At 42.1% G+C, this 570,822-nt stretch overlaps 6 protein-coding genes, 1 long non-coding RNA gene and 1 pseudogene across 13 annotated transcripts; 4 read left to right on the top strand and 4 right to left on the bottom strand.

Annotated features, from left to right (window-relative positions):
- Positions 1-71,222: 71,222 nt before the first annotated feature.
- CRYBB2 (crystallin beta B2) lies at positions 71,223-83,612 on the bottom strand. The gene is made up of 6 exons (XM_074200952.1): positions 83,461-83,612; positions 78,659-78,732; positions 76,744-76,862; positions 72,893-73,025; positions 71,944-72,086; positions 71,223-71,497 (listed from the first exon to the last, which is right to left on the bottom strand). Exons 2-6 carry the CDS (start codon positions 78,710-78,712, stop codon positions 71,329-71,331), a joined length of 618 nt encoding a protein of 205 aa, XP_074057053.1. The 5' UTR covers positions 78,713-78,732; positions 83,461-83,612; the 3' UTR covers positions 71,223-71,328.
- Positions 83,613-97,899: 14,287 nt separating this feature from the next.
- Positions 97,900-102,724, bottom strand: CRYBB3 (crystallin beta B3). Its single transcript, XM_074200951.1, has 5 exons — positions 102,650-102,724; positions 102,007-102,125; positions 101,137-101,269; positions 98,848-98,990; positions 97,900-98,065 (listed from the first exon to the last, which is right to left on the bottom strand). The coding sequence occupies exons 1-5, from the start codon at positions 102,722-102,724 to the stop codon at positions 97,900-97,902; spliced, it is 636 nt and encodes a 211-aa protein (XP_074057052.1).
- A 9,072-nt stretch (positions 102,725-111,796) lies between these two features.
- Positions 111,797-431,484, bottom strand: KIAA1671 (KIAA1671 ortholog). 7 transcript variants are annotated; one of them, XM_074206146.1, is made up of 16 exons: positions 431,437-431,484; positions 423,427-423,695; positions 400,665-400,736; positions 362,851-362,965; positions 352,749-354,395; positions 258,251-259,897; positions 254,032-254,119; positions 248,148-251,147; positions 243,220-243,351; positions 130,589-130,707; positions 123,861-124,119; positions 121,746-121,920; positions 120,018-120,142; positions 119,534-119,676; positions 117,668-117,750; positions 111,797-117,481 (listed from the first exon to the last, which is right to left on the bottom strand). In XM_074206146.1, the coding sequence occupies exons 5-15, from the start codon at positions 354,350-354,352 to the stop codon at positions 117,672-117,674; spliced, it is 7,371 nt and encodes a 2,456-aa protein (XP_074062247.1). In that variant the 5' UTR covers positions 354,353-354,395; positions 362,851-362,965; positions 400,665-400,736; positions 423,427-423,695; positions 431,437-431,484; the 3' UTR covers positions 111,797-117,481; positions 117,668-117,671. The 7 variants fall into 7 exon arrangements, with proteins under 7 accessions (XP_074062247.1, XP_074062246.1, XP_074062249.1 ...); XM_074206145.1 differs by lacking the exon at positions 400,665-400,736; XM_074206148.1 differs by lacking the exons at positions 400,665-400,736; positions 423,427-423,695 and having other exon boundaries at positions 431,437-431,465.
- Positions 431,485-449,583: 18,099 nt separating this feature from the next.
- LHFPL7 (LHFPL tetraspan subfamily member 7) lies at positions 449,584-452,916 on the top strand. The gene is made up of 3 exons (XM_074200950.1): positions 449,584-449,793; positions 451,589-451,727; positions 452,660-452,916. Exons 1-3 carry the CDS (start codon positions 449,584-449,586, stop codon positions 452,914-452,916), a joined length of 606 nt encoding a protein of 201 aa, XP_074057051.1.
- Positions 452,917-462,666: 9,750 nt separating this feature from the next.
- Positions 462,667-505,586, bottom strand: SGSM1 (small G protein signaling modulator 1). Its single transcript, XM_074206144.1, has 16 exons — positions 505,523-505,586; positions 503,013-503,176; positions 502,672-502,801; positions 497,126-497,264; positions 494,618-494,682; positions 490,864-491,009; positions 488,858-488,986; positions 487,335-487,517; positions 486,336-486,407; positions 485,006-485,593; positions 478,791-478,915; positions 475,868-475,950; positions 473,286-473,395; positions 472,020-472,116; positions 471,163-471,330; positions 462,667-471,044 (listed from the first exon to the last, which is right to left on the bottom strand). The coding sequence occupies exons 1-16, from the start codon at positions 505,569-505,571 to the stop codon at positions 470,956-470,958; spliced, it is 2,337 nt and encodes a 778-aa protein (XP_074062245.1). The 5' UTR covers positions 505,572-505,586; the 3' UTR covers positions 462,667-470,955.
- On the top strand, positions 478,430-485,735 carry LOC141501817 (uncharacterized). The gene is made up of 2 exons (XR_012472314.1): positions 478,430-478,473; positions 485,008-485,735. It is a non-coding gene; the product is annotated as an uncharacterized LOC141501817 (long non-coding RNA).
- Positions 505,587-513,661: 8,075 nt separating the features above from the next.
- On the top strand, positions 513,662-525,890 carry LOC141498035 (small G protein signaling modulator 1-like). Its single transcript, XM_074200947.1, has 7 exons — positions 513,662-513,809; positions 518,933-519,095; positions 520,549-520,701; positions 521,694-521,761; positions 522,181-522,326; positions 522,451-522,582; positions 525,734-525,890. Exons 1-7 carry the CDS (start codon positions 513,746-513,748, stop codon positions 525,860-525,862), a joined length of 855 nt encoding a protein of 284 aa, XP_074057048.1. The 5' UTR covers positions 513,662-513,745; the 3' UTR covers positions 525,863-525,890.
- A 5,455-nt stretch (positions 525,891-531,345) lies between these two features.
- Positions 531,346-570,339, top strand: LOC141499594 (sodium-dependent serotonin transporter-like; annotated as a pseudogene).
- Positions 570,340-570,822: the final 483 nt, after the last annotated feature.

The raw sequence follows: 570,822 nt of genomic DNA, 5'->3' as shown, positions 1-570,822 counted from the left end.
GCATAGTGTTTGACCCATAGTGGATGCTTTGATCAATCCTTATTCCTTTCTTTTCTCCAATAATAGATCTAAAAGTCAGCAAAGTCCTTTATCTACTTTAACTGAATTGAAAAACCACATTTGTATTGTGATGCGTGAAATTTCAACAACCCCAAGAGGCAGAAGAATACTATAATACAAGGCCATTTGGTGATGATGATGATGATGATGATGATGATGATGATGATGACGACAAAGGTGATGTTTGTCCTTCATTCTCAAAGAAAACCATGACATTAGGGAGGTGATGCCTTGACAAACAAGTAAATTGAATTTGAGTGATGGGGTGCTTTACTAAGTTACTAAGTTCACTTTCTCCACCAGAGTCATCTTGGTCCAGTTGCCTGATATGCATCAAGATGGCCCCAGATGTTGGATTGTTTCTACCTTTACACAGCTGCCAAAATAAGCCAATTTAGGCTCAGATCTACTTGAGTCACTCCTCTCCTCAACAAATCCAGTGGCTCCCTATTGCCTCTAGATTAAATTAAACTTCTCCATTTAGCTTTGAAAGCTCTCAGCAGTCTGACCCAAACCTTTACTCTTCCCACACATTGCAATCCAGGCCCCTCTTTCCTCTTTTATCCTCCTCTGCACTGGCCAGCCTCCATGTCTGGAATACCCTCTCCTCAACTTTACTTCCATTTTCTCATTCTTTTACTTTCCTCTGAGATGCAGCTATGGCACCATCCTCTATGTGAAGTCTTTCCTGATGCCAGTCATCTGGACTGTTGTCTTGCTGTTGGACCCTGCTGACTGTGGAGAAGAGAAGTGAGACTGCTAACATTGATCTAGTCTATTTACATCCACTTCACAAGTCAGGATATCATTCTTGTGGTGTCATTGGTCCTCTTCCAGAATGAAGGATGAACAACGACAATTCTTATCTCCTCAATTACTAACGCATTTCTTCCCCAGCTACCTTGTATTTCCCTGAGGAAAGAAGGGGGGGAGGGAGAGAAGGGAGAGAAGATGAGAGTAGGGGAGAGGAAGGGAGATTATAGATGAAACCATGGGGTAAACATCAACAATTAATAGATGGGAAGGTGATTATCCAGCAAAGGAGACTAAAAAGAAAGAGTTAATCAGGTAGAAAGAGTGCCATGGAAGACCAGGGGCCAGGAAACCAAAGGAGAAGAAAGAATCAGAGAAAGGGGATGAGTTGGTAACATCAGAAACTGTAGCATGAGAACTCAACCAGACAGCTTCCTTGCAAGAGTGCTGTTGTTAAGAAGAGGGGCATCTATGGCAACAAGAGGCCTTGGGTGATTGAAACTACTGAGTAATTTCCCAAGGGTAACATAACCTCCTGTTCAGTTCTGGGTTCGGCTCAAAGGCAACGAATAGAACTCGTCTAAGATAGAAATCCCAATCACTCTAGCTCAAAAGGCTCTTATCAATATCAGGACCTAAAAAGGGGCATTTGTTTTCTTCTTGTCTCCCATATAAACTTAGGGAAATGTGAGTAATAAACAGGAGGAGGGGAGGAGTAGATTAGGATGCTCCAGCTACTAGTCAAATCTACTGCTTCCTTCTCTTTGTGTTCTCAACATCCATCTTTGAAGTGTACGTTCAGTTATAATATCTAGCTCAAAGAGGTCCCTTTGGAAACCTTAGGAAAGGTTAGTGTGTCAATGGAGTAAATAGGGGACTTCTTAGTTGTACATAAGACAAATCTTTTTTATTCCTACTGAAACCGAGGGAAATCGTTTTATCCCCCACTTCATGGAAAGGAACCGAACTGGAACACAAGATTGCTTAGAATACCTTTGTTTCCCCAAATGGATACTGATGTAGAAACTCAGAGGCAAAGCTCAGACAGATAATAAAGGTTATAACAGGACACATGCCCCCAGGTGATCTGTTTTTGTGCTAAAATTAAAAGTGGAGTTTGTTGCAGTTCCTAATATTAGTTGTATTTTCTTTTCCATTAGAGGATAGTGAAGTATAGCGGTCTGTGGGTGTATGCACATTAAGAAAAGGCACTAGGAAGCATCTATTATGCACATATAGTTTGTCTTTCTACCCCTCAACTTCCTCAACTGTTTTGTGAGAGGCTTAGACTAAAGAGCCTTGAAGCTCCCTTAGAGCTCCAAGCTTCTAAACTCATTTTCTTCTTGGCTAATTGTTAAATTATCAAGGTTTGAGCTTTCCCTTTCATGACTCCTTACCTGGTGGAAATAGGAGAACAGGAAAAGAAAAAGGAGGAGGAGAAAGAGGAGAAAGAGGAGAACAAGAAGAACAGGGAGGGGGGCACCTAGGTGGCGCAGTGGATACAGCACCAGCCCTGGAGTCAGGAGGACCTAAATTGAAATCTGGCCTCAGACACTTAATAGTCACGTAGCTGTGTGACCTTGGGCAAGTCACTTAGCCCCACTGCCTTGTAAAAACCAAAAGAAGAAGAAAAAGAAGAAGAGGAACAACAACAACAACAACTTAATCCAGAAACTCAGGAGAACAGGCTCAGCCTTTAGGACTATCACCTCTGCGCCTTCTCACTAGAAAACCAGGCCCTGGAACCTCCCCGGGTTTTAATAAGCTAGTGATCTATCATCTATCTATCATCTATCTATCTATCTATCTATCTATCTATCCATCATTCATCTATCCTTTCTAGCTTTTCATCTTCCTATCTCTATCTATTCATCCATCTCTCCATCCTGTCTGTCTATCTATCTATCTATCTATCTATCTATCTATCCATCTATCTCTTTATTGTCTAACAAGGTCCAGTCCATGAATTTCCCAGAGTTCTGTTACCTAATCCAAATTAAAGCCTGATGTCATCATGTTTATGGGAATCAATTAAACATCAGGGTTTGAAATTTGAATGTGATTCCTTTGTAGCACAAATGTTTGCAAAAAAAGTCTTCCTTCCCTCGTGTGTTCTCCTCAGAGCTTTAAAAATTAATATCACAGTCAATATCTATGCTCTAGGTTGTATCTTTTTCAGAAGTGCTCAAATTGAATAAATATTAGAAAACAGAACATGAGAATTCTCTGATCATAAACTGAAGGACATTGGGTCATCCTCCTTTAAGAGGTTGTCCTCACCCACACAAAAAACTTAAAAATTTTTCTTAATTCTCCCCAAAGGTAGATAAATGAAGGAACTCCCCCTTCTTACCTTCTGGGAAGGCATAACTATTAAGCCCTTTGATTAGATATCTCTAATTTCTCTTGAGTTATAGAATCATCAAAATGATGAACCTCTGAGTTCATCCCTTCTAAGCCAATGCTACCAGGGAAGGGATCTCTCCAATAGCAAACTGAGATACTAGTCATGAAGACTGCTGCCTCAGAAACTAGTCACAAAGACCTTGGATAATTCACCATTCTCAGTCTCAGTTTCTTCATCAGGAAAATGAGGATACTAATAGCACCTACATTCTAGGTTTGTTGTTAGGATCAGATGACATTATCTGTGTAATAGCTAACTTTAGAAATACTATTATTATCCAGTGATCATAATTAGTAATTCTGACTACCCAATATATACTCTAATTTTTCAGATTTCAAAGTGCATTCTTTCTGTGTATTATTTTGAATTGATATTCAGCAAACCATGAGGATAAACAGAAGTAAAGCAAAACAGATTCTTAATTTCACCTGATTTCTAATTGTATAAACCTCTGCAGTTACTCCAACAAATTGATTAATGTGGCTTTACATTCAAGTGCAGGGATTCACCCATGTATCACTTCCTTCTAACCAGTATCAAAAATATAAACAGGATGTGGTCTACACCTCTTCTCATTTTCCCGTAAGGATTTGAAAGCTCAATGCCAGTCACCAGAACACTAAAGAGGTATTTTTCATTACCTTCACCCTTAGAGAAATGGATTTGGAAAAAACCACACTTGAATAGCCCCTCTATACCCACCCTGATCACATAGATTTCTATTACATTACGTGCTAGAGAGAACACAATCATCCCTACATTTCTTCCTGATAACCCAGAAGCCAAAAAGCTTCAGTAAAAAGGACCTGATAATGGTCAAAAACCTCATTACCTGACAACAATGTTCCCTTACCTTGTAGACATCGGATGCTAACAATATCAGGTTGTACATTTCTTTTCATTCCATTGCCTTGATAAGCTTTGGGAAAAAATAAGTGACTTCCCTGAACGATGTCCCCATTTTTTCCCCTTAATTTGTCCAATTTCATTAGATTCTAAAAAACAAGATGGAATTCTAACACGTTCCCTTTAAGACAAATGCTGCAGCAAAGCTAATGGGAAAGGAAGAGATATAATAGCAGAAAGAATGGATGTGGGATCAACAAAAACCTGTTCAGGAATTCTAACATGAAAACAGGGAAGAGAAATGAGAATCTCCGAACTGTAGACATGATTCATGAGGAGAGGTTGTTCTAAATGTCCATTTTTTCATTTTGTTTTCATTTTTTCTGGTCTTTCCCTTCACCAAGAGTGTCAATACTAAAATCTGACATTTTCCATGACCTAAACAAGCATCAGCCATCCAATCCTGAGGATCATGGTGACTAAGCAAATTCTGAGTATTCAACCTTTCATTAGGACAGAAAAGGGCAATGCAAACCCACATGAGAGAGAGGTGATTTAAGGCATCCTAAAAAAACTGAACTTGTCATTTACCCAACACTGTTGTGCTTTTTAAACACAAAAAAAATTAGAAAGGAATACAGAATGAATTGATGAAACAGACAATGCAAAAATTGAAATATAGCAGGATTTTTTTTTCCAAGAGAAGAGCTCAAAGTTCTGTTTCATGAGCCTGGCAGTATAACATCCTGCAGAGCCATGCAGAGAGGGATTGGGAGTGATTCCTCTGATTAAAGAATGCTTTTGGCTGTCAGCAAAGAGTTGCCTCCACTCAGAAAAAAAAATTTAATCAGAGAAAACACAGTCCATTAGAGCTCTAGCCCCACTTTCTAATTTTCTTTGACATTCATTCCGATTTTTAACAGCTCAACTTATTGGAGTCAATAGCCTGTACCATTCAAGCTGCAAATAATTAGTTTGGTCAAAACAAAGACTTTGTTCATTCCACGTCCATTCTTTCTTCTATTTTCTCTCTTCCTTTCCCATTATCTTTGCTGCAGTAATTGTCTTAAAGAGAACCGTCTAACTATCAGGATTCCCAGAAGGCTTAGAAACTAGAATGGAACAAAAAAACCTTAATTCTTACAGGAGCTTAAGAATTCCTATTCCTCCATTTTTCAAAGTTGTGATTTCATTGGTGTGGGGGTACCTTCCACCATGAAAAGCCCACCATCTCCATGTCACAGTAAACTGGTTTCATGAGTTTTATCCCCCCCCCAAAAGTAATTACTTGGGGTCAGCTAGGTGGCACAGTGGATAGAGCACCGACCCTGGAGTCAGGAGGAACTGAGTTCAAATCTGACCTCAGACACTTAATTGCTTGGTTGTGTGACCTTGAGCAAGTCACTTGACCCCATTGCCTTAGACAAATGTAAAAGAAGATGAAAAAAAGTAATTACTGGGGGCCAATCTTCAGCTTAGGAGCATCTCAGAACTCAGACTAGTATGGAAATGTCATTGTTTCTAGGACAATACTTGAAGCGCTAATGTCTTGGTAAGACCTATGACAGCTGTTAGGCAGTAAATAGAAGTTTAAAGTGCCTACTATGCAACAATCACTGTGCTAAATATTGAGGTACAAAGAAATGTAAAAGACAGTCCCCCCACTTTCAAAATCTAATGGATGAAGACAACATGCAAATAATTATGGACAAACAAGCTATTTATGGGATGAATTGGAAATAATCAACAGGGAAGGCACTTGACTAAAGAGGGGAGGGGTAGGAGAGGACTTCCTGTACAAGGTCAAATTTTAACTGAACTTGAAGGAAGCCAGGCAGCAGAGATAAGGAGTGCATCCCAGACAGAGGAAAGGCAAGTGAAAATGCCTGGGTTTAGGAGATGGATTGTCTTGTTCCAGGAACACCATGGAAGCCAGCATCACTAGATTAAAGAGAGCATGAGGGAATTTATATAGAGTATGAGGTTTAAGAAGACTGGAAGAGATGGTAGGGATAGGTTATGGAGGACTTTGAGGACCAAATGGAGGATTTTATTTTAGATCCTGGAAATGATAGGGAACCAATGGAGTTTATTGAGTAAAGCATCTGCTAGTTAGAACTGTGCTTTAGAAAAATCACCTTGACAGCTGAGTGGAGAACAATCTGAAGTGGGGAGAGACTTGTAGCAGGGGGACCAACCAGTCCTGTCAATCAGATACGAGGTGATAAGGACCTGCACCAGGTTTGTGGGAGAACCAGAAGAAAGAAGGGGACCAAAATAAGGGAATGAATCATCTACTTGAGTATAGATGACTTTTTCAATGAGTTTAGGTGAGGAAGAGTGGAGATGTTTAGGATGCTAAGGATCAGGGATAGAAGACTCTAGTGCATGGAGGGAATTAGGATAGGCTTACAGGCAACAGAGAAGGAAGCAGTCCAGAGGGAGACATTGAACATTAGATTAGAGAAGGAGATCATGATAGGGACAATGCTCTGGAGAAGACCGGGTGGCTACATGAAATGAAGTTGGCTCGGCAGGCAGAAGGCTGTGTCTGCACCATAGACAGGAATGAAGGAGGAGACAGTGGGAGCAATAATTGCAGTGGTGAATGGAATAAAGAACTGTTGAGGGGGAAGTAGAATAATTTCTTTGCTGAAGCTAGGGCCCAGCTGAAGTTATTACTCCATAACTTTGTAATGGGTGTATGATTTGTATGTGTTTGAGTGTAGGATTTCTGATTCTGTTTAAAAGTACATTGAATTGGAAGAAAGACAGTCGATGTTAGGGTTGAATTTGGCAGAGGCATGGGATTCAAAAAAGGAGCGGGGCTAGGAATAAAGGAGAGTGAAACCAGAATTGGGGTGATAACCTGGGAAATGACTCAGTGATAGAGGGATTGGGGACCACAGGAGGGTGATGAATAGTAGGTATAAGAGAAGGATGGAACAGAGAAAGGTGGAATGAAAAAAGATTATGATTTGTTAAAAAGAATTTTAGAGATCTTGAATCTTGGAAATGGAATCCTTGAGGGTGATGGCAAGATCAAAGGTATGCTCATCTCTCTGTATGGAAAAGGAGGTCACAGAATTGAGTAGAGTGAGGAGCTAGGAAGTTAGGAAATATCAGAATGTATTTTGTAGACCCTTTGTATGATGGCAGCTAGGTGGTGCAGTAAATGGCATGCCAGACCTAATTTCAGAAAGACTTATCTTCCTGAATTCAAATCCAGATTCAGATGCTTATTAAGATGTGACCCTGGGGGGGGTGGCTAGGTGGTGCAGTGGGTAGAGCACGGGCCCTGGAGTCAGGAGTACCTGAGTTCAAATCCGACCTCAGACACTTAATAATGACCTAGTCGTGTGGCCTTGGGCAAGCCACTTTAACCCCATTTGCCTTGCAAAAACCAAAAAAAAAAAAAAAAAGATGCAACCCTGGGTAAATCACTTCACCCTGTTTGCCTCAGTTTCCTCATCTGTAAAATAAGCTAGAGAAGTAAATGGCAAACCACTTTAGTATCTCTGCCAAGAAAATCCCAAGTAGACTCATCTGAAAAATGAGTGAACAATGGAAAAGGTGAGGATAGGAGTTGGGGTGAAGAGGGTCAAACATTGAACTCATTGAGTCTTTGGAAAAGATCCTAAGTGTGGAGAGAATGCAACTCAAAGAAGAAAAAGTTGTCAAATGATATGAATAGAGGAAGAATCTGGAAGGGTAATAGGGAAAAGAAATAGCCTGGCTTTCCCACTGGGACTTTTAGTGAGTTGAAGGGAGTCGTATTATGAGAGAAAAGATACAACCAATGCAGAGAAGCATAGCCAGGGATAACATGTCAAATGGTGGAGAACCAGGTCTTGTGAGTGCCAAATGGGAGCAAGCAGAGAGGAAGAGGGCTAAAGTGAAACTACATTTGCTAATTCTAAGTAGGAGCTCCAGAGAGCATGGCAGAAGGGGTGGGCAATGGGGCATTGGAGAGGTAGGATTGAGAAAGATCAGAATGAAGGAAGGAATGACTACAGTTGAAGTTGGTTTGGGTTGCCATGGGTTGGGTATCACTAGAATGGGAAGACTATGCTACACTTTGGGAAAAATTAGAAATTGTAAAATATCTCATTGGAAAATAGATCCAAGCTTGCCTTCTCAATATGGAAGAAGGGAGGAAAGTAAGGAGAGAATTTGGAACTCAAAATTTAAAGAAAAAAAGAATGTCAAAAATTGCTCTCACATGTATTTAGGGAAAAATAAAATATTAAATTAGATTTTTTTAAAAAAAGAATAGAGGCATGAAAATGAAAGATGGGCCAATCATTTAGGGGTAGAGGTAGGGTTAATAGATGAGTCAGTATTAGTTCTGGATCAGCAACCACATTTAATTGGTTAGTCATTCCTGTAGAACTCTTGCCTCCTTAATAAACTCTAATAGTTATCCATGGGGTTTTTAAATACTAAATTCTTCCAAAAATGTTTCTTGGTTTGGATTGTCTCAGTTGATTAAATTAACTCCTAGTTACAGAGGGTTCATAGTAACTTAAATGGGTAGAGTCACTATTTTCTCAGACAGTGAATGTAAAGTCCTTGAACCTTAGAAGTTCAGTTGGAATTGGGCAGGTGACCTTGGGCAGGTCACTTCCCCTGTTTCCTCATCTGTACAATGAGTGGGTTCTCTGAGTTCCCTTACAACCCTTAGATCTATGACTCCAGAATCCCATGGCTCTGCTTTGAGTTATTCCCTGGCTTTGCTTTGAAGTATATCACTCATATAAACCTAATCCTGTTAAATTCTTCAATAGCTTAGAATCGGGCTTGCAGTCAAGTCCTCGGAAGTCCAAGCTCTAACCACTGCCATGTGGAAGGCTCAATGGGACAAGTAACATAGCTGAAAGACTACTCGTTGGGATGCTGCAGAGAAAATTTTATTCATTTATTTTTTTCATTTATTCATTCATTTTTTGTTTATTTATTTGTTTGTTTATTTGTTTATTGGATCTAGATTAGACTGTTTGGTCACTGGGGTCTCCTCCAACTCTGGGACTCTAAGACAGGATGATCATAATTTTGTTTTTTTTTTAATGAGATGATAGCAGAATGCTTGATTTATGATAATGAGGCTTAGTTTTTTTTTTTTTAAAGATTCAGGGGGTTTTGTTTGTTTGTTTTTGATCCAGACTTGTGGGGAATTTTTTTTAATCTCTGTGGGGAATTTCTGATTGGGGGAAGTCCCTCTACCAATGAAGACCTGCAAATCTGTAACTTAAGGTCTTAGCCACCTGGGACATTAAGAGGTCAAGAGATTTGCTCAAAGTCACATGGAGCAAGTGGTTTTATGTGTGTAGCTCAAATATCTCTTCCCCCACCTTGTTCCAAGGGAGATTTCAATTCCTTGCCAGGAAGGGAAGCAGGAGGATGGGTAGGACAGGACACCCCTCTGCTCATCTCAAGGAGAGGGCTAGAATTCTAACTATTTGCTGCTCATCTCAAGGAGAGGGCTAGAATTCTAACTATTTGCTCTTTTTTTATGTTTTTGCAAGGCAAATGGGGTTAAGTGGCTCGCCCAAGGCCACACAGCTAGGTAATTATGAAGTGTCTGAGGCCGGATTTGAACCCAGGTACTCCTGACTCCAAGGCCAGTGCTTTATCCACTACGCCACCTAGCCACCCCTTATTTGCTCTCTTAAATGTTATTAGTCTGATTGGGGTGGGGGTATAATTTTAGGCTCAACCTTCAATTGATATTCCTTAATGGGAAAAGGAGGTCCTCAAGGCTTCACTCCCTTCCCACCAAATACCAATTCTACAATAAACACACAGAGCGAGTAGCTTATTCAAGTCGAAAGCAAAACAGAAATGAGAGAAATTATACAAATGAGAATATATACCAAACAATACACAGAGTAAATGAACTCTTCCTTTGGAAGAGAGAAAGAAAAAGAAAGATGGTGGGGGAGGAGCTGGGGAGCTGGAGGTCCCAGATGACACTCAAGTGGGAAATTCACTGAAGTCTCTACTGTAAAAAGCTGGAACTGGAGACATGACTGAAGTTCTACATGATGACTTCTTCCCAGAATCCATCTCTCTTCAGGGTCCTGAAAAGATTTGGGAATCTCTTGTGTCTTCTTTCTAGACATTGGAAGATAGACTAGCCCAAAGAGACTGAAAAGAACAGATCTCTTCTCTGTTTTTATGGATGTCTGTGGATGTGTCTCAAATAGATCCCTATCTTGTGTGTGTGTGTGTGTGTGTGTGTGTGTGTGTGTGTATCTATGTGTCTCTTTGTTTCTCTATGTGCCTGTTTCTATATGTCTTTCTCTGTCTCTTGTCTGCCTCTGTGTCTCTGTCTCTCTCGCTCTGTCTCTATGTGTCTGCTTCTCTCTGTATCTGCTTCTATGTGTCTTTATCTTTACCTCTGTCTCTGTCTTTCTGTACTTCTAGTTCTATGTGTGTGTGTGTCTCTCTCTGTCTCTTTGTCTCTCAATGTCTCTGTTCCCATGGGGAACTCAAAGACATTGATTTCCCAAAAGCTCATTGAAACAATGGCACTATCTGATCATCTTCCAGCCTCTGACTTTCATTCTTGATGCCTCCTCACAACCTCAACACACTACCTCCCTCAACAGTTATGTGAGTAAAGATATGGCTCCCCAGGATAGTGAACAAAAGCTGACCTTGGGTTCAAATCCTGTCTCTGGAAAACCTTGGCTGTGTGACCCCAACTAGGTAAGTCCCTTAGAGAATTAGTTGTCAGCAAACATTTGTGAAGTCCCTAATATGTACCAGCTACTGTGCTAACTAAAATCATATAAAAATAGATCTTAATGTGCACTGATAGAGGAAGTTACATTACCCAGTGTTCCCTATACTGATGAAATCAAAAGTCCCACCAAAATAACGTTAACAATGCTAGAAACTAATATATCAATCAGGTGCTCTCTCCCCTCCAGGAAGATTTTTAAAGTTCTTACATTCATTTCCTTCCTCTTAGGTAGACAGGAAGCTTAAATTTTAATTGCAGAAGACAATTCATCAAAAAAAAGGCTGAAAAGGAAGGAAGGGGCAGGGGAGATGGCATGGTGGAAACATCTGAAGACCCAGAAGCATTGCCATTGGGAAGTGCAACATGATCAGTCTTTGCCCATCCTTGAACAAAGGCCCCTGAAGACACTCACTAATGGCAGAAATGGATCAGGTGCTGGGCTGTTCTGGGGGCAATGGGACTAGTGAAGAAATTTACCTGGTGAAAGAAACAATGAGCCCCAAAAGCATTTATTTAGTACCAACTATGTACCAAGAACTGTGCTAAGCACTGGGCATGATCCAAGTCACTATGAATGAAGATAACCCAAATATTAGGCAAGTCAAGGCAGTGTTTGTGATGTAACCAAGGCCAAAGGCTGGGTATGAGTCAGAAAACATTCCTAGCAATGATCCAAAGCTGAAAGATCAGTGCAGACTAAGTCAGGAAATCCCATGAAAAAAAGGTTGTTGATGATGATGATGATGATGATTTTGTTGTTGTTGCTGTCAGTGATGATGATATTTGTACTTTGTTCACATCAGTGAACCAGTGGCCAGATAGAAATAAAGATGACTGGAGATGAAGAGGAGAGCAGTAAGAATCAAGCTATTTCTCTACCACAGTAAACATTCTTTTAGAGCAAGAACATTCTAGCCCACCTTTGCTTTGTGAACCTAAATATTCCAAAACCAAATAATACATTTCAGCCCCAAATTATGCATCATTTGTACATGGTTCTCTCATCTCCCACCTGTGTACATTTTGTCTTCCTCTCCCACCCCCAACCTCCAAAGACATCATTCATTTGCTTTTCCAACAAAACAACCTGCCTCTTACTTATGTACCTCCCACCTCCTGGGCACATGTGGGTGGATACTCTGGAAACACTTGTTGGATCAAGGTGAGCTGATCTGAAGCAGTACACCAAGTATAGAGAGAACAAATCATTTAGCAATTTTTTTTTTCTCTGGTTGGCCACTATATACCATGAAAAGTCTTTGTAATAATGGGATTTGAGAGTCTCTGGAAACAAAAGTCTCCATGCAAAGTCAGAATCAAAAACCAAAGCAAGATGATGTAGCTATTATCAGGGACTGTTGATCCAATTCAGGTTTCTGGCAGCGGAAATTAGTAGTGGTTCTTTCATCCATTTCATTATGTAAAGAGACCTAGAAGATAATTCCTACTGAATGAGAAAGGGCTAAAGACACAATTCAATGGGGGAAAAAACAACATTTGTTAGGTTGACAATTAAGCATAAGGCTCTTTGCTCAGGCCTGAAGATAGAAAGAGAAAAAAATCAAACTGACAAACTATGGAGAATTCATAATCTAATAAAGGGGGTGGTGATGGGGTAGTGAGAGAGGAATTTGGGTCAAAGAAGTCCACAAATTAGAGAAATACAAGGAAAATCCATAAGCAACACGTTTTAAGCCAGTGAAGGAGGAAGATAACAGACCAGGAAGAATTGAACAAAAATGATCAGAAGGAAGCTGAAAACTGGGATAAAAAAAAGATAGAATTGGCTGCTTCAGGAGTTTTCCTTCATCAAGTAACCTCTGGGCAAATGCATAGGAATAGAAGAAAATGGAAAAGAAGCACATGGTGGAGTTTGTCCCAGTTTTGTGAAAAGGGGGGAATAAGATTGGGGAAGGTGAGTCAAAACCAGATTGTATTGGGTCAAAATTATCAAGTTAGGAAGTTTTTAATGGACTGAAGAACTGGGGTGACAGTGAAGGATTCAGAGAAAGGACTGAAATAGTTAATTCTTGAGTCTGTAAAAGAGATAATGGTCCAGTGTGCTAGACTCTGGAGGCAGAATGATTGAGATCATATCCATTTTAAAGTTTACTAGATATGGTCTCTGTTTGCCTCAGTTTCCCTAACTATAAAACAAAAATAATAATGTCACCTAAGGTAGCTGAGCAGTGCAGTGGTTAGGGTACTGGAGTTAGGAGGACCTGATTTCAAATCTGACACTTGACTCTGAACAAGTCACTTCACTCTGTTTGCCTCATTTTCCTCATCTTTAACATGGACTAGAGAAGGGAATGGCAAACCACTTCAAACTCCCAAAACCCAAATGGGCTCCCAAGGTGTGAGACACAACTGAAACAACTCAACCACAACAATAAAAACAGCAGCACCTACCTTACAAGGTTGTTGTGAAGATCTGATGAGATATTAGTGTAAAGCAAAAGTGATATTAAGAGCACTTTAGCTCTTAGCTGGCAGATAAAGAAATAATAAATGCATGCTTATTCCATTCATTCATCTTCTCTCAGCAGGGAGGTGGGGGTCTAAAGATTATAATGTGGTGTACACTGTCAGATACAATCAAAACATTATTTCTGTTACATCGTTGTTCCTTGGGTACAAGGAAATGTCTCAATGTTGGGGGTATGAAATATCTAAAAATGATCATAATGTTCAAAAGGTATCAGAACTTTTTCAAAAATAAATACTTCAGGGGCATCTAGGTGGGGCAGTGGATAGAGCACCAGCCCTGGAGTCAGGAGGACCTGAATTCAAATCCAACCTCAGACACTTAATAATTACCTAGCTGTGTGGCCTTGGGCAAGCCACTTGACCCCACTGCCTTGCAAATAAATAAATAAATAAACAAATAAACGAGTGAATGAATGAATAAATAAATAAGCGAATAAATAAATAAACACATACATACATACCTACATACTTCAACCAACAAATATATATTAAGTGTTTGTTACTGAATGAGATAAAAGACAAAAACAGAACAATCCTTGCCCTCATGAAGCATATATTCTAATGGCAGAGACCAAGTCAACATATAGGCATCTATAAGGCTTGGTTAGACCTGAGCTTTGTGAAGCTTATTATAGCAGCCATCTGCAAAGAATGGGTTGGAGGAGGGAAACAAGAAAGGAGAGTGTGACCAATTAGGAGCCAATTATAATAAAACAGGGCAATGAAGACTTGATAAAGGAATGAGGGAGGGAGAGACCACACTGGAGAGAAGAGGATGGATGTATAAATGGGAGAGGTGGATCAAACTTCTACAACATTGCTTTAAGATTGCCAAAGTGGGTGGAAAAAAAAAGAAAGAATCTGAGGATGTACATGCATTAGTTTCATTGCAAAAATCTATCCAATGCAACAAGATGCCCATATTTCACAGAAGAATACAAAAACAATAATGGCTGGCATTTCTCTGGAGTCTTAAGGTTTGCAAAGATCTTTACAAATGTCATCTTGCTAGATCCTCACAACAACCTAGGAGGTAGGGGCTGTTATTATCCCCCTTTCACAGATGAAGAAACTGAAGCAGGCAGAGTGACTTGTTCAGGGTCACACAGCTAGTAAGTGTCTAAGATCCCATCGAACTCCATCTTCCTGACTCCCACACTCTATCCACTGGGCCACCTAGGTGTCTTACTAAAATAAAAAACTAATTATTATCAGACCTAATCCAAGCGTGTAGGGAAATGTAGGAAGGGAGTTTTGGTTGCTGAAGTGCTAATATTCTCTTTTGGCAAGGATAGTATGCTTGAAGAAGACCATGACATCAGGGAGATGATGTCATGAAAAGCAAATGAATTGGATCTGAGTGAGGAGGTGCTGTGCTAAGTCACCTGCCTCATTTTCTCCTCCAGAGCCTCCTAGGTCCAGTGGTCAGACATGAATCAGGACGACGAGATGATCCTGAATTCAAGGCAATCAAGGTGAAATGACTTGCCCAAGGTCACACAGCTAGTAAATGGCTAGTGTCTGAGGCTGGATTCAAACGTGCTCTCTCTCTCTCATGACCCATGGCCTGTGCTCTATCCACTTTGCCACCCGACTGCCCTAGTATAGCAATAAGAGTATAGCTGGACCAAGGATGACATGGTAAGTGGAAAGGAAATTGGACAGTCGACACATCTAAGTTCTGATCCTGGCTGAACCTGCTTTGTAACATTTTGGACAAGAATCTTTACTTCGCTTGATCTTAGTTCTTTCAATAATAAAATGAGAGGACTGGGCATATCTAAATAGGTCTTCTAAAATACCTTCCCATTCTAATGATCTTAAAGTCTATTATTGCTAAGGTCTTTGCTAGTCCTGGCTAGTGCTAGGCTTTAGGGCCTTTCTATCTCTTAGATTATCTGAATCCAGGACCATTTTCTAGTGATATGATTCTCAATCTAGATGATTGAGAAGACATATTCATCACAAAATTCCATGAGTCTCCAAAATTTGAACAATCCTTATTCCCCACCCCCACCCCAAAGACTATCATGTGACTGAGTATGAGCAGTAGAGAATGCCACTTTCTTTTATAAATTCTCTAACGACTTTCCAAATCTTCATGGATAATTTCACTGCCCATTAGCAAACCCACACTAGTTTCCTTTTCCTGTATATTTTTCAAGTTCATGATTTTCATATTAAGTTGGCTAGAATTTTTACATTTTCCATGTCATGATGTGGGCTACCACACTTTACTTTTAATGCCAAACTATTTGTAGACTCAATCAAATGTCAATTTAATAGGCTTACTTTGGGGCTGTAAATGTCAGTAAACATTTGTATCTACCACTGCTTGTTATTTTGAATGTCCTTACTATGAACTAAAACCTAGAAGTGTTTCTAGGAATGATTGAGTAGATGGAACAGGCCCAGGTACCATCAATTTCCAACATTCTTATCAACAAGGAATTTCTGTTGAAATCAATCATTTTTTATTCTGTCACAAAACATTTAATTATCAAGCATCTAGACATTGTGTGTGTGTCTATGCGTGTCTATGTGTGTAGGTGGTTCCATATCCTAGGGAAGGTATAGGGCATTCATCGCTAAGAAGCATGCAATACCACAGGAGAAATAAGACATGAATAATTGAAAGACAGTCAAGATCATGGTAGACTAACCTTTGGATAGGGTTGTTCAATCTATAGATTAAGAGAATTCTGTGGATATAGTTAAAATTTTAGCAAAGTATGTGATCAAGGATTTCATTTTTTACTCTCATGAAAAAAAGATGGATAAAAATAGATTTGATAATAATACAAGGAGATAGATTCAGGAATTATTGAATACCTGGATTTGAAGAATAATCATCCATCACTTGATGTTAACCCAAAAGAGGTATTCAGTGAACTGCCCAAGGGTTCTGGATTTTGTACAAGTGAATTAATATTTTTTATCAATCCCTTAGGCAACGGCCTAAGTGGCATTCTCATCAGATATGTAGATGGCAGGAAGTTGGAAGGAATAACTAACATAATGTATGAGAGAGATGAGATCCAAAACCATTTTAAGAGAGTTGAATATTGAGCCAATTCTAGGATGAGAATCGATAGGCATAAACATAAAGACTTATATTTGAATTAAAAGAGATCAGCTGGGATTTTTCACAATGCTGTGAACAGAGCATTAAATTTAAAGTAGAAGGCCCTGAGTTTGAATCTCACTTCAATTTGCTAACTATGTGACCATGGGTAAGTCATTTAACCTCTTTTAGTCTGTTTTCTCATCTGTACAATGAGGGGGAGACTAAATTACCTTTAAGGTGTCTTCTAGCTGTAGCTTTAACTCTGTTTCTGTGATCCTCAGTACAAAATGGGAGAGGTATAACTAAACAGCAGTTCATCTGATAAGTGAACGTGGGGTTTTTGAGTATATGTTAATCCCAAGATTCACAAAGAAAAGTCAGGAAAATGCCACTGCGATCTTGTACTTCATTGAGAGACACAGCATCCAGGTATAAGGAGGTTAACGAATCTGCTTTATTCTCTCCTGGCTATACTACATCTGTAGGCTTGTATTCCTTTCTAAACACCACAGCTTAAGCAATGCATCAATAACAGGAGATCAAATCAGCCCTCCATTTGATGTTCTTCAGTCATTGAAGTTATTGAGGGGTTTAAGTCAAAGCATATGATGATTGAGTAAAGAAATTGCTAAAGGTTTGCCAGGAGAAAAAGCGTCTTTATTGTAGTCATGAGGACTATCACAAGGAAGACATTTTGTTTGATGTCAAAGGATACAATTAGGAAGAATAGGTAAAAACTGCAAATAGATCAATTAAAATTTCCATTATAGTAATATCAATATTAATATGATATTAATATTGATATTAATAATCCCTCCTCAGACACTTGCCATTTACTAACTGTGTGATCTTGGACAAGTCACTTCACCCTGATTGCCTCGAATTCAGGATTATCTTAATATTAATAGCTGATATTTATAGCATGCCTTAAGGTTTGCAAACTGCTTTATAAATATGTCATTTAATCCATAACCCCCGGAAGTCTATTTTATTATTATGATCCTCATTTTACAATTGAGGAAATTGAAGCAGACAGTGATGAAATAATTTGCCCAGGGTCATTCAGCTTCTTAGTATCTAAGGTTAGAGTTGAACTCAGGACTTCTTGACTCTAGGTCCAGAGCTCTATCCACTGGGCCATCTAGCTACTCAGAGAAGGGTCTACAAACTCAGGAAGTAGTGACCGTGCATTCCTTGGTTAAAGCTTTCCAGTAAGAGGCAACACACAGGTTTTTGTCTTTTCAAACACTCCAAAAAATATTTATAGATTTTTATTCTTAGCAAGTGCACCCACCATAGCACTAACAGTAAATTACAGAAGTTTACTGACATGTAGATCTCCAAGCAAGTCCTTTAAACTGACATTTGACAGAGATTGTAATTAATTTGGCTTTAAAAGCAATGTGTGGTGGCCAAAATAATGAAATGGAAAAATGTTTCATTTCAAGAAGCAATTTCTTATTGGAAGTCTTCAATCAAAGACAGGAAGACCTTGTCTACAGAAAGGGAATTCTTTGTCAAGAATAGGGTAGACCAGATGGCCACCCAAGCCCCTCCCAGCCCTGAAATTTTATAATTCTTTACTAAGAGTACTTTGGGATCCAATGGTAGAAAAACCACTTCTACTTGAGCTGTTTATGGAAGACTTTTAAGGAGAAGATGGCATTTAAGTCAGGCTTGAGGAAAGGGTAGGAAGTCCATAACAATATGGAGGTATTCTGGGTTGAGTGTAGAGAATAAGACCAGAAGCCCCCCCCCCAAAAAAAAGAAAGATAGTGGAGTCCATTCAGAAAATCAGAGGAAAGACGAAAGACTGGGCACAAGTGACCTAGTTTGACTGCATGTGTAGTTCGGGAGAGGGAGTAAAATTCAGAGAAGAAATACAATTTCTTGAAAGCTGGGGTGGGGGGGGAGAAAGTACTCACACTCCCTTTAATTAACATTCCCACCCTTCCCTCTGAGGCTTTTTTTTCCCATGAAGTATAAAATAGCTTTCATTTGGATCCCTGAAGGAAACTAGAGGAAATGAACATGCAATCCATTATTCAAATAGATTCACCTTGGTCTAATTAAAGAGAAAACCAAAACTAGAAAGGAGACATTTGACTCAGTCTGAAGTCTTCAAACCACTTCCAATTTATTCTTGGACCCTGTATTCGAGATTGACCTGAGATGAAACAGGTCAATGGATTGCAATAACCACCTATCAGCAACTGATGATTCCAATGCCCATATCACCCTACACATGAACAACTCCAAAAATAACTATTCTGTACTTTAGACTTTGTGGTTTTCTACATGTGACATTCTCTCTGAGTATTTATTGATAATAATATTTTGCTATATGTATATTTTTTTCCAGCATAGATACATTTTCGTCTCGAACTCATTCTATTCAGATTAAATGAAGTTCAATTAAATGCAACTGGGCAACAATCCACTTCACTTAGATGTTTTCCTAACTAGAACTGGCTGGCTTCTTCAATTTCAGATTCCCACTATCATGGGCTCCATATTTCAGGTGGAAATGGTTTCTGGCAAATTTCATAAATGGTTTCTGGCAAAATTAACAAATATGAAAATATTTCCTTGAAAAGAAACTTTCAACTTTCAAACTTTCAATCTCTGGACTCCAAAGCATTTGATATTACTAAGATCAGTGCTAAAGAAATTGCTGATCTATGGACCCCTTGCTTTCTTAAGACTTCAAATGTTCTTTACCCTTCAAACAAAAGAAAATTTCTCTGAATGGAATATAAGAAAGAGGAAAGAGAGCTGAAGTTAAGGGGAGGGGTGAGAAGGAAAGGAGAAAGTAAAGAAAAGGAGAACTGAGCTCTTAGGAACTTCTTGAAGAGGAGAGAACAAGATGTTCTAGTAGAAAATAGGATTGTCTCTCAAGATTGATGAAATAGAGGTTCAGAAACTATTAGGAAAAGACCATCCATGGGGCAGCTAGGTGGCGCAATGGATAAAGCACTGGACCTGGAGTCAGCAGTACCTGAGTTCAAATCTGGCCTCAGACTGTTAATAATTACCTAGCTCTGTGGCCTTGGGCAAGCCACTTAACCCCATTTGCCTTGCAAAAACCTAAAAAAAAAAAAAAGGAAAAGACCATCCAGGCAGGGAGAAGATTAGTGGTAGTGGGTGACTCCATACACAGGGAGACTGACCTAAAATCATCAAGAAAGAACTCTACTATCTTACTGGGATATACATGCCCAGAGAACTTTCCAAGATTTGCCTAAATGAATAACCATTGTCTGACAATTCACATGGGCACAAATGATACTTCAAGAAGCAACTTAGATTAAAAAGATTACAAAATCTTCAGCAAGAAACTGAAGACCATAGGGGCATGAGATCCAGAAGATACATATTGATTTGGAAACAACTGGCTAAGATGATATCAAAGAGTGGAACTCATATTTCTGTACCATCACTTTAATTATGTGAATGACAGTTTCCTGATCAAGGATGGAGTACATCTGACAAAAACTAGTAGACTATGCCTGGTGACTGACTTGCAAATTATTCACATACCACCATTCATTCATTTCTTCAATTGTTTGCTATGATTAAAAATGCAGCAATAAATATTTTGACATATGTTGTACTTTACTTTTTATCTTTGAATTTCTTGGCATATGAAGAGGTCAGTGAACTTCAGTGAAGTAACTTGACCTTAGGCACAAGACAAGCCCCTATCAACAAAATAAATCCCTGCCCTAGCCTAAAAGGATTAAGTCTTAGAGCTATGCCCCCCCCATCTACATATTCCTGATGCCTCATCTTCCTGCCCCTTTAAAAGCTGACCCTTTCCTCACTTGAGTTGCTGTCTCCCTTTGGGAGACTAGCTTACTCTTGGGGAGCATGATCCCCAAATAAACAAATTGGAGAAAATCCAAGACTGAATTCTTTCAAAAGATGACTTACATCCTGATTCTCAACAATTCTGAACCCGAACAGGATATGTCTAGAAGTGGGTTTCCTAAGTCAAAAGGATATAAAAAGTTCTGCCATTTTTCTTAATTCCAACTTGATAGCCAGATCAAAGCAAAGCACCATCTGTCTACCCCTAGGTCACAGCATTGACTTTTGGAGTATCATATAAATCAGCTTACTTAACCGACTGCTTGCACAAGAAATAATAGCTAACATGTTGTTCCGTCATATCTAACTCTTCATGACCCTATTTGGGGCAAAGTGACTGAAGTGGTTTGTCATTTCCTTCCCCAGCTCATTTTATAGCTGAGAAACTGAGACACACAGTGTCTGATGACCTGTCCCACTCACACGGCTAGCAAATGTCTGAAGCCAGATTTGAATTCACAAAACTAAATCTTATAGACTTCCAGCTACTGTATCACCTAGTCACTCCACTAGTAAATAGCTAGTTAGAGAGAGAGAGATAGGTAGATACATAGGGATAAATATATATATGCATAACTGATGCTGAGTGAGATGAGCAGAACCAGAAGAACACTGTCCACCCTAACAGCAACATGGGAGTGATGTTCAACCTTGAAGGACTTGCTCATTCCATCAGCGCAACAATTGGGAACAATATTGGGCTGTCTGCAAAGGAGAGTGCCATCTGTATCCAGATAGGGAGCTGTGGAGTTTGAACAAAGTGCAAGGACTATTCCCTTTAATTTAGAAAAAAAAAACAGATATCTTATTGTCTGATCTTGTTACCTCTTAGACTTCTCTTCTCTTTAAGGATAAGATTCCTCTCTCATCACACCCAATTTGGATCAAGGTACAACATGGAAACAAAGTAAAGACTGACAGAGTGCTTTCTGGGGTGGGGGAAGCAAGATTGGGGGAAAATTGTAAAACTCAAATAATATGTATATCCTATAAATCACAAATGCACATATATATGATTTACAAAGCACTTTAAATATGCTATGTCAGGCATCTAGGTGGTGCAGTGGATGGAGCGCTGGCCCTGGAGTCAGGAGGACCTGAGTTCAAATCTGAACTCAGACACTTAATAATTCACTAGCTGTGTGGCCTTGGCCAAGTCGCTTAACCCTGCTGCCTTGCAAAATAAATAAATAAATACATATACTATGTCACTTGAAACTTTCAACAGGCCTTTAAGATAGTTGCTATTATAATCTTCATTTTACAGATGAGGCAACTTGGCTAAGAGAAGTTAAAGAAATTGCCCAGGGCTATTCGGCAATCATTATCTGAAGCGGGATTTGAATCAGGTCTCCTGGACTCCAAGTCCCTCACTCTGCCTACTGTCACCTAGAAGCCCCAGAGGATCAAATCATAAAGCCAAACACTCCTTCCTGAAAGCCAAAAGAGTCCAACAAGACAAGTTTCAAGTAATCCTTTTTAAGCTTTGCTTTTTTTGTTGCCACTGAATTTACTCTTAACTCTCTGGTTGGAAAAAAATAAAAATAAAACTCTATCAATGTTGAGTTTATTGAAAACAAGCATTAAAGGTGAGATGTTGTCCTAGAGATAAAAGAAATTAAATATTATCCCAAGGCTGGGCTTAGCTGATCTCAAACCTAAACAAAATTAAAATGTCACAAGCCATTAACTGTCAGCAAAATTCCATTAAGTTTTGAGGTCTAAGTGAATTCACAATTTACATCCTTGGATCTAGGTGAATCACCTAGACTTGCCTAAAGGCATCAGAGTCATCACTGCAAAGACCTCAAGTAATAAAACTGAACTAAGGAATCCCAGCAGACACTTACTTTGCTTTATGTGATTGGCCACAGAGCACTGATCTTGGAGTCAAGAGGACAGGAGTTCAAATCCAGCTTCAGACACTTGACTCTTACTAGCTGTGTGACCTTGGTCAAATCACTTAACCCTGATTGTCTCATATCCAGAGCCATCTCCAGTCATCCTAGCCCTTATCTGGTCACTGGACCCAAATGACTGGAGTGACTTAGCACAGCTCCCCTCCCCAACTCAAAGCTAATTCACGTGCTTGTCATGGCATCACCTCCCTGAGGTCAAGGTCTTCTTTGATAACAAAGGACAAACATGTGCTTGGCTATACATGCTTGTCTTCATTCATGCTTTTTGTTCCCAATAGGCATTTCAACAGTTATCTGAGTTGCCTGGCTAGAGCCATTTAACAAGGCTACTGGATTTCTCACTACAATGACCTGGAAGCATGAACCAGGGCCAGAATCCAGATGCACATTGTATAAATAATTTGATACCAAATAGAATGTACTAAAGAATTCTCATTGCTCTCATAAGCAGCACCCATCTTCTCTTTTCTCTCCATCTCCAACCATTTTCTTCAATTCTCCCAAGGTCCCATTCCTCTCACTCAGAGCCTCTGGGAAATAGATTTAATCTATTTATATGCAAATCTATTTCCAAAGCTAACAACTATAATAACTAGGAGTGAGCCCAATCAAAAGGATTTGCATTTAGATTACTTTCCCCTGCCATTGGGTACATTAGAGTTAAGAATTCATGCAGTTCTTGAGCTGTCTTCCATTTTGTTCAAATAAAATTTGTCATAGTTCAAGTATTTCAAGGGAAAGGGAAACTGAGGGGTGGAGGTGGGAGACTGAGAAATAGAGAATTAGAATGACTGTCTTGGAAGACTTTGGGTTTACAGAATTCCTCTCTTTCTTCATGTTTCAGCACCTCAGCATCAAGTCTTTCTGATGCCTTCAACTGGCTAGTGGTGGTGTTGCTTCATTCTCAAAGAGGTCCAGTGGTAAAACCAGTGTGACATTTTGACTTGTGCATGGATTCTATTTAAGTGAGGCAGAGCTGTGCAAAGTCATTAGCCTCACTTTCTTCTCCAAAACCAACACAGTCGGGCAGGATAGAACACTGGCCCTGAGTCAGGAGGACCTGAGTTCAAATCAGACCTCAGACACTTAATAACTGCCTAGCTATATGACCTTGGGCAAGTCACTCGACCCCATTGCCTAAAATTAAAAAAAAAATTAATTTTAATTTTAAAAATCAGTAAAGTCCAGTGGCAAGACAAGATTATCTCTGGTATTCAATTTGTATACATTCTATATATGCTAAAAGATGTCTGAGTTGTCTCTCTCAGTAATCTGAAAACTCCTTGAGAACAAGGATTGCTCATTTTTTGTCTTTCTAGCCCCAGAACATAGCAGTGTTTAGAATATAGTAGGTTCTTAATAAATGCTTGTGGATTGTTGTTTGTCCTTCCTTCTCAAAGAGGACCAATGACAACAGTAGAATGTCTTGAATTGCAAGTGAATTGGATTTAAGTGAGACAAAGCTGAGCCAAGTCATCAATCTCACGCTCTCCTCCAGAGTCCTCACACAGTGTTTGGTATATAGAAGGAGCTAAATAAATGCTAATGGATTCATTGATTAATATTCACTTTACAATTTCCATCCTCTGTTCAGTGAGGATTCAGTCCTCTGGGGACTGAAAAAATCTAATCTGTCTACAATATAATAGACCTTCAGATGTTAGAAGATACTTTCCATGTCTTGTCTCCAACCCTTCAACCTATCATTACAGGGAAATTGTGGCTCTTTATTTCCCTGGCTGCCCTCCTCCAGTCACTCTAACTTATCAAAAATGTGGTGCCCCAAAGTAAAAATTAATACTCTAGGTGTGATCTGACAAGGACAGTTTTACTAACTCCTTTTTCCTAGATAGTCAATATGTCTTTAACACTGGCATTGATTTTTTTTCTGTCTTTCTTTCCCCAGTACGTAGCACAGTATTAGCTATATAGTAGGTTCCTTTTTTTTTTTTAGGTTTTTGGCAAGGCAAATGGGGTTAAGTAGCTTGCCCACGGCCACACAGCTAGGTCATTATTAAGTGTCTGAGACCGGATTTGAACCCAGGTGCTCCTGACTCCAAGGCCTGTGCTTTATGCACTACGCCGCCTAGCCGCCCCTATATAGTAGGTTCTTAATAAATGCTTGTGGATTGTTGTTTGTCCTTCCTTCTCAAAGAGGACCAATGACATCAGCAGAATATCTTGAATTGCAAGTGAATTGGATTTAAGTGAGGCAAAGCTAAGCCAAGTCATCAAACTCACTCTCTCCTCCAGAGTCTTCACACAGTGTTTGGTATACAGAAGGAGCCAAATAAATGCTTATGGATTAATTGGTTGATAATCTTATCCTACTCTATTGTTGACCTTGGGCAAGTCATTTAAAAACTCTGGACCTCAATTACCATCTACTAATGGGTGCCCCACTTCTTTTTAGTTGTTTTTATGTTCCTGTTTTTCCTCTGTTAGACAGTAAGCTCCTTGAGGGAAGAGACTATCTTTCTTTTTTAATGTGTATTCTAGTGCTTAGGACAGGGCCAGGAGCATAATTAATGCTTATTGAGATAAAAAATTGAAAATGCAGATGGAAATTGCCTCCTCTAGCTTCATATATTACATCTTTTAGTTTGAGTACTAGATGACATCCATTTACTTTCCTATAAAGTCATTCAGAGTTTATAGTTCACTCATATCTTCGGATTATTTTTAGTCAAACTATTTGGACTTATGAAATTATTTTTTTTTCAAACCCAAATATAAGACTAGTAAGTCAAGTATAAATTGTGAACCCCTTGAAAGCAGGAATTTTTTTGTCTTTCTTCTTATCTCTAATTCTCGGTATACTGCTAGCTAGACACACATAGGGCACTTAAATGTTTGCTGACTGACTGATTTGTTCCCATTTAATGGAATCTCATTTAATTCAGGCCAATGTTCTAGCCTATAAAAATTTTTTTTTAATCTGACATCCAGTGTGTTAGCTATCCTTCACAGTTTTATGAAGTCTACCAATTTAATAAGCATTCTATCTACATGCCTGGCTCCAGCTCGCTGAAAAAATTACCAAAAAGTACAAGATCTAGCCAGATGGTGGTGCAGTAGATGGAGAACAGGACCTGCAGTCATAAAGACCTGAGTTCAAGTCCTGAATAAGAAACTTATTAGCTGTGTGGCCCTGGATAAGTCACTTGACTCATTTTACTTATCTATGAAAAGAACTAGAGAAAGAAATGACAAACTATTCCAGTATCTTTACCAAGAAAACCCCAAATGAGGCCATGAAGAGTTGAACATGACTGAGATGACTAAACCACAACAGAATCCTCTCAAGAAAAAGGAAGAGCAAAGGGCAAGCAAATGTTCAGGCCCTTTGATCCAGCAATACACTACTAAATCTGTATCCCATAGAGATCACAAAAAAAGGGGAAAGGACCCACATGCATAAAAATATTTTTAAGAACTCTTTGTAGTGGCAAAGAATGAGAAATTGAGGAGATGCTCTTCAATTGGGAAATGGCTGAACAATTTATGGTATATAAATGTAATGGAAATATATATATATATACACTAATAAACACACATGTATATACCCACATATATGAAATGCTCTAAGAAATGATGAGCAGGAGGATTTCAGAAAAACCTAGAAAGACTTAATATGAACTGATGCTGAGTTAAGTGAGCACAACCTGGAAACCATTGTACACAGTAACAGCAAAATTGGTGATGATCAACTATGAGAGACTAAGCTCTTCTCGGCATTATAATGATCCAAAACAATTCCAAAAGATTCATGATGGAAAATGCTACCCACGTCCAGAGAAAGATTTATAGAGTCTAAATGCTAATCAAAGTTTATTATTTTCATTTTTTGTAATTTTTGTTGCTTTTTGATGACTTTTCCCTTATGTTCTATTTTTTCTTTCACAACATGATTGTTACATAAATCTGTTGCCATGATTGAACATGTATAACATATCAGATTGCTTGCCTGTCCTGGAGAGGGACGGGTGGGAAGGAGGGGGAAAAAATTTGAAACTCAAAATCTTAAAAAATGAATGTTAAACCAGCCCTGGAGTCAGGAGTGACTGGATTCAAATCCAATCTCAGACACTTAATAATTACCTAGCTGTGTGGCCTTGGGCAAGCCACTTAACCCCATTGCCTTGCAAAAACCTAAAAAAAAAATGAATGTTGCAAATTATCTTTACATGTAATTGAAAAGAAAAGAAAATACTTTGAAAAAAGAAAGGGAGAAAGATTTGACTGGCATAGCCTGTCTTGGTGAGGCCATACTGGTTCTTTATGATCCATGTTTCCTTTTGTTGTTTGTTTTTTAGCTCTTCACTAACCATCTCTTGGCCAATATGATAGATGTTACAAATTTGACAGTAATCAAAGTCCATCTCACTTTTCTCTAGTTAAAGGATTCTGTTCTTATTCCTTTTATGAAAAAATGGTACAGCATCAGTCCTTCACCAACATAATAGTACCTTTCCCTTTCCTCAGTGATCTTTCATTTTTTTTTGTTTTTGGAGGCATTCAGGGTTAATGACTTGTCCAGAGCCATTCAACTTGTAAATGTCAAGTGTCTGGGATTAGATTTGGACCCTGACTCCAGGGCCTGTACTCTATTCATTACACCACCTAGTTGCCCCCCTAATGATCTTTCAAAGACCTGTGATGGTGACTCAACAATCACATCTTCTCCTTCTTTCACTGTCCTATCATTAAAACATTCAGGGACATCAGTGGATGGAAATATAATTTTAGTTTGAAATGAAAAATTTCGTCCTACTGTCTCTTTGCCTTACTTAAGAGGGGGAAGGGGAGGGAATTGGACTGTAACAATGGATAGGCTTGGTTCTTTGAACTGTTCTTAAATTCCAATCCTTCCAGTGCTAAGAATACAGACCATCTTGGTCAGAAAACTTTGATTCTAGCCAACACCCTTCATTTATACAACTTTTCTGCATATGCTTATAAACCATCCTTTAGAGTTCTGGCCAAAATCTTGGATATGGAACAAGGGGAAATGGGAAGGAGACAGAAGATACTGCCATCTGGTAGATAGCCTTCCTGGGGTTTCCTAAATTATTCAGAGTTTGGGGAATCTGACCCCAGTGCAAACTACCCAGAATACAATGGACATTGAACTTGAGCAGACATTCGTGGGTGAGAGACAGAGAAGTGAGAGGAGGAGACACAGAAGCAAGCAGTGGGAAGAAGGAAGTAGAGAGTGGATCAGATGTCTTGACCTAGGGCAGTAAAGCCAGTGCAAGCATGAAATATGTCCAGGGTGTACCCTTCACTGCTGATCTAGGATTAAGCCAGAGACAAATGACCTTCCTCCCAATTCCCCTTTTTCTCTCTTCAGAAAAGACAATTGTTTGGTTCTAACCTGATGCTTTACCTTGGTTAGGAAGTGCTTATATCTCTTTAAACTATGTTACTGTTTTCTAAGCCAACAAATGTTATAAAGCTGTTTTGATCAGTAGAAATCTAAAGTTATGTTTGTGTGTGTGTGTTTCATTTAATAATTACAAACAGAAGGAAAAGAGAAAGAGAATTTCCTGTTTAGAGTCAAGAGATTATTTAATTATCAAAAGCTGATTTGGGGGCTTGGAGCTAATTCAGATACTTAAGCAAAGGGGAAAGACCAGTATAGGTCCATACCAGCTTAGTTTGAACACATATATCTTAGAGATAAAATCTTCAGTGAAAAAGGAGAGAGAGAGACAAACAGATGGACAGAGACAGAGAGAGAGAGAAGGAGGAGGAAGGAAGGAAGGAAGGAAGGAAGGAAGGAAGGAAGGAAGGAAGGAAGGAAGGAAGGAAGGAAGGAAGGAAGGAAGGAAGGAAGGAAGGAAGGAAGGAGGGAAGGAAGGAGGGAAGGAAAGAAGGAAGGAAATTTTCACTTTCTTTTTTGCAGTTAATGACCTGGCATTGAAAAGCAAATCATCAAGTGAAGGGAAGGGAGGAAATTTGCTTGGGAAGTTTGTATGGGAAAACTGCCCATAGAAAGCAAGGGGAAATGAATTACACAACCCTACCCAGTAGGTTTCTTGAGCTGGTGGATGATGGTGGAGAGCTGAGTCGAACTCCTCAGTACCATCTTCTGCCTTTGCATTAAACCTCTTGAGCACCCTGTTAATTAAGGGCTTTAATTGTTGTTCTATTTTCAGATGGGAAACTAAGACTTGGAGGGGTTAATGGATTTGTACATGGTTAGAAACTGTCCCAGGCAGAATCCATATTCAGATCTTCCTGCCTCCATGCCAGTTGCTCCATCATACAGCCTCTTGTCAAGACCTCATTATGTATCTCTGGCATCAACTTCTTTCCCGCCTCCTTTGTTCTGTCCTTTCCAGAAAGAGCCTTCTCCTTGGCAGAGAAAAGAAACAAAATAAGATTTGATCAGCTCTTTCTGTAATCAGTTATCACTGCAAAAAAGCCAAGTAAGGATTTTTTCCCTTTTTAGGTTCTCATCTCTCTCAAAATAACTAAAAAGGGTCTCCATCTCAGCTTTCTTTGAATTCTGCCACTCATTCCATTTGGCTTCATTTGTTATTCTTTTTTTTTTAGATTATGATGATGATGATGATGATGATGATGATGATGATGATAATTTGCTAATGACTCACCCAGCACTGTAAACTGTTTCCTTTTAGGAGCAGCTAGGAGGCATAGTGGATAGAGCACCAGTCCTGGAGTCAGGAGTACCTGAGTTCAAATCTGACCTCAGACAATAATTACCTAGCTGTGTGACCTTGGGAAAGTCACTTCATTGCCTTGCTAAAACCAAAAAAAGTTTTCTTGTAACAAAGTCTCTTACATTTTGCTCAATAAGCTCCCTCCCACCTAAATTTGCACTCAAGTCCTCCAGAGGATGGCTACTACCTTGGTTGGGATTCAAGGAACCTGCACTCTTCAAAATATAACCACAAACCCCTACCAGTGCACTTCGCTTTAATAATCAGACAGTAGATAGAATTAGCTTAAAACAAAGGTATTTCCCAAGATGACTTAATAAAAATCATAGCTATAAAATACCACCCACCCCATCATAAAGCTTAGATGCATTCTCCCACAAGTATTTATATATTATTAATGGAGAAAGTGGGCACAGACTTAACACTGGTAGTAAAGAACACACACATAAGCCAAATCACTTCTCTAATATTTCATGAAATTAATATCGTTTCTCTTCTTGTGATGGGAGGAAGGAAATGATTTGCCCTGCATTGGACTAAGTACCTTTTACATTGACTTCCCCCGGTGCAATGTCTCTACTGGGCAAATGATTCCTCTAGCCTCCCTAATCCTGTTCTTTTCTGCAGCTCAATTCCCAATTGCCAGGGTTACTTCTCTTTTCGATCTGTAGATCATTGTATTCTCTGATAATCTATTTTCTTCCCTCTCTCTCCCATTCCAGAATCCATTAGGATTCTCCCTAATAATTTTTTGTTATAGGTAAGTCAAAATAAAGTGCTCTTGGATGAGGAGCTCTCTCCGATATTCCATAGTCGATAAAGGGTAAGCAGATCAATACAGATTAAATCCCCTCCCTCTCTCATTGCTCTTTGATCGAAACACTCCATTTTGATAGAAACACTTACTTGGGAGAGTGCCAGAATTGCCTTCTGAGGGTCACCAGAGACATAGTCATCAACTCATGGCCAGTTTCTCTTCTAATTCTGAGAGAACTCCTTCAACATTTTATAAATGTTTCTATTTCATTTAACATTTGAACTCTTCATCTCTTTCTCATTTTATGTGATTTTTTCCAGATGGACTGGGAAAAAATCTCTCTTATACAAATGTACAATGTAAGGGGCAGCTAGGTGGCGCAGTGGATAAAGCACCCACCCCAGAGTCAGGAGTACCTGGGTTCAAATCCGATCTCAAACACTTAATAATTGCCTAGCTGTGGCCTTGGGCAAGTCACTTAACCCCATTTGCCTTGCAAAAACCAAAAAAAAAATGTACAGTGTAGTGAAATAAACCAGTACATTGGCTATGCCTGATAATGCCCTAACTCATTCTTCACCTATACTCTATCAATACTCTGACCAAGAGGGGTGAGGCATGCTTCACTGTCCATCCCTGGAAGTCACTGCATTCAATTCAATTCATTTTTAGTTTTAGTTTTTTCAAGGCAATGGGGTTATAAGTGGCTTGCTCAAGGCCATACAGCCAGGTAATTATTAAGTGTCTGAGGCCACATTTGAACTCAGGTCCTCCTGACTCCAGGGCCCGTGGCTCTATCCACTACCCTAGCCACCCCTATTCAATTCAATTCAAATCAATTTGATTTATATTTAGTATGAATGTGTCAGATAGTGTGGTAGGTGTCTTGGATTCAAATACAATAAAACAAGCCCTGTCCTCAAGGAGTTTACATGCCATTGATGGAGATATAACATGTCTACAGAAAAGTAATCATCTTTTTACCAGAATTGTGATTTCATTGATGTGAATCCCAGTGAATTTTTAAGAAATCCTTTTTTATATTGAACTGGGCATGCAAGTACAAGACTATTCCTGCCTTCAAAGAGTTTATTTTCTATTGGGGAAGACAACATATAAGGGGAAGCTATTGGTACACATGAATAGAATAGGGAGAAGTTGACTGGGATGTTCAAATTTAAAAAAAAAAAGAATTCATGTTTAATAACAAAAAAAAAGTTTGTGGAACAGCTAGATGGCACAGTGGACAGAGCACTGGCCCTGGAGTCAGAAGGACTTGACTTCAAATGTGACCTCAGACACTTAATAATGACCTAGTTGTGTGACCTTGGACAAGTCTCTTAATCCCACTGCCTTGCAAAAAAAAAAAAAAGAAACGTTTCTCTGTTACCCTAGAGGCAAGATGGCACCTCTAAAGCCTTTTGAGCAAAATATTAGGCAGGCATGGGCTTTAGAACTTTGTGTGTTAATCAGAGCTGGGAAGTCTTTCAGAGAAACAATCTAAGAGTGGTAGGTCTGGTAAGGGTTAAAGAGCTAGATGTATGAGCAGAGGGAAGGATGGATATGAAAGAGATTATAAAGGTGGAATGGATGAGGCTTGAACACTAATCGGACATGTTGGAAGAAGAAAGAATAAAGGGGGCCTTGAAGACAGAGGTTTCTCAGATACCAAGAAGTGAGTGGACTATGAGGAAGTGGAAGAAATAGCTAAGGACAACCCAGGATCATGTGGTTATTGCAAAGTTATGTTAAAGGCCAGAGCAGGGGTCATCTGCAAATCCAAGCCTATTCTGGGAATCCACAGATAGCATAATCTAATAGCAGTTGTCAGAATTTATTCAACCTCCTGCAACCATGTTGAATACATTTTCTCATTCAACCCTGTCCTGGAAGGTCAGTGCTCCAGGGATTATTCTCCCTAGTCTGCAGATGAAGACACTGAGCGTCAGAGATGTCCACACTTACACAGCAGTTGAAGGTGAAGCTGCAGTCCAGGCTGCCTAGCTCTTCACTTCAAACTCAAATTCCAGGTTCAAATCCCAGCTCTGCTATTCATAAGTCAATAGGTAATAACACTGACTATCCCCTATGCCTGGACATTTCCTCATTTCTTTTCCTGGCTTCTTTCTAGTATCAGCAAAAACCTCTCCTTCTCTAAACTCTCCTTCATCTTAGTACCCTTGCTCAGAGATTATCAAATAGATCCCATTTCTATCTTGTTTATGGGACAGTTAGTGGTGCAGGGGATAGAGCACTGGCCTTGGATTCAGGAGGATGGGAGTCCGAATCTGGCCTCAGATACTTGCCACTTACTAGCTGGATGACCTCAGTCAAGTCAGTTAACCCTGATTGCCCTGCATCTAGGGTCATCTCTAGTCATCCTGATTCACATTCACTGGATCCAGATGGCTCTGGAGGAGAAAGTGAGGCTGGTGACAACACAGCATCCCTGTAGTCAAATCCAATTCATGCGCTTGTCATGGGATCACCGCCCTGATATTGTGGTCTTCTTCAAAAAAAAAGTGAAAGACAAACATTAGGGTGTGCCATAGTGCACAGAGGGTCAAGTCTAGAGTCAGGAAAACTCATCTTCCTGAATTCAAATCTGGCCTCAGACTCTTCCTTATGACTCTGGGAAAGTCATTTTACCTTATTTAGCTCAGTTTCCTCATCTCTAAAATGAGCTGGAGAAGGAAATGGCAAATCTCTCTAGTATCTCTGTTCCAAGAAAATCCCAAATGGGGCCATGAAGAATCAGACACAATTGAAAAATGACTAAATAACAGCAAAAATACCTTATTTGGACATAGGTGTTTGCATGCTTTCTTTCCCATTAGACGGTGAACTCCTAGAGACCATGATCTGTCGCTTGCCTTTTTTTGTACCATATAGTAGTTGTTAAATAAAAGTTCCTTTATTGACTGAATGGACGACTGAGCTATGGGATCCGAGGCAAGGCATTTTTTCACACTGGGCTTCAATTTCCTTATTTATAAACTATGACTAATAATTCATGCACTGGCTTACCTCATAGGTTATTGGGAGAAAAAAAAATGGTTTACAAGTCCTAAAGTTCTGTAGAAATGTAAGCTTTTTTATCATTAAAGGAAAGTTGTGATTCAAGATAATCATCTAAATCACAGTCCCTGATAAAGGCCAGTAACCAGCAAAGATGGTTGCATACATGTCCATAAATTATCTCCTAATAACCAGCCACCCCCCTTCCAGAATGGATCCATCAATTATTATGGCCAACCCAATAGAAATATAGGTTATGATCTATCAATTTGCATATGAGAATTGCTAAAACAGTTATAACACAATTCATCCATCATCTTGGTTAAAGCTGCTCTTGTCTTGCTAGAGGTCTTCAATCAAAAACAAAACAGAAAATTAAATTATAACAATTTTTATCTACAAGTGATTTGCATTCCAGGGTTCTCTGAGCATTAACCAAATCACCATAGTGGTGCTGGCTTCTATAAAGGACTGGTAAATACATCCTCTTCTCTCTTTCTCCTCCTTCTCTTCACATGCATCCTATCAGTTTTATTGCTATTTATTTATTTACCATTACATGTCCTTTCCTTTTCTATTCATGCTATCAGGAACCCAATTCGGTCCTTCCTTATTTCTCATTTGAATCCCTGTCTCCTAACTGGTTATCACTGCCTCCAGTCTCTCTGACCTTTCAATCCATTCTTCACATCTCAGCCAAAACGATTTTCAGATTGCCCACCTCTGCTCAAGAATTTTCACTGGCTCCCTACTGCCAGGCTTAAAGCACACTCCACTCCATATACTCCACTTGCTAGCTCAATAGACTATTCACCTCTCTCAGGGTCATATCAGCACATTCTGCTCTATTGCATTCTGACAAGTCATTCCCATAGGTCGAATACATTTCCTACATATCTCCAATTGTGAAATTCCATTTAAGCATTCGACTTTCATCTCCTTCTGATTCCTCAATCCAAACCTCATACCCTGGCTAAAAAAGAAGCTATTTCTTCTCAAATTTCCCATTGTTTCTTTGTGGGGATTTCTTTTTGACATTTATCCCATTCTGCTTTGTATCCTAATTGAATACATACATATCTTAATATACAAAGAGGCGGTATAGTATATTGTAATGTTTCAATAAAATCATAAATAAAATCAAAATTAAAAATGAATATACCAAGAAAATCATGTCTGATCCCTATTATCTTCTACTGTCTACAGAATGCCATTAAAAAATCTTTGTATCTCCAGAATTTAGCAGAGTAGCTTGAATATGGTGAGCTCTGAAATGTTCATTGGATTGAAATTTATTGAGATTAAGCTAGCTGTGGTTATTTTGAACCATGGACTTTAAACAAAGACCAAGGACCATTCCCTTTAATTTAAGGAAAAACCTGCTATCTTATTGTCTGATCTTGTTATCTCTTATACTTTATGTTTCTTCCTTAAGGATGTGATTTCTCTCTCATCACACTCAATTTGGATCAATGTACAACATGGAAACAAAGTAAAGACCGACAGATTGCTTTCTGTGGGGGGTTGGGGTGAGGAAAGTAAGATTGGGGTAAAAATTGTAAAACTCAAAATAAATAAAATCTTTAATAAAGAAAAAAAGAGAGATTAAGCCCTAAGAACTTTCTTTCCCAGATTGGAATGCAATCATGATCATTGGACCTGTAGATTTGGGGAAAAGACATATGGGGAATGAGTTTGATGGTTAGGTTCAAAGTGATACGGCTGAGAAAACGGGGCCCCAATGAGTCAACAAACCGAAATACTTGAAGTACAGCCAAAACAGTCCTTAGGGGAAAATTGATGTCTCTCATCACTCTCCTCAACCAAAAGGAAAAATAAAGAGAGGAAAGATTTTAATTAGAGAACTATGAGTGAAAAGAACAGAGGCTTGTTTTGTGGTGAGACTGAAAGATGACCAATGGACAGCTCAGGCTCTCCTCTGGGACCTTCAGGATTTCACATGGTCAAGAGAAAGGTCCCTAACATAACTAATGGAACTTATCAGAGGGAGGATGGACAAGCATCAAACAAGACAGCCAAGGATGAGTCGGCTCTAAGCCTACACTTGGAAAGAGTAACCACACCACTGTGAGCAGATATGCACTGCAACCTTGTGAGTATAGAACATGGAACTATAAGGAAGCACCTCAAATGTACTAGCAAGTTATATCTATCATTTCCAAAACCTTTTCACCCATTACACTTGATAGAGCATTAGACCTCCAGGCAGCAAGACTTGAATTCAGATCTTGCCTCAGGAAACCAATTCTGGGTTCCTGTTTGACCCAAGGCAAGTCACTTCACGGCTGCCTGCTTTTGTTTACTCATCTTAAAATGGGAATATTAATAATAATAGCCCCTACCTTGCAGGGTTATTTTGAGAATCAAAAAAGATAATATTTGTGAAGAAGTTAGCACATTGTAAGCAAAGAATAAATGCTTGTTTCCTTCCCCTCTCAGTCTCAGTTTCTTCATCTATAAAATGGAAAAAATAAAAAATAGTAATAATGGTACTTATCTTGAAGGATCAAAAGAAGCAATATTTGTAAAGAGAGATTAGTACATATTAAGCTCATAGTAAAGACTTGTTTCTTTCCTTCCTTCTCTCTTTTTTTTAGATTTTTATTTTGGCAAGGCAATGGGGTGAAGTGGCTTGCCCAAGGCCACACAGCTAGGTCATTATCAAGTGTCTGAGGCTGGATTTGAACTCAGGTAACTCCTGACTCCAGGGCCAGTGCTCTATCCACTTCACCATCTAGCTGCCCTCTCTTTCCTTCTCTCAACCTCAGTTTCGTCATCTGTAAAATGGGTGTAATAATCATACCTTTCCAGGTTATGGTCGAGATAAAAATGAGATAATTGTTTTATGTTTTGTAAACCTTAAAACACTATCTAAATCCAAATGATGAGTTATTGTTATGATGATGATCTCCTGTTCCTGCCTCATGATGACTTTGTGAGTTGGGTAGAGCAAGTGTTATTCCCAGTCCACAAAAGATTACATGATCAAAGAACCCAGATATTTATGAGTCTTAGGATTTTTTAAAACAATTACAATGGATCCCATCAAAACTTGCAAGCATGTCACCTTATAATAAGTGGCCAAATAACAAAGGCCGTAGGCAGGCGGGTAGACCTTCCTGACCTGCCTTGTTCAGAGGCATCAGCATGCAGTCTACAACTCCCCAATCCAGATTAAAATATATTGGGAAGTATTTGACAAAACAAATAAAATACAACAAAATAGAGATAATGTAATGTATCTTTTTTATGTTGGGAAGTATTTAACAAAACCAATAGAAAAAATAAAACAGATCATGTTTAATATTTCATTTTTATATTGGAAGATGTTTAAACAAAACAAAGTATAATAAATCATATAATGTCAATATATAATGTTTTTATATTGGGAAAATTTAACAAAACAATTTAAATACAATAAAATAGAGATAATGTTAATACATCATTTTATAGGAAAATATTTAGCAAAATGAAATACAACAAAATAGATCATGTTAATATAGCATTTTCATTAAGAAATATTTAACAAAACAATTAAAATACAATAAAACATAGAAAATGGCAATATATTATTTTTTAAGTCAGTGTATATTGAATATAGGGATCCTTATGAATGGATTCAGGGCCCTTATTTCTATTTGGGTCTGACGCCACTGATCTAGTCCATGTGCGCCAAATATTTAGATCAGCAAATTTTGCTAAAAAACCCCAGGGAGGTCATATTGTAGGGTCATACAGACCATAGCTGGCTCATGAGCTATACACAATTTGTTAATGTCAGAGCAAAGAGAGAACATGGATCTCCTGGTTGAAGCAATAGCTTATAACGTTGGACAATGGGGAAATTGGTTTTGTTCTTTAATTTTTTTAGGTTTTTTTTTATTTTGCAAGGCAAATGGGGTTCACTGGCTTGCCCAAGGCCACACAGCTAGGTAATTATTAAGTGTCTGAGACCGGATTTGAACCCAGGTACTCCTGACTCCAAGGCTGGTGCTTTATCCACTATGCCACCTAGCTACCCCTGTTCTTTAATTTTTTAAGAATAGGGAGGAAGTTCTCTCCCCCACCCTCTCCAGAGGCTAAAGGATCTTTGAATTTAACTTTTGCTCAGTCTATTGTGGTTAAGGGAAGATGGACATACCAATGGTGGCGAGGGCCAAGCTTGACTCTGAGATCCATGAGCAGGAAGTAATGAAATGTTTGGTACAGGTTAATTAATCCCTATGGATTGAGCAAAAGACCCTGCTCCAGTCTTATGACAATAGGCTACAAGATGGCATTAAGTCTGGTTCTTTTCTACTTTTAGTTCTAATTCTTCTTTCAAAACATGACAAATATGGAAATATGTTAACCATGATTACACATGTATAACCTCTCTCAGATGAGTCACTGCCATGGGGAGGGGGAAAAGGAAGGGAGAGTGGGAGAAAAATGTGGAACTCAAAAGTTTATTAAAAAATGAATCTTGAAAACCAGATTTGCATGTAATTGGAAAAAATAAAATAAAATAACATATAAAAAATGATGACATTGAGTCAATCATAGATAAATTAAGTACAATCTTAAGGACAGACAAGAATTTCCATCAACTGCTCTGCGTGATTTCCTCTCCACAATTAGCATGCTCCATGCATCAGACACTCTTCCTGCACCCCCTTTTTGCAAATGGTCTTTCCCTCATTAGATTGTTAGCTCTTTTAAGTCAAGAGCCAGCTTTATTTGTCTTTTTTGTATCCCCAGAATCTAACAGAGGTCTAGTTCATAATAAGCACTTTGATAAATTTACTAACTTGAAGATTGAAGCTTAAAACCCATGTGTCCTAGAAAGCTCAAACCTTTGTAGACCGGGGACCCTGGACAACTCAAGGGTGAGGAGGATCCTTAGGAGATGTAGGTAAATGCTGCCACTTTCGTCCCAGCCGACAAGTCCCTGATGAAGCTTCAAGCTATCACGCCTCCTTGGCGATCCCCATCATGATGTGGAGAAGCCACCAATCAGTATGGTTTAGAAAGAATGTGACAAGAAAGTCATTCCCCCTGGCAGGAGCTGTATTTGGCTAGGGGAAGAATATTATTCATCTAGGTATAAATGGATTTTAGATTTGCTAAAGTTTATGAATCTGCCATCTCTTCTTTCTGCATCCATCCTTTCCAGCTCCTATGGAGCAGAAGGGAAAGCTGGTCAGATCAATAACCTCAAAGTCTTTGGTCTTCCTTCTAACTGTGCCTTCCTGATTTGGGGAGACTCCTCCTCACCTTCACATGACTAGTGCTTGCCCCAGAAGTTTTAGGAAGGCTAGTTTGAACAATGGTCTTCTCTGTCCCACCATCACCAGCACCAGCACCAACAACACAACAAAAATAGACTTCTTTTGCTTTGGTGACCTAGACAACAGTTGAGTATTAATAGATATTTTCATATTAGAACTTGACTAAAATATAGATCTTGGAGGAACCTTAGAACAAGGGATGTCAGATCTGGGAGAGGTCTTAGAACAGGGGATGTTAAGGCTGGAGAAGCCTGATGTCAGAGATGGGAGGGGGTCTTAAAAGAGGGGAGGTCAGAACCTGGAGGGATCTTACAATAAAGAATGTCAGAGTGGGAGGAGTGGATGTCAACAATGTCAAAGTGAGTGAAGACTGAGCTCTTTGGGTGGGGACCCCCCTCTCTTGTTCAACAGTCAATTCTTGGATATTAGCCTGGATGTGGAAAATTTCCCAGAGACTCATAGGTAAGTCATAGATAATTGTTCATGACTCTTAGTATGTTGGAGCTTAGAAAGAACCTTAGAAGACATGGAGGACTAGAAGGGAATTAGAAGTGATTTGATCCCACTGGCTCATTTTAGAGATGGGGAAACTGAGATTCAGAGAAAGAAACTACTTGACCCAGTAGTTATTCCTATGTTAGGGTCAGAACTACTGCCCAGGGGGGTAGCTAGGTGGTGCAGTGGATAGAGCACCGGCCCTGGAGTCAGGAGGACCTGAGTTCAAATCTGACCTCAGACACTTAATAATGACCTAGCTGTGTGGCCTTGGGCAAGCCACTTAACCCCATTTGCCTTGCAAAAACCTTAAAAAAAAAAAAACTACTGCCCAAACTAATTCTATCTCTGTAACCTTTTTCTATTGACTTCCCCAGTGGACAGCAATTGCCGGCTATGACCTGCTTTGGCTGTTGACCTGCTTACACATTAAAGTGAGTATTTAAAATTTTTACTTCTCCCAATCAACCAGTCTGTCTGTCCCAATATTGCCCATCTCCCAAGGGGCAAATGCTCTAGCAATATAGAACAATATTTTTGTTGTTGTTGTTTTGGGGGGGGGGGTTATTACAAGGCAGTGGGGTTAAGTGACTTGCCCAAGGCCCCACAGCTAGGTCATTATTAAATGTCTGAGGTCAGATTTGGACTCAGGTCCTCCTGACTCTAGGGCCGGTGCTCTATCCACTGCATTACCTAGCTGCCCCAGTAGAGAACTATTTTCCTATCAGAATGAATCAAGAAACTTCATGGGGTAGACTGGATTGAAGGTGAGATTAGGACCAAAAGGGAAAAATTCCCAACTGTGATATATTTCAGAGCCTAAAGGAATGAGTTCTAAAAATTCTAGTTGGAGAATTCCTCATGCTACTCAAGATTTTAAATTTACCCAGCAGGCAGGGAGCTTAGAGATCATTTATAGTCTAATTTACTCATATGACAGGGGAGGGAACTGAGACCTAAAGAGACAAAGTGACTTTTGTCTCTGCCCATCAGTATGAAATTACAAATTTCAAAACCACCTCCAGCCTCCACCTTCCTTTAATGTCCTCCCTCCCTCTTGCTCATGCTATTCAGTTCTGCCAAAGTCATTTCCATTAAAGGCAACTCTGATCATCTGCTTTCCTTCTCTCAACCAATTTCAGTGGCTTCCTGCTATCTCTGGGATCAAATATGAGCTCCTCTGATTAGCCATTGAAGCCCTCAACCATCTGGTCCCAACCTGTCTTTTCAACCTCAGTGAGTTTCCTCCCCCTTTCACACACAGTGATTTTGACAAAATGGCTCTCCTCAGGGGCGGCTAGGTGGCGTAGTGGATAAAGCACCGGCCCTGGAGTCAGGAGGACCTGGGTTCAAATCCGGCCTCAGACACTTAATAATCACCTAGCTGTGTGGCCTTGGGCAAGTCACTTAACCCCGTTTGCCTTGCAAAAACCTAAAAAAAACTAAAAGAAAAAACAAAACAAAATGGCTCTCCTCTTCCTCTTGCACTACACCCCAGCTCTGACCTTCTTGCCTTTGCATTTCCAATACCGAGAATATCCTCCTTCTTAACCTCTATATCATAACGTTCCTCTCTTCCCTTAGAATCAGACATACTCTTCTGCATGAAGCCTTTTCTGGTTCCCCCAAATTCTTGTGTCCTCCCTACTGAACTATCCTATCATTAACAACTTTGTATATGTTTGTATTTTTAATTTTTTCTAACCTCAATATCATAAAGTTCCTTTCTCCCCTTAGAATCAGATACAATCAGGGCAGCTAGGTGGTGCAGTGGATAGTATACTGGCCCTGGAGTCAGGAGGACCTGAGTTCAAATACAGCCTCAGACACTTAATGATTGCCTAGTTGTGTGATCTTGGGCAAGTCACTTAACCCCATTGCCCCACACACACACAAAAAGTGTGTGTGTGTGTGTGTGTGTGTGTGTGTGTGTGTGTGTGTGTGTGTGTACATCTATATTTGTATTTATCAATGTCAAGCTATATCTATTTTCATTTGGGTTTTGTGGTCTCCCCTAATTAGACTATGTAAAGGCAGCTAGGTGGTACAGTGGATAGAGTACTGACCTTGGATTCAGGAGGATGGGAGTTCAAATACAGTCTTAGACACTTGCCACTTACTACCTGTGTGACCTTGGGGAAGTCACTTAACCTTGAGCGCTTTGCATCAAGGGCCATCTCCAGTCATCCTGATTCATCTCTGGTCACTGGCTCCAGTTGGCTCTGGAGGAGAAAGTGAGGTTAGTGACATAGCACAGCCTCCCCCTCACTCAGATTCAACTCTCATGCTTGTCATGGCATCATCTCCCTGATGTCATGGTCTTCTTTGAAAATAAAGGACAAACATTATTATAATTAAACTATAAGCCTATAATGAGAAGGAATTTTTTTCCATTCTATATCCATGTGTCCACAGCCTCTAACACAGTACATAGAACATAGTAGGGCCTCATTAAATACATAAAAATTGATACTTCCTTTCTCACCTCTGGACCTAAACAGTGCCTTAATAATCCTTCTGCCATCAAAGAATTAGTCAAGTCTAACCTGAAGGATACCAGGTCTGGACCCTGATTTCAAGTGGGTAGCTGACCTTCCTCAGGGAGAGTGCTTGCCTGAAGATCCTTGGGCATAATCCTTGCTGCATGTTGTTTTGGGAAGCTTCTGGAACTTATAAATTCTAGAAATGTAAAATGAAGCCAGAGATTAGGTGGTAAGGAGGCTCCCTCCATCCTTGGGTACCATTTGTACTCCATCCAAGGTCTCCTCTGCATCCTCAGCATCTTGGCTCCATTTTCATGACTTCATTCAATTTCTCTCTTGCCCTCACCCACCTCTTCCTCCTGGAATGTGTCCCTCTGCCCTTGCCACAGCCTTGTGCCTGGCTTCGGGGACTCTGAGCAGAAGACAGCATCCTGACTGAAAGGTGAGTGATTGGTGTGAAACGATGAAGCTCCCAGGCGGGGCTCCAGAGAGTACAGGAAATGTCATTTTCCAATGTGGGAAACGGCCAAGAAGTAGAACAGAAAATTAAATGCCAACAAGATTTTAAATCATCCACTGCATAATTTCAGAGCTAGGAGAGACCTTTAAAACATAGAAGCTCAGCAGAAAAGGAGAGACTATCTCAACACATTTCCTCATTTCACAGTTAATGAAATCAACTTCCCAAAAATGATTTTCCAGGGGCAGCTGGGTGATACCATTTAGGAAGACCTAAATTGTAACCTATCTTTAGACACTTACTAGCTGTATGACATTGGGTAAGTCATTTAACTTCTATTTGCTTTGGAGGCAGTTTAGTAGCTCAATGAAAAGGGTACTGGGCCTGGAGTCAAGGAAGACTCAAGTTCAAATCCAACCTCAGTCACCTACTAGCTGTGTGACACTGCCTCAAATTTCTCCCCTCGATGGCACAGACCATCATAGTTAGGAATTGTTTTAACAGAGCCCTGTTAGAAGTAAGAATGCTCACACGTGTCCCCCACCTATCCATCGGGTCCCTTGTGGCAGTTTTCTGGGGCAACTTTATCATCGTTACTTAAATTTGAAAAATCTCAGTGATCTCCAATGTCTGATTCTTAGATTTTCTCTCTATATCCCTTACTTCATTTCCAGGTGAATCAAATTTTAATTGTAAGGAAGAAATAAAAAGAATCCAAGATGGCTTTTTTTTTTGTAACAGACACTTTCTCAGTTTCCCACTGCTAGTATCTCACATGCTTAATCTTAATGCTAAAATAACTGAGAGTTGTGGTAATAAAGTCTTAGTCTGCATTAAGAGAGGCAAAACCTCCAGGGAGGAGATGATGTTGCCTCTCTCCTCTGACCTGGTTAGACTCCCTCTCAAGTACTGGTGACACAGGACAAATTGGAGACAGTGAGGACAAGGGCAAACAGAATAATGAAGGTCCGAGACCTTTCAATTTGGGATTGTCATTGGGATTTTCTTGACAAACATATTGAAGTGATTTTCTATTTCCTTCTCCAGTTCATTTTACAGACAATGAAACTGAGGTAAACATGGTGAACTGACTTGCCCAGGGTCACATGGCTGGGAAGTATCTATGGTCCGATTTGAACTCAGATCTTTCTGACTCCAGGTCTAGCACTCCATACACAGAGCTACCTAGCTTATCCTCTTCTCCTGCCTGCTATGTGTTAAAGCCTGTTCTAAGGGCTGGGGATTACTTTCAAGTCAGAATATTAGAGTTTCTTAAGGAGACGTTGGATAGCCATATGTTGGGTGGGTAGGTTACCGTGGGGATTCCTTTTAGGTAGAGGTTGAGCTAGCTGCCTGCCGGGGTTCCTTCCAGCTCTCCGATTCTGTGATTCTGGTTCTGCTCCAATGTAAAAGAGAAATATGTTCTCCCCCAGCAGCCCCCTCCATGTGCTTCTTGGCTGCCGGTAGCTAGAACTGAATGGTAAGCAACACCATGTTTCTGTTCTTGGAAGCAAGCAAGACGTCAACTTTGATATTCCCTCAGCTGCCTCTACTTGTCCCACCAGAACAAGATCTCCCCATAACTTCTGAAAGAGCCAGAGACGTTCTGTAGGAGGGAGCTCACTGCTCTGCCCAGGTTCTTGTGGCTTCAGGATCTTAGGGGGACGTTGTCTCCACAAAAGAATGGGAAGTTCCTTCTTTCCCAGATTCTCCCAGCAAATCTCAAAATGTCAGAGTTGACTTGGATCTGAGAAAACAGAATGTCAGAGCTGGGAGGGGTCTTAGAACAGGGGATGTCAGAGCTCGGAGGGGTCATAGAACAGGAGATGTCAGAGCTAGGAGGAGCTTAGAACAGGGGATGTCAGGGCTGAAGGTATAGAACAGAGGATGTCAGAGCTGGGAAGGGGGGGGTCTTAGAACAGAGGATGTCAGAGCTGGGAGGGGGGGGTCTTAGAATAGGGGATATCAGGCCTAGGAGGAGGCTTGGAGAAGGGGATGTCCAGGCTGAAAGAGAACTCAGAAAGGGGAATATCAAAACAAGGAGTGGCCTTGGAACAGAGGAGGGATCTTAGGGATGTCAGAACTAGGTAAGGGATTAGAATGGAGAATGTCAGAGCTGGGTGAGAACATCTGGTCCAGGATTCTTACCTTAAGATCTGTGAGATTTCAAAAACCTATTTTGATGACTGTATTTCAATTTAATTTATTTCTTAATCCTACCATATGCATTTCATGGATTCAAAAACCTTATTCTAAGAAGGGGTTTCTCAAGACCACCAAAAGGCCCCTTGACATAAAAAGGTGAAGGCTCTCCTCTAAAGCCACTGTTTTACAGTTTTCGATGATGAGGTCAGAGAGAGGAATGAAGATTCTCCTGTGGAGCCAAGAATCCACCCCAGATCTCCTGAATCCTATTCCCCTGAGCTTTCCACTACAATTTACCATGTTGATTTCTCATTTTTCATCCTTCCCACAAAGAATTGGGACAGTCGCATTAAAAAAAATCCGTGGGAAAAATGTAGATGCCTCATGATGTCTGAAGCATCTGACATTAGCAGGCAGGGTCTCATTTCCTTCCAGAGGGTCTTCGGCAGCTGGTGCCTCTCTCCTCTCCTCTGAGCTAAGACATTGGGGATGGAAACTTCCCAGTGGCAGATCTGTGTTTTTCACTCAGAGCCATCTGCTCCCCGACTTCACTATAAATCTTGTTGTGTTTCCTTGCCATATGGCATAATTAATTACTTAAGCACAAAGGACCCTGCCTCCCCCAGAGGCTGCAATCCAGAACCCAACACAAGAACCCATGAGTAATTTACCACCATTCTGCCAACCCTTTCTACTGTAAACTAGCTCACGTGTAAGAAGAATACCAGGCAAACACATTATTTCTTTGGGGATTGTCTATTGGAGTCTCAGGAGAAAAACAGCTAGGAAACGTGTTTGAGTAGCTAAAGCATTAACCTCTTCCCATTCCCATCCTCATCCCTACCCCCCACCAAAAGAACTCAGTTTCATTACCCAACCCTATAATCTCTAATTGTATGTCACATGTTACTAGGTCAAAATCTGTCCTTTTAACTTTTTTTTATTTTTAAAATTCCATTTGTTTTCAGATGAAAAAATGTTCTCAATCTGTTCTACCTCCCTCCCTCCTTTGCCCTTGATGGGAAGCCAGAAAAGCAAAATCCTTATTAAAAAATATTCATAGGCAAAACAAATTCTCACTTTGGCCACCTCCCATAAAGTATATTTCATTCTGTATCCTCTGTACATCTCTTCTCTGCCAGGAAGCCGATAGCCTGCTTCATCATCAGACATCTGGAAATCTGGCTTTTAAAATTGGCCAGTGGCGTGTCTGGATGCTGACTGTATGAAAACAATACCAAAGCGACTGGCAGAGTTCACCAAAGCACCTTGCTGGTGTCAGAGGGATAGTCTGCATGATTAGCTCAGTCCATTCAGTAGGAGTCTAAGCAGCAACATTTCTGAGCTATTGGAATGATTTTGAGTACGTCACTATTTTTAATCTCTCTGGACTTCCAGAAATCAATGAGCTAAAATCAACATTCCTTTTGGTTGGACAGTAGTTCTAGATTGTCCATTGGATGACCTCCTCATTTTGGACTTGAAGACTTCTCCAAGGTACCTTGCCTTATCATTAGAATATCCCTTCCTCCCACAAGATCCAATCAGCAAAAAATAAATAAACAAATAAACTGATAATTAAATAATTTGAAAAAACAAAGGTCCTCGGTGCTCACATTTCATCAGTATCATCTTCCATTAGACTGCAAACTCCTTGAGGGCAGAAACTTTCTTTTAGATACTTAGCACAGTGACTGGGATTTGATAATTACTGGAGTTGCAAGTGAGTCACAATATTTTCAAGTGCTGCCCAAAACCGGATTAAAATATAGTTACTATCTGATTTTAGTGTGCTTGTGCATTATCTAAAAAAGAGGATATATCAATTTGTGTGATTTTCTAAGACAAAATCCAGTCACTTGTAGCGTCTTGTAGTAGCCCTCATTTCTAGATGGATTTGAGACCAGTAATCTAGTTCAACTCCCTCATTTCACAAATGGAGAAACTGAGCCCCAGAAAGTTCAAGAATTGGAAGGGACTTCAAGTCCATCCAGACTTGAGGTTGTTTAATGGTTTTCCAGTCTCTTCTGAAGTCCATGTCAGTAAAGAATCTCCCCAAAGAGACCATTCCATACTCATTTTTCCTGTTATCAGTCTAATCTGTGACTCCGCCACTTCTTCCCGTGGTTCCTGGTTCTTCCCTCTGGAGTCAAATAGAACATCTGTTCCCCCCAGAACATCATAGCCCTTCAAATACTGGAAGAAGGGCTCTGGTCCCCTTCCAGGGCTCCTATGTCTGTCCTTTATATACCGCAGGGAGCGTCTCAGTCCCTTTTACTAGACCAGTAGATTCACAAGGGATGAAGCTCTCATAAAAGTCTTCCTTATGGAGCTTTCCCTTAGCATCAAGATTATCATCAACAACAGAAGAGTTTAATAAATACTCATGGAATGGGTGAATTAGGGATTCATTCCCATGACTGGCAGCTATTAGGAGACTCTTCTCCATCAGCGAATGAGACTCATGAAATGTCAGAGATAGAGCAGGAATTGAACGAGATCACCAATTCAGTGGATTCATTTTATAAAGAGAGAACTAGAAACTCCTGGAAGGGAAATGACTTGTACAGGATCACACAGTTCCAGAATTGGGACTGGGATTTAGGTGTCATTACTACCAGTTCAATATTCTTTCTAATTTCTGCTCACTCTTGGGTCTGCTCCCTCTCCCCATTAGCTGTTTTGTCCCTAGCATTTCCTCCAGCACTACCATTTTCCTGCTCCCCTTTTAGGTTTTGTCTTCTCCTTTGTAAGATCCCCAGAACTCAACATAGTGCCTGGCCCATTGTAAGCACTTAAATGCATCTCCCTGCCTAGCGACCTGAGGGATATATGGTGTATAACATGCCCAGTGTCTAGTGTGTCCAATCTGGAGTCAGGAAGACTCACCTGCCTGGCTTCAAATCCAGCCTCAGACACTTACTACCCTGGGCAAGTCACTTTACTCAGTTTGCCTTGGTTTCCTTTTTTGTAAAATGAGCCAAATAAGGAAATGGCAAATCACTCTAGTATCCATCCATCTGTCTATTTAATTATCTTATCTTTCTGCTACCAAAAAACTGTTCCTGGGTTCCAGAGGAAAAGAAGGAAGAGAGAATTTTGGATTCTGTAATCTGGGGTCTCTAGGTCATTGGAGTAGTTGAGAATCTTGGCAGGGATTCAAGGCAACAGCAGGTGGGAAAGGGGAGAATTCAACCCCAATTTATATTAAAAGCAAAACCAGACAGCTGAGGTTCACATACAAGCCATCAGCTTGTAATCATCCCAGAACTGAACTTAGTTACTAGGCAACAACTCCCCCCTTCTCCCCTTCCACCCACTCCATCAAAACTGACCTTGCTAGGCACTGTGACTTGATCTCATCTTAGGGGGGCATTGTGTGGGAGAAGGGAGAGAGGTGGGGGTCCTCCCCCAGGTGAATGGCTCTGCCAATTCTTGCTTCATTTTTCCTCACTGATGCTTGGGATTGGGTGGGCCCACTGATTTCTGCCACCTGTGTGTTACAGGCTCCACCAGAGCACTCAGGGCTGTTCTTGGCTTCTAAAGGTTCATGCTTCTGCAAAAATATTAGTGCAGATATTAGGTGGTGAAATGACTACAGGGGCTCATCTCTGAGGGTCTGGAGTTAATGGGCCATGATCTGAGTGTGAGAAACGACAGCCTAACAGGAGCTGGCTGGCTGCCCAGATGCAGGAAGATCAGCTGCTCATATCGGCATATTGGTATCTATTATTTAAAAAATTCAAATTAAATAAATAGATACTTCACCCCCCCCTTAAAAAAATTACTCTGGACAGATTGTTTTCCTGAAAATAAAAGGGAATAAATTATCTTTGGGTGACACTTCTAGCCTGATTGTTTTGATTGGCCTGGTCTTGGAAAGGGGAGTTTGAAATCAGGAGATGGATGCAAAGCTAACCTCAAATACTTAGCTTGGTGGAAGACCACAGGCAAATCACCTCACCTCAGACTGAATTTCCTGCTGGGGGTGGGGTGGGGCAAGAAGCCCAACTATATCTCATGGAGTTATTGTAAAGGAAAGCATTTTGCAAACTCATTCAGGTCAAATGTAGGCTGTTAATATAAAGATGCCAGAGCTTGAAAGAACTTAAGAGACTATTTAACCTGGAGAGGGGGGCAGGAATTTGGGGGAGAGTTAAACTTTTTTGGTATCAGAGACCTTCCCTTTGGGGAACCATCTGGTCCAGAATCGCATTTTTAAATTATTGAAGGATGTGTCATTTCAGTTGAAAGTTAATGAAAATAAAGACGTATCTTCCTGCACATTCATGGATTCCCCATTCCATTCCCCAAAAATCTATCCAACAGGTTCAGAACCTCTGAGCTAACCTGATTTTACAGATGAGGAAACTGAGGCCAAGAAGTTAAGTGTCTTGGCCAAGGAGAAAGTTAGGACTCTTGCTTCTATTCTTTCTAATGCTAGAACCAAAGCAGGTCGGATGTCCCTTCTTCCAAATCCTTTAGTCATTTATATTTATGTGAACTAACAAAGCACTTTCTGTAACTTAGGATATTTTATCCTAATTCCAAATTCTATAACACGGGGGGGGGCATTACAGCAACAATCACTGTGCCCATTTTGCAGATGAGGAAACTGAGGTCCAAGGGAGCTAAAAGGCCCTACAGATAGTAAGTAGTCTTGCCTGGGTGAGAACCCAGTTCTGCCCCCTGGGAGATCCAGTGTTCTTTCCTCTATGCCACACAAAGGCAGCCAGGCTGTGACTCACCCCATTTTATTCTCTTGCCACTCGATCAGGGTAGCCTGTGGTGACTGGCACAGTGTTCAGCCCACACGTTCTGCTAATCAGTGGCCCCGGCCCTGGCAGCTGGTGCCACTGAAGGGGGGGAGAGTAAACATTAACCCAGCGTGTCTCCGGCTGGCATCCGTGACAGCCGTGCCACCAGCGAGGCTCATAAACTCATCCTGCCCCATCTGTCAGTGAGGAGTCAGTGGCTTGCCTTCTTTCCTTTACCATAGCAATTGGTGGTACAGCCGATTAAATAATTTAAAAGGCTCTTGGGGATGTCAACAGAAAGAGGACTGAAACAGCTGAGGGATGCACAGGCCACCTACCAGGGGAGGAGGAAAAACTGCTGGCAGATCCTCCTCTTTGGGGGCCCCAGAGTCCAGCAGCCAAGACTGCCCCTTTCTTTTTGGTCTAAGAGAAAAGAACCAACTTTTCCTTTAGCCAGCAGAGGCAGCCACCCACCCTGGGCAGGGAAACCTGCCCTTGTCATCGCTACCCGCAGACAGATGGCTGATTCATTCCTTTGGCTTCTGATGGCCTAAATGCAGAGATTCCCAGAACTTTTCCAACCCGATCTCCTTAAGCACCTTAAACATGTAAACACTTCACTATGAATGAGTTTGTTAGATTCTCCCCAGAAAACACATGTTGAAAAAAAAAGAAGAAAGAGGGAATGAACTCTTAGAACCCAGAGATTGGGAAAACTGTTGAAAGACATAAAGGATTGGGGTGCCAAAGAGAAGACTGAGCTCCTTTGACTGGTCCCTAGGAGGTTAGGCTAGGTCTGTCACTCTCTGTCTGTCTGTCTGTCACCCACTTTCTCTGGGTGATTTAAAGGAAGGCACTTCTCCTTTGGAGCCTGCATTGTCTTCGTGATGAAATGAGGGTGGTGATCTTTTAAGAGGTAGGAGGAGAGGGAAATGAGCTAAGGAAAGACCAGACAAAAAAATCCTAGACTTGAGTTTGAATGCTGGCTTACCTGTATGATTCTGAATAAGTCACCTCCCTTCTCTCCATTTCCTCTTCTATAAAATAAAAGATAATATCTAAGGCTCCATGAAATCTTGTTAAAAAAGACGATTTTAAACTCCTTTTTTTAAAAGGTTTCTGCAAGGCAAATGGGGGTTAAGTGGCTTGCCCAAGGCCACACAGCTAGGTAATTATTAAGTGTCTGAGACCGGATTTGAACCCAGGTACTCCTGACTCCAGGACCAGTGCTTTATCCACTGTGCCACCTAGCCACCCCTAAACTCTTTAGCATTATGATAACTCAATTGATCAGTTATCTCATTGATGGAAGCATCCCTTCAATAGTTCCAATTGCTGTCAAAACACTTCTCACCACCCTGTGCAAGTCTTGTTCATTCTTCCACAATCCTCTGTGGAGATCTGTCCAACATACTGAGGACTAGAACTCTTGAAATTACATGGATCTCAATGAAGAACCCAGATTGTATAATAGTCATCCCTAATTCTTGCTACATGGCCAATCCACCTCTCTTTCATGTCATTCTTCTCTTTAATCATTTCCTTTATGTTGTTTCTACCCAGTTTTTTGCTGGTAAAATGTCACTAGAAGGCAGCACTGCATTTGCCCTTTGGGTGGGTGACCTACTATGTTCTTAGGAGAGTTTTATCTTTCATGAATTGCAACCAAATGCCAACACTGAAAGAATATTGACTGTAAAAAGGTGTGCCTTTATTTCAAGAAGTCTGAGGATCATTTGAAACAATATTTTCTAAATTTTAGATCTAGTCCATTGTCCCTCCTCAGGGTTAGACCAAGTTATGTTTACTGATTGACTTAGAAAACCATATATTAACATTATCTTTATTCTAGTGTGTGAGCAGCTAGGTGGTACAGAGGTTAGAATCTAGGAAGTCATGGACAATGTGAGTTTAAATCCAGTCTCAGATCCTTACCAGCTGAGTGACCCTGGGTAAGTCCCTTCCCCCATGTTCTTCATTTGTAAAATGAGTCAGAGAAGGAAATGACAAAACCATTCCAGTATCTTTTCCAAGAAAACTCCAAATGGGGTCATGGAAAATTGGACCCAACTGAAACAACTAAACGACAATAATGTTCTAGTGTGTTTTTATTTTTTTTTAAATATTTTCAATTACATTTTAATCTGGTTCTGGTTTTACTCTGAAATGGGGAAGGCCCATGTAAGCTGCATATTTGGCAAGTCTTTTTCATTCACTTGTTTTTGGGGTGTGAATAGTTTAACTGAATTCCTTTGGGTGATTTTGAATCTCATTTTGGAATCTTGGCAACAGCCTCAGACACTAGTGTGACCCTCAGCAAGAGATTTTACCCTGTTTGCCTCAGTTTCCTCATTTTTAAAATGAGTCAGAGAAGAAAGTGACAAGCCAGTCCAAGATCTTTGCCAAGAAAATGCCAAATGGAGACACAAAGAGTCGGACCTGTCTAAAAATGACCGCACGACAATGTTCCAGGGCACAACTACCATCTGGAGAATTTCCCTTTGAATAGAGAATCCCTCTTCTGTTTGAACTCTGCCCTGGACAGTGTTAAATACCTTTTGGAGAATACTATTTTATTTCTAGTTCACTTGGAATTATCAGAGGGTCATAAAATAAAATGGTCTGTATTGTTTCAAGGTCTTTTTGAAAGACCGTTCTGAGATTCTGATATGTGATCAAACGATAGAAGAGAACTTAAGACATGGATTCTTAATCTGGTTTTTTGATATTTTGATAACTATTTCACCATAACTGGTTTCCTTTGCAATCCTATCCTACCTAATATACATAGAAAGGATGTGTAGGCTTTACTAGGTGACTGAAGGATCTGTGGCATTAAAAAAATTAAGAATCCCAAGTTTTGCTCGACTGACTGAAATGTTTTTTATAATCAACAAACAATAAGCAAAATGGGCTCTCTTCCCAATGCTTTTCCATGAATTGTGTAACTTACTGTAGACCGTCCTTTACCATAGAATAATAGATTTGGAGCTGGAAGGGAAGTAAAACATTGTCTAAGCCATTCCCACACCCCATGAAGCTTGGAGTGTTCTTTACCCAAGGTCACAGAAGTTACAAGTCACTGAAGCAAGATTTGAATCCAGGTCCTCTGACTTCCAACTCAACTTTAGTTCTCACTATATCACCCAAGGCTTATGAAGTTTGGCTAGGTCATTCTCATAAAGGTATGAAAGGAGGCATATTTCAGGATTACCTTTTATGATAATAGTAAATACTGTGGATTTTTTTCTGAAAGCATTTGTTATTCAGTTTAATAAAATAATTAAATATCTTTTATGAAAAAAAGCATCATCCTAGGTTCTATGAGAAAACAGAAACAAAATATTTAATAGCATTCCACCTCAGGAAGTGCTCATTCTGGAGCAGTGGACAGAGCACTAGCCCTGGAGTCAGTAGGACCTGAGTTCAAGTGTGACCTATAATTGCCTACCTGAGTGACCTTGGGCAAGTCACTTAACCTCATTGGCTTAAATAAACAAATAAAAAAGTGCTCATTCTACCCAGAAATACACCTTTTCAACAGATCAATGATGCAAAGGGATTGCAAGATGTAATAACTAAGGAGTTAGGAGCAAGGGGACAAATCATGATGGGCAATCTGTCAATGGTGATTGATATCTAAGAAAATACTGAAGTTAAGAGACAGAAGAGACAAGAGAGCATATGTGTCTTTGCAAAAACAGAGACAGAATACTCTAGTATGGCATGGGTTTGAACACTTGGCCATGTATCATCAGGGCTTAGCATGTATGTCTAACACATAGAAAAAAGACATTGTTCTTTAGTCATTTCAGTCATGTCTAGTTCATCCCGATTCCATTTGGGATTTTCTTGTCAGAGATAAAGGAGTGCTTCACCATTTTTTTCCCTGACTCATTTTACAGATGAGGAAACTGAGGCAAACAGGGTGAAGTGACTTATCCAGGGTCAACCAGTTAATAACTATCTGAGGATAAATTTGAACTCAGGTCCTGCTGACTTCAGGGTCAACTCTCTACCTTCTGCACCATCTAGCTGCCTGGATATTAATATTAATAAATATGAATTGATTGACTAATTGAAAGAAGTCAAGATAGGTAGGTGGGAGTCAATGTGTGGAGAGCATTAAGTTTCAGGCAATTAGGAGCCATAGGAGATTTTAAGGGAATGAATGACATTGCCAGTTCTGTGTTTTAGGAATATTAATTTTCCCACTGTGTGGAGGTAACATTGGAGAGATTGCTATCTAAACTAGAATTGTGGTTGTCTAAATGGAAAGAAGTGAGATGATTCATGATACATAGAATTACCATTTTCAGATGTCCTGAAAAACTTTCCCCTCAATGCCCTCAAAACTGTGTTGCTTCCATCATGGACCACCACTCTGTATCTGCTACTTAGACTGGTTTCAACTCTGTAGATGAAGATGCCCCTCCTAAATTCACCTCTAATCTCACTACCCAGTACCCCCTCATTTAAATCCAACACACTCACATGTCATGTCATCACCTCCCTGATGTCATAGGACAGCTACCATCACCACCCCACAGCTAACTCAAATACTGATTCTCTCTACCTCTCTCAACTCTTTCCTATGATTGGAGGGCTGGAGCAGCTAGGTGGCATAGTGGATAAAGCACCAGCCTTGGAGTCAGGAGTACCTGGGTTCAAATCTGGCCTCAGACACTTAATAATGACCTAGCTGTGTGGCCTTGGGCAAGCCACTTTAACCCCATTTGCCTTGCAAAAAAAAAAAAAAAACCTAAAAAAAAAAAGATTTAGGATCTATGATTGGAGGGCCCCTCCCAATTCCTTCTTTTATAGAGGAAGAGACCAGATTTTCTGGCTCACTCCTCTGCAACTACTGGTCTCAACTCCATGGAACAAGACCCCTTGGTCTCCATATCCCCCACTTTCCTATCTTCTTTTGTGTGTTTCTCTACCCATTCCCCCAATTCGATTGTAAGTTTCTTGAGGGCAGGGACTGGTTTTCTTTTCCATTGCTACCCCAGCACTTAATAAATGTTTATTGGATTAGATAAGATTCAAATTCAGGGTATTTCAAAAGTCTTAACTGGAAGTTTTGAAAGTAATCACTGTTCTTTTATCATTTCCTTTTTTGTTTAAATGTCCAAAATCTTATTGAACTTTTAATAGCTTAAAGTTGACACTGTGACTTCTGGAACATTCTATTTTGTCTAGTCTAGCTGCTCCTCATATCTTTGTGGTGCTGAAGTGATAGTCTATTTACTCATGTGTCCCATCAGAGAATTTGACATCAAAGTTCAAATGAAATTTGATGTCACTTCTGTCATTGATGGGAAAATGATGTTATTAAAATTTTACAGATCTATTCCACTTTTCATTTGTCCATTTTCCTTCTCATTTCCTCCTTTATTTGCCCTTAGAGGATCTGATTTATATGGATATCTCACTAAGTTTTCTTCTCTCCACTGACCTTTGCTATCTTAAGTCAAGAATTTTCTAATCTACTCCCCCATTTCATATTATAATGGAGGAAAATAAAGCATAGAGAGGCAGAGTAGGCAATACTACCCATCATCCTCTATCATGCTTCTAACTAAGATTTTACAAACAAGTTTATAGTCTAAACAAATATTGCCATTGTGCTCATTTCTCTCCACTGAAGTGGTTTCTAGGTTCTCTTGGTCTCCTTGTTATGGAATGAAATTTCATTAGGAAATGATGACTGTCTGTGTTGATGGGAAGGAATTATTGAATTGATGTCTGTTCTTTTATCATTTCCCGTTTTGTTTTTTTTTTTGTTTTTTTTTTTAGTGTCGACGGTCTTGTTTAAATTGGTTAAAAGGTTGGGTGGGGCTGCCTCAATTGTGTAGCTTATTTTCTCATTTTTATGCATTCTTCTAATTTAATATTGATTTTATTTTTTGTTCTAACAAAGCAGTCTGATTGTATGGAAGCAAACACTTCTGAAATCTACCAATAACTAGCTGTATCCTGTTCAAATGTAATCAATTTTACTTCTTATTTGGTGCCCATCAAGTCTAGCACCTTCAGACTTTCTTCTGGAAGAAGAATATGATAGCTTGGCTTGAGATCCAAAGAGCTTACTCTTTTGGAGGTTCCTGATCAGAGAGGCTTCCATGGTTTCTTCCCCAGTCTTCCTGGTGCCTCTAGCAGAACCTTAGGGATTTCCTTTCTTCTATCCTTTATTTCTATCCATGTTCAGGATCAGCTCCTTGCCTAAGCTGAGAGAACAGAGGTCTTCAAGCCAAGAAGAGACCCCACTATTATCTGCTCCCAAATGATCATTATCATCCACTAGCAGGTGCAAAAATCCCATCAGAGCACCATGTGGTTGTTTCTAATATGACCTTACAAAGAACAGATGCTTCTTAATTGCCATTTTGACTGCCCAGGAGATGTTTTGCTCCCATAATTTCACTAAATTATTAGATTTTTGCTTTCCATCCTGGGAGAAAGCAAATCATTCAAACCAGACAGGCAGATAGTCAGTTGGCATCCTGAGGAGTGAAGTGTTCTTTCTGTGATTAGAGTCAGGAGACCTCAGTTCAGAACTGAACTCTGACTATCTGCTACACATTTCCCCAGAATTGGGGGGATTTTTATTTAAAGTGTTGAGTTCCATATTCTATCCTTCTCTTCCTGTCTTTCCCTCTCCCCTTCCTGAGACTGTAAGTAATAAGATAAAGGGTTTTTTATGTGCAATTATATAAAACACTTCCATATATTAGTCATTTTGTACTAGAAGATGAATAAAAGAAAAAATGAAAGGAAGAAAATGGAAAAATAACATGTTTCCATCTGCATTCAGTCAATATCAGTTCTTTCTCTAGAGGTAGATAGTGGGGCTTCATCATTAATCCTTTGGAATTGTCTTGGATCATTGTATTGCTGAGAATAGCTAAGTCATTCACAGTTCTGCATCAAAAAATCATGCTCTTATTGTGTACATAGTTCTGGTTCTATTCATTTCACTATGCGTCAGTTCATGTAAATCTTGTCAGGTTTTTCTGAAATCATTCCACTTGTAATTTCTTATAGCACAATAATATACCATTGTAATCATTATGGCATAGCTTATTTAGCCATTCCCCAGTGAATGGGTATCCCTTTTATTGCCAATTCTTAGCTACCACAAAAAGACTACTAAAAATATTTTTATACAAATAGGTCTGTATCTCATTTGGAATATAGACCTAACAGTGGTATTACTTCACCTAACAGTGGTATTTATGCACCGTTTTATTGCCTTTGGGGCATGGTTCCCAAAATGCTCTCCAGAATGGTTGGATTAGTTCACAACTCCACCAACAGTGCATGAGTGTCCCAGTTTTCCCACATTCTCTGCAACATTCAATATTTTCTTTTTTGTCATATTGTCATATTCCTTTGATAGGTGTGAGGTGATATTTCAAAGTTGGTTTCATTTGCATTTCTCTGCATCAGTAGTAATTTTTACTACTACACTTCTAAATACTCAGTTTTCCCATCTATATAAATGGAAATAAAATTAATACATCATTATTAAATCCCAAAATCAATCCTGTAAATCAAAATACTTGTAATAATTAATATTTATATGACAAGGGAAAGAGTGATACATGGATATTTCAAGTTTCCCCCTTGTGATGTAAGGGGGAAAATGTTCTATATGACATTTATAACATCTACAAAATGCCATCAAAATGCTATATAACATCCCATCTTTAAAATGTTTTGCATTCTGTAAAGTCCCCTATAGATGTTCACTGTGATTATTATTAACAAACAGATTAACAAAAAAGATGGTAACCTTTCACTTTTCAGTGAAAGTATTCTGGCTTCAGGGTCCAAAGATCTGGGTTCAAGTCTTGACTGACTCCTTTCTAACTATGGGAATGTAAGCAAGTCTCTTGTTTTTCTCAGTTTAAGTGATTTCATTTGTCAAATGGTGATAATAATCCCTTCCAGGGGTGTCATAATGAATGAGAAAGCATTTTGTAAATGGCAAAGCACTACAGAAATGTGGGCATCATAAATAATACATGATTTATAATAATTATAAATGAATAATAAACATTTTTAATAACAGAGTGATGGGTGTGTCTAAGTCCAGTCATTCAGGGAAATGGCCTTCTTGCTGCTTAGAATCTGATAAGATGCCCAGCAAATGCAGAGTCTGTCTCCGATTAACTGGCCCCTGGCCCAAAGGGCAGTATGCCGACTCAAGGCAGACACTGCCCTATAAATCAGCCTTTGCTAATAGTTATTCTCCTCCAGGTCTGGCAGCAAGAAATTCAGCAGGCCAAATTTTCTGTTGTGTTTTTAATCTACTGTCTGGTCTGGGTCTTATCCCTGCAGTCATAAAATTGGAAATAATTTGAAAAACACTCCAGACATAGGTAAACAGAAAACCCACTGGGGTAAATTGGAGACCTGACCATAAGGGTCATGAAGAGGTTGAGTTTTTTGATTTGTTTGTTTGTTTTTCTTTTCTGCTTTTGTCTTTTTAATAAGAACCTGTTTTGATTGTACAGTTGCTAAGAGATAGTAGCATTTGGTGACTAGTTCTAACATATAAGGCAAAGGATTGATCTTATCAGGTTCATTGTGTGGTAAACCCACAGTAAAAAGATTTGATTCCTGTTTCCTGCTCCATAGACTATGGGCTGGTCAGGCTGGAACAGAAAGAAAGGGATTACTGGTAATCAATAATTGAAGGTCACAGGTGTCAATCTACCAGCTCAGTACTACTAATTTTTTTTAATTTAATCTTTATTTTTTAACTTAACAAAAAATCTATTTTTCTCTTCCATCCCTTTCCCAATTGAGAAAAATTTTTGAATGCTGTTTAATTTTATGTTCTCAATTACTTGCCAAGATAACTTTCACTGTTCATCTTTTTTGCAAATTTTTGGCACTTTTCTTCCTCACTCCTTTCCTTCCCCTCCCCATGACAATGAGTAATCTGATATAGTTTGCACATGTTCAATCAGAAAAAAAAAATATTCCTAACAAGTATGCATATTCAAGCAAATCAGGTTCCCACACTGACCACGTCCAAACCTGCATCTCATTCCGAATCCATCACTCCCTCTGTCGGAAGGCAGGCAGTTGGCATCCTCATAGGTCCCTGGAATCATGGTTGGCAATTGCTTTGACCAGAATTCTTACATCTTTCGGTCATTTATCTCTACAGTATTGTAATAGAAATTGTACTGATTTTGCTTCCTTCATGTTGCATCAGTTTTACGCAAGTCTTCCTGAGTTTCTCTGAAATTGTCCCTTAGTTTGTTTCTGGGACAGATTGACAACCAAAACCAGAGTCAGGAAGATCTGGATTCAAGTTTGACCTCAGATATTTCTGAGCTATATGACCTTGATTAAGTCATTTAACCTCTGCCTCAGTTTTCTCCTCTGTAAAATGAAGATAATCACAAGCATTTGCCTCTCAGGATGGTTATGAGACTCAAATAAGATGATATACATAAAGTGTTTTGCACAGTACTTTATTGCATAGGAGACACTATACAAATATTATTATTAATTATTATTATTATTATCTCACAGGTCAATAGTATTCTGTTCACCACAATGTATTGCATACACCATAATTCATTCAGCCAATCCCCTAATAGATGGGCACTCCCATAGTTTCCAGTTCACTTACCATCCCTTTAATAATTTTTACTGTTGTTATTCAGCCATTTTTCAATCACGTCTGACTCTTCATGTCCCCATTTGAGGACCTCGTGTCAGAAATAATAGGGTGAATGAGATGAAGAAAATGAGGCAGACAGGGTGATGTAATTTGGACAATTATTGATTGTCCAAAACTAAATTTGAACTAGGATGTTCCTGACTCTAGTTCATTTTACATTTAAGGAAACTGAGGCAAATAGGGCTAAGTGACTTACCCAGGACCATACCACCTAGTAAGTGTCTGAGGCCAGATTTGAACTCAGAATGATAAATCTTCCTGATTTCAGGTCTGGCACTCTAAGCAGAGTGTCTTCTTAGCTGACTCCCTTTAAAAAATATATTCTAAGAAATTTTTCCCCCAGGAATTGAGGCCAAACTCACTAACCTATAGATTGAAGAGGCCATGCTAGTTTTTTTCCCATCCCGAAATATATCTTCCAGTGTCCTGCTCTCCAAAACTTTTCAAAGGAAGTTAAAAGTTGCTCAACAAATATTGCTGCCAATTCTTTTAGGTCTCATTAAGGACAGGTAAGTGAGAGAAGTAACATGTCAGAGAGGATAGAGTGTTGGCTTTGGATAAAGATCTAGTTTCCTTTCCTTTCTCTGACTCCTAGAGGGATAGAGGCTGGGTGACCCTGGAAGAGTCACTAAACCTCTCTAAGAGTAAGTGTTGATTTGCCTAGGCAGAGGAAAGTGGTCCTCACTAGGAACTCCCTGTCACCAATGAAACCACAGATCTGGTCAAACATGCAAAATGCTTAGATTTCGCATTAAATATTCCCATGCTGGGGAGGAGGTTTGCTCCCACTCCATAAACAACTTGGAATTAGAAAGAACGTTGACTTGCAATCAGGAGATCTGGGTTCAAATCCCCACTCAGTGACCATGGGCAAGAGACATACCCTTCTGAGCCTGTTTTTACAGCTTTCAAGTGAATATAATACTCAGTTATAATCTACCTCATTTGTGAAGCAAACTTTTTGGAAACCTCAAAATGATTCAGAAATGGGAATCATTCTTATAAGGTCTCCCCTGGGGGCAACTGCATCAGAAGGACAGTTCTAGGAAGTTTGATCCTACTTTCCCTGGATGTTGCCTGTCTTGTATTCCTTGGCAGCATAGGGATGTGGCCACTTCCCAAACCTTGAAATTCCAACCTCTACTATCACCCCACCCATGCTTTTTTTGAGAAGGTGCTATGGCAATCACTGAACAGGAGACAGTCTAAGCATTTGAAACTTCAAGATCCTCTAGTCCATCCCCAACATTTTGTGGAAGAGGAACCTAAAGTTAAATGACTTGCCCATCATGTAGGCATCAAGTCCAACTTCAAACCCTCTCACTTTGCATCCATCCATCCTCTGGACAAGAAGCCTATGCCACTGAAACCATCAGACTTTTCAAGACACAGATTCCTATTGAGATGACCAAAGACATTCCAATGTGATCTCTTGTCATCTGATTACTTCTATCCTCCAATCTTCACTTTGCATCAGTTCATGCAAATCTTTCCAGATTTTCCCGGTCACTATTTCTTATAGCTCAGTAGTCTTCCATCACATCCATATATCACAATTTGTTCAATCATTCCCCAATGGTTAACTGCCTTTCTGTCTGTCCTCAATGAAGAAAGATGCAAAACAGTTAGAGTTCTCATTAAATATTCACATTTTGGGGGAGGGGGTTTGCTCCCACTTCATATATAACTTGTCATGAGAAAGAATGATGTTAGTTAATGTGATAAGTAAAAAAAATGGTGCTGAGGGTAGTAGAGAAAAAGAACTCCTTCCAACTCTGATAAGCCATAGTCCTCTGACTTACTAGCTGTGTGACCCTGGGCAAGTAAACTTGGGTTCTATGATTTTCTTCTCAATTTTCTCTTTTCTAAAAAGGACATGATAATACATAACTCTACTACCTCAGAGACTAGGGTTGGGGAAAGTGCTTTATATACCTTCAAATTATTGAAGCTGGATTTATTAATAAATGAGTATTGCTCCAAACCACATATATAAACAATAGGCTCTTTGGAATAGGAGACTTAAAAATTCTCTGGGCTAGGGATGAGGAGGAATGCTCTCTTCTCCTAGGAATTCCCCAAGGCTAGGGGGCCAGGCTGTTCCATTTGCAGGCTGTGGATCCCAGAGTCTTCTGGCCAGATTCAACACCAGATAAACCCCCTCCATGAGATTGGAAGTAAACATTTGGGCTTTGGGAGAAGACTGTTTTGATCACACCAGGCTCTGACCCTGGCCTGGCAGGAGGCCCAGATTCTGAAGCCAGGCGGTCACCCAGAAGTAGCAGCAGAGAATACTGCAGCAGGACGTGATGTCCAGCCCTGATGGGAGGCCACAATAGGGAAGCCATGGAAAAAGCTATTTCAGTCTCCCTATTTTTAAAGCCAGGGTCAGGGTTTCCTGCCCATCCACCTCCCCACCCTCAAGTCTAAAGGTTTCAAAGAATATGCTCCACACTCTTCAGCATAATGTGATGGAAAGTTCCCTAGCCTGGGGACATTGAGAGATTTCCGTTCCAATCCTCGCCTGCCACAACTTGGCTGGATGATCCTATCCATGGTGCCCAGAGCCTCCAACTGAGCCCCAAAGCCCAAAATGTACACTTGCAATCTCATGGTGAGGGCTATCGGTTCTGACCAGAGGTTCCAGGATCCACAGGCACATCGGCTGCTTCATCACCATCTGTTGATAGATTGATCATGGGAAATGAGAGTTACCTACCACAAGGCTAAAGTAACAGAGTCAAAACTGAGAGAGTTGACCCCATGTCTAGAGGAAGGAAGCTTTTATAGAGTTGGAACAACATGACACCATTTCAGGTTTTCTTGGCAAAGATGCTGGAGTTGGTTTACCATTTCCTTAACTTTTTCCAGCTCATCTCACAAATGAAGAAACTGAGGCAAATAGGGTTAAGTGACTTGTCCAGGATCACAAAACTGGTATCCAAGACCAGATTTGAACTCAGGAAGATGAGTATTCCTGAGACATTTATGAAGCACCTACTATATACTAGCTAGTAGCCCAGGGCCATGAACTTTCTCTCTACTCTCGGAGGATCACAGCATATCTTCTCCCCATCACCACCAGGAAAGTCAGAACCCAATTTGTCCAGTTGTGCCTTCTGAATACACACTCCTTTCCAGCTCCTTAAAAAACTTTTCTTCACTACTCAGCAAGCAGAGTGGAAATACCTTCACACATTATAACTAATTGGAGGGCCCCTCCATTTCACCATGAACTTCCAGATGAGGGTTCTCAACAAACAGCCACATGGGTTAGCACTCAGCAGAGGGAACTGTCATGGCGGAAGGAATGGATCAGCCGATCTATTACAAAAACCCAAATAGTGAATGGCTCTAATTGCTAGTAATATATGTATCTTTTAGGGGAAAATATAATAAGGAGAGAGATTTAAAGACAATTATATACCTAGGGACAAGTTAAGTACCTTTTAGGCTAAACTCCAATTGTTTTTCCTCTATGCTTAATCTAATTCTGCTGTTCTAAGAAAAAAAAAATTGCCTTTGACTCACCAAGTCATTTCGGGTGAGAAGCCTTCTAGATCTCAGCTCTGGCTCTTAGCTTGGCCCTTTCTTGCCTTGGGGCCTCCTTGATTGTTGGCATCAAGGTTTCTTTAACCTACTCCTTCTAAACTGAAATAAGACCTCATCCAAGAGAACTGACTTTCTTAGCTCTCTAAACGCTCCTATTAGCTCTTCCACTTCCTTAATGGAAAAAGACTTCAGGCTACGCCATCTCCTGCTTCTTTTTCCCCCCTCTATGCTCCTCTTACCCATCCTTGAAGGACCAGTTCAGAGATACCATTTTTCACTGACTTTTCCAGGTCCTCTCCCTCCTCTGAATCCATCTAACATTGACCCAACCCACAGCAAAAGCTCATGGGTTGTTAAAATTAGACTTTGTGTTTCATGATAAACTTTTTCTATTATTCCATGTTGTAGTATCAGTGTTACTCATCTGCACGAGGGGATTCTAAGCTCCTAGAGGACAGCCAAGGACTCCCAAAATGGCACCAAATTCCATGCTGAATTGAGAACATGAAAGAAGGGAAGAATCGATGGGGCATGTTGGAATCATAAACCCTAAATTAAAATCCCTGTATGTTACCACTAGGGCTCTGGAGCAAACTCCTGAATGTCCCTATGTCTCAGTTTCCTCAATAGGTGAAGGTTTCGGTCCAAAAGTCTGGAGCAGCACAATACAGACACGCATTGAATGGATGAACAGAAAGGAGTTCAAAATTAGCTCTTCTTTTCTGAAGAAATGTTGAGATCTAAGAATCTGTGGTAAGACCAGGACAAGGAGGTGTTCTCCATTTTCCTATGATCCTTGCAACTGGGGGAGCCTGAGGCTGGTGGTTCACTTGATTTTGGAAGGGTAGAAACATAACTGCTTAATAACAAAGTAAAATAAAGTAATAAATTAAGTGCCTACTACTCTTTATGCGCTTTACAAATATTATTTCATTTGATTCACACAGGAAAATAGGTAGGTTCTGTCATCCCCATTTTACAGTTGGGGGAACTGAGGGAGACTGAGATGAAGTGATTTATCTAGGGTCACATAGTAAGCAGCTGCAACTGGATTGGAATTCAAGTCCTCTTGAATCTCAACTCAAAGCTTTTTCTGCTGCTGCACCTAGCTACCAAGGGTAGGAATTCTGCACTTCGTTGGGGCTAAAGATGATCTGGAGAAGGCACTAATATTAGGGAATGGGGGCAGAGAAAATCAGTCACCAAGTTTCCCAGTCAATCAGCTGTGAGATTAGATCCATAAGAGGTTCTTGGACTAACTAACTCCCTGGGTGAGGAATGACGCAGGCTTAAATATAACTGAATTTAAGAAATACAGTAAAAAAATAAAGAAAGAAATACAGTAATAGTTAATATTTACAAAGCACTCTACAAACATTATCTCATTTGAACCTCACAACTTTGGGAGTTGGGTGCTAGCATTATTCCCATTTTACAGATGAGGACACTGAGGCCAAGAGAAGGGGAAGTGACTTGCCCAAGGTCACCCAGTTAGGGAGTACCTGGGGCAGGAGAGCTTCCTAAATACCTGAATTAATAGTCTCTCCTTCCTCCCTTGCCCATCTCTCCTATTTAAACCAGAGCACTCTTTCCTGGCTTCCCTGCTTGGCCACCTCCCTCACATCCCTCCTCCCTTTGCTGTCTCTTTAGCCCATCTAGGGGTGGGCACAAGTAGCCCTTTATGCAGGGAAACAGAGCATTGCCAGGCAGCCAACCCTAAAAATGAATCTCTCTCCCAGGAACAGGATCCCGTGACAAACTCAGACCGGCAGCTGCCAGCCTCCGGCAGGGCCATGGAGGGGACAGCTCTCAGAGGGTTACAGGACAGACTCAACATTGTCAGCCAAATATTAGTACCATACTGACCTCCTCTCAGTCCCACATCTGCCTCTTTGGGGGCTGGGTGGGGGTGGGTCAGAAAACAATTTATCAATCAACAGTGCTAAGGCTAAGAATATAAACTTGGATGTAATTCTTCCATCTTCTCCAAGAAGAATGCTTCATCTTGAGATTACCCTGAGTCCCCAGCCAAAGCTCCCCTCACCTTGCCTGTAGATGGAAAAGGCACTGGCTTCTGGGAAACAGAATGATATAATGGGGGGGGGGGATACCATTGGATTTGGAATTGTAGGCAGCAATTTTAGACCTTTTAATAAGTGATCCCTTAGGGAAGGAGAAACTAACTCCTTTTCTTCCTTACAATGGGGTTTCTCAGTCAATGCCAACCTGGGCAAGGGCAAGCGCCATTGAACTAGCTTGCCCTACTCTTAGGATGGTTCTGAGTATGTGGAATGCCTGAGAGAAAAAATAGGTAGGAATTTCTTTAGGAATACAATTGCTTCTTTCTTTCTCCAGTTTCCCCCTTGGATATTTGCTCCCTTTTAATGACAATGGCAAAATGAAAATAAATTAACCTAACTAAAAACATAGGGTGATTTTTTTTATTGATATATTTTCACTAGTTTTTTTCCATTGTGTCTGATTCTTTGTGACCTCATTTGGAATTTTCTTGACAGATAGTGGAAAGGTTTGCTTTTTCCTTCTCTAGCTTGAAGGAAACTGAGGCATACAGAGTGAATTCATATAACTAATAAGTGTGAGGTCATATTTGAACTCAGGAAGATGAGTCTTCCTCACTCAAGGTCCAGTGTTCTATCCACTGGATGTGGATAGTGCCAGCCCTGAAGTCAAAAGGACCTGAGTTCAAATCCCATCTCAGACACTTAATAGACTTTGGGTAAACATTTAATCCTGATTACCTACCTTGCATCTAGAACTATCTCCAGTCATCCTGATTCATATCTGGCCACTGGACCCAGATGGCTCTGGAGGAGAAAGTGAAGCTGGTGACTTAACACAGACCCCTCACTCAAATCCAATTCTTGTGCCTCTCATGGCATCATCTCCCTGAGGTGAATGAAGGACAAACAATCATCATCATCATCATCATCAACTGTCCTATATTTTAGTTTTATATCACCTATAATCCCCCACACACATCCTTTCTCCCTCCACTCCCAGAGAACCATTTTTATAATAATTTTTTTCAAGAAAAATAGAAAAAAGTAGCAAAACTGATCAATATATTTTAATATTTTATTTATTTGTTTTTCTAACGCTCTTCAATGGTAATTTTTAACCAATCATTTTTTGCAAGGTTTTGCACTTTACATTTTTCTTCCTCCCTCCCTTCACTCCCCCCTCCCCTCATAGAAAGTAATCTGAAATCGGCTCAACATTTATAAACATGCTATACATAGATCCATATTGACCATAATGTAAGAGATGAATTAGTTCCAATACATATCAGTATATTGAAAAAGAATCTGACAACATATGCAGTGACCATCTTCCTCCCAAAAAAGGAGGAGAGATGTCATCGCATATCTCCTCTTTAGGATCAGCCTCGTTTTTCATACTTTATACATCTATAGTATTCTATTTTGGTCATTTTGAGGTCATTAGGTTTTTAAAATTAAAATCTTTTAGTCTTTGTCTGTGTCATTTTCCTACTTCTCCTTCCTTCCCTCTGCATCAGTTCATGGAAGTCTTCCAATGATTGTCTGTGTTCATCTGGCTTGTCATTTCTTACCACGTAGTAAAATGTCATTGGATTCACGTACCACAATTCTAACAAACAATTTCAACTGGACCCAGAGCTTGCTCACTGATGAAGTTGACTGGTGAAATGGCTTGCACCTGCTCTGGTATCCTTTCTCTGAGGTCCCCTCTGGCTCACCCATTCCCCCAACTTTCTTTTTAAAAAAAAAAATATTTATTTAAGGCAATGGGGTTAAGTGACTTGCCCAAGGTCACACAGCTAGGCAATTATTAAGTTTCTGAGTCTGGCTTTGAACTCAGATCCTCCTGACTCCAGGGCCAGTGCTCCATCCACTGTGCCACCTAGCTGCCCCAGGCCCCCAACTTTCACCAAGGGTGGTCTTTGGAAGCCAAGCCCAGCTCTGCCACCACTGTGTCAATAGCTTAGCCCCTACCCTGTGGATCACTGCCTCTCTGACCCCAGGAGCACAAGGCCGAAGTTTAATAAATACTTGCTTAATGATTGAAAGATAGATAGCTCCCTCCTGGGAGCAATGTCTCCCTGTCTTCTCCTGTAATAATACAAAATGCTCTGATTGGCATTCCAAGTCCTTTCTGCCCTACTTCCTCTCCTCACCTTCTAGCATTCTGACATCTTACTCCCCAACTTTTCCTCTTGGATCCAATGACCCCGGCTTCCTGGCTGGTCCAAGGAACAAGATGCTCTATCTCTCAGTTCTTTGTCTCCAGTTGCCCCCCAGATATACCTGGAATGCTCTCCTTCCTCCTCTCCAACCACTGACCTCCCCAGCTTCTCAATTAAAGTCTCATCTACAGGAAGTCTCCCCCACCCCCTCTTAATTCCAGTGCCTTCCTTCTGTTCATTATTTCCTATATATACTGCACAAGATGAGGTTTTATATCACCTATACTTCACCCCTCCCACATCCCTTCTTCCACCTCCCAGAGAACCATCCCTTCCAATAAATCACTTTTTCAAGAAAAAGAGAAAAAAAGTAGTAATACTGATCAAAATATTTTTAGATTGTAAGCTTTTTGAGGGCAGGGATTGTCTTTTGTCTTTTTTGTATCCCCAGTGCTTAGCACATAGTAGGCACCTAATTGATTAATGTTTGTCCTTCATTCACAAAGAAGACCATGATAAGCAACTGAATTGAATTTGGGGAAAGGGAGGGAGCTGTGCTAAGTCACCAGCCTCACTTTCTCCTCCAGAGCCATTTGGGTCCAATGGTCAGATAGAATCAGGATGACTGGAGATGGCCATGAACGCAAAGCAATCAGGGTGAAGTGACTTGTCCAGGGTCACACAGCTAGTTGCCCTAGATTGACTGAAAGTAACTGATGATGGAATTGCTGAACCTGCTTTCATTGGGAAGTTAGACCTTCTGAAGTTCTTTCCAGTCCTGAGAGACCACACTATGAGACACCTTGTTTAAAAGTTTCTGTCCTGTTGTTGATAGAATAAAGAAAGAAGAGTAGACCCAGAGAATGCAGAGCTGGGATGCACCTTATAATACTGTTCAGACAGTCGAGCACAAGCATTTATTAATAATTTACTATGCATTGTGTTAACCCTTAGGAATACAAACACATCTTCATGAATGACTGTCCCTGTCCTCAAGGAGCTTGTATTCTAATTGGGAAGACCACCTAGAACAATGATTACAAGGATCACGGTGGAATAAGATATGACTGGCTTGACCATTTTCCTTATAGCAATCAACCAATCAGAAGAAGGGCCCACAGGGTCCGAGTGAACACTTAGCTTCTATTTGTCTCAGTTTCCCAACTGCAAAATGAGAATAATAATAGCACCCACTTCCCAGGTTATTGTGAGGATCAAATAAGCTAATATTTGTAAAGTTCTTAACACAGGGCCTGGTACCTAGTTGAATTTAAATAAATATTATTATTAGCATAATCATCATCACCATCATCATCATTATTATTATCACCACCATCATCATCATCATTATCAATCATCACCAACACCACCACCATCAGCAGCAGCAGCATTATCAGCTTCACTATCATCATCATCATCATCATCATCATCATCACCAACACTACCAACACCATCATTATCAGCATCATCATTATTAGCTTCATCATCACCATCACCATTATATGCTCAGCCAAAATATCATTATTAATAAATCTAAATACTAAGATCCTAAACCCTAAATACTAACGATCCTAGGAGCAAATGTACTTGGGAAGTAATAGCAGTGAAATGACTTGGTCAAGGTCACACAGGTAATACCCAAGCTGAAACTGTTGTGAAGGAAGTAAATGCTATAGAAATGGCTGCTAGGGGGGTTGTTATGGTTGTTGCTAATCCAGGCTTCTTTTCATCACTTCAAATTGGGACCAAACTACAGAGGGTTCTGCTAAACTAAAAAAGATCTGAAATTTATTCAATGGGGAATAGTCATCGGAAGTTTTTGAGCCAAAGAGAGACCAGGACAAAACATAACATTAGAAAAGCTAACCAGGCTCCCTATTTGGGATGGATCAGCATTCTCCAACTGAACAAAACCGCAGTGAGCCAGACTGTGCCAACCAGCTCTCCAAAATTGTCCTCAGGACACATTTTAAAGTTTAATCTGCATCCCTAACATTTTCTCCATCACTTTCTTGGCAATCTTGGCAACTCACAAAACAATACACCGAGCCCCGATTCACAGCATTTGCAGATTTTCTGGGTATAAATGCTCCCACTGATGATTTAACAATTAGCTCTGGTGGCTCCACTACCAGCTGGAGCATCCTACATGCTCCAGTCATGGGGAAGGCCAAGACCACCTGGGAGGCTTCCTGGAGCCTCCAGCTCGCCCCCACCCCAGGATTCTAATCTTATCTCTCTTCTGGGTTTCCCTTTCCCCATCATCCCCACTCTTATCTATCTCCCAGGACTATCCTGAGGCTCAGATGAGATTAAGGATGGGAAGGTGTTTGGAAAAGGATAAAGCATTTTACTACCACAGTAAATGCCTTGGGGAGCCATGCTTCTCTCCCCAAGACCCATTTGTGGTGCTTTCCTAGTGTCAAAAAGCAACTTCCTCCCTGGTTGCCTCCTGCTGAGGCTCAGAGCCAGTTTTTTCCTATTGAAGGATTGAAGGTTTGATGCCCCAGCTTCGAGCTGCAGAGGGGTGAGAGTGGTGGGGGAGGAGGACAGCAGGAAGCTGGCCAGGACTGCAGATATTCAGCAGAGAGAGCCCTGCCAAGGTTTCCTGCCCCAGATTCCTGATGGTTCTCTGGGAAGACTGCAGAGACTGCCTTCCTTCCAGAGACTGCAGCTCAAAGCAGCTGCCCACACACACCACACGCACCACACACACACACACACACACACACACACACACACACACACACACACACACACACACACACACACACACACACACACACACACACACCACACACACACCACACACACACACACACACACACAACACCTCTACCTGTCCCTCCTTGCCCCCTTGCACCATAGAAAGGAGCCCAGTCTGGCAAGACAGGAGGACTTTAGATAGAGCCCTTGAATTCAGTCGGGCTCCTCTCTAGCTGGGCCTCTTCCCCCCTCTCCCCCGAAGCTAGCATCTCTCTCTTGGGTATTCTCCACTTCAGCCTACTCCATCTCATTCTACTCTGCTCATCTCCCCTTTCCCACCAACTAATCTCTCCTTTTTCTTCTTCTTCCTTTCTCCTTTCTTACCACTCTCTACTTGGCTCTCTCCTCCATCTCTTCCTTTCTCCACCAATTAAACTCACTTAGCTCCTCTCTCTCTCTCTCTCTCTCTCTCTCTCTCTCTCTCTCTCTCTCTCTCTCTCTCTCTCTCTCTCTCTCTCTCTCTCTCTCCCCTCTTCTCTTCCCACTCTCCCTCTCCGTTCCATTTCTTTCCCATTTTTCCCATCAGTCATTTCTCCTCTTTCTCCCTCTTCCTCCCTCCTTCCCTTCAGGCAATCTGGCAAGGATCAGGGTCAGGAAGTCCTAACTTCAGCACAGACAAGGCTGTTTTTGGTCTTGTGAAAACTGGACCATGATGCTATGTGAAGCAGCATCTGTTCAGAGCATGAAATGAGGGCAAAGAAAGGGAAGAAATGACAAGGCAGCACTCCATGCCAATGGGATCTTTTATATAAAATAGTCACCCTACAGAGAAGCCAAACTTGAGTTCTGAGGGGCCAGAAGGCAGAGGCATCCATCCTGGTCCAGTCTTGGGGCATCCATCACAGATAGCTTGGGACAATTGATAAAGGGCAAGGGGACCTCTCTTGGATATCTGCAGTCAAAGGACCACAGACCCAGCTTCCCTCCCTTGGAAGTAAGAAGCAGGAACTGAATTTGTCCATTTTTCATCATTTTTCATCATTTTTCATCATTTTTCATCATTTTCATCATTTTTCAGTGCCCCCATCTCTCCTCATAAGGCCTTTCCCACCCACATCTCTCACCAGTCCCTCCAGGCTCCAGGCTTCTCCTGGCATTGAAGAAAGGAATGTCATAAAGTCATTAAGAGCTTCCAGATTTAGTGTTAAGAATTCTCTTCCTAAAAGAGGGCAGTGCCTAACACAGAGGAACAAAGGGGCATCAGAGAGAAATGGAAAATAGAATCAGAAAATCTGGTGTCCAGCATCAGTTCCACCCTAGCTGTGAGCTAGTAGGCAAAATGCTTGGCCCTTCTAATGATAACAATAGCTTAGTTTTCCACAACCCTTTAAGATTTGTCATCATCAGCATCTTTATTATTATTAATATTTTATGATTTATTATTAAAATATATTCCTTTAAAGTTTGGAAAGCTCTTTACAAATATTATCCCAATTTATCCTGATGGCTATTAGCATTATCATTTTACAAATGAGGAAATTTAGGTTACTAAAGGTGAAGTAATTTCCCCAGGGTCTCAGAGAAATTGAGTGTCCAAGGGTCCATTTGAATTTAGGTCTTCCTGACTCCAGGTTTACCAAGCTACCTAGCTTTCCTTCCAATAAACCTATGTGAATTATGATTATTAATTATTAATCCCACTTTACAGTGAAGAAGCTGAAGCTAAGTCAAATTCCCAAGGTCATACAGTGCCACAGTGGGTAGACCTCCATTTTTTTTATCATGCAATGAAGAAGAAGACCCTTCTAGAAAACAATCAAGTTTTCTTCTAGTTTTGATATTCTGTGTCCTTGTCCTAAGAGCCCTTTCAATGTTTTCTGAGACATCTCTCAGTCCTAACATTCTGTATTTGATGAGGTCTTCCAACCTGGGACATCCCAACTTTAATCTGACATCCTTGATCAGTCAATTAGGAAGCCAGTTTTCAGGATAAAGAGAGTAATTTGTGACTCTTACTTATCAGGTAATCCAAATAATAAAGAGTTAAAAGGCAAGAAGGCCATTAAGAAGGTGCTTGGATAGGGACCAATGATAGTGCTCAAAGCTTTGCTGACACACTGTGGTCAGCCTGGGAAACTGGTTTATACCAGAGAGGCCTGCTCCTAAGTGAGATGAGAGGACAAAATGAGTCAGAAATGAGTCCAGAAAATTTTTTTTAAAAAGCTTTCTTCAGATGAGCTAGAGAGCCCTCTACTCACAAATAGCTTATCCAAAGACCCTGGGACTTCAGCTAATATATAGTTCATCATCAGTTATAGATCATCAATTTTGGTTTGTTTGGTTTTAAATTTGTTATTTATAATATTTTTTCCTTTTTAAAATGTTGAGCTTCAAAATCTCTTTCTCCTTCTCAACCCTTCCCCTCTTCACTGAGGAGAAGTCCTTCAACTTTGAAAAGCCATCAGTGCCCAAATGATGGAACGATATTTTTACAGAAAGGGTTCTTCTACCCAGTGACCCATCAGATCACATAGAGGTGGCTGCCATCTTGTGAGGCCAGCCGAGATCCCAATCCAACTTAGATCAGGTAGATAAGAGAGAGATTTTTTTCCCCATCTTACAGGTAATGGAAGACAAAGAGGACAAATATCTTGCTTTAGGTCAAATCGATAGTTTACCCCTTATTTGGCCAATCTGAACCTAAAAGAATTCAGATCTCTTCCTGACTTCTAGCCCCAGGCCCTGTTCCATAGTCTGGGCATTTCCCCAAATTCATTCATAAGAGAGAACAAAGAAGAAACAAACAGCTTTGCCATTCACACTTTATTAACTTGCTTGAACTGTAGGGTGGCCTGGCCTGGGAGTGATGAGAGGAGGGTGGGTCCTCATCCCTGTATGATGGAGATGCCGGAGCGATAGAACTCTAGTTGGTTGGGTGGAAGGCACCTCGCTGATGCCACTGCATGTCCCGGATGCGCCTTACAGACTGAACCTGGGGGTGGGGAGCCCCAAAATCGCTGCTGTCCTTGTATTCCCCTTTCTCAAACAAGTACTGGGAACCTCGATAGCCTGGATACTGGTAGCCCACCCACCTGTGAAAGGCAGAGACAGAGAGAAAGAACAGAAGCATGGGTCAGCCTTGTTGCGCTTGAGAGGATCACCTCACTCGAGCTACATGGAGACTCTCTCTGGACCTCCCAAAGGTGACCTGGCTCCCAGGTGATGGGAATCAATCACTTTCCCAATCCCTCTTAATTCTAATGCCTTCACTCTGTGATTATCTTCAATGACTATTGATCTTGTCCAGAGTGTGTTGGTACAGAGGCAATTGGACATGTCTCCTGCCATCTAGCAGAGGTTTCTTGACAGACTGTAAGGTCGTTAAGGCAGACGTTATTGTTTCCATTTTACAGATTGGAAGACTGATCCACAGTGGGCAAAGGTGTTTATCCTTAGTTTCCTTGCTGCTAAAGAGGTGAAGGAACATCAGTGTCTGCCACCCACCCCTGTGATGCCCACACCCGGACGCTATACTCACGTTCCACTCTGTACCCTTACAGATGATACTTTCTCCTGGTACCCATGGGCATGGAAACTGGGCACATCATCGTCAATGATTTCAATCTTCTTCCCAGTGAAGTTAGGATTTTCATAAAGGATGATTTTGTGCTCCTGACTATCCTGTGAAAGAGGGGGGGGGGAAGAAAAGGCCCCGAGATCACCAAAGCCAGGAATTAACCTGGAGTCTGTAGATATATTTCAGGGAGTCCATGAATTTAGATGGAAAAAAAAAAAACGTCTTTATTTTTGTTATTCTCTAATGGAAATTTGGCAGGGTATTTTTTTACTTATGATTTTTTTAAATGCTACTCCAAGAAAGATTTCACACACTTTACCAATTTGGCAGGAGCTTCTAAGCCACACACAAAAAAAATAAGAATCTGCCATCTTTTCCAACTCTTTTCTTTTACAGATGAAGAAACTGAGTCTCAGAGAAAGTGATTTTTCCAAGGCAAAAGTGAAAGATCTAGGGAAAACAGGGCCCATAGGTCATGATGTACAGAACTAATAAGGGTTACTGGGAGCTGGGATCTAATTGCTTTCAGAGCCTTCGGGAATATAACAATAAACATTTACTAAGTGCCTACTATGTGCCAGACACTATCTGAAGGACTAAGGGATACAAAAAGATGCAGAAGGCAGGTCCTGCCCTCAAGAAGCTTGCAGTCTAATTGGAGATGGGGGAGGGAACAGGCAAATAACTAAATGCAAAAAATTATGTGCTGTATAGGTAAAATAGGAAATAATTAAAAGAGGGAAAGCACCAGAATTAAGGGTCAGGAAACACCAGAACCAAAACAAATTTCTTCCTCCTGTCATGACAGGGCCAGAAGAGACAAAATGCCCTAGCAATTCTTTATTGATTCCTGGGGTCCTGGGCTTTGAAGTAGGAGGTTAGTGGGACACAAAGGGGGAAAGAGACTCACCACTTTGATGGGTCTCAGTGAGCTGAGTGCATCAGTTCGGCGGCTGTTGGTCCAAGAGTCCCATCGAGGGTACTCACCTTTCTCAAACACAAACTGCTCTCCTTTGCAGTTGGCCTGTTCATACCCAACCCAACTGCGAGAGAGAGAGAGAGAGAGAGAGAGAGAGAGAGAGAGACAGAGAGAGAGAGAGAGAGAGTTAACATAGAAAGGAAGTCCATCAGGGCAGTCGCTCTCCTTAGAGGTTCTCACATCAACACCACACTCCTTCCCCCAATTAAAAACCTTCTCAGATGGTCCATGGCTCCTTGATGCTTCATAGGTACCTAGAGAAGATCCAAGCACCTGACTATCTTTCTCTTGCCAGGAAATCTCAGCCCAGACTAATCCCAACTTGGTACCAAAGAGAGACTGAGCTTAGGAATGAATACTGGAGGTTCTCCTCTATACTACATTATTGTGTTCCCTTATAGTCACTGAAGGAGCCGAGAGAATCTGCCAGTGAGAAATCCACTTTCTAGGCCCTGGCTTTGGGATCACTGCTCCTACTAAGGTCAATCTGAGAAAACCCAAGGAATTTATGAATGCCAATCTCATAGAAATCAATCAGTAAGCTTCCCACTATGTTCCCTTTTGGATGTAAGACCCTCTGACCTGCTCTTTGAATTCTAGGACTACTGATTCTAATTTGCCAAAGGAAATTCCATAGCTAATAGCTCTTGGAAAGCAGGGCATCCCAGCTTTGCCATCTGCATTATATTTGGCAAGTCATTGAAATTCCTGGAGCCTTAGCTTCCTCATCTGTTAAATGAGAGGTAGAAGCAGATGACCCCTATGGCCCCTTTCTGCTGGCAATTAATGATTAAGTCATTGATGCAAGTGATTAAAATGGGAAAATGAGATTATATGCCATAGAACCAGAGATCTTAGAGGCCTGGAAAGGATGTGAAGAATTAAATTAGTCAATGCCTAAAACTTTACAGAGGAAGAGATGCCGCAATCTTCCTTGATAAAAATAACTGGACCCTTATAAAAAAATAAAGGCTGCCCACTAAGGAGGCAGTGTGGCAAAGTAGAAAAAAATTCAGAGAAGCTAAGTTCAATGTGGTTCTACAGTTTAGAACACCCATCCCAGAGGTTCCCATGGACAATTTGTGCCCAACCTGGGGTGGAGCATTCCGAGCCCATATTGGTCTGATCAGCCACAGTCAGACACATTCTCATTTGTCTCAGACAAAGCAATGTCATTTTGGTCTTCTTTGATAACGAAGGACAAGAACCAACAATTTAGTCATTTTTAACTAGCATCTATATAATAAGATCTTTTATAATGATCACATTTCCTCCTACAACCTCTCTGAAAGGTAAGTACTATATTATCTTTATTTTACAGATAAATAAACTGAGGCAAACAAAGGTTCAAACCCCTTGCCCAAGGTCATATTGCCATAATAAAAGTGTGAGCTATGATAAGAACTTAATCTTCCTAATGCCCAGAGTTTTATCCACTTATCACTTAAAGAGGTGTGATTCACAACATTACTAATATGGAAATATGTTTAACAGAGTTAATTATGTATAACCTGTGTCAGATTATTCACTGTCGAGGGGATGGGAGAGAGATGGGAGGGAGGGAGAAAGATGTGAAACTCAAAAGCTTGCCAAAAAAAATGAATGTTGAAAACTATCTTTGCCTTTAGTTGGAAAAATAAATGAATTAATTTGAAAAAAGAGAAAATTGGGAACTACCCATATCTTTTAAACTAGAGAGTCAGAACAGGACCTGGATTGGTCCTGGCTTAGGTGAGGCAGATTCAAGGTGAAGACAAACACCCTGCCCCTGATTGAGGTCAATCCAGGGAGTGAGTGGGCAACATTGTTTGAAGGACAGCTTCTAAATGATGGAAGAAGGGTGCAAGATTGTAAGCCATAACCATTCCCTACAACCTCCCACCTGCCTGGTTGATGAAGACCCTGCCAAGATGCTTACATCAAACACATTCTGTCATCCCCTACCCGGGGAAGAAAGCATAGACTTTAAAGTCAAGCTGTCTTCTTTTGTTTGTTTTTGTTTTTTGCAAGGCAAATGGGGTTAAGTGGCTTGCCCAAGGTCACACAGTTAGGTAATTATTAAGTGTCTGAGGTCAGATTTGAACCCAGGGACTCCTGACTGCAGGACTGGTTTTCCATCAGCTGCTCCATCAAACTCTCTTCTGCAGAAAAGAAGGGAGATCAAGCTAGGTAGGGCAGAGAGAGAGGAGGAACTACAAGTTTTCCATGGGTTATTTTCTAACTAAAGAAAAGGGTTGTCAGCCACTATAGTGAGCTGTGGTCATTCAGTACTGGCCATGCTATAAACAGAAGCCTCACTGGGACACCTGCATCCAAGCCCTGGGAGAGAATGACCCTCCTATCATCCTGGAGAGCCTGGTGGCTAAAGAGGTCAAGCCAGGGTATGCAAGGTCTGGTCTTAAGTTATTGATGTTCAGGCCTGGTTTGGCTCATTGGCTCTCATCTCCGCTTGCCCACGTCTGGGAAGGAAAAGGAAGGGGCTTCCTTTAGATCACCCAGGGCCAGGAACAGTATCGATCAGTCTTTCTGGCATTCCAGAGGATTCCAGTGGTCTGCCACCCAGAGAGAAGCTCCTCTTTTCTTCCAGGGGCTGTTTTATGTCAGCCTGAAACCTTAGAACTAAACGAAAAGACCCTGGGAGCTTCCTCCTGTTCCCAAGGAGGCTCAAGACAAAGAATGTGCATTAGACAGCCAGCCCAGATCTTTATTCTGAAGGTTTCTTTAGTATTTTAAGTTAAAATATAGCTTTTTGGAGGGATGAAACCATTCCTTTTGGATGTTTCCAATGCACACAGATTCACAGGGTTTGGAAGGGATTTTAGAATTATACTTAGAGAATATGAGAGCTGTCAGTGACCTGAGCACCTTAGGACATAGAATGCTACAGCTGCCAGTGACTTCCTGTTGTTTATGAAATCAAATACACTCACCAGATAAAATGCACAGTGCCTGGCCCATTATGAGCACTTAAGACCATCTCTATCATCTATCTGTCTAGCCATCTATCAATCTTCTATCGTGGTTTATTTGTCATTTATCCTTATCCATTTCTCTCTGTCTCTGTATATCTCTTTGTCTCTGACTTTCTGTCTCTCTTTGTCTCTCTGTCTCTCTGTCTCTCTGCCTCTCTCTCTCTCTCTCTCTCTCTCTCTCTCTCTCTCTCTCTCTCTATCTATCTATCTATCTATCTATCTATCTTGCTACCTAGCTATCTCGCTATCTAGCTATCTCTCCCTCCCTCCTTAGCCTAACAACCTGGATCCCATGGACTCTTCTGACTGTTTCATATACTACTTTCCATTGTTAATTCACTTCCCACAGTAGACACTGTTCCCACTCAATCCTGTCTCATCTCTGCACCTTTGTATCCGACATTCCTCAAGACCAGAATGCCATCTCCTCTGATGCCTTCTCCATCCATTGGCTTCAGATCTCTCGGATCACTCTGCCTCATTCTTATCATATTCTAATTTTTATTATAGTTTAGTACGCAATTGTCTTCTTATTCCAATTTAGTAAAATGTAAGCTCCTCGAAGGCAGGAATTGTTTCATATTTATTGTCCCAGGGAGACAAACAGAATATATGTTTAATAAGGGTTTGTACTGTATCAAACAGCCAGGGTTCATCTCTCCAGGAGGCTGGTTTTTGGGCTCAGGACCATGCCCTTCCCTTCTCTACCCCACTTGCCCAGGTCTCTGGCCCACACTGCCCTCCAGGTTTGCCCTGCCCCTATCCCTATTTCCAGCAACACTAGGTCAAAGAGGATCAACAGGCACTTACGGTCCTGACTGCACAAGGATGGAGGCCGCCTTCTCCATCCCGGTGTCCTTGAGGTTGGCACATGGCCCATTCAGTTCATGGGAGCGTCCTTGGAAATTCTCCTGCTCAAAGATGACAATCTAGGTACCCAAGAAGAGAAAAAAAATCACTACAGGAGATCAGATCAGAAGGCCTCAAAGTCCCTTCCACCAAACTTTCCCTGTGACTTAGTTTCCTTGTCTATAAAAGTAGGGGATTGGACTTGAAAACCTCTAAACTTCTTGCATTTCTTGACCTATGATCCTCTGAGATGGTTCATGAATTGTTGTTGAAAACAAACAAACAAACAAAAAAGTTTTCTGGGGAGAAGTGAAAGCATCAGAGGGCTACCAGCAGCATTCTCCAAGAGAACGTATTTCACTCTCATGCTCCTGAAGAAACAGTAGTGGAGGGGCAGCTAGGTGGTGCAGTGGATAGAGCACCGGGCCTGGAGTCAGGAGGACCTGAGTTCAAATCCGGCCTCAGACACTTAATAATGACCTAGCTGTGTGGCCTTGGGCAAGTCACTTAACCCCATTGCCTTGCAAAAACTAAAAAAAAAAACCCAAAAAACAGTATTGGGAGAAGGAGTGGGAGGGGAAGGAGGATAAGGGGTTACCTGCCACTCAGGAAATAATTCTGCGGCCCCAGCTGGGCCTTCTCCAGTCACAGAATGAGATTAGCTCCTTGGAATTGCCCAGGACTCCTTGTTCTAATCATAGCCAAAGGAAGGACAATGGGGCCAATGGGGAGTGGAGCTGGAGGTGGAAGTAGGGCACACAACTTTGCCCAAGGAAGCCTCTAATGGATAGTTTGTTCCACAGAAGGAAGCCTGGAGGCCATTCACCCCCCCTTCACCAAGACGAGCAGGCACATGCTTATGAGCACACACATAGGACATATAAACATGCAAACGCACACCCATGTGTAGATACACCCACAGATCCATTTTTCCACCTGAAAGTCTGTCCCTGTACCCCAACTGCCTTCCAGAAGACTTCCCTCACCCAGAGCCCACCAAAACATTGAGTGGCAGAAAGGAAATGCCCACCAAAAGCCTTCCCTCTCCCTTTCCTTTCTTTGCCTACTCTCTCCGCTCAAGCAGGAAGTAAAAAATTGGGTAGGGGTAATCGGGACCCTTGATTTCCAGTCCTGCCTCCACCACTTAGTAATTGTGTGACCTTGACCATATCACTTCCCCTAAGATTTGACTACATCATGCCTGAAGTCCCACCCAGCTCTAACATTCGGTGAGCCTATAAGTTATTATAAGGCCTTAGTATGAATTACCAGGTTAATGACACTCATATGAGTAGGAGGATGTCAGAAAAACTTGGAAAGACTTGCATGGGCTGATACTGAGTAAAGTGAGCAGGCTAGGAGAACATTTTACATATTAACAGCCACGCCCTGATGATCCGCTATGATAGATTTAGCTTTGCTCAATAAGATGGTGAGCAAAGGCAGTTCACAAAGACTTGTGATGGAAAATATCATCTACGTGCAGAGAAAAACTCTGGAGTCTGCATGCACCCCAAAGCATGCTAGTTTCGCTTTTTAAAATTGCTTTTATGTATTTCCTTTCTCATAGTTTTTCCCCCTTTTGTTCTGATTCTGCTTTTACAACAAGACTAATATGAAATTTTTGTTAAGCACAATCATACATGTATAACCTATAGGAGATGTGTGAGGGAAGGAAAGGAGGCCGAAAAACATAGAACTCAAAATCTTATGCAGAATTAATGTTGGAAACTATATATGTAATGGGAAAAAAATTAAATCAAAAAGAACTTCTGATTTATTTTAATCTCTTTACACAAAGAAAGAAACCGAGGCTTGGATCAGAAATTTAGTGACAGGAATCCTAATCCAAGAAACATGCTTACAAGGTACCAACCTTGGGATTGAGGGGCTGTGGTTTAGAAGACTGAGTCTGGTAGTCCGATGCCATAGTCTCACTCAGGATGGAAACTGAAGAGAGTAGAAACAAGAGACAGTCAAGAACCTTCCCCCTTTGCCCGAAACAAACAAAATTCGGATAGATTTCTGCAGCCTGGATAAAGAATCCCAACTTCTTAGCTTAAATAGTCAACTGTTGGATACTTTCCACCATCTACCAAATCAGTCACTTAGCTTTGCCTGGAAACCTCAAGTGATGGAAGAATTACTTATCTTCCAAGGCAGCACCAGAGCCCTTAGGGGAAATCTTCCTGATATTAAACCTAAATTGTCTCTTTTCCCTTTCAACCCACGTCAACAGTTCTGCTCCCCTGGGACCAAACTTACAAGACAATGAGCATGCCTTCCCAGAAACTTCTTTACAGCAAGTTAAATAACTCTGGGGTTTCTATGGCACAGAGGATAGAGTAACTGCCAGAAAACTCATCCATATGAGTTCAAATTCAGAATCAGATACTTCCTAGCTGTGTGGCCCTGGGCAAATCACTTTACACTTTTGCCTCAGTTTCCTCATTTGTAAAAATGAGGCAGAGAAGCAAATGGCAACCCATTTCAATATACCTTCCCCAAAAAAACCCAAATGGGATCACAAAGAGTCAGATATAACAGATACAATGGAAACATCTAAACAGCCAACACAAAGAGTTTCTTTGACCATTGCTGAGAAGCCATAATGGTAAGGTTCACCAGATAGGTGAGTCTTTCAACATCCTTCCCGTCATACAACCCCTAGTACTAGTCACAGGTCTCCAGAGAAAAGCTAAGCAGGAAAGAGCATAGTGAGACCATGACCTCCTTATTCTGGGAAGCTTTGCCTCTCTATCTCATTTTCTCTATCTACCACTACGTCATATGCCAGCTCATATATGAAGCATGCAAAGCTGCTATCAGACCATACTTTCATGTACATCAGCATGGAGTAGCAGATGGGGAATCAGGAGGACACATCCCTTCTCAGACACATCCCAGATGTGTACCCCTGGACAAAAGTCATTCATCCTTTCTGTGCCTCATATGTAAAATGATGGACATCTATCATCCATCCCATTCTAGGTTTCTCTCTAAACTGTAAGGGGATACCTGGAGAGGGCCAAATTGGGCATTGGCATCCTTCCCCCTTCCCTCTTTGTGTCCTTTCTTCTTCTCTCACCATCCCTCCTCACTCCCCTCCCTCTCCAAGGCCCTTCTTCTCCATGTAACTTCCCTCCCTCTTCCTTCTGCTTCAGGGAACTGCTCCCTTCCCCGGACCCTTTAATGAATCTGGATACCTCTCCAGGTCTGGTCCTTGCTGGTCCTTCCTCTACCTCTAGTGATGGAGAAATTACTTATCTTCCAAGGCAGCCCCAGAGCCCTTAGGGGCAATCTTCCTGATATTAAGCCTAAATTGCCTCTTCTCCACTTCAGCCTGCAGCAACAGTTCTGCTCCCCTGGGACCAAACTTAGAAGACAATGAGCATACTTTCCCAGAAGCCTCTATACTGCAGGTTAAATAACCCTAGGGTAGCTCTATGACACAGAGGACAAAGTGATAACTAATGGTTGTCATGCCTCCTGGAACCTGTGTTTTACCAGTGCATTCTTTTTTTTTTTTTGCAAGGCAATGGGGTTAAGTGACTTGCCCAAGGCCACACAGCTAGATCATGATTAAGTGTCTGAGGCTGGATTTGAACTCAGGGACTCCTGACTCCAGGGCAGGTGCTCTATCCACTGTGCCACCTAGCCACCCCTTACCAGTGCATTCTTGAAGGTCTCCAGGACTCTAATGGGGAAATGTCCTACTGTGGGGATATTGTACACTGAGAAGCGGATAGCCAGGCCCCTGACCCTCTACATTCACCTCCCAGGAAGACTCTGCCTCTGCATAGGGTCAACACTGCCCTGAAGAGCAAAGAATAGAGAGAGATTGGAATTCAAAATTCAGGAGCCAGTTTTATGGTCCTAATGGAATAGTTCTTAACTTGGAATTTCCAGATTCTCAAAGACAGGGGACCACTGTAGGGTGTCTATGAATTCAGAGGATGAAGAATGGCAGCTTTGCTTTCATTAACCTCTAACCTCTTTTGAAATTTCCTGCATTTTGCTTGTTTGCATCCTTCTGAGACAGGACCCCTAGGCTGATCCAGTCTGTCAGAGCTCCATCACTCATAAAAGGTTAAGAGGAGGCTCCTCCCCAAGGAAGCTGTCTTCCTCTCTCCTTGATTTTCACACATCTACTTCAAAGCAAAAAATTCAGCCTTTTAGACATCCCTTGCTCATTGGTCATCCAGAGAAGAAATTAAAATAATCAGGGGGGTGAGCCCAAAGTCTATTATAGAGAGATCCCCTTCTGTCTCTGTCCAGATGATTGTCATAAAAATAAAAATATTAATAATAGCATTTAAATAATGCTTCAATGTCTACAAAGTGCTAAAAAATGTTATCTCAGCCAATATAGCAATCCAGGGAGATGGGTACTATTATTATCACCTTCTTATGGATGAGGTAGTTGAGGCAAACAGAAGTTAAATGGCTTGTCCAGCATCACAGAACTAAGTGGGTATCTGAGGTAGGATCTGAACTCAGGACTTCCTGACTTGTGCCACTTAAAGCCTCTATTCATGACCCTTTACTCCCAAAGCCCCTTTCTCCATCCATTGGCAACGGTACCACTTAGGAGTAATAGCCTACCTGTTAGGTCTTCAGTCAGAATTCACTTAGAACATTGAGTCTAGTATCTGTAGCACACGCCTAGTTTATTTTTTTAACCTAACCCTGTCCCCACCCCCCAAAAAAATTATAGGATTTTTAGAATTGGATGAGAATTTCGAGGATTCCTATTCTGATTTTCTCATTTTACAAAGGGGAAAACTGAGATTTAAAGAGCAGAAGTGGCATGCCCAAGGTCCTGAAGCTGGTGTCCAACTAGGATTCGAACTCAGCACTTCTGACCCCAAATTCAGTGTTCTTTTCCTTCCTCTATGCCCATGCCTCCATTCCCACCCCAGACCAATGATTCTCCATCCAACAACCAGAGCAAGAGAAGAGATAGAAGAGAGAAAGTCTTACCAGCAATACCAGTGCCCACTCCTGCCCATGAAGGCTATCTGGCTGGGAGGTGGCATTTATACTGGCCTGGGGGTGCCCGGTGCCAAGATAAGTTACAAAAATCATTCCAGCATGATGCGAATGGAGAATGCCAGATTAAACCCCCCATGAATACCCACTTCAGCTGATGCTCACTCACCATTGTGTCTCAGTGTGATGATTTCATTAGCTTTCACATTTGGTTGGGCTCGGATTGTCCGGGACATAGGCAAGAAGAGGAGAGCTTTGCCTGCATCAGCCCTCTGGGTGCCAACCTGCACAGCCCCTGTTTTGGACAATGAAGGCCTCCGGCCCATCTCAGCCTTTGTGGAGCCGGGGATTTGCCTCCCATGACAGCCTGGGGGCATCTCTCCAATAGCCTCATGGTAGAAAATAGTCCTGGGATTGGTTTTGCAGAGCAAGTCAGGAGGATTTGCCAAGTTCCATGCCAGCCTGCTTTTGGACTCTGCCTGGGTCAAACCCTTTAAGGGGTGAGGTCTCATAAAACGCAGGTCAAGAATCAAAACAGTGTCAGGGTTAGAAGGGAATACATTAGCTGGTCTGACTCTAATTTGGCAGAAGAAGAAATTGAGATGAAGAGAAGGGAACAGCCAAAGTAACAGAATCTGAACCCGAAGCCAGATTTTTATTCATTGCCAGGCCAGACATGAGTGACAGTCTCTACTCTGCCACATACTTGCTTTTTGTCCTTTTTAGGAAAATCTAAGGATCTTGAGCTAAGGACCTTAAAGATGTTAAAATCAGACCCTCTCATTTTACAGGTGAAGAAACTGAAGTCCAGAGAAGTGAGGTGATTTCCCTTAAATCACCCAGAGAGCATGACTCCAAAAACCACCTTCCCGCAGGCCTCTTCCTTATAGATCAACAAAGAGCCTGCCACATAGTAGGTGATTAATAAATGCTTATTGGTTGACTGACTGACTGGCTATACCATTATTTCTTCCTTTATCATGTCAAAAACAGAATCGTAGGGGCAGCTAGGTGGTGCAGTGGATAGAACACCGACCCTGGAGTCAGGGGAACCTCTGTTCAAATCCAATCTCAGACACTTAATAATTACTTAACTGTGTGACCTTGGGCAAGTCACTTAACCCCACTGCCTTGCAAGAAAAAAAACAGAACCTTGGACTGTCTTAGGGAGGTTGGGACTATGCCCTTAACTCACTGTATGACAGTTGGCAAGTCACCTCCCTTTCCCGAGGAACAGCTCCCTTCTTTTTCAAATAAGGGCAGTGGATCAAACGACCACCAAGGTCCCATTCAGAGACAGGTGGTAGAGTGCCGGGTCTGGAGGCAGGAAGACATCAAACACTCTGTAACCCTTTTCCCTTAGTCCTAATCCAACTTCCCAAAATAACTAATCTATAAATGTTAAATACAAAAGTACATGTCCAATGTCACCTCTGTCTGCCTCAGTTTCCTCATTTGTAAAATGGACGTAATCAAACATCTCCTCTTAGGGGTACTAGGAGAAGCAGATGAGATAATGATGACATAGTGTTAATCATTGTGCTTATGTAGGCACTTAATAAATATTTCGATTTGTCCAACTCTTTTCCAGTTCCTTCTTCTCAGTCTAAACAGGGACATCCTGAGGATACCTGGACCTGAGGGGAAATCATATAGTACAGGACACCTTCACACATGTGCTCTTACCTTTTAAGTCTCATTTTGTCCATCCCCGAACCAGTGTCCACAAACAAAGAGTCTGAGGATGATGACAATTGCCAGTGATTCACTAGGCCCACAGACACCATCAGTTCCCATGGAAAGGAAATGATGGCACAGCATCCAAGTGATGGTTCTCCCAACCTTAAAAGGAAGGAATCTTTAGAAAGGAGGAACTTGAAACATGAGAGCTAGAACACAGAAAAATAGGTACAAAGGGGACCTTAACGTAGAACAGAAGAGTGGAGGAGACCTTAGAACCTGTAACGCAGGAATATTAGAGCTCCAAAGGACCTTCCAATAAAGGCTGTTAGAGCTGGAAGGGACCTTCCAGAGCAGATCCCTGTGAACTGGACCCCAAAAGAATATCACAATTGTTACATGAAGCTCCTCCGAGGTGAGGCATCTGGTCCTAGTAAGCAGCTGCTGTTTGTCCTTCATTCTCAAAGAAGACCATGAGTTTTTTTTCCTTTTCCCTTAGTCCTAATCCTCATACATACAATAATTAATAGGTAAATATGTTAAACGCAAAATTGTGTTGTCTATGTACAACATGGGGATAGGTGGGAAGAAAAGGTGGTAGAAAATATGTAACTTAAACCATGCAAGTGGATGAATGCTGAAAAATTCCATAATGTAATTGCGAAAATAAAATATTTATTTTTTTTAAAAAAGAGACCGGGAAGGCTAGCTGGCATAGTGGATAAAGCACTGGCCTTGGAGTCAGGTGTATCTGGGTTCAAATCCAGCCTCAGACACTTAATAATGACCTAGCTGTGTGGCCTTGGGCAAGCCACTTAACCCCATCTGCCTTGCAAAAACCTAAAAAAAAAAGAGAGACCATGATATCATGGAGGTGATGCCACGATATGCAAGTGAACTGGATTTGTGTGAGGGGGCTGTGCCAAGTCACCAGCCTCACTTTCTCTTTCAGAGTCATCTGGGCCCAATAGCCAGATCAGGATGACTGAAGATGGCCCTGGATACAAGGCAGTAAGAGTTACATGACTTGCCCAAGATCATATAACAATAAATGTTAAGTGTCTGAGGTCAGATTTAAACTCTTGTTCTCCTCATTTCAGGACTGGTGCTCTACCACTGTATCACCTTGCCACCCCCCAAGACCAATATGAATTCCACCTACTAAGTACCCACCCAATCTATCATGTGCATCACCCAAACCAAGGGCCCTCTGGACTATCTGTCCAACCCTTTCCTCCCTCCATAGTCTTTTTACACCTAATTCCCCATCATTTTTTCTTCAATCCAATGGCACTGGCTTCCTGGCTATTCCAAGAACAAGACTCTCTTTCCTTGGACTCCCAGCATTTTCATTGGCTGTATCTGATGCCTGGCATTCTCTCATCCCTCATCTTCACTCCGAGGCTTCCTTGGCTTCCTTCAGATTCCAACTAACACCTTACCTTCTTCAAGAAACCTTTGCCAATACCCCTTAATGCTGGAGCCTTTCACCTAAAATTATCTCCAATTTATCCTATGGATATTTTGTTCGTATATGGTTGTTTGCATGTTGTCTCTATCAGTCATCTGAGAGCAGGGGATGTTTTTTGCCTTTGTTTCCACAATGCTTAGGAGAATGGCCAGTGGACTTAACTTGTGTTCCTCTCCAACTCTTTTTTACCCCTTGACTCCACCCCTTTGTGAGCAGTGTCTCCATTCTCATTAGTCAGTAGTTCTGGGAATTATTCAATCAGATCATGCATTAGTCCCATCTGAATCGTTTCTTCCTCTCTAATAGATTATAAACTCCCTGAGGGGAGGAACTATTTCATCTTTCTTTATATAGCTAAAAAGAAATGAGTAATACTTCTCCTGTTACTAGTGGTCTGCAGGAGGCTCATTTCCTTTCTTTCCCACAGGGTGGAAAAGAAAAAAAGTGTTGGTGAGCCAAGTCAGGCCTCATACATCCACCCATGACTCAACCAAAAGCTGTAATCTCTGGCTTGACACCTTCTTTTGATTTTTACTCTCCTATTTTCCCTTAAAGTTAATGTGCAAGGATAGAGAAGGTAGGGGAGGGGGAAAGAAGGAAAAAGAGAGAGAGAGAGGAGAGAGAGAGAGAGAGACAGAGAGAGAGACAGAGAGACAGAGAGACAGAGAGACAGAGAGACAGAGAGACAGACAGAGACAGAGACAGAGAGAGACAGAGAGAGACAGAGAGAGAGAGGAGAGAGAGAATCTGTAATGAGACTATTAGAAATAACTGAAAGCAAATAATATTAATTCGCTCACTATGGATGCACCATGCACCCAAAGGAGACCATCTTGATGACTCTAGGAACTAGGAGACAACCACATATTCTTTCTAAGTTTGAGCTCACTTTCCCCTGAAATCCATGTAGTTGTTCAAAGGAGAGAATCAGAGACTTTTAAAGGGAAGCATCCTGGTGGGGGCTCATGAGTCCTTGTACTAGAAGGACACCTCCCTAACTCTTCCGAGCTCACCCTAGAACCCCAAAAGGAAGAGATAACCATGCTCTGGAGGATCAACTCATCAGAGTGAGTGAGGATAGTAGCTCAAGTATGTGAGTGCCCTTGTTGGCAACAAATATCAAGCTTTCTGCATTTGTAGGAACTTATTAGACTTCTGAAGTCTTTCCATTGGTTACTGTAATTGTTTTTTAGGATTTTGCAAGGCAAACGGGGTTAAGTGACTTGCCCAAGGCCACACAGCTAAGTCATTATCAAGTCTCTGAGTTCAGATTTGAACTCAGGTCCTCCTGACTCCAGGGCCAGTGCTCTATCCTCTGCACCTTGCCACCCCAGTTACTGTAATTTTGAGATACATTGGACAAAACCAGTTTTTTCTTTGTTTTGAATTGCTGCTGAACAGCAGTCAATTTTCTGATTTTTTCCCTTAAAAGTCAAAAGACAAAACAGACTGGCTGAGTTGAGGAAGGCATTTGAAGGCTCCCTGAAGAGACCAGCAGAAAATTTACAACCCATCTAAAAGGAACATTTTGAGGATTCCAAGAATATTGACTTGTAGGAGCTAAGTTTCTTGGAGCCCATTTCCCCCCTGGATTGTATATATACTGGTTGGACAGGGCATCTGAGATTTTCAGAGGAAATGTCTCACATCTGCTCCTACTACTCCACTTTAATAAATCCCTCTTCCTAAAAGCTAATGAATTCTGGCTGGCTAATTGATATGAACTAATTTAAAAAAAAAAGGTGGAAGATGCTGGTGAGGGCTCATGAGGCCACAGCACTAGAACATTCCTCCCCCTCCCCAACTAGCCCCTCAGGACTAGCTTTACATTCTGAGAGGTTGAATGGCAGCCAGGCCCTGGGCATGCAATCTGTTGGTATAGATAGAGGTTGGGAAAGTAACTCCACAGTAGATGGTATACCTTTATTTTTCCTGTGTCCTTCCAGAGATTTAAAAAAAAAAAACTAGACATACAAACTCCGAGACTTGCTCCTATTTAAATTATCTTTGTGTATCATGAGTCGATAACATTTTGCAATGAATGCATCAATTGCAAAGCTTCTTATCAGAATCTCCAGTAATTTTAGGCCAGGATCATTTGTCCACAAGAATCTGTTTATTATCATTTCAAGTGCTCTCTTCTGATCCAACTTTCCAAAGTTATCTTTTGACGCTAAAGGGCCAAACTGCTTCCTCGTGTTTGGAGTCAGTCTGATATAGGACTTCTGCTATTTTCTCAATGGTAGGGTATCTTCTTGGGCATAAATCATAGAACATCATTTGCTCAATTTTTGATTTATAGATCTTCATCCCACTTTTCAGCTCCTTTTTATGTTATCTAATTCTGTTAGAATATAAACTTCTTGAGGGCAGAGTTTGCTTTTCATTTTTTCATATTGTATCTCCCTCCCCATCCCCACTCCCCTACTTAGTACAGTGTCTAGCACATAGGTTTTAAAATGTTTATTAACTTGACTTCATCATTCAGCTACTGCCACTGCCGGTCATCTAAGGACAGCTGAGGCAAGGAGGATGACTCCAGTGCAACAAAGTTCATATCAATAGATGGAATGCTCTGTGGTTGAAATACCAGACTCTGTTTCACTTTACTGATAGAGACTCTTTTCTTAACGCATCTCTTCTTCACGCCTTATAAGTATCACCATCCCTAAGTCAAATGTGGTTTGTGGAACATGGCACCTGTAACTACAGAAATAGTTCTTGCCCACTGAACTCCAGTTGATTGGCATTGCCAATCATCAGGGCAGCATCAAAACTGAAATATAAATTTAAATTGAACTAAAGCATTAAATTAAAAGAAGATAAATTGTTGTTAGTCTATACTTGAAAGTGAATGTCCTAAAATAATATTGGAACTTATTAGGAGCAGCTAGGTGGCACAATGGATAGAGCACCAGCCCTGGAGCCAGGAGGACCTGAGTTCAAATGCGACCTCAGACACTTAATAATTACCTAGCTGTGTGGCCCTGGACAAGCCACTTAACCTCATTGCCTTGAAAAAACTAAAAAAATATTGGAACTTATCATTGGCAGTCAACCAAACATTTCAGCTTATGGAATGAGCCTCACTTAACTGACAGGCACACTGAGTTTCTGGTGACTCTTTCAGTAGGAAAACTCTCAAGTCTTAGCAAAGGCCTAGGCTTAGATCCAAGACTTAGCTCTTAAATCAGAGGGTGCAGTATGAGGTGCTTGCCTTCATTTCCCTAAGCCAATGTGCCCAAGTGAAATGACTAAGCAATTCTTAAAAACCTGTAGGAACTTATCTCATTGATCTCCAAATAGTGTTAAAGGAATCAGATTGACTTTTCTTGCCTCTTTGTGTTTGGCTCTGCTCCACCCTTCACTCAGGCATGTGAGATCCAGTACCTTGCTAAACAATGACATGGTTCTTTAAGAAGTTTCCATGGCAGCGGCCAACACTTTAGTTTATAAAGATTCTTTAGATGAAGTCAACTGATGAGCCCTTCTGTCTTGGCTATATCAGCTCTGATTCTCTGATGAGATATTTAATGTATAACTGACATCCTTTCAAAGTTGATAGCTAGCATTTTGGGGACGTTTTAAGACTTGCAAAGCACGGTACAGATTTTTATTGTTGCTGAGTCGTGTCTAACTCTCCCCATGACCCCATTTGGGGTTTTCTTGGCAGAGCTATCAGAGTGTTTATGATTTCCTTCCTAGCTCATTTTACAAATGAGGAACTGAGGCAAACAGGGTGAAATAACTTGCCCAGGGTTCCACAGTTAGAAAGTGTCTGAGGTCAGATTTGAACTCAGAATATGTTCTTGATAAATGTTTGTTGATTGATTGATTTCCAAAAGCCAAGCATCTTTTAAGGTCGTTTTGTGTCATAGTAGTTTTCTTGGCTTCTGTGCCAAATGGTTGATGCTAAGCAACTTGCTCAGGGTCACTTAGCTAGTAAGTGTCTGGTCAGTCTTGAACTCAGGTCCTCCTGACTCCAGGGCTGGTACATTTTCTACTGTGCCATCTAGTTTTCCCAAGTACAAATAGTGTCCCAAAGATTTTAGTGCAGTTCTAAGCTATTAAAACTTTCAAATGCATTAATCAATCAATCAATAAACATTTATTAAGTATCAAATATAAGCCAGGTACTCTGCTAAGACTTTTGGGATACCCACTGTTAATGTTTACATTAGATTTACATTAGGTTTACATTAGGTGCTATAAATGTCCCCATTTTATGACGAAGAAATTGAGGAAGACAACAGTTAGGTAACTGGTCCCCAAATTATACAATTAGTAAAAAATTTGAACTCAGGTCTATCTCCAAACCCAGCACCCTGTCCAATCACCTGACTGATTCTATATCAAGACTATGCCAAGGGGCGGCTAGGTGGTGCAGTGGATAAAGCACCGGCCCTGGAGTCAGGAGTACCTGGGTTCAAATCCAGTCTCAGGCACTTAATAATTACCTAGCTGTGTGGCCTTGGGCAAGCCACTTAACCCCATTTTCCTTGCAAACAAAAAACAAAAAAAAAAAGACTGTGCCAAGCTGGAAATTTACCAGTGACAGCTTCAGACCAACATTTTCCTGCCCATCTGATACCCATGAGTCTTTTCTCATGCTTAGTCAACATCTTCCCGAAGGCATTGAGATTATCCAGTTAAATCTGCAACCCTAGAGGATTCACATCCCAAATCTCCTTCTCCATAAGTCACCAAAAAGTGCCAGAAGCTGGCATAATTCTTCTGGGTAGCTCTCCATGATTTCATTCAATGCTAGTCCCACTAGCTTCTTGCTGATGCTGCTGTCACAACTTCTTCAAAGAATATTAAGGTGACATGGAGGCATTGCCCTGGCATAGGCTGATGACCCTTCCTGTTGATGATGCCCATGACTTCTTCAGAAAATGTTAAGGTGACACAGAGGCACTGCCCTGACAAAGGCTGATGACCCTTCCTACTGATGATTCTCACGAGTTCTTTGAAGAATGTTAATGTGACACAGAAGTATTGCCCTGGCAAAGGCTGATGAGCCTTCCTGTTGATGATGCCTATGACGTCTTCAGAAAATGTTAAGGTGACATAGAGGCATTGCCTGGCAAAGGCTGATACAGTAATCTTTTGCAAGTGATTTTTCAGAAAATGGTTCCAGTAAGTAATATATCAAGTCATTTTATATCATCTATCCTCCTTGCCCCTGCTTTAATGGAAAGGAGGTGAGGTAGGAGCATAGTCTATGTTTTTTCAGAGTCAGAGGTGATCTCTGTTCCTCACCATGCCCTACCTTTTCAAATTATAACTGAGATTTATGAAATAATATCTAAATGGAAGCAGCACTTTATCTATGAGGTAGACTTATGTGATTTTTCTCCTTTGTCTAACCTTTTCCTTAGAGATGGTAAGGAATCACCTAGAAGGGGGCTACAGCCTGCTGGATCCATCTGGCAGCCCCAGTAGAGGACTCCAGTCTTCTAGGTCCACATGGTCTCTCACACCAAGCCCTTATTTTCACTTGCAGTTCTAAGTTATTAATGAGACAGAGATGATGTCAACACTCTTGAGAAAGATTGTTCATAAGGAAAAGAGAGGAGGTCAGGAACTGGGTCACCCTGACTCTGTCTTCCCTCTCTTCATTTAAAAAGATTTAGAGAATTAATAGTTTTTTTTTCACTCAGGATCAGAAAGGCTCAGACTGTCAATGCTCCTTTTAACCCCTCTGATCTGGTTTCTGACCTCACCATTCAACTGTAATTGCTCTCTCCAAAATTATCAATGACCTCCTTGTGGCCAAAGTCAGTTGCCTTTTCTGAATCCTCAGCCTGCTTGGCTTCCCTACATCCTCGGACCCCACCACCCTTTTCATCACCTCACCGTCTGCTCTCTAGGTTTTCACAACACTGATCTCTCCTAGTTCTCTTCCCCATCTAATCTTGCTTTTTCAGGCTTCTTTGTGGAATTTTCAACCAGATCATACCTGCTAATGGTGGATGTTCCCCAGTACTCTATCCTGGGCCTTCTTTTTTTTCCATCTATATTATTTTATTTAGTAATCTCATTTGCTCCCATGGATTCAAATATCATCACTCTGCTAATGATTCTCAAATCTAACCTCTCTGTGGACTTCCAGCCTTGCGTCTCCAACTGCCTATTAGACGTCACAAATTAGATGTCCCGTAGACATCTTAAACTCAATGTATCCTGAACCAATCTCATTATCTTTTCCCCAAAAGCATCTCCTCTTCCCTGTTTCCTTATTTTTACTGAAGGCACCTCCATCCTCCCAGTCATTCAGGCTTGAAATTCAGGTATTATTTATGACTCTTCATTCTCTCTTCCCCTACCCCATATCTGAGTTTTTATAAAGGCTTCATGCTTTTACCTTCACAATATCTCTTACATAGATCACCTCACAGCTGCAGTAACCTGCTCATCAGTCTACCAATCCCATGTATCTTCTTTTCACTCCATTGACTAAAGGGCAGGTCTGACCATATTTCACACATCCACACTCACACATGCATTCATGCATGAACACATCATTCAGTGAATTTCAATGGCTCAAATATAAAATCCTCTATTTGGCGTCCAAAGTCCTTCCTAACCTGCCTCCCCCTACCTTTCCAGTCTTATACCCTACGATTTCTTTTCCCTCCTCCCTATGCACACATAACTGTGTCCCCTTCAATTCAGTGACACTGACTTCCCTGCTGTTCCATGAATAAGACACTCCTGACCGTCCTCATCTCTGCCTCCTGACTTCTTTGGCTTCCATCAAATTCCAACTAAAACTGCACCTCCCAAGAGAAAGTCTTTCTCCATCCCTCTTAATTCCAGTGCCTTCTCATTTTATGTCCAATTTATCCTTATAGGACTTGTTTGAATGTAATTGTTTGTTGGTTAGCTCCCCCAGGATATGGGAGCTCCTTAAGGACAAGTAATATCTTTTACCTTTCTTTGTATCTTAGGCTATTAGTACACAGCAGGAGCTCAATAAATGTTTAGTGACTGACAGAAGGGATCTTAAAAATAGGACATAGACTGATAGAATTGGAAGAGACCTTAAAACAGGAATGTTAGAACAAAAATTTCAGAACATAAAGTGTGAGAGCTACGAGAGATTTTAGACCTAGATCCTCTAATCCCTAGAGAAAAAGGCCATGTAGACTTATTTCAGCAGGTGAGAGGAAGATCTCCGGGGTTCCAGACTGAAAAAAAAAAGAAATATGCCCCAATTTGACCCTGTAAGTAAGGGTGGTGGGTGAGATTTATCATAGCCTCCTGAGGGATAGGGTCCCTGTTTCTTTGCTATTCCCCAGAACATTTAAGTCAAAATTCCCCTTTTTGAAACCTGCCCATTTTGTCTCTTTCCTCCCTTCAGATCAGCAACAAAGGCCTGTGGAAGAGATTTTTTCATAAAAGGAGGGAGTAAGGATAGCTGTTGCCTGGAAATTATTCTTCCCTCAGGTATTGGTGGATAACAAAGGGAAGGCAATAGCTAGAAGAGTTGCTAAGCGACTGTCTGTCAGGAGGACTCCAAAGTGAAGGAGCCAAGTGAAGGGAGAAGCAATGCCCCCCCATCCCCCAGCATATTTCCTCTCCCCTCCAGTCTTGCTATTTTTGGAGCTAAAGGTATAAGCTGAGGATGGGGTAGAAAAGCTTCAGGCAGAGTCCATGGCAATGACCTGGCCCTCAAGGGCCAAGTTCAAGCACCAGAACCCATTGAGAGGTGCAGAAATATCCTTCTCCCCTTTGGGCACTGTCTGGTCTCTCCTCCAAGGCTCTACTGGCCTCAGAAAAGAAGCATCTCTAAACTTGGGACCTGCTAAAATCTCCCTTCTGTTTCCCCCTTCAGGAGTGTGTGGAGAAGAGTAGTGAAAATGGATAGAAGCATAAAACTCAGTTGGATAGGAACCACCTCATGCAGTCTCTTTATCTTTTTTTTTGAACTTCTTTTTTTAGTTTTTGCTAGGCAATGGGGCTAAGTGACTTGCCCAAGGTCACACAGCTAGGTCATTATTGAATATCTGAGGTCAGATTTGAACTCCTGACACCAGAGCAGGTGCTCTATCCACTGCACCACCTAGCTGCCCCTAGTCTCTTTATCTTAAGGAAGTCTAGGAGTATCTGGGAAAATGGAGCTTCTGAGGTTGGTCTCCAGCCTCTGAGGTTGGTCTCCAGCCTGCTCTTCTCTTGTTCAAAAGAAAGTGACTGGATTTTTAAAAAACAGTGGTCTAGCCTGGGCAGAAATCTGGTTGGACCCAGGTTGGGGTGGAGGAAAGATGATTCTGGAGGATGGGAAAGAGAGTGATAAGAAATTTCTACTCATCCTTTAAAGGGCCACTTAGATGGAGCCATGTCTCTAAAATCTTCTCTAATACCCATTTCCTCAATTATACCCCTGATATCCTTATGTCCTTCACTTTTCATCCAACTATTCATCATGGATCATAATTACATTGTACATATTTGAACTCCCTACTAAAATAGGACAGGAACTGAAGTTTATTAAAACATTGTATATTGGGATGGCTAGGTGTCGCAGTGGATAGAGCACCGGCCCTGAAGTCAGGAGTACCTGAGTTCAAATCTGGCCTCAGACACTTAATAATTACCTAGCTGTGTGGCCTTGGGCAAGCCACTTAACCCCATTTGCCTTGCAGAAAAAAACCCTAAAAAAATGTATCTTGAGACTTTCTAGGTAGAACCAAGATGACAGCATGAAACTAGGAAGCTCCCAGAGGTTTTTCCAAAATAACTTTAAATGAAGCCTCTAAACAGACCCTAAAGTGACAGAACCTACAAAAAAGGTTGAAAAAAATAGAAGAAAATGTAAAGTACCCCTTAGGAAAAACAATCAACCCAGAAAATAGATCCAGGAAAGATAATTAATAAATTATTGGTCTAAGTGAAAGCTATAATCAGAAAAAGAGCCTGGGCAATCTTTTTCAGGAAATTATTATGGAAAACTATTTTAATTTAGTCTTAGAACAAGAAGATATAATAGTACCCAAAAGTCTCCATCAACCACCTATAAAGAGGTCCCCAAATAAAAACTCCAAGGAATATTGCAGCAAATTTCACAATTCTCAGTTAAAGAAGAAAATACTAGAAGCTGCCAAAAAGAAACAATTTAAATTCTAAGGAGCCACAGTCAGAATCACACAGGACTTACTTTGAACATTAAAGGATCTGAGGGCCTGGAATATGATATTTCAGAGGGCAAAGGAGCTTGGATTATAATCAAGAACATACTACCCTGGGTGGCTAGGTGGCGCAGTAGATAGAGCACTGACCCTGGAATCAGGGGTCCCTGAGCTCAAATCCGGCCTCAGACACTTAATAATGACCTAGCTATATGGCCTTGGGCAAGCCACTTAACCCCATTTGCCTTGCAAAAACCTAAAAAAAAAAAAAGGCAAAAAAACAAAAAAGAATATACTATCCTGCAAAATTCAGTATATTATTTCAGGAGAAAAGATGAACCTCAAAATACAGTATCCATTCCTATTAAAACAACTAGAGAGCACAGAAATAAATGGAGTTTTCCTTAAAATGATAAACAGTATCTATCGAAAACCATCAGCAAGCATTATTGGTAATGGGGATGAACTAGAAGCATTCCCAATAAAATCGAGATGAAATAAGGATGCTCATTATCACCAGTATTATTTATTATAGTACCAAAAATGCTTGCTTTAGCAATGAGAAGAAAAAAGAAATTGAAGGATAAGAATAAAACTCTCACTCATTGCAGATGATATGATGGTATACTTAGAGAACCCTAGAAAATCAACTAAAAACTACCTGAAACAATGAACAACTTTAGCAAATAGCAGGATATAAAATAAACTCCCACAATTCATCAGCATCTCTATATTTGCCCTGGAAAGTTCAACAGCAAAGAGAGAGAAAGAGAAATTCCATTTAAAGTAAAATTCTTAGGAATCTGCTTCTCTAGACAAACCCAGAACAATATGAACACCATTACAAAATACTTTTCACACAAATAGAGTCAGATCTAAAAAACTGGAAAAATGTCAATTGTTCACGGGTAGACCAAGCTGATATAATAAAAATGACAATTCTACTCAGTTAAATTGCTTATTCGATGCCATACCAATCGAACTATCAAACAATTATTTTTCAGAGCTAGGAAAAATAATCACAAAATCCAGCTGGAGCAACAAAAGATCAAGAATATCAAGAGAATTAATCTGCAAAGGAAGGTGACTTAGCCCTACCAGACCTAAAACTATATTATCAAGCAGCAGTCATCAAAACTGGCTGGTACCAGCTAAGAACCAGGGAAGTGACTCAGTGGAATAGACTAGGTACAAAAGAAAGGTAGTAAATGACTATAGTAATCTACTGTTTGATAAACTTTAAAGACTAACTTCTGGGACTCTAACTTCCCCACTATTTGGGGAAAACTGGAAAATAACATGACAGAAACGTCTTATGTGTTATGCCAAGATAACATTAAAATACAAATATTTAGACATAAAAGGGGCTACCATGAGCCATTTGGAAGCACCAGAAATAGTCTATCAGATCTGTGGAGAGGGGAGGCATTTATGACCAAACAAGAAATGGCAAATATTACAAATTGCAAAATGGACGGTTTTAACTACATTAAATTCAAAGGATTTTGCATAAATTACATCAATACAACTAAGACTAGAAGGAATGCAGAAAACCAGCAAGCAATTTTCACAGTCAGTGTTCCTGATAAAGGACTCATTTCTAAAATGTAGAGAAAACTGAGTCCAATTTATAAATTGATTAAATGGTCAAAGGCCATGAACAGGCAGTATTCAGATAAAGAAATTAAAGCTATCTATATTCCTATTAAAAACGCTCCAAATTGGGGGCAGCTAGGTGGTGTAGTGGATAGAGCACCGGCCCGGGAGTCAGGAGTACCTGAGTTCAAATCCAGCCTCAGACACTTAATAATGACCTAGCTGTGTGGCCTTGGGCAAGCCACTTAACCCCATTGCCTAGCAAAAAACCTAAAAAAATGCTCCAAATCAATATTGATTAGAGAAATATAAATTAAAACAGCACTGAGGTACCACCTCACACCAATCAGGTTGGCTAAAATGACAAAAAAAAGGGAAAAGATCAAAGTTGGAGAGATGTGGCAAAACTGTAACACTAATAATGCACTGTTAGTGGAGTTGTGAACTGATCCAACCATTCTGGAGAGCAATTTGGCAATGAAAGTGGGAATCTCCTTTAATCCAGCAATACCCCTATGAGGTCCATATCTCAAAGAGATCATTTAAAAATGAAAAAGTTCCATATGTTCAAAACTATTTATAGTAGCTCTTTTTGTAGTGTCAAAGAATTGGCATTAGAGGGGGTGCCCATCTCTTGGAGAACGGCTGAACAAGCTATTGTACTTGAATGTGATGGAGTCCGATTGTTCCATAAGAAAGCATGAGTGATTGGACTTTAGAAAAGCCTGAGAAGTCTTGTATGAACTGATGCTGAGTGAAGTGAGCAGAACCAGAACATTGTACACATTAATAACAATAGAGTGAGATGATCAACTCTGATGGGCTCAGCTCCTTTCAACAATTCAGCGATCAAAGGCAATATGGAGAGAACTGTTATGGAAAATGCCATTCACATCCAGAGGGAAAAAACTATGGAATCAGAATGCAAAGCATACTATATCCATTTTTTTATAATTCCTTTTTATGTTTTCTTTCATTCTCAAGCTTTTTTAACCTTTAGTTTTGATTCCTCATTTACAACATAACTAATATGGAAATGTTAACCACGATTATGTGCATTCAACCTGTATCAGATTATTTGCTGCCATGGGGTGGGGGTGGGGGGAAGAAAGGAAGAGAGGTGGGAAAATGTGGAACTCAGCCTACAAAAGGATGAATGTTGGAAACTGTCTTTGCATGACACTGGGGTGGGGGGAGCATTGTATCTCCCCCAAAGCCTAGTTTATAAGTTCATAACTGTTGACAGATTGAATTTACCTCTTTTGATATCCCCAGGGCTTTGCATAGTGCCGAGGACATAGAAGGGATTCTGTTAATTGATCTGATTGATTGAAAACAGATTATGTAAGAAGGACTCACCTGCTTGCCCTGTCTGAGGACCTGTTCCCTGCCTTCCTGGGGCCCATCCCCCACCTTAGAGGCTCAGACTCCACCTGAGCATCTGCTGCCTATTACACCGCAGGATAAAAATAACCCGACGTGCTTTCTCAGATGCATACTGGAAAATATGCAGGTTGAAATGATGGAAAATTACTATATTCTTTTCAGTCTCTATTCCCCACCTCCTTAGCCTGCCCACACACACAGACAGGTTGTTTTCATCAGAAAGGATCAGGTGGCACAGGGCACCTCACAGGGCAAAGCTTGTAGATTGAGGAAATCAATGGGATTGCTTCAGAGTCTGGGGGCAAACCAGAATGTCCCCTGCCAAGGGTTGATGCGCTTGGGACCTTTCTGCCCAGGTCAGGAGAGTAGTGGACCACCAAGATGTGGGTATGAGAGAGTTTGAAGTGTCCTCTACCAGGCCAACATGACTGGCAGAACTAGTGAGGGCAGATAAATGGTTTTAAACGGATGATTATCCCTTCTGAGTCAGAATGGGACTCAAGGTGACTGAGATTTGCTTCCATACCAATTTCCATACCCGCGTCCATACCAACTGAGCTGTCCAAGGTCTGACACAAACAGATCCGCCTCCCTTCCCCACACCAAGCAGCAGCTCCATACTTCTCTAAGGACACACACCAAAGCTACCTTCTTCATTTTATGAAGTCAACCAAGCCTCGGAGGGTGCTGGGACCTGTGAGGCCCAGTGATTTATTGAGGATGCAATTTTTTATTTTGATGCAAGAGGGAGAGAAAAGCCTATTAGGCTGGAGAACCCCACTTTGAAAATCCCTAGAGCTTTTTCTTCTTGGTGGGCCAGCTACCTGGGGAGGATGGGGGATGAGGGGCCTTAGGTCTCCTTCAGCTACTAAGGAAACAGCCACGTTTGTGCCACTTGCGGTCACGGATACGGCGGACAGACTGGATTTGGGGCTGATTGGCATCCCACTCGTTCCAGTGGCAGTACTCTCCCCGTTCGAAGACATATTGGCGTCCTCGGTAGCCAGGAAATTCATAGCCTACCCACCTGTTAAGTAGTAAGGTTCAAAAGAGAAAGAAATCAGCATTAGTTCTATGAGGAGAGGGCCAGGCTTGAACCAAAAGGTAAGCTAATGGGGAAAATATTTCATATTCTAGGAAGAAGGTAGCTAGGTAATGCCAGTAGGTCCAGAGTCAGGAAAACCTGAGTTCAAATCCTGCCTCTTATACTTATTGGTTATCTGATCCTTAGCAATTCCCCTTTGTCTGCCTCAGTTTCCCCAGTGTATCGTGGGGATAACAACAGAACCAATCTCTTAAGGTTATTGTGAGGATTAAATAAGATAATATGCGTAAAGTGCTTAGCATATAGTAAGCTGCTTAATAAATGCTAATTTCCTTTCCTTATGGTAGAGAGAATGCTAGAATTAGGAGCACTTGAGTCCAAGTCTGGCCCCCTACCTACAGGGCCATTGCGAGGATCCAATAAAATGACGGCAAAGCTAACTATCATTATCATTATGATTATGATTATGATTATGATCACCCTTATCCTCATTTTTATTTTTGTTTTCCTCTATATTCATACCGTCAGCATTTATGGACATGTGGCTCAGAGTTGACGGCACCTTACGATTCACCAGTATTCTGCTCAATCACAGCTCTGTGAGGTGGGCAGGGAAAGTAGTATTATTTCTATTTAAATATGGAAAGAATCAGAGCAGGCAGAAGGTTACATCCAGTTTAGGAGGAGGAAGCCAAGAGTGTGGGAAGATCTTCAGGGAGTGAAGGAGCAAAAAGGGCGGAAGGGAGAAGGTGGTTTTTACTCACGTTCCATTGATAACTCTGATGCTGGCCACCCGATCCTGAAAGCCGTGAGCCCAGAGACTGGGAACGTCATCATCCACAATCTCCATCTTGCGACCACCATATCCTGGATTCTCAAACAGGTGAATTTTGTGGTCTGGGCTGTCCTAGACAGAGACCTCAGAATAATCAATCAAGCACCGGCTACCCCTGCTAAAATGGTAGTGAGACAATGGAGCCACAGCAGCTCTCTGCTTGGAGACCACTAAACCTCGAAGGGCCGTGGTGCACACTGCTACCCAAGCAATCTCCTCCTTTGTTTTTTTCAGGTGGGGTTAAGCGGCTTGCCCAAGACCACACAGCTAGGTCATGATTAAGTGGCTGAGGTTGGATTTGCACTCAGGTCCTCCCGACTCCAGGGCCAATGCTCTATCCATTGCGCCACCTAGCCGGCCCCCAAGCAATCTTCTTAAAGTACCATAGGATTGTGCCACTCCTATCCTCAAAATCTTTGAAAGACTCCCTATTGCCTACTGAAAACCGGATAAACTCATTCAAGCTACTTCATAATAATAACGTTCACATAATGCCTACTATGTGCCTGACATTTTACAATTATTTCCTTATTTCTCACAACAGCCCTGTGAAGTAGATGTTTTTATTATCCCCATTTTACAGATAAGGAAATTGAGGCAATCAGATGTTAAATAACTTTTCCAGGATCACATCCCTGGTGTCTCAGACAGATCTGAACTCAAGTCTTTCTGACACCAGATCTGAATTGCTATCCACCCTACTACACACACTCCATCTCCTGACCCTAGGATGCTCATAATGTTCTCCCTCCTTCCTTTGGTCTTCTGATTCCCTGGGTTTCTTCAAGCCTCAGTTCGAATCTTGCCACCTCCAAAGTTATTACCCAGGACTCCTACCTTCCATTCTAAGCCCTCCCTCCACTTACTCCGCATATATCTTGTTGGCTCATCAATGCTTCCATATTGTGACATTTACTAGAATGGGAGTCCCTTATGGTGAGGGGTGATGTGCTTTATCCGTCTTTGAATTCCCCTTAGCACAATATCTCACATACAGTTGGTACTTAATAAGTGCTTGCAGACTAATTGATTCAAGTCTTCCCCAGTCTGGCTCCCCATTATCTCATTCTATTCCCCTTCATATACTCTGTGCTCTAGCCAAACTGGAATGTTCTCTACCCCTCCCCAGGTTTGAAAGACACTCTCTTTCTTCTGGAGCAGCTGAGATATCATTTCCTCCAGAAAAACCCCTTCTTTACATCTCCATCTCCATTCCCCCCCTTCTCAAATTCCTTATAGGCTTTTGCTTTTATTCTTATCCCCATCTATCTCATATCATACTTACGTCACATCCCCTCCTAATAGGCCACAAGCTTCTTGGACCCCTGGACATAACGCAAGGAAGGGTTTGATGAAACTTCTCCTCAGGGAGGAGATGTGAGAAGATACCTGCACTCACTCCTTTCAAGAGGTGGGGGTCTGGTTGCGAAACACTGCACACATCATCAGACTCTGTTTATGTGTTAATCGATTTGGTTGATCTCGTCACTTTTTTAAAATGATTATTTCTTTTATAAAGGAGAAGGAAAAGGGATACATAAAAAATCTTTGAGGAAATCTTAGGGGCAGTGAGGTGGCACAGTTGGATAGAGCACAGGTTTGCAATCTGAAGGACTTGAGTTCAAATTCAGCCTCAGATACTTTACTAACTCTATGACCCTGGGCAAATCACTCAAACCTGACTGCCTGAAAAAATAAGCAAAAAGATCTTTTAAAAATATTTTTAAATCATTGAGAAGCAAAGACATTTTTCATTCCTTCTTGAAAAAGCAAACACAATTTAACATTTGTTGAATGAAGCTAAGCTGAATTGAACCAATTGACCCACAAATGGAGGAAATCTGCAAATGCCCACCCAGGACTGAGACTTCCTGGACCATGACTAGAGTTCTTCATCTCTTAAGCCAGGTCACCCCAAATGTTCCCATGGAGTATTCCAAGTTTGTATTGGTCCGACACACTGTAACTTGACTCCACCCCAGTGATGTCATTGTTATCCTCTTGGGGAAAGAAAGAGCAGAACCAGGAACACCAAGCTAGGCCACTAAGTATCCTGGAGAAAAGCACAGCTTCAAGCATAATTAAGTCAATATTGACTGCAGCCTCATCAGAGCGCCATCCAGCCTGACTCACAACCTTCCCTGGTCTTCTTTCCAGAATTTTCCAAGTAGGGAGACCCAGTCCCCAGCCCCATTGAGAGAAGGAAGACAATACTTACTATGTGCAGGGGCCTGAGGGAGAGGAGGCTGTCGCTGTGATGGCTGTTGGACCAGGCATCCCACCGGGGGTAATCCCCCTTTTCTAGGACAAACTGTTCTCCCCGAAAGGCAGAGCGTTCAAATGCCAACCACCTATGTAAGAAAGGCTAGTCTGATCTCAGTTGGCAAGGTCTGAGAAGATGGTTGGGCACCATGAGGTCAGGAAGAGAGAGGATGGAGATGGGGCAAAAGGGGCAGCTGTTCCTCTGGAGAATGGATGGGGGGATGTGACCTGTGATGTTGGCCAAGCTTCAAAATCCCACAAAAGGCAGATGGCGTGAGCTAGAAGAGATCCCTAGATACCATTGGGTCTGTTCCCTTATTGTACAAATGGAGAAACTGAAGCCTAGACAGGCTTAGAGGTTTTAGATTTAAAAAAAAAAAAGTCTTCAGATGACAGAGTATTAGAAAGAACACAGAATTGGGAGGGGCCTTAGAACAGAGAGAATCAGAGCAGGGCAGGACCTTGGAAATGGAATGTCAGAGGGAAAGTCAGAGCTGAAAGGAGCCTTAGGACAAGGAACATTTAAACAGGAAAAAATTGAGAAGGCCCTTAGAACAGAGACTATCAGAGCTAGAAGAACCCCAGGAATCAGCTAGCATGATCTTCCCATTTCACAGGTGATAAAACTGAGGCTCAGAGAAACACGAATGCTTGCTCACCACCACCTAGCCAGCAAGACCAGAATTTGGATTCCAAGCTGATCCAGCACTTGACCTCAGGTCACCCAGTTGATGGTGGGTGCTTGGGCCTCCTTTGACTGACCATGTGGCTCTTTGTACACGGTACCCCAGCAAACCTCTTCCCCCACCCCTCTTTGTATACTTACGGGCCAGATTCCACCTGGATGGAGCCCACCTTCTCCAGTAGACTTTCAGTCAAATTGGGACACTCGGTGGAGAAATCACACTTCTTTCCCTGAAAGTTCTCTAGCTCATAGACAGACACCTGGAACAAACAAGAACCATGGGCAGCCCAAAACAAGACCTAAACTTGGGTTCTCCCCTATTTGGACTCTACCTTTGCTTCTCTGAAACACCAGGCAAACTTATAGCAATCAAATAGTCACCTGGAGAAGAAGTCACCTGTACTTCCCGCTGCTGGTCATGCCAATCTGGTTCAGCTGGCCACTCCAAGCTTTGGGGCATCCAATAGGCCCAACCATCTGAGCTGCCCTAGGGAAGCTATCTAAGGGAATAGCCCTTGGATATGTGCTCTCAATGGAACCCAAGAACTGACCCCTTGGGCCAGACTCTGGCTTACTTGATTAAAATCATAGAACCTTAAAGCTGGGAGGGACCTTAGAACCGGGACTGTCAGAGCTGGGAGAGAGCCTTAGAAGAGAGAATATATAAAATGAAAACTTAGGTTGTATTCCTGGCTGCATATCTGTGGCCTGAGTGGATGTCTCTCCTACCCAGCATCAATCTAATCCTAAGGATGCCCATCCCAGCATGAGCCCCACGTGGTACCTTGAAGCTTCCCCCCAAGCCTCCATGGCTTTTCCCAGCCACTGCCTGCTCTGGAACACTCTGCTGCTCCATCATCTTATCCCGAAGACTTCTAGATGGCAAAAAAAATTACAAAGTGAGGGGCTTAGCTAGGTTTCTTTGAGGCAAGGGAGGGACCCAGTTGCCTGGGATTTGGGGAAAGTCCCTTAGAATCACATTCTATGAAGGATTTTCAGTCTTTCATTTAAAAAATGAAAACCATTTCCCACCTAGTCTCACATAAAGGCAGTGATCCACACACTTGGAATTTGAAACATAGGTGGCCACAGAGAGAGGCAAGTAGATACACAGCAGGAGGCTGTGACCCCCACACACTTGGAAACAGTAGTGCATGTGGTCACTCTCACAAACATAATTGCGGGAAGTCTGAGGACTGGGTTGCTTGTGATGGTCAGAACCCAAGAGAACACTGGACTTTCTCTGTGGTGAGAGTCAATCTCTCCATTCATTGGTCTCTGGGACTGGCCCAGCTCCCAGCACCAGAATAAAATGTTCCCAGACTTTCCCAGTGACAAAGTGGGGTCACCGACGGCTTCAGCCTTAAATAACCACAGAAACTGGGCCACTGCCTCCCCTATAACCAGAAGGGGCTGTCCCAGCCTCAAGGCAAATGAGGCCTCTCCAAAGGAGACAATCCCTGCCAAGATCTCAGAGATGCAGACCATTATTGTTCTCTTAGTAACCACCCTCTTTCCCCCCAATACAAACTGGGTTTCCATGGCTCTGGCCTTGGCCAAGGGACCAATGGTCTTCCCAGGTCCTTCTACCCAGCAATAACACCCAAAATGAATCTGAAAGTCTGAGTAGGGACAGATGCTCAGACCCTTAATTAATCCACCCCCGTTCTCCCCCAAAAGAGATGTCACCCTGCACCTCCTCCCATCCTCCCTAGCCTTGACCTCGCCTCTATTACCTCCTCGAGGACAATGGACCAGCAGGGATGGGGCTGAGGCTTCCCCGGGGTCCTATTTATGGCAGCTTTATGACCAGGCCAGCATATTCTTGCTTGCTGTACCAGCAGCTCTGTCCACTAAATTTCCTCCATTTGACTTCACTTGAATAGAAGGGGCCCCAGGTGCCAGCAGATGTGAGGCCTCCCCCCTCCCACCCCTCGCTGGCCAATGCATAGCCTCTTCTCCCAACCCCCTCTGTCTCACTCCATCAGCATTATTTCAGGGAGAGGGAGGAGAAGGGCATGGGGTAAAGGAAACCTTGAATGGGGGTCATGGCAAAGAGAGAAACCCCCCCCAGGCTCCCATTGACTGGCAAAGCTAGGAGGACAGAGGTGAGGGAGAGATTTGGTACATGGGATCATAGATATAGAATGAAAAAGGTTTAGGAAGTCACCTAGTGTCTCCCCTTCATTTTAGTTAGAAAAACTGAGGCACGGAGAGATGGAGTGGCTTGCCTAGGACCACATGGCAAATAGGTATCTGAAGCAAGATTTAAAACCAGACTTCTTGAATTCAGGTCCCCATGCTGCCTCTGTGGGTTGAGGAATGAACGTTTTCTCATTTTCTCATAGAAACAACCTTACATATGGTGGAGTGTTCCAAGGCTAAACCACAAAAGCTATTCTCAAGTTCTCATGTAGCTGAATTAGGGTGTTAGGAAACCCTTTCCAAGTTGGGGAGCAAGAAACAAACCTGCTGGTGTGGCTAGGTGGCTCAGTGGATAGAGCGCCAGCCCTGGAGTCAGGAGGACCTGAGTTCAAATCCAACCTCAGACACTTAATAATGACCTAGCTGTGTGACCTTGGGCAAGTCACTTAACCCCATTGCCTTACAAAACCTAAAAAAAAAGCCAACCCCCCCCCAGATGCTCTCATACTAGTGTCTCAGAAGAACAATGACCAGTGACCAACATATATATGGGAAATGGCATCAATGACCCCCCCCCCCATCACACATAAAAGAAGGAAGAGAGGAAATGACCTCTTTACAAATATTATCTCGTTTGATTCTATCCCTGGTGGGGCGGGGGCTGTTATTTTAAAGATGAGAAAACTGGGGACAAGTAGGTGGTGCAGCAGTTAGAGCACCAGCCCTGGAGTCAGGAGGACCTGAGTTCAAATCCTATCTCAGGCACATAAAAGTTACCTAGCTGTGTGGCCTTGGTAGCTCTATGTGCTGAGCCACCCATGCTACCAAAATACAGAAATATTATCCATGTTATATAAAGTAACAGAAAAAAAGGTATCTGGTACATCTGAGAGAAACAGTTTGGAGAGAGTAAACCAGGAAAAAACAAATCCCAAAGGGAAGCCAGGTCTAGGTGGAAGAGAGAGGAAAGTTCAAGAAAGAAGAGTTCACTAGATCAGCTTGATTTACCTCCCAGCAATGAGCTGCCTAGTGTTATAGGCCCATAGATTTGGAGTTGGAGCGTAGAGACCAAATCCGATACCTTCATTTTGAGAAATTTGAGGCCCAGAGATGTCAGAGACTGGCCCAAGTTCACACAGCCAATGAATACCAGAGATAGATTTGAATCTTGGTCTCTAATGGATGGTGGATAGCACAAAGGCTGTGTTTTCAAGGACCTTAGAATTCAGTTGCTGAAAGGAACAAATACACAATCATTAGACTACATGGCCCAGTGAGGTCAATGCAAAAAGAGAAGCTTGGACAAGGAGATGGTTTCCAAATGTGGCAGGGGCAAGAAGTCTCAGGAATAGCTTCATGGAGAACAGCCAGAGTTGAATCTCTTCAACAAGAAGAGATGGGGAGGGGTGGTGGTGTCTATTCCAGTCAAAAGAACAGGGTAGGGGCGGCTAGGTGGTGCAGTGGATAGAGCACCGGCCCTGGAGTCAGGAGGACCTGAGTTCAAATTTGGCCTCAGACACTTAATAATGACCTAGCCGAGTGGCCTTGGGCAAGCCACTTAACCCCATTGCCTTGCAAAACAAAACAAAAGAACTGGCTAAGTCAAGTCACAGAGAAAGGAGGGGTCAAGTCAACTTAGCTTGGATGGAAGGTGAATGAGAGATAGGATGAGATAAGGCTGGGAAAGAATCTTAAAAATTAGCTAAGAATGAGGAACCTTGAATGTCAAATGTCAGTAATAATGATAGGGCAGCCAGGTGGTTCAGGAAGACCTAAGTTCAAATCCAGCGTCAGACACTTTCTAGCTCTGTGACCCTGAGTAAGTCTTTGTCTCAGTTTCCTCTTCTGTAAAATGAGCTGGAGGAGGAGACGGCAAACACTTCAGTATCTCCTGCTAGAACCCCCCCATGCCGTCACCAAGTTGGATAATAAGACCAACAAAGTTCTTACAAATCTTGCCTCCTTGTAGCCCCTCAACGATCATGGCGGGTAGATGGGAGAGAATGATTAGCTCCATTTTCCAGGGAAAGGTTAAGTCATTTGCCCAGGTTTCTCAGAGCTAACAGCAGAGACAAAGCTTGTAGAAACCCAGGTCTACCCAACTCCAATTCAAACCGTCTATCCACTGCGTCATCTAGTGGCTATAGCATGACTTACACACACTGCATTCAGAAGATAAGGAGGGAAACCACTGGAAGGTGGTCCGGAAGGAGCCCAAAGAGGCCAGTTTCTCTAAAAATCAAGGCAGCTAGAAAGTCATGAAGCCAGAACTAGGATCTGGAAAGATTACCCAAAGCCCACTCTTTCTCCAGGTGACTGGGGAAAGTTCAATCCATAGAAGCAGGGAAAAAAAAAGAAATCAGAAAAACTTCAAAGTTCAGATGAGTATAGGTTGGACTAGCCCTTGGGTGTTGAGGAGGACCAACCAACCAAGTGACTAGCATGAGCTGCACAACTGTTTATGATAGGGAGCTTCCTCTGCAAGGCATCCTTCTCACCTACCAGAACTGTTGCACCCCATGATTGATAGGAAGCAGGGCCGTTGGAGATGGTCTGGGTGCTGGCGGAATCTCTTAAATTGGTTCCAATTCTTCCTGTATTAGGTATTTGCATGGAGAGATCTGGGACTCAGGGAAAGAACCAGAGACTGAGAGAGCTAAAGGAAGCTTTGAGAATTTGAAAAAGTTGACATTTAGCAATGAAGCACTGTCTTAGCCTATTCAATTTTTATCCGTTTTCCCATAAATTTTCCTTTCAGGACTTACCCTCCCCAACATTTTGGGGACCTTCCTCTATTTCCTAGGTCTCTTGGTGGAACTACTATAGGACCATAGTGAAAGGGTGGGAACAGCCTCTATCCCAATTAATCACAGAAAGTTCAGACATTGGATAGATAGAAATTAATGGATCAAATCCATTTATGAAACTGAAACTAGATATGAATAAGTTCTTAAGATGAAAGGATCAAAGTGGTTCCTGAGTCATTGAATGAGAACAGATGATGCCACATAGAAAATATATTGTGAATCGTGGGAGAAGAACAGGTCATTCCTTTTGTGACTTATAGCACAGTGGATAGAGCACTGGCCTTGGGGTCAGGAGGACAGGAATTTGAATCCAGTCTCAGACAATTGACATTTACTAGCCGTGTGACCTTGGGCAAGTCATTTAACTCTGACTGCCTCGCATCCAGGGTCATCTCCAGTCATCCTAATCCATATCTGGTCACTAGACCCAGAGGAGAAATTGAGGCTGGTGACTTAGCACAGACCCCTCTTACTCAAATCCAATTCACTTTCCATCATGGCATCACCTCCCTGATGTCATGGTCTTCTTTAAGAAGGAATGACAACTTCAATTGGAGAATGGCTTAGCAAACTGTGGTGTATGTATGTCATGGAACATCATTGTTCTATCAGAAACCAGGAGGGATGGGAATTCAGGGAAGCCTGGAGGGATTTGCATGAACTGATGCTGAGCGAGATGAGCAGAACCAGAACAATACTGTACACCCTAACAGCAACATGGGGGTGATGATCAGCTTTGATGGACTTGCTTGTTCCCTCAGTGCAACAACCAGGGACAATTTTGGGCTGTCTGCAATGGAGAATCTCATCTGTATCCAGAGAAAGAATTATGGACTTTGAACAAAGACCAAAGACTATTACTGTCAAGTTAGGAAAAAAAAAGTTATCTTAATGTGTAATTTTACTATCTCATACTTTACTTTTCTTCCTTAAGGATATGATTTCTCTCTCATCACATTCAACTGAGATCAATAACATGGAACCAACGTAAACACTAACAGAATTCCTTCTGTGTGGGTGGGGGGAGGGAAGCAAGAATGGGGGAGAAATTATAAAACAAAATAAATAAAATCTTTCTTTAAAAAAATGAAAGACAAACATCATCAGTTCAGCATGTCATTGACTTTGGAGGACTCCATATTTGGGAGCCAAGGATTCCAGACCTCTGAGAGGAAATTGCCCTTGGGAGTAGGGAAAAGGTGCCCCTCTTTCTCCTTCCTCTTTCAATTGGCAATATTACTGAATATTAGGAGATGATTAATTCTTCCAGATAAAGAGAGAGGCATGATGAGAACAAAAAGGTTTCCCAAAAAGAGGAAACTATGGAGTGATAGGATTGATCAGGTTACCTTGGAACTTTGAAAAGTTAGAAGATCTGAACATCCTGTGGGTATTGGTAGGAGAGTCCCCGGAGCAAGATGACTTATTAACTGTAGTGTGACTTGTTCATGGAACAGTAAAGAAGTCAGTGTCACTGAACTGACATGTACATGGTAGAATCATCAGATCTAAGAAAATACCTAGACACAGAATAGAAAGGCAGCATCAAGCCTTAGAGTCTAGAAGAAAGATGCAAATAAGGGAAACTTCATGAAGACTCCACAAAGAGAGAAAAGGACTTCCATTAGCTAGGAGCTATGAATGACCCCCTTGGGCAAATAGGTCTCCTATGCAGATCCTTCACTTTTTTATCATAGATTTGGGCCTATTTTTCCCAGTAATCTTGTGTGTGCTAGGGGCAAGAACAATCCTGGTTTTGTTTTTGGTTTTTTTTTTTTGGGGGGGGGGGGGTGAGATGGCTTTTGTAACAAATGTCCTTGTTAAACTGTTAAATATCTTTTCTAACAATTAAGGTTTGGCTAAGAACCAATGCTAAGTACACTGGTGGGGGCTCCTGAGCAATAGTAGCAGAAATTCCAACCACCTTGGTTAACCTAAGGAGAAAAGTAGTCAGCCACCCTTGCTCAGATCCTCTTCCAACAGCTGAACGATCTCCAAATGGTGCTGTTTTGTATCAATCAGGCCATGGGGCTGATTTTACAGTTCTGATAAAAGCAGGTGAGAAGGATGCCTTGCACAGGATACTCACTATAATAAGCACAATTGTGCAATTTGCCACCAATCATTTGATTGGTTGGTGTGGTTCTCTTCAATACCGAAGGACTAGGAGTAGTAGTAGTAGTAGTAGTAGTAGTAGTAGTAGTAGTAGTATCTGAGTACAATCCGTATCCAAGTCCGAAGTTTGAATTTTTTCTTATTTCTTGTTTTTTCTGCTCCTGAGGACTGAGCTCTCCCCAAGCACCTAGAGAGTAGGTATTGAATAATCTTTCCAAATTCAACCCCTTCATGTTGAAAGAATCAGCCCTGAAGGCAGTGTTAGGCCTAGGATTATTGATCCTCGCTGGAAGGGACCTCCGTGGCTATCTGATGAAACTCCCACCTCATTTTATAGGCGAGGAAACTTAGGACTAGAGGTTAAGTCACTTGTGCAGAGGCTGGTGCTGGAGGGAGGACGTAAATCAACCTCAGGTGGCCAGTCAATCAACAGATTGTAAAATAGAATAAATAATAATAATAATAAATAACATAAACAGTAGAGCCTCCTATAAATCTGGCGCTACAGTGCTTTGTTTGATGGAATGTTTAGAGGAGGGGAATTGTATTTTCTTGGCTTAGGAGGAGAAATGCCATTTTTAGAAAAAACAATCTAATCCCAATCCCATCTAATCCCCATGGTGCTCCTTCCTTGGCCAAGACCAAGGAGAAGCCAGAATCTGCAAGCTAGCAGATCTTTCCTTGGAACACAACAAACTGCACCCTCAAATGATTGCCTGGTTACAAAAACAGAAGGATTATCAGTTTTCTGAATGCTCTAAGTACCTGTTGGAAAATGGTTCCTATTCAGAAGTCTACTTGCCTCGCAGGCTTCTCTTCTGCCAATTTCTAGCTTGGAACTAAGGAAGAAATAAAACCTTTTACTGACTCGAACTTTAAATTGTTAACAGTGAATTTTCTTTCTATGGCATTTTGGGCAATGTCTTACATACACTATTCCTCATACATGTTTCAGGAGCTAGAAAGGTGTGTTTTGCCAGAATGGGGTTTATCCTCTCCTTCAGAAGAGGAAGCAATCCTTTTGAAAGTTAGATGGAGGTGGTGGGTAGAAAGGGACACCAGGATCACATCAATCTGGCTGACTTTTCACAGAGGCAGGAGAACAAAAGTGCTGAAGAACAGGGATGCTTCTGAAATGCTCCTGTGAAGACTGGACTGGGAATCAGGTAGACCTGAGTTTGAGTTCTAGCTTCACCACTTTCTGAATGAGTGACTTTGGGAAGGTTGTCACCTCTCTTGATGTCCTTTTTTTTTAATAAATTAAGAGTGTTACAGGTGATTATGAGGAAATATGCTTTTAAAGCATCAAATTCTATAGAAATAATGACTCATTTCTAGAAGTTGGGAGGGTGAGAAAAATTATTGATAACCAATGATTTAGGGCACCTAGGTGGTGCAGTGGATAGAGCACTGGCTCTGAAGTCAGGAGGCCCTGAGTTCAAATCCGGCCTCAGACACTTAATAATGACCTAGCCATGTGGCCTTGGGCAAGTCACTTAACCCCATTGCCTTGCAAAAACCTAAAATAAATAAAATAAAAAATAACCAATAATTTGGGGAGACCCAGAGTCCCCTTTTTCTAAAATTTGCATTTCAAAACTAAGCCTCTGAAGGCCATTGCTGATAATGTGATTGCATGAATATTCCCTTCAATTTTGGGCAGACTCCACCCAATCGTACAAGGAATTTAGTCTAGGGGGAAGCCTATGGTGCTCCATACAAGCTTGATATAGAGAACATAGTTACATCTCCCCCCCAGCCCCTCATTAGAATAGGTCCACCTCTCTGACTCTTTCTGTCTCATTGTTGATCAGAGTTGACTGCCATCCTTAGGAATAACCATTCTTGCAAAGGTATATAAAATGTGAGCCCACCACCATGAAGGGTCTTACGAGTGACAATAAATTGCCAAAATTATCAGTAAAATGATTACTTGGGAATTTCCTCATGAGGCATTTAAAAAGTCTGAGACTATTTCCAAGTAATGTATGTTGGCTCCTTCTAGAGCAGTTCTTATGCTGGGGTGTAGGAAATTGATTATTTTTAAATTGCATTTGCATATAATTGCTTTTCTTTATATTTCTATGTATTTTATCTTAGGAGGCAAAAATCATCATTCTGAGAAGGCATCCAGGGGATACCCAAGGTATCCCAGAGAGCTCTGCCTTGCAGTCTTCAATTATCTAAAGCATTAATGCCAAACTCAAATAGAAATGGAGACCTACTGAGGAAAACCACATATTAAGTTTATATTTTATTGTATTTTTAATTTAAATATTTCCCAATTACATTTTAGTGTTTGACCTGCTGGCCTAGATCATGTTCTCCCACATTTATATTGCTTTTAAAATTTTAGTCAGTGGTTTTAGCCATTTATAAGCTCCTAGTAAGGAAATCTCTTCTAATAATACAGGTCAATGAGCATCTTGTCCTAACCCTACTCCCACAATTTATGGGGACATTAGGAGGGTTATGTGACTTGCCCAGGGTCACTTGGCCAGCATGGCTGGATATTAAGACTGACTGTCCACTCCTATTCAACAAAGGAGCTGGGATTCTAGTTCCCAAACTCTTTCCAGTTAGTTCAGCTGTGTTCATGATCCATTTGTTTTTCATGATCCAGATTTTCATGTCAAAAACAGGGGTTGGCCATTTGCTTCTCTGACTCAATTTTACACATGAGGAAATTGACCTACCCAAGCTCACACAGATTTGAATTCAGGTCTTCCTGACTCTGAGCTCAGCATTCCACCCATTTATAATCATCCAGCTTGCTGGGCAGGGATGGGGGATGAGGATTGGCTGCTGGGAAAAACCCTTTTATCTTCTGAGACAGCTGCTTAATAACAACATACACGGATTCATTGAATACAACTGGCTTCAAAGCTTTATTTTCTATATTCATAGTTCAAATGCAACATTTTTTATACATGCAAAGACCCACAGGATGAGGCCATCATTTCACTAGGTCATCTCTTTACTGCAGTCCTGGATCACATTTCAAAACAGCTTTTTTTTTTTCTACGAATAAGAAACTCTTCAGTGGTAAAATATAAAAGGGATTCTTTACATCCGATACTTTGAAGAGCAAAGGAATTCCTGGAAAAAAATTGTTAGCATCCCAAAGTAAAGATACACTTTTCATTTGACATTAAAAATAGAGGCCTTTATGTACTGATGTGTTCTCCCTAACCTGACTGGGGGTCCTTTCTAGGAGGTCTAAAGTGCCCACGATGTGGCTGAGATTTGTTCCAAGTTCAGAGCTAACCTGCTTGCCCTTAAGGCAATAATAAGCAAGGGTGCTGGGACAATAGAATTTTCTTCCTAGAACTCAATTTCCATCTGCTGCCACTGCCAAAATCTCTGAGGAATGATCACAGCAGAAATATTAGAAAATATAATATATATATATATTTTTTTCAAAAACCCAACAAAGCATTCTTGGGAGACATTCATACAAGGACAGTACATGGAGAAGGGTGCAATACTTAGGAAACAAATGTGGTACAAAATATTTTCTATAACACAATATATTAATTTGGGGTTCGCCATATTTACAGGGACTATAAGGCTATCTGGAATGAAGATTAATTTAAAAAAAACAGATGCTCTGTACAGTCACTCTATTTAATGTGCTATGACCCAGCTGGCAGGGACAGCACATTCTGCTGAAAAATCAGGGATCACTGGTCTCTCCCTCCTTCCTTTCCACCCTCATAGGAAACTGGGTTAATTCCCATTTCCAGAATTTGGAGTGAGCATTCCATAAATATCTCCCAAGTGCTTTGGGGAGTGGGAAAGAAGGGAGATAGGAGAACATCTCTTTGGAGCCTTAGATTTTTTTCTACTTTTAAGAGGTAACATCCTAGAAAGTCTCCTCTACTACATTTCCTGAGTATAGCATTGGAATTTATCCCCACCGGTCTTCATCCCCGGCTCCACGGGTGAACTCTGGAGCCATGCTTGGAAAGCAATGACTTAGGTCCAACATGGACTTGTTCACTCTTCTCCTTGAATGAAGTGACTCCTCCCTTAGAAATGGGCAGATCCCAACAACCACCTGGGTTTGCCTGCTGAGGGGACTCACTAGTCCCATTCAGGTTTCGGTATTACCTCCTTGGCACAGGATCACCCATCACATTCATCATCCCCTCCATAGTCAGTGAGACCCAGTCAATCAAGGATAGATGCCCATCTGCCTAAGGCAGATTGGGGATGTGGGATGTTCTCAATTTTCAGAGTGAGAACATCAGAAAGCTACACTTGATTTCCTGGATCACTCATTTTTAAGTCACCCTAGAGTCACGCATCAAGGGGATTTTTAACTGTAGACTATAAAGAAAAAGGCACATTGAGAAACTTTGGGGTGACTTTTCTTTACCCCAACCTCCTGTCATTTAAACCTGGTTAATTTTTAAAGGGATGATCCCCAAGTATTAGATGGATTTGGGCATCTTGCTCCTGGTTCCTCCAAATCACACATTGGAAAAAAAAAACAATTGTTTTAAAAAGTCAATAGGTTTACCTACTCTTGGGTTGGACCACTGGAAGCATTTGGGATAGAGAGGGTCATTCTATTCATATCTTTACTTTCACTAAGGACTCATTTCCCAAAATCCAAGAGGCTGAAGGGAGTTGGCCTGGGTAGTTAGTTCTTGATGAAAATGTTTAGGTCAGAATTTAGCCCTACTTTCCCTCCTCTCCCTAGGCCCCAACTAGGGAGTTTCTGGGGTTATCTATTGCACACTTAAAGATATGCATATTTGTAATTATGCACCAGTCCTGGAGCCCTAGAGAGCCTCTGCTAAAAGATTAAAAACATCAATTGATAAAAGCAGCCAAGCAACTACAGTTTGGAGGGCTGAGGTTTCTTCTGGATAATTTCTTTCTTGGACATCTTGGATCTGCTTGCTCAACTAGTTATGTTTAGGGACCTCAGCATCCAATAGCTTGACCTCTATTCATTCTCATTCTCTCTCTCTCTCTCTCTCTCTCTCTCTCTCTCTCTCTCTCCTCCCCTACCCCCCCACCTCCATCCTTCTCTCCCTCCCTCAACACAGCAGACAGATGACATTCATAGAAACCACAAGAAGGATGAGCCAGATTACTACAAAAAACAGATACTATTGGTTTCTGTGGTTTAGATATCAATCCAAGTTTCACTGGGCAATTAATAAATCAAATTCCATGGTTTCTGTTTCGGCAAAATTTCTCGAGAAATTGTAGAATCCTCATTGGATAGTATCATTCATGCTACTGCAGGATTAGAGATTCCCAATGGAGTTTCCCAAGTCAGAGTTCCACAAAGGACAAAGATCTCTTGCTCATTGGGATCCACAGCTCCCAATTGTTGGCTGCTGCCAAAAAATGGGAGAGAGAAGGGGGAAGAGAAAGCTTGGAGGGGAAAGTGAATTCATATTCAATATGGCTTATGGGCTCCTGGAAGAATCATCCAAAATAGGTGCTGGTCGAGAGGAAAATAGCTAAATTGCTTCTAAAATGACTAAAATCTTTAAAAATAATCAAGCTTCATGTCTACACGAAGGTCAATCTTCCAAGAGAGCTCATGCCTGGAGAAAAAGCTGGTGAATGTTCTTGGAAAGTCATGGGTTAGTCTAGCCCCAATGTTTAAGGCCCATTTTGCCAGATTGCAAAAGTTACCTGTCCTAGCTAAACCAGAAATGGACCAGTTACTAGGATGATGAGGAGGGATTTCTAAGCATCATTATTGCTGCATCAGCAAAGACCAAAAATTAAGCAAAGTAATGAACCCATAAGCAATGAGTCCATTTTAGCAGCATTAGGGGAAATAATGGTTAAAAACCTAAAGTTTTCAATACGAGGGGTTTTCAAGGAAAAGTCCCAAAGGACAATTCTGTTGAAGTGAATTTGGATGGTGGATACCAAGAAGGAACTGGAGCTTCTTTTCCTTCAAGACTATGAGGTATGGAGGGGTATTTCTTACTCCCAATTAAAATACTGTCCAGTGAATATCATCACACTGACTTAATACAGAGGGCCACATCCCAATGTGAGTTCAGTATATCCAAATGGCCATTGATCTCATCTCAGTTGGGAAATGTAAACACAGCAGCTAACAAAGGGAGAGAATTTCTGAGGAGCGAATGTGGGAGCCACTTAATGAGACTGTGGACTATTTCCATATTACTGTATGAGGAAAGATACAAATAAGGACTTAAAATGATCACATAACTGGAAGGAGAAAATAGGGGGGAAGAACTCCCCACTACATAGCCATCTCTCTGTATCAACTTACTTCTGAAAGAAACATCTGTACAAAGGGGGTCATAGGATCCTCAGAATTGGGCTTTCCGTGGAGGTCATCTCCAACATGAGATCCCTCAGAGGGCACCCTCTATTAAACATACTCTAACAGACCACTGGAGTGGTTAGCTGTTGGGCAAACATAGGAGGTAAGCGCTGTTAAGGAGTAAGAAAAGTACACTGTCCCCCTTACTCAAAGCAAATGCATAATGTAGGGTTCAGATACAACTGAATCTGGAGGAAGACAAATCAATGGTGTCTCTTAACAAGGCCCAGCAGAGGAGTTAAGTAGAATGATCTCATAACCCACATTCTTGTCCTTGTCAGAAATCTGGGGCATCAATGTTTGAAGCTCTTCAACTGGAAAGGAGGGAGAAGAGGGTGGGGAAGATAACACCAGGAATCTATTGCTGTGGAGTTCAATGACCATGAACACCCATGATGGGAGAAATAAGACTTCCTGGCACCTTTTGTCTTCCTCCCATCAGACAAGGCAGAGAGGTGTATGTTCCAGTTCTTCATGGGGAAGTCAAGAGTCCACTTTCCTTCTTGGGCGGGACCAATGAATGTCCCAGGCTCTACTTACTTTTTATAAGACCTCAGCCCCATGACGCTCTGTGGTTGTGCAAGCTGCCAGCAACTGCCTCTCTATGGTTTCTTTACAATGGGGTTGGCACAAAGTTTGTGGCCGCTCATGGCCTACTAAATGGCTGTGTGTGTGTGTGTGTGTGTGTGTGTGTGCACGCACGCGCATGTGTGTGTTACACAATGGGAGTCCCCATTGGTTAGCTGGGATATTGGGTGACAGATAGCAGGGGATGCCAGAGTTAGGGGATCTATTAGGAAACATTTACATACTCAAAAGGAGGCTGTTTTGGGGGGAAACCCAGGATCCATAGAGATTGTAGAGGAAGGCAGTTCATGGGCACTTTTGTTTTAGAAAGAGAGTGGATAAAGGAAAACCTCATCCTCTTAGAGCAGGTTCTCCATCCCTCTCTCAGTTCTAGTCCTGGGAGAGAACCTCAGGAAATCTATTCCTATCTACATTTGGGTTTATTTTTTTTGAAAAGAGCACTTTTTTTAAACAGGGTAGAACAAAAACAAAAAATATATAAGTAAGTTACATAAGAAACCAACTGAATATGGACTCTCTAGACATGTCGAATACGGAAATGGCTCCGAGGAGAATCCCAGGTAGTTGAGGTTCATCCCACATGCTAACTCTGGAGCCCATGTGGCTATGGTTTTGGTCAGTAGCACACTGGTTTACATTTCCTCTTGAGAAGCCTAGAGACCCCAGGGAGATTGGTTAACCCACCAAAATCAGAGCAGAACACAAGGGGGGGGGGGAAGATATTGATATATACAAAGACAACAACCAAAATAATTGGGTGGGAATAACCTGAGGTGTTTGAAAACATGAGACCAACTCCATCCATCACACATACCTTCCTTTCTTTTCACATCCAAAGTCTATCTACACATCAGATAGGAAAGAGACAATGGAATTATTGCTTTGTCCCTCTCCCCCTACCGCTAAAGACCAGAAAATGGCATTCCAAATGAAGCGGTAGGTCCAGTGTGGCTGACGCGGACACCTCCCTGGGGCCAGGTCAGACCTCCACTCATCGATGCATTTTCCAATCAGGCCTGCAATCTCCGAGGGTTAAGAAACCAGTGGGAGTATTGATCAAAGAACACTATATTACAGAATCAGCAGGTACCCTGTAGCCACAGGCATGGCGGGAAGCCCGTTGGTCCTTTCACACCCTGCGGAAACTGGATTTTTTCCATCAGGGATTACGGCACAGCGAGGAGAGAAATGGGCACAGTCCCAATCCCAAGAGGTCCAGAGACCACTGAGATGATGCCGGCCTCCTCACACCCCATCCCAGTCTGATGTGCAAGGGAGGCGTTTGTCTCAGAGCTGCTGAAGGGATCTGAAGTGGATGGAAAGGAAAGGTGGAATTTTACTTAAAAAAGAAAAATGAGAGAACAGAGAGAACACGCTCCCCTGCCCCTGAAGGGCAGATGGGGAAGACTCTGGAAGGACCAGCTCTGACATCAATTCTTTCCCGGCGGCTCTCCTTCCCTTGAGGAACCAGTGAGAGTTCTTCCCTTTTGGGACTCAAGAATACTAAGCAGCTTTCGCAGCCCGGCAGGCACCTAACTGTGGAGGCAGGAAGCAAACAGCAGCAGGACTTTTGTCTTCAGGTTTGGACAGTTAAGGCTTCTGTTAACGAGACTTCAGTGTTCTCTTTTACCTAGGAGGAAAGGGACACAGTGAGCCAGGAGGCATGGACTGACCACAGTCTCATTCTCAGGCCAAGTCTCCCATCTGATTCCTCATCAACTGGCATCTGGATAGGACTTTGGGATTGGCAAATCATAAAGTGTGTGTGTGGGGGGGGAGTTTCTGAATAGCTTTCCTAGCCCTTGGTGCCATATACCTTTTCAAGCTTGATTCTCATGTTGGCTTAGTCTCTTCTTGGACTTCAAATCTTTCAGCCACTGTGGAGACGCTTCTTCTGACCTAGGACCAGAGAACAACAGTGGAGAGTCGTTGTTTCAGAAAGCCCCTATTGGTGGTCAACTTTGCCATTTTGTAGACTGGAAAATTGAAGCCCCAAGGAGGACTTTCCCAAGGTAAACACAATCAAGGGCTCCACATTCATTTAGTTTGAGACTATTTTAGTTAGAATTTAGGTAGCTGGGGAAGGGAACCCTTTGGCCCCAACCCCATTCAGAAAATCAAAAGGGTCAGGAAAACTACTGGGGAAACCAGGCCAAGGTAAGTATTATTAGGTTTGGGATTTCAGTATAAATACAATTAAATCAAGAACAACAAACAGGAGTGGCATTTTTATAACCACTTGAGGTTTATAAAATTCTTTGCAACTATTATTACGTTTGATCCATACTACACCCCAGGAAGTGATCCCCGTTTTACAGATGGGGAAATAGAGATAGATACAGGTTAAGTGACTTGCAAAAATGGATTGGAACCCAGGTTTTTCTGATCCCAGATATTCTATCCACTACTATGCTATTAACAAATATTTCATACAATATGCCCAACACTGAACTGGCTACTTGGAATAGCAACAAAAATTAAATGTTTCTGTCCTCAAGGAACTTATAGGAAAGCCGGGCATGCAGATAAGGGAACACAAAATTATACCAAGTAATTTCATGAGGGAGAGAGAATTAACATATAGGAGGGCCAGGAAAGGCCCCAGAAATCTGTGCTTCGAAGGAAACCAGAGAGAAAGAAGTGAGGAGGCTGTTTACTCCAAACATCGAGGACCATCTGGTCAAAGGCATGGAGGTGGAAAATGGAATGGTGTATATAGAAAATAACCAGTATCGGGAGTCTGAAGAGAACAGAGAGCAAGTGATGAGAAGCAATGTGAGATAACTCAAAGGGAGGTGGAAGCACATCGTGGAAGTTTTACAAGTCAGGCTGAGGATCTTGCATCTTATTCTGATGCAATAGGGAGCCATGGCAGATTTGTGAGTAGGAGAGTCATAAGGTCAGATCTATGTTTTAGGAATTTCAATTTGGTAGCAGAGTGGAAAATGAATTCGTGCTGGGCCTGAAATCCTGAAAACCTCGATTCAAATCTGGCCTCAGACACTTCCTAACTGTGTGACCCTGGGCAAGTCATTTAACCTGTTTGCCTCAGTTTACTCACATGTAAAATGGGGATAAGAGCATCTACTTCAAGGGATTGTTGTGAATAATGAATGAAATAATTATAAAGTCTTTAGTATAGGGCCTGTGACACAGTAAGAGCTAAATTTTCATTTTCAACATCATTAGAGAGTGAGAGAGAGAGACCAGTCAGAAATCAATGGCCATCATCTAGGTGAAAGGTAAGTGGAGACAAGGGGATGCATGTGATTGATGGTAAAATACTAAGAGAAAATTCTTGGTTGGGTCACTGGATTATTCTTTCTGGACTGAGTTGGGGAAAGGAAGGGGATATATCTTACCATCTCTCTCTTCCCCAGGGGACAGACCCAGCTCCCAGTTTCCATTTTTTTTGGACATGGTAAATATGAGAATTAGTTTGGCTTAACGTAGTATATTTATGAAGAGGTTCTGGGGTTACTTGGTATTTTTCCCCCAACTTTTGAGCAGACAGAAGTGGGGAGAAGAGAAAAATTGAATTTTGTTCATTGAACAAAACGTAAAGTTTCAATCATACCAACTGAGTCACAGAAAGCCTATCTGCTAAAATGGCGCTGTATGTCAGGTGAAACATAAGATCCATTCTGACTCGTCAGAGAGAATAGAGATGAAGCTCACTCACCTGTCGTCCTTCTCCACACTAGAGGGCAGTACACGACTGCCCAGGACTCCAGGTTGGAAGGGGGATTTGGGAGATTTAGACAGCTGACCTGAAGCCTGGCCTTCGCTGGAACCATCCAGCTCATTCCGTTTCCGAAGCTGAGCCTGTAGGAAGGAAATAAGTGGATATAAGTGGACTCTGTCATTGTACCCGCTCTGTAATCAGGTCTATATATTTAGAATGATGACAGAAACCCCAACTTAATTTGGGGAGAACATTCTGAGCTTGGCAAATAAGGAATGAGACACATGGCAGGTGCCATCTTAAATAGCTGGAAGACCCTGGGCGAGACAATGAACTTCCATATGATAGGATTGCATCTGAAGAAGACAATTTCTCATCAATTTTCCAGAGGTGACCAAGGACACAGATACACTGACCTGGGCCAGTGACCAACTGAGAGTGGCAGATCTAATCCTCTAAGGAGAAAGGCAGGTGGCCATACCTTGAGCACAGAAGGATCCACGCCTGGGAAGATGGGGAGCCGCTGGGGCTGGCCAACTGGAGTCCTCTCTAACCTGGATGGCTTCTCCTCTTCATCTGACTCCTCCTTCTTGACTGGTTTCTCTTCTGTTGGCAAAGACAGGGCAAAGACGTCATTGCAAGCCACAGAATCAAGCAACCACTCTCTGAGGGCAAGAGGCCACGACTGACCAAATACAATCGCTGGCAGAGAAGAGAGGAGCCAAGAGCCCTATTCCACCATTTGTTAGCTATCTGACCCCCCACTGGATAAGACACTTCCCTCTCTGAAACTCCATCTCTCCATCCATCAAACAGAGAACAAACCGGCCCTGCCCTTTCAGCGTTCAAACAACAGTGATGATGGAGATGACAACGATCATTTGAATGCTAGTTAATCCTTACTTAACACTTACTGTTTGCACTGGCTTTCATACCAAATACGCGGTAATTATTAGCTTATCTGTCCTCACAACAACCCTAAGGAGGGGGGGTTATTATTCCCATCTTGTTGTTGTGTTGTGCCAGTTGTGTCTGACACTTTGTGGTCCATGTGTAGTTTTCTTGGCAAAGATGCTGAAGTGGGTTGTCATTTCCTTCTCCAGCTCATTTTCCAGATGAAGAAACTGAGGCAAAAAGGTTTAAGTGACTTGCCCAGGGTCACACAGCCAGTAAGCATCGAGGTACAATTTGAACACAGATCTCCTGACTCCAGGTCCAATGCTCTATCCACCGAGGCTTCTTGTTGCCATTTTGCAGATGAGGAATCAAGAGGCAGGCAAAGGTTAAGTGACCTGCACCTATAAAGCATCTAAGACCATATTCAATCTTGGGTCTTCCTAACACCAGATCGTCACACTGGTTGCCCCATGAGAACAGAAGTTAGAAAAAATAATACAGGAGACAGATTCAGGGCAGAGAGGAAAGAGCCCTGGAGTCAAAGGGACTGGATTCAAATCCCTTCTTGGACACTAGCTACCTGGGCAGCCTTGGGCAAGTCTCTTCCATTTCTCAGCCTGCTCACTTAGAGCTCTACAGATGGGAGGGTCCTCTAGTCTCATATATAGTCCAGCCCTCTATTTTACAGATGAGGAAACTAAGGCCAGGAGTTAGTTGATATTACACAGAAAGTCTTTCCTAACCCCCCCCCAATGTACCTTCCCTCCAATTTATCTTGTCCATAACTAGTCTCCGCTTAGAATGGGCAGGGTCTGTCTCTTTGTATTTCTGCAGAGGGTCTGGCACAGAGTAGATATATTAAATAATAAATGCTTGGTGATTGTTGCCTAACTGCAGAAGGAATGGCAGAGCTGGGATTTGAACCTAGCACTAGTGCCTCCTAAGCCAGGGCATCTTCCCCGGTAGCACAAGGCCTCCTGCCCCTACTATTGGATTATTACAGTTGTCTGAGTTAAGGTATCTTATTCTCTTTCAGCACAGGACTCTGTATACAGCAGGTATGTAACACACTGAATTTACATCATTACCAAGATTGATTCTGAGATTTGTCTCCCAATGTTTCCTCCAGGGTTAATATACTCCAGTATCACCCACAATCCTTCCTGTGAGGAATTTGGAGTTGGAGGGTTTAGGGTTAGGATATTCCCTCTCCAGTCATCCAGGGCCATGTCCAGTGATCCTGATCCATATCTGGCTATTGGACCTGGATGGCTCCAGAGGAGAAAGTGAAGGGGCAGAGATCAAAGGTCACCTGTGGAATCCTTAAACATCCAGGCGCTGTCGGTCTCCTCGGGCAATGCAGATGGGTATTCGTTCTCACTGACCCGGCTCCTCCGGTTGGAGTGGGAGATGGGTGCCCGGCGACGATTCCTCTTACTGAGCTGAGCGCGGGCCTTCAGGGCACTAGAATCCAAGACCGAGGTTTGCTTTTGGAGGAAACAGGGAGACATAAGTTAGTCCGGGTAGTGGGGTGAGCAGAGGGCGAGGCATGGGAATGGAGTCTGCCCAGGCTACACACACAAGCACACACTTCAGAATCGCCAAGGCCTTTTCAGCTAATCCCTAGGCCACTTGAGGGTGGTCTTCTCTCCCTTGGATGGAGGATGGGGCAGCGGCAGAAAATCATCTCCCCGAACTTCACAACAACCCTGGGGGGCAGAGGCAGGGCCCAGGTTCTAAAGTCTCTCTCATCCATGGGATTTTCTGACTCTACCATAAATAAGACAGAGGAGAAGCTGCCAGGCCTCCTCCCCTCCAGGTCCATTCCCTCCCTCTTTATATAAATGAGGAAACAAGGACCCAGGAGTGATCTGGCTGGGAGGGGGCCACATCTCAAACCCCGCCTGCTCCCTGGAGCAGGGCCCAGCTTTGGGCCTTGAAGTCATGGAAGCTGGTGATCAACCGGGCCTCCTCCAGGGTCCCCCTTGTCAGTGACCTCTGTCTCACTTCTCTTCTGCTGCAAATTTGGTTTTCTCCCCCCAAACCCCACTGTAGGGCCCAGTCATTGATTCCAGGTCTCTCTTCTCTGTAACCAGGAGAAAGACTTGGAGACACTTATTCTAGGAACACATTTCCCACATTTTCCCAAGTGATGTTAATGCGCACAGATTAAGTATCTGACCAACTGTTTCCTGACCCTCTTACAACCAGGTTTGGAAGCGCTGGGCGAGGATGAGGGCTTGGGGAGGACTCCGCATTCCCAATCTGTTTTCCACAAGGAGAGTTCATTCTTATCACAGTCAATCTGAAGGACCCACAAATAAAAATGTTGAGGTGGTCCTTAGAACATGGAACGTCATGGGGCGGCTAGGGGGTGCAGTGGATAGAGCACCAGCCCTGGAGTCAGGAGGACCTGAGTTCAAATCCGACCTCAGACACTTCATAATTACCTTGCTGTGTGGCCTTGGGCAAGTCACTTAACCCCATTGCCTTGCAGAAAGAAAAAAAAAACAGGGAACATCAGAGGAGCAAATGGCCTCAAGATGTTCTAGTTCAAGCCCCTCTTTTTAGAAATTGAAAAACCAAGAGCCAGATTTTAGAGGGGAGAATGCTGGTCTTCTAATTGCAACAACTGCGATAAGAGGCATGGGATCTGAGAAAGAAGGAAGGAAAGACAGGGAGGGAGGGAGGGAAAGATGGAGAGAAAAGAGAAGGAAAGAGGGAGGAAAGGAAGGAAGGAAGGAAGGAAGGAAGGAAGGAAGGAAGGAAGGAAGGAAGGAAGGAAGGAAGGAAGGAAAGAAGGGAGGGAGGGAGGGAGGGAGGGAGGAAGGGAGGGAGGGAGGAAGGAAGGAGGGAGGGAGGGAGGGAAGGAAGGAAGGAAGGAGGGAAGGAAGGAAGGGAGGAAGGAAGGAAGGAAGGAGGGAGGGAAGGAAGGAAGGAGGGAGGGGAGGAAGGAGGGAGGGATGAGGGAAGAACAGAAGGAGGGAAGGGAGGAAGGAGGGAAGGAGAAATGAAAAGTAGAAAGGAAGGAAGAAAAGGAGGGAGGGAAGAAGAGAAGGAGGGAGGAAAATGGAGAGAAAAGAGAAGGAAAGGGAAGGAAGAAAGAAGAAAAGGAGGGGAAAATGGAGAGAAAAGGGAAGGAAGGGAAGGAGGGAAAGAGGAAAGGGAGGAAGGGAAGGAAAAAAGAAAGGAGGGAAGAAAGGAGCAAAAAGGGAAGGAGAGAAGGATGTGAAAAAGGATGTAGGAAAGGAGAGAGGGAAGGCAAAAGGAAGGAACGAAGGACAGAGGGAGGGAAGGAATAAGGAGCAATTGTTGTGCCAACTTTCCTCCAGCAATCCCTTTCAATGGTCATTTCCAATCCTTGTTTCCTGTGGGGTCAGAGGACACTTGGTCCAGCCCTTCCAAGAAGACCACCCAAGGGACTTACATGGATGAAGGAGAAGTCATCCACCTTGCCCTCAGGGCCAGCATCCGAAGGGGCCGCTCCTCCTTCCGCCCCATCGGTTGAATCCAAGTCTGTGCTGGAGCGGTCCAAGCTGGTGCTGCGTTGGTCCCTGGAGGAGTCGCCGGGTTCTGCAGGGGAGGCAGGCTCCGTCTGAGACGACAGGGAAGAGAGCCGGCTGCTGGGAGGCTGTTTTCGGGCCGAGGAGACATTGCTGTCAGAAGAAGGAGACTCAGGAGCAAAGCTGAAGAAAGAAAGAGACACGTTGATAAGTGACAAATATTGTTTTTGTGCTTTTTCCTTATATTTAGTATCCTTCCTTCTAGATGATTTGAAAATATCTGCCTTGCCCACCTTAAAGAGTTGGAAGTATTAAATAGCAATTTTAATGGAGGCTTCTTGAGGGTCTGTCCTTGTGCTGACCACACGTTCGGCCCAGGGGACATCCACTAAACAAGGCATTGTGGGAAATAGAAAGGTGCCTAAGAGACCCCCTGCCCTCTGAGAGCTGCCAATATCAGGGCACTTCTCTAAGTCTTTTTCTCAATTATAAAATGAGAAGAATCAAAGCACCTCCCATAGGTGCTTAGTCAGTAATAAGGGGAGGGGGGGGTTGAATCTAGGTCCACTAATTCCACATTTAAGACTTCTTAGAATAGAGAAAGTCAGAGTAGGGAGAGATATTTAAACAAGTATTCCCTTGGACTGGTAGAGCATTCCAGGCTTGTATTGATCGGATCAGCCACAGTTGGGACGCACTGCCATTTGGCTCAAACCTAGCGATGCCATTTGGGTCTTTTTTGAAAACAAAGGACAAGAACCAAGCAACTAGAACAGGGGATGTCAGGGCTAGGAGGGGCCATACAAAAGAGACTCTTTTCATCAGGGAAGGGTCCAGAATGTGAGCTGTATAAGGGGACTTTAATCAAAAACCACTGAATCTCCCAGCTGCCAGGGCCTTTGGAGACTGTCTCACTGGATACTGTGACAGAGGAGCAGCCCCCTCCTCCCCTCCTGCTTGCCAGGTGTTCTCTGGAAGCCAGTTCTCCCCTGAGAGAGGTACCTGCCCCCTTATGAAGGTGCATGGAAGCAGCCCCAGACAAAGGAGAAAAGGCCTTATCAGATGCGCCGAGAGCCCAAGGGGTGGTGGGCTTATCTGAGACTCCCTGACAGCTGGTAATTAGGCCTGCAGCTCATCACATTTTCATACAGACTTGTCTGGCAGTTCCCGCTGGAAATGGCGCCGAGGAACCCCTCCTCCCTGCTAGCTTCAACATGGGGCCAACAGCCAAAGGAGATCTGGGCAGGGACAGCGTTCTCAGCTGCTCAGGACTTGAAGCACTGTGAGCCTCCCTTGGGGCCTGGGTTCAAGTCCTGCCCCTGATTTCGACACAAAGCCTGGGGCAAGGGAGGGTACCACTGAGGTCAGACATGGACTCAGATCTGACTTTCCGTGTCTGGATCCATGTTCTCTCAACAAATCAAGCTCCTCAGAGTTACCCCAGGCATCAGAGAGCTAGGGATTAATCAGGGTTAATAATAATAACAATAATAGCTAGGGGTTTTTGCAGCATCTGCCATGGGTTAGGCTTTTTGGGGATACAAAGAGACCCTGCCCATAAGGGGCTTACAATCTAATGGTAGAGACATCATGCCAACAAAATATACACAGCAAGCTACAGGCAGATAAATAAAGGAAATCATTAACAGGGGGAAGGTGCAAGAATTCCGAGTGGTGGGGGAAGGCTTCCTGGAGGAAATGAGATTTTAGCTGGGAAATGAAAAAAAGCCAGGGAGACCAGCCATCTGAGCAGAGGAAGGAAAACGATCCAGTGCTGGGGGACAGTCAGAAAATGTCTGGAGAGGATAAAGAGAGTCTCTTGCTCCTGGACAAGCCAGGGGGCCAGTGTCACCAGCTCCAAGAGTATGTGTGGGGGAGTGAGGTGAAAGAAGGCAGGAAAGTTAGGAGAGGGCTAGGTTATGAAGGACTCTGAATGACAAACAAATGGTTTAGGTCTAATCTTGGAGGCCATAGGGAGCCACTGGAGTTTACTGATGGAGGAGTGACAGGTCAGACCTGAGATTTAGGAAGATTTCTTTAGAGGCTGAATGGAGGATGGATTGGAGTGAGGAGAGACGCCAAGCATATAGACCCACCAGCTCTCATTGCAGTAAACCAGGAGGGAGGTGAGGAGGGCCTGCATGGGGGGGGGGGGGGGGCGTGCCAAAGAAGAGAAGGGGGTATTTGAGAGATGCTACACAGGGAAAATTTGGCAGGCCTGGGCAACAGCTTGGATATCAGGGTGAGAGAGAAAGTGAGGAATACTCCAGGCCAATGACCAGGAGGCCATTCCACAGGGACACAGGAGTAAGTGAAGTCAGCACTGGTCACACAGTATACATCTCAAGATTTGAACTCAAGTCTTCCTAACCTCAAATTCAGAGTCCTGTTCACTACAGGATGCCATCTCTCAGGGTTTTCTGTTTCCTCCTCATCCCCAAAAAGGACCACAAGTATAGGAGGCAACCCCCCCCACACACACACACACTCTGGCCCTAGGTATAATTCCATTGTCCTAAGCCTGAAGAAGAGGAAATAGAAAGGGTGGATAGGAGGCAAATAAAAGTTCCCTCGCCTCCACTGGAGGATGACAGGGTCACCAAGATTTCTTCTACTCAGAGTAAGTTAATCTATGAATCTAAAGGTCTTCCCAGTTCTGACACTCCCTGTTCTAAGGGACCTCCAAGTCCTGACATTCAGTGTTGTCGCATTTTTAGAATTATCTGTTCCTAAGGCCTTCCCATCGTTGATATTCTATGTCCTAAAGGACCTCCCAACTTTGATATTTTATGATTTTATGATGGGAGAATCCACTGGGTCAAGAATACCAGTTGGGCAGTTCAACAAGTCTGCCTTAAAAATGTTTGTTTCCTCAATCTGGCAACAAAGTCCAGGTAAAGCTGACTTCCTGTGGGGAATCTAGAGAAATACAAAATATTTTATTTCGTTGCAATTTCTGAACTGAAGCTCTTCAAAGACCTCAAAGTCAGGCTGCGTAGCCAGTAGGTGGCACTAGGCTACAATAGTACCTAGCAATCCCAGTCACTCTAGGCTCATGCTCGGCCTCCAAAGGACACCAGGGGGGGCTGTATCCAAAGAAGACCAACTAGCAAGCTCTCTTAGACCCCCCAACCCTTGAATGTCTGTAGGGTGGGATGCTCATGTGGGCTCCCCATCAGACTGTGGGCTCCCCAAGAGCAGCGGTGCTTTCAGTCCTTAGCACAGGGCCTGGCTAATAGTCATCTCATCCATCCCCTCCCATCTCTCATTCTGGAGAGGAAGAACTATTTCTCTGAGAGGTCCAGGCTTATCCAAGTTAATACAACAAGTACAGGATCTCATGACCCACTGGCCAAAGGTTCTGGCTGGGGACCTCACGTAGGGTTGCAAGTTCCATACAAAATCCAACTAGGAAACCTCCACAGAGAGTGGGAGTCATCCATGGACAACCTTCATGCCCAGGTATTGGAGGGTCATGGCCATTCCAGGCGGTGGCATAAAGGTGCACAAAGAACCACTGGTTTGGTCAATGAAGTGTGAACTGGACTTCAAAGAAGCCAAGACCTTAAAAATCTTATTTCTGATTTCTTCCAAGAAGCCTTGAATTGAAGCCACATATATGTAACTAAGAGACTTCCAACTCTCTCTTCAACAAAATTTCAATTATTAGAGAAATGGATCATAGGATCCTCAGCTTTTTTACAGCAGACCTTTCCATTCTCTGAAGGGGAAAGGGCCATACTGACAGCCACCAACTCATGGGCTCTCAACCAAGGGGCTACATAGGAGGTGATCAGCTCAGCTACCAATCCATGAGCAATCAAGTTAACTTTGGTATTAAATGGGTTGCCAGGGATCAGCCAGCAAGGACCCTCAGGTATCCTGTTTCTGTGCTGATTATTAAATTGGGGGAGGGGGCAGTTAGGTGGCCCAGTGGATAGAATGCCAGGCCTACGGTCACCAAGACTCTTCTTCCTGAGATCAAACCTGATTTCCTATACTTAACTAGCTAAATAACTCTGGGATAAGTCATTTAATCCTGTTTGCTTCACTTTTCCCCTCTATAAAATGAACTGGAGAAGGAAATAGCAAACATCCCTTTATCTTTGCTAAGAAAACTCCAAACCGGGTCATGGAAAGTCAGACACAACTGAAACAACAACAGCCAATTAATAGATCTCTATGTACTGATTCTTTTTTTTTTTTTTTAAGGTTTTTGCAAGGCAAATGGGGTTAAGTGGCTTGCCCAGGGCCACACAGCTAGGTCATTATTAAGTGTCTGAGGCTGGATTTGAACTCAGGGACTCCTGACTCCAGAGCCAGTGCTCTATCCACCGGGCCACCTAGCCGCCCCCTCTATGTACTAATTCTTAATAGCCAACAATCCATGTAGAGCAACCAATACATGAAAAACATGGTATTGGCACTCTGAGCAAAGATCCAAAAAAGGGAAGTTTACATTCTAGTAATGGAGACAAGACACACAAAAATAATAAGATACAACAAAATGTTAGTGATGAGACATACAAATAAAGGGAACAATGAGGATGTAGGACCAGAGGGTGAGGGAAATAAAATAATCTCTGGAAATGAGACCCCTCTAGACAGTTCATGTTCTAAGGGCCTTACTCTGACATTTTCACCCAGTTCTGAAATTTTATATTGTAAGACTCCTAATTCTCACATTCCCTGTTCTAAATTGTCATTAGCTTTGGCATCCTATGTTCTAAGTTCCCTTCTGGTTGTCCTGGATTTTGTAATTCCAATTCCTTCTCTTACCCTCTGTGACCCTTCAAATAGAGTAGTCTTAACTACTGCCCATCGGAAGCCCTTACGGCAAGCCCTGTGTCCAGTCCAGGGTGTTGCCATATCTCAATGAACACTTAATGAATATTTAATGTCTCAAGGCTGGACAGGCAGGCAAGCCTCAGTCCCAGGTTTCAGAGCTGAGCTGAGAGTTTTCTAAAGGGCCTGATTTCCAAGCAGATCCTAAGAAACCCCAAAGCCCAGCCCAGTGGGCCACGAGCTTCCCTACGGGGCTGTGCATAGGTCTAGGCGCTGCTGGGACTGCCGCCTCCAATTCTTGCTTGCTATTTTAAGGAGCGGTTTCCCGTGTGGATAGACCATGACTGTAGCACACGTTGGTGGTGTTAAGTGTGATCGGCAATCATGACAGCTCTCTGGAGAGGAATATGCCTCAGATCTCCTTCCAGTCTATCATTAACAGGGGAAAAAAATCCAGTCTCTAAGAGGGAGCTAGAAGCTGGGTACAATGAATAGTTACATTTCCAGGCCAGTTGGGATTAGTGGATAAAGAGGAGAAATCAATGAGGAGCTAATATCTTTAGCACAGCAACTTACACACAAGAGGGGCTTAGTAAGTGATCTGCTGGGGTGGCTAGGTGGTGCAGTGGATAGAGCACCGGCCCTGGAGTCAGGAGGACCTGGGTTCAAATACGGTCTCAGACACTTACTAATGACCCAGCTGTGTGGCCTTGGGCAAGTCACTTAACCCCATTGCCTTAAATAAATAAAATTTAAAAACAAAAATAAGTGATCAGCTTGTTGTTGTTCAGTATTTTTTTCAGTTGTGCCGGACTCCGACCTCATTGGAATTTGCTTGGCAAAGACATCTGCCATTTTCTTCTCCAGTTCCTTTTATAGATGAGGAAACTGAGGCAAGCAGGGTAAAGTGACTTGCCCAGAGTCACAGTTAAGAAGTGTCTGAGACTCCTTGGAACACAGGAAGATCCAAGTCTGCACCACCAAGCTTAGCTGCCCCTAATAGTTCACACGTGTAGTCGTTCACATACACCTCTATTTTTATACACTGTCTTTCCTGTTAGAATGTAAACTCCCCGAGGGCAGTCTTTGTATACATAGAGCCTTGTATAGAGTAAGCAGTTAAGAGATCTTTCTGATTAAATTATTAAATTTTTTTAGGTTTTTGCTTTTAAGTGCCCAAGGCCACACAGCTAGGTAATTATTAAGTGTCTGAGGCCGGATTTGAACCCAGGTCCTCCTGACTCCAGGGCCGGTGCTCTATCCACTGCGCCACCTAGCCGCCCCCAAATTATTAATTTATCCTCATATATTTACATGTGGTGCCTGACAAGTGAAGAGCAACAGTGAGGTCGGTCTGGTCTTCTTTGATAATGGAGGACAAGAACCAACCACCAACCAACCATGGAATCAAAGCTCCCTGAGGGTAGTGAACGATTCTGTTTTGTCTCTGTACTTCCAGAACCTGAAGCAATATTCAGCACTTAGTAGGAACTTTACAGAGTACTCGCTTAATTGAAATGAAGACTTGAGGAACAGAGACTGGCAGCAGGAGATGGACCAGAAAAGAGTTGGGTTTGGGAAGAGAAGACAACCAACTTTTATCAAAATCCAAGTATGGCCAAGGCGCTGAGTTAAGATGAGGATCATTTGAACCTCATAACAATGCTGGGAAGAAGATGTTGTTATGATCTCTATTTGACAGATGAAGAAACTGGGTCAGAGAGTACAAAAGAGTGATCTGCCCAGAGTTACAAGCTAGCAAGTTCCTAAGGTTAGATTTGAATTCAGGTCCAGGGTTTGAAGCCCGCCTCAGCCCCAGCCAGTGGCCAAGAGCTGAGTCCTGAGAGTGAACATTCCACCATCTTACCTCTCCCCACTCTGTCGAGGATCGTTCCAAGTCCCATACTGGCTATCGTTCTCCTGTACCAGAGTGTCTGTGTCCTTGGCTTCTGGGGGCTGCCTCACAAAACACTGTTTGAGCTGATCCTGCAGAGACAAAGGGGACAACAAACATGAGGGTGAGAAGAAGAGACTCCAAGATCCCTTCCCTGCCAAAGATCCCAGCCAGTTCGCACTATGTAGAGCTGGCCTGGTCACCCAAGAACCTCCTGACCCATCAGTTCAAGGTCAAAGTCAAGGAGATGAATCTCAGATGTTCTCTCACCAAACCTGAAAGAGTCTAAGTACTCCACCCAGTGAATAATTTCTATTCAAAAGCATAGACCAAACAATATATGCTCCATCATTAAGCCAATCTCCTCTTTATTATCCAGAAAAACCCTTGCTACCAAAACACCCCTACTGATTTCCCCATTGACAGTCTTCAGTCATTTTTCAGTCGAATCTTACTCTTCATGAACTCATTTGGAGTCTTCTTGATGGAGATTCCAGAATTTTTTTCCCCCATTTCCTTCTCCTGTTACAGATGAGGAAACTGAGGCCAATAGGGTGAAGTGATTTGTCCGGGGTCACACAGTTACTGAGTGTTTGAGGCCAGATTTGAACTCATGAACATGCATCTTCCTGACTCCAGGCCCAGACCCCTTTGCCTTTTGGTACCATCTAGCTGTCCCTCCCCATTGGTGAGTGTTCTCCAAACCCAATTGCCCCACAGGACCAAAATTCACACTACACATCTATAAATTTTGACTATATTTGTAATGATGTATCTGCTCACCAACTGTAATCTTCCCAACCCTAATTGAACGTAAGCTCCTTGAGGACAGTTTTCATTCCTGTCTTTATACTCAAAGGGCAGAGCACAGAGTTGGAATTTCATTAAGTATTGGCTGAATTCGCCATAAAGAACATTACTATGACTTAAAGTAAACATATCATCTAAGACATGACATCCAGTTTAGGACAACCTTTGCTACTGCAGAACTGAGGTCAGCTAATCCAAATGCTGCATTTTTCCAGAAAGGGAGGCAGAAGCTCAGAGAGGTGGTGAGTTCACATAGGGCAAGAACAGCAGAGACAGAATTTGAACCCTGGCCTTCAGATATCAGCCTATTGCCATTCTCAGGAAGCCCATTCCGGACATATAACCACTGGATAGTACCCAAAGCTTAGCCACAATGAGTGGAAAGCATCTAGGAGAAAGTTCATCAAATATATAGATGCCTCTGTCTCTGGGTCATTGATCCTATGAATTCCTTTCAGGAACCTTTCCTCTTCTACTGCCTTCTCCATGGAACTGAGTCATCCATTGAGAAGAAAGTTGAGCCGAAAATGGATCAAATATAGAAATGTTGGCTCCTCTGGGGATCCAGTTTCCCAAATAACAGAAACAGACATTCACAGTTTTTCAGAAGAGGCAGAGGTTGGGTTGAATATTATCTATCTTCTGGAAGGGAGAAATTGCTTAGGAAGGTTCCATGTTAAGATGTCTTGTTCCTGGCTAGTAAATGTGCTGCAAGTCGAGTCCCTATGATGAGTATTAGAACAGACAGGAGATTAGCAGACCTCTCAGGGAATGCCATCCCAAGGGTCTGAGTGCCAACCTTCTGGGACTAAGCTCAGAGAGCAAGGCCCTAGGAGATCAGGATTCCCAAAGATACCCTCTTCCAACAACATCAAGGCCAACAACATCATCTGCCTCTCACACAGTTCAGCAAAAAAGGGGAGGCAGTGATGAGTCCTGATGCCCTTATGGCAATAGAAATGGGGTCTGTTTCCCCCTTTGACCGGACTAAGATGTAGGTAAGGGAAGCCCCCTTAGGAGAATAGACTAACCAAGTCCCTTTTCCCATCAACACCAACCTGACTGAGAGGTTCACTGAGTCATAGTGTCCCCAAAGTAAAAAGGAACCTCAGAAATTATTCACTCCAACCCTCTGATTTTCCAGATAAATCATTTTAAGCTGATTTTATCTGGAAACAAATGTTTGGGAGGGAGAAGGGCTACATACGGAGACAGGCCAGAGAACCCACGCATGAGGCTTGAAGTCAAAGGGAACAGCTATTTTTAAGACATTCCCATCATTTGCAGTATATTTTCAGATTTATAGCAAAGCATTTTGTTCTATTCTGGTGGTGGTGTTTTATAGTGGGGTGACTGCTATTGGAGATCACTTCTATTTCATGACTTGGATAATGAAGTCACTTATTTTTCATAAGTCATTTCCCTAGCCTCAGTTTTCCCCCCCTCCATAAAATGAAGGGGTTGGACTAGATTGATTGTGGAAGGTCCTTCCTGGCTCCATCAGTCCATGCTCCAAGGTCCCTTCCTCTCACTTCTGACTCTCCCTGATCTAAGGTTCCTCTCCCTCTGACATTCCCCATTCTAAGACCACTCTCAGCTCTGACAGTCCCTGTTCTAAGACCCTTCCCCAGCTCTGATATTCCACATTCTAAGGGCCCTCTCAGCTCTGACATGCTAGAAACTAACCTTCCCCTGCACCTAGGTCTGACATTTTCCATTTCAGAGGCTCTAAGGGTTCTAATATCTCATGTTCTAATGTTCTCTCACTCTATGATCCATAAGCAACAACCTAGAACTTTAAAAGATCTTCTAAAAGTGACTTCATGGCACCCAATACAGTAAAGAAGGGGAAGGGCATTTGGAGGGGGCTTACCCTTTCCATATTGTACTGCCTCTCATCCACATAATGTCTATTATGAAGACTTTTAAAAAAAGAAGGGGTTTCCTGCTCAATGACACCCATGTCTCCCAGAGGTGCTCACAGAAATGCTTTCAGTGCAGCCGAAAGAGCCAAATACTATTCTTTTGCAGAAACCTAACATGCCCAAACATCCCTCGTGCAATTTATTTCTGGGCCCATCCTGGTGTTTAGCAACAGAGATGCAGATTTGAGACTTGAAGAGCCTTAAACATTATACAAACTTTCATGAGCAGAACCAGAACAAGGTCGCCCACATCTCCTCAGCTCTCTCTCTCTGCCCTCCGGGTCAGACTAAGATTAACCAAGCTCTTGGCTACATAACCTTTGACAAAGATTCAGTTACTTTTAAAATGGGAAGGAAATCTCAGATCTCAGAAGGGGAGATCAGGGCTGGGAGGGGTCTTAGAATGGGGATGTCAGAGCTGGGAGAGACCTTAGAACAGGAGATGTCAGAGATGGGAGGGATCTTAGAACAAGGGACATATCAGAGATAGGAGAGGTCTTAGAACAGACAATATTAGAGCTGGGAGAGAACTTAGAACAGGTAATATCAGAGATGGGAGGGGTCTTAGAACAGGGGATGGCAAAGCTGGGAGGGGTCTTAGAACAGGGATTGTCAGAAATGGGAGGATCTTAGAACAGGGAATGTCAGAAATCATGGAAAACAGAACAGACCCTGGAAAAGACCTCAGGCATATAAAGTTATTCCAAGCCACTCATTTTCTAGATAAGGAAGCTGACACCAGAAGAGGGAGAATGTAGGCTGCTTCAAGCGGCCCAGTGAGTGTCCAGGCTTCCTGACTCCTCATCCAACTTTAGTCATTACATGTGTCATTGCTTTCAATTTGGAAAATGCCCTGCCACCCCAGCAGAACTGTGACTGTGATCTAGGGGACCGAATGAGGTCATCCTGTCCCTAACTCCCCACTCCCTGCACTTTTATTTTTAGAAAGCCAAATACCCCCTTCAAGGGAGTCAGATTTCCTTTCTACCCCAGTCACATACTAAGAATACTGAAATCAGCAGGACCTAATAAAAGCCCCTGTCTGGGAGTGGTCCAGTGGGAAGGGACCACACCCTGGTTGCTCTCATAACACCCCCCTCCATCCTTTTGCTTTCCCCTCAAAGGCTGAACCCCTGGACCATGGCTTTCTTCTCCTAACCAATGGCCAAGGAAGAGAATTCAAAAATAAATTTCGTTCCATCAACAGTTACTGAGGGTCAGCTAGCCCTGATGTCAACTAATGGGGAGCAGGGAGGCACAAGACACAGATCTCACACCAAAAGAATGTAGAATCCTCAGATTTTAGGTTCATTTAATCTAAAGATGGAAGGGATGATGGATATCTCATTTAAATCACTCATTTCACAACAGGGGAAACTGAGGCACATAGAAATGAAACGACTTTACAGAACCATAGAACTTGGGCAATCAAACTTCCCCTTTCCCTCCAACTTGTTTAAGTATTATCCTTCCTTCAAGGCCAACACTGAGACCATCTCCTCTGTGAAGCCTGCCTGGACTGTCAGAGCTGGAGAAGACCTTAGGGTCATCTAGTTAAAAGATCCTAGGACAGCAGCCTGAGAATTGGGAAGGACCTCAAGGGTCATTTGGGCAAGCTTCCATATTTTCCAGATGAGGAAACTGAGTCCCTAAGAAGTTAAGTGATTTGAAGCCTGCCTGGATTGTAACAAGAGATGGAGGACATCTTAGGGTCATCTAGTTAAAGGATCATAGGACAGCAGACTGAGAGTTTGGAAGGACCTCAGAGGTCATTCAGTCCAGTCTCCATATTTTACAGATGAGGAAACTGAGTCCCTAAGAAGTTACGGGATTGGTTCAAAGTCATAGAAATAGTAAGAAGCAGAGAAGAGATTCCAAATCAGGTCTTCAGATTATGGACCTAGAGGAGGAAGGGGCTGCCATGATCATCCAGGCCAACACTCTCATTGTACAGCTGGGGAAACTGAGGCTCAGAGTCAGTGACTTCCCCAAGGTCATATGTACAGCTAGTGGCAAAGTCAGAATTTGAACCCAAGTTCAAGCTCATTCTCTCTCTCTCTCTCTCTCTCTCTCTCTAGCTAGGCGCCTTGGAGCTCCCACACTCTCCCCAAAGCAAATGAAAGTATGACTCACAATCTAGAATTCTTTCATTCTGGGATTCACCAGTAAGACAGGGTCAGTTTTAAGCTGGCACATGTGAATTGGTGTATTTGAAATCCCTGTATATGGCAAGTGGGTTTGAATCCTGTCTCCAACACTTCCAAACTGTATGACCTTGGGCAAGTACTATCACTGCTGTCTGCCTCAGTTTCCTCATCTGTAAAATGAGGTTAATAATAACCCTGCCTACCCAGGGTTATTGTCAGGATCAAATGAGATAATTGAAAAAAAATTATTTTAAAAAACCCTAATCAGTGTCTGGCCCAGATTAGACAATAAATATTAGTTATGATTATTTTATGAAATGCCTAATCTGAGCCATGCTAAGTGCTGGGGCTACAAAGATGAGACCGCGATGGGCCCTGCCCTTTGTGGAGCCAATATAATCCCCCCCTCCGCATAGCAAACTAAATAAAGATGCCAGATGATCCATGGGGTTCCCTACAACATGATTAAGTGGACTTCAGGAGTCACGGCAAAGGGCTGAGCCCTGGGGGTGGGGCCGAGGGGCTGAGGGGAAGGCTGCACCAGAGAGGCAAGCCCGGAAATAAGACTTGGAGGGTGAAGGAAGAAAGGGCGTTCAAGGTGAGAGGAAGAGCATAAACAAAACTAGAGAAGGGGGTAATCATCCTGGAGGGTTGTGGGCAAGGGAGTCTACAGCAAGAGCCCGTCTGTGTCTGCTGGCCATTCTTTAACCACAAGGCACTGGGTGTTTCCTAGTCTCCCCCCCAACCATCCCACAAAATGAGTCTTCCTCTCTAATCAGAGAGGTTTCTATAATTTATCAACACCCACCCACCCACCACAGCCCCCATTTTGTTGACCTCTCCAGTAAGCAGAGCCAGGCAGATGCTAATGAATTCCCAGCCTCCCCATCAATGTTTGTGGTCCCATCAGCCTGCCACATCTTCCTCCCTAGAGTCCTGATGCGTTATATGAGTCCTTATATAAAGGGATGCTGAAACTGCCAAGTCCCCTGCTCTTCAGGTGCTGACCGACCATACAGAATTCTCAAGCAGGAGCGCTACCTGGTAACAGCCCAAGTTAGAGGTGGGGATGGGGGGGGGGGGTATCTTAGAGAACCCAGAGGCAGAAAGAAGGGTCTGGGAGAAAAGACCCTGTAGGTTGGGAAAGTCGCCCTGCCCTGCTAACTAAGTAAACTTGTCTGAGGCAAGTCACTTCATCTTTCTGCCTCAGTTTCCTCATCTGTAAAGAAAAGAGACCATGGTGGTTTCTTGATCCCATGGCAATATGGTTGATTCTGCTAAGTATGTATTTCAGTCACTAAAAAAAGTATTTTTTAAAGCAACTAATAGGCTTTTACAAGCCCTCACCCCATCATGTTCAAATTTTGCCATTTCTACCTTCACAACGTCTCTCCAACTGACCCCATCTCCTAGTCTGAGTCCTGGCCCTGATCAGCTCTCACCTAGAGTAAGGCAACAACTTCCTAACTGGCCCCTACACATCAATCTCTTATCACTCCCATCTACCCAACACATCTCTTCCAAAGTCATGTTCCTTGAACAGGTCTGACCATGCGGCTCATCTCTAGGATAAGCCAACCTGGCCCCAACTGCATTTGTTCCAGCCTCTTTAGGCATCAGCACTCCCCTCCCACACACTTCAGGTGAGCCCAACAGGCTAGTCTCTCCATCTCCTGTCCGCCTGCCCTTGAGCCTGGAATGCTCTCACTCCTCACCTCTGCCCTTCTTTAAGATGCAGCATCTTCCACACGAGATCTTTCCCTGATGCTCTCCCTCCCCCCAATGGCTAGTGCCCCCCCAGAGGCTTGGATTAGCAGACTCCCCGAGTCTAGTCAATGTTCTAGGAGTCCAGAATCTAGGTTTTCAGATAAAGCACTTCACTGTACTGGAAGTGATCACATACTAAGGCATGCACATGACTCAGTACACAGGGACAGAGTTCTGGGATTTGGGACAGTTGAGCTTTTCTACATTTCCATGGGAATTCAGAATGGTGAACTGGGAAGACTAAGCAGATCTCAAAGGATCCCCCCCCCCCACCTCCTCTATCCCCCCCTTGGGAGACCTCCCTTCCAACTGCCCAGGATCTTGGTTTATGGATCTTTAATGCTCCCAGATGGCTGACCACTACCCACTGCTAGGGTGACCACATTGATAAATAACTTTTAAACAGGGTTTGAGTTGCTAAGAGTTGAAGCCCCCCCCACACACACACACACACACACTCCTGGTGTCCTCCTTGGAGCTGGAATTGGTCTGCAGAGGTGGGGAAGCTCCCACAACATAGAGTTAAGAAAGCTATAAGAATTCAGAGAAGAGAACCAGAAGGAAGGAATAGGCTCACAGCTGTATAGACTTACCTCTAGAAATTGCCTACAGTTCATCTAGTCCAACCCCTTCACTTTACAGATGAGTAAACTGAGGCTCAGGACCCAAGTCACAGACCAAGTGCCACAGGCAGGATATGAATCCACATCCCTGACTCCACTTCCCAAGTTATTCCCATTCCACTGTGCTGCTTCTCCAACTATCTCCTTATCTGAGGGTTGAGAATAGGATGAAGAGAGCCATGGGAGCTACTGACAAATGGGGCCATCAGGAGCTGAGTTGAAATCCCAGCAAACTTCACCTTCCTGGCACAGCTCAAACTCCTCTCATCAATAACATCAGCTTGGGAGCTGAAGGAATTGAGGGGAATTCATGGTGTGAATCAGTGAGGATAGGTTCAACTTCCTGAAAAGATGGTCTCACCACTTCCCCAAGGAACCAGCTGGCAAATGAAGCCAGACACCAAAGGCTGGAAGATGTTCAAGCTGGAGGAGGGTCTTGGAGCTCCCTTAGCCCAACCCCTTCCTGTATAGATGAGCAAACCACCTGGAAAGGCAATGACTCAATTAAGGTCCTACAGGTGGCCACAGGCAGGATTTGTAGTAAGGGCTTCTCACTCTAAAACTAAAGTTCTTTCTGATTTGGGAGAGCAAACCCTTGTTGAAAGGCTACCAGCATGCCCCTCCCCAAGTTACTAAATCATACCCACTCTTTGATCTAGGTCTATATCTGAAAGAAATGAGAAAAAAAGGGGGGAAGCCTAGCAACTCTTTTTTGTGATGGGAAAGAATTAGAAATGGAGGGGATGCCCCCATCAATTGGGGAAGGGTCAAGCAAGTTGTAGAATGTGATTGAGATGAAATACTGTTGTGTTATAAGAAATGATGAACAGGATGCTTCCAGAAAAAAACCTGGCAAGACTTATATGAACTGATATAGAGGGAAGGAAGCAGAACCAGAACAATTTATATAGTTAAAAAAAAAAAAAATATATATATATATATAGTAACAGTAATATTATAAAGAAAATCATCCATTAAAGTCCTATTCAACACAATGACCCACTGAAATTCCATGTTCAAAGAACTCCTGATGAAACACAATTCCACTCCAGATAAAGGAATGCTATTTTCTTTATCTTCCTTCTTCCTTCCCCCTTCCATGCTTCCTTCTCTTTCCTTCTGTCTTTCCCATTTCATTTCCTTATTTCTTGTTTTAGGACATGGCTAGGACAGAAATTTGTTTTACATGACTGTTTTTGCAATGAATTTTTTTTCTTATTTTTTCAATGAGTGGGAGAAAGGCAGTGGAAAAGAATTTGGAACTGAAAAAAAGGATTAAACTGAATTTTTAAAAAGAGAGGGACATCAAGCAACACCAAAGATATGGTTCTTCCCCCAGATCTTCCATGGGTCATAGGTTGGGGAACTGGATCATAGCCAGAAATGAGGAACTGGGCGGGTCCCTCTGAGGGACCTCTATGAGGTGAGAGAGACCCGTGGTGGAAGTATTTAATAAAAAAAAAGGCCAAACTTTAGTGATTATCTAGTCCAAATGCCTCAATTTACAAATGAAGAAGCTGAAGCAAAAAGAGGTTCAGTTATTTGTTGATTGTCAACTCAATGAATGAACTCATTCCAAAGCTGGGCCTCAAACTTGGGGCTCCCTAACTCTTCTCTTGTGCCCTCCCCACTACACAATACAAAATCACTCTAAAACAGAGTGTCAAATATGCCAGCAAGATTCTCTAGTACTATTGGAGCAAAAGCAAAATGTAACTGGAAAAGGTTTAAGGAAGTAAATCAAAATACAACAGAATAAAGATGATATTAATATGTGGTTTTGAAAGTCACTAGGAGCCTGTAGGGGGTCTTAGGTTTTATTTATTTGTTTATTTTTCATTTCTAGTGGAGTTTGACCCAGTGGTCTAAAGGCTCCTGAACAGAGTCTTTGATCTCCTGGTTACTCCAGAGCCACAGGCCTGTAGCTGAGATCCAGAAAGGTTCAGTGTCAAAGCCCCAATTGCCTCAGCTGTGGCTACTTGTGTCTGTTCCAGTAGAGGTCTCAAGAGAAAAGAGCAAGAGAGCATGAGAGGGTCTCAGAGCAGGGGATGTCAGAGCTGGGAGGGACCTTAGAACAGGGGATGTCAGAGCTGGGAGGGACCTTAGAACAGGGGATGTCAGGGATGGGAGGGACCTTAGAGAAGGGGATGTCAGGGCTGGGAGGGACCTTAGAGAAGGGGATGTCAGGGCTGGGAGGGACCTTAGAACAGGGGATGTCAGGGCTGGGAGGGACCTTAGAACAGGGGATGTCAGGGCTGGGAGGGACCTTAGAACAGGGGATGTCAGAGCTGGGAGGGACCTTACAACAGGGGATGTCAGGGCTGGGAGGGACCTTAGAACAGGGGATGTCAGGGCTGGGAGGGACCTTAGAGAAGGGGATGTCAGGGCTGGGAGGGGCCTTAGAACAGGGGATGTCAGGGCTGGGAGGGGCCTTAGAACAGGGGATGTCAGAGCTGGGAGGGACCTTAGAACAGGGGAGGTCAGAGCTGGGAGGAGGCTTAGAACAGGGGATGTCAGGGCTGGGAGGGACCTTAGAACAGGGGATGTCAGGGCTGGGAGGGACCTTAGAACAGGGGATGTCAGGGCTGGGAGGGACCTTAGAACAGGATGCTAGAGTTGACTGGAGTCATACTCCCATTATAAAACCAGAGTGGATGCCATCTTGTTCAGACTTCACCCCCCCAAGCAGAAATCCCCACTCCAGGCTCCCTGCCACATAGAAGGACCCTTCACTGAACTCCTCCTGTGTGTTCTAGCTCACTTCAGAGAGTCATCAGGACATCCCACTATGTCTTGACCAAAGAAGAGATGATCAGAGTGCTTAGAGTTTGAAAAGTACAACCCTGGAGAGACCATTTCTGCTCCTCAATTCCTTATCCCTCATTATTTCATGGGGGAAAAAAAAATCTCCCTTCGCCAGCCCACTGCCATATGGCACGCAGATCCCATTATGGAACAGAGTGGTGGGCTGCTGAAAGGAAAGAAGCCTCATGGCGGTTTGCCTGGTCTGGAAGCCCCTCTTGAATTCAGTTCCTTGGAGACAAGAGAAGCCAAGTTCTGTCCATGGCAGGCATGGGTTAGGGTTCAGCTTGGGGACTGGACAAGACGGGCCTTTCAGGCAGCAATCCCGCCAGGAGGGTGACAGTGGCCAAGTCCCTGCTCTGACCCTGACCTCCATTTATGTTTAAGAACTGAGGGAAAGAGGGTTTTAAGATTGCTCCTGCCCTCAGGTAGCTCACTGTGAAAGAGGAAATGAAATACAGATGCAAAAGCAGCTAAACAGGCTAATGAATGCTTTAGAAAGACAAAGAACCACATGGCAAAGGAGCTTGATAGGGAAAAGTCTTCCTTGACAGGGATCGGCCAGGGAGACCTGAGAGCAGGTTCAAATCCTAAGTATCCATTCCTGGGGGATCAGGACATGGTTAAGGCTGTATGACTGCCTCAGGGCTAAAAACCCACAGCTTAGGAGGAGGAGGAGGAGGAGGAGGAGGAGGAAGAGGATGAAGATGATGTTTGTCCTTCATTCTCGAAGAAGACCATGGTATCAGGAGTGACACCAGGACAAGCACATGAATTGGAATTGAGTGAGGGGGGCTGTGCTAAATCACCAGCCTCACTTTCTCCTCCAGTCATCTGGGCCCAGTGGCCAGATATGAAATCAGGATGACTGGAGATGGCCCTAGATGTGAGGTAATCAGAGTTAAGTGACTAGCCCAAGGTCACACAGTCAGTAAGTCTTGAACATTTTCCTGACTCCAAGGCCAGTACTCTAACCATTGCAATACCTAGATTCTTGGGAAGAGATGTCTCCACTCAGGAGCAAGGCAGCAAGGTCCCATTGGAAGGAAAGATGGACCATTACATCCCCAAATGCCAGAGGCTGCTTAGTGCAGTCCTTGCTCCAGCAACATTCTCAGCAAAAGGAAGGAGATCCTCCCTCACACTGCAACCCATTCTGCCTGGGCACAGTCCAGGGCCAATGGTCCCCCAAAAATCAAGCCAGGGTCTCTTTGGCAACTTCTCATTGTTTTTGAGTTCTAAGAGCCTATTTGGCATGGGTTCATGGAACCTAAGAACTTATGAAGTCTTAGAACCTGGAAGACAGAATGTCAGAGCTAGAGAGGGTCTGGGAATGAGATCAGAACTGGAAAGGAGATCAGAGCAGAGAATGCCAGGCTTATGGATACCTAGAACATAGAATGTCACATATGGGAAAGGGTCTTAGAACAAAGAATGCCAGAGCTGAGAAGGGTCTTAGAACAAAGAATGTCAGAACTGGGAGGCCTTTAGAACAGGGAATGTCAGAGCTAGGAGGGGTCTGAGAGAGCATTCAGTCTAACTCCCTTATTTTAAAGACAAGGTAGCAGGACTTTAAATTGCAAAGCAATCCAGAGCCCAGCTTAGAGTAGGGATTCAGTGGCTCTTTGATGGTCAGTTCATCTACCAATCTTCATGAAACTCTGAACCTGGCCAAGTGATGTGGCCATCAGTGGCCTTCCTATCTAGGCCTGTCACTAGGAGGAATATCAGACTCTCTCCATGGTAGAGCCTTCCCTTGGAGGCTCTGGTGGAAATGAAAAGCATCACCAAAGCTGGGCAGGGGTAGCCCAGAAAGAAGAACTGCAGCCTCCACTTGAATAGATATTCCTGAGGCTGGGAAAGCCTTCCAGGCAACATTTGTAATTCTCCCTCTAACTATTTATAGCTTGTTGACAAAGTACCGATTACCGCCCAACTTAATTAGCTGATGAAGCCACAGGCTTCTGCCTGATGACTGGTCACAGACAGACAAAGTCCTGGAAGGGTCCAAACAGCCCATAAGGCCCAACTCCTTTACTGTACAGATAGGAGCCCAGCTGAAAAGTACTTCAGAGATCACCCTTGGGATCCCTGAGGACTCACAAAGCTCAGAAAGGATTTCAAGAGCCAGATCTCAAGATGCTCAAGTCCCCAGAGGCAACTTCATACAATTCCCTCCTTGTATCGTAGAGGAAACTGAGACTTAGGGACATTAAGTGGCTTGACCTAGATCACACAGAATCATCGATATAGAGGTGGAACATTCCCAATCAGCTACCACAACCTCCTTATTTTTACAGATAAGCAAACTGAGTCAGAGAGCTTAAGTCTATAGATTTTGCCTAGGATTTTGTTGTCTAGTTGTTTCAGTTGTGTCTGACCCTAGTTGGGATTTTCTTGGCAAAAAGACAGTGAAGTGGTTTGCCATTTAGAGGAAACTGAGGCAAACAGGATGAAGTGACTTTCCCAGGGTCACATAGCTAGTGAGTGTCCAAAGTTGGATTTACACTCAGGTCTGCCTAACCCAGGCTCAGTATTCTAACCATTACAACACCTAGTAGTAGCAGATCACAGAGGAGGTCTCAATAAATGCTTCTTGAGGGTCAGACTTCCCTGCCCTCATTAATTCTTTTTAGACAAGCTAGCCTGGCTGGAGGTCCCCAAGCAGAGGCCGGTCCACAGTTCTGCTTTGGGTTGGAGGAGATGGCCCCACAGGGCCATCTCTTCCAATCCGGGGATCCCGGGATTCTGCCATGCTCTGAAAAGCCTAACAGACCACATGAACCTAAGTTATTATTACTTCAGCTCCATTTATCAATGCAACAAGGTCACTTTACTTGAATACAAAATGTTCCTGTAGGCATGCTTTCAGCCTTGGGTCATTCTTTTTTTCTGTGCTTAAAAAAAAATTCCCCAAGCCCCATTATAACTTCATTTCGGTTCAGTGGCAATTGATATGACAGCAGAAAAAAAGATTCACTGGCCTCTTTTTGCTCCCAGCTAAGGATCTAAGAGCTATATACGCACCATTGGGTATTTCTGCCCTGGTTTGGGTGAGGTAGGTCTGGTTCACCAGGCAGACACTTAGATCAAAGATAAGGGTGTACTTCAGACCAGGCTTATATAAGACAGCATAACCTGGTCTCAAGTAGACAAGAAGTCTGGTAATGGCTTGGTCAATGCGGCAGGTCATCACACCAAAATCTGTGATCCGGGAAGGCTAGAGGTTTGGTGTTGACCTGGGGTAGGGAGCCTAGGCTAGTTTGGGGGAAAAATCAATGAAACTGGAAAAAATCTCACATGCTCTTGAGTTGTATTAAGAGAGGAGATGATGAGCAGGACTAGAGAGAAGTTGGTTCCTCTCTCCTTTGCTTTGTTCAGAGTCTTATGTAGGAAGACCATAGAGCACCTAGGGGATGGTGATCAAGATGGGGAGGGACCTTGAGCTCCTGCCATATAATAGAATATGAGAGATGTCTTCACATATCGAAGGGTTATGACACAGAAGAGAGATTAGCTTTATTCAACTTGTCCCCAATAGGCAGAACCAGCAACAATGGGTGGAAGGTACACAGAGGGAGAGATTTCAAATTGATGTGAGGAAGAATTTCCCCACAATTAGAGGTTCAAAAGAGGAATTTGTGTTGCTTTCAGAATCAATGGGTTCCTCCACTTGGAGGTCTTGGATTTAAGCAGAGGCTGTATGTTAAAGGGAGGATTCTCTTAAAAAAATATCCTTTCTGGGGGCGGCTAGGTGGTGCAGCGGATAGAACGCTGGCCCTGGAGTCAGGAGTACCTGAGTTCAAATCCGGCCTCAGACACTTTACCTAGCTATGTGGCCTTTGGCAAGCCACTTAACCCCATTGCCTTGCAAAAACCTAAAAAATAAAAAAAAAATCCTTTCCAACTATCAAGTTCTAGAATTTGCCCATTGTCCTAAGACACCTAGAATACTGGATCCCCCTTTTATCTGCAACAACCCAAGTCTTCTCCTGTCAATCAGATCTTTTGAGTAGGTAGAGTAGGAGCCTAGCCTAGCCAGCTGGTTAAGATTCCTTCTAGAGAGCACTTCATTCTCCTCCTATAAGAAAAGTAAACAGTGCTTTCAGATCCAGTGAGGGAGGAATATTTCAGTATCTCCACAATCCACATGGAATATTGTGAGAAGTCTAAGGGGGAGAAGGTCTTGGAAATCAGGGAAATCCAAGAACATTTCATGGAGAAGGTGGTATTTGATAAAAGGCAAGAAAAAAGTAAGAAGTACCACCCAGTTTTGACCATCTCTTTCACCGTGAAAACTTAAGTTGATGCTAAAGGTGCCTGGTGAATTTATTGGATGACTCACCTCAAAAGACCTGATAGGACAGAATAAAGTTTCTAAGCCAGATTCACCATCCAATTCTCTAACAGGCCATTTGTGGCTTCTGTGGCAAAGAGTGGGAAGTTGAAGACTCATATTTTTATCGAACACACTGCATTATTCTCATGTGATCACTAACGTCTTTTGGAGGCTCGTATTTCTGTCCGTGGGGAACCAAAGATGCTTCTTCAAATATAGCAGGCCAACACTGTTACTTTCAGACATCACATGGAAGGGAATATCAGCGAAATCCCATGGGAGGGAGAGATACCAACAAATCTGAATATCAAACAGTCCTGACCCACCGTTGCTAGGCAACTGGAGCCATTCAGTGGTACTGTGCCCGTCTCCCTCCCCTTCTCCCAATGGGATGTTTTATCTTAGCTTTCCTGGGGACTGCTAATGTTGATGAGACATATGATCAAATCAGATATCGAGGAATAAATTAAATGACCCTCCCCTAAGGTTCATTCCTTTCATCACTTAAAGTGTAATAATCCTAAAGTTGGGGAAAAAAAACTGAAGGGTCAGCTAGTCCAATCCCTTTGCTTTATAGGAAACTGAGATCCCAGGGAGGGGAAGTCACTTGACCAAGGTCACACAGAAGATAAGAAAGTCAAGATTCAAATTCAGGTTCCCCAACTCCTTTCCATTTCCTAGAAACTACCAATCTCACCCCTGCTCATTTCTCAACCCTATCCAGATGTCTAATCTGACCATTCTATCAATATTTCAAAAGTCAAGTAAGAACTACAGACCCTCCCTATAGGCCTCTGTGTGCTCATCTATAAAATGGGGTTGGGGAATTGGGGCAATTTAAAGTCTCGGTCTATAATTTTAGGTTCTAAGGTCTTTCTTCCCCAGCTAACTGTAAAACTTCTAGGTCTTAAAAAGGTTGGGAGTTAGGAGAGAGCGGAGGGAAGTGGCCAAAAGGGAAGGTAGATGTCTAAATTTTTTTTTTCAAAACAGTCAGGAAATCTTGGCTAATGCCAGCCCTGACTGATGTAGGAGTAGATTATGTTAGTTCAACTGTCCTCAATGATTTGACTGTGGCCTCTGCTTACCCCCAGGATTCCAACTCAAGTCTAGGACTTTTAGGCCTGGAACTCTCCCCACCTGCTGTAGAGGTTTCCATTCCATGGACCTGGAGCCACCTAAACCTTCTCCCTATCCCCTCTCCTCCTGTCTGCTCAGTGAATACAAAAGCTCCAGCCCCCTTTCTTTTTCCTCAGACTCCAGCAAGCCCTGCCTCCTAATTAAGCAAGACCCTTGGCCCACTTGGGTATCTCAAAAAAGAAACAGAGGCGTCCCTCTCAGGAAACCTTCAATGCTGCTCAATATGCTTTAAATTGGTATCCAAACTTGCAATTTTCTCTCTGATCCCATAACTACTCTGTCCTAGAGATGTCAGTTTTGGTGGGTGGCAAAGATCCTTAGAAATGAAACTACCTTTTAAAGCATGGGGCTAAATATTGAAAATCTGTCCCACCTCTGGACATCAGCATGGGTGGGAGAAAGAGGCTATGTGTCCCTAGTTGGGATGGGAGACGAAGGTGGAAGGAGGAAGGAGTAAAGTGTTTTGATAATACTCTAGCAACAAGATTTCTTTTTCTAAAGTCCCCCACACACACCTTGGATCCCTCAAGACAGATACAAAAAAAACTCATAGGAACCACATGGCAATGGTACCTTGGATCAAGAGCTGGAACGGACCTTGGAAGTCAAATTCCTACTCTCTCCCCTTTATAAGTGGGGAAACTGAGATGGAGAGAGACACCATATACAAGATCATAGGTGGAGTTGGAAGCTCAAGTCTAAATCACTTGTAAGAGGAAGTAACTAAAGCCCAAGAAGAACAGTGATTCATCCAAGGTCAGCAGTAAATGTCCAAAGTCTGAGTCTAAAGTAGGTCATCAGATCAACCTTCTGAAGTGATAGCAAAACTTCCTTTTTTCTAGCACTATCAAACTGGAATTGACAATAATTTGGAGGGGGTAGGGATAGTGTTTCTCCTTCCTTAGGTATTTTCCCTGACTGTACCCCATGCCTGCAAGACTCCCTTTCTTTCCCATTTGTAACACTTGACTTCTCAGGCCCCCTTCTGCAAAAAGTCTTTCCTGGGGCGGCTAGGTGGTATAGTGGATAAAGCACCAGCCCTGGAGTCAGGAGGACCTGGGTTCAAATCCGGTCTCAGACACTTAATAATGACCTAGCTGTGTGGCCTTGGGCAAGCCACTTAACCCCATTTGCCTTGCAAAAACCTAAAAAAAAGTCTTTGCTGGTCACCCTTCATGACCAGACATAATGGTGTCAAAAAACCACTTAGGACAGCACCTGTGAGAATGAACTGTTTACAACCCCCCGCAAAAGCTTTATATAAGAAACAGAAGCATACAAATAACAAGTAGCGTGGTTATAAACCATTCTTAATTGTTCACTTAAAGTAGACCCACTAAGAAGGCGGCAAGGCTATGTTGACTTCATGGGCTTAATACATCCAACAGAAGGCACTACAGTGGAATTCCTTCAAAGGGTGGCTATAATTCAGTCAGCAAATCTCGGAGTTGTCAGGGTCCTTGGGCTGCCATCTCACTTAAATCAAGAATCTCAGTCACATCGAAGGGTCAATCAACCTCTCTGTCTCAAGACCTCCATCACCTCAGCAGCCCATTCTCCTTTGGAAAGATTCACATTGTTCAGAAGTCTTTCCTTATGTTGGGCGTTGGTTGGCTTCTCTGTAACACCCAGTCCAACCCATAGCTCCTGGATCTGCTCTCTTGGGCCAACATCTGGATCTTTCTCTAACCCAAATGAACCTTCTCCCATAATTGGTAGAAATAAGTAGGGTTGTAATAGATACATTTAATTTCCATTGATCCTAGTCAGGGGACAGTCTGATGGAATGGGAAGGGCTGACATTTGGACTGGAATCCCATTTCAGTAGTTAAATGACCTTGAACAAATGACTTCATATATTCTGCCTACTTTTTTCCACAATTGATATATTTTTCCAATTAAATGTTACAAAAATTTTTCAACATTCATCCACATGCATACGCATATTTATATTACATAATTTCCTTCCACCTTCCCTTCCTACCCCCTCCCCTCGAGGGTAAACAGTGTTGTGAACATCATACATATACATTTGTTTTGAACATATTTATACATTAGTCATTGTCTATATGAAGAATTAGGACTAAGGAAAAAGAAAGAAAACCATGGGATAGGAAGAAACTGTTAAAAAGTGAGTCTAGTGTTTATTCAAATTCTATAGGTTTTTTCTTCATCTGAATGTGGATAGCATTGTCTAAAACAAGTACCCCAGGTCTCTGAACTGCTGAGAAGAGCTGCATCCATCAAGGCTGATCATCTCACAATGTTGCTGTTAATGTGCACAATGTTCTCTTTCTGCTCCCTTTGCTCAGCATCAGATCCTGTAATTCATCCCATGTTTCTCTAGAGTCTGGCCATTCATGGTTTCTTATAAACAACAGTACTCCATAACATTCATATACTATAACTTGTTCAGTCATTCCCCAATTAATGGGCATCCCCTCAAATTCCAATTCTCTGCCACTACAAAAAATGTCGCTAAGAATATTTTCAAACATGTGGGTCTTTTCTCATTTTTTTATGATTTTGTCTGGATATAAACCTAGAATTAGAATTGCTGGATCAAAGGATATGATCAGCTTTATTGCTCTTTGGGCATAGTTCCAAATGGCTCTCCAGAATGGTTGGATCAGTTCACAACTCCACCAGCAGTGCATTACTGTCTCAATCCTCCCACATCTCCAACATTGATCATTATTCCTTTTTGTCCTCTTAAGATGTGATGTCCTCATAATTGTTTTAATCAGTAATGACCTGGAATATTTTTTCATATGATTATATATGGCTTTAATTTCTTCAATTGAAAACTGTTCCTATCCTTTTATCATTTGGGGAATGACTTGAAACCTTAGAAATTTGATTCAATTCTCTCTATATTTTAGAAATGAGACCTTTATCAGAAGCACAAGCTTTTCACTGCCTACTTTAAAGGCTTTTGGTACAGAAATTGCTTAGTAAACCTTAATGTTGTAGAACTGAATCAGAATTATGACAAAGAGGAGAAAGGGAGAAGATAGACTGAAATACTCAAAAAGTACCGATCATTCATTCAAGCAGGTCAAGCCTATGGGCAAGTGGTCCTCTAAAGAGGGAGAACATTGGTTCATGATAAAACCAAAAGAGCTATCCAGTTTAAACCCCACATTGTACAAGGGAGGAAACTGAGGCCCAGAGAGGTGGCCAAAGATCACCTAAAAAACATTCATCAGAGAGGAGGAGTCAGACTCAGGGCCTCTGAAACTCCAAACACAGTTGTCTTTTCCTGAACCCCCCCCTACCTCATTCCACCAGTCACTTGAGAAGACACCACACAACCCCTGAGTCAAGGCAGAAAAAGGCAGCAGAGCTTCTGAAGCCAGAGATAGGAGATGTATTTGGGACTGTCCACCATGAAGACTCCAACATGATAGAAAATGGCCCTCACTACTAAAATTGACTTTCCCTAATCAGACCATGGCAAAGAAAATTCAATGGCATAATTCTGATTATGAAGAGAATACGTCATTCCCCAAAGAGGAAAATCTAAGTGCAAAGATTGACTTGTGGTTTTTTATTTTTTAGGTTTTGTTGTTTTTTTTTTTTTGCAAGGCAAATGGGGTTAAGTGGCTTGCCCAAGGCCACACAGCTAGGTAATTATTGAGTGTCTGAGACCGGATCTGAACCCAGGTACTCCTGATTCCAAGGCCGGTGCTTTATCCACTATGCCACCTAGCCGCCCCCCCTCTTGTGGTTTTTTAAAAACATCACAAACACAAAAACACCTCATCAAGGGCTCCATGATATAGGCTCCCACATTCACATCTGTTTATGTCTATAAGCCATGATTTCAAATAACTTCATGGGAGTCTTGGGTTTAGAGATCTTCCTTCAAAAGGGAGACATTTCTTATCATCTATCAAAGGAGACTTTTTGTTAAAACATTTCAACATTAAAACATTTCAATTAACTATTGCAATATAGATGGTTGCTTTTGCAATTGTTTTACAAATATGATTCTGAGGAAGGGGTTCGTGGGCATCACAAAACTGCCTATCTGAGGGATGGGGGAAGAACCCCTAGATTAGATACACGTGATCTTTGGTATCCCTCCCAGACCTGACCCCTGTTCTTCCATCCCCCATCTGCTCCCCCCCCCCATTCATCTAACTGGTAGGAAGCTGAGTTGAAAAGGTGCAGAGGGCTTTCAATCCCCTGGAGAGACCAAGAAGAATGCCCAATCACCTTTCCCAAATGTGTCAGTTGGAAGGAATAAAAGACCACATCACCCCAATTAAGAGACACTAATTTGTCACACTCTGGGGAATGGGGTTTTAACACTTAGGAGTGGGAAGAGATTTTCAAAGAGAAAGAAATGAAGACAACTCTTCTTCACACAGCAGGAGCCATAGCTGAATAATCCAGCCACTGAAATCCATTTAAAAAACAACCCTCAAGAGGCGACATCTCACTCAACCATATTAAAGTCAGAGGTGATAAGAAATATCACAGCCAGATGCTGACCCACCAGTCATACGGAATAAATTTCACTGAGGCTGGAGAATCGTAGATGATGTACTGGATAGATCAGCAGTCCTGGCATCAAGAAGCACTGGCTACAGCCCAGTCTCAGGTGCTTGCTGGTTGTGTGACCCTGGATTAAGTCACTTAACTACTGCCTGCCTCAGTTTCCTCATCTGTAAAATTGGGACCAAAATAGCTCCTATCTTCCAGAATTGTGGAGAGGATCAAATGAAATACATGATGATTATGAAGCACTTCTTTCTTTCTTGTGTGACCCTGGGCAAATCACTTAACCTCTTTGCCTCAGTTTCCTATCTGAAAATTAAAGACCATAACAGCTCCTACTTTCCAGCACTGTGGTGAAGATCAAATAAAATAATAATGATTATAAAGCAATTCTTAGTTATGTGACCTTGGAGAAATCATTTAACCTCTGCCTGCCTCAGTTTCCACATTTGTAAAATGAGTGTGGGTGAAAGAGGTTCTAGACAAGGTTAGGGGTCCTTCTGGTATTAAGATCTAAGTTCACCCCATTTTGGTCTTTCCTCTACACATGTTCAACTTGGGCATTTAATGATCTATTGATAAAAGTAGACAAAACTTGTTCAGGTCTCAAGCTACGTCAGGGCTAATTCATTTCATTTCCAGGGCCCAAAGGGACTATTTTGTTCCTCACATATTGATAAAAGGCTACAAACAGAATAAATCCTGCAATGGAAAAAGAGAGAAAAGAAAAACTCCCTTCCCCCCTTTCTAAAAGGAATTAACTTCCCCTATGAAGTCATCTGAGAATCAGAATCAGATTCCCAACTAGTTGTGTTTTTCTGAACTGAATAAGCAGAGCAAGCCTGGCTACCACTCAGGGAGGGGCCAAACGATTTCCACCCCCTTCCTGACCAGTTCTCTGAACTGTTCCTGACCATTCTTGGGATAAATGGAAGGGAGATGCCAGTGTCCCCAGCAAGTGCCTTAGAAGCTGGGAGGAGGCTTAGAACAGGGAAGGTCTGGGACAGGAGGAGTCTTAGCATGGGGGATATCAGATAGACATCCTGGGACTATACTTGGAACAGGGAAGATCAGGACTGGGAGTGGTCTTAGAATAGGGGATGGCAAAGCTGGGAAGGTCCTTATAAAATGGAATGCCAAAATGCAAAAGAAGGCAGCTTAGCTTTACTGGATCTAAAATTATATTATAAAGCATCAATCATCAAAACTATCTGGTATTGGCTAAGAAGCAGAGGGGTGGATCAGTGGAATAGACTAAATGCCAAAGAGACAGCAAGAAATGAATATAGTAATCACTGTTTGATAAACTTCAGCTTCTGGGATAGGAACTCACTCTTTGATAAAACCTGCTGGAAAATAGTCATATGAAATATTGCTCTAAATCATTACTGATTAGAGAAATGCAAATTAAGGCTTCTCTGAGGTACCACCTCACACCTCTCAGACTAGACAATATGACCAGAAAGGACAACGATCAGTGTTGGAAGGGATGTGGGAAATCTGGGATATTAATACATTGTTGGTGGAGCTGTGAACTTATCCAACCTTTCTGGAGAGCAATTTGGAATTATATCCAAAGAGCAATAAAAATATGCATGCCCTTTGATCCAACAATACTACTACTGGGTCTATACCCTGAAGAGATCATGTAAAAGGGTAAAAATATCACTTGTATAAAAATATTCATAGCAGCCCTGTTCATGGTGGCAAAGAATTGGAAATTGAGTGAATATCCACCAAATGGGGAATAGGTGAACAAATTGTGGTATATGTATGTGATGGAATGCTAGTGTTCTATTAGAAATTAGGAAGGATGGGATTTCAGAGAAGCCTGAAAAGACTGACATGCTCAGAGCAGAACCAGAAGAACATTGTATCCCCTAACAACAGCATGGGGTGATGATCAACCTTGATGGATTCATTCACTCCATCAGTGCAATGATCAGGAACAAGTTTAGCGGATCTGTGATGGAGGATACCATCTGTATCCAGAAAAGAAATTGTGAAGTTTAAACAAAGACCAAAGATTATTATCTTCAATTTTTTAAAAAAGCTGTCTTATGTATAATATAATTTTTCTATCTCTAATATTTTCTTTCTTCCTTAAGGATATGTGTTTTCTCTCAACACATTTAATTTTAAGGGGGAGGGGGGAAGAGAAGGGAGGAAAATGTAAAATTCAAAACCTTGCAAAAAAGATTGGTAACTACTATTGTATATAATTGAAAAACAAATAAAATGCTTATATAACTTTTTAAAAAAGAAAATGAAATGTCATGGCTCCTAGGGTCCTCAGAAGAGAGGTCAGGCCTGGGAGGGTCATCTGAACAAAGAGTTCATTAGAACAAGAAATACTAGGGTTGGAAGGGGACCCTAGGAAAGTGGAGGTCCAGGCCCTGAGGGGGAGTCATTAGAAAAGGGAAGGTCGGGGTTAGGAGGGGCAGTAGGACAGGGGAGGTCAAGGCTGGGAGGGACATTGGGATATGGAAGGTTAGGGCTGGAAGCAGCCTTGGGATAGTGTTGGGATGGGCTGGGAGTGGCCTTGGAATGGTCTGTGGACAGAGCAGGGAGTGACCTTGGGACAGGGCTGGGAGGGTCTGCCAGTGGTCTTGGGATAGGGAACATCAGGGCTGGGTGCAGATTTGAACAGGGGAGGTCAGGGCTGGGACCACTCTTAGAAGAGGTGACAGTAAGGTCTGGGATGGTCCTTAGAACAGGAAGGTCAGGGATGAGAGGATTCTTAGGATAAGAGAAGTGCAGGGAAGAATCTTAGATCGGGGATGTCATGGCTAAGGGGGGGGGTCTTAGAATAGGGAATGTTCAGTCATTAAAACAGGCTGGTACAAGTTAAAGTAATGAACAAGTGGTAGGACAGGTACAAAAGAAAACATGGCAAATGACTAGAGGAATCTACTGTTTGACAGACACAAAGACATTAGCTTTTGGGATAAGAACTCACTATACCACAAAAACTGTTAGGAAAACTGGAAAATAGTAAGGCAAAGGATGATAACATGGACCAAATAACAGATCAAGAAAAGCTTGTGCCAGACCTAGGGAAAGGAGAGAAATTTATGATAAATTACAAAATGGATGATTTTGACTATATTAAATTAAAAAGGGTTGCACAAATAAAATCAATGCAGCCAAGGTTAAAAGAAATGTAGAAATCTGAGAAACAAATTTCACAGCTAGGGTTTCTGATAAAGGTCTAATTCCTAAAAATATATAGAAAATTAAATCACATAATGTTCCAAGTAATTCAGGGCTGTCAGGGCTGGGTAGTGTCTTAGAATAGGGAATGTCCAGCTATCAAAATTGCCTGGTACTGGTTAAGAAATAAAGCAATGAGGGGCAGTTAGGTGGCGCAGTGGATAGAGCACCGACCCTGGAGTCAGGAGTACCTGAGTTCAAATCCGACCTCAGACACTTAATAATTACCTAGATATGTGGCCTTGGGCAAGCCACTTAACCCCATTTGCCTAGAAAAAAAAATTAATAAAGCAATGGACCAGTAGCTTAGGATAAGGACAAAAGAAACAGTAGAAAATGATTACAGTAATCTACTGTTTGACAAACCCAATGACATTAGCTTCTTGTAAGAACTCAATATTCCACAAAAACTGTTGGGAAAACGAGAAAAGGGCACGGCAAAAACTAGGGACAGATCCATATCTCACAGCCTACACCAAAATAAGGTCAAAATGGCACAGAATTTAGACATAAAGGATAATACCATAGACCAATTAATTGATGAAGAAATACTCTATTTTTCTGATCCAGGGAAAAGGAAGAAATTTGTGACCAAACAAGAATTAGAGTACATTATGAATGATACTTACCATATTAAATTACAAAATTTTGCACAAATAAAATCAATTGCAGCAAGATTAGAAGAGATGCAGACCTCTGCATATATGAATATGTAAGAATATGAGCTCCTTGAGTGCAGAGACCCTGTTTTTTTGCTTTTCTTTTCATCCCCAACACTTAGTATATGGTCTGGCATATAATGGGATCTTAATAAATGCAAAATGACTGAAAAAAAAAAAGAAGAGATGCAGAAAGCTGAGAACCATTTTTCACAGCTAGGGATTCTGATAAAGGTCTTATTTCTAAAATATATAGAAAATTGAATCAAATTTAGAAAGTTACAGGTCATTCCCCAGAACAGGGTATGTGAAGGCAGGGATGGTCTTATAACAGGGAATGTCCAGTCATCAAAACTGCCTCCTACAAGTTAATACAGTAAAGGACTAGTAGATTAGGATAGGTACAAAAGAAACAGGAATAAAGGACTACAGCAATCAACTGTTGGACAAACCCCAAAACATTAGTTTCTTGTGTAAGAAATCAAAGTGTTGGGGAAACTAGAAAGAAATGGGGAAGAAAACTGGGGATAGACCCACATCTCACACCTTAAAGCAAAAAAAGGTCAAAATAGGTATATAATTTAGACATAAGGGATGATACCACAGACCAATTAATAGATCAAGAAATACTCTGTCAGATCTATGGACAAACAAGAATTTTAGGGTACATACATTATGAATTGCAAAAGGAGTGACATTGACTATATTAAAAATGTTTTGCACAAATAAAATCAATGCAATCTAGATAAGAAGAAATGAAGAAATCTGAGAAAAATTTTTTCAGGGGTTCTGATAAAGGTCTCAAATCCAAAATTATGAGAATTTAATCAAATTTATAAGGTTATAAGTCATTCAGGACTGTCAAGGCTGGGAAGGGTCATAGGATAGGGAATTTCCAGTCATCATAACTGCCTCCTACAAGTTACTACAGTAAAGGCTAGTAGATTAGGATAGGTATAAAAGAAATAGGAGTAAATGACTACAACAATCGACTGTTTGACAAACCCAAAGTTCAAAAAAAAACCCTCAAAATTCCACAAAAAGACTTGGGAAAACTGGGAAAAAAGTAGGAAAAAACTAGGGATAGATCCACATATCATACCCTAAACCAAATAAAGTCAAAATGGGTACATTATTTAGACATAACAGATAATACCATCGAGCAATTAATAGATCACAAAATATTCTATTTCTCTAAATGAGGGATAGGAGAAACATGTATAACCAAACAAGAATTGGAATACATTATAAATTGCAAAATGGATGATTTTGACAATATTACAAAGTTTTTGAGCAAATAAAATCAATGCACCCAGAATTAGATGAAATGTGGAAAGCTAGGAAACAATATTCACAGGTCTCATTTCTAAAATATGTAACTGAATCAAATTTAAACCTTAGAAGTCATTCCCCAGAACAGGAGATGTCAGTGCTGGAAGGGGCTTAGAATAGGGAATAATAATAAGTCATCAAAACTGCCTGGTACTCATTAAGAAATAGAGTAACAGATCAGTGGATTAGGATAGGGACAAAAAAGGCAGTAGCATAAGTTCAGTGATCTACTGTTTGACAAATCCAAAGACAATTGGTTCTGAGATAACTACTCACTAATCCACAAGAACCATTGGGAAAAACTGGAAAATAATATACGTCTAAATCAAGAAAGACTCTTACCTGTCAAATCTAGGGAAGGGGGAGAAATTTATGCCCAAACAAGTAATAAAGTACATTACAAATTATAAAATGGAAGATACTGGCTATTTTAAAAAGTTTTTGCAAAAATAAAATCAACACAGCCAAAATTAGAAGAAATGAAGAAAGCTGCAAATTTTCTCAGGTAGAGGGTCTGATAAAAGACTCATTTCTAAAATATAAAGAGAACTGAATCAAATTTATAAAATTGCAAGTTATACCCCAGAACAGGTAAGGTCACAGTAAGGAGAGGTCTTACAATAGGGAATGTCCATCATCAAAACTGCCTGGTACAAGTTAAGAAATAAGAGACCAGTGGATTAGGATAGGTACAAAAGAAACCGTAGTAAAAATGACTACAGTAATCTACTGTTTTGACAAACCCAAAGATATTAGCTTCTCTTGTAAGAACTCAATATTCCACAAAAAAGTGTTGGGAAAACTAGAAAAAAGTAGGGGAAAAAAACTACGATAGAACCATATCTCACACCCTAAACCAAAATAAGGTCAAAATGGGTACATAATTTGTACATAAAGGATAATACCATATGCCAGTTAATAGATCAAGAAATATTTATCTTTAGTTATCTATGGAATGGAGAGAAATTTATGACCAAAGAAGAATAAGTGTACTTTATAAATTACAAAATGGATAATATCGACTATATTAAATTAAAAAAGTTTTTGCACAAATAAAATCAATGCAATCAGGATTAGGAAGAATGAAGAAAGCTGAGAAACAGGGTTCAGACAAAGGTGGCTTTTCTAAAATATACAGAGAATTCAATAAAGTTTATAAGGTAATGATTCATTCAGGGCTCAGTAAATATTCCACAAAAACTGTTGGGAAAAAAGGAAAAAAAGTATGGAAAAAAAACTAAGGATACATTCACATCTCACATCCAACACCAAAATAAGGTCAAAATGGGTACAGGATATAGACATAAAGTATGATACCATAGATCAATTAATAGATCAAGAAAAGTTCTACCCATGGGATTTATGGAAAAGGCAGACATTTATGACCAAACCCTATAAATTGCAAAATGAATGGTTTTGCCTATATTGAATTAAAAAGGTTTTGCACAAAAAACATTTTGCAAAAACTTTCTAAAATCAATGCACCCAAGATTACAGGAAATGCAAATATAATGATAATGGTCTCATTTCTAAAATATATAGAAAATTAGATCAAATTCAAAAGGTTGCAAGTCATTCCCCAGAATAGAAGATATCATGACTGGGAGGGGACTTAGAATAGGGAATGTCCAGCCATCAAAATTGCCTGGTACTAGTTAAGAAATAAGAGTAATGGAGCAGAGCATAGGATAGCTACAAAATAAATAGAAATAAATGACTACAATAATCTATTGTTTGACAAACCCAAAGATATTAGCTTCTCAGATAAGAGTTATTCCACAAGGGCGGTTAGGTGGCGTAGTGGATAAAGCACCAGCCTTGGAGTCAGGAGTACCTGGGTTCAAATACGGTCTCAGACACTTAATAATTACCTAGCTGTGTGGCCTTGGGCAAGCCACTTAACCCCATTTGCCTTGCAAAAAAAAAAAAAACTAAAAAAAAGTTATTCCACAAAAACTGTTGGGAAAACTGTAAAACAGTATGGCAAAAACTAAGGATAGAATCACATCTTGCACTCTATACCAAAATAAGATCAAGATTGGTATAGGATTTAGAAATAAAAGGCAATATCATAGACCAATTAATAGATGAAGATATATTCCATATGTGGGATCTATGGGATGGGGGGAAAATTTATGATCAAACAAGAATTGGAGTACTTTATAAATTACAAAATAGATGATTTTGACAATATTAAATTAAAAAGCATTTGCACAAATAAAATCAATGCAGTCAAGATTAGAGGGAATGCAGAAAGCTGGGAAACAATTTTCACATTTAGGGGTTCTGATAAAACTCTCATTTCTAAAATATGTAGAGAATTGAATCAAATTTATAAGGTAACAAGACATTCCCCAAAACGGGATATAAGGGCTAGGTGGGGGTCTCAGAATACAGAATGTTCATTCATCAAAATTGACTTGTACTCCTTAAGAAATACAATAATGGACCAGCGGATTAGAATAGGTACAAAAACACAGTAGTAAATGACTACAGTTTACTGTTTGATGAATCCAAAGACATTAGCATATGGGATGAGAACTCACTATTCCACAAAAACTGTTGGGAAAGCTTGAAAAAAAGCATGGCAAAAACTAAGGAGACCCCTATATCTCACAGACCATATCAAAATAAAGTAAAAAATGGATACAGGATTTAGACATAAAGGATAATACCATATAACAGTTAATAGATCAAGAAATATTTATCTTTAGTATCCATGGAATGGAAAGAAATTTATGACCAAAGAAGAATAAGTGTACTTTATAAATTGCAAAATGGATTTTTACTATAATAAATTTAAAAGGTTTTGCACAAATAAAATCAATGAACTAAAAATTAGAGGGAATGAAGAAAGTTGGGAAACAATTTTCACAGTTAGGGGTTCTAAAGGTCTCATTTCTAAAATGTATAGAAAATTGAATCAAATTCAAAAGGTTACAAGTCATTTCCCAGAACATGGCAAGTCAGGGCTAGGAAGGATCTTAGAATTGGGAACGTCCGGTCATCAAAACTGCCAAGTATGAGACAAGAAATAGAGCAATGGACCAGTGGATTAGAAAAGAAAAAGGAATAAATGACTACAGTAATCTGACAAACCCAAAGACATTAGCTTCTCAGATAAGAACTCACTATTCCACAAAAACTGTTAGGAAAACTGGAAAACAGGATGGCAAAATCTAAGTATTGAACCACATCTCACATGCTATACCAAAATAAGGTCAAAATTGGTACAGGATTGGGGCGGCTAGGTGGCACAGTGGATAGAGTACTGGCCCTGGAGTCAGGAGGACCTGAGTTCAAATCCAGCCTCAGACACTTAATAATTATCTAGCCATGTGGCCTTGGGCAAGCCACTTGACCCCATTGCCTTGCAAAAAAATCTAAAAAAAAAAAGAACTCACTATCCCACAGAAACTACTGGGAAAAACTTGTAAATAGTATGGTGTACATCTCACACCCTATAATCATAATAAGGTCAAAATGGGTTACAGATTTGTACAAAGAGGGCAACACCTTGGATCAATTAATAGATCAAGAAATACTCTATCTGTGGGATCTAGGGAAAAGGAAGAAATTTATGACCAAACAAAAATTAGAAAACATTATAAATTTTAAAATGGATGATTTTTAACTATATGAAATTTAAAAGAGCACAAATAAAAATAATGCGATCAAGACTAGAGGAAATACAGAAAGCTGGGAAGCAATATTCACAGCTAGGGGTTCTAATAAAGGTCTCATTTTTAAAATATAGAGAGAATTGAATCAAATTTGACAAATTTGACAAAATTGACAAGTCATTCCCCAATTGATAAATGGTCAAAGGAAATGAACAGGCCATTTTCAAACAAAGATATTAAAGTTATATTGCACTAAATCATTACTGATTAGAGAAAGGCAAATTAAAACAACTATGAGGTACCACTTCACACCCATCAGATTGACTAAGATGACAAAAAGGTAAAACAATCAATCTTGGAGTAATTGTGGGAGGATTCAAACATTAATGCATTGTGAGTGGAGTTTTGAACTGATCCAACCCATCTGGAGAACAAAATGGATCTATGTCCAAAAAGCAATAAAATTGATCATAACCTTTGACCCAGCAATACCAATACTAGGCCTACATATAGAAGAAATAATAAAAAAAAATGGAAAAAGTTCCACATATCCCAAAATATTCATAGCAGACCTTTTTATACTGGCAAAGAATTAGAAATCAAGGGGGTGCCCATCAATTCAGGAATGGTTAAACAAGTTATGGTATTTGAATGTTATGGAGTACCATAAAAAATCATGATTGATCAGATTCTAGAGAAGCATGAAATGAATTAAGGGAACGGAACCAAAAGAACACTGTCTACATTAACAAGATTATGAGTTGATCAACCTTATAGATGCAGCTCCTCTCAGTAATTCAGAAACCTAGGACTGACTTAGAAAATTATGAATGCAACAGAAACAAAATCTGTAATCTTTTAATGCTGTTAAAATTTGGGAATCTTGTTAAGGGAAAGTCCTTTACTCTTGAGATGTAAATTCTTTAATGTAAAATTTGTATCCTGTCTCATTTCCAATCGGTCTTCAACTTTCCACCTGGTTTTGGTGCCATAATGGGAGGGGGGGAGGCAGATAAGGGGCAAGGCTATTAAAAAAACTGAACCTCCACTGGGGGCCGGCCCTCTCTTTCTGGCCCAATCAGCTCTCTGTCTTTCCTCATCTACCTCTAGCAGTCCCAGTCTCAGTTTCTGTCTACCAAGCAACCCAGCCTAGCCTTTTGTTATTCACGCTGAACTAAAGAGCTTGTTGACCCTTCAGGAGGAGTTTTTAACCTGTTTACTTTGCTATATTTCCCAGAGAGAGCTTGTGAATTCCTTTGTCTTTCAGTGCCCCACCCCAAATTCCTATGCTTATCTGGTTATCCCTAATTCCATGAACAATGGGACCACCCTAGGAGGTAGGCTATGAACAATTCTATCCTCATCTAGAAGAAAAACAAAACAAAAAAGAAAATAAAGAAAAACTTTTAAAGAATTTTAATGAAGGTAGTCTCTTTTTAACAAATTCTGTTATGATTTTCTTTCCTATATCATAGCAAGTGGATAAATGTTTAAAAACTTTTATAACATGTAATTGGAAAATAAAATATCAATTGGGAAAAAAAAGAAAATGGAATGTCAGGACTAGGAGGGGCCTAAGAACAGGGGATGTCAGAGCTTAGAGGGACCTTAGGAAAGGGGAGGAACACGATTGTTTGTTTGCCTAAGCAAAGAGGTGGTGAGGACTGGGAATCACCTTAGGACAGGGGAAGTTAGAGCTTGAAGTGGCCTTGGGACAGGGGATGATAGGAAGTGTCCTTGGGTGGGGGGGAGCCTGGGAGCAACCTTGGGACAGGGGAGGTCAGGTCTGGGAGAGGTCATGGAATAGGGGAGGTAGGGGCAAGGACCTTGGATAGGACTGGGAGTGTCTGGGAGTGTCCTTGGGACAGGACTGGGAGGGGTTATAGCTCTTGGCCTTGAGACAAAGAGGGTAGGGCCTGGGAGGGGCCTTAAGAGAAATAATTTCCAGACTCTTGGAGCTCTGTAGCCCAGGTTCCCATTCTAGATAGTGGCCTTCCTGGGGCTAGATCCCACCACAAGTGGTTTTTTTGGACTCCATGGGCTCCTCTCCCAGGCCCTTATGTGTATATCATGGGGGAGCTGAGCATCCTGGCTTCTAGATCATACCAGGACCCCAAGCAGCTTTTTTTCCCACTTTTCTAGGCCTCATTTTCCTCCTCTGCAAAATAAAGACACTGTAACTAGAGATTCTCCGAGGTCCTTTCCACCTCTAACATTCTGTTTTCTAATCTCCCTCTCAGCTCCACTCAGCTCAGTCTGCCAGCAAGCAGTTATTAAGCTCCTACTGGATGCCAGGCACTTGGCCAAGCTCAGAGGATACAAAGAAGGCAACAAGCATTTAATAAGCTCCTACTGGATGCCAGGCAACTCTGCTAAGGGGGGGGGGGGGGGGATATAAAGAAAGAAAAAACCAGCCCCTGCTCTCAGGGAGCTTACAAGGTAAAAGGGGGAGACAACATGCAAACACCACTCTATAGGCCCCTAGTCCTAAAGGCACAATCAAAGGGAGGTCATAAGCAAATTAAAAGATTTTCTATAGAAAGTAGGCTTCTGCCCCAAGACCCCTCCCAGGCCTGACATATAACTCTACCAGCTCTTTGGTTTTCCTACTTTGGAACCAGGCCAAATGGTGGCATCATCTCCCTGGGGACCCACGGGGAGAAAGTGAGGCGTCTCTACTTGAGGAAACAACATGATTCCAAGAATGACTGAATTTGCTTCAACTGTGGAGCAGGTAAAGAAGAGAGTGAATCGGGGACATGAGAGCCCTGAGGAAGGTATTGATTATTTCTCTGCAACCCAAGGCTGCTCCTCCTGCCCGGGGCCTCAGCAAACAAGCCCACAAAATCAGGGGACATGTGAAACCAGGATATGTCTGAAAATAGCCAGTTATTCAATCTCTTAGCTTAGTCAGTGACATCAGTGCCAATCAATGGTCCCCATGCCCCATGGAGCGGGCACACCGCAGGGCTGGCTCAGCCAGGCTTGGTTTCATTTCACATCCTAGACTGTGTGAATGAGCAGGTCTGTGCTGTTGGCCAGCCACCACTGATAAAATCGGTGACTGGAAAGAAAATGAAACACTGTGGCCCATTTAAAATGGGATCGGGCTAGGGTTGGGCCACCACCTTCCCCAGTCACTCCCAATAAAGACAGGACTGAGGGCACTCCTGAACAGGTTGGTGGGTAGCAACCTGACCTGACTAGAGGCATGTCTGGTTTAGATTAATAGAAGACAGGGCTGCGAGGGTCTTGGAACAGGGGATGTCAGAGCTGAGGGGGGACTTAGAATGGGGAATGTTGGGTTCAGATGAAGATTAGATCACAGATTGTCAGATCTTTTCCAAACATTTCCTTTTATAAAAGAGAAGAAAACAGAACAAAAGGAAAGAACTGATTTCCCTATAGGTAGACAGTCTGCCAACACTTCACCTTAGTTGGAGGAGAGAACCCCAAATTTCCATATCCTTCCCTGTCAGTGTGGTGGAGCAGCTGAGGTCTAACCTACATCTTTCTCTGCCCTCTTCTTGGGCCTGCACTGGGCTATCCAGAGACAAAGAGAGTATATCTCTGCTGCTAACTGACTGCACAGGCCCCAAAACACTATTAATGGGAAAGGAGAAGAATCAGAGGTAGAAATTTGGGACAGATTCAGACAGAGGAACAAGGATTAGTGAAAGATGAAAAACCATAATTAAATAAGGGATAAAATTTTTACAGGATTTCACATTTCCAAACAGCTTTCTTGAGCATCATTATTTAATTTCATTAAATAACCAACTTATCTGAGGCTGGTTGTCACCTTAGATTATCCCAACTTTGCCAATAATGAAACAGAGGCTCAGAGAACCCCAGAATTGAAAGCTTAAAGAAAACCTGGAGATCCACTAATCTAATCTCCTAATTTTTTTTCAGGCATCAAAATTTATTAACACAAGTCAAAGGAAACATATTCAATGAATTAATAGAACATTGTCCAGTCAGATGTTAAATTTAAAAAATGTATATGTAGTCTAATTTCAAATAAATTAAAAAAAACTTCATGCATAACAGAAAGTATTACAGTTTGAATTTGACACTGGTAAATATTTGAAAGAAAGTAAATAAAAACTGCATTTAAGACTAAAAAAATTATTCTTATATCTTTACAATCTCATCCTCTGGACAAATAACATGGCCTGTTCACATTAGACTAAATCAGGAAATTCACAAAAATGATAACACAAAAGTCTTATGTTTTGAGAGTACTGTAGGGGCAGCTAGATAGTTCAGTGGATAGAATACTGGCCCTGGAGTCAAGAGTACCTGAGTTCAAATCTAGTCTCAGACACCTAATAATTGCCTAGCTGTGTGACCTCGGGCAAGTCACTTAATCCCATTGCTTTGCAAAAAAAAAGGGGGGGAGTATTGTAGTTTCATGCTCCAATTTCTCTTGCCATCAGGACATTACAGCAGACAACAAAAATAATGGTAAGGCCTAGATCATTCTGGTGCATGAGAGCAAGAAGGGGAGTTTAGTTTGAAAGATTCTTGGAATTCATAGAAAAGTGGTTTATTTTGTTAAGATTTAGCACCATGTCTAGAGCAAATATCATACACTAAGGCTAGAGCTGTCCTAAAGGGGTAACTAGTAGGAAGGCTGTGGTCTCTGGTTACTTTCTAAGAATCTGAGGCAAAGAAGGACTTGTGCTAGAGGAGAAAATAGCCCACTGTTTTTGCAAGAAGCATTATTAAATAATGTTAATCATACTATGCTGGTCACCGAACTCCAGAGCATTAGTGCTCCTAAGGATCAAGACACTAAACTTATTTAGCTCTGTGTTTTTCATCTCCAGACACTCTTCCGAAGAAGCTGCCTTTGTTGTCTTATTTTGCAGTTTTCACAATAAAGGTTCTCAATTTGATGAATGGGTCTCTTTGGCTGAAGATGAAAACGCATTCATTTAGTAAATGAAAATACAAATTTTCTTCTCCATTCCCATATACAACTTTTGTATTGGAACACAGGTAGTGTGTCCTAGAGATCTACTAAGGTTATGCAGCAGTAGATAACATTTAAAAGGAAATATATATGTGTGCATGCATATATGCATGCATATCTTATTTACACACATGAATGTTTATATACGTACAAATAACACTGGAGGAAAATGAATCACAATAATAGTTTTTAGAGCAAGAATTTTCAACCTGAGGTCCAGGAACTTGATGATTGTATTTCAATGCAATTGGTTTACTTTGAAATCCAGTGTATTTAAATTGTTATTATTATTGTTGTTGTTATTTTGCAAGGCAGTGGGGTTAAGTGACTTGCCCGAGGTCACCCAGCTAGGCAATTATTAGGTGTCTGAGGCCACATTTGAACTCAGGTCCTCCTGAGTCCAGGGCCAATGCTCTATCTACTGTGCCACCTAGCTGTCCCAGTGTATTTAAATTATGTATTTAAAATTAAATTATGCAATTAAATTAAATTACACATTTAAAAAAATGATTTTGAGAAAGTAAATCTAGACACAAAAGTTTATACATAAGCAAGTCTTCTCACAAAGTCAAAGACATCATGGAACCTTATTCTTACTGCAAGGATAGCAATATATCATAAGAGGAAGTTTTCTTGCTATTGGAAACTCCCAGTTATACCAACTTTTAGTAGGAATTTAATAAGCTGGAGAGTAACATGAATGATAAGAATTAAAACCAAATCACCAAAGAAGTCAAACCACCCCCTCATTTTATGGATAGGTCAAGAGGGGGTGAGGGGGTAAGGGGGCTTGTATAAAGTCACCCAAATAGTATCTTGAATCCAGATCTGCCACTGATTCCAAGTTCAAGATTTTACTCACTCAGCAGCCTTGGTGAGAGCCAGAAGTGGGGCAGGCTCAGACACCTTCAGGCTAACCCCACATGAATTCCAGAAGAGTCTCTCCAGAAAGATGCAAACTTTGCAAATTTGGGATGGGAGAGGATGGATTTTGATGTTTTCTTTTTCTAAGATAATCTATGGGACCTGGGTTTCCTGCTTCCCTCTGGAAAGAAGGCCCTCACAGAAAGCATTCCTTAGTGTTTGTTTGCCCAGGACAATAAAGAGTAAATCACAAGGATTGGTCAAGATCAGCCCCTGCCCTCAAGGAGCTTGCATTCAAAGGGGAAGACAAACATGAAAAATGATAGGGGGTTCCTGAGGACATAACAGATTTGGGAACTAGTCTAAGGGTCATTGAGAGGGGTATCAAAATGCATTTGGAGCCTTGAGCTAGGGACAGAGAAGGGCTGGGCCACTCCACCCAGGCAGGGCCCCCAGTAGCACAGGCCTGCTCATACTTGCGGCAGGTATCAAAACACCTTGCTCAGGCCTGAGGCCTTGTTTCCTTGCCAGCCCACTGGGGCCTCTGCATTCCAAGCAGCTCAATGAAACAGGGTCCAGAAGCCAGTGGGCAGCCAGATCTTGCCAAGATCTCTGAGGAAGGTGGGGCCCTGCAGCTGTCTCAACAGCACCGCACCCATCTCCTGCCCTCCAAGCGGAAGACAATTAGAAAGGAGGAAAGAATATGGTCTCAGCTACTCATTGAAGAATTACAAAGGTGAAATTATAGGTGTGCAAAGGTATGGGGACATTGCTAGGGAAAAAAAAACTCAAGGAGCAGAGCAGATGAGGGAAGGGAACAGTAGGGTAATTTAATTATTGCTGCCTCTGGGGGAAACCAAATATTTTGATTCATTGCACAGTTCAGCAAGAATTTTAACTCTGTGAGGACAGTTCCTAGTCAATCTAAGGTGGAAAAAAGTGAGAGTCTATAGAAAAGGTCAGGACTTCATCACCTCATTGATGAGAACACCAAAACCTGGATAAGGGGGATGGCTTGTCCAAGGTCAGCCCTTTTTTGATTTCTGCTTCTCTGAAGAAGGTAAAGCCTTATTTCCTGAGTCAGAATTGAATCCTGCCTCTGCAGGATCATTTGTATGTATATGCAGTCTTTGTAACTTTTTTGTTTTTGTTTTTTAGTTTTTGCTAGGCAAAGGGGTTAAAGTGACTTGCCCAAGGGTCACACAGCTAGGTAATTATTAAGTGTCTGAGGCCACATTTGAACTCAGGTACTCCTGACTCCAGGACCAGTGCTCTATCCACTGCGCAACCTAGCCATCCCCTAGAACTTTTTAAAAATAATACTTGTGTCCCCAGCCCTTTGGCTTGGAAATGTTTGCTAACCCCATTTTTTTGTTTCCTTCACAAAAGGAATCTTTTGCTGCACTAAGTTTGCCTCTCAGGAGGAGGCAAAACAGAATTTTGTGATTTATTTAATAAAAATTTATAACATGTTCTGTGTTCAGCCAGCCCTGAGGGAAATGGAACAATAATATGCCAGATGCTCTCATGAGGCTAACAAACCATCACAAAGGTGACAAGAAAAGGCTGCTGAGCCACACCATCATAATGAGACTGCATATGCAAAAGTGGGGCATAAGACCTCTGGGAGCTCAGAGGACAGAGAGCTCACTACCAGCTGGGGGAGGGAGGGAGGGCAGGAATTAGGATGGTTTTCTACAGAGGCTGCCCCAAAGCCAGGCCAGGTCCTCTTTGCAGAAGGGACACACCATTAATCACCATGAGGAGAAAATTAAAGAGATGATTTGAAGCTTCTTTGCCAAACTGTATGTCAATAAATTTGATAACTTGAGTGAAAAGGATGAATATTTACAAAAATATTAACTGCCCAAATTAACAGAAGAAGAAATAAAATACTTAATCCCATTTCAGAAAAAGAAACTGAAGCAACCATTGATAAACTCCCTGGGAAAAAGTCTCCAGGTCCAGAGGGATTTACAAGTGAATTCTACCAAATATTCAAGGAACAATTAATTCTAATTCTACATAAACTATTTTTAAAAATAGGAGAAGAGTTCTACCAAATTCCTTTCATGACACCAATATGGTGCTGACACCTAAACCAGGAAGTAGGTTCAGACAAAAAAAAAATTATAGACCTAATGAACATTGATGCAAAAATTTTAAAATTTTGGCAAAGAGATTACAGCAAATTATTACTAGAATAATATACTATGATCAGATAGGATTTATACCAGGTAGGCAGGGATGATTCAATATTAGGGAAGCATTCAATATAATTGAACATATCAATAACAAACCAACAGAAATCATATGTTTATCTCAATAGATGCTGAAAAAGTCTTTGACAAAATACAACATCCATTTCTACTAAAAAGAATTAAGTATTGGAATTAATGAAGTTTTTCTTAAAATAATAAGCAGTATCTATCCAAAACCATCAACAAATATTGGATGAAATGGGGATAAACTAGTAGTATTTCCAATAAGATCAGGGGGGTGAAACAAGGATGCCCATTATCACCATTATAATTCAATATAGTATTAAAAATGTTAGTTTTAGGTACAGATAAGTGACACAATAGATAGAGCACCAGCCCTGGAGTCAGGAGGAATGGAGTTTAAATCCATACTCAGACACTTAATAATTAACAGTGTGACTTTCGGCAAATCACTTAACTCCATTGCCTTGCAAAAACCAAAAAGTAAATGAATAAAAAGGAATGTTAAGTTTAGCAATAAGATAAGAAAAAGAAATTGAAGAAATCAAAATTGATAATGAGGAAGCAAAGTTTTCACTCTTTGAAGATATGACATTATACTTAAAGAACCCAAGAAAATCATCTAAAAAACTAATTTAAACAATTAACAAATTCAGCAAAGTAGCAAGATATAAAATAAACCCACATAAATCATTTTCATTTCTATATTTGAAAACAAAGCCTAAGAGCAAGTGATAGAAAGAGAAATTCCATTTAAAGTAACTGCAGATAACATTAAATACTTGGGAATCTATCTCCCAGGATAAACCCAGAAACCATATGAATACAATTACAAAGCATTTCCCACACAAATAAAGTCAGATCTAAATCATTGGAAAATGTCAATTGCTCAAGGTTAGGTCAAGCTAATATAATAAAAATGACAATTCTACCCAAATTAAATTACTTATTTAGTGTCATACCAATCAAATTGCCAAATAACTATTTTACCAAGCTAGCAAACATAGTAACAAAATTCATCTGGAACAAAGTCAAGAATATCAAGGGAACTGTTGAAAAGCTCCACTAGATCGAAAACTATACTATAATGCAGCAGTCATCAAAGGATAGGTTAAAAAAATAGTAGTAAATGACTACAGTAATTCTACTCTTTGACAAATCCAAAGACATTAGCTTCTGGAATAAGAACTCACTGACAAAAATTGTTGGGAAAACTGGAAAATAGTGTGGCAAAAACTAGGGATAGACCAACATCTAACACCCTACACCAAAAAGGTCAAAATGGGTATAGAATTAGACATAAAGTATAACACATCATTAACAGATCAAGAAATGATCAGATCTATGGAAAGGGGAGAAATTTATGACCAAGCAAGAACTAAAAGTACATGATAAATTTTGACTATATTAAATTAAAAAGGTTTTGCACTAATAAAAACTAACGCTGCCAAAATTAAAAGGAAAATAGAGAGCTGGGAAACAATTTTCACAGCTAGGGGTTCTGATAAAGGTCTAATTTCTAAAATGTATAGAGAATTGCATCAAATTGATAAGGTAACAAGTCATTCCCCAATGGATAAATGGTCAAAGGATATGAACAGTTTTCAAATGAAGAAACTAAAGCTATATATAATTGAATGAAAAATGTTCCAAATCATTACTATTTAGTGAAATGCAAATTAAAATTACTATAAGGTTCCTACTTACACCTATCAGATTGGCAAAGATGACAAAAAGGGAAAACGATCAATGTTGGAGGGCTGTGGAAGAATTGAGACATTGCATTGTTGGTGCAGTTGTGAACTGATCCAACCATTCTGGAGAGCAATACAGAATGATGCCCAAAGAGCACTAAGCAATAAAATTGATCATACCCTTTGACCTACCAATACCAATACAAGTCTTAAATCCAGAAGAAAATCATAAAAAAATGGGGAAAGTCCCTCATGTTCAAAAATATTCATAGCTCTTTTTATAGTGGCAAAAAATTGGAAATCAAGGGGATGTCCATCAATTGGGGAATGACTGAGCAAGTTAGGGTATTTGAATGTTAGACTGTTTTATAAGAAACTATGCATGGTCAGACTCTAGAAAAGCATGGAATGAGTTACAGTATCTGATGCTGAGTGAAGGAAGCAGAACCAAGAGAACCATGTCCACATTAACAGCACCATTGTGAGATGATCAACCTTGATGGATGTAGCTCCTCTCAGCAGTTCAGAGAACTGCAAGGAGAACAGCTTTGGACAATGTTCTCCTCATCCAGAGGAAGGAAAAAAAAAACCCTACAGAATATGTATTCTATATTCACTTTTTTAAAATTTCTCTTGTGCATTTCTTTCCTATATCATGATTTTCTTTCTTTTCCCTTAATCCTAATTTCTCATTCAAAAAATGACATCTGTAATCATGTACAATATTCACCTGACTTTTCACCACTATGGGGAGGGGGGTGGGAAAGGCAAGTGGAAGGAAATTATTTAACTTAAAAATACGCATATGTATATGGAAGAATGTTGAAAAACTTTTATGACATGTAATTGGAAAAAATAAAATATCAGTTTTATTGATAAGGTTATTAAACATGTATCTCATCATTTCCCTATCATTTCTTTAAATCACAATGTAAATTACATTGACATCGTTAAAAAAAAAAAAGTAGGGACACACCATTTCTCTGTGTAGAACACCAGAAGGAAGCCTGTCCCATGCTCTATGCTCTCAACAACTCATCTGCATTCCTGTTCCCTGACTTTTGGAAATCTGAATCCCAGAGCAATGTTCCCTAGGAGCTGATTTGAGGGCTATCATTGTTAGACAAGGCAGAGAAAGCTTGGAGTGAGAGAATGGAAAGAAGGCTGGGTCAGGGTGTCAGGAGACTGGGGTTCAGCCTTTATTGGATGGTCCTGGAGAGAGAGGAATCTCTCTCTGGGGAGTCTGTTTGCCCTCTGTAAAATGAAGGTTTGGGGCTAGATGATCTATAGGCCCCTCCAAATTTGATATCCTCTGTTCTAAAGCTCCTCCCAAGTCTGATATTTCCTATTCTAAGACTCTAACATGCATTTCCTGTTCTAGGGTCCTTCCCAAGCTGATATCTGTTCTAGGTTCCCTTCTGGCTCTGATATCTATTCTAGATTCCCTCCTGGCTCTAACATTCCCTGTTCTAAGACCTTCCCAGCTCTGACATTCTCTGTTCTAAGCTACTCTAGAAATTCCCATCAAGCTTATTTGCCTGGATTTCAAATATGCTGCCTTCTATTGGGTCTATATCAGATCCATCATACACAACATAACATTAAGTCATTCTCAAACCTAGAAAGCACATGCAGCCAGAGGATTCTCAGGCTATCCCTCAGGGCTGATAAAAAAAAGTATTTACTCTGAGTCACCGGATCTCATTCGAGCTGCTCCTCAGTTCTTAGGACTCTTGGGCAGTGGAGAGTCAGCCCTCATGTTCCATGACATCATTCTAATCAACCACATTACCAGATCTGACACTTCCTTAAAAGAAGTCCATTTCTTAGAATCATAGATCTGGAAATGGAAGCGGTCTCTCAAATACATCTATCAAATATACCTCCCCCATCCCCTTGTTGATGAAAATGTAGATGAAGATGAAGAAAACAAGATGATGCTGAGTGTCTCACCCAGCACACTGCTAAGATCCTAGGGTTTAGAATTGGAAGAAGCTTTGGGAGCTAAATAATCCAACTCTCCCATTTTACAGCTCAGGAAACTGAGGCCCAAGGAGAGGAAATATTTGCTCAGAAACACAGAGATAAGATATATCTGAGGCAGGATTTAAATTCTGATCCTCCTGACTCCGAGTCCCAGTGTCTAACCATTACACCATCTCTCATGCTATGAATGAGGTAGAATGGAAGCAGCTCAAAAGAAACCAGAGATACAGAAGTTTAGAGAACCCACTCAAGGTGTGTGGTGGGGCATTCTGAGATTGCATCAGCTGCAGTTGGATATACTGTAATTTGTTTTAAACATAGTGATGTTATTTTGGTCTTCTTAGATAAAGAAGGACAAGAACCAACCAGTCAACACCACCTCTGGGAGCCCACCCATCCACTTCCAAGCCAGCTCTTCTCAGATTTTACCTCCATAAATTTGGGTTTACACAAGAGAAAGTCTGGAGGAATTTTCAAGGTGTGTGTATACATATACATTCTCACATATAAAACAGTCAGTGTCACACACACACACACACTTTCCTGCTTCTGCTGTCAATGAAAGCAGAATGAGTGTGAACAGGTTTTTTGGAGGAGCGAGTATCCTTTATTAAGAGGTGGAAGGTCCATTTTACCAAGAGGGAAACTGAGGTCCAGGCAGAGGGAAGAAGATGCAGAGCTGGAATTCAACCCCAGATCCTGCTGTCTCCAAAATTCGGACATTTTAAAATTGTCTTTGCCTTGGGTCTGGAAAGATGTTATTTCCGGCATCTTCCTTAGGGTTCTGCCCTCCTGACTGCCCAGACTTTTTCTACACTGACCCACTGAGTACTTCTTTCTCTGCCCTCTGGTTTTCATCTCTCCCCCCACCCCCACCCCATGAGGAGGTAAGCTCCTGGAGGGTAGTCTCTCTCTCTCTGCTCGTATCTATTTCCAACTTCAGCACCAAGATTTTTTATAAATGTTTGCTGACTTAAAATACTAACTCCAAACTGGGACTAAAATCCTCATTTGGCAGAGAAGGAAACATGAGGCTGAAAGGGAAGAAGTGACCTGCCTAAGGTCACTCAGCTGGGAAGTAGGCAGAGCCAGAAGTAGACCCCAGGTGTCCTGGATCAGTCTGGGACTCATCCATCTGCAGAACAGATGTCTCCTGGAGTCCTGACCTTGAAGTCCAGTTCTGGCCCTTCCTAGCACCCTTGGGCAAGTCACTCCTCTTTGCTGGGTTTTGATACACTGGACTTGGTGGTTCCTAAGGGTCTCTTCCAGCTCCAGAGCTAAAACCCTCCCCCCCTTTTCCAGCTTTGTCCTAAATGTGAAATATGTCTACTATACACCCAGAATCTATATGGTAAGTTCCTGCCTCCCCATTCCACTGAAGGGGAGCCCATTTGAAGAGATGGACAGAGGATGGGCCAAAGTCAGTTATATTCATAAATAAAAAAAAAATTGGTGCATTGTCAATTCCATTGTCCTCCTTTCCACAGGAGAATGAGTTATGTTTGGGTCCTGTAAGAAACTCTTCTTTGGTCCTTCAAACATATCTGACAAAATCTCTGATTTTATTAGCCTAGGTACAACCTCCTCCAGTTTAATTCAATTAAACAAGCAGTAATTAAGCACCTACTGAATACCAGACACTGTTCTCAGCTCTGGTCTGTGGATATAAAGACAAAGAAAAACCCGTGAGTTTCCATTCTATAGGGGGAATCACTTGTACAAAGATATGGAAGCAGTTAAATCTACCCCAAATAGTTCCCAAGTAGTTTGAGGATGGGAAGACACTGAGAGCAAGTCGAGAGATGAAGAAAGGTCTCGGAGTCAGTGGGGCTTGAAGTGAGGCTTAATGAGAGCTGGGAGTTCTAAGCAGCAAAGGTGAGAAAGGAGAGGCTCCTCCTGTACAGACATGGTGGCCAACCTGGGCAAAGGCACACAGGTGGGAAACTCCACTAATATCTCAACTAGAAAGGGTCTCCATGACCTGTCATGGTTGAAAATGTCACTGCCCTGTACCCAAACACTGGTGGATGAGCCTCTAAAATTGGCTGGGTTAGTTAGCCTCAGAGTGAGACACACATGACCCATAAATGCAGGGTGAATGACTAAAAGGCTAAAAATGTCTTTCCTACTTGGTAATTAAGCTCTGCAGGAAATGCCTTCAAGGACCCTTAGAAAGAATCTAAGCACCCTGAGGATAGGAATTATCTTTTTCTTCTCTCTGTATCCCCAGAGTCTAGTATAATCCTTGTACATACTAGGTGCTCAATAAATGCTTAGATTGATGTTACAATTCTGAGGAGCTGTTTCTCATTTTTTGTCTTTGTAACTCTATACCTGCAAACAGTAGGGACTTAATAAATTCTGATTGATGATAGAATGCTGAAAGTAGGATGGCTTCTCATTTTTTTGCCTTTCTTACCTTCTATGCCTACAGACAGTAAAGGCTTAAGAAATGTTTATTGATTGATGATAGAATGTTGAGAGAAGGAACTGTTCTCATTTTTTTGTCTTTGCCTCCAGGCAGCAGAGAGGTTTAATGTTTGTTTATTGATTGATGATAGAATGTTGAGAGTAAGAGCTGCTTCTCATTTTGTCTTTGCCTATATAGAGACTTAAGAAATGCTGTCTATTGGCAGATGATGAGACCCTGAAGGAAAAATTACAAGTATCTAATACTTGTCTCAGGTATAGTAATTAGATCATAGATCTCTTAAGTCATTGGAAAGTTCTGGATTTCAAGTCAGGAAAAATGAATTCTGCCTCAATTTGTCCCCAGACCCAATATCATGTTCAGGAAAAGAGAATGAGTTGGATAGGATCCCAGAGGCCCACTAATCACACCTGGCCCTGGACCAGAATCACCCACTAGAACCTACTTGACAGATCATCAGCCTCTGCTTGAACACGTCCAGCACTACCTTTTAACACAGCTCTCATCTTGACATCAAGTCTACTTCTGAAAACCTTTGACTAGGCCAAATCCACCACCCTACCTTGAAGTGACTTTCCTTCTACCACCTCTACTTGCACACTTTCAGTGACAGGGATCTCACTCCGAGACACAATGTATTCTATTTTTAGATGCCTCCAACCATTAGGAAGTTGAGATTTTGGTTCAGTCTGAGCCGAAATCTTCCTCCCCTGCAATTTCCACTCATTGGAGTGGGTGGAAGTTAGAGGAGCGAGCCTTCCTGTCTGTCAGAGATTGGAGAGCTTTCAAAGACATCAGCCTGTGGCCTTTAGAGTGCTCAGAAGGCTGAGAATAGGGCTGGTCTCCGGGCTCCTCAGCAGGATGACTCCACACAGAGAGACCCCCCCCCCCCATAACCCATCCCTAATTGTAACGGCCTCCTACACCTCCCCAGTTGACTTCTTTTTTGTTCTTGTTTTGGGGGGAGTTTTTTGCAAGACAATGGGGTTAAGTGACTTGCCCAAGGCCACACAGCTAGGTATTTATTAAGTGTCCAAGGTCATATTTGAACTCAGGTCCTCCTGACTCCTGGGCCAATGCTCTCTCCTCTACACCACCTAGCTGCCCCCTCCCCAGGTGACTTTTTTTTTCTTTAGGTTTTTGCAAGGCAAATGAGGTTAAGTGGCTTGCCCATGGCCACACGGCTAGGTAATTATTAAGTGTCTGAGACTGGATTTGAACCCAGGTACTCCTGACTCCAGGGCCGGCACTCTATCCACTGTACCACCTAGCCGCCCCCCCCCCCAGTTGACTTCTAAAGATATTCTGCATATGTATTTCTTATAATTACATGTGTTCATGTTATCTTCCCTGAGGGGAGGAGCTCTCATTTGTGTCCTTGTCTCTCCCATGGGACTATCACAATCCTCATATAGGGCAGGTGCTTCATAATTGCTAGTTGACCAAATGGAACTATTTCATATCTGCCTTTGTTTCCCCATTGCCTAGCATAATGTTTTGTATACCTTAAGAGATTAATAAATACTTGCTGATAGATTAAGCTTTGTTTCTCATTTCTGCCACCTGCCAAATAAATGTTTGTTGATTGATTAACCTTTCCTTCTCATTTTTGGCACATTCTCCAATAACATTATTGATTTAATTCTTTTTTACAAACTAATGGATGGGATCTAAGGGGAGAGGGGCTAAGTAATTTGTTTCTTTTCTTTTTTTTAATGGTTTTTTAGGTTTTTGCAAGGCAATGGGGTTAAGTGGCTTGCCCAAGGCCACTCAGCTAGGTAATTATTAAGTGCCCGAGGTCACATTTGAACTCAGGTCCTCCTGACTCCAGGGCTGGTGCTCTATCCAATGGTCCACTTAGCTGCCACTTAGCTACCACCTAGCCACCACCTAGCTGCCCCCTTCTTTCTCTTTTTGAGGCATTCAGAGTTAAGTTATTTGGCAGTGGCCATTGTCTGAGGTTAGAGGGCCAGTTCTCTATCCATTATATCACCTACCTGTCCCTCCTCTTTTTTAAAAGCAAGTACTGGAATCAGACCTGAATTCCAATCTGTTCTACCATTCACCAGCTATGTGTCTATGGCTAAATTGTCTGATGTCTCTGAACCCCAAAACAGTTCTTGACCTGCTTTTCTCATAGAGCTGTTTTGTAGAAAGTTCCCTATAAACTATAAACCACTATAATTTTAATATTTTTATTAATGTACTTTTAGAAGACCCTTAGGCTCATGATGTGCTTTCTCACAACTTCTTTGTTAATAGGAAAACGTGAATACTATTAGACCTCCATTTTGGGGATCTGATCTGTGATTTCAGTGGTGTAAGAAATCCCCCACAAGGAGGAGGCTACCTGAACCTCAGTTAGATAAAGTTATCTGCCCAGGGTCATATGCATAATGAACATCAGAGATACAAACCCACTCTCCTACTAAGCCTTCCCCCTCTTTCCCCCTTTCAAAAGTCACTCACTCACAGACCTTTGTAAAGGGATGAAAACTGAGTGGATGCCTTTGGCTTTGGTTGTGACATTCTGGAAAGACCCAGGGAAGTGGATGGATAGCTCTGGTGTCCCATGTCCACTTCTGTCCCTTCCTCCCTGGGAGATTTGGGGACAGTCATCTAATTTTAAGTTTCCTCCTCAATAAAATAAGGGGACTAGACAGGATAGCTACCAGAGGCGGCTGAACAGGATGGTCTCTTCAAGACGACTGGACAGGATGGCTACCCATGGGGCCCAGACAGGATGGCCTCCCAAAGGGACCAGACAGGATGGCTTCTCAAGAGGGCTGAACAGGATGGCCTCCCAAAGTCCTTTCTAGTTTTAGGTCTTAGATCCTATGACCACCATATTGATTAGAGAACTAGAGAAAATGATGCACAAGAGAAGGTCTGAGAGGCTGGGAATATTTGTGCTAGAGAAGAAAAGACTCAAGGGAGACAAGAGAACTACTTTGAAGAATCTGAAGGGTGGTCACATGGAAGTGGGCTGGAACACGTTCCATTAGTTCATTTGTTTGCATGTTATCTTCCCCCACTGGACTGTATACTCCTTAAGGGGAGACATTTGTCTTTTTTTAATCTCATCACTTAGAATACTGCCTGGCTTGTAGTATTTATTTTTTCATCATTATTAACATCACATCCCTACCATCATCATCATCATCATCAACCACAACAACATCAACATCATCATTATATCTAAGAAAAAGACCTTTGAAGAGTGTATTTTACAATGTAAAGATTATCAGACTGCTTTCTATGGGGGAGGAAAGGAGGGTGGGGAGAAAATTGTAAAATTCAAAACCTTACACAAAATGATAGGAAGAAACTACTATTCTATATAATTGTAAAACAAATAAAATATCTAAGTTCTTTGTGGGAAAAAAGAAGTGTATTTTAGATCCAAGGCAGTTACAGATATCTTAGATTTAAATTGAATTAAACTGAAGTCACAAAGAGGCTGATTTAGGTTAAATATCAGAGAAAACTTCCTAACAGAGGACCAGCCTGAAGTGGGGTCAGTTGCCTCAGGAAGGATTGAGCTGTTCTCCCCTCAAATGCAGTGGGCATCTCCAAACAGAGAACAGACACCCCTTTTCCCAAAATGTTAGAGAGAGGACGCTTGATCAGAGATGGAGTTAAACTAGATCCCTCCCTCTTCCATCCTTTCCAACTGGGAGCCCGCACCACCGGACCTGATATATATACATGCATAGGAGGGGCTTCATAAGTGGCAGTGGAATTGAATTCTACAATTCTATATTCTTGAGATCTAGGGAAGTATAAGTACTAGGCTGGAGTCATGCAATTAATAAGCATCAATCAATCAAGACACAAATAATAAAGTTTTTGTTATGGGCTAGGCCCTGTAATGAGGATAAAAAACCTAAAATGAAAACCATCCCAAAGTTAAAATCTATGGGGAAGCTCACATGGACATATGTTGGTAAATACAAGGGGAAAAGTATTCGAGGCTGGTGGGAATTAGGAAAAGTTTGGGGACTCCCAGTCAAGCTCTCTCTCTCTCTCTCTCTCTCTCTCTCTCTCTCTCTCTCTCCCTCCCTCCTCTGTCTCTTTCTGTCTGTCTCTCTGTCTCTCTGTCTCTCTCTCTCTCTCTCTGTCTCTCCCTACTCTGTCTCTTTCTGTCTCTCTCTGCCTCTCATGCTGATGAATCCAGAAGGACCCACGTGCCTTTGAAAGGTGTGCTCTGCAAACATGCCTCAGCCCAGTTGGGCCTCTTCCTGCCTTTGTCTGCCACTAGACTATATGTTTGTTTGAGGTTCAACCCTCTTGTTGATTGGACATCAAGGTAGACAGGCCCTTAGGCAATGATTTCCTGCTTGAATAAAGAAAACCCAGGAATGGGGCAGCTTCTTCTCAGGCCTCCCATATCAGCACAACCCTGCAACAGATTTCTGAAGGGAGAGGAGGCAGCTTTATCTAATGTGTCCATGTCACAGAGAAGTTCTAAAAACTTGCTAGCCCCAATGATGAAATCCACTGGAGAAAGGGGACGCTGCTCCATGAATTATCTCTTCTTATGGAGCATTCAATAAATCCTAGAATGCCAGCATTCTAAATTCCAGGAATCCCCCAATTCTAGAATTCAGATATTCCTAGAATCTCAAGAGTCCTCTAAGGAACTGCGGACAGAACCCCCAGACTGCTAGAATCCCAGAATTCCAAAGTTCAGGAATGTCAGACCCTAAAATTCTGCAATCCCAGAATCTTAAAACCTCAGAATTTCAAAATCCATCAGTTCTAGAAAAGAAGCAGAATTGAGAATCCTCACTCAGAAAGGGACTTCAAATTAAAAATCAACAGAATTGGAAACAAATCTTAGGACATGAAGTATGAGATTTAAAAGAGGAATTGGAGATCACCTAATAAAACTTCACCATATTTTGTCATTTTTTAAAAACTGAAGACACTGTAGTACAATGCAATGTAAAAGGAGCTGGGGGAGATACAAAGGTCCAGTCCCTGCTCTCAGGAAGATCCTAAAGAGATATATGACAAATACCAAAATCCCTGTTTTGGGAACAGAGACAACTAGGTGACACCATAGTGGATGGGCCTCATCCTTGCCATCTAATATGAAGGATGAAGACTCATCCTTCCTGAGTTCAAATCTGGCCTTGGACACTTACTAGCTATGTGACCCTGGGCAAGTCACTTCACCCTGTTTGCCTCAGTTTCCCCATCTCATCTGTAAAATGAGTTGGAGAAGGAAATGGCAAAAACCGCTCTAGTATCTGCCAAGAAAACCAGAGTAGGTGACTAAATGGGGTCATGAAGAGTCAGATAAACATGAAGTCAAACAACAACATAATCCCTATAATAGAAAGCATACTCACAGTCCAAATCACTGCTCCAGCTTGGAGTGGGAACAATCAATATTGAAATGTAGGAGGGAATCAGAGACTGCTCCCCAGAGAAGGTGTCATTTGATTGGCCCTCAAAGTATGGGTAGAAAAGCGGTTGAGGGTTACTCTAGGCATAGGATACCACAAAACCAAAGGCACAGGAAGAATGTAACTTCTTCATTTTAAAGAAGAATATTGGGGATGGGCTCAGAAAGGGTAAATTATTTTCTCCCAAGGATATATAGCCAATCAGTTCATTAAAAAAAAAAAAAAAAGCTAGGATTTCAAAATGGGTCCCTTGATTTCCAGTTCAGGGCCCATTCTATTACACAAGGCTGGCTCCCAATAAAACAAATATTTACATTATGCAATTATCTAAAATGGGCATATGTTTATTTGCCAGTCCACTGGGACAGATGTCAATTTTAAAGATACTGCGATATACATATGTGTCTAATGGGAGTATAGAGTGATGGAAAGAGGAATGGGCTTGGGGTCAGGGTTCAATCCTGACTCCTACTTTCTTAACCTGAGAGACAAGTCATTTTTATCTTCTTGGAATCTCAGTCTCCTATAAGAAGAGGAGATCAGACTAGATGGTAAGTCCCTCTTTCCTTTCATTTCATCCTCCAAAAACTTAGAAGGGTTGAACCAGTTGGCCTGAGGTGCCTTCTACTTCTAAGTTCTTAGAAAGACAAATCTTATAGGAGCAACAGAGAACAAGTTCCACTCATTCTTCAGACACTTGTTATATGACCCTGGACAAGTCAATTACTTCTCTGAGCATCAGAATCTTTATCTGGTCAGGGCTAAGGGAACACTTGGCAACCCCACTGTCCTTCCTCAGGGACAATCACACTCTCAAGCCATGCTTCTTCTTTTGTCTTTAAATCTATTTCTCCACCTGGACTCCATTCTCCTAATTTAAGAATCCATACAAGCCTGGTGGCCCCAGAAAGTCTCCTGAGAGTCAACTTGGCATTTCCTCATCGTGGCCCAAGCCTGGGACTCAGCAGAGCCTGGGTTCTGGATCTCAAGCCTGCCAGTATTGATCACCCCCTCTTCTCTGGGTCTTAATTCTCCACAGCTTAAAATGAGGGAGAAATAAGATTCCTTTTTCTAACTCTCTAATATTCTCTCTTCTAAGGGCCCTACCAGCTCTGATATTTTCTTTTCTAAAGGGCCATCCCTGACAGTCCCTGTTCTAAGGACCTTTCCAGTTCTGACATTCTCTCTTCTTCCAGCTCTGATATTCCCTGTTCCAACATTGCCTTCAACTATGAAATTCCATCATCTCAGATGGAAAAGTAATAACACAATCAGAATTGATTAAGTTACTAAAAGTGAAAGTGTCACTACCCTCCCCTCATCCATAGCTTTAATCCAAGATTATCACTGAAGAAAGGCAGTAAGACAAGGGGAAGGAATTTTTATCCTCATTTTACAGAGGAAGAAACTGAAACTCAGAGAGTTTAGGTGACTTAGCCATGGTCATACAACTTATAAGCAGCGAAGCCTGGGTTGCAATCCAGATGCCCCTGAGACTCCTCTACTCAGAGCTAAGACAAGTCCCAACTCCTGGCAGATGGAAAGGTAATAGGCATCAAAGAAAATCAGGATGGTATAGAGAGCACCTGAACTGGAAAAAAGAGATGAACTCAAATTCTAGCTTTTATTTGCTACCTTTGTGACTTTGGTCAAGTCACTTCCCCCTATCTGGGGCTCAGTTTTTTTTTTTCTTTATCTCTAAAATTAAATGGTTTGACTTCAAGGGCTCTTAAGGCTCTCTTACAAAGATCCTATGATCCTATGATACAGTCTATTGAATCCTCTGAATTCCAGAAGAGAAGCTGAGGTTCCAAGTGGCAAATTATCCTACAAAGATGCTGACCTTTCGGTCCAGTACGACCAAGAACCAATTGAGAAAGCAACTTCCCTACACATCTCTTTCTCCTTTCTCTCTTTCCTTTTTGCTATCTATACATCTTTCTCTCTTCCCTCTTTCCTAGTCGCTCTTGGTGAATTTTCACCTATGTTTACAGTCAATATTAGAATATAGGAAGACCAAAAAGAACACCAAGACCCTTAAGGAAAGGGAATAAATAATTATATAGGCTAAGCACTTTCTAATATCTCATCTGATCCTTACATCAACCCTGAGAAGTGCTATTCACCCCTACTGCACAGTAAAGGAAAGCAAGGCAAATAGAATGACTTGTCCAAGGTCATATGGTTAGCAAGTATCTGAGCCCAGATTTATACACAGGTCTTTCTGACCCCAAGAGTACGCTATGAGCCATCACCAGCCCCTCTAACTAGACACAAATCAAAGTAAAAAAATGAAGCAATATAAACTGTAGAATATAAACTTCTTGAGGGTAGGTGTGTGGTTTCATTTTTGTTTCTGTGGCCAAGCCATAAAAAGCCTACTGAATGGAACTGGTATGAACTGAGTCAACCTTTTTCTTTTTCCTTTTTTTAATATTTGCGGCAATGGGATGAAGTGACTTGCCCAAGGTCACACAGCTAAGTAAACATTAATTGTATGAGGCAGGATTTGAACTCGGGTCCTCCCGACTCCGAGGCTGGTGCTCTATCCACTGTGCCACCTAGTTGCCCCAACCTTTCTTTCCTAAAACCAAAGAATGGTTCCAAGCTGTAGATGTCCCTAGAACATGGGCTCCCCCAGCTCCACCCAGGAACATGGAATAGGCAGGCATGCAGAGATCTGTCTCGGAGGTGGGACACTCTTGGCCACACATCCTTAGACAATCACTTCACCTAGGCTTCAACTTCCCCCTCTCTAAACCGAAGGCATGGAGCCAGAGGATTTCCAAGGTCCTTTAGGAACAGACATCTACAGTCCTGTGGACCACATAACGTCTAGATAATAGTGGACAGTGCTTAAATCAGTTTATTTACTTGAGTTTTTAAAAATAATATTATGATAACTTTTTCATTGTCACTGGTTTCCTCTTTCAATGCCATGTATTTCATTTGATGCATTAAAAACACTACTCTAAGGAAGCGTCCCCCGTGGCTTAGCTGCCAAAGGGGGTCCAAGACTCCTTAAAGATGAAGCAGGTACAACCCTGAGCCGGTCTCTTCTCTGGAAGCACTAGCAGCTTAATTTCCACCAGGAAGTGAAGCTCCACTCTGCACCCCAACTCACCCACTACCCTGCCTGTTCAGACTCGCCCGAGGGGTCCATCCCAAGCCGGGTTTCCACCTGAGCCAGTCTCTTCCCTGGAAGCACTATCATTTCCACCAGGAAGCGAAGCTCCACTCTGCACCCCAACCCACCCACTACCCAGCTTGTTCGCACTCCCCCAAGGGCTCCGTGATCCCAAGCCGGGTTTCCACCTGAGCCAGTCTCTTCCCTGGAAGCACTATCAGCTGCATTTCCACCAGGCAGTGAGATGGACCCTGCCAACCCCCAGGCCCAGCCCTCGGCTCACACCAGCCCGGGGGAGGCCAGGACGACCCTGAGGGCTTTCCTCCTCCAACTTTCGGCAAAGCCAGGCCCCTAGAAGCAGGGGGTCCCTGGAAGTTGCCCTGGAAGGGGGGCAGGACGGAAAAGCTTACGAGGTCGGGGGGTTCGGAGCTGGTTTGCCTCTTCCTCAGCGAGGAGAACCGCTGCTGGCTCCGGACAGAGAACCTTCGGAAGGACTCCCGGCTCCGGGAGGCGAAGTGGCGGAAGGAAGCCGTCCTCTTGAAGGGGGTCCGGCCGGGCCCCTCGCCGCTAGTCCGCTCGTGGGCCACAGCCGTGGTCACCAAGTTCAGCGCCTCCTGGAAGGAGCGCCGCACGGTGCCCATCCACTGGGCCATGTGGCTCTGGGCCACCGTCAGCTTGTCCCCGAGGTAATCCATGGGGACCGAGGGGGAGCGGGGGCCGGGCCGGGCCGGCGCCCCACCTTTCTGCTTCCCTCGGGGCCACGCTCCACGAAGCCCCCCCCCGCTCCCTCGTGGCCTTGGTCCTTCTCCAAGAAGGAGAACGTTCTCTAAAGAGGTCTTTCGGCAAAGTCCCCTCAAAAGCGATCCGCAGGGCAGGCGGCCCGGAGGGTCCCCGCGGGGCTCGGCGGAGGGCAGGCGGCCCGGAGGGTCCCCGCAGGGCTAGGCGGAGGGCAGGCGGCCCGGAGGGTCCCCGCGGGGCTCGGGGGCATCGCCCCAGGCTTCAGACGCGGCCGCTGCCCCTTCGACTCCCCCGGAGCCCCAGAGTCTGCTGGAGGAGCCGGCAGAGGTGTGGCGGAGCTCCGGACCGGCGGGGGAGCCAGGCTCAGGCTCAGGCTGCAGGTTTCATTCCTGAACATGGCAGGAGGCTGCCGGCTGAGGTCCGGGGGTGCCCGGCCACTCGCCCCCCGCACCCCCACCCGGGGCAAGGGCGCAGCTCTGTCTACCTGGCTGCCCCCGGGAGTCCGTTAGCAAGCGGCCAGGAGAGGGGAGCAGCAGGTCCGGGCGTCTCTCCAAAGTTCCAGCGCCCCCCCCAACCACGCTCCCTTCGGAATGATCCACCCAAGGCCGCTGCCTCCCCGGGGAGCCCACCCGGGCGCCCGTCGCCCGGGAGACTGGCTCTCAGCGGGTCCTTCCCTGCCTCCACCGGCGGCTCGTTTCCGGAGGCAGGCAGGTCCCCCGAGGCGCCGGACGGGGAGGGGACAGCTCCTGGGGGGCCCCACGGTGGCCCGGATGACATCAGCCTCTGGGCTTAGAGAGGGGCTTCATGGCCGAGGAATGCAGGGGGGCGGGCGGGCAGCTCCCCGGCTCTTGCCTCAGTGGGGCTCCCAGACACGCATGCAGAGCTAAGGGGCGCCACAGCCAGCCAGCTCTGCGGGGGGCCCAGGGTGCAGATCGGGGGCCGTGGCCCTGACTCTCTAGCAGCTGGAGCCCCTAGCTGAAAGCTTCCTTGCCTGCCTGCCTGCCTGCCTTCTCTCCTCCCCCTCCTCCTCCTCCTCCTCCTCCTCCTCCTCCTCCTCCTCCTCCTCCTCCTCCTCGGGAGCAAACAATGAAGTAGGTAAAGCCGCGGCAGCCCAGGGCTGGCCCGGGGAAGGGAGCCGCCGGGGCCGGCCTTTATGACAGCGCAGGCAGGGGTTGCCATGGCAACCCCGGGGAACAGCATCTGCCGGCTGCCGGCCCAGGCGGGAGCCCAACAGGGAGAGCGCCCGGATTCTGACTTGCCACCGATCACGTGGGCTCGGCCGCGGGGCACCGTAACCCTTGGGGGGCTGGGGGGGGAGGGGGCAGCACACGTGCAGCGGACAGCTGGGAAAGCCGGGGAGCCTTCGGAAACGGGGCGACCTGGGGACCAGAGAGGAGGGAGGGCCCTGAGAACGGAAAACGTCAGAACTGGGGGCGGGGGGTTATAACAGGGGATGTCAGAGTTGGGGGTCTTAGGAGAGAGGATGACAGAGCTGGGGGGGTCTTGGAACAGGGGATGTCAGCTGAGGAGTGTTAGAGCTGGGGGAGGGGGCTTAGAACAGAAGATGCTACAGCGGGGGGGGGGGGGGAATCTTAGAACAGGGGATGTCAGAGCTGGGGGAGTCTTAGAATAGAGGATGTCAGAGCTGGGGGGGGAGGGGGCCGCCCTCATCACTGCTGTCACTGATATTTCGATGTGGCCTTTAAGGTCTGTGTATCATTTTACCCATTTATCTTCTCCGTGCTTCATTACAATCCTGTGACATTACCTACCGGAGTTAATTATAAGTCCCCATTTCATGGATGAAGAAACTGAGATTCAGGGAAGCCAAGAAGCAGAACTAGGGCAATGGATGAGGTTCAGAGAATAACAAACAGCTCTTGAACAGAGACTATAGTGAAAGGGGGGGGGGGGCGGAGATAAAGAGAGGCAGGGAAGAACAAGCTTTATTAAGGACCTACTATCCTACCATGTGGCAGGCTAAATCTGGGCCCTGAAGATAAACAGGACCAAGTCACACCCAGAGGAACAGCAGAACTAGGTGATAGGGAGAAGGACCTCAAGAGAGCAATCACAGCTCATCTAATCCACTCATCTCACAGCTGATGTGGATGCCCAGGTTGGTGAATGACCATGGAAACAGAGAAAATGGATCAAAGGCAGTGGGGATGAAGAAGAAAACATGGTGGAGGGGAAAGACTGGCCCAAGGAATAGTGCTAGGAAGTAAACTTAGGCCTGATGTCCTTAAGTGTTAGGCACTAGGCATAAAAATAGAAACTAGAAAATCATTTTACTCTCAAAGAGTTTACAATATAAAATGGATCAAAAAACTTCCTAAAAAACAGAACTCTATGCAAATTTGGAACAGGAAGTGGGGAGAGAGGAGAGTCCTCCTCACTGAGTCTTTCACCCACGGCTGGATGCCCACTGGTCAGGAATGTGGTAAGGGAAGGAACTCTCCATTTTAATCTCTGTAACCCCAAGGTGAAGCACAGGCCTTTAAGATCCATTTTATGAACTTAATGGAGATGAGGATCCCTGGGATCATTTTTTCACAGATGAGGAAACTGAAGCACAAGAAGGTTTTATAGGACCAAGTCCACAAAGGCAAAATGTGTCAGAAACAGGATAAGTTAGACTAGTTACAATCTAAATTGCCATCCTGTGATTCTGAAATACCACTATTACTACTACTACTACTACTACTACTACTACCACTAGCTAGGGTGTCTATAGCACTAATGTGCCAGCACCCGTTGGATCATCACAATAACCCTGGAAGGTATATGATATTATTATCCCCCTATTACAGATGAGGAAATTGAGGCAAACAGTGGTTACGTGACTTGTCCAGGGTCACTAAATCTAGTAAACATCTGAGACTAGATTTTGAACTCAGGTCTTCCCAATTGAAGGTCTGATGCTCTGTACCACCCATTTGTAAGATTTATCCATGGTCACACAATTAAACTATGTCAGAGTTAGGACAGGAACACAGGTTCCTGACCCCCTCCAATGGTTCCCCCATTCCCATGGTAACCAGGGGAATAATAACTTATTCTTGCCTTATCTCCTGGAGCCAAGTCATTTGTTTACAAGCTCAGGCTAGGACTGGTGGATTATTTCGACATGCCCCAAAGCCTCATTATTATTATTATTGCCCATTCCCTATAAACTGAGGGAAGCGGACCTTAATTAACCTCCAAAAACAATGGTATCTGGAAATGAAATCTTTCAAGATTTCAAGGACCAACCACAATCCAATCTACCTTCCTTATCATCCCCATTAGCACAACTGGAAATGGAACATTTTCCACTTCATGAGAAAACAGCCACTAGGTCCCAGGGGAAGATGGTGGTGGGCATGGATTTCCATTTCTGTCATGAAAGGTCTCCCTAAAAGCTGAGTTACTGAGAGCCTTAGAGCTACAAAACTTCCCCTGAAACTGGGAAAAAGATTTGCTAAACAGGTACCTCCCTGGCCCAAAAGCTTTTTCAAACATTTGGGGCCCCCCCAACATATTCACACTTACAGGCTAACACATACAACCATAAACACTCACATATATGCTCCCACACTGACATGTACTCATAGACATAGACATATACACACACTAACAGAGTTGATTATAAGCCCCCATTTCATGGATGAAGAAACTGATTCGGAGAAGCCAAGAAGCAGAACTAGGACAATTCAAAATACTTGCACATTCAAGAGACACTGTCACACAAATCCACACATGCGCACACAAATATAATACACAAAGCATGAGTGTACACAGACACATACATACACATCCACCCAACAGGTGAGAACAGTTCTAGCAACCTCCAGGGAAAGGATTCAGCTTTCCTTCACTGAGAAGGACAGGGTGTGTTGGCTCCAGGGCTGAATGTTCGTCACTATTGGGAAATAACCACCCCAGATTTCCAGTCTAGTTTTATCTAGGATGTGGCTGCTTTTGGCAACTTAATCAGTAAAACCATAGTTTCTAAGCAAACCATACAATGTAGAATCTCAGAGCTGGGAAAAACCCCAGAACACAAAATATCAGATCAGGGAGGGGTTTTCAAGCCCTAACAACTCTGGGAGGGAGGTGCTCTTCTTGCCATTCCCATTTTACAGATGATGAAATGGAGGCAAAAAGAGTTGAAGTGACTTGCTCAGAGTCACACAACTAGGAAGCATGTAAGGCAGGATTGAAACTTGGGTCTTTGTGACCCCAGGTCCAACATTCTATTCCCTATGACACCTCACTGCAGTTATTTTTATTGCTAATAATAATCCCTGGTGTCATAATTACTATTAGTGATGAGTCATGGTGATTAATAATATTGATTCCAATTATTATTATTATTATTACTACTATTATTGAAGTGTTCTACATGAGTTACCTCATCTGATCACTACAACAACCCTCTGCCATTATTATCTCCCCTTTATAAAAGAGGAAGCCAAAGCTCCAATCGGCCAGGGTCACACATAGCCAATAAATGTCTTCCCGATTCTTAAGTCTGACATTCTATCCAGAGAGTCTGTTGCCTTCCAGATTTACTATACCTAAGAAATAAGAGATGGGAATTGCCTTCTAGTCCAACCTTCTTCACTTGATAAGAGGTGGAAACCAAGGAAATTATTTCCCCCAGGTCTCCCATGTAGTAAGGATAGGAGGAGGGACTCAAACACAGGACCTTGGACCCCAGGTTTTTTGGGGAGCTGGCCATGCTGGGAGATCCAAGCTGAGAATGTTCTAAGTGGAGTCTCCAAAATCCTGATCAGGAAATGGAAAAAGTGGAGGGACCTTGACACAGTGGGGTGTCTTCACTATGGAACATAAACCACAGAGCCAGGAAAAGTCTTTTCCTCATTTCTTTAGGGTTTCTATGACACTCAGGGGAGCTCTGAATGATCTCCAGGAGCTGCTAAACAGCTTGAATGGAGTCGGTTTGTGAATCCATCAGAAAGTGTGAGGTCTTTGCTATTCCCATACCTTTTTTATTTTAAATTATTTTGCTTAATCTGATGGAAATAATCCTAACCTTGGGAATCAGAACTGTTATCATTCAATTAATAAATAATGATTAAATTCCTATGCTATACAGAGCCCAGGCTGGGGGACTGAGGTGATGGAGCTCTTCTTTATGTCTTGACCCTTTATGGACAAACTGCAAAGCATTATATAAATAAGCTCTAGTTAGTGTGACCTGGGTTCAATTCCATGTACCAGATGTGAGACCCTGAGTAATTCACTTAAATTTCTCAGGCCTCCAGAAAACTTTCTAAGTCTCTTGGTGGCCAAAGAGGTGCCAATTTGCAAAGGGAGACTGTACACCTGTGAGATCCCTAGACCAATAAAATCCACAAGTCCAGTCCTTAAACTCTCTTATTGAAATTCCACCATTTGGCAGCTGAAGTCCTTCCTAGCCTACCTCCAAGGCACTTTCTTGGCCTCATTTTACATTTCAGGTTTTCAGTTTAATCAAACTAATCTTCTTCCTGGTTTTCATATACTGTCTGCTTCCTCTTCTCTACTTCAAATGAGCTCATATTTGTAAAGAGCTTAGCATCGTGTCCAATATACAGGAAGTGCTCAATAAGTGCTGGCTGGTTGTCATTACCACATCTTTACCATGTGGTCCACTCTGATGCCACTCACCATCCTTCCCCAGAATGTATACCTGTGACAACCCCTGCCCCCATAAATTCTAACAATTCAAACAGGATTATATGACTTAGAATTGGCAAGGATCTTACTGTCTATTTTTCCAAATCCCTTGTTTTACAGAAGCTGAGGGTAGGAGAGGAGTGATTTGCCTATGAGGAGAGGTAGGATTAAAACAGCTTCTATGACCCTGAATCCACTTAACCACATCACACGGGGCAGGTGATCACATCTACGTGTCATCTGCTTCTGCTCCCTCCCCTGTTTGCAGGAAAGCTATTCAAAGGCTTCATTGTAAAAATATAAATAAATAAAAATATAATGTACTCATTCCCTGGCTTAGTTCCAAAAAAAGGTTAATGACCCTGCGATCAATTACAATGACCAAGGATTCTGGGAAGGCCAATGTGAACGCCCTCCCCAGCAAGGCTTCCCAGAGTCCAAGTGCGTCCCTCCGCCTTCAAACATTGAACAAACATTAACTAGACAGAAAGCACTCCAAGATGGGCCATTGATCACAGAGGCTGTGCCACCCACCCCCTGGGTCAGGCTGCAAAGTCAGAATCAAGTTATCTACCAGTGGAGACCCCACACTTGCCAAGCCCCCTGCTTGGGTGGGGGGAGGGGTCTGGGGTCTGTAAAGTCTGCTCTTGCTTGGTCAAAGTCTCTCCCAAGTATTTATTAAGCACCTATTATTTACTTATAGTAAGCTCTGACATCTAAGAATTGCTATTATCGGTTCTATGGCCCCTCCCAGTTCTGTCATCCCCTGTTCTAAGACCCCCCCCCCATTTCTGACATTCTCTGCTCCAATGTTCTTTCCTCTACAAATGGCCAAAGGGCCATTTGGATATTTATAACATAATTCACAGGGTATATTTGGTCACACATTTAATTAATCCACCCTAAAACCCTCCTAGATTTATTGAATTTTGAGTCCCTCCCACTTCAACTTCCTTGGAGTCAAGAGCAAGAACACTAAAAAGAGTGAGGGAAAGAGGCTAGCTTATAAGGGCTTTGAATGCCAGAGGATCTGATTCTGGGGATGATAGGGAGCCCCTGAAGTTAACCGAATGAGGGTGTTCACTTTATAAGCTCAATGGATGGAACTGGAGGGTGGCAGGACACCTCCCCCCACCCAAGCAGGTTTCAGCAATGTCCCAGGAGGAGCCCCCTGCAGGTGATGGCAGCATCAAAGGAGAGAAGGGTGTGTGTCAAAGAGAAATTAATAAAGGGCAAAACTGGGGGGCCCTGATAAATGATTGGATCTGGGGGGGGGTGAGTGAGGATGACTCCTAGATGGGGAACTTGGCAGACTGGAAAGATGGTGGTGCCCTTAAGTAACTGGGAAGTTAGGAAGCAGGAGGCAGAGACAAAGATATGTTCCCTTTTGAACATATTGAGTTTACAAAGTCTCTAAGACATCCAGTTCAAAAGACACTTGGAGATGTGAGACTAGAGGTGGAGAAAGAGGTAAAGGCTGGTTAAGTATGGAGACACACCAGCCTGGAGAGGCCTTGATGTCCTCTGGGAGAGGGACCACCAGGTAGGAGCTGGTGCTCAGGAAGCATCCTTCCAGATGGCCCTTCCTGACTCCACCAGAACTTGGGGCTCCTGCCAACATTCCCTGGCAGCTTCCAATCTACTTTTTGCTCCTTAGAAACACTGAATGAATAGTCCCCAATGGCCATGCTCTTTCCCAGATACTAGCCATGGCCAGGTAGTTCCAGCTCACCATTGGTTCTCAAAGATGGCAATGTTTCATGAGCAAGCTGATACTTGGGACTATTTATCAAAGGGGAGGGGGGGCAATGCCAGGGCTGCCCTCCTGGCATCTGTCACATACCAGTCAATTTTTCACTGGCTGCTGTGGATCTTATCTGAAAACCCACATTCCATTCCCTTTTCAGAGGTTGCTTCTCATGGCCAGGATAAGGCAAGCAGGTAGGGGTGAACCACTTACAAAGGACTTGGGCCCAGGTTGGCATCACACAAAAGTTCACTAAGACTTGAGTCAAAGCATTGCACCTCCCAGACCCTCAGTGTCTTCCTCTGTAAAATTGAAAGACTGGCCCAGAGAGTCTCTCTAAAGCCCCTCCCAGTTCTGACACCCCCAGTCTAAGGCTCCTCCCAGATCTGGTCTGCAATGTTCTATGGTCTATTCCTTTTAATCCTTCTAGGCTCAGAGGGCCTCCTCAGCTCAGATATTCAGTATTCTAGGTTCTAAGGGACCTTTAATTTTTGTAGCTCATAATTACATGAATCTTGGTTTGAAATGATTTCCCTTTCTCCTGAGCACTTCCTCCAAATCATTTCTGTCTCTGTATCTTGTGGAAAACATTCTTTGACATTGCTGGGGGGCGGGGTCCCAAAGGAAGGATGTGTGCTTGGATACCATCTGTTTCCTACTGGGGCTCCTAAGTCTCAATCTTCATTTCTATAGTATCCTGACCAAAGCACTGGATTTAAAGACAAAAGCCCTCTGACTGGAATCCCAGCACTTCCACTTACTACCCATGAGACCCTGGGTAAGTCACTTCACCTAGGGCCTCAGTTTCCTCATCTGTAAAAAAAAGGGTTGGAACAGAGAATTGCTGAGGTCCCTTTCATCTTAAATATGTGTGTGTGCATCTGCCTGAAGGGTCTGACATTAAAGTTTTAACATTCTTGGCATCTCTACATTTCTCATGGGAGTCCATATGACAATGGAGTCTCCTGGTAACATTAAGTCAAGGTCAAACAACTAACCTTTCCATCAACATTGAGCCACACCCCCCACTGATGCCCTCCTTTTAGCAGGGGACCATATCCCATGGGTGATCTTTGTGGCCCAGATGATGCCCACTGAGGGGGGGGGTTGGTAGAAGGAAAGGTATGATTTGAGGAAAGGTCTTAAGTAAATTAATTTTTTCCAAGATCAACACTCCCTCAATTATTTTCTCATCCTAAAGCAAAAATGCCCAGCAATTTCCTTTGTTGGATCTGCTTCTCTTTTTCCAGTTCATTATATTCTGGAACAAACCCTGAGACAGCTCCAGGGGAGGAGAACATGGTGGGGGTGGGGGAATAGGGCGACAGACTCCCTAAAAACCAGCACCTCCCTCAATCTGCCCAACGGCAACTGTCAAAAATGAGATTTTGCTTTTGAGGAGGTGGAAAGGAAGGTGGAAGGATGTTCTTCTCCATCAGAGAGGGCTTCCCGACAACGAGTTATTTTCGGGATAGTATAATAATCCCCTGAGTATTTTTTCTTCCAAACAGAACTTAATGAGGTTCATTAGGATTGCAGCACTTTTTGAAGCTATAGAGGAAGGCATAAATGTCAATGAGGAAAATTGGGCCTCCCCAAAGCAGTGAGGGGGCCTGGAAAGAAACAGATCTTCTAGGACTTAATTAGAAACACAAAGCATCTCCATTGAATCACAGATCTCTAAGTTGGAAAGGTCCTCCTGAAGAAAGAATCATTCCTAGAGCATCCCTAGTCAAAGAGGGGTCTTCCAGCCTTTCCTTGGAGACCACCAGGGACGGGGAACTCACTACCTCTTGAGACTACCCACCCACTGTACCTGGGGGCAGCTCTTAAAATTTCCTTTTTGCTGTTTTTGTGAGGCAATGGAATTAAGTGACTTGAGTAAAAATCAAGTGTCTAGTTCGGGGCCTCCTGACTCCAGGGCTTTATCCACTATGCCACCTACCTGTTCCAGCTCTTACAATTTTCTAAATTTTCCCCTGACATTTAGCTGAAATCTACCTCTGAGATTTCTACTCAATTGCTCTGTCCTCTAGGGTCAAGGAGTCAGCAACATCAATGAGCAAATATGGAGCACCTACTATCTGCCAGGCACTGAATTAGATTCTAAGATGAAAAAAGGCCAAAGAAACAACCAACCAACTAGTCCCTGCTCAAGGGTTCACAGCTCAATGTAGGCAAGAACAAGTAAATAGCTAGATACAAATAAAATGCAGCTCAGCAGAGAGGATAATGACATGCCCGTATACTGTGCTATCCACTTTATAAATAATTATCTCATTTAGTCCTCACCCCTTAGGTGTTATTATTATCATCCCCATTTTACAAATACGGAAACTGAGGCAAATAGACATTAACTGACTTGCCCAGGATCACATAGTGTTACAGGCTGGATTTGAACTCAGATCTTCCTGACTCCAAGGCTCTACCCATTACACCTTTCCTCACTGCCTCAAAGCCCTAGCATCTGTCCCTGTTCTATAAGAGATCCTTTCAACAGACAGTATCTGAGGTTGTTCCTAGCCCTAGTACCTGGACTCTACCCATTACACCACTATTTACTGCCCCAAAGCACTAGCATGATATTGAATCTAGTCCCAGTTCTACAGCACATCCCCACAAATACTTAAAGGTCTTCTTCGATAACAAAGGACAAAAACCAACTGAAGAAAATAATCATCGTTTTGCTCCCTCTTGCCCAGACCCTGGTTGCCCTTTGCCTGTCTTACAACATGAGTATGTATCCTGGGTTCTAGTCTGCTCACCATCCTAGTCTGCCTCCAGTTGGCCAACTTAACATGTGGAGACCCTAAAAGAAGGTCAGGCATGATTTGACCAGAGCAGGGAATAGTGGAAAAGGGGATCACCCTGTGTTGGAAGCTGTACTTCCCCAAACCATCTGGGAAAGTGTTTGTTTTTGTTGGCGGCCTTGTCATTCATCACACCGTTGATTTGTGTTGCTCTTGTAGCATGAACGTTGTCTCATCACACCTCCTCCATTTCCATCCCTCTGCCCCTGAATTTAGGAACTTGGGAAGTTTTTAGATTTATTCAAAGATTTATTCTAAGATTTATCCCTATTTGAGTTCAACATCTGTGTTGTCTCCCCCCCACCTCCATTGCATTAAATGGAGAACATTTTTTGCAAATAATTTGCTTAAAGGGCCAACAGAAATAAAGTAGGCATCACTAGGTTGGTGGTACTGCTCCTAGTCGTCATGACAACAGAAATCTTATAGTGAGATACTGCTTTTAATTTCCCTCTTAGTCAGAACTCATTAAAAGCAACAGAAGAAGAAGATTTCCTTCTCTGTGACTAAGTTTCGGGGGAAAGCCCTCCTAAACCAAACTAGAAGAGATTTCTCCACACATGACATAAAAATCTAAGGATCACAAAAGTCACGTGAATTCATCCTCTCATCCTAAAATGTATATAGTGCCTGTGTGACTCAAGGGGAGTCACCTATAATCCCATAATAATGCATCTCCTCAGATGCTCAAAGATTTAGAACCAGGAAGTCAGGAAGTCAACAAGAAAAGCAGAGTCCCTACCTTCTAGAAACTCACCGTCTAATAGGAAAGACAATTAGATACAGAGAAGCTACAGACAGGATGAATTGGAAATATCCAACAGTGAGAATCAATGGGAAGAGGAATGGCAATGGGATCTTAGCTGAGACCAAGAAAGACCTCCGAGGTCATTCAACTTAACCCCCTCAAGAATGGAAGTGAGTGGTATAAAGTCACAAGGGGAAGAATACAGGGGCAGAGATTCAGACATAGAATGACTTTCAAAGACACCTCCATTTTACCAAACAGGAAACTGAAGCCTTGGGGAGGTAGAATATAACAATGTGCTGCCTCCCTTGGAGAAAAGAAGACAGCTGACTAGAGGATGAAGAAGCTTGCACAAGAAATCTTTAAGATCCCTTCCCAATCTAAGATTCTGTTATCCTAGAAAAAGCCACATAGAAGGAATGAAAGGGGCCATTATTTTCCTCAAAGATGTCTTAGAATATGGCAGCTAGGGGCAGCTAGGTGGCACAGTAGATAGAGCACTGGTCCTGGAGTCAGGAAGACCTAAGTTCAAATCCAGCCTCAGACAATAATTACTTAGCTGTGTGACCTTGGGTGTGTCACTTTACCCCATTACCTTGCCAAAAAAAAAAAGAATATGGCAGCTAGGAGACCATAGTGCATAGAGAGATGGCAGAAAGACTTGAGCTCAAATCTGACCACTAACAAGTTGTGTAATTCTGAGCAAGTCACTTAACTCTGCCTTGGTTTCCTCATCTGTAAAATGAGCTGGGGAAGGAAAGGGCAAACCACTCACAAAATGGGGTCATGAAGAGATATGATTGCTTGTGGTATCTATTGTGAGGCAGAGCAACACAGAATGCACAAAATGTTTGGCAAACTTTAAAGTATTATATAGATGTCAGATATCATCATCATCATCATCATCATCATCATTATTATTATCTAATTCACAGAGCTGTCATGTGTGGAATGAGGTCATAACATAAAAAAAATGCTTTGGAAAGAGCCAAACATGTGAGGGATTACTATTCACATTGTCATTATTATTTTGTTTCCCAAGCTCTCCTGGCAAGCTTCCCAAGCCCAGACATGGAAACTTGACAGAATGGACATCCCACACTGCAAAGTTGGACCTCATCTGAGCTCTCTTGATATCACCTCTTTCCTGATTTTAGAGCTACTTGCTCTGGTTGGCTCTGAAGGAAGGAAACAGGAGTGGTGGGTGGAATTGTGAAGAGGTATATTTAGGTTTAATGTCAAGGAAAAAACCCTCCTAACAATTACTGCTACCCAAAAGAGGAACAGACTTTTTTGGTGAGGTAGTAAGCTACCCATCCCTGGAGGTCTGCAAAGAAGGCGAGATGACTGCTAGCTGGGGTAGTTGGAAAGGGGCAATTTTGGACCAGATGTCCCTCAGGTTCCTCCCAGCTCTGAGGTGTGATGGCTCTCCAATGTTCCTTGCTTTACAAGGCAGGATGAGTGTGATCTTGACAGCTGGGAGACATGGTTGAATCCATGCTTGAACAGAGAGGAAAACACTTGGAAGGGCCAGAGGCCCTGTTTTCCAGGGCTTCCTGTCCACCTGCACAGACCAGGATGAGTAACAAGAAAAATATGTAGCAGAGACCAGGAGGGGGAGGGGGCCCGGCACAACAATGCAATTATTCCACCCCCTTCAGGACCCTAGTTCAACCGGATGAGAAGAGAGTGTGGAAGGCCCTTCCCATGCAGCCAGCATTGACACACCACTGTCCAATTGTACCTCTCCTAAGGAGAGCAGAGAGATAGAAAGAGAATAATGGGGGAGACCCTTCCCATGTGGTCAACATTGGGACACCACCATCCAGCCATACCTCATGAAGAAAGCAGACAGATGAGAAGACAGTGGGGGAGACCTTTCCCATGTGGTCAACACTGGGATACCATCATCCATCATCCATTCCCCTCACATGGGAAAGCAGACAGATGAGAAGAGAGTGGGGAAGGACCTTCCATATGGTCGACACTGGAACACCACCATCCAGCCATGCCTCACATGGGAAAAGTAGACAGATAAGGAGAGTAGGGGAGACTCTTCCCATGTGGTCAATGTTGGGGCACCACCATTCAGCTCTGCCTCACATGGGGGGAAAGCAAAGTTTCAGAATCTATCAGCCTGGTCTGTCATCTTAATTGGGAGAATGAGGAAAAATCATGGTGTTTGGAGTCATTCAATTGGGACATCTGCAAATAAACAAGCACCTCCCTCCCCCACAAAGCCCAGTGCAGAATGTAGGGGGCTTGGGAAGAGACCACTCAGCCCACAAGGAAGACACCAGCTGCTGGAATTCAACATTGATGGTAGGAAGCAAGGTTGGGAGAGTTGAGTAGGAGATGAATCAGTCTGTTTAGTGAGAATTTTCAAGAACTCAGAATATTCCAAATACAAAGGAAAAGGGGGGGTACTAGTGGGGTGAAAGATACCTAAAGCCCACTGTGATGAGTTTGGCACAAATCTAGCCTGGCTGAGATGCTTGTTACCTGATCTGTCAAGCATGGACCTACTATGCACCAGGCCATGGATTTAGCTCTGGAAATACAAAGAAAGGTAAAAGATAGTCCCTGCCCTCAAGGAGCTCTCAGTCTCCTGGGAAGCCAACATCAAGTGGTAGACAAAATAGTACTAATAACAATTTGGGGGTGGGGAGAGACTAACCCTGTGACTTTGGTTCCATAGAGAATACCAAATGAGGAAATAAATTGTTATTTCCTCATTGAAAATTCCCTATGTATCCAATTTATTTTATTATCCCTGTATCAAATTTAGAGTATTAGGGAACAGTCTGGGACCCAAAGAGATCAAGGGACTTGTCCAGGGTCACAGAGCAAGTTGGTAGCAGACACAGGACTTAAGATCAGTTTCTTGCTGACTTCAAGGCTGGCACTCTATTCATTACACACTACTTCAGTACCAATAAACAACAACAAAATAATAATAGCAAAAAGAACAACTGAATTTAGGGCAGCCGGCTATTAACTAAGCAAATTACTCAATTTAGAGCTCAAAGGAATTCTCAAAGCCTATAAGTTTCCAGGAGATGCTGACCAGCATTGGCAGAGAGTTCAGGAAAGTTCCCTATATAAATGAAACCAAGGGTCCCCCAATCTCTAACTGTGATATCTGCAAGGCATTTTCTTCCCTTGGAGGTAAGTGTTCCAATGATGGTCATCCTTGTCTTACAGATGAGGACACAAGTCCAAGAATTCCCAACTAATGGCTGAGATGAGATTCAAATCCTGTTCTGTTGAGAGTGAAAAGAGCTCTGCCCTTAGAAGAAAGAGAATAAGTTGGGTTGGGACCCTAGATCCACCACCAACTCATTGGTAACTCCAAATGACTCTGTTTCCTCTTCTTTAAAATGGACATCCCACCACCCATACATACTACCTGCCTCACAAAGATATTGTTAGAATTAAATAATAAAAATCATTGAGGCTGGCAGATCCCTTGGGTTTAGAACTTTGGAGCTGCAGTAGGGCTGAAGCTCATCCACTGGATGGTCATGCTAACAATGGAGCCAATGGAACTCCTCCAAAAGTGTGGGGAAAGGAGGCACCAACTGAACGAAAGAGAGTCAAAGCAGCCCAAGTCAGAAAAAGAATAAGTCAAAACTTCACAAAATGGTTAATGGCTGGGGCGGCTAGGTGGCATAATGGATAGAGCACCGGCCCTGGGGTCAGGAGTACCTGGGTTCAAATCCAGTCTCAGACACTTAATAATTACCTAGCTGTGTGGCCTTGGGCAAGCCACTTAACCCCATTTGCCTTGCAAAAACCTAAAAAATAAAAATAAAAATAAAGAAAAAGAAATATCAGTAATGGCCGTACACTTCCAGAGTGGGTGAAATAAGGAGACATATATGTGTGTGTGTGTATGCATTTATTTTTATTATATATGTGTGTGTATGTAGGTGCATATACCCCACACACACATATATAAAGAGAGAGAGAGAGAGAGAGATGAGGGCATAGATAGATGGACAGCTAGGTAGATAAGCAGATAGACAGACAGGCAGGCAGGCAGGCAGACAGACATAGATAAATAGATAGAAGGATAGATAGATATATATATGTATAGATAAGTAGATAGATGGATGGATGGATGAAAGGCTAACATCAGAGATAAGAGAGTTAAGATAATAGATGGATAAACCAATGAAAGAATGGACAGACAGATAATAGATCAATGAATACATGACTTGATGATGACAGATAGATAATGGATGGCTATATAGATGGATGGTTAGATGGATAGGTAGATAAACTGATATATGAAAGATTATATTGTTTAGTCATTTTCAGTTGTATACAACTTCTTTGGAACATCTTTTGGATTTTCCTGGCAAACATACTGGAGCAATTTGTTATTTCCTTCTCCAGCTCATTTTACAGATAAGGAAACTGAGGTAAACAGGGTGAAGTGATTTGCCCAAGGTCACATAGCTAGTTAGTGTCTGCAGCTAGATTTGATTTCAAAAAGATGAGTCTTTCTGAGTCCTGGCCCAGTGCTCTATCCACTATACAACCAAACAGCCTTATGAAAGATTATAGTTAGATAACATGGAGAGATAGAATGAACATTAAACTTTTATTGTATGAAAGACACTATGCAAGTACCTGTTGTCTCCTCTGACACAACACAAGCTCTCTGAGAACTGTTTCGTTCTCTATCTCTATACCTCAAAAAACAGCCACAGTGCATAAAATAGGCACTTAATAAGTACATGGTGACTGACTGACATCCCACAAGACTATGTGCAGCATGCATGAGTTTTTCTCTGCACCAGTGAACAGGGAGGTCAAGGGGAAAAGAAGAGAGTATTCTCAGACTTCTCATAAGAGACACATGTTCAACTTCAGTGAACTGGATTGGCCAGGGGTTTCTGAGGAGCCCCAGTTTGGGCCCCTGCCAGTTAAGGGAGCCAGACAACATTTGGTGTTGTGAGAACATAAGCAATTCCTGGCCCTTCCACACAAGGGCAGCAGGAGTCCAGAAACCTTCAAGGCCCAAACAATGGCTAACTTGCTTTCCATTCCCCTTTAATGAAAGTAGGCTTGGAGAGGGGGAGAGGAAAGAATATGGCAGATTCCACCATGAATCCAAGTGGATGATCACTTGGTGATTATGTCTTAGTATAGATTCCTTTCAGGCCTGGTTTGGACTCAATAGCTATTAATGGTCAACTCTCAAATCCTGTGATGTGGAATAACTAATTGTCTACTGGTGATTAATAAACGTCTCAACCAAATCTCAAACGCTGGAAGGTCCAACATGAATAAAGATCTTCTCTAGGATATCCCTGACATCCAGTCTCTGCTTGAAGACCTCTGATGGTAGGGTGCTCCCACTTCCCCAGGTAGCCCACTCCACTGAGGGACAGCTTTCCATATTTGACTTCAAGCCTCAATTTAACTCTCTAAAACTTCCACCCAATTCTCCCAGTTCCCTCTGGCACCAAACACAACAAAATTAATGTCTCTTATCTGGGACTGTTCTTTATTTTTAACCATAAACCCAAGTTTCTCATAAATCATATTCTTTTTTTTTAAAGTAGCAATGGGGTTCAGTGACTTGCCCAGGGTGACACAGGTTGTCCTGGTCCCATGACCTAGCTGCCACCATAAATCATATTCTTTCCAGTCATGATCCAACCTGCTTTCTAGAGACATGGTAAAAAGATATAAATCACACCACAGACCTTATCTATGGGTCAGTGATAACAAGCCAGGGAGCTAGAAGACCGTTGAGCCAATCCTTCATTCAAGGTCAACCTTGCTTGAAAGAACAAGATGATGTCATCAGACATGAAGAAAAAAAGACAACATTTTCCAACTGCCTAGGCAGGTCTCTGGCCTGTTCCTCTCTATCATCTCCCAGTTTTCTCCCCACAGGGAGGCTGGGAACAATAGTGGGAAGTTGGCCAGATGCCAGCTGCTTTAACGACAGAGACAGAGGCAATGACTTCTTGTCCAGAGAAAACAGGGACAGGAGCAGAACAAGCTTGGTCAGTTTGCAGGAACCTTTGGTCCAGGAGTGTTTGGCTCAGCAGGAAAGATCCAGGTTCAAATTCTGTCTCTAACTTATAATAATAAGTTATTATTATTAATACTATGATAATAATAATAACAGTTAACTGGGATTTATAAAGTACTTTGGAGTTTGTGAAATGCTTTACAAATATCTCATCGGACCCTCACAACAATCCTGAGAAGGAAAACTATTATTTGACAGATGAGCAAACTGAGGCAGACTGACTTGACCAGAGTCAATAGCTCTGGGTTCTCGCTTCAAGTCTACCACTGATCAAGTAAGATATTGGGTAAGTCCCTCCAAACCTTTGTGACTTAGTTTCTCTATCAGTAAAAGAGAGAGAAAAAAAAAACACTTGCCTGCCCTCCATGAAAAAGGTGCTATGAGGAAGCAGCTTTGTAAAAAAACATAGGGTGCTATGGAGACCTGAGCTATTATTATCAACAGTCACTCAGCCCCTCTTGATCCTCCAATTTCTGGAAAACAACTCTGTCAAATCTCAACACGAGGTCAGCTAACACCACCAAAACATACCAGCTGCAATGGATTCATTCAATCAGCTAGTCCAACTAGTCCAATTTTGAAAGAGAGAAAACAGAGACAAAGACAGAGGATAAGAAAGAAAAAAAGAAGAGAGAGAGAGAAAGAGAAAGAAAGAGAGGAAGGAAGGAAAGAAATATATGAAAAGAATAAGGGATGATAGTCTATCTCTGCTAGCTTCTCGGGGTCAAAAAAACACAAGAAAGATCCTCAGAATTTTAGATGGATCTCCAAACTTATAGGAAGACAAGGAGAAAGGTCATAGAGAGCAGACAAGAACTGATGGGTAGCCATCAGCACCACTGGAGGGTATGTCCACATAAGTGAGACCACAGATTCACCCAAGTTTTGGAATACATTATCTCCAAGGGTTGTGCCAATACTCAGCTTGGTCTGAGAGGGTCAAATGCTGACTAAAAAGTCTGGAAGTGGTGTCTGAAAAAAAGACCTCTCCCTCTTTTAAATTGTGCAGGAAGGGCGCCTGTGGAAACAGGGCTTAACCTGCCCGATATTCCACCCTTCTTGTTTACTCTGGTTTAAAGCCAGGAGCAGGTTTGCTATTAAAACTAAGTTATGTATTTACTCAAGCACAAGGTCTTATTCAAGTTTCCTGTACTATGTTTTATTTCACTGGGAAGAATATCCATTCATTCATTCATTCATTCATTCATTCATTCAGCAAGCATCCAGTAGGCACTCACTATATGGCAAGCTTGCTGTTATAAGTGGGGAATAGAAAGTCAAAGTCAAACCAACCCTCTCTTCATAAACTGTTTTTGTAGGGGAAGGAAACAATGTATACCCGGAAAAATACATAAGAAATAGAAACAAAGTATTTATTGATTGGGAAGTTAAAAGTTCTGGGTTCTAATTCCAATTTGTAACCACTAATTAGTTACTGAGTTTGAGCTAGTCATTTAATTTGTCTGGGTCTTAGTTTTTTGTTGGGTTTTTTTTTTGTAAAAAATTAGCTGTGTGACCCTGGACAAGTCATTTAAACTCTATTTGCCCTAGTTAGCTGCCGGTGTCGAGTATTTGACTGGGTCTTCGTTTTCTAAGGGAGAGGAATGAGTAAAAACTGACTAATTCATCCCCCAAATCCTATGACATTTCCCTACTTCACTCCCAGCCCCAGCTAATGAAGCTTTTCTTTCCAGAGAAGTGACCTGAGGATGGCTCAGATGGCCCAATCACCATGGCTAGGGACAATGGACATAAGGAAGTTCAGGTAAGAGTACATGGCAATGGGTTGGGATGCGAGCGCCCTCTGGTGTTCAACTCGGAACAATTAAAGGAGGTAGGAGCTGTAGAAAGAATCATAGTCAAAAATGTCCGAGATGGGAAGATGTTCCAGAACATAGAACCAAAGAATTAGGAAGAACCCTGGAACGTAAAGTGTCCTAGCTGGGAAGAACCTTGGAAAGGGGAATGTCAAAAGTGGAAGAAATTTTAGAATAGAGAATGTCAGAGTTGGGAGGAGTCGGGTCGGAAGGAACCTCAAAAACAGAAAATGTCAATGCTGGGAAGGTCGTTATCCTGTTGTCCAGTCAAATTCAACTCTTCGTGACTCTGTTTCTTAGACTGGTTTGCCATTTCCTTTTTCAGTTCATTTTATAGATGGGAAATGGAGGCAAATAGGATTTAAGTGACTTCTTCAGGGTCACACAGCCACTAAGTGTCTTGGATCAGATTTGAATTCAGGAAGATAAGTCTTCCATTCTAGGCCCAAAATTCTAGCCACAGAGCCACCTAGCTACCCTATCTTAGGGGCAATTTAATCCAACCCCTTTCTTTTATAGACAAGTCAAGTGAGACCAAAGGAGGGGAAAAGGAACTGGCCAATTAAAGCAGTAACGGGTAGTGCAAAAAGTATTTAGTCTCGAGTCTAAAGAGCTAGGTTCAAATCCTTGTGTCACTTACTGCTTACAGGAAGTTTTAAAAAAAATTTTTATTTAAGGCAATGGGGTTAAGTGACTTGCCCAAGGTCAAACAGCTATGTAATTATTAAGAGTTTGAGATCACATTTGAACTCAGGTCCCCCTGACTCCAGGGCTGGTGTTCTATCCACTGCACCGCCTAGCTGTCCCCTACCTACAAGAATTTGAACCAATCACTTACCTTCTGTGAAACTCAATTTCTTCCCGTAAATTTGGAAGCAGACTCTACAATCCTTAAAGTTTCTGGCCAGCTTTTAATCCTAGCACCCAGTTTTTAGAACCAGAGGTAATATTTGCAATCAAGTGTTCTAACACTCCCCCCAATCCTCTCTCCAAAAAACCCTTTTCCTTTTCCCATTTCTTTTTCAAGTATCTAGGGAATGGGATTATTATTAACTCTACTTTACAATGATATCATCATGGTGAGAACATCTTATGACTGCAAAGGGCTTTCCGAATTGGGGGGGGGGTTGTCATGCTTCTGCTAGAGTCAAAGAAACACAGAATTAAAGAATCTCAGATCTGGAAGAGCCCCTAGTATTGAAGTCATTCTCTCCTCTCTCCTCAAAAAAGCCCCAAGAATCTCTAGGAAGATTCCCATTGATGGGTCATCCAATATTGGCTTTCTAGGTAGGTAACCTGGGTCTGATATCTGGCATTTTGAGTTTGGTTCTTCAGATTCCCCATTCAAGGAAGAACACTAAGAAGATAAAATAAAGTCTCTAGGAGAGAGAAGGACATCATAAAAGGAAGGAACAGGGATGAAGCTAGAGAAGAGAAGACTCAAGAGGGTCATCCATTCAGTTCTTTCAAGGGCTGGCATATGGACCAGAGACAGACATTTTTTTTCTTCTTGAATCCAGAGCTGAACCAAGATGAAGAGGTACATATAGCCAAGAGCAGATAGCAGATAAAATTTCCTAAGAAAAAAAGTCACCCAGCAGAAGCAGGATGGGCAGCCTTTAGTGGGTTCCCCAAATCAAGGAGATCTTCAGAGAGAGGCTGGATGACCATTGGTCAGCAATCTTGTATGGAGGGCAGCTAGGTGGCACAGTGGCTAGAGCACTGGCCTTGGGGTCAGGAGGACAAAAGTTCGAATCCAGCCTCAGATACTTGCCTCGTACTAGCTGTGTGACCTTGGGCAAGTCACTTAACCCTGACTGTCTCACAGGGCCATCTCTAGCTGTCCTGATTCATATCTGGCCACTGAGATCTGGAGGAGAAAGTGAGACTGGTCACTTTAGCACAGCCCCCCTTACACTCAACTCCAATTCACATGCTTGTCATGGCATCACCTCTCTGATGTCATGGTCTTCTTTGAAAATGAAGGACAAAAACAATATTATGTATGGAAATGATCTTTACTCAGGCATAGCTTGGAGGAGATGGGACTTTGAGATTCTTTCGCTCCTTCATTCTATGACTCTCTGATCCTGGTGGAATGAGGTATATATAAGACTCTGGTGTAACAGAAAAACCTGGCTATCTGGAAGTTACTCACTCCCACATTGTTTATCTTCTTTCTAGGGAACAATCCTAGGGAAGGAGGTACTTCCTCTTCCAAGATAAGGCAGGAAGAAGGCCTGGGGGTGTGTATTTGAGCATTCAGAATATGAGAAAGCCAACTCAGTGGCCTCACCGACCCCTTCCCACCACCCACCCACCCTGCAGAACTGAGATAATGGCCAATGGAACTGCTTTCATAGGGCCTAAAAGGACCTAAGAGAGAAACTTCCCTTTTTTACAGAAGAGGAACCTGAGGCCAGAGAAAGGAAGGGATTTGCTCAAGGTCCCAGAGTAGCAGGGGCAAAACTGGAAGTCAAGGTCCCCACTCTTTACACTCAAATAAATCTATCAGTCCCACAGTGAGTATTCAGGGCTCTTAGATGATCGATTGACTTAAAGAGAATTTAGCTATTTAATATAAGGAGGCAGATTTTCTCACTATAAGCACTGTGAAACAAAGGTTCCATGAGCCTACAGAAAAAACTAGGAGAGGCCTTAGAACATAGAATTTCAGGGACTAAGAGGGCTGAGAGGGGCCTTAGAATAGAGAATATCTGAGCTGGGAATGGCCTAAGAACAGGGAATTATCAAGCAGTTAAGTTCAGCAAAGTAGCAGGAATTAAAATAAAATCGCATAGATCATCAGCAATTTCTACAAATGAACAATAAAGCCCAAAGGCAGGAGAGAGAAAGAGAAATTGCATTTAAAATAACTGTAGACAACGTAAAATGCTTGGGGATCTATCTCCCAAGACAAATCCAGAAACTATATGAACACAATTATAAAATACTTTTAAACAATTGGAAATCTGTCAATTGCTCATGGTTAGGAGATACCTTATAAAATTAGGTCAAGGTAATATAATAAAAATAACAGTTTACCCAAATTAAGTTACTTATTCAGAGTCCCACACCAATCAAAATTTTACAAAGGTAGAATAAATAGTGACAAAATTCATCTAGAGCCACAAAAGGTCAAGAATAACAAAGGAAGTGATGAAAAAAATGCAAAGGAAAGTGACCATGCTACCAGATGGAAAACCACATTATATAAAGTGGTGGCAATGGTTTTAATGAAAACTGCCTGGTCCTGGGTTAAGAAATAGAGTGGATCAGAGAAAGTACAAAAGAAAGAGTAGAAAATGACTATATTAATCTATTGTTTATTACTATTCGACAAAAAATGTCAGGAAAATTGGGAAAAAGTATGGCAAAAACTAGGGATAGGCCCATATCTCACACCTTATATCAAAATAAGGTATAGGATTTAGACACAAAGGGTAATTCCACAGACCAATTAAGATAAAAAGAAATACTCCATCTGTCAGATCTATGGAAAAGGGAAAAAATTATGACCAAACAAGAAACAGAGAACGTTATAAATGCAAAATGGATGATTTTGACTGCATTAAATTAAAAAGGTTTTGCACTAATAAAACCAATGCAGCCCAGATTTGAAAGAAAGTAGAAAGCTGGGAAACAATTTTCATGATTAGGGGTTCTAATAGAGGAGAATTCTGATAGAGGTTCTGACAGAGAGCTGAATTAATATATAAGATTACAAGTTATTCCCCCAATTGATAAATGGTCAAAGGATATGGACAGGCAGTTTTCAGATGAAGAAATTAAAGCTATTTATAGTCGTATGAAAAAATGCTCCACATAATTATTGATTAGAAAAGTGCAAATTAAAACAACTATGAGGTTCCACCTCACACCTATCAGATTAGCTAAGATGACAAAAAAAGTAAAATAATCGGTGCTAGAGAGGATGTGGAAAAATTGCAACATAAACACATTGTTGTGTTTATCAGTTGTGAACTGATCCAACCATTCTGGAGAACAATATGAAACTATGCTCAAAGAGCAATAAAACTGATCATACCCTTTGACTCCACAATTCCAATACAATCACATGTTCAAAAACATTTATAGCAGCTCTTTTTTGCAGTGGCAAAGAATTGGAAATGGAGGGGATGCCCATCCATTGGAGAAGGGCTGAACAAGTTAGGGTATATAAATGCTATGGAATACTATTGTTCTATAACAAATCATGAGTGGTCGGACTTTAGAGATGCATGGAAAGAAGTAAATAAACTGATGCTGAGTGAAAGGAGCAGTACCAAGAGAACACTGTATTCATTAACAACAACATTGTGAGATGATCAACTATAATAGACGTAGCTCCTCTCAGCAGTTCAGAAATCAAGGACAACCCTGAGAGATCTGCTATGGATAACGCCATCTACATTCAGAGGGGGAAAAAAAAACCATAGGATCTGAATACATACCATATTCACTTTTTAAAAACTTCTCTTATGTTTTTCCTTCCTATCTCATGACTTTCTTTCCTCTTAATTCTAATTCCTCTTTCACAAAATGACTAATATGTATGTATGTTAAACTCCAATGTAAATGTACCACACTGGTCACTGTCATGGAGAGGGAAAGGAAGGGAGGGTGGTAGAAAAATATGAAACTTATAAATCTGTAAATAGATGAATGTTGAAAAACTACCATAGCATGTAACAGAAAAAATAAAATAAAATTTCAATTAAAAAAAAAAAGGGCAGCTAGGTGGTGCAGTGGATAGAGCAGTGGCCCTGGAGTCAGGAGGACCTGAGTTCAAATCCAACCTCAGACACAAAATAACTACCTAGCTGTTTGGCCTTGGGCAAGTCACTTAAACCAAGTGCCTTGTTAAAATAAACAAACAAATAAATAAATAAACAAAGAAAGAAAGAAAGAAAGAAAGAAAGAAAGAAAGGAAGGAAGAAAAAGAACAAGGGCTATCAAAGCTGGAAGAAGCCTTAGAATAGGGAATGTCAAAGATGAGAGATACCTTATTAGAGAGCTGAGAGGGACCTTAGAATGACAAAATGGGAAGAGATTTCGGAAATCATCTTTTCTCCTCTCCATTTTAGAGGGGGAAACTGAGGACCATGGAAGTGGGTGATCACACAATCAATCATTGCCAGGACCCAGGATTTAATTCAGATTTCCTGACCCTTCCTTCTTCAGCTCGGGCCAACCCTTGCCCACTACCCCAAATTACTTAATATTTATTTTAGTAGCAAAGGAATGAAATCCCTCAATCCATCCATTACCCCCCACACACTTTCACCCTTTTCAATCTTAGGTCAAAGGTTCCCTACGGCCTTGACATCCCCACTTGACAACCAGGGAAAGACTTTGCAACAGCGAGTCCAGTTGATAATTTTGGTTACAAACAGGCCTTCAGTAACCAAAGCCCAGGACTGGCACCTTCTCCTCCCAGATACTGTTACTAATCATTTGAAAGAGAAACATTATCTCCATGAACAGCCTTCACTCTAAGGGAGCCCAACAGATGCCAATCTCATGACCCAAGAGAGCATGAAGTTCTCCAGGATCCTGAACAGAAACAGAAGCCATTGTGGAGAAAGACTCATCTTCTTCCTTGGCCCATCACCCCCAAATCTGATTGGGTCCAGAAGCCTATGGGCCAGTCTACTTGGTCCCTCAGGTCCCCTGCTCTGACCCAGGTGCTAAATCCAAGAGTCATCTCTAGCTTCCTTTCCTCTCATCTTCCACTTCAATCAATGGAAGAATCCTGATTATTCTATCACTATGCATTATGTCTCCTGCCTCTCTCCCTGTGAGGGATTCACCATAGTTCAGTTCTCATTACTTCTCACCCAGACTGCTACAATGACCCTCCTAATGGGTATCCCCCTCCTCAAGACACTCTGTTTGAGGCATTCTGCCCAGTCCCCTTGACCCTGGCAGTCTCCTTCTTAAAATCCTTCAATGAGCTCCCTAGGGTCTCTAAAAGAAAACAAAAATTCCTTAACCTCACATTGAAGCCCTACCCATACCCAATTTTGCAGCTCATTTTAAGCCCCCCATGGCACACATTCTAAATTCTAATCAAGTTGGACTACTTAGCTATTCCCCAATATCATCCTGCAGTCTCCCACCTCCAGGCATCTAAATGTGACCATATTTCATGATTAGGATGCCATCTCTTATTACCCCCCCCCAAGGCCAAGATCAGGGGCTACCTCTTTGTACTCATTCAGCCCTCTCCGGGTTGAGCTTTCCTCAAATACTCCTCAGACATTTGGCCTTTCCTCTGCCCTCATCACTACTTTTGAGTGCACATGCGCACACGTGTGTATGTGTGTGTGTGTGTGTGTGTGTGTGTGTGTGTGTGTGAGAGAGAGAGAGAGAGAGAGAGAAAGAGAGAGAGAGAGAGAGAGAGAGAGAGAGAGAGAGAGAGACAGAAAGAGACAGACGGACAGAGACAGAGAAGGAAGAAACAGAGAGGGAGAGAGAGAGGAATGGGGAGAAAGGGAGAGAGAGACAGATAGAGACAGAAGAGGCAGGGAGAGGGAGAGGGAGAAAAAGAAAAGAGAGGGAGAGGAAGGAGGAGAGAGGAGAGAGAGGGAGGGAGAAATAGATATGGTACAAATGTTGATATCTTCACATATATGTAAACATACATATTTATACAAACACATCTATCCATGCTTATATATGGATACATATAGCAGCCAAAATGTGTATATGCAAGCATATATTTACATCTATGTCTCTGTATGGCTGGTGTCTATATAATACATATGTTGTGCATGCATGCATGCATTTATGTCCTATTCTTCTAGTAGAGTGCAAACCCCTTGGAATGGAGGTGGCGAAGGATGTTGGCATCCAGAGTAAAGTCCTACATGTGTCTGTCTAGGGCCCTGAGAAGTGAAACCCTTGATCTGTGGTCATGAGAGAGCCACTTGGTGCCCAAGCTAGAATTTAAAGCCAAGGGTTCGAGAAGTGAATTAAGTTGAATGACATAAGATGAAGCTTGAATGTGAAATAAGACACAGACCGTGTGGGGCAGTAGCAAGAGTCTTGGCCTGGGGGTCAGGAAGAATTCAGTTCAAGTGCTGCGACAGATGAGAAGAATGAACCTTGAGAATTCTGATTTGGGAGATATTACTTCCAGCTTGGAGGTGGAAAAGGGAAATCAGGGAAGGCTTCTGGAACAAGGAATTGGATTCAGGCCATGAAGAACAAGTTAGAAGGAAAGTGAAAGGAGGGAAGAAAGATATACCGGGCAGCAGAGATGCAAGGTAGCACCCCCAAATTTCTTGGCCAGCATCACAGTCCAGCCCTGCTGTATGTGCCATTGCGTAAACCTGCCATGTTGGATGACTTAGAAGGGGTTAATCCAGAGGATCTCAAAGGCCCTGATCTTTGCTACCATGATCTTTAATTTAGACAGTTCTTGTAATCCAGGTTCATCCCCTGCTACCTGATCCCTGGAAGTTGACCCTTCATCTTCTCAAACTGACCCTATCTGCTCCTCTCCACCACTGGCTGAGATCCCTAATATCCCCAGGATGATCTAACAGAGATTCAGAAAACTATAAGGGGAGCCCTGATTCTACTAGTTATGAACAGTGGGGAAATCCATCGATTTGAAGTCAAAGGTCTTGTATTCAAATCTTACCTATATCATGTAACTTTGGGCAAATCACCTAACTTTTCTAGATCTCAGTTTCTACCTCTATAACATGGAAACTGAACTGCATTGTGACAGCAAGGTGTCACTACAGTAGATAGAGCACCAGCCTTGGAGTCAGGAAGACCTGAGTTCAAATCTGACCTCAACCACTTACTAGCTAAGTGACCCTGGGCAAGTCACTTTACCCTGTTTCCTCTATTTCTACATCTGTAAAATGAGCTGGAGAAGGAAATAGTGAAACACTCCATCCACTATCTTTACAAAGAAAACCCCAAATGAGGTCACAAAAAGTCAGACAAAACTGAAAAAACAACTGAATGCTGGGAAGAAAAAAGAAAACCACACACTTTCAGAGCAGGAAGGGAGCTCAGAGACCATTTAGTCTTAACAGGAATCCACTCTATGGTCTCCCAGACAAATGATCATCCAGCTCTTTCCTGAAAACTTTCAGTGATGAGAAGAGAAGACTACTGTCTCCTAAGGCTGCTCATTCCCCACAGAGATAGCTTCCCTTAAGGGAAAGCTAGAAGGCCTTTTTAAAGCAAGATTCATTTTAAGTCACTTATTTTTAAATTAAGAAATCTAGATTACACACATATAATCTATATCAGATTGCCTGCTGTCTTAGGGAGAGGGAAGGAAAGGGAGGGAGAGAGAAAATTTGTAATGCAAAACTTTATAAAAATGAATATTGAAAACTACATGTAATTCAAAAAATATTAACATAAAAATAATAAAACATTAATAGTTTAAAAGATATATGTCTGTCTGTCTGTATAAATAAAACCCATGCCAAGTCAGAATTATTAAGAGGCCAGGATGAGGGAGAGCGGGGGGGAGGGGGGGGGGGACGGGACAGAGAGGTGATTTTGAATGAAACAGTGGAGGGTGGGAGATCATTAGTTAGCCATAACTTCAAAAAAGTATGTGAATTCATCCATAGCCATTCCTAAAGGAAGTCTCCAAAAGGAAAACAAGTCCAATTAAACCATCCCAGATTCCAACTCCTCAACTCAGCCTTCCTACTATATGGTGCTAATAACTCAAGATAATAATGGCAATAATAAAACTTGTTTCTGTAGCTCATTGAGATTTATAAAATGTTTTGCAAAAAATAATACAGTGCTTTGCAATTATATTAAGTCATTTGATCCTCTCCAGGACCTTAGAAGTAAGTATTATTATCAACCCACTTTACAAATAATAAAACTGAGACAGAGAGGCCAGTGACAGAGGCCCAGAGTCACATAACGAATAAGTATCAGTGGTAGGATCTAAACAAGGATCTTCCTGACTCTATCACTCACTCCCTCAGCTCCTCCAAAGTTTTATCCTGCCAGCAGACTTCTAAACATTGAAGGGGGGAGGTTCGTTTACTAAATGGTTAACTGTCATTTTTATGAACCCCTTGGTCCAGAATACCTGAGGAAACCCACCACCATCAATGATTCATCCAGTTTCAGGGCAAGAGAATATTATAATATTCCAGAGGACTCCTCGGCCCTTTGAGTTGGATGGGTTACAGATCAAACTCAATGTCCTCATTTTAACAAGGAAGAAACTGAGGTTTTGAGGAGAGGAAATGACTTGCCCAAGACCATAAGGGAATAAGTGTCAGTGTCAGGAGCAGAACCAGGTCTCTGAATGCTCAGTCTCATCTGAAAGCAACCTTGGAAGGTATGTAAGCCAAATTCCCTCATTTTAAACAGAGGGAAACTGAGTCCCCAGAGAAGTTAATGAGGATCTAGAGGATCAAGGCTCAATTCCTGACTCTTTTTTGGACAAGTCACTCACCCTCTTTCTACCTATATCAAGGGATCACTGTGGTCATTTCCTGTGTGTGTGTGTGTGTGTGTGGAGGGGTGTTGAATAAACAGACTGCCCTCACATTGCACAGATCTTCAAAAGGTCAATAAAACCAAAGGAAGTTCCCCCCACTCCCCAACCCTGGGAGGCCCTATGGCACATAAGTGCTTTGAGAAAGGGATAAATGGAGACCCATCCCCCACAGAACATAAGCTCCCTGAAAGTTTCTTCTTCCATTTTATCCCCAGGACCTTTCAACAAACAGTTATTTACCTGCTATGTGCTGACACTAGGGCAGTTAGGCAATGAAGATTAAGACAAAGGATGAAACAATCTCTAGTCTCAAGAAACTCATGTTACAGGATCTGAAGAAATGTTTGTTCATTAATAAACTGATCAATCTGAATGGGAATCACATGAGTTTGCCAGAGGGCAAGGGGGTTGCTCCATGCTCCAAGGAAGAGATGACCCATACCCACAAGCCCAGATCCATTGAGGTTTCCCTCTGGTTTCTATAGTCTCCTCCCCACAGGAGCCTCTTGGCTCTCCCTGAAGCCAACAGAGGCCGTCCCAGGACAAAAGTAACAGTTCTGTTGCTAAGCACCCCCAGAGCTCAGGAAGAAGTTCTGGGGGCCCCACTCACCCAAAGGTAGCGAAGGATCTTCAGGAGCCCGGGACAGTAGTAGTATTCCATGGCTGGTAGAACCCAGAGAGGACAGGATCATCTCCAGAGAGAAGCCAGGGGCTGGCTTTTCTTCCTCTCTCACACACACGTCAAATTGCAGGCAGAGTCAAGTTAAAGGGAACATGAATAATTGAGTGGGTGAGCGGGGTAGGCTGGAAGGTGCAGTTCTAGCCCTGCCCCTTTAACGGGACTGAGATGAGGCCTGGGGGCTGGAGGAGGAGGCTGCCCTCCCAGGGTTCTGTCCTCCCAGGAAAGAGCCAACTGTGCCAGAGAAGAGGAACCCAGGAGGGGCCAGGGATCTTTTGATGTCTGCCTTGGGGCGGGGGGGCATAGTCTCAAGCATAGTCATCCAGGACTGGAGCATCTGGATAAGCTTTGATCCTGTAAGGGGGAAGATGGGGGCCATGTCTGGTTGGACATACCAAGGAGCATACTTTGGGGAGGGGAAGGGGGCAGCCTGTTTACCCCTTCTCCCAATTGCCACTTCCTACCTCCAAATTCTTCTCCATCTGAACCACTGCCCAGAAGGTGGGCAAGATATAAAAGTCCCTCAGGACTCTCCATTTCCATTTATTCAGTATAACTGGGAGGACTGGAAGCACATGGGGATTTGAGGCAACTGATTCACAGGCAATTATCATATTTCCCTAACACCCCCTTTAAAGACACTAAACAGGGGCAGCTGGGTGGTGCAGTGGAGAAAGCACCAGCCCTGAAGTCAGGAGGATCTAGATTCAAATTCAACCTCAGACACTTAATAATTACCTAGCTGTGTGGCCTTGGGCAAACCACTTAACCCCATTTGCCTTGCAAAAACCTAAAAAATAAAATAAAAAAAAGTCTTACTGAGTTTAGTGTCCAGAAGTCTGAGTTTTAACCTAACTCACTATACACACACACACACACACACACACACACACACACACACACATAACAACACTCCAACACTCTGGGCCTCAGTTTCCCTAGTCTGTAAAATGAAGAAATATAGCTTAGACATTGAGGCAGTGTGACTTCTGTAAACTGAGTGCATTCAAACCCCACCTAAGATAGTCACTAGTTATATGACACTGGGCAAATCACTTAGCTTTCCTGAAGATCAGTTATCTTATCTTTAAAATGGGGGCAGCTAGGTGGCACAGTGGATAGAGCACCAGCCCTGGAGTCAAGAGGACCTGAGTTCAAATTTGACCTCAGAGATTTAATAATGATCTAGCTGTGTGACCTTGGGCAAGTCACTTAACCCCACTGCCTTGCCAAAAAACACCCATTTAAAAAAGACCAAATGACCCTCAAAGGGTTTGTTTTTTCCAGATCTTACGCTACTGACCATCTCTAAGCTGTACAGCCTGGGATTCTAAGGAGAGGTATTTAACTCAAATGCCTGGGGATCAAAGCTGGGCACTGCAGATGGCCAAGTCACGCAACCTCGGTTTCTTCATCAGTCCTATGAGGATCATGAGGTCATCGAAATAGAACTGGAGGGGACCTCAAAGGTCACCTCATTTTACAAATAGGGAAGCTGAGGTTAAATTGGTGAAATGACTTGACAAAGGTCACCCCAGTCAACAACTACAGGGGTGGGATTTGAAGCCAGCTTCTCAAAGCCAGGACTTGTGAGCATCTGGCGAGGGGATTCAGAGAGAGAACATTCCTAAGCTGCTTTCATCAGCTCATATTCTCTATCCTAAAGTCCCTTCCTAGCTCTGACATTCTAGTCCTAACGTTCCATGCTCTAATGGTTATTTCTGATTTGACGTCCTCTGTTCTGTGATCTAGCATGGAAATCTCTTGGTCCTCCTCAAAAACCAGAGTAAATCCGTCACTGAAGTTTACTGACTCTACCAGAGCAAACTCTCATACATTTGTCCCTTTTCTCAGGGTTGCCCCCCTCCCCACTCAGACCACTATTATCTCTTGCTTTGCAGTTAACCCCTATAGTTCCCTCTGTTCTCACTGGCTCTCCTCTACCTCCAAACATTCACCTCCCAAACTGATATCCACAAAGCCCAGATCTGGTCATGTTATTCCTCTGTTCAAGAAGTTTCAGGGGCTCCCCATGACTCTGAGGCTAAAACAAACTTTTCCCTCTGTGTGGCATTGAAAGCTTTTTCTATTCTGGCCCATACCTATCTTTCCAGCCTGACCTTACATCACTCCCTTTCCTCAAACTCTGCATCTCAACCATACAGGGTTACTAGATGCTCCTGGTAAATGACTTCCCATTTCTCACCTCTGTGACTTTGCACAGGTTGTGCCTCATACCAGGAGGGCCCTCCATCCTTACAGCCACTTTTGATAATTCCTATCTCCCTTGGAAGTTCTGTCCAGGCACAATCACCTTCTCCATGAGACCCTTCTTTTTTTGGGGGGGGGGGGTGTTTTGCTAAGGCAATGGGGTTAAGTGGCTTTCCCAAGGTCCACAACTATGTCATTATTAAGTGTCTGAGGCTGGATTTGAACTCAGGTCCTCCTGACTCCAGGACCAGTGCTCTAGCTACTGTGCCACCTCGCCGCCCCCATGAGACCCTTCCTAATACTTCCTGGCTATTAATGTTCTCTCTGCCTCCCCTTAAATTCCTTTGATGCTACTTTGTATATACTTTCCCTTATTGTCAGCTTATGAGTTGTTATGTATTATGTAAACTCTCATTTTAGGCTATAGGCCATTAATGATAAAGACACAGAAAAACAATGTATATGAAAAGTGAATGTAAAAGAGTTGCAGAAAAGTAATACATGAAATGAGACCCCAGTAGAATTGGAAAGGATGACTAAAAGGAAACTAAATGTTGACAGACAAGCTAGTGTTCGTCCCAGAGAACAAGGGATGGAACATATCTCCCTGGTTGGTTCTTGTCCTTCATTATCAAAGAAGACCAAAATGACATCACTATGTTTGAGCCAAATGACAGTGCGTCCAACTGTGGTTGATCAGACCAATATGAGCTTTTGTGCCCAGGTTGGGTACAAAAAGTCCTATAATGGCAGAGGTAGGGGCCTACTATGGCAGAATGGTGTATATACACAATCACATTATATCTGGTATTTTTGCTGAATTGCTTTTCGTTTTCTTGAGTATAGGGAGGGAAAAGAAGAATTTTTTTTTCCAGAGATAGCTGTGATATAAAGACCAGTATCAGCAATAAAATGTCATTTTTTAAATAAATCAACAAATTCCTTACATCAACTTAGCAAGTTATAGTGGGGAAAAGATTGAACTAAGAGTCAGGGCAACTAGACAGTGCCATAGTTCAGAAAGCATGGGCTCTGTTCAAATCCAGCTTCAGAGACTTACTAGCTATGTGACCCTGAACAAGTCACTTAACCCTATTGGCCTCAGTTTCATCATCTGTAAAATGAGCTGAAAAAGGAAATGGCAAATTACTCTGGTATCTTTGCCAAGAAAACCCCAAAGAGAGTCACAAAGAGTAAGAAACAACTGAAGCAAATCAATAGTAAAGAATCAAGGATTCTGGGTTCAATTCTTAGCTTTGCTACTCATCTACAATAGAACTATCACCAACTCCCTGCCCCTTCTCAACTTCAACTTTCCCATCTATAAAATGGAAAGGCTAGCCTAGATGGTGGCAGACAGAAAAGTTAATGCCATCTTGGTCTACATTAAAAGAGAGACATTGGGGCAGCTAGGTGGTGTGGTGGTTAGAGTACCAGTCCTGAAGTCCCACCTCAGACACAATAATAATAACCTAGTTGTAGGACCTTGGGCAAGTCACTTAACCCCATTGTTGAGAGAGAAGAAAGAGAGACAGACAGACAGATAGACAGACAAATTATTGTCTGGGATTGGGGAGGTAATGAGCCTCTTTACTCTACCCTGCCCAGATCCCAAAAGCTCTAGAGAGCATTACAGGAAGGACATTGATAACCTGGAGACAGAGAGGAGAGCAACCACCCTGTGAGGCTTTTATTAGCTCCACATTACAAATGAACAGACAAGATCACACACACACACACACACACACACACACACACACACACACACACACGCATCTTGGCTGTAATCATAGACCTAGGTTAACAACTCAGTCTGGAATAGATAGATAACAGGTCATCCCTCCCCTCCCCCACTACCCAAGCACTTTAGCCCCAAACCACAAGGACTATATGAAATAGAATTTCAGCTGTCTAACCATAGTAAATCATCAAAAAACAGGAAACTTGTTTTTAACAGTCTTGAATTACAGACCAGAAGCCAATAGTATTGAAATAATAACGTGGGAAACTGATACTTGTTGAAGACCTCTTGTGTGAGAAATGGATCTGTTCTTTAATTTCTTTCTTTCCATCCTCATCTAGAAAAACACACACACACACACACACACAGACACACACACACACACACACACCACCACCACCACCACCACCACCACCACCAATCCACCCTGTACATAGCTTAAGTAAGAGTTGTTTGTAAGCTGTCTCCCCATTAGACTGGGAGCTCCCTGAGGACAGGGACTTTGTCTTTATTCAGTCAGCTACCTGGTGGAGACTCCGATACAGAGAGACAGACAGTTGATCTAACAGGTGGTATATCATGAATAGGTTTTCTTGTCCCTATCACAAGAGACCAAAGACTAATTAGGAAGTCAGAGACCTGGTTATGAGGATCGTGGACATGCATCTGAAAGGGACCTTACTCCCTCAAAGTTCCTAGGAGGGGAATGTTACTGATCCAATCATCCCCATTTTATAAATGAGTAAATGCTCCAAGGGAGCCATTAGAAGGCTCCCCCATTCCATGGTCAATCTCTCCATCAATTTTCTCCTCCAGATGCACTAGTTGACCTTGAAAATTCCTCTTACCAGGAAATGAGAAAAAACTAGACTTCTCTCCATTTGGAGAAGTATCTCTTCCTAGGCGCCCACCACCATATTGGCCTAGTTTCCACTAGTGCCTTTCCTATCTTACAACTACACAAAATCCTTCCTGGTCCTCCCTTCCCAAATACATTATATTTCTTTCTTTCAGAGAGACAGCAACAGTGAGGAGTAAAGAGATAACTGGCCTTGAACTGATTTCCAACTTTGCCCCTAATGACCCAGGGGGAGTCACACCACCATACTGGGCTCTAGGCAATTCTCTATGACTAGGAAGTCCCCTTAGACTAATGAAATCACAGGTCTTGTCCCTATGCCTACATTTATTATATAAACTTTATATATACTATATACATGTATATAAAAATATTTTAATTATATGTAGAAACATCTTGAGTTTTTTGGTTGTTGGTTTTTTTTTTGCATTTATATATTCATTCATGGGAGCATAGAGCCCAGGAAAAGCTCATTGGAATGGCCTTGGAGCCATTAAGTTCAACCCCTTCATTTTACAGATGAGGAAACTAAGGCACAGAGAGGTGGGGCTAAAGTGTTTGGGTAATGGGGGAAGGATGAAGACCTGTGATCTATTCCAGACTGAGTTGTTGGTCTATGACTTCAGCCAAGATGTGTGTGTTCATATGTGTGTGTGTGTGTGATCTTGTCTGCTCATCTTAGGCATCTCAGGTGGGATTTGAACCTTGATCTCCTTGACTCAAGTGCCTTTTCACTTGATAGAATAAAAGCTCCTTACAAGATGAGAATATCTGGGGCAAGACTGAGAGTCAGACACAGGGACTAAAATACAAAAAAGGAACAAGATGGCCAAGACCAGGAGTCATCATTTTACTTAGCCAGGGTCCCAGAGTCAATCAGTAAACATGTATTAAACACCAACATATGCCAGACACTATCTCTTTGCCAGACAGCTGAAAGCTCCTGTAGTCCTTCTGGCCCCAACTCTCACAGGAACTTCCTCAGGGTCCTTCTCCACCCCAGCACTCCAGTTACCAGGCCCTGACCATCCCCAATGGTACTGCCAGGAGCCCTCTGGAGCTGCTCCCAGGAGCATACCACCCAGCCCAGGGATCTGAATAATTAACTGGAGTGGTGCTGAAACATTCAAAGAGAAACCTGCCTCCTGGTGTGGCCAACAGCCACTGAAGGGGAAGAGGATTTAACAGAGAGGCGACCAAGGGAACCAAAAGGATGAGAGCTGAAAAGCACCCTGGATAGCTATGGTTCTTGTTGTTGTGGTGGTTGTTACTACCATTATCATCATTACCAAAGGTAGCACCCCAGGAAAGAGTCAGCAGTGTGACTGGGGGAAACTCAGTTTACCGTGAAGATGAAATTAAATTATGTGAGCCCTAAGGAACCCTATCCCTACTCTAGGTCTAATATTCTATGTTCTCTGATACCTTTGAGCTCTGACATCGCCTGTTCTAAGGTCCCTCCCAACCCTGGTATCCCCTATTCTAAGGCCTCTCCCAGCCTGACATCCCCTGGACCTATGGCCCGCCCCGTTCTAAGTTCTCCTCCCAACCCTGACATCACCTATTCTAATGCTCCTCTCAGTTCAGACATCCCCTGTTCTAAGGCCCCTCCCAGCTTTGATATCCCCTGTTCTAAGTTCTCCCAACCCTGACATCCCCTGTTGTAAGGCCTCTCCTAGCTCTGACATCTCTAGTTCTAAGGACCATCTCATGTCTGGGTCCTGGAGCCTGAGTTCCCACATTAGCCCCAAGAGTTCTTCAGATGCAGGGACAATTCATACTCTCTCTGATCTGCTGACAGCTCCAGGCCAACCTTTCTATTTTAATGGGAATGGAAGTGCCATGAATTCTTCCGATAATTACCCAAGCAGCCAGGAGAGAGAGAGAGAGAGACTTGTAAGCTAATCGGAACAGCCTGTCCACGATTAGGTTATTCTTCTCGGCTCCCATGAAACCCCAGAGATAGCCAGAGGAGCCAACTCCACTTTCTGACAGTCAGCCCAAGGCTCCCAGAAATCTGGATGACTTGGGTGGAAGACCCTCATCTCTCTGCCACCTTCAGGGAGCCTCCACTCAGGATATAGGAGCCTCCTTTTCCAGAGACCCAAAGTCAAACAACCATTAGGATCTCCAGAGTCAGTGAGGGTAAAGAACAGGAACCTCTGGAGAGGACAAAAAATAGGCCAGAACTCTGACATCTGTCTTTTAGGTCTATAAAGCTTTCTGTGTAAATGCCTTCCTTTAATCCTTCTAATAGCCCTCTGGAGAAGTTGAGGTCTATTGACATCCTCATTTTGTTGAAGAGAAAAATGAGCCTCAGAATAGGCAAGAGATTTCCCCAGGGGAACACAGTAACCAGGGACCAGAAGCAGAATTAAACCCGAATTCTATTCCAAACCATGACCACCATATTGGAAGGAGTTCTAGTACCATTGGTCTCATTTCACACAGGAGAGAAATAGAGTGCAGAGATGGCAAATGACAGCCAGGGTCCCACTGCTACCTCTTAGGAGAGTAAGCACAATGACTTAAAAGTCATTGTAAAATACTTTCAACTTTAATTCTTGGGCCATTCAGTCCATTGGACATATCCAATTCAATTGGTTGTGCATTTATTAAGCACCTACTGTGTCCAGGCTCTGTGCTAATAATAATAATAATGCTTGCCCTTCATTTTCTTTTTTTTTTTAGGTTTTTGCAAGGCAAACGGGGTTAAGTGGCTTGCCCAAGGTCATACAGCTAGGTAATTATTAAGTGTCTGAGGGTGCATTTGAACTCTGGTCCTCCTGACTCCAGGGCCGGTGCTCTATCCACTGTGCCACCTAGCCAGCCGCCCCTTGTCCTTCATTTTCAAAGAAGACCATGACATCAAAGGGGTGATGACAAGCATGTGAATTGGATTTGGGAGGGGGGAAGCTGTGTTAAGTCCCCAGCCTCACTTTCTCCTCCAGAGTTATCTGTATCCAGTGGCCAGATTTGAATCAGGACAACTGGAGATGGCCCTAGATGTGAGGCGATCAGAGTTAAGTGACTTGCCCAAGGTCACACAGCTAATAAGGGGCAAGTACCTAAGGCTAGATTTGAACTCCCATCCCCCTGACTCCAATGCTAGTGCTCCATCCGCTGTGCCACCTAGCTACCCAGGGACTAGAGACAGTTACAAACACAAGACTTTATATAAGAGAACTTACATTCTAGGGAGAAAGGTAGGCTCCAGTGGTTCTCAAAGAATGCTCCTCCCCAATTTTGCCAGTTGAATTATATTCTCTTCAGGTATTTGTTCCTTTTGGGGGTCCCTTACATATGTGAGTTTCCTGACTCTCCCAGAGCAGTCTAGTACATCCAAAGCTTGGGAGCTATCCATCACATAGAAATAACTGAAAGCAAAGTCTTTGGGAGAGTAGAGGCCTGGGCCTGGGTTTTCAAGGCAGTTCTACAATGTTCTATTAGTCAGGGTCCCACAGTACGGTCTATGCAAGGCAAATGCACAGTTATTTCAAGTCCTTCAATCTAGGGAAGAATTAGGAAAAGTCTTATATGGGGGGGGTGCTTGGGAGGAGACCAGGGTTTCCTGTACTAGGAAAATTGATTTAAAGTCATAAGATGGCATCTAGATCAATCCCCAGAAGTTACAGATGAGGAAACTGAAAGCCTGGCTGGACCAAGGTCAAACAAGAGAGGTAACAGAGAACTGGATTCACCCTCCAGACCTGACTCCAACCCCAGCACCTTTTCCACTGTACCAGATTCAAAGTTGCAATGGTGAGTTATAGAGAGTTCCAAACATAGGAAATCATAAATGTTTATCAAGGGCAGACAATATACTGGTGTTTTAACTATAAAGATAAATGAGGGAGAGAAGGGCGCTGAAGTTAAAAACCAATGCCTTACCATCTGCCTTCCCTCTGCTAATGATCTATTTCTCCTGAATATAGCTTACCTGTTTAATTGTATTTGTTGTCTCCTCCATTAAAGGATGAGATCCCTGAAGGCAGAGACTATCTTTCCTTCCTTTAGTTTCTCTATCATCTGGTATGTAGTAGGTACTTAATAAAGGTTTGTTGATTGATTGATCAATTAATTGGTTCAGCTCTCCAGTGAGAGTAATTAGGTGGCACCATAGTACATAAAGCACTGGGCCTGAAATCAGGAAAACTCATCTTCCTGAGCTCAAATCCAGCCTCAGACACTTACTAGTCAAGTGACCCTGACCAAGTCACTTAACCCTGTTTGCCTCAGTTTCCTCATCTGTAAAACAAGCTATGGAAGGAAATGACTCCATTATCTCTCCCAAGAAACCTCCCCCCCCAAAAGAAAAAGAAAACCCCAGATGAGATCCCAAAGAGTCAGACACAACTACAAGAAATGAATGTCAACAAATAAAAATTTTTCATTCATACTAGAGATCATAAAAATAGAGAAAAGACACAGATGTAAAATAATATTTATAATAGCTGTTTGTAGTGGCAAAGAATTGGAAATTGAGGGAATGTCCATCAATCGGAGAATGACTGAACAAGTTATGATATTTGAAAATAATGAAGTTCTATTGTTCTGTGAGAACTCACAAGCTGGTGGACTTCAGAAAAGCCTGGAAAGACTTACATGAACTGATGCTAAGTAAAGTGAGCAGAGCCAGGAGAACATCATACACACTTAACAGCAACATTGGGAGATGATCAATTATGATGGACTTAGTTCATCAAGGACAATGCTAAAACACTTGTGATGGACAATGCCATCCACATCCAGAGGGGGGAAAGACCATGGAATCTGAATGCAGAACAAAACAGACTATATATGCATTTTTTAAAACTTCTTTTATGTTTTTTTTCTTTCTCACTTTTTTTGTCCCTTTAGTTCTGATTCTGCTTTCACAACATGACCAATATGGAAATATGTAAAATATAGTTATACACATATAACCTATATTAGATTACTCACTGCCATGGGGAGGGAAAGGAGGGAGGTAGAAAAATGTGAAATTCAAAAGCTTATAAAAAAGATGAATGTTGAAAACTATCTTTGCATATAACTGAAAAAATAAAATAACATAAAAATCAGAAAAAGACTAAAAAGAATGAAAATGGGAAACATTACTGAATGAAATTATGGTCAAAGATTCTTTTCAAAAGTGTGGTATGTCATGGGACTTCTGGACTAAAATTCTTTTTTGATGTAAATAGTTTGAAACCACTAACCCAGTCCTGATGTAGAAAAATTGGTCACCTCAATCCTGCCCTCTGGTGGGAACTTCCAAGCACTATGAGTTGAATATTTTCTATATAGAAGTATATGGAAGAGAGACCACTAAGACTTGGGGGTCAGAGGACAGGAACTCAAGAACATGGCTCTTTCCAAATGAATGACCACAGGCAAGTGGCAGGATCTCCCTACACCTTAGTTTCCCAGCATGTAAAACAATGATGGCCAACACAGTGTCGGAGACTAGAAGGCAACATTAAGGCCAAATTCAGCTCTAGTTCATCAGGCTGTCATCAACTCTAAACTTAATCTTCTGTCTGATCCTTAGCCTTCTGTCCATGTCAGCCACCCAAGGGGATGGTCATATTTCCCATTACTCACAAGTCTACCACCCCCCAAACAAACAGGAATTATTGTCTCAGAAGGAACCAAAGAATCCACTGAGACCCCAGAGTCTTAGTGATTTGTCAATAAAATACAAAGTAGAAGAGTCAGAATTCAAACTTGGGTCTCTGACTTTTAAGTTTGACACTTTCCACCGTACTGTAGTGTCATCCATCCTATATGATCATAATTTCCTGTCTTGTCTCCCTCGGTTTTGATCCCTCCTAATCCTTTTCATCACCACTTCCTCTAGCCTTTCTCTCCACCCCCAATTAATCATAGAAGGCTCAAATATTTCTCTCTCTCTCTCTCTCTCTCTCTCTCTCTCTCTCTCTCTCTCTCTCTCTCTCTCTCGGAAATGAAGCAATCAAGGCTAACAAACTTGCCGAAGTGTCATATATCTAAGGTCACATTTGAATTCAGGTCCTCCTGAATCCATGATTAATGCTCTATTCATTGTCCCACCTAGCCACTCCTCCCAGCCATCTCTACTGAACCATTTGGTCAAAAGTAAGGTAAGGGTGAATAAATCTTTAGTCCTTGGCAAAAAAAAAAAAAAAAAAATCACAGGAACTTTGGGTCACTGGATGAAAACAGACAATTTCATACAAGAAGTATCCTGTGATTGGCTAAAGAGAATCAGTCACTCCCTGTGAAGCCATGAACATCATCATCATCATCATCATCATCATCAATATCATTTATATAGCACTGAAATATATGTTAGGCACTGTGCTAAAGGTTTTACAATTATTTTTTTTAGGTTTTTGCAAGCCAAATGGAGTTAAGTGGCTTGCCCAAGGCTACACAGCTAGGTCATTATTAAGTGTCTGAGACTGGATTTGAACCCAGGTACTCCTGACTCCAGGGCCGGTGCTTTATCCACTACACCACCTAGCCGCCTCAGTTTTACAATTATTAACTAATTTTATCTCATTATCTTATTTGATTTCTTACAACAATCCTAGAAGTTAGTAATATTATTATTAACATTTATATAGCACTTACATACCAGTCACTGTGCTTTTTTGTATAGTTTATTCAATTTTCATTTTTATGGCCATAAAGCAAAATGCCTTGGTTATCCATCAGTTAATAACTTTTAAAAAGTAAATATAAAAAAAGAATACAACTGGGCCAATCAGAAAAGGTCACTAAGTTGATCCTTGAAGGGAGCTAAGGATGTTAAGAGGTCTAAATGAGGAGGGAGGGCATTCCAGATATGAAGGTAGGTGATAGATAGAATGCTGCCCCTGAAGAATAAGAAGTAGGAAAATTTGGCTGGCCCATAGAATGCATAAAGGGAAGCGATGACTAGTAACTTAGGCAAGGAGAGGTAGACTTTAGATAGACTGGGAAGGGCTTTGAATGTCAAAGAAGAAATGAGGCAATCGGGAGCTTCTGAATAACATGATCAAGACCTGTTCTTTAGATTCAGCAGGTGTGTGAAAGAGAAACAGAGAGGACCAAGAGACAGGAATTAGGAATACAACAGTGATGGAGAGAAAGGCAACATTTGTAATGAAGATAGGAAGAAGCAGTTGAAAGATGTAGAGGCAAGAGAATTGAGCTCCACTCCCAACTCTGATGTTTATTACTTGTGAGACCATGAACAAGTCATTTAACTTTTCGGAACCTCAGTATCTTCATCTGTAAAATGTCCCCTAACCCCAGCTCTAAATCTATGATTAATAAAGATCTGGATTCAAATCCTTGATCTATCACTTCTCTATCCTCTTCTGCCCCTTGCCATCTTCATATATAGTATTATAGGCAATGCTTATAACACAGAGCAAGAAATGCAGTTTGTAAAGTAAATCACTCTATTATATATAGAAGCTATTATTAATATCATCCAGGTGACTATATCAATGTTACTAAGCCCTTCTCTTGGGGCTGTGAGGTAACACCAAAATGCACAGAGCCCCAGGGTCTGTGGGGTTTATCATCCTAAATTCAAATCTGGCCTCAGATACTTACTAGCTGTAGGACTCTGAATGAATCACTTCACCCTGTTTGCCTCACTTTTCTCATCTTATGAAAGGATCAGGAGAAGGAAATGGCCAATCACTCCAGTATCTTTGGCAAGAAAAACCCCAAATGGGGTCATGAAGAGTCAGTAGTGACTGAAATGTAAACAAAGTACACTGTGCCAGGGTTGGATATACAAAGGAATAGTCCCTGAGGAACTTATGGGAAAAGGGGGGTTACCAGTGACCAATGATCCCCTGACCTAAACTCATCTTTAATGGGAAAGCTTCTTTCCTTTCCAGTCTCGGGGCCAATTTCCTCATTAGCACCCTCTCCTTCTCACTAATTCAATTATAGGTGATAATGAGGTAATGAGCTTTCCTACATCCTTTGGGGCCTTTACAGAATTCAATTCAATAAGCATTGACTTACCTAAGGAGGTAGGGGGTGTGTGTGTGTGTGTGTGTGTGTGTGTGTGTGTGTGTGTGTGTGTGTGTGTGTGTGTGATCTCAAACCTTTTGTGCTGGACTACCACACTTTGGCCCAGTCTTTGGAAGCCCAGAATGATCCACAATGTATCTAACAAAATACAGAGAATTAAAAAGGAAACCAACTCTTTTGAAACAGAGTCTGTGCACAGGAAGGAGGCTTTGGTCATGTGGGATCTGGCAGTGATTTCAAAGTGACGAGCACAATCAATATTTGGAAAAGACATATGCAGTAACTGTAATGTGACTGAAAAATGTCAGCAGCTTCTCTTAGTGACAGTCCCAGGGGACCATTCATATTCCTGTGGGATTCTTGTCTACATTCATAATTGAAAGAAATGCTCTATTTCAGTGAGGGATAAAAGACAAGATGCTATTTTTTTCAAACCCCATCCATGTTCACAGATACTCCAGTCACATAGGTCAAGAACCCCTGCCACTGGACCACAAGCCCACAGCGGGAAGAGAGCTCAGGCATCATCCAGTTCAAGGGACCCATATGACAGATAAGAAGACTGAACCCAGGAGTAGGTCACTTGACCAAGATCACAAAAATAATGTCAGAATTTGGTTTGAACCCATAGCCTCTGACTGCAGAGACAATGCCCTAGTTTATACAGCTCTGTGGAAGACAGATATTTTTTTTAGCAAACAGTTCCTCAAGAGTGTTGAGGCTAGAATGGGGCTCCCACACCTGAGCACAGATGCCTATAAGTCAAGGAACAATGAGATGGAAGTGAATATACCTCTTTGTCTTTTTTTTTTTTTTGCCAAGGTATGGCATAGTTTACACACTGCATCAGACCTAGTAATCTGCTGTTTCATTTTTGCTGAAATTGTCCCCTCCTTTCTTTTTTTTGTTTTGTTATAACAAATGACTTGCTAGGTTGGAGGAGGAGGATATATTCAGAAAGGAAGATGAAATGAGATAAAAGATAGCATTTCTACTAATTTTGTCATCAGGTTCTCCAATTGGACTGATTCATATCTGGCTCCTGGACCCAGATGGTTCTGGAGGAGAAAGTAGGGCTGGTAACTTTAGTTCAGCACCATCTCACCCAAATTCAATGCATGCCCTTGTCAGAGCATCACCTCCCTGATGTCGTGGTCTTCCTCAAGAACAAGGGACAAACATCATCATCAACCAGGCTCAACTAGACATAATCAGTAGAGGGAAGGCCCTACCATTTGGCTCCTCAGGGGTCCTGAGGAAGGACCATGTTGGTTGGGAGCTGACCCATGGGGGGTGGATCTTCTGCAACGATGACTGCTGGGATCAGCCACTCCATGAGATGGGGTGGGAGGAGACATAAAGGAAGATTTTCGTTCTGACATGGGTGAACCAAGGCTAATGTCTGTTTCCCTTGTACTCATCCCTAACCAACCAGGACTATTCACAAAATGCCAGAGTAGGTGGATACCTTAGAATGTAGAATCACAGAGTTAGGAGAGACTTTAGAGTTTAGCATACAAAACGTTAGAACTCGAAAAGTACTTGGAAAACTGAGGGTCGGTACTGGAAAAGGGACAAAAAAAATAACTGAATGTTGGACCTGGCAGAATCCTTAGAACACTGAATGACAGAGCTGGGAAAGATCTAGAACAAAGAAGATTAGAATTATGAAATCCAAAAGTGACCTTGAAGATCATTGTGCCCAACCATGTAGTAGTTGAGAAATGGATATCCAGAAATGGGGAACACCTTGTCCTACTGCAGTCAGGCACTTCCTGTGGGCTCCGACCACTACATCAAAGAGGAAACCAGACTTTCCTTTAGAAATCTCATCATCTCCAAGTCCATTCCTAGAGGTATTTGTTTGCCAAAACTGGGCAGAAACAGCAGGTCTTAAGTCACCATTACTTGTTCCTAAGTCAACTAAGGAACCCAACCAGACTCTGTGATGAAGCAACTCAGGGTACTCTTTGGGTCCTAAGACTTCCAGGAGGGAAAAGGAAAGTCCTGATTGCCCTCCCTAAATAAATACATAAATACATAAATACATAAATAATAATAATAATAATAATAATAAATAACCATGGAGGGGAAAAAAGGACACAAAAGATGATTTGTGGGCTTATGGTTTCAAGGGTCAACTCAACAAACTTGTACAGTAGCTGGGGATACACATAGAGGAGACCAGAAGGACTGGCCAAACTTGAAATGCTAAGGATCTGGGCCCAAGGCCAAGCTTTGGGATTCCTAGGCACCAAAGCTGGGAAAGGTTTAAGCCAATTGATCTCTTCTGAATCTAAGCCAGGCCCACCCATGCTCAGGTCCACCCTCTCCAGGCCTCTTCCCAGGCCTGATGAAAAAAAAAAAAAAGAAAAAAGAAAGGTGGGGACAGCAGGTGTTTAGTCAGCTGTCAACTGTGGGCCAAGATATGCCCATTTTTCTCCTCCAGTTGGGTCTCAGAAAAAGCAGTAAAGAGTCTTGCTTGGGTTTCTTTTTTATTTCAATGCCAAAGCAGTTCCGACAGGGCTGACCTTTGCATCATGGGGGGTGGAGGAGGGAATTCTTCATGCTAAATCTGCTCCCCCACCCTTTCCCAGTCCTCTCCTAGGCCTAATTTCATTCATACTCATGTACTTAGAGAAACAAAGGGCTAGAAACTCGAGCTAGGATTTCACTGGGATAGGGAACTTCTTGGTGAAGGGGTACCTCCTCTAGACCAGGTACTCCTTAGATAAAGGTCCAGAGCAATTGAAAGGTGATGCCCAGGGTCACACAACCTGGAAGTATCAAAGACAGGATTTGAACCCAGGTTTCCTGGCTCTGAAGTTGGTTCTCTCTCTCTATCCCCTCCACCATGAGGCCTTTCTAAAGATACATACATTTTTTTTAAAGGGATTATAAGAATAGTTATTAACATTTAAGCCAGAATAAGCCTATGGTAAAAATTCAGACAATCAGCAATGAATCAACCAGGGTGACTTTTTTTAGACAAGGATCTCACAGCACCTACCAAAGCACAAGAAGCAATCCCTAAGAGGCTCTGATCAAATTACATCTTGGGTTATTTTTCTAACAGGCCCACTTCCCATCCCCATGTCAGCTGCCATGTTAGATGGACTACTGAACCTGAGTCAGGAGGCCTGAGTTCAAATATAGCCTCAGATATTTCCTAGCCATGTGATCCTGGACTTACCTTATTGTGCCTCAGTTTCCTCAACTGTAAAATGGGGATAATAACAGTATTTACCTCCAAGGGTGATTGTAAGGAATAAATGAGATATTTGTAAAGCACAGGTGTTAAATAATAATGCTTGCTTCCTTCCTTTCCTCCTTAAAGTCTCCAAATGAAAATTAATTCAAAGCTCTCCATAATCTGGCTCCTGCTTACTTGAAGACAGATGACCTGAGTTCAAACCTGTCTCTGTCGCTACTTGTATGACCCTGGACAGCACATCACCATGCCCTTGGTTTCTTTATCTGCACAATGAGGGAAGTATAAGTCTCTTGAGGTCCCTTCCAGTTGTACACTTGTGATTCTATGTCTACTTTTGCAAGCTTATTTCATATTACAACCCTTCATGCTCTACCTTTCAGGCAAATTGATCTCTGAGGTTGTCCCCAAACGTCGCATTCCATCTTGTGCTTCTCTCCCTTTTTCTTTTCTTGTATGTCCAACGCTCATTAAACAGGTGCTCAATAAATAATGTTCGTTGACCCATTTCCAATGCTTGTATCCCCAAGGCTCCCTCAAGCATTAGCTGAGGTTCTACCTCTTTTCAAGTGGCCCCCAATTGATCCCCCAATCACCATGTATTTTTTTCTGAGTATAGCCTACATTTGTTTCTGTGTTCCCAAAGTAGAATATAAGTTTCTTAAGAACACAGACTATTTCACTTTTGCCTTAGTATGAGTATCTGACCCAGGATCTAGCATATGATAGGGACTTAATAAATATTAGTTAAGGACCATGATTCCAGAGGACTCAGGATTAAATGGGTTACCAACTACTTCACAGAAAGGTAAAGAACTCAAGAGAGTAGTTTGAGAATTATTTGGGAGGGGAGATGTGGCCATTTGGAGAATTTTTTTCATTTGACTATATGATTAGAATAAGAGATTTTGTTTTTCTTGCATTCTCAATGGAGAGAAAGGAGAAGTGGGAAGAAGAAAAAGTGGGTCTTCAAAAGAAATTTTCAATTAAAAAATGTAAATTAAAATTAAGAAATTAAATTAAAATTTTAATAAAATGAAACTTTTAAGCTTTTAATTATAAATTGTTCAATGGAAGAACAAGATGGAAAAAAATAAATTAGGAAGATTCTTAGCCTCAAAGGGCTTCCAGATAACAAATATCAAAAGATATACAAAAGAATGATACAACTTTGAGAGTGATGGAACAAAGATTCAGACAAAGCAGCTCCAAAAAAATACAAAAGGGGAACCCACAAAGAAGAAACTTAAAAATCTATTTGTTTAGCATTCTTTTTTATATATTTCCCAGGGCAGAGTAGGTGATAATTTTTTGTGGTTCAGTTATTTCAGTCATGTTTGACTTTTCAAGACCTAATTTTGAGTTTTCTTGGCAAAGATACAGGAGTAGTGTTCCTCCTCCAGCTCATTTTTCAAACAAGGAAATTGAGGCTAACAGGGTGAAGTGACTTGCCCAAGATCACACAGTTAATATCTGAGGCCAAATTTGAACTCAGGAAGATTAGTCTTCCTGATTCCAGACCTAACACTCTATTCACACTAGAGGGTGTCGAGAGATCTCACTGGAGATTTGGGTGCCTAGAAGATCTCAGTTTGAATTTTGCCTTAGACAACGTGTAAACCTGGTAAAGTTTTTCTGAGTCTCAGTTTCCATCTCTGTTAAATGAGGTCCCTTTTTGCTCTAGCTTTGCGGTCCTCTGTTGCTGGTTTATTCTGTCTAAAGGCAGTGGGGAGGATGCAGTAGCTGCTTCCTGAATCTGGTGATCACAGATGGTGAGCTAGCTAGGGCCTCGGAGGTCATCTCGTCCAGTTCCTTCATCTGGTAGACTAGGAAACAGAGACAAATTATCAAAGACTAAACTTCTTTGGCTCTAAATATATTGATTTTTCACTGTACACATATAAATAAATTCAAAGTGAACCATTTATTAAGCAAAGACAGAAATAGAATAAACTTTTCCTAAAGGAACTTGGATTCTACTATCTAGGACTGCATTCTGGAGAAGAAAGCCCAGTGGAAGATGGAAGCTGACCTTATGCACATAGGATCTATTGCTCTCTCTCTCTCTTCTACTCTCTCCCTGGAACCCAAGATTGGAAGGACAGATAATTGAGGGCATCCCAAGCAGGCTTCTCTTTCCTCCTGCCTCACCCTATCTGGAAAACCAAACACAGAACTGCTTTCTAGGTTTCAGTTTACTCAACTGTAAAATGAAGGGGTTGGGCTCTATGGTCTCTAAGAATTTTCTCACTCTTTATCAACAAATGAAAGTCACTTTACCTTCTAGGCCTCAGTTTACTCAACTGTAAAAAGAAGGAATTGGGCTCAATGCTATAATGTCCTTTCAGCTCAAATTTTTCATCCTATGAGACTAAACCTAGGTTAACATGAGAGATCCCGAGTCAAGATGAATAACTGAATGTCATACAACCCATTTGGGCCTCAGTTTTCTCATTTGTAAATTGAAGGGTTATTATTATTATACTTGTCTTTCATTCTTGAAGAAGACTCTGATATCAGGGAGGTAATACCATGACAGATACAAGAACTAGAACTGAGTGAGAAGATGCTATGCTAAGTCACCAGCCTCACTTTCTGCTCCAGAACCATCTGGGTCCAATGGCCAAATATGGATCAAGACTCTGAATGAGGCAATCAGGGTTAAGTGACTCAGGGGTCTGTGCTCTATCCACTGAGCCATGAGCTGGCCTGAGATCCTTTCCAGCTCTAGCAAAAAAAGTAAAGTCAATTCCCCTCTCTGGGTCTGTTTTCTGATCTGGCCCTGGCCTCAATAAATGGCCTCTAAGGTTTCCTTTCCAGCTCTCAATTTTCTGCTTTCAGTGCCTGGATCCCATCATTTCAACCTTTCTGGGCATCTCCAAACTGAAAGGGCCTTCACCAGAGGGCACCCTTGAGCCAAGCTGAGCCACCAGCCTCAAGCTCTCCCCCTGGAGCCCAAGAATGGAAGGATTGATAGCTGAGGGCATCCCAAGCAGGTTTCTCTTTCCTCTTGCCTCGCCCTATCTGTCCTTTGGGTAACTGGAGGCCTGGATCTCCTCCATGCCTCCTCAGCTCAAAGTGTCAAGTGGGGCCCCCAAAGGAGATCATATAGCGCCAATTCCCCGGATGCCGAGAACCCCAGCACCGCCAGAGAACATGCCTGACGATTTCTGTTTCTCCTCAGACACCCTGGGGTAGGAGGGAGACGTGTGCCATCTGCAAGAGCTGAAACCAGAGACAACTCGATAGGATTTCCTCCTCATTGTCCCCAGTCAACATTCCCAGCGATTTCTGGAGCCAGAGCTGATGAAGGGTCCTCCTCCCAGCCCCCAAAGCGCAGAGGAAGAGAGGTTCATCTCCTGATTAGAGCTTCCCTCCCATAAGCCCAGGTGGGAGGCGGGAGAGACCCAAAGTCAGTACTGAAATTAACACTCATCAATAGAGACAAAATTCAAACCCCATTTATCATCTTCATCTTTCTTCCAAAATGACAGACTCGGAGGATCATAGATTAAACCCTGGATTAAACCCTCAGAGACAGTCTAATCCAACTCCCTCTTTTTTTGCAAATGAGAAAACTGAGTTTCCAAAAGCTCACATAATATTAGAACCACAAATTCAGAGCTGGAAGAGATCTTACAACCCTCCTCATTTCTCAGATGAGAGGAAGTGACCATCCAAAGCCATTGGGCATACGGTGTAGCTGGAACTTCAACCTCAGTTTCTATCATCTGCAAAAGCTGGAATAGATGACCTCAGAGGTCTCAACCAGCTCTAGACCTACATTCCTACAACCCTGTTTTTCCAGTCTTATAAAGCCAAATTATGTCCCTTCATGGAACTCTGCTCTCCAGCCAAGGGTGAGGTCAAGTCAAATTCTGACCCTTTTTCTCATCACCCTGGGTGTGGAGGGGAAGGGCCCCTGGATCATCACCCTGGGTGTGAAGGGGAGGAGACCCTGGACCATCACCCTGGGTATGGAGGGGAGGGACCCCTGGGCTATCACAGTGAGTATAGAGGGGAGGTATCCCTGGACCTGCTCTTAAGTAGGTGAGTAGGGTTGGTCATCAGCTCAATTCCAAGGGACACAGTAGCTCTCATTAGCCAAGGAGGGAAAGGGCTTGGGAGATAGAGTAAGAGGTTGGAAAGTGGGAAGGAGGGTGGGAATGATTAAAACAGGTCCCCCAAATCCTAAAATGCCATATTTAGTAGACAGATAAAAGATTGACAGTCCTGTTCCTAAGAAATTTTCAGTCTTGCTTCTTTCCCTTAAATTCATAGGTTTGAGCAGGAAGAGACCTTAGAAATTCTCTAGAAGCTAGACCAGCAGTTCTTGCTTTCAAAAACATCACCCCCACCACCACTATCATCACCAAAAGGGTCTGTGGATAGATTTCTGACAGTCTGAGATTTTAAATGGAAAAATATATCTAATTTTTACTAACCTTTAGTTTCCTTTATAACACTATGTATTTTATGCATTTTTAAAAATATTCTTCTGTTTTGCCAGACATGAAAGGGGTCTATCCATAACACAAAAGGTCAACCAACCCTCCAAATTTTACAGAAGAAACCAAAATCTAGAGAGAAGAGAGGACCAAGGGTTCATCTGTAGTTGATGGCAAAGTTGAGGCTCCAACCCAGGTGCTCAGACACCTAATTCATCATTCATTTCCAACACACCACTCTCCTGCCTCTCCTGCCTCAGCTTTAAAGAAAAATCACGGAAAGATGGAGAGTTATGTAAAGATTAAGTATATAGGGGGAAATGCTTTTTAATCCTAGTACAATCATATGAAAGGTAAAAGGAGCCCAAAGTCTCCAGTGAATATGGTTCACTAAAGAAAAGTCCAATGGTTAATAGACATGGGTTAAAATGGATAGGAATCAACCCAAGTGAGGATCTTTTTTTTTGGGGGGGGGGGGGGAATGACCCAAAGTAGTTTACAAAGTGAAATTTTTACCAAGTGGGTGGAGTCGCTCTTGAAGCTGCTCCAGCCCCACAACCCAGCCTGGGCCACTTGCTCACTCACTGGCTCCCTCCTGGAATCTGGCCATCCAAGGGCACAGACCTGTTTAGGGATTTAGGAGAAAATCCCCTAAATCCCCAGTGTCAAAGGGAGCATAGTTTGACGGCCCAAATGGAATGTACTGTAAAATAGCTAAAACCCAAATGCTAATGGGTTGACAAAAAGCTAAGGGTATTTTTTTGCTATAGAACAAAGGAAATGAGGATGCTTCTGTTAATATACTTAGCCCTTGTTAGACCACACCTGGTGTACAGGTGGGTTCTGTTCTAAGGAACCCTATAGAGTGGCTGGAAATTCAATTCTATCAGGAAACCCTGAGTTCAAGTGTTGCTTCTTAAACATACTGGCTTTGTGACCCTGGCAAGCAAGAATGGATGTGCTACAGCCAGCTAGATGTAGATCTGGATGCAGAGACACATGGGCACGGGGGTGATGAGATCAGTCGGAGACAAACTTTGTAAATCTTTTGTTTGCCTTGTAAAGGGAATCTTCCTTTACCATCTAATTTAGGCCACACCTGAGGGCCTGACCTTCCACTTGGATTGCATTGCTTTTCCGGGGCAGCCCGGAAACACAGGTCCTGCAAGACCACCCAAAAGGGACCCCTCCCCAAAAGGCAAAATCTCCAGTGAGGGACTTGGGTCATTCCCAGGCCACCACCCCCTCCCATGAACTCAGGGAGAGAACTTAAGGGGAAGGAGGAGAGGGTTCCCTCTTTTTTGACCTTCCATTCTCATGCTGAATGCTAGCCAGTTAGCCATCCATGTGGCCTTCTCTTTAAGCTCTTCCTAACTTTTCTATCTCTTTTTTAATATGCTGTAACCTTAATAAATCTCTATTTTCTTTCCAAAACCTGCATTCCCTAGTCTGAAGCGCAATTCCTCATGGGGCAGAACTGAACCCAAGAAACAAATCAGCGGCAACAATCTGGAGAGCCAACAGCTCTCCATTTTCAGTGTTTAATACTTCAGAAGACCTGGATTCAAATCTTGCCTCTAAAATATCCTGGTTTTGTGACCCTGACAAGTAGGAATGTGCTAGAGTCAGTTCAAACTGGCTCAGGGGAGCCACTTGTTAAATTTTCAGCATTTACACCTCAGAAGTCATGAGTTTAAATACTGTCTCTAAACCATAAACAGTAGCAAGCTGCTGTTTGTCCTTCATTCTCCAAGACCATGACATCAGGGAGATGATGTTATGCCATACAAGGAGGGATGCTGTGTTAAGTCACCACCCTGACTTTCGCCTCTAGAGCCATCTGGGTCTAGTGGCCAGATAGGGATCCACTAGAGATGGCCCTGGAGGCAATGACCTTAAATTTAAAGCTAGGTCTTTCCCAAGTCACAGTTTGACTAGGCAATAACCCAGTCAGTCATTACTTTTAGGCAAGATACAGATGAAGAAAAGAAACCAAGAATGATTTCCAAAAATTCCCAAAAAAATGAAAAATGAAAAAAGTTTATTTATTTTGCTGGGACAGTAAGATGCTCAGAGGTGCTAGAGCCACTTTCAAACTGACTCTAGGGAGTCAGTTGTTAAGTGTTCAGTATGAGCATTTAACCTACAAATGCTTCAGATAAACCTGCAAATGCTACAACTCGAGGCTTGAATTATTAGGATTGTCTAGCCTGAGGAAAAGCATGAAAAAGAATTTGTGATGTATATTAAATTTGAAAGTGTGTCATGGGTGCATCAACCCCCTCCACCCCCCCACTCCCAGAACCAGTACACAAGCACATCCTACTAGCAAATCATTTCCTTCTCGGGCTTTCTCTAGGCAATCCTAAAGCCATAAAATTACAGAGAATCTACATTGGTAGAGGGAGTGTGCTCACCTGGAAGTTCCCCATTACAATGAAATCTGAGGTCCAGGCCCTATTCCTATCCCTATCTAGGTCCTACATTTGGAAATTTGCATTTGTTGATGTTAACTAACACCCTAGATGATAGAATCAGAATTTTTTAAGAGTTTCCTGGGTTAGAACATTGGGCTGAACTGAATAAATATAATTAAATTGAGATATGTATAAAAATCTTCCACTTGTTTCAAAATTAGAATTTTAGAAGCTGGGGGGGAGTCAGGTCAAAGGTAGAGGTTGTCTGAAAATGATCTGAGGGTCTAAGTGGATTTCCACAATGGGTATGGCAGCTAAAATGGCAGTAGAACTACACATTTCATGCAGAGATGGATGGATTGGGAGGAAGGGAGGGGGGAGGAAGTAAGGGGTCTTCAATAGACAAAAGTCTGATCAAAATTATCACACAGAAAGATAACAACTATAACTCTATCAGCCTTTGTCTTCATCTGTAAATGAAGGGGGAAAACAGAAGACATCTAAAGTCACTCTGATCTGGAGATAGTTCAGGGAAGACACTTCTCAAAAAGGGACTGGAAGTGAAATCAGAGGTTTTTGATTCAAATCCCAGGTTCTCTTACTTTGTAACTGTGGGACCTTGAACAAGTCACATCATTTCCCTGGCCTCAGTGCCCTTCTCTGAAAAACTAAATGGAGCTGGACTAAATGATTTTCCTGTTCCTTATCTATTTTCCTATGACATGGGAGCAATGGGGGCAATAGAATGAGAGAGTTACTTGTCAGCAACAATATTCAAACACAGCCAGTTGACAAAGAGGACTTGGAGTCAAGAAGTCCCAAACTGGAATCCTGCCTTAGACACAAACTAGTCTCAGTTTCTTCATCTGCAAAATAGGGGTAATAATAGCCCCTGCCTCTCAGGATTGTTGTGAGGATCAAATATTTGTTAATATTTGTTAAGTACTTTGTAAGCCTTACTAGCTGATATTAATATTAATTATTATTGATATTAATTGCATGCATTCACATAAATTACAAATATAAATTATATTATCATATTTATAATTTTGCATTTGATTTTTATAATATTGATAATTAATACAATATTAATAATTATGTTAATTAATATTAATAATTAATTATATTAATAATGGTGAATCATAATAATGGGTCTCTTTGATCAGTAGTGAGTTCTCCATCACCATTCTTGTTTCAAGTATGGGTTAGACCCCATACTTGGACCAGCTTGGAGCTTCTGTGACCCCCTCCAACTCACTCCTAGAATCCCCCAAAGTCACGAGATGGAAGGAACCTCAAAGACCCTCCAATCCAATCCAAATTTGCCCTGCCAAGGGCTGGCTTCCCGCCAAGAAACACACACACATAAAGCCTTGTACTAGGGCAACTAGACAAACCAGAGTCACTGCCTTTTATTAGCCCAAGACTAATGGGACCGAAAAGCAAAATGCTTTATGGGAGTAGGGGAGGGGGCTGTGCTCCTGGCTGCTCCCCAATCAAGACTCTCCCTCCCCAGGCTTTGGCTAATATCTCCCAATGCCCCGAACTCCTGGAATGGCTGGCTGACTAATGGAATCCCTGAGAGAGGATAAGAGACAGCTTCTCCCCTCACCCTTGGAAGCTAGGAACCCAGAGCCAGCTACTGGTTTGTAAGGCCCATTGTAACCAGGAGTCCCATCACCCTGATTTTCCTATTTGGATTACAGAATCTGAACTGTAGGAGGACATTCCTCTTAACCAGTGGGGTCTGAGGCCAGATGCTTACAGAAAAGGCCCCTGTTGGCCAGGGGTGGGTTCAATTCTGGGACTCTGAGAAGGGATTTCACTGGTAGGCCAAAAGAAATCAAGCAGGTAGCCCCCCCAAAATAAAGGCAAGTAGGAAAAAGAGATGGATGGAAAGCTCACAGGAGTAAGAAAAGCAAGTCCCTTCTTTGCAGAGGTGGGGAACTATGGATGAGTTCAAAATGTCCAAATCAGGATATGTTGGTTGGTTTAATGAATTTCTCTTTTTTCTTCTGTTGTTGTTTTTTTAACTTTTCACTTACTAATTGATTGTTACTCTCTGGGAAGGGGAGCATCCAGAAATAAAATGATATAAACAAAAAAAGGAAAGACTTAAGGTCTAGAGATTTCTGAAAGGCAGCTAGGCGGCACACTGGATGTATCACTGGCCCCAGAGTCAGGAGGATCTGATTTCAAATATGACCTTGGTTACTTAATACTTACTTAGCTGTGTGTCCTTGGACAAGTCACTTGACCCTGTTGCCTTGCAAAAACAACCACAGAGTCCTCTGTGGCTCATTTGCCAAGTGTTTGACCTAGGGCAAGGAACTTCACCTCCCTGAATCTCAGTTTCCTTTTTCTATAAAAATCAAGAAGCATGAGATTGTAGATTTAGGGAAGGATCTTAGTGGAGCACAATACTGAATACAATACCTCCCTTTTACAGATGAAGAAATTGAGGCATAAAAAGGTCAAACAGGGTGTCTAAGATCACACAGTTTCTGAGGCAAGACTAGAAGCTTAATCCTCCGTAGATTATATCTATACATATATAGATATAGAAATAAAGATATTTCAGATATATATGTAAATATGTATATATATAGACATATATATTTTAGATAGAGATAGAGATTCCATGAATATAAACATTACTCCCCTTTCCATACTCTACAATCCAGAGAGCAAGTATCTATTTTATCGCTAGATTATAATTCTAACCTCTCTGAAACTGTGCTCTAAGAAAATCAGGATATACTGTCAACCTCCCAGAAAGAACACTGAACTTGAGTCAGGGGATCTGGATTCAAATTCTGCTTCAGACACTTACAACTGTATACCATGGCCGAGTCACTTAACCACTCCACTAAGGAGTCTCAGGTTGCCCATCTTTAAAATGGGGATATCAACAGTGCCAGTTCTTCAGTGACATGTTTCCCAAAGCTCTCTGACATCCTTCCCACATTTCCAAGTAGAAAGGTTGATGGGCATGGAGACAGAAGATCTGGGTTCAAACCCAGACTCTGCCACTTAATATATGGGCAAGATCTCTTAACTTGGCTGCCTCGGTTTCCCCATCTTTAAAATGATGGGATTGGTCTCCAAAGTTCATAGCAACTCCTATGATCACAAGACAGTAGGATTCAGAATGGGGGTGGGGTCCAGGGATCATCTAGTCTATCCCCACCATTCTACAGATGAGGAAACTGAGGTTTGGGGAAATGAAATGAGGACAGGGAGTAAGTCTACAAGGTGGGAATCTGAACCCAGGTCCTCTGACACCACAGTGAGCTTTCCCATTGAGGATTCTGAGGCAAGGTAGAGGCATTTGAACCCAGATCCTCTCACTCCAAAGCCCAAGGGTCGCTCTTTATCCTCCTCACTCCCCTGGTTACAGGCCAGGCAAGGCTCAGGAAATGTTGTCCAAACTGAATTAATGGATTTTCTGTAAGCCTTTGTCCCAGTGGCCTCAGCCTAGTGCCAGAGGGGCTGGTGGGAAGGATTGGCTGGAGAGAAGAAAGGAGGGGGGTAGGGAAGAGAACAGAGGAAAACAGCCCTGGGAAATGTGGGTGTGGCCAATGCAAATCTGGAACACTCATTAGCATTCTGGAAGACTCTCCACCTTGTCAAACAGCATTTGCAGGGATAAGAAACAGCTGATGCCAAATCCGGTTTCTGAACAAAGGCCAAGTTCTCATCTCTCAAATGTCGGCCATGCAGGGCCAGCCCAGGGAAGAGACTGAGTGAGAGACCATGACCACCATCCTCAAGCTGGTTGGAGTAGAAGGATTAGCTCTAGTCTGTTTTGGACCCTGAAGGCAGAACAGGGACAGAGAAGCAATAGAAATAGAAAGAATATAAGGGAGATCCTGGCATCAGGAAGAGCTGAGTTCAAATAGTGCCTCAGATATTTATTAGCTTGGAGACACTGGCCAAGTCACTTACCCAATCTGCCTCAGTTTCCTCATCTGCAAAATGAGGGGCTTGGATCCACTGGCCTCAAAGATTCCTCCCTGCTATAAATCCCACCTGTGAGACCTTGGACAAATCATTTCCTCAGAGTGACTCAGTTTCCTCATCTGTGGTCCCTTCTAACTCTAAAGCAATGGTTTAATGCAGATAGAACGGTTAGAGTAAGAACCATCCCTTACAAGCTGTGCAACCATAGGCAAGCTGCTTACCTCCTGGGTCTCAGCTTTGATGTTTGAAGACTGATTTACCTCTTCTCTCATCTGATCTTGATAACCCTGTGAGGGTGGTACTACTGGAAGTATTATGCCTACTTTACATGTAAGGAAGGCAACTGAGGTCTGGAGATGTCAATGGATTGCCCAAGGTCATTAGGGAATGACAACTCAACCTCAGAGAAACTCCAAAGAAGTTACTTCTCTCCACTTATCTCCAAAATGGAACATTGAGAGAGAACCCAAAGGAGAATAGCCTAACAATCCATTTTTTCATGGAAAAACCAAGTAAATGAAGAATAACCATAGCCCAGATAGAGTATCACTTAGCAATGGACTGGCAGTTTAGCAATACTGGGTAAATTCACCTTGGAATGGGCAGTTAGGTACACAATGGATAGAGCACTGACCCTGGTGTCAGGAGGACCTGAATTCAAAACCGACCTCAGACACTTAATAATTACCTAGCTGTGTGGCCTTGGGCAAGTCACTTAACCCCATTGCCTTGCAAAAATAAAAATAAATTTTAAAAAGTTCATCTTGGAATGCCAGAAGCTACCTTATTCCCATTGGGTCAGTGGGGGAATCCCACTAAGGAATTTCTCCCTTTGAAACTCCTCTGGTGGAGTGGCCATAGTATCCATATGGCAAAAGGCCACTATTTGATCTCAGGTCCTCCTGACCCCAGGACTGGTGCTCTATCCACTGAGCCACCTACCTGCCCAAAAGACCACAGGATCAATCACACCCTCCAGAAAAATTATAAGAAACAATTAGCTCTTCAGTTAGTCTGAGGGATGGGGAGGAGAAACCAGACCAAGTTAAAATTAAAGGTGAGACAATGTGGGGGGGGGGACCTTTTTTTTAAAGGGACCAAATGAGGTCTTGTTGCTATTGTTCAGTTGTTTCAATCATGACCAACTCTGATTCTTCATGACACCATTTGGGATGTTTTGGAGACACTAGACTGATTTGCTATTTCCTTCTCCAGTTCATTTTACAGATGAGGAAATGAAGGCCAAGAGGATGAAGTGACTTGCTCAGGATCACACAAACAGGAAATATCTGAGGCTGGATTTGAACTCAGGCCCAGTGCTCCATCCACTGTACTACTCCAATGAGTAATCAAAGGCACTTTTCCACACTCTACAATCCAGATTAACTGGCTTTCTAGTTTACTCCTCACATACAATACTCTATCTCTTATCTGCATATCTTTGCACAGGTTTAAGGTTTGCAAAGCTCTTCATAAGTATCATCTCATTTGATCTTCATCATAATCCTGGGACATAAGTGTTATTCTCCCCATTTCAGAGATGAGGTCAAGTGACTTGTCCAGGGTCATATAGCTCGGAAGTATTAGAGTAAAGATTTAGACTCAGGTCTTTGTAAGTCCAGCACCTAACACACATAGGAGTTACCTCATATGGCTGCTTGTTGATGAACTGACTGCCATCACCATTTGATGCTAATTTGGCTGACAAGCTTATCAAGGTGAATTAACACTTGGTTATTAAGCACCCACTGCATGCATTTGTCATGAATGCCTTTGGGATGCCAAGAACAGTCTGCTCACTGCCTTCACTATCCAAAACCTCCATCAGAGTTAAGGAGCCAGGAAAACAGTCGTGGGGCTAGCTCATCCGTCCATCTCTCTGCAGATGGACAATGGGACAGATGAGGAGGAAGAAGAGGAAGAGGAGGAGGAGGAAGGCTCCAAGCAGGTTGGGCAACATTTGCAGAATCCCCAAGTCTTTTTGGAAAGTCCCAGCCAGTCCCTCAGGAGATGAGCTGAGCTACTGAGACAGCAGGGCAGGCCCCATGAGCCTTGATGAAGAGGCCAGGCAGGAGAGTAGACAAAGGTGTAGAGGAAATCATTTTTCAGTTAAATGAGGCCAAAGAGGCTCGAGGAAAGAAGGGAGGAATGCCGATAAGTCCAGACTATAAAACAGAGGGAGGGTTTTCAATGGCCCTTGTTTTCCATTTTGCCTTTGTCTACTCAGGAAAAGGTCAACCCTGATCAGATAGGAAGAGGTAGCGCCACCTGAGACAGAGAGAGAATGCCAGGGGAGAAATGAAGCAGTGGAGGAGGGCATTCTAAAGAAACAATGGGATGGATTCCCATCCATGAGCCGCGGCATCTGAGGAAGCGGAGATATAGATCTTTCCTCACTGTCCATCTCTACCAAAAGGACAGATCTCACATCCTATGATGAACCTGGACCTAAGCTGTGTGCTATTGCTAAGTCACTTAAACTCTCTAGGCCTCGGTTTCCTCATCTATAGAAAGAGAGGATCAGAATACAGGCTTTCTAAAGGTCCTTTCCAGCTAGGACTCCTCAGGATAGTATCTACCTTACTTCTGTGATCTTGGGTAAGTCACAGATTCTTAGAAAGTTGTGGCAGCCTCTCCTTTGGAGACCTCCAATGATGGAGAAAATATCAGCCCCAGAGACAGCTCACTCCACTGAATTCTCATGACCCTGGACCTCATGAGAGAACCCATATACAGGTTCAAAGTAGAGCTGTGCTGGGATTTATGTTAGCTTCCTATAGCTCTGTCTGGGAAACTGAGGAATTCTAAGGAATTTCTGGAGAAAAGAAGTCTATGAAGAAACACTCATTTTGATGGATTCCTGACAGAGGAAGAAATAAAAGGAAAATTGAGGGTCAAACCAAACCCCATCCTTTTTAGACACACACACAGTCAATCAACCAATCAATAATCATTTATTAAGTGCCTACTGTTTACCAGATGCTCTGCTAGGAAAGGAAGATACAAACAACAAATAGTCCTTGTTTTCAGGGAGCTTACATTCCATGGCATATACCAAGACATACCCATATAGGCAAACACCAATCAAGCAAAAATTTATTAAGTGACTACTGTTTGTCAGGCACTGTGCTAGGAGATAAGGATACAAACATTATTAAGTACCTACTATTTGCCAGACTTTGGGCTAGGAGATGAAGACATAAACACTAAACAATCCCTGTCCTCAGGGAGTTTATTCCAAGGCAGATTCATATAAGAAAATACAAATCAATCAAGCATTTATTATATGCCTTCTATTTGCCATTCACTGTGCTGGGAGATGAAGATACAAACACTAAACAATCCCTGTCCTCAGGGACCTTACTTCCATTCCATGGATATGCCAAGACATACCCATATAGGCAATTATCAATCAATCAAGTAGTTATTAAGTATTATTACTGTTTGCCAGACACTGGGCTAAGAGATGAAGATACGAAAACTAAATAGTCCCTGTCCTCAAGGAGCTTACGTTCCATGAAGTATAACAAGGCATAACCATATAAGCAAGTACAAATCAAGCAAGCATTCACTAAATACCTACTGTTTGCCAGTCACAGTGGTAGGAGACAAGGATACAAACACTAAATGGTCCCTGTCCTCAGGGAGTTTACACTCTCCTATAGGTGCCATCTGATTGAATCACAAAGTCTAGCTTTGTAGACTGTCCATACAGTCAACCTGCATCTTCTGCTGGGGTTTCCTCCCCAATAGGGAAACCAACTGCAGGCTGACACCATCCACAAAGATCAATTAAAAGATGTTAAATAAAACAGCAGAAGTTGCAATGGAACAAACACTATGATTCATTATGATCAGAGAGGAAGTATATGTAGAATGCAAGGATTTTTCAACCAAAATGACATCAGGAAGGAAACCCTTATTGAATAGATATATAATAGACCTTTGAAAAACATAATAACCATTTATGTAAAAAATAAAAACCATATAATGGAGATAAATATAAGGATGCAAGACTAAATATGAAGCTGTTCAATGACCCACAAAAGTTTCAATCTTGTATTTTCATATTTTTTCAACTTATTTTGACCCATCATTCCCAAGTTTAAAAAAAAGCAATATAAAAGTGAAACATAACTTCTACATGGGGACAAGCCATGCCATAGGAAGCCCAAGCAGGCCTCCACTTCTCCTACTTCACGTCAATGCAAAAACACTAACAAAACATAATCAGGCCCAAATGGCCCCAAAAGACCCTCTAAGCATCAAGAGTAGTAAATTCACAATCATATCCACTGTAATTAAGTGTTCCTCCACCAGTGTTCCTACCATCCTGTGAAGGAAACATAAGGGCAAAACAGCTGTTCTAGGCAATGAAAACTTACCATCAAAGGCTCCATTTTCTTGTCCTTACAGAAACTGTGACTTCTCCTGGCAACAGGTGTGGTAGTAAGAGCTCTCAAGGGGGATTTATTGTTAGTAGGTCGGACCCTCTCTTTTTCAATGTCCTGTGGTACCTTAGTAACAAAAGAGAAAGCAGTTTGATGTAATGAAAAGTGTCTTGGATTTATGAGTCAATAGTCTTAGGTTCAGATTCCAGTTTTCATATTTGCTAGCTGTGTGACTGAGTTCCTGTCAGAACCTCAGTTTCTTTTTCTGAAAACTAAGGGCAATAATTCTTGAAATACCTAGCTCCATGAGGTTTCTGAGAAAATGACTTTATAAATCTCCCAGTGCAAAAATCAATCAGTGTTTTGACTGATTAATGATTCATTACTATGTGCCAGGCTAAGAAATGAGAAGCATTACTACAAACAGAGGAAATTTTTAAAAAAAGTTTTTTTCATTCATTAGAACAACATGAACAGGCTACGGGAGTCTTAGTTAAATAGCCAATGGCTACTGGTCAATTCAGTTCAATTAATCAAACACAAAACACCAATGGCAGCTGTTCCATGAAGCTTTCATTGTTGTGTGACTCTCGATTCCCCAACTGGGGGGGAAGCTCCTTGAGGGCAGAACTCTGTCAGCTAACACCTAAGACCTCCCAGAACAGGGCTGGGAATGGCAGACCCCAAGGAAGAGAGGTTGCAGCATATGATGTAAGGGGTACTCACGTGGAGTGGGAGAAGCTGAATACAATCCTAACTTTGTTACTTGTGAGCTGTATCAGTTATGAGTCTGATACTGTGCAAAGCTCTGGAGATACAAAGAAGTCAACAAACATTTATTAAGCACCTTCTGTGGCTGCTTATCTTTCATTCTCAAAGAAGACCATGGCATCAGGGAAGTGATGCCCTGACAAGCACATGAATTGGATTTGAGTGTGTGTGGGGGGGAGTGGGTAGCTGTGCCAAGTCATCAGCCTTTCTTTCTCTTCCAGAGCCATCTGGGTCCAGTGGCCAGATATGGAGCAGGATACCTAGAGATAGCCATGGATTCAAGGCAATCAGGGTGAAGTGACTTGCCCAAGGTCACACAGCTAGTAAGTGTCTGAGGCTGGATTTGAAGTCACAAATAAACCAACAAACATTTGATAGGCATTACCCTAAGCTCCTGGGTTACAAATAAAAGCAAAAAGGCAGCCCCTCCCCTCAAGAAGCTCACAATTTAATGGGTCAGACAACATGCAAAAATTATGTAGGGGCAGCTAGGTGGCAGTGGATAAAGCACGGGCCCTGGAGTCAGGAGGACCTAGTCTGGTCTCAGACACTTAATAATTACCTAGCTCTGTGGCCTTGGGCAAGCCACTTAACCCTATTTGCCTTGCAAAAAACCTAAAAAAAGAAATTATGTACAAAAGAGACTAACATAGATAATCAATCCCCAGAGAGGTACTAGACTAAAGAAATTGGGAAAGCCTTCCTGTAGAAGGAGGAATTCTAGCAGGGACTAGAAGGATGCCAGGAGGCAGAGATGAGGACAGAGAGCATTCCAAGTTCTCTAAATCCAAAAAGAAGTGACCCCACTATTACCATCAGCTGAAACTTACCCAGGCTTGAGGGCTTCATGAGATGCAGTGGGGTTCAGTGGATGGGGCCACCTAGCCTCAGACACCAGAAAACCTAGTCCTGAGTCTTGCCTGGGACCTGGGACTAGCTATGTAACCTCACAGGAGTCACCAAAGCTCCTGATTAAGGAAATCTCACAGAATTGGTGACTGAATTTCAGTAGAAGACCTTGTCCTCCTCCCCCACAGGAACTCAGTAAATCCCAGTTCAAGATAAGCCTCCTATCAACAAGACAATATTCCCCTCCCAAGGCCTGAAAAGATTAAGTCTATGAGCTTCAGCACCTCATCTACAAGTCCCTAATTATCCCCTCTTTACTCTTTAAACTACAGTTCCTGAAGTTAAGAGGACCTGAGTTGAAATCAGACCATAGACACTACATGTGTGACCTTGAGCAAGTCACTTAAACTCCGATTGCCTCACATCTGGAGCTTTCTCCAGTGTTGCCAATCCATATCTAGCCACTAGATCTAGACTAGTTTTTTAACTAAAAATTTTAAATATAATTTTTATTTTATGATTATTTATTTTCTTAACTACAATGTATAATTATATATTTTATTTCATTTTAATTTTTTTATTTTTAAATAAAAATCAAATTTTCTTTTAAATAAAATTATTTTGTTTCTAATAAAATTATTTTTGAATAAAAATTATTTTTAAAATTTATTTTAAAATTAATTTTTTTAATTTTTAAATAAAAATTTGTGGGTTTTTACTAACTAAATCTGTTTTTAAATAAAATTATTTTGTTTCTAATGAGATCATTTTTGAATAAAAATTACTTTTTAAATCACATTCTACTTCATTTTTAAATTAAAAATTTATTTAAAATAACTTATTTTAAAAACTCAACAATTTAAAATTACTTATTTTAAATTAAATTAAGTAACAAGTAATAAAAATTGCTTATTTTAAATAAATTCTTATTTTCTTAAAAATTGTATTTTCTTTTTTAGAAATATTTTAAATAAAATTATTTTGTTTTAATGAGACTATTTTAAATCAAAATTTATCTTATTTTTTAATAAAACTATTTTAAAATAGCATTGCATTTCATTTTTTAAATAAACATTTTATTTTAAATTCAAATTTATTTTATTCAATAATTTAAATTAAAAATCATTTATTTATCTTTTAAATAAAATTACTTTGGTTTTCAATAAAAATCTTAAAATAACATTCTATTTCATTTTTAGATAAAAATTATATTTTATTTCTTTAAATAAATTTTTAGTTTCATTTTTTGAATAAAAAATCTTAATAATTGTTTGGCATGTGGGTTTTTGGAGAGATAAAGGACTGCAGTAATTTATTAAATCAGGTGTCACCAAAGTGCCCCAGCCCTCCACCAAATGACTCTAAGCCTGATCCTTGGGCCAGCTCTGGGTGCTCTAAGGGCTTCTGAGAAGGGAGCAACCTTCCTCTGGGCAACCCAAGTTTGAGGTAGGAGCAGAAACTCAAGCTCCTATGAATGGGGTCCTAGTTGGAGGGCCAGAATGGCTCTCCTGGGCCTGTGGCCTCTCCTACAGGACTGCGATTCTCTGGCCCTTTTCAGCAGTGGCGCTGCTATTCCAGGCTGGAGGATTAAATGTCACATTTCCATCAGCATTCTCCCAGAAGCCCTCTCCCCACTGCTCCCAGAATAGCAATCTTGTAGGCAGAGAGGATAGGCAAAAAGAATCATTGGATGCCTAAAACCAAAGCAGAAATCCTGGTGGGGGGTAGGAAGGGAATGGAAGGGGGACGAGGGTAGAGGAGGCCTTTAGCAGTGGTCAGCTGTGTTTTACAACCAGGTTGGTCTACACTAGTAAGAACTCAAGTCTTCCCACTGTCCGGCACTGCCCCACTTAGGGTGGAGTTTCCCTGTACAACAAAAACTGCTCAGGGATGTGGTGTATTTTTTTGTTTCAACCAATGCTTTTATAAGGATAGGGAACCCTGAGCATGGAAGCTTCCTCCATCGAGGCAAACTGGCAATCTTTTTGTAATTTAGTCTTAATGACTTGCCTAAGGCCCGAAGAGGTCTCTTAGCATACTAGGTAGAATCTGAATTCAGATCTTCCTGGTTCCAAAACCAGTTCACTTATTACATTATACCTGCTTAACACATAGTAAGTATTTAAATAAAGAGTAACCGACACCAGAGCTAGAGTGACCCAATATACTGAATGTTAGGCCTCTGAGTCACTTCATTGCTGTCTGCCTCAGTTTTCCCATCTATAAACAGGCATAATAGTAGCACCTACCTCTCAAGACTGTCATGAGAATCAAATGAGATATATTTACAAAGTGGAGCCTTTTATTTTTAAATAAAAATTTGTTGTTTTTTAACTAAATTTGCTTTTAAATCAAATTATCTTGTTTCTAATAAAATTGTTTTTGAATAAAAATTTATTTTACATTCTAATAAAAAAATAAATTTCACAGATGAGGAAACTGAGACTCAGGGAAATATCTGTACTCAAAGTTACACAAGCAGTAAAAATGAGAGAGTTAGGGGCGGCTAGGCGGCTCAGTGGATAAAGCACTGGCCCTGGAGTCAGGAGTAACTGGGTTCAAATCCAGTCTCAGACACTTAATAATTACGTAGCTGTGTGGCCTTGGGCAAGCCACTTAACCCCATTTGCCTTGCAAAAACCTAAAAAAAAAAAAAAAATGAGAGAGTTAAATCCTCTGACCAGAAACCTAGCACTTTCTTACATGGCTCCCCATCCCCAGAGATGGAGGTAAGCAAGAAGGAAGATGTCTCCACATTCAGGAACATGAGTGAATGGAAGGATGGAGAGAAATGCGAAGTTGAGAGGAGAAAAGATAATGAACCCAAGCGGGCCCATACATAATGGCATCACTAATGTGTCACAGAAAGGGTAAAGTATATCTTAGGTCACAGAGCACAGAATGTCAGAGTTCTGTGAGGCCCCTAGAGGAAAGTAAGGCTCAGAAATCAATGTGGAGACTGGAGCAGAACCTTATAGCTGACACCTGCAAACTGGAGGCTCTTTCCATTCATCTTTTTTTTAAATTTTTTTTTAAGGCAATGGGGTTAAGTGACTTGCCTGAGGTCACACAGCTAAGCAATTATTAAGTGTCTGAGGCCAAATCTGAACTCAGATCCTCCTTATTCCAGGGGTGGTGCTCTATCCACTGTACCACCTAGCTGCCCCCTTCACTCATCTTTGACCTTATAATTTGGCCCTACTGATTTCTCATAAATGTATGTTTATACCTTTTTTGCCCTAACCTGAGGCTGGGAAAATGGGATGTGTATTGAATAGAAATGAATTTCAATAAATAAATACCTTATGATCTTCACTGGATTTCATTTCCCAGTGTGGGAACACCCTGTGGACCACCATGCTCTCACGCTTTTCTCCTGGGAGACTCTTCTGGGCCTTTAATTCTGTCCTCCGTTCTCGGGCCTCCTGCATGAGGGACAGGTTCTCTCGGATGGAAGCAGGGGCTGTCTTTTCTGAATAAGTCCGCTTGATGTCCACGGACCCACTTCCAAACTCTGAATCATAGCCTCCCCTCCTGACCTTAGTTCTCCCATGCAGAGAGCCCGCTTTCTCCCGTTTCCCCACAGAGTTTCGGGGAGCCCAGATTTCATTCTCCAATAAGATGGCATCAGGAGCAACAGGGGAAGTCTGGGGAGGCAAGCTTACCTCCGTATTTTTAATATGAACTAAAGCAGTGTTTGTCTCAACCCTGTAACTCTGGCATTTGGGATTTAATGGCCTGTTAGAACCTTTTTTCTCATCCTCAGCTGGCATTTTCTTCCAGGGGTCAGAAGGTGAATCCAGGTATTGTTCAGAAAGCCCAGAATGGGGTGGGGACCAGAGTGGAGGGGTGAATTTGGTGCTGGGAGTTTTCTGTCTACTCAGTTCATGAGTGGGGGACTCAGTCTTCTCCTTGCTTATCTCAGATCGAGAGTGCATCATGGGGTTGGGCTCCTCCAATCTGTGGCATTGCTGCCCAGGCAGATTCGCTGACTTTCTGAATTCACCATGATCCTGGGGCTCCTTCTGGCCCCTCCAGTCACATCTCTGGTAATCTGCAGAACTCCTGGAGCTTGACCTCTCTCTCTGAAACCCACCATGGCTCACGGGCACTCTCTCCTCCTTCCTTTCTCTGGGTTCACCACCTTTCATGGATTCTTCTTTATATTCAGCCATGAGGGCATCTATGTCAAGGATACTCGACCTATAACCATCTTCATTTTTGGCCCGGGGGGATTCATGGGTATCACTTTGTTTCCTTTTTGTTGGGAAATCATTGTTTTTTGAAGAATATATATAATGCTCAGGAGTTCTGGAAGACCTCCTGCCTCCATCTTCTTTGGAATCGCTGGGGATGCCAGCATTTCCCGACCTTTGGCTATCCCACAAAGCATCCACATCTATTACTCTGCCCTCAGAATGTCTCATCCTTCTCTCCCCAGGCAGCACTGGCTGGTCATTGGACTTTGGGCTCTTAGAAAAACTGAGATTTTCCTGTTCCCTCTCTCTCCCTTGCTGATTTTTCCTATCAAAGTTTTCTGATGAGTCTCTGGGGCATGAAGGAGCTAACCTAGAGTTTGGGGATGATTCAGACAAAAAGTTGAGTTTTGTAGAATTATGGACACTGACCACTGGTTCATCTTTGTCTAGTGAAGACGACTTTCTGTTTTTATAAACAGAATTGTTTGTGTTATATTCTCTTTTATCCCTGGGCATCTGATACGTCACAGCAAAATAGGTCTCTCTGGGCTCCCGAGGTGACTCTGGCTTGGGGACTGCCTCCTTTGCATCCTGCAATGCACACCGACTTGACTCCTTCAAATCTGACCCATCTTGGGTCTTTCGACTCTTTTTGAAGTAAGTGTCATTGGAGGATGGAGAATCTGCTTGTCTCCCAAGCCTCTTAGCTGGTTCTGGGACAAATGAGACACAGTCATCAAACTTGGCATCGTAGGGCAATGTCTTTCGTCGCCATCTGTCTGGGAGTCTCAGATCCATGCTACCCGATTTTCTGACTTTGGCTTCTGGCTCTGGGGCCTGGTATTGGCTCCATTCACTTTCTTCACCCATTACAAGAGATTCTTTTCTCATGGACCTTGAACTTAAATGTTTTCTTGATCTGAAGTCAGAGGATTCTTCTTTAGCCTCAGCCCTATACAAATAATCACGAAGCTCGCTTCTTCTTTCCACTGGACTTGGAGAGTCAGATTTGTTCATTTCCACCGAAATGACCCTTGGATGTACATGGTAAGAATCTATTTGGGCTACTCTGACCATCACAGTCTCAGGAACATGAGTCGGACTTTCTTTTTCCTTAGCATTCTGGTGAGAGAATAATCTAGAAGTTTTTTCATTGCCTCCTGCTATCATCCCAGGGGTCTTGTCATGGTTCACCAAATAGGGCTTTTCAACTATTTTGGTGGCTGGCAGTGAGCTCCCACCCAACATATCCTTGGGTTCATGGAATTCAGACTTAGGGATAGCTGTTTCCAGTCTTTCTTGGGCTTGCCCAATCAAACAAGAGGCTTGGGAGGATCCCATTTTCATATCCAGTCTACCCTGCTGCTTCATGTTCAGACCTTCACTATGAGAGTCCTTCTTTTCTTTCAGGGAAGATCGATGATTACTGATCCTAAGTGTCATGGCCTTTTCCTCAGGGGCAGTCACAACAGCCTCACTGAGGATCCTTTCACTAGTCATTTGTACAATGTCATATCTTGGCTCAATTCTTTGGTGAGAAAGACTACTTCCCATTTGCTTAATAGAGGAGACATTCCATCTTTCTCCCCCAGTATGTTTTTCAAACAAGGCAGTATTAACTGGGCTTTTTTCTCCATCTGGCAGGACCCTGTTCCAGGGTTTCTCTGCATTGAGTTTCTCAGTCCACTTAGAATTATCAGTTCTGACATTCACCTTGTCCCCCAGTCCCTTCCCTAACCAAGATGTTTTTTCCATTCCCAAGCTGGCTGACTCGCCGCATTTTTTGACCGACTCATTGGAGGATGTCAAGAAGGGATGTTCAGTGGTGGTGTATCTCATCACATTGTGCTCAAACACCGTGGCCCAGACAGTCTGAAAGTCCCCAACATCTTCAGCCCTGGTGGGTGAAGACTGTTCTTCAAGCCGACAGGGCACCACAGTAGAATCCTCTTTTGGGAAGAGGGAGCTGTCTGTCTCAATACCAAAGCTCAATTTACGTTCAATCTGCCTGCTTTTCTCACAGGACTTCATAGGCTTCCACTGGTTTTTCCCAGCAGATGCTCCATTCAAATCCGTTCTGAGCAAGATGTGTCCATCTCGATTCTGGGAAGAAAAGAAGAAACAAAACTCAATACCAATGAACTCAAAAAATAAAACAGACTAATTTAAAAACAGGTTAATTTAAATGGCTTACATGAGGCATCTTGGGTGAAATCTCCATGTATTTAAAGGGGGTACTTTCTTAAATAAAATACAATTTAGGTTACATTCAGATTTTCTTTCTGTGACATACTCTAACTATTCAGAGCAATGGATTAGAAAATCTACAAAATAACTAATCTAAAAGAAAAGGTAAAATGATGGCAAATAATGGTCAAATGTCTGTTCATCTTTTTCTTTGTTTGTTTTTTTTTCTCCACAGATGTGGGTTCAATAAAGACTTACTATATTCAAACCTCTAAAGGAGTTGACTACAAAGTAGTCATGCCACTTTCTTTTTAGAAAAGGACTTTAAAGAAAACATTAGGCCTGATGGGATGTCCAAAGATACTCTGGGGAGCCCAAAAGAAAAACCCAGAAATCAGGGAAGGATCACATGTCAAAGAGGCAAACTGATGATTTCGAAGACCCTAGCCCCAGCACTATTTACTACTTCAATAAGTAGATACCAAATCTTTACACTTGGTCTTCTGGACTTCTGGAAGAAAAGAAAAGAAAATGAAGTAGGCCCTGCCCTCTGGAAGATTCCATTCTATAGGGATTCAACTCCTAATGAATATCAATTATAAAGTCCTCCATGGCAACCCTCCTTCTCTGAAGAAGACCACAACAATTCTCCCAACTCCCTGGTGAACTCCACTCTTCATTAGGAGTTTTAGTCAATTCTGTGAGTTCAGCTTTCTGACAATAGGACTCTTGCTGGTGACTTAGCACAGGGCCCCCTCACTCAAATCCAATTCACATGCTTGTCATGGCATCACCTCCCTGATGTCCTAGTCTTCTTTGAGAATGAAGGACAACGACAATCACAAGCCTGGTCATCAGACCGCAGATCCTCAATGGAAGAAAGGGAGGGCTTTCTGGAGTAGCTAGAATCTTACCTGAATTATGATGTTTTTTCTTTTTTTAAGGGGGAAGGAAGAGGGTGTCATTTTCAGTCCTGTCCAAGTCCTCATGACTCCAATTGAGGTTTTCTTGGCGGAGATATGGAGAGATTTGCCATTTCCTTCTGCAGTTCATTTTACATAAGAGGAAAGTGAGGCCAACAGGGTGAAGTGACTTGTCTAGGGTCTCACAGCTGAGAACACATCTGAACTGAGATGAGTCTTCCTCACTCTAAGCTCAGTGTTCTATCCACTAGACAACCTAGCTGCCCAGATTGGCAAATGCCTACTTAGCAATTTATAATCTCAAAGAGTTGCCTGGGCATTGGATGGCAGGCAAGGTGGCATGCTAGAATGGAGAGTCAGCCTTATAGACAGGAACATCTGAGGGGCAGCTAGGTGGTGCAGGAGATAGAACACTAGCCCTGGAGTCAGGAGTACCTGAGTTCAAATTCGACCTCAGACACTTAATAATTACCAGCTGTGTGGCCTTGGGAAAGTCACTTAACCCCATTGCCTTGCACAAAAAAAAAAAAAAGGAACATCTGGGTTCAAACCAGTCTTTTGCCCCTGTTTCTGGTTGTCAGATCTGGGAAGAGCTGTAGAATCCCAGTGTTGAATAAAATTTTTCCCTAAGGAGAAGAATTCCCAGTATGGAAAAGCATCTTCAGTTTAAGAAAGTTCCCTGGGATACAGAGAGCTCTCTCTCAATCATCAACCACTTAAATATCTACTACATTCATTGGAGCAGCACAGAGCACCAGGCCTACAGTCTACAAGAAGACTCATCTTCCTGAGTTCAAATCTTAACTGTATGATCCTAAGCAAGTCATTTCACCTGCTTGCCTCGGTTTCCTCATGTGTAAAATGAATTGGAGAAGGAAATGCCAAATCACTAGTTGTGTGATCTTGGGCAAGTCACTTCACCCTGTTTGCCTCAGTTTCCCCATTTGTAAAATGAACTGAAGAAGGAAATGGCAAACCACTCTGGTGTCTTTGCCAAGAAAATTCCAAATGGGATCACAAAGTCAATTGAATAATAACAACAAAAATAAATACACTTGGTGTTTACATATACAAACACATGAATTGTATACATACAGCTACTCTAAGGATAGGAAAAAAAAGGCAAAAACCAAAGTCCCCATCTTTGGCCGTTGACATTCTAACAGAGGAGAGAAACTCAAAAAGCCCATGACCTTATGTCCAGCTTCACACACTCAGGGTGCTTCCAAGCCTGGGTCTTTATCCAAGCTTCTACATTACAGAATCCTAGAATGGCAAAGGGGGATCTATGGAGCAATGGTTAGAGATACCAGTCATTGAGTCCAGGAAGGTCTGGATTCAGGTCCCTCCTTTGACCCACAATGTTTCTGTAGTTCAGGGACAAGTTATTTGACTTTGCAGTGCCCCACATAACTCTTTCTGACTATACTGCACCAGAGGAAGAGTTCCTCACACAGAAGACTTTCCTTACCAGGAGGTCCCTACAAAAGGATAATCACAAGTCTATTCCCAAAAATGAGAGAAGGAAAAGGACTGTCAGAGATGCTGAAGACCTTAAAATTAATTATGAGATCTTATACTATGAAATAAAGAAAATATAGAAATAAATCTGATACCATAGAATATAAGAAATATAAAAAATATAGAAAAAGAAATATAGAAAAATGGAGCTTAGGGCACAGAATGTCAGAACTGGATGGTACTATACAGTCTACCCAATGTAACCATCACCTTTTACAGGTGAGAAGGGCCCCCAAGGTCACACAATAATGGAGCATCAGGGTTCCCAGACAAATGAACCGAAAGGCCATCAAAGCACAAAGATATTTCAAGGTCACAGGACTAGAGGGAAGTTGAAAACTAGAGGGGTCCTTTACCTTTTCCTGGAGATTGTTTTCTTGAAGGTCACTAGGTGCTGGTCCCTTATCAAATCTCGACTCACTCTCCAAAGCTGGTCTTGTGAACCTAGTGAGAAACTGGAGTTAATTTCAGAGGCCAGATCAGAGAATCCAAGACATTTAAGACAATATGAAAAGGATGAAAACAACCAGTCCTAGCACGAACCTGACAGAGAAAACCTGAGATATCATGATGTTAACCCTGCTTCAGACCAGTCGGGGTCTGCCTGGAAAAAGCCTCAGGACCAGGAGCTTCCAGTATGTTACTAAGTCACTGGGTGAGCATCTGCCTGTAAAGTTTCAGTTTCCTCATCTGTAAAATGGACATCATCATTCCTGTCCATCATCATACCCGTCCTCCCTAGCTTTTAGGGAAGACTTAAGGCTACACATGGATATTATCTCTGTCAATGTGTTTTGGAAGAAAATAAAAATGCCACAAGGTGTATAATTACTGTTGCCAACAACAGCTACGAATCAGTCACCATGTGATCTGAGGAATAGTTCTGCCCCTTTCAGGGCCTCAGTTTGCTGCTCTGTGAAATGAGGGGGTTGGACTAAATGACCTCTGAGATCCTTTCCGGCTCTAAAAGTCAATGAGTTGGCCAGCTGATGGAACCACAAACATGTCTATGGATGACCACGCTTATCCTGACTGGATCAGTGTACTTCTTCAATTTGGCATATAGTCTAAGATGACGATAATAATAGCAATCACATACAGCTAATGATAAATGTTATGTCATGTCCAGTCATATCGGACTCTTTGTGACTCCATTTGGGATCTTCTTGGAGGAGAGACTAAAGCGGTTCGCCATTTCCTTCTACAGCTCATTTTACAGATGAGGAAACTGAGGCAGATACAGTGGGGTCACACAGCCAGGCTGTGGTCAAATTTGAACTCAAAAAAAAGTAGTCTTGGGGTGACTAGGTGGAGCAGTGGAAAAAGCACCAGCCCTGGAGTCAGGAGTACCTGGGTTCAAATCTGGGCTCAGACACTTAATAATGACCTAGCTGTGTGGCCTTGGGCAAGCCACTTAACCCTGTTTGCCTTGCAAAAACCTAAAAAAAAAATAGCCTTCCAGATTCCAGACCCTGGACTCAACTCAATCCACCTTACCAATGGTTGCCTAATAATAAGAGTCAACACTTTATTGACGATTGATGGTTGATTGTTTGATGTCTGTCCTTTGTTCTCCAAGAAGACCATGACATCAGGGACATCTGGAAGGTGATGCCATGACAAGCACATGAACTGCATTCGAGTTAGGAGTGACTATGTAAAATCACCAGCCTCACTTTCTCTTCTGAAGACATCTGGGTCCAATAACCAGATATGAATCAGGATACCTGGAGATGGCCCCAGATGTTGGCAGTTGCGTGTTTGTGTGTGTGTGTGTGTGTGTGTGTGTGTAAAATCACTTTAGAATATATAGTGCTTTAAAGTTGGCAAAGTGATTTACAATTATCTCATTTAATCTTCATCACATCCCTGGAAGGTTAGGGGCTATTATTACTCCCATTTTACAGATGAGGAAATTGAGACAAGCAGAGATTTGAAGTGACTTGCCCAGAGTCACACGAATATCTGAGGCTGGATTTGAACCTAAGTCTTCCTGACTCTAGGCCTGGTGATATATCCACACTACCATCCATTGTCTCTTTTATAATAGAAAGAGCCACAGATGAGGGTTCAAGAATACCTGCTGTCTCGTCCTGGTTCTGCTGCTAACTAACTAGTTGTGCATTCTGGGGGTGTTTCAATGCCTGTCCCTAATTATCTTGTACCTATATATTTATTTTGTGTATATTCAAATGTGAACATCTTGTCTGAGAGAAAGTAAATGGAAGGCAGGGCCTGTTCCATCTTTGTTTTCCTTCAGCTCATAAGGTTCCTGGACTACAGTATTAAGTGATTGTTTGATTGACTGAATAAATGCCAATTGAAGGGAATGTTACATGTATTTTCTTTAGAAAAGAGAATAACTCTTTGAGGATAGAGCAGGGATTATTTCTGATTTTTCTGTCTTCATACCCAGTAGTCTAACATAGTATCTGGTACACAGCAGGTACTAAATAAATGCTTGTTATAGAGGACTTCGGTTCGATTTCACAACCTCATTATAGTTATTTGTGTCCTTGTTTTTCCCTCTCCCCCATTCATCTATGAGTAGGAAATGGTTCTCCTAAGTGAAACAGTATAAAGGTATTTTATTTATTTGTTTATTATTTATGTTATTTATTATTCGAGACAGCACAGCATAGTAGATAAAGAGTTGACCTCAGGGCAGCCAGGTGGTGCAGTGGATAGAGCACCAGTCCTGGAGTCAGGAGTACCTGGGTTCAAATCTAGCCTCAGTCACTTAATAATTACCTAGCTGTGTGGCCTTGGGCAAGTCACTTAACCCCGTTTGCCTTGCAAAAAACCTAAAAAAAAAAGAGTTAACCTCGAAATTGAGAAGATTTGTGTTCAAATCCTGCTTCTGATCCACAAGGGTCCATGTGTGATCCTGGCTAAGTTCCTTGACCCCCTCAGTGCTCTAAGCAATTACCTATTAATGTTGGTCCTTCATTCTCAAAGAAGACCATGACATCAGGGAGGTGATACAATGACAAGCATATGATTTGGATATGAAGGAGGGGGAATTGTTCTAAGTCACCAGCCTCCACTTTCTCCTCCAGAGCCATCTGAGTCCAGTGGTCAGGTAGGAATCAGGACAACTAGAGATGGCCCTGCATGCAATTTCCTATAACTTTTGGAGGAGACACACCGACATTGGAAGAGTTTTCCTTATGCCAATCATGTCACATGTCTGAGTCCCATCCTTTTTTATTTTTTTTTTATTTTTTTGCATATGAAACCATTATTTTCTCATACATACAGTTTTTTTAAAAAAGATGTTTAAAGGGGCGGCTAGGTGGCACAGTGGATAGAACATGGGAGCTGGAGGAGTACAAATCTGGCCTCAGACATTTAATAATTACCTAGCTGTGTGGCCTCGGGCAAGCCACTTAACCCCATTTGCCTTGTAAAAACCTAAAAACAAAATGAAAATAAGCCCTAGCAAGATTTTGGGAGTGGCTAGGTGGATAAAGCACTGGCCCTGGAGTCAGGAGTACCTGGGTTCAAATCCGGTCTCAGACACTTAATAATTACCTAGCTGTATAGCCTTGGGCAAGCCACTTAACCCCATTTGCCTTGCAAAAACCTAAAAAATAAAATGTTTAAGAAATTTAACACTGGTCTCTCTAGTTCTGGTTCTGCTCCTAATTAGTTGCCTGCATCTCCTTCTGAATTTCTTCCAGGTAGGTACAGTATTAGGAAAGGTATTAGTGTGCCCACTTTACAGATGAGAAAACTGAGGCCTAGATAATCATAGACTCAAAGTTCAAGCTTAGAAAGAATCTCAGGCACAAAACTGGAAACTATCTTATTTGTCTCTATATCTTTATCTGCCTATCTGTCATTTATCTATCAATCATTTATCTCTATCATCTATCACTCAATCTATATATTTTTATCTATAATCTATTTCTATTATCTCTATTAATCTATCATCTATCTATATATCTATCATTCACCTTTCCATTTACCTGTCTAGCTATCTATTTATCTATAATCTAGGTACCTAGGTGGCACAGTGAATAGAATCCGGAGGTTGGGAGTTCAAATTCCACCTCAGGCACTAGACAATTACAAGCTGTAACCTTGAGCAAGTCACTTAACCTTGATTCCCTCAAATCCAGGACCATCTCCAGTCATCCTTAATCCTATCTGGCCATTGGACCCAGATGGCTCTGGAGAGGAAAGTAAGATTGCTGACTTGTCCTAGCCCTCCTCACTCAAATCATTCATGTGCTTGCCATAGCATCATCACCCTGATGTTGTGGTCTGTTTCAAGAATGAAGGACAAAAATTATTATCTTCAAATGGCATTTTACACATAGTAGATATTCAGGAGAAAAGAACAGTAGATAGAAAGCCAAGAGTTTCAGAGTCAGTTTATATGGGCAGGGATGTCAAAGAATATTGAGCTTACTCCATGTCCCTTCATTTTATAGAAAAGGAAACTGAGGCAAAGAGAAAGCAAGTGATGTGCCCAGGGTTATCTAGTATCTGAGGCAGGGTTTGAACCCAGTCTTCCTGACTCTAAGCCAAACCAGTGAGATTCCTGAAAGAAAGGCAAGTCATACTCACACTTTGGTCAAGTCGGCAGACAGGGGCCTTGACTGGAAGGACCTCCTTCTGTTCTCAGCAGGTACCTCAGGACTCTCCACCGTCCACTCTTTGATTCGATCTTGAACCTTCACACTGCCTTTCTCTTTCTCAGGGGCAGAAGTAGGGGCTTCAGGGCTCAAGCGAGATGAGAAGCTTTCTGAACCAAATAGACTGACTCGCTTTTTGACGCTCCCCCTGGAGACCCACTCTCCTCCTCCAGAACTTTCCCTCCTGTTCCCCTTAGCTGCTCCATTTTGCTCCTCCACAAGGCCTGGACTTTTTCCCGATCTGAGCAAAGAAACTGATCCTTCAACCTCCTTAGAGTCCGAGTCCCTCTCCTGTGTGGTCTTCTCTTCCAAGGGGTTGGTCAACCCTTTTTGAACCGAAGCCTCCCCTGAATCTGTAGATGTTTCAGGGGAACAGGTCTCCATCGGCTTAATGACAATTTTTGGATTCGGTTCCTTGACTTTGTTTTTCAAGTCTGGGACATCCAAACCCTGTTCCTTCAACCTCAAGGTAGGTTTTGAGGGTGTGGTCTTTTCCAAAGTTTCAGATCTCTCTTTTCCATTTCCTCTGTCACTGGAACCCACATCCAGGCCTTTGTCCTTGCTAGTCTCCAAGGGACTGCCCACCTTCTTGGATAGGATGTCTCTATTTTCAAACTTAGCTGTAAGATCCACAGACAGGGGCCGAGGTTTTCTTACCCATGATTTTTCTGGGGGAGGAGGGGGCACCTTCCCCCCAGAAGTTTCTGAAGGGTTGGGCTTTGGATGTTGAAGAGACTCTATGAAGATGGCTGAGACAGGCCTTCGCTTGCCCCTCAGCTGGGCCTCTGAAGACTCAGGCCTCCCCGCTTCATTCTGGATGCCAGAGGATGCCAAGGGCTCCTTTTCCTCCCCCTTCTCCCAGGATCTCAACACAACTGGCCTTTCGTCAGAAGACAAAGATGCCTGCCGCTGGAGGAGCCCCACAGGCTTCCGAGGTGGTAATGCAGGCTTGGTCACAGTCTCAGTCTTGGAGCTGGGTGATTGTCCCTGGAGTTGGGTCACCCTGTCTACCTTTTGCTCCTCAGCGGTCCACTTTCCTGAGTTGGGGTCTGCCTTGGATTTGGCAGGGCCGGCCGTTTCAAACAGAATGATCGTGTTTTGGCTGTGTATGGTTTGGGGAGAGGATTTATTACAGGGCTTTATTACATTTGAACTCAGGCCTCCCCCCTCATCCATCTTTGGTTCAACCAAGGAAGGCATGTTTTCATCCAAGGACTTAGCAGTAGATGAGTCTTCAAGCTTGCTATACATGAGAGGCCTAGTCATCATGGTGCCAGGCTTGACAGATGTGATGGGAGATGAGTTCTCTTTAGAAAATGGTTTAGGGGAAAGACGGGGCATAGGGAGTGCTTTCGATGGAGTCCCAAGATTCCTTGGCCCTGCCAACATCAATGGAGGAGAGGCTGAGGTTTTGCTGACTGGGTGATAGTATGTCGTCTGCAGTTTGTCTTCCTTGGTGATCTCCTTTAAGTTGGGAACAGGTGTTAGGGATGCTAGTGGGCTGACCTCTACTCTCGTGGCCATGGTCACCCTCATAGAGCCATCTCTGTTAAGACATTCCAAAACAAGGCAGCAACCACTAGTAAAACAAAAGAACAAATTCAGAATTAATAGATTAACAGCAGTCTGACTTCCCCACACCTGATCCTCTCCCCATCACCTCCTCTGAGCTTGGAATCAGAAGACTTAGGCTTAAATCTCTTTGCATACTTACAAGCTGCCTCAGGCTGAGTAAGTCAACTTTCCCCTCCCAGAGAAAGATATATCTAGTTTACAATTCTGTAATAACTTCAAATTGTACAAACATTAATTGTTATTCTGTCATTTGGGGGGTCACATTCAATTCTTTGTGACCCCATTTAGGGTTTTCTTGGCAAAGATGCTGGATGGTTTGCCATTTCCTTCTCCAGCTCATTTGACAGATGAGGAAACTAAGGTAAACAGAGTTAAGGGAATTGCCCAGGTTGAAACAGCTAGTAAGGTCTGAAGCCGAATTGACTGACTCCAGGTCCAATGCTCTTTCCACTGAGCTTCATCACTATCCTTACAGGGGGAGAAGGGATGGTAGGGAGGAGAGGTAGTGAGTTTAAGAAATATAACACTGTGTCCAGACATATCTGACATCTAATATATGTTTCTTGACTGGTTGATTGATGGTAATGGAATCTTGGGATGCAGAGGTTACAAGAATAAATGAGAGAATAAAGGAATAACTAGCTCTGTTCAGATTACCACTGGAAGGCTGTCTTCTAGTCTAAGTAACTACATAGAGAAACTGGAGAATATTCAGTGGGAATGGTTAGATCATAGATACAGAGGCAGTGAGAAGGCACAGTGGTTAGAGCTCTGGAAAAGGAATCATGAAGATCTAGGTTTCAGTCCTGCCTAAGGACTTACACACATATATAATAGAAATATATCGAGTATTGCATATATATATATATATTGCATATATATATATATATATATATATATATATAATAGTAATATGCTACATTGATCATAACGATAATGATGTTTGTTCTTTGTTCACAAAAAAGACCATGACATCAGGGAGGTGAAACCCTGACAAGCATGTAAATTAGATTTGAGTGAGGGTTGGGTGGGGTGCTAAGTCACCAACTTCACTTTCTCCTCCAGAGCTATCTGGGTCCAGTGGCCAGATATGGATCAGGATGACTGGAGATAGTTCTGAATTTGAGGCAGAGTTAAATGACATGCCCAAGGTCACACAACTAATAAGTATCTGAGGCCAGATTTGAACTCAGGGATTTTGACTCCTGGGTTTCTGCTCTATCCACTGCATCACCTAACTGCCTAATGCACTGTAATATAATATATTTTAGAATATTATATAATATATAATCTGGAATATCTGCATAGAAGTTTTTGGCCTTCTCATACTATGGAAGAAATCTTTTTTCCCATCACAAGGTTTACAGTACCTTAAAAGATGAAATCTGTTCATATTATACAAGGCTATACATGTATTTTATGTATTTCTAAGTTTCTAAAATTTTTCTGTGCTATCTTCTGGCCTCTACATGTCATCTGCAGCTTCTACAAAACTCTCCCATATTCCTATTTAATTTCTAATGCCAACCCTAGATATTTCAAATCCATGATAGAAAAAGTTTCGATGTAGAAGGGACAACTGTATATTCTGTATATATTTATATTATTGCATATATATAATTTTATATATTATATTTATATTTTATATAATACCTATAATAGTTGTAATATAATAAAATATCATACTATTATATCATAACCCTGATTGCCTCAAATTCAGTCATCTTGATTCACAACTGGTCACTGGAACCAGATGGCCCCAGAGGAAAAAGTGAGACTGGTGACTTGGCACAGTAGTTCCCTCACTCATATCTAATAATGTTATATTTTAAATCTAATACATTATATTGCATATTACATTCACATATTTTCTATATTACTTATTATTTATCATGTTTTATAGTTAATAGAGATAAATGTTATATGAGTTTTATATATACATAGTCATATAAATGTGTGTGTCTGTGTGTGTCTGTGTCTGTGTAAAAGAGATTTTATCCAGGGTCATTCAATTCTTAAGCATCTTGAGGATGGATTTGAACTCAGATTTTCAGGAAGAAAGATAGATAAGAGAAAAGTAATTGGAAGACAGGTCTACCAATCAGTGCAAACTTTAGCATGGGTATATGTGTATATGGATATGTGTATGGCATATACATAAATAACCAGAAGAGATCATTCCAGGGATTCTAGCAGTTGGGGAAACACCAAAGGCTGTCTGGAGGCAGCATACCTGGAATGTGTTTCCTTCTTACCTCCTTCCTTCAGAGTCTCTTCCTAACATACAGCTCAGACACAATCTGATCCCCCTAAATGTTATTAGTATCCTCCCTGTTTCTGAAACCCCTTGGTATTTCATGATTTTGTAAATAGAAGTATTCATTTTCTACTGCAGCATATGTAGTTGTATCTGTTCCTATCCTGGAACATAGGACACTAGCTGTGGGACTCTGATTAAGTCACTTTACTTGGCTGTGGCTCAGTTTCCTTTTTGTAAAAGGAGGGAACTGTACTTCATGAAAATGGACTCAGTTGTCTGTTGTCTCTTCCAGGAGACTGTAAGTTCTTCCTTGTTGATCAACTTATTAAATGATGGTGGAAGCCGATGAGACGGGTAGCTGTCCAGGCATAAGGAGGTCACCTGCATCTACCTGGATCGGTCACTGCCGTGTACATGTCCTCCTTCCCCTCCCAGCTCTCCCCAGTATATTACAGCATCTCTGAGGGCAGTCACTGCCTTATCTCATTTTGTGTCTCCTGTCAGAACCTAAAAGGTGTGCTAAAGGGCACTGAAGCATAGTGGACATGTCTTCTAATCACTTTTTCTCTCACCTGTTTTTCTTCTTGAAAACCTGAGTTCAAATCTGATCTCAAGATAATTTACTAGCTGAATGATTCTGGGCAAGTCTCTTAACTTCTGTTTGCTTCATTTTTTCAACTGTAAAATGTGGACAATAATTGGTACCTACTTCCAGGGTTGTTGGGGCAAAAAACCACTCATTGGTTCAATTCAGTTCAATCCACAAGTATTGTTGATTGAACATAGATATACAAGTATGTTATATGTGTGTATATATAAGTATGTTCAATCAATAATATGTATATATTTCTATACATATACTTTTTTTTTCATTTGAACAGAGCAAGACACAAGGGATTCATAGGAGAACAATGACCTAGAATATCACCCCCTGCCATTTGACATACACACACACACACACACACACACACACACACACACACACACACACCTACCTCTCCTTGCTTTCATAATGAGAATAATAGCCAGCATCCTCATATATGCCAAAATATTCATAGAAACATTTTTGTGGTAGTAAGGGTACCAGAAACAATGCCAGTGTCCACAGAATAGAGAAAGGTTAAAGTCATTGTGAGATATGAATTTAATGAATATGATTGAGCTGAAAGAAGCAATAGAAAGAGATGCATGGGAAGATTTGTATGAAATGATGCAAAATAAAGTCAGTAGAACCTGGAAAACACAGTATATAATGACTGCAGCAATGTTAACAAGAGGAACAAGGAGAAGAAACTAACCACTTGTGGAATTAGAATGATCAAGCTTGGCCTCAGAGAAGAGTGGGAAAAAAAATGCTCCTACCTCCCTTCCTTAGAAATAGGGGAGGGGTGGCTAGGTGGTGCAGTGGATAGAGCACCGGTTCAAATACGGCCTCAGACACTTAATAATGACCTAGCTGTGTGGCCTTGGGCAAGCCACTTAACCCCATTGCCTTGCAAAAATCTAAAAAAAAAAAAAAAAAAAGTAGGAGAGCACTGGGGTGGAATGTTGTAGATACTATGATTCTCAATTGATATGTTTGATACATTTTGCTGAACTTCCTTCTTTCCTTCCTTCCCTACCTCCTCCCTTCCTCTTTTCTTCTTTCCTGTCTCCCTTTTTTCTTCCTTTTTGTCTTCCTTTCCTCTTCCCCTGACTCTTTCCTTCCTTCCTTCTGTCCCTCTTTCTTTCCTTCTTGCCTTCTTTCCTTCCTTCCTTCCTTCCTTCCTCTCCTTACACTTTCCTTCCTTCCCTCCCTCTTTCCTTCCTTCTTGCCTGCCTACCTTCTATGTCATTATAGCATGGGGAGGGGAGGGAGATATTGGAAAATGTGATCAATAACTTTTTAAAAAGAAAAAATTAAAATGCTGTCATTTATGAGGTTTTCATTCATTCATGAACTCAACCGGTGCCCACAGGATGTCCATAAGCACAGAAACCTAGGATCTCAGAATGGCAAGGAAGTCCAGAAGCCATCTGGCTGGAATCGTTCCTAAAGAATCCTTTTTACAGTGTCACACACATGCACTCACATATATTCACTCACACATTCACCCTCACACGCATTCTCTCACACACAACACTTAGCACAGTGCCAAACACAGAGGAGTTGCTTAATAAATGTTTATTATATATAAACACATATTCTCAGACATCCACAGACAGACATCCACATCCACATTCATACCATACATAGACCATGGGGCAGGTCATGGAGATACATGCACAACATCTTAGAAACCTTTAGGAATTTTATTTATATCTATACACATACATATATACATAGTTTTTTTTTTCTTTTGAACAGCACAAGGCACAAGAGTAGAGTTTCATAGAAGTGGAGTCTAGAAGATACACAAGACCATACATTCGAAAACATTCACACACTTGCAAGCACACATTCGTTCATACACATTCATACATTCACATATAAATCCATACACATACACACACAGAGTCCTCCAGTCTCTGCTTGAAGCCCTCTAACAAGAGAATCATTCTTCTCCTGCAGAGGTGTAACTCTTAGAGAATTGTTTCCAATGCCCCCACCCACCCTCAAGCCTAAATGTCCTCCTTTGTAGCTTGCACCCACTCTTCCTGGTTCTGCCCCTGGGGCCAGGCAGCACCAGATGACCCCCTTCTCTACTTGACGAGTTGGCCCAGTCCCCCTGAATCTCCCATCTTCTAAATGAAGTTGCCAGCAAAGGGATTTTCATCTCCACTTGACTAGAGAGATGAAGTGGCTTTCCCATCATCTCACTTGACTCATTTTAGAGCTGTACTTCCTATGAAACTGGGCTTCCCAGTTTTGTTATTCTAAAAGGATGAATTTACAGGGATATATATATATATATAAATTCTTATGTTTAGAATAAAAAAATCATTCCAGAATTACAAAAGATGGGAGGGGTGGCTAGATAGCCGGGTTTTTTTTTTAAAAGATCTGGCAGTCTTAATGTCTCACATACTCCAAAGTCCATAGAATGTTATGGCATCTCAAAAATCTAAGAAATTTTGGCCTACATTAAGAGAAGTATTATGCCCAGGTCAACATTGTGTGACCCTAGACAAGTCACTTAAACTCAGTCTGCTTCAGTTTCCTCAACTGTAAAATGGAGGTGATAATCACATCTATCTTCCCAGATTATCTGAGGATCAAATGGGACTTATTACAAGATCAATGCGAGTAGGTGCTAAATAAATACCTATTTCCCTCTTCTGTCTCCTGGGTCAGTGATAGCTCCATCATGCTCTACACCCTGGAAAAACCATACCTAGGCTATTTTCTTCTTAAAAGATAATGGAGGGGCAGCTAGGTGGTACAGTGGATAGAGCACCAGCCCTGGAGTCAGGAGGACCTGAGTTCAAATCTGATCTCATACAATAATTACCTAGCTGTGTGACCTTGGGCAAGTCACTTAACCCCACTGTCTTGTAAACACCAAAAAAAAAGACACTGGTAAGCTGTAGAATATTGAGACAGAAGTAACCAGAATGGTGAGGGGACTAGGTACCAAGTCCTTGGAAGATGAATAGAAGGAAATAGGAATATTTAAACAGGAAAAGACATGAGGGGGCCATACTATTGCCACCAAATATCTGAAGGCCTATTACATGGAACCACATGACAAGTGTTATATGAATTTGCTAATAATTATGTTGTTATAAGAAGGATAATTTCATTCCATCAAGGCATTCATTATGTGATTTTACATGTACATTCTATATTAGATTGCTCCACTGTTATGCAGAGGCAAATGGAAAGGAAGGTTGATGGAAAAATGTAGAACTCAAAAGTCTGCAAAAGGATGAATTGAAAATTATCTTTGCATGCAATTGGAAAAGAAAAAAACACTTATTAAGCATTTAATATGCTCATACCTTTGGGAGACTCTGGTGTTGCAAGCACAGCACTATGGAAACCTCCAAAATCTAATCTAGAATTGAAAGTCTTAAGTTCCAAAGTGGCCTTGAGACAAAGGCCAACACCCCTAACGTTGGAAAACTAACCTAAGTGAAATGGACCCAGAGGTAATGGACTGCCCCTCCTCTCTAGGGTCCAAGCATGAGGACTGAATGACCTCTTCCTGGGGATACAGATTGGACCCAATGGCATGTGAGATGGTCCTGAGAGTTTGCCAAGCCCCCATAAATAAGCCAAAGGGAAGTAAGACCCTTCCTTTCAAGGCTTTTATTTTGGGGCTTTTTTTTCTTATTTATTTTCCAATTACATGCAAAGACAGTTTTCAATTTTTTTCACAAGTTTTTGAGTTCCACATTTTTCCACACACCCCCCCCCCCCCATGGCCTTCCAAGGCTTTTATTCTGAAGGCCCAACACAATCACAGCGCCCAGGCCCTGACTCATGCAATAGCTTCTTGGAAAGCAACACGGAATGGACTTTGTCAGGAAGAGGAAAATGGCCAAATAGCATAGTGAGTGGCACTTAGATAGTATCCCACAAAACACCAGAAAGGATATTGAGGCACATTTGGGGATAGGAATGGGGGAGGATTTCAGTAAGGTTCTCCCACTCAGTGGCCTTTGGGCTACATTGTCCAATAGAGCAGATCATTTATTTTCAGACTAACCTTTTAGTATCTTGATGCAAGTATCCCAAGCTAGAAAAATGGAAGGATTCAAAAGTAGAGTGGAAAGCACCCTGGGCTTGATGCCAGAAGATCTAAATTCTAGTCCCAGCTCTACCATCTAATGATAGACAAGAGCACTTCACTCCCTGAATCTCAGTTTCCTCATCTGTAAAATGGGACTAACCAGGAGTTACCTACCATACTGGGAGGTCCTTATTACCTTCCTTGTTGGGAGGTTCAAATGAGAGAATTATGTAAATTATTCATGGCAGTTACTGTGTTCTTATCCATCATCAACATCATCATCATCATCATTTAATCATTACCCCTGCTGACATCACAGAAGAGACTGCATTAAGCATTAAAGCATCCCCTAGAAAAAGCAATATGGAAAGGAGGAAGAAGAAATGCCAGACTTGTAGCCAGCAAGCTCTGGGTGCAAATCCTACCTCAGATACCTATGTGCTGCGTAATCCTGGAGATTACAGCTTAATGTGAGTCTCAAGTTCCATTTCTGGAAAATGGAATAATGGTATTTAATCTCACAAAGATGTTATGAGACAATTTATAATTTAAGTAAAAAGCTTTTATAAAAGGTACTTTGTCAACATCTGCTATTTCCAACATCACTGTTATATACCCACAATAGAACTATTATAATTAATCATAATAAAATCAAGGGGGCAATTAGGTGGCGCAGTGGATAGAACACCAGTCCAGGAGTCAGGAGGACCTGAGTTCAAATTTGACCCCAGACACTTAATAATTACCTAGCTGTGTAACCCTGGGCAAGTCACTTAACCCCATTGCCTTGCCAAAAAAAAAAAACTCACTCAAACTTAGGGAACTATGGATGGGAAGCACATGTAGACCCAGTTAATGTGTTTTATAGAACATATAAAATGACAGTTCCAGGAGATGGCTCTCAAGGTAGAAGAAGATGTAAAAATAAAAGATATCAATAAATGTCTTAATTATTATAATCATTAGTAAAGTGTTTCCCAGCTGATATTAACTCTATCCCCCCACCAAAAAATTACTCTGCACTTTTTATATCCATGTAGATTGTATATGTTGTCTCTCCCTAAAGGTTGCAAATTCCTTAGGGGAGGAACTTTGTCTTTTGTCCTTACTGCATAACACAGGGTCTGGCATAAGAAAGTGCTAAATAAATGCTGATTATCTATCCATACTGGTTAGGCAGGGAAGGGAATAAGCATTTATTAAGTGCTTATTGTATATAGGTACTATGTTAAGAATGTTACAAATTCTCATTTGATCTTCACAACAACCTTGGGAGGTAGAAGGTATAATAATCTCCATTTTACAGATGAGGAAACTGAAGCAAATAGAAATGAACATCACCACCCAGTTATTCAGCATCCGAAAGTAGATTTGAACTCAAGTCTCTGTGACTCCAGGCCCAGGCCTCTTATCTTCTCTGCCACTAGTTGCCTCTGGTATTATCATCAAAGGACAAAGAAGGAAAATTCCTTTTGGGATAGAAGTAGTGATCAAAGATTTAGTATTCCATTCCCTGCCCTGAGTCCCAGTGTCAGGAGGAGGCCCTCTTTACCATCAGAGGCAGGTTCTTGGTATCTCTTCTCATTGTGGATGGGGGCATCTTCTCACTCCTGCTGCAGATGGGAGGAAGAGAAAGGGTCATGCCATCCGTCTTTGTTATAGCAGGCCTGTGGACAAAGAGAGATTCAAAATTAAGGAACTTCTCCATGATCCTCAGTTATACAGACCCCCAAGTACTTTAGGGTACTGTCTTTATTCACCCCAATCACTTAAATCCAGGATTTCACTTTGACTTTGGCACCTTCATGATTGGCTCACAAGCCTTTTTGGCAGAGGATCCACAGTGTCAGGAGTCCAAAAACCTAAATTTCTAGTCCTCATAACTAGTACCATTCTGGTTCCTTGACTCTCTGAGGTTGCTTCTTTAGATAGAAAATGAAAGGAAAGTAAGGAGCTGCTGATCAAATCCTGTCCTATAAGTGCAATAGAATATTACTTATTTGACCCTGAGAAATGAGAACTATTAGGAAGCCAGAAAATCACAGGAAGATTTCTATGAACAGATATCAGTTGTCTTTCCAAACACAGGGGACACAATGTTGAGGCTTCACTCATTACTTCTGACCCCAACAGGCCTTTTCTTCTCCCTCCTTGATAACAGAGCTAGTTGGTGACAGAGGAGATAGAGCCCTGAGTCTGAAGTCACAGAGACCTGAGATCACACAGGCTCAGCTAGAAGCTGTCCACTAAATAATACATATGGATTCCTGCAGGCACATATTGATTTAGAAAATCACAAAGCATTGGAGCAGCTAGGTGATGCAACAGATGGAGCACTGGTCTTGGAGTCAGGAGGACCTGAGTTCAAATACAGCCACAGACACTTAATAATTACCAAGCTGTATGACCTTGGGCAAGTCACTTAACCTCATTGCTTTGCAAAAAATTTTTAAAAATTAGCAGAAACTTCTTTGGGGCAGCTAGGTGGCACAGTGAATAATGTACCAGCCCTGGAGTCAGAAGGACCTGAATTCAAATCTGGCCTCAGACACTTAATACTTATTAGCTGTGTGAGCTTAAGCAAGTTACTTAATCCCATTGCCTTGCAAAAATAAAAAAATAATAAAGTACAGTTTTGACCATAACACACCTTTAAAAGAAAAGAAAACCACAAAGTGACATTATTTATGTTCTTTTTTAATTTTTAAAATATATTTTAAAATTTAAAAATAAAATATATTTTACTTATTTTATTAAATATTTCCTAATGAGGGCAGTGTTTGACACCTCTACAGAGTATAGAGTACTGCATCTTGAGTTGAAAAGACTGCTACTTAATTTCTACTTGCCTCAGTTTCCCTCTTTTATAGAATGGAGATAATATTAGCACCTACCTCCCAAGGTTGTTGTAAGGTTGGAAGATGATATTTGTAAGCCTAAAAGGCTATATAAAATATTAGCTATTAATCTGGACAAGTCACTGAACTTCCTGGGTCTCAGTTTCCTCATCTGCAAAATGAAGGGGACAAACTAGACAGCTTCTAAAGTTATTGCAATGCAATGGCAGGTCCATCATTAATTGCTATTCTAACTAGCCAAGAACCACACCTGCCCACTTGCTGGTCACTCATCAATGAACCAGTACTTAAGAAGTGAATTATTAATAATGAGTTTAATGTACCAGGGTTCAAATCCTAGTTCTGTCACTGACTAGAGATAGTTAGTACACAATGGATAAAGCATCGAACCTGCATCGACAAGACTTGAGTTCAGATCCACCCTCAGACACTTACTAGTTGTGTGCCCAATCTGGCCAACTCATTTAATCGATCTCTCTGCCTCAGTTTCCTCAGCCTCCAAACTGCCATAGTAATATTCCCAAAAGCCCAGCCTGACCAGACTAGTCTCTTCTCAAGAAGTTTCAGTGCTTCCCCACTGCCTCTGGGATTAACTACACCCTCGTCCTCTGTCTGGCATTTAAGCCTTCATGATCCAGTTCCAGCTTACCCTGGCACATTTGTTACATTGCCCTCCTTCATGAACTCTCCAGGCCAGTCTCTTAATCCTCCTAAAAGACAATCTTTCAGCTCATCACCACGCTGCCTCCACATGTCTTCCCCCACCCCAATTTAGCCTCCATCCTCATCTCGCCTCCATCCCAACCCTGGACTCTGCCTCTGAGGACTCAGTTCTGATAAGCAAGAATATCATCTTGCTAGGTTTGCATCTTATTTCCAGGCCTTCTGCACTCCATCCCACCTGCTTCACTCAGAACAATGAATGTTGGGAGGGATCTTAAAAGTCAACTACTTCAATCTGCAGGAAACCAAGGCTCTGAGAAGAAATTTGACCAACTGAGCAGAAAAAGAAAATCACAGTTGGGCACAATTTGGAAGGTCTTGGAATTCTGACGACCAGAGATATCCTGTGAGCTACAATGGCCAACTTCCCCTGGGAGCACTCCTAATCACCCCCATTAGCTAAAGGAATACTAATATCCCCCCCCTCAAAAAAAGGAGAGGGGATCTATTAAAAAATGGAGATATTTGGTAGTTCTGATACTTCAATCATTAATTCAGTCAGCTGCTAAACATCACTCAGAATGAATGATACTTTCTCCCATTCAACTCAGTGAGTTCTCTGGTGACCTAGGCAAACACTATCCAGGGACTCCTGTCTACACTGAAATGTTTGCTTTGTAAAGACACACCATCTGTGTGAAATGCTGGCCAAGCCCCATCCTGTTTCTGTTCTTCCTGAGGCCAGGGATTCATGGCTCTTAACAAATGACCTAAGTTCCTAAGCTCCATCTCCCAAATCGGGAAATCCTTCTGATACAACCAGCTGGGAGAAAAATGTCAAGGCCAAAAGAATTATGTTTGCACAAGGCTTTGTTTCCTCTTCCCAGGCTGGCAAGAATTTAGAAGTTTGAATCTATTTGTTCACTTGCCCACTTGGGATACAAAGAACCCAAACTATGGATGATTTTTTTCTACCTCTAATAATGAGAGCCATGGGGACAGTAGGAGCACTTGCCCAGGGTGCAAGAAATTATGGGGCCCTGACAAAACTTGCATGAGTCCATTAGTTCAATTAGTTAGCAAGATCATGAGGCAACTCACAGATGGCAGGATATCAAATGTCTTCTTTCTGGCCTTCTCCCGGTCTTCCTCCAGCCCACTGAAGACACATCCCAATAAGGGGTATTTTAGACCCCATCCTGCCCTAGTGTCTGAGATCTATCCCAGAAACCAAGGCAGTATCACCAACCCTTCCTTCCCTACCTTCCCATGTCCCTCAGGGGAACCTGTGTTCCAGGTTCTGAAGACTCTCCCTAATCTCCAACTAAACTTTTTAAGTCATTGTGAATGTATACCATGGAAACAATGTAAAGATTGGCAAATTGCCTTCTGGGGGGTGGGGAGTAAGATTAGGGGAAAAAATTGTAAAACTCAAAAATAAATAAAATCTTTATAACTCAAAAAAAGTCATTGTGAGACCTCTATTCTTGCTGCCCATCCCAGGTAGTAAAATTGCTTGGTGGTATTTCTCTTAGACTTTACAAGTCATAGAATCTGAGGAAAACCTCAGTTCTAGTATTCACTATTAAAGGTCTTTCCCAGCTCTCACATTCCCTCTTCTAAGGTCTTTCCCAGCTCTGACATCCCCTCTTCTAAGGTCCCTCCCAGTTTGGGCAATCCCTGTTCTAAGATCTCTCTCAGTTCAGACATTCTCTGTTGTAAGATCCCTCCCAGCTCTGACAGTCCCTGTTCCAAAGTCCCTCCAAGTTCCAGTGTCCTGTGCTCTAAGACCCATTCCCAACTCTGACATTCTATATTCTAAGACCTCTCCTTGCCTCAGACATTCTCTGTTCTAAGAACCTTCCCAGCTCTCAGTTCTGACATGACCTGTTCCAAGACCCCTCCCCAGCTCTGACATTCTATGTTCCAAGTCCTTCTAAGATCCAATGTCCTTTATTCTAAAGTCCTTCCCAGCTCCAAAATCCTCAGGTTCTACAATGCTGAATGCATGAATGAATAAATGAATGAATGAATGAATGAAAATCTATTTAAGGATTTTCCCATATCTACAGTAAGGCAGGGAACAACATACCAATGCATAGCCATCTGGAAATTTTCCTACATTTGAAAAGTTGCAACTTCTACTTTTCCCTACCTCATTTAAAAACGCATATTACAGGTCCTAAGATTGTTGCGACTCAAGATCTGGCTTCGGGACCAAGGATAGCTAAAATCAAGTCCTGTTGTTGCCCCTGCCAGGTTGTGTGACCCTGGGCAAGTCCCTTAAACTCTGCATTTGCTCTAGGAACTCTCTGAGACCTTATGTTTGCCCAGAAGGTGCTGAGTCGCCTTGGTAAAAGGAGTTTGTTCACCCGGAAGGTCATTCTATCAATGAAACCACAGATCCACTCCTATTTTTTTAAAAAGCCCTGCCTCTCAACCGTCCCACCAACCTGAAGGAAACCTCTCTCCTCTTTACCTTTTCAAGGGGTTGTGGGCCACAGGCTTCTCAGTGAGAATCCCAGGTCTAATGGAGAGGGAGGAAGTGCAACCTGAGAATATCGGAAGGCAAATGACTGAAGGCTGAGCCCTTCCAAAGTCCGCCAGGCCCTGGCTGGTGCAGACTGCTTTTTATGATGCTCATATTTAAAAAGAAACAGAATGATTAACCACTAATTACCACATATCTAAAATCTGTAATTGTTGGTACAAATGTACTTTGGATGAGTCTCCCTAAAACTGTAAAACTATCACAAATTCATACAGGATTCATTGGCATCTAAGAACTCTGGAATCTAGAAACAAGATTCCCAGAAACCTAATGCTATCATAGAATTCAACAAGCATTTATTAGATGTTGACAATGGTTGAGGCATAGGAATAAGGGCTGGGGGGGAGGGTACAAAGAAAGTCAAAAACAGTATTAAAATGGTAGTTCTGGAAAGGTCCTGAGAATGTTGAATGTCAGACTTGGGAAGGTCTTAGAATAGGAAATCTCAGAATTGGGAGAAGCCTTAGATCAGACTCAGAGAGTCTTGGAATATAGGGAATGTCAGAACTGGTAAGGGCCTTAGAGAAGAGAAAGTCAGTCATAATGAGAAGGGGGTCTTAGGAAAAAAAAGGTACTAATTAAATCAAGGGATTTGGGACCTGTATATAACTATTCATACCATAAATTTTAAAAAAAGAGAAAAAAAGATCAATTTTTTCAAAGATTTATTGCTTTGGGAAGAGCTCCTAATGAAATAAAAGACAAAAGTGATCATCAAAGATAAAATAGATAATTTCAGTTACATAAATTGAAAAAATATTTTCATGAACAAAATCAATGCTGCTAGGATAAAAAGGAAATATGGAGATTAGGAAAAGGCATCCTTGCTTCAAGCATTTCGGCTGAAGGCCTGATATCTGGGATAAGGATGAAATTAGCCCAAATAGATACAACATAGCCATTTATTTTCCCATGGATAGGCAGTCAAAGTATATGAAGAAACATTCCCTGCAAAAGTTGCAAACTAATAGCAATCATATGGAAAATTGCCCTATTATGAGAAATGCAAAACCAAATGATTCTGAGGTTTCACCTCACACCTAGCAAGTAAGAAGAGTTGGAAATCACCAGGGCTGAAGGAGCTTGGAAAGACAGGCACACTAATAATCTATGACTTGTAGAGCCATGAATTGTGCAGTCACTCTGTAAAACAATTTGGAATTATACAAAACAAGGGAAAGTGGAGAGGGATTCAAAAGTCAATTTACCTTTGATCCAAAGATTCTACTGCAAGACATATACATCATTTGAAGGTCAAAGGTAGAACAAGGTTCCATATGAACTTAGCTATTTATAACAAAACAAAGAACCAGAATCAAAAGTTGAGACCAATCAATATAGGAATGGCTCACATAACAAATTGTGGGATATAAATATACTGGAACATCAGAGCACTGTAAGAAATGATAAATATCATAATGATAGCTATGTCAGATACTATATCTAGATGTTCTAGTATTATTATGTAATTGGATCATCATAACAACCCTAAGAAATAGGTGCTATTCTTATTCCCACTTTTCAGATGTGGAAACTAAGGCAAACAGTAATCAAGTGACTTGTCCAGGGTAACACAGCTAGTATATGAGGTCACATTTGAACTCAGGACTCCAAGTCTAGAGCTCTATCCACTGAATCATCAACCACTGACAGTGAAAAAATTCTGAGAAGTATAAGAAGACTTGTATAAACTGTGGCAAGGTCACAAAAACAACACAGTATAACTATAATATAATGGAAAGAACAAAAATCCAAACTGTATGACCTTGTAACTGCAGCGATCAGAGATCTATTACAAATGAAGGAGATATCAGAACAAAAGATACCAAAAGGCATTTTCAAAAGATAAAACGGAATCTAAGAGCCGAAAGAAATACTGGAACACAGAATGACAAAGCAAACTGGCTGAAACTTTAGAGATCATCTTCATTTTACAGAGAGAGATACTGAGGTGGAAACCCTGCCAGGGACACCAACTAGTCCAAGGTCACACAACAAATTATCAGCAAAGTTGTGGTTCAAGTCCTTCTTCTTATCTGTCCCATACTGCCTCTCATGGTATCTGCAAGGCCGGTTTCAAACACAATCCCAACATTCCCCGGGACTTGCACTTGGTTTATGAGGAAGGGATATTTCATCTAGACTCACAGAAAGATGGCTCCAAACCCTCCCCAGAATGGCAATTTGTAGAAAACCTTGGACAGTACTGGAAACCTGACCCTCCCCTAAGACCTGAGGACACATCTCCGGGCTCCTTCCTGGGATATACCCTAAAGACCAGATCCATCTAAGGCTTCCTGCCTCCCCTCTTTATCTCAGTTCATCTCTCTATCAGTCATGGAGTAACTGAAACAACCTCCCACCATCACCAAGATCCAAAAACAAAACAAATCAGCTCCACCCCCCAGTGGGTCAGATTACAAACTCATAAAAGCCCAGGCCAACCCAAGAACAATCAGTCACTTACAAACCCTTGTAAATCTGTCACTACCCACATCCTTGTGTGCCTATTTTGCTCAATGGCTACAGGAAATCAAATTAAGCAAAAATAGAAAGCAAGAATCTCGATGTAGATGGCATTGACATGGGGTCGTAGGTTCTGCCAAGATCTTAAAGGGCCCTCATCCCAATCATATGAAAAAAGTATGACTACTAGTGTTCTCCCCATTTCACAGATGAGCAAAACAGAGGTTAGAGATGTTAAGTGAGCTGCCCAATGTCACAACAACTGCTAGGTGTTAAAGGTAGACTTCAATTCAAATTCCTGATCTCTTCAAACTCAAGTCCAGGATTCTGTCCATGACCCCAGAAGAACGTAAACTGCCAAAATAGAAAGGATTTTAGGCAGCATCTAGTCCAAAGTTCCTTAATTTGGGGGGGGGGGGGGTCCATGAACTTGTTTTAAAAAAATGCTGTGATAACTATTCTTAATATAATTGGTTTCCTTTGTAATCCCCACAGGTAGTATTTTTCCTCTAAAATTATATCCAATTTATCTGGTCCATAATCATATATGTATGAATAAAGATGATGATGTTTTCCTTCATTCTTAAAGAAGAACCTGGTCTCAGGGAGGTGATTTGATGACATGTACGTGATTTGGATTTGAATGAGGGTGCTATGCTAAGGCACCATCTTCACTTTCTCCTCCAGAGCCATTTGGGTCCAATGACCAGATGCACAGTGGATAGCGCACTGGCCTTGGAGTCAGGAGGACAGTCGAATCTAGTCTCAGACATTTACTAGTTGTGTGACCTTGGACAAGTCACTTAACCTTGACTGTCTCACATCCAGGGCCATCTCCAGTCATCCTGATCTGCATCTGGCCACTAGACCCAGACAGCTCTGAAGGAGAAAGTGAGGCTGGTGACTTAAAACAGTATCCCCTCACTCAAATCCAATTCATTTGCTTGTCATGGCATCACCTCCCTGATATCACAGTCTTCTTCAAGAATGAAGGACTAAACATTAGGATGACTGGAGATGCCCTAGATGCAAGGCAATCAGGGCTAAGTGACATGCCCAAGGTCATACAGCTAGTAAGTGTCTGACATCAGATTTGTTTATGCCCATGTATATGTAAACATATATTTACACATATATGATATAGATAGGGTAAATCAGATATAACATACACACATAACATTTGAATGTTAACCTCCCTATTAGAATGTGGACAAGGACTGAGTTTTTTCCCTTTATAGTTCCAGTGCTTACTTAATCAATTCTGGTTGACAAATATTTTATTTTATGCATTTAAAAACATTCTGAGAAGGGATCTACAGAATTCATCAGACTGTCACATGGGTCCATGACATGAGGTTATTAAAGCTTGACTTGGAGCAAATGTCTCATTTTATAGATGAGGAAACTGATAGATATATAAGTTGAGACTTGCCAAAGGTCACATAGCAGATGTCAGAGGTGGTATTCTAATCCAGGTCTTCCAAACTCCAAGTTCCAGGTTTAATCTAATCCTCCATACTGCCTCACATTCATTTGCTGCCTCTCTTCCAAAAAGAGTAAAATGTCTTTCACAAGCCTAAAATATTGAAGAAGACCAAACATCCTCCTTGGGTGTTAGCTGAGCTTGGAATTAGAAAAGCACCAATTCTGTTATTGATGCTCATCCTTCATTTCCAAAGAGGAGCAATGACATCAGAAAATGATTGCTTGACTTGCACATAAAGTAGATGTAAGTGAGGCAACATTGCATGAAGGGAGCAACCCCACTCTTTCAGAGTCATCAAAGTTCAGGACATGACAAAAGGCAAGATGACCAGTGATGGCCCAAGATGCAGTGGATGACCTTGGCATCTATCCTACCTGATGAAGCTCTAAGCATTCTAAGCACAGTGCCTGCTTTTAACTGCCTTCATAAACATTAGAACAAACTGTTCTCATTTGCCCATTCCAATAGGGGAAATCTTCACGTGTTTGGAGTTGACACCCACCAACTCAATGACAGATTTGAGACCTATCAGTTACTCTCAACCTGGTGTATCTGGGATGGCTTACCAGTGGATGCTGCAATTCCTTAGAGGCACAGTTGAGAGTTGGGTGACAGATGGCCTCCAAAGGCAGATGTGATTGTGATAGAATACTGTTGTGCTCTAGGGATAGAGCACAGGCCCTGGAGTCAGGAGAACCTGAGTTCAAATCTGATCTCAGATACTTAATAATTACCTAGCTTTGTGACACTGGGGAAGTCATTTAATCCTATTGCCTTGCAAAAAAAAATACTATTATGCTTTAAAAATTGAAGAACTCTGGGAAGATTTATATGAACAGATGCAGAATGAAGTGAGCAGAACCACAGAACACTGTACACAGTAAGAGTAACAATGTTGGGGGCAGTTAGGTGGTGCAGTGGATAGAGCACCAGCCCTGGAGTCAGGAGGACTTGAGTTCAAATCTGGCCTCAGACACTTAATAATGACCTAGCTAGGTGGCCTTGGGCAAGCCACTTAACCCCACTGCCTTACAAAAAACAAATAAAAAAACCCCCAAAAAACCCTAAAAAAAGAGCAGCAACACTGTAAAGACTACTTTGAAAGACCCAAGAACCCTGTTCAGTTCAATGACCAATGACAGTTCCAGAGGATCCAGAGGAAGTAGTCTTCCCACATCCTGACAAAGAGTTGGACTCAGGGATCCCCCCCACCTCTAACATGCCCTGTTCTAAGGCCCCTTTCAACTCCAACATTCCCCGTTCCAAGGTCCCCCCACCTCTGACATCCCCTGTTCAAAGGGCACTTTCAGTTCTGACATTCTCTCTTCTGATATCCCTTCTATTTGACATTTGGGGTTCTAAGATCTCTTTAATATTCTATGCTGGTAAGGTCTCTTTGACTCTGGCATTTTTGGACATGGACAAACCCTATGCACATGTGCTTCAAAGGTTTTGCTTTTCTTTTTGCTTTGTGCAAAGTTTGTGGAAGGTGAGAGGTAATATCAGATTTTATTCACTGAAAAAAGTTGAATTATTTTTAAAGATTAAAAGTCAAAAACCTAAGATTGCATCCGGCACTGTAAACCTTTGTTCTGTATTTGCACACTACAGTATCTAGCAGTAGCAATCTGCTCAAGGGCAGGACTTGCCCAATATCTTGGTCTCTGACTCCCCAAATCATTTGAGGTGATTTTCTTGGTACAAGTAACTCTCAGGTGAAGACACTCCCTCCACCAAGGCAGGACATCACCTTCTTGGTGCCTTCAAGTCTTAGAGAGTTGCCTGGAGCCTTAAGACATTCAACAACCCCCAAGACCAGGGCAGCTAGGATGTGGTTCAGAAGGGACCTAAGGGTCAGCTTTGTCTTAGGGGCCATCAATGCCTCCTACCCATCACAAAGGAGATGGTAAATAAATACTTACTGATGAGAATCAAGGCTGCTCCCAATGCCAACATTTCCTGTTCTAAGGTCCCTTCCAACTCTAACATCCCCCATTATAAGGTCCCTCCCAACCCTGACATGCCCTGTCCAATGATCCTCCTACCTCTATTATTCCTTGTTCAAAGACCCCTCTCTGGGGTGGATAGGTGGCGTAGTGGATAAAGCACGGGCCTTGGAGTCAGGAGTACTTAGGTTCAAATCCTACCACAGACACTTAATAATCACCTAGCTGTGTGGCCTTGGGCAAGCCACTTAACCCCATTTGCCTTGCAAAAACCTAAAAAAAAAAAAAAAAAAAGACCCCTCCCAACTCTGACATTCCTCATTCGAAAGTCTCTCCCACCTCTATCATTGTTGTTCTAAGGCTCCTCCTAATTCTGGTTCTAAGGTCCCACCAGCTCTGACACCTCCTATTCTAAGAACCCTACCACCTATCATTCCTTGTTCCAAGATCCCACCCAACTCTGACACCCCGGTTCTGAGGTCCCTCCAGCTCTGACACCCCCTGTTCTAAGACCCCTCCCAACCCTGACATTCCCTGGTCTAAGGTCTCTCCCTCCTCTATCAGTCCCTGTTCTTAGGCCCTTCCCAACTCTGATTCTAAGATCCCTCCCAACTCTGATGCCCTGTTCTAAGGCCCCTTCCAACTCCAACATTCCCTACTCTAAGCCCCCCCCACCATCTCTGACATTCTCTGTTCAAAGGGCACTTTCAGTTCTGACATTCTCTCTTCTGATATCCCTTCTATTTAACATTTGGGGTTCTAAGATCTCTTTAATATTCTATGCTGTTAAGGTCTCTGACTCTGGCATTCAATGCTCTAAGGTCCCTCCCAGCTCTAACATATTATGGTCATACATTCCCAAGACCATCTATTTAATCCAATCCTTTGATTTCTGCAAATTAGAAAACTGAGGCCCCAGGAGGAGGACTTGCCCAAGATCACATAGATAATAAATATCAAGAGGTAGAATCTGAATCCTGGGCCTCTGACATCAGAGACTTCTCTGCCCCCACCACCACAGTGCACCATAAACCCTCTTTGAATGTTCTGACCCATTGGGGTCCTGGGTCCTGCCTTGGAAAGATTTGTGGGATTAAAATAAAGCATCTATTTCAATGAACTGGACCAGACCAGAAAACCGCTCGGCTTTCTAGACAATCAGGCCAGGGAATAGTGACCTCAGCTGATCTTTCTTCTAAGTTTTGTCCCTATGGCCAAAGAGGAAGAGATGCCCTGAAGACAATACCCAGGGAAAAACTTTGCCAAAGTTCAAGAAATCCACAAATATAAAGACAGAGTGTGTATGCTTACTGCATGCATATAAACATATACTCGTATACTTACAAACAGTGATTAAGCACCTACTATATACAAGACAGTGTCAGAAAGGTCAAGAAGGGGAAGAGAGAGAGATTGAGAAAGGCAAAAAACAACATCCCTGTTCTTAAGGAGCTCATAATCTAGGAGAGACTACATACAAATATCTATGTACAAATAAGATACATAGAATTTAATGGATGGTAATAATCCATCCACTAGCATGTATTAAGCACCAACTGTGAACAGGTACTTTGCTTTATGAATGAAAGCTGTCCCTGTTTTCATGGAACTGTTCTCATGCTATTGAGGGGTAGTGTTGTATAATGGTTAGAGCCAGAGACTTGGAAGAGTAGAAAAACCAGGTTCAAATCCTACCTCTACCCTAGCTACAACTGCCAGATTTACAATCCCAAAGAGGAGGACAACCTTCAAACACCAGAGAAATCAGATTCTTAACATTTGGAACAACATATACTCCCTCACATTCTTATACTCTGATGAAACCCAGGTAGAGTGGTAGAGAGGAAAGAATAGAGGATTTGGATTCAGGGGGCTGGGTTCAAATCCTACATCTCCTATTTACTACTTGTGTGATGATGATGATGATGATGATACTGGTGCTTCATTCTCAAAGAAGGCCATGAATCAGGGAGATGATGCCATAATAAGTACATGAATTGGATTTGAGTTGAGGGAGTGCTGGGCTAATCGCCAGCCTCACTTTCTCCTTCAGGGTCATCTGGGTCCAGTGGCCAGATAGGAATCAAAGTAACTGGAAAAGGCCCTGGATGCGATGGAATCAGGGTTAAATCACTTGCCCAAGGTCACACAGCTAGTAAGTGTCAAATGTCTGATGTCAGATTTGAATTCAGATTCTCCAATCCAGGGCTGGTGCTCTATTACACTACCTAACTGTCCTTACTACTCGTATAATCCTGAACATGCCACTAAGTGGATAGGGTCCCAGGTAAGGAGACCTGAGCTTAAATTCACCCTCACACATTTATTAGCTAAGTGATTTGGGCAAGTCACTTAACTCTGTTTACCTCAGTTTCCTTATCTGTAAAATAAGTTAAAGAAAGAAATGGCAAACCACTCCAATATCTCTGTCAAGAAAACCCCATATGCTCTCTGCAATGGAGAATACCAAATATCATCTATCCAGAGAAAGAACTATGGAGTTTGAACAAAGTTCAAGAACTATTCCCTTTAATTTAGAAAAAAAAAACTGCTATCTGATTATCTGATCTTGCTATCTCTTATACTTTATGTTTCTTCCTTAAGGATCTGATTTCTCTCTCATCACACTCAATTTGCATCAATGTAGACCATGGAAACAATGTAAAGACTGGCAAATTGCCTTGTGTGGGGGGAAGTAAGATTAGGGGAAAAATTGTAAAACTCAAAATAAATAAAATCTTAAAAAAAAAAAAAGAAAACATCAAATGGAGTCATATAGAGTTAGATACACCTGAAATAACAGAACAACAACAAACAACTTGGAACAAGTCATTTTGAGCCAAATAACCTTTAGCTTGGGTTCAAATCTGGTGCCTCCAAGTAACTATGGTTGGATCATTTCACTACCCCCAGTCTCAGTGTCCTCATGAGGAAACCTGAGAGAACTACTATAAACACCAGTCTCAAAGGGCTGTTAAGAGATTCAGATGAGAACATATTCAAGCATTACAAATTCTATAAATGTTCTCTACAATGCCTCATGAAGTCAAAAATGCCCATCTCACAGATGAGGAAACTGAGGTCAAATGGAAGAGGTAAGTGTCAGAGTCAGGGTCACTTCCACTCAATATCCTTCAGTCTTTCCAAATGACCCAGCAGCTGGCATCTTTTCTTTTTTTGTTTGCTTCTTTTTTTAATTTAAAAAATTCAAATACAAAATATAAAAAATGTACATAGAAAAGCATAAGGGAAAATTCATCATATACAGCAATAAGTTTGCATTTCAATAAAAATCTCTATAATAGTGGTAGTCTTATCTTCTAAATTTACCTAGGAGTCAAGAGGACCTGGTTTCCAATTCAGACATTATTTCTATGACCTTCAAACCTGTTCAACCTCTATGCACCTCAGTTTCCTTAATGGTTGGATCTGACAGCCTCTAAGATCCCTTTCAGCTCAAAATCTATGATTCTTGTACCTCTTTTCCCTATATCTTGTAAGTAAATAGTGTTTACCTAAGTCACCCACCCTCTTAGAATGGAAGCTCAGGAGGCTGGTTCCACCGGAGTCTAGCATATTATATGTTTGATGAATGAGTGATTGGTGATTAAGCCTTGTTTCCACTTCTCCAGACTGCCTGTCTCTGAATAATAAGTATTATTACAAGATTCAGGGGAGGGGGTAGGGAGGAGATCTGATGACTCAAGTCCAAAAATAGAAACCCTCCATGGTCAGGAAATATGCCCTGGCACCTTCCTTTCACCTCACACATTCCACACACTCAGAGAACCCCAGATCAGGAGGAGGGCTCCTTGGCCAGCACCCGGACACTCCCTTCTAAGACTAAATTCACAGGTGGCAGAAAAAAATAATCTGTGGAGATTAATTGTGAGGGTGAGGCTCTGAACCAGGTCAGATTTCACATACAGGTGAATCACGAGCTGCCTCTGCAGTGGCTGCCCAGCTGCAAGTGCCTAGTATCATGGGATGATGGGAGAATTCCCCCTTGAGAGCTGGTTGAGGCCTTGAAGATCACCTGGACCAACTCACATTTTACAGATGGGGAAACTGAAGCTGCAGGAGTCATAAGATCAGATGTAGAAGTGGATGGTCTATCAGAGGTCATCTAGTCCACACTCTTTTTATAGAGAGGGAAACTGAGCTATAGGAGCCAGAAAATCAGATTTAAAGCAGGATGGACCATCAAAGGCCATTTAGTCCTCATCCTTTTTACAGATGGGAAAATTGAGACTAGAGGAGCCCTAAGATCAGATTTAAAGCAGGATGGACTCTCAGAGGCCATCTAGTCCACCCCTTTTTCACAGATAGGGAAACTGAGGGGCCAGGGTGGGAAATGACTCCATGCTAGGTCACAGAGATAGTAAATGCCAGCAACAGAATTTGAATCCCCTGATTCCAAAGCCAGCTTCCCAGTCCTTGTGAGACGAAGAGCAAAATCTTGTTTGTTCACTATCCCTAGTGGATATGGGGCCATCAGGAGAAGGTATTGACTCCAAGGCTCAGAGGTCCATGTTTGTTTTCTTTTTTTGTTTGTTTTTTGTTTTTGCAAGGCAATGGGGCTAAGTGACTTGCCCAAGGTCACACAACTAGGTGAAATAAAATATTTATATAATAGAGTCCTCCCAGCTCTGAGATTTTCTGCTCTAAGACCCCTCCCAGCTCTGACATTCCCTGTTCTAAGACCCCATTCTGCTATGGTCTAATGACTTTCCCATACCTGACATTCCATGTTCTGAAAGACCCTCCCTTCTCCATATTTTCCAATGCCCTCCATCTCTGTGCAGTCCTGAGGTGAAGAAGATCTTGTGTTTTTGGAGGTGGTTGTTGGTTGTGTTTGGGTTTTTTTGACCAGGCAATCAAGGTTAAGTGATTTGCCCAAGGTCACACAGCTAGTGTCAAGTATCTGAGGCCAAATTTGAACTCGGGTCCTCCACACTTCAGGGCTATTGCTCTATCCACTGTCCCATCTAGCCACCCCAGGACAAGACCTTGCAAATGGCTCAAGGACTCTCCATCCCATTCAGAGTCAGGAGTGGACCTGCATGAGGTGCCCAGTTGGAGGCCAGGGGGCCCCCAGGCAGCTGACTGGGACAGCCACTGAATAAGCCTGTGTTCACCCTGCATTTTGATGCAGCCTCTGGAACCGGATCCAGTCATTGCTCACAATGTCCGGCCAAGCACAATAGTTGGGCTGTGGGGTTTTGTCTTGGAAACTGGGGGTGGGGGAGGGGAGGGGGAAGCTAGAAGAAGGGGAGAACTAGTGACTGCCGGGGGCATGTTAAGGGGAGGTTCTCCATTCTCAATCATAACTTCTGTGGCTAAAAATCAAAGCCAGGAATCCTTTCCAGAGACCATCTTTACCAACTGAGTGGTGATCATTGTTGCTTCTCAGATCCCAGCTCATTGGATGTACACCCTGCCCCTGGCCTAGGAAGGCATGGAACCCACCCCCCTAAGGCTCAGCTCAAAACCCACTTTGTATAGGAAGTGTTTCCTAAACAATCCTCCACCCCAGATCTGTGTGTGTGTGTGTGTGTGTGTGTGTGTGTGTATATAGATATGATATATATTATATGCATTAATTTTTTTGTAAAAGGGCAACTAGGTGGTGCAGTGGATAGAGCTACTGACCTTGGAGTCAGGAGGACAGGAATTCGAATCCAGCCTCAGACATTTGCCACTTACTAGCTGTGTAAGTTTGGGCATCCAGGACCATCTCCAGTCAGCCTGATTCCTATCTGCCCACGGGACCCAGATGGCTCAGGAGGAGAAAGTGAGGCTGGTGCCTTAACAAAGCCCCCCCCCCCCACATCCACTTCACGTGCTTGTCACGGCATCACCTGAGGTTGTGGTCTTCTTCAAGAATGAAAGACGAACAACAACAATCCTGTCTACCTTGTCTGTACCCTGTGTAGATTTGACTAGTACATGCTCCCTTAGACTGGGAGTTCCTGGAGGCAGGGACTGTGTTTTAGCCTTTCTTTGCATCTCTAGTACTTGGCATGTTGTCCCACACATCGTAGGCACTTTATTGATGCTTGCTGACTACTAGGGTTGAAAGGAATCTTCAAACATCTTTTTTTTTAATTTTTTTTTTTATTTATTTAAGGCAATGGAGTTCAGTGACTTGCCTAAGGTAAGTATTAATTGTCTGAGGCTGGATTTGAACTCAGATCCTCCTGTCTCCAGGGTTGGTGCTCTATCCATTGTGTCACCGAGCTGCCCCAATCTTAAAACATCTTAACCCCTTACTTTACAAATGAGGAAACTGAGTTCCAGAGATGTTAAGGGACTTGACCTACTGAGCATCCCAAAGCTAGGTCAGAGAGGAGATTTGAACCTTTGTCTTTCTGCCATCAACTCCAGGTCTCTAATCATTCTGCCACACCAACAACAATGACCATCATCACCCTCCTTTTCTCCATTTCTCATCACCCTCCTGCTCCTCTCTGGCAGACTTTTCACATTCAAATCTTTATTAAAATTATTTGAAGTCACTTCTCCTTCAACTGGATTGGCAGCTCCTAGAGGGTTGCCACTAGGGCTCATTCACATTTATTTCCATATATCCAAGCCCTGCACACTGCCTAGAGGGAGAGGAGAAACAGAGACAGAGTCAAAGTCAGAGAGACAGAGAAAAACAGACAGAAAGAAAAAGACAAAAAGGAGAAGAGAGAAAGAAAAGAAAAAGAAGTAGAGAGAGAGAAAAATACATACACATTTGTAATATATACATATATATATGTATATATATATGGACAAGGGAGAGGGGAAATGCCAGCTTCCTTCTGGTCTTGCCACGATCCCATCCAATCCTGATCTCTTCCTTCATACCCCATCATGTTATTTTGAATTTATTTTATACAATGATGGTGGTGATAAAAATAATAATAGATACTAATCACATGGAACTTTGTGAAGAACTTTGATGTATATTATCTCATCTCATCCTCACAACTACCTTGGGAAGTAATGCCATTATTATCCACATTTTACAGATGAGGAAACTGAGGCAGGTAGGCAAAGGTCAAGTGACTTACCCTGAGTCACAGAGGTAGTAAATGTTTGAGGCTGGATTTGAACTTGGGTCTTCCTGACTCCAGGTCCAGTACGCCATCACTGTGCTATGTAATGTGTATATGTGAGTGTGAGCACATGCACATGTGCATACATGCTTCCATGTATGAGTGAACATGCCTTGCAATATACATGCATGTAATATTGTATTGTGTTGTCCATGTGTATATGGCATTATCAAAATGCAAATGGACATAAGAATTTTTTGGTTGTTGGGTTGGTTTTTTTTTACCATTTCCATTCTCTGTGACTCCATTTGGGGTTTTCTTGGCAAAGATCCTAGAATGATTTGTCATTTCCTTCTCCAGCTCATTTGCGAGATGAAGGAATGGAGGCACACGGGGTGAGGTGACTTGCTCAGGCTCACACAGCTAGGAAGTATCCAAGGCCAGATTTGAACTTGGGAAGATGAAGTGAATGTACATATGCATAAAGGGAAACATCTACATGCATGTGATTTCCTTTATAGATATGATTTCCTTTAGACATAACTGTCTAAAAAGATGTGGATACAATTTAAATATAATGTGAAACTCCTTGAGGGCAGGAAATATTTTTACTTTTTCTCTGTAGAGTCTAACTTAGTTCTTACCATATAATAAGTGGTTAATAAATACTTCTGAACTGTCTGATTGTATCTTTGCCCATCTATGAATGTTCTGTTTCCTCCCCCATGATACAAATGCACTGTCTCTTGGCTGGTTCTGCCCCCAAGCCTGGCTGGCTCGCCCTTCTTCCCTCCACCTCCTGGCTGCCCTGGCTTTTTTCAAGTCTTATCTCAACTCCACCCCTCTGAAGGAGACCTTTCCCAAGGGCTGGCTCTTAGCTCTGGACTTAGAATCAGGAGAGCACTTTCCCAGAGAAACAGATGGAGGAGAGGGATGATGAGGTTTGTTCTTTATTCTTGAAGAAGACCATGACATCGGGGAGGTGATGACATGACAAGCACGTGAAGTGGATTTGAGTGAGGGGGGCTGTGCTAAGTCCCCAGCCTCACTTTCTCCTCCAGAGTCATCTGAGTCCAGTGCTAGATACAAATCAGGACAACTGGAGATGGCCCAGGCTCTGAGGCAATCAGGATTAAGTGACTTATCCAAGGTTATACAGCTAGTAAGTGTTAAGTGTCTAAGGCTGGATTTGAACTCGGGTCCTCCTGACTCCAGGGCAGGACCACCCAGTTAGCTTGGTCTGGATAACCACCAACATTGAGATGCCATTATTTTGATTCTTCTAACTAGAATACCTCTTCCCTCCCTCCACACCCACCCCTGCCTATTGATCCTAGCCATAATAATATTTATCTTTCATTTTCGAGGACCATGACATCAGGGAAGTGATATCGTCACAAGCACATGAACTGAATTTGAATGAGGGGTGCTGTACTAAGTCACCATTCTTTCTCTTCCAGAGCCATCTGGGTCCAGTAGCCAGATAGGAATCAGGTCAACTAGAGATGACCCTGAATATGAGGCAATCAGGGTGAAGTGACTTGCTCAAGGTCACATAGCTAATGAGTGGCAAGTGGCTGAAACCGGATTCAAACTCCTATCCTTCTCAATCCAAGGCCAGTGCTCTATTCACTGTGCCACCTAGCCTTAGATTTTAATCCACAGAAAATAGGTGGTACATGGAGAAAATGCTGAGTCTTAAGAAGACCTGAGCTTAAATCTATCCTTAGATACTTTTTGGCCAAGTCACTAACCTCTTAACCTCAGTTCCTTAATGTGTAATAACAAGAGGATCTAACTTACAGGGCCATGATGAGGATAAAAGTGTCTCAGAAGTCTTTGGAAACCTTAAAGAGCTTTATAAATGCAAGATACTATGGTTAAGATTAACCCACAACAACCCTGGCAGAGTTACTTCCCATGCAACTCATGCATGATCTACGAATATAGGCTACTTGCATCTCTGGAGACTAATTTATTTGATTACTCTAAACATCCCCAGTCTGGTTGGGTAAACAGCCCCAAAGCTACCTAGAATATAAGGAGGAACCACTGTTACAGCTAGCTGATGGCTCAGTGGATAGAATGGTGGGTCTGGAATCAAGAAAACCTAAGTTCAAACATTGCCTCAGACACATTAAACTATGTTCCCCTGGCGAATGTCTCCATTAACTCATCTCTAAATTAGGGATGAGATACCACCTACCTGCCAGAATTGTTGGGAAATTATAATGAGATGATATTTGTAGAGTGATTTCCAAACTTTAAAGCTGTGCTCTTATTAACATAGAGAAAGAAATTATTTTTAATTGAAAAGACTGGGGGGGGGGTGGCTTGGTGGCACAATGGAAAGAGCATCGGCCCTGGAGTCAGGAGTACCTGAGTTCAAATCCGGCCTCAGACACTTAATAATTACCTAGCTGTGTGACCTTGAGAAAGTCACTTAACCCCATTGCCTTACCAAAAAAAGAAAAGAAAAGACTAGGGAATGCTTTACAAAATAGGTGGTATTTGAAGGATGGGTTAATATTATTGTTAATAATAATGATGACAATGGTGAAAATGTGCATACCCTTTGATCCAGCAATATCACTACTGGGTCTATACCCTGAAGAGGTTGTGAAAAAGGGTAAAAACAGCACTTGTACAACAATATTCATAACAGCCCTGTTTGTGGTGGCAAAGAATTGGAAATTAAGTAAATGTCCTTCAATTGGGGAATGGCTTAACAAACTGTGGTCTATGTATGTCATGGAACACTATTGTTCTATCAGAAACCAGGAAGGATGAGAATTCAGGGAAGTCTGGAGGGATTTGCATGAACTGATGCTGAGCAAGATGAGCAGAACCAGAAAAACACTGTGCACCCTAACAGCAACATGGGAGTGATGATCAGCCTTGATGGACTCACTCATTCCATCAGTGCAACAACCAGGGACAGTTTGGGGCTGTCTGCAATGGAAAATACCATCTGTATCCAGAGAAACAACAAAGACCAAGGATTATTACCTTCAATTTAGGGGGGAAAACAGTTATCTTATGTAATTTTGCTATCTCTTGTACTTTATTTTTCTTCCTTATGGATATGATTTCTCTCTCATCACCTTCAACTTAGATCAATGTATACCACAGAAAAAATGTAAAGACTGGCAAATTGCCTTCTGTGGGGAGTGGGGGGAAGGAAGTAAGAATAGGGGAAAAATTGTAAAACTCAAAATAAAATCTTTCTTTAAAAAAATGATGATAATGGTAAGCATTTTAAAAAAGACATTCCCACTTCATTTTTTGGTACAGTTCCATAGTTTGGAAACTGCATAGAGATCTAGAATTTTTAGATGCATTTATCAGTTTTGCTAGCTTTTTTTCTCTTCTTCCTCTTTTTTTGCATATAAATATAGTATTCATTATTATAGGGGCAGCTGATGTCTCAGTGAATAGAGCACTGGGTCTGGAATCAGGAAGACCTGAGTTCAAATCCAGCCTCAGACAATTACTAGCTGGGCATGTCGCTTAACCTTTGTGAGGATCAAATGAGACATTAATTGTAAACTGCTTAACAAAGTGTCAGCCATACAAGAAACACTATACAAGGATTTGTTATTTTAATGAGAGGCAGCCAGGTGGCACAGTGAATAGGGAGTTGAGTCTGGAGTCAAGAAGACCTGGGATTAAATCTGACTTGAGACACTTACTAGCTGAGTGACCCTAGGCAAATCACTTAACCTGTCTGCCTCGGTTTCCCCATCTGTAAAATAGAAATAACGATAGGACCTCTCTCTAAGCTGCTTTGAGTATCAAATAAGTTAATAATTATCATTGAGTGGCACATAGTGAGCATTATTATTGTTTTTATTATATGGGATAGTTCTCCAAAAGGGGAAGGAAGAGATTAGAAGAAAGTCCAATAATATAAAAAGCAAAAGGTATCAATAAAATGCTTTTTTATAAGTGGCCAGATAAACTTTACAAAGCACTTTTGCAGCCTCCATTGACACAAAGGCTTGGACTCAGTTTATATTCATAGCTTATTCGAGCATGGCAATTATATAATACATAATACAAATTTTCATCCCAGATCTCAAGATAAATGTATGAAGGTAGAACTTATAAAATAAAACAAACTATGTGATACAATGAGAACACCAGAGTCTTAGATGCCCAAGGATAGCTCTCTTTTCTCTGTTGAAATCATAACACTCATGCAACAATGTCAAGGGCCACTGTCATCAAATATGGCATCCTTCATTTTCCCAGAAAAAGACAATCTGGAGGAAGCCTCTCTTTAAACCCGTTACTATCTTTCCTTTTGAGAACTGAGTAGTGACACTCAAGTTAGAGACATTCATGCACTGAAGGTGTTAAATGAACAAATTCCATTGGAAAATATCTGAAATAGGGGGCACTAGGTGGCACAGTGTATAAAGCATCAATCCTGAAGTCAGGAGGACCTGAGTCCAAATTAGACTTCAGACACTTAATAATTACCTAGCTGTGTGACCTTGGGCAAGTCACTTAACCCCACTGCCTTGCCAAAAAAAAAATCTAAAATAGTCCATTAGCCTGTATTAGCAACCTACTATGTCCTAGAGACTGATAAAGTTAAAGATACAAAGAAAGGTAAAAGGCAGTCCCCTGCTCTTTAGAAGCTCACAATTCTGGCAGGAAAACAACTTCTCACCTCATAGAAATTTTCTCCAGTGACATTAAAATGCCATTTCATTCAATAGATAGAAAAGTCTTCATGTGTGTTATGGCAAAAGGAAAACCAGGAACTTAGCACTGTATCCTGGAGTTCAAGAGTCAATGGATGAAGGGGATACTTTAAAAATCCCTTGGTCTTCCTCAGACATAAAGTGATTTATGGAAAAAGTTGCATCTCTCTATGTCAAGGAACTTACTGGCAACCTTAAAGTCAAAGTCCAAGGAGAAGGCTACACTTAGAATATAATTAACCCCCACCCAGGGTCAATCTTAGCCTGTACACTTTTGGAACAATAAAATAAATGATAACAGATTTAGAAAGTATTCAAACAAAAAACCATAAAACAAAGGAACCCAATTCCCTAAGGCAGTAATAGAAAAAAGCAATACTTCCACTTCAAAAAGGAGAAATAAAATGGATCAATTATGTGGATCACATGATAAACAGGTTAAAAATTGACAGAAAAGTTTCTGGCATACTTCACAGGGCAGGTGAGGATATTTACAGGTCACTGATTTGCTAGAGGAACCTGAAAGGTATTTATTTCTGATCAGAGTGAATGGAAATGAATGAGATCTAAGAATGGCACCAAGGAGTGGCTAGGTGGCACAGTGGATGGAGCACCAGCCCTGGAGTCAGGAGGACCTGAGTTCAAATCCGACCTCAGACACTTAATAATGACCTAGCCGTGTGGCTTGGGCGAGCCACTTAACCCCATTGCCTTGCAAAAAAAAAAAAAAACTGAAAAAAAAATGGCACCAAAATTTCTTCCCTGGGCAACAGGCACTGAATATTAAGCATCTTCTATGTGCTGAGAATTAAGAATACAAGTCTAAAGGGAGGAAACAAATAACTTATTAAGCATTTACCATGTGCTAGACCTTGAGCCAAGAAACTTTTACCTATATTATCTCATTTGATTCTCAAAACAATCCTAGGAATGAAGTGTGTAATTATCTCCATTTTATAAGTGAGGAAACTGAGAGAGACTGAAGTTAAGTGACCTGCCCAGAGTCATTCAGCTATTAAATGTCTGAGGGTGGATTTGAATGCAGGTCTTCCCGACTCTAGGCCAAGGGTTCTGGCTACTGCCTCCAAGGAATAAAATCATCCTTACAATGAGTTTCCATTTTATTTTGGGGGGGGGGGGATTTTTCAAGGCAATGGGGTTAAGTGACTTGCCCAAGGCCACACGGCTAGGTCATTATTAAGTGTCTGAGGTTGGATTTGAATTCAGGTCCTCCTGACTCCAAGGGCTGGTGCTCTATCCACTGTTCCACCTAGCTGCCCCAGAGATTCCATTTTAAAAGACAAATGGCTAGGTCATATGAATTTATTTATAGAAATAGAGAGGTCAATAATATTGATTCAAGACATTGATAATGCAATACATTCAGAAAAATACTTTTGGCAGATTCCACTTTACCAAATACTCAATGTTCAAATTATGTATAATTTTTAAATTATAGAATAAAAATATGTATTCATGTATAAGCTATTGGATGACAATGAGGAAGGTATTCCAAATTTTCTGTTCCCTCCTCCCTTCTGGAGGAAGCAGACCCAAATCTCATCCAGACCTCGCTTGTCTCCATCCTGCCTCCTTTCTCTCTTTCTCACATCAGATGCTGGAGAATGAATCAGCCACTTTGCTAAAAATTAGCTTCTTTCAAGCAAGTCCAGGGTCAATTCTAAATGAACTTTAGCTCCATATGATCTATTTCTCTTCTATGAAGTTTATGTCACACAAAATAACCAGAGCCCAGAGCCCCCAGTTGGGAAAATTTCTACCATTTGGACAGAAGTCTGTCTCTAATTTATATTTTCTGCACTTTAATATACTTTCTATTTGGGAATATAAAGTATCTGACTTCTTTGTTTCCGAGGTAAAACCAGGATACAGAAAATGTCTAAATAAAAGAAGTAAGTGGACTGTGGTATAGCATTTGTTCAATACAGACAAGGGGAAGGGAAAGTGGGAAAAGTCTTTTGGAACTTTTCCTAAATCTCTAAAGAGGTGAGTACATGCTGTACTTCACTCCAACTTCCCTTAAATTCCTTTCTCATAAGTATAACAGAAAGAAATGGATTAGGTATTATTTCACTTTACTTATGAAAACAAGTGCCTAAAATGTAAAAGACTCTTATTTCATTAATATTCTATTCTGTTAATATTTTTCCTTCATATTCTATTCCAGGATTTGGAAGGGTTTGAGAAAAATTCAAAAGAAGGAAGCACCTGAGTTGAAACTCAAAGGAAGTCATGGATCCCAAGAGGTAAAGATGATATAGTCTAGCTGAAGTGAAGTCAGAGGCTATACTGGGGATACCCCCCCAAAAAAATAAAGTAAAAAGACAGTTCCTCCTCTCAAGGACACACAGCTATTTATTGGGAGGAAAAGAAGTAATAAGCATTTATTAAGCACCTACTACATACCTGACACTATACTAAGCACTGGGGCTCTCAAGGAGCATGTCCTAGTCTAATGGGGGAGATATGAATATGAAATAAAAGTAAAAGGACTCCATAAATATTTGTCAATGAATGACAGAATTCTCCTATTGTGACTATTTAAATTCTACCTCTCTTCCAAGATCTTGCCTGCCCACACATCTTCAGCAAGCTCTGACTCCAGTGTTCAACTCCAGTGTTCTTGCTACTACAGCAAGCTAATTCACGTTAAGGTTGAATGGGCTGAGATTCAACTTTTTTCTCAGTAGGGAAAGATGCTCTCAAACGATCCAGAAGCCCCTGGATCTCAACGTGAATGGAGAGCTGGGTATGGAGAATTGAGTTCAAATCCAGCCCCTGGCACTAACTAGCTGGATTACCTTCTGTTTACCTCTGTTTCCTCAATTGTAAAAAAAAAATTGCAAAATTGTAAAATAATAGCACTTACCTCCCAGGACTGTTGTGAGGATCTAATGAGGAAATATTTATAAAGGGCCTGGCACAAAGTAGGGATTTAATAAATGCTTGCTTCTCTCCTGGCATAAAGTAGGGACTTATTAAATGCTTGTTTCCCTCCTTGCACAAAGTAGGTGCTTAATAAATGCTTGTTTCCCTCCTTGCACAAAGTAGGTGCTTAATAAATGCTTGTTTCTCTCCTTGCATAAAGTGGGTACTTAATAAATGCTTGTTTCTCTCCTTGCACAAAGTAGGTGCTTAATAAATGTGTGTTTTGGGGCAGCTAGGTGGCGCAGTGGATAGAGCACTGACCTTGGAGTCAGGGGTACCTGGGTTCAAATCCAGCCTCAGACACTTAATAATTACCTAACCGTGTGGCCTTGGGCAAGCCACTTAACCCCATTGCCTTGCAAAATCTTGCAGTGACTTGCCCAGGGTGACACAGGTTGTCCTGGTCCCATGACCTAGCTGCCACCATAAATCATATTCTTTCCAGTCATGATCCAACCTGCTTTCTAGAGACATGGTAAAAAGATATAAATCACACCACAGACCTTATCTATGGGTCAGTGATAACAAGCCAGGGAGCTAGAAGACCGACCATTGAGCCAATCCTTCATTCAAGGTCAACCTTGCTTGAAAGAACAAGATGATGTCATCAGACATGAAGAAAAAAAGACAACATTTTCCAACTGCCTAGGCAGGTCTCTGGCCTGTTCCTCTCTATCATCTCCCAGTTTTCTCCCCACAGGGAGGCTGGGAACAATAGTGGGAAGTTGGCCAGATGCCAGCTGCTTTAACGACAGAGACAGAGGCAATGACTTCTTGTCCAGAGAAAACAGGGACAGGAGCAGAACAAGCTTGGTCAGTTTGCAGGAACCTTTGGTCCAGGAGTGTTTGGCTCAGCAGGAAAGATCCAGGTTCAAATTCTGTCTCTAACTTATAATAATAAGTTATTATTATTAATACTATGATAATAATAATAACAGTTAACTGGGATTTATAAAGTACTTTGGAGTTTGTGAAATGCTTTACAAATATCTCATCGGACCCTCACAACAATCCTGAGAAGGAAAACTATTATTTGACAGATGAGCAAACTGAGGCAGACTGACTTGACCAGAGTCAATAGCTCTGGGTTCTCGCTTCAAGTCTACCACTGATCAAGTAAGATATTGGGTAAGTCCCTCCAAACCTTTGTGACTTAGTTTCTCTATCAGTAAAAAAGAGAGTAAAAAAAAACACTTGCCTGCCCTCCATGAAAAAGGTGCTATGAGGAAGCAGCTTTGTAAAAAAACATAGGGTGCTATGGAGACCTGAGCTATTATTATCAACAGTCACTCAGCCCCTCTTGATCCTCCAATTTCTGGAAAACAACTCTGTCAAATCTCAACACGAGGTCAGCTAACACCACCAAACCATACCAGCTGCAATGGATTCATTCAATCAGCTAGTCCAACTAGTCCAATTCTGAAAGAGAGAAAACAGAGACAAAGACAGAGGATAAGAAAGAAAAAAAGAAGAAAGAGAGAGAGAAAGAGAAAGAAAGAGAGGAAGGAAGGAAAGAAATATATGAAAAGAATAAGGGATGATAGTCTATCTCTGCTAGCTTCTCGGGGTCAAAAAAACACAAGAAAGATCCTCAGAATTTTAGATGGATCTCCAAACTTATAGGAAGACAAGGAGAAAGGTCATAGAGAGCAGACAAGAACTGATGGGTAGCCATCAGCACCACTGGAGGGTATGTCCACATAAGTGAGACCACAGATTCACCCAAGTTTTGGAATACATTATCTCCAAGGGTTGTGCCAATACTCAGCTTGGTCTGAGAGGGTCAAATGCTGACTAAAAAGTCTGGAAGTGGTGTCTGAAAAAAAGACCTCTCCCTCTTTTAAATTGTGCAGGAAGGGCGCCTGTGGAAACAGGGCTTAACCTGCCCGATATTCCACCCTTCTTGTTTACTCTGGTTTAAAGCCAGGAGCAGGTTTGCTATTAAAACTAAGTTATGTATTTACTCAAGCACAAGGCCTTATTCAAGTTTCCTGTACTATGTTTTATTTCACTGGGAAGAATATCCATTCATTCATTCATTCATTCATTCATTCAGCAAGCATCCAGTAGGCACTCACTATATGGCAAGCTTGCTGTTATAAGTGGGGAACAGAAAGTCAAAGTCAAACCAACCCTCTCTTCATAAACTGTTTTTGTGGGGGAAGGAAACAATGTATACCCGGAAAAATACATAAGAAATAGAAACAAAGTATTTATTGATTGGGAAGTTAAAAGTTCTGGGTTCTAATTCCAATTTGTAACCACTAATTAGTTACTGAGTTTGAGCTAGTCATTTAATTTGTCTGGGTCTTAGTTTTTTGTTGTTTTTTTTTTTGTAAAAAATTAGCTGTGTGACCCTGGACAAGTCATTTAAACTCTATTTGCCCTAGTTAGCTGCCGGTGTTGAGTATTTGACTGGGTCTTCGTTTTCTAAGGGAGAGGAATGAGTCAAAACTGACTAATTCATCCCCCAAATCCTATGACATTTCCCTACTTCACTCCCAGCCCCAGCTAATGAAGCTTTTCTTTCCAGAGAAGTGACCTGAGGATGGCTCAGATGGCCCAATCACCATGGCTAGGGACAATGGACATAAGGAAGTTCAGGTAGGAGTACATGGCAATGGGTTGGGATGCGAGCGCCCTCTGGTGTTCAACTCGGAACAATTAAAGGAGGTAGGAGCCGTAGAAAGAATCATAGTCAAAAATGTCCGAGATGGGAAGATGTTCCAGAACATAGAACCAAAGAATTAGGAAGAACCCTGGAACGTAAAGTGTCCTAGCTGGGAAGAACCTTGGAAAGGGGAATGTCAAAAGTGGAAGAAATTTTAGAATAGAGAATGTCAGAGTTGGGAGGAGTCGGGTCGGAAGGAACCTCAAAAACAGAAAATGTCAATGCTCGGAAGGTCGTTATCCTGTTGTCCAGTCAAATTCAACTCTTCGTGACTCTGTTTCTTAGACTGGTTTGCCATTTCCTTTTTCAGTTCATTTTATAGATGGGAAATGGAGGCAAATAGGATTTAAGTGACTTCTTCAGGGTCACACAGCCACTAAGTGTCTTGGATCAGATTTGAATTCAGGAAGATAAGTCTTCCATTCTAGGCCCAAAATTCTAGCCACAGAGCCACCTAGCTACCCTATCTTAGGGGCAATTTAATCCAACCCCTTTCTTTTATAGACAAGTCAAGTGAGACCAAAGGAGGGGAAAAGGAACTGGCCAATTAAAGCAGTAACGGGTAGTGCAAAAAGTATTTAGTCTCGAGTCTAAAGAGCTAGGTTCAAATCCTTGTGTCACTTACTGCTTACAGGAAGTTTTAAAAAAATTTTTTATTTAAGGCAATGGGGTTAAGTGACTTGCCCAAGGTCAAACAGCTATGTAATTATTAAGAGTTTGAGATCACATTTGAACTCAGGTCCCCCTGACTCCAGGGCTGGTGTTCTATCCACTGCACCGCCTAGCTGTCCCCTACCTACAAGAATTTGAACCAATCACTTACCTTCTGTAAAACTCAATTTCTTCCCGTAAATTTGGAAGCAGACTCTACAATCCTTAAAGTTTCTGGCCAGCTTTTAATCCTAGCACCCAGTTTTTAGAACCAGAGGTAATATTTGCAATCAAGTGTTCTAACACTCCCCCCAATCCTCTCTCCAAAAAACCCTTTTCCTTTTCCCATTTCTTTTTCAAGTATCTAGGGAATGGGATTATTATTAACTCTACTTTACAATGATATCATCATGGTGAGAACATCTTATGACTGCAAAGGGCTTTCCGAATTGGCGGGGGGGGGGGGGGGGTTGTCATGCTTCTGCTAGAGTCAAAGAAACACAGAATTAAAGAATCTCAGATCTGGAAGAGCCCCTAGTACTGAAGTCATTCTCTCCTCTCTCCTCAAAAAAGCCCCAAGAATCTCTAGGAAGATTCCCATTGATGGGTCATCCAATATTGGCTTTCTAGGTAGGTAACCTGGGTCTGATATCTGGCATTTTGAGTTTGGTTCTTCAGATTCCCCATTCAAGGAAGAACACTAAGAAGATAAAATAAAGTCTCTAGGAGAGAGAAGGACATCATAAAAGGAAGGAACAGGGATGAAGCTAGAGAAGAGAAGACTCAAGAGGGTCATCCATTCAGTTCTTTCAAGGGCTGGCATATGGACCAGAGACAGACATTTTTTTTCTTCTTGAATCCAGAGCTGAACCAAGATGAAGAGGTACATATAGCCAAGAGCAGATAGCAGATAAAATTTCCTAAGAAAAAAAGTCACCCAGCAGAAGCAGGATGGGCAGCCTTTAGTGGGTTCCCCAAATCAAGGAGATCTTCAGAGAGAGGCTGGATGACCATTGGTCAGCAATCTTGTATGGAGGGCAGCTAGGTGGCACAGTGGCTAGAGCACTGGCCTTGGGGTCAGGAGGACAAAAGTTCGAATCCAGCCTCAGATACTTGCCTCGTACTAGCTGTGTGACCTTGGGCAAGTCACTTAACCCTGACTGTCTCACAGGGCCATCTCTAGCTTTCCTGATTCATATCTGGCCACTGAGATCTGGAGGAGAAAGTGAGACTGGTCACTTAGCACAGCCCCCCTTACACTCAACTCCAATTCACATGCTTGTCATGGCATCACCTCTCTGATGTCATGGTCTTCTTCGAAAATGAAGGACAAAAACAATATTATGTATGGAAATGATCTTTACTCAGGCATAGCTTGGAGGAGATGGGACTTTGAGATTCTTTCGCTCCTTCATTCTATGACTCTCTGATCCTGGTGGAATGAGGTATATATAAGACTCTGGTGTAACAGAAAAACCTGGCTATCTGGAAGTTACTCACTCCCACATTGTTTATCTTCTTTCTAGGGAACAATCCTAGGGAAGGAGGTACTTCCTCTTCCAAGATAAGGCAGGAAGAAGGCCTGGGGGTGTGTATTTGAGCATTCAGAATATGAGAAAGCCAACTCAGTGGCCTCACCGACCCCTTCCCACCACCCACCCACCCTGCAGAACTGAGATAATGGCCAATGGAACTGCTTTCATAGGGCCTAAAAGGACCTAAGAGAGAAACTTCCCTTTTTTACAGAAGAGGAACCTGAGGCCAGAGAAAGGAAGGGATTTGCTCAAGGTCCCAGAGTAGCAGGGGCAAAACTGGAAGTCAAGGTCCCCACTCTTTACACTCAAATAAATCTATCAGTCCCACAGTGAGTATTCAGGGCTCTTAGATGATCGATTGACTTAAAGAGAATTTAGCTATTTAATATAAGGAGGCAGATTTTCTCACTATAAGCACTGTGAAACAAAGGTTCCATGAGCCTACAGAAAAAACTAGGAGAGGCCTTAGAACATAGAATTTCAGGGACTAAGAGGGCTGAGAGGGGCCTTAGAATAGAGAATATCTGAGCTGGGAATGGCCTAAGAACAGGGAATTATCAAGCAGTTAAGTTCAGCAAAGTAGCAGGAATTAAAATAAAATCACATAGATCATCAGCAATTTCTACAAATGAACAATAAAGCCCAAAGGCAGGAGAGAGAAAGAGAAATTGCATTTAAAATAACTGTAGACAACGTAAAATGCTTGGGGATCTATCTCCCAAGACAAATCCAGAAACTATATGAACACAATTATAAAATACTTTTAAACAATTGGAAATCTGTCAATTGCTCATGGTTAGGAGATACCTTATAAAATTAGGTCAAGGTAATATAATAAAAATAACAGTTTACCCAAATTAAGTTACTTATTCAGAGTCCCACACCAATCAAAATACTATTTTACAAAGGTAGAATAAATAGTGACAAAATTCATCTAGAGCCACAAAAGGTCAAGAATAACAAAGGAAGTGATGAAAAAAATGCAAAGGAAAGTGACCATGCTACCAGATGGAAAACCACATTATATAAAGTGGTGGCAATGGTTTTAATGAAAACTGCCTGGTCCTGGGTTAAGAAATAGAGTGGATCAGAGAAAGTACAAAAGAAAGAGTAGAAAATGACTATATTAATCTATTGTTTATTACTATTCGACAAAAAATGTCAGGAAAATTGGGAAAAAGTATGGCAAAAACTAGGGATAGGCCCATATCTCACACCTTATATCAAAATAAGGTATAGGATTTAGACACAAAGGGTAATTCCACAGACCAATTAAGATAAAAAGAAATACTCCATCTGTCAGATCTATGGAAAAGGGAAAAAATTATGACCAAACAAGAAACAGAGAACGTTATAAATGCAAAATGGATGATTTTGACTGCATTAAATTAAAAAGGTTTTGCACTAATAAAACCAATGCAGCCCAGATTTGAAAGAAAGTAGAAAGCTGGGAAACAATTTTCATGATTAGGGGTTCTAATAGAGGAGAATTCTGATAGAGGTTCTGACAGAGAGCTGAATTAATATATAAGATTACAAGTTATTCCCCCAATTGATAAATGGTCAAAGGATATGGACAGGCAGTTTTCAGATGAAGAAATTAAAGCTATTTATAGTCGTATGAAAAAATGCTCCACATAATTATTGATTAGAAAAGTGCAAATTAAAACAACTATGAGGTTCCACCTCACACCTATCAGATTAGCTAAGACGACAAAAAAAGTAAAATAATCGGTGCTAGAGAGGATGTGGAAAAATTGCAACATAAACACATTGTTGTGTTTATCAGTTGTGAACTGATCCAACCATTCTGGAGAACAATATGAAACTATGCTCAAAGAGCAATAAAACTGATCATACCCTTTGACTCCACAATTCCAATACAATCACATGTTCAAAAACATTTATAGCAGCTCTTTTTTGCAGTGGCAAAGAATTGGAAATGGAGGGGATGCCCATCCATTGGAGAAGGGCTGAACAAGTTAGGGTATATAAATGCTATGGAATACTATTGTTCTATAACAAATCATGAGTGGTCGGACTTTAGAGATGCATGGAAAGAAGTAAATAAACTGATGCTGAGTGAAAGGAGCAGTACCAAGAGAACACTGTATTCATTAACAACAACATTGTGAGATGATCAACTATAATAGACGTAGCTCCTCTCAGCAGTTCAGAAATCAAGGACAACCCTGAGAGATCTGCTATGGATAACGCCATCTACATTCAGAGGGGGAAAAAAAACCATAGGATCTGAATACATACCATATTCACTTTTTAAAAACTTCTCTTATGTTTTTCCTTCCTATCTCATGACTTTCTTTCCTCTTAATTCTAATTCCTCTTTCACAAAATGACTAATATGTATGTATGTTAAACTCCAATGTAAATGTACCACACTGGTCACTGTCATGGAGAGGGAAAGGAAGGGAGGGTGGTAGAAAAATATGAAACTTATAAATCTGTAAATAGATGAATGTTGAAAAACTACCATAGCATGTAACAGAAAAAATAAAATAAAATTTCAATTAAAAAAAAAAAGGGCAGCTAGGTGGTGCAGTGGATAGAGCAGTGGCCCTGGAGTCAGGAGGACCTGAGTTCAAATCCAACCTCAGACACAAAATAACTACCTAGCTGTTTGGCCTTGGGCAAGTCACTTAAACCAAGTGCCTTGTTAAAATAAACAAACAAATAAATAAACAAAGAAAGAAAGAAAGAAAGAAAGAAAGAAAGAAAGAAAGAAAGAAAAAGAACAAGGGCTATCAAAGCTGGAAGAAGCCTTAGAATAGGGAATGTCAAAGATGAGAGATACCTTATTAGAGAGCTGAGAGGGACCTTAGAATGACAAAATGGGAAGAGATTTCGGAAATCATCTTTTCTCCTCTCCATTTTAGAGGGGGAAACTGAGGACCATGGAAGTGGGTGATCACACAATCAATCATTGCCAGGACCCAGGATTTAATTCAGGTTTCCTGACCCTTCCTTCTTCAGCTCGGGCCAACCCTTGCCCACTACCCCAAATTACTTAATATTTATTTTAGTAGCAAAGGAATGAAATCCCTCAATCCATCCATTACCCCCCACACACTTTCACCCTTTTCAATCTTAGGTCAAAGGTTCCCTACGGCCTTGACATCCCCACTTGACAACCAGGGAAAGACTTTGCAACAGCGAGTCCAGTTGATAATTTTGGTTACAAACAGGCCTTCAGTAACCAAAGCCCAGGACTGGCACCTTCTCCTCCCAGATACTGTTACTAATCATTTGAAAGAGAAACATTATCTCCATGAACAGCCTTCACTCTAAGGGAGCCCAACAGATGACAATCTCATGACCCAAGAGAGCATGAAGTTCTCCAGGATCCTGAACAGAAACAGAAGCCATTGTGGAGAAAGACTCATCTTCTTCCTTGGCCCATCACCCCCAAATCTGAGAAGTCTCAGATTGGGTCCAGAAGCCTATGGGCCAGTCTACTTGGTCCCTCAGGTCCCCTGCTCTGACCCAGGTGCTAAATCCAAGAGTCATCTCTAGCTTCCTTTCCTCTCATCTTCCACTTCAATCAATGGAAGAATCCTGATTATTCTATCACTATGCATTATGTCTCCTGCCTCTCTCCCTGTGAGGGATTCACCATAGTTTGGTTCTCATTACTTCTCACCCAGATTGCTACAATGACCCTCCTAATGGGTATCCCCCTCCTCAAGACACTCTGTTTGAGGCATTCTGCCCAGTCCCCTTGACCCTGGCAGTCTCCTTCTTAAAATCCTTCAATGAGCTCCCTAGGGTCTCTAAAAGAAAACAAAAATTCCTTAACCTCACATTGAAGCCCTACCCATACCCAATTTTGCAGCTCATTTTAAGCCCCCCATGGCACACATTCTAAATTCTAATCAAGTTGGACTACTTAGCTATCCCCCAATATCATCCTGCAGTCTCCCACCTCCAGGCATCTAAATGTGACCATATTTCATGATTAGGATGCCATCTCTTATTACCCCCCCAAGGCCAAGATCAGGGGCTACCTCTTTGTACTCATTCAGCCCTCTCCGGGTTGAGCTTTCCTCAAATACTCCTCAGACATTTGGCCTTTCCCCTGCCCTCATCACTACTTTTGAGTGCACATGCGCACACGTGTGTGTGTGTGTGTGTGTGTGTGTGTGTGTGTGTGTGAGAGAGAGAGAGAGAGAGAGAGAGAGAGAGAGAAAGAGAGAGAGAGAGAGAGAGAGAGAGACAGAAAGAGACAGACGGACAGAGACAAAGAAGGAAGAAACAGAGAGGGAGAGAGAGAGGAATGGGGAGAAAGGGAGAGAGAGACAGATAGAGACAGAAGAGGCAGGGAGAGGGAGAGGGAGAAAAAGAAAAGAGAGGGAGAGGAAGGAGGAGAGAGGAGAGAGAGGGAGGGAGAAATAGATATGGTACAAATGTTGATATCTTCACATATATGTAAACATACATATTTATACAAACACATCTATCCATGCTTATATATGGATACATATAGCAGCCAAAATGTGTATATGCAAGCATATATTTACATCTATGTCTCTGTATGGCTGGTGTCTATATAATACATATGTTGTGCATGCATGCATGCATTTATGTCCTATTCTTCTAGTAGAGTGCAAACCCCTTGGAATGGAGGTGGCGAAGGATGTTGGCATCCAGAGTAAAGTCCTACATGTGCCTGTCTAGGGCCCTGAGGAGTGAAACCCTTGATCTGTGGTCATGAGAGAGCCACTTGGTGCCCAAGCTAGAATTTAAAGCCAAGGGTTCGAGAAGTGAATTAAGTTGAATGACATAAGATGAAGCTTGAATGTGAAATAAGACACAGACCGTGTGGGGCAGTAGCAAGAGTCTTGGCCTGGGGGTCAGGAAGAATTCAGTTCAAGTGCTGCAACAGATGAGAAGAATGAACCTTGAGAATTCTGATTTGGGAGATATTACTTCCAGCTTGGAGGTGGAAAAGGGAAATCAGGGAAGGCTTCTGGAACAAGGAATTGGATTCAGGCCATGAAGAACAAGTTAGAAGGAAAGTGAAAGGAGGGAAGAAAGATATACCGGGCAGCAGAGATGCAAGGTAGCACCCCCAAATTTCTTGGCCAGCATCACAGTCCAGCCCTGCTGTATGTGCCATTGGGTAAACCTGCCATGTTGGATGACTTAGAAGGGGTTAATCCAGAGGATCTCAAAGGCCCTGATCTTTGCTACCATGATCTTTAATTTAGACAGTTCTTGTAATCCAGGTTCATCCCCTGCTACCTGATCCCTGGAAGTTGACCCTTCATCTTCTCAAACTGACCCTATCTGCTCCTCTCCACCACTGGCTGAGATCCCTAATATCCCCAGGATGATCTAACAGAGATTCAGAAAACTATAAGGGGAGCCCTGATTCTACTAGTTATGAACAGTGGGGAAATCCATCGATTTGAAGTCAAAGGTCTTGTATTCAAATCTTACCTATATCATGTAACTTTGGGCAAATCACCTAACTTTTCTACATCTCAGTTTCTACCTCTATAACATGGAAACTGAACTGCATTGTGACAGCAAGGTGTCACTACAGTAGATAGAGCACCAGCCTTGGAGTCAGGAAGACCTGAGTTCAAATCTGACCTCAACCACTTACTAGCTAAGTGACCCTGGGCAAGTCACTTTACCCTGTTTCCTCTATTTCTACATCTGTAAAATGAGCTGGAGAAGGAAATAGTGAAACACTCCATCCACTATCTTTACAAAGAAAACCCCAAATGAGGTCACAAAAAGTCAGACAAAACTGAAAAAACAACTGAATGCTGGGAAGAAAAAAGAAAACCACACACTTTCAGAGCAGGAAGGGAGCTCAGAGACCATTTAGTCTTAACAGGAATCCACTCTATGGTCTCCCAGACAAATGATCATCCAGCTCTTTCCTGAAAACTTTCAGTGATGAGAAGAGAAGACTACTGTCTCCTAAGGCTGCTCATTCCCCACAGAGATAGCTTCCCTTAAGGGAAAGCTAGAAGGCCTTTTTAAAGCAAGATTCATTTTAAGTCACTTATTTTTAAATTAAGAAATCTAGATTACACACATATAATCTATATCAGATTGCTTGCTGTCTTAGGGAGAGGGAAGGAAAGGGAGGGAGAGAGAAAATTTGTAATGCAAAACTTTATAAAAATAAATATTGAAAACTACATGTAATTCAAAAAATATTAACAAAAATAATAAAACATTAATAAATAGTTTAAAAGATATATGTCTGTCTGTCTGTATAAATAAAACCCATGCCAAGTCAGAATTATTAAGAGGCCAGGATGAGGGAGAGCGGGGGGGGGGGGGGGGGGGGGAGACAGAGAGGTGATTTTGAATGAAACAGTGGAGGGTGGGAGATCATTAGTTAGCCAGAACTTCAAAAAAGTATGTGAATTCATCCATAGCCATTCCTAAAGGAAGTCTCCAAAAGGAAAACAAGTCCAATTAAACCATCCCAGATTCCAACTCCTCAACTCAGCCTTCCTACTATATGGTGCTAATAACTCAAGATAATAATGGCAATAATAAAACTTGTTTCTGTAGCTCATTGAGATTTATAAAATGTTTTGCAAAAAATAATACAGTGCTTTGCAATTATATTAAATCATTTGATCCTCTCCAGGACCTTAGAAGTAAGTATTATTATCAACCCACTTTACAAATAATAAAACTGAGACAGAGAGGCCAGTGACAGAGGCCCAGAGTCACATAACGAATAAGTATCAGTGGTAGGATCTAAACAAGGATCTTCCTGACTCTATCACTCACTCCCTCAGCTCCTCCAAAGTTTTATCCTGCCAGCAGACTTCTAAACATTGAAGGGGGGAGGTTCGTTTACTAAATGGTTAACTGTCATTTTTATGAACCCCTTGGTCCAGAATACCTGAGGAAACCCACCACCATCAATGATTTATCCAGTTTCAGGGCAAGAGAATATTATAATATTCCAGAGGACTCCTCGGCCCTTTGAGTTGGATGGGTTACAGATCAAACTCAATGTCCTCATTTTAACAAGGAAGAAACTGAGGTTTTGAGGAGAGGAAATGACTTGCCCAAGACCATAAGGGAATAAGTGTCAGTGTCAGGAGCAGAACCAGGTCTCTGAATGCTCAGTCTCATCTGAAAGCAACCTTGGAAGGTATGTAAGCCAAATTCCCTCATTTTAAACAGAGGGAAACTGAGTCCCCAGAGAAGTTAATGAGGATCTAGAGGATCAAGGCTCAATTCCTGACTCTTTTTTGGACAAGTCACTCACCCTCTTTCTACCTATATCAAGGGATCACTGTGGTCATTTCCTGTGTGTGTGTGTGTGGGGGGGGTGTTGAATAAACAGACTGCCCTCACATTGCACAGATCTTCAAAAGGTCAATAAAACCAAAGGAAGTTCCCCCCACTCCCCAGCCCTGGGAGGCCCTATGGCACATAAGTGCTTTGAGAAAGGGATAAATGGAGACCCATCCCCCACAGAACATAAGCTCCCTGAAAGTTTCTTCTTCCATTTTATCCCCAGGACCTTTCAACAAACAGTTATTTACCTACTATGTGCTGACACTAGGGGAGTTAGGCAATGAAGATTAAGACAAAGGATGAAACAATCTCTAGTCTCAAGAAACTCATGTTACAGGATCTGAAGAAATGTTTGTTCATTAATAAACTGATCAATCTGAATGGGAATCACATGAGTTTGCCAGAGGGCAAGGGGGTTGCTCCATGCTCCAAGGAAGAGATGACCCATACCCACAAGCCCAGATCCATTGAGGTTTCCCTCTGGTTTCTATAGTCTCCTCCCCACAGGAGCCTCTTGGCTCTCCCTGAAGCCAACAGAGGCCGTCCCAGGACAAAAGTAACAGTTCTGTTGCTAAGCACCCCCAGAGCTCAGGAAGAAGTTCTGGGGGCCCCACTCACCCAAAGGTAGCGAAGGATCTTCAGGAGCCCGGGACAGTAGTAGTATTCCATGGCTGGTAGAACCCAGAGAGGACAGGATCATCTCCAGAGAGAAGCCAGGGGCTGGCTTTTCTTCCTCTCTCACACACACGTCAAATTGCAGGCAGAGTCAAGTTAAAGGGAACATGAATAATTGAGTGGGTGAGCGGGGTAGGCTGGAAGGTGCAGTTCTAGCCCTGCCCCTTTAACGGGACTGAGATGAGGCCTGGGGGCTGGAGGAGGAGGCTGCCCTCCCAGGGTTCTGTCCTCCCAGGAAAGCGCCAACTGTGCCAGAGAAGAGGAACCCAGGAGGGGCCAGGGATCTTTTGATGTCTGCCTTGGGGCGGGGGGGCATAGTCTCAAGCATAGTCATCCAGGACTGGAGCATCTGGATAAGCTTTGATCCTGTAAGGGGGAAGATGGGGGCCATGTCTGGTTGGACATACCAAGGAGCATACTTTGGGGAGGGGAAGGGGGCAGCCTGTTTACCCCTTCTCCCAATTGCCACTTCCTACCCCCAAATTCTTCTCCATCTGAACCACTGCCCAGAAGGTGGGCAAGATATAAAAGTCCCTCAGGACTCTCCATTTCCATTTATTCAGTATAACTGCGAGGACTGGAAGCACATGGGGATTTGAGGCAACTGATTCACAGGCAATTATCATATTTCCCTAACACCCCCTTTAAAGACACTAAACAGGGGCAGCTGGGTGGTGCAGTGGAGAAAGCACCAGCCCTGAAGTCAGGAGGATCTAGGTTCAAATTCAACCTCAGACACTTAATAATTACCTAGCTGTGTGGCCTTGGGCAAGCCACTTAACCCCATTTGCCTTGCAAAAACCTAAAAAATAAAATAAAAAAAAGTCTTACTGAGTTTAGTGTCCAGAAGTCTGGGTTTTAACCTAACTCACTATACACACACACACACACACACACACACACACACACACACACACATAACAACACTCCAACACTCTGGGCCTCAGTTTCCCTAGTCTGTAAAATGAAGAAATATAGCTTAGACATTGAGGCAGTGTGACTTCTGTAAACTGAGTGCATTCAAACCCCACCTAAGATAGTCACTAGTTATACGACACTGGGCAAATCACTTAGCTTTCCTGAAGATCAATTATCTTATCTTTAAAATGGGGGCAGCTAGGTGGCGTAGCGGATAGAGCACCAGCCCTGGAGTCAAGAGGACCTGAGTTCAAATTTGACCTCAGAGATTTAATAATGATCTAGCTGTGTGACCTTGGGCAAGTCACTTAACCCCACTGCCTTGCCAAAAAACACCCATTTAAAAAAGACCAAATGACCCTCAAAGGGTTTGTTTTTTCCAGATCTTACGCTATTGACCATCTCTAAGCTGTACAGCCTGGGATTCTAAGGAGAGGTATTTAACTCAAATGCCTGGGGATCAAAGCTGGGCACTGCAGATGGCCAAGTCACGCAACCTCGGTTTCTTCATCAGTCCTATGAGGATCATGAGGTCATCGAAATAGAACTGGAGGGGACCTCAAAGGTCACCTCATTTTACAAATAGGGAAGCTGAGGTTAAATTGGTGAAATGACTTGACAAAGGTCACCCCAGTCAACAACTACAGGGGTGGGATTTGAAGCCAGCTTCTCAAAGCCAGGACTTGTGAGCATCTGGCGAGGGGATTCAGAGAGAGAACATTCCTAAGCTGCTTTCATCAGCTCATATTCTCTATCCTAAAGTCCCTCCCTAGCTCTGACATTCTAGTCCTAACGTTCCATGCTCTAATGGTTACTTCCGATTTGACGTCCTCTGTTCTGTGATCTAGCATGGAAATCTCTTGGTCCTCCTCAAAAACCAGAGTAAATCCGTCACTGAGGTTTACGGACTCTACCAGAGCAAACTCTCATACATTTGTCCCTTTTCTCAGGGTTGCCCCCCTCCCCACTCAGACCACTATTATCTCTTGCTTTGCAGTTAACCCCTATAGTTCCCTCTGTTCTCACTGGCTCTCCTCTACCTCCAAACATTCACCTCCCAAACTGATATCCACAAAGCCCAGATCTGGTCATGTTATTCCTCTGTTCAAGAAGTTTCAGGGACTCCCCATGACTCTGAGGCTAAAACAAACTTTTCCCTCTGTGTGGCATTGAAAGCTTTTTCTATTCTGGCCCATACCTATCTTTCCAGCCTGACCTTACATCACTCCCTTTCCTCAAACTCTGCATCTCAACCATACAGGGTTACTAGATGCTCCTGGTAAATGACTTCCCATTTCTCACCTCTGCGACTTTGCACAGGCTGTGCCTCATACCAGGAGGGCCCTCCATCCTTACAGCCACTTTTGATAATTCCTATCTCCCTTGGAAGTTCTGTCCAGGCACAATCACCTTCTCCATGAGACCCTTCTTTTGGGGGGGGGGGGTGTTTTGCTAAAGCAATGGGGTTAAGTGGCTTTCCCAAGGTCCACAACTATGTCATTATTAAGTGTCTGAGGCTGGATTTGAACTCAGGTCCTCCTGACTCCAGGACCAGTGCTCTAGCTACTGTGCCACCTCGCCACCCCCATGAGACCCTTCCTAATACTTCCTGGCTATTAATGTTCTCTCTGCCTCCCCTTAAATTCCTTTGATGCTACTTTGTATATACTTTCCCTTATTGTCAGCTTATGAGTTGTTATGTATTATGTAAACTCTCATTTTAGGCTATAGGCCATTAATGATAAAGACACAGAAAAACAATGTATATGAAAAGTGAATGTAAAAGAGTTGCAGAAAAGTAATACATGAAATGAGACCCCAGTAGAATTGGAAAGGATGACTAAAAGGAAACTAAATGTTGACAGACAAGCTAGTGTTCGTCCCAGAGAACAAGGGATGGAACATATCTCCCTGGTTGGTTCTTGTCCTTCATTATCAAAGAAGACCAAAATGACATCACTATGTTTGAGCCAAATGACAGTGCGTCCAACTGTGGTTGATCAGACCAATATGAGCTTTTGTGCCCAGGTTGGGTACAAAAAGTCCTATAATGGCAGAGGTAGGGGCCTACTATGGCAGAATGGTGTATATACACAATCACATTATATCTGGTATTTTTGCTGAATTGCTTTTCGTTTTCTTGAGTATAGGGAGGGAAAAGAAGAATTTTTTTTTTTCCAGAGATAGCTGTGATATAAAGACCAGTATCAGCAATAAAATGTCATTTTTTAAATAAATCAACAAATTCCTTACATCAACTTAGCAAGTTATAGTAGGGAAAAGATTGAACTAAGAGTCAGGGCAACTAGACAGCGCCATAGTTCAGAAAGCATGGGCTCTGTTCAAATCCAGCTTCAGAGACTTACTAGCTATGTGACCCTGAACAAGTCACTTAACCCTATTGGCCTCAGTTTCATCATCTGTAAAATGAGCTGAAAAAGGAAATGGCAAATTACTCTGGTATCTTTGCCAAGAAAACCCCAAAGAGAGTCACAAAGAGTAAGAAACAACTGAAGCAAATCAATAGTAAAGAATCAAGGATTCTGGGTTCAATTCTTAGCTTTGCTACTCATCTACAATAGAACTATCACCAACTCCCTGCCCCTTCTCAACTTCAACTTTCCCATCTATAAAATGGAAAGGCTAGCCTAGATGGTGGCAGACAGAAAAGTTAATGCCATCTCGGTCTACATTAAAAGAGAGACATTGGGGCAGCTAGGTGGTGTGGTGGTTAGAGTACCAGTCCTGAAGTCCCACCTCAGACACAATAATAATAACCTAGTTGTAGGACCTTGGGCAAGTCACTTAACCCCATTGTTGAGAGAGAAGAAAGAGAGACAGACAGACAGATAGACAGACAAATTATTGTCTGGGATTGGGGAGGTAACGAGCCTCTTTACTCTACCCTGCCCAGATCCCAAAAGCTCTAGAGAGCATTACAGGAAGGACATTGATAACCTGGAGACAGAGAGGAGAGCAACCACCCTGTGAGGCTTTTATTAGCTCCACATCACAAATGAATAGACAAGATCACACACACACACACACACACACACACACACACACACACACACACACACAAGCATCTTGGCTGTAATCATAGACCTAGGTTAACAACTCAGTCTGGAATAGATAGATAACAGGTCATCCCTCCCCTCCCCCACTACCCAAACACTTTAGCCCCAAACCACAAGGACTATATGAAATAGAATTTCAGCTGTCTAACCATAGTAAATCATCAAAAAACAGGAAACTTGTTTTTAACAGTCTTGAATTACAGACCAGAAGCCAATAGTATTGAAATAATAACGTGGGAAACTGATACTTGTTGAAGACCTCTTGTGTGAGAAATGGATCTGTTCTTTAATTTCTTTCTTTCCATCCTCATCTAGAAAAACACACACACACACACACACACAGACACACACACACACACAGACACACACACACACAGACACACACACACACAGACACACACACACACACCACCACCACCACCAATCCACCCTGTACATAGCTTAAGTAAGAGTTGTTTGTAAGCTGTCTCCCCATTAGACTGGGAGCTCCCTGAGGACAGGGACTTTGTCTTTATTCAGTCAGCTACCTGGTGGAGACTCCGATACAGAGAGACAGACAGTTGATCTAACAGGTGGTATATCATGAATAGGTTTTCTTGTCCCTATCACAAGAGACCAAAGACTAATTAGGAAGTCAGAGACCTGGTTATGAGGATCGTGGACATGCATCTGAAAGGGACCTTACTCCCTCAAAGTTCCTAGGAGGGGAATGTTACTGATCCAATCATCCCCATTTTATAAATGAGTAAATGCTCCAAGGGAGCCATTAGAAGGCTCCCCCATTCCATGGTCAATCTCTCCATCAATTTTCTCCTCCAGATGCACTAGTTGACCTTGAAAATTCCTCTTACCAGGAAATGAGAAAAAACTAGACTTCTCTCCATTTGGAGAAGTATCTCTTCCTAGGCGCCCACCACCATATTGGCCTAGTTTCCACTAGTGCCTTTCCTATCTTACAACTACACAAAATCCTTCCTGGTCCTCCCTTCCCAAATACATTGTATTTCTTTCTTTCAGAGAGACAGCAACAGTGAGGAGTAAAGAGATAACTGGCCTTGAACTGATTTCCAACTTTGCCCCTAATGACCCAGGGGGAGTCACACCACCATACTGGGCTCTAGGCAATTCTCTATGACTAGGAAGTCCCCTTAGACTAATGAAATCACACGTCTTGTCCCTATGCCTACATTTATTATATAAACTTTATATATACTATATACATGTATATAAAAATATTTTAATTATATGTAGAAACATCTTGAGTTTTTTGGTTGTTGGTTTTTTTTTTTGCATTTATATATTCATTCATGGGAGCATAGAGCCCAGGAAAAGCTCATTGGAATGGCCTTGGAGCCATTAAGTTCAACCCCTTCATTTTACAGATGAGGAAACTAAGGCACAGAGAGGTGGGGCTAAAGTGTTTGGGTAATGGGGGAAGGATGAAGACCTGTGATCTATTCCAGACTGAGTTGTTGGTCTATGACTTCAGCCAAGATGTGTGTGTTCATATGTGTGTGTGTGTGTGATCTTGTCTGCTCATCTTAGGCATCTCAGGTGGGATTTGAACCTTGATCTCCTTGACTCAAGTGCCTTTTCACTTGATAGAATAAAAGCTCCTTACAAGATGAGAATATCTGGGGCAAGACTGAGAGTCAGACACAGGGACTAAAATACAAAAAAGGAACAAGATGGCCAAGACCAGGAGTCATCATTTTACTTAGCCAGGGTCCCAGAGTCAATCAGTAAACATGTATTAAACACCAACATATGCCAGACACTATCTCTTTGCCAGACAGCTGAAAGCTCCTGTAGTCCTTCTGGCCCCAACTCTCACAGGAACTTCCTCAGGGTCCTTCTCCACCCCAGCACTCCAGTTACCAGGCCCTGACCATCCCCAATGGTACTGCCAGGAGCCCTCTGGAGCTGCTCCCAGGAGCATACCACCCAGCCCAGGGATCTGAATAATTAACTGGAGTGGTGCTGAAACATTCAAAGAGAAACCTGCCTCCTGGTGTGGCCAACAGCCACTGAAGGGGAAGAGGATTTAACAGAGAGGCGACCAAGGGAACCAAAAGGATGAGAGCTGAAAAGCACCCTGGATAGCTATGGTTCTTGTTGTTGTGGTGGTTGTTACTACCATTATCATCATTACCAAAGGTAGCACCCCAGGAAAGAGTCAGCAGTGTGACTGGGGGAAACTCAGTTTACCGTGAAGATGAAATTAAATTATGTGAGCCCTAAGGAACCCTATCCCTACTCTAGGTCTAATATTCTATGTTCTCTGATACCTTTGAGCTCTGACATCGCCTGTTCTAAGGTCCCTCCCAACCCTGGTATCCCCTATTCTAAGGCCTCTCCCAGCCTGACATCCCCTGGACCTATGGCCCGCCCCGTTCTAAGTTCTCCTCCCAACCCTGACATCACCTATTCTAATGCTCCTCTCAGTTCAGACATCCCCTGTTCTAAGGCCCCTCCCAGCTTTGATATCCCCTGTTCTAAGTTCTCCCAACCCTGACATCCCCTGTTGTAAGGCCTCTCCTAGCTCTGACATCTCTAGTTCTAAGGACCATCTCATGTCTGGGTCCTGGAGCCTGAGTTCCCACATTAGCCCCAAGAGTTCTTCAGATGCAGGGACAATTCATACTCTCTCTGATCTGCTGACAGCTCCAGGCCAACCTTTCTATTTTAATGGGAATGGAAGTGCCATGAATTCTTCCGATAATTACCCAAGCAGCCAGGAGAGAGAGAGAGAGAGACTTGTAAGCTAATCGGAACAGCCTGTCCACGATTAGGTTATTCTTCTCGGCTCCCATGAAACCCCAGAGATAGCCAGAGGAGCCAACTCCACTTTCTGACAGTCAGCCCAAGGCTCCCAGAAATCTGGATGACTTGGGTGGAAGACCCTCATCTCTCTGCCACCTTCAGGGAGCCTCCACTCAGGATATAGGAGCCTCCTTTTCCAGAGACCCAAAGTCAAACAACCATTAGGATCTCCAGAGTCAGTGAGGGTAAAGAACAGGAACCTCTGGAGAGGACAAAAAATAGGCCAGAACTCTGACATCTGTCTTTTAGGTCTATAAAGCTTTCTGTGTAAATGCCTTCCTTTAATCCTTCTAATAGCCCTCTGGAGAAGTTGAGGTCTATTGACATCCTCATTTTGTTGAAGAGAAAAATGAGCCTCAGAATAGGCAAGAGATTTCCCCAGGGGAACACAGTAACCAGGGACCAGAAGCAGAATTAAACCCGAATTCTATTCCAAACCATGACCACCATATTGGAAGGAGTTCTAGTACCATTGGTCTCATTTCACACAGGAGAGAAATAGAGTGCAGAGATGGCAAATGACAGCCAGGGTCCCACTGCTACCTCTTAGGAGAGTAAGCACAATGACTTAAAAGTCATTGTAAAATACTTTCAACTTTAATTCTTGGGCCATTCAGTCCATTGGACATATCCAATTCAATTGGTTGTGCATTTATTAAGCACCTACTGTGTCCAGGCTCTGTGCTAATAATAATAATAATGCTTGCCCTTCATTTTCTTTTTTTTTTAGGTTTTTGCAAGGCAAACGGGGTTAAGTGGCTTGCCCAAGGTCATACAGCTAGGTAATTATTAAGTGTCTGAGGGTGCATTTGAACTCTGGTCCTCCTGACTCCAGGGCCGGTGCTCTATCCACTGTGCCACCTAGCCAGCCGCCCCTTGTCCTTCATTTTCAAAGAAGACCATGACATCAAAGGGGTGATGACAAGCATGTGAATTGGATTTGGGAGGGGGGAAGCTGTGTTAAGTCCCCAGCCTCACTTTCTCCTCCAGAGTTATCTGTATCCAGTGGCCAGATTTGAATCAGGACAACTGGAGATGGCCCTAGATGTGAGGCAATCAGAGTTAAGTGACTTGCCCAAGGTCACACAGCTAATAAGGGGCAAGTACCTAAGGCTAGATTTGAACTCCCATCCCCCTGACTCCAATGCTAGTGCTCCATCCGCTGTGCCACCTAGCTACCCAGGGACTAGAGACAGTTACAAACACAAGACTTTATATAAGAGAACTTACATTCTAGGGAGAAAGGTAGGCTCCAGTGGTTCTCAAAGAATGCTCCTCCCCAATTTTGCCAGTTGAATTATATTCTCTTCAGGTATTTGTTCCTTTTGGGGGTCCCTTACATATGTGAGTTTCCTGACTCTCCCAGAGCAGTCTAGTACATCCAAAGCTTGGGAGCTATCCATCACATAGAAATAACTGAAAGCAAAGTCTTTGGGAGAGTAGAGGCCTGGGCCTGGGTTTTCAAGGCAGTTCTACAATGTTCTATTAGTCAGGGTCCCACAGTACGGTCTATGCAAGGCAAATGCACAGTTATTTCAAGTCCTTCAATCTAGGGAAGAATTAGGAAAAGTCTTATATGGGGGGGGGTGCTTGGGAGGAGACCAGGGTTTCCTGTACTAGGAAAATTGATTTAAAGTCATAAGATGGCATCTAGATCAATCCCCAGAAGTTACAGATGAGGAAACTGAAAGCCTGGCTGGACCAAGGTCAAACAAGAGAGGTAACAGAGAACTGGATTCACCCTCCAGACCTGACTCCAACCCCAGCACCTTTTCCACTGTACCAGATTCAAAGTTGCAATGGTGAGTTATAGAGAGTTCCAAACATAGGAAATCATAAATGTTTATCAAGGGCAGACAATATACTGGTGTTTTAACTATAAAGATAAATGAGGGAGAGAAGGGCGCTGAAGTTAAAAACCAATGCCTTACCATCTGCCTTCCCTCTGCTAATGATCTATTTCTCCTGAATATAGCTTACCTGTTTAATTGTATTTGTTGTCTCCTCCATTAAAGGATGAGATCCCTGAAGGCAGAGACTATCTTTCCTTCTTTTAGTTTCTCTATCATCTGGTATGTAGTAGGTACTTAATAAAGGTTTGTTGATTGATTGATCAATTAATTGGTTCAGCTCTCCAGTGAGAGTAATTAGGTGGCACCATAGTACATAAAGCACTGGGCCTGAAATCAGGAAAACTCATCTTCCTGAGCTCAAATCCAGCCTCAGACACTTACTAGTCAAGTGACCCTGACCAAGTCACTTAACCCTGTTTGCCTCAGTTTCCTCATCTGTAAAACAAGCTATGGAAGGAAATGACTCCATTATCTCTCCCAAGAAACCTCCCCCCCCAAAAGAAAAAGAAAACCCCAGATGAGATCCCAAAGAGTCAGACACAACTACAAGAAATGAATGTCAACAAATAAAAATTTTTCATTCATACTAGAGATCATAAAAATAGAGAAAAGACACAGATGTAAAATAATATTTATAGTAGCTGTTTGTAGTGGCAAAGAATTGGAAATTGAGGGAATGTCCATCAATCGGAGAATGACTGAACAAGTTATGATATTTGAAAATAATGAAGTTCTATTGTTCTGTGAGAACTCACAAGCTGGTGGACTTCAGAAAAGCCTGGAAAGACTTACATGAACTGATGCTAAGTAAAGTGAGCAGAGCCAGGAGAACATCATACACACTTAACAGCAACATTGGGAGATGATCAATTATGATGGACTTAGTTCATCAAGGACAATGCTAAAACACTTGTGATGGATAATGCCATCCACATCCAGAGGGGGGAAAAAATCATGGAATCTGAATGCAGAACAAAACAGACTATATATGCATTTTTTAAAACTTCTTTTATGTTTTTTTTCTTTCTCACTTTTTTTGTCCCTTTAGTTCTGATTCTGCTTTCACAACATGACCAATATGGAAATATGTAAAACATAGTTATACACATATAACCTATATTAGATTACTCACTGCCATGGGGAGGGAAAGGAGGGAGGTAGAAAAATGTGAAATTCAAAAGCTTATAAAAAAGATGAATGTTGAAAACTATCTTTGCATATAACTGAAAAAATAAAATAACATAAAAATCAGGAAAAGACTAAAAAGAATGAAAATGGGAAACATTACTGAATGAAATTATGGTCAAAGATTCTTTTCAAAAGTGTGGTATGTCATGGGACTTCTGGACTAAAATTCTTTTTTGATGTAAATAGTTTGAAACCACTAACCCAGTCCTGATGTAGAAAAATTGGTCACCTCAATCCTGCCCTCTGGTGGGAACTTCCAAGCACTATGAGTTGAATATTTTCTATATAGAAGTATATGGAAGAGAGACCACTAAGACTTGGGGGTCAGAGGACAGGAACTCAAGAACATGGCTCTTTCCAAATGAATGACCACAGGCAAGTGGCAGGATCTCCCTACACCTTAGTTTCCCAGCATGTAAAACAATGATGGCCAACACAGTGTCGGAGACTAGAAGGCAACATTAAGGCCAAATTCAGCTCTAGTTCATCAGGCTGTCATCAACTCTAAACTTAATCTTCTGTCTGATCCTTAGCCTTCTGTCCATGTCAGCCACCCAAGGGGATGGTCATATTTCCCATTACTCACAAGTCTACCACCCCCCAAACAAACAGGAATTATTGTCTCAGAAGGAACCAAAGAATCCACTGAGACCCCAGAGTCTTAGTGATTTGTCAATAAAATACAAAGTAGAAGAGTCAGAATTCAAACTTGGGTCTCTGACTTTTAAGTTTGACACTTTCCACCGTACTGTAGTGTCATCCATCCTATATGATCATAATTTCCTGTCTTGTCTCCCTCGGTTTTGATCCCTCCTAATCCTTTTCATCACCACTTCCTCTAGCCTTTCTCTCCACCCCCAATTAATCATAGAAGGCTCAAATATTTCTCTCTCTCTCTCTCTCTCTCTCTCTCTCTCTCTCTCTCTCTCTCTCTCTCTCTCTCTCGGAAATGAAGCAATCAAGGCTAACAAACTTGCCGAAGTGTCAAATATCTAAGGTCACATTTGAATTCAGGTCCTCCTGAATCCATGATTAATGTTCTATTCATTGTCCCACCTAGCCACTCCTCCCAGCCATCTCTACTGAACCATTTGGTCAAAAGTAAGGTAAGGGTGAATAAATCTTTAGTCCTTGGCAAAAAAAAAAAAAAATCACAGGAACTTTGGGTCACTGGATGAAAACAGACAATTTCATACAAGAAGTATCCTGTGATTGGCTAAAGAGAATCAGTCACTCCCTGTGAAGCCATGAACATCATCATCATCATCATCATCAATATCATTTATATAGCACTGAAATATATGTTAGGCACTGTGCTAAAGGTTTTACAATTATTTTTTTTAGGTTTTTGCAAGCCAAATGGAGTTAAGTGGCTTGCCCAAGGCTACACAGCTAGGTCATTATTAAGTGTCTGAGACTGGATTTGAACCCAGGTACTCCTGACTCCAGGGCCGGTGCTTTATCCACTACACCACCTAGCCGCCTCAGTTTTACAATTATTAACTAATTTTATCTCATTATCTTATTTGATTTCTTACAACAATCCTAGAAGTTAGTAATATTATTATTAACATTTATATAGCACTTACATACCAGTCACTGTGCTTTTTTGTATAGTTTATTCAATTTTCATTTTTATGGCCATAAAGCAAAATGCCTTGGTTATCCATCAGTTAATAACTTTAAAAAAGTAAATATAAAAAAAGAATACAACTGGGCCAATCAGAAAAGGTCACTAAGTTGATCCTTGAAGGGAGCTAAGGATGTTAAGAGGTCTAAATGAGGAGGGAGGGCATTCCAGATATGAAGGTAGGTGATAGATAGAATGCTGCCCCTGAAGAATAAGAAGTAGGAAAATTTGGCTGGCCCATAGAATGCATAAAGGGAAGCGATGACTAGTAACTTAGGCAAGGAGAGGTAGACTTTAGATAGACTGGGAAGGGCTTTGAATGTCAAAGAAGAAATGAGGCAATCGGGAGCTTCTGAATAACATGATCAAGACCTGTTCTTTAGATTCAGCAGGTGTGTGAAAGAGAAACAGGGAGGACCAAGAGACAGGAATTAGGAATACAACAGTGATGGAGAGAAAGGCAACATTTGTAATGAAGATAGGAAGAAGCAGTTGAAAGATGTAGAGGCAAGAGAATTGAGCTCCACTCCCAACTCTGATGTTTATTACTTGTGAGACCATGAACAAGTCATTTAACTTTTCGGAACCTCAGTATCTTCATCTGTAAAATGTCCCCTAACCCCAGCTCTAAATCTATGATTAATAAAGATCTGGATTCAAATCCTTGATCTATCACTTCTCTATCCTCTTCTGCCCCTTGCCATCTTCATATATAGTATTATAGGCAATGCTTATAACACAGAGCAAGAAATGCAGTTTGTAAAGTAAATCACTCTATTATATATAGAAGCTATTATTAATATCATCCAGGTGACTATATCAATGTTACTAAGCCCTTCTCTTGGGGCTGTGAGGTAACACCAAAATGCACAGAGCCCCAGGGTCTGTGGGGTTTATCATCCTAAATTCAAATCTGGCCTCAGATACTTACTAGCTGTAGGACTCTGAATGAATCACTTCACCCTGTTTGCCTCACTTTTCTCATCTTATGAAAGGATCAGGAGAAGGAAATGGCCAATCACTCCAGTATCTTTGGCAAGAAAAACCCCAAATGGGGTCATGAAGAGTCAGTAGTGACTGAAATGTAAACAAAGTACACTGTGCCAGGGTTGGATATACAAAGGAATAGTCCCTGAGGAACTTATGGGAAAAGGGGGGTTACCAGTGACCAATGATCCCCTGACCTAAACTCATCTTTAATGGGAAAGCTTCTTTCCTTTCCAGTCTCGGGGCCAATTTCCTCATTAGCACCCTCTCCTTCTCACTAATTCAATTATAGGTAATAATGAGGTAATGAGCTTTCCTACATCCTTTGGGGCCTTTACGGAATTCAATTCAATAAGCATTGACTTACCTAAGGAGGTAGGGTGTGTGTGTGTGTGTGTGTGTGTGTGTGTGTGTGTGTGTGTGTGTGTGTGTGTGTGTGATCTCAAACCTTTTGTGCTGGACTACCACACTTTGGCCCAGTCTTTGGAAGCCCAGAATGATCCACAATGTATCTAACAAAATACAGAGAATTAAAAAGGAAACCAACTCTTTTGAAACAGAGTCTGTGCACAGGAAGGAGGCTTTGGTCATGTGGGATCTGGCAGTGATTTCAAAGTGACGAGCACAATCAATATTTGGAAAAGACATATGCAGTAACTGTAATGTGACTGAAAAATGTCAGCAGCTTCTCTTAGTGACAGTCCCAGGGGACCATTCATATTCCTGTGGGATTCTTGTCTACATTCATAATTGAAAGAAATGCTCTATTTCAGTGAGGGATAAAAGACAAGATGCTATTTTTTTCAAACCCCATCCATGTTCACAGATACTCCAGTCACATAGGTCAAGAACCCCTGCCACTGGACCACAAGCCCACAGCGGGAAGAGAGCTCAGGCATCATCCAGTTCAAGGGACCCATATGACAGATAAGAAGACTGAACCCAGGAGTAGGTCACTTGTCCAAGATCACAAAAATAATGTCAGAATTTGGTTTGAACCCATAGCCTCTGACTGCAGAGACAATGCCCTAGTTTATACAGCTCTGTGGAAGACAGATATTTTTTTTAGCAAACAGTTCCTCAAGAGTGTTGAGGCTAGAATGGGGCTCCCACACCTGAGCACAGATGCCTATAAGTCAAGGAACAATGAGATGGAAGTGAATATACCTCTTTGTCTTTTTTTTTTTTTTGCCAAGGTATGGCATAGTTTACACACTGCATCAGACCTAGTAATCTGCTGTTTCATTTTTGCTGAAATTGTCCCCTCCTTTCTTTTTTTTGTTTTGTTATAACAAATGACTTGCTAGGTTGGAGGAGGAGGATATATTCAGAAAGGAAGATGAAATGAGATAAAAGATAGCATTTCTACTAATTTTGTCATCAGGTTCTCCAATTGGACTGATTCATATCTGGCTCCTGGACCCAGATGGTTCTGGAGGAGAAAGTAGGGCTGGTAACTTTAGTTCAACACCATCTCACCCAAATTCAATGCATGCCCTTGTCAGAGCATCACCTCCCTGATGTCGTGGTCTTCTTCAAGAACAAGGGACAAACATCATCATCAACCAGGCTCAACTAGACATAATCAGTAGAGGGAAGGCCCTACCATTTGGCTCCTCAGGGGTCCTGAGGAAGGACCATGTTGGTTGGGAGCTGACCCATGGGGGGTGGATCTTCTGCAACGATGACTGCTGGGATCAGCCACTCCATGAGATGGGGTGGGAGGAGACATAAAGGAAGATTTTCGTTCTGACATGGGTGAACCAAGGCTAATGTCTGTTTCCCTTGTACTCATCCCTAACCAACCAGGACTATTCACAAAATGCCAGAGTAGGTGGATACCTTAGAATGTAGAATCACAGAGTTAGGAGAGACTTTAGAGTTTAGCATACAAAACGTTAGAACTCGAAAAGTACTTGGAAAACTGAGGGTCGGAACTGGAAAAGGGACAAAAAAAATAACTGAATGTTGGACCTGGCAGAATCCTTAGAACACTGAATGACAGAGCTGGGAAAGATCTAGAACAAAGAAGATTAGAATTATGAAATCCAAAAGTGACCTTGAAGATCATTGTGCCCAACCATGTAGTAGTTGAGAAATGGATATCCAGAAATGGGGAACACCTTGTCCTACTGCAGTCAGGCACTTCCTGTGGGCTCCGACCACTACATCAAAGAGGAAACCAGACTTTCCTTTAGAAATCTCATCATCTCCAAGTCCATTCCTAGAGGTATTTGTTTGCCAAAACTGGGCAGAAACAGCAGGTCTTAAGTCACCATTACTTGTTCCTAAGTCAACTAAGGAACCCAACCAGACTCTGTGATGAAGCAACTCAGGGTACTCTTTGGGTCCTAAGACTTCCAGGAGGGAAAAGGAAAGTCCTGATTGCCCTCCCTAAATAAATACATAAATACATAAATACATAAATAATAATAATAATAATAATAATAAATAACCATGGAGGGGAAAAAAGGACACAAAAGATGATTTGTGGGCTTATGGTTTCAAGGGTCAACTCAACAAACTTGTACAGTAGCTGGGGATACACATAGAGGAGACCAGAAGGACTGGCCAAACTTGAAATGCTAAGGATCTGGGCCCAAGGCCAAGCTTTGGGATTCCTAGGCACCAAAGCTGGGAAAGGTTTAAGCCAATTGATCTCTTCTGAATCTAAGCCAGGCCCACCCATGCTCAGGTCCACCCTCTCCAGGCCTCTTCCCAGGCCTGATAAAAAAAAAAAAAGAAAAAAGAAAGGTGGGGACAGCAGGTGTTTAGTCAGCTGTCAACTGTGGGCCAAGATATGCCCATTTTTCTCCTCCAGTTGGGTCTCAGAAAAAGCAGTAAAGAGTCTTGCTTGGGTTTCTTTTTTATTTCAATGCCAAAGCAGTTCCGACAGGGCTGACCTTTGCATCATGGGGGGTGGAGGAGGGAATTCTTCATGCTAAATCTGCTCCCCCACCCTTTCCCAGTCCTCTCCTAGGCCTAATTTCATTCATACTCATGTACTTAGAGAAACAAAGGGCTAGAAACTCGAGCTAGGATTTCACTGGGATAGGGAACTTCTTGGTGAAGGGGTACCTCCTCTAGAGCAGGTACTCCTTAGATAAAGGTCCAGAGCAATTGAAAGGTGATGCCCAGGGTCACACAACCTGGAAGTATCAAAGACAGGATTTGAACCCAGGTTTCCTGGCTCTGAAGTTGGTTCTCTCTCTATCCCCTCCACCATGAGGCCTTTCTAAAGATACATACATTTTTTTTAAAGGGATTATAAGAATAGTTATTAACATTTAAGCCAGAATAAGCCTATGGTAAAAATTCAGACAATCAGCAATGAATCAACCAGGGTGACTTTTTTTAGACAGGGATCTCACAGCACCTACCAAAGCACAAGAAGCAATCCCTAAGAGGCTCTGATCAAATTACATCTTGGGTTATTTTTCTAACAGGCCCACTTCCCATCCCCATGTCAGCTGCCATGTTAGATGGACTACTGAACCTGAGTCAGGAGGCCTGAGTTCAAATATAGCCTCAGATATTTCCTAGCCATGTGATCCTGGACTTACCTTATTGTGCCTCAGTTTCCTCAACTGTAAAATGGGGATAATAACAGTATTTACCTCCAAGGGTGATTGTAAGGAATAAATGAGATATTTGTAAAGCACAGGTGTTAAATAATAATGCTTGCTTCCTTCCTTTCCTCCTTAAAGTCTCCAAATGAAAATTAATTCAAAGCTCTCCATAATCTGGCTCCTGCTTACTTGAAGACAGATGACCTGAGTTCAAACCTGTCTCTGTCGCTACTTGTATGACCCTGGACAGCACATCACCATGCCCTTGGTTTCTTTATCTGCACAATGAGGGAAGTATAAGTCTCTTGAGGTCCCTTCCAGTTGTACACTTGTGATTCTATGTCTACTTTTGCAAGCTTATTTCATATTACAACCCTTCATGCTCTACCTTTCAGGCAAATTGATCTCTGAGGTTGTCCCCCAAACGTCGCATTCCATCTTGTGCTTCTCTCCCTTTTTCTTTTCTTGTATGTCCAACGCTCATTAAACAGGTGCTCAATAAATAATGTTCGTTGACCCATTTCCAATGCTTGTATCCCCAAGGCTCCCTCAAGCATTAGCTGAGGTTCTACCTCTTTTCAAGTGGCCCCCAATTGATCCCCCAATCACCATGTATTTTTTTTCTGAGTATAGCCTACATTTGTTTCTGTGTTCCCAAAGTAGAATATAAGTTTCTTAAGAACACAGACTATTTCACTTTTGCCTTAGTATGAGTATCTGACCCAGGATCTAGCATATGATAGGGACTTAATAAATATTAGTTAAGGACCATGATTCCAGAGGACTCAGGATTAAATGGGCTACCAACTACTTCACAGAAAGGTAAAGAACTCAAGAGAGTAGTTTGAGAATTATTTGGGAGGGGAGATGTGGCCATTTGGAGAATTTTTTTCATTTGACTATATGATTAGAATAAGAGATTTTGTTTTTCTTGCATTCTCAATGGAGAGAAAGGAGAAGTGGGAAGAAGAAAAAGTGGGTCTTCAAAAGAAATTTTCAATTAAAAAATGTAAATTAAAATTAAGAAATTAAATTAAAATTTTAATAAAATGAAACTTTTAAGCTTTTAATTATAAATTGTTCAATGGAAGAACAAGATGGAAAAAAATAAATTAGGAAGATTCTTAGCCTCAAAGGGCTTCCAGATAACAAATATCAAAAGATATACAAAAGAATGATACAACTTTGAGAGTGATGGAACAAAGATTCAGACAAAGCAGCTCCAAAAAAATACAAAAGGGGAACCCACAAAGAAGAAACTTAAAAATCTATTTGTTTAGCATTCTTTTTTATATATTTCCCAGGGCAGAGTAGGTGATAATTTTTTGTGGTTCAGTTATTTCAGTCATGTTTGACTTTTCAAGACCTAATTTTGAGTTTTCTTGGCAAAGATACAGGAGTAGTGTTCCTCCTCCAGCTCATTTTTCAAACAAGGAAATTGAGGCTAACAGGGTGAAGTGACTTGCCCAAGATCACACAGTTAATATCTGAGGCCAAATTTGAACTCAGGAAGATTAGTCTTCCTGATTCCAGACCTAACACTCTATTCACACTAGAGGGTGTCGAGAGATCTCACTGGAGATTTGGGTGCCTAGAAGATCTCAGTTTGAATTTTGCCTTAGACAACGTGTAAACCTGGTAAAGTTTTTCTGAGTCTCAGTTTCCATCTCTGTTAAATGAGGTCCCTTTTTGCTCTAGCTTTGCGGTCCTCTGTTGCTGGTTTATTCTGTCTAAAGGCAGTGGGGAGGATGCAGTAGCTGCTTCCTGAATCTGGTGATCACAGATGGTGAGCTAGCTAGGGCCTCGGAGGTCATCTCGTCCAGTTCCTTCATCTGGTAGACTAGGAAACAGAGACAAATTATCAAAGACTAAACTTCTTTGGCTCTAAATATATTGATTTTTCACTGTACACATATAAATAAATTCAAAGTGAACCATTTATTAAGCAAAGACAGAAATAGAATAAACTTTTCCTAAAGGAACTTGGATTCTACTATCTAGGACTGCATTCTGGAGAAGAAAGCCCAGTGGAAGATGGAAGCTGACCTTATGCACATAGGATCTATTGCTCTCTCTCTCTCTTCTACTCTCTCCCTGGAACCCAAGATTGGAAGGACAGATAATTGAGGGCATCCCAAGCAGGCTTCTCTTTCCTCCTGCCTCACCCTATCTGGAATACCAAACACAGAACTGCTTTCTAGGTTTCAGTTTACTCAACTGTAAAATGAAGGGGTTGGGCTCTATGGTCTCTAAGAATTTTCTCACTCTTTATCAACAAATGAAAGTCACTTTACCTTCTAGGCCTCAGTTTACTCAACTGTAAAAAGAAGGAATTGGGCTCAATGCTGTAATGTCCTTTCAGCTCAAATTTTTCATCCTATGAGACTAAACCTAGGTTAACATGAGAGATCCCGAGTCAAGATGAATAACTGAATGTCATACAACCCATTTGGGCCTCAGTTTTCTCATTTGTAAATTGAAGGGTTATTATTATTATACTTGTCTTTCATTCTTGAAGAAGACTCTGATATCAGGGAGGTAATACCATGACAGATACAAGAACTAGAACTGAGTGAGAAGATGCTATGCTAAGTCACCAGCCTCACTTTCTGCTCCAGAACCATCTGGGTCCAATGGCCAAATATGGATCAAGACTCTGAATGAGGCAATCAGGGTTAAGTGACTCAGGGGTCTGTGCTCTATCCACTGAGCCATGAGCTGGCCTGAGATCCTTTCCAGCTCTAGCAAAAAAAGTAAAGTCAATTCCCCTCTCTGGGTCTGTTTTCTGATCTGGCCCTGACCTCAATAAATGGCCTCTAAGGTTTCCTTTCCAGCTCTCAATTTTCTGCTTTCAGTGCCTGGATCCCATCATTTCAACCTTTCTGGGCATCTCCAAACTGAAAGGGCCTTCACCAGAGGGCACCCTTGAGCCAAGCTGAGCCACCAGCCTCAAGCTCTCCCCCTGGAGCCCAAGAATGGAAGGATTGATAGCTGAGGGCATCCCAAGCAGGTTTCTCTTTCCTCTTGCCTCGCCCTATCTGTCCTTTGGGTAACTGGAGGCCTGGATCTCCTCCATGCCTCCTCAGCTCAAAGTGTCAAGTGGGGCCCCCAAAGGAGATCATATAGCGCCAATTCCCCGGATGCCGAGAACCCCAGCACCGCCAGAGAACATGCCTGACGATTTCTGTTTCTCCTCAGACACCCTGGGGTAGGAGGGAGACGTGTGCCATCTGCAAGAGCTGAAACCAGAGACAACTCGATAGGATTTCCTCCTCATTGTCCCCAGTCAACATTCCCAGCGATTTCTGGAGCCAGAGCTGATGAAGGGTCCTCCTCCCAGCCCCCAAAGCGCAGAGGAAGAGAGGTTCATCTCCTGATTAGAGCTTCCCTCCCATAAGCCCAGGTGGGAGGCGGGAGAGACCCAAAGTCAGTACTGAAATTAACACTCATCAATAGAGACAACATAAAATTCAAACCCCATTTATCATCTTCATCTTTCTTCCAAAATGACAGACTCGGAGGATCATAGATTAAACCCTGGATTAAACCCTCAGAGACAGTCTAATCCAACTCCCTCTTTTTTTTGCAAATGAGAAAACTGAGTTTCCAAAAGCTCACATAATATTAGAACCACAAATTCAGAGCTGGAAGAGATCTTACAACCCTCCTCATTTCTCAGATGAGAGGAAGTGACCATCCAAAGCCATTGGGCATACGGTGTAGCTGGAACTTCAACCTCAGTTTCTATCATCTGCAAAAGCTGGAATAGATGACCTCAGAGGTCTCAACCAGCTCTAGACCTACATTCCTACAACCCTGTTTTTCCAGTCTTATAAAGCCAAATTATGTCCCTTCATGGAACTCTGCTCTCCAGCCAAGGGTGAGGTCAAGTCAAATTCTGACCCTTTTTCTCATCATCCTGGGTGTGGAGGGGAAGGGCCCCTGGATCATCACCCTGGGTGTGAAGGGGAGGAGACCCTGGACCATCACCCTGGGTATGGAGGGGAGGGACCCCTGGGCTATCACAGTGAGTATAGAGGGGAGGTATCCCTGGACCTGCTCTTAAGTAGGTGAGTAGGGTTGGTCATCAGCTCAATTCCAAGGGACACAGTAGCTCTCATTAGCCAAGGAGGGAAAGGGCTTGGGAGATAGAGTAAGAGGTTGGAAAGTGGGAAGGAGGGTGGGAATGATTAAAACAGGTCCCCCAAATCCTAAAATGCCATATTTAGTAGACAGATAAAAGATTGACAGTCCTGTTCCTAAGAAATTTTCAGTCTTGCTTCTTTCCCTTAAATTCATAGGTTTGAGCAGGAAGAGACCTTAGAAATTCTCTAGAAGCTAGACCAGCAGTTCTTGCTTTCAAAAACATCACCCCCACCACCACTATCATCACCAAAAGGGTCTGTGGATAGATTTCTGACAGTCTGAGATTTTAAATGGAAAAATATATCTAATTTTTACTAACCTTTAGTTTCCTTTATAACACTATGTATTTTATGCATTTTTAAAAATATTCTTCTGTTTTGCCAGACATGAAAGGGGTCTATCCATAACACAAAAGGTCAACCAACCCTCCAAATTTTACAGAAGAAACCAAAATCTAGAGAGAAGAGAGGACCAAGGGTTCATCTGTAGTTGATGGCAAAGTTGAGGCTCCAACCCAGGTGCTCAGACACCTAATTCATCATTCATTTCCAACACACCACTCTCCTGCCTCTCCTGCCTCAGCTTTAAAGAAAAATCACGGAAAGATGGAGAGTTATGTAAAGATTAAGTATATAGGGGGGAAATGCTTTTTAATCCTAGTACAATCATATGAAAGGTAAAAGGAGCCCAAAGTCTCCAGTGAATATGGTTCACTAAAGAAAAGTCCAATGGTTAATAGACATGGGTTTAAAATGGATAGGAATCAACCCAAGTGAGGATCTTTTTTTTGGGGGGGGGGGGGGAATGACCCAAAGTAGTTTACAAAGTGAAATTTTTACCAAGTGGGTGGAGTCGCTCTTGAAGCTGCTCCAGCCCCACAACCCAGCCTGGGCCACTTGCTCACTCACTGGCTCCCTCCTGGAATCTGGCCATCCAAGGGCACAGACCTGTTTAGGGATTTAGGAGAAAATCCCCTAAATCCCCCAGTGTCAAAGGGAGCATAGTTTGACGGCCCAAATGGAATGTACTGTAAAATAGCTAAAACCCAAATGCTAATGGGTTGACAAAAAGCTAAGGGTATTTTTTTGCTATAGAACAAAGGAAATGAGGATGCTTCTGTTAATATACTTAGCCCTTGTTAGACCACACCTGGTGTACAGGTGGGTTCTGTTCTAAGGAACCCTATAGAGTGGCTGGAAATTCAATTCTATCAGGAAACCCTGAGTTCAAGTGTTGCTTCTTAAACATACTGGCTTTGTGACCCTGGCAAGCAAGAATGGATGTGCTACAGCCAGCTAGATGTAGATCTGGATGCAGAGACACATGGGCACGGGGGTGATGAGATCAGTTGGAAACAAACTTTGTAAATCTTTTGTTTGCCTTGTAAAGGGAATCTTCCTTTACCATCTAATTTAGGCCACACCTGAGGGCCTGACCTTCCACTTGGATTGCATTGCTTTTCCGGGGCAGCCCGGAAACACAGGTCCTGCAAGACCACCCAAAAGGGACCCCTCCCCAAAAGGCAAAATCTCCAGTGAGGGACTTGGGTCATTCCCAGGCCACCACCCCCTCCCATGAACTCAGGGAGAGAACTTAAGGGGAAGGAGGAGAGGGTTCCCTCTTTTTTGACCTTCCATTCTCATGCTGAATGCTAGCCAGTTAGCCATCCACGTGGCCTTCTCTTTAAGCTCTTCCTAACTTTTCTATCTCTTTTTTTAATATGCTGTAACCTTAATAAATCTCTATTTTCTTTCCAAAACCTGCATTCCCTAGTCTGAAGCGCAATTCCTCATGGGGCAGAACTGAACCCAAGAAACAAATCAGCGGCAACAATCTGGAGAGCCAACAGCTCTCCATTTTCAGTGTTTAATACTTCAGAAGACCTGGATTCAAATCTTGCCTCTAAAATATCCTGGTTTTGTGACCCTGACAAGTAGGAATGTGCTAGAGTCAGTTCAAACTGGCTCAGGGGAGCCACTTGTTAAATTTTCAGCATTTACACCTCAGAAGTCATGAGTTTAAATACTGTCTCTAAACCATAAACAGTAGCAAGCTGCTGTTTGTCCTTCATTCTCCAAGACCATGACATCAGGGAGATGATGTTATGCCATACAAGGAGGGATGCTGTGTTAAGTCACCACCCTGACTTTCGCCTCTAGAGCCATCTGGGTCTAGTGGCCAGATAGGGATCCACTAGAGATGGCCCTGGAGGCAATGACCTTAAATTTAAAGCTAGGTCTTTCCCAAGTCACAGTTTGACTAGGCAATAACCCAGTCAGTCATTACTTTTAGGCAAGATACAGATGAAGAAAAGAAACCAAGAATGATTTCCAAAAATTCCCAAAAAAATGAAAAATGAAAAAAGTTTATTTATTTTGCTGGGACAGTAAGATGCTCAGAGGTGCTAGAGCCACTTTCAAACTGACTCTAGGGAGCCAGTTGTTAAGTGTTCAGTATGAGCATTTAACCTACAAATGCTTCAAATAAACCTGCAAATGCTACAACTCGAGGCTTGAATTATTAGGATTGTCTAGCCTGAGGAAAAGCATGAAAAAGAATTTGTGATGTATATTAAATTTGAAAGTGTGTCATGGGTGCATCGACCCCCTCCACCCCCCCCACTCCCAGAACCAGTACACAAGCACATCCTACTAGCAAATCATTTCCTTCTCGGGCTTTCTCTAGGCAATCCTAAAGCCATAAAATTACAGAGAATCTACATTGGTAGAGGGAGTGTGCTCACCTGGAAGTTCCCCATTACAATGAAATCTGAGGTCCAGGCCCTATTCCTATCCCTATCTAGGTCCTACATTTGGAAATTTGCATTTGTTGATGTTAACTAACACCCTAGATGATAGAATCAGAATTTTTTAAGAGTTTCCTGGGTTAGAACATTGGGCTGAACTGAATAAATATAATTAAATTGAGATATGTATAAAAATCTTCCACTTGTTTCAAAATTAGAATTTTAGAAGCTAGGGGGGAGTCAGGTCAAAGGTAGAGGTTGTCTGAAAATGATCTGAGGGTCTAAGTGGATTTCCACAATGGGTATGGCAGCTAAAATGGCAGTAGAACTACACATTTCATGCAGAGATGGATGGATTGGGAGGAAGGGAGGGGGGAGGAAGTAAGGGGTCTTCAATAGACAAAAGTCTGATCAAAATTATCACACAGAAAGATAACAACTATAACTCTATCAGCCTTTGTCTTCATCTGTAAATGAAGGGGGGAAAACAGAAGACATCTAAAGTCACTCTGATCTGGAGATAGTTCAGGGAAGACACCTCTCAAAAAGGGACTGGAAGTGAAATCAGAGGTTTTTGATTCAAATCCCAGGTTCTCTTACTTTGTAACTGTGGGACCTTGAACAAGTCACATCATTTCCCTGGCCTCAGTGCCCTTCTCTGAAAAACTAAATGGAGCTGGACTAAATGATTTTCCTGTTCCTTATCTGTTTTCCTATGACATGGGAGCAATGGGGGCAATAGAATGAGAGAGTTACTTGTCAGCAACAATATTCAAACACAGCCAGTTGACAAAGAGGACTTGGAGTCAAGAAGTCCCAAACTGGAATCCTGCCTTAGACACAAACTAGTCTCAGTTTCTTCATCTGCAAAATAGGGGTAATAATAGCCCCTGCCTCTCAGGATTGTTGTGAGGATCAAATATTTGTTAATATTTGTTAAGTACTTTGTAAGCCTTACTAGCTGATATTAATATTAATTATTATTGATATTAATTGCATGCATTCACATAAATTACAAATATAAATTATATTATCATATTTATAATTTTGCATTTGATTTTTATAATATTGATAATTAATACAATATTAATAATTGTGTTAATTAATATTAATAATTAATTATATTAATAATGGTGAATCATAATAATGGGTCTCTTTGATCAGTAGTGAGTTCTCCATCACCATTCTTGTTTCAAGTATGGGTTAGACCCCATACTTGGACCAGCTTGGAGCTTCTGTGACCCCCTCCAACTCACTCCTAGAATCCCCCAAAGTCACGAGATGGAAGGAACCTCAAAGACCCTCCAATCCAATCCAAATTTGCCCTGCCAAGGGCTGGCTTCCCGCCAAGAAACACACACACATAAAGCCTTGTACTAGGGCAACTAGACAAACCAGAGTCACTGCCTTTTATTAGCCCAAGACTAATGGGACCGAAAAGCAAAATGCTTTATGGGAGTAGGGGAGGGGGCTGTGCTCTAGGGCACCAGTCTCCTGGCTGCTCCCCAATCAAGACTCTCCCTCCCCAGGCTTTGGCTAATATCTCCCAATGCCCCGAACTCCTGGAATGGCTGGCTGACTAATGGAATCCCTGAGAGAGGATAAGAGACAGCTTCTCCCCTCACCCTTGGAAGCTAGGAACCCAGAGCCAGCTACTGGTTTGTAAGGCCCATTGTAACCAGGAGTCCCATCACCCTGATTTTCCTATTTGGATTACAGAATCTGAACTGTAGGAGGACATTCCTCTTAACCAGTGGGGTCTGAGGCCAGATGCTTACAGAAAAGGCCCCTGTTGGCCAGGGGTGGGTTCAATTCTGGGACTCTGAGAAGGGATTTCACTGGTAGGCCAAAAGAAATCAAGCAGGTAGCCCCCCCAAAATAAAGGCAAGTAGGAAAAAGAGATGGATGGAAAGCTCACAGGAGTAAGAAAAGCAAGTCCCTTCTTTGCAGAGGTGGGGAACTATGGATGAGTTCAAAATGTCCAAATCAGGATATGTTGGTTGGTTTAATGAATTTCTCTTTTTTCTTCTGTTGTTGTTTTTTTAACTTTTCACTTACTAATTGATTGTTACTCTCTGGGAAGGGGAGCATCCAGAAATAAAATGATATAAACAAAAAAAGGAAAGACTTAAGGTCTAGAGATTTCTGAAAGGCAGCTAGGCGGCACATTGGATGTATCACTGGCTCCAGAGTCAGGAGGATCTGATTTCAAATATGACCTTGGTTACTTAATACTTACTTAACTGTGTGTCCTTGGACAAGTCACTTGACCCTGTTGCCTTGCAAAAACAACCACAGAGTCCTCTGTGGCTCATTTGCCAAGTGTTTGACCTAGGGCAAGGAACTTCACCTCCCTGAATCTCAGTTTCCTTTTTCTATAAAAATCAAGAAGCATGAGATTGTAGATTTAGGGAAGGATCTTAGTGGAGCACAATACTGAATACAATACCTCCCTTTTACAGATGAAGAAATTGAGGCATAAAAAGGTCAAACAGGGTGTCTAAGATCACACAGTTTCTGAGGCAAGACTAGAAGCTTAATCCTCCGTAGATTATATCTATACATATATAGATATAGAAATAAAGATATTTCAGATATATATGTAAATATGTATATATATAGACATATATATTTTAGATAGAGATAGAGATTCCATGAATATAAACATTACTCCCCTTTCCATACTCTACAATCCAGAGAGCAAGTATCTATTTTATTGCTAGATTATAATTCTAACCTCTCTGAAACTGTGCTCTAAGAAAATCAGGATATACTGTCAACCTCCCAGAAAGAACACTGAACTTGAGTCAGGGGATCTGGATTCAAATTCTGCTTCAGACACTTACAACTGTATACCATGGCCGAGTCACTTAACCACTCCACTAAGGAGTCTCAGGTTGCCCATCTTTAAAATGGGGATATCAACAGTGCCAGTTCTTCAGTGACATGTTTCCCAAAGCTCTCTGACATCCTTCCCACATTTCCAAGTAGAAAGGTTGATGGGCATGGAGACAGAAGATCTGGGTTCAAACCCAGACTCTGCCACTTAATATATGGGCAAGATCTCTTAACTTGGCTGCCTCGGTTTCCCCATCTTTAAAATGATGGGATTGGTCTCCAAAGTTCATAGCAACTCCTATGATCACAAGACAGTAGGATTCAGAATGGGGGGGGGGGGGCGGTCCAGGGATCATCTAGCCTATCCCCACCATTCTACAGATGAGGAAACTGAGGTTTGGGGAAATGAAATGAGGACAGGGAGTAAGTCTACAAGGTGGGAATCTGAACCCAGGTCCTCTGACACCACAGTGAGCTTTCCCATTGAGGATTCTGAGGCAAGGTAGAGGCATTTGAACCCAGATCCTCTCACTCCAAAGCCCAAGGGTCGCTCTTTATCCTCCTCACTCCCCTGGTTACAGGCCAGGCAAGGCTCAGGAAATGTTGTCCAAACTGAATTAATGGATTTTCTGTAAGCCTTTGTCCCAGTGGCCTCAGCCTAGTGCCAGAGGGGCTGGTGGGAAGGATTGGCTGGAGAGAAGAAAGGAGGGGGGTAGGGAAGAGAACAGAGGAAAACAGCTCTGGGAAATGTGGGTGTGGCCAATGCAAATCTGGAACACTCATTAGCATTCTGGAAGACTCTCCACCTTGTCAAACAGCATTTGCAGGGATAAGAAACAGCTGATGCCAAATCCGGTTTCTGAACAAAGGCCAAGTTCTCATCTCTCAAATGTCGGCCATGCAGGGCCAGCCCAGGGAAGAGACTGAGTGAGAGACCATGACCACCATCCTCAAGCTGGTTGGAGAAGGATTAGCTCTAGTCTGTTTTGGACCCTGAAGGCAGAACAGGGACAGAGAAGCAATAGAAATAGAAAGAATATAAGGGAGATCCTGGCATCAGGAAGAGCTGAGTTCAAATAGTGCCTCAGATATTTATTAGCTTGGAGACACTGGCCAAGTCACTTACCCAATCTGCCTCAGTTTCCTCATCTGTAAAATGAGGGGCTTGGATCCACTGGCCTCAAAGATTCCTCCCTGCTATAAATCCCACCTGTGAGACCTTGGACAAATCATTTCCTCAGAGTGACTCAGTTTCCGCATCTGTGGTCCCTTCTAACTCTAAAGCAATGGTTTAATGCAGATAGAACGGTTAGAGTAAGAACCATCCCTTACAAGCTGTGCAACCATAGGCAAGCTGCTCACCTCCTGGGCCTCAGCTTTGATGTTTGAAGACTGATTTACCTCTTCTCTCATCTGATCTTGATAACCCTGTGAGGGTGGTACTACTGGAAGTATTATGCCTACTTTACATGTAAGAAAGGCAACTGAGGTCTGGAGATGTCAATGAATTGCCCAAGGTCATTAGGGAATGACAACTCAACCTCAGAGAAACTCCAAAGAAGTTACTTCTCTCCACTTATCTCCAAAATGGAACATTGAGAGAGAACCCAAAGGAGAATAGCCTAACAATCCATTTTTTCATGGAAAAACCAAGTAAATGAAGAATAACCATAGCCTAGATAGAGTATCACTTAGCAATGGACTGGCAGTTTAGCAATACTGGGTAAATTCACCTTGGAATGGGCAGTTAGGTACACAATGGATAGAGCACTGACCCTGGTGTCAGGAGGACCTGAATTCAAAACCGACCTCAGACACTTAATAATTACCTAGCTGTGTGGCCTTGGGCAAGTCACTTAACCCCATTGCCTTGCAAAAATAAAAATAAATTTTAAAAAGTTCATCTTGGAATGCCAGAAGCTACCTTATTCCCATTGGGTCAGTGGGGGAATCCCACTAAGGAATTTCTCCCTTTGAAACTCCTCTGGTGGAGTGGCCATAGTATCCATATGGCAAAAGGCCACTATTTGATCTCAGGTCCTCCTGACCCCAGGACTGGTGCTCTATCCACTGAGCCACCTACCTGCCCAAAAGACCACAGGATCAATCACACCCTCCAGAAAAATTATAAGAAACAATTAGCTCTTCAGTTAGTCTGAGGGATGGGGAGGAGAAACCAGACCAAGTTAAAATTAAAGGTGAGACAATGTGGGGGGGGGGGGGGGAGACCTTTTTTTTTAAAGGGACCAAATGAGGTCTTGTTGTTCAGTTGTTTCAATCATGACCAATTCTGATTCTTCATGACACCATTTGGGATGTTTTGGAGACACTAGACTGATTTGCTATTTCCTTCTCCAGTTCATTTTACAGATGAGGAAATGAAGGCCAAGAGGATGAAGTGACTTGCTCAGGATCACACAAACAGGAAATATCTGAGGCTGGATTTGAACTCAGGCCCAGTGCTCCATCCACTGTACTACTCCAATGAGTAATCAAAGGCACTTTTCCACACTCTACAATCCAGATTAACTGGCTTTCTAGTTTACTCCTCACATACAATACTCTATCTCTTATCTGCATATCTTTGCACAGGTTTAAGGTTTGCAAAGCTCTTCATAAGTATCATCTCATTTGATCTTCATCATAATCCTGGAACATAAGTGTTATTCTCCCCATTTCAGAGATGAGGTCAAGTGACTTGTCCAGGGTCATATAGCTAGGAAGTATTAGAGTAAAGATTTAGACTCAGGTCTTTGTAAGTCCAGCACCTAACACACATAGGAGTTACCTCATATGGCTGCTTGTTGATGAACTGACTGCCATCACCATTTGATGCTAATTTGGCTGACAAGCTTATCAAGGTGAATTAACACTTGGTTATTAAGCACCCACTGCATGCATTTGTCATGAATGCCTTTGGGATGCCAAGAACAGTCTGCTCACTGCCTTCACTATCCAAAACCTCCATCAGAGTTAAGGAGCCAGGAAAACAGTCGTGGGGCTAGCTCATCCGTCCATCTCTCTGCAGATGGACAATGGGACAGATGAGGAGGAAGAAGAGGAAGAGGAGGAGGAAGGCTCCAAGCAGGTTGGGCAACATTTGCAGAATCCCCAAGTCTTTTTGGAAAGTCCCAGCCAGTCCCTCAGGAGATGAGCTGAGCTACTGAGACAGCAGGGCAGGCCCCATGAGCCTTGCAGAGAATGATGAAGAGGCCAGGCAGGAGAGTAGACAAAGGTGTAGAGGAAATCATTTTTCAGTTAAATGAGGCCAAAGAGGCTCGAGGAAAGAAGGGAGGAATGCCGATAAGTCCAGACTATAAAACAGAGGGAGGGTTTTCAATGGCCCTTGTTTTCCATTTTGCCTTTGTCTACTCAGGAAAAGGTCAACCCTGATCAGATAGGAAGAGGTAGCGCCACCTGAGACAGAGAGAGAATGCCAGGGGAGAAAGGAAGCAGTGGAGGAGGGCATTTGAAAGAAACAATGGGATGGATTCCCATCCATGAGCTGCGGCATCTGAGGAAGCGGAGATATAGATCTTTCCTCACTGTCCATCTCTACCAAAAGGACAGATCTCACATCCTATGATCAACCTGGACCTAAGCTGTGTGCTATTGCTAAGTCACTTAAACTCTCTAGGCCTCGGTTTCCTCATCTATAGAAAGAGAGGATCAGAATACAGGCTTTCTAAAGGTCCTTTCCAGCTAGGACTCCTCAGGATAGTATCTACCTTACTTCTGTGATCTTGGGTAAGTCACAGATTCTTAGAAAGTTGTGGCAGCCTCTCCTTTGGAGACCTCCAATGATGGAGAAAATATCAGCCCCAGGGACAGCTCACTCCACTGAATTCTCATGACCCTGGACCTCATGAGAGAACCCATATACAGGTTCAAAGTAGAGCTGTGCTGGGATTTATGTTAGCTTCCTATAGCTCTGTCTGGGAAACTGAGGAATTCTAAGGAATTTCTGGAGAAAAGAAGTCTATGAAGAAACACTCATTTTGATGGATTCCTGACAGAGGAAGAAATAAAAGGAAAATTGAGGGTCAAACCAAACCCCATCCTTTTTAGACACACACACAGTCAATCAACCAATCAATAATCATTTATTAAGTGCCTACTGTTTACCAGATGCTCTGCTAGGAAAGGAAGATACAAACAACAAATAGTCCTTGTTTTCAGGGAGCTTTACATTCCATGGCATATACCAAGACATACCCATATAGGCAAACACCAATCAAGCAAAAATTTATTAAGTGACTACTGTTTGTCAGGCACTGTGCTAGGAGATAAGGATACAAACATTATTAAGTACCTACTATTTGCCAGACTTTGGGCTAGGAGATGAAGACATAAACACTAAACAATCCCTGTCCTCAGGGAGTTTATTCCAAGGCATATTCATATAAGAAAATACAAATCAATCAAGCATTTATTATATGCCTTCTATTTGCCATTCACTGTGCTGGGAGATGAAGATACAAACACTAAACAATCCCTGTCCTCAGGGACCTTACTTCCATTCCATGGATATGCCAAGACATACCCATATAGGCAATTATCAATCAATCAAGTAGTTATTAAGTATTATTACTGTTTGCCAGACACTGGGTAAGAGATGAAGATACGAAAACTAAATAGTCCCTGTCCTCAAGGAGCTTACGTTCCATGAAGTATAACAAGGCATAACCATATAAGCAAGTACAAATCAAGCAAGCATTCACTAAATACCTACTGTTTGCCAGTCACAGTGGTAGGAGACCAAGGATACAAACACTAAATGGTCCCTGTCCTCAGGGAGTTTACACTCTCCTTCAGGTGCCATCTGATTGAATCACAAAGTCTAGCTTTGTAGACTGTCCATACAGTCAACCTGCATCTTCTGCTGGGGTTTCCTCCCCAATAGGGAAACCAACTGCAGGCTGACACCATCCACAAAGATCAATTAAAAGATGTTAAATAAAACAGCAGAAGTTGCAATGGAACAAACACTATGATTCATTATGATCAGAGAGGAAGTATATGTAGAATGCAAGGATTTTTCAACCAAAATGACATCAGGAAGGAAACCCTTATTGAATAGATATATAATAGACCTTTGAAAAACATAATAACCATTTATGTAAAAAATAAAAACCATATAATGGAGATAAATATAAGGATGCAAGACTAAATATGAAGCTGTTCAATGACCCACAAAAGTTTCAATCTTGTATTTTCATATTTTTTCAACTTATTTTGACCCATCATTCCCAAGTTTAAAAAAAAGCAATATAAAAGTGAAACATTTAACTTCTACATGGGGACAAGCCATGCCATAGGAAGCCCAAGCAGGCCTCCACTTCTCCTACTTCACGTCAATGCTAAAACACCAACAAAACATAATCAGGCCCAAATGGCCCCAAAAGACCCTCTAAGCATCAAGAGTAGTAAATTCACAATCATATCCACTGTAATTAAGTGTTCCTCCACCAGTGTTCCTACCATCCTGTGAAGGAAACATAAGGGCAAAACAGCTGTTCTAGGCAATGAAAACTTACCATCAAAGGCTCCATTTTCTTGTCCTTACAGAAACTGTGACTTCTCCTGGCAACAGGTGTGGTAGTAAGAGCTCTCAAGGGGGATTTATTGTTAGTAGGTCGGACCCTCTCTTTTTCAATGTCCTGTGGTACCTTAGTAACAAAAGAGAAAGCAGTTTGATGTAATGAAAAGTGTCTTGGATTTATGAGTCAATAGTCTTAGGTTCAGATTCCAGTTTTCATATTTGCTAGCTGTGTGACTGAGTTCCTGTCAGAACCTCAGTTTCTTTTTCTGAAAACTAAGGGCAATAATTCTTGAAATACCTAGCTCCATGAGGTTTCTGAGAAAATGACTTTATAAATCTCCCAGTGCAAAAATCAATCAGTGTTTTGACTGATTAATGATTCATTACTATGTGCCAGGCTAAGAAATGAGAAGCATTACTACAAACAGAGGAAATTTTTTAAAAAAGTTTTTTTCATTCATTAGAACAACATGAACAGGCTACGGGAGTCTTAGTTAAATAGCCAATGGCTACTGGTCAATTCAGTTCAATTAATCAAACACAAAACACCAATGGCAGCTGTTCCATGAAGCTTTCATTGTTGTGTGACTCTCGATTCCCCAACTGGGGGGAAAGCTCCTTGAGGGCAGAACTCTGTCAGCTAACACCTAAGACCTCCCAGAACAGGGCTGGGAATGGCAGACCCCAAGGAAGAGAGGTTGCAGCATATGATGTAAGGGGTACTCACGTGGAGTGGGAGAAGCTGAATACAATCCTAACTTTGTTACTTGTGAGCTGTATCAGTTATGAGTCTGATACTGTGCAAAGCTCTGGAGATACAAAGAAGTCAACAAACATTTATTAAGCACCTTCTGTGGCTGCTTATCTTTCATTCTCAAAGAAGACCATGGCATCAGGGAAGTGATGCCCTGACAAGCACATGAATTGGATTTGAGTGTGTGTGGGGGGGGAGTGGGTAGCTGTGCCAAGTCATCAGCCTTTCTTTCTCTTCCAGAGCCATCTGGGTCCAGTGGCCAGATATGGAGCAGGATACCTAGAGATAGCCATGGATTCAAGGCAATCAGGGTGAAGTGACTTGCCCAAGGTCACACAGCTAGTAAGTGTCTGAGGCTGGATTTGAAGTCACAAATAAAACCAACAAACATTTGATAGGCATTACCCTAAGCTCCTGGGTTACAAATAAAAGCAAAAAGGCAGCCCCTCCCCTCAAGAAGCTCACAATTTAATGGGTCAGACAACATGCAAAAATTATGTAGGGGCAGCTAGGTGGCAGTGGATAAAGCACTGGCCCTGGAGTCAGGAGGACCTGGTCTGGTCTCAGACACTTAATAATTACCTAGCTCTGTGGCCTTGGGCAAGCCACTTAACCCTATTTGCCTTGCAAAAAACCTAAAAAAAGAAATTATGTACAAAAGAGACTAACATAGATAATCAATCCCCAGAGAGGTACTAGACTAAAGAAATTGGGAAAGCCTTCCTGTAGAAGGAGGAATTCTAGCAGGGACTAGAAGGATGCCAGGAGGCAGAGATGAGGACAGAGAGCATTCCAAGTTCTCTAAATCCAAAAAGAAGTGACCCCACTATTACCATCAGCTGAAACTTACCCAGGCTTGAGGGCTTCATGAGATGCAGTGGGGTTCAGTGGATAGGGCCACCTAGCCTCAGACACCAGAAAACCTAGTCCTGAGTCTTGCCTGGGACCTGGGACTAGCTATGTAACCTCACAGGAGTCACCAAAGCTCCTGATTAAGGAAATCTCACAGAATTGGTGACTGAATTTCAGTAGAAGACCTTGTCCTCCTCCCCCACAGGAACTCAGTAAATCCCAGTTCAAGATAAGCCTCCTATCAACAAGACAATATTCCCCTCCCAAGGCCTGAAAAGATTAAGTCTATGAGCTTCAGCACCTCATCTACAAGTCCCTAATTATCCCCTCTTTACTCTTTAAACTACAGTTCCTGAAGTTAAGAGGACCTGAGTTGAAATCAGACCATAGACACTACATGTGTGACCTTGAGCAAGTCACTTAAACTCCGATTGCCTCACATCTGGAGCTTTCTCCAGTGTTGCCAATCCATATCTAGCCACTAGATCTAGACTAGTTTTTTTAACTAAAAATTTTAAATATAATTTTTATTTTATGATTATTTATTTTCTTAACTACAATGTATAATTATATATTTTATTTCATTTTAATTTTTTTATTTTTAAATAAAAATCAAATTTTCTTTTAAATAAAATTATTTTGTTTCTAATAAAATTATTTTTTGAATAAAAATTATTTTTAAAATTTATTTTAAAATTAATTTTTTTAATTTTTAAATAAAAATTTGTGGGTTTTTACTAACTAAATCTGTTTTTAAATAAAATTATTTTGTTTCTAATGAGATCATTTTTGAATAAAAATTACTTTTTAAATCACATTCTACTTCATTTTTAAATTAAAAATTTATTTAAAATAACTTATTTTAAAAACTCAACAATTTAAAATTACTTATTTTAAATTAAATTAAGTAACAAGTAATAAAAATTGCTTATTTTAAATAAATTCTTATTTTCTTAAAAATTGTATTTTCTTTTTTAGAAATATTTTAAATAAAAATTATTTTGTTTTAATGAGACTATTTTAAATCAAAATTTATCTTATTTTTTAATAAAACTATTTTAAAAATAGCATTGCATTTCATTTTTTAAATAAACATTTTATTTTAAATTCAAATTTATTTTATTCAATAATTTAAATTAAAAATCATTTATTTATCTTTTAAATAAAATTACTTTGGTTTTCAATAAAAATCTTAAAATAACATTCTATTTCATTTTTAGATAAAAATTATATTTTATTTCTTTAAATAAATTTTTAGTTTCATTTTTTGAATAAAAAATCTTAATAATTGTTTGGCATGTGGGTTTTTGGAGAGATAAAGGACTGCAGTAATTTATTAAATCAGGTGTCACCAAAGTGCCCCAGCCCTCCACCAAATGACTCTAAGCCTGATCCTTGGGCCAGCTCTGGGTGCTCTAAGGGCTTCTGAGAAGGGAGCAACCTTCCTCTGGGCAACCCAAGTTTGAGGTAGGAGCAGAAACTCAAGCTCCTATGAATGGGGTCCTAGTTGGAGGGCCAGAATGGCTCTCCCGGGCCTGTGGCCTCTCCTACAGGACTGCGATTCTCTGGCCCTTTTCAGCAGTGGCGCTGCTATTCCAGGCTGGAGGATTAAATGTCACATTTCCATCAGCATTCTCCCAGAAGCCCTCTCCCCACTGCTCCCAGAATAGCAATCTTGTAGGCAGAGAGGATAGGCAAAAAGAATCATTGGATGCCTAAAACCAAAGCAGAAATCCTGGTGGGGGGTAGGAAGGGAATGGAAGGGGGACGAGGGTAGAGGAGGCCTTTAGCAGTGGTCAGCTGTGTTTTACAACCAGGTTGGTCTACACTAGTAAGAACTCAAGTCTTCCCACTGTCCGGCACTGCCCCACTTAGGGTGGAGTTCCCCTGTACAACAAAAACTGCTCAGGGATGTGGTGTATTTTTTTGTTTCAACCAATGCTTTTATAAGGATAGGGAACCCTGAGCATGGAAGCTTCCTCCATCGAGGCAAACTGGCAATCTTTCTGTAATTTAGTCTTAATGACTTGCCTAAGGCCCGAAGAGGTCTCTTAGCATACTAGGTAGAATCTGAATTCAGATCTTCCTGGTTCCAAAACCAATTCACTTATTACATTATACCTGCTTAACACATAGTAAGTATTTAAATAAAGAGTAACCGACACCAGACTAAGCTAGAGTGACCCAATATACTGAATGTTAGGCCTCTGAGTCACTTCATTGCTGTCTGCCTCAGTTTTCCCATCTATAAACAGGCATAATAGTAGCACCTACCTCTCAAGACTGTCATGAGAATCAAATGAGATATATTTACAAAGTGGAGCCTTTTATTTTTAAATAAAAATTTGTTGTTTTTTAACTAAATTTGCTTTTAAATCAAATTATCTTGTTTCTAATAAAATTGTTTTTGAATAAAAATTTATTTTACATTCTAATAAAAAAATAAATTTCACAGATGAGGAAACTGAGACTCAGGGAAATATCTGTACTCAAAGTTACACAAGCAGTAAAAATGAGAGAGTTAGGGGCGGCTAGGCGGCTCAGTGGATAAAGCACTGGCCCTGGAGTCAGGAGTAACTGGGTTCAAATCCAGTCTCAGACACTTAATAATTACCTAGCTGTGTGGCCTTGGGCAAGCCACTTAACCCCATTTGCCTTGCAAAAACCTAAAAAAAAAAAAAAAATGAGAGAGTTAAATCCTCTGACCAGAAACCTAGCACTTTCTTACATGGCTCCCCATCCCCAGAGATGGAGGTAAGCAAGAAGGAAGATGTCTCCACATTCAGGAACATGAGTGAATGGAAGGATGGAGAGAAATGCGAAGTTGAGAGGAGAAAAGATAATGAACCCAAGCGGGCCCATACATAATGGCATCACTAATGTGTCACAGAAAGGGTAAAGTATATCTTAGGTCACAGAGCACAGAATGTCAGAGTTCTGTGAGGCCCCTAGAGGAAAGTAAGGCTCAGAAATCAATGTGGAGACTGGAGCAGAACCTTATAGCTGCCACCTGCAAACTGGAGGCTCTTTCCATTCATCTTTTTTTTAAATTTTTTTTTAAGGCAATGGGGTTAAGTGACTTGCCTGAGGTCACACAGCTAAGCAATTATTAAGTGTCTGAGGCCAAATCTGAACTCAGATCCTCCTTATTCCAGGGATGGTGCTCTATCCACTGTACCACCTAGCTGCCCCCTTCACTCATCTTTGACCTTATAATTTGGCCCTACTGATTTCTCATAAATGTATGTTTATACCTTTTTTGTCCTAACCTGAGGCTGGGAAAATGGGATGTGTATTGAATAGAAATGAATTTCAATAAATAAATACCTTATGATCTTCACTGGATTTCATTTCCCAGTGTGGGAACACCCTGTGGACCACCATGCTCTCACGCTTTTCTCCTGGGAGACTCTTCTGGGCCTTTAATTCTGTCCTCCGTTCTCGGGCCTCCTGCATGAGGGACAGGTTCTCTCGGATGGAAGCAGGGGCTGTCTTTTCTGAATAAGTCCGCTTGATGTCCACGGACCCACTTCCAAACTCTGAATCATAGCCTCCCCTCCTGACCTTAGTTCTCCCATGCAGAGAGCCCGCTTTCTCCCGTTTCCCCACAGAGTTTCGGGGAGCCCAGATTTCATTCTCCAATAAGATGGCATCAGGAGCAACAGGGGAAGTCTGGGGAGGCAAGCTTACCTCCATATTTTTAATATGAACTAAGGCAGTGTTTGTCTCAACCCTGTAACTCTGGCATTTGGGATTTAATGGCCTGTTAGAACCTTTTTTCTCATCCTCAGCTGGCATTTTCTTCCAGGGGTCAGAAGGTGAATCCAGGTATTGTTCAGAAAGCCCAGAATGGGGTGGGGACCAGAGTGGAGGGGTGAATTTGGTGCTGGGAGTTTTCTGTCTACTCAGTTCATGAGTGGGGGACTCAGTCTTCTCCTTGCTTATCTCAGATCGAGAGTGCATCATGGGGTTGGGCTCCTCCAATCTGTGGCATTGCTGCCCAGGCAGATTCGCTGACTTTCTGAATTCACCATGATCCTGGGGCTCCTTCTGGCCCCTCCAGTCACATCTCTGGTAATCTGCAGAACTCCTGGAGCTTGACCTCTCTCTCTGAAACCCACCATGGCTCACGGGCACTCTCTCCTCCTTCCTTTCTCTGGGTTCACCACCTTTCATGGATTCTTCTTTATATTCAGCCATGAGGGCATCTATGTCAAGGATACTCGACCTATAACCATCTTCATTTTTGGCCCGGGGGGATTCATGGGTATCACTTTGTTTCCTTTTTGTTGGGAAATCATTGTTTTTTGAAGAATATATATAATGCTCAGGAGTTCTGGAAGACCTCCTGCCTCCATCTTCTTTGGAATCGCTGGGGATGCCAGCATTTCCCGACCTTTGGCTATCCCACAAAGCATCCACATCTATTACTCTGCCCTCAGAATGTCTCATCCTTCTCTCCCCAGGCAGCACTGGCTGGTCATTGGACTTTGGGCTCTTAGAAAAACTGAGATTTTCCTGTTCCCTCTCTCTCCCTTGCTGATTTTTCCTATCAAAGTTTTCTGATGAATCTCTGGGGCATGAAGGAGCTAACCTAGAGTTTGGGGATGATTCAGACAAAAAGTTGAGTTTTGTAGAATTATGGACACTGACCACTGGTTCATCTTTGTCTAGTGAAGACGACTTTCTGTTTTTATAAACAGAATTGTTTGTGTTATATTCTCTTTTATCCCTGGGCATCTGATACGTCACAGCAAAATAGGTCTCTCTGGGCTCCCGAGGTGACTCTGGCTTGGGGACTGCCTCCTTTGCATCCTGCAACGCACACCGACTTGACTCCTTCAAATCTGACCCATCTTGGGTCTTTCGACTCTTTTTGAAGTAATTGTCATTGGAGGATGGAGAATCTGCTTGTCTCCCAAGCCTCTTAGCTGGTTCTGGGACAAATGAGACACAGTCATCAAACTTGGCATCGTAGGGCAATGTCTTTCGTCGCCATCTGTCTGGGAGTCTCAGATCCATGCTACCCGATTTTCTGACTTTGGCTTCTGGCTCTGGGGCCTGGTATTGGCTCCATTCACTTTCTTCACCCATTACAAGAGATTCTTTTCTCATGGACCTTGAACTTAAGTGTTTTCTTGATCTGAAGTCAGAGGATTCTTCTTTAGCCTCAGCCCTATACAAATAATCACGAAGCTCGCTTCTTCTTTCCACTGGACTTGGAGAGTCAGATTTGTTCATTTCCACCGAAATGACCCTTGGATGTACATGGTAAGAATCTATTTGGGCTACTCTGACCATCACAGTCTCAGGAACATGAGTCAGACTTTCTTTTTCCTTGGCATTCTGGTGAGAGAATAATCTAGAAGTTTTTTCATTGCCTCCTGCTATCATCCCAGGGGTCTTGTCATGGTTCACCAAATAGGGCTTTTCAACTATTTTGGTGGCTGGCAGTGAGCTCCCACCCAACATATCCTTGGGTTCATGGAATTCAGACTTAGGGATAGCTGTTTCCAGTCTTTCTTGGGCTTGCCCAATCAAACAAGAGGCTTGGGAGGATCCCATTTTCATATCCAGTCTACCCTGCTGCTTCATGTTCAGACCTTCACTATGAGAGTCCTTCTTTTCTTTCAGGGAAGATCGATGATTACTGATCCTAAGTGTCATGGCCTTTTCCTCAGGGGCAGTCACAACAGCCTCACTGAGGATCCTTTCACTAGTCATTTGTACAATGTCATATCTTGGCTCAATTCTTTGGTGAGAAAGACTACTTCCCATTTGCTTAATAGAGGAGACATTCCATCTTTCTCCCCCAGTATGTTTTTCAAACAAGGCAGTATTAACTGGGCTTTTTTCTCCATCTGGCAGGACCCTGTTCCAGGGTTTCTCTGCATTGAGTTTCTCAGTCCACTTAGAATTATCAGTTCTGACATTCACCTTGTCCCCCAGTCCCTTCCCTAACCAAGATGTTTTTTTCCATTCCCAAGCTGGCTGACTCGCCGCATTTTTTGACCGACTCATTGGAGGATGTCAAGAAGGGATGTTCAGTGGTGGTGTATCTCATCACATTGTGCTCAAACACCGTGGCCCAGACAGTCTGAAAGTCCCCAACATCTTCAGCCCTGGTGGGTGAAGACTGTTCTTCAAGCCGACAGGGCACCACGGTAGAATCCTCTTTTGGGAAGAGGGAGCTGTCTGTCTCAATACCAAAGCTCAATTTACGTTCAATCTGCCTGCTTTTCTCACAGGACTTCATAGGCTTCCACTGGTTTTTCCCAGCAGATGCTCCATTCAAATCCGTTCTGAGCAAGATGTGTCCATCTCGATTCTGGGAAGAAAAGAAGAAACAAAACTCAATACCAACGAACTCAAAAAATAAAACAGACTAATTTAAAAACAGGTTAATTTAAATGGCTTACATGAGGCATCTTGGGTGAAATCTCCATGTATTTAAAGGGGGTACTTTCTTAAATAAAATACAATTTAGGTTACATTCAGATTTTCTCTCTGTGACATACTCTAACTATTCAGAGCAATGGATTAGAAAATCTACAAAATGACTAATCTAAAAGAAAAGGTAAAATGATGGCAAATAATGGTCAAATGTCTGTTCATCTTTTTCTTTGTTTGTTTTTTTTTCCCCACAGATGTGGGTTCAATAAAGACTTACTATATTCAAACTTCTAAAGGAGTTTACTACAAAGTGGTCATGCCACTTTCTTTTTAGAAAAGGACTTTAAAGAAAACATTAGGCCTGATGGGATGTCCAAAGATACTCTGGGGAGCCCAAAAGAAAAACCCAGAAATCAGGGAAGGATCACATGTCAAAGAGGCAAACTGATGATTTCGAAGACCCTAGCCCCAGCACTATTTACTATTTCAATAAGTAGATACCAAATCTTTACACTTGGTCTTCTGGACTTCTGGAAGAAAAGAAAAGAAAATGAAGTAGGCCCTGCCCTCTGGAAGATTCCATTCTATAGGGATTCAACTCCTAATGAATATCAATTATAAAGTCCTCCATGGCAACCCTCCTTCTCTGAAGAAGACCACAACAATTCTCCCAACTCCCTGGTGAACTCCACTCTTCATTAGGAGTTTTAGTCAATTCTGTGAGTTCAGCTTTCTGACAATAGGACTCTTGCTGGTGACTTAGCACAGGGCCCCCTCACTCAAATCCAATTCACATGCTTGTCATGGCATCACCTCCCTGATGTCCTAGTCTTCTTTGAGAATGAAGGACAACGACAATCACAAGACTGGTCATCAGACCGCGGATCCTCAAAGGAAGAAAGGGAGGGCTTTCTGGAGTAGCTAGAATCTTACCTGAATTATGATGTTTTTTCTTTTTTTAAGGGGGAAGCAAGAGGGTGTCATTTTCAGTCCTGTCCAAGTCCTCATGACTCCAATTGAGGTTTTCTTGGCGGAGATATGGAGAGATTTGCCATTTCCTTCTGCAGTTCATTTTACATAAGAGGAAAGTGAGGCCAACAGGGTGAAGTGACTTGTCTAGGGTCTCACAGCTGAGAACACATCTGAACTGAGATGAGTCTTCCTCACTCTAAGCTCAGTGTTCTATCCACTAGACAACCTAGCTGCCCAGATTGGCAAATGCCTACTTAGCAATTTATAATCTCAAAGAGTTGCCTGGGCATTGGATGGCAGGCAAGGTGGCATGCTAGAATGGAGAGTCAGCCTTATAGACAGGAACATCTGAGGGGCAGCTAGGTGGTGCAGGAGATAGAACACTAGCCCTGGAGTCAGGAGTACCTGAGTTCAAATTCGACCTCAGACACTTAATAATTACCAGCTGTGTGACCTTGGGAAAGTCACTTAACCCCATTGCCTTGCACAAAAAAAAAAAAAAGGAACATCTGGGTTCAAACCAGTCTTTTGCCCCTGTCTCTGGTTGTCAGATCTGGGAAGAGCTGTAGAATCCCAGTGTTGAATAAAATTTTTCCCTGAGAAGAATTCCCAGTATGGAAAAGCATCTTCAGTTTAAGAAAGTTCCCTGGGATACAGAGAGCTCTCTCTCAATCATCAACCACTTAAATATCTACTACATTCATTGGAGCAGCACAGAGCACCAGGCCTACAGTCTACAAGAAGACTCATCTTCCTGAGTTCAAATCTTAACTGTATGATCCTAAGCAAGTCATTTCACCTGCTTGCCTCGGTTTCCTCATGTGTAAAATGAATTGGAGAAGGAAATGCCAAATCACTAGTTGTGTGATCTTGGGCAAGTCACTTCACCCTGTTTGCCTCAGTTTCCCCATTTGTAAAATGAACTGAAGAAGGAAATGGCAAACCACTCTGGTGTCTTTGCCAAGAAAATTCCAAATGGGATCACAAAGTCAATTGAATAATAACAACAAAAATAAATACACTTGGTGTTTACATATACAAACACATGAATTGTATACATACAGCTACTCTAAGGATAGGAAAAAAAAGGCAAAAACCAAAGTCCCCATCTTTGGCCGTTGACATTCTAACAGAGGAGAGAAACTCAAAAAGCCCATGACCTTATGTCCAGCTTCACACACTCAGGGTGCTTCCAAGCCTGGGTCTTTATCCAAGCTTCTACATTACAGAATCCTAGAATGGCAAAGGGGGATCTATGGAGCAATGGTTAGAGATACCAGTCATTGAGTCCAGGAAGGTCTGGATTCAGGTCCCTCCTTTGACCCACAATGTTTCTGTAGTTCAGGGACAAGTTATTTGACTTTGCAGTGCCCCACATAACTCTTTCTGACTATACTGCACCAGAGGAAGAGTTCCTCACACAGAAGACTTTCCTTACCAGGAGGTCCCTACAAAAGGATAATCACAAGTCTATTCCCAAAAATGAGAGAAGGAAAAGGACTGTCAGAGATGCTGAAGACCTTAAAATTAATTATGAGATCTTATACTATGAAATAAAGAAAATATAGAAATAAATCTGATACCATAGAATATAAGAAATATAAAAAATATAGAAAAAGAAATATAGAAAAATGGAGCTTAGGGCACAGAATGTCAGAACTGGATGGTACTATACAGTCTACCCAATGTAACCATCACCTTTTACAGGTGAGAAGGGCCCCCAAGGTCACACAATAATGGAGCATCAGGGTCCCCAGACAAATGAACCGAAAGGCCATCAAAGCACAAAGATATTTCAAGGTCACAGGACTAGAGGGAAGTTGAAAACTAGAGGGGTCCTTTACCTTTTCCTGGAGATTGTTTTCTTGAAGGTCACTAGGTGCTGGTCCCTTATCAAATCTCGACTCACTCTCCAAAGCTGGTCTTGTGAACCTAGTGAGAAACTGGAGTTAATTTCAGAGGCCAGATCAGAGAATCCAAGACATTTAAGACAATATGAAAAGGATGAAAACAACCAGTCCTAGCACGAACCTGACAGAGAAAACCTGAGATATCATGATGTTAACCCTGCTTCAGACCAGTCGGGGTCTGCCTGGAAAAAGCCTCAGGACCAGGAGCTTCCAGTATGTTACTAAGTCACTGGGTGAGCATCTGCCTGTAAAGTTTCAGTTTCCTCATCTGTAAAATGGACATCATCATTCCTGTCCATCATCATACCCGTCCTCCCTAGCTTTTAGGGAAGACTTAAGGCTACACATGGATATTATCTCTGTCAATGTGTTTTGGAAGAAAATAAAAATGCCACAAGGTGTATAATTACTGTTGCCAACAACAGCTACGAATCAGTCACCATGTGATCTGAGGAATAGTTCTGCCCCTTTCAGGGCCTCAGTTTGCTGCTCTGTGAAATGAGGGGGTTGGACTAAATGACCTCTGAGATCCTTTCCGGCTCTAAAAGTCAATGAGTTGGCCAGCTGATGGAACCACAAACATGTCTATGGATGACCACGCTTATCCTGACTGGATCAGTGTACTTCTTCAATTTGGCATATAGTCTAAGATGACGATAATAATAACAATCACATACAGCTAATGATAAATGTTATGTCATGTCCAGTCATATCGGACTCTTTGTGACTCCATTTGGGATCTTCTTGGAGGAGAGACTAAAGCGGTTCGCCATTTCCTTCTACAGCTCATTTTACAGATGAGGAAACTGAGGCAGATACAGTGGGGTCACACAGCCAGGCTGTGGTCAAATTTGAACTCAAAAAAAAGTAGTCTTGGGGTGACTAGGTGGAGCAGTGGAAAAAGCACCAGCCCTGGAGTCAGGAGTACCTGGGTTCAAATCTGGGCTCAGACACTTAATAATGACCTAGCTGTGTGGCCTTGGGCAAGCCACTTAACCCTGTTTGCCTTGCAAAAACCTAAAAAAAAAATAGCCTTCCAGATTCCAGACCCTGGACTCAACTCAATCCACCTTACCAATGGTTGCCTAATAATAAGAGTCAACACTTTATTGACGATTGATGGTTGATTGTTTGATGTCTGTCCTTTGTTCTCCAAGAAGACCATGACATCAGGGACATCTGGAAGGTGATGCCATGACAAGCACATGAACTGCATTCGAGTTAGGAGTGACTATGTAAAATCACCAGCCTCACTTTCTCTTCTGAAGACATCTGGGTCCAATAACCAGATATGAATCAGGATACTTGGAGATGGCCCCAGATGTTGGCAGTCGGGGTTAAGTGACCCATTCAAGGTCATACAGCTATTAAGTGCCAAGTGTCTGAGGCCAGATTAGAATTTCTGTCCTCTTGCGTGTTTGTGTGTGTGTGTGTGTGTGTAAAATCACTTTAGAATATATAGTGCTTTAAAGTTGGCAAAGTGATTTACAATTATCTCATTTAATCTTCATCACATCCCTGGAAGGTTAGGGGCTATTATTACTCCCATTTTACAGATGAGGAAATTGAGACAAGCAGAGATTTGAAGTGACTTGCCCAGAGTCACACGAATATCTGAGGCTGGATTTGAACCTAAGTCTTCCTGACTCTAGGCCTGGTGATATATCCACACTACCATCCATTGTCTCTTTTATAATAGGAAGAGCCACAGATGAGGGTTCAAGAATACCTGCTGTCTCGTCCTGGTTCTGCTGCTAACTAACTAGTTGTGCATTCTGGGGGTGTTTCAATGCCTGTCCCTAATTATCTTGTACCTATATATTTATTTTGTGTATATTCAAATGTGAACATCTTGTCTGAGAGAAAGTAAATGGAAGGCAGGGCCTGTTCCATCTTTGTTTTCCTTCAGCTCATAAGGTTCCTGGACTGCAGTATTAAGTGATTGTTTGATTGACTGAATAAATGCCAATTGAAGGGAATGTTACATGTATTTTCTTTAGAAAAGAGAATAACTCTTTGAGGATAGAGCAGGGATTATTTCTGATTTTTCTGTCTTCATACCCAGTAGTCTAACATAGTATCTGGTACACAGCAGGTACTAAATAAATGCTTGTTATAGAGGGCTTCGGTTCGATTTCACAACCTCATTATAGTTATTTGTGTCCTTGTTTTTCCCTCTCCCCCATTCATCTATGAGTAGGAAATGGTTCTCCTAAGTGAAACAGCATAAAGGTATTTTATTTATTTGTTTATTATTTGTTATTTATTATTCGAGACAGCACAGCATAGTAGATAAAGAGTTGACCTCAGGGCAGCCAGGTGGTGCAGTGGATAGAGCACCAGTCCTGGAGTCAGGAGTACCTGGGTTCAAATCTAGCCTCAGACACTTAATAATGACCTAGCTGTGTGGCCTTGGGCAAGTCACTTAACCCCGTTTGCCTTGCAAAAAACCTAAAAAAAAAAAAGAGTTAACCTCGAAATTGAGAAGATTTGTGTTCAAATCCTGCTTCTGATCCACAAGGGTCCATGTGTGATCCTGGCTAAGTTCCTTGACCCCCTCAGTGCTCTAAGCAATTACCTATTAATGTTGGTCCTTCATTCTCAAAGAAGACCATGACATCAGAGAGGTGATACAATGACAAGCATATGATTTGGATATGAACGAGGGGGAATTGTTCTAAGTCACCAGCCTCCACTTTCTCCTCCAGAGCCATCTGAGTCCAGTGGTCAGGTAGGAATCAGGACAACTAGAGATGGCCCTGCATGCAATTTCCTATAACTTTTGGAGGAGACACCAATCGACATTGGAAGAGTTTTCCTTATGCCAATCATGTCACATGTCTGGGTCCCATCCTTTTTTATTTTTTTTTATTTTTTTGCATATGAAACCATTATTTTCTCATACATACAGTTTTTTTTTAAAAAGATGTTTAAAGGGGCGGCTAGGTGGCACAGTGGATAGAACATGGGAGCTGGAGGAGTACAAATCTGGCCTCAGACACTTAATAATTACCTAGCTGTGTGGCCTCGGGCAAGCCACTTAACCCCATTTGCCTTGTAAAAACCTAAAAACAAAATGAAAATAAGCCCTAGCAAGATTTTGGGAGTGGCTAGGTGGCATAGTGGATAAAGCACTGGCCCTGGAGTCAGGAGTACCTGGGTTCAAATCCGGTCTCAGACACTTAATAATTACCTAGCTGTATAGCCTTGGGCAAGCCACTTAACCCCATTTGCCTTGCAAAAACCTAAAAAATAAAATGTTTAAGAAATTTAACACTGGTCTCTCTAGTTCTGGTTCTGCTCCTAATTAGTTGCCTGCATCTCCTTCTGAATTTCTTCCAGGTAGGTACAGTATTAGGAAAGGTATTACTGTGCCCACTTTACAGATGAGAAAACTGAGGCCTAGATAATCATAGACTCAAAGTTCAAGCTTAGAAAGAATCTCAGGCACAAAACTGGAAACTATCTTATTTGTCTCTATATCTTTATCTGCCTATCTGTCATTTATCTATCAATCATTTATCTCTATCATCTATCACTCAATCTATATATTTTTATCTATAATCTATTTCTATTATCTCTATTAATCTATCATCTATCTATATATCTATCATTCACCTTTCCATTTACCTGTCTAGCTATCTATTTATCTATAATCTAGGTACCTAGGTGGCACAGTGAATAGAATCCGGAGGTTGGGAGTTCAAATTCCACCTCAGGCACTAGACAATTACTAGCTGTAACCTTGAGCAAGTCACTTAACCTTGATTCCCTCAAATCCAGGACCATCTCCAGTCATCCTTAATCCTATCTGGCCATTGGACCCAGATGGCTCTGGAGAGGAAAGTAAGATTGCTGACTTGTCCTAGCCCTCCTCACTCAAATCATTCATGTGCTTGCCATAGCATCATCACCCTGATGTTGTGGTCTGTTTCAAGAATGAAGGACAAAAATTATTATCTTCAAATGGCATTTTACACATAGTAGATATTCAGGAGAAAAGAACAGTAGATAGAAAGCCAAGAGTTTCAGAGTCAGTTTATATGGGCAGGGATGTCAAAGAATATTGAGCTTACTCCATGTCCCTTCATTTTATAGAAAAGGAAACTGAGGCAAAGAGAAAGCAAGTGATGTGCCCAGGGTTATCTAGTATCTGAGGCAGGGTTTGAACCCAGTCTTCCTGACTCTAAGCCAAACCAGTGAGATTCCTGAAAGAAAGGCAAGTCATACTCACACTTTGGTCAAGTCAGCAGACAGGGGCCTTGACTGGAAGGACCTCCTTCTGTTCTCAGCAGGTACCTCAGGACTCTCCACCGTCCACTCTTTGATTCGATCTTGAACCTTCACACTGCCTTTCTCTTTCTCAGGGGCAGAAGTAGGGGCTTCAGGGCTCAAGCGAGATGAGAAGCTTTCTGAACCAAATAGACTGACTCGCTTTTTGACGCTCCCCCTGGAGACCCACTCTCCTCCTCCAGAACTTTCCCTCCTGTTCCCCTTAGCTGCTCCATTTTGCTCCTCCACAAGGCCTGGACTTTTTCCCGATCTGAGCAAAGAAACTGATCCTTCAACCTCCTTAGAGTCCGAGTCCCTCTCCTGTGTGGTCTTCTCTTCCAAGGGGTTGGTCAACCCTTTTTGAACCGAAGCCTCCCCTGAATCTGTAGATGTTTCAGGGGAACAGGTCTCCATCGGCTTAATGACAATTTTTGGATTCGGTTCCTTGACTTTGTTTTTCAAGTCTGGGACATCCAAACCCTGTTCCTTCAACCTCAAGGTAGGTTTTGAGGGTGTGGTCTTTTCCAAAGTTTCAGATCTCTCTTTTCCATTTCCTCTGTCACTGGAACCCACATCCAGGCCTTTGTCCTTGCTAGTCTCCAAGGGACTGCCCACCTTCTTGGATAGGATGTCTCTATTTTCAAACTTAGCTGTAAGATCCACAGACAGGGGCCGAGGTTTTCTTACCCATGATTTTTCTGGGGGAGGAGGGGGCACCTTCCCCCCAGAAGTTTCTGAAGGGTTGGGCTTTGGATGTTGAAGAGACTCTATGAAGATGGCTGAGACAGGCCTTCGCTTGCCCCTCAGCTGGGCCTCTGAAGACTCAGGCCTCCCCGCTTCATTCTGGATGCCAGAGGATGCCAAGGGCTCCTTTTCCTCCCCCTTCTCCCAGGATCTCAACACAACTGGCCTTTCGTCAGAAGACAAAGATGCCTGCCGCTGGAGGAGCCCCACAGGCTTCCGAGGTGGTAATGCAGGCTTGGTCACAGTCTCAGTCTTGGAGCTGGGTGATTGTCCCTGGAGTTGGGTCACCCTGTCTACCTTTTGCTCCTCAGCGGTCCACTTTCCTGAGTTGGGGTCTGCCTTGGATTTGGCAGGGCCGGCCGTTTCAAACAGAATGATAGTGTTTTGGCTGTGTATGGTTTGGGGAGAGGATTTATTACAGGGCTTTATTACATTTGAACTCAGGCCTCCCCCCTCATCCATCTTTGGTTCAACCAAGGAAGGCATGTTTTCATCCAAGGACTTAGCAGTAGATGAGTCTTCAAGCTTGCTATACATGAGAGGCCTAGTCATCATGGTGCCAGGCTTGACAGATGTGATGGGAGATGAGTTCTCTTTAGAAAATGGTTTAGGGGAAAGACGGGGCATAGGGAGTGCTCTCGATGGAGTCCCAAGATTCCTTGGCCCTGCCAACATCAATGGAGGAGAGGCTGAGGTTTTGCTGACTGGGTGATAGTATGTCGTCTGCAGTTTGTCTTCCTTGGTGATCTCCTTTAAGTTGGGAACAGGTGTTAGGGATGCTAGTGGGCTGACCTCTACTCTCGTGGCCATGGTCACCCTCATAGAGCCATCTCTGTTAAGACATTCCAAAACAAGGCAGCAACCACTAGTAAAACAAAAGAACAAATTCAGAATTAATAGATTAACAGCAGTCTGACTTCCCCACACCTGATCCTCTCCCCATCACCTCCTCTGAGCTTGGAATCAGAAGACTTAGGCTTAAATCTCTTTGCATACTTACAAGCTGCCTCAGGCTGAGTAAGTCAACTTTCCCCTCCCAGAGAAAGATATATCTAGTTTACAATTCTGTAATAACTTCAAATTGTACAAACATTAATTGTTATTCTGTCATTTGGGGGGTCACATTCAATTCTTTGTGACCCCATTTAGGGTTTTCTTGGCAAAGATGCTGGATGGTTTGCCATTTCCTTCTCCAGCTCATTTGACAGATGAGGAAACTAAGGTAAACAGAGTTAAGGGAATTGCCCAGGTTGAAACAGCTAGTAAGGTCTGAAGCCGAATTGACTGACTCCAGGTCCAATGCTCTTTCCACTGAGCTTCATCACTATCCTTACAGGGGGAGAAGGGATGGTAGGGAGGAGAGGTAGTGAGTTTAAGAAATATAACACTGTGTCCAGACATATCTGACATCTAATATATGTTTCTTGACTGGTTGATTGATGGTAATGGAATCTTGGGATGCAGAGGTTACAAGAATAAATGAGAGAATAAAGGAATAACTAGCTCTGTTCAGATTACCACTGGAAGGCTGTCTTCTAGTCTAAGTAACTACATAGAGAAACTGGAGAATATTCAGTGGGAATGGTTAGATCATAGATACAGAGGCAGTGAGAAGGCACAGTGGTTAGAGCTCTGGAAAAGGAATCATGAAGATCTAGGTTTCAGTCCTGCCTAAGGACTTACACACATATATAATAGAAATATATCGAGTATTGCATATATATATATATATATTGCATATATATATAATAGTAATATGCTACATTGATCATAACGATAATGATGTTTGTTCTTTGTTCACAAAAAAGACCATGACATCAGGGAGGTGAAACCCTGACAAGCATGTAAATTAGATTTGAGTGAGGGTTGGGTGGGGTGCTAAGTCACCAACTTCACTTTCTCCTCCAGAGCTATCTGGGTCCAGTGGCCAGATATGGATCAGGATGACTGGAGATAGTTCTGAATTTGAGGCAGTCAGAGTTAAATGACATGCCCAAGGTCACACAACTAATAAGTATCTGAGGCCAGATTTGAACTCAGGGATTTTGACTCCTGGGTTTCTGCTCTATCCACTGCATCACCTAACTGCCTAATGCACTGTAATATAATATATTTTAGAATATTATATAATATATAATCTGGAATATCTGCATAGAAGTTTTTGGCCTTCTCATACTATGGAAGAAATCTTTTTTCCCATCACAAGGTTTACAGTACCTTAAAAGATGAAATCTGTTCATATTATACAAGGCTATACATGTATTTTATGTATTTCTAAGTTTCTAAAATTTTTCTGTGCTATCTTCTGGCCTCTACATGTCATCTGCAGCTTCTACAAAACTCTCCCATATTCCTATTTAATTTCTAATGCCAACCCTAGATATTTCAAATCCATGATAGAAAAAGTTTTGATGTAGAAGGGACAACTGTATATTCTGTATATATTTATATTATTGCATATATATAATTTTATATATTATATTTATATTTTATATAATACCTATAATAGTTGTAATATAATAAAATATCATACTATTATATCATAACCCTGATTGCCTCAAATTCAGTCATCTTGATTCACAACTGGTCACTGGAACCAGATGGCCCCAGAGGAAAAAGTGAGACTGGTGACTTGGCACAGTAGTTCCCTCACTCATATCTAATAATGTTATATTTTAAATCTAATACATTATATTGCATATTACATTCACATATTTTCTATATTACTTATTATTTATCATGTTTTATAGTTAATAGAGATAAATGTTATATGAGTTTTATATATACATAGTCATATAAATGTGTGTGTCTGTGTGTGTCTGTGTCTGTGTAAAAGAGATTTTATCCAGGGTCATTCAATTCTTAAGCATCTTGAGGATGGATTTGAACTCAGATTTTCAGGAAGAAAGATAGATAAGAGAAAAGTAATTGGAAGACAGGTCTACCAATCAGTGCAAACTTTAGCATGGGTATATGTGTATATGGATATGTGTATGGCATATACATAAATAACCAGAAGAGATCATTCCAGGGATTCTAGCAGTTGGGGAAACACCAAAGGCTGTCTGGAGGCAGCATACCTGGAATGTGTTTCCTTCTTACCTCCTTCCTTCAGAGTCTCTTCCTAACATACAGCTCAGACACAATCTGATCCCCCTAAATGTTATTAGTATCCTCCCTGTTTCTGAAACCCCTTGGTATTTCATGATTTTGTAAATAGAAGTATTCATTTTCTACTGCAGCATATGTAGTTGTATCTGTTCCTATCCTGGAACATAGGACACTAGCTGTGGGACTCTGATTAAGTCACTTTACTTGGCTGTGGCTCAGTTTCCTTTTTGTAAAAGGAGGGAACTGTACTTCATGAAAATGGACTCAGTTGTCTGTTGTCTCTTCCAGGAGACTGTAAGTTCTTCCTTGTTGATCAACTTATTAAATGATGGTGGAAGCCGATGAGACGGGTAGCTGTCCAGGCATAAGGAGGTCACCTGCATCTACCTGGATCGGTCACTGCCGTGTACATGTCCTCCTTCCCCTCCCAGCTCTCCCCAGTATATTACAGCATCTCTGAGGGCAGTCACTGCCTTATCTCATTTTGTGTCTCCTGTCAGAACCTAAAAGGTGTGCTAAAGGGCACTGAAGCATAGTGGACATGTCTTCTAATCACTTTTTCTCTCACCTGTTTTTCTTCTTGAAAACCTGAGTTCAAATCTGATCTCAAGATAATTTACTAGCTGAATGATTCTGGGCAAGTCTCTTAACTTCTGTTTGCTTCATTTTTTCAACTGTAAAATGTGGACAATAATTGGTACCTACTTCCAGGGTTGTTGGGGCAAAAAACCACTCATTGGTTCAATTCAGTTCAATCCACAAGTATTGTTGATTGAACATAGATATACAAGTATGTTATATGTGTGTATATATAAGTATGTTCAATCAATAATATGTATATATTTCTATACATATACTTTTTTTTTCATTTGAACAGAGCAAGACACAAGGGATTCATAGGAGAACAATGACCTAGAATATCACCCCCTGCCATTTGACATACACACACACACACACACACACACACACCTACCTCTCCTTGCTTTCATAATGAGAATAATAGCCAGCATCCTCATATATGCCAAAATATTCATAGAAACATTTTTGTGGTAGTAAGGGTACCAGAAACAATGCCAGTGTCCACAGAATAGAGAAAGGTTAAAGTCATTGTGAGATATGAATTTAATGAATATGATTGAGCTGAAAGAAGCAATAGAAAGAGATGCATGGGAAGATTTGTATGAAATGATGCAAAATAAAGTCAGTAGAACCTGGAAAACACAGTATATAATGACTGCAGCAATGTTAACAAGAGGAACAAGGAGAAGAAACTAACCACTTGTGGAATTAGAATGATCAAGCTTGGCCTCAGAGAAGAGTGGGAAAAAAAATGCTCCTACCTCCCTTCCTTAGAAATAGGGGAGGGGTGGCTAGGTGGTGCAGTGGATAGAGCACCGGTTCAAATACGGCCTCAGACACTTAATAATGACCTAGCTGTGTGGCCTTGGGCAAGACACTTAACCCCATTGCCTTGCAAAAATCTAAAAAAAAAAAAAAAAAAGTAGGAGAGCACTGGGGTGGAATGTTGTAGATACTATGATTCTCAATTGATATGTTTGATACATTTTGCTGAACTTCCTTCTTTCCTTCCTTCCCTACCTCCTCCCTTCCTCTTTTCTTCTTTCCTGTCTCCCTTTTTTCTTCCTTTTTGTCTTCCTTTCCTCTTCCCCTGACTCTTTCCTTCCTTCCTTCTGTCCCTCTTTCTTTCCTTCTTGCCTTCTTTCCTTCCTTCCTTCCTTCCTCTCCTTACACTTTCCTTCCTTCCCTCCCTCTTTCCTTCCTTCTTGCCTGCCTACCTTCTATGTCATTATAGCATGGGGAGGGGAGGGAGATATTGGAAAATGTGATCAATAACTTTTTAAAAAGAAAAAATTAAAATGCTGTCATTTATGAGGTTTTCATTCATTCATGAACTCAACCGGTGCTCACAGGATGTCCATAAGCACAGAAACCTAGGATCTCAGAATGGCAAGGAAGTCCAGAAGCCATCTGGCTGGAATCGTTCCTAAAGAATCCTTTTTACAGTGTCACACACATGCACTCACATATATTCACTCACACATTCACCCTCACACGCATTCTCTCACACACAACACTTAGCACAGTGCCAAACACAGAGGAGTTGCTTAATAAATGTTTATTATATATAAACACATATTCTCAGACATCCACAGACAGACATCCACATCCACATTCATACCATACACAGACCATGGGGCAGGTCATGGAGATACATGCACAACATCTTAGAAACCTTTAGGAATTTTATTTATATCTATACACATACATATATACATAGTTTTTTTTTTTCTTTTGAACAGCACAAGGCACAAGAGTAGAGTTTCATAGAAGTGGAGTCTAGAAGATACACAAGACCATACATTCGAAAACATTCACACACTTGCAAGCACACATTCGTTCATACACATTCATACATTCACATATAAATCCATACACATACACACACAGAGTCCTCCAGTCTCTGCTTGAAGCCCTCTAACAAGAGAATCATTCTTCTCCTGCAGAGGTGTAACTCTTAGAGAATTGTTTCCAATGCCCCCACCCACCCTCAAGCCTAAATGTCCTCCTTTGTAGCTTGCACCCACTCTTCCTGGTTCTGCCCCTGGGGCCAGGCAGCACCAGATGACCCCCTTCTCTACTTGACGAGTTGGCCCAGTCCCCCTGAATCTCCCATCTTCTAAATGAAGTTGCCAGCAAAGGGATTTTCATCTCCACTTGACTAGAGAGATGAAGTGGCTTTCCCATCATCTCACTTGACTCATTTTAGAGCTGTACTTCCTATGAAACTGGGCTTCCCAGTTTTGTTATTCTAAAAGGATGAATTTACAGGGATATATATATATATATATATATATATATATATATATATATATATATATAAATTCTTATGTTTAGAATAAAAAAATCATTCCAGAATTACAAAAGATGGGAGGGGTGGCTAGATAGCCGGGTTTTTTTTAAAAAGATCTGGCAGTCTTAATGTCTCACATACTCCAAAGTCCATAGAATGTTATGGCATCTCAAAAATCTAAGAAATTTTGGCCTACATTAAGAGAAGTATTATGCCCAGGTCAACATTGTGTGACCCTAGACAAGTCACTTAAACTCAGTCTGCTTCAGTTTCCTCAACTGTAAAATGGAGGTGATAATCACATCTATCTTCCCAGATTATCTGAGGATCAAATGGGACTTATTACAAGATCAATGCGAGTAGGTGCTAAATAAATACCTATTTCCCTCTTCTGTCTCCTGGGTCAGTGATAGCTCCATCATGCTCTACACCCTGGAAAAACCATACCTAGGCTATTTTCTTCTTAAAAGATAATGGAGGGGCAGCTAGGTGGTACAGTGGATAGAGCACCAGCCCTGGAGTCAGGAGGACCTGAGTTCAAATCTGATCTCATACAATAATTACCTAGCTGTGTGACCTTGGGCAAGTCACTTAACCCCACTGTCTTGTAAACACCAAAAAAAGACACTGGTAAGCTGTAGAATATTGAGACAGAAGTAACCAGAATGGTGAGGGGACTAGGTACCAAGTCCTTGGAAGATGAATAGAAGGAAATAGGAATATTTAAACAGGAAAAGACATGAGGGGGCCATACTATTGCCACCAAATATCTGAAGGCCTATTACATGGAACCACATGACAAGTGTTATATGAATTTGCTAATAATTATGTTGTTATAAGAAGGATAATTTCATTCCATCAAGGCATTCATTATGTGATTTTACATGTACATTCTATATTAGATTGCTCCACTGTTATGCAGAGGCAAATGGAAAGGAAGGTTGATGGAAAAATGTAGAACTCAAAAGTCTGCAAAAGGATGAATTGAAAATTATCTTTGCATGCAATTGGAAAAGAAAAAAACACTTATTAAGCATTTAATATGCTCATACCTTTGGGAGACTCTGGTGTTGCAAGCACAGCACTATGGAAACCTCCAAAATCTAATCTAGAATTGAAAGTCTTAAGTTCCAAAGTGGCCTTGAGACAAAGGCCAACACCCCTAACGTTGGAAAACTAACCTAAGTGAAATGGACCCAGAGGTAATGGACTGCCCCTCCTCTCTAGGGTCCAAGCATGAGGACTGAATGACCTCTTCCTGGGGATACAGATTGGACCCAATGGCATGTGAGATGGTCCTGAGAGTTTGCCAAGCCCCCATAAATAAGCCAAAGGGAAGTAAGACCCTTCCTTTCAAGGCTTTTATTTTGGGGCTTTTTTTTCTTATTTATTTTCCAATTACATGCAAAGACAGTTTTCAATTTTTTTCACAAGTTTTTGAGTTCCACATTTTTCCACACACCCCCCCCCATGGCCTTCCAAGGCTTTTATTCTGAAGGCCCAACACAATCACAGCGCCCAGGCCCTGACTCATGCAATAGCTTCTTGGAAAGCAACACGGAACGGACTTTGTCAGGAAGAGGAAAATGGCCAAATAGCATAGTGAGTGGCACTTAGATAGTATCCCACAAAACACCAGAAAGGATATTGAGGCACATTTGGGGATAGGAATGGGGGAGGATTTCAGTAAGGTTCTCCCACTCAGCGGCCTTTGGGCTACATTGTCCAATAGAGCAGATCATTTATTTTCAGACTAACCTTTTAGTATCTTGATGCAAGTATCCCAAGCTAGAAAAATGGAAGGATTCAAAAGTAGAGTGGAAAGCACCCTGGGCTTGATGCCAGAAGATCTAAATTCTAGTCCCAGCTCTACCATCTAATGATAGACAAGAGCACTTCACTCCCTGAATCTCAATTTCCTCATCTGTAAAATGGGACTAACCAGGAGTTACCTACCATACTGGGAGGTCCTTATTACCTTCCTTGTTGGGAGGTTCAAATGAGAGAATTATGTAAATTATTCATGGCAGTTACTGTGTTCTTATCCATCATCAACATCATCATCATCATCATCATTTAATCATTACCCCTGCTGACATCACAGAAGAGACTGCATTAAGCATTAAAGCATCCCCTAGAAAAAGCAATATGGAAAGGAGGAAGAAGAAATGCCAGACTTGTAGCCAGCAAGCTCTGGGTGCAAATCCTACCTCAGATACCTATGTGCTGCGTAATCCTGGAGATTACAGCTTAATGTGAGTCTCAAGTTCCATTTCTGGAAAATGGAATAATGGTATTTAATCTCACAAAGATGTTATGAGACAATTTATAATTTAAGTAAAAAGCTTTTATAAAAGGTACTTTGTCAACATCTGCTATTTCCAACATCACTGTTATATACCCACAATAGAACTATTATAATTAATCATAATAAAATCAAGGGGGCAATTAGGTGGCGCAGTGGATAGAACACCAGTCCAGGAGTCAGGAGGACCTGAGTTCAAATTTGACCCCAGACACTTAATAATTACCTAGCTGTGTAACCCTGGGCAAGTCACTTAACCCCATTGCCTTGCCAAAAAAAAAAAACTCACTCAAACTTAGGGAACTATGGATGGGAAGCACATGTAGACCCAGTTAATGTGTTTTATAGAACATATAAAATGACAGTTCCAGGAGATGGCTCTCAAGGTAGAAGAAGATGTAAAAATAAAAGATATCAATAAATGTCTTAATTATTATAATCATTAGTAAAGTGTTTCCCAGCTGATATTAACTCTATCCCCCCACCAAAAAATTACTCTGCACTTTTTATATCCATGTAGATTGTATATGTTGTCTCTCCCTAAAGGTTGCAAATTCCTTAGGGGAGGAACTTTGTCTTTTGTCCTTACTGCATAACACAGGGTCTGGCATAAGAAAGTGCTAAATAAATGCTGATTATCTATCCATACTGGTTAGGCAGGGAAGGGAATAAGCATTTATTAAGTGCTTATTGTATATAGGTACTATGTTAAGAATGTTACAAATTCTCATTTGATCTTCACAACAACCTTGGGAGGTAGAAGGTATAATAATCTCCATTTTACAGATGAGGAAACTGAAGCAAATAGAAATGAACATCACCACCCAGTTATTCAGCATCCGAAAGTAGATTTGAACTCAAGTCTCTGTGACTCCAGGCCCAGGCCTCTTATCTTCTCTGCCACTAGTTGCCTCTGGTATTATCATCAAAGGACAAAGAAGGAAAATTCCTTTTGGGATAGAAGTAGTGATCAAAGATTTAGTATTCCATTCCCTGCCCTGAGTCCCAGTGTCAGGAGGAGGCCCTCTTTACCATCAGAGGCAGGTTCTTGGTATCTCTTCTCATTGTGGATGGGGGCATCTTCTCACTCCTGCTGCAGATGGGAGGAAGAGAAAGGGTCATGCCATCCGTCTTTGTTATAGCAGGCCTGTGGACAAAGAGAGATTCAAAATTAAGGAACTTCTCCATGATCCTCAGTTATACAGACCCCCAAGTACTTTAGGGTACTGTCTTTATTCACCCCAATCACTTAAATCCAGGATTTCACTTTGACTTTGGGACCTTCATGATTGGCCCACAAGCCTTTTTGGCAGAGGATCCACAGTGTCAGGAGTCCAAAAACCTAAATTTCTAGTCCTCATAACTAGTACCATTCTGGTTCCTTGACTCTCTGAGGTTGCTTCTTTAGATAGAAAATGAAAGGAAAGTAAGGAGCTGCTGATCAAATCCTGTCCTATAAGTGCAATAGAATATTACTTATTTGACCCTGAGAAATGAGAACTATTAGGAAGCCAGAAAATCACAGGAAGATTTCTATGAACAGATATCAGTTGTCTTTCCAAACACAGGGGACACAATGTTGAGGCTTCACTCATTACTTCTGACCCCAACAGGCCTTTTCTTCTCCCTCCTTGATAACAGAGCTAGTTGGTGACAGAGGAGATAGAGCCCTGAGTCTGAAGTCACAGAGACCTGAGATCACACAGGCTCAGCTAGAAGCTGTCCACTAAATAATACATATGGATTCCTGCAGGCACATATTGATTTAGAAAATCACAAAGCATTGGAGCAGCTAGGTGATGCAACAGATGGAGCACTGGTCTTGGAGTCAGGAGGACCTGAGTTCAAATACAGCCACAGACACTTAATAATTACCAAGCTGTATGACCTTGGGCAAGTCACTTAACCTCATTGCTTTGCAAAAAATTTTAAAAAATTAGCAGAAACTTCTTTGGGGCAGCTAGGTGGCACAGTGAATAATGTACCAGCCCTGGAGTCAGAAGGACCTGAATTCAAATCTGGCCTCAGACACTTAATACTTATTAGCTGTGTGAGCTTAAGCAAGTTACTTAATCCCACTGCCTTGCAAAAATAAAAAAATAATAAAGTACAGTTTTGACCATAACACACCTTTAAAAGAAAAGAAAACCACAAAGTGACATTATTTATGTTCTTTTTTAATTTTTAAAATATATTTTAAAATTTAAAAATAAAATATATTTTACTTATTTTATTAAATATTTCCTAATGAGGGCAGTGTGTTTGACACCTCTACAGAGTATAGAGTACTGCATCTTGAGTTGAAAAGACTGCTACTTAATTTCTACTTGCCTCAGTTTCCCTCTTTTATAGAATGGAGATAATATTAGCACCTACCTCCCAAGGTTGTTGTAAGGTTGGAAGATGATATTTGTAAGCCTAAAAGGCTATATAAAATATTAGCTATTAATCTGGACAAGTCACTGAACTTCCTGGGTCTCAGTTTCCTCATCTGCAAAATGAAGGGGACAAACTAGACAGCTTCTAAAGTTATTGCAATGCAATGGCAGGTCCATCATTAATTGCTATTCTAACTAGCCAAGAACCACACCTGCCCACTTGCTGGTCACTCATCAATGAACCAGTACTTAAGAAGTGAATTATTAATAATGAGTTTAATGTACCAGGGTTCAAATCCTAGTTCTGTCACTGACTAGAGATAGTTAGTACACAATGGATAAAGCATCAAACCTGCATCGACAAGACTTGAGTTCAGATCCACCCTCAGACACTTACTAGTTGTGTGCCCAATCTGGCCAACTCATTTAATCGATCTCTCTGCCTCAGTTTCCTCAGCCTCCAAACTGCCATAGTAATATTCCCAAAAGCCCAGCCTGACCAGACTAGTCTCTTCTCAAGAAGTTTCAGTGCTTCCCCACTGCCTCTGGGATTAACTACACCCTCGTCCTCTGTCTGGCATTTAAGCCTTCATGATCCAGTTCCAGCTTACCCTGGCACATTTGTTACATTGCCCTCCTTCATGAACTCTCCAGGCCAGTCTCTTAATCCTCCTAAAAGACAATCTTTCAGCTCATCACCACGCTGCCTCCACATGTCTTCCCCCACCCCAATTTAGCCTCCATCCTCATCTCGCCTCCATCCCAACCCTGGACTCTGCCTCTGAGGACTCAGTTCTGATAAGCAAGAATATCATCTTGCTAGGTTTGCATCTTATTTCCACGCCTTCTGCACTCCATCCCACCTGCTTCACTCAGAACAATGAATGTTGGGAGGGATCTTAAAAGTCAACTACTTCAATCTGCAGGAAACCAAGGCTCTGAGAAGAAATTTGACCAACTGAGCAGAAAAAGAAAATCACAGTTGGGCACAATTTGGAAGGTCTTGGAATTCTGACGACCAGAGATATCCTGTGAGCTACAATGGCCAACTTCCCCTGGGAGCACTCCTAATCACCCCCGTTAGCTAAAGGAATACTAATATCCCCCCCCCTCAAAAAAAGGAGAGGGGATCTATTAAAAAATGGAGATATTTGGTAGTTCTGATACTTCAATCATTAATTCAGTCAGCTGCTAAACATCACTCAGAATGAATGATACTTTCTCCCATTCAACTCAGTGAGTTCTCTGGTGACCTAGGCAAACACTATCCAGGGACTCCTGTCTACACTGAAATGTTTGCTTTGTAAAGACACACCATCTGTGTGAAATGCTGGCCAAGCCCCATCCTGTTTCTGTTCTTCCTGAGGCCAGGGATTCATGGCTCTTAACAAATGACCTAAGTTCCTAAGCTCCATCTCCCAAATCGGGAAATCCTTCTGATACAACCAGCTGGGAGAAAAATGTCAAGGCCAAAAGAATTATGTTTGCACAAGGCTTTGTTTCCTCTTCCCAGGCTGGCAAGAATTTAGAAGTTTGAATCTATTTGTTCACTTGCCCACTTGGGATACAAAGAACCCAAACTATGGATGATTTTTTCTACCTCTAATAATGAGAGCCATGGGGACAGTAGGAGCACTTGCCCAGGGTGCAAGAAATTATGGGGCCCTGACAAAACTTGCATGAGTCCATTAGTTCAATTAGTTAGCAAGATCATGAGGCAACTCACAGATGGCAGGATATCAAATGTCTTCTTTCTGGCCTTCTCCCGGTCTTCCTCCAGCCCACTGAAGACACATCCCAATAAGGGGTATTTTAGACCCCATCCTGCCCTAGTGTCTGAGATCTATCCCAGAAACCAAGGCAGTATCACCAACCCTTCCTTCCCTACCTTCCCATGTCCCTCAGGGGAACCTGTGTTCCAGGTTCTGAAGACTCTCCCTAATCTCCAACTAAACTTTTTAAGTCATTGTGAATGTATACCATGGAAACAATGTAAAGATTGGCAAATTGCCTTCTGGGGGGTGGGGAGTAAGATTAGGGGAAAAAATTGTAAAACTCAAAAATAAATAAAATCTTTATAACTCAAAAAAAGTCATTGTGAGACCTCTATTCTTGCTGCCCATCCCAGGTAGTAAAATTGCTTGGTGGTATTTCTCTTAGACTTTACAAGTCATAGAATCTGAGGAAAACCTCAGTTCTAGTATTCACTATTAAAGGTCTTTCCCAGCTCTCACATTCCCTCTTCTAAGGTCTTTCCCAGCTCTGACATCCCCTCTTCTAAGGTCCCTCCCAGTTTGGGCAATCCCTGTTCTAAGATCTCTCTCAGTTCAGACATTCTCTGTTGTAAGATCCCTCCCAGCTCTGACAGTCCCTGTTCCAAAGTCCCTCCAAGTTCCAGTGTCCTGTGCTCTAAGACCCATTCCCAACTCTGACATTCTATATTCTAAGACCTCTCCTTGCCTCAGACATTCTCTGTTCTAAGAACCTTCCCAGCTCTCAGTTCTGACATGACCTGTTCCAAGACCCCTCCCCAGCTCTGACATTCTATGTTCCAAGTCCTTCTAAGATCAAATGTCCTTTATTCTAAAGTCCTTCCCAGCTCCAAAATCCTCAGGTTCTACAATGCTGAATGCATGAATGAATAAATGAATGAATGAATGAATGAAAATCTATTTAAGGATTTTCCCATATCTACAGTAAGGCAGGGAACAACATACCAATGCATAGCCATCTGGAAATTTTCCTACATTTGAAAAGTTGCAACTTCTACTTTTCCCTACCTCATTTAAAAACGCATATTACAGGTCCTAAGATTGTTGCGACTCAAGATCTGGCTTCGGGACCAAGGATAGCTAAAATCAAGTCCTGTTGTTGCCCCTGCCAGGTTGTGTGACCCTGGGCAAGTCCCTTAAACTCTGCATTTGCTCTAGGAACTCTCTGAGACCTTATGTTTGCCCAGAAGGTGCTGAGTCGCCTTGGTAAAAGGAGTTTGTTCACCCGGAAGGTCATTCTATCAATGAAACCACAGATCCACTCCTATTTTTTTAAAAAGCCCTGCCTCTCAACCGTCCCACCAACCTGAAGGAAACCTCTCTCCTCTTTACCTTTTCAAGGGGTTGTGGGCCACAGGCTTCTCAGTGAGAATCCCAGGTCTAATGGAGAGGGAGGAAGTGCAACCTGAGAATATCGGAAGGCAAATGACTGAAGGCTGAGCCCTTCCAAAGTCCGCCAGGCCCTGGCTGGTGCAGACTGCTTTTTATGATGCTCATATTTAAAAAGAAACAGAATGATTAACCACTAATTACCACATATCTAAAATCTGTAATTGTTGGTACAAATGTACTTTGGATGAGTCTCCCTAAAACTGTAAAACTATCACAAATTCATACAGGATTCATTGGCATCTAAGAACTCTGGAATCTAGAAACAAGATTCCCAGAAACCTAATGCTATCATAGAATTCAACAAGCATTTATTAGATGTTGACAATGGTTGAGGCATAGGAATAAGGGCTGGGGGGGAGGGTACAAAGAAAGGCAAAAACAGTATTAAAATGGTAGTTCTGGAAAGGTCCTGAGAATGTTGAATGTCAGACTTGGGAAGGTCTTAGAATAGGAAATCTCAGAATTGGGAGAAGCCTTAGATCAGACTCAGAGAGTCTTGGAATATAGGGAATGTCAGAACTGGTAAGGGCCTTAGAGAAGAGAAAGTCAGTCATAATGAGAAGGGGGTCTTAGGAAAAAAAAGGTACTAATTAAATCAAGGGATTTGGGACCTGTATATAACTATTCATACCATAAATTTTAAAAAAAGAGAAAAAAAGATCAATTTTTTCAAAGATTTATTGCTTTGGGAAGAGCTCCTAATGAAATAAAAGACAAAAGTGATCATCAAAGATAAAATAGATAATTTCAGTTACATAAATTGAAAAAATATTTTCATGAACAAAATCAATGCTGCTAGGATAAAAGGAAATATGGAGATTAGGAAAAGGCATCCTTGCTTCAAGCATTTCGGCTGAAGGCCTGATATCTGGGATAAGGATGAAATTAGCCCAAATAGATACAACATAGCCATTTATTTTCCCATGGATAGGCAGTCAAAATATATGAAGAAACATTCCCTGCAAAAGTTGCAAACTAATAGCAATCATATGGAAAATTGCCCTAAACTACTAATATTATGAGAAATGCAAAGCCAAATGATTCTGAGGTTTCACCTCACACCTAGCAAGTAAGAAGAGTTGGAAATCACCAGGGCTGAAGGAGCTTGGAAAGACAGGCACACTAATAATCTATGACTTGTAGAGCCATGAATTGTGCAGTCACTCTGTAAAACAATTTGGAATTATACAAAACAAGGGAAAGTGGAGAGGGATTCAAAAGTCAATTTACCTTTGATCCAAAGATTCTACTGCAAGACATATACATCATTTGAAGGTCAAAGGTAGAACAAGGTTCCATATGAACTTAGCTATTTATAACAAAACAAAGAACCAGAATCAAAAGTTGAGACCAATCAATATAGGAATGGCTCACATAACAAATTGTGGGATATAAATATACTGGAACATCAGAGCACTGTAAGAAATGATAAATATCATAATGATAGCTATGTCAGATACTATATCTAGATGTTCTAGTATTATTATGTAATTGGATCATCATAACAACCCTAAGAAATAGGTGCTATTCTTATTCCCACTTTTCAGATGTGGAAACTAAGGCAAACAGTAATCAAGTGACTTGTCCAGGGTAACACAGCTAGTATATGAGGTCACATTTGAACTCAGGACTCCAAGTCTAGAGCTCTATCCACTGAATCATCAACCACTGACAGTGAAAAAAATTCTGAGAAGTATAAGAAGACTTGTATAAACTGTGGCAAGGTCACAAAAACAACACAGTATAACTATAATATAATGGAAAGAACAAAAATCCAAACTGTATGACCTTGTAACTGCAGCGATCAGAGATCTATTACAAATGAAGGAGATATCAGAACAAAAGATACCAAAAGGCATTTTCAAAAGATAAAATGGAATCTAAGAGCCGAAAGAAATACTGGAACACAGAATGACAAAGCAAACTGGCTGAAACTTTAGAGATCATCTTCATTTTACAGAGAGAGATACTGAGGTGGAAACCCTGCCAGGGACACCAACTAGTCCAAGGTCACACAACAAATTATCAGCAAAGTTGTGGTTCAAGTCCTTCTTCTTATCTGTCCCATACTGCCTCTCATGGTATCTGCAAGGCCGCTTTCAAACACAATCCCAACATTCCCCGGGACTTGCACTTGGTTTATGAGGAAGGGATATTTCATCTAGACTCACAGAAAGATGGCTCCAAACCCTCCCCAGAATGGCAACTTGTAGAAAACCTTGGACAGTACTGGAAACCTGACCCTCCCCTAAGACCTGAGGACACATCTCCAGGCTCCTTCCTGGGATATACCCTAAAGACCAGATCCATCTAAGGCTTCCTGCCTCCCCTCTTTATCTCAGTTCATCTCTCTATCAGTCATGGAGTAACTGAAACAACCTCCCACCATCACCAAGATCCAAAAACAAAACAAATCAGCTCCACCCCCCCAGTGGGTCAGATTACAAACTCATAAAAGCCCAGGCCAACCCAAGAACAATCAGTCACTTACAAACCCTTGTAAATCTGTCACTACCCACATCCTTGTGTGCCTATTTTGCTCAATGGCTACAGGAAATCAAATTAAGCAAAAATAGAAAGCAAGAATCTCGATGTAGATGGCATTGACATGGGGTCGTAGGTTCTGCCAAGATCTTAAAGGGCCCTCATCCCAATCATATGAAAAAAGTATGACTACCAGTGTTCTCCCCATTTCACAGATGAGCAAAACAGAGGTTAGAGATGTTAAGTGAGCTGCCCAATGTCACAACAACTGCTAGGTGTTAAAGGTAGACTTCAATTCAAATTCCTGATCTCTTCAAACTCAAGTCCAGGATTCTGTCCATGACCCCAGAAGAACATAAACTGCCAAAATAGAAAGGATTTTAGGCAGCATCTAGTCCAAAGTTCCTTAATTTGGGGGGGGGGGGGGTCCATGAACTTGTTTTAAAAAAATGCTGTGATAACTATTCTTAATATAATTGGTTTCCTTTGTAATCCCCACAGGTAGTATTTTTCCTCTAAAATTATATCCAATTTATCTGGTCCATAATCATATATGTATGAATAAAGATGATGATGTTTTCCTTCATTCTTAAAGAAGAACCTGGTCTCAGGGAGGTGATTTGATGACATGTACGTGATTTGGATTTGAATGAGGGTGCTATGCTAAGGCACCATCTTCACTTTCTCCTCCAGAGCCATTTGGGTCCAATGACCAGATGCACAGTGGATAGCGCACTGGCCTTGGAGTCAGGAGGACAGTCGAATCTAGTCTCAGACATTTACTAGTTGTGTGACCTTGGACAAGTCACTTAACCTTGACTGTCTCACATCCAGGGCCATCTCCAGTCATCCTGATCTGCATCTGGCCACTAGACCCAGACAGCTCTGAAGGAGAAAGTAAGGCTGGTGACTTAAAACAGTATCCCCTCACTCAAATCCAATTCATTTGCTTGTCATGGCATCACCTCCCTGATATCACAGTCTTCTTCAAGAATGAAGAACTAAACATTAGGATGACTGGAGATGGCCCTAGATGCAAGGCAATCAGGGCTAAGTGACATGCCCAAGGTCATACAGCTAGTGTCTGACATCAGATTTGTTTATGCCCATGTATATGTAAACATATATTTACACATATATGATATAGATAAGGTAAATCAGATATAACATACACACATAACATTTGAATGTTATCCTCCCTATTAGAATGTGGACAAGGACTGAGTTTTTTTCCTTTATAGTTCCAGTGCTTACTTAATCAATTCTGGTTGACAAATATTTTATTTTATGCATTTAAAAACATTCTGAGAAGGGATCTACAGAATTCATCAGACTGTCACATGGGTCCATGACATGAGGTTATTAAAGCTTAACTTGGAGCAAATGTCTCATTTTATAGATGAGGAAACTGATAGATATATAAGTTGAGACTTGCCAAAGGTCACATAGCAGATGTCAGAGGTGGTATTCTAATCCAGGTCTTCCAAACTCCAAGTTCCAGGTTTAATCTAATACTCCATACTGCCTCACATTCATTTGCTGCCTCTCTTCCAAAAAGAGTAAAATGTCTTTCACAAGCCTAAAATATTGAAGAAGACCAAACATCCTCCTTGGGTGTTAGCTGAGCTTGGAATTAGAAAAGCACCAATTCTGTTATTGATGCTCATCCTTCATTTCCAAAGAGGAGCAATGACATCAGAAAAATGATTGCTTGACTTGCACATAAAGTAGATGTAAGTGAGGCAACATTGCATGAAGGGAGCAACCCCACTCTTTCAGAGTCATCAAAGTTCAGGACATGACAAAAGGCAAGATGACCAGTGATGGCCCAAGATGCAGTGGATGACCTTGGCATCTATCCTACCTGATGAAGCTCTAAGCATTCTAAGCACAGTGCCTGCTTTTAACTGCCTTCATAAACATTAGAACAAACTGTTCTCATTTGCCCATTCCAATAGGGGAAATCTTCACGTGTTTGGAGTTGACACCCACCAACTCAATGACAGATTTGAGACCTATCAGTTACTCTCAACCTGGTGTATCTGGGATGGCTTACCAGTGGATGCTGCAATTCCTTAGAGACACAGTTGAGAGTTGGGTGACAGATGGCCTCCAAAGGCAGATGTGATTGTGATAGAATACTGTTGTGCTCTAGGGATAGAGCACAGGCCCTGGAGTCAGGAGAACCTGAGTTCAAATCTGACCTCAGATACTTAATAATTACCTAGCTTTGTGACACTGGGCAAGTCATTTAATCCTATTGCCTTGCAAAAAAAAAATACTATTATGCTTTAAAAATTGAAGAACTCTGGGAAGATTTATATGAACAGATGCAGAATGAAGTGAGCAGAACCACAGAACACTGTACACAGTAAGAGTAACAATGTTGGGGGCAGTTAGGTGGTGCAGTGGATAGAGCACCAGCCCTGGAGTCAGGAGGACTTGAGTTCAAATCTGGCCTCAGACACTTAATAATGACCTAGCTAGGTGGCCTTGGGCAAGCCACTTAACCCCACTGCCTTACAAAAAACAAATAAAAACCCCCCCCAAAACCCTAAAAAAAGAGCAGCAACACTGTAAAGACTACTTTGAAAGACCCAAGAACCCTGTTCAGTTCAATGACCAATGACAGTTCCAGAGGATCCAGAGGAAGTAGTCTTCCCACATCCTGACAAAGAGTTGGACTCAGGGATCCCCCCCACCTCTAACATGCCCTGTTCTAAGGCCCCTTTCAACTCCAACATTCCCTGTTCCAAGGTCCCCCCACCTCTGACATCCCCTGTTCAAAGGGCACTTTCAGTTCTGACATTCTCTCTTCTGATATCCCTTCTATTTGACATTTGGGGTTCTAAGATCTCTTTAATATTCTATGCTGGTAAGGTCTCTTTGACTCTGGCATTTTTGGACATGGACAAACCCTATGCACATGTGCTTCAAAGGTTTTGCTTTTCTTTTTGCTTTGTGCAAAGTTTGTGGAAGGTGAGAGGTAATATCAGATTTTATTCACTGAAAAAAGTTGAATTATTTTTAAAGATTAAAAGTCAAAAACCTAAGATTGCATCCGGCACTGTAAACCTTTGTTCTGTATTTGCACACTATAGTATCTAGCAGTAGCAATCTGCTCAAGGGCAGGACTTGCCCAATATCTTGGTCTCTGACTCCCCAAATCATTTGAGGTGATTTTCTTGGTAAAAGTAACTCCCAGGTGAAGACACTCCCTCCACCAAGGCAGGACATCACCTTCTTGGTGCCTTCAAGTCTTAGAGAGTTGCCTGGAGCCTTAAGACATTCAACAACCCCCAAGACCAGGGCAGCTAGGATGTGGTTCAGAAGGGACCTAGGGTCAGCTTTGTCTTAGGGGCCATCAATGCCTCCTACCCATCACAAAGGAGATGGTAAATAAATACTTACCCCATTATAAGGTCCCTCCCAACCCTGACATGCCCTGTCCACTGATCCTCCTACCTCTATTATTCCTTGTTCAAAGACCCCTCCCTGGGGTGGATAGGTGGCAGTGGATAAAGCACGGGCCTTGGAGTCAGGAGTACTTGGGTTCAAATCCTACCACAGACACTTAATAATCACCTAGCTGTGTGGCCTTGGGCAAGCCACTTAACCCCATTTGCCTTGCAAAAACCTAAAAAAAAAAAAAAGACCCCTCCCAACTCTGACATTCCTCATTCTAAAGTCTCTCCCACCTCTATCATTGTTGTTCTAAGGCTCCTCCTAATTCTGGTTCTAAGGTCCCACCAGCTCTGACACCTCCTATTCTAAGAACCCTACCACCTATCATTCCTTGTTCCAAGATCCCACCCAACTCTGACACCCCGGTTCTGAGGTCCCTCCAGCTCTGACATCCCCTGTTCTAAGACCCCTCCCAACCCTGACATTCCCTGGTCTAAGGTCTCTCCCTCCTCTATCAGTCCCTGTTCTTAGGCCCTTCCCAACTCTGATTCTAAGATCCCTCCCAACTCTGATGCCCTGTTCTAAGGCCCCTTCCAACTCCAACATTCCCTACTCTAAGCCCCCCCCCCCCACCATCTCTGACATTCTCTGTTCAAAGGGCACTTTCAGTTCTGACATTCTCTCTTCTGATATCCCTTCTATTTAACATTTGGGGTTCTAAGATCTCTTTAATATTCTATGCTGTTAAGGTCTCTGACTCTGGCATTCAGTGCTCTAAGGTCCCTCCCAGCTCTAACATATTATGGTCATACATTCCCAAGACCATCTATTTAATCCAATCCTTTGATTTCTGCAAATTAGAAAACTGAGGCCCCAGGAGGAGGACTTGCCCAAGATCACATAGATAATAAATATCAAGAGGTAGAATCTGAATCCTGGGCCTCTGGCATCAGAGACTTCTCTGCCCCCACCACCACAGTGCACCATAAACCCTCTTTGAATGTTCTGACCCATTGGGGTCCTGGGTCCTGCCTTGGAAAGATTTGTGGGATTAAAATAAAGCATCTATTTCAATGAATTGGACCAGACCAGAAAACCGCTCGGCTTTCTAGACAATCAGGCCAGGGAATAGTGACCTCAGCTGATCTTTCTTCTAAGTTTTGTCCCTATGGCCAAAGAGGAAGAGATGCCCTGAAGACAATACCCAGGGAAAAACTTTGCCAAAGTTCAAGAAATCCACAAATATAAAGACAGAGTGTGTATGCTTACTGCATGCATATAAACATATACTCGTATACTTACAAACAGTGATTAAGCACCTACTATATACAAGACAGTGTCAGAAAGGTCAAGAAGGGGAAGAGAGAGAGATTGAGAAAGGCAAAAAACAACATCCCTGTTCTTAAGGAGCTCATAATCTAGGAGAGACTACATACAAATATCTATGTACAAATAAGATACATAGAATTTAATGGATGGTAATAATCCATCCACTAGCATGTATTAAGCACCAACTGTGAACAGGTACTTTGCTTTATGAATGAAAGCTGTCCCTGTTTTCATGGAACTGTTCTCATGCTATTGAGGGGTAGTGTTGTATAATGGTTAGAGCCAGAGACTTGGAAGAGTAGAAAAACCAGGTTCAAATCCTACCTCTACCCTAGCTACAACTGCCAGATTTACAATCCCAAAGAGGAGGACAACCTTCAAACACCAGAGAAATCAGATTCTTAACATTTGGAACAACATATACTCCCTCACATTCTTATACTCTGATGAAACCCAGGTAGAGTGGTAGAGAGGAAAGAATAGAGGATTTGGATTCAGGCGGCTGGGTTCAAATCCTACATCTCCTATTTACTACTTGTGTGATGATGATGATGATGATGATACTGGTGCTTCATTCTCAAAGAAGGCCATGAATCAGGGAGATGATGCCATAATAAGTACATGAATTGGATTTGAGTTGAGGGAGTGCTGGGCTAATCGCCAGCCTCACTTTCTCCTTCAGGGTCATCTGGGTCCAGTGGCCAGATAGGAATCAAAGTAACTGGAAAAGGCCCTGGATGCGATGCAATCAGGGTTAAATGACTTGCCCAAGGTCACACAGCTAGTAAGTGTCAAATGTCTGATGTCAGATTTGAATTCAGATTCTCCAATCCAGGGCTGGTGCTCTATTACACTACCTAACTGTCCTTACTACTTGTATAATCCTGAACATGCCACTAAGTGGATAGGGTCCCAGGTAAGGAGACCTGAGCTTAAATTCACCCTCACACATTTATTAGCTAAGTGATTTGGGCAAGTCACTTAACTCTGTTTACCTCAGTTTCCTTATCTGTAAAATAAGTTAAAGAAAGAAATGGCAAACCACTCCAATATCTCTGTCAAGAAAACCCCATATGCTCTCTGCAATGGAGAATACCAAATATCATCTATCCAGAGAAAGAACTATGGAGTTTGAACAAAGTTCAAGAACTATTCCCTTTAATTTAGGAAAAAAAAACTGCTATCTGATTATCTGATCTTGCTCTCTCTTATACTTTATGTTTCTTCCTTAAGGATCTGATTTCTCTCTCATCACACTCAATTTGCATCAATGTAGACCATGGAAACAATGTAAAGACTGGCAAATTGCCTTGTGTGGGGGGAAGTAAGATTAGGGGAAAAATTGTAAAACTCAAAATAAATAAAATCTTAAAAAAAAAAAAAGAAAACATCAAATGGAGTCATATGGAGTTAGATACACCTGAAATAACAGAACAACAACAAACAACTTGGAACAAGTCATTTTGAGCCAAATAACCTTTAGCTTGAGTTCAAATCTGGTGCCTCCAAGTAACTATGGTTGGATCATTTCACTACCCCCAGTCTCAGTGTCCTCATGAGGAAACCTGAGAGAACTACTATAAACACCAGTCTCAAAGGGCTGTTAAGAGATTCAGATGAGAACATATTCAAGCATTACAAATTCTATAAATGTTCTCTACAATGCCTCATGAAGTCAAAAATGCCCATCTCACAGATGAGGAAACTGAGGTCAAATGGAAGAGGTAAGTGTCAGAGTCAGGGTCACTTCCACTCAATATCCTTCAGTCTTTCCAAATGACCCAGCAGCTGGCATCTTTTCTTTTTTTGTTTGCTTCTTTTTTTAATTTAAAAAATTCAAATACAAAATATAAAAAAAGGACATAGAAAAGCATAAGGGAAAATTCATCATATACAGCAATAAGTTTGCATTTCAATAAAAATCTCTATAATAGTGGTAGTCTTATCTTCTAAATTTACCTAGGAGTCAAGAGGACCTGGTTTCCAATTCAGACATTATTTCTATGACCTTCAAACCTGTTCAACCTCTATGCACCTCAGTTTCCTTAATGGTTGGATCTGACAGCCTCTAAGATCCCTTTCAGCTCAAAATCTATGATTCTTGTACCTCTTTTCCCTATATCTTGTAAGTAAATAGTGTTTACCTAAGTCACCCACCCTCTTAGAATGGAAGCTCAGGAGGCAGGTTCCACCGGAGTCTAGCATATTATATGTTTGATGAATGAGTGATTGGTGATTAAGCCTTGTTTCCACTTCTCCAGACTGCCTGTCTCTGAATAATAAGTATTATTACAAGATTCAGGGGAGGGGGTAGGGAGGAGATCTGATGACTCAAGTCCAAAAATAGAAACCCTCCATGGTCAGGAAATATGCCCTGGCACCTTCCTTTCACCTCACACATTCCACACACTCAGAGAACCCCAGATCAGGAGGAGGGCTCCTTGGCCAGCACCCGGACACTCCCTTCTAAGACTAAATTCACAGGTGGCAGAAAAAATAATCTGTGGAGATTAATTGTGAGGGTGAGGCTCTGAACCAGGTCAGATTTCACATACAGGTGAATCACGAGCTGCCTCTGCAGTGGCTGCCCAGCTGCGAGTGCCTAGTATCATGGGATGATGGGAGAATTCCCCCTTGAGAGCTGGTTGAGGCCTTGAAGATCACCTGGACCAACTCACATTTTACAGATGGGGAAACTGAAGCTGCAGGAGTCATAAGATCAGATGTAGAAGTGGATGGTCTATCAGAGGTCATCTAGTCCACACTCTTTTTATAGAGAGGGAAACTGAGCTATAGGAGCCAGAAAATCAGATTTAAAGCAGGATGGACCATCAAAGGCCCTTTTTACAGATGGGAAAATTGAGACTAGAGGAGCCCTAAGATCAGATTTAAAGCAGGATGGACTCTCAGAGGCCATCTAGTCCACCCCTTTTTCACAGATAGGGAAACTGAGGGGCCAGGGTGGGAAATGACTCCATGCTAGGTCACAGAGATAGTAAATGCCAGCAACAGAATTTGAATCCCCTGATTCCAAAGCCAGCTTCCCAGTCCTTGTGAGACGAAGAGCAAAATCTTGTTTGTTCACTATCCCTAGTGGATATGGGGCCATCAGGAGAAGGTATGGACTCCAAGGCTCAGAGGTCCATGTTTGTTTTCTTTTTTTGTTTGTTTTTTGTTTTTGCAAGGCAATGGGGCTAAGTGACTTGCCCAAGGTCACACAACTAGGTGAAATAAAATATTTATATAATAGAGTCCTCCCAGCTCTGAGATTTTCTGCTCTAAGACCCCTCCCAGCTCTGACATTCCCTGTTCTAAGACCCCATTCTGCTATGGTCTAATGACTTTCCCATACCTGACATTCCATGTTCTGAAAGACCCTCCCTTCTCCATATTTTCCAATGCCCTCCATCTCTGTGCAGTCCTGAGGTGAAGAAGATCTTGTGTTTTTGGAGGTGGTTGTTGGTTGTGTTTGGGTTTTTTTTGACCAGGCAATCAAGGTTAAGTGATTTGCCCAAGGTCACACAGCTAGTGTCAAGTATCTGAGGCCAAATTTGAACTCGGGTCCTCCACACTTCAGGGCTATTGCTCTATCCACTGTCCCATCTAGCCACCCCAGGACAAGACCTTGCAAATGGCTCAAGGACTCTCCATCCCATTCAGAGTCAGGAGTGGACCTGCATGAGGTGCCCAGTTGGAGGCCAGGGGGCCCCCAGGCAGCTGACTGGGACAGCCACTGAATAAGCCTGTGTTCACCCTGCATTTTGATGCAGCCTCTGGAACCGGATCCAGTCATTGCTCACAATGTCCGGCCAAGCACAATAGTTGGGCTGTGGGGTTTTGTCTTGGAAACTGGGGGTGGGGGAGGGGAGGGGGAAGCTAGAAGAAGGGGAGAACTAGTGACTGCCGGGGGCATGTTAAGGGGAGGTTCTCCATTCTCAATCATAACTTCTGTGGCTAAAAATCAAAGCCAGGAATCCTTTCCAGAGACCATCTTTACCAACTGAGTGGTGATCATTGTTGCTTCTCAGATCCCAGCTCATTGGATGTACACCCTGCCCCTGGCCTAGGAAGACATGGAACCCACCCCCCCTAAGGCTCAGCTCAAAACCCACTTTGTATAGGAAGTGTTTCCTAAACAATCCTCCACCCCAGATCTCTGTGTGTGTGTGTGTGTGTGTGTGTGTGTGTGTGTGTGTATGTATATATATATATATAGATAGATAGATAGATAGATAGATATAGATATATATAGATATATATGATATATATTATATGCATTAATTTTTTTGTAAAAGGGCAACTAGGTGGTGCAGTGGATAGAGCTACTGACCTTGGAGTCAGGAGGACAGGAATTCGAATCCAGCCTCAGACATTTGCCACTTACTAGCTGTGTAAGTTTGGGCATCCAGGACCATCTCCAGTCAGCCTGATTCCTATCTGCCCACGGGACCCAGATGGCTCAGGAGGAGAAAGTGAGGCTGGTGCCTTAACAAAGCCCCCCCCCCCCACATCCACTTCACGTGCTTGTCACGGCATCACCTGAGGTTGTGGTCTTCTTCAAGAATGAAAGACGAACAACAACAATCCTGTCTACCTTGTCTGTACCCTGTGTAGATTTGACTAGTACATGCTCCCTTAGACTGGGAGTTCCTGGAGGCAGGGACTGTGTTTTAGCCTTTCTTTGCATCTCTAGTACTTGGCATGTTGTCCCACACATCGTAGGCACTTTATTGATGCTTGCTGACTACTAGGGTTGAAAGGAATCTTCAAACATCTTTTTTTTTTAATTTTTTTTTTTTATTTATTTAAGGCAATGGGGTTCAGTGACTTGCCTAAGGTAAGTATTAATTGTCTGAGGCTGGATTTGAACTCAGATCCTCCTGTCTCCAGGGTTGGTGCTCTATCCATTGTGTCACCGAGCTGCCCCAATCTTAAAACATCTTAACCCCTTACTTTACAAATGAGGAAACTGAGTTCCAGAGATGTTAAGGGACCTGACCTACTGAGCATCCCAAAGCTAGGTCAGAGAGGAGATTTGAACCTTTGTCTTTCTGCCATCAACTCCAGGTCTCTAATCATTCTGCCACACCAACAACAATGACCATCATCACCCTCCTTTTCTCCATTTCTCATCACCCTCCTGCTCCTCTCTGGCAGACTTTTCACATTCAAATCTTTATTAAAATTATTTGAAGTCACTTCTCCTTCAACTGGATTGGCAGCTCCTAGAGGGTTGCCACTAGGGCTCATTCACATTTATTTCCATATATCCAAGCCCTGCACACTGCCTAGAGGGAGAGGAGAAACAGAGACAGAGTCAAAGTCAGAGAGACAGAGAAAAACAGACAGAAAGAAAAAGACAAAAAGGAGAAGAGAGAAAGAAAGAAAAAGAAGTAGAGAGAGAGAAAAATACATACACATTTGTAATATATACATATATATATGTATATATATATGGACAAGGGAGAGGGGAAATGCCAGCTTCCTTCTGGTCTTGCCACGATCCCATCCAATCCTGATCTCTTCCTTCATACCCCATCATGTTATTTTGAATTTATTTTATACAATGATGGTGGTGATAAAAATAATAATAGATACTAATCACATGGAACTTTGTGAAGAACTTTGATGTATATTATCTCATCTCATCCTCACAACTACCTTGGGAAGTAATGCCATTATTATCCACATTTTACAGATGAGGAAACTGAGGCAGGTAGGCAAAGGTCAAGTGACTTACCCTGAGTCACAGAGGTAATAAATGTTTGAGGCTGGATTTGAACTTGGGTCTTCCTGACTCCAGGTCCAGTACACCATCACTGTGCTATGTAATGTGTATATGTGAGTGTGAGCACATGCACATGTGCATACATGCTTCCATGTATGAGTGAACATGCCTTGCAATATACATGCATGTAATATTGTATTGTGTTGCCCATGTGTATATGGCATTATCAAAATGCAAATGGACATAAGAATTTTTTGGTTGTTGGGTTGTTTTTTTTTTACCATTTCCATTCTCTGTGACTCCATTTGGGGTTTTCTTGGCAAAGATCCTAGAATGATTTGTCATTTCCTTCTCCAGCTCATTTGCAAGATGAAGAAATGGAGGCACACGGGGTGAGGTGACTTGCTCAGGCTCACACAGCTAGGAAGTATCCAAGGCCAAATTTGAACTTGGGAAGATGAAGTGAATGTACATATGCATAAAGGGAAACATCTACATGCATGTGATTTCCTTTATAGATATGATTTCCTTTAGACATAACTGTCTAAAAAGATGTGGATACAATTTAAATATAATGTGAAACTCCTTGAGGGCAGGAAATATTTTTACTTTTTCTCTGTAGAGTCTAACTTAGTTCTTACCATATAATAAGTGGTTAATAAATACTTCTGAACTGTCTGATTGTATCTTTGCCCATCTATGAATGTTCTGTTTCCTCCCCCATGATACAAATGCACTGTCTCTTGGCTGGTTCTGCCGCCAAGCCTGGCTGGCTCGCCCTTCTTCCCTCCACCTCCTGGCTGCCCTGGCTTTTTTCAAGTCTTATCTCAACTCCACCCCTCTGAAGGAGACCTTTCCCAAGGGCTGGCTCTTAGCTCTGGACTTAGAATCAGGAGAGCACTTTCCCAGAGAAACAGATGGAGGAGAGGGATGATGAGGTTTGTTCTTTATTCTTGAAGAAGACCATGACATCGGGGAGGTGATGACATGACAAGCACGTGAAGTGGATTTGAGTGAGGGGGGCTGTGCTAAGTCCCCAGCCTCACTTTCTCCTCCAGAGTCATCTGAGTCCAGTGCTAGATACAAATCAGGACAACTGGAGATGGCCCAGGCTCTGAGGCAATCAGGATTAAGTGACTTATCCAAGGTTATACAGCTAGTAAGTGTTAAGTGTCTAAGGCTGGATTTGAACTCGGGTCCTCTTGACTCCAGGGCAGGACCACCCAGTTAGCTTGGTCTGGATAACCACCAACATTGAGATGCCATTATTTTGATTCTTCTAACTAGAATACCTCTTCCCTCCCTCCACACCCACCCCTGCCTATTGATCCTAGCCATAATAATATTTATCTTTCATTTTCGAGGACCATGACATCAGGGAAGTGATATCGTCACAAGCACATGAACTGAATTTGAATGAGGGGTGCTGTACTAAGTCACCATTCTTTCTCTTCCAGAGCCATCTGGGTCCAGTAGCCAGATAGGAATCAGGTCAACTAGAGATGACCCTGAATATGAGGCAATCAGGGTGAAGTGACTTGCTCAAGGTCACATAGCTAATGAGTGGCAAGTGGCTGAAACCGGATTCAAACTCCTATCCTTCTCAATCCAAGGCCAGTGCTCTATTCACTGTGCCACCTAGCCTTAGATTTTAATTCACAGAAAATAGGTGGTACATGGAGAAAATGCTGAGTCTTAAGAAGACCTGAGCTTAAATCTATGCTTAGATACTTTTTGGCCAAGTCACTAACCTCTTAACCTCAGTTCCTTAATGTGTAATAACAAGAGGATCTTACTTACAGGGCCATGATGAGGATAAAAGTGTCTCAGAAGTCTTTGGAAACCTTAAAGAGCTTTATAAATGCAAGATACTATAGTTAAGATTAACCCACAACAACCCTGGCAGAGTTACTTCCCATGCAACTCATGCATGATCTACGAATATAGGCTACTTGCATCTCTGGAGACTAATTTATTTGATTACTCTAAACATCCCCAGTCTGGTTGGGTAAACAGCCCCAAAGCTACCTAGAATATAAGGAGGAACCACTGTTACAGATAGCTGATGGCTCAGTGGATAGAATGGTGGGTCTGGAATCAAGAAAACCTAAGTTCAAACATTGCCTCAGACACATTAAACTATGTTCCCCTGGCGAATGTCTCCATTAACTCATCTCTAAATTAGGGATGAGATACCACCTACCTGCCAGAATTGTTGGGAAATTATAATGAGATGATATTTGTAGAGTGATTTCCAAACCTTAAAGCTGTGCTCTTATTAACATAGAGAAAGAAATTATTTTTAATTGAAAAGACTGGGGGGGGGGGGGTGGCTTGGTGGCACAATGGAAAGAGCATCGGCCCTGGAGTCAGGAGTACCTGAGTTCAAATCCAGCCTCAGACACTTAATAATTACCTAGCTGTGTGACCTTGAGAAAGTCACTTAACCCCATTGCCTTACCAAAAAAAGAAAAGAAAAGAAAAGACTAGGGAATGCTTTACAAAATAGGTGGTATTTGAAGGATGGGTTAATATTATTGTTAATAATAATGATGACAATGGTGAAAATGTGCATACCCTTTGATCCAGCAATACCACTGCTGGGTCTATACCCTGAAGAGGTTGTGAAAAAGGGTAAAAACAGCACTTGTACAACAATATTCATAACAGCCCTGTTTGTGGTGGCAAAGAATTGGAAATTAAGTAAATGTCCTTCAATTGGGGAATGGCTTAACAAACTGTGGTAGATGTATGTCATGGAACACTATTGTTCTATCAGAAACCAGGAAGGATGAGAATTCAGGGAAGTCTGGAGGGATTTGCATGAACTGATGCTGAGCAAGATGAGCAGAACCAGAAAAACACTGTCCACCCTAACAGGGGGTGATGATCAACCTTGATGGACTTGCTCATTCCATCAGTGCAACAATCAGGGACAATTTGGGGCTGTCTGCGATGGAGAATACCATCTGTATCCAGAGAAACAACAAAGACCAAGGATTATTACCTTCAATTTAGGGGGGGAAACAGTTATCTTATGTAATTTTGCTATCTCTTGTACTTTATTTTTCTTCCTTATGGATATGATTTCTCTCTCATCACCTTCAACTTAGATCAATGTATACCACAGAAAAAAATGTAAAGACTGGCAAATTGCCTTCTGTGGGGAGTGGGGGGAAGGAAGTAAGAATAGGGGAAAAATTGTAAAACTCAAAATAAAATCTTTCTTTAAAAAAATGATGATAATGGTGAGCATTTTAAAAAAGACATTCCCACTTCATTTTTTGGTACAGTTCCATAGTTTGGAAACTGCATAGAGATCTAGAATTTTTAGATGCATTTATCAGTTTTGCTAGCTTTTTTTCTCTTCTTCCTCTTTTTTTGCATATAAATATAGTATTCATTATTATAGGGGCAGCTGATGTCTCAGTGAATAGAGCACTGGGTCTGGAATCAGGAAGACCTGAGTTCAAATCCAGCCTCAGACAATTACTAGCTGGGCATGTCGCTTAACCTTTGTGAGGATCAAATGAGACATTAATTGTAAACTGCTTAACAAAGTGTCAGCCATACAAAAAACACTATACAAGGATTTGTTATTTTAATGAGAGGCAGCCAGGTGGCACAGTGAATAGGGAGTTGAGTCTGGAGTCAAGAAGACCTGGGATTAAATCTGACTTGAGACATTTACTAGCTGAGTGACCCTAGGCAAATCACTTAACCTGTCTGCCTCGGTTTCCCCATCTGTAAAATAGAAACAACGATAGGACCTCTCTCTCTCTAAGCTGCTTTGAGTATCAAATAAGTTAATAATTATCATTGAGTGGCACATAGTGAGCATTATTATTGTTTTTATTATATGGGATAGTTCTCCAAAAGGGGAAGGAAGAGATTAGAAGAAAGTCCAATAATATAAAAAGCAAAAGGTATCAATAAAATGCTTTTTTATAAGTGGCCAGATAAACTTTACAAAGCACTTTTGCAGCCTCCATTGACACAAAGGCTTGGACTCAGTTTATATTCATAGCTTATTCGAGCATGGCAATTATATAATACATAATACAAATTTTCATCCCAGATCTCAAGATAAATGTATGAAGGTAGAACTTATAAAATAAAACAAACTATGTGATACAATGAGAACACCAGAGTCTTAGATGCCCAAGGATAGCTCTCTTTTCTCTGTTGAAATCATAACACTCATGCAACAATGTCAAGGGCCACTGTCATCAAATATGGCATCCTTCATTTTCCCAGAAAAAGACAATCTGGAGGAAGCCTCTCTTTAAACCTGTTACTATCTTTCCTTTTGAGAAGTGAGTAGTGACACTCAAGTTAGAGACATTCATGCACTGAAGGTGTTAAATGAACAAATTCCATTGGAAAATATCTGAAATAGGGGGCACTAGGTGGCACAGTGTATAAAGCATCAATCCTGAAGTCAGGAGGACCTGAGTCCAAATTAGACTTCAGACACTTAATAATAGCTGTGTGACCTTGGGCAAGTCACTTAACCCCACTGCCTTGCCAAAAAAAAAAATCTAAAATAGTCCATTAGCCTGTATTAGCAACCTACTACGTCCTAGAGACTGATAAAGTTAAAGATACAAAGAAAGGTAAAAGGCAGTCCCCTGCTCTTTAGAAGCTCACAATTCTGGCAGGAAAACAACTTCTCACCTCATAGAAATTTTCTCCAGTGACATAAAATGCCATTTAATTCAATAGATAGAAAAGTCTTCATGTGTGTTATGGCAAAAGGAAAACCAGGAACTTAGCACTGTATCCTGGAGTTCAAGAGTCAATGGATGAAGGGGATACTTTAAAAATCCCTTGGTCTTCCTCAGACATAAAGTGATTTATGGAAAAAGTTGCATCTCTCTATGTCAAGGAACTTACTGGCAACCTTAAAGTCAAAGTCCAAGGAGAAGGCTACACTTAGAATATAATTAACCCCCACCCAGGGTCAATCTTAGCCTGTACACTTTTGGAACAATAAAATAAATGATAACAGATTTAGAAAGTATTCAAACAAAAAACTATAAAACAAAGGAACCCAATTCCCTAAGGCAGTAATAGAAAAAAGCAATACTTCCACTTCAAAAAGGAGAAATAAAATGGATCAATTATGTGGGTCACATGATAAACAGGTTAAAAATTGACAGAAAAGTTTCTGGCATACTACACAGGGCAGGTGAGGATATTTACAGGTCACTGATTTGCTAGAGGAACCTGAAAGGTATTTATTTCTGATCAGAGTGAATGGAAATGAATGAGATCTAAGAATGGCACCAAGGAGTGGCTAGGTGGCACAGTGGATGGAGCACCGGCCCTGGAGTCAGGAGGACCTGAGTTCAAATCCGACCTCAGACACTTAATAATGACCTAGCCGTGTGGCTTGGGCGAGCCACTTAACCCCATTGCCTTGCAAAAAAAAAAAAAACTGAAAAAAAATGGCACCAAAATTTCTTCCCTGAGCAACAGGCACTGAATATTAAGCATCTTCTATGTGCTGAGAATTAAGAATACAAGTCTAAAGGGAGGAAACAAATAATTTATTAAGCATTTACCATGTGCTAGACCTTGAGCCAAGAAACTTTTACCTATATTATCTCATTTGATTCTCAAAACAATCCTAGGAATGAAGTGTGTAATTATCTCCATTTTATAAGTGAGGAAACTGAGAGAGACTGAAGTTAAGTGACCTGCCCAGAGTCATTCAGCTATTAAATGTCTGAGGGTGGATTTGAATGCAGGTCTTCCTGACTCTAGGCCAAGGGTTCTGGCTACTGCCTCCAAGGAATAAAATCATCCTTACAATGAGTTTCCATTTTATTTTTGGGGGGGAGATTTTTCAAGGCAATGGGGTTAAGTGACTTGCCCAAAGCCACACGGCTAGGTCATTATTAAGTGTCTGAGGTCGGATTTGAATTCAGGTCCTCCTGACTCCAAGGGCTGGTGCTCTATCCACTGTTCCACCTAGCTGCCCCAGAGATTCCATTTTAAAAGACAAATGGCTAGGTCATATGAATTTATTTATAGAAATAGAGAGGTCAATAATATTGATTCAAGACATTGATAATGCAATACATTCAGAAAAATACTTTTGGCAGATTCCACTTTACCAAATACTCAATGTTCAAATTATGTATAATTTTTAAATTATAGAATAAAAATATGTATTCATGTATAAGCTATTGGATGACAATGAGGAAGGTATTCCAAATTTTCTGTTCCCTCCTCCCTTCTGGAGGAAGCAGACCCAAATCTCATCCAGACCTCACTTGTCTCCATCCTGCCTCCTTTCTCTCTTTCTCACATCAGATGCTGGAGAATGAATCAGCCACTTTGCTAAAAATTAGCTTCTTTCAAGCAAGTCCAGGGTCAATTCTAAATGAACTTTAGCTCCATATGATCTATTTCTCTTCTATGAAGTTTATGTCACACAAAATAACCAGAGCCCAGAGCCCCCAGTTGGGAAAAATTTCTACCATTTGGACAGAAGTCTGTCTCTAATTTATATTTTCTGCACTTTAATATACTTTCTATTTGGGAATATAAAGTATCTGACTTCTTTGTTTCCGAGGTAAATGTCTAAATAAAAGAAGTAAGTGGACTGTGGTATAGCATTTGTTCAATACAGACAAGGGGAAGGGAAAGTGGGAAAAGTCTTTTGGAACTTTTCCTAAATCTCTAAAGAGGTGAGTACATGCTGTACTTCACTCCAACTTCCCTTAAATTCCTTTCTCATAAGTATAACAGAAAGAAATGGATTAGGTATTATTTCACTTTACTTATGAAAAACAAGTGCCTAAAATGTAAAAGACTCTTATTTCATTAATATTCTATTCTGTTAATATTTTTCCTTCATATTCTATTCCAGGATTTGGAAGGGTTTGAGAAAAATTCAAAAGAAGGAAGCACCTGAGTTGAAACTCAAAGGAAGTCATGGATCCCAAGAGGGTAAAGATGATATAGTCTAGCTGAAGTGAAGTCAGAGGCTATACTGGGGATACCCCCCCAAAAAAATAAAGTAAAAAGACAGTTCCTCCTCTCAAGGACACACAGCTATTATTGGGAGGAAAAGAAGTAATAAGCATTTATTAAGCACCTACTACATACCTGACACTATACTAAGCACTGGGGCTCTCAAGGAGCATGTCCTAGTCTAATGGGGGAGATATGAATATGAAATAAAAGTGAAAGGACTCCATAAATATTTGTCAATGAATGACAGACTTCTCCTATTGTGACTATTTAAATTCTACCTCTCTTCCAAGATCTTGCCTGCCCACACATCTTCAGCAAGCTCTGACTCCAGTGTTCTTGCTACTACAGCAAGCTAATTCACGTTAAGGTTGAATGGGCTGAGATTCAACTTTTTTCTCAGTAGGGAAAGATGCTCTCAAACGATCCAGAAGCCCCTGGATCTCAACGTGAATGGAGAGCTGGGTATGGAGAATTGAGTTCAAATCCAGCCCCTGGCACTAACTAGCTGGATTACCTTCTGTTTACCTCTGTTTCCTCAATTGTAAAAAAAAAATTGCAAAATTGTAAAATAATAGCACTTACCTCCCAGGTGAGGATCTAATGAGGAAATATTTATAAAGGGCCTGGCACAAAGTAGGGATTTAATAAATGCTTGCTTCTCTCCTGGCATAAAGTAGGGACTTATTAAATGCTTGTTTCTCTCCTTGCACAAAGTAGGTGCTTAATAAATGCTTGTTTCCCTCCTTGCACAAAGTAGGTGCTTAATAAATGCTTGTTTCTCTCCTTGCATAAAGTGGGTACTTAATAAATGCTTGTTTCTCTCCTTGCACAAAGTAGGTGCTTAATAAATGTGTGTTTTGGGGCAGCTAGGTGGCGCAGTGGATAGAGCACTGACCTTGGAGTCAGGGGTACCTGGGTTCAAATCCAGCCTCAGACACTTAATAATTACCTAGCTGTGTGGCCTTGGGCAAGCCACTTAACCCCATTGCCTTGCAAAATCTAAAAATAATAATAATTATAATAATAATAACAATAAAAATATAAACAAATAAATGTGTGTTTCTCTCCTTGCACAAAACGGGTACTTAATAAATGCTTATTTCTCTCCTTGCTTCTAATATGGGTAAAAGTCTTGGTTTTGTAGTAGCTGGACCAGGGTTCAAATCCTGCTCCTGACTTTCACATCCTCTGTGTCCACGGCCAAGCCATTTGACATCTAGCCACTCCAGGAAACTCCCGCGTATCTGTCCCCAGACTCTGATCTCTTGTTGTTGCTCAGGTGTTCCATCGGGTCCAACTCTTCATTCACCCTTACTGATCACTGGATTTTCTTGGCAAAGATACCAGTGGTTCGCCACTTTCTTCTCGGGTGGGATTAAGGCAATCGGAGATTCAGTGACTTGCCCAGGGCGCACAGATCTTCCTGACTCCAGGCCATGAGCTCTATCCATTGAGCCACCCAGCTGAAGGAAATACCCAAATGGCCTTCTCCAGGCTGAACTCATAGGGTCACAGTACTATAGCTGGATAGGGATCTCAAAGCATTTATTAAGTGTGGCCCTCACTGTGCTAAGGATTCAGAATACAAACACAAGTCAAAAAAATTTTTTAAAAAAATTTTAAAAGACAATAGCTAACTTCAAGGAGCTTATATTCTAATGGGAAAAGACAGCACATAAAAAGACATTTGGGTTCAAACTCCTCATTTATAGAGGGGCAACCTGAGATTCAGTGAGAGTCAAAGACTTGGGTCCCTAAATCTCAAACTGGGAAGGGGCTTCAGAAACTAGCCAGTCAGGAAACTGAGGATCACAGAGGAAATGGCAAATGTGTGGATCCTGGCTCAGAGTTCTGAGTTCTCTCTGCCTTCTCTTCCTCTCCTCTTCTCACCCTAAAACCCCACAGCCTTGCAGAGCTATAGATTTCATCTTGGCTCTTTTTTACTGTTCAGAAAAGCCAAACAGGACTGGACCCTCTCCAGGGGTCACACTGTGGGTGCGGCTTCTCTCACTCCTTATGTTCAATCCAATAAACCTCTCCCATCTTGGCTGAGATGCTGTGGAATATTTTCTCAGGGGGAGGAGAGGAAGGGTCCAAGGGAACTCGTGTAAAGAATGAAGAATCCTTTCCAAAGGGTTCCTCCCTGACCCGGGCACCGGACCCTCCTTCCCTGGCTCCAGCTAACCTCCTACCAAAAAGCAGGGAAATCATTCTCTGGGGCCAGCCTCCACCCAAGCACACCCAGAATTGGAACGTGGACCCAGCTAAGCTAGGCCAAGTTCTGCTGGATGTGGCCACATCTCCTAAGTACCTTTTGGGAAGAGGCATGGAGCAGTGGAGAGATCACCAGTCTTAACAACAGAAAGACCTGGGTTCCAATCCTGATTCCTCTATGTAATCTGTGTGAGCCCAGACAAGTCAAACATTCTGCACATCTGTAAAATGAGGAAGCTTCCCCCCATGCCTTCCTTCCTTCTTAGTCTATGGACCTGTGGTCCCATACTTGGTTACAGATGAGGCCAAGAGCTACAAGGATCTCTGGGCAGATTTGGCCACCAACTCGGGTGAGTTGCTTCAAATGAGGGAACTCAAGTGACTTTCCCAAGATCATACAGCTAAGAAGGACCTAAGGCTAGATTTGAACCTAGGCTCAGACTCCAAATTCACCACTCAATGGGGATAACCACTTTATAGTTGAGTCACTTCGGTCACATTCCAGTTCTTTGTGATCCCATTTGGGGTTGACAAAGATACTAGAATGCTTCACCATTTCTTTCTCTACCTCATTTATGAGAAAACTGAGGCAAATGGAGTGAAGGGACTTGCCTAAGGTCACACAGCTAGTAAATGACTGAGGTTCAGGTCCTCCAGATTCCAGGTCTGGCACTTTATCCACTGAGCCACCTCCCAAAATCCTATTGGGTCATCTTAAAAGGAACATAGCATTTAGAAGCTGGAAAAGAGCTTCATCATCATTGTATTTGAAATCCTCATGAAAGGGGTGGCTAGGTGGCACAGTGGATAGAGCACCAGCCCTGGAGTCAGGAGTACTTGAGTTCAAATACAGCTTCAGATACTTAATAATTGCCTAGCTGTGTGACCCTGGGCAAGTCACTTAACCCCGCTGCCTTGCAAAAAATAAAATAAAATGAAACAAAATCTTCATGTACTTGCACCATCAATCAGCAAACATTTTTATATACCAAACACTATAAATACTCCTGGGAATATAAAGACAAAAATGAAAGTCTCTTCCTCAGGGGATTACATTCTATAAGGAGAAACATCCTGCACGCACAAAAAAAAGAAGAGTCAAAAAAAGGAAATATAATGTCATTTTGGTGAGGGGACACAAGGGAGAGAATGGGCAAAAGTTCCAGATAGGGAAAGTGAGGCCTCAGCACTGGAGGTACCTCCCCAAAGACCTCTCAGGCATCACTAAGTATTTCTCAGCTTTATGAAGATTTGAACCAGAGTACTAACTAAAAATTGTGAAGCATTCAGTTGCATTTATCCAAGTGGAAGGAGGGAGAATCGGATGCTGAGGCATTAGGGCTTCGGTTTTCCCCTAGGTAGCCCACCTCAGTTCAGTTTTCCATTCCATGGTGGATTCCACTTAAGTCATTTCAACAGCCAGACCAGTTCTCCATCCCAGGCTGAACTCTCACAAACAAGGGAGGAATGCATGGAAAACATCCTGTTTCTAATTGGATTCTAAGACCCAGGTTGTGGAGTGAGACAGCCCACTTAGATCAGAAGCATTCCACGCAAGGGAATCTGACCAACTGTTCTCTTCCTCCCTCTGCCTGCTTCATCATGACCTGGAGTCCCTACTCTTGCCCCTTGGAAAAATCAATCAGAATCAAATCAGATGAGTCAAGTAAAATCAATTAGATCCATAATTTACTGTATCTCCCCTAGGGGAAATTCAACTGTGGGAGTTTTCGGAGGGAAGGGTTTGCTTCCCAAGTTACAATCAGAGGGACAGAAAACCATCAGCCCTACCATCTGTTCCATGAGGACCACTACCAACTCTCATCCTTACAGAGGGTTGGGAAGAAGGCAGAACTCTTGGGGAGAGTACTACAATCTCAAGGCCCTTGAGTAGTCCCAACCTGGACAAATTCCTTAGGATGTCAGAAAAAACCACAGGGATCACAATCAACACAAGACATTGCCTCTTTCCAGTTACCAACATCCTGGATCAAAGTCTCATCTGCCCCTTGGTTATGGTACTGGGATTGACCAACCAACAGAATGAGAATGGTGTAGATTTTGAGTCAGATGATTTAGAGTCAGGGCTAATAAGTGACTACAGTTGTATTAAGAATGGGAGCCCCTGGGGCAGCTAAGTGGTGCACAGGCCCTGGAGTCAGGAGTCCCTGAGTTCAAATCCAACCTCAGACACGTAATAATTACCTAGCTGTGTGGCCTTGGGCACACATTGCCTAAACCCATTGCTTTGCAAAAACTAAAAAAAAAAAGGGGGGGGTAGCTCCAAAGAAAAGCTAAAAATATGGTGTCTGCCCTCATGGAGTTTATTTTCTAATTGGGGAGATAACATGCAAACCACTAAGTTTGAATAAGCCAATTAGACTATGTAGCCAAGGAGGAAAAAGTGAGAAGACTGAAAAGAAGGCAAGGGCCCAGATTATGGTGGCATTTAAATGCCTAAAAGAGTATCAAATATTTGATCCTCAGAGCAATAGGGAGCCACTGAGATTTGTTGAATGAAGGAGATGGGATGTCATGGTCATGCTTATATTTTAGGAAAATCTCTTTTGTGAAAGATTATTGTAGAAATACTGTTAAGAAGTGATTTGGGCCTTCACCAAGGAGACAGTTGTAAAAGGAGAAAGAAGGGGACATACATAGGAAATGTCATGAAGATTAACAACAGCCCAATCAACAACAGATTGGCTGTGTGGGCTGAGTGAGACTGAGAAGTCAAGGATAAAGGCCAGGTTGCCAGGCTGAGGGATGGTTTTCAACTATAATAAAGAAGGGAGTGAGAAAGAGGGCAAGGTCTAGAGGGGAGAGATAAAAGCTCAGTAATGTGGATAAGCTGAGTTTTGACAACTTAACCCTCAATTCAAGGTGTCCAAAAGTAATTGGTGATGAGGACCTAGAACTCAGGAGAAAGACTAGGGCTGGATATGTAGATATGGGAGTCATCTGCCTAGAGAAAACTTGAACCTAGGGGAGATAATAAAGTCACCAAAGACAGAGGGAGAAGGGGCAGCTAGGGGGCACGGTGGATAGAATACCGGCCCTGTAGTCAGGAGGACCTGAGTTTAAATCCGGCTTTAGACACTTTCTACTTGCTGTGTGACCTTGGGCAAGTCACTTAACCCCAATGCCTTGCCCTGCCCCCCCAAAAGACAGAGGGAGAACAGAAGAGGGACTGGGACAATGGGACACTGGAGGATACTGACAGTTAGCAGGAATCTACAGCAAGGGAGGCTGAGGAGTAGTCAGAAGGGTAGAATCAGGAGAGTAGGGCCATGAAAATCTAGATAAAAGAGAATATTAAAAGAAGGGTGATCCACAGGGACAATGGCCAAAGACAGGCCAAGAAGTATGAGGATTGGGAAAAGGTCATTGGATTTGGCAACTAAGAGATTGTTGGTCACTTGGGAGCTGTCCCTAGTTTATTTTCTAGCTATGTATTCTAGTATCTCGGGCAACTACCTAGTAACTGGTACGTGAACAGTTAAGAGGATGCCATAGTGCATAGAACACTGGGATTGGAGTCCAGAAGACTCATCTTCCTGAGTTCAAATTCCATCTCAGATACTTGCTAGCAATATGACCCTGGGCAAGTCACTTCATTCTGCCTCAGTTTCCCTTTCTGTAAAATGATCTAGGGAAGGAAATGGAATTTCCAGTATCTTTACCAAGAAAAGCCCACATGAGGTCATGAAGATTCTGACACAACTGAAAAAATGTCTGAAAAACAACGAACTAGTGCAAGCCTTGATATATAGGATGCATTTTAGAAGAGCTTCTTGATTGGTGTTCATTATCATCATCATCATCATCATCATCATCATCATCATTATTTTTATATTATTGTTATTGTTGTTACGTTAGAATGTGAGATACTTGAAGGTAGGGTATTTCATTGTGGGGATATGCCAGCCCTAATGAGAGACCTAGAATACAAGAGGTGCTTAATAATGTCATTCACTGTCTTCCGTCCGAAAGGGCTTCAATTACCAAGCAAATGATGGTCTATGTGGATTCCATCTAAGAACCAGTCTCACTCAGGGAAGAGGGGTAGGTAATCCAGTCCAGTCCAACCCAGTCCTGAGATGGACCATCACCTCCTAAGACATAGGGGGAGGAAGGGAGAAGGCTGCAATCAGCATCTGTGGAGAAGATGCTCACACCACAGAACTCCTCCCAGATCATTCCTATAGGAAGAATATTCTCCAAGAATTCTCAGGAGGGAACAAGAGAACTACGTGTCTCCTCCCATAATCAAGGGTTCTTAACCCAGGGACCATAATGTCTTATGTTATATTTCATATATTTTATATATTTTAATAAATATATTTCAATATTATTGATTTCCTTTATAATTTTCTATTTTATTTGATGCATTTAAAAACCTTATTCTGAGTGGGGAGCCTAGGCATCAGCAGATTGGGTCAAAGAGGTCCCTGGCACAAAATAGGTTAAATATTCCTGATCCAGACTATAGAATTCTATGCAATTATTATCACTACTACTCTATTACTAATAATAAACAACAAATACTAATAATACATAATAAATGATGCAGTTGACCTTTACAGATTGCTTTAAAGTTTGAACCTAGATGTATCTTCATTAGCTTTTTGTTGAGTTTTTCAACAACCTTAAGGGGTATGTTTTATTATTAATTCCCTATCTTCCAGCTGGGGAAACTGAGCTCAGGTAGTTTAAGTGGCTTGTCCAGTAACTGTCAGAGTACCCTTACAGATCTTCTGCCTCAAAGCCAGCATTCTCTTTCCACAAGAAATATCTCCCAGAAGGCACAAGACTGGAAAGGGTTCCCCTCCAAAAGCCAAATACAACATGAATTAAATCTCTCAGATGTGGCTTCAGCAACAGGAACCAACGTGGGTTAAATCGGTTAGCAGCACAGAAACGCATGTGCTATGAGGGCAGCCCAAGGCTGAAGGGGTGAGTGGTCACGTGGGTGGCCCAGAGGAGCCACCCTATCTTGGGAGAGCTTTTGTCCAGCTGCCATCGCTTCTGAGAAACAAGGCTCACACCCAATATCTCCTATGGAGAACCCGGCTGGGGAACATCTGGTCTATGGCCCCACCAGAGGCCACAGAGCATTCCTGAGAAATAAGGTCAGAAAGGGGCCCAGGAGCAAAGGGATAAGATCAAATTCAACATGGTGGAGGGGAAAGAGCCCTGGGCCACCGGCCAGGATCCCTGCTCCCGTTCCAGAACAGACATTCTGTTCTATGGTCTTTCCCAGCTCTAACATTTGCTGCTCTAAGTCCTCTTGAAGTTCTGATATTTCATTTTCTAAGGTCCCTCCCTAGTCCTTGAGATTCTCTGTTCTAAGATCCTTCCCAACTCTGACATCCCCTATTCTAAGGCCCCTCCCAGCTCTGATGGCCCTAATTCTAAGGCCCCTTTCACCTCTGACACCCCTATTCTAAAGCCCCTCCCAGTTCTGACATTCCCTCTTCTAACGCCCCTCCCAGTTGTCATTCCACATTAATAAAACACAATCGTCAATCCCACACTATCTGCAGCTAACAGAGTCCTGGCCATCATCCAAAGACAGGACAGTCCCAGCTCTTTTGTTAACTCACTGGCTTTGTGGCTTTGGCCAATCCTGCTCCTTTTCTGGGCCTCAGTGTGTTTTCCTGAAAATGGGAGAGCTGGACTAATCCCACAAGCATTTCGAGCTGGGTCATAAAGGCAAAACCCAACCTCTGATAAATCATGTAACTGCAAATGGAAGGAAAATACAAATACATAACTGTGGAGCACCAGTTTTGTGTAGGAGGTGACATCTCAGGGAATCTAAGAGACAGAAACATCAGGAGGAATGGCACCACAGGAGGGTAGCCTGTGCAGACTCAGAGGTGGGAGATGGCAAGTTATTCGATCAAAAACAGCCAAGTTGCCTGGAACAAGAGGTTAAATAATATGAATTAGTCCAGAGGGATGGTGGGAACAGGGTTGTGAACAGAGGAGCAATCACAATCATGATACAAGACTCTAGAAATCTCTCAGATCTGTGATTTTAGACAAGGAAGGAGACTGGAGGCAAGGAGGCCAATTAGAAGGCTATTACCATATCCACCCGGGTAAGAGGGGAGGAGGCCCTATGATAGGGTGGTGACTTTGTGAATAAGAGAAAGGAGAAGATGGCAGAGATAGCCAGTACTGGGCAATGTCACCCATGGGGTGTGCCAGGGAAAGCTGACCCATCTTTGCCAACAGTCAAGGGCCCCATCAGCCTAATTCAGTTTCATTCAATTAAAAACGCACATGTCCAGTTCACCTTTCCAGGGGGTGAACAATATAAGAAGAAACATTTATTAAGTGCCTACTATGTACAGGTGCTGTGAAAAGCGCTTAGGGATATGAAGAAAGGCCACTGAGAGACCCTGCCCTACAGGAACTCACAGTGATCCAAGAAAGAAAATATGTAAACAATACAGACAAGCAGGGCAAGAAAGGAATCTTGGAGGAGCAGAATTCAAATACAGCCTCAAGGCGCTAGATGGGTGCCCCTGGGCAAGTCACCTAACATTGTTTGCCTCAGTTTCTTCATTCAGACAATGAGTTGGGGGAAAAAAATGGCAAACCATGCCAGTATCTTTGCCAAGAAAATCCCAAACAGGGTCACAAAGAGAGCAAGTTACTTCACTCTGGTTGTCTCAGTTTCCTCATCTGGACAATTAGTTGGGGGGAAAAATGGTAAATCACTTCAGTATTTTTGCCAAGAAAACCCTAATGAGGTCACAAAGAGTAAGACACAACTGAAACACTCAAAAACAACTATGGACAAACACACTAAAGTCAGGATCAATTGGAGATAATCTCTGTTTCTGTGGGCTTTTTTGCAAAGCAATGGAAGTTTGAGTGACTTGCCCAAGGTCACACAGCTGCATAATTATTAAGTGTCTGTGGTCAAATTTGAACTCAGGTCCTCCTGACTCCAGGGCCTGTGCTCTAGTCACTGTGCCACCTAGCTGCCCCCGATTAGTGATAATCTCAAAAGGAGGTATTATAAGGAGGAAAGAAAAGGGAACACATTTCGTATACTAAGCTCTTTACCAATACTATTTCATTTGATCTGGGTCTGGAAAAGTCTTATTGTAGAAGGTGGGAATTTAACCATGACCAAAAGAAGCCAAGAGGTAAGATATAAGATGGCAGACCATTCTAGGAATAGGGGTGGCCAGTGAAAATACCAAAAACTCAGAAGACAACCAAACTCCAATGGAACTAAATAATAACCAAATAAATACCAAATAATTAAATAATACTAAGGCATAGTGTGCAAACTATTTAAGTGTCAGAACTGGAGTCTGAAGTTCCAGGTTCAAGTAAGGCTGGTACCACTTACTTCCTTAGGACCCTGGGAAGGTCCCTGAACTTCTTGGGCCTTCTTTTTCTCCTCCTGTTAAGTGAAGAGAGTGGACAAGCTGACCTTTCAAGGCCTCTTATTGCTCTAAATTTAGATTTCTATTCATAATCAAATTATCTCCATAAGAACAGACATGAATGAACAGTGGGGTGAGGGACATGATGTGTGGTTTTAAGGCTAATTATCACGAAGGAGCTGGCCCTGGAAGGCTAGATAGACTTCCTGAGAAAGAGCCCCTCCCTAGTTGAGGAAATGAAGTCCCTGGAAACTCATGGGGCTCCCCCCATGAGGGGGGTCCAGTTGGGCCTTTATTCTCAGGGCCCTGCTGAGGAGTTGTCTGGACTTCCTGAGGCCAGGCCCCTTTCCAAGGCAGCAGATAGTAGGAGGAGACAGATTGTGGGCCCTGGGCAGTCCTGGGGGGAGTCACCAGGGCCAATCCCAGGCTCCTTAGGCCCTGGCTGCCCCCCAAAGATAAGCACAGTCAGGAAGTCAGGAAGGCTGTCCTTTTTTTAGAAGAATTATCTGTTTTCTGCACTAGGAAATCAAGCTATTCCCCTGGGGGGGAGGGGGGTTTCCTCTCCTTGCTCTGGTTACCCTCCCCAGCAAATAGTACCCAGGGTATAAGAAAGGCAGAGATGTGGAGAGGTAGCTTGGACCAGTACTGACAACATCAGGACGACAATCAAGGACTGTAGGTCTTAAACAATCCCTGTCCCTATTCTGGGCCTCAGTTTCCCCATCTGTCAAATTCAGTCCAATTCAACTCCCATTTACTGGGCAAGGAACTGGGGATAAAAAAGACACAAAAAGACACTGTCCCATCTACTAATTCAATCGGCTCATCTTGCCTCCAGGACAAAATACAAACTGTTCTGTTGATCTTTTCAAGCTCTGCCCAAACTGGCCTTCCTCTGTTTTTCTATGCTCTTAGGCAAGCAGTCCCCAAAGCCAGGAATGTCCCCTTTCCTTTTCTCACAAAGACCTCCCACCAGGCAGGAGGCCCCCAGGAGTTGGTGACCTCCCCAGAGAAACAGTTTGGATTTTTTAACTTTTTTGGTTTTCCTGTTACTTCCCGCACCAGCTCCTCCCCTCCAGAATGGAGGGAAGATTTCATTTTGGTCTTTGGGTTTCTGTCTCCCTGTGGGACAACCAGGTGGTTCAGGTAAGAGAGCACTAAACTAGAGGCAGGAAGTTCTGAATTCAAATTCACACTTGGATACTTCCTAGCTGTGTGATGCCGGGCAAGTCACTTCACCCCATTTGCCTCAAGTTTCCTTATTTGTAAAATAAGGAAAGGAATGGCAAACAATTCTAGGATCTTTGCCAAGGAAACTTCAAATGGGGTCATGAAGAAAGACCCTCTACCCTGTCTGCCTGTTTCCATTTTTGTAAAACGTGCTACAGAAGGAAACTGCAAATGATTCAAAGATCTAGAGGGTAAGTCAATTAACTCTATTTGTCTCAGTTTTCTCATCTGTAAAAGGAACTAGAGAGGGAAATAAATAATTCCTGTCTCTTTACCAAGAAAATCCCCAATAGAGTCAATCAGAGAGTATGGCACATAACCCTGTATGCCTCAATTTCCTCATATATAAAATGAGCTGGAGAAGGAAAAAGCAAAAGATGCTAGGTGCTGGGAACACAAAATAAAAAGAGAAAAATCTCTGCCCTGAAGACTCTTCCATTCTAAAGGGGAATATAGAATGAATCATTTAAATCATTTAAATTTGGGGGTGTGGAGCTAAGGTCTGGATTGATTTGCTGAAAGGACCAGAGCAACTGGCATGGCCTGGGATAGAGAAAAGGAGGCTTTGCCAGTGACTTGGTGGGCAACTCTCTCAATGAGAGAGAGTGAAGTGATAGAGGTGAAGGCAGATAAGAAGACCTGAGCTTGAAACCCTAGCTACTCATGGTAAATTCATATTTATGTAGCACCTACTGTATATCAAAAATCATGCAAAGCCCTTTATAAATGCTACTTATTTGATTCTCCCAACAATCCTAAGAGGAAAATGCTAATATGATTCCATTTACCAGATAAGGAAACTGAAGTGGATTAAATGACTTGCCTAGGATCACCCAACTAAGTTAGGATCGGAAGTTAGATTTGAACTCAAGTCTTCCTGACTCTAGGTCCAGTGCCCTGTGTATGCACAATGGGTGCTACCAGCTGCCAGTGAGAACAGAGAATAAGAGGATTTGACTAGGTGATCTGTGGTTCTCAGCATAGTGCAATGGGAAAGGAAGCTAATCAGGAATCAAAACAATCAGGTTCTAATATTGGCAGCCTAGAGTGACCAGGAACCAGTCCCTGCACTATTTCTTCAACTATATATGAATGAGGTTGGACTAGACAGTCAGGAAGACACATGCTTGGAAAGTCAGAACTCTAAGACCCCTCCCAGCCCTGACATCCCCTGTTCTAAGACCCCTCCCAGCTCTGACATCCCCTGTTCTAAGACCCCTCCCAGCTCTGATATCTCCTGTTCTATGGTCCCTCCCAGCTCTGACATCATGGGAGTCTGTGATTTGGAAGAACATCCAGATGCATTATCTGAATACCCCAGAAGCAGAAAAGCCTAAAGTATCTCTCTCCAAACCAGAAAGATCCAGGCTCCGATATAGCTCCCCCCCAGCTTAGGGGTTCTCAATATTTTTCATGTCCTGGACCCTTCTCAGGAAAACATTTGGAGTGTACAAAAAAAAAAAGCACAGGATTAGAAAGAACACCAATGTTTGATGAAAATAAAGGTAAAATGTGCTCCAACCACATTCCCTGGGCCCTTGGAGGTCCTTGGACCCTGGGCTATGAATCCCTGACCAAAAATAGAGAAGCAGCCTTCTGGCCATTAGCACCCACAAAGAGAAGGACGGGGAAGGTGGCCGTGGTCCACGGGGCAATACAAAGCTTTTTTCCAGATTTCTCTCCTAAAGAATTCTCATCATCACCCCCCCCCACCCCCCACCTCACCAGCCCGGCCCAAGGCCAATCCTGGGCTACAGTCCATGGGTCCCACAACAGAAGGAGTGTATGGGAAGCTGAAAAGCCTCTTTTGAGCTTGAGCCATGGAAAAAAAGAACAGGTCCAGGTCTCCAAAGGATCCAAACAAAGAGCAAGTCGTGGTAATAAGAGACAGGGCAGCCAAGAGAGGCCTCAGAGCTGCCCACCCTGTCCGTCTCATACCAGGGAAAAGTTGGCCCACTCTGACAGGGAGATACAAGACCACTTCTCTCCACCTGCTGATGGGCAGGTCTATTTTTTAAAAAAATCTTGTGTATGGGGCAGCTAGGTGGCACAGTGGGGTGGCTAGGTGGCACGGGGGTGGCTAGGTGGCGCAGTGGATAAAGCACCAGCCCTGGAGTCAGGAGTACCTGGGTTCAAATCCGGTCTCAGATACTTAATAATTACCTAGCTGTGTGGCCTTGGGCAAGCCACTTAACCCCATTTGCCTTGCAAAAACCTAAAAAAAAAAAAAATCTTGTGTATGAGAAGATAATGTCAAACACCAACACCAATTTTGAGTGAGGCTGGGATAGAAAGATAATGTCAACACGAACACTGAGTTTGGGTGAGCCTGGTCCAGGAGGCTGACATAGGATAATGTCAACACTGGCCCAAGGGATGACATTTTTCCTGTACTTTAAGTTCAACCAAGTTCTTTTGAGTCCCCTACCTCCTTTGATCCTCACAAGGAGTCCTGAGGAGCAGGTGCTCTATTTCACTCATCTTATAAATGAATAAATTGAAAGGAGTGACTTACCCAGGGTCACACAACTAATAAGGGCTGGAAGCTGAATGATAGCTCACATTTATGTAGTTCTTGATCAAGCCTCTGTGCAAGGAAGGGAGGGAGAAGGATTATCCCCAATGCACGGATGAGAAAAAAGAGGCCTCAGGTAAGCTGAAACCACTCAATTCAAACTAGCGTTAGTAATTAAGAAATTATGACTATGCTAGGTTAGGGAACACAAATAAAGGCAAAAGCAGTTCTGACCTGAGGTAACCTGCATTCTGATGGGTTAGACAACATGGAAAAAATTGGACAGATTTTATACCTAATATATAAAATACAAAGACACACACACACATTTTTATGTATCCATAAATATATTTATAATATACTTATATTCATATAAGTAGTAATATATTTATATTTCTAAATATCTGAAAATGTGTTCTCACTATATTTAGAAATATATAAATATATTCATATATTTACATAAAATATGTTTGCCAATTGAAAATATTTTTACAAATAAATATAAATATATTTATGTTTACATATCTATATGGTTACAAATATATAAAATATATTTCTAAATTTTTGAAAATGTTTTTGATGTTTTATATATATTTACATAAATATATTTGTAAATATAAATATTTTTACAAATAAATATATATTATGATTACAGTCCATATGGGAGACAGTGAAGTCTGAGGAGAGAACAGGACATTTTTGGGAGGTGTCACAAAGATAACAACAACAAAATTTGACAACGGACTAGATAGGGGGCATGAATGTGAGTGAAGCTCTCAGGATGACTCACAGTCAAAGAAGAAAGATAGGAGCTGAGTCAGAATCCAAGCCCCAAGTCTCCTATTAGAATTTTCTTGGTTTGGACTTTGGGCAAGTCCTATGTCTGAGGCTCATCTTGGCTAAGTTCCTTGGCCTAAGGACACTCGGTTTGTAAATTAACTCCTCTCACGAAGTGATAGCTGGAGCAATTGCAGGGGACCTGGACCCCCACTGCCATTGTATGACTCCAATGAAATGACTAAGCCCATTCTGACTGTTTCCTTCTCCATGAATTAAGTCAAGGTTGGGATTGATAGTATCCAAGGGCCATTTTAGTTCTGCCTTCTCTCTCCCAAAGGTTCTCAGATTGGACATTTTTCAGAAGAAATTGAAGACACACATGTCTTCCTCAAAGTCACACAGATCATAAGAGACCATGGTAACCGTTGGAGCTAGGGCTGGGGGGGGTGACCTCCAAGGCATCCAGCCTAACCCCTCATTTTACAAAAGGCTCCAAGAGTCAGACAGGGAAGGGGACTTGCTCAAGGTCACAAGATCATAGAACCAGAGCTACAAGAACATTCTCATTATATGTGAATTGAGCTTGAAGGGACCTTGGATATCATCTAGTCCAACCCCATCATTTTGCAGAAAAAGAAGCTGAGGGTCACAGAGGTCAGAAGATTTGTCTAAGTAACGTTACACAGCTAAGTCCAAACCCTTTATTTTACAGATGATGAAACGAAGACCTGGAGGAGCAAAGTCACTTGAGTGAAGGCCCCTGGTGGTTAAGTGGTAAAAATATGATTTGTACCCTAGACTTCAAACCCATCGCTCTTTCCTGTTCCTGTCTCCAATCTCTGCCATGAGATACTGGTTTCAGGTTCTGAGAAGCTGAGTCTAAAGCCAACCTTGAACACTGGCTACCTTTGTGAACTTTGTAATCGGTCAAATCAGGAATTATAAAGGTCTCTTCCAGCTAGAAACTTGGGGTCCTGTGACATCCCCTCACTCTCTGTCAACTCTCTCTCTCTCTCTCTCTCTCTCTCTCTCTCTCTCTCTCTCAGCCTACTTCCTCTTCTACAAAATGAAGGCCCAGGTAGAGATGGAAGGGTACCCTTCAGCTCAAAATATGGGACCAGGAAACTTCAGAAGACATTTTAGTGTAGTAGAAAGAGCCTTGAATGGGTCACAGATCAACCCACTAGCACTGGAGACACCAAAACAAAAAGGAAACTGTGCCTGCCCTCAAGATGCTTACAGTCTATATAGATGCAGCATTTATCCTTGTGTAACATTAATATAGAACTGTCTCAACACAACACATAGCAGGTAAACACTTTACCAATTATCACTGATTCATTCATTCATTCATTCATTCATTCATTCATCATGTCTTGGACTTGCTAGCTGGGTGACCCTGGTCAAGTCACTGACGCTCCTTCCATTTCAATATCTTCATCATAGTAAGTAAAGACTTCACCAGTGCTTTATCATTAATTCATGTGTTCATTCATCATGCTTACCAGTTAGGTGACCCTGGGCAAGTCATTTACCCTGCTTCTACCTCAATATCCTCATTTGTAAAATGGATAACATTTTAGCACACAGAGTTGTGATGAGGATAAAATTGGGTATCTATAAAGTGTTTTGCAAACCGTAAAGTGCTATACAAATACTAGGTGATATTATTTCACCAAAGGTTATTACTGAAAATATAGCAACTCACACAGTGAAATAAAGAGATCCATCGAACCTAAGCCAGAGGAATAATATTTTAACTATAATAAGGAAAAGTGAAATTAGGAAACTAAAGTTTGAGTAATTAAAAGAAAAAAAGCCCTAATGGTCTTGCAGGACCAATAAGGAAATAAATAGATATCCCTTCTCTCCTTTCAGCGGAAAGATGGGGACCTGAAGGGGGTAGAGTGTCATATATGTATTTTATATATATATTTTATCTTGGTTATTGAACTGGTTATCTTTCTTTGTTCTGAGAAAAAGCCCAATGAGGAAGGAGGGTGGAATAAAAACCAGAAATAATTATGATTTGAAAACAAAAGATATCAACAATATTTCTCTCTCTCTCTCTTTTAAAAAGGGAGACCTTAAATGCAAAAGACTTGGAACAGGGCAGTTAGGTGGTACAGTCAAGGAGGACCTGAGTTCAAATTTGGCCTCAGACATTTAATAGTTACCTAGATGTGTGACCTTGGACAAGTCACTTAACCCCATTGCCTTGCAAAAAGAAAAAAAGAAAAAGATGATACTATCAGATTCTATTGAAGCATCAGATAATTCTCTCTAGGTTGGATGAAAATGCATCCCCCCCCAAAATATGAAAATACCCACTTCAGAAAGACAGGCACTATCATTAACTATATGCCTATTTTACTGATGAGGAAACATATCACACAAAGATTAAGTGACTTGCCCAGGATCACACAGTTAGGAAACTGTTTGAGGGCAGATCTGAGTTCAGAGCTCAGCCCTAACATTCCCCATTCCAGGTCCAAAATTCCATCACCAGGGCAGCGAGGTGGGAAGGTGGCACAGCGGATAAAGCGCTGGTCCCGGAGGCAGGAGGACCCGAGTTTGAACGTGCCTCAGACACTTGATACTTAATAGCTGTATTACATCCCTGAGCTTGGAGTGCCCACACCTGGTATTCACATCATCTATTTGTGCCCAACCTGGGGTGGAGCATTCCAAGCTCATATCGGTCTGATCAGTGACAGTCAGACACACTGTCATTCTTTTCAAACATAGTGATGTCATTTTGGTCTTCTTCAATAAGGAAGGGAACCAACCAATTACCCTGGGCAAGTTATTTAATCCCATTGCCTTGCAAAGAAAAACAAACAAACAAACAAAAAAAAAAACTATCACCAGGGCCTACAGTTTTGGCACTTCTTAGTTATAGAACCCTGGGCCAGTTACTTTTTCTCTGCCTCAGTTTCCTCATCTGTAAAATGGGCATATTGGTAGGCTTACAACAAAACTTCCACCTGCCAGGATCATCATGAGCAAAAAAAAAAAAAAATTAAAAGTACTTTGCAAACCTTGAGGTACTAGGGGCAGCTAGGTGGTGCAATGGATAGAGCACTGGCCCTGGAGTCAATACCTGGGTTCAAATCCGGCCTCAGACACTTAATAATGACCTAGCTGTGTGGCCTTGGGCAAGCCACTTAATCCCATTGCCTTGCAAAAAATAAAAAAATACCTTAAGGTACTGGTAAGAGAAGAATTATCTTCATTTCATCTAAGAGGCCAGGGGACAATCTGTTCCCTAGTTGTCTCTTTGGGAAATGCCCTTAGTCATCAGTGCCTTCTCCAAACTCTCAGGACACAGTCAGGTACAGTTAGATCAAGCCTAAAAAGTGCCCCAAGCCCCAAAGAGATAATTGCTATGCAAATCATCCCCCAACATCATTTAATCACCTTTCTCACATTCCAGATTCAAGCCAGCAGCCCAGGGAATGTGGTGCCCACTGGAAAGGGGAGCCCAGGGTGTGTGTGTGTGTGGGGGGAAGTGCCTTCAGAAGGGATTGTTGGGACCAGAATGGCACATTGGGAAACAGGCTCCCCACACTACATGCAAGAAGAGAGGGTCCCCAAGCCCCCCTCTGCTCTTCACCAGCTAAAGGATCTAACTAGGGTCACCTCGGTATACTCATTATTCCTCCCTGTAAACTGAGGGGGTTGCACTGGGGGACCTCGAAGGCCCCTCTCAGCTCTGACCTCCCCTGTTCCAAGGTCCCTCCCAGCTATAACATTGTCTGTTCCAAAGCTATTCCCAACCCTGATATTTACTGTTCTAAGTCTCTTCCCAAAGCTAACATTCTCTGTTCTAAGGTCCCTCCCAGCTCTGACCTTCCCTGTTCAAGGTCCTTCTGCCTTTGACATCCAATGCTCCATGTTCCCTCCAAGGTCTAACCTCCCACCCTTCTATGAAGACCAGGATCTTAGATATCCATTGCATCCCATTAAGGCTACAGATTGTTCCTGTACCCAACTACTTTCAGTGATATCTGCCCAGGAGGTCATGCTCCCTGCCCCACAAGATCTCAGAGAACAGATTAGTCATGTCAGTAAGAACCCTCCTCAAATGCTGAAGGTGCCCCCTAAGAAGCGCACCCTTGGAGCCGGGTGAGACTGCCCGCACAGGTTAGGGTGGGTATAGGGGAAGCCATGTGATCGCCAGGAGCATCTGGGTGGGGGAAGGGTGCCAACCGCAAGAAGCATCCAACAGCTCTGAGGGAGCAGGTGTGGCAGGGGCAGAAACCCGTTTCACTACCTTCCGTGGGTGTGGGGCATGAGACAAGGCCAGGTTTGGAAGGAAAAAAAAAAAGTTTCACCTTTTAATTCATCAGAATGACCCACCTCCGGCTCAAAGGTCTGATTCATTTGACTCATTTCTCAGAATCCTGGCCATCCTTAGTCCCTCACCTTGGGGCTGGGGCAGGTCTCTGAGATACTCTGCACAGGTGGGGGCCTATGGATGAGGAACACTGTGAATAATGTCATATTATCCTGATGTTTTCATTTTCCTGATATTTTTTCTACATTCTCTTTAAAAAATTGATTATTTTAAAGAATGTTCTTTGGGAGAGGGAAAAGGGAGAACACCGTAGGAAATATAAGTAATACAAACACAATAGTGAGGTCATTCTTGGTATGTGGAGTGAAGCAAGGGCACGGGGGGAATTCAGGGCAGGGGTGATCTTTTTTTTCCACAGTTGATCACTATAATCATTTACTACCTTGTCTCACATACCTATTCTATTTCACTGATCCATCACTCTATTTTTTTTTCCCCAACTAATATTTTATTTTTCCGATTACATGTTACGAAAGTTTTTCAGCATTCATCCACATGCATAGGCATACCTATAAGTTACATAATCTCCTTCCACCCTCCTTTCCCACTGCCCTCCCCTCAGTAGCACTCTGGTGAACACTGTACATGTACATTTGTGTTCAACATGTTTACAAAATAGTCATTTTCTATATGAGGAATTAGGACAAAGGGTAAAGAAAGAAAACCATGGGAGATGAAGGAAAAATATAAGACATTTTTAAAAAGCATCACTATTTATTAGGCCATCGCAAACAGATCTGATGATTGTTGTGGATGATCTTTGACAAGTAGTAAGTAAAAAGGTCACCTTTGGAACCAGAAAATCTGGGTTCAGATCCTGCCCTTAGTTCTGTATGAAGGACCTATGAGATTTTTGACAAGTCACAGTTTATCCTTAAAATGAGAGTCAGATTTTTTTGTGGTTCAATCACTTCAGTCAGTGTCTGACTCTTTTTGACCCCACTTGGGGGTTTTCTAGGCAGAGACACTGGCATGATTTACTATTTCCTTGTCTAGCTCACTTTACAGATGAAGAAACTGAGGCAAACAGGGCTAAAGGACTTGCCAGGGTCATACAGCTAATAAACATCTGAGGTTGAATGGGCTAGAAGGTATTTTAACACTGGATCTAATTGATGAGCCTAAGAGGTCTCCCTTTTCCCAGTCTCAGTTTCCCCCCTTTTTAAAATAAGGGGTTGGGGCTATAGGGCTCTAATAATCAATAACTCCAAAACCTGAGAAACCTTTTCCCATGGGATGTCCTTAATAGGACTCCTGAAGCCTAGCTGGGATGATCAGAAAGAGGAAATGGACTCCCTAAAATGGAATCTTTTCAAGAGCTAACTCCTTGCCCTCAGGCACTGAGGACAGCTCTTTCACTGTGCAAAGACCCCGGAAACTCAGGAGATAGGAAACATCCCTTCTTCCCTCTCACCTATTAGGAGCAAGTAGGGCTGCCTCACTGACCTGGGGCAGGCCAGCTGATCTCATTAAAGACCCCCCCCCAAACCCAGAGGATTTAGGGGTGGAGAGAGTGGAGAGTGTTTGGTTTTTAGCAATAACTAAATAATCAAATAAGGATCCCCAACATATAATCATGGACATACAAATCCACTCTCACTCACACATACACTAACAAACACCTTCGGTCACACAATCACATACTTACACACACTCTCACACACTTGCACACTCACATATATTCACATATACATCCTTTCACCTACACATTCATACTCACACCTACATATAATCTCATATACACATAAACACACACACGATGCCCTCAGGATACTATCAGACCATAGAGAGGTCATCATCACTCCTCAGGGCCTCAGTTTCTGCAGATGACCATAAATATACTTTTAAAAGTGCATTTATTAATTAAATTCACATTAAATTATGTAAACATAATTATTATAGTCAATTTATGACATACCAACTATTTGCCAGGGACTCGGTTAGGTCCTGGCAACACAAAGACAAAGTAGGGGTAACCCTGAGGGATTAGGTCTTCTCTCATGGAGAACCTCTTCACAACAATCTGGAGAGGTAAGCATTTCAGATTTTATTACACCCATTTCACAAAGGAGGAAACTGAGGGTCAACAGGATCAGAGGCTTCATAGCAGAATTGAGGGGGGATGCAGCTAGGTGGTGCATTGGATAGAGCACTGGCCCTGGAGTCAGGAGGACCTAAGTTCAAATCCGGCCTCAGACAATAATGACCTAGCTGTGTGGCCTTGGGCAAGCCACTTAACCCCACTGCCTTGCAAAAAAGAAAGAAGGAAGGAAGGAAGGAAGGAAGGAAGGAAGGAAGGAAGGAAGGAAGGAAGGAAGGAAGGAAGGAAGGAAGGGAAGGGAGGGAGGGAGGGAGGGAGGGAGGGAGGAAGGGAGGGAGGAAGGAAGAAAAGAAAGAAAGAAAGAAAGAAAGAAAGAAAGAAAGAAAGAAAGAAAGAAAGAAAGAAAGAAAGAAAGAAAGAAAGAAAGAAAGAAAGAAAGAAAGAAAGAAAGAAAAAGAAAGAAAGAATTGAGGGGGGGAAGAGAACACTTAACAAGCAGCAGGTTCAGAGGAAATGGTAGCTGAGGGAGATCCTGAAGGAGTCTGAGAGTTCAACTGGACAAGGGCTGGCATGGGGGCATTTGTATAAAAGACACCAAGGTCCAGGAAGCGTCTGTGGACCAATTTAGTGGAACACAGAATACCCACAGAGGAATAGTTTGAAATCAGCCTTGAAAGATTGCAAGAGTTAGGTCTACACTCAGAAAGACTAGAAGTTCAAGTCCTGCCTCTGACATTTATTAGCTGTGTGACCCGCTGTGAGTCACTCAGCCTCTGTCTACCTCAGTTTCTTCAATGATAAAAGGGAGATCATAACAGTAGCTACCTCCCAGGACTGATGTGAGAATAAAATGAGTTAGCATTGATAAGTCAATTAGCACACAGTAGGCATTTAATAATTGCTTGTTCTTTTTTTCCCCTTTCCTGGAAAGCTAAGTGGGAGGAGTCAGATTGCAGAGGGCCTTAAATACCAAATCCAGTCAGTTAACCCACATCTATTAAGTGCCTACTGTGTACCAGCACTAGACCTACAAAGACAGACCATATCCCCAAGGACATGCAAACCACAAAGTAAACACCAGATCAACAGCAGCCCCTGAGGTTTAGCCCAGAAGTAACAGGGCGGGTTTTCCCCCTTACTGAAGTGACACAGACAGGCTGGTCCCTTAAGAACATCATTTCTCTGTGTTTCGCATGACTTCACCCGTATAATGAGTATCCTATTTCTTGCCTTCTCAATGGGTGGGGGAGGAGCTGGAAGGAGAGAGATTTTAGAGCTCAAAATTTAAAAATAAATTCTAAACAAACAAACACATTCTTTTCCATTTCCAAACACCCTTACCCTAGCTCTCATTGATCCCTAGGGACAGTTCAATGTCCTGGGCAGAGTGAGGACTATTATCCTCATTTTACAGATAAGGAAACTGAGGCCTGGAGAGGGACCATGACTAGCCCAGGGTGTCATAATTTACAGCCAGGCTTACACCAGGAACTCCTAATTCTTCTTGGTTACACCTTGCTGGCTCATTCCCAGTTCATAAACTTCAGGGAAAAGGGCAAGAAACAACTTGAATCTGACTCCACCAACCCCATGCAGCAGCAGCCGCCCCAAACCAACCTGTCTGACCCTGGTTTCACAAGAGCCGGGAGGAGGAGGAAACCCCACGGTCTCACTGAGGCTCAGTCTGATGGGAACCAGGGTCTCAAAGATCCCCATCAGGGTGGGGGACACTACTCCAAAGCTGCTTAGTGGTGCTTCTGGCTTTGCCACCCATGCTCCCTGGGAACCAAGAGATCCCCAGGTCAGGAGCCACCTGTCTGACACGCTGTCAAAGTCTAGGACTCAATGAGGGCTCTGATGCTAGCACAAGGCCTTCCACCCCTCGGGGCTCAGCTCACTCCTCTGCAGCCTGAGCAGAAGACCAGGACTGGGCTGGCTACAGTGTGGGCTTCTTAACTGTGGACATGTTTCCCATCTGGACAATGGAAGCCCACTGAGGGCAGGGACAGTTGGGTTTTCAGAACTGTGTTCCCAGGCTCTGCCGTTGTGTTTGGCAAACGGGAGCCACTGAACAAGTCAACACACACGTGGGTATAGACGTATGTGCCTATGTATAAAGGTGCAGACTCACACGTAAACATAGCCATATATTATACTACACTACATATGCTACTATCTATCTATCTATCTATCTATCTATCTATCTATCTATCTATCTATATACACACCTATATATATAATATATGATATAATGAAATATAACATTATTATATATTATATACTACACTAAACTATACCAATATATATTACATACTATATAATTATATATGATAAAATATATTTATATATCATATACTTTGCTAATCTACACTATACAAATATATATTATATATGTAATATAATTTTATATAATGTGATCAAAATATTAATATATCATACTAATATCCACTATATATTATATACTATATATGATTATTATATAATACTAATATATTATATACTATATGAATATGCTATACTAATAAAATATGCATCTATATTAAAATACATGCATGTATACACACAAATGTACAGCATGCACCTGGCACACACATGGTATACAGATGTATTTTTATATATTACATGTGATCCTTCACTACAGAGCTCTTACATATGTTTGGCACATAGAAGACACTTAACAAATATCTGTGGCTATGGACACATATAGAAGCACATCTGTGTAATTTAAATATATATACATATATGTCCTATGTGTAAATACAGAGGTATCCATATATGGTCAGATGATTATGTCTAGTTAGGTGTGTTTCATATATATTATATAAAAGATAAAATTATATGTCAATATATAGCTATTTATAATATATAATACATACAAAAGCTTGGCTGTATATAATATCTAGATAAATAAATATATACACACCCATGGACACATGCTACATATTTCTACACCCCCCCCAAACACACCTAAGAATTCAAGGGGCTCTTCTGTGCCAAGCGCACATAGGGACTATATACTGTAGAAACATATGTGTCTAAAACATATGTTTATATGTTGGTGATATCAGATATAAGTGTGTCTACCTCTGGCAGTATAAATGTGTCTATATAGAGACATCTATAAGCACATGATGTATATTTAGACAGACTCTATCAGATTAGATCTAATCGTCTGAAACGAATATTCTATGTCTATAAACATGGTTCTCTGCATATCCGGTTTTTATATGCACACTGGTTTTCATAAACACACGTGTGTGTTCACCAGTATTTGCTGAATGGCCCCTGTGCACTAAACACATATAGGAATTGTATAACAATGAAACACTTCAACATATATAAAAGTCTGATCACATATATGTATTTATACATGTTACAGATATACATATATGTATACATGTGTGTATACACACATATAAACATACACTTGTCTGACAATGCTTCCCTAGTTCTTTGGAGCAGTGGCCACCACATATGATGCATATGTGTCATGTTATACATGTTCTAGACTGTCAGTCTTTTAAAATATTTGGATTGGTTTTGGTGTCGCAGAAGAGGGACAGCTGGGTCTGGAAAAGGGAAGACCTGAATTCAAAATCTGCCTCAGACCCTTCCTAGTGGTGTGGCCATGGGCCAATCACTTAACCTTTATCAGCCTCAGTTTTCTCATCTGTAAAATGGAAACACTAGCAGCACCTACTTATGTGACAATGCTTTACAAACCTTAAAGCATCACACAAATGTTTAACTTCTTGTTATTCTTGTAAGAGATTTCTCTCTTTGGGAGGGAATGAGGGGGGAATATTTGGAAATATAAGTGATGAACAGAAAAAAAAATCAATAACTTTTTAAAAATATATTCTTACTGAGTTGATTTGAATAGTACTTGTCTCTTGAGGAGGTTACAATCCAATATTATTCAAATAAAAATTTGAATATATTGGTATTCAATCCCAAGCCTGGCATAAAATTCAAAGAATATAGTAAATATAATTCAACATATTTAAATGAGGTAACAGCCATAAAAAGTATTTTACAAATTTTAAAATGTGGCATATAAATATCCATTCTCATCACAACTATTTGTCCTCTATTCATTTGTCTAGAGCGTTTCAAAGTTTACAAAGCACTTCTTTAACAATAACCAGGGAAAGCAGGTGGTATAGAAATAGTATTAACCCCATTTTACAGATGAAGAAAATGAGTCTGAGAGAGAAGACTTGTATCAGAGCCAGCACTATGTACTCTGCTTTTCCCACTGTGTCTCCACCATGCCAGTTGCCTGAAACCATGGACTACCCACCACCTTTCTTCTCCCCAGGCCCTTGGAAAGGTTTCCCTTGACTAACAGTGGGTAAGGCTGACATCTTTCCCATCCGGTTCAAAATCAAATGGTTCTGTGAGGTTAAAAAAAAAGTTATTTCCCAGACCTTCCAGATCAGACAACGTCTTGAAGAGCACAGATCCCTACGGGATAGAGTTTGGAGCTGGCTCAGAGCCAGAGTCAACCATGCGGCAAACCCCCTGCCAGCTGAAAAACAAACAGTGGGCCCCGAACTGTTCTAGGCCCACATGAATGAGTCATGCTTGGGATGCAGAATAAATAAACGTTCCAGGTCATACCCCACATTCCCCCAGTTTAACCAAAAAGGAGGAAGAGAAAAAACAAAAGAAATGGAGGAAACTGAAAGACAGAGAGACAACACCACAGCCTAGCAGAGAAAATGTTGGAATTAAAGGCTTGGAAGACACAGGTTCAAATCCCACCTGTTACACTAGTTAGCTCATTTGGCCCTAAATCTCATCTGTAAAATAGGTATCATAACAACTGAAGGTAAAAGACATATTGGGTGGACCCCACCCTGTGACAAATTTACTGCAGGGAGATCAGGGTCAAGAGTCACCTGGGAAGAGGAGGTGGGGTTGCATAGCCAGGACTCCCAACATAGATAAGATTAGAAATCAATTGGAATTCTGAAGAAAGCTGACCTTGGAGGATTCAAGATAAAAAGTGTGAAATGTTGTCCAATCTTCCTTAAGTTCTTTCTATTATAATTAAAGGCAAGATGGGAAAAGGCAAGCTCACCAAGTGACCCTCCAGGGTTCCTTGGACATCAGGAGATAAAATCAGATACCAAAAATCTAGATCCCTTTCCTCAAACCATATACTAAGTATTTAATAAATGGTTATTGGGAGAGAAAATCTCATACAATATTGTCACTCCTCCATTTAATAATAACTGAACTTTACCGGTTCAGGCACTATCTAGCTAAGGTGGTGGTGGACAGAACCCTTACCCTGAAGTCAGGGAGAGATGATTTCAAATCCTACCACAGACACATCCTATCTGTGTGTGAGCACTGGGCTACTCACTTTACCTTTGTCTGCCTCGGTTTCCTCAACTGTAAAATGGGGGTTGTGAGAGAACCCACGTCCCAGGGCTGTAGTGAGGATCAAATGAGAGTATCTGTAAACACTTAGCTCACAGGAGGCATTTAATAAATGTTTGCTCCATTGTACACACTAACAGCAACATCATGTTGGACTTGCTCATCTCAGCAGGACAATAATCAAAGCTTGTGATGGCAAATGCCATCCACATCTGGAGAAATAACTATAGAGTCTGAATAGAGACCAAGCTTACTATTTTCAATTTTTAAAATTTGTTTTATGGATTTTTTCCCTCTCATGGTTCCCCCCCCTTTTTGATTTGATTCTTCTTTCACAACATGATTAATATGGAAATATGTTTAACACAGTTGCACATGTATAACCTATATTATTAAATTGCTTTCAGCCAGGGAAAGAGGGGGAGGAAAGGGAGGAAGAGAGGGAGAAAAATATGAAACTCAAAACCTTACAAAAAATGATTACTGAAAACTACATTTGCAGGGAATTGGAAAAATAAATGATTTTTAAAAAATATTTATCCCTTCCCTCCCTCTACAAAATACATTCATACAAAAGTCTTATTTCCAGACATGTAATTGTTCACAAAATTTTTTTCAGATCCATTATCTCATTGGATCCTTCATAACCTCTTCTAAGTCCCTTCCAGCAGGGAAGGAAGTATTTTACAGAGAAGGAAAGTCAGAAAGAAGGGCTTTTCCCATGGACACACTCCCAAGTCTTTCACACTTAGTTCAAGCCTTCCTCTCCTCTCTAGTTCTCTGGGACAGTCCCCTGCATTTTCTCTCTCCTCCCCAATTCAATGTTCAAACAGCTACCAAAATGCTATTCTTAAACCACAGAGCTGGCCCAGTCCCTCTCCTGCTCATGAAGCTTCAATACCTCCCTATTGCCTCTCAAATAAAACTCAAAGTCTTCAGCCCCCTCATGATCTGGCTCCAGTCTGCTTTCACTCTCCTTCCCCTCACCCATTTGACACACGGGACAAATTAACCTGCCTGCATTCTCCATAGCCCTATGCCTTTGCTGGCCCCAAGCCTGGAACATAATCCCTTCCTTAGCTTTTCCTGGGAAGCAAAGTCCTGTTACTTGCTTCCAGGCTCATCTCTTGTGGCCATCAGCCACAAAACAATCCCATCCTCACCCCCCTTGATGTTAGTGCTGTCTCCCTCTCTAAGGACCTAGAATTTAAATACCTTTCTTTTCCCCAGGAGAATGTAAGCTCTGTGAAGGACAGGGTTGTCTAACTTCTGCATCTGCTGCATCTAGAACATTGCTCCAGTCCTCAATAAATAGTGGTTGAATTAAAAAGGAAACTGATTTCCACCCAGTAAAGTTATTCCCAATTTCTCTCGGCCCCTCCTCACCTCCAGGAAGACACAGGTAGGTGCATGTCTGAGTCTGACACAAGTGTAGGCTTCTCAACATTACAGCAACAGGGTCTAGGGGGATCAAATCCATACGGAGTGCTGCCCTCCCTCTGCTCACCTTTCTATCAGCAGGATACTCTACCAGAGTGGTTTTTCCGGTAGGCACTGAGTCATCCTCACTCTCTCACCTAATCCCCGCCTTGTGGCCAAAGGCGCAGCATCGGTGGGTCAACTGGCATGGGTTAGGGGTGTAGCCCTTGGCTGTGATTCAGAGGAAACCTAAGCCACCCTCTATGAAGCAGAACCTGTGATCTTGGCCTCGTTAACAGCACGATCCTAATTGACTGGGCAGGATGTAGAATGCCAAAGCTGAGAGAGGCTTTGGGGGAATTTTAGTTTATAAGAAATGTCAAACAAGCCTTCTAGAGAGCAATTGGGAACTCTGCCCAAAGAACTAGAAAACCTTTGACCAAGGACCAGGTCTGTATCCTAAAGAGATCAAAGAAGAAGGACCCAGATGGACAAAAATATTTATAGCAGCTTTTAGGGTAGCAAAGAATTAGAAAACAAGATGTCCATCAATTGGGGGATGGCCAAACAAGATGTGATATATGAATGTGACGGTATACCATTGTGCTATAGGAAATGAGGAGTTGGTGTTTTCAGGAAAACTTGAAGAGACTTATAAGAACAGATGCAAAGTCAAATAAGCAGAACCAGAACATTATACATAGTAATAGCAATACCATATGATGATCGACTCTGAATGACTTAGCTATGCCCAGAAAGACGATGATTCAAGACAACTCTGAAGGACTTAGGATAAAAAATGCTATCTATCCTCAGAGAACGAGCTGATGGATTGTGAATGCAGATAGAAGCAGACTTTTTCTTTATTTTCTTTATTTTTCTTGGGAATGTTTTTCGTGTGTGTGTGTGTGTGTGTGTGTGTGTGTGTGTGTGTGTGTGCACCTGTGTGTGCCCTGTGTGTATATGTGTGTGTGTGGTTTTATACAGCATGACTTACATGGAGTTGTATTTGCATGACTATACATGTAAATCATAAAATTGCTTGCCTTCTAACAGACGGGGAGTGAGTATTTGAAAATCAAATTTTTTAAAAAGAATGTTTGAATTGTTTTTATATGTAATTGGGAAAAAATAAAATATTAAATTAAATTTTAAAAAAATGTCAGCTTATAAGGGGAAAGAAGGGAGGGAGTAGGGTGGGAAGGAAGGAAGAGAAGAAGGAAAGAAGGAGGGAGAGAGAGGGAGGGAGGGGGAAGGAAGGAAGGAAAGAAGGGAGGGAGGGAGGGAGGGAGGGAAAAAATAAAGGAAGGACTCCTCAGAGGAGCCCAGGTGAGTTGTTCTACATCTCCAATGGAGGCCTTGGGACCTCCATCTCCTATGGCTAGGGCAGGGAGCCCAACACCAATTTGTCTTAAAAAGGAAATTTGAAGGCAGTTTTCTGAATACTGGACCCAGTCACATAAGTGGCTAATTCCTAGTTCTGGAGTCCTCTTGATGGGGGGCGGGGCAGGGCATGGTGAAAAGTGAAATTTATACCTTCATAGATCATTTTTAAAAATCAAGAGCTTTTGTTCTAACTCTAGAAAAGAGAGGAAAAGGGAGGAAGAGAAAAGGAAGAGAAGGAGTAGTGGCAGCAGCAGAGGTGGCCTGAATCAGAGAGGGAATTATCTTTGTGATCTGGGGAAAGTCACTCATGACTTTCCAAAGCTAAAGAGGGAAGAAGTGTGGTCCAGTGGATAGAGCTTTGGGTCTGGGAGACAGAAAGATCTGAGTTCAAACTCTATCTGAGGCACGCCTTAGCTGGGCAAGTCAATTAGCTCTGCCTGCCTCAGTTTCCTCAGTTGTAGGTGATGTTACTTCCCAAACAAAGAGGGTCATAACATCAAAAAACGAATGATGACATATCTTGGCACATTAGTTGATTATGGTGAGGATAATTTGGGGCAAAGACATCCTTCCCACTGCCTTTTCCAGAACCGTCATCACAGTACAATGGGGATACCTCTCAGGGTTGAAGAGAGGATCAAATAAGATGATCTTTGATAGAAGAGGTCAGCATAGTACCTGGTCATATAAATAAATGCTAGTTGTCATCAATCATCAGCAGTAACCCACATTTCCCTATTTAAAACAAAGCATTTGACATAAATCATTTCGTGTGAGTCCCACTCCAACCTTGTGTACAAGTTTTATCATCCCCATTTCACAGAAAAGGGAACTGAGGCTTAGAGATGTAAATTGCTTTGTCCAGGGTCATATCAGTAATAAGTGGAAGAATCAGAATTTGAACCCAGATCTTTCTGACTCCAGGCTCATGGATCTCTCCACTGAAGCACATGGCTTTCCTCTTTCCCTCTGAAAGTCTTGAGGAATTCCCCCCAGATCATACAGGTGGTTCTCTCTGGGCCTTTGTAGATTTACTCCTCTGTAAAAAGAGGCAAGGACTGGACTGGATTGGGAGAGACAGGGGGTCAGGGGAGGGGAGAGGAGTTGTTTTTTGCCTTTTTGCTGTCATGGACCTTTGGGCACCTGGGAAAACCAAAGGGGTCCTTCTTAAGATCATGGGATATGTGAGACTACAAAAAAGAACAATTACTGTGGAATTATAGTCATTCAAATATATATTAAAAAAAAAAAAACAAGTTCACAGACCCCAGGTTAAGAACTCCTAAATATGGGATTTCTCAGACTCCTCCCAGTTCTGACATTCTCTTTACTAAGACCTCTCCTACTTCTGACTTTCCCTGTTCTTCTCCCAACTTTGACCTTCTCTAATCCAATAGCTTTTGGAGTTACTAAATTCTTTAAATATTCACAGATTTCATATAACTCAAGGATCTCTAACATCTATCTCCTGTGGTTGTAGAATGTGGAGTCCCCTTATTTCTATCTGTCCTCAGAGGTGGCAAAGATGAGAGAGAGAGAGAGAGAGAGAGAGAGAGAGAGGGACCTTGACAAACAGGGACAGACAGACATGAAAAGACAGAGACAGGGATAAAGACAAAGAGAAAGACTGAGACTGAGACAGAGACAGAAGACAGAGACAGAGACAAAGTAGTGGGTCCCATGTGACTTAACTTAAACCCTTCCCTTCCCTCCCGGCCCATATACTCCAGACTCGGCCTCTGGGACACAGCTACCTCTGGCTGAGCTCTGGTTCCCCTCCCTTCCCCCACTCTTGTTAAGCTGGCCATGTGCCCCCCTCCCCTGCTTGTCAAGCCCATCAGTTGCTGGAGCTAGTGACATCCAACTCCTCAACTCTGGGTGAGGGGGAGGGGGTCAGACACATTAGAGCAGATCCTAGCCTAGCTCTCATAGTTACCAGTCCTCAGGCCTAGGTCCTGACCAGTCTGAGGGGCTTTAACAAGAACTCACCACTAATCTTAAACATGCAGGGGATTTAAAGCTGGAAATGACCTCTGAGGTAATCTAGTCTAACCTCCTCCTTTTGCAGAGGAAGAAACTGAAGCTCAGGTAGGTCAATGATTTAAGCAAGGTCACACATAGTGGATGAATGTCTAAGGCAGGAAGTAAGCAGAGGCCCCCTAATTCCCATCAAAGGACTCTGTTCTTCATTCTGAGAAGCTTCTCATCACACACAGACTCTTCAGAGGCATGGTGGGTGCCCTTATTAGAAGACAAGCCCCAAGAGTCCACAAGACCTAGAGTCAGACAGATTGTATGACCCTGGTCTAGTCTACTTCCCTTAAGGTGGCCCCCAGCAATTATCCAAGGCACTAAATTGGCAGAGCAGAAGCTAATCACCATTGGCTGAGAAAGTTTCCATGCTGGTAACAATGAATAATGAAATTTTTAATCAAGACCAAAAAACATCTACTATGTGCATCTCATTAAACCAAAATCCCTGCTCTCAAGGAGCTTACACTGTACTAGAGAGACAATCTCTTCTCCTGAATTAAGAAACCAGTCAATGAAGAAGAGAAATTCAACAGAATTAGACTCATAGCAAGTACCTGCTGGGCTCATTACTGAGGAATCAAAGACAGAAGTTGGCACAGGTCCTGCCCTCAAAGAGCTGAGTGTCTACTGAGAAGATAGGGCAACTATAGATGTTTCCAATAAAAACATGATATGGGGGCCACAAAATTCAGGAGAATCATCAAGGCCTGGATTTTCCTGAGCACACCAGGTCATACCCTCTCATTCCAGGGCCATTTCTGCCATGAAGCCTCTCATTCAGACCCCCACCCCCACCCCCAATAAAAGGAACCTCTCTTCTTCCTCCTCTCAAATACAGATAAAGACTTCCCCAAGGTTCAGTTTCCTTCTCTGTTTCTTTCACTGAGGCCCTTCCATCTTTAATTCTATAATCCTATTCCTACCTCTCTTTGGATACTAATGATAGTCTAATTATCTTATAATTACTTGCTGACATAATGATTTTCCATGCTGGGTAAGACTTGGAGAACCCAGAAGATGTATTAAGCATTTTTGATTGCCTGGAAGAGCTGTGCCAATGGCAAATAGAAACAGGGCCTGCTAATTTGCATCCAAGCATCCCTGTGGGTTGAATATTGACTTAGAAAACCACACATTTATTGATAGATCAACACATTAAAATATGATGGGAATTCTATTTTAACCAGTTCTGGTCACATTTGGGAGTGTCATTCAGCCTAAGGTTGTGTTAGACACCTCTAGCTTGCCAGGGCTGTGCTCAGCACAAGGGCTCCAGAAAGGTCTGCAAAATGAATGCTACAAATCAGTAATTAGAAAATCTTGGGGCCACAGACATTACAAAGCTCAACAGAGTTTTGTAAGAATGGATGAAGATGACAAAAATACAGACAGAAAGGAAGAGTTATATGAACTGATGCAAAGTGAGGATGAAGCAGGAACACGATATAGACAATGGTTACAATGTAACAAGGAAGAAAGGGAGCATGGACATGGCTGTGAGGCCCCCTGTAGCTATCATTTTAAAGAGGAGGATGGGGCGGCTAGGTGGCAGTGGATAGAGCCCCGGCTCTGGAGTCAGGAGTACCTGGGTTCAAATCTGGTCTCAGACACTTAATAATGACCTAGCTGTGTGGCCTTGGGCAAGCCTCTTAATCCCATTGCCTTGCAAAAAAAAAAAGAGGAGGACAAGAAGATCCAGAATGGATAATCTGGTTGTAGTCACAGCTAGCAACTAATAAAGCAGGGATTTGAATCTAGGGCCTCTGACTCTAAGCCACTGTGTCATGTCTCACAGAACCATGAGGTGACAGAGGCATCAGAGTCCAATTTGTCCTGCTCCTTTATTGTAGGGATGATGAGAGAAAGGGAGAAAGAGACAGAGACAAATAGACAGAAAAAGAGTTAGAGAAAAGAGACAGAGGCACAAAAAGAAGAGAAAGAAGGAAAGAGATAGAGAGGGAATAGAGAGAGAAAAAGAGGGAGGAGAGAAACAGAGAGTAGGGGAGAGAAAAGAGAGGAGAGAAAGAGAGAGAGAGAGAGAGAGAGAGATTGATCATTTATTTAAATACTTACTTACAAAGGGTTAGTGAGCTAAGCAAGTCCTGGGGATGCAAATACAGCAATCAATATAGTCCTTGCCCTCAAGGAGGTTACAAGCTTTTTTTCTCTTACCTCTGAGCCTAACAGGAAATAAAATGTACATTTCCATATTCAAAGTACAACAGAAAAGAATGATACTTAGACTTCTGAATCACAGAATTATATGATTTCTGTAAAAATAGTCATTACAGCTTGTTTTTCTTTTAAATTGATAATTCAATAGCTAATTCTCAAAGCTGCCTTAGTCATCTGTGATGCTTGCACCTTCTATTCTCTTCTGTACATTTAAAAAAATTCTTCAATGAGACTTTTTTCTTTATTCATTTTTTTTTCTATTCTAAATCAATCCTCTCTTTCCATTCCTCTCCTCCGCCTTAGGGGAGGGGGAAGAGGGGGTAGGAAGAAGAAAAACCAAAGATCGTCACAAAAAAATAGAGGAAAACAAAACAACCCACACTGGCAATGAAGGAACTTACTTCCTAAGGGGAAAGGGGGGAAGAGCAGGGAAATAAATAAAGGGGAGTTAGAAACTGGGGGGAGGAGAGGTGTTTCAGCATAGGATGGGCAGGTTTGGTTCCAGGCAAGACTGGATGAATGAACATGGTCAGATATCCCTGAAGCATAATCTTAACTTCCACTTGAAGGAAATAAGAGAGATGGACCAGAGTAGAAGCATCAGGGTATGAAGTTGGTCAGAAGACAAGAAAAATGACTTGCTCAAGGTAACAGGGAGTCTGCAGCAGAGTTGAGATTGCCATCTTTCTATCTATAGGGCTCCCTCATTCCACATTAAGGACTCCTTCCCAGAATACCCAGCTAAGTAACATCTTTGTTAATGAAGATGTGTACTTCAGTGTTAGGCTTAGATTTCATTAAGCAGAAATTAATCTAGGGTTAATAAAACCTCTGAGAAGGGTTAAAGTTGTCTCCCAATGCCACCTATACTTGAATGAGATGCTGCCCACCTCCTTTCCCCTTCAAGAGAGATGAGTACAGGGTCAGGTCGAGCACCAGTCCTAGAGTCAGGAGGACCTGAGTTCAAATTCGGACTCAATTATGCCCTAGCTATGTGACCTTGGGCAAGTCACTTAACTCCATTGCCTTGCAAAAACCAATAAGATAAAAAAAGATGAACATCAGAAGGGACCTGAGGGTATCTAGTCCAACTCATACATGAAAGGAATCCCCACCAAGATATGACCACCAGGAGGTTTGATTTTGCCCCTGCCTGCTCATCTACAAGGAGGGACAATCTACCCCCTCTTAGAGATAGCCATGTTCCTACCATTTCCATCAACAACACAAAGGCCTCTCAAGGCCACAACCCAGTCCCCACTGACATCAGCCCAACTCCAGAAGTCCCAGGTGTAGGGCCTCACGCCAAGTTAGGGATGAGGATGCCAGAACTACCCCTCACCCAGCCCCAGGCTGAGGCCAACTTCATGAAAAGGAACTCTGTTCCCAGAAAATCTCCTATTAGGGGTATTGCTGTCTGAGGTTTGGCAAACTTGGTCAAACTATCTTTTTAACTCTGTGGGGCTCAACCTGTGACCATCTCCCTGCCCATCAGGATCTTGCTCATTCCACAAAAATCCATGAGGACCACTGTGTAACCTTGCACACTCAGTAAATCCTAGAGCACAGTGAAAATGATGATGATGATGATGATGATAACTGCTAAAGTGTCTCCCAGTTCTTAAGTTCTTGGTTTCTTAAGTAGTCCAACAACCTTGGGGGGCAGGGTGCACAAAATATTACCATTCCCATTTTACAGATGAGGAACCTGAGACCCTGCAAAACAAAACTAGATCTATAAGGCATTCCTGAGGTCACAGAGCCAAAATTCTGACCCAGGGGCACTGCTTCCAAAACCCAGCATTCTTCTCAACCCACAAATGAAATAGTAGTAATAAGATAATATTAAATAGAATTATATTAATATTAATAATAAGGATGGAGAACAGACCATTCACTTGTGCAGGGTAGCATCATTCCTGCACCTTATGGTCTTGGGGAACAAAAGAGACGGGAAGTGACTGGTCCAGAGTTTTAAGATTAGTAAGCCACCTTAACCTATATCACTCATTGGCCACAAATTTAAAATTTCAGAGGATCAAAGATTTATAGTTGGTCAGAGGTCATCTGGTCGAGCTTTATTTTATAAGGAAGAAAAATGACCCTTTTCTGCAGACACAGAATCATACATAGCCTCTCAGAAATTATCTAGTGCCAACTCACTGTGCCATGACGCCTTCTGAGCCAAGAAGTGAAGCAAAAGGGAGTATGGGGCAATGGTAACGTTTGAAATAGGAGTCAGAGACGATGTGATATTCAAATCCCATCATAAAATACTTTGGCAAATCACTGAACTGATGCCCTGTCTCAGTTTCCTCATCTGTAAAAAACAGAAAATGATAGCACCAACCTCCCAGAGTTTGCTCTGAGAATTAAAAAAAAGATTTTTAAAGTGATTTGCAAACCGTAAAAGTGCTCTATAAATGCTATTCTTTTTTTAAAAAAATTTTTTTATTTGTTTAAGGCAATGGGGTTAAGTGACTTGCCCAAGGTCATACAGCTAGGCAATTATTAAGTATCTGAGGCCGGATTTGAACTCAGGTCTTTCTGAGGCCCAGTGCTCTATGCACTGCACCACCTACCTGCCCTGTAAATGCTAACTGTTATTAAACCTCAATTGGTATTATAATTTTTAAACATTATTAAACATTTAAACATTATTTAAGAGTTATTGGCTGGTGGGTTTAGGGAGTTCTCAGAATAGGGAAACTGCTCTTCCCATGGGTTGTGCTCACCACATCACAGGCATCATGCCCAGGCTCATCAACCCTGGAGCCCCAGCCCAGCTTGGGAGACTCTGCCATACTGGCTCCGGATGACCTCTGACTATACAAAGCTTGGCCCCCAAACCTCTTCCAAAGGCTGTACAATAAACATTGACATCCGGCTTCCTCTCTCTCAAGTACCTCATCATTATACAAATAAACAGTGAGTTCCCCCCCAAAAAAGAATCTTAGTCACCGAAGGGAAAACAAAACAATATACACATCACACCATCCTCTGGGGAGTCATCTTGGACCCCACCTGGAGAACAATCATACACCAGCCTGGCCATCCTCCCATGGGAGCCCAGACTTTCCTGCCTTAAAGGCCTCTTGTGGAAATGAGGCAGTCCTTTTCAGGACAGTAGAAAGAAGCCAGGCTCCACAGTCCAAGGTCCTGAGTTCAAATCCTACCTTTGAAGCTTGCTGTTTAGATGACCTTTGGCCTCAGTTTCCTCATCTCGATATTGGTGATGTTGCATCTATGGCTTCTATGGAGCCTTCAGTCCTAGAGTTGTGACTCTATGTCTTCCCCATGCTCAGGGACAGGATTTTGCATGCACACCTTGCAAATGGCTAGTCCAGTCCTCTACCAAGCCAGGGCATCCAAGTTTCAGAGCTGAGAAGGAACCTGAAGTCATCTCCTTCAACTCCTCCTCCTCCTCATTTTACAGACAGGAAAACTGAGGGAAAGAGAGGCAAAACGATTTGTCTATGGTCACAAGACAAGGAACAGGGCCCAAGCCAGAATTAAGAACTAAGTCTCCTGACCTAGTGAAGCCCTCTGTCCTCCACCCGGAACTGAATTCTTATCTGGAGACTCGAAATCAAGTGTCAAAGAAGTTTCCACTTTCAAAGTGCCCACAGATAAATCATAAATGTTGCCACTTGGATGATGCCCCCAATGGCCTGGCAGGCTAAGGTCTGATCTTTTGAGCAAGGAATGAGCCTTCTTTTTTGCTACTAAATAGCTATTCAACCTTCCCTTTTTGAATAAAAAAGACACAGGAAACCCAGAAACTACAGAACAAAGAAAGCTACCAAGATCCTGGGGAAGAGCACCAGGCCTCAGAGGCTGGAGACCTAAAGGCCCTGCAGCCTCAACCGAGGCCATGTGCAGACATCAGGGACCCCCCCTGAGAGGCCAGGTAAGTCTGGGGACCCATGATCAGAAACATGTTTGCAAATGTAGAAAATAAAATTCATAGAATGACAAAGGGAACCCATCATATGGAAATGCAATGATCACAAAATTTCTAAAGAGAAGTTCACAGATCCCAGGTTAAGAAATATGGAACTAGAAGGTCTCTAAGGGCACTCCCAATCAGACATTCTATGTGCTAATGCCTCCCTTACTCTAGCTGAGCCCTGACAACCCCTGTTCTCAGGCCTCTCTATTTCTGATATCAGCACCCTCCCAGTCCTGACATCCCCATATAAGGACCCTTCCAGCTCTGACATTCCCTGGTCTAAGCTCTCCCAGCCCTGATATTCCTTATTCTAAGTTCTCCTAGATCTGACACTCCCTGTTCTAAGTTCTCCCAGCTCTGACAGTCTCTGTTCTAAGCTCTCCCAGCCCTTTCTCAGACCAATCCCAGATTCGCTAATCTAATATTGTAAGACAGGACAGTAAATTTTGATTTTAATACTACGGTCTGGCACCTGCTGACAGGCAGACCTTAGATTTCCCCCCCTCCTCCAGCACCTCATGGGCACAATTCACTGCCTACATCTATAAGTAGAGATAATTCCATAATTCCACAGCATCCCTTACAAAGTACCACTGATTCAAGGCCTTTGGAGGACTTCAAGACAGAAGCCAAGTGTCCCGAAGGCTCAGAGCTGGGAGGGACCTTCCTTCCTCATGCTCTGAATACCAAACTCTGAGAGACTTGGAATAAAAAGATCATCCTCCAAGGCCAAGGCTCTTCCTCTCTCAAGATTGGTATCCTCATCTGCAAGAAGAGAACTTTGACCCTTAGGGCCCTTCCAGTTGGGACCTTCCCCTGCTCTGTTCTGACATTCTAAGATCTTTTAAGAGCAAACTTCCACATTTATACATAGATAGGAAGGTATTTTGCCAAACTTGGGGTTTGCTCTCTCAAACAAACATTTCCTTAAATGATCAAATCACATCTTACTTAAATCTAAGAGGCAGATTTTTTTTTAGCAAGTATGTAGACAGCTTGGGAGGATGGGAAACCTACCCTGGGGAGCTTTTGTTCCCATTTCCAAGTCCATAAACATCTTGAGAGCTGCAACTGTATCATTTTTGTCTTTGTATCTCTGTCACCTAACATGGTATCTGATATACAGCTGGCACTTAATAAATGCTTAATTGAGCTTTTTTAAAAAAAATTTGATAGAATGATAGAAAGAGCACTGAGTCTGGATTCAGATGATTTGGATTCAAACTCCATCTGGAATGAGCCTAGAAAAGTACAATCCAATTTCCTGATCTATAGTCATAGGATTTGATCAAATGGTTTTGAGGATGTCTTTGCTTACAGTTAATTGTGTCCACTGGCTGTGAAAGGGAAATGACACCAGTGAAGGAAAGACCCCCACAGTTCAAGGAGTGTGAACCCACAGAACTCCTATACAAAGCAGCAACCACTCCCTCAGAGAACCCAATCAGAAAACCCTCAAGTGGATGAGTTGAGGGAGCATCTCTGACTTCTCTTGTGATCCCAGATAAATTACTTACATCTCTCAGCTCCAGAGTAGGTGATAGCCTACAATGGCAGAGGGAATTTCCTCATTGGAAGTTCCCTATACTTAAAAAAAGTCACTTGCCTCCAGGGTCACTTTGGAAGGACAATCCATGGCCAAAATGATCAATGCCAAGTGAAATGAGTGACACCACTGCCCAAGGAAACATCCCATTCCATGCCACTCTACAAAGTGTCTTAGATTTCAGAAATCAATTTTTTGGTTCTTTTTGGAAGAGGCAGAAGGGTATGGGGTGAGTAGGATGGTTAAGATTTTATGTTGTTGTTGATGATGAACTGCCTTAAACAGTTACCTTGGAGATTCTCCTATTTATTCATTTTACATACAGGGAAAATTACCCATAATTACCACTTGTACCCCAAAACCAAGTCAGTGATGCCTGAGCCAACACTGGTCTCCCACTGTGATTCCTGTCAAAGGACACTGTCTAATACCAGGAGGCTGATCCCAGGACCTGTTCCTTTATGCCTCCAAAATCCTTGATGGTAGAAGCTTTAGTTTCCCAGCACATTTGGGACCCCATTGGAGTGGCAAAAAGGTTAACGTTTTACTTATCTGTTATAAGACCTCGAGCAAGCCTCTTTCTGGGCCTCACTTTCCCCATCTGTAAAGACTGGTTAAATGACCTTGGGATGCCATCCAGCTCGGGATCTATGCTCGGGCGATCCGATAACACAGATGAGAAAACCACCACTCAAGTGACCAGCTCAACATCCTGCCTCTTTGGAAATGTTCAATATGGCTAAGGAAGCATTGGAGGCAAGATTCAAATCCTCTTTCACTGACACTAAGTCTAGCACTCTTTCTACTCCATCACACTAGAGAAAGCTGGGGACACCGTAAGCTTGGCAGGATTCATTTCCTGAAATCATATCAGCTTTCAAATGTCTCTTTGGTGATCGAAAAAAAGATTCAGCATGAACCATATGCAAAGAGGGCTGGCAATAAGCATAAGCTTATCCAACTTTGGAAGACAAATTTAACTCGTAAGCTCAAAGATGTTCATTGAATGAGCAGACTCAAAGCTACAAACTCTCTCATCTTCCTTTCCAGAACCTCCAGCCATCTCACCAATCTCATTCATTCCCTCATTGTGGGGCCACTGGGTTCTGCCCAAAGCTAATAAAGACCCGTGTCCTTTCTCTCAAAAAGACAGGATCAAGGTCACACAAACACATAAATGTCAGCTAAATGTTAAACGCAGAAACTGACCCACCATTTACATATAATATGTCTCATACCTGGAACACCTTCCAACTCCATTCTTCCTAACAAGCATTCTGGGATTTATGCCAACTCTTAAAATGCTCTCTACCCATTATCTACTCAACAATCCATTAAACTAGTTGAAATTATCTCTTCCCTCCAGGCCTCAGTTTCTTCATGTGTAAATTTGAGTGGGTTGGATAGGACAACCTCTAAGACAACTTGCAACTCTGACATTCTCTGTTCTAAATCCTCTTTCAGCTCTAAGAGTCTTGTTCTAGGTTTCCTCCTCGCTCTGATATTCTCTCTTCTAAGGTCTTTCCCTGTTTGGACAATGTGTTCCAAGTTCCCTCCTGGAATCTGTGTTCTAAGTTCTCTCCCATCTCTGATATTCTCTAAGTTCCTTACTTGTTTGGACAGTGGGTTTCAAGTTCCCTCCTAGGTCTGAGAATCTCTGTTCTAGGCTTCATCCCAATTCTGACATTCTCTTTTTTAAGACCTTTCCTTGCTTGGACAGTGGGTTCCAAGTTCCCTCCTAGATCTGAAAGTCTATGCTCTAGGCTCCCTCCCAATTCTGACATTCTCTCTCCTAAGGTCCTGCGCTGCTTGGACAGTGTGTTCCAAGTTCCCTCTGGGGTCTGAGAATCTCTGTTCTAGGCACCCTCCTAACTCTGACATTCTCTCTTTTAAGATCCTTCCCTGCTTGGACAGCGGGTTCCAGATCCCCAAGTCTGTGCACAATGTGTTCCATATTCCTTCCTAGGTGTGAGAACCTATGTTCTACGCTCCTTCCCAACTCTGTCATGCTTGCTTCTAAAATTCTTCTCTGTGTGTTCCAAGTTCCCTCCTAAGCGGGAGAGTCTGTGTTCTAGGCTCCCTCATAGCTCTGACATTCTCCACGGGTCTTTCTGGCTTTGACAGTCTCTCTGACTCTGACATTCTGTTTTGTAAGAACTCTTCTAATTTGTAAGTCTTTCCACAATCTGTGTCTTTCAGATTGCAAACATGAATCAGAGAATTTCGAACTGAATGGGACGTCAGAGACCAGCTGCTCCTCTATTTGAGGAAAGGTATCTTTAGTATCTTTGATTTCATCTTCAAAAGCACCTACTTTGGGCACAAGGGTTGACAGAGTTAAATAAGAGCCTCTCCTTACCCTTACAGAGCTTGTGGTCTAGCAGAGAACCCTACCTCCCCCACCACAGGCAAGAGAAATAAAATACTAGTTATCTAGTCCCTCTTAGTTGTTGTTAAATTATTTCAGTCATGTCTGACCTGCCATGACCTGATTTAGGATTGGCAAAAGTACTAGAGTGGTCATTTGCCTCTCCAGCTCTTTTGACAGATGAGGAAACTGAGGCAAGCAGGGTGACATGACTTGCCCAGGGTCACACAGCTAGGAAGTGTCTGAGGCTGGATTTGAACCCACGAAGGTAAGTCTTCCTGATTCCATGCCAGGTCTTCTAACTACTGTGCCATCTAGCTGCCCAATTTTACAAAAGAATAACCTGAGGCCCCAAGTTCAGATCAGGTGAGGGGAAGATAACTTCCATAGCACATAGTAGCTGCCAAATCAATACTTCTGCTAACTCAGTTTCTATGACTTGCAGAATTCAAATCCAATTCTATTACTGTCTTAACAATTATGACCTTAACAAGCCACCTAACCCACCTCAGGCCTCCATTTCACTCTCTGCCAAGTGAAGGAATCAATGAGGTGATCTCCAAGGTCCCTTTCAGCTCTAAACCCCAGGATCTTGAGACATTTTCTGACTAGGAATTCCTCTGTCCTTCCTTTGATTCTCCCAACAACCTCTCCTTAAGTCAACACCCACCTTCAACTACCTACATCTTTTGTGAGGAAAAGGATTTGTCAAATAAACTCAACTGAAGAGACTTGAATCTAGCCTCTGACACTTACCAGCCAGGTGACCCTGGGAACTCATCTGACCTCAGAAGGCCTCACTTGGAGAGGCAGCATGGATCTAGAATACTGGATCCACATCCAGGCAGGAAGACCTGGGTTTAAACTCCTCCTCTGACTCTAACTAGCTATAGGACCTTGGACAAGTCACCTGACATCCCCTAAGCCTCAGGTTCCCCATCTAATAAAGTGGCCCTAAGATGGTCAAGTTCCTTCAAGTTCCATAGGCCACCCAGCAATGAATGCCCATTATCAGACCAGGACAGGAAGTCAGTGCCAACATTGATTAGAACCATTAAAGCTTTTTTTTTAAATTATACATAATGAAACCTCTCATATAAACTCAGTGAACAATTGTGTAATTATAATAACCAATCTTGCCTGAGTGAAAATAAGAACCACACCTTCAATCCATATGGCTCAGTGGAAAGATGAATGAGCCCACCAGTCACAGAACTGAGTTCAAATCCTACCAGAGAGTTTGTTTTTGAGCTAATGACTTAATCTCTCTGGGTCTCAGTTTCTGGCTCTATAAAATGAAAGAGGGTCTCTTACTCCAGAGTTATGGAGAGGTAGGGGTCCACAGGTCTGCAATGCTGTCAGACAGAAGCACTCTAAATTGGGTGGCGTTCTTTGGCAGACTTTTCTTTGTCACAGGGGAAGACAAGGGTGGAGGAGGTAGATGACTGTGATTTGTTAAGAAAACTTTTCTTAAAAAAGAAATCAAATGTTAACTTGCCACAGGCTGTCCATTCTAAAGTCTTTCCCTTAATGCAAATACTAGCAAAACTGCTTCGCTATTCAATTAGGGAAATCCCCCAAGTGATGCTTTCCAGATAAAAAGGAACTTCTAGCCCAAAGAATGACCTGTTCAGGAGGATGGTCTGGATGACCTCCAAGGCCCCCTCATAGACTGATCTGGTCAGCACGATGGTCCAGATGACCTCCAAGACCCTCACAGAAGAACCTAGTCCAGAGCATGGTCCGGATGACCTCCAAGGCCACTCACAGAATGAGCTGTTCAGGAGAATGGTCTGGATGACCTCCAAGGCCTCTCCTAGGTCACTCTGTATCTCTGAAGTTGTCTGATCCCTTCCCTAAGGATGGAAGCAAGGAAGCAAGGCGGTGGGGGGGGGGGGGGGGGGGGGAGCCAAAGTCTCCTGAGTCACCAGGGCCTTAACAGACCCAAACTGTACCTGTAGATATTTTCCAAGTGCAGCCACACCGGAGGAGAGTGAGTGACCCGGGTCAAAGTTACTGATTAAACCAAACCTCCCGAGCCAGCCCGCTCAGCATCGGGGCGGCCCAGCCCCCTGGAACCCCACTGCCCCAAACTACTTAGATGCAAAAGGGCCTAACCTCGGCTAAGAGACTGGACAGTTCAAAAGGCAGATGAAGCCCCCACCCCCACCCCCACCCAGCCCGCCCCGGGGAGCCGGGACTGAGCGTCCACACCGAGAAAATGAGGCGGGGAGGAGGAGGAGGAGGAGGAGGGGGCACCAGACCCCAAGCCACATCCCCCCAAAGATAATGGCTATTCTCTGGGAAAGTTAAGTCTCGGCTGCCGGGTGGCGCAGACAGCAGAGCCAGCCGGAGGGTAAATTACGGAGCTCAGACGCTCAATTATCTCCGGGGAGATAATGAGCTCTAAGTGAGGGGTCCCCAGCCCCAGGCAGGGGCCCGGGCCAGAGCGGGCTGTCTGTGCCTGGGGGGGGGGGGGGCAACGGGCCGCTGCCCCAGGCTGGGAAGCTGGGGTCGCCCCCCCCCGCTCCCTGGGGCTCCCCAACTCCCCCCGATCCAGAGCCGAGGGCCTGGGGAGCCGGCTGCGGGGCCTAAGCCTCCTGGGGGGGCCGGAGGCCAGAGAAGGGGAAGCCGGGCGGCTCCGGAGCCGGCGGGGCCCGCGAGGCCAGGGCCGGGGCCAGCGGGGCCGGGGCCGGGGCCAGCGGGGCCAGCGGAGCCGGGGCCGGGGCCGGGGCCAGCGGGGCCAGCGGGGCCGGCGGGGCCGGGGCCAGCGGGGCCAGCGGGGCCAGCGGGGCCGGCGGGGCCAGCGGGGCCAGCGGGGCTGGGGCCGGGGCCGGCGGGGCCAGCGGGGCTGGGGCCGGGGCCGGCGGGGCCAGCGGGGCCAGCGGGGCCGGGGCCGGGGCCGGGGCCAGGGGCCGGGGCCAGCGGGGCCGGGGCCGGCTCTGGCCGCCGGAGCCCTTAATCCCCTCAAAGCCACTTTGTTGTTCTCCGGGCGGAGGGGGCAGGGGGAGCCGCTCCCGGACCCCCCCCCCCCCGGCCCCGGCTGCTCCGGGAGGCCCTCTGGGGGAGGGCGGAGGGCCACGAGCCCCGGGGGGCGGGAGAGGGCGCCCCCCAAGTCTCCGGAGGCCCCCGCCCCCGGGGCTGAGGAGTCCACCCCGAGCGGCCGCTCCCGCCCGGGGAACTTTTCTCCCGGGCCCGAAAGTTCGGGGCCGCGGGGCGCCGTCACTCACCGGCCGCCGCGGGGCGCGGGTCCCAGGCCGCCCCGGCCCCGCCGGCCCCCGCCCCGCCCCGCCCCGCGCCCCGCGCCCCGCGCCACCTACCCTGCGGGCCGGGCTGCGGGCCACCTGCCGCCACCTGCGCGGGCCGCGCGGCGCAGCCGAGCCTGCGGGGGCGGGGCCGGGGCGGGGCCGGGGCGGGGCCGGGGCGCCGCCGTGGCCATGGCGACCCGGGGGCCGGCCGCGCCTGCGCAGACTGGGGCCGGGGCGGGGCCGCGCGCGGGGCGGGGCGCCCGGGACCCCCGAGCGGCCGGGGCCCCCCGGCCCCCCGCCCCCCAGACACCCGTGGGGTGTCAGTGCCCCGCCGCGGAGGGAAGGGGAACGGCACCCCGGGCCGGGCGGGCCCCCCCAGCCCCCTCCTCAGGGACACGGGGACCTCCGCGTGCGCCGCTCCGGCCCAGCCCCAGGCTGGGGCCCTTGGGGGTCTGGGGTCCGGTTGGGCGCGGGCTCTGGTTTCCTCAGTCCCCCCGGCCCCTGCCGAGCTCGGCTCAAGGCCAGGTTTCCACGAGAGGATTTTTTATTTTATCGATTTTTAATTATGGATTGCCTGATCGATTACTCATTCTATTAATGATCTCTTAGTATTATTATTGCTATTACATTAGCATTATCATTCATGTAAACCCTGCTTCAGCTCAGCCGCCCCCCGAGATCGCCCCACAGCTGTGAGAGTTGGGTGCATGAGGGTCTGAGACTGTCACCCCGCGGACAGCAGGCCCCGCCTTCCCCGAGGCCCCCCACGCATCACGGACAGCGGTCCAGCTCCGGCAGGGTCTGCCCTGCAATCACTCCGGCCGACAAGAGTCGCCGAAAGCCCCGAAAACTGCAGTGACTGGGGGGTCGGGGGCAGGGACCCCGGCGCTTGTGGGAACCAGCAGCTCCTTAGAACTTGAATCCGGGTCTTCTAAGGCAGGGCTATTGCCCTATTAGGACAGCTGGGTGCTGCCGTGGAGACAGTGCTGACCCCTGAACCAGGAGGACCGGAGTTCAAAGTCAACCTCAGTCCCTTGACCTGCACTAGCTGTGTGACCTTGGCCAAGTCACAACCCTGATGCCTCCCATCCAGGGCTATCTCCATCATCCTGATTCCTATCTGGTCACTGGACCCGGATGACCCCAGAGGAGAAAGTGAGACCGAAGACTTAGCAGAGCACCTCCTCATTCAAATCAAATTCATGTGTTTGTCACGGCGTCCTCTCCCCGATGCCAGGGTCTTCTTCAAAAGCGAAGCACAAAAACATGATCCCTGCCTTATTGCAGTAGTTCGGATCTGGTCTCAGACTTATTGGCCATGTGACCTGGGACAAGTCACTTAAGCATTCTGCCCCTCATCCAGGGTCATCTCCTCTCCTCCTGACTCCCAGCTGGTCACTGGACCCAAGTGACCGGAGGAGAAAGTAAAACTAGTGACTGAGCACAGCACCCTGTCACTCAGATTCAATCCACTAGTGATGGCTTCACCTCCCTCATATGATAGTCCTCAAGAGCAAAGGACAGACGTCAAGGCTACCATGTTGCCTCTGTCTCTCAAATACATTAATATCAGTACTCCGAAGGTAGATTGACTATGCTCACTACAATCATATTCCCACTACATCTAAACCTAGAGAGGGTACAACTTCCATCTAAAGGCTTATCTGACAGGACTGGTACTATTAGGGACAGTTTAGGTGGCAAAGTAGAGAGTGCACCATCCCTGGAGTCAGGAGGACCTGAGTTCAAATCCAGCCTCACACTGAATAATGACCTGGCTGTGTGACCTTGGGCAAGTCACTTAACCCCATTGCCTTACATAAAAATATATTTTTTTAAAAAGACTGGTACTATTCAATTAGGATACTTAGCAGTGATGAAACTATGAAAAGGTATGACAGACTCCATCCCTTTCAGTGGAATTGGCAATAATCTGAATCAATACCTTAATACCAATACCATAATCAATTAGCAAGCATTTATTAGGCACTTACTATATGCAGAATGGTACACTACAAAGACAAATCCAAAAGCAAGACTGTTCTACCCTCAAGATGCTTGCAGTCTGTAGCTACTCCAAGATAAATCAATGTAGGTATGGGTGTCAAGAGAGGGGGATATTAACAAATAGAAGAATCGGAAAAAATCTCTTCAGACAGAGAGCTGAATTTTGAAGGGAACAGAGGTTTCATAGGCAAGAGATGAAAAGAGAGAGAGCATTCCACATATGAGAGAGACAAGATGGGGCACAGGAGAGAAAATGTTATGTACAGGTGGTCCTTTAGAGCTGGGGGAAATGCTCCAGAGTTTGGGGAAATTACAAAGTTATTTTAATGTCTCCAACTTTACCCTGAAATAAAAGCTCATTTTCCAAAATATCCTCATCCTTCTGGTGATGTCTGTCTTTAAGCCATGGAACACTGTGGTCTCTGAAAAAACAAAAATTGATGATTGCTCAGAGGGCAATACAGAAAATGTGTGGGCAGCTAGACAGTCTGGTAGTTGAGGTCTAAGATTAGATTGAAATGAGAGGATCACAGATCATCTAAGAGTTAAACACATGAGTTTGAACTTAGCCCTAACAGGGAAAGGAATATTTGTGTTATCTCTGCTGCTTGGCTGGTCAAAAGTCTGTTTTACAGGCTTTTTTTTTTTTGAAGCTAAAAAGGGGTTCAAGCCGAACTTAGCTCCCTCCACCAATTAAGTCTTGAGGATAGCTTCAGTACCTTGTAAGGAATAACCAAGCTAGCCTATATGGCAGATGCCACTCCTACCATAGGGTGCATGGTAGGTATGCAGAGACTGCAACTCATTACAGATCACTGTAGCCTGGATGGATTGGCCTATGAGGACCAGCCTTGAGAGCATGTGCAGATACCTCTGCCTGCTTCCAATCCAATCATATGGAAACTTTGGGGAGCCATGTGTGACTGAGGGGTTAAAACTGAAAGGCTGAAAAGTCTTTTATTTGGTCTACAGAATCAGAACAGATATCTCAATTGTTGCTAAGCTAGAAGTGAATGTCCATAGAAAAGGTGTCACTTGATTATCACTATATATTTTTAGTTTGGTGGTTTCCTATAATGGAGGTTACTTTGACTTTTGGGGTTTTTTGTTTTGTTTTTTGTTTTTTTGTTTTTGCAAGGCAATGGGATTAAGTGGCTTGCCCAAGGCCACACAGCTAGGGAATTATTAAGTTTCTGATGTTGGATTTGAACTCAGGTCCTCCTGACTCCAGGGCCGGTGCTCTATCCACTGCGCCACCTAGCTGCCCCTACTTTGAGCTTTTGGTAGGGGAAAGCAGTTGAATGCATTCTAGTCCCTGGTCATCACTGTCCATGAATCCATTTATTTCCTTTATGTTTGTTCTGTTCTGAGGGGAGACAAATAAGTGCCCCAATATGGATGGCAAAAACAATATGATATGACAGAGGGCAGCTGGGTGGCACAGTGGATAGAGCACTGGCCCTGGAGTTAGGAAGACCTGAGCTCAAATTTGACCTCAGACAAGAATTGCCTAGCTGTGTGACCTTGGGCAAGCCACTTAACCCCACTGCCTCATAAAACAAACCCAAAGAACTCAATATGATGAGACTTAGGGATTCAACGTCTCATCAGAGGACCCAAGAATGCAGGTCACTGGAACTGGTAGCTATGGTTCCAAAAGTTAGTAGGGGTCCTGAGCAGTAGCTTTGAGAAGAATTTACCCAAGAAGTGACCATGTAGGCATTTCAAGGTAGCAGCTGAACAGCCCAGCAACAAGTTGGTACAATGGATAGAGCACAGGAGTTAGTGTCAGGACAACCTGAGTTCAGAAGACCTCAAGCACTGTGTGATTCTAAACAAGTCATTTAATTTGTTTGCCTCAGTTTCCTCATCTATGAAATGAGGATAAGAAAACACTAATTGTCCAAGGTTGTTGTGGGAATCAAATGAGATAACATACACAAAGTTCTCTGTAAGTGATATTTAAGTCTAGCTATCCTTAATATTATAATTAACTCAGCAGCCGCAGAATCCAACAGGGTTGCTGGCCAAGAGGTGGTTCCTTCTCCTTCCCCAAGACTTGAACAGGAATGGGAAGAGAAGGAGAGCAGCCTGGCCTAGCAGTGGAGAACTAGTTCAATTTGAGAGATTCTGAGATCCTACTCATGACTGGAAGCAGGAGCAGAGACCAAGAGAGAAGCACCAGCAGAAATTTAAAAAAAAAAAAAAATCTCATCCAAATGCACCAACAGCTTCAAGCAATGAGACCCTTTTGATATAAAAAAGTGTCTGCTGAGGTCTCAAAATTGACCTCCATCCTCATCTAGACATCTAGACTGAGCTGGGCTTACCATCCAGCAAAGAGTTATGCCGGGGGGGGGGGGGGGGGGGGGGGGGGGGGAGACAAAGTTAAAAAAAAAAGAATTCAAGTCCAGAAATGATTAGTAACTCCCTTTCCACACTTATTTTCTATATGTATTCCTCTCTACTTTTGCTTAAAATTTAAATTTAAGACTACTCTCCTCAGAGATCTTGATATATAAGGGGAGACTGGGCCCCTGATTTGAGATGGGGGGGACTATTTTATATCAAATGTCCTTACTATCATTGTCAATAAATCCTTTTTAAAAAAAAAAATTAATGGATTCTGCCAGTTGACTGATAATGGAGAGCACACTGGTAGGGGCTCATGTGATACAATTATAGAAATTATAATTCCTCAGGAATAGTCATAGAATTTTGAAGGGAATCAAAGTCATTTGTGCCTCTGGATCATGAATGAGAATGGGAATTGAAGAAGTGACCTTGAAATTTCATGTAAATAATTATAGAGAAGACAGTAAAGGTCATCATCTAAAACATGAATGAGCAGTAGATATGGGCTAGTTATGTGGCATAACCAAGGTACAGCCCACATCTTCCATTAATATCCTCTCAATTTTAAGTGGGGGGGAAATCCTAAAATATTAGGTGGATCTCCAATGGCAAAAATATAAAGGAAATAATTACATAGGATGAACAAACATTTTGACATGTTAGGCTATGATCTACATCATAGAAGTCACTAGTCAATTTGAATATGTGTTAGGTCCTATTTTTTAAAAATTTAAGGCAATGGGGTTAAGTGACTTGCCCAAGGTCACACAGCTAGGCAATTATTAAGTGTCTGAGGCTGGATTTGAACTCAGGTACTGCTGACTCCAGGGCTGATGCTCTATCCACTGTGCCACCTAGCCGCCCCCTTAGGTCTTATTCTAGAAAGAAAGAAAGAAAGAAAGAAAGAAAGAAAGAAGAAAGAAAGAAAGAAAGAAAGAAAGAAAGAAAGAAAGAAAGAAAAAGAAAGAAAAAGAAACAATCCTTGCTTAAAGGGGCTTATATTACCCTGGAGAAAATGCTGCATGTTCACAGATAAATATATAGGAAATAGGGAGTGGTGGCCCAGCTACCATAGAGTATTGTATAAAGTGCTGGGTCTGGTGTCAGGAAAACGAGTTCAAATTCAGTTTCATACATGTACCATCTGTGTGACCTTGGGCAAGTCACTTTACCATATTTGCCTCAGTTTCCTCATCTATAAAATGAGCTGGAGGAAAAAATGGCAGACCACTTTGCCAGGAAAACCCCAAACTGGCTTATGACTGCACAACAAAAGTGGTGGGAAGGACAGACAAAGCAATATTTGAGGAGGGAAAGAATAATTTCAATTTAGGGATCAGGAAAGACTTTATGTAGGATATGTGCCTGAGCTGACCTTCTTCTCAAAGCTATTGCTCAGGACCCCTCCTAACTTTTGGACCTTTAGCTACCAGTTCCAGTGACCTGCATTCTTGGGTCCTGTGATGAAACTGAATCCCCAAGTCTCATCATACTGGTTTGTTTTTGGGGGTTTTTTTTTTAGTTTGTAAGGTAGTGGGGTTAAGTGACTTGCCCAAGGTCATAGGCTAGGGAATTATTAAGTGTCTGAGGCTAGATTTGAATTCAGGTCCTCCTGATTCCAGGGCCAGTGCTCTATCCCCTGTGCCACCCACTACCCTCCATCATATCATATTGCTTTTTAGATCCATATTGGGGCACTTATTTGTCTCCCATCAGAAAGGAACAAACATAAAAGAAATAAATGGATCCATGGGCAGTGATGCTTTCCCTACCAAAAGCTCCAAGGAGCCTCCATTATAGGAAACGACCAAAATAAAAAAATACAGTAATGATCAAGTGATACCTTTTCTATGGACATTCACTTCTACCTCAGCAGCAATTGAGATATCTGTTCTGATTCAACAGACCAAATAAAAGACTTTTCAGCCTTGAAGGGAAGAGTTCCAAAGGCGGAGATGCGTAGGGATGCATGGGAAGTATAGAATACTAACAACAGTTGGGAAAGGAGCGGACCCCACCTGTGTGGACAGAGGTTCCACATGTTTCAAAGTCTGTCCTTGTGTAACTCCGAGGAAGGTAGAATAGACATCTCTAGCCTCTTCTTCTACCCTTCTCCAAGGAAAACCCTGATTCCTGCCTGGAGGGGAAGCAGGAAGTTGGGGCTGAGGGCCACTCCACTCTCTAGCCAGCTAGAATTATATTTGTCTGCTTCCTTAAATATTTCTTTTCTAAGGAACATGATTAGGTTCATTCTAATTTCTGATTGCTTTGTCATTTCTGGGAGGAAGGGAAACCCTAGGCTCTCTCTTCAAGGTCTGACTCCTCTCGAATCCAAGTATCCGCTCCACAACAAACCCATAGTAAATAGCAAAGAAACCTATTTATCTAAATTGTCGCAAAACTGAAGTCAGAGAAGGTATATGTGGGAGAAGATATGCCACCAGAGAAAGTATACACAGGAGACTATATGCCAGATTCAGATCGAAGGGGTTCTCTCAGTGGAAATGAGATAATGCAGCTCCACCAAGAGAGATTGTCCTTGATCTGGGAACAGGGATGTGATAGAGATGGCTGGCTGTCTTTCCCATGTCTTCCTTTTCTGTCTTCTTCATGAAAGTTGAAAGTCAGAAGCCTTGAAAGTGCCTTGATTCTTGAAAGATTTTGGAAGGGGACTGACCCAGAAGAGTTCAGAAGAGTCTCCAAAGGAAAAGGTTGGAGCTCTCTGTCCTCTCTGGATTCTCACCATCTCAATCCTCTCTTTCATGTAGGACTAGACTTTCATCTCCACCGATAAGGAGAGAGTCCCAGAGTAACAGGTTTTGGGACAAGAGATACACAACATGGAGTGGCTGGGTGGCGCAGTGGATAGAGCACCGGCCCTGGAGTCAAGAGTATCTGAGTTCAAATCCGACCTCAGAACTTAATAATTACTAGTTGTGTGGCCTTGGGCAAACCATTTTAACCCCATTGCCTTGTAAAAACCTGAGAGAGAGACAGAGAGACAGAGATACACAACAACATAAAGACAAGTTACTCAGAATGTCTTAAGAACTCTGATCAATGCCAGGACCCAGTATGATTCCAAAGGGCTGATGAGGTACTATCTTAACTATCCTAACTGGAAGGGTGGTGGTCTCAGGGAGCAGAACGAGGCATACAAGTGTGTGGACTTGGTCACTGAGGGAATTTGGTGGGCTTGACTATGCCTATTTGGTATTATGGTTTTGGGAGGGATGTAGAAAGGCGGAAAGGAAAGAAAATTAATAGTTGTTCTTTTTTAAAATTTTTAATTTTTAAAAAAGAAAAGAAAGCCAAGTTGCAGCCATATGAAAGAAGGACTTAAATACCAACCTATTTCATTCTGGAGGCAATAAGGAGCCATTGAGAGTTGTGACGCATGGGAAGTGATTAGTCAGCTCTGTGCTTAGAAAAAAGAAATTTTATTTTGGTCCTTAGTGATATATCTCAATGAATACAATGCCTTAACTCTGTTGATCCAAAACACTTTCACCAGCAAGTCCTTCAGGACAGAAGTAGAATATAGGAAGTTTGCTTCTACTTACCCAGTCTTCCTACAGAACATTCTGGTGAGGGAGGCTTGTTCATTTAAAGGGGTCAAGCAAGGACTCATATGAATCTGGCATTGCCTTATCAGGGAGTGAGTTCAATTCTCCTAATCCAAAAGTGACCTTCCAAGGGAAGGAGAAATTCAAGCCAGGGGAGGTTACAGGGCTTGGTTTCTGAAAGCAGTATCTGGACCAAAGAAAAGGGAGCCAGAGACTATGGCTAGGAGCCCTGTGACCCTAGGGATCAGCTAGCCCAGTAAGGGTAAGAAATCCTTGGTTAGTTTGGAAATAAAGGAGAGAGCTCCAGGGTGCTTGACCTTAGGTAGGGTAGGGAAAAGGGGCTGGAAGGGATTCCTTCCCAAGATTATTTCAACAGGAGAGTCAGGAATGCCTGGCAGAAACACAATAAGCTGAATGGGGGGGGGGGGAACCACATTAGACCCATAATCGGGAACACCCACATTCTGATCCCAGGAATTTAGAGTCCAGAGAATAAGTAAGGGTAGTATTGAAAGCGCAATGGATTTCAATCCTCAAAGAGATCTAATTTCCAAATAACCTCCCTTAGCCATTTACCATTTGTGTGATTCTGAGTAATTCAGAGAACCTCTCCAGTTCTTCATTTTCCTATCTGCAATAGAATATGACAACTGTCATCCTATAGCCCTTGGAGCTTTGTGAAATACTTTGGGTAGGGAGAAGGGTTATCAGGGTGCTATTGATCAATTAAGTCCCCCAATAGGCTGTCAGATTTGGAGTGGCCCATTTGAAGTTTGAAAGGGCATGAGTCCTTGAGAGGGCTATTTACATATGAAAGGGTTGGGAAACTACTCCAGTTGAAGGGTGATCAGGACAATGGACTGGCTCCTTGGGTGGCCAGGATGCCATTTCTGGACCCATTCAATTTCCTGAGAGAGTTTGGTTTTAAAAGATGAAGAGACCGATCCTCAAAAGGCAGAGGAGAAGCAAGTCAGTAATGAAGGAAGAATGGAGCTTTTGAGCACATTTCCAACACTTGGGATGTTCCTTGTGTCTCTGGCAGAATACACTACCTGTACAATGTATTTGTCGACCAATGAACAATTTTTCATTAATAGTGAATGACGTATCAGCAGGAGCAAGTGGCTATTAGAGATATTTGCTTGTCTCAGGGGACAAAGAAAACCCAAGTTAACACAGTTTCCCAGAACCCAACTTTCTGGGAAATGAGCAGATGAGAGGGGAGTCTTGCTGCTCAGGGGATGGTAGGCATGTGACCTTGGGCAGGTCACTTAACCCTGATTTCCCAGCATCCAAGGCCATCCCTAGTCCTGATTCCTATCTGGCCACTGGACCCAGATAGCTCTGGAGGAGAAAGTGAGGCTGGTGACTTGGCATAGCAGCACCCCCCCACTCAAATCCAATTCATGGGCTTGTCATGGCATCACCTCCCTGATGTCAAAGTCTCCTTCCAGAATGAAGGACAAACATCTGACCCCAGACACAAGTCAATGAAAGAGCAGAACTGGGAAATTTTCCCTCTTGTGTTAGAGGAAGAGTTCTGGTTCTTTCTGAAAAAGTCTGGCAGTATCCTAGCTAAAGATTGCAGCTGAGCCAGGAGACAGTGATAGAGAGTATGACCAAGCAGCAGAGCCATGCCCAGCCTGGCCCAGCAAAGATATCATGTTCCAAGTGCCTTAGCTCTTCACTAGCCAAAGAATGCACAAAAGAGAATGAGGTAAAATTACAGTGGGAAGGAGAGTGAGAGTCAGGCTTTAAAAGTCAGTGGACTTTGTATTTGATCCAAAGGGTAGGAGTTTATTGAGCAATAGAATATTGTGGTCAGTCCTGTACTTTGAAGAGATCGCTTAGCAAGGGACAGCTAGGTGGTGCAGTGGATAGAGCTCTGGCCCTGGAGTCAGGAGAACCAGAGTTCAAAACCAGTCTCAGATAAGTAGTAGCTTTGTGTCCCTGGGCAAGTCTTTTAACTCCAGTTGCCTAAAAATATCATCTCTCTGGCATTATTGTGGAAGATAGTTTGGAAAGGGGAAATACTGAAGCTAGCAAGAATATTCACTTAATGTATAGCAAGGAAACAATGTAAAGACTAACAGACTGCCTTCTGTGGGGTGGGGGGTGGGGGGAGGGAAGTGCGATTAGGGGGAAAATTGTACAATTCAAAAATAAATAAATAAATTGACACGAATAATTATGAATATTCACTTGCTTCTGTTTTCCACCCTGTTAGTCCAAATCCCCAAAGGATCAGTGAGAAAAGCCAAGGCAAACTGCCAATTCCTCAATCACATTCCTGAATCACACCCCCAAGAGTCTGGACATACCAAGTGTGTATTCACTAATGATAAAGAGAACCTCTCCATGTATCTGTCTTTAATAGCTTAAGGTATTTGTGCATAAGCACTTTACAAAAAATAATCTCGTTTGATCCTGGGAGTACTAGAAGATGGGAATTTATTATTAGCCCCACATTATAGCTGAGGTGATTGAGTCATTTCAGTCATGTCTAACTCTCCATGACCCCATTTGGAGTTTTCTTGATAGAGATATTGGAGGGGTGGCTAAGTGACACAGTGGATAGAGCACCAGCCCTGGAGTCAGGAGGACCTGAGTTCAGATCCGGCCTCAGACACTTAATAATGACCTAGCTGTGTGGCCTTGGGCAAGCCACTTAACCCCATGGCCTTGCAAAATAACCCTAAAAATAAAAAAAAGAGATATTGGAGTTGTTTGCCATTTCTTTCTCTGGCTCATTTTACCAATGAGGAAACTGAGGTAAAGAAATGAAGTGACTTACCCTGAGTCACACAACTAGTATGTGTCTGAGGTCATATTTGAACTCAGGTCTTCCTGACTCGAGATCCATAAGCATTCTCCTATTTATTTAAGTTTCTCCTTTGTAAGAGTGAGAGCTCCTTGGGGAAATTGGACTCAAATTTCTCAAGACCTAATCAAAGCATTGGTACACTGGTACACAGCCAATCCCAACCTCCTGCTTCAGTTCTCGGAGTTCTCTCCCAGAAGTCCATTAAGAGAATGGCAAGAAAGACAGATCCTCCAAGCAGAATGATGTCTGTTTTGACTGCTACATCATTCCTGCTGCTGAGGAATCTGCCAAGCACTAAATGGAAAGTTAACAGTAACTGGCATTCATTATGGAACTGGAGCTTCCTGGTGAGGTAGCCTGATGTGTCGATATGGTGGACACTCCTCTTGTTTCTTAAGGGTTGTGAAAACTTTACATTCTTATCATCTCATTTAATTATTACAATGATTCTGTGGGGCACGTACTATGGAATTATTATCCCCATTTTATGAATGAGTAAATTAAGGCAGACAAAAGTTAAAGGTTACACTTGACCATAACCACCCAGCTACTAAGTGTCAAAGGTTGTCTTGGAATCCAAGTCCTGATTCCAAGATGAATACTTCATCAACTATTATGTGGTACCTCCCTGAAGACCAAGGTTGCAAGGGGCATTGGAAATAAGGTGCCCTTCATTTTACAGAAGGGGAAACAGAGGAGATTCTTTTAATGTATAGACTAGACTAGATAGCTGCTAGTCTCAATTTCTGTGATTTATTGGGAATACGGTTTTTATTTATTTATATATGTTCATATATCCTATAGAAAGTAGTTTTTCAAGGGTCAGAATGATTTCATTTTGTCTTTGTAGACCCAGCACAATAGTAGACACATAATAAACATTGGTAAATTCACTTAACAGCTACTGATATTTCTATATCGATTTAAGAAGATAACAATAAACATTAGTATAGCCTTTAATTCTAAGGGTCAATCACATGAGACTCTGTCCTCTCAGGGAAAGACTGATTACTCAATGGCTCTTGTCTGTCTGAGGGGTAAGAGGAGATGGAGAAAGCAGGAGAGAAGAGAGTTGAAAGTGTCTTTAGGTTCTTCTGGCTTCCAGCTGCAAGAGAGAAGATCCTGGATACCAACCTTCCTTTAGATGTCTGAAGGGAGAGAAAGACTCTGGGAAGAAGCCAGCATGGCAATTATTATCATATCCCTATACTCAGTTGGCTTCACCAAAAACTTCAGGAAATATTCCCCTTGCTGAGATCTCCTTTCTCCTCATTCTCCTCCTTCCTTCCTTCCTTCCTTCCTTCCTTCCTTCCTTCCTTCCTTCCTTCCTTCCTTCCTTCCTTCCTTCCTTCCTTCTTTCTCTTTCTTTCTTTCTTTCTTTCTTTCTTTCTTTCTTTCTTTCTTTCTTTCTTTCTTTCTTTCTTTCTTTCTTTCTTTCTTTCTTTCTTTCTCTTTCTCTCCCTTCCTTCCTTCCTTCTCCTCCTCCTCCTTTTTCCTCTCTCTCTGAATCTGTCCCTCTTTCTGCATCAACATTTCTGTCTCTTCTTTCTTTCTGTCTCTGTCTCTATTTCTCTTTCTGTTTCTCTGTCTCTGTGTGTGTGTCTCTACCTCTCTGTCTCTCTCTCACTCTGTCTCTGTTTCTCTGTCTCTGTGTGTGTCTGTCTGTCTCTGTCTCTCTCTCTGTCTCTTTCTCTCTCTGTCTGTGTGTGTGTGTCTGTCTGTCTGTCTCTGTCTGTCTGTCTCTCCCCCTTAATGGAAAATTTCCTTCAATTTACAATATCATTTTATATATGTGTACTTTTCTACCATTTTTGTTTTGCTATCAACCTGAACAATGCTTTGCTATTTGTTGTGTGTTTCCATTTTGAACTGCTATCTGCTGGGACAGAATTCAGGGCTTGAATTTAAATCTTAGGGCCCTTCTTCCCCATTAAAGGACAGTTAGCCAGAGATTAGCGTGAAAATTACATCTCCTAGACTAATAATATTTAAGGAAGAAGATAGATATAATTAGAACCAGGTATTCACTCTCTCTGAGTAGAGGAAAGTAGTGGTCTGTGCCTAGTCTCACCCTCCTGCTTCCCTTCCTCTGGCAGTAATCAAAATCTCTCTAAGGGAAGGGGGGAGAGAGAGAGAGAGAGGAGAAACTATAAATGTCTATTCTCATCTTCCTTGGATACCAACAGGTCTATACATATTGTAATTCATTTGATCTTCACAACCCCATGAAACCCGATGAGGTGTTAGAGTTTTTTGCATTTTATAGATGAATAAACTAAGATTTAGAAGTTAAGTGACTTGCCCAGGGTCTCATGGTGGGATTTGAATTTAAGTCTTCCTGTGTCCAGGTCCAGCATTCTATGCATTGTTCCACTGTGCTTGCTGTCCTCACAATCCTATGAGATAGATAATACAAAGATTGTGACTACCACCCCCATCCCCATTTCACAGATGGGAGAACTGAAGGCTCAGAATGCTATGACTTGGCCAACATCTGAAGCCAGGTCCTCTGATTCTTGAGATAGAGTTCTTTCTACTATCTTGCTCTCCCTATCTTATTCTTTTTTTAAAAAAATTTTGTAAGGCAATGGGGTTAAATGACTTGCCCAACAGCTAGGTGGTACAGTGAATAGAGTATCAGCTCTGCAGTCAGGAGGACCCGAGTTCAAATCCAGTCTCAGACACTTAATAATTGCCTATCTGTGTGACCTTGGACAAGTTACTTAACCACATTGTCTTAAATAAATAAATTTTAAATGACTTTCCCAAGGTCACACAGTTAAGTAAGTATTACGTGTTTGAGGCTAGATTTGAACTCAGGTTCTTCTGACTGCAGGTTCAGTGCTCTATCCACAGTGCCACCTAGCTGCCCCTCTCCCTACCTCATTCTTAAAGTTTTTATTAGAAGTGGTTATTTTAGCTGATCTGAGATTCTGAAATCATTTAAATAACTGTGTGAATCCAGAAAACTCTGAATCTTGGATCCAGAAGGGATCACAGAAGTTAAATAAGACAAGACAATGGGTAGTCAATCACCTGTCCAAACCTCAAATGAGCAGGAGATCTAATAGCCATTCCATGCAAACTATTAGGCTCAGACTAAATTGGGCCATAATCAGCATCGTTTGCAGTTGCCACCCATTTGGCCTGTGGGGCCAGACCAAAGTAGTCTAATCCTTCTTACCTGTGTTCTAAGTTCAATATCCAAAGTTTCTCTAGACTGGGCTAGGCTAGGTGTGGGGGTTCGGCAGCATCACTATAGACTCCACCACCTCTAGGTTCATTTGCTGCTTGGTCATAATCTCTACCTCCTCTGTCTTCTGATAGAAGGAGAGGGATTAAACGAGAGCAGTGGTGATAAACTCAGATAAAAATGTGGGCCACCAAACTGGATCTAAAGCTCTATGTCATTCAGTCTGACTCTTTGTGACTCCATTTGAGGTTTTATTGCAGAGTTACTAAAGTGGTTTGCCATTTCCTTCTCCAGCTCTTTTTACAGATGAGGAAACTGAGGCAAACAGAGTGAAGTGACTTACCCAGAGTCACATAGCTAGTAAGTGTCTGAGGCCAGATTTGAACTCTGGAAGATGAGTCTTCCTAACTCCAGGTCCAGACTTCTATGTACTATGGTGCCACCAAGCTTCAAGGCTACATATTACCTTAGAAAACCAAACACACTATCTCTATCTCTGTCTCTGTCTCTCCACACACATATACAAATATACTATACAAAATATATACACATGTATATTTATAAATAAACATGCGTATATACAGATTACATAGTATTTGTATATGGATGCCCTGGATGCATCCGGGTCAACTCCAGTCATGCTGATTCCTCTGTGGCCACTGGACCCAGACGGCTCGGGAGGAGAAAGTGAGGTTGGTGACTTAGCACAGCTCCTCCTCATTCAAATCCAATTCATGGGTTTGTCATGATATCACCTCCCTGATGCCATTTTGAGAACAAAAGGCAAACGTCATCAGAGACATCAGAGACAAACATCATATACTGTAGATATTCACAATAAACATATTTACATGTTTGTGTTCCTATGTATATATTTACATATAGTTTTATATATTATTATTATTATTATTATATGATACATTTAATGTGCATATTTTATTTATTTCTACATCAACTTTAAAATCCAATAGAAGCCGCACTGTAATTTGGTTCAGGCCATATTCGCTGTTGTTACAGGCTTAGTACTCCCAGATTAAATGGCCTCTAAAATCCCTTCCAAATCCAGATCCCCGATACAGTGTAAGATAGGAGGTTGTTGAGTCAGTGGAACACCTTGTTTTGCTTTGGCCCTTTAAGAATCGCCTCACCTATAACCAAGTCTGCCGCCACCCTCATGTCATGAGGATGATAAGATTAGAAGCACCTCTGGTTGCATAGAAATTCTGTTCTTTAGAACAGGAAGGACAAAGCATGCCTTCCCCAGACCTGCCTCTCTGAAGACAGGGCTGCGGAGACTAGGATGAGCAACCAGCTTTCTCCTTGGAGATTATTAGCTGGAAATTGAGCAGAGAAATGGGCAGCAACATGGCATCCTCAAAGGTAAACCCAACTGGGGAGCTAATCAAGTGATGGGATTTAGATCTGGAAGGTGCCTTAGGGGTTATCTAGTCTGATTTTTTTTTTTTTTTTTTGCAGAGGGGGAACTGAGACTCAGAGAAAGGAATTGAATTAGCTAGTAAATGGTAGAGATGGTATTTTGCTCCTTCCGTGACTCTATTTTTCTCTGGATCTGTACCTAAGGGAAGAATGAGAAGTTATCTGGATCTGAATAATAATGATAACCAGTAGTTACATAGCATTTTATGCTTTATATGTATCAACATTTCTTTTGATCCTCACAATAACACTTTAAAGTAGGTGCTATTATCAATCTGGTTTTACAAATAAGGAAATTGAGGCCAAAAGGTGTTGAATGACTTATTCAGGGTCACAGAGCTAGTTAGCTTCTGGGCAATCTTTGAACTGAGGTTATTCTGACCTTAGCCACTTTCCCCTTCCCTACCATCCCTATATCCCCAAGGGGAGATGGAGAAGCTATAAATTCTCCCTCTTCCAGGAGAACCCAGCAGCTAGATGGCACAATGCAGAGAATACTGGTCCTGGACCCAAGAAGACTTAAATTCAAATCCCACCATCTCTCTCTCTTTCTCTCTCTCTATATATATATATATAATAGATTTGATGTTAGAGGATCTGGGTTCAAATCTTGAACTCAGTTACTTAAAAGTGAATCTGTCATTAATTTGTTTTCTGGGTCTCAGTTTCCCCATTTTCAAAATGATCATTTGATAATTCTAAAAGTCTAAGATCCCAGTCTTGAATCTTATGATTCTAAGAGGAACGGGCTTAAAATTATAGCCAGAAAAAGGATAGCTTGGCCTTAGATTTCAAAAAAACTGCAACAGACGGATCCTGGAGTAGAGACCTCTTAAAATGGCCTGACAGGGGCAGCCAGGTAGCACAGTGGATAGAGCACCAGCCCTGGGGTCAGGAGTACCTGAGTTTCCAATCTCAGATACTTAATAATTACCTAACTGTGTGACTTTGGGCAAGTCACTTAACCCCATTGCCTTAAATAAAAAACAAAAATAAATAAAATGGCCTGACTCAGACCTGAAGCAGGATGACCCGAGTTTGAGTCTTGACTCACTTTCTTAATAGCTGTGTGACTCTGACCAAGTCATTTGACTTTTCTTGACCAGATTTCTCTTTTCTTTTTTCTTTTTTTTTTTTTTAGGGTTTTTTTGCAAGGCAAATGGGGTTAAGTAGCTTGCCCAAGGCCACACAGCTAGGTAATTATTAAGTGTCTGAGATCGGATTTGAACCCAGGTACTCCTGACTCCAGGGCCAGTGCTCTATCCACTACACCACCTAGCCGCCCCCAGATTTCTCTTTTCTGTAAGATAAGGATTTGGACCAGATCAGAAGAGAGAGAGGTAAGGGAGAAAGAGAGAGAGAGAGAGAGAGAGAGAGAGAGAGAGAGAGAGAGAGAGAGAGAGAGATTGCTTTACTAATCTGGTGAAAACTTTAGGACTCCCTTTCAGAATCATATTTTCTTTTTCTTTAATTTTATTTATTTAAGGCAATGGGGTTAAGTGACTTGCCCAAGGTCAAACAGTTAGCAGTTATAAAGTGTCTGAGACCATAATTGAACTCAGGTCCTCTTGACTCCAGGGCCAGTGCTGTAGCTACTGACTCACCTAGCTGCCCCCTCAGATTCATATTTTCAAATCAATCAATTTTCAAATCAAATACATTTTAGTTAGAGACTAGGTGACACTGCAGTATAGAGTGCTGGGCCTAGAGGCAGGAAAACTCATCTTTCTGAGGTCAAATCTGGCCTTAGACCCTTACTAGCATCTGTAAAATGAGAGGAAAAAAGGAAACAGCCAACTGCTACAGACCCTTGGCCAAGAAAATCTCAAATGAAGTTACAAAGAGTCAGACACAAATGCAAAATGACTTAACAAGAAGGTGGAAACTAGTGAAAAATAGAAATTCAATGTTTTTTGACCTTAGGGTAAGAATCCTTGGACTAGATGGTCTCTAAGGTATCTCCTAGCCATACATCTCCATGATCTGATTTAACCACAATATTTTTCAAAGATGGAAAGAAGACAAACCCTTCAGTAATATGGGGAAGTCCTGGGTTGGGGGGTGGGGGCTTACAGAAACTCAGATTAATTTCATTCTAAGGATATGGAAATGTTCCTGGAATATCATAGATGTTAAATAAATGCTTTTTGTTTGACTAGTCAAAAAAGAGAGCCTAGGACCTTACCTCAGTAGTGCCTTGGCATTATCTCACTATGTCTCTAGGTTTTCTAAGCCTGTACCTGCAGAGCACAAAATGGGGCAGGGCCTTAGAAACTGGGAAGATTTAGAGTGGGCTGGGCAAGGCTGCTGTGTTTGTTTAACCAGGAGCAGCATAACTAAGTTTAGAAGCAATTCATCACCAGACAATATTGGGGAGGAAACATGGAACAAGGAAGGGGAAAAAAAGTAGGACCTTGGAACTGGGAATGTCAGGGTTGGGAGAGGTCTTAGAACAAGGGATGTTAGGGCTATGAGGGGCCTTGGAACAAGGGATGCCACTGGAAGGGGCCTTAGGACAGAGGATTTCAGAGCTAGAAGGGGTCTTAGATCAAGGGATGTCAGAGCTGGGAGGGGCCTTAGAACAGAGAATGTCAGAGCTGGAAGGGATCTTTGAACAGGGGATGGCAGAGCAAGCGATACTTTGGAAAAAACCCTAAAAGTGACTAAGGTCTTTAGAAATAATCTCCCTGCATCTTCTTTTTTCCCAGATGAACTTGAGGCCCAGAAATGGCCCAGGACAGTCTCCCAAATAAAAAACCAGATTCATTGTGGAGAAACCCTCAGCACATTCTGTTTGTGGACAGCAAGTGCTGAACCCTGGGGACCTGGCAGTGCCCATGAGGAACACTGGCGACAGTGTGGGCTCTGCCCTGGCTTTCTCCTTGGTCTGCATCTCTGCCTTTGGCCTTCTCTCTCCTGCCTGGTTCCAAAGTGATTTGTTTTCTTTTGGACTCTTTGCCTGGTGCTCCTGGTCTGAGGGTAATGGCTGGAACCAGACCTGTGTGGCTTACAAGAACTTGGAGGACCTACCTGACCTGGCCTGGAAGGTAGTGATCATTTAGGGGGAAACCCAGGAGCTGGCCTCCAGAATGGAGGGAGGGAGAAAGAGAAGGAAGGAGAGAGGCAGGAAGGGAGAGAGAAAGGAAGGGATGAAAGAAAGAGAGGGAGTCGGGCAAGGAGGAAGGGAGGGAGAGAGGAAAGGAGGAAGGGAGGAAGAAACGAAAGGGAAATTTGGGAGATGTGAGGGGGAGGGTACGTAGGAAGGGAGGGAAAGATGAAGGAAGGAAGGAGAGAGAGGTATGGAGGGAGGGAGGAAGAAGGGAAGGAGGAAATAAGGGAGGGAGAAAGGGAAGGAAGGAAGAAAAGGAGAGAGGGAGGAGGAAGGGAAAGGGGGAAGGAGGGAGGTAAAAAAAAGGGAGGGAGGTAAAAAAAGAGGGAGAGAGGGAGGAAGGAAGGAAAGAAGAATAATCACCTCCTATGTGCTAAGCATTTTACATTTACAAAATCATTTGATCTCCCAACATCCCAGGGAAGTAGATGTTTTTATGAGGTTAAGTGACTTGGCCAGGGTCACCTACTTGCCCAGACAGGTAAGTACAAGAAGTCGCATTTGAATCAGGACTTCCTGACTCCAGGCCTAGCCCTCCATGTGCTCATTGCTACTTAAATGTCTCTAGAGACTGAAGAGGCCTTCAACTGGGCAGTGAACAAATTTGTTGAAATACTGGCCAGGCTGCTGAGAGTAGAAATACAAAAAAAAAAAAAAAAAAAAAAAGGAAGCAAGTCAAAGGTGATGGGGGGGGGGGAGGGTTTCCCAAGCCTTGAAGGAGGATCTGAAGTTCCCACCTGTGGTCGGTCCACTGTAACATGTGGGCAGTTCAGAAGGAACCTTCTAGAGGCATGATGTTGCAATCCAAAAGATAATCCATATTTCCATATTGCTTCCCAAAGAACTTGGTTCACAGCCACCCAGACAGGTAGATCTTTTTTTGTTTGTTTTGGTTTAGGTTTTTGCAAGGCAATGGGGTTAAGTGGCTTGCCCAAGGCCACACAGCCAGGTCATTATTAAGTGTCTGAGGTCGGATTGGAACTCAGGGACTCCTGACTCCAGTGCCAGTGTTCTATCCACTGTACCACCTAGCCGCCCCTGAGAGGTAGATCTTGAAAGCATCTCCCCTGGGAGAATACTCTCCTTGAGTGCAGGCTTTGCATCCTCATCACCTGGAACATAATAAGGATCAATAGTGACCAATTCCCATTTTGCAGATTAGGAACCTGGAAGATGATTTAGGAAGCCAAAGTCCTCTGAGATCATTTGGGGTTCTAGGATTTGGGACTGGAAGAGATCTAGATCCTCTGCTAATTTTACCAGAGAGAGGGTGATTTGCCAAAGGTCCCATAGGTATTCCAAATCCTTCATTTTACTGATGGGGAAACTGAGAAAGGAGATGATTAACCCAAGGACACAAAGCAAGTAAGTGATGGAGCTGAGAGATGAACCCAGGTCTCTTAACTGCCATTCCAGTGATTGTTAGAAAAACAATAAAAATGCTATCTACCTATTCACATCGCAACTAGCTCATGAAGAAGGGGAACTGGAGTGACGTCTTTTCTTCCCCCATTAAATGTTATAGTTTGAAAAGAGTTTCATTTTACACCAAAAATAAATGAGTCCTGATAAAATAAAATAAATAAAATAAATGAGTCACAGATGGGAGATGACTTGACTTGAGTTTCTTTTCCCAAAGCATCCTATAAAGGGAAATGATTCCTATTAGCGACTGAATGGAAATGGAAGCTTTTTTGATTTCTGGGGGTCTTGATCCTCTTTGTCTCCCTTAGGCCTCAGCTGCACTGCTCCTTGGAGGCTGGGTCCTGCTGGTCTTGCGGGCCCTGCTTCTCCTGTCCTGGACAGTCCTCCCTGAAGACTTCTGCCCAGTGAAAGGACGCATCCCAACCCAGTATATACTGGCAGCATCTGGTAAGCCCCTTGGCTTTTCACTACCATATTTCTGGCTGAGCCAACTCCTAACTAGACTGACAAAGTCAAATGAAGAAACTGACCTTGCCAAAATTCAGCAGAAAGAGCTCAGGAACTGGAAACCAGATGATCCATTTTCAAACCTTAGCTCCCCTATTATTCCCTTTGTGACTTCAGGAGAGTCACCTCACTCACATATCCCCACTGCCTCAGTTTCTTCATCTGTCAAATGAGAAGGTTGGACTTGGTGGAAGGTATAGGATCCTTTCTAGACTTAGATCTATGACTGTAGGCTCCTATTATTCTCTGAGCCTTAGTTTCCCCATCTGTAAAATGATGATATTGGACTATTGGACCATAATTCTCAAACCTACCATTTTTAGACCCATCTGTTAGATGGTGCAGTGGATGGGGCACCAGCTCTGGAGTTAGGGGGACCTGAATTCAAACCTGTTCTCAGACATTTACTAACTGTATGACCTTAAGTAAATCCATTCATCCTGATTGCCTCGCACCCAGGGCCATCTCTAATCCTCTTGATCCACATTTGGTCACTGGACCCAGATGGTTCCAGAGAAGATAGTGAGGTTGGTGACTTTGCACAGCCCCACCTCACTGAAATCCAATTCACTTGTTTGTCATGGCATCACCTCCCTGATGTCATGAAGAACCAAAGACAAACATCATCATCAAGTCTTGCAAAATCCTGGAGCTGGCCCCTTTACTATCAAAGCTCCCTAAGGGAAAGAGCCTATCTTGCCTTAGTATTTGTAGCCATCAACATCTATGAAGCACAATGCACTTAAACCCTGGGGATCCAAAAAAAAAAAGGCAAAAGATGGTGCCTGCCCTCAAGGAGCTTACAATCTAATGGTGCTTATCCTAAGTGTTTATCCTCCAGTACAAAAGGCTTTCCCCTTTTCTCCTTCCAGTCATCACCAGTCTTCTTGGCCTGTTGCTTTTCCCATTCAGTCTGTCCTCCGAGGTGGCTCGGACCGCTTGTGGCCCTTCCACTGTCTACAGCAGCGGCCGGTGCCACCTGGGCTGGGGCTACATCACGACCATCTTGGCTCTGATCCTCACTGCTCTCTTGTTCGTCATCGGAAGAGTCCGAAGATACAAGACCCAGGAGAAGACTTTTTCTAGCATCCCTGAAAGAATTATCTTCATTTCAGAGTCAAATAGATAGAAAACTTTGCTACAAATGACTGCTCCCTGCTGCCACCTAGTGGTACCAACATCTCTGCAAGATGCTCTGCCCAGGGATGGAGGCAGGGGATGTTTACGAGGCCACAGACCTGTCCCTAATTCACTCTGGGATCTTGTGCAAGTTACCTGCTCGCTGGGCCTCAGTTTCTTCACCTGACAAATAATAGACTTGGAAAGATCTGAGGTTCTTAACCTGAGGTCCATGGACCCTGAAGGAGTCTTCAGATTTTGGAGGGGGGCATAAATTTGGATGAAAAAGAATTCCAAAGTTCTTTTTTATTTGTTTGTGTGTGTGTGTGTGTGTGTGTGTGTGTGTGTGTGTGTGTGTGTGTGTGTGAGAGAGAGAGAGAGAGAGAGAGAGTGAGAGAGAGAGAGAGAGAGAGGTAATAATCAGGGTTAAGTGACTTGCCCAGTGTCAAATATCTGGGGTCAAATTTGAATTCAGCTCTATCTGACTTCAGTGCCAGTGCTCTATCCACTGTGCCACCTAACTGCTACTCATTTTTTAAAAAACCTCCTAAGAGAAGTATAGGTTTCCCCAGACTACCAAGGCATCCATGATTTAAATGAGGATAAAAATCTCTGGCTGGAATAGTCTCTAATATCCTTTCCATCTCTTAAGCCAGGGATGCATCTGAAAAACAGAAGATATGCAGACAAAATTATTAAAAGTGTCAGACTACAATGTTATGAAAATATTTCAAACTACAGAGAAAAAGGGGCAAGACAGATACCAATGGGGCACAACATAGGTGAATCTCCCCCCCCCCCCACTGCTGTCACCAGTTCTTGACATTCAGCTAAGAGGTATCCTCTAATCCAAAGGGTTCAGACTTAGACAGAACTTTAGAAAAAGAACTGAATTCACCACCTCACACCTCTCAGAGTGGCCAACATGACCAGAAAGGATGATGATCAATGTTGGAAGGGATGTGGGAAATCTGGGACTCTAATGCATTGTGGGTGGAGCTGTGAACTCATCCAACCTTTTTGGAGAGCAATTTGGAACCATGCCCAAATGGCAACAAAAATGAGCATACCCTTTGATCCAGCAATACCACTACTGGGTCTATACCCTGAAGAGATGATGAAAAAGGATAAAAACATCACCTGTACAAAAATATTCATAATAGCCCTGTTTGTGGTGGCAAAGAATTGGAAATTGAGTGAATGTCCATCAATTAGGGAATGGCTTAACAAACTGTGGTATATATATATATATATATATATGTGTGTGTGTGTGTGTGTGTGTGTGTGTGTGTGTGTGTGTGTGTGTGTGTGTCATGGAACACTATTGTTCTGTTAGAAACCAGGAGGGAGGGGAATTCAGGGAAGCCTGGAGGGATTTGCATGAACTGATTCTGAGTGAGATGAGCAGAACCAGAAAAACACTGTGCACCCTAACAGCAACATGGGGGTCATGTTCGACCTTAATGGACTTGCTCATTCCATCAGCGCAACACTCAGGGACAATTTGGGGCTGTCTGCGATGAATAATACCATCTGTATCCAGATAAAGAGCCGTGGAGTTTGTACAAAGACCAAGGACTATTACCTTTAATTTAAAAAAACATTATCTTATTATGTAATTTTGCTATCTCTTATACTTTATGTTTCTTCCTTAAGGATATAATTTCTCTCTCAACACATTCAATTTTGTTTAATGTATAGCATGGAAACAATGTAAAGACTAGCAGACTGCCTTCTGTGGGCGCAGAGGGAAGCAAAATTGGGAGAAAATTGTAAAATTCAAAAGTAAATAAATAAATTTTTTAAAAACAAAGAAAAAGAACTGCCTTAGCATCAGATTGCCATGATCAAGGCAGGGGGATAGTCTTGACCACAACATAAGGGTGCTCTCTGAACTGACTAATAAGGAATGAGGAATAAGGGGCAGGGACCCAGGAAACTGCATTGTAACTGCACCACAACAAGCAAGTGACTGGAGAGTGAGCCAAAGCTCAGTCTCCTTAGCCTGCATCTATCCTGGGGCATATCAGCCAAATCAGTTTTTACCATCTCCCCCAAATCAACATCCCCAAGGCAACAGCATTTTTATTTATTATTATTATTATTTTAAGCATTTGAGTATTTTTAATAATATAAACCACACACAGATCTAGATTAGAGAGTCTTACCCCTTTTTGTGACATGAATCCCCCTGGCAATAGGGTGAAGCCCATGGAATCTTCTCAGGATATTATTTTTAAATACACAAAATAAAATACCTGGGATTACAAAGGAAATCAATTATACTGAAATTGCTTTACCAAAATTTTTTTTTACCAAAATTTATAAATCTCAACCCTTGATCTAGAGGTGGAAGGAGTCTCAGAAACCTACTAATCTCACTCTCTAATTTTACACATGAAGAAACTGAAGCCTAGGGACATTGAGTGATTTTATTTTGCTGCTGTTCAGTCACTTCCACCTCTTTGTAAAGGGTTTTCTTGGCAAAGATACTGGAAAGGTTTGCCATTTCCTTCTCCAGCTCATTTTACACATGAGGAAAATGAGGCAGACAAAAGTTACGTTACTTGCCCAAGGTCATACAGCTGGTGAGTGTCTGAGGTTAGACTTGAGTTCAGGTCTTTTCTGTCTCCATTCACTATGCCACTTGACTACCCCAACTGATTGATTTACCCAAGGGCAAACAAGAAATTAGTCCCAAAGTCAGGACTCAAACTCAGAACCAATGAGTCCATCATCTTAGTGACAAATTAAGCTGCTCTCCCTGTCTGGTCCCTATACAGGACAAAAAATAATCTCTGGAGTTGAGATGAGACATTGTGTTACTACAACAAAGTACTATCTCTCTTAAATCAGAGGACCTGAGTTCAAATCCTGATTCTCTTACTTCTTACATGGGCGATCACAAGCGAGCAGCATTACGTAAACATCCCCCCCCCACTCCCCTCCCACTCCCCTAACCTTCCCCACCCTCTGGTTCCTCATCAGTAAACTAAAGGTATTAGTCAAGAAGACCCATAAGATCCCTTTTAGCTTTAAATATATGATTTTAATGGATCATCTAGTCATCCTTTTATAGGAACCACCCCTTTATTTTTTCTTTCTTAAGGTTTTATTTAAAAAAATTGACCATCTATATAGCCATCTCAAGTTGTTTAGAAACTATTTACATTTAAAGCAATTTCAACATATATATATATATAGGTTTTCAGTGATAGGGCACTGGCCTTGGAGTCAGGAGGACAGAAGTTCAAATCCAGCCTCAAACACTTGATTCTCACTAACTATGTGACCTTGGCAAGTCACTTCACTTTGATTGCCTCATATTCTGGGCCATCTCCAGTCATCCTGATTCATATCTGGTCCCTGGTCCCAGATGACTCTGGAGGAGAAAGTGAGGCTGGTGACTTAGCATAGCCCCCCCCCTCACTAAAATCCAATTCATGTACTTGTCATGGCATCTCCCCTGATGTCATGGTCTTCTTCAAAAATGAAGGAAAGGGGGGTGGCTAGGTGGTGAAGTGGATAAAGCACCGGCCCTGGAGTCAGGAGTACCTGGGTTCAAATCTGACACTTAATAATTACCTGTGTGGCCTTGGGCAAGCCTCTTAACCCCATTTGCCTTGCAAAAAAACCTGAAAATAAAAACACAACAAAAATGAAGGAAAAGGGGTGGCTAGGTGGCACAGTGGATGGAGCACTGGCCCTGGAGTCAGGAGTACCTGAGTTCAAATCTGACACTTAATAATTACCTAACTGTGTGGCCTTGGACAAGCCACTTAACCCCATTGCCTTGCAAAAAAACCTAAAAAAAAATAAGGGAAAAACATTATTATTATTATATTATTATATAAAATGTCAGAAAAAAATTTTCATTTGCTCCATGTCCTCATTAGAATTCTTGGTTTATCCACACATTCTCTTCCTCTTATGTGACTGTGATGAATGCATTTTGTATTTTTTCTAGTCTTGTTTTTGCTTTGCATTATTTTATATTTGTCTTTCCATATTTCTTTTTAATCCTCATATCTTTCTATCCTCATTAAAGTATTACTATTCCACCGTGGTAGGATTCTCCAGTTTATTTAACCCTTCCTCTTCATTGTTGGATATTCACGTTGCTTTCCTTCCATCACCACCACCACCCCAAAGCCCACCCCCACCCACCCCAACTTTTTAAAAGTTATTCCACATTATACGACTATGAAAAATCTTTGAACAAATAGACCTCATTTTTACCTCGCTTTTGATAAAGAGCTTCAGGGTACATTCCAAGTTGTGGAATTTCAGATCTGAGAGTATGGCTATTTCTGTAATTTTTCTTCTGTATTTCTCAGATTCTTGCCAAAAAGATTCCCAAAGAGATGTATCCATTCCTCTATAACTCTGTTAAGATCAAAACGTATTTCTTTTCATTTTATTTTTGCCCCCAAAATTGTTTGTAATTCTACCAACACTGAATGAGTGTTATTTGCCTTGAATAACCTCACCAGCACTGACTTTGGTTCTTTTAACAGTTGCCAGCGGATAGGTTTGAGGATACACCATTTGTTTTGAACTGTAAATATCACCTCTCTGATCCCTCTTCAGAGTGGCTCATGTGGATCCCAAAGGTGGTGAACCAGAAAATTTTGCAATTCAGAAAAACTATTTTCTTGTTTCTTCTTTGTATTCTTTGTCTTTTTTCTTTTTTAGATTTTTCAAGGCAATGGGGTTAAGTGGCTTGCCCAAGGCCACACGGCTAGGTAATTATTAAGTGTCTGAGGTCATATTTGAACTCAAGTCCTCCTGACTCCAAGGCCAGTGCTCTATCCACTGCACCACCTAGCTGCCCTTTCTTCTTTGTATTCTTGACTTGTGTATGAAGTGGATCTAAGTGGCAGAGTTAGACAAAGCCATCTGCCTCACTCATCTCTTCCTGAGTCATCAAAGATCAGAGGCAGGACAAAAGTCAATTGGTCACCTTGGCAAGTCACTTCACCTTGATTGCCTCATATTCTGGGCCATCTCCAGTCATCCTGATTCGTATCTGGTCCCTGGCCCCAGATGGCCTTATATATCGGATCCAGTGGATGATCTTGGTGTCTTCAAGATCTGACCAAGCTCTAAGTGCCCCAGAGCACCCGCTTCAGAAAAACGAATCAATATATTCATTGCCTTTTGAAAATCTCAAATTGTCAATAAATCAAATAAATCAATAAAATCACCATAAACAAGGTAATTTTAAACATCTTTAGTCAGTTTGGAAGAAGTGAAATGAGATGATGCTATACAGGAAATGACCTAGGATTGGATGACAGGAATAGAAACCCCATTGAGAAGAAGATTCCTGGAGGAACCTGGAGGGGATGTGATCCACTAGGGTAGCTGAGCAGAGTCATGGGACCTCCCTTCCTCATTTCCTCTTCTGACGCCTCATTGCAATATGCTCCTTGGCAACTTCTCAATGATTTGAATGCATTTTAGGATCTCCTACATTTCCTAATGTATTCTCCCTCTCAGAGAACTAATTCTTAACAAATAATTTTATTTATGAAAAGAAGCAATAGAGCAAAACTAATGTATCAATTGAATTTTGTATATTGAAAATTAGTTATTCCAGAGGTACTGCAAAACTCCACATATTCAGTTTTATTCCCCCCTCCAAAACCCTTCCAGTTCTTCCCAATTTTCCTATTACTGTGAGAGAAATCACGATTTCTTACAAACTTGGTGTCATCATCGACTCCTCATTCACACTCGGCCCACATAGTCAATCTGTCATCAAGTCTTTTAGTTTCAGCTTCCAGAACATTTCTCCTATATGTCCCTTCCCCTCATCTTTCTCAGCCAACACTTGGATGTAGGCTCTCATCTCATCATGATGAAACAATTCCATTCCCTGATGCTTTCTCTCCTTGCCTCGAGTTTCTTCTCTCTATTCAAATCCAGCCTCCTCACGGACGCCAAAGGGAGGTCCCTAAAACACAGGTCTGGCTCCCTTCACTTCTTGCCATCTCCAATGGCTTCCAAAGACCATCAGGATCAAATAGAAAATTCTCTGTTTGGTTTTTAAAGCTCTTCCCTCCCTGACCCCTGATACTTGTCTTCTCACTGTTCCTTGAATGGATGCTCCATCTCTTTTTTATTATTTGTCCCACGTACTTGGAGTAAACTTCCTTTTCTTCTCTGCTCCTAACTTCCTTGGATCCCTTAGACTCTCCATTCAAACCCCAACTTCAATAAGAAGTCTCTTCCTCCCCATCTCTAGAAGCATCCAGACTTGGCAACAGAAAGACCTGAGTTCAAATTTAACCTCAGATATTTACTAGCTGTGTGACTTTGGGCAAGTCACTTTAAAGTGTTTGCCCCAGTTTTTCCAACTGTAAAAGAGAAATGATAACAGAACACCCCCCCCCCCCCCCCCCCGTCATTGTGAGGATCAAATGAGTTCATATTTAGTGTCCAGCAGGACCTGGCTTACAGTTGGTGATGTCTATATAAATTAAGGGAATTTAATTTATCCTTCCCCCCATCCCAGTGCCTTTCTTCTGATGTCACTTTTATTTTCACCTTATATATCTTAGTTATTCTGATGCTGCCTTGAGCATTAGAAACATGTACCTTTTAAGGGTGGGGACTGAGTTTTTGTTTTTATTTCTAACTCCAGGCTTTGTCACATTGTCTTTCACATAGGAAGAAAGAAAGGCTCCATATATGCCACAGTATTTCTAGCAGTATTTTTGGTGAATTAAAAACAAAGTAGATACCCAGTGATTGGGAAATGTCAATGCAACTTGTGACTCATGAATCTAATGGAATATTCTTTTACTATATGTAATATTACTAAATGTCATGTAATGTAATTTTTACCATATTGCATCAGTCGAGAGGCATTACTTAATGTCTTTGCTTTAGTCTTGAACAAATGAGAACACTTGAGTTACAGAATCAATCAAATGTGTCAGCTGACTCTGAATACTTCCTGAATACCAAAATCAAGGTAAGATAATCAATCAACAGTGGGAAAATGTCCCTACTCAGTTGGGAAGGAATGAAATGCTCTAAACATTGGATGAAATGCTATATAGGAAATATATTGAAATTGGTTTAAAGAACTGTGTGGTTCAGTCATTTCAGATTCTTTGTGATCCCTTTTGGGTTTTTCTTGGAAAAAATTCCAGAATTATTTGCCATTTCCTTCTCCAGATCATTTTTCACAGATAAGGAAACTGAGGCAAAAAGAGTTAAGTGACTTATACAAGTTCTTAAAGAGCCAGCAAGTATTTGAGGCCAGATTTGAACTCACAAAAGATGAGTCTTCCTAACTTTAGGCTCTGAACTCTCTCCATTGCACCACCCAAATGCCTCTTAAAGAATTAAATCTAGGTATATAAAAAGAACATTTTAGCAGTGTTTTTTCCAAGCAAACATTTACTTTGGAGAGTAGCAAGGGAGGGCAGGGAGAGAGTTTCACACACTCCTCCTGATCTTTCACCATTGACATCACCAAATTAGAGAGACTTGGGCCAATTATAAATAAGTCTTCTACGAAGGAGAGCGAGAACAAGCCAGTCATATAGAGAGAAGTGTACAGCTTCAGGAGATGGGTCTGATAGGGAACTATACAGACCTCAGGGAACCTTCACAAAAACTCCACAAAAGGATAAAGAGCATCTACCTAACTAGGCACTGTGAGATTTCCTTTGGGCACACATGCTTTCTAAGCTTGATACCACACTCCCCTGGACTCTGTCTGTACTCTTTGAGGAAATGATATTATATTTTGGTCCTTACTCTAACTGATCAGTAAAAATCCTTTTATAAAAAGCTAATTTACAGGAATTGGCTAATTGATATTAAGATCTCAAGTGGTTAATTGATATTGGGACACACTGGATAGAGCTCATCCTCTGGAATTAGAACTGTTTATCCAAGTCGTAAGTCACCATTTATAATTGCTCACCTGAAATGGTTGAGATTTGTGATTTTGCTAATAGTGAATCAGCAGCCCCACCATCCTACCCGAAATCATTTTTTTAAATGCCTCCCAATGGCCTGCATGCAGGAGAGAAGTGTTCACATGATTAAACTCTTATTGGCATAACTTCTTTCCTGGAGGGTGAACTTTGAGACGAGGCTCCCCTGCCCAGGGTAGCAACTCTGGTTTCATTTTCATAAAAAGAATTGCCATTACAGAACTATGGTCAAAGGAACCTCAGAGGCCATCTAGTCCTCCCCAAACCTGGACACGATTTCTCTTTATAACATCCCCAACAAGGGATCATCCAGCCTCTCCTTGAAGGGCTCCAAAGATAGCCCGCTCTACTTGTGAACATATCTTATTATTGGGAAGATTGTCCTTGATCAAGCTTAAATTTGCTCTTGATATTGTGTTTAATCTATTACCTAAGGATCTCAAAGTATCTTCTTGCTATCCATGTGGGCAAAGGCTAAGGGTGGGGAAGACAGAGGACAAATCTCTCCAATTTATTTATGTGTGGCCTTGAACAAATTGCTTCTGCAAAACAACAGGATCAGATTCTATGACTCCTAAAGGTTCTTCCCTTTCTAAACTCCAATGACCTACCAAAAAAAGGGCAGAGTATATTAGTCTAAACTTGTAGATTCAAGGATTCTCAAGCCTCGAACACAAGGTGTTCATAGTTGGGTTGGTCCCATAAATAGGGGATGTTAGATCTAGGAAGGGTCTTAGAACAGGGGATGTCAGAGCTGACTTTACTCCTAAATCCTCCCCATCCTCCCCAAAAGTTTTCTCAGACTCAAGGATTCTTTCTCATCAAATCCCCTTCCTCTGGTCTGTTTCTGCCCTCCACCCACCCAGGCCAGCCATGGTCATTCTTCCCCAATTCTGATCCTTCTTCCTTCATCCCCCCAGTTCCAGCACCTTCTCTTTTCTTCACCCCCCCACCTCTCTTCACTTTCCTTTTGTTCTGTTAGAACATAAGTTGCCCGAGGGCAGAGCCTGATTGTTTTTTACTCTCTCACCAATACTTAGAACAGAGCCTGGTGTTGTACTTCTCTAGCAGAATGATTGGCATGTAGACAGAAGGTGACAAATTAATGCTTATTCCATCCTTCTCCTTCTCAGGGGCAAGAAATGTCCTATATAAGGGCCACTTAAATCATTTGGTCTGGTGCTGCCTAAGCAAACACAGCCAGGACTCAAAATTCAATAAATCTAGGAGCTTTTTAGGGGTGAATTAATTAAATGTTTGACCAAATATAGTAGGCTAATTTTTAAGATTTGGCTGTTGGCAGAAAAAAAGATTCCCCACCCCCTCTCTACACAGATAGAACATTGAACTTTAGACCAATAAGATTTGAGTTCAACCATTCCCTCAGACATTTTCTAGCTCTGGACAAGTCACTTTATATCTCTGAGCCTCAACTTCCCTCTCTGTTAGGGTTAATAACAATACCTACCACAGTGAGTAAGGAAGAAGATAGTATCTAGAGTGTTTCAGAATACAGATAGGGACAAGGCTTGTGATTTTACTGGTAAAGAGAACTTCTGGATGATGAAACTTTAATCGTTGAGTTGCACACTTTCTTTTCTGCTTGGACTAGATTGCTGTCTATAGTGATTTGTTCAAGGCCACACAGCCACGTGACCTGATTTGAAACTAAGAATTCCTAAAGAGTTTGCAAACCATAGAAGATTTATTATTATTATTATTATTATTATTATTATTGTGAATATCCTATTTCACTCCCTTCAAATACCCCTCATCCAAGAACACAACCAGAAAGACCAACCAATAATGATTTTATTGTTCTGAAAACACACAGACCATAGCGACCAGAGTTTGCACTTTTTTTTTTTTTGGAACAACAGTAAAGAACAATTTACAATTAAAAAAAAAAGTAGGGTCAAAACCCATATAAAATATATTAAACCACCACATGGAGATCACATGTGCTCATAAACTGGTGACACAGATACATGATACCATAAAAGCCACAACATCAACTGATCTCATACAGAAGGATTCCCCCCAGACGGGGACAGCATCCAAGCTAGAGACACAGCAGCCCAGCATCACCCTGGAGACTGAATCTAGAGGCCAAGTCATATATACATTATTTACTTTGAAAAAGACCAAGGCTTCCAGGCTGGTTCTCATCCTTCTCTGGGGGCTATTTAACCAGAGATTTTATGGGTTTGGGGCGGGGAGGGTTCTCAGGGGTGCAAGTCATAGCCTTTCCTACCAAGTGAATGAACACCTTTCTAGAAGATAATCTAGTCTTGGGAGGTTGGGGATGCACAGCAAGGTAGGAATTCCCCTTCTAATTTATTCCTGAACAAAGGGATGGCTACAGAACACCTTTCAAGTTCTGTGACTGTAACAGCTAAACAGGTCATCCATGAAATAGGGTTTCAAAGAACTGAGGTCTCAGGGTCAATTTTATCAGCCTGGGCTGAACATTCTCTTCATCTCACTTTGCTGGTGTTAATGAGCAGCAGGTTTAATCCTGATTGAAAGTCGGCACTTCAAAGAGAATTGAATTGTGCTATTGTGAACATCCCTTCAGATTATGAACTCTCTCCTCAACCCTAAAACCCTCAAATCCCAGAGGCTATAGCCTAGGGTCCTCTAAGAAAAATAGCTCAGGGTCTTACCCACCCACCACATACCAACCTGCTTTCTCCTTCCTATCTCATTTCCAGGGAAATTCCTGAATTTCCTATAATTTCCTACCCTATAAGCCTCCAAGTGACTGTCTGCTCTGAGTAAGTGAAGTTTGAGGATTTGGGAAATGCAAACAGAAGAGTTCCCATTTTGGACCTTAACCAGGAGTAAGAACATCATCTGAGTCAGAGGACCAAGGTTCAAATCCTGTCTCTACCACTTATGAGCCATATAACTTACTTAAATCAACTCATTCCTCCTTTCTAGGCCTCAATTTCCCCTTCTGTAAATTAAGGTGAGTAGCCTAGATGACCTTTAAACTAGCTCTTGTGACACTAAATCTAATGATAAAATAATTTGATTTCTATTCCTGGACCAAAGCAAAATATAAAATGAACAATCAAAGGAAAAAATGTGCTAAGGATGAAATGCCAATGAAGTCTGGGGGACAGCATGGCCAGGCAAATTATCCATGAAAAGAAAAAAGGAGGTATGAAGGAGGGAAAAGAAAAGATTAGTGGAAAAGATTCTAGTTCTTCCCCCAGGGGTGGTTACAGGAGTTCTTCCCCCAAATTTCATTGCATTTATTTTGTAAAGTTAAATGAAATTTATTTTGTTTGGGTGCAGATTAAATTTATTAAAGTTTAATCTTAAGTTCAAACTGTACTGTCTTTTGGAATTCCCTATATTTTGCATCCACTTATCTATATATATCTTGCATCTTCTTATTTAGAATTCAAGCTTTTTGAGAACAGTAATATTTCATATTTTTAGGGGTTTTTTTGTAAGGCAAACAGGGTTAAGTGGCTTGCCCAAGGCCACACAGCTAGGTAATTATTAAGTCTGAGACCAGATTTGAACCCAGGTCCTCCTGACTCCAAGGCTGGTGCTTTATCCACTACGCCACCTAGCTGCCCCAATATTTCATTTCTGTCTTTCTCTGTCTAACCTTTACAATATCTGGAATAAATTTTTTTTTGGGGGGGGGGATTTAGACCTGGAATTTCATTGGTGTAGAGGACTCTCAAAGAGGAGATTCCCACTTCAAATAGAGTATCATAATTTTCAGTCTTAGAAAGTTGCCTAGATCAGTAAGAACTTAAGTGACTTGTCCAAGGTCACACAGCTAGTGTATGTCTTTCTGATTCCAAGGTCTCTCACTTGGTATACATCAAGTGTTTAATAAATGGGGGTGGTGGGGAAGGAAGAGGGACAATGAACCAGAATGGGTGAGTTCTTTTCTATTATCTTGGACTACTTATCTAACTCTCCTGCCCTAAGAGAAGTGCCAGGGAGAAAATAATAAAACTAGGGACCTTAAAGATCACCTAAGCTAGGAAGAAATTGAGGCACGGAAACTTAAGTGACTTCTTGAAGGTCTCACACTGCAGGGCATAATAGTAGAATCAAGATTTGAACCCAGACTTCTCTGACAGCAGATTCAGTAATTCTTTCTACTATGTTGCCTACAACTCACCATTTTGGTCTCTAAGGAGATAGAAGAGAAGAAAGGGATAAGGAAAGGGGAAAGATGAAAAAAAGAGCTGTGAAATACTTTGCACCCATTCAGAAACATGGTCAGGGGTAGGGATTAAGTAGAGTGGTCATTTCTCTTCTCAAACCCCACCCAGGAATGGCTCTGACCTTTCCGGGGTCATCTTCAGGACCAAATAAAGGTGCTACATTTATTTGCCCTGGGAAGGAAAATACCTGGGAAAGAGAAGGGAAATCATGCTAGGGTATCACACAAAAGCTTTTGTGCCACCATTTTGGACCTAAGTGGAATAAGTCCAATCTACATGAAATCTTCCACAGAAACATTATTCTCAGTCTCAACACAACAAGAGGCAAAAGATGCCTGAAACACATACACATACACTCCCACACAAACATACTCACATTTTAGGGACAAAGACCATATATTCCAAAAACTCACATGTCAGGAATGCTTAAAGAAGGTATGGCCAGTCTTTCATCTGTGACTACAGAAAGTTCAAATGAATGCAGCTGTCTAAGAAATCCTTTACAAAAAGCAAGAATATTAACTTAGACTTTTTTTGTTGTTGTTTGTAAAAATATATTATCGAGAACAAGGAGAACAGTAGTGCATTAGATTAGGCATTTGTGCAAGTTCAACAGGTACATGGGCGCCCTGCTCCCCACGAGGGTGAGCCCAAATGTGGGTCTGCAGGCATCAAAGAGAAGGTCTGGTACATGGCAACAGGCCTGTGTAGACCAAACTAAGGCTGAGGGGGTTGTGAAGCTGGCTGAACAATGGTAGAACAATGGAACCATTGGGATACCAAGACAATGATAGAATGGAGTCATTGAAATATAAGAAAGAGGGAGCTGGAAGAACAATATTAGAAAAAGGGGAAATGGAACAATAATGCTGGCAGAACAAGAAATAACATGAGAACTGAGATACAGAACTGGGTCAGAACAATGAGACTGGGAGAATATGGAACAATAAGGCTGGTGGAGGGGTCATAGGTCATGGGTACCTTAGGAACATCTTCCTCTATTATACAGATTTCCTTTAGTAACCATCAAAAAGACCAAACAAAAATGTGTCACTAAGGTCAAAAATGAAGTTCTTGTGGTTGTTGAGTTGTTTCAGTTGTGTTTGACTCTGTGACCCCATTTGGGGTTTTCTTGGCAGAGATCCTGGAGTGGTTTGCCATTTCCTTCTCCAACTCATTTTACAGATGAGAAAACTGAGGCAAACAGGGTAAAGTGACTTGCCCAAGGTCACACAGCTAGTAAGTATCTGAGGTTAAATTTGAATTTAGGTCTTCCTGATTCGATACTTGGTGCTCTATCCTAGCTGCACCACCTAGATGCACCTGACTCAAAAATACAAAACCCCTAATACCACCTACTGCTGCTTCATGACTTTCTAGCATTTTGGATCTATAATCAATTCTCTAGTGGGACATACTTTCCATCATCTAAAAGCTTAATAAGTAAGTTGTATGTCAATTGGATATAAACAGATAGCTGATAATGTCTGTATTTTTAGAAATATAGTTTCCAAAGGAAACTCACTAGTAAGGTCAACCCTGATCCTATTGTTGGTTTTGTGCCCGCCATGAGCATTGAGTGGGGCCAGTTATTAGTTACTTAACCACCAATGATAGAATGGAGGGGATTCAGCTGACAACCCCAGCTTTGGGGAAAGATGTTTCTTTTATCTTAAGTGATCAACTTACACACCAAGAAATATGGGCAGCTAGAGGGATGGCCCCTCTGGGAAAACTCCATTGAGTATTATCTCTGAGTCCCCATGAGGGAATCTGCCTTCTTGTTCCATAAAAGGGGTCCTTCAGCCAAGTGGCTCTTTCCCCCTAAAACAAAAGTTCTCTAAATGGGATCCAAAAGCCAACTCTGGATGGTTTCACAGGCTAGTATTCTGGAATTTGAATATGTGTATATCATCTAAAATATTTGGATTTGTGATTTTGGCCCAACTTAATAACTCACTTTGGTTGGCTGATAAAGCCAGGCACTGCCTTATTGGTACCAGTCTCACCCAAGATGGCGCCATTTCCCTCAATCCATTCAGGGAGTCTTTGGTCACCTTTGTGGTCTGTGGGAGATGGTAGGACTTGTGAAAATGTGAGATTTTGGAGAACCACTGACTTGAAAGTCCGTCAGTCTCTATACACTGATCACATGGGACAATTCAGAAAGTGAGATGGCGGAAATATTCCCCCTAATGTGAAAACTGAAGTCTGATCTCCAACGTGGCATTTCACTGTTTCTTTTTTCTGTGGGCAGGATCTGCTGCTAAACTGGGTCAAAGCTGCCTCAGTGTCTAGCCCAGTTGGCTGGTGCTAATGAGCAATTCAGATGCCCATTTTTGGAAGCCTCTTGGAGACAGTCTTCTATAGAAAACTGCCTTTACTCTTGGGAATTTTAAAACCCAAGTCGAGCCAAAGAAGGGACTAGAACTAGACAACACAACACACAGGACATTTCATACAGTCTCATAAATAAATACTTGAAAATTGACCAGCTCACATATATCATCCCACCCAAGACAGAGTGGATACTGGTAATTAAAAACAACAACGACGACAAAAACCCACCAGCACTCTACTTCACTTACCTGAGAGAACAGGCAAGCAACAACCTTCAAGGCTGTTTTAAACAACAAAACTGAAAAAATGCCCATCCTCACCCCCCCTCCATGAGGTAGGTTAGGAAATAAATAAGTCGGTTACCTAATATATCTCTATATGTTATATACTTACTATACATTTATATATATATATTTATATACACATTGAAACTTCAAATCAGAGCTATGTTCAGCTTCTTCGCCTACTTCAGTCCACAATGGAGACTAGTGGGCATCCATCCATACAGAAGAAGGGAGTCAAAGGTCCTTTCTCTGCCCCTAATTTGTTTTTTTTGTGTGAGTAACATAAGAATTGATTTGAGAAGATCACATCCTATATGAACACACCATTGGAAGAGAGGTAAAGTGGAAGCCACACAGTTTCCAGAAGCAAAATGTTTCTTCCCCAAAATAAATAAAAATGGAAATAATAACCTGACTTCCCCCCTTTTGTAGACTTCTCTACCTGTTTTTATATATAGATATCAATATAGCAAGGATCTGAGATTTTTTCAATGGAGGGGTTCCACAACCAAGTAGACTGAAACTTCTCTCTAACTTAGAGAAGTTTGAAAGATGTCAAGTGACTTACTCAGGATCATAGATCTAGAAAGAGGCAGGATTGGAACTCAGGTGTTCCTGAGTCTAGTCTGTCCTATAGAATGTAAGCACTTTCAGTGGTCTATAAATGTCTTGAAAGCAGAAACTGTTTTTGTTTTCTTCTCTTTGTATACCCATTGCTTAATCCAGTAAATGCCCCACAGTAGGGGCTTAAAAATGCTCATTGATTTGCACTGAATTGTACCACTCTGCCTCATATGTGTGTATATATGAAAATGGAGATAATATACAAATATAACACTGAAAAGCTTCAGTCCTATTTGCCAAATAACTCACAATTGCTTGAATTTAGTTATGCACAGACCTATGAGAAATAGGGTAGGTAAGTCCCAGGTACCCACTGAATGGCAAGGAGCTGCTTTCTGGAAAACCATCAGATCAGAGAGAAAAGGTTTTGTCCAGAATTTCTCAGATACTTTGTCCAAAGCCCGATGACTTGGGAATACTTAAAAATTTCTCTAAGGGCGCTTCTTATATGTTTGCTTTTTTTGTTCTTGAATACTTGAAAAAAATGGGAAACTGGTCTGATGATGTAAAACTGAGTAGAGGAAAACACCCCTATTTCTATCTTGAGATCAGTGATAAGTAGTCAGACTTGAGATGTTTTAAGATTAACACTGAAAGTTGTATACAGATGGTTTCCCAGGGAAGCTCATGTATTCCCCATGGTTTCCCAAGTTGGCTCTTCTCAAAATTCAATCAAGAGGAAAGACCCAGGTAGAACAGAGGGGAGAAAGTGGACAATGTAGGACAGATATCAAGAGAGCCTTCTCCTCTTGGAGGTGATGTATGATCCCTTATAAATACTGCTACTAGATGCAATTTGGGGAAGAATATAAGCCCCCTGAGGGCAAGGGTTGCTCCATTTCTGGTTTTGTATCCCCAGGACCAATCATACAGCAAGAGCTTAAGAAATGTTTGTTTAACTGAACATGATGACCTGGTTTTAAATCCCAGCTCTGACACTTGGGAACTGTGTGACCCTGGATTAGTCACTTTGTTTCTGAGTATCAGTTTTCTCATGTGTAAATTGGGGATAAGAGAACTTAGACAAGAGTCTCACCAAGTTATGAGAAGAGAACTTGATAATTCTGGAAACAAGAGTTATGGTTCCATAGATGGTTTCTGCTTCTCATCTCCAATACAAGAACTGTCTGCACTTGCTGAACAACCCGTGGCATATGGAATCACAGCTTGAGACCTGGAAGGGACCTCAGAGACCATAGATTTTAGTGATGAAGAGGAAAGTGAAACCCATGAGTCCAAAATAACACAGGTAAATAATGTCTGAGGCAGGATTCAAGCTCAGGTTCTATCTGATTCAAAGCCCTGTCTTCCACACCCTGCTGCCACTTATGTTTCATTTGGTTTTTGTTTTGTGTCCCTGGAACTAATTCAAAACTATTTATGTATTTGGCGGGAAAGATTTTAGGCAGTTCGATGCTCAGAGGAGAAATTAGTCACAAAGGGAATAAATGGTTTTCTGGGAAGAGGGGGAGTGGGAAGGAACTTCCCAGTCCCACCTGGGGATGCCTTTCTTTGATTTGTGGCCTTTGATCAGAATTAGGGCATTGACCAGACCAAGTTTGCAGAAGGGAAGGGGAATAAGTCTGTGGTTGAAGGACATTCCAACTGGGCAATGGAAGGGAAAGGAATGTTGGGTGTAGACGTATCTTAACACCAACTGACTTTTCTATGGAAGATACCCCAATTGAGCCCCATTCTGGCCAGATCTCCTGTGCATTCTGCTGACTCATCAAACAAGATGAATCCTTATCTTCCTTCTACCTGAGGTTTTTTTAAAGGCAGGAGGAGGACACTTAGGAAAGATTCTCCAATCTTATTCACCCTTTTAGAGTTCACCACAAGGAAGCCCTAGCTAGCTCCTGTGAGAGCTCTTAAGAAGAAATCCTTGTCTGTTGGGATCCAGATCTTTGGGTGGCACTGAGGTGTGGAAAGAGAAGCTTCCCCTTTGAGGGAAAAAAAGTGTCATCCTGGGGAAAGGGAATAAGGGAGCAGCATCAAACAGAGTACCAAATGTCAGAAAGGAAGCTGGCTATCCAATAAATTTCTGTTTTCCTTGTCTGATTGGGCTGGAGGGGTTGGGGGTAGAAGACCTTGGCAGTAGATGGAAGAAAGTGAAAGAGACTTGGCATGATGGTCATCTGTGGTCCTCCTTCCCTGCCCACTGCCCATGCAAGGGACAAGGGACACTGTTGGGCAGCCAGGGCAGCCTCCCCACTAAAGGTGAGGTCAGGGCTTTCCCCCAAGGCTGCTTCCCAGAAAGCTCCCTTGCTACTGCTCTTCAGAAAATATTGGGATTATTTGGCCCAGGGGAGGTGGATCTTGAGAGAAAAGAGGAAGAGCCATGAGACAAAGGAGGAACATTTGCCTTCTTTTCTGCTCATCACCTTCCTCCCCCTAAAAGAGACTGATTCCAACTTGGAGATCTTTGGTTGACACATAAGCATAAAGTTGTACTGAAAGAACAGACCCCTCTCCTGCCTGCTGTATATAGAAACAGGAGGCACTGCCTCTTGCCAGCACAGCCTGCGTCCTTGGCCAGGTCCCAATGTCTTTCTTCAGGGTGTGGGCACTGCTGAATGAAAAAACATGGAACCAAAGTCTGGGGCAGGAACTTTCAGGAGATATCAATATCGTCTTGGATCCTCTATTTGTTCTCAATCAGAGTCTGCACCTTGTAGACAAGGTCTCGGGCCAGCTTCAAGATCTGTTTAGTATGGTGCCTCTCTGCCATCTCTGAGAAGAGAAAGATGAGAAAACTGAAGTGAACAAGCATCCTTCTGGATACCCAAAGCTTTCCCGCTTTCTCTTCTCCCTCCCAGCAGCCACACCCCTAGCAGGACTGTTGTGGTACCGTTAAAGAACTTGATGATGTCGGTGAAATCCATATTGTTTTCCAAAATGATGTCTCGGTAAACCTCCACCAAGGCTAGGGCAATGAACAGGACATAGTGGGAGGAAGAGACGTGCTTGGCAGCCCAAATGGTTTCCCAGACGGAGAAGACATCATCATAGACTAATTCTATGGAAACACCAAACCACAGTTTCAGGGAGGGTCAGAGACAGCAGGTTCCATTGCTCCTCACTCAACTACCTTTAAGAAAAACTCAGTTCAATGCATGGCTAGTCATCCTTCCCGACCAATGGATGGGTACCCGACGGCACTGATGGCCTAGGGCCCAACATGAGCATCAAGTTCTTGAAACATCCAGATCTTCCAAGATCGAGTCACCCATACCTCAGTTTCCTCAGTTATAAAAATGAAAATAATCAAAACTAGCTTCCTAAATTCTTATGAGGTTTAAATGACATAGGAATTGTTATATAAAATGTTTTAGAAAAACCTTAAAGTATTATAGAAATGTCTGATATTCATCATGACTCATTCTTTTGATCACTACTTAGGGGTACCATTGTGTAAAAGAGAACTGGAATTGGAATCAGAAGTGCTGAGTTTGAATCCCAATTCTGATACTTAAAAACTGTGTGAACTTGGGTATTTACCCAAGGGGTTAGGAGTGAGTTAGTGAGTTAGTGAGTCAATAGTCACCTAATGCCACTAAGTCTCAGTTTCTTCTTCTGCAAAATGAAGAAGTTGGACTAAATGGCATCCAAAACCCTCTGAGCCCTGCTATCCCAGATTGCTCACGAACTGCTTCCCTACCATTGGATGGCTCTGCCTCCAAAGTGCAACATGATAGTGGCTTGTACCTCTCTTAAAATCCAGGAGGAACCAGCGGTAGCAGAAGTAGAAATGTGTGTAATCGCCATTCTGGTGCATGAGCTCAAAAAGCTCTGAATCCAAAATCTGCCCAAGAAAAGAACGAGCCATGTCAGCACCACATTTGAAGGAAAGGTCTCCCACTGACTCCATGAGCCCATTTGGCCAGCTCCCCGACTTGAGTTAGATTTTTTTTGTTTTTGCAAGGCAGTAGGGTTAAGTGACTTGCCCAAGGTCATACAGCTAGATAATTATTAAACATCTGAGACCAGATTTGAATTCAGGTCCTCCTGACTCCAGGGCTGGTGCTCACTGTACCACTTAGCTGCCCCTAGTTAGAGTATTAAGAAAAATTAAAAAAAGGTATATACACAAAAAAACACTCCAATATCCATTATTCTGAATGGTGTGGAATCAGAAAGACCTGAGTTCAAATTCAGCCTCAGACACTAGCTATGTGACTCTGGGCAAGTCACTTTACCCTTTCAATCTCAATTTCCTCATCTGAAAAATGAGCTACAAAACAAATTGGCAAACTACTTCAGTATCTTTGCAAAGTAAAACCCAAATGGAGTCATGAATTGTCAGACACACCTGAAACAACTGAACCACAGAATACAGTTAATCCCTCTTATACCTGACAACCCTTAAAATAGATGAACTTTGCCCTGAGTCTTCTTTTCTCCAGAAAGAAATGTTAATGCAATTGTATTGTTCTATGAAGAAATTATCTGCCCTCTCTAAGACTGGTTTTCCACATCACTAAGGTAGGTAAAATAATTTCTGGACTGCCAACCTCAAAGAACATTATGGGGAAAAGGTACTTTGAACATTTTAAAGTATCATAGAAAAATGAGATTTTATTATTTTAATAATGTGGTTGAGAGACAGCTTGGAGTAATAGATAAGGGCTGGCTCTTCAGTCAGGAATTCAATTTAAGAGGCATTGATTGGGCCACTAGTATATGGCAGCCCTTATGTTAAGCTCTTGCTCACAAAAGTCACCTTCACAAGAAGATGGTAGCCAGATACCTTGAAAAAGAAGACTGGGTTTGGAGACAGAGGACCCAGTTCAAATCCCCCTTCTCTCTCTTACTTACTGGGGGAACTGAGGACAGTGAGTTAGTGAGTCAATAGGTATTTGATATTTGAGTCAGTAGTTATTTGATGAAATGAAATGGGTTGGCCCTGACTGGCAAGCATCCAGGATACCGTGCTTTGTCTCCTTCACATATTCTAGCATCTCCAAAACCTACCTGGATGAGAGATCTCATGTTAGCAAAGTGGGTGTCCATGGCACCTCCGTGGGGGAAGTTTTGGTTCATCCTTTTCATGAGTTCAGTGAAGCAGCTGAAAGCAAGGGCCTCTGGAGATGCAACAAAGAAAAGAAGACCTTAGACAATACTGTGGGAGTCCTGAAGACCTTGGGGGGAAGGTGGGGGAAGGTGGGGGGCCCTCCAGAGCTTGGATAGATCTCAAGAAATAAATACAATATCTAGGAATATAGTGCCCAGGGTGACCCTGAGCAAGTCATTTCACCTCTGTCTGCCTCAGTTTTCTCAACTATAAAATAGGCATAATGATGGTACATACCATTCAGGGTTGTTGTAGGATCAAATGAAATACTTGTTAAGAATGACATAGTTTCTGGAACAAAATGCTTTTTATAAATAAATGCTTCTCCTATCCATCCAGACAGTCCAATTTGGAGTTAGAGGACTGGCCTTCACAACCCAACTCGATCACTTATTAGTTCTGCATCCTTGGATAAGTGATTTTCCCCCTCTCTAGGCCTTAGTTTCTTCTTCTATCAAAAGATGGACTCAGACTGAAAGTTCATTCAAGGTCTAAAGCTCTGATCCTCTGAACCCATGCATTTTACAGAGGAAGAAACTGAGGCTAGGGAAGGGGGAGGGACTTTGCCCAAGATCACAAGGCTAGGATGCAGAGAACCATCTAGAACCCAAGGCTCTTTGATGCTAAATCCCCACCAGCTCTTAAGGATGGAGTTCAGATTACAGCAGTCATCTTCCTACACCCTTCGGAGCTAAGTTAAAATCACAGAATCTCTTGTGGGGTGGCTTAGGTGGCACAGTGGACAGAGCACCAGCCCTGGAGTCAGGAGCACCCAGGTTCAAATCTGACCTTAATAATTACCTAGCCGTGTGGCCTTGGGCAAGCCACTTGACCCCATTGCCTTGCAAAAACCTAAAAAAATACCAAAAAAACAAAACAAAACAAAACAAAACACAGAATCTCTGGCCTAGGAGAGACTTCTGAGGCCTAGTCATCCCATTGATATAGAAACAAGAATGCCTTCTGAGAGGCACTTCTCCAGTTTCTTCTTCTTTTTTTAAAATGTTATTTATTTAAGGCAATGGGATTAAGTGATTTGCCAAAGGTCACACAGCTAGGCAATTATTAAGGTCAGATTTGAACCCGGGTGCTCCTGACTCCAGGGCTGGTGCTCTAGCCACTGCACCACCTAGCTGCCTGTCCAGTTTCTTCTTAGAAACCACCAGTCATGAGCAACTCACTCTACCTTCTGTAGCAGCCCATTCCCCTTAAGGATAGCTCTCATTAGTAGGAAGTTTTCTGTTACGTGAGGCCTAAACCAATCTCTTTGCAACTTCCTTTAGCTGTTACGTGTTCTGCCCTCTGTAGCCAAGTAGAACAAAGTGAATCCCTTTACAGATACTTGAACGTAGCTTTCATGTTCCCTTCTTTTCTCTTCTTCAAGCGAAACATCCCCATTTTTTCAACATAGCCTCCTAAGGACAAGATCCAAAATTTCTTCACTCTCAGGATACAATTTCCAGTTTATTGATGGCCCTCTCAAACTATGGTATCCTGAACTGAACACAATACTAAAGATAAGACCTGACCAGAGCAGAGGAGGGTGGGATTGTCATTTCTCTAGTCATGATGCTCAGCTTCTCACAAAACAGCCTCAAATTGGATGGCTTTGTTCCCCCACTATCTCATTCTGTTGACTCCTGTTGAGTATACAGACTACTAGCACCCCCAAATCTTTTTCATACTAGCCATGTCTCCCATACCTGATAATTGTGAAGGTGATTTTTTGGAAATCTAAGTTGTAAGACTTAACATTTATACTTAATACATTTTACCTTCACATATTTGACTCAATGTTCAAGCCTGTCAATATCTTTCTTGTTGTACTGATGTTGTTTTGGTGAGGCCATCAGGATTAAATGACTTGCCCAGAGTCACACAGCTAATGGCAGATTTGAACTAGGAATCTCCTGACTCCAGGGCTAGCGGTCTATCCACTGAGCCATGTGGCTGGCCCTCAACATCCTTTTCTGGTGCCATCATGTGGCATGTTAGTAATCCCTCCCATTCCTGCACATCTGGTTGCTTTGATACAGGGTACTGATAAAACCACTGATCTGCCCAGGCTAAACAGCTGAACAATAACAAAAACACCAGGGCATTCCAACAGAGACCTCTTTCCAAACTGCCATCAAGACGTTTAAGGATGACTCTTTGGCCCCAGCCATTCGGCCAATTTGTAATCATATCTTTCCATCAGATCCACAACAATACGAAAAACGTTGCCAAATAGGTTGCATACTCTAAGGTAAATTTTATCCACAAGTAGCCGGGTCTAGTAATCACGTCCAAAGGCAAAAGAAAGCAGAAAGGAAATGAGGCTAATGTGGAACGTCCTGTTTTGGATGAAGCCTGCAGCTTCACATGGCTTCTCGCAGAGCAGCTTGCTGACCCCAGGCTGGGGGAGGGGAGAGGTAAGAATGGAATGACTGGACTCAGGCAGAAGAGTAGAGGAAGTCAGAGAAGCCTGGTGGTCACTCACCATCATCCAGGATGACCAGCAATGGGGCCAGGAGGTCGCACATACCCTGCACATAACCAATCTCAATGTGCTGCCAGATGTAGCTGAAAAGAAAACAAGGGAGGTCACAACCCTGGGAAGGGAAAGAGGGTTCGAAGGGGTTTGGCTAAAATCAGGAATGATGAACCCCTAAAGGTCATAGGATGCAGAGTCCCTACAAGAAGAAACCTTACTTAGTCCAGGGGATCCTAACTTAGGGAGGTACAAACTATGGACTAATTTTTCATAAACTAAATAATTTAATTGAAATAAAATTAAATGCTTTTTCATAAAGAAAACTTTATTTGGTACCCAACTTTTTTAGAATCCCAAAGTTGTTAACTGGTCATCAGAACACAATGAAATAAATGTCCCCTTCATTCTCCTGGCAAGCTTGGAGTTAGAGGAACGGCCTTCACATCCAAGTTTTATCACTTATTACCTCTGGGTCCTCAGACAAGTGATTTTCCCTCTCTGGGCCTCGGTGAGGTACAAGAAACTTGTCAAGAGAATACAGGGGACATTTATTTCATTGTGTTCTGATGACCAATTAACAATTTGGGGATTCTAAAAATATTAGGTCCCCCCAAAAAAGGTTCCTTTATGAAAAAGTATTTAATTTTATTTCAATTAAATTATTTAGTTTATGAAAAAGTAATTAATAGCTTTGTTCTATTTATTTTTAGTGTCCTTTGTCATTTTTCCTTTCTTTTTTCAAGTAAGTGACTTGTCCAGGATCACACAGCTAGTAAGAGTCAAGTAGCTGAGGTCACATTTGAATTCACATCCTCCTGACTCCAGAGGCCATGCTCATTCACTGAGCCACATAGAAGCTCTATTTTTCTTTCTTTCTTTTGTTCTTTGTTAGGAGCCTAGCCCATTGCCCACCAAATAGTAGGCACTTAATAGATAACTGTTAGCCAGCTGACTATAAACACTGATTAACTGATTAACTGGGAAGGGCTGAATTTGATGTAAATTTACATCACATAACAAGATCAATATAGAGCTATGTTTAGCATGGTTAAACATCTATAGTCTATATTAGATTGCTTTCTGTCAGGGGTGGGGAGAAGGAATGGAGGAAGGGAAAAAAATATAAAACTCAAAACTACCATTACATGTAGTTGGAAAAATAAATAAATGAAATATTTAATAAAAATATGATACATTAATAACAATAAAAGCATTGAAAGGTACGATTTTGGGGGCGGCTAGGTGGTGCAGTGGATAAAGCACCAGTCCTGGAGTCAGGAGTACCTGGGTTCAAATCCAGTCTCAGACACTTAATAATGACCTAGCTGTGTGGCCTTTGGCAAGCCACTTAACCCCATTTGCCTTGCAAAAAAAAAAAAAGAAAGAGATGATTTTGGAAGATGTTTAGTAGAGAGGTCAGTGACGGGAGAGCCTAGAAAGTCATAACATGAATGCCATCAGAGACTCCGAGCCAGAAGTCACACTGCCTCATGTGTTTTTTGTTTTTAAGTTTTTATAGAATCGTCCCTTAACCCCGTCCCCCAAATCCCTATAATAAAGAAAAACATTTAAGCAGCAGATCCATGCAGCTCGGAAAGTCTATATATCACAATCTGTCCTCGTGGACCTTCCTTCTGTTGACCCTGAGCAACTCCTCTGAACTTCTTTGTCAGATCCCCATGACTGAGGTGATTCATGATAATCTTTCAGGTGACGTCTTGGTGACGTCATCATTTATTTTACTGCAGCCAAATAGCCTTCAATTTTCATTTTAGAGATGAGGAAATCAAGAGGTCCAACAACTTCCCAAAGTTACGTAGGTAGGAACTGGCAGATTTGAACTGAGGTCTTTAAATACAAAATTCCTTCCATTGAAATATGATACTTGAGTCACAGGCAACTTTTAAGATAATAACTATAATAGCATTTCTATAATTGCTAAGATTTGCAAAACACTTTATGAATATGATCTATTTAACTTCATAATAGGGAGGTGCTATTATTAACCTCATTTTCCAGTTGAGGAAACTGAGGCAGAAAGGAGTTGGGTGACTTGTCCAGAACCACCTAGCTAGTTAGTAAGGGTCTGAAGCTGGAACAGGCCATGCTCACTTCATGATAGGCAACCCAGGCTCCATGACACCACCCAGTGGCCCAGGTGTAGTAATATGACTAGTAACACCATTGCTTCACAATGGGCAAAATGAAATTCAGAGAACTTAAATGTTGAAGAGAAGCTAGGTGGCACCTAGGAGAGAGCACCAGGACTGGAGTCGGGAGGACCTGAGTTCAAATCCTACCTCAGACAGTTGATACTTCCTAGCTGTGTGACTTTGGGCAAGTCACTTAACCCTGATTGCCTCGCATCCAGGGCTATTTCTAGTCAGCCTAATTCCTATCTGGCCACTGTGCTCAGATGGCTCCAGAGGAAAAAGGGAGGCTGGTGATTTAGCACAGTCCTGCTTCATCCAAATCCAGTTCAGGAGGTTGTCTTGGCATCACCTCCCTGATGTCATAGAATTCTTCCAGAACAAAGGACAATCATCAGAATCCCACTACCTACAGGAATCCTTCCCAATGCTCTTCCTCTCAATTTCAGCACCTCCCCTCAGGTAATTACTTCCTAGTCTGCTTTGTATATATTTGTTTGCATGTTGTCTTCTCCATGAGATTGGAAGCTCCCTAAGGACAAGCACTGTCCTTTGTCTTTTTTTGGGGGGGGGGTATCCCCCTGTGCTTAGCACATTGTCTGGTTGTATTCTATAAATAAAGACATTTTATAAATATTTATTGAAATGAATTGAAAAAAAAAACAGATTCCTCCCTGAACAGTCCCATAGCTACCCACTGAAATGGGAGGGCTCCCACCCAAGTGATCTGGCATTTCTTCCCTGCCCCTTCCAGTGCCCCCTCCCCCAAAGGAGCTTACCTGCACATGATGTTGCGAAGTTTCTCCAGGTTGGCAGGAGTGAAGTACCAGTAATTTCGGTCACACCTCTGGACGTCCTTCTCAATGCGGTGCAGGTTCACAGTGTACATATCCAACAGCTCTGGCTAAAGGGAGTAAAGTGAGAGTTGGGGAAAGAAAGGAGAGGGTGAACACTAGATCATTAGCAACTTCTCTTGGTGACCTTGGAAAAAGAGCACTGGTTTGGAATTCTGGCTCTGAAGTTGACTATCCATGAGACCGTGTACGTGGTCATCTCAGAACCTCAGTTCCCTTAGCTGTAAAATAGGGACCTGGGTTCAAATCCTACCCTGAGTGGCTGTGTGACCCAGGGCAAGTCATTTGACCTCTTTGTGTCTCACTTTATTCACCTATAAAATGGAGATTACACGAATACCTACTTCCCAGGGCTGATGTGAGGATCAAATAAGTTAACTTATGTCAAGTGCTTTGTAAACCTGAAAGCCTTATAAAAAGGCTAGCATTTATGCACAAATCCTTAATGACTGACACTGATGTTATGCACCAGAGACACAAAGGAGTCTCTGCTCATCTCTCAACCTCGTCATTTTGCAGGGCGGCAATGTACACCATATTCCACATTCGAAGTCAACCATCTTTACACAAGACCTATATAAGCACATGCTGTTAATAAATACATCATCTTTTTGTTGTAATCGTTATAGGAATGCTTCTTTTATCACATAAATAAAATTTACAAAATAAATACAAATGAGACAGGCGCTAGTAATTGGGAGCATCAGGGAATGCCTTGTTCGTGGAGGAGATGGGCTAGTTCTTTTTCTTTTTTATTTAGGTAAGCAGTGCAGGGAGGCGTGGGCAAAAGTGTCCACGTAGAGGAGGTAGAAGATTCCCCAAGGGCCTCTGCCTCCAAACTCACAATTCTTTCCACCACCAGAGGTGGCTTCCCAAGCTTATTATGCTTCCTACCTCATAAGGTTGTCCCCCACTTTGGTATCCCATCTCCTCTCTACACACATTTGCATAGGTTTGGCCCCTCTTATACCCTCACCTCTTACAGTCCTTCGCTTCCTCAGGGCCTACCTCATATCCTGGAAAACCAAGTTGATCTCACCTGCTTTGGTCATTCACTCCAGCCATCTCTCATACCTGGGGCACTCACTCTTCTTCCTCAGCTCTAACTACTGACCTCCTTGGCTTCCCCTAAACCTAGTTAAAACCCCATATTCTATAAGAAGCAATCTATTTTAATTCTGGTACCTTAATTTACAGATGAGGAAATCAAAGCTATCTATAGGCAAAAAAATTGCTCTAAATTATTACTGGTTAGAGAAATGCAAATTAAAGCACCTCTGAGGTACCATCTCACACCTCTCAGATTGGCCAATATGACCAGAAGGGACAATGATCACTGTTGGAAGGGATGTGGGCAGTCTAGGACACTAATACATTGTTGGTGGAGCTGTGAACTCATCCAAGCTTTCTGGAGAGCAATTTGGAATTATGCCCAAAGGGCAATAAAAATGAGCATACCCTTTGATCCAGCAATACCACTACTGGGTCTATATCCTGAAGAGAATATGAAAAAGGGTAAAAACATCACTTGTACAAAAATACCCTGGTTGTGCTAGCAAAGAATTGGAAATCAAGTGAATGTCCATCAATTGGGGAATGGCTGAACAAATTGTAATATATATATATATATATATATATATATATATACACACACACATACACATACACACACACACATACATATATGTAAGTGTGTCATGGAACACTATTGTTCTATTAGAAACCAAGAGGGATGGGATTTCAGAGAAGCCTGGAAAGACTTTCATGAACTGATGTTGACCAAAATAAGCAAAGTCAGAAGAACACTGTACACCCTAACAGCAACATGGGGATGATAATCAACCTTAATGGACTTGCTCATTCCATCAATGGAATAATAAGGGACGATTTTAGAGTACCTGCTATGGAGAACATCTGTATCCAGAGAAAGAACTGTGGAGTTTAAACAAAGATCAAAGTCTATTATCTTCATTTTTTTAAAAAAAGTGTCATGTACATAATTTTGCTATCACTAATATTTTATTTTCTCCTCAAGGATATGATTTCTCTCTCAACACATTCAATTTCAATCAATGTATAGCATGGAAACAATGTAAAGATTATTAGACTGCCTTCTGTGGGGGAATGGGGAGAAGGGAAGGGAAGGTGGAGGAAAAATTGTAAAATTCAAAACCTTACAAAAAAATGATAGGTAGAAACTACTATTGTATATAATTGGAAAACTAATAAAATCTTAAACAACCAAAAAAATTAATTCTAGTGCTTTCACTTTGTTAATTATTCCCTATTATTCCTATATAGAGTTCACTTTTTTTTGCAAGGCAATGGGGTTAAGTGAATTGCCCAAGGTCACACAGCTAGATAATTATTAAATGCCTGAGGTCAAATTTGAACTCAGATCCTCTTGACTCCAGGGTCAGTGCTCTATCTACTATCTCACCATGCCGCCCCTAGGAAGTTGTCTCTTTCCATTAGATTGTAAATTCCTTGAAGCATGGGACTAGTTTTTTTTTTTGTATCACCAGCACACTTCTTGGTACATATTAGTTGCTTAATAAATGTTTATTGATTGATTGAATAAGATGAAATTCATAGGAGATCAGTGGAAAATCTTACACTTGGGCTCAAACAATCAATTTCACACCTATAAGAGAAGAAGCAAGATTAGATAAGTAAGTCTGAAGGTTTGAGTAGATGGCAAATTTAATATGAGTCAACAATGTGCCCAAGCAGCCAAAAAGTCCTAGCTGATCTTAGGTAGTGTAAGAAAAATACAGATTCCAGGAATAGGGAAACAACAGTCCTAATGTCCTCATCCACAGGATCACAACTCTAGAACTAGAAGGGACCTTAGCATGCATCTAACCCATCTTCAGCATGATCGTTTTCTGATACTTCCAACTACCGGTGCTCAACCTCATTTGTATTTATTTATTTTTTTAAATCTTATTTGTGGAATAAAACAAGGATTTCATAACTAGTACAATACAAAGATGATTGTACATATATTTTATTTATTGAAAGTTTATGCTTATCTATTGGTAACTTCCCCCATTAATTAGTACATATGGTATATAACAGCACAATAAAAATATATTTATTTAAAAAATATTTACATATATATAAAGCTTATCTATGTCCTCCATCACTTAGAATGTGAACTCTCTGCAGTGAGGGATGGTTTCATTCTTGGTCCTTGTATTCTGCTAGCACAATGCCTAGCACATAATATTATTATAAATGAATAATTAATACTTGTTGGTTGATACGGAGGGGAAAACTGAGACCCAGAAAAGTGAGTTAACTTGCTTAGAGTCACATGGCTAGTCAGCATCTGAGGAAGGATTCAAATTCAGATCCTCCTGACTCCACATTTGAAGCACTAAGTTCATTTCTAAGTAACATGGTTTAGGAAGGACATTGATAAGTTGGATAGGGTCCTAGAATAAGGAAGGGTCTTGAGTCCATATCATATAAAGATTGATTGAAGCAATTAGGTGTGGTTAGCTCGGAGAAGAGCGATTAAGGAGAGACATCAATAAAGAATTATTAAGGACCTACTATGTGCTGCCCATCAATAAACATTTATCCAGCACTTATGTGTCAGTCATCAATAAACATTAAACATCTCCTATGTGGCAGACACTGCTAAATGCTAGAGATATAAAAAGGTAAAGACTGGAAAGATGGGAAGGATTTCCTATGCCAAACAGATGAGCTCATATTTGATCTCCACAGTAACAGGTAGTCATTGAAGTTTATTGAGGAAGAAAGGATCTATTGCATAGGTCTTAGGCAGCTTTTGTACCTCTCTAGGATAGCTCTGAATTGTTAGGAAGTCTTTATTTACATCCAACCTTGACTTCTCTTTTTGTCTTCCATCCACCCTCAGAAGCACAAATGCAGATGAGCCAGGGAAGACATACAGTGAGGGGAGGCAGCCTGGCACATTACCAATGGTAATTTATTCAAGCAAACAAACAAAAACAGCTTCAGAGACAGTGTGTGCCAGACAAAGACTATAGGCTGACTTTGTAGGGAGAATCTGGAACAGCAATCTATCCAGAAAGGGGCTAGGCAACATGAGGGGAGGTCTCCAGGGACCAACACCATGGAGATGGATGCTCTCAAGAGACCTGGAAGCAATATTAACTCGGACTACCCGAGTTCAAATCTCTCCACTCTATCATGTGTTACCTGTCTGACATGGGTCAATGCCTAGACCTCAGTTTCCCCATATGTAAAATGAGGGGGATGGGTAAACTAGAGAAGGGAAGGGAAGGAAAATAAAGGAAAGGAAATGGCATGTGAGAGATCTCTTCGAGCTCCAGAACTTGGATCTCATGATCCTATGGAGGATCCCAGTTCTAATAGTCCTTTGTCCTAGGACATGGATCAGAATTATACAGTAGGAAAATGGGTTTCAATCTGCATTGATAGAGAAAGGGCTCATATTGGTGTGACCATAGAAACCTCAAAACATTGAAGGGACGTCAGAGAAGTGTTGCATGATGGTTAGGGATTGTGGACAGTGAATTATATTTACATGCATACATATAAATATATATGTTTTGAATTTATATTTCTTGTCAAAGTCTGCTTTTTTACCTCTAACAGCAATTATAAATCCAAATGTAAAGATGTCAACTCTGTATGTGAAAATATCAAGTTCCTCCTGAGAAAATTAGAAGTTTATCCTAATACAGGGCGGCTAGGTGGCGCAGTGGATGGAGCATCGGCCCTGGAGTCAGGAGTCCCTGAGTTCAAATCCAGCCTCAGACACTTAATAATGACCTAGCTCTGTGGCCTTGGGCAAGCCACTTAACCCCATTGCCTTGCCAAAAAAACCTTAAAAAAAGTTTATCCTAATACCTAGAAGTCCCCATTGTATCAAAGTCACAAAATGGCACAGATATCCTGCAAGGGGAAAGAGAATTCCATGTTTAATGGAAGTTTATATGAGACATTCTTCCTCTTCCTAATGGAATCCCTGTCAGTAGTGACACAAAGCAGATGCCCTGACTCAGGGAAGAAGACTATAATATACACTGAGACATCTTTATGAACAAAGATGTCATTTCATTGGTTATTGTCAAAAACTGTGTGTTTCTTTTCCTTATTCCTAGAATTACTCTTCTAATCTCCCCCTTTGGAACCAGTTTCTAACTGACTTACCACTTTAAAGTGATTCGTAAGCTTTGGAGGATAATAAATACTTATGTTATGCCTAATTGGTATTTGTTTTATTGAAGAGCAAACTCTAAGTTTCACAGGGACTAGACTTGGATCAGCAAGTCATGGGTTCAAATCTCCCCTTTGGTATGATCATTGTGACTCTGGAAATATCACTTAACTCATTCAGGTCTCAGTTTCCCATATATGTAAAACAAGGCCATACAAGGCTCTTTTTTTTTTTTTTTTAGTTTTTGCAAGGCAAATGGGGTTAAGTGACTTGCCCAAGGCCACACAGCTAGGTCATTATTAAGTGTCTGAGGTCGGATTTGAACTCAGGGACTCCTGACTTCAGGGCCGGTGTTCTATCCACTGTGCCACCTAGCTGCCCCCATACAAGACTCTTAACAGGTCTTAAGAAGGTGTTCTTAACTTACCTTGTCTAATAGTATCCAGGTATTCCTCAACCTTTCTACCAACAAGATCACCTCGATATCCCCATTTCTCAGTCAAAGGATCTGCTACATATTCCCTGCTTTATTGCATTTTTACATGACTAAAATAAAATACATAGGAAAAAAGAAACCAATTGTATTGAAATATAGTTTCAAAATAGTTTTTTAAAGCCAAGTTTACAGACCCCAGGTTAAGAGTCCCTTCTCTAGAAGCTACATTGTACAGCACCTGTAAAAGATACTTTGGAATCGGAGAACCTGGGTTCAAATACATTTACTACTACTATGACCTTGAACAAGTACTTTTACCCTCCTGGGACTCAGTTTCCTCATCTGTAACACTGAGGATTTGGGGTCAGATGGTCTCTGAGGTCTCTTAGAACTCTAAATATATAATCCAATAGTCACAAAACAATCCCGGGTCTCAGTTTTCCCCTCTGTATAAATGAGAGTCAAATATGATCCCATACAGAACAATCAGAGAAATAACCACTCCTCCTGTTTTCTACTTACAGAGTATGTCACTCCACTCGAAGACACCGGGGAGGCCTCAGTGTTGGCAGAGTCCACCACGGTCAGGGACTCCAGCTGGGGGTAGAGACTTTCCATTTCTGGCTCCTCAGACAGAGTGTCCTCACTCTCCACCAGGCTCTGCTTCTCTGCCTCGCTGCCCACCCAGCTTTCTATCACCGAAGAATCCTTCTCTGGGAGGGCTATGTCCAGGCTCCCAGGCACAGACATGAACTCATCCAGGCTTTCATTGGTGAGAAAGTCCCCTTCCAGACTGTCTTGGATGGCCAGCTCCTCTCTTGGGGCCTTGTCCTCTGGCTGGGCAGCAGTGTCTAGCTCACGACTATCTTGAGTACTGGGTTCATCAGGCCTTGTCAGTGGCAGGGTGTTTTTGAGTGGCTCCATGACGCTATCTTCCGTGCTGAGGCTGTGTTCCGACTGGCCTGAGGAGAAGTTGTGCGAAGAGGGATGGCCAGAGTCGGGAGAGCAGGTACCATTAACCACTGTCCCATTGGGGACCTTGGGCTGCTTCATGTCATCCTGCCTGCTGTCTACCTCCACCTGCTCTATTTCATCCACAGACTCAAACACCTGAGGAAAAAGAGGCAGAAGCATTGTTTAGGCCCAGAAATGAGTAAGACGGTGGTGGTCCTCTGAATCCAAGTGGAAAATGTCAGAAGATTTTGTTTTCAATTCCAGCTGTGATATTTACTATATAACCTTAGACACACCATATCTCTGTATCTAAGTTTTTTATCTAGATCTATAACCCCCAAATCCTCTACGCTAGAGTTGAGTTCAGATCTTGATTCTCAAGCACTTAATAAATAAATGTTGGAGGGGCAACTAGATGGCACAGTGGATAGGGCACTGGCCCTAGAATCTGGAGTACCTGAGTTCAAATTTGGCATCAGACACTTCATAATTACCTAGCTGTGTGACCTTGGGCAAGTCACATAACCCCACTGACTTACAAAAACCAAAAAAAAAGTGTAAAATAAATAAATGTTTATTGGGAGGGGAAAGAAAAGCAAGTGGGGGGAGTTTTACAAGATAATTTTATTGTTTATTTTAAAAGGAATAGCAAGCTGTACATGATAGATTTGCAGGTTCTTGTGCAATCATCTTTTTTATTATACTATGTTATGGAAATGCTTGCTTTATTCCATAAATAATAATAATTATTGATTGATAGATTGTTACCTAGGTGATCTTGAACTAAGGACTCCCTTTCTACATCTCATGTTCATCCTCTCTAAAAGGAGCAGTGGGGTGGGATAAAATAATCTGCATGGTCCTTCCAAGAACATCCCATCCTGCTATCATTGCCTACCTGGGTGCTGTTGCTGGAGTCACTCTGCAGACGGATGTGATTTTGTCTGCCTGAACTGCAGCTTTGAGAAGACTAAAAAGAATGGAAAAATGAGGGAGGGGAGAAAAGTGTGATTCTCATTATCTTCTGCAGTCCCATGCCCTCATCTGGCTTGGAGATCTCTCCAGAAAATCAGGGAAATTTCCAAGACACTTTCAGGGTCATTGGATAGAAATAACTTCAATCTGAGGGGTTGAGTTTCAAGGGATCGGTGGTACTTGATGATGTCATTAGGGGGCAGGATTAAGGTCAGAGGTAAATCAGTCCATAGATCAATGTAAAGTCCTATACACGGGTCCAAAACATCACTCTCTAGAACAGTTTGCATGAAAGAAAGCCAGAGGTTTTAGAATATTTCAATCTCAACAAGAAAGACCTAAGACTGTATTAAGAGAAGTTGAACATTCCACCCCCATCCCACCCCCACCCCACAGTAGCAAGGTATCCAGAATACAGGAGTGGATAATCCTGCTATCCTGATCAGACATAGCTGGAGGGCCATATTCATTTCTGGGTATTGCAGGGTACGGAGGCCATAGCCAAGAGTATTCAAACTTCAAATGACTAGGAAAGTAATGGGAATGGATAATGAGGATCATTTGGAAGAATTATGGGCATTTAGTTTGAAGAAGACCAAAAAGACATATGATGGCTGATTCCCTTTATTTGCCCATTGTTCTAGGAACAATGGATGGAAGGTGGAAACACAAATATGACTTCAATGTTGGGCAATTCTTAAATAGTTAAGAATCCCAAAGTAGAGTGGACTGTCAAAGGTCTTTAAAAAAATGAATGAATGACCATTCTTTGGGGCTGCTCAGGGGTGGGTTAGACTAGATGACCTCCTATGAGACAATGAGTCTCTGGGATTGGTGACTGCCCGTCATCTACCCCTTCGTTCACACCTGACCTCTCTCAGCCTGGTCCCCTCTGCCAGGGTCTCATCCCAAGAGCAGTCACCTCATTGCTGATGGTGGAATCCCGATGCATCATCCTCTGGAGGTGGCTGTCCAGACTCGCACCTGAGGAACACTTGGCCAGGGCAGCTGCGTGGGACTCTTTCTCCCTCTGCCGGACGATGGCCTCACAGCCCAACCACTCTGCCATAGTCTGCTCGTAGCAGGCATGAACCTGATCATCCACCTGTCCCCAAGACAGACACAGTCAGGCCCAGGGAGCCCATGAGCAGGAGGGGCTGTGTTCAATGAGAGAGCCTCAGCCTGGACAGAAAATCTCTCACATTCCCAACTTCCAGTCTGACTCTGAGTAATGCCAGTTTCCTTCCTCTTCCTCCGCGTGTTCATGTTGGTACAATGGATGCTTTTCAAAACATCCAATAATTTCACACCTATTTTTTTCCAAATGCTTTTCATTTGGGTATAACAATCTTCAGTTATTTTGATTTTTAAATTGTCATAGGACCATAGCTTTATGATTGGAAAAGTTGTCAGCGATGATTTAGTCCAAGCCGCTTATTTTACCAAGGAAGAAACTGAGGCCCAGAAAAGTAAAGTGGCTTGCCTAAGGTTACCTACACAGAGTAGGATTCAAACCTAGGACCTCCAATTCCAAATTCAATTTCTTTCCCCCAGATCATCCTGCTGGCCCCAATCCTACTTCTTCCTATGAAGAGTTTTAGAGGAAATGTACTGCTGAAAGGAAGATTATAATGGATTTGAAGCTTGAGGACCTGGGTTTGATTCTCAGATCTACTTTTCTGTAATCAAGCTAATATACTATTCTCTCATTTGCTACTGCCATGTCGTTGCACTGACTCTACCCCATGCCAGGAGACCTCTCCCGATTCCTAACTTTCTTAAAATTCCTTTCAAACTTGAATCAAATACCCTACCAATATCTCAATCATATATAATTATCAAATTCTATCACATTGGCTCCTCTATTTCAAGGACTTGCTTTAGAATGTTAGCACATCTTAAACCTAGGGAACTGATGAACATAGAAAGACATAAGTTGTTAGGATAGAGGATTGGATCAGAAAATATGGAGGAGAGATGGGCAGAGTACTAAATTTGGGTTCAGGAAGTCCTGAATTCAAATCCCATTTCAGACACCTACTAGCTTGTGTGACCTCAGGCAAACCACTTAATTTTTCTGTGTCTTGATTTCCTCATCTGTAAAATGGCCTCTTAATGGCCTCTAAGGTCTCTTTTCCTCTCTAAATCCATGATCCTATGACCTAACAAGTTGTTCAACCACCAAAAATCACTTCATTTCTTAAAGTTTCAGTCTACTCAGCAGTAAAAATGAGACAACATTTGTACTGTTTACTTGATAGGGTTATTGGAAGGAAAACAGTTTGCAAACTTTAAATGATTACAGAGATGCTATTATGTTTAGGTCCACACTCTGACTTCTTCCAAACACCCTGCAGAGATAGCTTTCTCTGCCTTGGACCCTATTGATCTGCAAAAAAAAAAAAAAAAATCCCAAAGTAGCCCATTAAGCCAAACCAGGCCCACCTCCTTCCTCTCAGCCTCCGTCATCCCAAATTGGTAATGGCCCAGCAGGAAGGGCCATACGTCCTTGCGGATCTCATGCTGAATCCCTCCAAAGTAGATCAGACGCAGCAGCTCCTGTTCTTCATAACTCTGTAATTGGAAAGGCAACCGTTGAGATTCATTGAGAGAACAGCTCCCCTGCCATGGAAGAAGGTACGTGTCCTAGGATTCAGCCACTGGACACACCACTGAAGAGTCTCAAAGGCTCTCCCACAGGTCAGGCACAAATAGTCCCACATAATAATCCCCCATGAATGTGCTAGAATGTGCTTTCCCAACAGAAGTGATGAAATGGACAGTTTCAAAGAAACCTGAGAAGACTTTTATGAACTGATACAGAGTGAAGTGAGCAGAACCAAGGAGAACAATTTCTTTTTTTTTTCAGGAGAACAATTTCTACAGCAGAAAAATTGTAAAGATAAATTGAAAGGGGCAGCTAGGTGACACAGTAGATAGAGCATTGACCCTTGAGTCAAGAGAACCTGAGTTCAAATCCAGCCTCCTAACATTACCTAGAAACTATATGTCTCTTGAACTCTTTAAATGTCACACAGATAAAAAATAAATAGTCCCATGGTGTATATTGAAACACTTTTTTTAGACTTGGTCAATGTGGGAATATTTGCTTGATTATCCATATTTGATACAAGGGGTTTTTTTTCTCCTTTTTGAATTAAGAATGAAGTGGGAGGAATAAAAAATAAATGCAAGAAATAATTACTTCTTTCATATATTAATTACTAATTATTGAATTAAGGCCAAAGTTTTTCCCCACTTTCCACTTCCTCATCCAGAAATCAACCACTGTGGGAAATCTTGGGCAGGGACTTAGTCAGGATGGCTAAGATCTAATCAAAAACAATAAAATAATTCTAAATTAGGCAAATGGGTGCATTTCTACTCATTGTCTTTATTCAGAAAGCTCCAGGAAAATGTGAATTCTGTTGTTTTTTTTTCAGACAGATGATAGGGCAATCTGATAAGTCTTTTTAAACAAGATTGGGTGATTCAAGTCATATATCCCTAAGACTCGCATTGAAATAAGCTCATCTTTCATTATACTATTCATTCTCTATTTAACTGCTTACCAGTCGAATTGATTACCACCCTCAGGAATAACCACTCTTACACAGGCATATAAACTATGAACTCATTGCCAAGAGGGGTCTTTGGCATTCAAGAATGTCCCTGGGGGCAATGAGGTGGCACAGTGGATAGACAGAGCACTAGCCCTGGAGTCAAGAGGACCTGAGTTCAAATTTGGCCTCAGACACTTAAAAATTACCTAGGTGTGTGACCTTGGGCAAGCCACTTAACCCCATGGTCTTGCAGAAGGAAAAAACCCCCCAAAATCAAGAGTGTCACTGACCTTTTTATTAATAAAATGACTAATTATCCACAAACTATGTCACTCAAATTTTTTAATGCCACACACAAAAAAGAAATACTGATTCACTGAAAAATAAAAGAAATTTAAAAAAATTTAAGCACAAAGCTTATTCTTTTAATCAAGCAATCTGTTTACCATCCAGCTTAGGTCCTATTCCTTCATATTCTCTGCCAGATCTATAGTAAATCAGATAAAGTAGGGCAAAGATAGAGTCTCTTTCTTAGAATATATGTCACTTGTCACTGGTCAAGACATTTAGCAGCTCTGTGCCTCAGTTTCCTCCTCTTCAAGGTACAAAAGTTGTATTTACTGGCCTCCAAAGTCCCAGTCAGCTCTAACTCCATGATTCTATATATTAGCATCCTTAAACACAGATGTGCTCAGAATGAGCCCAGTTGGAGGAGGAGAAATATCACCCCTGGAACCTCTGGTCTTTTACTGAAGTCTTCCTCAGCCCAGGCTCAGCCACCTTTGAAGCTCTAGGTTACATTGTGTCCAGGTCATGGCCATGGAGTTCCTAAGATTTAACCAAGTCAGAAAAAAGGGAAAGGAGTATCAGACATGTGTCCAGCCATACCGTGCTGTCCTTCAGGTACTGTTCCCAGATGCTCATGGTCAGGCCATGGCCGGCATCACAGGGCAGGTCAGGGGACACGATCAGGTGGTTGACCAAGGCCGAGAGGTGGGTCCTCACAGTAGACAAATGTCTACAGTACGCAAGCCCTAGGAGAGGGGAGAATGGAATAGAGGCTTAAAAAAGCAGTTACCTGGTCAGCACCCCATAGACATAATAAGGACCATACTTATCTTAGACTCGCAAATGGGAATAGTTGACATCTGCCCTGAGGATGGAGGTCTAGCTCTAATAGACTTGTGTATGTGTGTGTGCAAACATTTGTGTGCATGTATGTGCAAGTGGACGGGGAGCAAGAACACAAATTAGAAGGTTTTTGAGATAGGGGCCCAGTGACAGAAAGGCCTGCCACTGCAGGTGGTCTTTGGAATGCCAGAGGTTGCTGATCCTATGTGTGTGTTTGTGTATGTCAAGTATGGTGTGTATGTGAGACTTATCTAAAGTTATACAGGGAACAAGTCCCAGAAAGGAGATTTGAACACAGGTCCTCAGACCCCAGAGGCAGGATTTTCCAGTGTGCATGGTCCTTCTCCACAAGTGTTGATCCAAAGCTAAGTTCTGAGTGAATCTTCCCCCTTCACACTGATTCCAGAATGATGAATTATTTAGTCAAGAGAAGACTTGAAAAACACTTCATTTTGGGATAAATTGGTTTTATGAGTGTGTGTGTGTGTGTGTGTGTGTCCCAGGCTTACATAAGGACAGATCTTTGATGCCCAGAGGTCAGTCGGGGCCATTGAGCATTGTCTACAGTTGCCAGATGGAAGAAGGGGCCTTGACTGTCGGCCTTGACTGTCACCCTTGGGATTCAAAGCTGGGAATAATCCTCTAGCAAGTATGTCATTGGTAAGAACCAGATCCTGGTTCCCTCTCTCCAGACCACTATCCTACTGGAATTTCTACCCTTCCAGACGCAGGCAAATACTTCTAAGCATTCCAGATCCAATATGAATAAAATGATGATGATGATGATGATGATGATGATATTGATGATGACGTTTGTCTTTTTTTTTTAGGTTTTTGTAAGGCTAATGGGGTTAAGTGACTTGCTCGAGGCCACACAGCTAGGTAATTATTAAGTGTCTAGTCCAGATTTGAACTTGGGTCCTCCTGACTCCAGGGCCAGTGCTTGATCCACTGTGCCACCTAGCTTCCCCAGATGTTTGTCTTTCATTCTCAAAGAAGACCACAACATCAGGAAGGTAATACCATGCCAAGCACATGAATTGGTTTTGAGTGAGGAGGGCTGTGCTAATTCACCAACCTTCCTTTCTCTTCTGGAGCCATCTGGTCCAGTGGCCAAATATGGATCAGGATGACTGGAGAAAGTCCCAGATGCGACCTCAGTGAAAGTAAGGAGGCCAGACTGTACAATCCCTAAGGTCCCTTTCCAGCTCTAAACCTTTGTGATTTTGTTTATCTTTCACCTCTCTGACTCTCAGTTTATTATTCTGAAAATGAGGGAAAATATTTGACTAGAAAGAGTACACTGGACCTGGAGTCAGTAAGACCTGTGTACAAATCCCTACCTCAGCAGCTGTGTGACTCTGGACAAGTCACTTAATCCATTTGCCTGTTTCCTTAACTGCAAAATGGGGATATTCAAAGCACCTACTTCCTAGGGTTATTGTGTGGATCAAATAAGGTAATAACTGTTAAATGCTTAATACATATTCAGTTCTATAAAAATATTAGCTATTATCATATCATCATTTGTTTCTCATAAAAAGAGTGAAAAAAAAGACCTCAAACTCCCCAAATGAGGTTACTTAAGTTATTTAAACTTTCAAGTTCTTAGAACTCTAGATGAATCCTGATGATGACAGTTTGCATTGCAAGTTATTACCCAATCCATTAACATCAAAGTCTTGGGCATGCCTGATGGGACCATAGGAAACTAGGGTCATCATGGTTGATCTATATAATTGGAGCAAAATCTCCTGACTCCTCGTCTTCACTTTCACTGAGGTCGCATCCGGGACTATCTCCAGTCATCCTGATCCATATTTGACCACTGGACCAGATGGCTCCAGAAGACAAAGCAAGGTTGATGACTTAGCACAGCCCCCCTCACTCAAATGCAGTTCATGTGGTTGGCATGGTATTACCTTCCTGATGTTGTGCTCTTCTTTGAGAATGAAAGACAAGCATCATCATCATCATCATCACCATCATTTTATTCATATTAGATCTAGACTGCTTAGAAGTCTTTGCCTGCATCTGGAAAGTTGGAGATTCCAGGGGGATGGTGGTCTGCAGAGAGGGAACCAGGATCTGGTTCTTACCATGTCACACAACGATGCACTTGCTAGAGAATTATTCCTAGCTTTGATGCCCAATGGCAATAGTCAAGGCCCATTCTTCCTTTGTTTTGTTTTGCTTCCTGTCAGTACTCATGTACCTAAATCTGAAGTGCTTTTTAGAATGGTTCCCAATTTATTTCATATATGAATAGATTATTTGATGTTAAAGAATCTCAAGATTCTTAGACTTTAATAAAACTTTCCCTTCTTCAGAACTTTCCTTGGTATTGATTTCTAGATCTTTCTAGGAATGCTTCAAATACTTTTTTTTTACTGTATGTTCATCTTTTTTTTTCAAGAATGGTTAGACTTGGGACATCTAGGTGGTGGAGTGGATAGAGCACTGGCCCTGGAGTCAGGAAGACCTGAGTTCAAATACGGCTTCAGATACTTAATAATTACCTAGCTGTGTGGTCTTGGGCAAGTCACTTAACCCCACTCCCTTACCAAAAAACCAAACTAAGAATGGTTTGACTCTTGTATTAACATCATGTGATATTAATTATACTAATATATCTAAATGACATACTAATATGATAATTCACATCAAATATTAATATGGTAGGTTTAGGTTGCATTTTGAATCCCTTTGCTCTTGGAAACTCATTATTCTATTTTTTTCCTGAAGTTTTCAATAGGTAGAGACTAATCTTGGATTAGTTGCATTTCCTCTCCTTTGCTTTTAGAATAAAGTGCAATCTTTTTCTTTTTTTGCAAGGCAATGGGGCTAAGTGGCTTGCCCAAGGCCATATAGCTAGGTAATCATTAGGTATCTGAGGTCAGATTTGAACTCAGATACTCCTGACTCCAGGGTCAGTGCTCTGTCCACTGCGCAACCTAGCCGCCCCTCTCCTTTGCTTTTATCCCCTATTTTACAGAGAAAGAAACCAATACTCAAAGAGGGAAAAAAATAACCAAGATTCATAGAAGGAATAATTCTAGAAGCCAGAGAGGGCCTCACAGGCCATCAGGATCACAGTGCTCATTTTATAGAACAAATGAGATAACCTGTCAATGCTTTGCAAATCTTAAAGTGACACACAAATGCTATTGCTATTATCATTATTGCTGCTATAGCTGGGCAGGATCTCACAGGCTATCTTGTTCAATCCACTCATTTTACAGATGAGGATATAAAAATGCAAAGAGGTTAAGTAATTTGTCCAGGGTCACACAGCTAGTAGTGACATAGATAGGATTTGAACCCAGCTCTTCCTAAGTCCTGGTGCAGAAGTCTAGCCAGCTTACAATGCTGCTTTCCATACACTATGTTCCATGGCATCTCTTATCAGGTGTTGGTGTCAAATGGGCATTCAATGACCATCTTCCATGACTTCCTCCCCCTCCCTGTGGACCCCACACTAAGTCTGAGATGGGGAATCCCGGTTACGCACAGCCATAGAAGGCTCTAGAGAGGATCTGATGTTTCATGTTGTCGCAGAGGAGTTTCAGAGGGGCCCTGAAAGAGAAAGAAGACAAAGAAACTGAAATTAGAACAGATGCAATGGAATCAGCAGGTCTATCATCTGGGAGGTGACTAAAGATCACCCCCTTCCCCATCCTCCTAGAAGCTCAGGAGGCCCAGGGAGGAGGCAACTGATTCAGTCATGGAGAAAGGGTCAGGACAGGGAAGGAGCAAGAATATTCCAAAGGACCAAATGGTTCTGTGGTTCAGGAAGAAGTATGATGGGCCTACTGGTCTCAACAGTTTACTTTAACCCCAGGATGGACAATGGTCCTAAGACTTCATGGATGGTCTTTAAGCAGAAAGGCACTGTGAGACAGTGGAAAAGAATAATGGGTTTGGAGTCTAAGGATATCCCTTCTTCCCTCCCTTCCTTCTCTCTTTCCTTCTTTTCTTTCTTCCTTCCTATACTTTTTTCTTCCTTCCCTTCCTCCCTTCACTTCTTTCTTTCTTTCCTCCTTCTCTTCTTTCCTTGCTCCCTTCTCTTTCTTTCACTCACTGTCCCAGAAAAAAAGAAAAAAACAGGCAGACTGAACAAATCTATTTGCTCTTCAAAAGCACAACTTTTCATGTTCTTCAATGAGAGCTGTCATGTCTGACCTGAGCCTTCCCCAGGCTAATTACCCTCAAGTCTTTCAATCGACCTTTAAATGGACTGGACTCAGGCCCTTAACCATCCTGACTGTCTTCCCAGGATGCTCTTCAGCTTCTCAACATCCTCCCTAACCTGAGGAGCTCAGAGCCAAATGAAACATTCCAAACTTGGTCTTGGCAGAGAAGAGCACCCTAGGACCCTTTTGTCCTCATCCTAGGAAGATCTATCTCCCAAAGCAGCCTGTGATTGTCATAGCGTTCCTGGCCACCATTTGTCCATCTCTAAGCCCTGGGCAGTCTCTCTGGTTGTCTCCCACACCTAGAGGACCTCTGTTCTGCTCACTGGCTTCCCAGATTGTCTTCAAGTCTCAACTAAAATTCCATTGTTCATTGGAAGCCTTTCCCAACCCCTTCCCCCAACCCTACTCATTATTTCCTATTTACTCTGAATATAGTTTGCTTTGTATATCCATGATTGTAAACTGTCTTCACCATCAGACTGTAAGCTTCTTGAGGGCAGGGACTGTCTTTTGCCTTTTTTTGTACCCCTGCACTGAGCAGACTGTCTGACACACAATAGGTCTTTAATAAATATCTAATGTGAGTCATATTGAACAAGAAATCTCTAAACCCACCAAGGATCTTTCCAACAAACTTCTATTGAACCTTTGCCACCTGTATTGTGAAGTCCATTTCTTTTTTTTTTAACTTTTTTTTTAAAATTTCAGGCAATGGGGCTAAGTGACTTGCCCAAGGTCACACAGCTAGGTAATCATTAAGTGTCTGAGGCCAGATTTGAATTCAGGGACTCCTGACTCCAGGGTTGGTCCTCTATCTACTGCGCCACCTGGCCATCCCCTTGCAGTCCATTTCTTGAACTCAGATGTAAGACCTTACCTTCATGCCTTATAAATTCCTCTACAAAAGATAACTGGGTGTGTTTCGTGGGATGAGAATAAGGAACAGGCCATGGTAATGGCTTGAGTCTCCTAGAAACTGTGACTTAATTAACCTTATGGATGGGGTGTGTCCCATTCTAGACACAGGGACCATCCTGGACACTTCTAGAAAGTCAACGACAGAGCTTGGAAGGAAAGATGGTATCTCCCAGCTCCGGTTTGTTTTAAGATAGCTTAACAACAACATTCAACATTTATTAAGCTCCTACTGTATGTGAAGACCTGTGCAACTGGCCAAGAGCTGTATACAATTGATTATCAGCAACAACAGTAATAACAGTAACTAGCACTTACTGAGTGCTCTGAGATTAGAAATATTATCTCACTGGATGTTCACAGCCGCACAGGTGATAGTATCATTCCCCTTTTGTAAATACGGGAGCTCGAGTGTTTGGAGACTAAGTGACTTACCAAGCCTCATATAGTTAATAAGTGTCTAAGCATAGTAATTGCTTTCGTGGAACTTATAGTTTAGAAGAGATATAGTAGAGAGAGGTCTGTACTTCAAAGTCAGGAGTTCAAATCTTGCCTCAGAACTTTCTGAACTGTATCACCTGTCTCAGCCTCAGCTTCCTCATCTATAAAATGGAAATAATAATATCGCCTACCTTTGAGTGTTGCGGTGAACATCAAATGAGATGCAAAACAATAGGAAAATCTTATTAAATATTAATATTAAATGTTAAGCATAAGTATGTTAAAGCTAGCTGTCGTTGTTGTTGTGTTTGCTATTGTTAAAGGTAGAGTCTGTTTTAAAAACTCATAATGCCTGAACCAGCTAGAGATACTCAGAAGGCATCAATAAATCCTGGTTCGTTGCAGCCCATCTCCCCCACTCCCAGGTTCCATTCTTCACCCACCCTTCCTTATGCCACCCCTTGTACCTCTCATGATTACATCCGTTGGATTGTCCACTCTCTGTGGAGCCTCTCTGGGAGCAAGAGGAGCAGGATGACCTTCGAGGGCTGGGTTGCCACATGGAAGGTAGGCTGCTCACAGAGGCATCAATCAAGTCTGGGGGCACTGAGGAAAGGAAAAGGGTGGAACCTCCCATTAATGCAGGCACAGAGACCTTGATCCAAAGCCAGGAGCTTCCCAGCAATAGAGATAAAGAACAAGAATCTTGAGTTGAAGCATCCAGGCACCCATAAATGAGATTTAACCCAGGCCCCTGGAGCACGCATGATCCGATAAAAAGTACCAAGAAATCAGAGGTGGGGAATTACTCCCTGGCAGGCCAGCTGAGAGTGGAGCCCCATAGGGGTTGGCAGACAATGACTACTGCAGAGAAAGTTGGGAAAGAGGTGAGAGACAAAAGTGAGAGAACCAGGGAACCACGGTTTTAGGAAAAAGTATCAGAGCCTCAAGCAAGAGTGCCATGTTGTCATTTGTCCTTCCCCATGGCCATGCTACCTATGATGAGAGGAAAGGAGGTGTCCAATCCTGAAATCAGTCAAGGGACTGTTGTGCTCTCCTCTGGGTGCAAGAAGGAGAATCCACAGGAAAGTAACCAAAAAGGCAAAAAAAGAATCTTGAGAATTGTTATATGGAACTATGGATGCTTAGCCTAGACAAGAGAAGATTGTGGGTGGGAAGGGATGGGGCGGCACATGATGGTGGTCTTCAAGTTTCTAAAGAGCTAACTTCTAGAAAAGAGAATGGATTGATTCAGCTTGGTTCCACTGGGTGGAGTTTTACAGTATATTAGTCATTTCCCCCATTAAAATATAAGCTCACTGAGAGCAGAGACTGTTTTATTCTTTAGGCTTGTACCTTTAGTACCAGGCCCACAGCAGACATTTAATAGATACCTTGTTGTTTGATTACAGCTGAAGAGAACTGCCAATGGGAACTTCCTAAAGTCAAGATGTGAGCACATCATTTTCTGCCCCTCGATGCTTAATAAAATCTGGTGGTTTCCTGTCACCTTAAGGACAAAATATAAAACCCTCCAAAGCCCTTCATTACCTGGCCGCTCACTACCTTTCCAGTCTCTCCTTAGTATTGTATTCTTCAACCCAGTAATGTTGGTCTCTTTGCTGTTCCTTGAGTAAGATCTATCTCTCCCAGCTCCAATCATTTTCTTTCTTTTTAAGAAGAAAACGGGACTAAGTGACTTGCCCAGGGTCACACAACTAGCAAGTATCTGAAGTAATTTTGAACTCGGGCTCTCCTGACTCCAGAACTGGCGCTCTATCCACTACAGTGCCACCTAGCGGCCCTGGATCCAGTCCTGCCTTTTCCAATTTTCTTTAATACTAATGTCTTTCCTCTGTAGATTACATTTCATTTATTCTATCTATAGCTTGCTTGTACATAGTCATTTATATGTTCTTATCCCAATTAGACTGAGCTTCCTGAGATTAAGGACTGTTTTTTAGCTTTCTTTGTATTCCCAGTACCTGGCACAGCGACATAACAAATCTTTACTCACTGACCGACTGACGACAAACTTCTGAAGCATTAGAGTTGGTAGATTGCAATGGCCTCCAGGGGTAGCGACTTCCTCCTCACTGGAGGTCATCAAGCAACTACCAGGTGGACGTTAGGCAGAGAAATTTTGCTCAAATTGTAATCCGACGGCTAATGAGCTCCTTTAGCTCGAATTCTGGGAGACCCTGAGTTCTTCAGAGACAAGAGTGGGAGAGCAGTAGGGGAAAGGTGAAAGAGTCCTCCATCCCCCAGGGGTGCCCCTTGGCATGGAAGAGGGAAAGGGAGACAAGTGTTCCTGTAACCACTTACTATGCTATTATCTCATTTGAATGGATGGCTATCTCTCGCATAGACATCACAATCTCTGATCATGGAGAAGATTTCTGTAGGATTCTAGATGAGAAGGACAGTAGGATACTTGAGCAAAAGGTTCCAGAGACAAAGCTGATCCTTGCTCAGGATACTACCTTGCTGTCTGTGGGGTCAGATAACCCCAGATCATGGGAGTCTACTCTGAACCATACAAGTCTAATCAATCAAAGATCACAAGAATTTAGCGCTACAATGGTCGTCACATTGAACTCTTTGATTTTATAGATGAGTAAACTAAGGCCCAGAAAGAGGGGAAGGGACTTGCCTAAATTCAAACAGTGAGTGATAGCAAATTAGGGACTAGAACCCTGGGACTTATGATTCATGGTTAGGTGTATCCTCCAGTCTACCATGCAAGTGTCCTTGGGAAAGTTCATTCTTCTATAAAATGAGGGTGTTTGGAATAAGTGGCTTCTAAGGCCCCTTCCAGTTCTAAATCTATGACCCTATGACTCTGATAAAGGGTCAACTGGCCATATGACATCACCCCATCCCCAAATCCACCTTGCTAAGGAATTCAAATGACAATATGGCTGGGGTTGATAAGCACCAAGATTGTAGCTGAGGGGGAAAACCAGAACATTACTGGGGGAGAACAATTCTGTGTCCGGCAGGGTAGGAATAGCGGCCCCTCCAGGTTGAGCAGACAACTGCCCCATAGCCATCACGACCATGGTCCGCCCCACTGGGAACATCATCCATGCAGGTCTTGAAGAGGTAGGGGGAGGCAGAAGCGAGTACTCTGTAGGAACTTGAGACACATTTTAAAAGGAAAAAACCACAAAGGGGTAAGGTGAAGGCTCTAGGGAGGGAAGTCCCAGGTCTAGATTCTACTACATTTGGACTCTTCCTTAATCAACTGGGGAAAGATGGAATGGACAGTCCCTAAAGCCCCTTCCTTCTGGCTCCAGATCAATGACCCTCTGTCTGTCTCATGATATTATAGTGGACAGTTTCATAAGAGGAGAAATTAAAAATGAAAAGTCCCTGAGAGAAAATCTATATCAACCCCTTTCCTTTGCAGACGAGAAAACTAAGCCCCAGAAAGGGCAATGGCTTGTCTAAGGGCATGCTGGTAGTAGATTTAGGATTCAAACCCAGTTCATCTGAGTTCAAAACCAGGATTTTTTCCACTATACACCACACTACTTATCTAATATTATATGTCTGTTTTGCTTTATCTGACCCTACTCCATGGCACTGCCCTGGGAATAGGCCCAAGGCAGAGGTTATCATTACAAGCTTGGGCAGGGTGATGCCATCCCCTCTGGTCTGTCAACAATTGTGACTTAATTAAATGGACAGGTCTTGGTCTAGAGCTAGAAGGTATCTCAGAGGTCATCTGGTACACTCTCTTATTTTACAGAAAAGGAAACTGAGTCTCAGAAAGTGACTTGACCAAGATTGAGTCAGGATCTGAACCCAGGTCTTCTCCCTTCAAATTCAGTGCTATTTCCTCTACTGCACACTTCCAGGTTGGTCCCAGCCACTCACTATTAAGAACTAGAATTATTTGATTTAGAACACTGTGTTCTCTAAACTCAAGATGAGTATGGATGCAATTTAAGTCAACAGAAAGCTTCTAATGAACCTGGGGACCTCAGGCAAGTAGGTATAATGTGTTTCTCTATAGACAACCTTGCTGTTGTTCCATTATGTCCAACTTTTCAAGAACCCATTTTTGGGTTTTCTTGGCAAAGATTCTGGAATGATTTGTCATTTCCTTTTCCAGCTTATTTTACAGATGAGGAAACTAAGGCAACAGAGTTTAATGACCTACCTAGGTTCACATAGTTAGTATGTGTCTGGGGTCAGATTTGAACTCAGAAAGATGAGTCTTCCTGATTTTAAACCTAATTCTCCTCCTAACTGCCTCTAGAAAATCTTGCATGTAGGGGAATACTGAGTCAATCATTCACCTCCATGGTCCTTTTAAACCTTCTCCCTGGCTTAACAGGAGCAGGGGAGATAGCTACCATCCAAAAAATAGGAGAATGTGGCTGCAGTGGTCTCCATATGATAGACACATGGACCAGCCCATTCATTGGGTTCATATCAGAAGACAAGTTCTGAGGTATCCAAAACACAAAAGAATTTGTGCTTTCCTCATGTACCTTGGAGAGTGATGGTGCCTGGATCTCAGTCACACCACAAAGAGGCATCTGAGGGGAACTTTAATTACAGACAATGTAACTCAGAGATTTCTACCTCCACTGAAAATGTCCCTAGGCTCATGAGATTTTTTAAGCATTGGTAGTTCAGAAAGAATAAAATGCTAGGGGGCAGCTAGGTGGTGTAGTGAATAAAGCACCGGCCTTGGAGTCAGGAGTACCTGGGTTCAAATCCGGTCTCAGACATTTAATAATTACCTAGCTGTGTGGTCTTGGCCAAGCCACTTAACCCCATTTGCCTTGCAAAAACCTAAAAAAAAAACCCAAGAATAAAATGCTATAGAACTCTGAGTCATTAGTATGAGCAGCCAATTGTATTATTATAACAGGCTTGAGCTAAAGCAATGAAATATTTAAAAATAATGTCCATCACAGACAGGGAATTTTCATCTCAAGGATGTATTACAATGTACTTAGCTGTATTTTATAATGAGAAGTCACATTCATCTTGGCATCATGGAACCTGGAGTACAATCTCATTAACTTGTATGACCTTATAAGTTATTTCATTTCTTTGGGGCTCAGTTTCTTACTCTGCAAAATGAAGAAATTTAGGCTAGATGTATGACTTTTTGATCCTGTGACCTTAAGAGGACTAAGATCAGAGAGGGGTAATTGATTTTCCAAGGTCACTGAGCTGGTGGCAGAGCTAGAACTTCTAGCTTGGTTCTCCTTTGCCCAGAGCACTGGATGCCTTTCAAGGCCACCACCCTAAGCTGTGAACTCATCCAACTTTTCTGGAGAGCAATTTGGAACTACACCAAAAGGGCAATAAAAATGTGCATCCCCTTTGCCTGGAAGGATTTGCATGAACTGATGATGTTGAATGAGATGAGCAGAACCAGAAGAACATTGTACATCCTATCAACAACATGGGGTTGATAATCGATCTTTTTTTTTTAGGTTTTTGCAAGGCAATGGAGTTAAGTGACTTGCCCAAGACCACACAGCTAGGTAATTATTAAGTGTCTGAGACCGGATTTGAACCCAGGTACTCCTGACTCCAGGGCGGGTGCTTTATCCACTGTGCCACCTAGCCACCCCAGTTGATGATCAATCTTAATGGACTTACTCACTTCATCAATGCAACAATCAGGGACATTTTGGAGGTATGTGTGATGGAGAATACCATCTGTATCAATTGTGGAGTTTGAACAAAGACTATTACCTCTAATTAAAAAAACAAAACAAAACATTACCTTATTACATAATTTTGTTATCTCTTATACTTTATTTTTTCCTTAAGGATATGATTTCTCTCTCAACATGGTCAATTTGTATTAATGTACAACGTGGAAACAATGTAAAGCCTAACAGAATGCTTTCTGGGGGGGGGGGAAGTGAAATTAGGGGGAAAATTGTAAAATTCAAAAGTAAATAAACTTTTTTTTAAAAACCACCACCTGCCCAAGTGCCACCCCATCAGTAGCCTGGTGTAGTACAAACAGACTTACTGAATTCTGACTGCATGCCAGGGTAGATGATCCTGAAGACGTAATCTGTGGCTTCGTCATCTTCCTTGTCAGATGTAGAGTCTGAGGAACCTTGAGGGCTTCGCTTTCGGAGTTTTGGAAACACTTTACCCTAAAAGAAAAGGTTCCCAACCCAATATACTGAGCCCCAACTCCTTACTCCTTCCCTCACCCATACAGGGCATGCCCATGGGCCAGATTGACATGCTCCAAGGGGCCCCAACACACCCAATGACTTCCCTGGGAAGGAAGGTATGTCATCAAACACCTAAGGTTCCTAATCTTGGGCCAAAGCACCTCCCCAGATGCCAGGGACTTCTTACCTTTCCTCGTTGGGACCACAACGGTGGGTCGAGCTGACCGTGGGGCAGGAGCCCATTCTCCAGGCACGAGAGAAACTGTAGCAGATGACCTCCCTTGGGAAACCGGAACGGGGGTCTCTGAATCCCATCCTGGCTCACTAACACCACCGTCCCACCACTGTCTACTATTGACAACACAAAGTCAGACAAAACATGGAGTAGAAATCAACCATTGGGCTGGTTACAAAAGGGCTCCCCCAGGACTCCCCCCTTCCCACCCCTCCCCCGTCTTTAAGCACAGATGCCTCCTTGAGTCAACCCATCCAAAGAGCCCTCTCCAGATCAAATCCCAATCAACCAAATCCCTTAGCCAATCAATGTGTCAATCAACAAACACTAATCAACTACCTTACTAATAAGCCAGGCAGTGGGAATATATAGAGGAAAAACTCGAATTATTCTGATTCTTAAATAATTTCCATACAATTGGAGTGAAACAACATGTGCATATGAAGATACAAACTAACAGACATCAAGATTGGATTTAGGATCATAGACTTTTAGAGGCCATCAACCTCATTCTAATATGAAGAAATGGAAACCTCCAGGTGAAATGATTTGTCCAGTCATATATCTAGTAAAGTGTCTAAGGCAGCATTTGAATTCAGGTCTTCCTTCTACTGAGAAGCAGTGGAAGTGCCAGGTACCAGGTCTGGAGACTGGAAGACCCATGATCAAATCTGGCCTCAGACACTTCCTAGCTGTGTGACCCTGGGCAAGTCACTCTTCAACTGTAAGATGGGAGCAAAAATATTCACCACAAACCAACCTTAGGTTGTTGTTGGGCTCAAATGAGATATTTTTAAAGTGTATATTACACAGCGTCTGGCACATAATACACATTAAATGCTGTTATTAAATATGTACTCAAGGGGTGGCTAGGTGACACAGTGAGGCCCTAGATCAGGAAGACCTGAGCTCAAATCCAGCCTCAGACATTTAATAAGTGTGTGGCCTTGGGCAAGCCACATAACCCCATTGTCTTGCAAAAAAACCCTAAAAAAATATGTACTCAACATTAAAAATGGTTAATAAATGGCTTTGTCTTCTGACTACTAGTTGCTAGGGGATAAAAACTGAAAAAAGAACCTGAAGAATTCCATCACTCAAAGAGTTCAGCTTCTACTCGATAGCAACCTCAGACAGTGAGTGATGAATCCAAACAATTCCACCTTCCTTCAACGGGGCGATTGGTGAACTTATCACCCATGAATTTATTCTTCTCTATTTACATTTCCAGTCTATACAATCTCTCTCTTTAGTTTGTGAGTTTTTAAAAAAATACATTTCTATGCTATCCACCCAGTAGAATGTCAGTTTGTTTGTTTTTTTAGGTTTTTGCAAGGCAAATGGGGTTAAGTGGCTTGCCCAAGGCCACATAGCTAGGTAATTATTAAGTGTCTGAGACCAGATTTGAACCCAGGTACTCCTGATTCCAGGGCCCGTGCTTTATCCACTGTGCCACCTAGCCACCTTGAATGTCAGCTTCTTGAGGCTCATCTCTGTCTTAGTTTCTCCAGAATCCAGCACAGGGTCTGGTGCATAGTAATTGCTGTTGGTTTGTCCATCACTTGACTCTTGGTTGTGAGTCTCACTTGGGATCATAGATTCAGGGAAGGCCTAGCTTGGCAGACCAGGCGAACATCCTGCAGACCAAGACCAAGGCTTGAAGCAATGGGCTCAGAGTCATTTGATTTGGAAGAGGGGAGGATGACTGGAGAGTTACGGGATCACCCATCTTGGAGATTTGATGGAAACCAACCACTTCATTTTACAGATGAAGAACTAAGGTCTAGGCAATTTAAGTGACTTCCCAAGGTGACAATGATGCAAGCATATCCACTAGGTGTTTAATAGATGCTGCCTAAATGATTATCCTCAAGGGAGGACTGTTCATAGGCATTCATCACTCAAAGCTGTGTGACTCTGAAGAGATGAAACTGTTTTCATTGAATCTAATTCTGTGACCTTGGGACAAGTCCCTTCAGTTCTTCTCTTTGGGTTTTTTTATCCATAAAATGGGTGCAATTATAGCACCTCTCTGGATTGTGAGCATCCACTGGGATCATATATTTGCAAAGGGCAAATACTTACATATATATTAAGCATTTTGAAAAGGTTAAAATTGCCCAATATAAGCACTAGCTATTATTATCATTATTGTTTTTGTTGTTTCTGGCATGTGTTGAGGTACTGTGGCACAGTGGATAAGGAGGACTTGGGTTAAAATTTCTGCTTTACTACCTGGGTGACTTTGAACAAGTCACTTAAATTCTCTAGGCTGCAATTTCTTCCTCTACCAAAACCAGGGGCCCTGGGACGCCTTCTAGTTCACACCTAAGATCTTATCATCCTTGGAAAGTATACTCAGCTAGACAGTCTGGGGTCCCTGGATAGGAAATGGACTTAGCCCATTAATTGAGTGATTGAGCCATCAGCCCCCAGTGCCACCTCCTCCAGGCAGCCCTTACCCTGCTGATGGCAGTGAAGATAGACAATCTCCTCCAGGCGGATGGTCATGGCATAGTCCCAGTACACACTGAAAGAGAACAGAGGCTTGGATCAGAGACATTAGCCCATTATCAATTTTCCCAAGTCCCTTCCCTCCCCACAAACAGGAAGGGATTTGAAGAACACCTCAGAGAAAAGCATCTGCCCTCAAGTCATCATCCTTCATCCCTATCTCTTTCCCACTAGAATCTTAGACCAGTGACCCTGGAATCTCAGAACTCTGAGAAGCAAGTCTTATTTTGCCAGGAATCAGAAATGCCACATCCTGGTTATCTCCTCACCATGCTCCTCTATGAACACTGATATCTCCTCCTTCTTGTGTGGTGTTGTTCAGTCATTTCAGTCTTGTCTGACTCTCTATGACCCCATTTGGGGTTTTCTTGGCCGAGATAGTGGTTTCCCATTTCCTTCTCCAGATTTTAGAGATGAGGCAAACAAGTTCAAGTGACTTGTCCAGGGTCTTACTTGTATCTGTATCCCCCCAATAAGTTTCTCTCTCTCTCTCTCTCTCTGTCTGTCTCTTCCCCCTCTATGTATATAAATATACACATATATTTGTCTATCTATATAAATGATGAGATAATAATAATAATCAATTATCAAACATTTAATCAGTGACATTTTATAGGACTTTTAATTTTCTACTTATTCTGTTTTTCTGAAGGTGGATAGCATCTTCTTTCATAAGTCTAAGTCTTTCGATATTTTTCTAAATCCACCAGTTCATCATTGCTTCCACCATGGGGCCTTAAATTTTCCAGAGATTTCCATATATTATTTGAACCTCACAGAAGGTTTATGCCTGAGGGACCATAACCTTATTAGATGAGTGACCTCAGAGAGGTCATTTAACTTTTCTATGTCTCAGTTTCCTCATCTATAAAATAAGTGGATTAGACTAGACGACTGTAATGTTCCTTCCAAATCTATGTCTATAATCCTGAGTACCCATTTTATAAATAAGAAAATAAAGGTGATTTACTCCTAGCTAAAAGGGACAGCTAAATGGTGGGTAGAGTACTAATGGTCCTGGAATCAGTAGAACCTGAATTCAAATGTGGCCTCAGAAATTTATTAGCTGTGTGACCTTGAGCAAGTCATTTAATCTATCTGCCTCATATTCAGTGCCATCTCCAGTCGTCCTGATTCATATCTGGCCTCTGACCCAGATGACTCTGGAGGAGAACGTGAGGTTGGTGACTTCACCCAGCCCCAACCACTCAAGGCTAACTTCTGTGCTTTTCCTGGCATCACCTCCCCTGATGTCATGGTCTTCTTCCAGAATGAAGGACAATCATTATATGTGGCTACTAAGTGTAAGAGGCAGAATCCTCCTGACTCTAAGTCCAAATATAATAAAGTCCTCTATCGTGTTCTTGCAATCTAGAGAGATAAGTGTGGTTAGAGATAGAGATAGATATCAATATCTGTATCTCTAGAGAGAGACGCCTTCCTCAACCCCAAAAGAGTCCCAGCTCCGCCACTCGCTAGTCACATGACCATAAACAAGCCATTCCCTCCCAGAGCTTCAGTTGCCTTACATATAAAATGCTAATATGTTAGAATTGAGAGAATATTGGACTAAACTCAGGAGAGACTAGGGTTCAGAGTTCACCTCTGACACTTACAAGCTGGGTCATTCTGGCCAAGAAACATCTGTGAGCCTCAGTTTCCTCACTTGTGAAATGGGGTTGATAATAACTGCATATAACTCAAAAATAACTGCAATAATTCCAAAAATTGACACGATGCTGAAATATCATGGATGTGTAGGGCTTTGGAAATCTTACTTATAAATGTCATTGATGAAGATGATGATGATGACTTTCATTCATAGTGATGATGTTGATGACTATCAAAACCTTCACTACCTACTCTAAAACATTTAGCTTCAAACCTGGAACATACTAGGAATTTTATAAATCCTAATAGACTGACTGGAAGGACTTTATAAAACCATAGTGCATACCAAGTCAATCAATATTCCCCTAGAAGAGAAGCCATCTCTATCACTTTAGAAGCCAAACTGGGATCCCGGAATTCCTTGAGATCCACTAAAATCAGGAAGCTGCTGCACCTTGGGTCAGAAAGGACCTTCAAAGACTTCTGGACAAACCCATTCATGATAGAGAATAGCCAATAAAGCATTCCTGATTAGTTCTTATCTGGCCATCGGGAATGCCGTCATGGCGGCCAACTCTGCTTTGCAAGGACAGCTCTGATGGTTAGAAGTTTTTCCCTACATCGAGTCTAAACCTGCCTCTCTGTTCCCAATCTGGGTCCAAATAGAACAAATCTGATTAATCTGCCACATGACAGCCCCTCAATTATTTGAAGTCATCTATTCTCTCTATTCTTAACTCAGACTATTCCATCTCCCTCCCTCTTCCTGGAATGCACTACATCCCCCATTCTCCTGCCTAGAATGCACTCCATCCCCCAATCCTCAACCCCTCCTCACCTCTACCCTGTCCTCCTTTAAGATACAACTCAAAAATCAGCTTCCTTTTGAAACCTTTCCTGATGTCCCTCAAATCCTCCTTCCCAAACTACCCGGTATAGGTGTGTACATTTATGTGTTTATATTTATATTTGTACTGTATGTATTTTTATATTTACTTATTATCTCTCCCTTTAAACTATAAAAATTCTAGTGAGTTTTGATTCACTGATTTCTTGGACTTGTATCCTCATCTTCTAGCACAATTTCTGATATGCAGTAGGTGCTCAATAAATACAGGATTGAATGACTGCAGTAACCCTTTCTCTTCTCCAGACTTAGAATATTCCATTCCTTCAACTGCTGCTTCTATGGAAATTTCACTGGAGATTTCAAAAGACCAAGACTCAATCTCAGTTTTGCCCCTTTCTGGGGAGGCAGGTCATATTTAATGGAATGAGCACTGGTTCTGGAAATTAGAAGAACCAGGTTCAAATCCTGCCTCTGATGCTGTGTGACCTTGGGCAAGGACTTTTCTTCCTAGTCCTCCATTTCTTCTCTTGTAAAATGAGGGATTTGTATCAGATGACGTCCAAGGTTCTTCCCAGCTCCAAATCTCTTATCTCCATTGTTGTCTGCTGTCTCCCTCTTCTGGTGATCTGGAGACAAGCAGCCCTTGAGTCAGCAGGACCATCTTCTCCAAGATACCAGCTGCGTGGTCTCCACCAGAGGTTTTTACAATTTTATTTTACAAGTCAAGAAGAAGATAGTTGGCACAGTGGATAAAGCACTGACCCTGGAATCAGGAGGACCTGAGTTCAAATCTGACTCAGATGCTTAATAATTACCTAGCTGTGTGACCTTGGGCAAGTCTCTTAACTCCATTGCCTTTCCAAAGGAAAAAAAAGAGGTATCTACCAAGTGCTAAGCACTGGGAAAGTCTCTGAGATGGCTAGGCCAGATGGCTTCCAAGATCCCTCCCGGATCTAAACACTTAGCTTACTGCAGAGGTTTGCTATTTAGAAGCTGAAATACTGTGATTTTTGGTATATTCTGAGGAATTCCTGGACCCCAGTTGGGTGGGATCTCCCTGATCTTAGCCAGTCACCCTCCTTTGGCCATTTTCTCATTTACTTCCACAAGAATAGGGGTGCCAGAAATCTAAAGGGGAAGGCTGCCTTCCACGAGCTCTTCATGCTCTGTGGTTTCTGAGAGATGGAATAGAGGAAAGAGACATAAGGAAGACTCTCCCAGGGGAACAGAACATCTCCAGGGCAGGAAACAGGTAAGTAACCTCTGGTGGAGACCGCCCAGCTGGTATCTTGGAGAAGATGGTCCTGCTGGCTCAAGGGCTGCTTGTCTCCAGATCACCAGAAGAGGGAGACAGCAGACAACAATGGAGATAAATTACTTTGGGTAGGACCTGATGCAGGCTTAGAAAGGTTGGTTTTCAATCTAATCTCTGTCGCTTATTAGCAGTGTGACACTGGGAAAATCCGTTAACCTTTCTGAGTCTCATTTTCCTCATTTATGAAACAAGAGTGATAGAATAGATGACCTCTAAAGTCCCTTCCTACTTTAAATCTAGGAACCTAAGCAGGAACAATGATTAGAAACTGTGAAGAGATAGATTTAGGCTGGAGGTAGAGAAAAAAAAATGGCAAATAATTTGAGCTGTCTTCAAGTGGACTGGTCTGCTTCAGAAAGTCACGAGTTCATCATTGGAGATCTATGTGCAAAGGTACAAGGACGACTTGTCAGGGTTCCTTTAGAGAGGAGTCCTCTTTGGGTGTGGCCTGGGCTAGATGGTCACTGAGATGCTCCAAGCTCGGAGACTCTGGGAGTCAGTAACAAGGGAGAGTTACCTGCTTGCAGAGGGGCCCCTACTAGGAGATGACCTCTGTGAGCAAAAGTCCATTTAGTAATAATAGTAAGAGAACTAGAACAAGTATTAGTGACTTTATCAGGGCCCATGGATTCAAATATGGACTCTATACAGATGACTCCTAGATCTACATGTCCAGCCTGTCTCTCCCTAATTTCCACTCTTGCAATTACCTATGAGAAACTACAAATGGTTATACTATAGATGTCTCAAACTTAGCATGTGCAAAACCCAATTTATCATCTTTCCCTCAAAAATCTCCCCTCTTCTAAACTCCCTTTTACATGATAAGGACACTACTATTCTTCCAGTCATCTCTTGGATTGCAACCTTGGAGTCAACCTCATCTCCCTTTGCCCTCACCCTCTGGGCATAAATGGTTAGTTCTGTTTTCATGTTGCCTCACATTCATCCCCTTCTCTTGCCTCAGACACCCACCCTCACCTCTTGCTTAGGACCTGATCACCTCTCACTTGGTCCATTGCAATCCCCTCTTTAATTGTTCCATCTGCATCCCATGTTCTCTCTTCTGTGGTCTATCCTCCACATGGTCAACAAAATAAGATGACTAGAGTCCAGATCTGACTAGATCATTTCCCTACTCAATAAACTCCAATATTTCCTTCTTGCCTCTAGATTAAAATTCAAATCTCTTGTTTGGCTTTGAGGAAAGTAGGTAGGACCTGGAGTAAGTAGGAAGACCTGGGTTCAAATTTGACTTTAGACACTTCCTAGCTATGTGACCTTGGTCAGGTCACTTAACCTGTTTGCCTCAGTTTTCTCAACTGTAAAATTAGGAGAGCAATAGCATTTACTTCACAGGGTTGATATGAGAATCAAATGAGATACTGGTTCTAAAATGCTTAGCCAAATGTCTGACACATAGAAGATATGTTATATTATTGCTGTTATCATTTGAAATCTTTATAATCTTGCTCCAACTGACCCTTCCAGGCTTATTTCACATTGTCCTCCTCTACACTAATAGATGTTCCAATCAAATTGATCTAATCTGCCATCTCCCACCTCCAAGCCTTTGCACTGATAATCCCCCATGCCTGGAATGCTATTCCTTTCCTCCTCTGACTCTTAGAAGCTTTAACTTGCTTCAAAGCTAAGTTCAGATGTCATCTATTACATGAAACATATTATGATACCTAAATGCTAATGTTTTCCCCACTAGAAATTACTTTTTATCCATTTTGATTTTAATTTCCTGGATATGAGTTTCCTCCTCCCATTCCTACTTCAGTAGAATGTAAGTTCCCTGAGGTCAGAATCTGTTTTGTTTTTATCTTTGTATTGGCATTGCTTATCATGATACATGTCATGGAAGCTTAGTTAAATGAAAGAGTGAATCAGTTAATGAATAAATCTTAGTTCATACCAAATGACTTCCCTGAGTCTCATTTTCTTAGCTGTAAAACAAAATGGGATTAATAATATTTTTATTATCTATCTCTTATAGGATTGCAATCAAGAAAATGTTTGGTTAGCTATAAAAAGTTATAAAGTTATAATGGTTATTACTGTATTATTATTATTATTATTATCTGGGAAAGGGATGTGGAAAACATTTATTTAATTCTTTAGAAGGTTTCTTATCAGTTGTGTGACTTTGGGCATAGGACAGTCAAAATGTGTGTGTGTGTGTGTGTGTGTTGTGTGTGTCTGTCTGTCTGTCTGTTTGTCTGTCTGTCTAAACAGACTCACTAGTCATTCCTGGAGGGCTAAAGCTTGGGAGGGCTTGGGATTTGAGATCCAAGGTAAGACTCCAGGTTCCCATGGAAATGAAGCAAAATGAGTATGAATATATCTGTGATCCATTTCACAACCCATCTATGTCTCCACATTTTGTGTGACTCACACTGTCCCACTAAAAATGAAAAGGAAGGAGGAGGTGGGCTCTTACTCAGCAGAGCTCTGAGGCCACAGATCCTCCCCACTAAAAGGAGGCCAGGGAGTGGGGGCAGACTTGCCTCCTGCAGTCCTGAGATGTTCCTGAGGCAGGTACAGCAGAGTGGAGGAGGGGAATTTTGCTTCAGTAGCTACTGGTATAGGTGCCCAGGTTGTGGTTAGAGTGTCACCTCCTCAAGCGGCAGATACCCATGAAGAAGAGGGGTTGGAAGTTTAATGGATCAAATAACCTTCTTGGGGAAGGAATGGAGAGTTATGAAGTCTAGTCCCCAGATGGCTTTATTGTAGAGACAATGGAATGAATCCTATATTCCAACCTGCAAACCAATGGCTCCCCCCATTAGTCCAGGTCCTTAAGAATCTAGTTTCTCCATCTCAGAACCCCATGTAAAGAAGCCTTGGGAACACTGATATAGTACAGACAGTTCTTGGAGCTAGGAGGTCAGAATTGAAATTCCCTCTGATTTCTTTGTGAACCTGGACATAGGTTATTAGAGTTAAAAGAAGACTTAGAGGTCAATAGGCCAATCCTCTCATTTTTACAGATAAGGAAACTGAGGTGAAGAGAAGTAAATGAACTTGTCCAGCAACACAAAATCGGGGGAAGGGACCTTAGAAGTCATTTAACCTTAACCTCCCCATTTTACAGATGAGGGACCTCTCCAGTCACCCTGTTCCATATCTGGTCAGTGGACACTCAGATGGCTCCAGAGGAGAAAATGAGGCTGGTGTCTTTGCAAAGACTTGCCTCACATAGAAATGCAATGCTCTTGCAAGTCATGGCATCATTACTCCATGTTAAATCTCTCCATGTGGACTTCAGTTTCTTCATCTTTAAAATGGGGAGAGAAGGACTCGCCTTTGATGACTCACAATGGCGGTTGTGAGAAACTATGTTGTAAACCTTCCTAAGCTAGGAAAATTTGGGGTATTAGGATTCTCCTTTATTTTAGCCTTCTGGGTCAGCTTGACCTTGGCCCCCACCTTGTCCAGCTCTTATCTTTCAATTGTATGTTCTGGGAATCTTGGCTCAAGCATTGCATAACAAATGATCACGAGTCAGAAGCTGGAAGGGACCTTGGAGATCTGTCATTTTTCAGATGAAGAAACTGAGACCTGGAGATGTTAAATAACTCTCCAAGTAATACCAAGTCTTTGACCTAAGGTTTCATGGATACTAAGTGCCACAAGGACAATTTGAACTACAGTCCTCTCACTTTATATTTTCCCTTCTCCCATTGAATCTTGTATCCAGGAAGACCTGAATGCAGAACTTTTACCTCTGTTACTTATTAGCTGTGTCACTCTGGGTGAGTCACTTCTTCATTGATTGCCTCAGCTTCCTTATTTGCAGAATGAGATCTACCATCCCTACTACAGACTTGAGGATCAATTGAGATACTGGACTTAAAGGATGAAACATTAAAGCCTTGGATAATCATCAGTGATGGATTTTTTTTTCCTGAAGTTTGTTGACTTATTTCAATTTCCTGGGAGTTTAGGGTAACCCATAGGTGACCATCCTGTTCCCTCTTCTCCTTCCATTTTGCCCAAGTCTATTGGGACAAATGAATCATTTTTATCCTCAGCATAATGTTCATTCTGAGTCTTAGAAAGGACCCTGTGGATGAGTCTTGCTAATTTCTATTCCATATCCCTTTAAAGAGCCAGGTGGGAGAGTGGTCAGAGTGTTGGATTTGATATCAGGAAAACTTGGATTCAAATCTAGCCTCAGATGCTTTTTTGGCTGTATGTTCCTGAACAAGTCCCTCCCTGCCTCAGTTTACTCAACTATGAAATGGGAATCATAATAGTACCTCCCTCTCAGGATTATTGTGAAGGTCAAATGAGATATTTATAAAGCAACTGTGCCTCATAGGAGGCACTTAATAAACTCTTGTTCTCTCCCCTACTCCTTTTGTCCAACAGGTAAAACAGATCATGGAAGAGGCTGTAACCCGGAAGTTTGTCCATGAAGACAGCAGCCACATCATCTCATTCTGTGGTGAGTCTAGTGACTGCCCCTTACAAAAGGGACTCATCTTGGCCACTGGAAAATGCTCTCTCTCTGTTCACTCAAAACCTTAAAGTGACAACTTTGAGAAATATAATGGAGACATCACTGAACTTGGAGGCTTTGAATCCTAGCTCTTGCCCCTTATCACTGTGGGCATGTGTCTGTGCCTTGGTTTCCTTTTTTGTAAAAATGGAATGGAAGTACCTAGCCATAGGAGTATTGTGAGAAAAATAAAAATATTGTTTCACATCTTTATCAGTGATTTAGATAGAAGCAGAGATGGCGCATGCCACCAAATGTAGCCAATTTGCAGATGACACAAAACTAAGGGGGATGTTTAGTCCAATGGATAATGGTCAAGGTTCAGAAAAATCTCAACAGGCCACAATGTTGACTTAGGTTGAAGAAGATGAAATGGGATAGGGATCATTGTAAAGTCTTACACTTAAGAGTCAAAAAATCAATTTGGCAGGTTCCGACATTAGCAGCAATACCTGGTACCGGGTTCACTATGAATGATGTAGCTACTCTGAGCAAGATAGATAATCCAAGAAACTTCCAAAGGACTCATAATGAAAAATGCTATCCACCTCTAGAGAGAACTGAGGGAGTGTAATGCAGATCAAAGAATATAATTTTTACTTTTGACATTTTTTGTTCTGTGTTTTCTTTCATAACATGATTAATATAGAAATATGTTTTGCATGATTGCAATGAGGAACCTATATCTAATTATTTATAATCTCAGGTAGGAATGAGGAAAGAGAAAGAAGAATTTGAAACTCAAAAGACCCCACAAATGTTAAAATTGTTTTTAGATGAAATTGTGAAAAATATTAAAAAAAATTTTTACAGGTATAAGATGAGAGAGTAGCAGTGAGAAAACTCATCTAAAAAATTCTTGATCTTTTAATGGAAATCATAGAAAAGAGACAACTGATGACACAGTGATCAAAGCATTGAATCTGGAATCAGGAAGCCTGAGTTCAGATCTGGCCACAGATACATATTACCTATATGACCCTGTACAAGTCACTTCACCACAGTTTCCTCATCTGTAAAATAGGGATAATAAAAGTATCTACCTCTCAGGGTGTTGTGAGAATTAAATGAGATTATATTTAGAAAGTGCTTCACAAGCCTTAAAGTGCTAATTTGTGATGCTAGTTAGCAGCAGCAACAGCGGTGGTGGTGGTGGTGGTGGTGGTGGTGGTGGTGGTGGTAGTAGTAGCAGTAGTAGTTGTAGTAGTGGTGGTGGTGGTGGTAGTAGTAATAGTAGTAGTAGTAGTAGTAGTAGTAGTAGTAGTAGTAGTAGCAGCAGCAGCAGTGGTAGTATAGACTAGGAGTTCACTGAAGTCACTTCCAATTCTGAGAGTCTGATTCTATCAGATCACTGTGAATTGCTGTCACTTAAAAACCAGGGTCTTTTGAGGCCCCTTTTGTCCATTGGGATAGAACTGACTTGCTTTCCTTCATCTCCCAAATCTCACCTGGTAGAGGTTCCCTAGTGGATGGACAGCCAGGAACTATTTAGGATGACACACCACTGGTCCCATCCCATCCTTATTAAATGCTACCAGTGAATTGTGAATTTGCTTCATACATTGAAGTAGCCCTGTTATTTGCACCATTACTAGAGGAGTCTGTGGGCCTCCTGCAGGGGCTGAGAGAGCCAAGGATAAACGGCTTGGGAAGGAGGCAGGGAGGCCAGAGGAGATATTGAAAATATGCTTTCTCCTCTTTCTTTCTAGAGGAATGGAACTGTTTGGCTGAAACTGGTGACCCTAAAGTTCAAAACCAGTAAAACTCTGATGGGATAGTGTTAGCCTTCAGATGAAAGGGAGAGAGGGTCCTCTCATGGTTGCTTCCCTTGGCCTTCCTTCACAACGCAGTGCACTGGAGTGGATAGAGTGCTCAGTTTGCATTTGAGTCATTGAATCTGAGTTTGTTCTCCAATGTGAGAAGTCTTGATTCTTAGATGTTAGAGCTAAACTGGACCCCAGGACCATCTCGCCCCCGTCTCTGATTTTATGCTGACCAATTAGATGGCTGGTCACCTTTGTTTCTAGTAGAGACTAAGCTGGGCAGTTCCTGATTTCAGAAAGTTAATAAATCCATGTAGTCAGTAGAGTCCCTGTTCTAGTGGATTCTGTAGTTCTTTTTGTCTCTGTCTCTGTCTCTGTCTCTGTCTCTTCCCCTCTCCCTCTCTCTTTTCTTTTTCTTTTCTTTTCTTCTCTTTCTTTTCCATCTCTCTCTCTAGTTCTCTTTTACCTTTCTCCCTCCATCTCTCCTTTCTCTCTCTTCTCTCTTTCTCTCCATCTTTCTTTCATTTTTCTTCCCTCTGACCTCTCTCCTCTCTTCATTTCTCTATCTTCTCTCTTCTCTTCTCCATTTCTCTTTCTCCATCTTTCTCATGCCTCTCTCTCCAAATCTGTCTGCCTCTCCTCTTTCTTTGTCTTCTCTGTTTCTCTCTCTCCAACTCTTACCCCCTTCTCTTTTCCTTCTCTCCCAAAACTCTCTCTCTTTTGCTCCTCTTCTCTCTGATACAGAAATGTGTATAAATGCACACATAGTTACTCTAACATATATTGAACATATGTCCATATGTAATATCCAGGCAAGCAACTTTAGTGATTGATGAAGATTTGAAAACCACAGCATCTGACTATGTAGGGACATGGCTACTTCTCTATACAATATAAAATCTCACCCCCAGAAAAGCAGAATGAGGAAAGAGCCTGGCAGCTGCTCTCCCTGGGGCCTGGCCATGAATCCCCAGGTCTTCCTCTATCCCTGGCAGCCTTTTGCAGACCAGAGCCAAGCAGTAGCTTGTAATGTTCTTAGAGGAATAAAGCAGGAGGCCTCTGCTCTCAAATTACCCATCAATGACCAGCCAGAGGCCCAGGGGCACCAGACTTAGTTTATTAATGGGAAAAGCCAAGCAGATGGGCTGTTACCATTTAACCTGAGAATTGCTCAGTCCTGGCAGCTTCATAGCATTTGGATTTTATGGGGCAGCAGGGGTGGAGGGCATTGTGGGGAGTGGATGGAAGGAAGGATTTGCTTGGAAGAGGAGGAGGGGATTCTGAGAGTGAGCCCCCCCACACACACACACCCAGAGGTGCTAGAGGCTTTCCTTGCCTCCTTTTTAGGCCCTGTCATCTGAATTTAGTAGATCTATTAGCTATGTCTCTGGACCTTTATAGAGGCTTTCACCTCTATCTGAATATTTTCTCTCCTTTTTTCCACTTTTTGGAACCCCTGGATTCCTTCATTTTAGATGATACCTTTCCTGATGCCCCCCACCCCTCTCAAAATTACCCAGCACTGACTTTCAATAGATTTAATATTTACTTATCTGAGGACTCCTGCCTGACAGATAGGCATCCCCCAGAGCTTTGTGATCTCCCTTCCCTTCCATGTTTCCATTTTACTTCCCTGTCTCTACTATTAATTTGTTCCATGACTTTGGACTTTACCTCTTGGACCTCAGTTTTTCAATCTGTTAAATGGAGGTGATAATCCCTCCCCTGACTCCCCTTCTGAGCTGATTGTGAAGGTGGAATGAGCTGATGGCTGTGTCCATTCTCTGCAAAGGGAGGTGTTTGTGGATATTCTGGATGGAGTCCTGGCTTGCTTCCCTGTCCATGGGACCCTGAACATATAATGGACTCCAGGGAGAAAGCTGACACGCTCTTGCAGACACCTTGCCAAGGCTTCAGAAAATAGTGTTAATAATTCACTCTCCCCTAATCCCCAACCTCAGAGGTGGAAGCCTGCCAGCCTGGCAGGGAAGGTTAACCCACCTATCCACCTGTCCCCAGCACTGTGCCAGGCAGAGCAATAGAGAAAAGATAGAAAACTCTGGACAGTAGCACTGAATAACAGAGAAAGGGTGGACATTGAGTTGTGGCCTCTGTAGCAATGGCTACTATCCAAGATTAGGGTTTTTGAATTTCAAAGCATACAAGGGCATTTTCGAACCCCAAATCTAGAGCAGGAACCTGCCTTAGGTGACCTTTCTAACTTCTACTGCATGGAACCAGTGGATGATTAATTAATGATATCTGTTACTAATAAAGTCTAGTCCAATCTCCACATTTTACCGATAAGGAAACTGAGGCTTATAGAAGAGAAAATAACTTATCCAGAGTCACTCTGTAATTAAGTGGGAGGGCTGGTATTCAAACCTAGGTTCTCTGCCTCCAAATCCAGAACACCTTTGTGCTTTCTGGTGACATGCCCCAGACCCAGATCTGGTGGAAGAAGAGAGAAAGGCTTTATTGAGTGGTCACTTTCCCACCAGAAGCTACCTGAATGACTGAGATCTTTATAGCTAGATGACTGGGGCATGAAGCCTTGTATTCCCAATGTGAGATGGGCTCCCTTGAGAGGTGGGAAGTTTTTCCTCGGTTGAAGTGTTTAAGCTAAGACTGAACAAGCTGTGCCCACATCATCTGATTCTCTTCTAAGGACCAGACTAGATGGCTTTGAGGTCCCATCTACCTCCGGGGGACTGGTCTCCAGTTGATGTCTTTCAGTGCTGGATCTGATCCTCTGACCCCATTTTATAGATCAGAATACTGAGTCCCAAAATGGGGAAATGACTTTCTCTAAAACACAGAATTTGAGAGCTAGAAGGGACCTTGGTGACCATCTTGTCAAATTCAAAATGTGCTAGTCAAATGGTGTGTGGCCTCTGCTTAAGATAGCCAGGGAGGGAAAGCCTGTGACCTCTTCGGGTGACCCAACCCCCTTTGGGATGGTTGTCAGAGGGAGGACTTTTTTTTTCCTACTGCTATCTTCAGTCTATGTCTTTGAAACTTCCATTCACTGTTCTGGTTCTCCCCCAGGATCCAAACAAAACAAGCTCAATGTCTCTTCCATATGAAAACCTTCCGATACCTGAAGATAGTTCCACTGTGCCCCAGATTTTCTCTTTTTAGGTTAAATATCCCCAATTCTTCAAATGATGCTCATATGACATGGACTTAACTTTAACCACTCTGAATCTCAGTTTCCTTCTTTGTAAAATGAGAGGGTTAGGCTAGTGGGCTTCAAGGGTTCATTCCAGGTCTCAATCCCCAAACCCATGACTGTCTCCCCCACAGCGGCTGTGGAGGCCTGTGTGCTCCATGGTCTGAGGCGCCGGGCAGCGGGTTTCCTACGGAGCAATAAGATCGCGGCTCTGTTCATGAAGGTGGGGAAGAGCTTTGCCCCTGCAGAAGAGTTGTCCCGGAAGGTCCAGGACCTGGAGCAGCTGATCGAGAATGCGTGAGTGAGAGTGGACTTGATACTCTCCCATCCCAACATTTCCTAAGGTCAAAGTCAAAGGGAGGGGGCAGCTAGGTGGTGCAGTGGATAAGAGCACTGGCCCTGGAGTCAGGAGGACCTGAATAGACAAATTTGGCCTCAGACACTTAATAATTATCTAGCTGTGTGACCTTGGGCTAGTCACTTAACCCATTGTTTTGCAAAAACCTAAAAAAGAAAAAGTCAAGGCAAAGGGAACTGGGCATAGCTTTGATGAAAGGAATTCTTCCCAAAGAAGTTGGCTTTTCTTCTTCTCTAAAGTTCCTCGCCTTAGCAGGGCAAGGCATGGTAAGGGAAGGATAACAGTGAAGATGGTCTTTTCTTTCATTTAACAAGCATCATTAATAACAGACATCATTAATTAATCATCCACTGGTTCCATGCAGTGGAAGTTAGAAATGTCACATAAGGCACGATCCTTGACAAGTCACTGTAAGAATTTGTTTTGCTTGACTACACATTTATTTCAGACTTTGTTTTCATCCTGCCTCCCCTTCCCCACTACTTGGTAAAGGGAGAAGGGGAAGAAGAGAAAATAAATATTTATTAAAAATAAAATGAAATAAAAAATTAAAAGACAAGGTCCCTGAGTTTATAGAGCTTTACAGTCTGACATAATAGCTCTCTTCCTCTTCTCTCTTCTTAGAGATGTTATTCACACCTTAATCTGAAAGAGTCCCTGCTTTTTCATTCCCAGGGGGTGCTTGCATGTAAAGCTTGTTGCTCTCTCAGTTTTCATTGAGAAAGGGTTCTCTGCCTCTGTTGGGAAAGAATTTCAGACTTCACCTTACCAAATTTGTATCTGGGTGTTCTTCCCATGTCCCCCAAACCTTTTTATGCCCTGGTTACCTTCTTAAGACATAACATGGGAAAGGGAAGGGAATAAGCATTTATATAATGCCTGTTGTATACCAGTAAATGTATCAAATGCTTTGCAATCCAGCAAGGGAGATCCTTTATTGTCTACATTTTGCAGATGAAGTAGACAAGGATTAAGGGGCTTTCCTAGGGTCACACAATGATTAGGGTCAGATTTGAACTCATGTCTTTCTAACTCCAGGCTCAACACTCTGCATTGCACAAAGTGTCTTTTGGCAGAGGGTAGGGTAAGAGACTTTAAATCAAGAAGACCTAGATTCAGATCCAACCTTGATATTTGCTAGATGTGTGACCCCAGACCACTCACTTAACCTGTATCTGTGCCTTAGTTTCTTTATCTGTAAAAACGGGAGAGTTGGGCATGATAGCTTTCAAAGGGGTCTTCCAATTCTAAATCCAGTTTGCTCGGATCACCTTGAGTTGACTGTCGTGGAGTCTGGGACTGTGGGGAGGGCTATCTCATGGCAGGCTGGGGCCCTGGTGTGGGGAGATTTTCTAGACCAGCGCTCAAATCTCTCTGATCCTGTCACCAAAGGCGGAACCAGCTCCAGGGTCTCCAGGAAAACGTTCGGAAGCTACCCAAGCTGCCCAACCTGTCCCCCCAGGCCCTCAAGCACTTGTGGATCCGTACAGCCCTGTTCGAAAAGGTCTTGGATAAAATTGTGCATTACCTGGTAGAGAACAGCAGGTGAGCTTGGGGCATAGGGAAGGGAGGGAGGAGAGGTCTGCTTCCCCCAGTGGCTATTCCCTAAAATGGACCCACTTTGAACTCAACAAACATTCATAATCCACATCTATGAGTCACTAGAGCTAGACATTGGGAGCCCAAAGACCCTGCCCTCGAGAAGCTTACATTCTCTTGGAGGGCAGAAGAGAATGCAAGGTGGTAAGGAGTGAGAGGGGCCAAGGAGAGATCCTTGTTCAGCTGACTTGTTTTAGGGAAACTCAGGGCTTGGAATCAGAGAATTCCCAGCTGAGGTCAGTGAAGAGATCCTTGACTTTGGAGTTGGAGGCTATGGTTTAAAAATTGTCTTTGGTGTCTATGACTTTAGGCAAATCAGTTCTATCTCTGTAAAATGGGGTTTGGACTGGTGGTCTCTAAAATGGTGGTCTTCCCATTCTAAGGATTCTGAAAATTAGAGGTGAGAAAGGGGAATGTGCTAGACATGAGGAATAACCACTACAAAGGTATAGAGGGAGGAGGTGATGTTTGACTGATACAGAGAATGCATAGTAGGAAAGACACTTGAAAGAGGACCCTGCAGCCAGATTGTAAGAAAGCCTTGAATGCCACGTCCAATATCCCTTCCCATCTGTTATTCTTCTTAAATTTTAACTCATTCCTTTAAAATATTAGGGAGTCAATTCAATATATCATATATTATTATTTCTGCAGTTGCTACTTCCACATCAAGAGCACAGCTACCAAATAACCATTTCCTCAGAGTTGTATTTCAGGGTTTGTCCACTGCTGGAGGGCAAAATCTGTTTTATTTTGCTCTTTGCATAGCTGGGGTTAATTTTGTGAGACTCAGATGAGATAATATACATTAAAAACTTATAAACTGTAAAGCGCCCCAGATGTGCACTGCCATGACCACAGCAATGCTTTGGGTTCTGTGGATTTGTTCCTTCTGCTGAGAGTCATTCAAACTCATGTCTCTTTAATTTTTCTGTTAGTAAGTACTATGAGAAGGAAGCTCTCTTGATGGACCCCGTTGATGGCCCCATCCTTGCTTCTTTGCTAGGTAAGTCCCCCCTCTCTCTCCATTCCCTTAGAGTCTCTAATTCTTTCAAAGGCCAGCTGTGCCTACTTGAAGCTTTTCCGGATTGTCTCTCTCCTCATCCTCCACTCCCATTTATTAATATGTATTTTATTTTGTGTTTCTGTACCTGACCAATATTGTATTCTCCAGGAGAATGTAAGCTCTTTGGAGACCAGGCCTATTTACTTGTGAATTTGGCTCCTTCTAGACACAATAAGTGCTTATCTAATTTAACAAATACTGACCAGACTCTCTGTGCTAAACACTGGGCATGCAGAGACACAATTAAGGCGATGCCTGTCCTCAAGGAGCTTCTGCTCTATCAGATTCTGGGTAGTAGGTTTGAGAGAGCTAGGCCCTGGTCTGGCTGTTTGGGTTCTGATGGTTCACTCTGCTCCCAGTTGGCCCCTGTGCACTGGAGTACACCAAAATGAAGACAGCAGATCATTTCTGGACAGACCCTTCAGCCGATGAGCTGGTCCAACGCCACCGGATCCACAGCTCTCACCTCCGCCAGGACTCTCCCACCAAGCGTCCGGCACTTTGTGTGAGTGACTTGGGTATCCGGTTCAGGAGAATGGGAGGAGGAAAAGTCAAGGGAAATGGAACTTTGAGCTCAGAATATCCCTTGAAACCCTTTCTATCCCATCCTTCTGCCCATATATTCCCAGATCCAGAAACGCCATTCCAGCGGCAGCATGGATGACCGACCCTCCCTCTCTGCCCGGGACTACGTGGAGTCCCTGCATCAGAACTCTCGGGCCACTCTCCTCTATGGCAAGAACAATGTCCTGGTCCAACCGGTGAGTGCTAGATTGAGCTCTGGGTCTAGTGGGGACTCATTCGTCTTGTCTTGAGGCAAGCCATCCAACTTTGATGTCCTATAAGTTCATTCATTTGTCTGATCTCTGTTTGTTTGAAGGAACTTTAGAAAATCATCAATCCCAACTCTCCCACTTTGTTCCTGAAGAAACTGGGGCACAGATAGAGATTAAATGATTGACCTGAGATCATTTCTCTAGTAACCCCCATTTGGGGTTCCATGAAACAAAATCTTTAGAATATATTATCTGACATTTAATTATTTTTTAATTTTTAAAAACAAGTTTTTATTAAATATTTCCTTTTTTTTTGTTTTGTTGTTCAGTCATGTCTGATTCTTTGGTGAGCTCATTTGGGGTTTTTTGGGCAAAGATACTGGAATGGTTTGTCAATTCTTTCTCCAGCTCATTTTACAGATGCAGAAACTGAGACAGAGAGAGTTAAATGACTTACCTGGGATCATACATCTAGTAAACCCCCATTTGGGTTTCCATGAAACAAAATATCTAGAACATATTATCTTACATTTGATTTATTTTTTAATTTTTGTAAATATGTTTTTTATTAAACATTTCCTTTTTTTAGTTTGCTGTTCAGTCATGTCTGACTCTGGTGATCCCATTTGAGGTTTTCTGGGCAAAGATACTGGAATAGTTTGCCATTTCTTTCTCTGGCTCATTTTATAGATGAGGAAACCGAGGCAGAGAGAGTTAAATGACTTACCTAGGGTTGCACAACTAGGATCGGACACTATTTGAACTCAGGAAGATGGGTCTTCCTGCCTTCAGTCCAGTTACTCTGGACGCTATGGCACCACCGAGCTGCTCTCCTGTATAAGATTATTTCTCTTCCATTCTACATGTTTCTTATATGTACTTAGACACATTGTCTCCTCAATGAGAAAATAAGTTCTCTGAGAGTGGGGACTATTTTTTTTTGGCCATTCTTTGTATTCCCATTGCCATGTCTTGTTGAGTGACTGACTGACATATAGAATGTCAAACCAGATACTTCTATGTCCCTTCCTGCTTTGGGGGTTCTGTAATCCTAGGCCCTTTAACCCCCAATCCAGTGTCTCTTCCATTATTCTACAGCATAGCACCAACTGTCTCCTCCCAGCTGGCCCACAGACCCTTGGGCCATTGTCCTATGTCCTCCTCATCTGTATCCATGGAAAGAACCATGCTTTCCTGCCCAAAGACTCCCCAGGACTCTGCTCCTTCTCTGGGCCTGGCAGGAGACTATGGAAGAAGCTTGTATCATTGTGTCTAGTCTTTTAGGAGCAGCAGGGTCCTGGAACATGCCTCCCGAACAACCAGCCTCTCATCTTATTGCCTGGCCTCTGTCGTCAAGAGCTACCATCGCCATGGAAACCCCGAGGGCTGCTTCTAGGTCTTTCTCACTAAAATTGGCAGTGACAGGGAGGGGGATAGTGAGGGACCATCAGTTCTGGTTACCACTGGTATAGCCAGGGACTGAGAGAAGGAAGACATCACTGAATTTGAAATCATCTGGCATCATTTCCAATGTGAACAATCTCAGACTCACTTCCCTAGAGTTCAGTTTCTTTATCTATGAACTTAATGGCCTGTAAGGTTTTTACTAGCTCTAAATTTATTCTCCTTTGAGTCTTGTCCTTTGGACAAGTCACTTAATCCCTCTTGGCCTCAGTTTCCTCATTTGTAAAATGAGAGACTTGGACTCAGCAGCATGGAAGACCCTTTCAAACTCAATAATCCTATGATCATAATGGGATCTTATAGGGGCTGGAGACTTCTTAAAGCAAGGAAACTGAATGACCCTGGGCAAGTCACTATATAGATAATCAATATTAAGCAGAATCTGAATTTTCATGACTGTAGGACATTCCGAGTGGACATTCGTTCTACTGATTTGAACAAATTACTGACCAATTAATGGCAAATTGTCATGAGAAAATCATTTGGGGCACTGAGACATGATTTATTCATAGTCACTCAGCCAATATTTGTCAGAAATGAAGGCTCTGAGGGTGAATTTCAATGCACTACCCCAAGCTGCCTACAATGATAACCCATTTCTTTCTCTCCTTTGTCTCTTAGACCCTCTGATGTAAGTCTTCAAGTTTCAATTCAAGCTCCACTCCCCACAAAATTTCACTTAATTTTAGTATTAATTTTAATTATTCCCTTATTCCCACACTTTAAGAAGACAAACAATACATTGATTTACATGTAAAATCATGCAAAACATTTCCATGTTTACCATGTTATAAAAGAAAAGACACCAAAGCCCAAGAAAAATAAAGAAAATGCAAAAAAATCTGCCTCCCCCTTCACTCAGAGCTCATTAGTTCCCTCTTTGGAGGAGGAGAGCATTTTTCATCATGAGTCCTTTGGAACTGTCTTAGATCACTGTATCCTACATGAAGCCTTTCTGGAGCTCCCCCCCCCCCCAACCTTCCAAATTCTTTCTATTTTCTTGGTCTAGCTATTTGACATAGTGGTAGAGAATCAACCTCTAAGCCGGGAGGATCTGAGTTCAAGCCTCCTCTTGGATACATGCTGGATGTATGACCCTGGTCAAGAATCCCAACCTCCCTTTGTCTTCCAGGCAACTCTCTAAGACTAGGAGGTGCTGCCTGATTGATAGAGAATTTCCTCTCTGGAATTCCTGACACTAGTGAAATCACAGATTGAAAACCAAACAAAACTATTTGAGTAGACAGAATGTTTCCATAATAGAATGTAAGCTCCTGGAGGCCAAGATCTAATAACTGGATTCTAGTTCATTCTTTGTCTTTATATCCCTAGCACCTCTGACAGTTCTTCATATATGTTAAATTAAAAATATGATTAATTAATGGGAAAGTGGATAGAGCCAGGAATACTTGGATTGGAATCCTGCCTCAGACATCATCTGTGTGACCCCCTAGGCAAGTTAATTAACCTCCCTCAGCCTCAGTTTTCCCATTTGAAAAATGGGAATATAATAGCATCTATCTAAGGGCTGTTAGGATCAAATGAAAAAGTCTTAGAAAACTCTTAAATGCTGTCACCACTACTACCACAATCATCATCATCATCATCATCACCATCATCATATTTTCAATTTTCAATATTTTCAGTTCCTCTTTCTCTCCACCTATCCTAGAGGGATGACATGGAGGCTGTTCCTGGGTACCTGTCTCTGCATCAAACCGCCGATGTCATGACCCTAAAGTGGACCCCCAACCAGCTGATGAATGGCTCTATGGGAGACTTGGATTATGAGAAAAGGTGACTGATCCAATGTGGTCTCCCTGGGAACTAATGGGAATGGAGGTGTAGGGAGGGACCTTGACTTTAGTGATGGAAAGAGAGGGTGGACCTAGCTTCTAAGGCAATTAGGTGGCTCAGTGGGTAAAACTGGAATCAGGAAGGTCTGAATTCTAATCTGATCTTAGACACTTTAGAGATGATGACCCTAGGCAAATCACTTCACTGCTCTCAGACTCAGTTTCCTTTTCTGTAAAATGCAAAGGTCTATGGTCTCTTCTCATTCTAAATATATGAGCTTATTTTAATCTTTCCAACAGCTGGAAATTTTCTCTGAATTTGATTCTGGAAAAAAGTACCAAATTGTGTTGTTCTCTAACTGATGAAGAAATTGAGATTGTCTGCAGAGAGCATATAACAAGGACCTAATTAGATGAAGATGGTAGATTGAGGGGAGACTAGGTGGCGCAGTGGATAAAGCACCGGCCCTGGAGTCAGGAGTACCTGGGTTCAAATCCGGTCTCAGACACTTAATAATTATTACCTAGCTGTGTGGCCTTGGGCAAGCCACTTAACCCCCATTTGCCTTGCAAAAACCTAAAAAAAAAAAAAGATGGTAGATTGAGCCTTGTTATCCAGAAACTCACAACTGGGATCTAGACTCACATGAGCCTGCCTCCTACATACCTCCAATGAGCTGACCTAGATCCTCATCACTAGGATCGGTGGCCCCTAACAGTCCGTCTTGACTGAGATCTCTTTTGAGTAGGGTTGCTAGGACCTAGTCACAAACAAGGTTGAACTTTTTTAGTCCCTGCTCTAACACTAACTGATAGGTCTCACTGGAAAGAACCTAATCTCATTATTTTATTCAGATAAGGAACTTTCTGTTTACTGGGGTCAAGTCAAAAAGTATCAGTTTTCTCATCTGTGAAATGAGATGTATTTAAAAAAAGCATTTTAAACCTTAAAATCCTATAAATTATTATTCATATTAATTTTGTCATTATTATTTTTTCCTGTGGAAAATGACACATCTCTAGGACGATTTCCAGTTCTGACATTTTCCATTCTAAAAGTCTCTTCTCCAACTCCAGCATTCTATAGTGCTTACTGTCATTCACATACACAGATATGAGGAGATATACATAACCAACAATGAAACAGTTCCTGCCTGCAAGAAACTTCCATTCTATAGACCCATGTCCTAAGGCCTTCCTCAACTCTGATTCTCTTATTCTCTTATTATTTGTAATTTATTCCCTGACCCTTTCTGGGGGCACAATTAGGATTCTCTTCCTCCACAGTCATCTTTCTGGTTGCTAACCCCCCCCCCCCCACACTTGAATGGATGTTATTCAGTGAAAATTTGAGCACCAGGACAAAGAGACTCTGGAGTTTCCATGGGGACAGGGAGTAGTGGTGGTGGTGGTGTTGGGAAGCGGTGTGACATCTATGATTGGCCCTGTTTGGGGGTTGTTCTCTTCCCTTCCTCCTTCCCCTCCTACTTTTTCTAATCCTCAGGAGGGGTTGCAGGGTGCTTCCTTAATGAGTGATATTCCCTGACCCCTCTTAAGCTCATAGATTCGAAGCTGGCAATTGAGAGTTCATTGAATCAAAATCTTTCATTTTACAGGGGAGGAAAACAAGACAGTGAGAAATTAGATGATATGCTACTGAAGGTCGCTGCCCTGTCCATTATACCACACTGCCTTTCAAAGTAGGGGATCTAGAGAACTAGCCATAATTCCTTTTATTATTTGGTGGATAGAGAAAACCTAAGAAACAAGGATTTAAAGATCCCTTGATAGATGAGGAAAATTGAAGTTCAGAGAAGTCAGTTGCCTAGTGTCACAACATGCTAATGACAGGGCTAGGAATAGGACTCGGATCTACTGACCATTGTTCTTTAAACGTTTTCTTTGGAGGAAAGGATACTCTGCACCTAGGATTTCATTGATCTGAAGAAGCTTCTTCTAATGCAGATTAGTGACCCTGAGCAAGTCATTTGAGCTGTCTGCCTCAGTTTTCTCATCTGTAAAATGGGTATAATAAAACCACCTACCCTCCCAGTGTTGTTGTGAGCAGCAAGTACCATCATAATTAAGTTTTTATGAGCAGAATACTTGACTTAAAGATGTGATTATTACTGTTATTATTATTGTTGTCGTTGTCGTTGTCGTTGTTGTATCCCCCCCCAAATGTAAGAGTTTAGAAACTTGCCTGGGGCCTCAAGAAATTAAGTGACTTGCCCAGAAATACATAGAGAGGAGATCTGAACCCTTGTCTTCCTGACTCCACCGTCCACTAATTCAAACTGCTTTGCATTTTAAAACTTGCTAAGCAATTTGCATAGATTATCTCATGTAATCGTTGCACTAACCCTGGGAAGTACATACATTTTATCTCCTCCATTAAAATATTAGCTCCTTGAAAACAGGTTCTGATTTCACTTTTTCTTTGTATTCTAATCCCTTTGCATAGAAAACACCTTATTAAATGCTTGCTGGTTCATTGATAGGTATTATTATTCCCATCTTACAGATGGGGAAACTGAGATTTAAAGGCACACAATGACTAGTCCAATTTTGTTCTACTACATCCTATTTCTTGGGGATCATATATTCAAATGATGATGACTAATATTTACATAGTAATTAAGGTTTACAAAGTGCCTTACAAATGTTAGTTTATCCTCACATCCTCTTGAGACCCTAGTTTTGGGGAACACAATGGTAAAAATGATAATAACTTTAGATTGGATATTAGGCTAAGCACTATAATTATCCCTATTTTATAGATGAGGAAACTGAGGCAGATAGGAGTTAAGTGATTTGACAGGTGAAATAAATAGGAAATATCTAGGTCAGATTCGAACTCATTTCTTCCTGGCTGCAGTTTTCTATCTACTGTGCCATCTAGCTGCCTTTGTAGTCATAAAACTTAGTGGGGGGTAGACGTAAAGTAATTGTCTTCCTTGATTGTCATTCTTTTGGGGTGTTCAAGAATGTGGATCAGAAGGAAGCTGGAATGGGCCATTCATTTGTTCCCCAACTCATATGGGGTAGTATATAGAATACTGGACTCTGATTCAGGAAGACCTTTGTTCAAATCCCGTATTAGCCACTTAATAGCTGTGTGACCCTGGGCAAGTCCACAGTTTCCTGATTTATAAAATGAGACAACTGACTTTAGTGGCCCTATGGTCCCTTCTAGCTCTAAATTTTCAGTCTTTCACCAGATCATCCATAAAACACATATGGAATCTTCCATTTGGGCTCATGGGGATGCTGAAGGGGGAAGTCTGATCTGGGATCTACCCTCGTTTTACATTTTAGTTTTCTGTTTTCCTTGCTCTTTCGTTTGTCTCTCCTGTTCAGCCCTCACTCAGGTGGGCTGGTGGGGAAGCACAGATGCAATTCCACACGAGCCCTCCCCTGCTCCCCTTCCTCTATCCCATCTCTTCATAAGAGGTGCTTGGGAGTGTCCGTGACTCTGTCCGAGGTGCTAGACTGGACTAACTGCTGCTCTGCTTTATAGGAGAGTTCCTAGGCTCCCAGATCTAGTACTGAAAGCTCAGAGGACTAGATTCCAACCCTATCATTTGCTCTATGGAAAAACAGAATTAAAGAGGTGACTCCCTCAAGCTCATGCATCTAGTGTCAGAGGTAGGATTTGAAGTCAGGTCCTCTGACTCCAGAGCTTTCCACCATATCACACATCATTTGGGTGTCTATTCCCTCAGTGAACCCCTTCCTAAAAGAGCTCCCACTTTCCAGTTCTACTTTTCATATTTCTCAGTACCTGAACAGGTGAAGATGAGGGTGAGTTCCCAATGGCAAGTATGCATCCCTGGCCTCCAGTTATCACCAGCTCTGGCTTCTGGACAGAACCCTTGTTATGGCTTTCCTTTCCCTAGCCTTGGTCCTGGAAATGACTTGGAGATTGTCCTTCAGCAAGACTTACCCAGAGTGTTTTTCCAGGACCATGACATCAGGAAGGTGATGTCTTGACTTGCAAGTGAATCTGATTGGAGTGAGGGGTGCTGTGCCAAGTCACCAGTCCTATTTTCTCCTCCATAACCATCTGAACCCAGTGCAAAATATAGGTCAGCACAACTGGAGTTAGCCCTGCAAATGACTGAAGGTCAACTTAACAAAAGTAATAGTAAAATAGAAATAGTGGTAGTAGTAGTAGTAGTGGTGGTGGTGGTAGTTTTAATTTCTAAAACTCCCTTCCAAAGATAAGGATTTGCTTATACTTCCCCCCTTAGGGCAAAGTCAGTCTTTGTATAGAGGATAAAATTAAATCTTCTCTACTTTATAAGTATATAAAGATAAAGACCCTCTGAGGTCACTTAATTCAACCCTCTTATATTACATAAGGGAGACAACCCTTGGGGCTTAAATGATGTACCCAAAGTCACACTGGCAATAAGCATCAAAAACCAAATTTAATCACAGGTACTTTGACTATAGAGTCAGCGCTATTTATCTTTTAATATTTTTACTTATTTTATTAAACATTTTCCAATTACATACAAAAAGTTAATATTCTTTTTTAAAAAAATTTGAGTTCCATATTCTCTTCCTCCTTCCTGCTCCTCCTCATCCTTGAAGAGAGTAGCAATTTGATGTCAATTATACATGTGAAGTTATTCAAACCTATTTTCATATTAACTATGTTGCAAAAGAAGACATGAACAAAAAAGAAGAAAAATAAAGATTTTTAAATGTACGCTTCAATATGTTTTCAGAGTTCATCCATTCTCTCTAGAAATGGTTAGCATTTTGCATCAGGGGACCTTTAGAACTGTTTCTTGTCATGATCAGAGTAGTTAAGTCTTTCATCATTAATCATCTTTATGAAACTGCTCTTAGTCAGTGATGCCATAGCAATCTACACCCATGATCTCCTAATGTCCCAGCCTTCCCTTCAAACAAAAACACCACTTGAAGATTCTAAAACCTCCTATCTCCTCTATGAATCGGCTTGACAGGACTCTTTGTCTCGAAGAATTATGTATAAGTTAGAGGTCATATAGCCACATTTAATTTTACAGGGATGAAATTGAGGCCATAGGAAAATCTCCAATCCACTCTGGGATCCTACCATTCTGCCTTTATCTCTCAGCAAGACTGAAAAAAGAGCATTAGGGTAATGGCTCCATCAATGCGCTTCAGTCTCTCTCCTCCCCTCCTCTTCTCCCTCCCCCACTTCCCCCTGCTTTCCAAAAAGCATTGCCTCCCCTCTGCCAGGGACTCATCTCTCATTACTCAAATGAAGAGGTGGAAGAGAGTCCACTACATGAATCTCTTTCCCTCCTGGAGACTCTGCAGGAACCAAGAAAAAACTCTTTCCCCAATCTTTAACTTCTTAAGATTGGTTCCTTCAGGATCAGAGTATTTGTGGGACTTCTGGATGGTGGTGGTCTGTTTTTAAATCCAAGTCAGCATGAAAGAGGCAAATTCATCTGGGGTTGAAAGGCTTCCCCAGAGAAGTGTCCTGATGGATAGCAGCAGCCCCAGATGGGAGCCCCCCACAGACTCTAGGGACAAATGGAACAAGAAAATGGATTTTCTCCTGTCAGTCATTGGATTTGCTGTTGACTTGGGCAATGTCTGGAGATTCCCTTATATCTGTTACCAGAATGGGGGCGGTAAGGAGAAAGGCTTTCTTTTTTCCCTTCTTTATTTCTTCTAAAGGAAATTGAGTGCTTTTTTTTAAATGTTGGAGCTGTTTTTCCCCATTGCACCCCTACCTTTGCTTTTCTTACAACTTAAAAACTTGCTTTTTCTTAAGAGGCAAAAAGAGTCATTCAGCACTTTCTGAAGTTTTCTTTGGCTTTCAGTTTAGAAACTCACCAACTCTCTTCCCTTGAAACAAATGAAAATGAGATTGCCATTATGGCAAGGAAATAGACTGTGGAAGGTGTCAAGAAATTTGAATTCTGGACCTGGTTCTTCCACTTATTAGCTATGTGATCTTGGGAAAAATCTTTCTGGGTATATGTATGTGACTTAGGGTAAATCACTTAATCCCTTTGGGTCACTGTTTCCTCTTTTGTTGGATTTGATGATGCCTGAGCTCTTTCCCAAGTCTAAATATTGTTAGATCAGCTAAGTTTTTCAAAGCAGAACAGAGTAAAACTTAGAGCAAAGGTGAAGAGAGAAAGAATTCTTTAAGGATATTTTATGTGTCAGATACTATGCTAACTGCTTTACAAATAATATTTCATATAATATTATTGATACTATATAATCGCATTTGATTTGATCATTAAACAAGTTTAAAAGAGTTTTTTTAATAAGATTTGAAAGTCAAGCGATAAATGAATTTTTCTCATGATTGCCTACTTCTTCCACAAACCAAATATTTGGTGAATGCTTGTCAGAGATTTCTTGAAATATGGCCTTTTTAGCCTTACAAAGGTCATAGTAGAGAGTCTTCTTTGAGAGCTATCCGTGGTACCAACATTCCCCATGCCTCTGACTGAATATCACAAAATAAGCTTAGAAAGTAGTTAGATAATAACAGAATAAGTGAGGGGGGGAAGAGAGAGAAGGAGGAGGAGAGGGGAAAGGATGGGGAAGAGAGAGAGAGAGAGTGAAAACAGAGAAATTACCAAAACTGATCAACTGAATGCTGAAATGGTGAGAATCAAAAAATATTGTTTCCTTTCCTTTTAACTCCAAACTAGTAGAATCATAGCTCCAAAGTTCAGAAGAATTTTAGCAATTAAAGGATAGGATACTACTTCAGTATCTCAGAAGATCCTTGGAGAGGAAGTTAAGAATGGGAAAGGATGCTGGAGGCCAGTAAGTTCTAGCATCTAATAGACTATCTTTCTAATGACCCCTTGCCCTAAATGTAAGATCCAAACCTTGAAAATTGGGGTCTTAGAAGTTATCAGGTTCAACATCTAATTTTTACAAAGGAGGAACCTGAGGAACAGAAAGACATGACTTTCCCAAAGTCACAGAAGGAGAACTCCAACATTTAGAGCTAGAAAGAGACATTAGAAATCTAGTCCAATCTTTCATTTGACAGAGAAGGAAATAGGACCAAAGAAAGAGAAGTGATTTACCCACCTTTACACTAGGAAGATGAATAGATTTAGAACTAGAAGGAATCTGAGATTGTCTATTCTAACCCTCATATATAATGGGTGTATAATAAATGTTTCTTGACTGGTTGACTGAAACCCTTATTTTATTTATTTTTTTTTGCAAGGCAAATGGGGTGAAGTGGCTTGCCCAAGGTCACACAGCTAGGTCATTATGAAGTGTCTGAGGCTGGATTTGAACTCAGGTGCTCCTGATTACAGGGCCAGTGCTCTATCCACTGCACCGCCTAGCCACCCCTTGATCCCCTTATTTTAAAGAGAAAGTTAATCATTTTATAGAAGTGTGATCATTTGCCCAAAGTCACAAAGATATAGGTGGAATTCAAACTCCCACACCAGGATTTTCTTCACTGCCCCACACTTCCTTGCCAATTCTTCCTTGCTAAAGAACAGTTAACATAAATGCTTCTCCAGTTGGAATTGTGTGTCGTGGCTACATTTATAGCAAAAACAGTAATCTGCTGTACCATTTGTTCTAACTACAGGGAAGCAGCATCCGTTTCTCATTTTTTTTTCCTTTTTAGTGGTATCATTTGGGTCAGTGCCAGCTTCCACTGAGGGGTTCTGTCCCTTACCTCAGCAGTACCATGACTTATAGATCAAATTTATAAATCCTCAGATTATTCTATTACTTAATGGAAAGGAGAAGGATATACACATAGGCAAATAGAACATTTACTCTAATTTGACATAAAATAATAAAAAAAAATATATCTTTAGGGCTCTGCTTTGTCTCAGACAGAACAGACATTTGAACAAGGAAGTCAGTCCCTTTCTAGTCACATATCTGGTTCTGAGAATTCTTTTTTTTTCTGGTTCCTGGCCACAACAAAATCACCTAGATATAATTCCTGTGCATGTTGAATCATTGTCATAGTCTCTCCCCCATGCAGTTTCTACCCTTACTCCTATGAAAGGTTTCTTCAAGCAATGTGTCAGAGCAGAAAGAACTTTGAACTTGTAGTAAGAGGACCTGTGTTCACACCATAGCTCAATCAATTACTGCTCCCTCTCTCCCACCATGTGAACTTAAATGGATCATTTAACTTCTCTTGGCTCCCTATCTGTAAAATGAAGAAGTTCAATTATATGATCACTAAAGTCCCTTACTTAGCTAGGGCTAGGGAAAATTCTATTTTTAAAACAGAGTAGATAAATCAAATTTATATCATCCTTTACTGTCAGTTGGCTGCTATTTTTATTTCTTAAAAAATATAAAATTGTCAGCATCTCTTTTGCTTAAGCTCCAGAGAGTCAGAATATTTGTCATCCTTCAATAGCAAATGCAACTTAGAAGGAAGAGCATCCTTTTTTTATTTTTAGGATTTTGCAAGGCAATGGGGTTAAGTGACTTGCCCAAGGCCACACAGCTAGGTAATTATGAAGTGTCTGAGGCCAGATTTGAACCCAGGTCCTCCTGACTCCAGGGCCAGTGCTCTATCCACTGCACCACCTAGCCACCCCCTTGAGCATCTTTCTTTAGAAGAAAACTGTAGACAATAATCATCAACAGAAACAAATAATTGGGTATACATAACAAAAAAAGAAGCAAGATCTTATATAGAGAGGGAGAACCAGATGAATTAAGGACAAAGAAATGAACAAAAATTAATGCTTTTGTTTTTTCTTTTCAAGACCCTTCTGAAATTCTATTGCCTTTCGCCAGCCTTCCTTTCTCTCTCTTTCCTCTTTTTCTTCACTTTTTTCTTTATTCCTCCCTTTATTTTTCTTTCACTCCTTCATTCTTGTTCCCTTCCTTTTCTTCCTTCTTCTGTTTCTCCCTCCTTCATCCTTTTACTCTTCCCTTCTTTCCTTTCTCCTTTAGTTCTTTTTTCTTTCCTCTCTTTTTGCTTCCTTCCTCTTTCCTTTCTTCCTTTCCTCTCACTTACCTTTCTTTATTCCTTTCTGCCTTTTTTCTTTCCTGCTTTCTTTCTCACTTCCTTTCCCTCCTTCCTTTCTCTTTTTCCTTTCTATCCTTTCTCTTTTACTTTTCTCTCTTTCTTCCCTCTCATTTTCTCTTGTTTTATTTTTCCTCTCTCTCTCTCTCTTTTTCTTCCCCTCCCTCTTTCTTACTTCCTTCCCCACTTCCTTCCTTTTCCCATTTTTTCTTTTCTTCCTCCTTCTCTCTCCTTTTCCTGCCTTCCTTCCTTTTTTTAAACATACATGGTCAATGAGCCTACAGCCCTGATTATGCTCATTTCACACCATTCATGCCTTTCCTTGTTTCCTTCTAGGGAACAAGCTTTCATAATTAAAGGTGTTAATAACACATCCCATTTTTCTACTTTATTTATTTGTAACAGTAAATTGAGTCTAAAAGACCCAGATGAATGAACTTGGTTTATGGTTGCCATGTGAGAAAGCACAGGGGTCCATTGGTCCTAATTTTGGGCAATGAGCTTTTGTGACCTGGAGAGGAAGGAGTTCTGAGAAACGGAACAAAGGAAAACCTTCTCTGACTGTAAAAAGTAATTCCTGACTCAGGAATGTGGATGACAGTGTGTCCTTGGGCTTTTCTTTACCCCTTCCATTGATACTGACTTTACTCTCTGATGATGCTAAATCTTCTGGTTTAATCACCAAGAAATTATAATCCAGTGTGATTTAGTAGAATGACTGTTAGATCTGTGGTGTCAAAGGAAGAGGAAAGATGGGGCAGTTTCCTAGAAAGGTTAGTATACTATGCCTTGGAGTCAGGAAGACTTGAGTTAAAATCTCTTTTCTAGCATCACTCTCTAAGTGCCCATGGGCAAATCATTTATCTCTTTGAGCCTTAGGTTTCTCATCTGCAAAATGGGAATGGTAATACCTGTCAATTCTTCCTGAGTTGTTGAAAGGTGAACAGTATTTCTCCTCCATCAAAATCTAGACTCAGGTTTTTAAAAAGATACCAATTACTTATTTACACTAGTGTGGGTGAATTTATACTGGAGCCTAATTTTCTTTGTGACTTTGGGCAATGGAGTTCCCTCTCATAATCTCAGGCTCCTTCTGGCTCTAAATTCATAATCATAGAAGGCAACGAGAAATAAATGAATGGGGATTGAATTGGGAATTAGAGGATCTGGATTTCAGTCTGTGAACTCTCCTTTTAATTCCTGTGTGTTCTCAGGCAAATCACTTCTTTCTGCTACCTAGTTTTCTTCTATTTGGAATGGGGCAGTTGAAGAGATGACCTCTAACACCCCTTCCACTATAGACTTTATGAAACCAGTGTTCCTTCTTCAAGGGTTATTGTTGTGCCTAAAGTCTTGTTTCTAACAGTGGAATGAAAGATCTTGTCCCTTAAAAGAACTCTAAACACTGATAAGCAAGAAAATACAATTTACTTTGTCAGGAACACTGTAGAGGGATTCTGATTTTGCTAATGGTAGATCTACAAATCTGACCATGTCATTGTGTCAGTGGCTTCCTACTACTTCTAATATAAACTATAAACGGATATTTATAGCCCTTCGTAGCTTGTCTGCCTTTTCAAGTTAATTGTTTATGATTCCCTTTTGTGAACCTGATATTTGATCAAACTGACTTAATTGCTGTCCCCTAAACTTGGCATTTCATCTCCCAGATCAGCATTTTTACATGGATCCTTACTTCTAGTATAAATGTGCACCTTTGTCATCTTGGTATCACTAATGTCCTTCAAAGTTTAGTTCACATACACTTCTTACAGGACACCTTAAATGACTCCCCCTAATTTTTGTTGCTCTCCCTGCTCAAACTATCATCTATGTACTCATCTGTGTCTATATTGTATCCCTAGATGGTGTAGTGGATAAAGCAATGACCTTGGAGTCAGGAGGATGGGAGTTCAAATCCAGCTTCAGACACTTGACATTTACTAGCTGTGTGATCTTGAGCAAGTCACCTAACCCTGATTGCCTCACCTCCAGGGTCATCTCCAGCTGTCCTATTCATACCTGGCCACTGGACCCAGGTGGCTTTGGAGGAGAATCCCCCCTCACTCAAATCCAATTTCTGTGCTTGCAGTGGCATCACCTCCTTGTCATTGTCTTCTTCAAAATGAAGGAGAGCTCTTTTTCCTGCTTTCCTCCCCTTTGCAGGATGACCACTTTCTCTCTCTAAGCCAGAACCATGTGCTCCTGGCCTAGTTTGGAGAATTATGGCCTCTGCTCCACGTGACCAGATTCACTTGAGTCCAGGCCAGCCAGCTCGAATAGCTACTTTTTTCTTTCTCCTTTGCCCTCAGACAGTCTTGCTTAAAAAATTCAATGTTCTCAAGTCGAAGGCCTCTGCTCCAGAACAGATTCACTCAAGTCTCAGCCCATCCAGATCTTCTGGCTGCTTTCCTAACTCTTTTCCTCAGGTACCTTGCCTAGACCTTTGTTAGTCACCCTGTCCTCAAGCTGCTTAATGTCTCTCTAGGAAAAAGAAAGATGTTAATCTGTGAACTTGACAGGCTTGTGAAATAAAAATCTTGAGCTATTTCAAAAAAAAAAGAATGAAGGACAGACATCATTATCATCATCATCCCCATCCCCAAGTCGAACAAAAGCTTTTTGAAGAACAGGAGCTGTTTTTTGCTTTATGTTTCATTTCTAGTACGTAACAAATATCTTAGCACACAATAGGAGTTTAATAAGTGTGGATTGGACTAACATGGGCTGGTTATTCAGTCAATAAACATCTATTAAGCACTTACTGTATACCAAACTATGTTAAATGTTCAAGATAGAAAGACAGGGGGAAAGCCAGTCCCTACTCTCAAGGAACTTACACCCTAATAGAAGGAAGTCAATATATAAAAGGAAGCTGAAAAACAGGAGGGAGAGAAGGTACTCAGTGCAGGGTTCAAGATGGAAGAGATCAGAAGAGCACTGCTAGGAGTACCCTTCACCAGAGGGAAGGAGGGAGGGAAGGCAGGGACCCAGGGTTAGAGGGTCCTGGGGAAGTTTGAGTTCCTGGGCTCATGTGATCTAACAAGATGAAGAATTTCTAAGAGCATAATGGAATATTCCAGAGGAGTTCCCAGATGGGTGGCTGATAATCAAAAACCCTTCTAGCCCTGCAGTCCAATCATATTGTGACCAAGGTGATCAGAGGGTTGAAGACTATATAGCACCGAAGTCAAAGGGACGGGTCACATTTATGCTGAAGGAGAAAAGGTTTAGAGAGACATGAGAGCTGACTTCAAGTATCTGAAAGTTCGTCTAGTGAAAATGGGAGTTGTTTTGCTGTCTTTGGTCCCATACAACAGAAGGAGGAGCAATGGGAGGTAGTTGCAAAAGAAAGTGAATGTGTTCTGGATGTCGGCAAAACGTTTGCAACTAGGGAAGTCAATCAATCAACAAACAGTTTGAAGTGCCTACTCTATTCTAGGCACTGGGCTAAATACTGAGAATACAAAATGAACCAAAAACCAGTCCCTGTCCTCAAGCAGCTCACAAGGGGGGCAGCTAGGTGGTACAGTAGATAGAGCACCCCCTGCAGTCAGGAGAACCTGAGTTCAAATCTGACTTCAGACACTTAATAATTATTTAGCTGTGTGACCTTGGACAAGTCATTTAACCCCATTGCCTTAAAATATATTTTTTTAAATGGGATACCTTGGGAAATAATTAGTTCCCTTCAAGCAAAGCTTGGATGAGATGATTATGTTATAGAAACCATACCCCAACTAGATAGACCTCGGCATCCCTCAGAGAGTTTCATATTTGTCTTTTAATAGTTCTCACAACCCCTAAAGCTCCAGTCTAGACCTCCTGATCCAAATTTAGCCGCCTTCCACACCGTGCTGCTGAGAGAGCATCACTAAGAGAGCAACAAGTGACGCTAAGTGTAAGATGCAACAGTCACAAGAAAAGTTTGTTAACAATGAATAGCATTCTGGAGTGAGAGTAAAGATTCAAATCTCACCTCAGATACTCTCAGACCCTTGACAAGGCTATCTATGTCTCTGAATCTCAGTTTCCCCACGTGTAAAAATCAAGTGATAATAGCATCCACCTCATAGGGTTATTCTGAAAATCCAATCAGATTTGGAGTGAAAAGGACCACAATGGGTCCTCATTTTACAGAGGCGGAAACTGAGTCTATCAGATCCAACCTCCTCCTTTTACAAGGAAGGATCCTGAAAAATAATGAGAGTAAAGGATCAGATGAAATAATATGGGTAGTATACTTTGCAAAGCTCAACAGACTCTATAAATATGGGCTATTATTACCAAAATTGTTATATGTGATGCAGTTATATAATTAATTATTTAGCTAATTTAGAGGAAATTCATTCTTTAATAAAGTTCTGGCCAAGGAAGGCTAAGAAGGCATCATCTTATCAGGGAGGAGTGAGTGGCTGGACCAGGGCCAGAAAAATGATGAAATCACATTTCATCAATTTTTACAAAAAATTGTATATATTACATTTTTGTATATGTGATGTGCTTTGTAAAACAATGTACAAAAGAAGTGTGAACAATTTGGACAGCTGCTTTCAGGTCCCATCTCATATCCATATACAGAGTGAATGGCAATTACCTTGACATCTCAATGGCCCAAAGCAAATCTCTAGACTTCAGAGGAGGACCCAATAGGTATTAGTCAAGGGAATTTCTTCATTGGAAATTCATTAAACTAATGAAATCACAGGATGATACCAATGCTTATTTAAGAAGAGGCACCATTCCCCAGGTATGGCAGAAACTACTGCTGTCATATTGAGTTGCCTCCAGATTTCCTTTTCTTTTTTTTAAGAAGGCAATGGGGTTAAGTGACTTGTCCAAGGTCACGCAGCGAAGTAATTATTAAGTGTCTTGTGTTCACATTTGAACTCAAGTCTTCCTGACTCCAGGGCCGGTGCTCTATCCACTGAGCCACCTAGCTGCTTCTTGCCTCCAGATTTCCAAGAAATAGCCAGGCTGTGTGAAGCTGATATTTACTACCTGAGTAACCTTGATCAAATGACTTCCCCAGGTCTCAGTTTCTTATATCTAAATGAGGGAAAATAGACTAGATTGGACTAGGTACTCCTTGAGCTTCTTTTCAACTGTATCTTAGGAACTTTGGGCTGTCTCCTTCCGTGCCTGCTTAATTACTAAGATACTTTTGTTTATATTCATTGGACAATGACTAAAATATTTGACCATTAATTGGAAAGCTCTAATTGATGCTGCTTTATCATCAAAGATCTGGTTAACAATGAATGTCAAGGAAATCATGTTTGACTAACCTAAAAGAAAGGAAAAAAAGCTTGGTGGTGGTACAAAGCTACACCTCTGAACACCTAACTCTTGTCCTTACCCCATCTCTAACAGGCGCCTTCCTCATCCCCTATGCATTGATGGCTGTTTTTGGAGGGATTTCCCTCTTCTACATGGAGTTGGCCCTGGGGCAATATCATCATATGGGAGTCATCCCAATCTGGAAGTACATCTGTCCTATTTTCAAAGGTAAGGATGGGACACAGGTTGGGTCTCTTGGGTATGCATGAGAATGAATGGTTGAGTCCTTTGTTGACCCAATAAGAACCCATTAAACTCATCAGATAATATTTGGGGAAGAGATAAAAATAAGCTGACTACTGAATGTTCTTTGGGGGACTCAGAATAAGGGAGAAAGAGAGGAAAAAGGAAGAAAAGAGACCTGAAAAGGAAAGATGGAAGGGCACCCAAAGAAAACTTTACCTAATCCCCAGCTTTACTGAGAAGCACTTCTAGGGTGGCGTAATGCATAAAACATTGAAATTAGAATCAGAAGGGGCAGTTAGGGTGGCTAGGTGGCAAAGTAGATAGAGCACTGGCCCTGGAGACAGGAGTACCTGAGTTCAAATCCAGCCTCAGACACTTAATAACCTAGCTGTGTGGCCTTGGGCAAGCCACTTAACCCCATTTGCCTTGCAAAAAAAAAAAAAACTTTAAAAAGGGGGTCAGTTAGGTGGCAGAGTGGAAAGAGCACCGGCCCTGGAGTCAAGAGGACCTGAGTTCAAAGCCAACCTCAGACACTTAATAATTCCCTAGCTGTGTGACCTTAAGTCACTTAACCCCATTGCCTTGCAAGAACCAAAAAAGAAAAAAAGAAAAAGAAATCAGAATCAGAATCAGAAAAAACCTGGGTTTTTATCCTGCTTCAAGCATCTGTTAGCTGTATGACTTTTAACAGGTTAGGTACCTTCTCGGTGCCTCAGTTTCCTTACTGTAATTTTGCTATTGTATTCCTAATCTGCTAGCACAGTTCCCAGGTCCTAGAAGGCAGACCATTCAATCAGAGATTATTTAAACTAACCTATTTGAGGTGTCTCTTCCCTGGGGTGGGGATTGGGTATGCTGTCTGCATTATCGACCTCTACGTTGCCTTTTATTATAACACCATCATTGCCTGGGCTCTCTACTATTTCTACTCCTCGATGGACAGCTCATTGCCTTGGACCCTGTCACAATCCCTGGAACACCCCAAACTGTACCAACTATTTTGATTTCAGGAATGTCACCTGGAGCGACTTCTCTCACTCACCTGCTGAGGAGTTTTACATGTGAGTGTGTCTGGGAAGGGATGAAAGTAAGGAATCTGGAGCAAATGGGAGGGGGTATGGAGTGTTAACCACAATTTTCTTAGGCTAAAAATGAAATAGCAAAAAGTTAGTTTTATCCATGAAGTTTTATTCTCTCAGATCTTACTGAACCCATGGGTGGAGGATATCATTAAAGATACCTATCAAGAGCTTAATGAGGGGCGGCTAGGTGGTGCAGGGGATAAAGCACCGGCCCTGGAGTCAGGAGTACCTCGGTTCAAATCCGGTCTCAGACACTTAATAATTACCTAGCTGTGTGGCCTTAGGCAAGCCACTTAACCCCGTTTGCCTTGCAAAAACAAACAAACAAAAAGAGCTTAATGAGGAAATGATATTTATAGAAATTTCACAAAGGATCGAAAAATGTTGATGGTCAACCCAGCAGGTTACACATTAGTCCATAAAGCAGCCATTGATTACTTTATGATTCTCTAACCCAACCATAAGATCTGTTCTATATCAGAACTGACAAAGATCCAATTAACAACAGGATTACTAGGGGTGGCCAGGTGGTGCAGTGGATAGAGCATCAGCCCTGGAGTCAGGAGTACCTGGGTTCAAATCCGGTCTCAGACACTTCATAATGACCTAGCTGTGTGGCCTTGGGCAAGCCACTTAACCCCATTGCCTTGCAAAAATGTAAAAAAAAAAAAAACAGGACCACTGTCTCCTCTTCTGACTTGATCTTTTATGTTGTTATCAGATATAATATTGACATATAAAACACTGGGATTTCTCCCTTTCCAAAATGTCATAAATATAAGAATTTATTCAGTCTCTTATAGAGGCCGGTTTCCAGACCAGTTTCCTGCCTTCTCAGGATGGTCTTTACTCTGATTGCTTACACAACTATGAAAGCCCAAACTTGCAGATGCAAATAAGGGAAAGTAGGCTATTTCACACAGACAGAACCTTCAGATTTCTAACAGGCCAGAACCTGTGGAGGGCAGAGGCTAACATTCAGACTTACAAACCTCAATCAGACACTCATTAAACAATTTTTATCAGAAATATAGAATTAAAGAGTATCAGACTTAGGCAGGAGGAACTGAGGGAAAACCAGGAGAGATGGAAGGATGCAAGAGGCTTGAAGATGCCTCTAAACTCCTCAGTAGGGTGGGGAACATCATTGCTCCCCTCTTGGAAGGTCTTCAAGCAGATGATCAATGTTAAGTGTGTCATAGTGGGCATTTCTTTTGTGTATGGATTGGATTAGATGGCAGCTAGGGTTCCTTCCCACACTCAGAAGCTTTCAGAAGAGAGCTATGTTTAGGTCAGATATCCAAAATAACTTCCAGGCAATCAAAGCTATTCCAAAATGGAATAAGTTGACTCTGAAGTTAGTAGGCACTCCCTCTCTAGAGAGTTTCAATTATCTAATGTACTTCCTTTTCTTTTTTTTCTTTTTTCTTTTAGGTTTTGGCAAGGCAATGAGGTTAAGTGACTTGCCCAAGGCCACACAGCTAGGTCATTATGAAGTGTCCGAGGCCAGATTTGAGCTCAGGTCCTCCTGACTCCAGGGCCGGTGCTCTATCCACTGTGCCACCCAGCCGCCCCAAGTATCTAAGGTACCACCAAGTTAAAAAAGGAATTTCCCATCTTTAGTTTGACTGCAGAGGGGAGAACCTGGAAGAACTAGAAGAGGAAAGGTGATAGAAAAGCAGGTGTAGACCTAAAAAAGGAAAAATACCCTTCTTACAATCACAAGCTGCATGGACACATGCTGGGGCCCCTTCACTTGAAGCCTTCAAGAGATAGGATAACTTCTTGCTGTCAGTTTTGTAGCTATTCTTTTTTTCCTGATTTTTTCTTTTCATTTTGAATTTCTTTTCATTTTTTTTCTTTTCATTTGGTACATATTCTTTTGACACAATAAATACTTGAGGAACAAACCCCCCCAAAGAAATTTCTTTACTGAATATTCCAATATTCCAATGGACTTGTGAATTCAACACTGGGTATTCCCCCGTGAGGAAATCACAACCTATCCATACCTGCTTATCACAAATGATTCCCATAGCATAAATTGACTGCTCTAATCTCAAAAGGCAGGAGTTTTTTTTTCCCATTATTAACAGAAAAGGAAGAATTCTTTAACCAAGTGGAACTAAATTCTGAGCACCAAAATTGACCAGAAGTTTGTTGCAACTCAGTGTTCAAGTTTTTCAGAATTATTCACATCCCTGTACATTCACAGACTATAATTGGCCAGTCAGTTCTAAATTTGGGGGCACATATTTTGTTCCCAACTTTTTGTTATCAGAAATAACAGCGATCAGCACTTTTGTACCTATGAACTTTTCTTGTGCTGTCAATAACCCTGTAGTAGATGAAAACAAAGATTCTAATTTGGAAGGGACCTTTGAAGTCATCCATTCTGACATTCTCACTTTGCAAATGAGGAAATGGAAACTGAAACAGAATAAATTATTAATAGGTAGAGATGGGATTCAAACCCATAACTCTTGACTCCAAGTCCAGTGATCTTTTCACTATACTACACTATGTCATATTATGAAAGCTCAAGGACAAAGAGAATGAAAAAAAATGAATAATTTTCCATGCATAAATATGTATTCTAAAACTGCAATGGGCTCATTCCTCCCCGGTGGTCTTAAAGGCTGTATAACCATTTGTTGAGAGTGATGGACAGGACAGCATACTAGATAGTCTTTGAAGTCCTGTGGTTCTATGACTGTGATTTGGTTTCTAGTTCTGGCTTTTACTAGTTCAATGACCTTAGATAATCTTTCTGGGTCTGTTTTCTCATCTGTAAAATGAGGGAATTGAACAGCATGGCATAGTGTAAAGAATCCTAGACTTAGAATCAGGAAGAACAGGTTTCAAACTTCACCTTTGAAAATGACTGGGTGACTTTGGGCAAATCACTGGGCTTCAGTTTCTTCATTTGTAAAATGAGGTAGTCAGGCTAGATGATCTCTGAGGTCCCTTCCTTTTCCAGATCTTTGATCCTCTCTAAGTCTCAGTTTCCTCATTTGTAAAATGAGAAGGTTGGACTAAATAGACCCCAGGCTCCTTTTAGATCTAGCTAGAACTATCATACTAGAATCTTGTGGCTTCCTGATGCCTGTTTTTTATTTCATTTGTCAGATGAGAAGAACTAATACTAATGCTTGAACTGTCTCAGAAGATTGCCGTGAGGATCAGGAGAGATTGAGTTAAATGAAAAAATACAAATACTTGGAATAAAATACAAATACTTGAAATAAATCTCAAACCCTTCAAAGTAATAATTACTTAGAAGATGTGGAGATCAGGGCTCCATTGACCTGGAGTGTGTCAGACCTCCTAGGGAATTTATTTTATGCAGGGGAATTCAAGATGGAACCAACCCTATGCAGCCAGGATGGGGTCAGAACACTGAGGATCTGTCTGTCCTTGGTTCCGATACTAACACTGACCCTTAGCCAGGATCTCTCCCTATTCATCTCTAATTCCTTGACCTTCATGCTTCACACTCTTTCTCTGTCTTGGAGATGGATGGCACTGGAGTTGGATTGAGCAACTGGAATAATTCCCTAACAGGCAGAAGGTCCTGGAGATCCTTCAGGGGGCCAGGAGGCCTCCAGTGGCAGCTTCTGCTGTGCTTCTTCTTCATCTTCACCATTGTCTATTTCAGCCTGTGGAAAGGGGCGAAGACTTCTGGGAAGGTAGCTGAGCCCCCTTGTACCCGGATCAGACTCTCCCAGGGCTACTATCTAACCCCCTCCCCTAAAAAAGCCCTGGATACAGGTTGAAAAGTAATAATGGGACAAGACTAACAAGTTTTTATAGGGTATTTAAAAATTACATTATTGCTATGAAGGTGTTTTATTGAGATAATTATCGATTTAGAGACCGTGTGATGTAGTAGATAGAGAACCAGCATTAGAGTCAGGATAACCAGGTCTCTGACACATCCTAGTTGTGTGACCCTAGAAAAGTCACCTAACTTCTAAACAGCCTGGTATAGCAGATAGAGTCCTGGACCTGGAACGCAGAGAGACCTTGGATCAGGGCAACTATTAAGTGTTTTCAGCTCTATCAGGATTCTAGACCTGGATTCAAGAAACTGTTGTTCATTCATTTCAGTCATGCCTATTTCTTCATGCCTCCATTTGGGGTTCTCTTGGCAAAGATACTAGAGTGGTTTGCCATTTCCTTCTCTGACCCATTTTACTGTGGGCAAAGCTCCCTTCGTATGACATTCCCTGTCATATTTCCCAGTTCTTCCACCACTGTGTATATTGACCCACTCCCAATTTCCTAACCCAATCCCTTCCCTTCCTAGGTGGTGTGGCTCACTGCCACCTTCCCCTACCTGGTGCTCTTCATCCTCCTGATCTGAGGAGCCACCCTACCTGGAGCCTGGAGAGGCATCATCTTCTACCTTGAGCCCACTGGGAGAAACTGCTAAACACATCCACAAGCCATCAAGTTTTTTTCTGGATATTCCAAATTTTTTCTGGGTCCAGAGCTCCATGCTGAGATTTGGAGCATTGGGAATAATAAAATTTAGTCCTGATCAGAGGATCTGAATTCAAATTCTGATTCTACCCTTAGGTAAATCATTTAATATCTCTAGGATTCAGTTTCTTAAAATAGGGGTAGTGGGAAATCTACTCCTTCCCCAATCCAAACGCCTGAGCACTTGTTCTAGAAAAGTTCGCATGGGAATGACTTAGGTAACTTCAGGTGTTTTGGACAGTCTAAGACTCAATTTTTTGAGGTCCAGAGTTGGGGAGATATGGTATAGTGATTGGGGGCCCTCATCCCTGCTCCCCTACCCTGTAATAGAACACCAATAGCATTCAAAAAACCCACAGGTAGTGGGGTTCTGGGGCTACTCCTTTCCTGATAAACTGATATGAGAGAATAAAATACTCAGACCTCAATAGCACAGTGCTGTTCTGCACCAAGAACAATGGGACACTTGGGAAGAATACCACCCTCTCTTTCCCCTTCTGCAAGCACTGGTGTGTGTGTGTGTGTGTGTGTGTGTGTGTGTGTGTGTGTGTGTGTGTGTGCATTCTCCCCTGAGCCCCTAGACTGCACTGCTCCCATCTTGTAACTCTCCTCAGAAGGTTAATAAACAATTGTACTGAATAGCATTCAAGTATTTCCTTTCATGGTGGAATATGAACCAGGGAGGCTACTTTAGCCAACGCAGGTGACTTCAGGACATGAATTCACTAAACTTCCCCTCTCCTTTGACCAACAGTACTACTATTAGGCATATGCCACCAAGGAGGCCAGTGACCAGACCTTTGAGGTCCCATATAGACCAAAATATTTATAATAGCACTTTGTTAATATGTATTAACAAATAACTGGATAAAAAGAGGGTAGAGAGACTTTTTCTGATTCCTCCCGATACCCCCTATATGACACAATATCTTTGAATTGACAAGCAGGAAGGGCCTTCAGCGACCATGTAGTCCATTCCTAAAAGAAAGGAACACCTCCCCAACATACCCATAAAATGATTGCCCAGCTTTCCTAGCAGCCCAGTCAGGAGGGCTGAAGCCCTTCACCTTCCCCAGGCAGTCTATTCTACTTTCTCATAGTTGGGAAGACATCCTGGACCTCTAGCCAAAGTCCTTCTCCAATTCTGCCTTCTAGGGCCATACAGGAAAAGTCTAATCAGGTCTCCAAGTGGCAGTCCTTCAAGTTTCAGAAGACGATTATTTGCTTTTATTTAATCTAACCTATATATTTTTGTCAATGAAGTTGTTGTGCCCTCAGAGTAGAATGAAAGCTCCCTGTGGGCCGGACCTGTTTGGTTTTTACCTTTGTATCCCAATCCTCAAGCTTCTATTCTAGGGGATGCAGAATTTGACTTAATTCATCAAGTATTTTTTTAAGTGCTAGAGAGACCAAGTGAAATGTCCCTGCCTTCAGAGGAAAGAGAATGATGAGTCTATGGAGAAATGAACACAAGTGACCAAAGGAGAGAACCAAGAATGCATGAAGAAGGCAGCATTCAAACTGAGCCAAGAAGGAAAAAAAAAAGTTTGTGGTGCAGTTCAGATATGGGGGCAAGGAGAGAGGGCACCATTTTATACAACTATAGGAGACAGAAGAAGATGGGGATTATGGGAAAAGGCAAGAGGCAGGAGATGCCTCTTTGACCACCAGAGATCATGTGCAGCTGAGAGATCCCTGGTATTCTCCTTGATACCGACAATCTTTAAAGGCTCCCCCAGGATCTCTTTCCCTCCTCTGATAATTGCTCTCCTAAGATCACCACTCTGCCAGCTGTAGCTAGCTCTAACAGACAGCTCTGGCTTATGGAGGTTTCTCTTGAGAAGATCAGAGAGCCCCAAGTAAGGAACTCATTATTCCCTCAGAAAAAACTGAACAGGCTTACAATCCTGGCCCTTAGAAATGCAAATAGAAAACTGAATTACACATCTCATTTACCAGGCTTGGCTTTATATATGCCAGGGGTCCTGTTCCTTTTCTGTGAAGCCCATTGACAATGAACTTCCTGTCAGTGATTACAGTGGGACTGCCTTAGAGAATTTTCATTAAAAATAGTCAGCCAGATATGTTTTAATTAAAACCTTCAATAGCAGACATCACAAATAATTCCCTTTACTATAGGTGCCCCTCCTTAAAGTCTTTCAACAACCTGAGGGTCCCTTTGTATCCAGGTCCCAAGAGAAAGAGACCTAAACCCTTGGACTTTCAAGTCTGATCTGCCTCGCCTCTTTATACCTATCAGAAGGGTCTGGATAGAATATGCAAGCTGCTTTTTTTTAAAAGTTTGGGGCAAGGGAAGTCGGGACCAAGAGGAAGCAAAGGAGAAAAAAATTTAAGAAAAACATAAGCACTGAATGGTATCCACAAACATCAGACTGGATGGTATCCACAAAATACAGAATACATCAAAGGAAAGCTTCTAGGGCATTGATTGAGTGGGTGGGATCGACTCAATTCTGTAGAAGGACTTAGAGGAGAATCTTCAGAGGAAAAGGCTTGGATGGTCAGTAGGCATATTGAAGAATGCCAAGTAGGGCCATCTCTAACAAAGTGGGAGTTGGGAGACCTGATTTCAAAACTCAGCTCTGTCATTAACTACTAAGCAACATTTCCCCTTCTCTGGAATTTGATTTCCTTCTCTGTAAAATGAGGGAAAGTATTTAGAGAACATAACCAGGATAGTAAGTGGACTCAAGATCGCTCCACAGAAAATTTGGTGGATGGAACTGGGAATGCTTAACCTGGAGGAGAACATTTACCAAGCATCTACCTTGAGTCATGGACTGTGCCAAGCCCTTAACAAGTATTATTTGGGGGGTGCTAAGTGGTGCAGTGGATAGAGCACTGGCCCTGGAGTCAGGAGAACCTGAGTTAATAATTACCTAGCTGTGTGGCCTTGGGCAAGTCACTTAACCCCATTTACCTTGCAAAATCCTAAAAAAAAAACCCAACCAAGTATTATTTGATTCGACCCTTATAAGAATCCTGGAAAGTAGGTACTACTATAACCTTCATTTTACAATTGAAGAAACCAGAGCAAATGGAAGTTTAAGTGACTTGCTCAAGATCTCAGGGCAGTCAGTGTCTGAAATTGAGATCTGAATTCAGGTCTTCCTAATTATAGTCACAATCCATTATGCCACCTAGAGAGGGACACGAAAGAAAGTAAACAACTATAATAGGAAAGAAAATAGATTTGTTTGGCTTGACCCCAGAAGGAGCAAGGGAATCAATTGTAGAAAATGTGTTTGCTATAACATTTCTACATATATGTTTGTGTAAATATGTTTATGTGTGTATATCTATGTCTATATTTATATATCTCCTAATGATTAAAGTTACTCAAGAGTGGCATGTGATAACAGCTATTGATCCAATGTAATTATATGTGTAAAGAAATTTACCTGGGTTCAAATCCAGCCTCAGACACTTAATAATGACCTAGCTGTGTAGCCTTGGACAAGTCACTTAACCCCATTTGCCTTGCAAAAAAAAACCTAAAAAAAAAGAAATTTGAAAAGCCATTCAGTAAGTATTGTGATTATTCTTGTTGCTAGGTTCCCTAGAGTTCATTAGGAGAAGGCTGGTTGACCATTAGTCTTGGGGAGTTCTTGATCCTAGTGGGGATCAGTTCTGCTCAATTCAATTCAAAAGCATTGTTTTTGCTTACTTGAATAATCAACAATCATTTTTATTAAGTTTCTACAACAAAGAAATGAAACAATCTCAGTAAGAATTTCTAATCTAATAGGTGCTCCTTTCTGAGGCACATAAATATCCCCTCTCCTTAAGGAGCTTACATTCTCCCAGAGATCTTTTGGGTCTCCTTCCATTCTGAGATCTTGTGAAGCTCTTCAAAGAGAGGAGTAAGGGCTATCATCTGTTTGGAGAAGAGTGCTATCCACCCCAAAATGCCAGCCACAATAATGAGGGGTCCCCTTTCATACCACCCCACTTAGTTGGTAGCCATGGGGAATCATGGAAAGGAACACAAGAGTAATAGAGAGACCTGATTCCAGGTATTAGTCTAGTCCCTAACTGGCCAGATGATCTAGGGAAGGAGACAGTTTTGCTAGATTGAAAAGGGCCCAAGATCAGGAGTCACAAGACATTGGATTTGAATCCTGGTCTTGCCACTTACTGCCTGTGTATCCTTGGGCAGGTAGTTTTCAGGACCTGAAAAACAGGACATACTTACCTTATGATGTGCTGATAAATGTCTCATTTTGAGGGAAGCTTTTAGCTACCATTACATATTCGAAAGGCAAGTCCTATAGAAGTCCTATGGTATTACAGTTATTATGCTTAACCCCAAAGGTCAGAACAAGACCCATAGATTGAAACTTGATGTCAGTAGAAGGTTCTAAACAGAAAAGTCTTAAGGTGAAATGAGTGGATCTAGGGGGATGATGGAGAACTTCAATCAGAGGCTGGATGGTCACTAGTCTGGCATGTTGCAGAAAGGATTCTTGGTCAGGGACAAATTGGGCTAGATGGTCCTTATGATCCTTTCCAAGTCTGAAACTTTGGGATTCCATTGAATTCTCTCCAATTCAATAATCATTGAGTGGCTATTACATGCAAAGGACTGTCTAAGGCACGGGAGATATGAGGATTAAAATGAAGCCATCCCTATTCTCAGTCTTTACAGTCTACTGGAAGACACAACATCCAATTCAAATCAATTCAACAAGCAATTATTAAACACTTGCTATATGTGGAATGACAAAGACATTTTTTGAAGACCCCTGGCCTCAATGAGCTGATTTTCTAGTGGGTGATATGATGAATTTATTCAAATAACCCTGTTCTCCATTGATCACAGCCTCGAGAATCTGGGAACAACCAGCTGCAAAAACCTCATTTGACACAAGCCTGTGGGTGGTGGTGAGTTGGGAGTTCTGAATCTTTTCTGGAGAGAGGAAGCTCTCCAAATGCTAATTCTCTTTCTCCCTGACCTTCCCCTTCTCCCCTGCCCCCCACCCGATTACTTTCCACTTATCTTACCAGGTCTGGGTCGATGCTGCAGCTCAGATTTTTTTTTCTCTGGGTCCTGGATTTGGAGTCCTGCTTTCTCTGTCCAGTTACAATCAGATGAACAACAACTGCTTCAGGTGAGGATGCAAAGCCAAGTCAATGTGACTGAATTTGTATGAGATTAGGAAGCAGAGGAGGGTCAGGGACTGAAGATGGTGGGTGAGGTCATAAAGCCCTTCAAATGCTGGATTTGAAGTAAGGAACATCTAAGTTTAACTCAACCTTAGATTCATACCCACTGTGTGACTGTGGATAAGTCACTTCCACTTCTCCCTCATACCATGGCCAAGTACAAAAGGTACATGCCAAATGCTGTACTAAAGACTGATAATAGAAAGGGGAAAATTATGGTGCCTGGTCTCAAGAAGTTCAAGTCTAATGCAGTGGAAGATAATGTCAAAAAGTAGACCTTTGGGGGTAGAGGTCAGAAGGGGAAGAATCTGGAAAGAATTTCTTCAGTGGGCAGAGTCTGAGTTCTGTTTTGAAGGAAACCAAGGAGTAGGGAAGCCAGGAAGTAGAGATGAAGATGGGAGTGCATTCTAGGCATAAGAGATAGTTGTCATGTCAGAGAGGAATATGTATGAGGGAAATCATGTGTGAGGTTGCTCATCATAGATTACTGAGTTCTGAGCAGAATGGAGAGGTGTAAAGGGGCCAAGGTATGTTGGAATTACAGTGTCCAATAGAGAATTTTATATTTGAACCTAGAGTCTATTAAACAGTAAAAGGATATGATCTGATCCACACTTTAGGGAAATGACTTTGGTAGATTAGTGTAGGATGAATTGGAACAGGGAGAGAAATGAGGCAGGAAGATCAATCAGCAAGCTATTGTGATAGCCAAGGAGTAAGCTGACCAAGATGGCAGCTCTGTGTGTGGAGAGAATGGGAAAAACCAATAGGTAAACTAATTGGTTTGTTATGTAATCCATGCTAGTTCCAAAGGACAGAACTCAGAGAGACAGACTGAAGTTTGTCAGCAGAAATTTCCAGAAAAGTCCTCAGGTGAAATGAGTGAATCTAGAGAGGATGGGTTCCTTCTCATGGAGAACTTCAATCAGGGGCAGTATGATCACTTGTTGGAGAGAGGATTCTTGTTCAGGTGCATGTTGGACTAGGTCATCTCTAGGAGCCTTTCCAACTCTGAGGCTTTGTAGTTCCATTGGACTCTCTCCAATTCAACAGTCATTAGGTATCTATTATGTGCAAAGGACAAATATCTGGGTGCAGATGATATGAAAATTAAAATGAAACCATCATATTCCCAGTCTTTACTGGAAGATACAACATTCAATTCAAATCAATTCAACAAGGTGATAGGGGCTTAAACTAAGGTTTTAGTAGCCATGTGAGTAAAGAAGAGAGGACACACATGTGCAAGAGATGTTACAGAAACAGAAAGGACAAAATTTGGCAACTGATTAAGTGTAGATGGCTAAGAACAAGGAATGACACTGAGGTTGAGAATTCTGGTAACTGGGGAGAATGATGATGCCCTTGACAGAAATAGACAAGTTTGAATGAAGGGCAGGTTTAGAGGGGGAGATCATGAGTTCTGTTTGGACTCAGTAAGTATGAGAAGCCAATCTAGCAGCCCAATGGAACTGCTCTACCAGCAGCTGCTGATCTGGAGGGAGCTGCAGAAAGCTTATCTGCAGATAAATGAAAACTTGGGAGTTGGTGAGATGACCAAGAGAGAGTACAGCACTCCCCTATGCCTTTCTATGTCTCCCACTGACATAAAGTCTATAGCATCGGAAGGCTGCCCTTTTGATCTCCTCCCCAACCCGCCAGTCACACTCAGGCTTTCTGATTTTCAGAGATGCACTTATCACCAGCATGGTGAATTTCTTGACCAGCTTCCTTTCAGGATTTGTCATCTTCACCATCCTGGGCTACATGGCCGAGATGAGGGACCTTGAGATAGAAGTGGCAAAGGACAAAGGTCTGTATGTCTTTTATCTGAATTCGCCAGTTGAGTGTTCATGAACATTATGGACTAGATAGAGGAACCAACAAATCATTTCAGTTTTCTGCTTTTGTTACAAAGAAAAAATTTGAACTTAGAGTTATAGGTCTTAGGTTCAAATCCTGGCCCTGACACCTATGAGCTACATGGCTGCTTAACCTCTCTAGCCCTGAATTTTGTCATCAGTTAATGAGAATAAAACTTGTGGCTACCTCTTTCACAAAGTTGTTTCAAGAAATGTGTTTTGTAAACCTCAAATAGTTATGAATTAAGATATTTTTCACTGCTGCCCATTCTCAGATGGACTTGGCAAAGCAAGTTGCCTACATGGAATGGTTTGAGGAACAGAGAAAGGCCCCCCTTCTTTTAACATATGCCTCCCATAACCCTGCCCACGGGGCCTGAAATTTTCATTTAAAGTTATCCCACATAGGGGCGGCTAGGTGGCGTAGTGGATAAAGCACCAGTCTTAGAGTCAGGAGTACCTGGGTTCAAATCCGGTCTCAGATACTTCATAATGACCTAGCTGTGTGGCCTTGGGCAAGCCACTTAACCCCATTTGCCTTGCAAAAACCTAAAAAAGAAAAGAAAAGAAAGTTATCCCACAGATAAAGACCTCAGATATTATGTAATATATTACTAGTTAAAAGTATTGGCCCATTAAAACTTTGTTTTAAGGGGCAGCTGGGTGGCGCAGTGGAGTCACCAGTACCTGAGTTCAAATCTGGCCTCAGACACTTAATAATTACCCAGCTATGTGGCCTTGGGCAAGTCACTTAACCCCATTGCCTTGAAAATAAATAAAAACCTAAAAAAATAAATAAAAACTTTGTTTCAGAGCAGTTCACTAGATTGGGGTTTAGAGGGAGGGGTGTTTGTTTGTTTTGTTTTTGTAATCAAGACTTTGTGAGAGGGGATTCCTCCTATAGAAACTTTCTCCAGCAAATCAAATCAGGAACTTAATAGCCTTGGAGAGTTTCCTGAGATACTGGGAAATTACGCAGAATCACGCAAGACATAAACTCAGGTTGGACCTCTATCCAATATACCAGGACTGATATATAGCAGTAAAGCTATGGTATGGATCCTGACATCCTGACATCAGGGAGGTGATGCCATGGCAAGCACATGAATCGAATTGGAGGGAAGGAGGCGGTGCTAAGCCACCAGTCTCACTTTATCCTCCAGAGTCATCTGGGACCAGTGACAGGGCACCTGAATTTAAATCCCTTACAGCTATGTGACCCAAGACAGGTCACTTAATCCTTCTGTAATCAGTTTCCTTATCTGAAAAAAATGAGAGGTTAGATGACTAGATGGTTTCTGAGTTCCCTGTCAGATCTGGATCTATGATCCTAAGATCCTCTGTGACTCAATTTTTTCTAACCAAAAATAGCAATAGCAATGTCTGTTCACTATATCTCCAAAAGCTAAAGAAAGGATCAGGCAACATTGCATGCCTGAAAATGTTCTGAAAAACTATAAAATGCTAAAATAATAATAATAATAATAATAATAATAGGAACCCCAATTTCTTGGTGAACAGTAGGAAAACAAAGAGAGAAATTGACTTCTCTCAAGGTCTGATTCTCTCCTGAGGTTTGTGTACCAGAGGTGGTCCTGGAGTTTCACCCTGAAGCTTCTCTCATTATTTACTGAAGGAGAGTTTTGCCCTCTAGAAAAGGTTCCAGAAGTCATTAAATTATACTTGGAAAAATAAGAAAGGGGGGGGGATTATACTTCTCATACTCTTTGCCAGGTCCCAGCCTCCTCTTCATCGCTTACCCCGAAGCCATCACCAACATGGTGGGATCCACATTCTTCTCCATTGTGTTTTTCCTTATGATGATCACCTTAGGATTAGGCAGTATTGTGAGTAATTTTGTCTAGCTATGGGATGGGAGAGTAGAATTTTCAAAGGGAATTTCACGCACTAAGGGAAGAAAATAGGTAAACTTAAGTGGTGCAGTGGATAGAATGCCAGGCATAAGAGTCTGGAAGATCTGAGTTCAAATCTGTCAGACACTTAGCTGAGTGACCCTGGGCAATTTATTTAATCCTGTTTGTCTCAGTTTCCTCATCTAGAAATTCATTCAGTCAATGATCTTGAGAAGGAAATGGCAAAACACTCCAGTACCTTTGCCAAGAAAACCCTAAATAGAGTCATGAAGAGTCAGACATGACTGAAATGACAACCACAATAATGATTGAGATTGTGACCTCACACTAATATTGTGGGTTCCAGTTAAACCTTTGTGTTGTCTGGCTGCCAGCTTTCGCTTTCTCCACATAACTGACCTTTTCTAATCATATATTTTGGATAATATTGTTTAAGTCACATCCTTGTCATATGAGTTATATCACTGGCATGAATCCTATTCTCCCCCCTCCATATAATGGAAAACCAGGTTTCTCTGTCTCTTTGTTTCTGGTTCACAATCTCTCTCTCTCTCTCTCTCAATAGTTAGATAGATAGATAAGATAGATAGATAGATAGATAGATAGATAGATAGATATAGATGGAGATGAAGATAGAGACGATATAGAGATTGAGAAATGCACATACATTACCTATTTAATTTTATCTTCTAAATGTGGAGCAAATAGCCACTTGATGGAAATCAATCAGTTTATTGAAGATTAATACTTGTGTGGCTCCATTATATGTATGGGACCAGAATTAGTCAGTGAAGTAGCCTTTTCTCATTTTGGGGAGCCCTCGTGAAGTGTAGGGAATTCCTCATGTAGAAACTACTTCCACTGGTGTAGCTCAGTAGCTCATGAATCCGGAATCTAAAATTAAGTCAACAAGCAGTTCTTATATGTGTGAGGCACTGTGCTAAGTGCTGAAGATGATGGTTGTTCTTCATACTCAGAGAAGACCATGATATTAGGGAGGTGAAGCCATGACAAGCACATGAATTGGATTGGAGGGAAGGAGGGAGGCTGGGCTAAGTCACCAGATTCACTTTTTCCTCCAGAGTCATCTGGGTTCAGTGACCAGATAGGTATTGGGATGACTGGAGATGGCCCAGGATGTGAGGCAACCAGGGTTAAGTAACTTGCTCAAGGTCATACAGTTAACTCAGTGTCAGGTGTCTGAGGCTGGATTTAAACTCCCCTCCTCCTGACTTCAAGGCCAGTACTCTATCCACTATGCCACCTAGCTGCCCAAGGCAAAAGAGAGTCCCTGTCCTCAAGGAACTAATGAGGGAGACAACATGAAAATAACTATGAACAAATGAGTTAACCTTAATATCATTAATAGGGGGAAGGACTAGCATTAAGGTAGATAAGGAGAGGTTTCTTGTAGAATGTGGGATTTTAGCTAGGACCTGGAGGAATACAAGAGATGGAGATAAGAAAAAAGAGCATTTAGGCATGAGGAGCAGTCAGAGATGAGAGATCGAGCATTGTGTGTGAGGAACAACAAGGAAACTTGTGATGGGCCAACACTCCTCCCAGTACCAGGAAAATAAAGTCTTAAATGAAGAAGCTCCTACCCTCAAGTTTACATTCTATAGGACCTGTCACTTGTAGAAACTTGCCTAGAGTACCAAGAAAGTAAGGTGACTTACCCAGGGTCATACAACCAGCCTAGATCTTTTGGACCTCATGGTCTACCTCCTATCCCACACTGCTTCCACAATCAAATATTTTAACATTGCAGGGTAAACAATCCATTTCTGATAATTTTGCTTGTAAACTCAGACCAGTGAAAGTTCAAATTTCCCAGCAGGCATAAGCTCATAGATTTAGAACAAGAGACTTTGGGGGGTCATTGAGTCAATCCCTTTCATTTACAGAGAAGAAACTGGGATCCCAGGGAAGTCAAGGAATCTTGCCCAAAGCTCACCTAGACAGTCAAGAAGTGGCAAAAGTGAGACTTGAACCCTGACCCTCTGGCCCCAAATCCACTGCAATTACTATTACTATTTACAATTATTTTCTTTAGTGTTTTAGTTCTGGGCTAAAGTTTGTATCATGAGGGGTATCTATACAAACCAAGGTAGAAACGTGTTAAGACCTTTCCTTCAACAATGTTTTTTATTACTTGGGGGAAAGAAAGAAGGTGACAAATGAGGATATCTACAATTACCCCTCAGGAGAGGGACAGAAGGATCACATCGGGTACAGGGAAGGGTGGGAATTCAAGCCTTGGTTGATAGTTGGTCCCACATCAGCTTGCTCTGCTATGGCTCTCTCTACAGTTTGGGGGCCTGAAAGCCATCATCACGGCTCTGATAGATGAATACCTGCAGATCCTCTCCCAAGGAGGGAGTTCTTAGTCCTGGGCCTGGTGGCTATTTGTTTTCTGGGCTCACTTGCCACGCTGACCCATGTGAGTATGGAGAAGTTGGGTGAGTGATCTATCTGGGCACTGTGGCCGGGAAGAAACGGGGTTCACACAAATTTGAGGATGCTCAGGCTGCACCAGAGCTTCTGTTTCTCTCCCTAGTGGGGGACTGAGCCCCATTCACCAATGGGGAGACAGGATAGCCTAATAGATAGAGTGCTGAATACTGGACTTGGAACAAGTAAGATCTGGGTTGAAATCTTGCCTCTCACTCTAATGAGTTGGGTGGCTCTAGCCAAGTCACCTAATCTCTCTTGGCTTTAGTTTCTCCAGCTATAATATATGGCTAATATCGCCATATATTATAAAGCCCTTAGAAGTCTTTTTTGAGACACAAATGAGAAAATAGGCAAAATGTTTTACAAATATCAAAGCAGTCTATAAACATCAGTTGTTATCTAAAAACAGGGAAATATTACCTATGAGAAATGATACAATTCAATAGAAGATTCATTATTTGACATCGCATTTAAATGGAATGTTCTTCTTTCTTATGTTACCAATCTAGTCCATGGCTTCAAGGCACAGAGACAGAAACTCGCCTGCAACTAATCTAACTAGGATTTATTCATAGCATATGAACCCATCTACTGGGCAAAGGAAATTGAAAGGATGTGTGTTGATTCCTCACTGATACTCAGATCTCAATTTGGGTTCTGATTTCAACAAGTTAAGTAAAACATACAACTGATCCAGGCAACAAGCCCTACCCTGGAGTTTGTAGGTTTATTCTGTGGCTTGGGGAAATTAGGAATTGAGTAGTTTTATATTTAGGCTGAAAAATGGAACTAAAGTTTATTTGTTTTTGTCCCAAATGCATCTATCTAGGCTAAGTAGATGTTAGTCACCTCTGAATGTGATGGTGAGGTGGAGGAAGAGAAGGAAAGGGAGAGCTAACAACAATCAGAGGAAGACGAGGAGGAAGAAGAAAAGGGAGAAGAGGCAGAAGGAGAAGAAGAAAGAAGGGAAGAAGAAATCAGAGGAGAAAGAAGAAAAAGGAAAGGAAGAAGGAGGAGGAGGAGGAGGAGGAGGAGGAGGAGGAGGAGGAAAAGGAAATGATGATTGGATGATGAAAAAGGAGACCAAGAATAAGAAGACTGATCAGCATTTATATCCCACTTTAAGGTTGACATAGTACATATTACCTAATGTCATCCTTCCAAGAATCCTGGGGTCTAATTTTTGTCCCCCCACCCCATTTTACAGATGAGGAAACTGAAGCAGACAGGTTAAGGGACTTATCCAAGGTAACACAGTTAGTAAATATCTGAGTTTGGATTTAAATTCAGATATTCCTGATCCCAGATCTAGTGCTCTATCCACTGAGCCATATTTACCAGCCATGAGTAAGATATAAAAACATAACCTGGGGTTGTAGAATTTCTTTGTCATTACAAGCTGCACTCAGAGCTATAATCAGGACAGAGGAGCTTGAGCTTTGTCCCAAGGCATTGAAATCTATGGCTGGACAGTAACAGCATCTTGAGTTTTATGGCCACATCAAATCAATTAAGCTGAGCATCTGGTTAGGAAGAATAATGGAAAGTAAAAAAGAAAGCTGTCTCCAACAGTTGCCTTCCCCTGGTGACCAGACCTCAGGAGAACCCCTCTCCATGAAGGACCTACCCTACTCTCATCCTTTCCCAGCAGCCTCCCCAGTAGTGGCTTTGTGTTCTTTCCACTATCTACCTTCCTACCCGACTACCTTGCAAATGAACCAAGGAAGAATTTCTACTGTTTGCCATGAGTATCTGTGGGTATTCATCTATCAGAGCCGTGATGATGGCTTTCAGGCCCCCAAACTGTAGAGAGAGCCATAGCAGAGCAAGCTGATGTGGGACCAACTATCAACCAAGGCTTGAATTCCCACCCTTCCCTGTACCCGATGTGATCCTTCTGTCCCTCTCCTGAGGGGTAATTGTAGATATCCTCATTTGTCACCTTCTTCCTTTCCCCCCAAGTAATAAAAGACATTGTTGAAGGAAAGGTCTTAACACGTTTCTACCTTGGTTTGTATAGATACCCCTCATGATACAAACTTTAGCCCAGAACTAAAACACTAAAGAAAATAATTGTAAATAGTAATAGTAATTGCAGTGGATTTGGGGCCAGAGGGTCAGGGTTCAAGTCTCACTTTTGCCACTTCTTGACTGTCTAGGTGAGCTTTGGGCAAGATTCCTTCACTTCCCTGGGATCCCAATTTCTTCTCTGTAAATGAAAGGGATTGACTCAATGACCCCCAAAGTCTCTTGTTCTAAATCTATGAGCTTATGCCTGCTGGGAAATTTGAACTTTCACTGGTTACTTCTCTGGCTTTACATTATTCAGGCTTTTTAATCTCTATAGGAGCCCAGTCTGATTACTGCCCAACCATCTATTCCTGCAGAAGTACAAGTGAAAACTGAGGCAATTGGAAACAGGTAAATTCAGTAGATATTGGTGGTAGAGGTAATGGATAATGATAACATCTCCAATAGGTTTTTTTTCCAAATCATTCTAAATCAAAATCATTAGAAAGATTCTATTTAGGGGCAGCTAGGTGGCACAGTGGATAGAGAACTTGGAGTCAGGAGGACCTGAGTTCAAATCCAACTTCAGACTCTGAATAATTACCTAGCTGTGTGACCTCGGGCAAGTCACTTAACTCCGTTGCCTTGCAAAACCCAAAGGAAAAAAAAAAAGAATACCATATATATGAGCAGCTAGGTGGTTCAGTGAATAGAACTCCACCGGCCCTGGAGTCAGGAGGACCTGAGTTCAGATTCAGCCTCAGACACTTAATAATTGCCTTAGCTGTGTGATCTTGGACAAGTCCCTTAACCCTATTGTCTTGAAAAAGGGAAAAAAAAGAAAGATTCCAGTCTTCTTCATAATATACAACCAAGGGATCTAGGACCAAAGGAGAATAAACTCAGAGCTGGAAAGACTTGAGAGGTCATACAGTTCAACCCTCTTCTTTTTAGGGGAAATTGAGGCCCAGGCAGGTTGTCTTGTCATACATCACACAGCTTGGAAGCAAACAAGCTGAGATTCAAATTTATATCCTTTGACAAAATCCAACTGCACTCAGAAGATTATTTCCTTTGTATCAGAGTACTTACTCATTTTAAATGTGGGAAAACTGGGGCTCTGAGAATGAAAAACAAAGAAAGAGTCCCTTGGTCTCCTTGTGAGGCAGTGGAGGTGTCTTCTAATTGCTTGTTTGGGGCTCTTTCCTTGGAACTCCACCATTTCCTTTGCCCTATATAGGTGTTCCTTCAGAGTACAATGCTACAGACATCCCTGAAGCTGAATTTTTTGTTTTTGTTCTAGGGAGGTGCATATGTGATCAAACTCCTGGAAGAATTTGGTGCCAACTGCTCCATCCTGGCTGTGGTGTTCTTGGAGACAATTGCTGTTTCTTGGTTTTATGGTAAAAATAAATACAGTGGTTCAGCTAGGTGGCACCAGTCCTAGAGTCAGGAGGTCCTGAGTTCAAATGTGATCTCAGACACTTAATGATTACCTAGCTGTGTGATCTTGGGGAAGTCAACCCCATTGCCTTGCAAAAACCAAAAATATAAATAATATATATTTAAATTTATTAAATGTATATATTAATAAAATATTAAATTTATACACATAAATATACATAAATAAAAAACAAAAATACAAAACCAGACTCCTTTGGGGACTGGATGAAAGGAAAGAGACTCTCTTTCTATATCTGTTGTGCCTTTGCATAACAGATTATCTGTAGCAGCAGTAAGAACCATGGTATAGGTATCTGTTAATCAGGCAGCACTACACCCCCACTTTAATTCAAATTACAAGTATGCCTGACATCAGTTCCTTAATGTCATAATCCTCTTCAGGACCAGAGGACAACTGACCTATTTACTATTATACAGCAGATTATTTTTGTGGTACCCCTAATGCTACCGCTTTCCTTCTTTCCCAATCCATTATTTAGGCTGCTCACATCCAGATCTCAAATAGACAAGAATTTAATTAGAGCCCATTAGAAGCACAGTAATCATGCCTTATAGAAATCTATATCACAGAACACTGAACTTTCCAAACATTTTCTATTTCCAATCCCATGACAAATCACACTTCTGGGCTGGAATCTGTTTCCATCCTTTCTTTCAGTCCCCTGAACTGTAAGAGAGAACAAGAAATCTAAGAAACTCATTTGTTTCATTTAACTCCTATCCGCATGCTCATGAGGATATGGACATTTAACAGCCATATTAGCTAATTCACAGCAGCCATAACATGTCATCTAGAAGTTTCCTTCTTCTCTCGCTGGACAAGCTAGTCTGTGTTAATCATCCTAAGCGCCTTCTCCATTGCTCTAGGTCTTAAAGCGTTGATCTGATTATTTTAGCTGCTTCTAGGGTTGATGTAGATGTCTTCACTCTTATGAAATCAGAAAGTTTTCAAATCAGATGTCACAAGCTAAGGAACACAGGCTTTCCCTATTGCTGTGATGTCCCTGTATCTCTAACCCTGTTCATCACCTTTAACTCTGAATGAATAAATGGATAAATGGATGAATAAATGGATGGAAAAAAGTATTTATTAAGTATTTAACAGGGGTGGCTAGGTTGCACAGTGGATAAAGCACCAACCCTGGAGTCAGGAGGACCTGAGTTCAAATCTAGCCTTAGACACTTTATAATTGCCTAGATGTGTGGCCTTGGGCAAGCCACTTAACCCCATTGCCTTGCAAAAACCTAAAAAAATATTAAGTATTTAATAATTATTTGACTAAGTTCTGGAGATACAAATAGAAAAAAGCAAGAATGTCCTTGCTCTCAAAGGGCTTTTTATATGAGAAAAGAGAGAGAATTTCTCAGAAAGAGGAATCACATTAGGCAGGTTGAACAAGGGTTTGGTGAGGTAGGGTTTGGATGGACAGGTGAAAGTGTTTCAACTAATTATCATGGGCCTGGTAAATATTGAAAGGGAAGTTTTCTTCCTTTCTCCAATATATTCCACTGCTGAGATTGAGGTCAATGAGGAAGGCAGCTGATATATACTGTTCTCCCTGCTTAGGAATCCGACAGTTCTGTCACGATGTGAAGGTCATGCTTGGCTTCAGCCCAGGTCTGTTCTGGAAGATATGCTAGGTAACCATCAGCCCTGCCTTCTTAGCAGTGAGTATACTCTTCATTGAAGTAAACCCTCCCAAGAGGACAAAACACAGTATTTATCATCACATTTTTAATACATTCCCAGGAATGAAAAGAATAAAACTTATCACCATCTTACAGAAATAGAGTTTTGTGAGACATTTCCCCCCACCCAGAATCTATAATTCCTGACTCATCAGATGCAAAGTTAGAAAGGACACAAAGTTCACAATTGTCCAATTGCCTTATTTTATGGGGGGGGGCAGACTTAGGTCCAAGTTTGAAGGACACTTCCAAGTCACAAAACTCAGTAATGACACAGAGGATTAGAAATCAGGTCCTTTGACTCCAAAGTCATTTTTCAGCTTTTCTATATTTAAATTTCATAATTAACTCTTTATTATATCTATTTTGATAAATACTACTTTTCTCATTGGATCATAGATCTAGAACTGGAAGGGATCTCAAAGGCCATCAAAACCTTGTTTTACAGATGAGTGAACTGAGGCATAGAAAGTTTAAGTTTATGCTGTTGTTGAGTCATTTCACTCATGTCCAACTCCCTGTGACCTTATTTGGGGTTTTCATAGCAAAAACACTGGAGCTTTTTTGTCACTTTCTTCTCTAATTCATTTTACAATGCAGAAACTGAGGCAAATAGAATTTGACTCACACAGGCTCATACAAGTAGTAAGTGTCTGGGCCATATTTGAACTCAGGTCCTCCTGATTCCAGGGCTGGCAGCATATCCACTGTGCCCCCAAACTGCCCAGTTAAATTCATTGGCTCATACATCGAGACCTGGAAGAGACTTCAGAGGTCATAGAATCCAATTTCTTTATTTTATTATCATCATCATCATCATCATCATCACCATGAAGGTGAGAAAGATGGAGAATGGCCTCTAACTCATGAGCCTGAGTAACTGGGAGAATGGTGGTACTATTGAAAATAATTAGAAATATAGGAAGAGAGAAAGACTTGAGGAGAAATCATTAGTTCAAGTTTTAGACATGATGAGTTTAAGGTGTTTAGGACATTCACATGGAGACATCTAATGAGCAGTTGGAGATGGAAGACTAGAAGTTAGGGCTGGATAGGTAGAACTGAGAGCCATCAGAATAGAGATGATCATTGAATTGATGGAAGCTGATGAAATCACCAAATGAAGAGGTATGGAGAGAGAAGAGAAGAGGACCCAGGACAGAACCTTGAGGGTAGCTAGGTGGTGCAGTGGATAGAGCACCGGCCCTGAAGTCAGGAGGACCTGAGTTCAAATGCGGCCTCAGACACTTAATAATTGCCTAGCTCTGTGACCTTGGGCAAGTCACTCTTAACCCCATTGCCTTAAAATAAAAACAAATGAATTAGTCAATTAATTAATAAAGAAAGAAATTTCAGAACCTTGGGGGAAATAACACACCTGGCAGAAATTACAGATATGATGATCCAGCAAAGGAAACTAAATAAAATTATTATTAATATTATTATTATCCTCATTAGTTGTAAATAATTCACTGACTTGGGGTGGAAGGATTGAATTTGGGTGACTCACTTAACCTATCTAAGCCTCAGTTTCCTCATATGTAAATTGACAGAGTTGGAGTCCCAGCTCGAAGTCTGAGATTCTCCATCCGGTTGAACTGCTTGCTGTCTCTTGTCTTTATCTCATGCCTTTCTAACTTTAAACTCTGACTCATGTTATTCCATATGCTTAGAAGGCCCTGGTCCCATGAGTATCTACCAAAAATCCCATCCATCACAGATTTAGAGCCAAAAAGGAACTTACAATGTAATCTGGTCCAGTCTCTCATATTACAGTTGAGAAAGTTGAGACCTAGAAAGGCAAAGTGATTTTATCTGACTCCCAACCTAATAGTTGTCATTTTCTTCTCCAATTCATTTTACAAATGTGAAACTGAGGCAAATAGAATTTCACTTACTCAATGTTATACAACCAGTAAGTGTCTGGGGCCAGATTTGCTGCACCACACTGTCTGCAAGACCTAATGTAAATAGTGCCCTCAAAAAATTTGCATTCTACTGCAGGGATATCACATGTGTACAGGTGACTTCATGCTAAGATATCCAGTCATATCAAGAAGGTACAGGTTCTAACAAATGGGGATTTTGGATGGGAATTGAGAAATGCCTTATTTGGGAAGTGCCACCTAAGCTATGCATTCCTCACTCCACTAGTTGGAAAACCTGAGGGCTGAACTAGCTCCAAGCATCTTCTAGATGTGTGTTCCCAGGAAGGTCACTTGGCCCTCATCTGCTTCAGTTCCTCATCTGAATAATGGGCATCATAATGTGGTTATGTAGCCTTCATTTTTTAAGAGAACCAATGATATCACAATGATGGAGTCAGGGTACAATGTGTTCAGTTGTGGTTGATCAAACCAATATAAGACCCAAAGGTTCTACCACAGGCACAAATAGTTCAGAATATCTGGGATGGGGATGTCTCTAGATTTGTACATCTCATATTTCTTTTGTGCTGCTGCAATTCTGCTTCATTCATAGAATACAGTGCTTTCTTTGATGTGGGAATACCATACTGGGTGATTCTGTACTAGCATCTCCCATGTCATGCAATTGATTCCAAGGTTGTTCAGAGAGACCTTGAGAGTGTCCTGGTATTCATCCTTCTGACCTCCATGTGAGTTCCTGCTATGTGTGGGTTCTCTGTAAAATAGTCTTTCAAGCAAACATATGCTTGGCCCCCCAATGTCTTGGCCTACCCATCAAAACTGTTCTCTCTGCAGTAGAATTTGAATGCTTGGCAGTTCACCCAAGAAAGGACCTCAGTGTCCAGTTTGGTTTTTTTTTTTTTTTGCCAGATAATCCTCAGAATCTTCCTAAAACAATTCAGATGGAAGTGATTCGGTTTCCTGTCATGGCACTGGAAAATTGTCCAGGTTTTACAGTCAAATGACAATGGGATTAGCACAATGGCTCTGCAGACCTTCAGTTTTCTCGCACTTTCCTTCAGACTTCTGAAACACTGAACTAGCTCTGGCAACGCATGAATCAATCTCATCATCTATGTGGACATCCCTGGAAAGTATACTGCCAAAGCATTGAAAGTTTCTCCATTACTGTGACCAATGGTTCCGTGAATGGATGATACAGTGTTGGCTAATGAAAAACCTCAGTTTTCTTGGTTTGAATTTAAGACCAAAATTGGCACAAATGGTAGAGAACTGATCCATCTTCTCTTGCATCTCAGCTTCAGAAGCTGCATTGAGTACACAATCATCTGTGAACAAAAGTCAAATATCAGTTCTCCCTCTACTTTCATCTTGATTTGTAACCTTTTCAAGTTAATAGTTTATCATAAATGCAATAATTGACCTTTATGCAATTTTGTCCTCATTTGAAAGCTTCTGACATCACAAAAAACATAGAAGCAAGAACATAGCACTGCTTTAGAACTCCATTGGTGACTGAGAAAATGTAAAAGCATTATCTTTTATACAGAACCTATGTAAACATGCCATCATGGAGCTGACATATAATATTGACGAATTTCTGCAAGCAACATTTTACCATCATCTTCCCCAAGCCCTCATGACTGACAGTATCAAAGACCTTGGTCAGATCAATGAACATTGGGTTTAGACCCTTGTTGTGCTCCTGGCATTTCTCCTAGAGTTGTAAAGCAGCAAACACCATGGTGACCATTCCTCAATCCTTCTCGGTGCATTAAACAGTTCATTGCTGATCTGGAAGGAAAGTTGAGTCAACACACAGCAAGAGTATAGCAGAAAAGGAGAGGGCAGCTTTCAAAGATTTGTATATAACACTGCCTTTGTTCATTTGGGTCTGAAAATTCATAAACATTAGAATTGGTTTGGCAAAAGTAATGTGGAAATTCAGAAGCTGCTACAGGAGAAATGAAACTTCCACAGGGTTCACCAGAAGGACAGCCCATCCATCTCCAAGAAGGCAGTGTTTTATTCCATCAAAAGTAAAATGCATGGGGAGGCTAGGTGGCACAGTGGATAAAGCACCAGCCTTGGAATCAGGAGTACCTGGGCTCAAATCCGACCTCAGACACTTAGCGGTGTGGCCTTGGGCAAGCCACTTAACCCCATTGCCTTGAAAAATCTAAAAAAAAAAGTAAAGTGCAAGCAAAGAGAGATACAGCAATACAAAGAGAGTATTCTTGGCTCAGAAAGAAGCAAGATGAGATTCAATTTTACACCAACAGCAACAATAATCTAAAATGTTTCTCCATTGCCTTGAAGGCTCTTCTTGGACCAAAGATCTCTGGTGCATCTCAATTACTCTTCACTGGCCAGTAACAAGGATAGGATCCTGGAGGGTCGGGCTGAACACTTCCAGAGCAATCTCAACAGACCAATTTGGCAACCAATGTCAAAGTTATCGACCATGTGTCTCTTGTTGAAGTCAAGCCCTCTCTAACCAAATTTCCAACTGAAAAAGAGATGCTGAATGTCATTAGGTTCCTTTCATGAGGTAAATTGCTGGTGTTGATTCTATTCCAGTACAGATCTACAAGGTAAGGGATCTACAGCTTATACAAAAGGTGACTGAAGTCTTCTGGGTGATATGGCAAGAGGATCTCATCCCCCAGGAGCTCAAGGATGCCTCCTGTGTTCATTTCTATAAAGGAACATGTTGTCCTATGAGAGGGACTCTGTCTCTCTCGTTCTCTGTCTTTGTCTCTCTCTCTCTCTCTTTCTTTCTCTCTCTCTCCCCACCCCCCACCCCTCTTTCTCCCCTCCCCATTTCTCTGTCATTGCCAACAAGATTCTTGACTGACTCTTCCTCAATAGACTGATCTTTCATCTGGAAGATAGTCATCTACCCGAGAGCCACTGTGGCTTCAGAAAGGGTATCATAACACCCCTTATCTCTCAGAATTGTTTACAGATAAGATCCTATAAATTTTTGTAAAGCATTTTACAAACCTTAAGGTGTGCTCTAAATGTTTGCCATGATGATCATTATCAATATTCCAGATTATAGGAGCCTATATAGGAGCCTAGAAGTGGGGGATAAGATCTCACACACAGCAAAGAATGGGTCAGTATGGTTGGAATGGAGAATACATGTAGTATAATAACATGAAGTAATCCTGAAGGAGGAGGTGGGATCCAGGTTGTAGAGGGGTCATTTATCCTTGTTCCTCCCTACTCACTAACACCCGACAGTGCTCTGCACAGAGTGGTCACAAGAAATGTTTGTCAAATCAGAAAATGAATAGATCGTTCTGACTTCCTTTTCTCTCCTTTTCTCTCCTCCACACACCTCCCACAGTTTACAATTATCAGCTCCCTCCTGGACCAGTCTCCTCTTATGCTGTTTGACTACTACTATCCAGACTGGAGCATCTCCATTGGACATCTGATTGGTGCTTCATCATTTATCTGTATCCCCATCTACATGGCCTACAAACTTATCTGGACATCTGAATCTCTCAAGCAGGTCATTTTTTTCTCCAGGCCTGGGTTAAAAAAAACTAAGGGAAGTTTCCATGCCTTTGGAATGCCTCTGGGCATTACTACCACCAAGGATGGTGAAAGAAGTTAGGGGGAAATTAAAAACAACTGATAATGAGTTCAAGGTGTCTAATAACACATCAAGATTCACTTATCTTAACCAGGTTCCTCAAAAATACAGTCAGGGTAGGGGTGGCGTAGTGGCGTAGTGGATAAAGCACCAGCCCTGGAGTCAGCCCTGGGTTCAAATCCAGTCTCAGACACTTAATAATTATCTAGCTGTGTGGCCTTGGGCAAGTCACTTAATCCCATTTGCCTTGCAAAAACCTAAAAAAAAGAAAAAATATAGTCAGGGCAAATGCTAGTGTCCAGGGCTGAGGTGATAATCCTTTTGTCCTCTACCCTGGTCAGTCCTCATTTGGAAGGTTGTGTTCAGTCCTGGGCACCAGTTGAAGAAAGATATTGTTAAGCTGAAGTATATCCAGAGGACACTGAATAGGATGGTGAAGGTCCTTGAGACCATGTTCTGTAAGTCTGGGTGGAAGAAAGCAGACACGTTTAATTTGGAGAAGAAAAAAATTTGGAGGGTGGAGTGGGAAATGAGAACTGTCTTCTTGAATAGAAAAGAGGAAGGAGGATTAGACTAAGCCTGCTTGGCCCCAAAGACCAGGCAGAAGTGGTGAGGAGGCAGATTTAGGCATCTCACAAGGACAAATTTCCTAGTCATGAGAATTATCCCACAATACAATGGGAGGATTCACCATCACTGAACATGATCAAGTGGACACAGGGAGATTAGTCTTCTAGAATGTGATGGAGGGGGCCCACTTCTGATTGTGTTGAACAAGATGGCCTTAGAAATCCCTTCCAACTCTAAAAGTTGATCATTTCACTGGTTTTACTCTTGGTAATGAATAATAGAGGCAGGAATGGAATCCAGGGCTCTGCTATCCCAGAGTCCAATACCCTTTCCATTATTTACCAGGCTGCCTGGAGAAGAAGGATGAGTGAGTTTGTTTGTTTGCTTTCAAGTGGGCCCATAATTTTACTCTAAATTTTGTAACTGTCGACAGAAACAAATACTCCAACACACACACACACACACACACACACACACACACACACACACACACACAAGAGTTTTAAATGATTTACCCAAACCCGTATATTTCTATTATTTACAGTTGCTTTTTTAAAATGTGTGCATTCACTTTCACAAGTTAATGACATAGCAAAATCACAGATCTGAGCCCAAAACAAACAAATATAACAGAAACATTGTGGGTTTGTCAGAAAACAAACATCGATTTAGGGCTGGAAGGGACCTCAAATATCATCTAATCCAGTCCTGCTCACTCTACAGAAAAGGAAATGGAGGTAAAGAAGGGAAATAAGTCTCTTCCCAGGGTAAGGAGAAGAGGGGGCAGAATTTGAACCCATAACCTCTGACTACAGAAGCAGGATACTTTCCTTCACATCAAATTCTGTTCCATGCATTTTTCTAGATTTCATGGTTCTTGTTATTATTGTGAAGACTCAGCTTTGGAGTTGGGAAGACCTGGGTTAGAATCCTGCCTCTGATTCTTCTGAGTTATATGACCTTGGGCAAGTCACTTAACTCATGGTTTCTGTAACCTCATCTTTAAATATAACAATAACTAACATTTATACATACTTTAAGGATTGCAAAATACTTTAAAAATCATCTCATCTGATCCTCACAACAACCCTGTAAGATTGGAGCTGTTATTATTCTCATTTTAAAGATGGGGAAATTGGGGTTCAGAAAAGTCCAGTGATTGGCCCACAGAGCTAATAAGTACCTGAGGCAGGTCATCAGTTCAGGTTATCCTGACTCCAAGACCAACTCTCCCTCTTGGATCAGCGACAGCATTGTTTGAAGTCTCCACTGAGGAAGTGTATATAGAGAGCTTTGCAAACTGTAATGTACACTAGGAATGTGCACAGTTGTTAATATCCCCATGGTTGCCATCGAGGCATGCTTTTCCCTTCTGATTTGAAAGTTGCTACAGTTTTGTACCATTATTTGCAAGTCTATTATAAATGGAATTTGATGGGATTTGGGATTTGGGATCATACTAAAAGGGGAAAGAGTAGAGAATATGACCAACTACCAATCTCCTATAGCACTAATCTTTGACAAGATCCTAAGGAAACAGCTGTTTGCCTCTTCTAACAAGGTCTTTATATTTCCTCCCAGTGCCTGGAGATTTGTTTGAGACCAGAGAAGAAGCCAAGTCAAGGGCAGCCATCGGATTCCATCTGTCTGCATCATGTCCCCTTCGTTCCATCAGATCCACCCAGACATCTGAAGCCTTTCTGCTCTCTTGGATTAGGTCACAGAGAAGTCTCCAGCCCCCCAGAGATTCCTCTGATCTCTTCTAATTCTCCATAGTCATCCCCCCATTTGCCCTCTGCCCATCTTAGAGCAAGCAAAATCCTGTCTCTTAGTTAGATGGGCTATTTCATTATCCAGTTGTGTCTGATTCTATGTGATCCCATGGACTTTGTCCATTGAGTCTTCTTAGCCAAGTTACAGGAGTGGTTTGCTATTTCCTTCTCCAGTATGTCTTCATTTTACATATGAGAAAATACAGATAAAGTGATTTCCCCAGGGTTACACTGTTAGGACGTATCTAAGGTCAGATTTGAAATTAGATCTTCCCATCTGCAAGTCTGGTGCTCTAACCACTACACCACCTAGCTGCCCCAAATTGGATAAATCTCTGGAGTTAGAGTCAAACCTAGCTTTGCTGCCTGGCCATAGGGAGTCTGATGAGACCGAGCCCACAATTATTTATTAAATATGCAATTATGCTATATTAACACATAGATGGGAACCAATGTTTGAATTCACAAAGTATCCCTAGTCAACCCG

The sequence above is a fragment of the Macrotis lagotis genome, chromosome X, assembly GCF_037893015.1.
Source record: "Macrotis lagotis isolate mMagLag1 chromosome X, bilby.v1.9.chrom.fasta, whole genome shotgun sequence".
NCBI lineage: Eukaryota > Metazoa > Chordata > Mammalia > Peramelemorphia > Peramelidae > Macrotis > Macrotis lagotis.
Note: the sequence above shows the minus strand (reverse complement) of the source record. Positions and strands in the feature narration are given on the sequence as shown.

Excerpts from the sequence above, each read along its gene's own strand:
- CRYBB2 (XM_074200952.1), bottom strand. The coding sequence starts at position 78,712 with ATGGCATCGGACTACCAGACTCAGTCTTCTAAACCACAGCCCCTCAAT. Across the intron at positions 76,863-78,658 it reads CACAGCCCCTCAATCCCAAG|ATTGTCATCTTTGAGCAGGA; the intron begins GTTGGTACCTTG and ends TTGGGTACCTAG. Across the intron at positions 71,498-71,943 it reads GTAAGGGTACAGAGTGGAAC|GTGGGTGGGCTACCAGTATC; the intron begins GTGAGTATAGCG and ends TGCCTTTCACAG.
- CRYBB3 (XM_074200951.1), bottom strand. The coding sequence starts at position 102,724 with ATGATGGAGCAGCAGAGTGTTCCAGAGCAGGCAGTGGCTGGGAAAAGC. Across the intron at positions 102,126-102,649 it reads GCTTGGGGGGAAGCTTCAAG|GTGTCTGTCTATGAGCTAGA; the intron begins GTACCACGTGGG and ends TGTTTGTTCCAG. Across the intron at positions 98,991-101,136 it reads CCCTCAGGCCCCTGCACATA|GACAGCCCAGACCACAAAAT; the intron begins GTAAGTATTGTC and ends GTCTCTGTCTAG.
- KIAA1671 (XM_074206146.1), bottom strand. The coding sequence starts at position 354,352 with ATGAGGGTGACCATGGCCACGAGAGTAGAGGTCAGCCCACTAGCATCC. Across the intron at positions 243,352-248,147 it reads AATCCAGTGAAGATCATAAG|GTACCACAGGACATTGAAAA; the intron begins GTATTTATTTAT and ends TTTGTTACTAAG. Across the intron at positions 120,143-121,745 it reads GATGTTTAAGGATTCCACAG|AAGAGAAACCAGTCAAGAAG; the intron begins GTGACCTTTGAT and ends CTTTGCCAACAG.
- LHFPL7 (XM_074200950.1), top strand. The coding sequence starts at position 449,584 with ATGAGGAACACTGGCGACAGTGTGGGCTCTGCCCTGGCTTTCTCCTTG. Across the intron at positions 449,794-451,588 it reads TACCTGACCTGGCCTGGAAG|GCCTCAGCTGCACTGCTCCT; the intron begins GTAGTGATCATT and ends TGTCTCCCTTAG. Across the intron at positions 451,728-452,659 it reads GTATATACTGGCAGCATCTG|TCATCACCAGTCTTCTTGGC; the intron begins GTAAGCCCCTTG and ends TTCTCCTTCCAG.
- SGSM1 (XM_074206144.1), bottom strand. The coding sequence starts at position 505,571 with ATGACCATCCGCCTGGAGGAGATTGTCTATCTTCACTGCCATCAGCAG. Across the intron at positions 488,987-490,863 it reads AGTACCTGAAGGACAGCACG|AGTTATGAAGAACAGGAGCT; the intron begins GTATGGCTGGAC and ends TTCCAATTACAG. Across the intron at positions 475,951-478,790 it reads CTTCGCAACATCATGTGCAG|CTACATCTGGCAGCACATTG; the intron begins GTAAGCTCCTTT and ends TTTTCTTTTCAG.
- LOC141498035 (XM_074200947.1), top strand. The coding sequence starts at position 513,746 with ATGGAAGAGGCTGTAACCCGGAAGTTTGTCCATGAAGACAGCAGCCAC. Across the intron at positions 519,096-520,548 it reads GAGCAGCTGATCGAGAATGC|GCGGAACCAGCTCCAGGGTC; the intron begins GTGAGTGAGAGT and ends CTGTCACCAAAG. Across the intron at positions 521,762-522,180 it reads CATCCTTGCTTCTTTGCTAG|TTGGCCCCTGTGCACTGGAG; the intron begins GTAAGTCCCCCC and ends CTCTGCTCCCAG.